This window comes from Ursus arctos, unplaced genomic scaffold, assembly GCF_023065955.2.
Source record: "Ursus arctos isolate Adak ecotype North America unplaced genomic scaffold, UrsArc2.0 scaffold_13, whole genome shotgun sequence".
Taxonomy (NCBI): domain Eukaryota; kingdom Metazoa; phylum Chordata; class Mammalia; order Carnivora; family Ursidae; genus Ursus; species Ursus arctos.
The window spans coordinates 30,552,148-31,128,863 of NW_026622797.1; the positions used below are offsets into that span (position 1 = coordinate 30,552,148).

At 38.6% G+C, this 576,716-nt stretch overlaps 3 protein-coding genes, 2 long non-coding RNA genes and 2 other non-coding genes across 13 annotated transcripts; 5 read left to right on the forward strand and 2 right to left on the reverse strand.

The window, feature by feature from the left end:
• Positions 1-32,561: 32,561 nt before the first annotated feature.
• Positions 32,562-120,024, forward strand: MOXD1 (monooxygenase DBH like 1). Its single transcript, XM_026504812.4, has 12 exons — positions 32,562-32,865; positions 53,423-53,569; positions 55,204-55,371; positions 55,496-55,579; positions 97,217-97,396; positions 97,681-97,783; positions 99,293-99,459; positions 100,553-100,744; positions 101,898-101,957; positions 107,109-107,251; positions 117,689-117,857; positions 118,318-120,024. Exons 1-12 carry the CDS (start codon positions 32,602-32,604, stop codon positions 118,516-118,518), a joined length of 1,878 nt encoding a protein of 625 aa, XP_026360597.1. The 5' UTR covers positions 32,562-32,601; the 3' UTR covers positions 118,519-120,024.
• On the forward strand, positions 87,650-87,755 carry LOC113259702 (U6 spliceosomal RNA). The gene has a single exon (XR_003317678.1). It is a non-coding gene; the product is annotated as a U6 spliceosomal RNA (small nuclear RNA).
• LOC113259452 (uncharacterized) lies at positions 88,666-439,893 on the reverse strand. Of its 5 annotated transcripts, XR_008958944.1 has the most exons (12): positions 438,856-439,123; positions 419,369-419,417; positions 399,551-399,606; positions 323,427-323,496; positions 278,336-278,439; positions 207,149-207,246; positions 118,340-118,542; positions 108,874-111,627; positions 100,613-100,717; positions 100,179-100,271; positions 91,451-91,669; positions 88,666-89,380 (listed from the first exon to the last, which is right to left on the reverse strand). It is a non-coding gene; the product is annotated as an uncharacterized LOC113259452 (long non-coding RNA). The 5 variants fall into 5 exon arrangements; XR_003317598.4 differs by lacking the exons at positions 88,666-89,380; positions 91,451-91,669; positions 100,179-100,271; ... (2 more) ...; positions 118,340-118,542; positions 323,427-323,496 and adding an exon at positions 139,852-141,277 and having other exon boundaries at positions 438,856-438,996; XR_003317597.4 differs by lacking the exons at positions 88,666-89,380; positions 91,451-91,669; positions 100,179-100,271; ... (2 more) ...; positions 118,340-118,542; positions 323,427-323,496 and adding an exon at positions 167,067-169,294 and having other exon boundaries at positions 438,856-438,992.
• Positions 269,348-269,454, forward strand: LOC113259690 (U6 spliceosomal RNA). Its single transcript, XR_003317667.1, has one exon. It is a non-coding gene; the product is annotated as a U6 spliceosomal RNA (small nuclear RNA).
• On the forward strand, positions 287,918-309,557 carry LOC113259453 (uncharacterized). Of its 2 annotated transcripts, XR_008958945.1 has the most exons (5): positions 287,918-288,014; positions 295,623-295,795; positions 298,356-299,525; positions 300,356-300,448; positions 307,178-309,557. It is a non-coding gene; the product is annotated as an uncharacterized LOC113259453 (long non-coding RNA). The 2 variants fall into 2 exon arrangements; XR_006410163.3 differs by having other exon boundaries at positions 298,356-300,448; positions 307,178-309,276.
• CCN2 (cellular communication network factor 2) lies at positions 438,815-441,763 on the forward strand. The gene is made up of 5 exons (XM_026504811.4): positions 438,815-438,922; positions 439,038-439,260; positions 439,418-439,669; positions 439,801-440,012; positions 440,394-441,763. Exons 1-5 carry the CDS (start codon positions 438,857-438,859, stop codon positions 440,688-440,690), a joined length of 1,050 nt encoding a protein of 349 aa, XP_026360596.1. The 5' UTR covers positions 438,815-438,856; the 3' UTR covers positions 440,691-441,763.
• Positions 441,764-478,016: 36,253 nt separating this feature from the next.
• On the reverse strand, positions 478,017-548,599 carry ENPP1 (ectonucleotide pyrophosphatase/phosphodiesterase 1). 2 transcript variants are annotated; one of them, XM_026504809.4, is made up of 25 exons: positions 548,358-548,599; positions 514,858-514,930; positions 513,241-513,357; positions 512,325-512,450; positions 511,264-511,324; positions 508,736-508,833; positions 506,860-506,939; positions 505,440-505,559; positions 504,267-504,376; positions 503,302-503,367; positions 502,921-502,993; positions 500,458-500,566; positions 499,392-499,523; positions 497,576-497,607; positions 496,498-496,625; positions 495,267-495,336; positions 494,470-494,557; positions 493,190-493,359; positions 492,290-492,341; positions 490,950-491,104; positions 489,242-489,371; positions 487,693-487,773; positions 486,688-486,820; positions 484,929-485,091; positions 478,017-482,046 (listed from the first exon to the last, which is right to left on the reverse strand). In XM_026504809.4, the coding sequence occupies exons 1-25, from the start codon at positions 548,595-548,597 to the stop codon at positions 481,876-481,878; spliced, it is 2,778 nt and encodes a 925-aa protein (XP_026360594.2). In that variant the 5' UTR covers positions 548,598-548,599; the 3' UTR covers positions 478,017-481,875. The 2 variants fall into 2 exon arrangements, with proteins under 2 accessions (XP_026360594.2, XP_057167022.1); XM_057311039.1 differs by having other exon boundaries at positions 478,017-485,091.
• Between the last annotated feature and the right edge of the window lie 28,117 nt (positions 548,600-576,716).

Consider the following 576,716-nt stretch of genomic DNA (forward strand, 5'->3'; position numbering starts at 1 on the left):
CTGTGTGCCAGGTATTGGGCTCCATGTTCTACTTACACGTACTGGTAATCTTCCCAATCTTACTCCTTACCCTTTGGAGTCAGTGGTATTGTTGCCCCATTTTATAGATGAGGGATTTTAGAGATGAGGAATCTAAGGCTCAAAGAGTTTAAGTAACTTGCCCAAAGTCACACAGGAAGTAGGTGCCACGGCCAGGATTTTAACCTAGGAACCCTGCCTACAGAGACCGCACATCACTAGACCATCCCACTTCATCTGTATTTCTATTAAATCTTCAGGGTAGGGGCCCTACAATCATTAACAAATACTTCTAGAGAAGCTTCCTATAAAATATTTGCTCTTATGCAGCACCTGGGTAGTTCAGTCAGTTCAGCATCTGACTCTTGATTTTAGTTCAGGTCATGATCTCAGGGTTGTGAGATCAAGCCCCACATTGGGCTCTGCACTCAGCATAGAGTCTGCTTGAAATTATCTCTCTCCCTCTGTCTCTGCCCCTACTCCCACTTGTGCACATGCTCTCTCTCTCTATCTCTAAAATAAATAAAATCTTTTAAAAATAAATAAATAAAACATTTGCTGTTGTCAAGTCATCCTGGGAAGAATGACAGCCCTTTATCACTACAACAACACAATATTTACCATCAGGACCCTGGGGTATGCCTACAAATGCCATAACATATGCTTCTTAGTCTCAGTTTTGGAGGAACCCCAGTTGTTCTAGCTCTATATTTGCTCGGATCCTAATTGGCAAAGATGAAGAAAGATTAGGTATAATAAGACAGACATTAAAAATGTAACCTTGGAGTGCAAGGTTGGTTTAACATCTAAAAAGCAATTAATGTAACATACCATATTAATAGAACAAAGCAAAAAAATCTATGATCAGCCTAATAGATTCAGAAAATGCATTTGACAAAATCCAGTCCCCATTCATGATAAAACTCCTTCATCTTTAAAAAACTCAAAGCTAACACCATCCACAGTGATGAAAGACTAAATGCTTTGCCTCTGAGGAAGATGTCCATTCTCATCACTTCTATATCACCTTGTACTGGTGTTTATAGCTGTTGCAATGATGAAAAAAAGAAAAAAAAAGAGCATCTAGATGGGAATTGAAGAAGTAAAACTGTCATTACTTTTTACTTGCAGATAACATAACCATTTATGTAGAAAATCAGATGGAATCTACAAAAAAGCTCTTAGAACTAACAAGTGAGTTTTGCAAAGTTGGAGGATGCAAGATCAATATACAAAAATCAGTTGTATTTCTGTACAATAACAATGAGCATTCTATAAATGAAATTAAGAAAATAATTTTATTCACATTAGCATCAAAAAGTAAAATACTTAAGAATAAATTTAACAATTTAACAAAGAAGGGCAAGACTTAGACACTGAAAACTAGAAAATATTGCTGAGAAAAAAATAAAAATAGCTAATAAATGGTGATGTTCTTTGTGTTTATTGATAGAAATCTTAATATTGCAAGATGGCAATTATTTTTAAATGGATCTATAAATTCAATGTAATCTCTACCAAAATTCCAATAGGAATTTTTGTAGAAATTGACAAGCTAATCCTAAAATTTATGTGGAAATACAAAAGACGTAGAATAGCCAAACAATTTTGAAAAAGGAAAATAACATTGGTAGATTTATGCAACTTGATTTCAAAGCTTATTGTCAAAGCGTACTCAAGACAGAGTGGTATTGGCACACAGAAAAGGCATACAGATCAATGGAAGAGACTTGAGAAACCACATATAAATCCTTACACTGTGGTAAACTGATTTAATTAATTTGAACTTCATCAAAATTAAAAACTTCTGTGTCTTCTGCATCTGTCCCTGCAGGGTCAGTTTTTGTTAAGTCACAGCCGGAATGGGAACCAGACAGTAACTAGTGTTGGACAGACCGGAGCCAGGTGGGTGGGCCTCCTTTTTTTTTTTTTTAAGATTTTATTTATTTATTTGATAGAGAGAGTGAGCACAAGTAGGCAGAGCTGCAGACAGAGGGGCAGGCAGAGGGAGAGGAGAAGCAGGCTCCCCGCTGAGCAGATAGCCCGATGCAGGGCTCCATCCCAGGACCCTGAGATCATGACCTGAGCCAAAGGCAGACACTTAACCAACTGAGCCACCCAGGCGCCATGGATGGGCTTTCTTTAAAAAACCCACAAAATTACCAGTACAAAACTAATTATAAAAGTGAGTATCTAGAATGAGAAAATGAATCTCAAAAAAAGTACAATGTTTTTAAAAAGCTGAAAAATAGTACAAACACCAGAAAATCTAGAAAATAATAGATGGCGATGGTAGTAAGGTCGCCGATGACCTGCCCGACACCACTATGACAATTTTTTTCCTACCTTTTTGGGCAGCACACACTTTGATGATCTCTTTATATGAAAAATTCTGTAATATTTTCTCTAGAAACTAAAAGTCTAATTCCATGATTGATGGAAACTAAGAGGTGAGAAAGCTTGCTTGCAACCTCATCATTCATTACTGGCGATACCACATCTGAGGTTCTTGCTCAGGCAGGGATCAGGAAAACCATGGCAGAACTCCAGCCTGGTTCTGTCACTGAGCATGGATGCTGATGACCCCGGCCACAGAAGACGGTCTGCTTTGGTTAGGTCTTTGCTGCCCTTCTTCCTGCTGGGCAGCACCTGAAAAGTCATGGTGCCCCGCAGATAGGGAGACATCTCCTGGGCCCTTCCTCTTGGAGTCAAAAATAGGGCCTGTGGCTGTACCTGGAGGCACAGGATGACAAGGAGGTATGCCTGGCAGCCTACAAGGCCCACTACAGTCTTAGAACCACTTCCAGATTGCAGAGGGTGACCACCAGACTGGGCAGCACTTCCTGCCTCCTGCACCTGGCTAGGGCCACTTCTTCTTCATTGGTTACCCAGAGCACACAGCAAGCCTTAGAGCAGGTGCAACTGAGGGACTCTAAAGATTAAGCTTTGTTAACAGTACGGTAAATCCATAAATCCACTTCTGACCACAGCTAACATCTTTCTGGAGGGTATCTGTGTACCTTGTCAAACAGATCCTCAAAGCTTCTCTGTCAGATGATTAGAAGGCAGTTAGAAGCAATTTGCTCTTGTTAGCGTACATCCCTACAAAATATGTTGAATCAGTGCAGACCTCGGGTTTAGTAGAGTGGAGGTAGGCCAGTGGACAGACTGAGCAGGGTGAGAGGGGTGGTGAGCGGAGAATCGAAGGAAGACAGACAGCAGGCAGGGACAAGTGGTCCTTTGGGAAAAAACCCGCAGTAGCAATAAAATTGGCAGTTAGATTCATCGACCATCGCTCGAGTGGCTTATTTTACAACAGGAGGCTGCACAGAGAACAGAACAGATTACAACAGAGCCTCCTTCTCTGCTGTAAGAACTTCCTTTGAAAGAGCTGGACACGGGGGGAAAACCATGCTTCCTAACTGGCAGAAAGGGCAGTCAATACCGGAGATCAGGAGTCATACTGCAGACAGAGAGGGTCTCGGACAAGAGATAGCAGATAGCAGAGGGGTCCCAGGGTAGCACAGGCCGGGTCCTGATCAACATGGCCGTGGGCATACCTTAGCTGAGGTAGCCAGCATCCTTTCAAGTCCAGGAACCTAGAGGCAGGAAGAAAGAGCTCTGGCAGCAAGGAGGGATGGGGAGAACCCAGGAGATCACACTGAAGTCTTTATTACCCGAAGAATCCCTCAGCATGCCTGTGGGCCTGTGTTTAAGGTGCTGGACATCCAGGGGCAGATGGCTTTCCTGAAGGCCGAACATCAGTTGGTGCAAAGCCAGCTATGATTTGGCTCCAACTGCATGCAACACACTTTTTTCTCTTTCCTGGAAAATTCTAGACAGACACAAGAGGGGAAAGACTGAGATTTTGTTACTTGATAAATTGAAGCTATTTATCTATCCATCTATCAAATGTAAGACTAGAAGTAACCATACAAGTAAGTAACCATACAAGTAAGATACTACTGTTAGTGGGATTTAGAGGAACATCAGGGGATATATTTTGAATCGCCTTTACACTAAGAATTCTCCAGGAACAAGCACCTCTGTGGAGAGTCACCTGGTTCCTTCCAGATCAAGAAATGACCAGCAATATCGTCTCGATTCTGCAATCAACAGCCTCTAGTGATGAATGAGGAGATGCTAGTGTTCTGTTTCCCACAAGGGTCTCCTAGACCTGTGGCAGGGGTGAAGGATGCCGTGGCCATCCTGTTGGCTGGCCAGCCAAGAGAGTGAGAATAGTGAAGCTCATACCTTCTAAACAACACCGTCAGGTAAGTTACCACTGGGTACATAAAAATAATGGTTGTGAAAATATCTTTACTGATTTTCATGTTTATAAAGAGAGTCCATGCTTCCTTTTAAACAACATAAAAATACAGAAAGTAGAATACAGAAGGTTTCCAGTTATCTCCCTTCCCATGAAATATTGTGTGATTTATATCCTTCCAGAATTTTTTTTATGTAGATAGACATTCCACATCTATATGTATGTAACTCAAATCTTTCTAAGTTTTCCAGGCTATGGGGTCACCTTTTACATGAATAATCACATAAGATAGCTCCAGTCCCCATCCTAAGTAGCTTTGGGATCTGGCATTTTCTCTAATTCTTTCAGACGTTCCTGAGGACGATGCTAATACGGTGGGTGGTTGTTACCCTGGATCCTGTTCTGAAATTAACTGCTAATCAATTTGTATTGGCTCCTCTTTACTGCTGCTCACAGCTCCAGCTTCTCTCTGGTTTTTTTTCTTCAAAACCTGAACATGGTCTCACCTCATTTTCCAAGACCCTCGTTAGATAGATACTGTTGTGTGGCATCAAATTTTACTGAACGTTTGGGATTTTGGAGAAGATGCAGAAATTAACCCTCGCTCATGTTATGCTTTTACGTTTAACTTCTGCTTGGTTATATAGTTCATGGTCCTGCACTATTTATGGGCAATTATGAATAATTGTCATTACGGTACACAGCATCTTTAAAGGCTAAATTCATAGCGTGCTTACGAGGGGCCCCGCGTTGTGCTAAGAACCGTTGATGCATTACCATATTTTATCTTCACAACAACCCTGGGAAGCAGGTATTATCACCATCATTATTTAGGATAGAAAACTGAGGTGAAGGAAGGTAGCGTCTCTGTGGTCACCCAACTAACTAACATATGGAGAAGTTTTGAATCCAGGCTGTGTGACTTAGAGTTCCATGTTCTCCGTCACTGTGCTGTTCTGCCCCCACGCCTTCGTACTTATCAGAAACGTTGCCCGTCCTAGTGATTACTACTGTCTTTCGCAAACATCAGTTTCACTGAGATGTCACTGGGATATCTTATCCGGCAGCTCTGGCCTCTCCTCTTGTCTACATCTTCATCTCTCAAAACCTTTTTTTTGTTTTGTTTTGTTTTCTTCTTACAGTCTCCCCCCAAAACGATACCCCCTTTCTTCAATGGTCATTCCAATCTTAATAATCTTGAATGAGGCTGAGTGTACCTTTGTTTTCCTTTAAGACTCACCTTGGCATTAAGACACATCAATGTCTATATTAAACTCCCTCAGCTCTATGATTTCTCTGTTACCTCTTTTTTCTTGTTTTCCAGGCTGAAAACTTTCTGTTTCTATAAGGGCAACTCACTGGAGGACACTAGAAATCAGTCTCTGTACAAAGCATGAGAAAACCCCAGAAGCCACAGAAAAACCACACGGAAGACTTCACGTTTGTCGTGCTAGGCATCCTTGGCAGTGTCGTTGACGATGAGTTGTGTGTGTGCAGTGAACTGGCTTACTGTAGACTCTGGACGTGAATGCTTTAGAGCTTTGTCGCAGGGCATTTGTTTTCACAAATACACATTTATCGTCAAGTGTTCGCAGAGACGCAGTTGTCTAGTGTGATATATGCCTGCAGCTGATCGGACAAATCTTACTGGGTTTTTCCCATCTCTTTCATAGGGCACAGGGAACATTTCTAACTCCGAGTGAATCAAGAGACGTGTGGATCCAGATGGAATGATACTAGCTTTCCTCCATAGTATCCCAGATACTTGAAGATCTTGAGAAATCTATCGTAATGTCACAGATGCTTTGAAATTCGATTCTGAGACTTCTGAACCGATATCTTCCAAAGAGGCTTTTTGACACTTCTTTTTGACAAAAATGGAAGCATCTCCTTGAAAACAAGTGTTATGCGGCATTTTTTTCTAAAACAACTCTCACAATTTAGTCGTAGGTATCAAAGCTGAACAAAAAGGCATGTGCTGTGTGACCAGGATCCCAACCTGTATCCTGGGACTTAGAGAACGTTAGCCTGAGAAACAAGAAAAGATGCTGTATCAGCAAAGATGTTAATTGCCGTGGGATAGCAAGAACTTGGAAGCGCAATATTATACCCTACACGGTGGAGCAGTTGTCTAAACTATTGAAAGCCGGCTTGATCTTACATTATGCAGAACATAAAGATTTTATCGAAGTACGGCATGATGTTAAAAATGTGATGAAAGTAGAAAATAGGATACGAAATTGTATGTTTCCTTTGCCTACAACAATGTACATTCTGTAGGTCTATGTTCTGGAAGAAGGAATAGACCTTCTTGGAAAGGTCGTTCTCTCACTCCTATTCTTCTTCCTGCCTTGGCCCGCTGCCCTGAGTCAAGGAGTTTTACCTCAAATACTAAAGAATGGTGACAGCCACCATTCACTGTCCACGGTATCAGTTTCACAACTTCTGGGCCATGTAGACCCGTGCACGTCTCAAAAGATACAGAAATTGACCACACAGTAGGACGAGGACAGAAATTTATTCCCACTCTGAAAACCCTGAAGAAAGTTCCAATCCATGCCTCGTTCCCAAAAGACGAAGGCACTGTACCTCTGATCCCTTGCACCAGGGTTTCATGAAGTGTAGTTGATAAACCCTGGGTTGGAACAACCTCTGACACTTGCTAAAATACAGGTTTCTGAGCCTATGCAAAGCCTACAGCACTAGTCATCCCCGTGTGGCCTGGGAATCTGCATTTTAACAGACTCCCCAGGAAATTCCACAGGACTGCCCTGCACGAAACCGTCTTCTTCTCGCACTGCCATCCCTTCACCTCCTCTAGGACTCCTGAGTTACTGGCATTCCGGTGACCTCTGACCCCCGGCCCTGGGTTCCCTGGTTCTGCCCCTCAGCTCTGCTATCTGAAGCCCACGATCCTTAGGAGACCTTGAACTTCTGTTTTTTATACTTCTGCTTTTCTGCATGCTTTCTAGCACCACTTGGCTTTCTGGGGAGAGGTGGGGTTTGTTGGGAAGCATTCTGCTATACTCTACAGCTCATCCCCTTCTCTGCCTAACACTCTCACTCTCATCCTCAGCCACCGGCCCCTGGAAGAGGCACAAGGACTTGGGGAGGATCTTTAGCACTCAGCAATTCTTTCCTTGCCAAAAACCACCATTGTCTATGTCATATTCCTCTTATGAAATGTGTCTGTCATTCTATGTCACCTCTCCCCAACCCCTTTCAGGTATAGATGATTTTATTTACTTATTTGATAGAGAGAGAGAGAGCATGAGCAGGGGGAGGGGCCGAGGGTGAGGGAGAAGCAGACTTCCCGCTGAGGAGGGAGCCCAGACATGGGGCTCGATCCAGGGATCGTGATCTGAGTGGAAGGCAGACGCTTAACCTACATAAGGAAGCCACCCAGGTGCTCCCCCACCCTTTTCAGGTATAGAAAAGCAAAAACAGACAAATAAATTAATTAATGTTAAAGGTATCTTTTTAAAATTTTAGCCTACCAAAAATGTTGGGAAGAATCATATAACCCTCAAAAAGAAAGTCTTTCCTGATTCTCTACTGAATCTCCCATCCAACAATAGTATTTATTTAAAAGAGAATGCCAGTAATGTTTTACAAATTCCAAATCGGCCTTGCATTTAAAGCCTCCCTAAAAAAAACAAAAAACAAAAAACCCCCCACATCACTAATGATGTTTTCTATAAAAACAAAAAGAGAAAATCTTCATTTTGAGTTCTACATTTATCTTCCACGTTTTCAGAAAATAAAAATAAAAGTGTGAAAAAACAAGATAACACGATATACTTGGGCAAGGAAACCCATACTAGCTAGCCAGCATGTGCTAACAAGTACCACTTCCAAATCCCAGTGTAGTCCTTGGTCCACTTCGCCAAAAGGTAGCCCTGACCCAAAGAACTCAGTGACTAATTAAAGATGAGATTCTCTTATCTCTATCTATTCATACATATAGAAAGCAGTTCACTTGATAACAAGACAGGCTGCTTTGAGATTCCCCCACCCCCCGCATGTATTCCTGGGGGTCCCTTGTGGTCGCAGTGCCTCAGAATATGCAGCAGCTGCTCTTCCCCTGCCTGAGGAAGGGAGGTGATTCGCCCCGAATTCTGTCCTGAGCATTCCCCCGCTGCACATTTTCTTTTAAGTAAACTCAATGCCCAACATGGGGCTCGAACTCATGACCCCAAGATCAAGAGTTGCCAGCCAGGCGCCCTCCCCTGCTGCACATTCTGTGAACGTTGAAGTGTGGACGTGTGCTGTTTTATGCTGTCCTCCTTGTTTGTTGGTGCTTGATTGTGTTTGAATCTTCACAGGGTTCGTGAATCCATCACCTCTCAAATAATAATAATAATAATAATAATAATAATAGCAATACTAACTGATAGCACAGAATAAAAAAATCAAACACTTTGACTTGAATGGAGAATTTGACACCAAAACCTTAAAACAGGAATTTCTTCTATGGAATATGAATTCAGCCGAGTTCCTCAGTGCGTTCTGCAGAGAAAAGGTCACTTTCTCTTCTTAGCTTCAATAGAGTTCTCCCAGGAATCAAACAGATTACAGGTTCAATGGAAAGCTTCGGGGAGCAGAGCAATTCTCCTTTCAATCCAAAGGCCCGCCTGATGACCTCAGTTCAATAGCTTCTGTGTCATGTTGGCCCACCTTCCTTTGAATCCCTTCCAGGTGTGCTTTTTGGCTCCGGTAGACGCACGTGACTGTGGATGCATCTGGCTATGCTTACAGAGATGCATTTGTAATCTTAGCATTGAAAGATCAGAAAACTTGTCTTAACCGGTTTATAGTTTTGGGAATATTTGTGTGGCATTGTAGCCCTTCAGTATATCTCTGTTTAAAGAATCAAGCTTACGCAAGATGGATGGAATAAGCCTGACACAGAATTAATACATATTGTGGTTTCAAATAAAGAAGAGATTTCACAGAAAAAAAATCAATTCCATTAACTAGTCCAGGAAATAACCTATCTAAATATTGAAAAGCACATGCATGGTAAACCAATAAATAACAGAGATTCAAATATCTAGAATAAAAGCACAAAGGATAAAATATTAGAAAATATCAGATTTGCTTTCTAAACTTCTAGTGGTTAACCTTTAAAGAGAATAAAAATAATAAGACGTTTTCTGTTTGTAGCCTCAGATTTTGTTTAAAATAATATTGCACAATGATGATTATTACTACACCATTTGGCTCCATTTGAAGAAGGAACATGATTGAATGAGCAACTTTTGACATTTGAAAATCAACACTGTTTACATTGGAGAAAATCACCATAGGTTGTTTATAAACAAGTAAAATGTATTCTCTGTTCACATTACCTCCTTTCAATTATATTTTTCCTAAAGTTTAATAACTATAAACACTCTAAATGAAGCCATATTTCCAGAGCAGGCATAGATCACCATTCTTTTATGTTATACTTGAGTTCAAAACATTTCCCCATTTACAAAGGACTTGAAGGGCTAACAAAAGGTGAGGCAGTTGGGAGGTTCATCTTTAGGAACCAAGTGAGGAGTGGCGAAAAAGATGGTTGTGAATTTATAATCAGAAGATACAAAGAAAAGAAACACATAAAAGTATCTTAGTTAACCTATTGACTTTCTAATATAGAACACGGTATTAAATCTTGCGCACCACAGAACACATTATGATACAGATGTTTGACCGATCTGAACCTGGACCTTTAAAACTTCAAAGCAGAAGGAGGTTGTTCCGCTGTAGACTGGGTTTCATGTTTACATTTATACCCTTCCTCCTTTATTCTTCGCCTTCATCTTCTGAAAACAAAAAAACATTTATTGAGTAACTAGTATGTAGTCAGTTGATGCATATTTTATCATTTTCAGTTTGGAGAGAGCAGCTGAGTGAGTTGGTCAATGAAGGGTCTCAAACACTCATGTTCCAGGATTTTCAATTTGGAAGGGGGGACAGAGGCAGGAGTAACTCGCTCTTGTTGGATGCAAATACGAGCAGCGGTCAAGTCTTACTACTCCATGGGTCAGAAAATCAACTTCTTTCTCTTGTATTTCTGAAGATGCCCTAAGAACGTACATCTGGAGCTCCTCTCTGGCTTGAGCTTGGTAGAAGCAGGGGCCCAAAGACCTAAAAGCTAGGATGTGTTGATGTTAAGCACTTGCTGTCCTACCATACCTGTGGTTTTGTCTTACAGCCTTTCTCCTCTTCAGCTGCAATACTCCATCCCTTCAACAACTTTGCTATCTTTACTTATATATTATATGCATTTTAGGGTATATTTTAGTATTTATACATTTCATATTCCATTTTATTATGTATATATAATATATTTATATATACATATGAATAGAGAATCAACCCAAGTTCATCTTCTTCATTCAAAGTGAGGAATTCTCTAAAGGTTAACACAGTCTTTCCTTCCTCAACCCCCCTGAGACTTGAATCTCTTTGTCTTCTCTGAGGCCATTGACTCTGTTCCCCCCAAAGCACCACTGATTGCTCTAATATCAGTATACAGATTCTTGCATTAGCTCATATAAAATTAATTTAGCTCAGATTCCCTGGAATACAATAGCCTGGGTACCTACTAGAATATGCCATATGAGGCACAGGTGCATGCGGGATCTTTTTTCCAGGAAAATGACATACATTAAGATTTTATATGAACTCAGCAAACGATGTCCCATGTCCTGAAAAGACACAAGCCTGACAGCTTGGTCTCAGGGCTGCAGGTAGAATGACAATCGAAAGGTGTGCTGACCTACTCCCCATCCTTCCTTGCAGGTTCACATACTTACTTCCATTTGCCCCTGGGCATACCTTAAAACACTTCTCTCTAGAGAATTGCAAACAGTCTAAACTGGTCACAAAGCGCAAGCTGGTCTCCGTAAAACATTATATAACTATCTCAAAGAAAGGAGAATTTGAGATTTTATATGAAATGCTGAATTGCAAACATGTATTCACTGTTCCATTAAATTAAATGTCCATTTAGACAGTAACAGTAATCATATCCTCATCACTAGAACATACAATGGGAAATTGATCCATATTTTCTTTTTAAATTTTCTATCTTATCATTAAAAAAAAAAACCTCGAGAACTCAAAATGTATTCTATTTTGGTAGACTATTGATTCCAAGTGATTTTTGATTCTCTGTTGTATCACTCCACCACCCTGACAGCTGAATTAATCTAAAGCCAACAAGCCTTTCCTATTGTAATTGGTTTGGTTCATTTGCCATGTGGAGATTCGACTTTAGTTAGCCAAATGACAATCTCATGGCATATTGAAAACCTCCATATGTCCTAAGGACAGAAATAACCTTCTTCTTCATACTCTAGTCAAAGTAAATATTTCCTAGTAACATTTCTCAGGACAATATTGCTTCAGTTAAAAAACCAACTGCTCTTTTGTATTCTTTTTAATACAATAAATGAGTATGCTTTGATCCGTGGTCTGGCGCAACAAAATCTATAAGAGGGAAGCAAGGAATAAATCTAACTGGGTCACATTCTTGTTACTTAGAAACTCTAACATTCTTCTCCACTTTAATACTTACAATAACAAACACAACTTCTCCTTTTTTAGTGAAGAATAACCAAATAAACATCATCTTTTTGTGGAATTTAAACTAACATAAAAAGGCCATTTTGGCTAAGTCTCTAAGGAGGAATAAAATTCTTAAAAGACTTTGCACTCAATCTTCTTACTGGGGTTTTCTAATGTTACTTGGTGTAAGAGTCTGTTTTTTTAAGTTTAATATTATGAGGAGCGGGGTTCACAATGTCTAAGTTAAAAAGTTAAGTGAGTTTGGAGGAAATGCTGAAGGTGGATGAATGGATGGAGTTGTGAAATTTACACGCCTCTTCCCATTTTAGAACTCTGAAAAGGGTTAGTTTCAACATGGAGGTCTGTGCTATCTAAATAAGATTTAAGTAGATAAGAGATATCAAACTTGGGTCAAAGCAAACCCAGTCTAGAAAAATGTGAGCCTCAGGAACTTTTCAGTGATTTCAATGATTAAGTGATTTCAGTGATTAAGAGCCAGATGAGTGCCATAGGCATTAAGAGGAATAGAACTGAAAGGGAGGGACACTGTGGCACACTCCAGCTCCAGATCTGAAGAAATGAGATTTCATGGCTGATACTATTGGGGATTATAAAGGCTTGGGGGAGGGGCACCTGGGTGGCTCAGTCGTTAAGCGCCTGCCTTCGGCTCAGGTTGTGATCCCAGGGTCCTGGGATTGAGCCCCGAGTTGGGCTCCCTGCTCAGCTGGAAGCCTGCTTCTCCCTCTCCCACTCCCCCAGCTTGCGTTCCCTTTCTTGCTGTGTCCCTCTCTGTCAAATAAATAAAATCTTTAAAAACTAAATAAATATAAAGGCTTTGGGGAGATAGCCGATGATAACAGATGAAGGTTTTATCAAGATGAAAGTGACTAAAGTTTTAGGCTAAAATTTCATCTACTCCTTTACTAACTCTACAAATAGTTATCGAACACTTACTGTTAATTTGCCAGGCACTGTTCTTGGATCACGTGACACAGTAAATGCATCAGAACGAAATCCTTGCTCTCAATAGACTGTATGTTCTAGTTGGAATATAGACAATTAAAAAAAAATAAATGAAATCATCAGCATGTTCAATGATGGTAAGTGTTAAGGAGGAAAAGGAAAAAAGAATAAGCAGGAAGGAGGACAGGAAGTATAAGAGAGAGTCTGAAGTTTTAGATAAGGTGACCAGGGAAGAGACTAGCAAGTGAAAAAATCTTGAAGCAGGAGGCTACCTGCATATTTATTTCATAGCTAATACTTCTGTTCCTGGAAATATAATGGACCAAAAAACTGTGAACACTTCCTTTAGAAATATCTTTAAATGCTGGATATGATACAGTAAATGTCGCCTGTATTAGACTTCTACATCTATGTAACAAATTACCTAATGGCTGAGCTTAGCGGTAAGCGTTTCATTATTTCTTACAGCTTTTGTAAACAAGAATCCAGGAGCAGCATTGCTGGCATCTGCTTTCAGGTGGCTCCCTCACATGGTTGGAAAGTTGATGCTCGTTGTTGGTGGGAAGCCTCAGTTCATCCCCATGTGGGCCTCTCCACAGGCTGCTTGGATGTCCCTAGGACACGAAGCAGGTTTCCCCTAGAGCAAACGATCCTTGAGAGAGGCCAAGATGGCAGCTGCAATGTTTTTATGACCTACCCTTGGAAGACATACATTGTCATTTCCACATTACCCTAATGGGCACATGGTGTTAACAACCACGATTCAATGTGGGAAGGAACTACACAAAAGTGTGAATACCAGAAAAAAGGATCACTGAAGGCCATCCTGGAAACTAGATACAACACTACTGCATATGTATATAGGTGTGCACTCAAGAAATAAGGAAAAACAGATAGAAGAAGCTAAAAACCTTAGAGTTGAACAGCACAAAAGTAATAATTACCCCGAAGGGATTTGCCTACCAGTCTCCATCTTCCTGGGTCTGAGGCATAATCTAACCACAGCAGTTATTAATCACTAAGGCTTACATTCAGAAAGATAAGGATTTGGAATAAGAATCTAACACTAGAGTTGGACCCCTGAAACTGTGACACATTTAGCAAAAAGGGAACTAGAAAAATCCGCCCACTGAGAAAGGAAAACAAGAAGGGCCACTTTTATTGGGCTGAGTGCAATGGAAAGAAACTTGTTCCCTAAGAATTAATAGCCACAGTCAGACCCTCACGTAGCTTCAGGCGTGGACTTACACTTCCTGCAGGCACCGGGAGCCCCAGACTAAAGAACGTTTACAAAAAGTGGTCCTGAATTGGTAGCCTTGAAGTGTGCGGCAGAATCAATTATTAAATCCTCTCCAGAGAAACAAATTTTCAAACCATGACTTCTATGTAATACATACTTATTGGATATGAGCATCCGTTACAAAATTATAAAACACACAAAGAAGCAAAGGCTCTATGGGTGAGACTCGAATAAACAACAAGCTACAGAATTGAACACTCAGGACTTCAGATTAAAGGATTATGAAAATAAAAATCCAATGTAACTCTTTTTAAAATAGTAAAAGAAATTTTAAAATGAAGCAAACATATAAAAATGATCACTCAGATTTGAGAAGAAATAAAACAGTAACAACTATAAACTAGGGATAAATAATAATCAAAATTACAACCTCATTGGGGCCTCCTATGTGTCACATGTCAGAGTAAGGAGGTAAACAAACCCTGTCCTTAAAAAGCAGTTATAAAGTTGGGCAAAACATATGATCATTTTAATAAGCACAGAAAAAGCATTTGACAAAATTAGTATCACTTTTTGATAAAAATATCTCAAAAATTTAGAAATAGAAAAAAAATTTTCTCAACTTGATAAAGGGCATCTGTGAAACACCTGTGGCTATCATCATACTTAATGGATGAAAGACTGAATGTTTCTTCCCTAAGACCAGGAACAAGGTCAGGATATGCACTCTCATTACTTCTATTCAACACTGTATTGGAGGTTCTTGCAAGAAATAAAAGACATCCAGTTTGGAAAGGGAGAAGTGAAATTGTATTTATCCAGATAACATGATCCTGTATCCAGAAAGCCCCAGGGATTCCATTAGAACTAATACACAAGTTCGGCTAGCTTGAATACAAGATCAGTACACAAAATTCATTTTTATTTCTATATTCCATCAACAATCTGAAAATAAAATTAAGAGAATAATTCCATTCATAATATTATTAAAAATAATTAAAAGCCTAGAAATAAATTTAATGAAAGAATGCAAGATAGGTAGATAAAAAACTAAAACTTGGCTCAGAAAATATATGGAAGATCTAAATAAATGAAGAGACATCCCATGTTTATGGATTGGAAGATTCAATATTAAGATGACAATTTTCTCCAAATTCTCCCTAGCAGAAGAATTTCAGAAACCAACAACCTGATCTTAAAACATATTTGAAAATGCAAAAGACCAGAATACCAAGAACAGTTCTGAAAAAAAAAAAAAAGTTGGGAACTTAGAATTCCTGATTTCAAAGACTAATAGAAAACTATAATAATGACAACGTAGTATTGGCATAATAATAGACCTATATAAATCAATGACACAAAATGTAAAGTCCTAAAATAAAGCTTTCCATTTATGGTGATTGACATTCAACAACAGTGCAAAGATAATACCTTGGGGAGAAAGGATAGTCCTTTCAAAAAATAATGCTGCGACAACTGACTATCTACATGCAAAAAGAGACTCTAGACCCTATCTCACACCATACACAAAAATTAATTTAAATGGATCACAGAGCTAAATGTAAAAGCCAAAATTTTAAAATTTTGCCCACGTGTGTTGTTTGCTTAGTTTTCTATGTATTTGGCACATATCTAACCTTAAATTCTCCCAGAAGTATAAATTCCCTCTCTACTTCAAACACATCAAGTACCCCATCAATTTCAGAGTTTTGGAAGTTCTTCTGGAGCTTTGTCAACGTGGACTGATTTCTTTCTATGACAGAGTTGTCATCTCTGGATCTCTCCATCAAATTCTTGGGGGAGGGGGGTTTCTTCCTTTTTCTCTCCCATGCCTGAGACTCTGATTCATGGTTCCACAACCCTCTAATCTCTTGCTTTCTTCCCTAAAGAGTTATTTCTGCAAAAAGATGAAAAAAAGAGACAAATTTCTGAGTTTTTCCAGGTCTGGAGATTCTTTATTGGTCCCTCATCCTTAACTGTTCATTTACTGGGTCTAAATGTTTAGGTGGGAGATAATCTTCCATAAGAAATTTGATGGCTTTGCTCTAATGACTTCAGGTTTCCAATCAGCTATTAGAAAGTTTGAGCCAATCTGACTCTCACTTTTTTTTTTAAGATTTTGTTTATTTTTTTATTTATTTGAGAGAGAGAGGGAAAAAGACAGAGAGAGAATGAGCAAGGTGAGAGGCAGAGGAAGAAGCAGACTCTCCACTGAGCAAGGAGCCCGATGCAGGGCTCTATCCCAGGACCCCTGACTCATGACATGAGCAGAAGGCGGACACTTAACCGACTGAGCCACCCAGGCGCCCCCAGCTCTCACTGTTTTACACGATGTTTCCCCCTTCTCTAGCAATTTTCAAATTGTTTTCACCCCATGTTTAGTAATTTCATGAAGATATTCTCTGGTGTAGTTTTATTTTCATCCTCAGTCAAATGAACCCACGTCTACAGTTCTGGGATATTTTCTTTTCTTTCCTTTTTTTTTTTCCTAAGATTTTATTTTTAAGTAATCTCTACACCCAACATGGAGCTCGAACTCTCAACCCCAAGATCAAGAGTCCTATGCTCTCCTGACTGAGCCAGCCAGGGGCCCCCTGTGAGATTTTCTTGACCGACTTGACAACTCCTCTCCTCTGCAGTCAAATTGCTCCGCTTTCTAACACTGGAACTTCTATTATTTGGACAGAAACTTCTTTGCTGATTTAGTGTTATTAAAATTGTTATTTGGCATCTTATTTTCATCTCTCTCTCTCTTTTTTTTTTTTTGCTTTATTTTTTTCGAGGTTTTTGTTTTCAACATTATCTTCCAAGTCTTCTTTTGAGCTTTTCTTTTATGGTATTTTATTTTTAATCTCCCAGACTCCTTTTATTATGTGATTATTCCTTCTTAATGGCATCCTGCTATTATTCCACAGATGCTATATTATTTCTTAGCTCTCGGAGGATATTAATGATAGATTTTCGTTGTATTTTGTTTTCTCAGGAATAGTTTCAGATTCTTCAAGTTGCATAGTTGCATTGTTTTGATAATTTGTTTTTTTTTTTTCCTTTAGTCTCCGGCTTTCATTTTAGAATAGTAGAGGATTTCCTCAAATACCCTATGATCCTTTGCAGCTCACTCATACTGAAAGCTGGGGAATTCAAGGAAAAGTTCTAGAAGCTAGTGGGACTTGTACGCTTTGGTCTCATGGTGGGGTGATCTGACTGGGCAGTTTTATTAGGAGGTCCTCAACATTAATATCTTTAGGCTGAGTAGATTCTCCAGTGAATAACCTTCTGCCTAGAGGATGTAAGTGAGAGCTCAGGATTCTAGAAGCTAGAGGAGAAAGAAGGACTCTAGTCTGACATTCTGTACTTCACTTATTCTCCCTCTTTCCTTCCAGAACTCCTGCCCTCAGCGCTGCCTAGTCCCCTCACCCCCATCTCCATTTAGAGTTTCTCTGTTAACACTTTCTGCAGAGTAAACCTTAAGTGTGGGGCTGGAACAGAAGAGGGGTCATGAGGCGCAGCTGAGTGGAAGAGAGGGGGGATGACCCCAGCTTCCTAAATTTCCAAACACCCTTCATATTTTCACTGTTTTCCTCACCCATCCGCTCCACTTGCAAGGATATTGAGTCCTCAGGGCTAGGCCGTTTGGAGATTCTGGGATTTAAGTCACCTTTTTCCTGGTCTTTCTCTACTGCCGGATTAGGCTTTAGTTTCCTCAGATTTGCTAAGTCATTAATCATCGATCCAGGAGCTTTATGGCTTTCGAAATTTGGTGCTCTTTCCCCCCTTTACATTCTCTTTTTCTTTGTGGATGTAGGAATTTGAAAAATTGTGTCAGTGGGTTTCAGGAAGAAGGGAGTCCAGGCAAATCAAGTGTTCAGTAGACCATCTTTTTCGGAAATGTGTTCTATTCTTTTTTTTTTTTTTTTAAGATTTTTATTTATTTATCTTTCAGAGAGAGATAGAGAGAGAAGACAAGCAGGGGGAGCAGCAGGCAGAGGGAGAAGCAGGCTCCCGGCTGAGCAGGGAGCCTGACGAGGGACTTGATCCCAGGACCCTGGGATTGTGACCCAAGCCAAAGGCAGACACTTAAACCACTGAGCCACCCAGGCTCACTGCGTTCTATTATTCTTTATGTCATTTTGTGTGCCAGAAAGTTTTTGTACCTTAAATTAATTAATTGGAAAGATTTCACGCTCAGAAATAAGGACATTCAGGGCAAGACTGGTGGTGGGTCATAAGGCAGGGGATTTATGTATCTCAACAGTGACACCGTATTGTCAGAGCCCCCATTCTCTGCCACACAGAGAAATAACGTTTCTCCTGATCACAAAATAGATAAATAAATAAATCCCTATCCTTTTCTTGATAAAATTATAGATAATAAATAAAAATACTGTTTGAACTTTTTTCTTACTAACATATTTAACTCCATTTTTTTTGAGAGTCAATATTGAATAGTGATTTAGTAAATTAGGAATTAAAAAGCAATAAAAAAGAACCCAGGCATTCACATTTTAAATTTCCAGAATTAATGATTAGTTCCAAAAATGACCTGCTAGGTCCACAGACTTGTGTTTTGGCTTTCTTATAAATGAATTGCTATTTCAAAACTCTCAGGAACTAGATCTTTCCATCAGGTCAGAGGGCAACACGAGGCATCTCATGGGAAAGCAAGTGTTTTGCAAGTGATGTAAACGCCTTCAGGAAAGCCTGCAAGTCTGCGAGGGGCTTTATTCATGCAAGTCCGGCTCAAGGGTCTCAAGCAGTCACCACTCAAGAGACAAGGGACTGAAAGTTGCGTCTCGGATTTCAGCGTGCGCCTGGATCCCGGTAGCCGCCTCTAACTTCTGCAGGCTCGTCGGCCAGCTTCGGTGAAAATTCTCCCTTCGGGTCCAAGCTGCTGGTTTGGTTAGTCTGCTGGAAAATTATGTGAAGCCCAGCTCATCCAGGGAGGTTGGGTGGGGCCCCTTCGCCTTCTCACTCTTTCCCTTTAATGTTCTTTTTTTCTGGAAGTCTTCACCTCTGTATTTACTGTTAACGACATGCTGGAGTAGACCACTTCTCTTGTAACCGTGTTATTGGAGTCAGCCGAGGTCAACAGACCTCTTTGCATGCATTTAATTACAGGGTTTTTAAATGGTTTTTTTCAGCTTTCCTGTATTTTACTGTCACTTCTGCTGTACTTTTCTCCATCTCCACGCTCCTTCTCCAAGGACATCTAATTCAGAGGGAAGCCTCCCTTTCATTAAGGACCAGTGGAAACAATAGATAACTTCTGGAGTTCTTACTTATGAGTGTGAATTCACTGGACAAAGGAATCCATTTCAATTTCTTGAAATGGAATATATTTGCTGTGCACGACCAGGTGCACTGGCGGATGCAAACAAAAGACGGCGTGGCTTGACTGACATGCCACGGTTTTATTCTACAGAAATTATCTCTAGGAGTCAAGAACAGTTTTGTCTTTAGGCCTATTTATTTATTTTATTTAACTTGTACTTATACAGTCTTTCCTAGTGCCAGTCTTCAAAGACTTTGTAAATATGAGCTCAGTCCTATGAGATAACTATTAATGTTACACACATTTTATAAGGGATAAAAAATGAGGCACAGAGAAGTGCACTAACTTCCCTAAGGTTGCACAGCTGGCAAGTGGCAGGGCTGAGATTCAACTCCAGGCGGTCTCTTACTCCAAAGTCCATGCTCTTAATTTTCTAAAAAACTGAACCCATACCGTGTTAGCTATAGGTATACTCTGCTTATAGAAAGAGAAGGAAGAAAGACAGGGAAAGAGAGGGGAAAAAAAAAAAAAAACAAGGAAGGAGGGAAGAGGGAGAATGAGGAAGAAGCACCGGGTGAGGAAGAGACTCATAAATGACAATGATGAGTCACTGTCATCACTATCATCACTAGCTGGGTTTATTTAATTGGAAACCACATATTTAGAGAATGTATCATTTGAAAATGCTTCCAATATAATCCTATTTATGCTGCAAAATACCTGTACTTGCAGACAGTGAAATAATGCCTTAAAATCCAAATCTGCTTAAACCAGACATTTGAATTTGCTGAGTAGACTAAGATTGTGGGGGAATATTTCAGGATATGCAGAAGCTGAGGGAAAAAATGTGTGTCTGAAGAAAGGATTCCATTTCTACCATGTTCCTAAAAACTATATTCTGTTTTCAAGTGTAGCCTTGATAACTGAGTTTAAACTTTTGCAAAAATATGTTAAATAGATATTCGAAAGATGCTGTCAGTGCAGGTATGTTTTCTAGGCACAGAGAGCTATCCCATAACACGTACAGATTCTCAAACGGGTGGTTAGGAAATGCATTGTGAAATTAGAGACACATTGTAACCGTGTGTGTGTGTGTGTGTGTGTGTGTGTGTGGTGGAGGCAGGGGGTCTGGAGGGTAAGGTCCGGATGCAGAAGAAATCAGATTGCGGAAGTGAGGCCCGAACCCTGGGACCCAAAGAATAATTGTGTGTGAAGCGATTTGGGTAAATAGAAGACAGGAAGAGATGACAATGTTTATGTAACAAAGCTAATCATTCAAAATGTCGTACCCAAACACTCACTTGGTTGACTGAATTTACTTCCTAATAAATTAATGTGATAATTTAGACAGCTATGCTTTGGGGTATCACGTAACAAAACGCATTAGCGTTGCAGACCTCTGAGAAGATGTTACCCTGGTCCTGCTCGAAACGGCACATCTCCATTTGTTTCTTTAGAGCTTAGATGCATTATTTCTTTCTGGTCGTTTAAACTTTGTGTCTTGGCTCCACGAAGAGTATCTTGATGCAGTTCTCTCTTATATAAATACTCTTCCCCCAAATTTTTGCTTTGTTTTCGTTAGTCTCCATGTTCCGATAATTCTTACCACATGGAGCAAAACATTTCAACACTTTATTTATTTAGGAAAATGGAGGCCCTAATTTTGTTCTTTCATTTGGTAGAGCTCAAAATAAGAAAGTGATGGTACTTCAAAAATGGTTTTATATTAAAGAAAAATGTGTTCCATATCCACTTCAAAAGGGGGGAAAAAACCTGTCAGGTTTTTGACTACCTAGAATTTGATTCATCTTCTAATGCTTCCTGAGTAACTTCAATCGCTAGAATGCAAGGTCCATGAGGAGACAGATTTTTTTGTTTTTTATGAGTTTTGTTCAGCGAGATATTGCCAGTGTTTAGACTTACAGGCACACAGGTTCTCAAAAGTATTTGCGAATAAATAAACAAACTATCACCCTGGGATGCAATTTAGATTTAAAAACTCACAAATTTCAAATAAAAAATATTTCAAGGGATTAATCCCGGTGAATTAAGGAAGTGTCCTTTTATAGGGCTGTGTAAACATGATGGTTTCTTAGAAAGGTTTGGCTTCACAATATATGTGAATTTTCTTTTTATGTTTGCTTATTTAGAAGTTCTCACAAAAATCAGCTGATCTATAAATTTTAAACATTGGTAAAAATACAAAATCTTCTACATGCCGGTAGCTATTTACAGAAAGCTGAATTAACTTCTTCATTATAGAATCATATACATATAGAATGTATACTGTGAACATTTCTTTCTTTTTTTTTTAAGATTTTATTTATTCATTTGACAGAGATACAGCTAGTGAGAGGGAACACAAGCAGGGGGAGTGGGAGAGGAAGAAGCAGGCTCCCAGCGGAGGAGCCTGATGTGGGGCTCGATCCCAGAACCCCGGGATCACGCCCTGAGCCGAAGGCAGACGCTTAACGACTGAGCCACCCAGGCGCCCCTGAACATTTCTTTCTATCAATTGGATTGTAGTTCTTAATTTTCAACTGTTCTTTCTATAAAAATCACAATTTGCTTAGACTTTCTGATTTTAAAGGTCTGGCGTTCCCCAACCTAAGGTCTGTCCTGTACATGGAGATTGCCCTACTGACCAAACTGCATCAAAGACTGCTCATAAATCTGACCTCGTATCTAATATATACTTTTAAATTTTATTTGAATCCTTAACTTTCTTTTAGATAAGCTCTACTCCTACTATCTTTCATCTGCACTAACTTGTTTTCCCCTCCCATCAACAGGGTAGTTAGCTGGACAGAGCTGTCTTGGATAATCTAAGTTTCTGCTTTCTGTTAGCACATCCCAAGCATCTACTCTCTGGGTTTAGAAGGAGAGCTTTCTTTTTCTTTTCTTTTTTTTTTTTTTTTTTTGAGCGAGGTGGAGGGGCAGAGCGAGAGGGAGAAGCAGACTCTGCGCTGAGCAGGGAGCCCGAAGCGGGACTAGATCCCAGGACCCGGGGATCATGACCTGCGCCCAAGGCAGACGCTTAACTGACGGAGCTACCCAGGAGCCCCTGGAAGGAGAGCTTTCTATTTCTATTGTGAAAAACCACAAACTAGCTAAATCAGGGCAATGGCCATAATTGACGGAGAGTTACCTTGAAATGGGATATTGAGGGACGTGGACGCAGAGCAGGCTGCGGCCACGTGATTGGTGTTGACAGGCCTCCGGTATTCCCCTTGACCCTATCCCTTACTTCTGCCTCTTCTGACTCATTCAGTGGGATTCAGTCCGCTGCTTTTTCTAGTTCTCTCTTTTTCCACTCTTGGTCACCAAAAAAACATATGGAATTCATACCCCCTTAGACAAACACTTTTCAGGTAATTTCTTCATATTAAAGGGGTCACTTGCTTCATTAGGTAATTCAGAATTGACGATAAATGTGCTTTAAGAAATTACTATCATTGGGTTTATCAGCCTAACTTCGCCACTCTCAAATAACGTGCTTTTTATTACATGGGGTTTGCTTTTGTTTCCAGTGAATTAGAGGATTTCAATTAATGTTCTTTACTCGGCATTACTTATTATTTCCTTGGGAAATGAATTGATCCCGGAATTTCTGTAAGACCGAATTAAGGTGTCACTTTTAAAGAGAGAGGAAGAGTGGAGCAGAGGATGGTCTGTTCTGGCTGTTCGAATTGTTTCCTCTTTGTGGGAGGCAGGTCAAAGTGATCCCATAGGTCAGGACAATTCTCTTTCCTGGAATACTTAGACTTCTTAAATATTTTTTACATGGATAAACCTACCCTCCAAGGGTAGATATTTTGGAAATATTTTCAAATCAAAGCACTGGTTATGATAGTGAAAAAAGCTTTTCAGCAATATGAGAGAAACAGAAATAATATTTTGATTTCTCTGGTTTATATCCCAAATCATGATATTTTTTTACTTCCTTAGATTTTTTTTCTGACCTTACAGACCTGCAATATAAGTAGCAATAATAAAACCTTGTTAGTTTCTTTAAAAGACAAGTTTTCAAAATATTTCATACACATTAACTGGTTAATGCTTTTAGTCACGGTCAGAATTATCCAAATGTTTCCACTCTCTAATGTCACTAGCAGTCACAAAATAAACCTACAATTTGAAAAAAAATGTGATCATAACTTTTTGCTGCTGTGAATTCTAAGGACTAATTATGTACTTGAGAAAGAGAGCTAGATTATTTATTTTTTTCTAAGCTGTTCCTTAAAAGACATTAACTCTCATTTTATATTGTGTGAAGTTTGAGTTTTCAACACCTCTAGTTGCGTTTTCCTAACATCTAAAAAAAGGAGAAAAATGGATTGATAATTTCCTTTCCCCTTCACAGAAATAATTGAATTACCTTAAAGTGTGTGTGGGGGGGCACAGAGAAATAAAATATAAAAAGATGACTCACTTCCTTCAATTTCACTCCAGCTTACTTCACCTCTTCACATCGTGTCCCTCACTGTTACATTTTCATATGTTCCATTGCCGTACGATCAATTTCAGCATATAACCATTCCTCTGGGAACTCAGTAACCATGTAAAGTTTTAGAGATTTGTGTCAAGGAAAGGTGCAAACATCTGTAGCAAATTGGTTTTCTGTGGGGTTTTTTGTTTGTTTATTTTACTTTTACTCAATAAAATACTAGCAATAGAATGGTTTGATAAGAGATAAAAAAAAAATTTCTAGGACCCATAACAGTTTATGGTAGTAAAAATATTCCCTATTATAAGGGATTTCTTCCTTCACGACTGAGAGAAGATCCTGTTGTCTTTGCTTTTATATAAGTTGAAAAGCAATTTTCTTCCTCAATTTCCTCCAAATAGACAACACTACTGACCTCATAAAGTTACTCTGAAGCTTAAATGAGACAGTTCATGTAACATACTTGCAGCACTCAATACAAGCATTATTATTGTGATGATCATTATCCTTATTATGGTTTTACTCCCAAGAGTTACAATACCTGGCTCTGTCCATAACCTCCCCTTAATAGTTATTCTTTAGTCTTTAAATGTCACAAAATCACTGTTGGAATTTGTTTTTACCAAATACTAATTTCCATAAACATGATGGAAGGAGAAAAAGTAGAGAAGAAGAAGGTATTGTGAATACAGTGGTGTTCTCCCCAAAGGTGGGGCTCTAGAAATTACCCTCTGGTCGTGCTCCTGTTTCTCATTATTACTGGTACTTTTACTCCTAAGGCTAATTTTGTGGTGGCCTGGGGTTTTGATAGACTCTGTTTTGGTAAACTCTACTATAAGTGAGGTGACAGTAATTATCTGGTCAATTACAGCAGTGACAGTCGATCTGATTATTTAGTTTAAAATGTATAGCTTTTAAAAAAGTTATCTAGGTGAGGGAAAAGATGACTTTTAAGACCAAATTGCATGCATGTGAGGCTAAATTAATTTACCTTTAATGTCAAAGCTAATTAATCTTTAATTTCTTTAACTTCTGATATGGATCTTTAAATGCAGAAATTTCCAAAGGATTAAGACTAGAGCTTCAAGGGACGTCTGGGTGGCTCAGTCGTTTAAGCATCTGCCTTCAGCTCAGGTCATGATCCCAGGGTCCTGGGATCGAGTCTGGTATCGGGCTCCTTGCTCAGCAGGGAGCCTTCTTCTCCCTCTGCCTGCCACTTCCCTTGTTTGTGCTCTCTCTCTCTCTCTTTCACTTTGATAAATAAATAAAGTGTTTAAAAAAAGACGAGAGCTTCGATTTACAAATGAGGGGAAATAAAAGCTAGCAGCATAGGAAACAAATACGCACATTTTTCTTCTTCTTTTTTTTTTTACATACATATGTGTATATATATTTTTTCCAAGAAAATGATATGGTTCATAATAAATACTTTGTGTTAGTTACATTGCTGTAATGATTTTTTTAATCCTTTTGAGTTACAGTCTCTCTGAGGGCAGGCACACAGTCCCTTCCTGTTATATGGCGGTTATCATATTCTCACAGGCCCTCTTCCTTCGCCCCTCACCCCAGGTACAATCTCTGCAATGAGTTTAGTTTTTCAAAAGCTGAGAGGAGCTGTAGACTTTAGGCTTTTGGTTCTTGGTCTTTGAGGACCAGGCTAAAATCTCTGTAGCAGGAATTAAATATTTCAAGGGGGTGGGGTGGTTCGAGGTAGAACAAGCAGAACTGGGATGTCAATGACTCGTCCTGCGCCATGAAGGAAAGTTACAGGGCGCTATGAGAAGCTATAACACATTATCCTCCCGACAACTCCATGAAGCAGGCATGCGATGCAGGGGACAGACGCAGGTGGACCTAAACTAGGCTTTTGGGGGTTGGGGAGGGTGGATTTAGACACACAGACTCTTTAGAATAACAAATTAACAGCAATTGTAAAGTGTAATTTTGAACATGGCAAAAACAACCCCACCAACCAAACACACGAGTATATTCCCTTTACATTCTCTCAGTCCCTATACATGGCCACATTGTGACATGACTGTAATCATGGCATACAGATTACTTTGCATGGGGTTTTTTCTTACTTAACGTGTTGTGATGGGCCTTTCCCTGTGTTTACATCCTTATAATTAGCATTTTCAACTACAGCAAGGGATTCCTTGTGAAGTGGGCCATAATTGGCTCAGCTATTCTGTGGTTGGACTCTGGTGCTTTCCAGCCTTTCACTATCATAAATAATCCCACACAGCAGCCTTCTCCAAAGAGCTCTTGACCTCCACTGAATCCAGAAGATAAATCCTCAGGGCCAGAAGTTTTGTGTTGAGAGGCGACGTAGTAGGAAGACCATAGGGCTGTGGGTCACACAGAACTGGGCTGGATTTCCCTGTGGGGAAATCTGGCTCCATTCCCCTGTGGGGCTTGGTCTTCAATTCAGTGTTTTCAACCTCTGGCTCCAGTCAACCCCTTGAGGCGGGGCCTTTGAACTTGCTGTTCCTTCTGGAGCACGTTTCCTGCGGATCTTCCTGAGTATCTCCCAGGCAACATCCAGACCTCAGCTCAGAAGTCGCCTCCTTAGAGGTGCCTTCCTGTGCTGCCCAACTCTCCCGTGCCCAAGCTTTGGCCCATTACCTTTTTTTAATTCCCTTCTGGGCTCCTATTGCTCTCTGGAATGGTGTTGGCCCATTTCTTGTCGCCTGTTCACTGTCTCCGACAGAGCTGTGGGTGCAAGAGGGCCGGGAAGGGTCCTGTCCCCTCCGGCCGCAGCTTGGACGCTCCCGGGGACACTGGCACCGTGACACCTCCCCTCTGGGGTTTCCCACCTGCCCCAGCCCCACCGCTGCATCCTTCTTCTTTACCCAAGTATTGATTAGACAGATTCAGAGCTGTATTTAACACTCATTCCCAGAATATGTCTTATACTTGCCAGTTTCCACATGGAAAAAATAATTGGTAATTATTCCACTTTTTTATTTAAGGGAAACTCTTTTTGTAACTTATTGTGCCTAGTAATGACTGTAATGACTTCAATGAAATTTTTGGATAGTTATGTTTTTATACTTCTATATCTGGTCTTTATGGGGTTTTTTTCCCATTATAGTACAGATTTCTCTAAATTTTTCCAAAACCACGTATGGAATTTTGGAATCAAGTGGTACTGAATCATTTCATCCTCAGTGTGGAGCCAACTTCGTATTCAGTTTTGAATGGATACTGGTTGCTCATTTCATCTAATGACGCAGGCTTGTGTTCTAGTTGATGGCCATAGAAGTATAAGCACACAGAAGCACAAATACTTACTAAATGTACTGCATAACCAGGAGGATAACATCTGGGGCCCTAGGTTTGGGGAGAAGAACACTGTGTTCACATTGCCTTTTTCTTCTCTATTCTTTCTCCAAACAGGTTTACAGAGGTTAGAACTTGGTGAAACCAATACCAAGGTTGAGCATGAGACATCTAAAACAAGTAACTGTGAAGAGAAGGATATGGAAAGACCCCAACATCATTATTAATGGTGCCAGGCACCCAACCAACCTGCTTGTATCTAGTAAGACTTTGTAACTGTGAACAATTCGCTTCTCTTTAAGATTTATTTCTCCAGCTGCAGGATGAGAGTACTGACCAGGTTCCTTCCAAAACTGACATTTCTAGGATTAACTCAGCACATTTTATCACCCCTCGTTTCTCCTCCTGTAATCACCGACATCTAATGTCACTTCATCCCCAGAGAAGGGCAGTTTGCCAAAGTATGAGGACATGGGTATTTTCAATAAGCTATAGATCATTCTGATGAATGGCAGAAATCCAGGGCCTATTGCTCTCATCAATACCCAAACAACTTTTTATGCATGGCTTTACAGCAATATAGACTAAATACTAGTATAAATCAGTTTCTTCCCTACAACATTATTGATAGACATCATGGTTCCCTGTAAAGGGAAATTCTAACAGAGGGTCATTAGTGATAAAAAAAAGAATACTACTTTTTTTTCTTCCACGAACTTTTTTTAGTTGAAACAATTTTATTTTGGAGCATAGTTTATAGATTATGCAAAGTGTAGGTTTTGCGACAGAGAAAATGGTTTGTCAGCTATTATTTTTATTTTCATATGTAAGAGCCTAAGAGTGATTTCCAATGCCAACTGACACTCCATTGCAAAATAACCTCAAGAAGTCAGTCAAGCCCATCTCAGATAAAAGTAAATGTACTACAGCCCCACCTTCTCCATTCACCCACAGTCATCATTACTATCTCCCATTTTTACAATGAGGAGTATATCGTTGGGCTAATAGTGGGTCATAGCATTTTGCTTATATGAAAAATATCAGCTTTGTTGGAAGAAAGTGTCATGGTGAGGATTTGGTGGCTTTAAAAATTATTATTTTGGGGGGGGTGCCTGTGTGGCTCAGTCAGTTAAGTGTCCAACTCTTGATTTCAGCTGAGGTCATGATCAGAGTTATGACATGAAGCCCTGAGTCCAGCTGGGCATAGAGCCTGCTTGAGATTCTCTCCCTCTCCTTCTGCCCCTCCCCCTGACTCACTCCTGTATGTGCTGTATCTCAAATAAATAAATGAATCTTAAAAAACAAAAAAGAGGGACACTTGGGTGGCTCAGTCACTTAAGCGTCTGCCTTTGGCTCAGGTCATGATCCCAGGGTCCTAGGATTGAGCCCCACACTGGGCTCCCTGCCCAGCGGGGAGTCTGCTTCTCCCTCTGCCTGCTGGTCCCCCTGCTTGTGCGCGTGCACTCTCTCTTTCTCTGATAAATAAATAAATGAAATCTTTAAAAAAAGAAAAATATTACTTTTTATTGAAGGTGAGGTAATAAATATTTTCTACAAATATTTATTAAGCATCTACTGCATGTTGGCCCATCCTCTTAGACAATGCATTTACAACCAGGAACCAGAAGTGGTTCCTGGTCTAAAAGGGCTAATGGAGGAAAACAGTAGAGAAAATATAGAAGTAAAAGAAAAACAGGAAAGAAGGAAGGGAGGGAGGAAGGAGAAAAAGAAAGGAAGGAAGGAAGGAAGGAAGGAAGGAAGGAAGGAAGGAAGGAAGGAAGGAAGGAAGGAAGAGAGAAAGGGAAAGGAAAGGAAAGGAAAGGAAAGGAAAGGAAAGGAAAGGAAAGGAAAGGAAGGTAAGGAAGAAAGAAACCAAAGTTCTACTTTTGGCTTTTCTGCCCCTGACTCATAGTATTAACTTGAACCAGTGACCAACTTTCGTCTGTTAACTAAGCCCATCCACACAACAGTGAGAAAATGCTTCAGCTTCCCTGTTTGAATGCGGGACAACTGCTGAGATCACTTACATAAATATTTTTCTTTGAGCTCCCTAGAAGACAGGAACTTTATAAATATTTAGTATTATTGTTGCACCTTAGGTACGAGTAGACAGGAAAATTATGATACTCCTCTATTTACGTAAGAAACAGCCTATTTCGGACAATTCCAGTTCATGCCAAGCAACTTTGCATTGGTTTGTTAGTGTCCCTTGGGCTTTCCTTTTTCCTTTCTCCTCCCCCCCTTGCAGCTGATGAATGTGGAAATATAAATAAACCTTCACAGCAGAGGGTAGGAAGGTGAGGAAGCTCAGAGTGGGAGTAGTCATACTGGCCGACCTCAAGCTGTGTATCAGAATGGGTGAGGATTCAAACTAAACATTAGATTTTAAATTCCTGATTGAAAAGTGTGAGAAAATGATTCATTTTAACGATGAGTAATTTGGTTGCATGTTCTGGACTTGAGTAAGACCTTGCTGAATCTCTAGTTTTGTCTGTTCTGTTTCTTTTTTGGATACACATGGTGAGAAGAACCCTAAAAAAATGGGATTGTAACTGGCATGTTTAGAGTCTGTTTGTTTCAAGTGGAGTCTTCCAAAATTAATTCACCTGTTTCTTTGCAAATTCTTGTCCCACAGGCTGTTCCTCCAAGATTTTAATGGGACAAAGTTCCAGAATGATGTTCTCAGAATGCATACAAGGGTTATTTTTGGATGGTGGACTTTCAGGTGATCTTTTTAGTTTACTTTCTTATTCATACTTCCCCGCATTTCCTGACTTTTTTCCTTCTAAATAAGGAGCAAGTTATCATTTTTACAAAAACAATATTTTTTGTAAATAGTTTTGAAAAATAATAAAATTGAAACCCCTTACCACTGATTTCATTCTTCTCTCTGCCCAAGTTTCTAAAGGACCTCTACTTTCTTCTTGCTTTCCTTGCCAATTGAAGACTAGCAGTTATGCAGTAATTCATTTCCAAATTGGGAAAGTGAGTCCTCTGTGCCATTGAGTAGGCAGTCGGTGTTGGTCTAGGGAGCTCAGGCAACTAATGAACTACACTTACATAAAATTTTCTCTTTTGTCTTCATTTATGGGGATAATTCAAGCCAAAGCAGAGTGGGTCTCTTACATATGAATTATGCTGGTAATGTTCTGTTTATTGACCTAATGTCAAGATGATTTTAATAGTTTTAATATTTCTTGAGCACTCAGGGTGTTTTAGATACAATGTCAGTTACAGACAAACAAAAGACAATAACTCCACATTCAATGATTCTACTTAATGAAATAATAAAAACCATTTAAGACTTTCTCTTTTGTGTATCCATGTGTGGTCTTCTTTTCTATTTTTGCTTCAATACAAATGCAGAGCAGAACACTCAACATATCTGGGGGCCAAGCTTTCTCCCCAACCGTCCAACTTCCTAAAGAGGATGCTTCCAGGAGGATCTGCAAAGGCATCTATTCCTTTTTCTATAAATACTTAGTAAGCACCTATTGCGTGCTGGTCCGTACCCCAGGCAATGGATTTACCACTGGAAACCAGAAGGGTTCCTGATCAGAGAGGCTAATGGAGGAATACAAGCATATCAATGAGGCCTGGATGGAATATTTCATGAACACCACTATGGAGGGGCCAATGTCATCTGGCAGAAGTATCAGAGGAAGGATCAGAAAATATTTCAGAGGGGAGAAAAGGCAAATGTGGCAGAGTGATGTGAAACGGCAGGACTCTCTTTTGAAAATTCTAGAGGTAATTTTCATGTCTAGAGGGCATGATGGAAGGTGGCGCCAGAACATTAAATAGGGGGGCAGGTTCTAGATGTGAATTTAGGACTCATAGAACCAACCTCAGGAAGCAGATAGAGCTGTGGGTTCCAGGCTCCTCCATGCTAGGAATAAAAGTAGGGTCACAAAGCAGGAAGTTTGCCTTTGATTGCTCTGGAATAACTGAGGTCCCCTGAAATCCTGCCCACCGTGGTGAGTGTGCCTCACATGGTGCCAAGACCCATTCCTCTTGGCCTCCACGTCCACCATGTTGTTCCTCTCTCTCCACATGCCTCTTCTCTTCATGGCTGGAGCCAGCGGCAATAGCCAAGACCCTGGTACTTGTAGGCACTCAACTCTTTCTTGCCTTGTCGCACAGTTTCAACAGCCCTCTTCTCTGATGCTGGCCTCTTGTCATGGCTAACCCTGTAGACTTCCATCCCCTCTCTCCTTGGGATGGGTTCCTTCTCAGGCCGCCCTGGAACTCTCTAGTCAGCAGATCCACTTGAAGGTCGCCTCCCAGATATGGTGACATGTGCCTGAATCTTTGGGAGAACAAAATTTTGATGCAGGCTGGTGACTTTGGAAAAGTTCTAGGAAAAGAAATGGAAAGAGAAAATAGGAGGAAGAAAAAGCAGGCTGCACTATGACTTGAAGAGAGAGAACAGGATGTACATATGGGTGACTCCAAAGTCAGAGTAAAGTGTACATATTTGTAGTATTCTTTTTACCTCTATTTTTTCAACTGAAATCCTCTATTATTTTTCTATTTTGTATTGTTTGTATGTTTGTAAGCCACTTTAGAACTTTTTTTGAAACATGGCAGAATATAAATACATGACTAAATAAATACAGAAGGTAATTTATAGTCACTGCATTGAGTACCTAGCGTTCTGAAGACAGGAGTGATGTGGTCAAAAACACTTTTTGCTAAAACACTTTTTGCTAAACGCGACTGTGGTCCGAACTTGACACAGCAGAAAAAGAGGATTTCAAATTATAATCTAACTTCCAAGTGATGCTTTAACCTTGACCTACGATGGCAAAGTAGTTGGCAGCATTTGTCCCCTAAACACCAAAACTGACCCAGGAGGAAGACACGCACCAGGGCTCTGACACCTGCCATCAGGAGCGAGACTTCCCCAGTCTTGGGGCTCCCACAGGGTGAAAGGGTGGGAGAAATGTCCTGGAGGAGGTTGGATGGTGTCGCTTTCGGGGGGGTTAGGGAGATCGCTTGGTACAATGGCTGCAGAAAGCCAACTGCAATGGTTACCCCAACTGGGACTTTCTTTTAGGGTTCCTCCACCGAAACCCAGGATTATCCCTTTCGATCACTCAACTCCTCCCCCTCTCGGCTAGGCTGAACTTGCCCTCTCTTATCAGTTTCTCCTTTCCCCGGGACCCCCCCTCCATCCCGCCCCAACAAGAGCCCACATTCTCCCAGAATTAGCCTGCTCACTCCTTTATCCTCGCCCCCAGCCCCCTTTTCCCGGCTTCTGCCTCCTCCACCCAGGACGCCCCCCTCTTGCCTCCCCATAGAGCCCAGACCTCGGGGACGGAGACCCGGCTGCGGCGCCGCAGGTGGTTGGGCGGGAAGTCAGACGGGCGGAGGGTAGCCGGCGGCGGGGAGCGGAGCGGGTGGGGCCCCTCCCCGCGGGCGGGCGCGCGGCGGGCCGAGGGGGCGGGCCCAGGCCTCCCGCGCGCCGCCGCCGCCCCTCGAGCCGCCTCCTCGCTCCGCCAGTCGGCGCGACCCAGGTGCCGGCGGGCAGGAGGCGCCCGAGGATGTGCGGCTGGCTGCTGCTCCTCCTCTGGGGGCTGCTCCCCGGCGCGGTGGCAGGGGGCTTGGACCGGGCCCTCCCTCACCGCACCCTCCTCGACTCCGAGGGCAAGTACTGGCTGAGCTGGGGCCCCCGGGGCGGCCGGCTCGCCTTCCGCCTCGAGGTGCGCACCGCTGGCTACGTGGGCTTCGGCTTCTCGCCCACCGGGGCCATGGCCGCGGCGGACATCGTCGTGGGCGGGGTGGCCCACGGGCGGCCCTATCTGCAGGTAAGCGCGTCCCCTCCCGGAGCCCGCCCCGCCGAGCTCCGTCCAGTCTCCCGCCCTCGGGGCAGGCGCGAGTGCAGGCGCTCCCGCGGCCGCCCGGTGTCCTCCGCGGCCGGGGCTGGAAGCCGTCGCTCCCCGGAGCCCTGCAGCCCGAACCCCGCACGCGCTCCCCTTGGGGGTCGGCTCCCGCACCCCCGGAGCCAAAGGCGCCCGCCGCTGGGCCTCGCGCCTCCGCCGCCCGGCCCCGAGTCCTCGCCTGGGGAAGCCGAGCACGGGTGACCTCGGGAAGCTTTCCGTCTCTGAACACTTTCCTGTCCCCAGCGCCCCACTTACTAGATTCCCTCACATACACACCTGCCACACATCCCCGTTCATCCCTCCGGGGAAAGGAGAACGACCCTTTGGGGACCTAACGGGACGACTGTCAAGGTTGGAGGGACCTGTGAGCTTTAGCACTTTGCTGTCTTGCTGTCGAGGACCAGGATCCCAGAACTCACCAAATCGTAGCTCTTCTGGAGTCCTCAGGCACGGAGCTGAGGTCAACTGCCTCATCTGAGAGATGAATGCAAGGTCCCCAAAAATCATTTAGGACCTTTGCTATTCTGGGAGCCGGTTAGGATGCCCATTCAGAGACCCGCAAAACTTAGAGATCCCCAGGCAAAATCCTCTAGGAAGTGGGGAAACTTTTAGCTAATTTTAATAGCTAACAAAGTTAATTTGACGGCTGCCTATTTGCTTTGAAAGAGTCGGAGTAGATACGATACGTTGCCTGTTCATAGATACCTTTATGAATGGGGGGGGGGGGAAGAACTTAAGAAAACCACAATGATTAGGTGGTTGGATTTTCAGGACATCTTTGTTTGATCTTGACAACATTTGGACACTTTTCCACAATTACATAACATCGTGGTGCTTATACTCTGTTACTTATAAAAGTTCATCCCGAAATACTGCCCTTTGCTGAAAGGCTCTCCTTCCAAATGAAAACTCCTTGCTGTTCTGGCATTGGGTTAAGGTTTTGATGATATTAAAATCAATGCACCGGATGAATACCAAAGTGCCTTTCTCAGTAATTTTATTCCTGACTTCTAAGTTTGATTTCCACAACTTTCTGGCTGAGATGTTATCAAATTTTAACTCTAATTCTGGCACTGAGCTGTTAACTCTGGCTAGAAATAAAGAAAATGACAGTAATAAAAGCTTCAAAACCATCCTGTTGTCTGTTGTTTTCATAAATTAATCTTTTTCTCCCAAAATAAGTATTCTACAACTCCAGTAAAATTAAGTTTTATGAGGATTGTGCTTTGTTGAAGTCACTGATGTATAAATTTCCTCCTGCGGCAGCATTTCAGGCATTAAATTTGTAAACCAAGAATTTGATTCCAGGCACAGGCCTTACTAGATGAATAACTTAACTCTCTAATGATAATGAAGAAGAAAATACCTTATTTAAATACCTAATTGAGCCAAGTCTTTTTGTTTGTTTGTTCATGGTGGGAGAGGCAATGTGCCCCTTAACTATCCTTGCAGGTTTTGTTGAAAGGGACATGGAGAATCTTTCTGTGACAATATAAGACAGGGTATACTTTAAAAGATAACTTGATATTGTTTCCCCCCAAAGAGTAGCATTTCTAGAAAGCCCATCCAATTTGATATCAAATGAAAGACCAAGAGTAGAGTCCTGTTTCAACATGCCATAATTGGCCCACCACAAAAACAGACTTTGTTAAACTACAGAGTGTTTTCACACTGCTGGTGGTTCTTCATAAAGATTGCATAAAAATTAACTAAGTGCTCTCTGGATTGACTTTGAGCCCTAGAAATTTTCTCAAAGTAATCAGTGAATACCTATCACTATGAGATAAGCCTTACAAATGGTCACTTTCCCAATATATTTAATGAGCAAGAAATAAGATTTTCCCCTCATTTTTATTCCTAAGGAAATAAGATCCTTATTTTCATCTATAAATGGTAATTATTTTCTTAGCGGATTGACATCCTTTACTGTTCCCTTTCCTTAATCTTATTCATTCTAGGACATATAAAATACACTAAAAGTTATGCTAATCAGTTATATGGAAAGAAAATGGACTAAAACCTCTTTAATAAAATGAAAGACACCAAACACTAAAAATGAAAAGAAATGTGTCAGTTCCATCTGGGTCATCCAAGCTAGGTGATTTTCCAAAACTTGAAATCGAATCTTCTCTCTAGAAACTATTAATTTGCGAGTGTTCACACAGTGATGTGATAAGGATATCCTAAGCAACTATACCAAAAGTTGAATAGGGTTCTTAAACAGTGTATGTGATTCAAGTAGGAGACTTTGGATTTGATGTAATCTTACTCCCAGCGAGAATGAACTTTGCCAAACAAAGCATTGGCTTCTGGGGCATCCACGCACTTGCAGCTGCTCATGGTTGGCGATGGCATCAGGCTGCCTGATAATACCCTACATTGACACCGGGGTCACCTCCCCTTGCTACTTTTTTTTTCCCCATAAATTTTATGTTCTTCTTATTTAATTTTTAAAAACTTGAACTTCAGATATTTTTTCTGTCATTGCTCTGACTTCTATTTTTCTGGTTATCTTAAACTTTTATATCAACTCCTGAATAACTGTGTGAGAATAAATTCCAGCCAACCGGTAGAGAATTATTGGTTAAAATAGGTGCTACAAACCCAAATGCCTGTAGAGGTCACACAGCGAGTATAAAAGAGTGACGAGCTTGATCCCATGCTACAGACAGTAGAGAGGATGGAGGAAAAACGGGTTTTGTGACTGAGTTACTGTTTTGTGGGAATGCAAATGGGTATTGGCAGATCTTTTGTTTTTGTTTTTGCTTTTTTTGAGAAAGATGGAAATTTAGATGTGCGTAAATAAAATCTGATTACGAAATCCTGGCCACACTTCAAGTTTGTACAAAGCACCATGTAGAGCACATATATACACAAAATTTTAGTGGAGATGAGAGCCCATGGACAACTTAATCTGGGGCCAAGAGGGAAAAGGCTAAGGTTAGTAAAGAATCAACCCGAATTATGACAAGCCACGAAAGGCAGAGAGGCAGGTCCCATATCTCTTCAAGCCTGGCTTATTCTGTGCCAAGAAATGTCCAGTGTCAGAGGGGACCTTGCCCGTTTCTTTTTTTTTTTTTTAATCTATTATATAACACAACACCCCCAAAACATAGTCACTTAACACAGTGACAGTTTGCTCACAAATCTGCAATTCGAGGAGAGACTAAGTGGGGACATATCTCTACTTCACTTGATGTCACCTCTAGGGTGAGTAGTTGGAATCATCGGAAGGCTCCCTCAGTCACTTGCCTGACTGGCAGCTGCTCTTGGCTCTTGGCTGGGGATCTCAGTGGTGGGAGCGTGGCCACTCCACGTTGCCACTCAGTTTCCCCACAGCTGAGTGGCCGGGTCCCCGTGGTACCAAGAGGCCCAGGCAGAAACTGGATAGCAGCCTTTTATAACTTAGCCTTTGAATCATCTTCGCTGTAGTCACATCTCGCTGGATTCATGAGGGAACATAGACTCCACCTCAGGATCACATCGTAAGGGGTTCACAGCGGAATGAAATATATGCATGTGGCCATCTTTGCAAAATACTTGCTTCCACACCCATCCCCACTGACTTGTCACCGTCTCCTTCCTATGACCACCTTTGAGTACGTGTCTACATGGCTTCACTCTCTCTTGACGCTACTGAGATTGGGAGGCAATATTCACTTATTCACCTTCTTTCGTTTTACACACACTCTTTCACACGACTCACAAGGAGTTAGTGAAGAGTTACTTCTATTCCACACTCCCCCGCCAGTAAAGACTACCGAAGCTCTACAACTCCATATTTTTCAGTGGTTGCCAGTCACAGATTCAGAGTTGGGCCCAATGAGAATACCTCCAGAGGGCAGTGTGACATTTGCTTGTAGGCTTGTGGAGCGAAGAATCAAATTCCGATTTTCTTGCCTCAAGGCAATAGGCTTGGCTACCGTTAAAACTATACCCAGAGGAGAGGCTGTATGTCCATTTTGTAACCCACTGACCCGGTCTGGAGACAGTTCCTCAAATGGTGTATAACCAGGTCTGATCAAATGGGAAAGAAAAGAGAACTGTGGTTGGGAAGAGAAGCCTGTCTCAGTATAATCTATCAGATACACTGTTGTGGAGCGGCTCACACTTGGGGTAACATGACCCCTGGGATGCTGCTGAGGTCATTTCTGCACTGTCTTTCACAGGATTGCCAGGGGCGGGGGTGGGAAGCAGTCTTTCCTCTTGCATTGGCTTTTGAAAACCTCACTATTTTGTCTCAATGAATTAACTCTCACTTCCCTGATGGATTCATGTCCTTTCCTTGTACTTTGCCCCTTTTTGACACAGTGCAATCCCACCCCCACCCCAGCCACTTAGCAACTGTGAGTCTCCATTTGAGGCAAGTAATCCGGGTTGATGAATGCCTAGTTTGTGTGAGTTAGAGAAGAGGGCAGCATTGTCGGATGTGCCGGTTGAATTTGCACAAAAATTGATTCACTCTTCCTTTGGGGGTAGAAATGGCTAGTGAATGGAGGCTGAAACATATGTCATCGTTTGTTACTGCCTTGCTTCTGGGCTGTCTCTAAAACTGAAACATTTCTGTGATGAGAAGTAAGTCTTCAGCAGCAGGGTAATTGCTGCTGGGCTGTTCGCTGAGGAAGTGCTTGGAAATTGTGCTGTGATTTGAAATCACAGAAAACAGGGAGCATTCTTTGTGGTTAACGATGTGCTGCTTTTAAGCGCACCCCAGCCAACGGCAACAAAGAAATGTTTGGAAAGCAAATTGAAAAAGCTGTAAGGGAACGATGAAGAGAGTGTACAGCCCTGACACAGCTCAGCTGGGGCTTTGTTAAGAGATATTTATAAGTCTTCAGATTATGCCCCCCCCAATTTCCAGATGACGAAGGGACCTCTCCAAGCTTCGTGCTTTGTGCATTAGTAATAAGGACACGTGAGCCAGTGCAATGCCCCACACACGATGAGACTCTTCAGCTGTGTGGTTCTCCCTGGCACAGCAGATGATTTCATAATGCCAGCCAGAGGAAACAGGGCAGACCTAAGAGCCAAGGGAGTAATGCACCTGAACTGACCAGCAAGTTCAAGGCTTCAAACAACCAATGGCATATTTCTGGATTCTTGGAAGGAAGGCAGAGTCCACTTCAAAGAAAGTGAATGGTGGCTTATTGATTCATTTTTTGTAATAGAGTCCTAGTACAATAAAGTTGCTGGCAAAAGGAATGAATTCATTATACACCCCCGTGTTTCTGAGAATGTTTGATCCATATGAAAAAAAAAAAGACAAAACCATGCATATGGTTGCCTCACAATGCTGTTTATTGTAACTTTTAAAAAAATAATCAGTACAGAATTTTAAATAGACAGTTGTTTCCCCAGGAAACTTCTTCCCAATCTGTCTTTCAAGTTTGTTACATTCTAGAGTAGACCAAAAAAAAAAAAAAAAAAAAAAAAAAGGCTGCTCATAAGGATAGCACATAGAGAATTCTAGAAAAATAACTTCAAATGCGTAATTTTTGTTAACTGTAAAGTTAGAATGATATATCGAGTGCTATACAAATAATGTATAGAGCAGATTTAATTTGCTAGTGAGGCTTTTCCTATTCATCTCATGTAGCCAAAAATTATGAGAAAACTTTAAACAGTTATTGCTCTTACAGGTGAAATGTTGCTGTTCTAGGTATTTACTTGCTGCTCTTACGAGCTCAGTGTTCAGGGGCGCCTGGCTGGCTCAGTCTGAAGAACAGTGACTCTTGATCTCAGGGTCATGAGTTTGAGCCCCGTGTTGATGCAGAGATCGCTAAGAAATAGACAAACTTAAAAAAAAAGAGCTCAGAGTTCAGTTGATTCCCCTCAGGTTTCCTAAATTTCCCCACACCCCCAATTTTACAGGTGAGAAACAGAGTCTTATGTACCTATTAAATGGTTTGTTGGAGACCATGCAGATCAGCAGCCTGGATTCATTTCCTCTGGGTTCCGGTTTGCTGTTCTTTCTTCTCCTGCAAGTAAGCGGTAACTTACATAAAAACATATGCCAATTTTCTTCCTTAATAGTAAAAGAATATGTATAATAGAATACATTCTAAAAGTGTTGGTAAAATAAAATCATAGTACTTCTCTTACTACTTTTTTCCCACTACAAATGTCATAGACATTTATTTCAATGATATGATTTTTCATTCATTAAGTTCTCAATATATGCCATACATTATGAGAAGTCCTTAAAGTGTGTACTCTCATGTAATTCCCACAATAGTCCTGTGAGGTCAACGTCTTATTTCTCCCATTTTGTAGATGTACAAACTTGAGGCTCCAGGTCACACAGCAGGGGAATCATTTGTGACTCTCATGAGTGAGTAAAACACTTACCTATGAGCAGTGAACGTTGGAATGCTCATTCATTCGTTTAATCAATATTGACTGAATTTTGTTGACCAGTTCCAAATCCTAGGGACATAGCATTGAGTGAGATGAAGCCAGTGGTGTCATGGAGCTCAGATTTTGTTGGGGGATAAACAAATACGTAAGAAAAATATCGGAAAGTGCTGAGGTTTAAAATAGAGTGATGTGATAAGGGGAAACCATGTGACTATTTCAGATTAGAGTGCTTATAATCAAGACCCGAAGGAAAACAAATGTCCCAAGTCTTAAAGGTTATCTTTGGAGATTAATCATAGTGTTTACAACTCAAAATATTATATCTATGAAGAAGATTATCTGGCATGTGCATCAAAGAAGTTAGTAGACCTTGAATATAGGAAACTGCTTACCTGGAAGAAATATAATTAATGTTTTAACAAATGTGTCTGAACCACATGAGCTCTCTTTTCTGTTTCTGTGGCATTGCTACACAGAAAGTGTAAGCTCCTCTAGAGTCTTTCAGGCTTTGATCTAGAGACTTGGTGATTTTATAGAACTTTCTTTCTTAATTCTAGGTGTGAATGTTTTTCTCTTATACTCTGTGTTCTTTCTCATCTGCCATAATATTAGAGAGCTAAAGAACTTGGAGAAGCCAGATCAGCAAAACACACGTGACTGTGGCAGATTTCCAACTTTTGGGCAATTTTAAAATGAAAACACGGAAATCTCGGTTTGTTAGAGAAAACTAAATTGCTGAGAAACTGAGAAAGATATTTCCTATGCCAGAAGTCCCCAAACTTCTCTGCACATTAGCACCACTTGGGGGTCTTTAAAAAATTCCAATGCCCAGGTAACTGCCCTCCCTCCCCCATACCAATTAAATCTCATACAATCTCAGGGGGTGGACATAGGCATGAATAAATTTTAGTTTCCCAGGTGATTCTGACCGGCAGACATGTTTGGGAACTCTACTGACTGACCTTATGTGTTCAGGCTCTTTGATAAGAATCAGGTGACTCCTTTGTGGTCAACCTACAGAAGCTTGGAAGATTCCAGGCATCTGGCATGGGGATGCCAAGGAGAATTCCATACCAAGTCATTTAGAGTGCATTTGAAGTTTGATGTTTGAAGCAAGGGCTGGTGTATGTGTAGATACTGAAAATTATTTTATAAAATAGAAAAATAAAGTGGATTTTCCTAAAAGGGAAAGGCTTCTGAGATGAGCTTGACAGAGTTATTGATAACTCTGAGTATTTTTTCAGATTTACATGCTGAAGCAAGAGTAGCAACGGAAGGACTGTGGGTAGTGGTGTATTTCAACATATGCTGAACCAGAAATCTCTCTCTTCCTCATAGCTTTCTATCATTTCTATACACCTTTTGTCAGTTGGTTCTAGCTGCTGTATTTCTAGGCAACAGGAATATCTGCCCACACAGAGTCTAAAATTCATAAGTTACATATGGTTACAGGGCATCAAAGGAACATTAATAAATGAAAGTTCTGGATAATCTCAGCCTGTATTTAAGCCAAGAGGAATGTTCTACTTTAAAATCTTTTATTAGAATTCACAGTAACAAAATGGACTCCCTTTGTATTTGGAAAAATTCTCAAGTGTCTTTGCAGTTATGTAAATAGATATCTTCTCCCTTCCTTCCTCTGTTCTCCAAGGGTCCTAATAAGCAGTGAAATGCCCTGAAGCTATTCCCTGCAGAAGGGAGAGGGGGAATAGTAGCGGGAGTGGTAGATAATTAGTATTTTATTAGGGTCTGGATGGAACATTTACAAGTTGGTGACTGTCAGTGTTGCCACATCTTCCTGAGGTACCAGGGACGACAATTCCATGTGCTTGCTTGGCAGGTCATCAAGAAATGCTTGCGTAATAACAGCTGAACACTTAAAAGCAGGAATTCTTGGTGTGAATCCCGGGACTGCTTGCTGCTTATTGGATGGGTGGTCCCTGGCAAACTCCTTAGCCTCTCTAAGTGACACTTTCCTTTATGAAGAAGGGACTCCTGCTATCTAAAGCATGGGGTTTTGGTGAGAATTAAATGAAACAGGCGTGTAAAGCTGTTCGGCAAATTATGTGGCGCATTGAAAGTACTTGAATACAAGATGTTACTATAATCGATCAAGCGATCAGAGAAATGTCAGAATTAGCAGGAGATGACATGGAGACAAGTACGGCAGCTTTTCAACTTGGGGAAGAGGCTTCTGCTCAATGTAGAGATGGGGGATATTGATAGCGTTTTGTAAGAAAATTTGAGGAAAACCTGTAATTCGTTTGTGACTACTTTGCCATCATGAATGACCAGAGACCAGCCTGGTTTCAATAAACACAGATTAAACTGACAAGATGGCATTTTCTTTTGCATTTGGTTTGCTGGACGTGTAGTTGAAGTATTAAATAAATGGTACATCTGAATGGCAGTAAGGGAATTGGCAGGGTCTCTCATTTCTTGTACGAGATGGACTAAGAAAGTCGAATTAGGCGTAATCATAGATATTTAAACATTCATACCCAAAATATGTTGATATCAGACTGGCTACATTAGACTAAGGGATGAGGACTCAAAGATGGTGATATATTAAAATAATGAAAGGAAACTAAAAGTTAAAAATTCACTGAGAATACACATAGAATTAAACACTTGGTTAAAAAATGAGTTGTGTATATATAAAATGTGTAAAATTGAACTTAATTAGAATGCCTATGGAAAAGTTCTAAATATTAGGTCATTTTAAACTCAGAATATGTGCTGGCTAAATGCACAGATGCGGTATTACCCTATACACTCTGCCGTTTACATCAAGGGAGGTAATATCGACAGATACTCTGTACCAGGCTACTCACATCAGAAGATAAGTTCTAGAATAACATTTTTAAGAGATCTAAAAGAGGATTACAAACATGGTTGAAATGTCTGGAAGTTGGGGTTCCCTGGGTAATGGGAAACAGCTGTCAATGTTTTGCCTGAAGAAAGAAAGATTAGAAAAACGTGATCATTGTTTTTGAAATAGTGGACAGTCTTCCTCAGGAACTATGGATTAGATGCTCCCTGTTAGGCTCCAGAAAGACGGAAAAAAGGCCCAATTAATATATTAAAAGGCAGAAGATTTTATTTAGTTCAGTATAACAAATGCATTTCTGACAATGAAAGCTCTTAAAATGGAATGAATTGCTTTGTGAAGTTGTAAATTCATGATCTTTTCAGTAGAGGTATTAAATACTATGTAATCATCTCCTTAAAAATATTTTTGAGAGGGGCCCCTGGGTGGCTCAGTCGGTTGAGCGTCCGACTCGGGTTTGGCTCAGGTCATGACCTCAGGGTCATGAGATCGAGCCCCGCATTGGGCTCCTCCCTCAGCAGGGAATTTGCATGAGATTCTGTCTCTCTCTACCTCTGCCCCTCCCATATTCATGCTCTGTGTCTCAAATGAATAAATCAGTCTTTTTAAAAAAATATTTTTGAGAGAATTCCTCCTTTGGTGGGAGCTAGAATCAGGTGTCTTTCAGGTTGTCTTCCAGCTTTATGGTGATGCTGAAAATAACTTTATTCCACATTCATGCTTTTAGGTTATTCAAGAACTCAATAGAAGAGAAGATATTAGCAACTGCATTGGAAACTGTCTATGTTGTTTTTCACCCTGCCTCAGAAGTTGTCCCGTCTCTGTGGACAGGCATGCACTGCCCCATGAGAGTGGGTGTGAAACTATTTCATCTCCCTACTGTGTGTTTCAGTATATTTGAATTATGTATAGTGAATGTGTATTTGAAATCTGGAAAAAAAAAAAAAGAAAGAAAAAGACTACATTGTGACTTGTATATACTCAGAAGAAGAGTGTGGAGGGCTTCCAGGGGGAAGCTGAATGTGAAGTTGGTGAGTTTCTGAAACTTGGTGGTGGCATTATTTTGATTTATCTCCTTCCAGTCTGCATATTCTCTGTCTTCTGACCTCCCCACCCCAGGAAGATGTCTAGGTAGGCACCTCAAGATTAACCTCATTCACCCTGTTTCTTTCCCAGCCTTCCCAGTCTCAGTAAATGGCAGCTCCTGGTAGCTCCAGTCAAAGCTGAGGAGTCTTTATTTTGTCTTCTCTTTCCTTCACCCCACATATGAAACACATCTTCAGGTCCTGTTGACCCTTCCTCTAAGCTAAATCGAAAACCTGCCCTCTTCCCTTCACTTTTACTATTACCACTCAAGCACAGACCACCCAGACCACTACATGACTCCCGTATCTTTTTTTTTTTTTTTTTAAGATTTATTTATTTGAGAAAGAGAGAGAACACACACTAGTGTGGGGAGGGGCAGAGGAAGAGCATCTTCAAACAGACTCCCCTGTGAGCACAGAGCTTGACGTGGGGCTCAGTCCCATGACCCTGAGATCCATGACCTGAGCTGAAACCAAGAGTCGGTCGCTTAACTGACTGAGCCTCCCAGGTACCCCATGACTCCTGACTTCTGACCAACACTCTTATTCCTTCTTGTCATCCTCTACATGGTAGCCACAGTAATACACACACACACACACACACACACACACACACACACACACACACACTTTTTTCATGTCAATCAGAATATGTCACTTGCTGCTTAAAGCTCAGATGACTTTTATATAAGCTTAGTATTAAATTTCAACTCCCTACCCTAACCTGTGAGGTATCACAAGGTCTGGGACTTCCTTTGATCCCTGTTGACCTCTTTCCTGGGCACTCTGTAGTTCAGCACCTGGCTTTTATTTGCTTCCTCAAACTGGATACCCACCCCCACTCAGGTCTTTTCTCATAACTGCCCTCTTTTCTGGAATCTGCTTCCTCTATAACCTCTTGTGGCTGGCTCCTAATTGCAATTTATTTCTCAGACTAAGTATCATTGCCTCAGTAATGGCTTTTCTGATCACTCAGCCTTAAGGCTTTCCAATTATTCTCTATAATCTGTTTTATTCTCCTTTAAGTATTTATTATCTAAACATTTTGGTTATATTATTATTAAAAATAATTTTTAAATTGTCTGCTTCCCCCTCCCCTCAACTAAATTATAAGTTTGATCAGGGTAGGGACTTTGCTACCCTGTATAGTCATGTAGCCTCAGCCCTACAGCAGGCTGAGAAATACTAGTTGCTCAACGAAATATGTGTTGGAAGAAAGGGGAAGGAAGGAAGGAAGGAAGGAAGGAAGGAAGGAAGGAAAGAAGGAAGGGAGGAAGGAAGGAAAGGAGGGAGGGAGAGGGAGGAAGGAACCAGTTTTAGTCTCAAAATTTACTTCTTGCATACAGTGGTCATGAGTAGTTAAGTCATCTAAAATCTTAAAAAATTGAAATGGTGGAATAGGATGAGGGTAAAATAACATCTTATTTCTATGATAAAACCTGAAATTGCTGGGGTTTTTTTTCCATTGAAGTTTATCATTAACCTAAAAAGTCAAAATATTAATTTTACATTCTATCTCTGTTAATTCTATAATGATAGCAAAGTATTAAATTACTCTGCATGAAAACTGAACTGAGATCATTGGCTGTTGAGAAAATCCAGGATGTGTATTTTCAGAAGGTGGCACTTGAAGAACAAACAGATTGTTGGGGGGGGGTGTCCCTTATTGGAACGCAAGCTAACAGGGCTCCTGTTTTAGCATTCCAGCAGCTATTTAACAGATCCCTTAGTAGACCTAAAGAGTTTCAGTTTCACCTGAAGTGGTTTCTAGAAGGCAAGGCCCCTTCTGTTTTGACATTCTGCTCCAATTTCTAAGATTAGTGAAGAAATGACTGATTAAAACCTGCTTACGCTGAAATCTGAAGATTATAGAGTTTGTTTATACAGTTTATGATATTTTTAGGATCAAAGATTCCCTTTAACACAAAAATATTTATTATTACACTACTGATATTATTAAACCACCGTAACACTTATTATAGAAATTGATATCACAAAGAGGAATGTTTGAAGTCACAAGGCTTTTGAGATTCAGAAAGAAGAGGAAATGCTACAAGCACCTGTTGAAGAAAGTGATGGCAGATGGTAACATTTCTCTCAAGGTTCCCCTGCAGCTGTGCTTACATTCGGTTTTCCAGGCTGAACCGGGTTTATTCATATCTTTTATTCCACCCAGAAGAGTTTTCACTTCATCCTGCTTATCACAGTACCAGTCAAAGCTTTTCTTCTGCAGAGATTTTATTCAAGAGAGAGAAAAAAGACTGACAATGAGTAAGAACCATTTGAACATCTGTGTAATCATGTTTTTTTAACAAGAGGTCGTAGCAATCGTGCAGATTTTCAAAGCCGGCTTTTTGGATGTTAGTTTTAAAGTGGCAGTCAGGACTCCTGCTTATCACGCCAAGTGATAAATGCCAACGGATGCTCAGGCTGACTGACTTTACTCTCGCCGCACAGCATTTTGAAAGCTCAATGATATATTTCATCCTTTTTTTCAAAGCCTAGCGTTCAAAAGGCAAAATATCCTGTGAGAACATGTTTCATTTTTATGACACGACTGCGGATTAACTTTATTGCTGGAGTCTAGTTATCAACTCAGATTTTCAAGGGTAACAGGTAATATTTTATCTTTAAAAGGTAAAACAAGCCAAACACCTGATTAAAATAATAATCCACGATAAAAGCAAAAAATAATACCTTAATGACAGTTCATATTGAAGTTGATTTTTTTTAAGATTATTTATTTATTTCTTGATTTGAGAGAGAGAGAGAGTGAGTGAGCACAAGCAGGGGTCAGAGGCAGGGGGAGAGGGAGAAGCAGTGTCCTCTCTGAGCAGGGAGCCCGTTGTGGGGCTCGATCCCAGGGCCCTGGGATCATGACCTGAGCCGAAGGCAGACGCTTAACTGACTGAGCCTCTCCAGAAGCCCTGAGGTTGGTCTTTGAGTTAGATATTTGAGATAGATGTAGATATTTGAGTTAGAATATGATTGAAATCCACATAATGGGTCACCTAGGTGGCTCAGTCAGTAAAGCATCTGCCTTCGGCTCAGGTGATGATCCCAGAGTCCTGGGATTGAGCCCCACATCGGGCTCCTTTCTCAGTGGGGAGCCTGCTTCTCCCTCTCCCTCTGCCATTCCCCCTGCTTGTGCTGTCTCTACCTGTCAAATAAAGAAAGAAAATCTAGAGAAAAATCCACAACAGCCATTTAACTAGAGTAACATAACTTGATGTTTCACTTAATAGAACATTAAAACTGAAAAACATAAAGAATGACTTCTGCAAATTTACATAATTAAAACATCTTCAAATCTTATTTTTAAACTTTTACAAAATCTTTACAGAATCATGATTCTCTGAATCCTCCTCAACCCTCTTGTCTTCATAAAGTCCATTTTTAAATGGTACTTAATTGGAGCTTACTTTTATTTATCAGCATTTTATGTCAATTTATAATATGTGCAGTGCGTATCCTACAATTAGATTTTTACAGCGGCTGTAACATCTGACCATGACAGTGAGAGTGCATTGTGATCAATATTCCTATTTTTATTGTAAAAGTGCTAGAATACCAAGCACTATAGGAAGCTGGCTGAGGAATGGCTTTTATCACGGCTGCTCAGTAGTGCTGTGTCTGGCTCTATTTGCCAAATGGGACCTGCAGTGGGGGCACAGGGGTGCCATTCTGTTCTAATGGTAAAGGTGAAAATCAGATTGTAAAAGTGATCTGGGAGAATGTCATAAATATCTTATAAGTACTATACAGTATGGTTTTGTGAATATAAATTTCTAGGTGATATTCTTGGTATTCAGCCTCCTAATTGGTCGATGTTTTACTGTCAATTTCATTCTGCAGGTTATTTATTTTTTTCCCAAAGGATAATAGTACAAAATAACGATTCCGTGTAATTATTCACTCAGATAACGTGCATCCCTTTGTCTGTTGGGAAACCGCTAAACTCACTGAGCATACTTTTTAGGTTGAGCCGATCTGCATGAAGGATTTTCAAGATTGACTGTTCTTCAGATAAGTTGCTTTCTTTTCATCTCTTCTTTCCTCCCTCTCATCCTTCTTTTCTTGCTCCTGGCAAGAACAGTTGAAGGATAGGAAATTTAGGACCCAGATTTGTTTTTTCTTTTTTCTCCCCTCCTGCCTCACTTAATTGCACTTTTAAGGTTTGCCAATATGCCATTTTTTTAATTGTAAAATATCGACACCATTAAGACTATGTTTGTTTAACTCACGTATTTTTTTTATATAGGTTGAAGGAAGAAAGAAAATGCTGCTGGGGAATAATTTTGCACCCCCCAAGTTAAACTGTTTACATACTACTAAGATGTGAATATTGGATGATGGTTCTTGAATTCTTATCTTTTATTTCCAAAATTATCCCCTTAGTTAGAATTAGCAAAAGGAAAGGCAGGATGCTCCTTTTAAAATTACACATATTTAATAAGCATCTGCAATATGCAAGTCACTCAGGATATAAATTCACATTAGAAAACATTCTGAAAAAAAGTTTCTCTCTCTTAGATCTTTTTTTTTTTTGCGTTGTTTTTTTGCTTATTTATTTTTTGTTTTGCCTTATTTCTTTAAAATAGGTAGGGAATGCCCTCTTAGTGCGAAAGGATTTCAAAGAGCTGTTGCATGCATAAACTTTTTTCTTCTAAATGCTGATGTCAGTTTCATAAGATTCATGTCCATTTAGGGGCTGGAAGGTCACAACAGCGTTCCCAGATTTAAGTGCCAGATGTGTCTGCGTGGCAGATCATGCCGACTCAAACTCATGCTAGCATCTGGTTAAACACATTCCACCCCGATCTTAACCATATGTAAATGTAATTGAGAGCAATTGAGAAAATAATCTGTCTCCCTCTTTTTGTTCCAGTTATAGTGCAAACAACTATATTAAAGGTACAAATTTATAACGGGATTGATAAGATTAGCATTCTGTTTCCAGGCAGTTACCACATGGTTGAGAAGATAATTCTATGTCTAGAATATATTGCAGGCTACATGGGAATGCAAAAGAGAAGTAAGGATTCTAAGAAGGAATGATCACTTCCAGTTGGAATGATCAAAGAAAACTTCATAGAGGAGATAAAGTCATGAGTCTTGGAAAGAAGGGAGTGTTTCAATGGAGTTAAGTTTCAATGGGTGGAGTTAGCGGAGAGGATTTCTCAGTGGAGTGAAGAGAGTAGGGGGTATAGAGAAGAGTGTGAACAAAAGCGAAGAGATGGAAAACAGCAGAATTTGAAGGGAATAATAGATAATAGAGATCATGTGGTAAGATTAATGACAGACACTCTGAAAAACCAGGTTAGGCTAAACGGTAGAAAAACTTGAATCTAAATTATAGAACTTTGTACTATATACCATTGAATAAAATACAGTGACACATTGAGAGTGATTTTGACATAAATAATGCAGGTGGTAGTCTGAAGTGAGGTAGAAGAAGTTGTAATAGAGTAGAAGTAAAAGATGGGATATATTTTCAAAGGTCGAGCTGATAGGATTGTGGAAGTGTGAGTAACAGAGGAAGAAGTTAAAGAAGACTGCAGTTTTGAATTTGGGAAGATAGCAGGATACTGAAAGAAATTCAGGAAAACGAATCTTACAGACAAAGGGTGAATACAATTTTGGATATATTGCACTCTGAAACGACACTAAGACTTTTTTTTTTAATATTTTATTTATTTATTTGACAGAGACAGCCAGCGATAGAGGGAACACAAACAGGGGGAATGGGAGAGGAAGAAGCAGGCACCCAGCAGAGCAGGGAGCCCAATGTGGGGCTTGATCCCAGGACCCTGGGATCACATCCTGAGCCGAAGGCAGCCGCTTAACGACTGAGCCACCCAGGCGCCCCGACACTAAGACTTTTGAGTAGAATTATGCGATAGACTTTTGGATATGTGATACTGAATGAAGCTGGTGATTGGAAACTCGTGGAGTAGATGAGATTCCCAAAGGATTAAATATGAAGAAAGGAGATAATGTCAAGGGTTCTTCAGAATTTAATGTTTATGCTTAGAGAGTGGGAATAATAGAGATAAACTGTCAGAAGTAGGCAGTCAATAGTGGGGCTGTCCAGAAGTGGGGAGTGTGGACATCCTTGCCTTATTCCCAAGACTTACTTCTTCCCAAACTTAGGGGAAGACTTTAGTCTTTCATCATTAACTATGATGTTTATTGTAGGATTTTTTTATAGGTGCTTTTTATAAGGTTAAGAACGTACCCTTCTGCTTATAGTTTACTGAGGATTTTACCATGAATGAATGTTTCAAATGGTTTTTCTGCATTTATTAAGATGATTGCGTGGTTTTCTTTTTTAGACTTCAATATGATGAACTGCATTGATTGACTTTGTAATGTTGAACCAACTCTGCATGATAATGATATATTATTCTTTTTTTAAAAATCACTAAGTTCTATTTGCTAATACATATTTGTGTAATGTCTTTGATTTTGGTATCAGGGTAATGCTGGCAACAAGCAATGAGTTGGGCAGTGTTCCTTGTTCTTTATCTTCTAAAAGAACTGTAAAGGGTTGATATTACCTCTTCCTTAAATATTTGGTAAAATTCCAAGTGAAAGCAACTTGACTTAGAATTTTCTTTGTAGGAAGGTTTTCACCCGCGAGTAGACTATAGGGCTATTCAGAGTATCTGTTTTCCTTAATAAATTTTGCTGGTTTGTGTCTTTCAAACTTTGCCTGTTTCTCATCTAAATTATCCAAGTTTCTTACATCTAGATGTGCATAATATTATTAACCTTTTAATGTCTGTAGGATCTAATGTAATATTTCCCTTTTATTTCATTTACATCTATTTGGTTTCTACTTGTCCCATTTGGTCTTTGTTTTATATTTCTCTTCTCCTGCTTTCTTTTAGATTAGTATTTTTTTAATGATTCCAAAAAGTGAATATTATTTAAGATAGAAGGAGGGCAAGATGTGAGCTATCATGTATCATAACTGAAATTCTCTTAAAGTGAGATGCGTGATCATAAGCTGAGGTGGGGAAATGCTGGCATCTTAAGCGGAGAAGGTTAGAATATTTGTCTCGAGAGGTCTCCTGAGAAAACAGTAAGGGATTAACACATGGATTTCTAAGCATTAGGAAGGGCCTAGCTCAAGGAAACATGTAACTGATAATACTATCTTGATAGCTAAGCTATGCTATGCTCAAATCTGAAGACGTGTCAAAATAGGCCTTAAGAACTGGAAAATGTGGAGAAAATATAATGGAATTACGGTGGTACGTAGGATATTTCACATTTCAGTTATAATAAAATCCATTCATGTTTCCCTCCATAAGTTTAAAGATACCAGCATCTTTTAGACAATCACATTTTGCCAGGAGTCTAGAGCTATGACCTAACTGGCAGCTGTCTTCCCACAGTATTGAACACTCAGCGGTTTGCGTAGGGTAGACGCACTCAAGGGACCCTCAGGGAGACCCGAGTGAAGTTTCTCCCATTTTCTCATAGCTAAGTTATCTGAAAAACCAGAAAAAGGTAGAATAGCTGAAAGGAATGGTTACTGGTGAGTGCAAATAGAGGGAATGAAAAGTTGGCGAGCCAGCTGGATATTCTGTGGGACTAATGGGTTTGGAAACATATTTGCAAGACTAGGCTAATTATTCTACTCTTCGAACTGATTGCATTTTGTGTTGTATTCTTTTTGTTTGCAAAAACTGTGATTGCTTGAGTCATGTAGTGAAATGTGAACTCAGTATAAAGGCACAGTTTATCCGAATCCCTCGCTGTCTATAGACATTGTTATTTCATCTACATATTGAAAATCTGTGTGATCCAAAGTGGGCAAATCACAGTATGACAGGAATATTTCATTTGAATTGTTTTCATAGTTACAACCGGTTCTCAGAATAAATTTTTTGACAGCCCCCAACTTGAGAGGTAGAGAAAATAACGTTTTATGTAAAAAATAAAATAAACAAGACAAAAAACCTTAATGTAGCTAATTTGTAGACAGAAAAATACAAACTAACCCATACTTTTCCTGCAGTGGCCACTACGGTGTATAGCAGTGAAGAAGGATACAGACTGGAGTCAGACTGGTTTTAAATACTGGCTTTTCTACTTACCAGCTGTTTGATTCTGGACAAGATGCTTAACCTTCTTTTTAAAAATATTTTTAGTTAATTAATTTATTTTTGAGAGAGAGAGAAAGAGAGAGCATAAGCGGCGAGTGAGGGGGTTGGTGGGAAGGGAATGAGGGAGAAGCAGACTCCCTCTTGAGCAGGGAGCCTGATTTGGGACTCAATCCTAGAATCACATGGGACTTGATCCTAGGACCCTGGGATCGTGACCTGAGCAGAAGGCAGCCGCTTACCCAACTGAGCCACCCAGGCGCCCAAGATGCTTAACCTTCTTGTGCTTTAGTGTCTTCATCTGTGAAATAGGAAAATAGTTTTATCTCATAACCTGATGTGAAGGTGGAAATGAGTTAATGCGTGTGCATGTATTAATACATGCTTAAACTGCGCCTGGTGGGTGGGATGTACTCAGTGAGTTGTAGTTGTCACCAGGGTGGAAAAAAAAGGTTAGTTGGGCTCTGTGCATCACCAGTAATGGGTTTGAGCAAATATCTGGGTGTCAAATTTACACATACTTGATAGCTACCTTAAAAAGATACTAGGAATAAAAATGCCAAATGCCATCCATTTGAGTGTACATTTACCATTTAAGTTTTTTTCTGATATAATTTATTTATTTATTTATTTATTTATTTATTTTGCTAAGCATGGCAATCATTTCTTCAAATGTAATTTTGGTGTTAATAAAAATAATTGTGATTATATTTCAGCATGCATTTTCTAAATCAGCCATTTGTGGCTTTTTAAAAACAAAGTATCATCATGTACGGACAGGCCAGTACAATTAAGGCAAATCTGGTGTCTTAAGTGATGAAAATTAGCAAATTTGGTGTCTGTGATGAAAATTAGCACCGTGAGTTTTATAATATAGTAATATGTTAGTAAGGGCCAAGTGGTAGGATAGTAGGCAAATGATAAAATATAGCAAGTAAGTGGTATATGGTGCAGGGAAACATTGCAAAAGGGGAAAGGAAATTAGCATTAAATGGGCAATAACCATTGTAGGCAGTTTCCCCTCACACACTGTTTCATTTCTTCATCTTTCAAAATCCATAAAATAGGTATGTATTATCCCCATTTTACTAATGGTAGAACAAAAGCTCACAGAGTTTGACTTCGACAATTCTCCAAGGCTATTTAGGGGTAGAGCTAGGGGTCAGGTCCTCACCATTTGACTTCGAAGTCCATGACCTCTCTATTGCATTGTCTACCTCCCAGAAGTGATCTGTATACCACTGATCAAGTTTAGTACAAAAATCACAGCTGGGGGCGCCTGGGTGGCACAGAGGTTAAGCGTCTGCCTTTGGCTCAGGGCGTGATCCCGGCGTTATGGGATCAAACCCCACGTCAGGCTCCTCCGCTATGAGCCTGCTTCTTCCTCTCCCACTCCCCCTGCTTGTGTTCCCTCTCTCACTGGCTGTCTCTATCTCTGTCGAATAAATAAATAAAATCTTTAAAAAAAAATCACAGCTGATTCATAAAAACAAAATTTCCCCAGTTTTTTGATATCCGGTAATTCAACGAGGCTCATTTCTTTCCATACTTTTCCACCGTATTTCATTTTAATAAGCTTTTGCTATTAAAGCACATGCTGAAATGACCTATAACCTCAGTCTCTTTGCTTTTAGGAGAGGTACAGGGAAGCCCCACCTGGTATAACACTGGAAAAAGTGCTTACTTTGGGGTTGGTTCTATCTTTGTCACAAACTAGTCAGTTCATTTTGGGGCCAGCCATTTCACAGTGTTGACGTTCCTCTTTTTGTTTGTATAATGAAAGAAAAGTACTAGGTGATCTTGAATGTCTGTCTTTTCCATCTCTTTCAATGCTCTAGGGTATTGTAAATCCATATCCCATTTTCCTGAAGGGCTGGAAGTTCAAACACAGACCACTTTTATAGGGAACTGATTTCCTAGTTGGATACTCTAGCTCCTTGAAAATTCCCAGGACTTTAAAAATGACTATAGATACAGGACTTTGTAATAAGCAAACCCAGAATCAGTTTTTTAAAGTCCTATAACCATTCCTAATGTAAATTCTTTTCACTCTGAATCTGGGGTGTCCTAATTTTTCTTTCCCGTATTTTCTACAGGATTATTTTACAAATGCAAACAGAGAGTTGAAAAAAGATGGTCAGCAAGATTACCACCTGGAATATGCCATGGAAAATAGCACCCACACAATAATTGAATTTACCAGAGAACTGCACACATGTGACGTAAACGACAAGAGTATAACGGTAAGGAGTCTACGAGAAAACGCAGGCATGAACATATTGTATGCTTACGGTTGTGAAACACTGTGTAGAATAAAAGGAACAAATATTTAAAAATAACCTTTGAAAACAGAGTCACAAGTCTGTTTTAGAATATCTTTGAGATCTTTTTGGAAGCCACAGAAAATCTAACTACACATTTCAAGAAAGGCAATTTTTGTGTGAATCTCAAACTTTCAAGGGCCATTTAAAGTGAGTATGATTTTATCTGTAAGATTTCTAGCTTTTTCTGTATAAAGTTTGAGGATACACAGTAGATGAAGGTTGGTAAAAATGTATTACACAAGAGGGAATGCTGATACTGAATATCAGGGTCTAATTCATCTGATTTGTGACTGGTTCATTTTTATAAATTTCTAAAGTCGAGATGAATAGTAGATTGATTAAAATTGCCTACCGACATGTTATACAAGATTTCTTATTGACTTCATACAAACATTAATATCTTTATGCATATGCAAATTAAATATTTAGACAGTATATAATTCATGTGTTATTTGGGAAGTTTCCATGAATTTCTTGGATCGATTTCATTTTGTATAGATCAATCAAATTATGTTTTTTTATTTGATAAATCAATGCTTTAAAAATGGGAATGTAAAAATCTGAAGCAGTTTTGATTAACATTCAGCATAAAGAGTAAAAGAGGAGGAAAAAAACACATGCAAAAACATGGATCACTTTTTATGTAATATACAGTGCAATTATATTTTAATTGGAAAAATAATTATAGTCATTTGACTTATTAAGAAAGAATATAGCTTTTAAAATAAATAGCTTTTGCTTTATTATTTATTTTCAAAGTTCTTGTTACAAAGTTCTGGCAAAGACACCTTTATCTGTGGGAGGACAGAACAATTTCTTTATACCTCAGCAAGCCCTCCCCCTGCCCCAGCATCCCTTGGGCAATCTTTCTTGTTTGCTAAGTGGAAACCAATTTCACCTGACAGTACTTTCCCTAGTTGGGATCCCCTAGTCTCTTGGAAATTCCCAGGATTCATAAATGACTAAAGCTAGATTCTATGATAATAAACCCCAAATCAGAAATTCCTCCTGTGTTTGCTCTTTCTGTCAATTCATACATGTGACTGGGCTAGTGCCTGGGAAAAATCTATTATGAACGTAAAGATGCCGACCTGGAAAGTCATTTTAACTTTCATTCTGTTTATTGATTTTCCCTAAAACGTTGCATGGCATTACAACAGGTTTTAATGTTCTAGAATCCTTGCATCTTAACAACAATATTTGCTTGGTAACTACGAGTTGCTAGTTTGCAGGCCTAGCGTGATGATGATTGACCGTTGCCATGGGCATAAAAGCATAACCCTGAGTCAGTTGCTCGTAGCTCTCTCTTGGAAGACGTAATCTTGCGTGCTGAGAGAGACCGTTTCATCCAAAAAGAACCTTGTCTATTTGGATACTTACTGATTTAATCAAATGGACACAATTAATGCTAGAGACCATACTGAGGGCTCTAAATGTCATTATTCTCTTTTCTTCACGTCTCTATCCTGCTTTCACTAGAGTTCCCTAAACTCAGCTCAGTGGTAGGGAAGGTGCTCTCATGAGACCTAATGATTCCCCTGTCTGATCACTAGGAGAGCACGGTGAGAGTGATCTGGGCTTACCACCATGAAGATGCGGGCGAAGCCGGCCCCAAGTACCATGACTCCAATCGTGGCACCAAGAGCCTACGGCTGTTGAATCCCGAGAAAACCAACGTGTTGTCTACAGCCATATCATACTTTGACCTGGTGAATCAGGACGTAAGTTTGTTTCAGGTTTTTTGATTGAAAGGGTGGGCTTATTGAAAGCGTGTAAGAGTGTTTACTTACACTGCTGTGTTTAATAGTGTGACTTTGTGTCCCCCTCCCCTTTTTATTAAGACAGGTCCCCATCCCAAACAAAGGTACGACCTACTGGTGTCAAATGTTTAAGATCCCTGTGTTCCAGGAAAAGCATCATGTAATAAAGGTATGTGACTCACTCACAGGCTGAATTGAATGTGTGTGAATGGAGGAGAAATTGTTGTTAAAGGGAAAATGACTAAAAAAATAGAAATGATTTTCAAGTATATGGAAGTTACTTCAAGAACAAAGAACTGGCTTCTCTGACTCACACCCTGTCTTAGGAGTCACTGAATTTAGAGAGAAATCTTGGATTGTAGACAAGATTTTGGTTTTTGTCTCCTAATTATACATTTTAAGGTAAAAGTTTTGGGATGCATTTGAACACTACTAGTTGTTTCTTTCTTCTTTTTTAGAAAAGATTTTATTTATTTATTTATTTGAGAGAGAAAGCACATGCATATCTGTGCACAAGGTGGGCAGGGAGGAGCAGAAGGGGAGGGGAAGGGAGAAGGGAAGAAGCTCAAGCAGGCTCCGTGCTCAGTGGGGAGCCTGACGCAGGGCTCTGTCTTAGGACCTTGAGATCATGCCCTGAGCCAAAATCAAGAGTCGGGAGCTTAACTGACTGAACCACCCAGAAGCCCCAACACTAGTTATTTCTTAGGCAACACTGTGCAGTTGGAATTGCTGGAGTTTCCATTTAAATGATATATTTGCATATTAATAAATTATATACAAGAAGATTACATTCCCCACCAATATTGTTTGAGAATGTCTGCTTCATTGTAAATGTTGGATATTGTCATAAAAACAATTTTTATAGTGATTTTTTGAAAATAGGAAACCAGGAAAATTCGTGGATTCCTACAGAATTAAAAAATTCAGAATTGAGTAAGAAAGAAGCCCAGTTTGCCTGTGGCCTGTAATTCCCTCCCACCTCTACCAGGAATAGTCTCCCAAAACTTTTGCATCTGGTTAGTGAATGAACAGTATTTTTATGGAATTTCATGTCCTTGGCTCTGCGCTAGGAACCTTTTGGTAGTTCCACAGAGGCTGAATCTGTAATCCTTGCACTCAAAGAGCCTATAGTAGGCATGTAGGAAAAGTGTCCTAGACACAGGAAAGAATAAGATAGAATTCAATCGGGCACCCAAATACTCTAAACATTCAGAAGGCTGACGTCATCAGCTTTTGTCAGCCCCCATATGTAACAAAGCAGAGTGGTTGTGAGAAGGGAGCAAACTTGTAGATTCTAGAATCCAGAGGGAAGTACATAGATTTGACTCTCAGGTTGTCTTTTGAACTAACTACACGCTCTCAGATAAGTAGCTCTGGGGTCATGCCCTGGTTTCTTGTCCGTATAGGGTGGTCCATCATCGAAACATTTTGGCAGAGATGGAAACACCGAGTACATTCTATAAAGTGTCTTAAATTTGTTAATTTCTGATATATTTGTCTGGTGACACAGAGCTGTGTTTTGTTTACACATGTGATTCTAACTACTTACAGAGACAAGAGGAGTAGGTTGAGGGAATGGTTACTGAATTACTAAGTAGTCCTGAGTATTTGTGGAGTATTTGTGCAATCAGAAGACTTACCAACAATGAGACTTCAAATGAGCCACTTATCTCTATGCAATGTTATTTTCTGTTTCTTGCATGTGCCTCGATACCATGCCTAAGCACTTCCCTTATGCCAAATAAAAGCCTTTCTCAGAAAAGAGAATGGTATATTTATTTATATATACTAGGTGTCATATAGTACTGTGTGTCGTGTGTCATTTACAGCCAATTTAATGGGAACTCAGCTTCAGGGACAAATGTAAAAATCTACAGGGTCAGAAATGAAAGTAAATGTTTCACAAAATGGGTCCCTTGATCATTTTTCAGCAAATGCTGATTGATAGGATAGGAAGTCCTTAACCACTTACATTCATGCATTTTTATTCCTAGTCGTTATTAATGTTAATAATTAAGTTGAATGGAAAAAAAAATTGTCTGCTCTTAAGGGGAGTCAGTCTATATTCCAGCTCTCTATGTAGGACATTTACTTGGTACCCCATCTAAGAATTTTCCTTTGCATGCTTATCATAGTAGTACTCAGGTCTGTGGGCATGTATTAAGTATTTGGAGTTCTATAAAATAATGAAAGTTCTTTACCCCTAGCAAGAGGGGATTTGAGGGAGAGAGGAGTGGTTATACAAAATTTGGGTGCTGCAGGGGCAGAGGGTCAGTGGTTGGAATTTTAATTTCCATTATTTCTTAAGAAGACCACGTATAGAGGGGCGTCTGAGTGGCTCAGTCATTAAGTGTCTGCCTTCGGCTCAGGGCGTGATCCCGGCATTCTGGGATCGAGCCCCACATCGGGCTCCTCCGCTGTGAGCCTGCTTCTTCCTCTCCCACTCCCCCTGCTTGTGTTCCCTCTCTCGCTGGCTGTCTCTCTCTCTGTCAAATAAATAAACAAAATCTTAAAAAAAAAAAAAAAAGAAGAAGAAGACCACGTATAGAATAGATTCCTGAGTTTGCTGTTAAACCCTAAAATGCGCTTAAGGTCGTTAAGTATTATGAAATATTTTACTCAGAAATGAACCTAAGTAGGATAATAGACAAAAAGAGAAGGGGCGCCTGCCTGGCTCAGTCAGAGGAGCACGTGACTTTTTGATCTCAGGGCTGTGAATTCAAGCCCCACGATGTAGAGATTCCTTAAAAATAAGGTCTTAAAAAGAAAAAAACCCAAAAAGGGAAGAGAAAGCTTTACTTAGAAAATAAATTCAAAATATTTATATTGTAAAAATAGGGGCGCCTGGGTGGCTCAGTCGGTTAAGTGACTGGCTCCTGATTTCGGCTCCGCTCATGATCTCAGGTTCCTGGGATCCAACCCTGCCTCAGATTCCCTGTTCAGCAGGCGTCTGCTCGAGGACCGTCTCTCTCCCTCTCCCCCTGCGCCGCCCCTCACTTGTTTTCTCTCTCTCTCAAATAAATAAATAAATCTTTAAAAATAGAGATTGTAAAAATAATTCGGGTTGTTTTTGTTTTGAGACAGTCTTAAAAAAACAGTTTTAATTTGTGGCTTATGCCAGTTTACAATAGAATTTTAATACGTTTCTACAGTAGAATTCATAGATCTAAAACTTACCTTAAGAAATTACCTAATTTCCATTCTCTTTCCCTTAGCAGAGATGATTTCTAGTAATTTAAGAAAAACATATCTTCTTTTCATAGAATCAAAGACTCCTATGTTTTGGAAAAGCCATCAGTGAGGTGCTTGTCCTTGCTCCTTATTTTATGTCCCACAAATCACTGGATCAAAAAGCTGCGGTTCTTCTCTGATTAAAAAAAAGTACTTTCTCAGAAAAAAGAACATAGCTTTTATATTGTATTATATTCTGAGTCATTTGCAGCGAGTTTTAAGAACATATTGATGATAGTAATATTGTGAGAAATCAATTTTGTCTGGACTCTTATTTCAAACAAAGAAAAGTGTGTACTTGCAGTCTAAATGTTAATAGTATTGCCCAATATACGTTTTGTAGTTGTAATAACTATAAAACCAAGCAGATAAATAAAATATATCAGCGACTGTTTGTGGATATAGTCAATGCAAATGACTAAAATTAAAAAGATTAATTACATTTTTAATTTAAATTTTAATCATGTAATGATAAAAATTATTTACTACCAAAAATATGAAATAAGGTGAATATTTTCTAAAATTACAAACTAACAAAGGTAAATAATTTCTAAAAGTATAAACTAACAAAGGTCAATAATTTCATCTGCAGGGCTAATGGGATTGTGATAAAAAGTGTTGGTGGTTTGAATTCACTTGTGATTCTAATTTATTGATTTGTATTTTGATTTTTGTGAAAAACGTTTAAAATTATGATTTGAAAATATTTGTATTTTCAGATGACAGCAGATCACACTAGAAAACAGATATGGAGATTATACAAAGAAAACTCTTAGTAACTTATACTAAAACCACACTTCTCAAGTGAGACCACCTCTGTGACTCTCTCGAGACCCACTGTCCAGCCCATACCTCCATATTTGAATATGACCCTATTTAAGCTTTGCCAAATAAGTAACTTTACCTTAAATTTAAATTTTTGGGAGAAAGTGAGTCTTTCCACTCTCTTTAGTCAATAGTAGTGATATCATTATCACCCGATAGTAACAATTGGATATGCTCTGCTAGAAGCTGGGTTATCAGTCGGTTTAACACACTGGGTTTGTGGGTTTTTTTAATGGAGCTTTTATTGTCAGAGAATTCTCTCATAGATAAACTGAACTCCTAACTCCCTTTAAACATGATCTATCTTACTTGATTTAATAAATAATTGTTGATGGCCTATTATGTTAAAGAGGAGAAAAAAGAAAAACAGCCGGGTTAACTCATCAACCCGTAGCCATCTGGCCTTAAAGGCCCACCTTTCCAATAGGGAGGCAGTAAGCCTCGTGGTCTCATAGGCGGGTTCTGTGCTCTGATGGGCCAGATCTGGACACTTTCTTTCCATTTTTAGTCGTTTATCCGTGGGAAACTGATTTGTCACCCACAGCTCCATTTTATCATTTAAATTCTAATGGTAACTTCCTTATGGGATTAGTTGGACTGAAGGTTACATAGCAGTTAAAAAATTTTTATTACCACTTAGCACAGTATCTGACATGTAGAAAACTCTTAATAAACCCAACTATTATTATCAGGCCTTTTTATTCCCCCAGTGTTGCTGTCTGAATGACTTTTCATTGAAAACTGCTGTTTAGTGAGGAGACCCAGAAAAGGAAAGAGCATTATGCTGAAAGGTTGACCATTGCTGGGTGTTAAGAGAGGATTACCTTTACTTCTTGTGTGACCTCTAGCAAATCATTTACTTCCTTGTGCCTCAGTTTTCTCATCTGGAAAATGGGCGTAATAGTTCTCACCTAATAGGATTGTAGTGACTATTAAGTGAATCAAAGGAATTTAACATATGTATTTAGAACAATGCCTGCCATATAGTGTTTGTTAAATAAAGCAATGAAACAAAACTACGTAGATCACTAGCAATACACTGTCGCTAATCCATCAATCATCTTCCTTGGTGTCTGGGTTGCTGAGGGATCCTGAACCAGTCAACTCTTTCTCAACAGTCAGAATTCCAAATAAAACCTAGATTGTCCCTCATTCCATTTAGGGAGGCCACCTTCTGTTGTAGAGAAATGTGAAGTTGGGATAAACAAAACGCTATCATCATTCTTCATCAATAGATGCAGGAAGAGAGATGCTCTGAACTTGCTACTGAACAGAACATCTTTCTTGACATGATACTAGATGCTGCTGTTCTTTTCCATTGGTGCCATTCATAAATCTGAATAATTTAATTTGGGGGAATGTTTCCGAGGACAAGAACATCTAATAATAATTGATACTGAATGACTGTGAAATGTTCTTGAAGCCAGAGTACTGTATAGCCATGAAATAGTCATTCAAAAATTGATTTTCCTGTCCTAGACACATGGCATGAACATTAGGGTTTACGTACCATGTTAAATAAATGTTGCTGGTCAGTTTCCCTATTATGTTTATTTCTCTTCCTCCTCGTCCTCCTTCTTCCTTCTCTCCCGGTTTGGCTCTGGCTCTTCCTCTTTTCCTCCTCCCTTCCTCCTTCCCATCCTCCTCACCATCCTCCTCCCCTTCCTGCTCCTGCTGCTGCTGCTTCTTCCTCTCCTCCTCGTCTTCCCTCCTCTTCCTCTCCTCCTCCTTCTTCTTCTAAATTAAAGGACACCATCACATGGGAAACTTCAGCATTAACATATTCGGAAATGTCAAGTATGATGGAGGATTTCTATTTCCGAAAATGTGTAAGACTTCCAGGTTAAATTTAGTAAATTGTAAGAATTTTCAGTGTCAAACTACATGACTTGACAACTATTAGAATGATTTCTTCTTTTCAGTATATCTTCTTCCTTTTTCCCCCTGAAATGATATCCCAAAATGTATTTTCATTGATGTGATTTTTCTTCCCTGATGGAAATAGCATTTTGGTTTGTCTTCAGGATGCATTTCCAAATATGCTTTAGTTCTCATTCTTTTTTCATGTGTTCACCTTCAGTTTCACTTCATTAGGTGGGAGACTAGCAGGTGTTTGGTATTGACCTTTGACTGAATGGTTGTATTTTCACCCATTTACATTCAACTCTCTTGAACTTTTTTGGCTTACCGATGTTTCCCTTTGTCTTTTTACCAATTTAACCGTTTCTCCTAAAGCAAATCTTGGGATATTTAGCTAGATCAATTTAGTGTGTTGAAAGAAATTAACTTTCAAAGTAGGCCTTCTGTGAAAATACTTTTTAAATATTTGGCAACACTTAATTTGGTTATTAAATTTTTAATACCAATGCATTACCCCTGGCACTGTGCATTTTGTCACCCATGGACAAAATGGGAAATTCCTTATCTTCTAGAAAAATTATGCTGTAAAATCGTAAGAATCCTCTTCTTTAGGAATTTGTCATCCAAAGTTTATAAATACCAAAATAATTATATATATATATATATAATTATATATATGCATGTATGTATATTTCAGTGTATCTGAAATTTTATATATCTCTTATCCACTAGAAGAGATGAAAATATTTGGCCATTCACATAAAAAAGTGGGTAGAATTCTGCTCCTAACAATGAGTTGAGTCAAATTAGCGCATTTTAAAGATTGCTGTCTTAGATTGTTCAGCGTTGCAAAGTTCTTTCTAGATCTTCTTAAGTTACATCTACTTGACAGAAACATTGGAGATTGTCTAGCTACTTGGGTGTTCTTAATAGCCACTTGAGAGTACAGGGTAATTGAATTCACTTTGAAAGCATGTCTTTTCATGGAAGTGATTTATTGCTAACTCTGTCACTAATTAGCTTTCCGACCTTTGAGAAAGTACTTAACCTCTCCCTGGTCCTCAGATTCCTTGTCTGAAAGATAAAGGGATTGGACCCGATGATTTCAAATGGCTCTTTTTACTTCTAAATATCTATGACTTGCTAAACCTAAAAGTGAAGGCTTGCTGGGGTAAGAATGCTTAGGACCCTGTTGCTTCCCTTGAAGTTTAAAGGTCCCTCTCTTTAGTCCCTTGGGCCTGGGCTCTCCTAGAATGTATTTTGAAACCTAGATTCCCATCTGTAAATGGAGATAATTGTACTTGTCTCAAATGATAACTACCATTATCAAATGCAATAATATTCATGGAGTTCTCTCATCTTTGGCATGTATTAGATAGCTCATAAATAGTAGCTATATTTCCAATTTACATCGGATTTCAGATACCTCTAAATCTTGGAAGTAACCTAAATGAAATAAATCTAAATAAATGAGTAAATAAATCTAAATCTTGGACATAATGTCAGTTTTAAATAAGGATAGAAATTAAAAGTGCCATTGTGAGCAAAGCTTAGGGGTTGGTACAGTGCATAGTAGAGGCTCTGGAGATAGGGAGGAGTCGTATCCTAACTCTGCTTTTCATTAGCTTGATGACCTTGGGCAAACTTAACTTTCAGAGTTTATATCTTCGCTTGTAAAGTAGGAAAAATAATTTCCAGGGAAGATGAAATGAATACAAGTGAAAACACCTGTTGCATGAAAGGCTCATAATTGCTCGTTTTCTTCTCTTGATGGGGATTATAGAGATGGACGACTCAAACTTCATCCAGTACTTTCTCATACTTATCAGGGCTGCACTGAAACCACGGTAGGAAGTCAGTTTCTATTTTATTTTGAAGAAAAGATTCCCTAGGAATTAGATTTCATAGCTTAGCTTCCATTTTTCTAACCCAAATGAAATTTAAGCTAATTTCCTCCTGTTCTTGTCTAAGTAAGGATAAAAGCCAGCTGGTGACTATGCTCTGGGAAATATTCTTTCACATTCTTAGGTCACCCATCAGCCTTCCATTCTGTGGCCTTAAATAACACCATTTTCAACAGACAGAAAAAGATATTTATTTTTCTTTGTTGCTCTTCTACCACCCAACTCTACTCCTAATCTAGTTCATTTTTTTAAAAAGTAGTCTAAAAGTTTGGGCAACAAAATTGAAAAGCATTAGCACATGTATTGATAATTGTTGGCTATAAAAATTGGTAAATAAATTAATGAACAGCCCTTTTATCGAAAAGACTAAATCCGTACTAGGATATTTATGTTGGATTCTGGGTGTTGATGGCAAAATAGGTGTAAGAAGAAGTATGGTAGTATGCAGACAGGAATGCCTTTATTTAAATGTAGGGAGGTATGTAGGTAATATACTTATCTATTTTTTACTATTTTAAATACATTTTCCTGTTAGATTTCTCACAACCTCCCACAAGGCAAGTTGAATTAGCACCACTTTTCAGATGAACACACCGAGGCATAGCTGTACACGTAACTTGCTTAACACTATTACACAAATTCTGTGATGCAGAGCCAAGACCGAGCACAGATCTTTCTAGCAAAATTAGTGAACCTTTCTCTTTACAATTCTACTAACCCAAGCCTTCTAGTTGATATATGCTGCAATGAAAAATGATTTGGGTGAGAGATGTCTAATAGCTTATATCCAGTCACAGGCCCTTTGAGTCAGTTTCTCAGAGCCAAGGCTACTTTTGATCCTATAGGATCAGCGCAGAGACCAAAGGTTATATGAGTAAATTCCACCAGAACCTTCCAGAGATATCAGTTCAAAAGTCCTGGGAACTGACTTAGACCTAGTTGGGTGGCATATGAGCACACAGAACTCTGCTGTTTTCACGCTTGGGGTTTGAAAATATTCATTAACAGGAAATGACACATATAAAGTATCATTTGTGATTTAGGAAATCATTTAAATGACTAGAATTAAAATGATTAGGTGAAAGATTATGCATATGGCTATAAAAAGGCACAGAATGTCAAATCTCAGAGACAATGTTAGGGAGAAAGGAATTGGAAAAAATTTCATCGAAGAGAGTAGCCACACATCTTGTAACATAAGGATCATTGGGAACAAGACCATAAGTTTCTGTTTAAGCTGCGTTGCAGTCCTCTTTGGAGTGAAGTGAAAATAATGGTAATGACCTATTATATCCCCCTTCACTGTAACAGTCTATGAAAAGGGACTTATGGGAAAAAATAATATTTTAATTTGGAAGTTCAATTTATGGCAAAACACCCACAGAAAAGTTCCCTGAAACCAAGAAGAACTATGTTGTTGGAGAAAGAACTAGAAGTACTGGCATCTCAGCATGGCCTAAGAGCCAGACCAAGAGCATGGGTTCTAATCCCACTCTAACCATTGGTCAGCAGAAGGTTAATGCAGCTGCACTACAATGCTTCTCAAGAGATGAATTCATGTCAATAACACAATTCAAAGACTATCAATCTGTGTAACTGAGAGGTTGTTCTAAGCGATCTTTAGCCCTTAAAATTCTATGACTTTGATTAAATATTGGAATTAACAAAACTGGACACTTACAAATTTATAAATTTGATACATGCATAATATTTATAATAAAATAAACTGTAATAAAACTGTAATATAATATTTATAAAATAAACATGTAATAATGTTTATAAAATAAACTGTCCTAAAAAGTTGTAAAAGAAAGGAAGAGAATTTTTGTGTGTGTCCCCACAGGATGTAATATGCCAATTTTAGTTTGGTGTCTGTTTTCAATGTAAAAAATTACACCCTTATCAAAACAGGATGACATCCATTGTTTCCTTTTTGATGCAGTAATGATTTTTTTTCTAGTTCTTATGAATGAGACTTTGAGAAATGAGCAGGAAAACATTACATCCGTGGTAGGATCTCACTTTAAATCAATGAGATATCTATTATTTGAGTTTATAAAACTCATAAATCAGAGGTCAGCTTCGGATAATCCTAATCAAGTTATAAAAGACTGCACAGTGTGTTCTTTAAAATATCAAGCCTCTCTTGGTATATTTAAAATGAATGTGTTTCTACACATAGAAGTTTAATAATATATTTATTTTATAAGGAAATATATTACTCTCGCATATCAAAAACATTATGGTTGAATCTTGCTTCACGGAGTCATTGTATTTTTCTGGATTCATAATCTAGGGTGAGTCATCTGACTAGAATCTGTAGGAATGGGGTCCGGGCCCTTATGGTGGTGGGTGGCTGTAGCTGTCATTTGGAAAAGTTCCCCAAGCGATCTTGATACGAACTCCTTGACTAAGGATCATTGTTTCGTATTTATTAAAACCTCCCAGGAGCCTGGGGAAGACCGTACCTAGGTTCCATTTTATAGCACTTCCTAAAATGTGCTTCACGCTAAGTAGCATCTATACCCATTTCTATAGTAATACGCTGTTTTCTTCAACAAACGTCCTAAAAACTGAACACATAGCACACATCTACTGTCGAAATACACCACTAGTTGTCTGCACATGAAAAAGATTTAAGCAGTTTATGGTTTTGAGATAGGTCATTCCCTGATGCATTGCATATTTCTCGTAGATGCGGACATGCAAAAACACCAGCTGTTTCCTGGAACCACAGCTGACTTTCATTATAAAATTTCCACATGAACTAATTCAGATATAAGGGATACTTTCTTCTATGAAGGAAAAAGATTTATGGCCTAGTGAAATATATACGTTGAAGTTAACTCTATACATTAATGTTCATAAGGTAATGGCCCCACTTTAGAAACTGTATACTGACGGCGACTTTGCTGACTGTAAATGCATTCCATTACCAATAAAGAGAGATCTTTGTATCACTGCAATCTCACTGAATTGTATGTGGAACTTTAAATAGTAAGTAAAGGCAAGACCAAGTAAATAACAATTAGTGATCATGTAAATACTACCCATAGCCTCCTGGCTTTCAGCTTGGCCTGAGGAAGTCCTGAGAGTATATAGGAGAGGCCCTTGGTGGTATGTTTCAGAAATCAGTGTACTTGATACACTATATATCTTAATCAGCTGGATACATCCCTTTGCACTACCCTCCCAATTGCGAAGAAGAGTCAATGAGTGTCTAATGACCGCCTGCTTTGGACAGCATTCAGGACTATGTCTTTTAGCCCATACAAGGCAATGTAAGAGAAAGTCTTTCACCTCAAGGACCTCCCAGTCCAGATGGGGAGAAGAGATGCCACCTGAATAACAGAGAAACCCCTAAAACTGGCAAGCGAACGTTGCTGTCAAAGTATATCGTATAGGCGAAAGAAAGCAGTGACGGTCTGGACACCATCTCCTGCTGTATGGAAAGAATAATTTGGGGAAAGTACAACTAAATGGATCTTAGCGGGGTAGGGACGTGTGGCGAGGATGGCTAGAACACAACCTCTCTGTTCACTGGCTTAAGCACCAAAATAAAATAAGATGATGAGAAAACACTTATTGAGAGCACTACATTTCATGGATCATCAATCATCAGAAAAAACCTAGAAAGTAGGTAGTATTATTATCCTCGTTTTACAGAGCAGGAAACCGGAGCCCGGAGAAGTTAAGTAACTTGCCCATTGTTGATAAGTTTCCTGTTTGTATAATCCCCCTCCCCGCCAGGGAGACAGCGTATTTTTAAAATAAACATGTGTGAGCACTTTTGCTAGTTTAGCCTCAAAATATGAATTCTAGGTTTGCAGAGGGCGGCAGTCATTGGCTAAAAAGTAAGACTCTTGCTTCCGTGTTAGAGTTCCCAAGTATTACACAATTGTCTGTGCGGAAGTCCCATCTGGTCCCACATGTGGCAAAGAATACTTGATGCTACAATCAACATCTGCTCGTACTAGAGCCAACTCCCAGCTGCTGGCTGAAGTTTAAATCCATCGTATAGTGATGTCAGATTAGAATGCAGAAACTCTGCCGTTACTTGTTGTCAGGGTAACTGCATTTTCTGATCAGAGAATGCCTTAATCATACCAAAGCCCCTAGTGTGAAATGCTGAAAGGGACTGCAGACTGTGGCCTTTAATACCTAAATGGGGTCACTGATTTTTATCTTGAATGATACCATTGTGTAGCTTTATCCCCAGACATGAACTTACCAGTTTTACTTAATGTTAAAACTCTGGCAAGTTGCGTCATATTCTCCAAAATAGAAACCAAGGCTACCTCTTAATTGCACGATATGCATATAACCATTTAGTTCTTTAAAGAAAGGCTGAAGGCAGTTCCTCAGAAGAGGGTGATGGCCTTTGAATTCTTGTGGAAATGAGGGGTCTTCCTTAGAGCTACAGACACTGGAGAGTGATTTGACTGTTGAGTTTGCTGGAAGTCCGTTCCCTTGTCAATGTCAGTTACATGTTCTTAATAGTTGAAATGTATGTAATATATGTGAGCTTCTTCATAGAAGTTTGTAGCATTAAGGTTTGCATTTTATTGGACCATGAGCCTAATAAAGATCTCCAGAGATAATTTACGGATGGCCCAAGATTGGAAAAAATATTGCCTTAAAAGCACCCAAAAGACATTTTACAGAATAATTTATTTCTTCTTCAGCTTGAATTAATAGTCACATGAAATTCATATGTGATATGATATGCCTTGAAAAAAAGATCACAACCATTAAATTTTATCCCTTATTGTTTGAAAACATTTTATTTTATTTTGCAGAAAATGAAGTCTGATGAAAAAAGCTGCTTTTCTCATCCAGTTAGTTAACTGAAACCAGGTTTCAAATTTAGGTTATCATTATTGTAATTATTAAAATTTCCCACTTTCTAAAATCATCTTTATAAATGAAATTGGGTATTTTCTCCATAATAGCTATTTTAACTTCATGACTTCAAGGCAAAATTACTCCTTTTGGATGGAAACCGAACACCGGTGTTTCATCACCATCAGTAGCATGGCCTATTATTGAATATGCCCCTTGGCTTTTCTCTTACCTTTTATGATCTTGGTAACACTACATACCCATACGTAGAATAGAAATAACAATTCCTATCTTCTCAAAATTACTCTGAAAGTCCTTTAAAAATATTGAATTTTAGGGGCTCCTGGGTGTTTCAGTCAGTTAAGTGGCCGACCCGTCATTTCAGCTCAGGTCATGATCTCAGCGTCATGAGATTGAGCCCCACATGGGGCTCCACGCTCACTGGGGAATCTGCTTGAGATTCTCTCTACCTCTCCCTCTGCCCCTCCCACTCATGCATGTGCTCTCTCTCTAAAATAAATAAATAAATCTATAAAAAAATATAGAATTTTAGATAACAAATTATTTGTTGATTACTCATTATGTAACGGACACTGTGCTTTGTTTCTTATGCCATTTTGCAAATTATGAAACTGAGGCTCAGAAAAAAATAGATGTTCTGCCTAATGTCACGGAGTAGTATTATAAGACATCATGTAGGGGCACCTGGGTGGCTTAGTCGGTTAAGCATCTGCGTTTGGCTCAGGTCATGATCCCGGGGTCCTGGGATCGAGCCCCACATCAGGCTCCCTGCTCAGCAGGGAGTCTGCTTCTCCTTCTGCCTCTGCCACTCCCCTGCTTGGGCTCTCTCACTCTCTCTGTCAAATAAATAAATAAAAACTTAAAAAAAAAACATATCATTCACTTAGTCTAACAGTGAGAACTTGCACAATGCATTTAATTTATAGAAGTCTAAATTTGGAGGTCCCTGTCTTCCTAGTCACTTAGAGCTGGTTTCAAATCCTGGCTCATTTACCACTTATATGATCTTGGGTAATTTAAACAGTACTTCATGACACTTAGTTTCTTCATTGGCAAAAGGGAGATCCTACCTGTTCACAAGATTGTTGGGAAAATTATCTGAAGATCTTTATAAAGCACTTGAAGCAAGCATGGTGGATATGAAATAGTGTCCTTATAATGTCACTTTTTGTTTACTCTGACACTCAAAACATTCTGTTTGCTTTGGGCAACATTTTATTTCATGGTTGCAAGAAAATGAAGTCTAGTGAGTTAATTAATTGAAACCGGAATTCAAATTTAGGTCATAAATCCTAAATTGCTACATTTCTTTTCAACATATGAAATATAAAACAATTCCAAGGTAAAAAAAATACACCCAAGATTTGTATCCTTTTCTGCTGTCATCTTTTAATAATCTAGACTGAAATAATTTTTAGAGCTTTGGAAAAGCTTTAAATTACTTAAATGTAATTATCCAGTAATTTAGAGCAGTTGTGAAACTCATTTTGATCTCATTGACTTTTTTCAGGCATTAAAAAGGGAAAGCCTTGAGATAGATTTGTTTATATCCAACTGGATTTCATATGGTATGTTAGTTTTTTATCCCTTGGCTTTCTCTAGTTCTATTATCTTTGCTTTTTATTTTTTTTTTAAGATTTTATTTATTTATTTGACAGAGAGAGACAGCCAGCGAGAGAGGGAACACAAGCAGGGGGAGTGGGAGAGGAAGAAGCAGGCTCCTAGCAGAGGAGCCTGATGTGGGGCTCGATCCCAGATCGCGGGGATCACGCCCTGAGCCGAAGGCAGATGCCTAACCGCTGTGCCACCCAGGCGCCCCTATCTTTGCTTTTTATTTCTATATTCACTTTCAAGATAAATCTTAGTTCTTTTAAGAATGAGCCTGCCAGATACATTTTATTTGTTATGTAAGACAAGGTCTTATTGCAAGAAGTTGTAAGATTTACAACTGAATTAAATTTGCAAGGTTAGAGAGCTAAGTTCTTTTTTTAATGATAAACAGGAAATGTCAGTACTGAGTAATATTTTCCACTCATATAGCAAATAAAATTTTCCAACAGATTGTTGGTTCACATTGTTTCAAAGTATATTTATTCCAAGTTGCTAAAAGATATTTTATGGAATGATCTATTTGTTCTTCAGCTTGAATTAATAATCATATGAAATTCATATGTGAAATGAGGTGTTCCTTAATGATCCTGAAAAGAAATCACAAATGTCAAATTTTTATCCCTCATGGTTTGAAAGTTTAGGGAGTTTGCACTGTACACTGTTTCTTAAGGGAACTCTTAGGGGATGCCTGGGTGACTCAGTCAGTTAAGCATCTGCCTTTGGCTCAGGTCATGATCCCAGGGTCCTGGGACTGAACCCCTTGTCAGGCTTCTTGCTCAGCGAGGAGCCTGATTCTCCCTCTCTCTCTGCCTGCTGCTCCCCCTGCTTGTGCCTTCTCTCTGTCAAATAAATAAATAAATAAAATCTTTTTTTAAAAAAGAGAGAGAGAACGCTTAGGGTTTTTTTTCCTCCTTTTAAAATCAATTTTGTATGAAGTCTGTGTCTACCTGCACTGACCTTGACATAAGCTTTGAAAACTGCATTTAATTAATTGTTTTTTAATTTAAAAGCTGGGAATTAAACAAAAAGTATTATCTAATGTGTATTTGTTCCATTTTTAATGTAATATATACTTGTTACAAGGAAAAAACTCAAGTGTATAATAGTGGTTATGTCCTCCTTTCTCCAAATTCCAGTTCGGAGGTGACGAAAGTTAACGCTTTTATTTGTGTCCTTCTGTAACTTTACGTTCAAGGAAACACAAAATTACATAGGATTTTATTGAGTTAATCACCCTTCTTTTTTTAAGGAAAAGAGGATCACTGTACATATTACTTTGAAATTTGCTTTTTCAAGTTACCACCCATGTCTTTGCAGGTCAAAATGTAATAATACATTTATTTAAATATTCACGTAATGAAATCCCCTCCTATGTATAAACCACACTTTTTGCTGCCATTTACAGCTGATTTACATTCAAGGTGACTTAATTTTTTTGCTGCTGTAAACAGTGTTTTAGTAAATATTCTCTTATGTATATCCTTAGTAGTTTCATTTTTATAGGATAGATTCCTAAATGCATTGAGTTAAGGTTGTAGGCATTCCAAATTTTAATATATTTGTCAGATCACTTCCTAAAATTCACATACTGGCAATGTGTGCGTAGTTCCTCATTCCTTCTCAAGACTGAGTATTGCAGTCTTTTAAATTTATTGGCTACTGATAGGTGAAAACTGATATTTATGATTATTTCACCTTGCTTTTCTCAGAATACCAGTGAGACTGAGGCTCTTTTTATTTATATTTCCTCTTCGGTGAATTTGCTGTTCAACCAATTCATTTTTAAAAAATCCTTTTATGGGGGCACCTGGATGGTCTGTCTTAGGCTCAGGTTATGATCCCAGAGTCCTGGGATCAGGGCCCTGCCTTGGGCTCCCTCCTCGGCGGGGAGCCTGCTTCTCCCTCTCCCACTCCCCTTGCTTGTGTTCCCTCTCTGTCTCACTCTCTGTCAAATAAATAAATAAAATCTTTAGAAAAATAATAATAAAAATCCTTTTATCGAATTACATACATATAAATTCACAAACACTAGTATACAACTCATTGGATTTTCATAAGGTGAACTAACTCATGGAGTCAGAATGAAGATCAAGAAGTAGAAGCCTAGTTCAGGGGCGCCTGGGTGGCGCAGTCATTAAAGCGTCTGCCTTCGGCTCAGGGCGTGATCCTGGCGTACCGGGATCGAGTCCCACATCAGGCTCCCCCGCTGTGCTCCCCCGGCTGTGCTCCCCCGGCTGTGCTCCCCCCGCTGTGCTCCCCCCGCTGTGCTCCCCCGCTGTGCTCCCCCGCTGTGCTCCTCCGCTGTGAGCCTGCTTTTTCCTCTCCCACTCCCCCTGCTGTGTTCCCTCTCTCGCTGGCTGTCTCTCTGTCACATAAATAAATAAAATCTTTAAAAAAAAAAGTAGAAGCCTAGTGGTCCACCAAAAGTGGCCCTCAAGACCTCTTCCACGTACTGCCTCTCTCCGGACAAAACCACTATTCTGACTTCGATCATTTTTGCCTGTTTTGAACGTTATGAGCTTTAGACTCTTTTCGTGTCTGGCTGCTTTTGCTCAGTATGATGTGTGAGTCAGCCATGCTTTTGTGTGTAGAAAATAATGGGCTCATTTTCATCTTTTTATTGAGTTTCATTATCTGAATATACCACAATTTTTTATTTATTTTCTATCAGTTAGCTAGTTCTATGCACCAAACCACCCCAAAATGCCAACGCATTAAGTAAACGCACACTTATTGTAGTTTACAATCAACCAGGGGGTTCTTCTGTTTATTACTTTGCTTACTCCTAAGTCCGTAAGCAGCGTGGGGAGGGTCGGCGGTACGATAATGGTGGCTGGGCTTTCTCCTGCGGTGAGGAGTCAGCTCCTCGCAGGCTGGTCTAGGAGGCCTCAGATGGGAAGCAGGCTATCCTTCATAGTATGTATCATCTTCTCCAGAAGTCTAGATGGAGCTTGTTCAGATGCTGGTGGCAAGATTCCCAGTGAGAAAATAGAAACTCTAAGGCTGATTGAGGCCTGGTCTTAGGACAGGCGCACCACTACTCTTGCCCCAAGAAACAGTTCTCACCTGGCTACAAGACAGTTTTTCCTAATAGTTCATTCTTTTTCTTGTTGGATAGCATCCCTTTGTATGGATACAGCACAACTGGCTTATCCATATTCACTTGATGGATATTTGTGTTGTTTTCATTTGGGGACTATGACAAAGCTGCAATGAACATTTGTGTACAACTCTTTGGATGAATATGTTTTCTTTTCTCTTGGATGTATACCTAAGAGTGGAAGGACTGGGTCATGTGGTATGCAATACGTTTACTACTCCTAAGAGCCATCAAACTGTTCTCCAAAGGGCTGCCCTGTTTTCCATTCCCAGCAGCGAGGTATGAACGTTTCTGCTGCTTCACATCCTCACCATCACCTGGAATAGCCACTCTTCGAATTTCAGCCGTTCTAATTGTTGTATCTCATTGTGGCTTAAATTTGCATTTCCCTAATAACCAAGGATGTTGAACACCTTTTCATGTGCTGATTTGCCATTCGTATATTTTCTTTGGTGAGCTGCCTCTTCAAATCTTTGTCCATTTTTAAAATTGGATGTTCTTTTTCTTATTATTGAGACTTGAGTATGCTTTAAGATCCTGGATACAATTTGTTTACCACACATTTGATTTGCAAATACTTTGTCTTAATCTGTGGTTTGTCTTTCTCACTTAACAGTGTTTCTGAAGAACAGAAGTTCTTAATTTTGGTAAAGCCTAGTCTTTTTTTTTTTTTTAATGATTATGCTTTTGGTGTTGTAACTAAGAAATTTTGGCCTAACTCTAGGTCACGAATATTTTCTTATTTGATTTCTCTAAGCAGTGTGTTTAGTTTTTAGTGTAGAGGTGTTATACAATTTTGTCAAATTTATTCCTAACTATCTAATATTTTTTATGCTATTTTAGATGGCATTGACCTCCAAATTTCATTTTCTGATTGTTACCAATGGGTACAAATGATTTTTATCCATGGATCTTGTGTCCCTTAAACATGCTAAACTCACCTCCTAGTTCTAGCTGAATTGTTATGGATTCAGATGGATTTTCTGCATGGATCATCGTGCCCTTTTAGAACAAAGACAGTTTTATTTCTTCCATTCTGATCTGATGCCTTTTCTTCTTTCTTTTTAAAAATTTCATTCTGGGGGCTCCTGGGTGGAGTCAGTTAAGCGTCTGCCTTCTGCTCAGCTCATGATCCTGGAGTCCTGGGATTGAGCCCTGCATCTGGCTCCTCCTTCAGCAGGGGAGTCTGCTTCTCCCTCTGCCCTTGCTCCCCCTGCTCATGCTCTCTAGCTCTCTCTCACTCTCTCAAATAAATAAAATGTTTAAAAAAATTTTTTTTAAATAAATAAATAAAAATTTCATCTGTAGTGCACTGTGTAGAACCTCCACCGTCAGGACGAATAGGAATGGTGGGAGTGGATTCCTTGCTTGTTCCTTCCCTTAGGGTGAAAGTAGTCAGTGTTTTATCATTCAGTACGCTGTTAGAGACTTCTCTGTCACTCCCCTCAGGCTGTTTCTGGTTGTCCCATAGCTCACTTAAAATTCATTTTCTTAGTCTGTTTTTATTTTGGATAGTTATATTACTCTGTCTTCAAATTTGCCTATCTTTTCTTTTTTATTATCTACTCTGCTCTTAATACTATACACTGTATTTCTCACCTCAGTCATTGTAGTTTTAATCTCTAAAAGTTAGATTTGAGTATCTGAAAAGTATGTTCTCTAGCATATCTTTACTTACCATATTCAGACTTTAATCTATCTTCTAGAACATATGAAGTACAGTTATAATATCTGTTTTAATGTCCTTGTCTACTATTTCTATCATTTGCATGTGTTCTGGTTGGTTTGGTTTGAATTTTGTCATATGGGTTTTATTTTTCTGATTCTTTGTATGACTAGTAATGTTTGGTTGGATGCCAGACATTTTAAATTTACCTTACTGGATGCTGGATATGTCTGTATTTCTAGAAATATTTTTGAGCTTTGTTCTGGGATGTAGTTAAGTTACTTGAAATCAGGACTTTTGAGTCTTATTTTTTAAGCTTTGTTAGATACTCATTTTACCCACTGCAAAGGCAAACCTTTCTGAGTACTTTACCTAATGCTATGTGAATGACAAGATTTTCCACTCTGTTGGGGAAAGGCTCTGTTCTCTGCATTGTGATATTTCTGTCATTGTTTCATCTAATCCTTTAGAGTAATTTTCACCTGGTCTTGGGTAGGATTTTTTAGGGTGATTTTTACCTCCTTGGACTCCTAATGTGATCTCCTCAACTCAGAGAGAGAGAGAGAGTGCCAGGTTATGCCTGGGTTTCACTTTTCTGTGCAACAGCCCAGAAACTCCCTCTGGACAGTCATCTGAGGAAATCATAGGACTGACCTCATTTGTTTCTTGTTTCCCGGAGATCTCCTTCTCTGCCTGATGTCCACTGCCTTGAGACAATGCTCAACTTCATTCCTTATTAAGAAACTGCAAATTAAAACCACACCGGGATACCACCTACATGAATCTCCCTCTGAAAATTAAAGAGTTGGCAAGATGGGGAGTAACTGGAGTTCTAATATACTGCAGATGGGAATAGAAAGTGGTACCACCACTTTGAAAAACTATTTGGCAGTTTCTTAAATCATCAAACATACATTATCATATATTCTGGCTATTCTATTAGCTAAGTAGCTAAGAGTAGTGAATGTATATGGCCATACAAAGACACGTAAAAGAGTGTTCATAGCAACTTTCTTTATAACAACCAAGAAGTAGAAACAGTCTAAATGTGTATTAATAGGTGAATGGATAAACAAACACAATGAAACACTACTCCGCAATTAAAAAGAATGAGCCACTGGTACATAAAACCAACATAGATTAACCTGAAAATAATTGTACTGAGTGAAAGAAGCCAGAAAAAAATAAGTAGAGATGATAAGATTCTATTTTTCATAAAATTCTAAAAAATGCAAGTCATCTATAGTGATATGAAACCATCGAGCAGTTTCCTGGGATGAGAATGAAGCAAAGAGGGAAGACAGTGAGGGATTGCCAAGGAGCATGCGGAAACTTTGGGGGATAATGTGTATATGCATTATCTCAATTGTGGTGATGGTTTCATGAGTATGTCTGTATGTCAAAACTTAACAAATTTTATACTTTAAATGTATGCAGCTTAGTGTATGTCAAATTATACTTTAATAAAAGTGAAAGAAATGTTGTCTTCGAGAAGTTTTAGGTCAGAATGATATTTTTCACATTCAGTAATTCTTCCTTAAATTGTTTTTTGTTTTTTAATATGCTATTTAACTCATCCATAGGGATTTAAATTTCAATTATTTGTTTATTTCTAGAAATTTTGTTTTGTTCTTTTTCAAATATGCTGGTTCAATCTCTTTCTTGCTCATCTTTCCAAGCCCATCTTTTATTTTTTAAAACATTTAAGTATACTAAATAACACTTTAAAACTGAAATATACATAGTAATTTTCTACTTTATGCTTAATAATACCAATGACTCAAGTCCTTGGGAATCTAAATATGTTGTGTATAGTCTGTTTCCCCAAGTGTTTGTTAAGTTTTGCCGAGTTAATGTAATCCATGGAAAGCTGAACGAGAGGATGCTCCTCCAGGAAGTATTATATTTGTATTTGCTTTTGCCGGTGCCAGGGGATGGCAACCCATGAGGGATCCTTTATTTTCTTGGTTTGGAATTTCCCCAACCATACAGGACTATAAATTTGAATCCTACTGTCCCATGAGGGTGGACCTCTGTTTACACATCTCCAGGGGAGAATATTGTTATTATTTTCTTCTACCCATGTCTTAGTCAGCTCAAGCTACCAAACAAAATACCATAGACAAGTCAACAACAGAAATTTATTTCTCACAGTTGTGGAGGCCAAGATCAAGGTACTGGCAGGTAGGTTTCATTCTGAGGCCTCTTTCTTGGCATGTAGACAGCTGCCATTTCACTGTGTGCCCATATGACCTCTTCTTTGTGTAAGTGTGGGGTGAGGAAGGGGAGGACAACATGCTCTCTGGTGTCTTTTAGGAGGGCATTAATCCCATCATGAGGGCCCCACCCTCATGACCTTACCCAACCCTAATCACTTCCATGGACCCCATCTTCAAGTACCATCTCATTAGAAGTGAAGGCTTGAACATATAAATTTGAGGGGCGTGGTATACAAAAACATCTGGTCCATAATAATCCAGAACTATAGCAGAGACAGACAAGCTTTTTCATTGGCTGCCTTTGTTAGTAGTTAGATTTTTTTCTAGTCCACCATTTTACTAGATTAGTATGAGCTTAGAGGGGTTAGGTTCTATGTTTAAATGCAGGGTGCAGGAGAAAGAGGTCTATGTCAAGTTCGGTCCTGCCTCATTTGATTAGTCTATCCTGTGACCATTATTCCTGGAGACTCTAGGATCATCGTATGCCATATATTCCCACAGGAGCCTTAATTTCTGTTTTTATCACTCTGATTTTGACTTTATATTCTTTTTCCTTTACTTTTGGGAAATCTTCCTTAATTTCTTACTGAGCTTATCAATACATTTCAAGACACATTTGTTTTAAGCTTTGGGAATCCAGATGTCTTCCAACTGAGAGGTGTTCTGAACATTTAGTTCTCCTACTAGAATCTCAAGTTCCAATGGATACAATTCAGTTTTGCCAGATTCAGAATGAGAAGGCTGGATTCCATGACCAAAGGTATTCCTGGTAATGTTCGGGGATCTCGTGATAAGACCACAGAGAGCATGAATTGTAAGCCAAGAAGGGGGTTTCTCTTGAGACAAAGAGGGACTATTGGGTTTCAATTGGACAAATGGCATGATTTGTTGTAGAGATTTTAGAATGCAGAGGATTAGAGCCAGGCGTTTAGCCTGGACATGTTGGGACAAAGTATGTGAGAGGGAAAAGCAGCCTCAATTGGGAAAGTGGCCTTGGAAATAAGGAAAGAATGTTCACGAGGGTTGTTGTGGAGGTGGAAATTGAAACCCTCCCAACTTTTTTGATGTTAGGGGTTAGGACTTTTAAACAAATCTGAAAGAAGTGATGGTTCATGGGGGAGAGAAGATGATGAGTTCTCTTTTGGAACTATTATTACAACTCGATTTATCAGATCCTTTTTAGGTTTATTCTTTCAACTGCCGAAAAAGGAGGTTGGCCACATTTCTAAAACTTGCAAAATTCTCTTTGAATGTCTGTGCTGATTGTAAATTATGACATTTAAATTGAGTGTGGCTTTTATCTGATTGAGAAAAACGTGGAATAAATCACCCATGCTTTTTATGTTTCCTTCATAAATAGATCCATTTTAATGTGATTTCTGTAACTACAGACCTGAGAATATTTAAACTCTGATAAAAAGTATTAATTGCAAAAGTTATTCTAGGTTTTATTTAAAGGAGTTGGCTAGCATATTTAGGAAAAAAGGCACATCAGACCTGTTTAGACTAACAACCTGAGTTTGTGCTTGGCATCTACCTTGCTGGTCACTTTGGCAATTCAGGTCACCGTGAGTATCTAATAGGAACGGACATATGTGCTGGATCAAGTGCAAAGATGACTAGCAAAGTAGAAACGACAAGATGTTAACAAATTCTGGATGGTATTTGTACAAATAATGTTATATTATTTTCTCTCTATATAAAATTTCTTAAGTAAGCAAGCAAACAAATAACCTCAAAGATGAATGAAACAGTGGCTTTGCTTTCCTGAAACCTACATCTCGAAGAGACCTATTTATTTAAATAGCAGAAGACAGCAGGAGACTTAAGAGCTTTGAGAAGGTGAATTCAGTATGAAACTGTTTACAAAGCTAAGCAAAGGCTTTATGCAGTAGGGGTTATCCTCCTAGAGTGGAGATTCACTCACAGAAGCCCAGTGTTTAACTCAAGTCCTAGCGTGAGCACACTTCAGTTTGTTGTCCTCTTTTCACGGAATAGCCCTAAAAACGAACATTTCTTTTTATAGAGATCTCATGTTTAAACACGTAGACAATTATCATATGGTTTCACTCATTTATGGAACATAAGAAATAGGAAGATCGGTAGGAGAAGGAAGGGAAGAATGAAGGGGGGGTAAACAGAAGGGGGAATAACCATGAGAGACTGTGGACTCTGGGAAACAAACTGAGGGCTTCAGAGGGGAGGGGGGTGGAGGATTGGGATAGGACGGTGATGGGTATTAAGGAGGGCACATATTGCATGGTGCACTGGGTGTTATATACAAATAATGAATCATGGAACGTTGCATCAAAAACTGGGGATGTACTGTATGGTGACTAATATAACAAAATAAAAATTATATAAACACGTAGAAAACGAGAGAGGAGCTGGAATTACAAAAGCCATCCACTGGTATTCATTTCTTTGCTTAACTTTCTTGAAGTACAAAAGACTATTTCGTACTTGTGGTCATGGTTAATTGCATTGGGTGAGGTCCAGCATAGATAGCCTTTTTCATTTCTTTTTATCATCCCTTTTCATAACCAGAGGGCAAAGCTTAATTTAAAAGATCAAATGGCTCTTTGGGACATCTGGGTGGCTTAGTCGGTTAAGCACCCAACTCTTGATTTTGGCTCAAATCATGATCTCAGCGTCTTCGGATTGAGCCCCCCCCCCCCCGCCCCGTCCTTGGGCTCCATGCTCAGCAGGAGTTTGCTTGAGGATTCTCTCTCTCCCTCTCCTTCTGCACCTCCACTGCTCATGCTTTCTCTCTCTAAAATAAATAAATAAATCTTTAAAAAGCAAACAAATAAATAATCAAATGGCTCTTTGAAACAGACTGTAACATTAAAGTACAAAATTATTTTGAGCCTATTTCAATTCCTTTTCTAACCCTAACTCCCGTTTCACACCCCCACTGCAGCCTGTTCAGATCAGAAAAGAGGCAGGCACAGTCACCCAGAGAATGGGACTGAATGATCAGCTCTGGGTGCAGAGCAAGCCTGGTACACAGCAGCTGTGCCCCTCTGTTCAGTTTACTTAACTGTACCTCAGTTTCCTTCTCTGTAAAATTTAGACAGTAACACCTACCTCCAGATTGTGTGAAGATGCAATGAAATAATAATATATTAATATTAATAATATTAATAATATTATTATAATAATATTTATAATATTATGTGATAATATGTGCAGTGTGCTGGGTACAAATAAATATGCTCGCGTGGTGGCTATTACTGATGCCATGGAACCTACCTGTTTTCTATGGGACTCGTCTTTTTGCCTGACCAGAGAACGTAAGTCCTTCACCGCTGGGCCATACTCATCCTTGGATTTTCAGCCCGGGGCACAGTTCCTCAGGGTGGTGCCTAGTGAGTGAGTGTTGGATTAATGACTGGAATCTAGACTTAAATCAGTGATGGTGAGTTGTGAACAATGCTCAGAAAATCTATCTTAGGGGCGCCTGGGTGGCACAGCGGTTAAGTGTCTGCCTTCGGCTCAGGGCGTGATCCCGGCGTTCTGGGATCGAGCCCCACATCAGGCTCTTCCGCTATGAGCCTGCTTCTTCCTCTCCCACTCCTGCTGCTTGTGTTCCCTCTCTCGCTGGCTGTCTCTATCTCTGTCGAATAAATAAATAAAATCTTTTTAAAAAAAAAATCTCTCTTATCCCCTGGAGACGTGAACTTTGAATGTGTGGCACTGTGGATTATGTGTCTAATTTAAGGACCGAACTGAAGAGTTCTGCTGTGCTGCTGGTAGACACTTCCTGGAGAGCCAGAACTCAATACGATAGTGATTTGAAGACCTGTACTTATTGTCCATTCTAAAGCAACATTACTTTATATCTTAGAGAAAAACACTTAACATCAGTTTCTCCTTCCAGTATAAGATAAAACAGAATATCCCTTACATTATTTTCACTTAAATTTAAAGAGCAATGAATTCTAGACCTCTGGACAAAAGCCAACATAGAACTCTGCATGAGACAGTGTTAATTTGTTTTGCCTCCAGTTAGATGTAATCTTTAAACTGTGCCTGAAGGAATAAAAAATGTCATTCAATGATTATTTCCCTACTCTTAGAAGAAAAAAAAGATGGCTCATTTATTAAATTTCTTCAGGAAATATAATCCCTAAATGATGATAAATAAATGCTAAAATAATATACTTTATCTAAAACTGCCAACATTGTTATGATAAAGTCAATATAAACACAAGTACTAGACCTTTCAGGATGTGAAAATACGTTTTTGAAAGTTAGTTTTAAAATATACACCATTACATTGATTCTTTTTATATGTAAGTTATATTGGAGTAAAAGAAAAACTAAGTTGTTTTTCTCTCTTCTAATTTGGGGTTGTGGCATTTTATCGTGAGGGTCATCTGTTAGTAATTGAATTCTGTCCTTTCATGGATGGAATTATTAGGCCTTTAAACTGTAAAAGAAAAAACGTGCACAACAACAACAACACAACAACAAAAAGCAGACTAGCAACTGTTACTTCAAAGGAGACCAAAAAGGAAAAAAAACAACCCAGAGAGACAGAAAACGTTTGATGCAGAACCAAGGAAGGTCTCAGTGTCTTTGCTGGGACCCTCCCAGCAGGAGCTGGGCCTGCTCAGGGGGGAGCCACACAGTCTGACATCTGCCATTGGGCTGGGAAGTCTTGACAACAGGTTTGGGGTAGAAAAGTCTTTTAGTTTTTCTAAGAGCCTAAAAACTCAGAGGATATCATTGAATTTTCAGAGGATCAACATGTCTGTCGTCCTAGAAATCTAGCCCCAAATACATCTTGGTCAACTATTTCTCTAAATAACATTTTTTTTAAAGATTTTATGTATTTATTTGAGAGAGAGAGAGAGAGCACAAGGGGGAGGAGAGGGAGAATGGGGTCCCCGCTGAGCAGGGAGCTCAACATGGGGCTCAATCCCAGGACCCTGGGATCATGACCTGAGAAGGCAGACACTTAACGATGGAGCCATCCAGGTGCCCTCTAAATAACAAATTTTAATTTAAAACACTATGAGAGGAAATAGATTATTTTGCATTGTGTAGGGAATAAACAATTTTGAAGGCTTTTGGGGACTTTGCATTGTATGATTAAGTATAATAGCATGGCGTATATATAATACATATGTAATATCATAGACAGATTATGCATAGGAAATATGAAAACTAACATTTAATGAATGCTTTGTATACACCATGCACTGTGAGGGGTTTCCCAAGATCTCATGTAATTGTCACAATCACCTTGTGAGGTAGGACATAGAGACTCACATATTAATTAATTTCTCAGGGACATTCAGCTAGTAAGGGATAAAACCAGAATTTTAAAAAACATGTTATAAAGTTAAAATTTATTCACTGTAAAAATTCAAATACAGAAGGACATGAAAGGAAAAGCAAAAAGCTCTAACTTCTACCATTCACATTCTACTCCCTATAAACCAAATTAATATTTTCTTGTATTTTTCTGAAATTTTCTATACTTATGCAGTCATACCCCTTTATGTCTACTTCTGTGTATATTTTCATCCCTCCCTCTCTCTCTCTTTCTAAATATATATGTGTGTGTGTGTGTGTGTGTGTGTGTAGTTTTTCTTGCTTTTATTTTTAGACCTCAATGGGATTACCTTATATATTTGACACTTGCTTTTTACATTTCATGGTATGTCCTGGAAATGTACCGCTACAGTATGTATAGACTCTCTTATTCTTTTATGACTGTGTGGTAGTCCATGGTTTAAATTTAATATAATTTAATAAAGAGCAACTTTAAATTATTTTCAGCCTTATGCCACTTACGAACACTTTGTACTAGTCTGCTTTGTGGCCATAACAAAGTACCATAGACCAGTAGACTAGAGGGCTTAAACCACAGACGTTTATGTCTCATAGTTCTGGAGGCTGAGAAGTCTAAGATCAAGGTGCCAGCAAGGTAGGTTTTATTCTGACGTCTCGTCTCTTAACTCAGTAGTCATGGCTGCCTTCTCACTTCGTTAAAGGATCTAGCCCTTTACTTGACATAAATGTTGCAAGGATTTTCGTCGTCGTTTTGGTAATTTAATGTTTACTTATCTTCGCTCAGCTGAGTGCTGCTTCTGGTTCTTTCTTCTATTACCCTTTAATTCATTTCTCCAGGATAAGAGAGGGGTCACATAAAATAAAGTTGTAGTGCCTCTGTATTTTACTGCATAAGTCTGTCTCCCTTGTTGCTCTGGGATGTCGAACTATGTTCCTATGAGAAGTAACCCCCTTCCTGCAATCTTATGTACCATAAAACGTGTTGATCCATGTGTGTCTCTCCGCTCTACATCGGATTGGCAGAAACCCATACATTCGCACACCACCGATATACAATTGCTGCATTGAAAGGCATGTGTTGACTAATAAAACTGTGGGAGAAAGTTTTCTGAACCATATTCTGCAGTATGAAACAGTAAAATCATATCTACTTTATATGAATTTTCAATTCTATGAATTGCCAGGGTTTGAAATGCAGATTAACCTGAAAAACAATTCAATTTACCATTTAAAAACAGATCCTACCTATAAAGATGTAAGCAATGGCATACTAAGAAATAGCTAGCAAGATTTAGTCTTAATGTTATATTTTAATTACAACAGACAATTACAACAAATAATAAAGGCCTTGAAGAAGTCTCCTCCACATAGTGAATTGTCAACAAGTGGCAAAACAGTGAATTGCTACTCCAGGGAAGAAGAAGAACTCTCATGCATGCAATAATTGCATCCAATAGAAAAAAAAAAAGATACATGTGCTAAGTTGCACAGAACTGAGTATAGTTTTCAACTGCTTGATACAAATTACAATATGCTAAACACATTTTCTCCTTTACATTTACAGTGAACTAAAAGAAGTTGATTTGTATTTTGTTTCATAAATAAGAAAACTGAGTTTCAGTAAAGTTAAGCAATCTGTCTCAGGTCATACAGCTAGTAAGTGCCAGATATTGAATTCCAAACCAAGTCTTTGCCTTATGTTACCACATAGCCATGTCTCCTGAAAGAAGCTTAGAGAAACAAGGCAAATGTGTGCCAAAATAATCAGACATGGCATCCAGGGGAAACAAAACCTGGAATCTTTTTTTTTTTTAATTTTATTTGTTTATTAGAGAGAGGGCACCAGCACAAGCAGGGGGAGGGGGAGAGGAGAAGTAGCCCAATGCAGGGCTCCACCCCAAGACCCGGGGATCATGACCTGAGCCTAAGGCAGACGCTTAACCAACTGAGCCATCCAGGTGTCCCAAAACCTGGACTTTCAAGAGTGGCTAGGAGGACATATTGGATGGAATAAACACTGAACAAAACCATGGGGGGAAGAAGGACATGGAGTGGAGTAGGCAGGGATTCCTGTGGCTGGGCATTCACACATATGGGACTGTGCAGTTCACGGGCAGCAAACCACATAAGATCCTGAATGTCAGAAATAGAAGTGTGGACTTCATCGGCTGCAGGATGGGTGGGGTGGAGCCTTTGACCATTATCAGTTAGATTAACAAGATGAAAAGTGATTTGGGAAGATTAGTTGGGAGAGGGAGCATTGTCCAGAAAGCAGCCTCCTAAGTATCCAAGAGGACAAGCAGGCGGCTCCTGATGTCGTCCAGGTGGGCTGTACGACCTGTGGACCAGGGTGGACGCTGTGCCTAGGCAGTAACTTGAAAAACATTTTGAAGACGAGAAAGATAAATTAGGATGAGTCATACCGCTTTGGCATGTTCTAAATATTCAGGGTCCTCATGAAAAAAATGTGGTTTTCAAACGCAGTATAGAACTCAAATACTACTTTGGGAACTTCTTTTTGTGTTTTTCAGAAGTCTGAATTAACAAAGCTTCTGACTTCATCCAGATCTGGGTAGTCCTCTCAGTGTTCGTGGTCTAAAGAGGAGAAAGACAAAAGGTGGCCGAAGAAAATAATTGTCCTTGATAATAACGATCAGCATCAAACTCATTTTTATTTCAACTGAATGTTGCTTGGCTTTATTTCAGGCAAATCCCACAGCCCAGAGATTTATGAGGTTTTAAGAGCTACAGCTTCATTTTTGAACTTTGCCTTTAACATTGTGTGGTCCTCAACCTTAGGCTATTTTCCCTTATGGTAGAAAAATAGCAGCCCGAACTCCTGAAATAGCACTTTCTGTTTCCTATTTTGGAAGGACAGCTCTTCTGTCAGCCACCATGTAAAGGTCCCTGTGATTTGACCAACTTAAGTTCATTTCAAGGATGGGATCACATAGATGGGTTTAGGCCACTCAAGGGAAGTGGGAATCATCCATAGCCAAATGGTGTGGCTAAAAAATTCAGGACCCTGGTAAAAAGTCTTCTGGGGGAATTGATGCTGGAAGGCAACCAAATTCTTAACTTCTCTAGAATATAACTTCTGTTCTCTTTCTAGAATATAAACTGTATGAATGTCAGATTCCTGTTTGATGCATCTTCGCTTACTTCTTGGCATCTGAGAAAGAGCCAAATAGGTGGGGTACTTTTTGTCTTCAGTTAATTAGTTGAGTGAATGAATGAATGAATGAATGGATGGAGGACATCTCTGAGAGAAAAGATTTTCAGAGCAAAATGATAAGGAAAATTTATATTCAAAACTGTGCATAAATACATATAAGAAATGTCAATGTAGCTAAGTTTTTTTGGAGAAAGGAGGGAGATCACATTTCAGAAAAAGAACTCTATAGAGAAAATACTGTCTTACACATACAAATCTGAAAATCAAATCCTAAATAAACTGACATGGTACACATAAATATATATTTCATATGATTACATACTTTGTAATAAAACATGTGACCATGGCAATATTTTTTTTTTTTTGCCTGAGTATTTGTAACATAAAAGTCTTAAAGTTAGATTTCAAAATACTGGAGTTTGTGAATGGATTACTTGTATAGATTTGTTTGTTATCTACTTGGACGCAATGTTAAACATGTATTTAGAACCCAGAATCCAACGTACAATAAAAATACTCACATCATTCTCTGAGCACTACAAGGTGTCTCGTGCTTCAGAAGTGCCAGCTATTTGATTCTCCAGCAATCTTATAAGTGAACCTTATTACCACTGACTTACTGATAAGGAAACTGAGCTAGAGGGAAGTTGAACGACTAGGAAACAGAGATAGAAAGTCACGTAATTATCAATTCTTTTTTTGGGGTGGGAATAATTAAGACCTGGTCTTTTAGCATTTCATAATAATGGCCGCCATATTACAGTATATAAATGTATCAAATGCACATGTACACCTGAAATTTACACAATGTTATATGTCAGATATACTTCAATAAAAATAAATAAGTCAATAAATAAATAAGAAAGCAATGGAACAAGATTTAAACCCCCAACATTGGATTCGAACCCCCAAAAGTGTGGTCCAAAAAATGATCTCCCATTATGCTGCATGTATTACATTGGGCTCTCAGACGCAGATCCTTGAGACACGGATTTACGTGCATATGACTGATTAAGGAAGTGCCGGGAGAGAACACGAGGTGGGAGAGTAAGACTAAGGAAGGGGAACAGCCAAACGAGGGCGTTATTGCATTGTACTTCCAGCTTTAACCTAATCCCATTGTCTTAGTGCACATGGGGTGCTGTACCAGAATATTAGACTGAGTGGCGTATAAACAACAGAAATTTATTTCTCACAGCTCTAGAGTCCAAGATCAAGGTGCCAGCAGATTTGGTGTCTGGTGAGATCTACTTCCACATAGATGACTGTCTTCTCACTGGGTCCTTACATGACGAGAGGGGCAAGGGAACTCTATGGGGTCTCTTTTATAAGGACACTGATCCCACTTATGAGAGATCTGCCCTCATGACGTAATTGGACTCCAAAGGACCACCTCCCAACACTATCACCTGGGGGTTAGAGTATCCGTATATAAATTTGAGGAGGATACAAATATTCAGTCCATAGCACCCATGGAAAGCATAAATTTTGTTTAGAGTCTGTCCCATCTGACCCAAAGTTGCTGGGTCAGCAACTCTCACCTTCCTCAGAGTCATGTACATTTTCTGGCATTTCTTGCTCCCTGCAAAGTGAGCCCAAGGTCAGGTGAGGAAAGTCACAGGTACGAGTGTTGAGAAATCAGGCCCCCCAGAGCCTGGGTGACAGGTACACAGAAAAGATTAAGTGAGCCTGAAGTGACCTTGGTAGAGCACAGACACTGTGCTCCCTGCCATTTACTCCCCTGCCATTAAAGACACGAATATATCAGGGTGGTGGTTAGGAGCCCCGATGCCTGATCCGGGTCACCAGTGGTCAAATCCGGGCTCCGACACTTGGGCAGGTTTCTTAACTTATGTGGGCATTATCTTCTGCATTTATAAAATGTGTGATAATTCTATTGCCTAAGCTCATGAGGTTGTTTGGAGGATTAAATGAATAGATACACATACAGATCTATATATCCATAGACCTATATTCATTATTATATTCAGCTAGTCTATACATGGACTAGAGCATTCCAGTCTGATCGAAGGACAGCTAGGTGCTGGGACTTGCTCAGTCACGTCACACAGCTGTTCAGTGGCACAGCCAAGAAGCCAACTCAGTCTCCTGACCTCCAGGTCTTTCCCTACTCCTTGCTGGCCATCTAGGTATTAATTTAACATTGCTTAAAGGAGCTAGGTGACCTCTAGTTTCTTGATTATCTCAGTTAACTGAAAGTTAATATTTGTTAATATAGGTCTAAAAGCTACCTTAGGGTTCATGAATAATCTATTAAAAATTCAAAGAACAATACACACAAGAATGCCGTTACAAATTTAATCAAAGGCAATTTTCTGCTTTGTTTGTGTTTATATTCTTGAGGGGTTTGGCAAAAGAATCTAATTACTTCACGTTCAGAAATAAATGACTGTAAATCATAATATTTTAAGTCTCTTGAAGGTCCTTGCATATTCATCAAGTAAAACAGTCTTAATGGTGCTCGTTTGGGCAGCACAGACACCAAAATCGGCTCGTACAGAGCAGACGAGCGTGGCCCCCGCACAAGGATGACATGCAAATTTGTGAAGCGTTGCACGTTTTTCAACGATTTACTTTGGGCATAGAGGAGTAATAGGAATGTAGTTCATAAATCCACGGCCCCATTCTGGTATTTTATTGTGACATTTATAGAAATAGAGAAATAATAATGTCCTGGCCAATCAAAACTCTCATGGTTCTATACTGAATGCCTCTTCTTCAATAATCCATTTTGCCTCCAGTGTCAAGAATTGACAAAACTTCTAGTATTAATGCAACACCAACAAAGCTGCCAATATCAAATTTTGATACTGTATATTTTCTTGAGATTTAATAGTTGCTGTGACTAGACAAAAACGAAACAAAACAAAACATGCTTTAGTGCTTTTAAATAACATTATAATAAGCTAACACTCTGAATTGCTACATAAGAACGCTGAATGGAGGAAGAGAGCGTGTCCTGGTAGAGAGTCGCTCCCTCGCCTGCTTTGGGTCCAGAGAGTGCCGGGCTCTCCTTCCCCCGTGGATCCCCGCCCCCTCGCCCTGGGGCTTCAACCCAAGCGTCTGTAGGTGTTTGTGGTGCTGGAGTTGGATCCTCTACCACAGCCTCGGGGGCAGTGCGATTTGGGGAATTTTTCTTTCCTTAGGCCTCTGAAGAGTTCGTGGCTTCACAATAAGTCTGGGCAACACAGCTGTCACCTTGCAACCAGATCCAATCTGAGTAAACAGTTCTCACTGCAATTTCTCCTTTTGAATAAATTGGGAATTGAAACTACTTTGGTGTTATCGCATCAAGAGCCCTTGAGACATTACAGTTGATTTCAAAACAAACATTGTAGTAATAAAACTACGGAGTAAAAACATGTACAAACACACAGAAAAAAACCATAAGGTCTGCTGTTCTGATAAATGTAATCACTAGCTTTTAGGTTGAACTGCACTTTGAATACGCTAAAAAGGAAATGGTAAGGTTCTGAATTTATGGTTTCACAGGCATCATATTTTAAACAAATACCAAAAATGAAGAACAATGACACCGATACATGTGATTGGATCCAACACCATTTGAAAATATCTTTATGGCCCAAATGAATGAAAACCAAAGTTAGCCGTTTGGTTTAGAAATCATAGAGACTATGCTGCCTAATTCTATTCCCTAATGAGGGCCCAGGGTTAAAGGCATGACACGTCTTCAAACCACGTTGAAATACAAGTCCCTGGTAGGACACTTCCCTTGTTCACAGTCATTATTCTGCTTTATTAAGTGGGAGACTCGTTTTCTGCAGGAGCAAGAATACGAAGATCTATGCCACTAATTTATTTAATATGACGTCATTGTCTACAGTTCTATTTTTGCAGAATGGCACAGTGACATACAGGTAACATTTCACAACTGTTTTCAGCATAGGAAACACGGGTCAATTCTGATACATACTTGTTACTGATGAAGCAGCAGATGTCGCTTGACTGTTGAAGGTTGTGGTCATGGTCATTGTCAATGGCTTCTGGTGTATGTTTTGTGAAACTGAGGTGACGGAAGTCAGTTTTGTAGAAACCCCTGGTGTTGCTATGGGTGTCAAGACGGTGACTGTCCCAGTCTTTGAGACTGATGAAAATGGAGTAGCGGACTGCTTCGCAGTGCTGGTAGCATACTCGTTTGTATGGCCGGAAGTCACAGAGGTGATATTCCTTGGAAGAATATCAAAAAACATTAACACTGAAGCTATGGCTTAGAGAATTACTGTCCCCCTTCCCTGGGACTTTCCTGGTCACACATAAACAAGTCTTAAAAAATAAAACCTCAAAGTAAGCCAGCCTTAATACTAAATACCTATGTGGAATATATCAGGAATCAGTAAGCAAAGGAGAGAGACATTTGTGTGTTTATAGGGGGTGATTATATTTCCCATCTTGCTTTTCAAGGGCATTGATTGAAGGAACTTTGTTATTAATGTACCCAGATCCAGTTAAGAATTATAAATAAAATGAAAAAGTAAAATGAAAACAAATAAAATAGTTTTATGTGGCAAAAAGCTCCTAAGAGATTATTATGAATTAAGGACATTGGAGTTAATAATAATAATAAAAAAAAGTTCCTAAGGGGAAAAAAAAGGCAATTTCAGATACCACATGTATAAATACAATTGATGAACTGATGATATATATTTAGTTGTGTTTGATTCTAAATCAAGACTCTTGGGTGCAAATAACAGAAACCCAACCTTAACTAGTTTTGGAAATAGAAAGGAATTGACTCATGAAATAAGAGGATAGATTGAACAAGTAAGCCAGAGAAGGGCAGGGATACAGCTGGTTGCAGGAACAACTTAAGTATTCAAGCCCTGCTGAGACTATCTTGTCTTGGGAACTTTTTTGTGTACCAACTTTATTGGATCTCACCACATACTGACTTCTTCCACAAGGTCCAGCTTCCAGAAGATGATAAGTTCTTTTTCATAATTTAAAATCCCAAGGAAAGATTAATGGGTTGGGCACCCATTCCTGAACTGATCCATTATGGCTGACAGAGCATGGCCACACATGAAGATGGTAGCTTCCATAAGAAATCAAGATTGTGGTAGGGGGTAAATTATTTCCCAGAAGTCTCCTCTCCCTCGGCTCTTCCCTTCATTCCTTCTCTTCATCTCTATTCCACTTAACTATCACTTCCTGAGCTTTAGCTGCCAAGTCCATTCAAGCTGTGGCCCCTTGACACCACATCAGCAAGTCAAGTTGTGCTTTGAACTCTGACCTTTTTCAGAGTGGATTACTTGTGAGACAATGATACCATTTTCTGGCTCAATTTGGTTGTCTCTTATAAGTGGAATATATTGTTATGCTAAAAGAGATCTCCCCATTAGGGAGGAGGATAAGGAAGATAAGACAGGTGGATACTATCCACTATCTTCCCATAGTCCCATGAACATATCAGCATGATTTTATAATCATCTGTCTACACTGCCAGTTCTGGCTGAAATGTTTTCATAGGCAGCATTGCATGAGGAGCCAGCTGCCCTCTGGATAACCTCTGTCAGAGATGGTTTACTGGCTTTTCCGTGGACATCAGCCTGTGCCTGGGGTGGGTATGTAAAGCACGGTGCCAGGAACAAGAATGGGCAGGAAGGAAAGTGCTGGAGATTTACCAGATTTCCAGCTCATTACACATTCCACCCATCACCTCTCTCCTTTTGTTTTAATTTTTAATTTGTTGAATTGCATGTTGTTTTTGGAGAGTTGTGTCCTACTCATGTTTCAACAAGCAACATCTTAAATAGGTAGACTTGGAAGAATAAGTATAGGAAAATTGCTCATAAGAGCTCTAATAACCTCCTGTTTTTCTCACACTGAGCTCAGTATCCTTGGACAAGTTAAGAAGGGAACTCTTCCCCACCCCAGCTCCTTTTTTTACCCTCCCAAAGTAAAAACTAAAGTAAGATACACATATACTTAGCTATAGATAATAAAACTTATTTAACTCTCTCAAGGACACTTGCATATTCATCAAGTAAAATAGCCTTTAGACTAAGTAACTATATGGAATTATTTAACCTCAATCATGCAAGAGGAAACAATGTATATTTATAATACGTTTGTGTCTCAAACAAATGCAGGGATATTCATGACCTAGGTGTAAGCGTACAAATCTGTGATGATCTATGATAAAAAATTGAGAGTGGAGGATGTATTAGTTTCCTAGGGATGCTATGGTGAGTGACCATAAGCCAGGTAGCTTGAAACAGCAGAAATTTGTTCTCTCACAGCTCTAGAGGCCGGAAGTCCAAAGTCAAGGGATCTGCAGGGCCATCCATGCTCCATCTGAAGGCTCTAGGGAAGAATTGTTCCTTGGCTGTTTCAGCTTCTGATGGTCTCCGGTTTTCCCAGACTTGTGGCAGCCTGAGTCCAATCTCTGTGTCCCTCTTCACATGGTCATCTTCTCTGTCTGTTTGTCTGAGTCTGAATCTCCTCCTTCTTTCTCTTCTATAAAGACACAAGTCATTGGATTTAGGACCCATCCTAAGCCAGTGAAGCTTCATCTTAACTAATAACATTTGGAAAGACCCTCTTTCCAAATAAGGGCTCATTCTGAAGTACCAGGTGGACATGAATTTTGGAGGGACACTCTTCAACCCAGGACAAGGGAATAAAGCAAAAAATATGCTTCTTTGTTGTTATTGTTGAGGCAATTGGTATTTGAGGTTTGCAAAACCATGTGGATTCTTAAGTTTGCCAATGCTCAGTGGCTTTTTGGAGAAGTCGTTTTGGAACAGAATCCTCTTCCCAGTAGGGGTTGGTGAAAGACCATCAGGCAGGCACAGTTTTGTCAAGGACCCCAAACATTTAATGACAGAAGGATAATAAACATTTCCATGAAGAGGTTTTTTTTTTACCTCCTATTCTGAAATAGTGCCTTAGTTCTAGGTTCTAAGGAATTCGGACACACTTAGAAGCTCTTTGTCTTACCCCCATCTCATTCTATTCTATAGAACAAGGTCACACCAAGTAAGAGTCTGGATCATTTCATTATTTTATATAATTAAAAAAATTTTTCCCCAATCCTTTTGTGTCCAACTCTGCCCTCATGCAGCTACCAAGTAAGGAGAAATTCTTACCTCTCTTACCAAAACAATTGAGTCATTTACCAAGACTGATTAGGGGCAATACGTAGATTTTAAAAGGTTCACCATGGGAGCAAAGTGCTTTCATTTTCTGAAACTTGTCTCCTGCATCCTTAGCCAAGGAACAGAACAAGGAGCAAAATAAAGAAAGACTGATGCATGGAGGCACAAATTTGAATCATGACCTTTGAGCTCTTATATGAATAGTTGTGAAATTATCTTCAGTATCCCAAGTGGAGGATCAGAAGGGGAAGATCACAGAATCGATCACCACAGTCGTGAGGGTCAATTGTGAGGGGCTGGTGCACAAGTCGTTTCAGGGAGCCTCCTGGGAAGAAGTAGGAGGTTGAGAGACTGGCCAAGTGTGAAAGAACCAACAGAGCAGGAAAGAGGGACAGAAACAGAGTTTCAGAAGGAGCACAGTTCTGGGTGGTTTTCAGTGCAGGGTGGGACAGTGGGATTGGGTTGCTAGAAGTGAGATGCAGGGTAGGTCCCTGGCATTGAGACAATCAAGAAATTCAGAGGCAATGAATTTGACTCAGTCTTTTTGATGGAAAAGCTTCATGGAAAGACTTCATTTCCATTCAATAAATAGTTATTAAGCAGTCTGTGTGTGGCAGGGATTATGCTAGATATACCGATCTGGATAAAGAGGGTAAGAGGAGACAACAAGTCATGAGAACAGTGCAATATTTGGGGCTTTTCAATTCCCAGGTTCCGTTTTATAGTCGATGTTAATTTCCACTTTGGTCTTGGCTATGCTTAGCTGCTGTCTTTTTTTCTTGTTTTCTTTTATACTGCTAAGTCCTCTCAAGAGTAACCCAAAGTTTCAGTTACTTGAACTAACTGGAGACTCTTTTGCTCTTATAAATCCTTTAGGTTGAAAACTTCCCCCTCATCCCCATTCCATCTGTGATTTCTTTTCTAGACTGTTCCTTTGCTGTGCATGGGGGCTAACAGATAATCCACAGGTGCCAGGCCATCCTTGCCTGCTTCTAATGCATGTGAAGGTGGGTGTAAGTAACTCCCATCTGTTCTGGTCTGTAAATCCCACCTGTGTACGAGAACATAGGAATCAGTAACACGGTTTAATACGTCATCAGCTGTTGGTGCCATGGCCACCCACTTCCGTATGCACTACTTTCTGTTCCTTTTTATTTATTTCTTCTGCAGTCATATAGCCAGCCTAAAACAAAAGTAAACTTAAATGCTTGTTCCAGTCTCAGAAATACCCATTTATCCACATCTGTATACCTTATGTTGCCATGACCTTCTCTGACAATTTTTATAAGCTTCGTATTTTTTTTTGAACAGAGGCAACTTTTGGCATTCCCATCTCGTTTGGGATAATATTGGGACATCTCTGAAGGAACCAAAATAAGTCACCCTGTTTAAGTGCTGCCCCTTAGAAGCAGTGATTCACTACAGCCTTATTTGTCTCAGAAATATTTTTAATCTAAAAATTAGATGATTATTTCAAACGATGCCATGATGCGAAAGGAGGAGTCCTTCTTGCGCAGACGATTCCCGAATACACAAGGAAGAGTGATGCTTGCCTTCCAGCTACAAGAAGGATGTGTCGCGGAGGACTGCTCTCTCCATCCGCGCACGGCGCTGTCCCCTCTCAGCCTCAGCCGTGCTTGGGCTAAGGAACAACGGCACCACGTGTGCTGTGACCGCTTGCAAGGCTTGCAGAATGGCTGGAGCAGCAGTCTTTTTCTGGGATTGGTAGCAGGGCACTGGTGTCACTCTGCCCTGTAAGCATGACGGGAAGCTTGTGGGGCATTCTACTCTGTGTGGGGCACCAAGAGAGCCAGCCCCACTCTGGTCAAGACTTTCTCGCTCCTTGGAACGTGTCCCCTGCCCTGAATAGGGTATGCCTACCCCTAGGAATATCCTTGGGGTTTCACTTAACTATGCCACACGGTCATCTTAAAATTCCTGCTCCAGAAATTCTTCTATTCTTCAGGAGTTTGATAACCTGCATTTTTTCCTCTGATATTCGCGGCGCCTTCTTTCAATAGTTATTCTCACTTCTCTTTCTTTGTTTGTACTTTCATCTCTCACATCCTTTCCGTTTAGCCAAGAGCTTTGCTTCTTCCAAGCTTTCATATTTTCTCCTATGAACAGTGCTCAGTTTTGCATGCAGAAAATTTCCTTGTTATCTTATGAATGTATTTTTTTCTTGGGAAAAACTTGCAGGCTGTCCCCTCAGTTTGTAATCTGGAGGTCAGATTACAATTTAATTCTCTTTGAAGACCACACCAGGTTTTGAAGAGAGATCTTGTTCTTTGCTCTTCTTAGGAAAGAACATATCAAAAGGCCACCATCAGTCTCGTCTCCCTAAGGGCCAAGGGACGCTTGGAGTGGGGTGGCAAGGAGGGCAGGAGACTACCCCCTCCCCCCAGACATAAGGCTTCATCCTCCCTCTCCCTGGCAGAAGCTTCCAGGGCCTGACGCATCTCCCGCAATGACATGTTGCAGCTGGGAGAGTACTGACTTTGGGGTCAGTCCGGCCTAGTCTCAAATCCCCATCTACCGTTTCCTAGCTGTGGTACTTGGGGCTTGTTGCCTAATCCTCTGAGTCTCAGTTTTCTCATCTGTAAAATGGAGTCAATAACGTTAACCTGATAGATAGTTGTCAATATTAAACGAAATGATGAATCCAGTGGCTGGCAGATAGTAGAGTAGGTGCTAAATAAAATACATTCTGGGAATAGTAATAGTCCTAGAATGCATTGGTAGCTTGGAAGCTTGGTGTTGGTTTCAGCACCTACTGTATTTAAAAAAAAAAAAAAAAAAGCACTTGCTCCTAAAAGGTTCTTTCAAGAAGTTGACATGAAGCCCCTTAAAGGCAGGCACCACCCAGCTTAATAAATATATTCCACATGCACACTCTCAGCTCTCTCTCACTGCGCCTCGATGAAGGCCATTGCCTTCTGTAGCTGCCTGGGCAACAGCCAGCTCTCCTTTGCCCTAAGGGCTCCTCTCTGGACCCGTGTGGAGCTCAGCACAGCCTGCAGGTCCTGCCTCAACTGAGAAGGCACTTTGCAAACATGTCTCCTGTCCCTCTTTTCCAGTGGACATCCTAGCGGTGCCCCATCTCCCTTGGAGTGCTGAGCTGCCCAAATCAGTGAAATCTCCCGAGAGAGCTCCAGCGAGGTGTGGAGCTACAGTCTGATGGAAACCCTGGGTTACCCTTCTGTGCGAGGTATTATGCAACCTTGCCCGAACAATAACTGTCATTTTCAAGCAAAACAGAAAATAGTTTCTGCCTTCAGGGTGCGCGGTCCTTTAGAGATGAGACAAGTGCAAACAAAGCCATGTGCGATGTCGTGTCTGTGAATGTGATGTTAGAAATGCACGTGTGGGTTAGCCGTGGCATGACTCACAGTGCAACACAAAGGCAAGCTGGGTTATAAAGTGGAACCCCCGGCTGCCTATTCAGATCTCTGCCTACTACGTACCATTTCCCTGGGCGGCTGCTTCCATTTTCTGATTAAAAAAAAGAGAGGGAGAAAGAAAGAATAACTATGTAGAAAATCAAAATGGAAAGTTTTGTGAGAGAATAGCTAAAAGCATGTTATCTTTATATGCATGTCCAAAGCAGAGAACAAGCAAGGGTTTCAAAATGCATTTGCCTGCCTTTGAGTAGTTAGGGATAAAGGCAAAGGCGTTGAGCTCTAAGGCAGGTAAAGTCTTGGAAATTTGGGGACACACCAGGGCTTCTTTAGCAGATGTATGGAGGTTTCAAAGAACCCTGCACTTCCCCTGCAGGTAAGGCACTTGGGGAGCTCTGGATGCGCTTAGCTGCTTCTGAGTTCCCCGGGCCAAGGTGGGCAGGGATTATGAAGGGAACTCACAGGAGGGACAACGGAAGGAACATGTTCACATGCATTGTGCTGTCAGTATGAGAACCAACTTGACCGCTCATTCTCTGTTCACTGGTTTCTACTTTCCCTCTCCTAATTTGAGCGGTGTCACAGGAGCACATCACTACAATGTTGTTTTCTCTCCCAAATTCTAATAGTAAGATTCTTATTAGAATTCGGTTTTAATCACTAAAATAAAAATATCCATTATTGAGCCCTACTTTGTGTCCAGCACTATACTTAGCACCAGACAAATAGATGATTGATAGATAGATAGATAATGGATAGATGATAGATGATTGGTAGATAGATAACAGATGAATGAGACATCTATCACCTTCAATAAGGATGGATAAAGATAATATTTTAAGATGGAAAAGAGGGAGACTGGAGGAGTTTATGTCTATTTACAGCCTTGATTTTTTTTTTAATGCGGTGACAAAAAAAAAGAAAAGAAAAGAAAAAAGAGGGAAGGGAACCAAGGGCAAAGTCGCCTAGAAGAAAGCAGGCTTTGAAACAGCTGCCACACAGAATAAGGAAAACAAATGTGAGTTCAAAACCCAAACAGATCAATAAATCCTATGATTCTTGGAGGAAAGCATTATCTCGTCCTCTTTTTTTTTTTTTTTTAAGATTTACTTATTTCTTTGAGAGAGAGCGCGTGTGCATGAGTGAGGGAAGGGTCAGAGGGAAAGAACCTCCAGCGGACTCCCGACTGAGTCAGAAGCCCAACGTGAGACTTGATGTCCAGACCCTGAGATCATGACCTGAGATGAAACCAAGAGCCAGATACTCAGCCGGCTGAGCCACCCAGGCGCCCCATGGGTTATCTCATCTTTGCTGTTGCCATCATTACCGTCATCATCATTGTTATCTTCTCCAGAACAAATTGTTTTTGAATCACATCATAACCATTACATAGTTGAGAGCACGATTCCTTTGAAAACCTGATCGTCGTTTATGCTGGTTTCCTGCTCACCGCAGGGGCTGTAGGGCGGTTTGATTCATGGCACCCTCTCTCCTGTGTGCTTGTTCAGGTGGAGCCAGTGATACAGAGAGGCCACGAGAGTCTGGTCCACCACATCCTGCTCTATCAGTGCAGCAGCAGCTTTAACGACAGCGTTCTGGACTACGGCCACGAGTGCTACCACCCCAACATGCCTGATGCCTTCCTCACCTGCGAGACCGTTATTTTTGCCTGGGCCATTGGTGGAGAGGTGGGACCAATGATGACCGAGATGGGACACCATTCGTGGATCATGTTTTTTCCCCTACGGTTCTAATACTTATAAGTGAAGCTCTGTACATTATTTCTGATATGAGGGTGGCTTATTTTTCTTCCCATTGGAAGCCATTCTCTCCTTAAGCCATTTTGTTATACCCACTCTAGATTATGGAGTTCCAGAATGTTGATATATCTTTGAGAATGGTTGGTTTGGGAGTGGAATAGAACTTTTGGGGATGTTCATAGGGCACGTCTCATGGAATTTTCCTTATTCAGGGTTTTTCCTATCCACCTCATGTTGGGTTATCCCTTGGCACTCCGTTCGATCCTTGTTATGTGCTCCTGGAAGTCCATTATGACAATCCAACATACAAGGAGGGTAAGTTTATTCTTCGTATGTTTTATCTGTGATTTTTAAAAGTTTTGTAAGTCCTCTCTTAACATGGTTGAAATAAACTAGCATTCAGTGCTAGAAATAATTAACCTATACATTTGTCATCCAAATTAGGATACTTTCTAGAGTAAAAGAAGATACTATTAAAAATTACACTGGAACAACAGTGATTAATCAGCACTGAACCAGGGAAAATGGACACCCATGGTCACTGATCTTCAAAAAACAATTTGCATCCTACTTTCCAAGAAGCAGGATAATAGATTTTTCTCCTTGTGATATAAATTAGTTCCCAAAACATGGTGCTTATGAAACATTTTCTACCTGCACGTATGAAAAGCTATCATTCATCATACTAGAAAATATTAATATCTTGTTGTGCGATAGGAAAACCATAAATATGCTCCAGAAATATTTATGCAGTGACATTGTGTAATATGATTTTGAAATGAAGAGGTTTTGTACTTACATTTGATTCCTGAATCTACTTTTCTAAACCTACTTATGTAATATTCCAAAACCAGAAAGTTGAAAGAGTCAATACAAAGTTCTCAACAGAAGTAACTCAAAGTTATTCTTTTACACTGATTTGTGCAATTATTTAGCAAATACTGAGCACCGACTATGTCTCCGGTCTGTGCTTAACGATATAACATGAGTGAAAAACACACCAAACCGGGTGGAAATTATAGTGTAGTGAGAAAGAGAAACTAAAAATAATCACACCAATTAATATAAAATTATGTATGTGCCAATGGTTCCCACCTGTCAATTTGGTAATCACAGGTAGGTAAGTCAGCCCTGCAGAAAGGAGTCAATTAGTTTCAAAGTCAGTGGGACAAATTTATGAAGGGGTTGGGACTCATTCTCTCCCTCCTTACTATAACTGTCTCAGCAAGGAATGTGTCTTACTCACCTTTCATCCCTGCATGCCTATTGTCGTGCTTTCTAGTCATATAATGGATTCTGAATATTTTTTGTTGATTGAATGACTGTTCGCTGAGTGATTAAAAGAATGGTGGCAAACTATAAAGAAAATTAATCATCAGTAGTTTATTCTATCAGCAGGTGGTTTCTAAACCAAGGGGCTTCTACCTCTATGGAAATGTTACTGAACTTTACCTGAAAACAATATAAAATAAGGCTTTTGTTGAGTTCTTCTATATTCTAATGAATGACTTTAGAATTTTCCTTCTGTCTGTCTTTATGTTAGATCAGTGTGGAATATATCAGCTAGACAACACTGATACACTACTATACGGTTTCTCCCATGGTATACTGTATAAGTCAAAACTGGTTGCAGACAATATGGAGACTTATGTTTTAATTGCTGTTTGTGAAACTGAATATTGTCTTCTATTAATCTTTACTTGTAATTCTTTCCCTTATGAGATTTTAAGGAAAATTAATAAATCCATTTCAACCGAATGTGGAGAACTTTTTTTTTTTTTTTAAGAACTCAAACTCACTTTTAATTATATGCTCTTACTCCAGGCTTAATAGATAATTCTGGACTGAGGTTATTTCATACAACAGATATAAGGAAGTACGATGCTGGGGTGATTGAGGCTGGCCTCTGGGTAAGCCTCTTCCACACCATCCCTCCAGGGATGCCTGAATTCCGGTCTGAGGGCCACTGCACTCTGGAATGCCTGGAAGAGGTATGTGGAGTATCAGGTCTGTGAGCTGCTAGTCATAGATTCATCAGTGCTCTTGGAAAACTATGTTTGGAAAATCCCGTGCTTGTTATTATTAATCTTTTTCTTGTAGTCACACTATAAAGCCATTATTTATCATTGTGGCAAGAACTTTGACTGCTTTTTTAAATCTTGAAGGCTGTAAGAGTAGAATTCTGGACAAGAATAACTTCCAGGATGTTTTCCTTCCTGACCTACCTCCTCTGGGTTTTTTTTTTTTTTCATATTCAACACTTTATGTTATCTTTTACAATTTCTACCTTGGTTTGTGTGGACTCTTTTTCATTTCTCGACTTCCCTTTTATCCATATTTGTTTTTTCCATTATTCATTTAAGTTTTTTTCCTCCTTTCCTCTGCTTTAGAGTTTCCTTCCTACTCAAACCAAAGAGCAAGAGTACCTAACATAAAAATGCACATTGGATAAGAAAAAACACATGAAAGTATTTAATATTGGCTACTTCCGTTTACAATTCCTTTTTCTTAAATAAACATATTTCAACATGGATCATATTCCTTATAACTTATAAGCTATTGTATTGTAGACAGATGGCAGACTGATGAAGTGGAAAGATTATGCCCTTTGAGTTATTTAGACCATGATTCAAATTGCCAGGACATCATTTACTATCTGTAGGACCACAGGCAATTCATGTAATTCCACTCTTCCACCTGATTTTCTTACCTCGGAAAGTGGGAATCATTTCTCCTTTTAAAAGTTTCTATTTACAGGTTACTGGAATCTTTTTGCCAGGAGCTTTGATTGACTCTTTACCTCCTAAAAGAAGGAAAAAGATAACATTTAGGAGTGGTCTGGTAGGTCCTCAGTAAGCATTAGGTCCCTTTCTTTTAAGCCCACAAATGTTACTTCACAAAGATAACACTGCTAGGAATAAGTCACGAAAAATCCAAATTCAAAATGTTTGGCTGCTCAAGCATTTACTTAAATTGCTTTAGATTTTCTTCTCAGTTGTCCCTCCAAGTCTCTTTTATGGTGAACTGTCTGAACATGTGCTTGTTTGGACTAATCGTGTCTTCCTCTGCGTGCCCCGCCTGTAGGCTCTGGAAGCTGAAAAGCCAAGTGGAATCCATGTGTTTGCTGTTCTTCTCCATGCTCACCTGGCTGGCAGGGGCATCAGGCTCCGTCATTTTCGCAAAGGGGAGGAAATGAGATTACTGGCTTATGATGACGACTTTGACTTCAATTTCCAGGAGTTTCAGTATCTAAAGGAAGAACAAACAATCTTACCAGTATGCCTGTTTTGTTCTTTTTCACTGAATCTTAGAAAAGTCAAGGCATCTATCCACTGCGATTTAGCGAGGTTTTCTCCCAGTAAAGTGAGTTGCTCATCGTACTGCCATTCTTGAAGCCACCCACCGTGGGTGGTGTGCAACCCAGGCGGAATGTGTTTGATCTGATTTCCAAAATCAAAACTCACTTTTCTTACCATTCCCAGGGGCAACTCAAGTTGTTGATTTAAAAAGAAAAGAATAATTTGGATTCTGAGTACCAAACAGTACTCTTACTTGAATTTCCAGTAAACTTTTGGGTTGCAATTCTGGTGATGCAAAAATCAGAGATTTTTTTTTATACCATAGGAGAGTTTTGGGATGTCTGATTTCAGTAAAAATGAAAATAAGGATAATTCTTTCATTTGACAAAGGTTTCAAACAGAGCTAATTATCCAGCTTGCAACAATACTTGGGGTTGTGGAAGGACAGTGTGTTGAGATACTGATCCGTGAGCCTTCTGAGTAGTGGGCCAGAGAGATCAAATCTAGGGACCAGCACCCAGCACAAGCTGCCTCTGGCCCATGAATAGCCTGTCCACTTCCCTGAGTGGTGAGCCGTAAAAAACATGATTTTCTGTGTATGCTGAATTGTTCCAAAGGTTAGAAAACATTGGAATAATAACTATTACTTTGCTTCACAATTCTGTTGTGAAGAAATAAAGATGTGACTAAAGACCTTTAAAGAAAATAATATAAATGAAAAGGGAATCACGATAACTCATATCTACGGCTAACATGTATGAAGTGTTTAATCTGCACTAAGAACTAAATGCATGTTATGTCATTTAATTGCTTCACAAAGCTGTGCAAAATAACAGCTATTTTATATAGTTATTTTTTAAATAAATAAATTGTGCCCAGATAATTCTTTTCCTTACCTAAGGTCATGCAGCTGGAACGTGGTGGAGTCTGGCCTGAGAGAACCTTTTTGTTTGTTTGCTTGTTTATTATACTAGCAGTCTTAGAATTAAGTAGATCACAGTTCCCCTGGATCAAATTTTTTTAATGAATCTGCTCACAGCATATAAAACTATTGGCCTACAAATGTATTAGATACATAAGACAGCCTAAAACCCTAATCTGAAAGCTTTATTTTTTTTTTAATGTTTTAGGGAGATAATCTAATTACTGAGTGTCGTTACAACACAAAAGATAGAGTCCGGATGACTTGGGTAAGAAAATCTTTATTTTTATTAAAATTCATTTGTGGAGAAGGAGGAATAAACTTTCATTTTAGAGGAGAAAAAGCAAAAAGCATTCCCATTTGGAGGCAAAATTCCTGAATGTCATGAGCATGAAACATCATAAAAGTGAAATCAGAGCTATTTTTGCATTTTATCAGATTAACTAATGATTCTACAGCAATATTTACACTATAGTTTAGTGACCCTTTCATGAAAAGCTATCCTAGTCCCTTAGTTTTTCCTCCCCAAATCATATTAATTAAATACCTGTGGTCGCAAATGACCATCTGCTTGAGTCTGGACTTCGATGAATCAAGACTTCAAAAGGAAGAATGAATTGTATGACCTTAGAGCTTCTGACCCAAAGAGAAATTTGGTCCCAACAGATTTCCTGAAGAGTCCTGACAAACACTCAAGAAATAGACCATTCGTGCCGTACATGGTCTCTCCCAGGGAATACCGCCCCACCAACTCATTTTATAAAGTTAGCACAATCTTAATACTAAAAACTGATAACGACAGTATGAAAGAGGTCAACAACATGCACCCGATGGAAATATCTTTGATGGAGTACTGGCAAACCAAATTCTACATTATATAAAAATGTAATGTTAGGACCAATTTGGGCTTAGCTAGGGAATGTAAATTGGTTTCAAATAGAAAATATATTAATACCACTCTACATTAAGAGATTGAAGGAAAAAGACACGTGATCAGGTCAATAGGGGTAGAAAAAAGCCTTCATAAGATTTAAGTCAGTCATAAGAAAAGAACATTTTACAAACCAGGAATAGGAGAGAATTGCCTTAACCAGATAAAGCTTAGCTATGAAAAATCTGTAGCAAATATCAAATAACTTGAAATATTAGAAGTATTGCTTTAATATGAGGAGGAAGACAAAGATATTTATTATCATCATTTCCATTCAACATTGTACTGGAAAAGGAAAAAAATGAGACATACGGCTCAGAAAGGAAGAAGCAAAGAAGCAAAACACATTACTCGTAGATATAATTTGCTACATCAAAAAACCTCCTCAAAATTGATATCTAAAACTAACTGTATTTTAGTATATAAGAAACTATCTTGGGGCGTCCGGGTGAATCAGTCGGTTAAGCATCTGTCTTCGGCTTAGGTCATGATCCCAGGGTCCTGGGTTGGAGCCCTGCATGGCAATGGGCTCCCTGCTCAGCAGGGAGTCTACTTCTCCCTCTCTCTCTGCCCCTCCCTCTGCTTATGCTCTTTCTCTCTGTCAAATAAATAAATAAATAAATAAATAAAATCTTTAAAAAAAAACTATCTCAAGAAAATGCACTTTAAACCTCTAAGTTCTATAGAAATAAAATCTAACATTAGATGCGTTTTATCTCCATGGAAAAAAATTATAAATCATTATTTGCAAAACATTATAGTACACCTAAAGAAATGAAGAGATACTGTGTTCATGGAGAGAAGGCTCCATAAAATAAAGATAATCTTCTATTCAAATTGGCCTATACATTTGATATAATTCCAGTAAAAAAAATTAAGAGAGATTTTATGATTTGAGATTCTGGTATCCTAACTAAGAAATCTTTGCCTAGCCATAGCTGTGAAGATTTTCTCTTATTTTTTTCATATTTCTAAAAAGTTTACAGTTTTAGCTTTTATATGGAGCAAGTTGATTCTGAAGTCTACACAGAAGAGCAAAGGGTTAATAATAGGCAGACACTACTAAAAAGTAAAAGATGGAGACAAGCTATTGGATATGAAGGCTTCTTTTAAAGCTATGGCGATCAATAGTGTATTTGGGTTCAGAATTAGAATAGTGGTACATAATAGGAATCCTGGAAACTGACCTACAAACCCCCTATAAGGAAACCTGGTTTAGAATAGACATGGTATCCATTTAAGTGGGAAAAAATGGACTTTCCATTAAAGAATGCTAGCACAACTGGGTATACAATACACAAACAAGTCAATTCCCGGTAGATTACATATTTAAATGTGAAAAGCAAAATCTTAAAACTATTGGGAGCAAAATATATGAATATATTTTTATGATGTTGGGGTAGTAAGAACTTATAAAAAGCATGAACTATAAAAGATGGATGAATTTGGCTACTTGAAATCCTTTGGTTACCAAAAAGCACTATTAAGTAAGCAAAATACAAGTTTGAAACTGGAAAAAAAATGCAATACATGGATTAATAAAGCATTAGTATCCAGCATATAAAAGAAATTCCATAAATCAGTAATGTAAGACAAACAGACCATAGAAAAACAGGAACAGACACAAACATTTCACAGAAATAAAAGCCCAAATAGATAATAAACATAGGAAAGGATGTTCAATTTCATTTGAGATCAGGATCATGCAAATATAAACCAGAATGAGATATTTTTACCCATCAGTTTGGCAATATTTAAAATTGCAATTCCAATGTTCTAAAACTGGCGTCCTCACACACCGCGAAGTGTAAACTTATAAAACCACTTTGGGGAAAAGCATGACATCATCTGAAAGCTGGAGATTCATAGATGCTCTACCCACTTCCATTCCTGTGAGGATTTCATCTTAAGGTTCCTTTTGCAGGAAGAGTTCCAGGAGAGAAATATGTAAAATATTCACAGTAACATGTAACAACACGAGAACACAAAGTTGGGGGCAGCTCAACTATTTATCAAAAAGAGAACAAATAAATACAATATAATATGTCCATAGAATATATGTGTAGTACATACCTGTGAAAATTAATGCATTAAAGCCACATATGTTAACCAGAATGTATCAGAAGAACAAAAAGGGCAAGTTAAGCAGACCGTGGGTGGTACGATGTCATGCGTCTAAGCTGTAGAACATACAAAATGAAAATATTGTTTAGGGATGGGTACATACATCGATGAACAGAACGAAAGGGTTTGAGAAGCAATAGAATGATAAATAAAAGAGTAAGATAATCCTCATCTTCAGTTAGGATGGGGAAGAGGGAATTAAAAATGAGCACAGCGTACGGTCAGTCCACTGGTGTTGATTTTATTTGTCTCGTGCCTTATGTAGGATTTTGTTCACATGAAATATTTTACCTCGGATGTCATACATTATTATTTTAGTGTATATCTGGTGGTCTGCCTGGCTACTGGCCAGCACAGCTAAACCCCAGCCGCTGAAAATATCAGATGATAACTCACAACCGTGTCATTCACTGGGCATTGCCCTTGGTATCAGGGAATGCCCCACCTGAAGTTATGCTCCCCGAAATGGGGCAGCAAGCAGCCGGTGACTGGTTCATGGGAAGATACAAATGCCCGGCTTCCTTCCTACAATTTAGTATCACTCCGAATAGCCATCCCAGCTGAAGAATAAATTAAATATGATTTTTACTGAGGCATCATTTGCAGCCTCAGCTTCTCCCTTTGCCCAATCGTGCTTTGCTTATCAAGTGCAAAACATAGTTTTGCAACTTGTAAAATCATTGCATTTTAGCCACTGAATTAATTTAGAACTATGAACAACACTGCCAAGTTTTTCACCTTCATTTTTTGAAGAACAGATGATTTGCTGGATACAGAATTCTTGGTTAATTTATTTTTCCCTGCAGCCCTTGAATATGTAATCCCAATATCTTTTTGTTACTTCCATCACTTATGATGAAATGTCAGCTGTCATTTGTATCAGTGTTCCCCTGTATGTGACATGTCATTTTTTTCTTGCTGCTTTCAAGATTTTCTCTTTGGCTTTGGCTTTCAACTATATGACTATGATGTGTCTAGAGATGGCTCTCTTCATATTTATCTTTGGCATTTGTTGAGATTTTTGGGTCTGTAAGTTAATGTTTTTTTCACTAAATTTGGGAAGATTTCGGCCATTATTTTTTCAAATATTTTTTCTACCTTTTTCTTTCTTCTTTCTCATTCTGGAACTCAGGTTGCATATATGTTGGAACACTTAATATCGTATTTTGACTTGTTTTCTGGTATATTTTCACTTTCTTTGGCTTTTTTTTTCTTTTTCCTTTTCTTTCTCTGTTCTTTGGATTGGAAAATTTCTATTCTATCTTTGAGGTCACTGATCCTTCTGCCATCTCAAATCTGCTGTTAAACACATTCTGAGAATTTTTTATACAATGATGGTAACGCTTAACCCTAGAATTTCTATTTTCTTCTTTTTTATGTTTTCCTCTCTGGTGTCATTCTCTATTTGTTTACTCATTTTTGACATATTTGCCTTTAGTTACGTGAGCATCTTTCTTTAACTTTTTAAACGTTTTTTTAAAAGATTTTATTTATTTATTTGACAGAGAGAGAGACAGCCAGCGAGAGAGGGAACACAAGCAGGGGGAGTGGGAGAGGAAGAAGCAGGCTCCCAGCAGAGCAGAGAGCCCGATGCGGGGCTCGATCCCAGGACTCTGGGATCACGCCCTGAGCTGAAGGCAGACACTTAACGACTGAGCCACCCAGAAGCCCAAGGGATTTAAACATATTTTTAACTGTTTTTAAGTTTTGGTAAATGCAGCATCCGTAGCTTCTCACAATCACTTTCTCCTGGTAACTTTTTTTATTTTCTGAGTGCAGATCATAGTTTCCTATTTCTTTTTATGTTTAATAACTTTTGGTTGAAAATGTGACACTATAGATAATATGTTGTAACAGTTCTAGATTCTGTTCTCCTGAGGAGCTTTGATCTTCTTACTTTTAGTAGCTAATTTACTACCTAGATTCAAAATGTGACATCTGTCTTCTCTGTGGTGTCTTCTGATGTTTATATCATGTTGATATCATGACAATGAGATTATAGAAAATTCAGTGCAGTCAGGCAAAGATTCCATCAACCTGTTTGGTGTCACGTTAACCAAACTTCCCCGTAATCCTCTGAAATGTTCACTGTGGAGGGTAGTTTACATCATGTGAACAGAACTTGAAAGAGATTATTAGGTTGTTTAAGAGAGGCAACTTTTAAAGAGATGGAAATCATCCTATTGGTTTTTCAATGTGTCTCTACCTTCTTAAAAACCAAATCGTCGGTATGTTATTGCTCAGCTTTCAGATTTATTACATTTCAGTATTGGATGGAACTGTATGACATTGGTGGCTTGTGTGCTCTCAGTGTCGGAATTGGTGGAACGTATACTTTTCTAAATAAAATATCTTCATTTTCAGGGAGGATTAAGCACCAGGAATGAAATGTGTCTCTCATACCTTCTTTATTACCCAAGAATTAATCTTACTCGATGTGCAAGTATTCCAGACATCATGGAACAACTTCAGTTCATTGGCGTTAAGGAGATCTATAGGCCAGTCACGTAAGTATAAATGAATTTCGTAGTGGGGTAGTATACTTCAGAGAAGGATGAGATTCATTTTTGTATTAGATTTATCACCACATTATGGAATTATCTGAAGTCTTGTTCTGTTTACTTATTTTTAGCTGGGGTGACAACGTGAGCTTCTTGGTTGGTATGTCCAGGGTCCCCAAGACTCCCATCAGGTTCAGTGATTTTCTAAGAGGACCTAAAGGATTCGGCCTATTATTGTATTCATGGCTAATATTTATTACAGGGAAAGAATACGAAGAAAAATTAAGAAAAGGAAAAGGCACATGGGCCCAGTCCAGAGAAAACCCAGTGCAAGCACCCAAGTACCTTCCCAAGTGCACGCACACAGAATGTACTTAACACTCCTAGCATCGGAAAATGACAACATGCGTGACGTGTTGTCAACGAGAGATACTCATGAGAGACTCAGTACTGGGAGTTTTTATTAAGGGCTGGTTACATAGGTGTCCTCTGCCTAGTAAATACTAAAATCTAGACTCCTAGAAGGAAAGCAGATGGTCAACATAAATTGCATTGTTTGTACAAATAGTCGAGGCAGAATGAGTCACTCTTCATTTAGAGGCAGTTTTATACCAGTATAGGAAATTGTTTACTACTTAGGTTCGCTGACACCAGCCAGAGGTCAGCCTTCCAAACAGGCATTTCTAAGGATGGAATTCTCAGGCCTACTATGTTCACTCGCTCTGCACAATTGCACTTCATAGAAACTACTTATGATAAAATAATAAACAAGGTATATATTATTTTTGCCCTCTTGGGATTATATTCTAGAGTGAGGGAGGGGTGATAACATAAATATAAAATTTCAGGTATCAGTAGATGTTATGAAAATGAAAGCATGTAGCTGTTGTCAGTACGGTGGTAAATGCCTCTCTGGGAAGGTGTCTTAGTCTGTCCAGGCGCTGTAACGTAGCACCATAGACAGAGTAGCTTATAAACAACAGAAATTTATTGCTCACAGTTCAGGAGGCTGGGAAGTCCAAGATCAAGGCGCCAGCAGATTCAGTGTCTGGTGAGGACTTTCTTTCTCATAGATGGCCATCTTCTAACTGTTACCCCACGTGGCAGAGGGAGGTAGGGAGCTTTCTCAAGCTGCTTTTGGGATGGCACTAATCCCACGAGGGCATAAGACCCCAGTTCCTAATACCATCACTTTGAATGTTAGGATTTCAATATATGAATTTGGGGGTGAGGGGGACACAAACATTCAATCCATGGCAGGAGGTGATGTTTGAGCAGAGACCTCTGTGGTGAGGAGCCAGCCATGGAAAGATATCAAGTGTACTCTTTGCAGAGCGAAGAGCCAATGTAATGACCTTACAGTGGGTATGATTGTAGCGTGTTCGAGTAACAGCAAGAAGGCGAGTTTGGCTGGAACAGAAAGAAATACGGGAGAGGGTAAATGAAGAGGTCTGACAGCAAGAGGGATGTTACAGGGGACATAAAGATCATGTAGGACTTTATAGGCGACATAAAAACTTCGGGTTTTAAGTGCAAAGAGAAACCATCGTAGGATAGAGACAAAGTTGATTTGGCTACTGAATTGAGAAAGGACTCTAGGAGGATCAGATTGGAAAAATAATACCAACCAGGAGACTGGTGATCGGCCAGTTGCAAGGTGAACGCGTCCGGGACCAAGATGGTGGCAGTTGAGCTGATGAGAAATGATTACAAGCAGGTTGCCTTCTCACAGTAACACACACTGGACCCACTGGTTGATGGCATCTCAGGAATGTGACGAGGGAAAAAGAGGAGGAAAGAAAAAATGGTGATGTGTGAGTGCTGTAGGGAAACATTTGAAGCAGAAATGGAAAGTTCTGCTTTGAATATGTTAAGGTCAACGTAGAAAAAAGGATTTTATTCAATCTTAGCAACACCACAGAGAAGAATTAGGGTGGCTGGTAGAAATTTTGGAGCATAGATTTTGTTTTAATATAAGGAAGAATTTTCTACTGATTAAGACTTTTCAAAATGAGGGGCGCCTGGGTAACGCAGTTGTTAAGCGTCTGCTTTCAGCTCAGGGCATGATCCCGGCGTTCTGGGATCGAGCCCCACATCGGGCTCCTCTGCTATGAGCCTGCTTCTTCCTTTCCCACTCCCCCTGCTTGTGTTCCCTCTCTCGCTGGCTGTCTCTCTGTCACATAAATAAATAAAATCTTAAAAAAAGAAAAAGACTTTTCAAAATGAAAGAGACTGATATAATGGGGTGAAAGGTACACATAGATTTTTGAGGGGCTATGGTTAAGGAGAGAATTAAAAAACATGTCATGAGGGGCGCCTGGGTGGCACAGCGGTTAAGCGTCTGCCTTCGGCTCAGGGCGTGATCCCGGCGTTCTGGGATCGAGCCCCACATCAGGCTCCTCTGCTATGAGCCTGCTTCTTCCTCTCCTACTCTCCCTGCTTGTGTTCCCTCTCTCGCTGGCTGTCTCTATCTCTGTCAAATAAATAAATAAAATCTTTAAAAAAAAAAAAAAAACATGTCATGAGAATGTGGTCAAATGCACTCACTGAAGTAGCATGTAGTTATGATCTACTTTTTTTCCAAAATATTATAGAGATTGTAAATGATGAGCTGAGAGCACTCTTCTTTTTAAATTATACTATTTGTAAATATGTTCTAGTGAGTTCCTACCCAGACAACCCAATGACCACCAGAACAGAAGTCTGTATCTACTAAAATACAAACAACAAAAGGCTTATGTAAATTTGTGTGTAGTTCATAAAGTGTTTCCACATGTATAATTGCCATTAATTTGTTTTCACACAATTCCAGTAGGTAGAATAGGATTTATAATCCCAATTTTGTAGAAGAGGAAATGGAAACTGAGGGTTTCAGAAACTACTCCACATCAGATGGCTCATCATCAAAGGAGGAGCTGGTGTTCACTGTGTCTCTGATACAGACAGGGAGATAGATACCTGCCTTTTTATTCAAAATAAATAATTACATATGCAAAAAATAAAGTGATAAAGAAAATCAAAACAGTATATAAAAGGTCATTCTAAAAACACTAGGATTTAGTTTTGTTTTTGTTTTTTTCCCCAACGATTTCATTTATTTACTTGAGAGAGAGAGAGAGCACAAGCAGGGGGCAGGGGCAGAAGGAGAGGGAGAAGCAGACTCCCCCCTGAGCAGGGCGCCCCACACGGGGCCCCATCCCGGGACCCGGGGATCATGACCTGAGCTGAAGGCAGACGCTTAACCAGCTGAGTCAACCAGGTGCTCCTATAGTTTTGTTTTTAAAACATCAGTATTGTTCCTAACTAAGACTTAGTAGCCTTTTTTCCCCCTTTAGAATATTTTTTTACAGATTGACTAGAAACTTCTCCCATTCAAGGGTTAATCTGAGAGCATGTTAAAAACAAATGGACATTCAAAGCTGTTGGTTTTATAAGGCGATGATTTAAAATGTATTCTACGGCCTAATTATCTTCTTTGGTGTTCAACCTGTGTAAATCCCCTGAAAATGCCCCACTCCCCCGTTCCAGTGAGCTCTGTTAGAGCCCACACCTTTGGTCTCTCCCCAGAAATACTGAAGTTGGGTTTTTCATTACTTAAAAAGACAGGGAGTTATACGCAACTAATGAATCATCGAACTTTATATCAAAAACCAGGGATGTACTGTATGGTGACTAACATAATGTATATATATATAAAAGGGAGGATTGCTTCCCAGAACCAGGCCAGTTTTGAGATGTCATTGCCCACATAAAACCACTAACTACATGGTTAAATTTATTTATTCTTCAAAAATACGAGTGAAAAGGAGCCTCTGTTATAAAATTGATGTTCAGGCTTCTTTAAATCAGACTTTCAAGTGAGTTCATCGCACCGACGCTGACGTTTTTGAAAGCCAGACCAAGAAGGTACTGGCTACAAGATCAGAAAGAGAAATGGCTAGGGTGATTTTTTTTTTTTTTCTGTTTTACCGAAGAGAATATTGCGAATTTGGTTTCAGGATCCCCTACTCAAGAGGACCATCCTATAACATATAACCCCTACGCTCCTACTCCATGCCTTTAATGTGATGATTAGTTAGGTGCACTGTCTTATTTTAAACATTCTGTAACAATCCTAGGATTGGACGAAGAGCTGGTAGAAAAGTAGAGACAACTACATCCTGTCTCAGGATCTGTCTGTTCCAGGGGTTGTGATTTCCCCCTGCCTCCTACAGATCTGGCAAGGCTTAAGGAAAAACAGAAAGACTCACAAAGGTCAGATAACAGACGAGATCACCCTTTTAGATCAATTCTGTGTTCTCTGCTGTACCACACGTCGACCTTGTCTACATAGCTCCAGTGAGGCCGATGTGATGGAAAGTTCGATGTAATTTGTTCAGTCGCTAAAAAAGAATCAATGGACGTGTGTGTATTTTTCCTTTGTAAGAAAAATCCCTTTATGTTTCTAAGGTTTAAAAATCACCCATGCTTGTTACAAAGGCTTTAAGGAATGTGGAGAAAAATGTTTCAAAAAGAAGACACAAGCCATCTCCAATTCTGTTAGAAATAAACAATGCTAACATTAATTGAATGTTATTACAGACGTCTTTCTGTGGGGGTGTTGCAATAAAGATGAATAGATTGCTGTTATAAAGGTGATAATTTGTGCACTGTTTCAAATAACACATTAAATCTTCATTTTGTTTAGTTTCTATAAAAACACGGGGCATCTGGGTGGCGCAGTTGCTTAAGCATCTGCCTTTGGCTCAGGTCATGATCCCAGGGTCCTGGAATCGAGTCCCGCTTCGGGGTCCCAGCTTGGCGGGGAGCCTGCTTCTCCCTCCCCGGCTCCCTCTGCTTGTGTTCTCTCTTTCTCTCTCTCTGTCAAATAAATAAATAAATCTTTAAAAGATTTATATAAAAACATGGAGCTCAACCTGAACGTTCGTTGAACTTCAGATAAACATGGTTGCTGCTCTTGTTTTTAGCTGCAAGAGGTAGTATTTCATAAAAGGGTCTCTAATGTTGAGAACACAGATTGTAAAAGACTTGAAAATGTTGCACATACATGTCTCACTACATGTTTTGACTTCAGATCATAAAAGATGAGGACATTCATAATTTCACATTTTCCCCCACAGCCCTTTTCCCTGCCTCCAAATATTTATTACTGAGATTATCATTTTTGGATTTTCAAGACTTTAAATTTTCCCATTTATTTCTCAAATCAAATTCCCACAATATTTAATGCAACTTTAAGGGTTTAATAGATTCAGTGATAATCCCTAATTTTATAGGATTTCTACATTTCTGAGCTTTTTCATTTGATTCATCAGAATGTTATTTCCAAGTTGGTTCATTAAGAAGGGTTTCCAAGTGCTTATGCCCTGCGTTTTTGTGTTGGTTTTTTTTTTTTTATAATATTTGAGAATTTCTGCATTTATATCTGGACAGCATTTGGCTGGATGTAATATTTTGGGGCCATACCATTTTTCCCCTTGGGAGCTCTCCTTGGATGAATGGTAATATTTTTCGTCTTACCTGTAGAATTCGTAAGTTAAACTGACCATATTTCAGTGTCGAACATCTGTAGTAAATTTTCCTGAAACACAACATGCTCTTTCAGTACATATATTCACTTATTTTTTTTTTCATTTCAAGGAAATTTTCTTATATTATATCTACAAAGTGTCTTCTAATCTATTTGGAATTTTTCACAAGTGCTTTCTCTTAAAATTTTTTGGAAGGGTTCTTCTGCTTCTTGCTTTTTCTAATTTACTTGGTGCTAAATTTGTTTTATCCTAAATTTATTTCCATTGGTCTGCTATCTCCCTTTTCATCTCATTCTGCTGTTTTAAATTCCTGTACATGAGCTCTTGTTTAATTAAATTCATGCTCTTATTACATAAACTTAGTACATGAAATACTTGTGGGAATTCTCTCCCACATAATTGGTTTGTATTTTCTTCTAGAGTCAGCTTTTTCTGCCTTTTTTCATGAAATAATTTCTTCTTTCCCTATGTTTGCAGGCTTGTTATGTCAGTTCTTGCTTGTGCTGAGCTAATTCTGTCTAAAATGTCTCTTTGCTCTGATAAAACGTGGGTGAATTCTTGTCTACCTTCTAAGCAAACCTGACAGTAGCCCTCTGTCTCTGCACACCACAGTTTGAGGTTTGGCTGACATATTTTATGTACACACTTTACCATATTTTGAGGGGAAAGGGCTGTGGGGATAGAGGTATAGAGGTGGGACTGTACACTCTGGATTACAGTGGATGGGTTATTCCTTCCTCAGATGTTATTAAGAAAATCTTCTGATGAAGTTTTCTTTCTTTCTTTCTTTTTAATTTTTAAAAAGGATTTATTCATCTTAGAGAGTGGGTGGGGGGGGGGTAGCGGCAGTGGGAGAGAGACAGAGAGAGTCTTAAGCAGACTCTGCACTGAGCACAGAGCCTGACGTGGGGCTTGATTTCACGACCCTGAGATCATGACTAGAGCTAAAACTAAGAGTCGGACACTCAGCTGACTGCGTCACCCAGGTGCCCCTTTAAAGCTTTTGTTTTTAAGTAATCTCTACACCCAACATGGGGCTCAAACTCACAACCCGGAGATCAAGAGTCACACGCTCCACTGACCGAGCCAGGCAGGTGCCCCCCTGAAGAAGTTTTCTAACTGGCCGGGATTGAATCCCTTTCCATAGAGGAATGTCTGAGGCCTTACATCATGCGGTCAAGTCCGTGGTGGCCCAGAAGCTTCTCTTCTATCAGGGAGACAACTTTACTGTGGGCTTCCCAACGTTCCTCTACTCTTGGAGTGTCCAAAGGATTATAACTTGTTAGGTCAGAGTTCCTGGCTTTCCTCTTTAACAATTAGATTATCAAGCGCATGACATGGTGTCGTCTTTTTTTTCATCGGCTTGCTGGTATGTTTTTATTTCTGTTTTACTATTTTATTTTAAAGTCAAATTGCTTGAGGTAGAACTCACCTATGACAAAATGCACCCATTCGCAGATGTGCATACCCTCGTTAACCCCAACACGGACAAGATATAGAATGTTTTCATCACCCCCCAAGCTCTCTTCTGTTCTCTGGAGACAGTCCCACCTCCCGCACGAAGCCTCGGGAAACTGCAAATCTGGCGTCTATCATACATTAGTTTAATCTTTTCTAGGTTTTATACAAATGGGATCCGATAGTATATACTCTTTTGTGCCTGGCTTCTTGGACTCAATGTTTTTGACATTTGTCTATGCTGGTGCGTGTATCAGCAGCCCACTCCTGTTTATTACTGAGTAGTATTCCCTCGTGTGGATACATCGAAATCCAGCTGTTGATTCACCAGTTGAAGGACATTTGGATTGTGTCCAGTCTCTGGCTATTACAAAGAAGGCTGCTATGAACAGTATTGTATTCGTCTCTGAATAGACCTGTTTTCCATTTTCTGGGCTAGCACGGAGTGCTGGAATCACTGATTTGTTTACCTCATAAGACTCTCAAAATACTCTCCAAAATGATGTTTCTTTTTACATTCTTGCCAGTAATGTATAAGAACTCCTAAATTTTATTTATTTTAAGCAGATGTCATGGTATCTTATTGTGATTTTATTTTCCATTTCTCTTATGATTAACAATGTTGACCCTCTTTTCACACGCTTATTGGTCATTTATATATGTTCCTTTTTAATTGTTCCAATTTTTGTCCATTGTTTCATTGGGTTACTTGTTTTCTTATTATTGAGTTGTAAGAGTTCTTTATATTTTTAAAGAGTTCTTTATACTTACGCTTTTTGTCAGATATATTTTTACCATGAATTTCTCCTGGTCTGTGGAGATTTTCATTTTTGTTTTTTAACGGTATTTTTTATAAGCCCATTTTATTATTTTTTAAAATTTATTTTGTGCTTTGGATATCCTGTATAGGAAGTCTTTGCCTACCCAAGGTTATGAAGATATTTTCTTGTTTTTTCTTTCCCCTAAAAAGTTTATAGTTTTCAGCTTTTACGGTTAGATTGATGATCGATGTTGAGTAAATTTTTATGTGTGTTGTGAGCTAAATACTGAGGTTGACCGTTTTTCATATGGATATCAAGTTATTCAAGAACCATTCGATGAAAAAAACCCTTTTTCCCATTGAGTTACCCCGGAATGTTTGTGGAAAATTGCTGGGTCATATACTATTTCTGGACTCTGAATTCTGTTTCACTGATGTTCATGTTTAGCCTTACTCTAATATCACACGCTGTTATCATAGTTTTATAGTAAGTCTTGAAATAAGACTGTGTAAGTCCCAACACTTTGTCATTTGTTTCTTTTCCCAAAATTATTTTGGGTAGTCTAAGTTCATTTCATTTACATATATATATATATGTAATCAACTTGTCAGTTAGATTAAATTTACAAAGGAAAATTACTCACCAATATTAAATCATAATGTTAATGTAATTTGTTTTTACCAACTACAGTGATACGTAAATAATACCCTCTTGTTTATATATGCATCTGGGTAGACATTTACACACTGCTCAGATATACAGAGAAATGAAATTGTTTTAATTTCTAAACCATTCCCAATATTCCTAACCAACTCCCAAGAGCCCCCATGAGAGCAGAACTTGCTACTTCAAGGTTATCTGTTTCTGGTTTAAAGCTTAGTCTTTTAAGGAAAAATACTCAGGATAAATATTTACTTTTTCAGGATTTCTCCTCTTTCTATCTCTTCCTTACCTTTCCTCACAGGTAATCCGGAAGTGTGGTATAGGATAGGCTGGAAGGGGTAGGAGGCTTGTTGGTGTGACGTCATTATAGCTAGAGTCCTGAACAAAGTCAGCAGGAATGCAGAGGAGACAATAATATGAGTCAAGCTGCCATCTCAGAGAGGCTCAGGACCACGTGCCCAGTCACCGCCCCGGTCATGCTGTCTCAGAACATGTGAACCTTTTCTACATCCTTCTCTATGCACTTATCGTAAATTATCAAGTGTGGTTATACCGCTTCTGTTACTTTATAGTGTGAAATCTCAAAAAGAAAATACTAGCTTACTGATTTATTCTAGCAGCAAAACTTTTTAAAGATTTCATCTGTGTGCAATACGCTACTCACTTCATGTGCAAGGCTGGGGAAAACGCGGCCAATTTAGTCCCACTGAACGCTTTAGTGCGGATTTTGATGCCACCTTGTGGTGTTTCATGGGATTACAGGCTGATGACTTCCTTCCAGCATTTCTCACTGGTTATGAAATTGATTTTCTTTTTTTTAAGATGGACACCTTATGTCTTTGAAAAGCAAATTTTATTTTTAATGTTTGATTTTAAAACTATTTTATTTTTAATAAAACCTAGTTGTAGCTTTCCATGTATTTAATAGGACAGTGTAGGGGCGTCTGGGTGGTTCGGTCAGTTGAGCTGTGGACTCTTGGTTTCGGCTTAGGTCATGATCTCAGGGTTGTGGATTTGAGCCCTGCGTTTGGCTCCCCATTCAGTGAGGAGTCTGTTTGTCCCTCTTCCCCGCTCCCACCCCCGCCCCACCCCTGCTTACTCAAGTGCTCTCTCTCTCTCTCAAATAAATGAATAAATGTTTTTTAAAGGGAAATTGTGAATATCAAATATTAAAAGTGTAAATTCCTCAATTGGAGGTTAAATAGTTGGTTATTACTGGAACCCCTGGAATATCTTCTTGAGATGTTATGGGAGACAAAGTCCTGCTGGTTACCCATGATAATCTCCGGGAAGACCCACGGTTTAGTTCATGTAAAACTTTGTGGTCTGCCAACACTTACTTACACTTTTCCTTTTTTCAGGAATCAATAATATAAAACTTACATTTAATGAAAAACATCACTTGAGGAGTATCTTTTCAAGCAGATTGTGTCATTCTTCTGTGATTTCTTCTTTCTTTCGTGGATATTAATGTGTTTCTTTAGAGCAGCAAGTGGAAGCAAGAGTATATCTTCCACAGATTTTTTTTTCTCAGTAAAATTGAAAATACTGGTTCAGTTTCAGATTTTTTTAATTTATTATCACTTAGGCAAGTCAGAACAGGACAGCCAGCAGGGGTCAGGCTTTTCAACTCTATGGAACTGAAATTTCCATGTCTTACAGTAACACATTTCTTCATTACAGCATTAGCGTTCAATTCCGCAGAGCTGAACGCGTACCAGCTATATCGTTAAGGAGAGCCAAAAAAATTAGCGAGGAATTGTGAGGCTGGGGGAAGCTTTCTGAGTCCAAGTTATTTGTCGAGAGTAGTACCCATCTGCTACTAAAATAAGGAGTTTTTTCAAAAGACTCCTTACTCGGTATATGTATTTCTTCAGGCAATTGCTGGTGACTCAATCAATCCTTTGCATTCGGTTTTCTACGTGTGTAAAAATGGACAAGTATGAGGTCTATTTTAGAATGTTGGAAAGTAATGGCGAATGTAATGCTTTTGTTCTGAATATGACTAATTGTGATTATTTTAAACTCAGGACCTGGCCCTTCATTATCAAAAGCCCCAAGCAGTATAAAAACCTTTCTTTCATGGATGCAATGAATAAGTTTAAATGGGCTAAAAAGGAAGGTCTTTCCTTCAACAAGCTTGTCCTTAGCTTGCCCGTGAACGTGAGATGCTCCAAGACTGACAGTGCAGAGTGGTCGGTAAGCCCTACGTTGTTTTCCTCTTCGGACAAACCCGATGTCACATTCTACCTAATCCCCAGCAGGCAAAATCTAGGGAACAAATAGCCACAAACCCAATGTTTCAGTTGTCTTTTGCTGATGTCTGATCACTCATTTGTTCAATAACTGCTCGGGTTGACCACAAACTCCCGATTCTGCCCCCCGAGAAGGGGGAGATGGACTGATCAACTAAGGTCAGAATGAAGCAGGAATAGGTGGGATGAGCGCTTCAAAAAGCAACAGAGTCAAATGTCTATCTCTTCTTCCCAAAGGCCCCCGTGGCTCTCTTCTCCACCTCCCTCCGAATCCCTAAGGCTCCGACTCCCCTGACAGTTGACTCCTTCAGCAGGCACGCCCCTCCCACCCACCCCCTTTTTACCCAGCCCAAGTGGGGGAGCTGAGCAAGACCTTCTCTTCAATCACAATCTTTGGTTTTCAGATTCAAGGGATGACAGCGTTACCTCCCCACGTGGAAAGACCGTACAAAGCAGAGCCTTTGGTGTGTGGAGCCTCTTCTTCCTCTTCTCTGCACAGAAGTCGCTCCCTTGAGCTGCTCGTGGGCTGCCTGGTTCTCGGCAGCATGCTGCCCAGCACACGCCCGTGGTTGTCATTCGGTGCCTGGGGACGATGCTTCCTGTGACCCGAACGTGTCAGGTTGAAGACGCTGTGGGCAGGAAGAGTGCGCGTGAGGCTGTGGAGATCGTCGGCTCACACACTCCCTTCCACCCCACGTGCATCCTTCCCTGTCTACCTGAGAATGTCCATTGGGTTCTCTTCTTTTGCTCTGATACGTCTGATAACATGTATCCATCGCCGATACACAGAACTGGACTGACTTAACACAACCTCTTTTAACAATTTGGACAAAGTCAAGTGGAAGTAAAAGAGTTCTTTATTTCCTTCCATGTTTCATTTTATTGAAAGACTCATTATTGTTATTTCACTTTTTAATTGGTGATTTGGCTTCCAGATTCCTTTCTTAAAATGCTTTCATCTTAAAAATGTAAAAGAAAGTACTCTCTGTTCCACGTTTCTTCCTCTTTATTGTTCTTTGAGTGTGACTTCCCCAGTGTGACAATGGTCCTTTCTGTCCTGTAGTGTTCATTCAAGCTCTGCCCTTTTCTGTGAAAAACTGATGGGCCCCTTACCTCAGTGCTTTTCAGCGATGCCCATTCTAGCTTCCCTGTTTCTCTGAGTCTACTGGTACTCCCAAACTACCCCAAGCCCATCGCGAAGTAATCTCTTTTTCCTTCCCTACTCAGTGCTGGCCAAGTGAGTGTTTTCCCTGAGCTCTGTCACTTTCTAAAAAGAAAAAAGCTAAGGGAAACACAGAAATGGTGCATAATGGATTGTAGGCTGAGGAGAATATGTAGCTGGCTGCAAACCCTGCACTGTGAGGGGTCCTTCATGAGGTTCAGGGTCAAAGGCCAGGTGGTAAGAGCCAGCCTAGGAAGGTGTGAGGTCCTTGCTGCACCTCACTGACTGAGTTGGGTGTCACGTGTGTGGCATCCTGGCTCAATTTGAGTCACAGTTGCTATGGTAGATTTATTTTTATATTAGTTAATGAACTAACTTCCCTTAGTAAAATCATCAGCAATGGAAAATCTTGTCGCTTTTTAGGTTCCCTTTGTGTAGTTTAGCCAACTCTCGCTGTGTGTCCTTTCCTCATTTCTTAAGCTAAGTCTGTTGGGTTATAATAATAAACTAAATAAAATTAAATGTTTGTGTGGTATCTTGTACACTCCTTGAGGGACGCAAGAGATTCGGTATTGATGTGTCCCGTCAAACGGATTGAGAATGTTGCATTTTTGTATTCCATTTGTAAGCCCTTTCTCTCCTGCAATGTCTTCAACACAAACTATATTGTCTTTTAAATAAATATTGTATTTTGGAGTGTTTCCTTCTTGGTTCTCAGAATTTATCCACTTAATGAAATGTTTGTAATATTTATGGGGCATATTTCATAGTTAACTTTACTTGTTTTTATTTCATAAGTGCTGTATCGAATTCTATGATTTTCCATCCAAATATTTGTATAAGAAACACGATAATCCCAAACACTCCCTATTTGAAATTTCATGTTTATTTTTACTTCAGGATGTCTGAATTTGAGATGTCAAAGTAAAGTGATTTCCTTTGGAAATTATGTAATAGTATATTTGTTTTCATTGTTCTTAGTGAGGAAGGTGAATATACAGGCTAGAAAGGGATACATGGCTTTTGGAAGTTTGCAATGGTAGATTCAGGGAATCTACTTTTCCAGTGGATGTTACTAAGAATAAAGCTGGCATTCTTCTCTTAGGAATTCTCATGAATGTATAATTTTGAGGCATTGACTCTTTATTTGAAATTAGGATAGGTTATCTGTTGAAAATTTGGTAGGATTCTGATTATATTCTAAGTTAGTTTGCTCTTACAGTGAGCAGACCTTCCTGAATAGCCCAGGCTTTTTACCCTGCCCTTGGTCACGTTGCATGACCTGTTTCCTAGGCTAGCAGGATTGTCTGAGACAAGGGAGGACACAGTCTGCATGTCTAATGGTCCCTGCTTTGATCCTTAATTCAGGAAAGGTGGGGAAAACATATGTGATGAAGCCAATATTCATCAAAGCCGGGTGAGGTTGAGGGTATCTTGAAGATGATCGCTTCCTCCGAAGGAGTCTCAGGAAGGATCAAGAGAGTCCTAGTAATGAGAAGAGAGGTGCAGTCCACAGAGGCAAACCTATTCAGAGCTTTGAACTTCATCTTAATGGCTGTGGCGGCCAATGATGTGTGGCAAACAGATGGACGTAGGGAAGCACTGTAACTGCACCGTACGTAACCGCACCGTACGTAACCGCACCGTACGTAACCGCACCGTACGTAACCGTACCGTACGTAACCGCACCGTACGTAACTGCACCGTACGTAACTGCACCGTACGTAATTGTACTGTACGTAACTGCACCGTACGTAACTGCACCGTACGTAACTGCACCGTACGTAACTGTACAATTTGCTCACCTGAACTTATTGTTGGATACATAAGCCATTTCCAGTACGATAAACATTGTTGTGGTTATAAATATTACCTTACAATAAATTACTATAAGTGAAATTAAAGTCTTAATAATTATATTTTTCAAGAATTTTGAATTGATAATTATAAATTGAATTTTGATGAATATTGCCAGATGTCTTCAACTTTTTGTTTAAATTATTTTCAGATGGTTCAGAATTCTATCAACCTATCTATCTATCCATCTAACTGTATCTATCTATCTATCTATCTATCCTCTATCTATCATCCATCATCCACCTACAGAGAAAGAATGATAATTTAAATATGGATATGGCAAAATGATAACACTAGAGGACTCTGGGTGAAAGGTTTTTAAAAATCTATTCTTTTTAAGTTTGAAATTATTTCAGAATAAAAAGCTACAAATGTGAATGAAATAATGAAGATCCACTCAGAGTACGATAATCCAAGCGGTCTTTCTCCCCTAGGCAGTAGCCCGCCGTTTTGGAGAGGCAAAAAGGGAAGCTGGCTTGTGATTATTCCTCATATGCCTCTGGAAGATTATTTTTCAGTTTGTCAGTTCTGACTAAAGATGGGCATATGCCCAGTTTGGAGGTCCAGAGCAAGCAAGGGGCTTCAAGAATCCAGGGAGAGGAGAAGGATCCCAAAAACAAAATAACAAGAGGTCTTGGAGTTTGGAATCATTCAAATATATATATATTTGAATGTATATATATATTTGAATGTATATATATATATTTGAATGTATATATATATTTGAATGTATATATATATTTGAATGTATATATATATTTGAATGTATATATATATTTGAATGTGTATATATATATATATACACATATACATATATTTCATTTGTGTTTTTCCCTTGATTAGATACCTATATAAACCTAATGTGTAGTAACGCCTATTCACTGAAGGGAATCTAGAAAATATGATAACTTTGAAAAAATAAATAACAAAATCCATTAATCCTATTACCTAGAGAAGACCACTTTTAAACCTTTTGGTACATCTGCTTCTAGGATATGCCTCTGAAAGGACATTTGTGTGAATCCATACACTGATGTGAGCCTGCACTAGCTTCTGCAACAAATACCAAAATACGAGTGGTTTAACACAAAAAAGGTTTATTTCATGCTTATATAATAGTTCAATGCGTATGATTCATTTAGTAAGTTACTTTCCTTCTTAAGGTGATTCAGGTCCCCAAGATAACTACTATTTATTTCACAAATTTTACTGGAATCCTCCTTGGAGCCAGTCTGTGCACTGGAGTGTTGGCCTTAGAATTGTGAGCAAAAACAGCTATTATCTCTGCCATGACGGAGAATTAGTCTTGTGAAGAAGCTCATGGCTGAGACACCTGAAATCTATCACCAACATTTCACTTTAAAAAGTGGAAGGGGGGCGCCTGGGTGGCGCAGTCGTTAAGCGTCTGCCTTTGGCTCAGGGCATGATCCCGGGCGTTCTGGGATTGGGCCCCACATCAGGCTCCTCTGCTGGGAGCCTGCTTCTTCCTCTCCCACTCCCCCTGCTTGTGCTCCCTCTCTCACTGGCTGTCTCTCTCTGTCAAATAAATAAATAAATAAAATCTTTATAAATAAATAAATAAATAAATAAATAAATAAATAGTGGAAGGATTAAGAATAAATGTTAGTCCTTCAAATTGGATAAATTGAGCTTCGTGAAAAGCTTATTCATTCACTTTTCTGTAAACTTGGACCATGAATCTAGTTTATAGCTTAGTTTGATCATCGTAGCCCGGCAAAAGCTTGGTTGACAGGTGTCTCCAAATCCAGCATAGTCAAACTGACAGGTCATGAGCAGAACACAGAGCATTGAATAGACGGATGGCAGCATCCCATACTCCACCGGCCAGAGCTGTGTTCCATGGAAAATATGAAAAGTCATGGAAAACTGTTTCAAAGTTAGACAGGCTTTACTACAGAACTTCTCAGAGTCTTTAAAATATAAGTACACATTTGAAAGTCCAAAAGAAGTGATGTTCTATGCAACATTTCCCAGTGTACCGTGTTATGGTGGAGTAGCATTCCCCAAGAAACAAGCTTTGAGGCACACTGCTTTCCTGCACAGCTTGGCCAGGTTTCTGTAACAAGTCTTTGGAAGATTCCAAACTGTTCGTGGGCAACTATAAAACATAGCCCAACAGACATAGGCCTTCCACTTACGTTCACTAGTCTCTTCCTCACTTCCTGTTCGATTTTGCCAACAAACACACACTATTTTCATTTTTAAATTAATCTAGAGGTAGTATAATATACAGAGAGAATTTTAAAAAGGAATTTAAAAGGGAGTATTAAAAAAGAATATACTAAAATGAATTACATGACATGAATAAAGTATTTGAGAAATGTTGACCAATAAGGCTGTATGTCTTTAGAAAGTTTACAACCTCTAGGCAGAGACTAATGGTGTGGAACTGATGTAATACAAAAAAAAAAAAATTTTTTTTTTGGAAAGTGTGGGGAATAATCTACAAATGTAGGACACAAGCCTGAACTGAACCAATTTCCTCGTTGATATTTTTAAGCAGCCCCATTAAATATTCACAAGCAAAATAATGCCATACATTTATCTAATGCTTTGGAATTTGCAAAGTGTTTTCACAGTATTTAATGCTTAAAACTGCTCTTATAAGTGAATAGTTACATTCAGAAAAGCTAAGGAGACAGCATTTTATGCCTCAGTAATCGTGGGAGACCTGTTTCAATCACTTCACCAACTACATGTGTATGAAATAGATCCAGATTACTTGGACTTACTAAGCTTCTCTTTTCCCACCAGTAAAGTGGGGATACTAATTTCTGACCTTGTAAAGTGGCTCGTGGACCAAAAGTGGCGATGGAGAGAGAGCACCCGGCACACGGCGCCGTCAATGGAACTTTTCTTCCTTTCTTTGCAAGATCTCACACTGGGGTGCACACCATCTGACAATAATGCAGATTTTTCTCTCCTAACTTTCAGATATAATCGACTAAAATTTGACTTTCACCGAACCACTTTTGCTGAGCAAATGATACATAATCAAATGAATATTAGATTTGGGTGAATTTGACAATCACACCCTCGAAAAGGCTAATGACTGACTGACTACTTGTTACGTCTTCCGTTTCTGAAGAGGAAACACATCGTATTTTGCTTTTTTCCCCCCTCCTCTTGGAAATAATGAGTTCTCACTGAAATGAATGTTAGTTCAGAGTTAAAATGAGCCAATCCACCTTTCTTGTCTTTTATATGATGAGTTTTGTATGTGAACAGCTTTAAATTCTGCTATTTTTTATTGCTTCGTGAGCTTTTTTCTTCTGTATTTGATTAGGGTAACTTCACCTCACCTTGAGAAATTATTCCATAAGTTGTCTTCTCTTATCAGTATATGTTTGGAAAAACAGGCTTTTCCAAATAGTCCTACTAAATATAATGATACTCTGTTAAGCAAAAATAAGGAAAGATACGGGAAATGAAAGAGAGTGGGGTGGGAGAGGGATCTGTATTACAAGGGAAGTATTTCTCCCTATTCGCCACTAGAGGGCGTGCTGCGTTATCTGGCTGCAAATCTCGCTCACCTCTCAGAACCTGCCCTGACCTTTTATACCAACTCTACTTCCTTCCCTATTACCTTTATTGGCATTAATTCTAAATTCAATTACCCGAAGTTTAAACTTTCTGTATCTGAGGGTTTAGCTCCGATGTCAATCTTAGGTCTCTTAGCCTTTTACAGAGAAGATTCTAAGCCTCCTTTTAACATTTCCAGTTTGGGGGTGCCTGGTGGCTCAGTCTGTTGAGCCTCGGACTCTTGGTTTCAACTCAGGTCATGATGTCAGGATCATGAGACTGGGCTCCGCGCCCCAATAGGGAGTCTGCTTGATTTTCTCTCCCTCTGCCTCCCCCTCTGCCCCTCCTCTCATTCACACACTCTCTGTCTTTAAAATGAATAAATAAAATCTTTAAAAATAAAATAAAATTTCCAATTTATCGCTTCACTATAGCTTGCGTTTCATACTTCACCTTCCATTTTGAAATTGTTTAGATCTTTAACTTTCTGTTCTCTTATTTCTCACTTTTTTGTTTTCTTTTCTTTCTTTTTTTTTTTTTTAAGATTTTATTTATTTATTTGACAGAGATAGAGACAGCCAGCGAGAGAGGGAACACAAGCAAGGGAGTGGGAGAGGAAGAAGCAGGCTCACAGCGGAGGAGCCTGATGTGGGGCTCGATCCCAGAACGCCGGGATCATGCCCTGAGCCGAAGGCAGACGCTTAACCGCTGTGCCACCCAGGCGCCCCTCACTTATTTGTTTTCTAATTTAATTTCCCCTTTTAATTCTGCTCCCCACTTAATCATTGCTTCCCAGTCTCTTTATTATTTAGTCCATTCGTTCTTTATGTTTAAAAAATATCCTCTCCTAACAGCTTGAAGCTCATCAGCAGAATCATGAGCAGTGGGTGAGACCGCACTTTGCAAACAAGAAGCAGTGGAGGAATTTTCCCCCCAGAACTCTTTGCATCTCTGTCACTGGCTCCCTGTAAAGGATTTCCCAGGACAGCTGAGGAAATTCTCCAAGGCTTGAAGTCATTTGTTAATCTTGCTAGAGTCATAGATCCCATCACTCAGATGGCAGAGTGGATTTGCAAGAATGGCGTTGCTTTCCACACACCAATCAGTAGTGATTTGAAGTACTCTGTTCTTTAAAACTCCATGGTCCCCAGATTATAAAACCGCAGTGTCTGGAGTTAATTTGGACAATTTCAGTCTCTAGCCAGGAACGGTATACGGGCATTGCTCTTGGAGAGCTGGGCAAATATGGTTTACTGAGCCAACATCTTAGGCTGCCAGTTTTCTTCAGTCGCTTTCGTGATTGCTAATTAGTTAGAGAAACGTTCTCTTTCCTTCTTCTAAAATCTTCTATTTTTACAGTTAACAGAGATTTCCTGCAGTCTGTCCTTTGCTTAATTGAGATGTAGTTGTCCATATGGGCTCTGCAGGAAATCTGTATGCAACCCTTAAACGATTTTAACTTTTCATCAGTCATTCACCCTTGAGTCAGACTCTTCGCTCTAGACTTGAAATACACTGGTAAACGAGAAAGCTGGAGCTCAAATACAGGCAGAAACAGAGTTTGTAGGTATGATTTTTTTAAATCTCTTATTTTTGTGTCCTCTTTGGATATAACTTCAATCCTGATGGCCGTAGGACATAGTTTCTTTTCACTTCTGATATATATCTTATCCTAATATGCGATATGTATATTGCATATAGTTAAGTGTTAGTGATATTTTTAGAACTTTTAACTTATTTTTGGTTATTGTCTATAGATGAATTTTTAGAACTTTTAATTTATTTTTGGTTATTATCTATAGATGAATTTATTTAAATCAATAGTTTAAAAGACCTTTCTTTAAGTAAGATATACCTGTATCTCCAACAAGAATATTATTTTTTATGTGATTTGGTCCCATTCAACGCTAATTTATAAATTATACTCTCGAACACTTTCCCTACCAGAATGAAAGGGGAACTGAAGGTGGGGTGAGTAAGCGGAGAGCCTGAAGAGGAGGCGAGCTTTGGCTATGGTCAGTATCGCCCACCTACAGAGAAACATGTTTACTTGGACTTTGCTACACAAGCTTGGCCTCCAGCTCATAGTAGCTTTAAGTACTTATTTTGACATGAAGAACTGACTTTAATTCTTTGTCTTACTTCATTATGATGAACAGAGGATTGATTTAAAGTTGACCCAAGTACTGGGGCACCTAGATGGCTTAGTCAGTTAAGCATCTGACTCTTGGTTTTGACCCAGGTCACCATCTCAGGGTCATGAGATCGAGCCCTGTGTTGGGCTCCGTGCTGAGTGTGGAGCCCGCTCGAGATTCTCTCTCTCCCTCCCCCTCTTCCCTCCCCCTGGTTGCACACGTGCTGTCTCACTCTCTCAAATAAAATAAATAAAATCTTTAAAAAAAATTTGACCCAAGTGCAATGAAAAAACTATAATAAAATATTGACCTTTTAAAACTCCTCTTAAGATAGTTATTTAAAAATCCCTGTCCACTGGACTGTCTAATATGATTTAACTGAAAAGGTCCCATCATCTCCCTTTGTAACCCCTATTGAGTTTAGCACTGTGAACTGCCTGTAGTCATTTCACTCTAAATATTAGTTGAATAGTTCTGAAATATGTAGTTTTAAAGTATCTCCAACTATGCTTTAAATTTTTTTAAAGTAGGTTGCCAAATCCCAAGAAGCTAAATATATTTATTATTTAAAATTCTAAAAAAAAATCTGAATTCAGAGTGTTTTGTACCAAACGTGATACAAAGCATGTAATGTCAGACTAAATAAATCAAGTGTTTTCATGTAAAGTTCTTTCATGGGAGAGCTTGTTTTTGGTAGAAAAACACAGCAAACAGAACTAGTATAAGGCTATGTCTTGCAGTCAGGGCTCACTTTGTAAAAAGGCAAAATGGATAACCATCCGTGTGATCCAGCTTCGTGAATTCAAAGGCTTATGGGATGGATGGAAAAACTCCGCCTAAAATTCTAAAAATAGAACATTAGTATTTGGTAATGGGAAGATAATACAGTAAATCTTATTATTTCTTCTGAAGAGAGAGGAATTCAGTGGGATGTGGGGGGGTCAAAGGATTCGAGATGAGCTGGGTGGTGTATTCAGGTGAAAGAATGAATAAGGGCTCCTCTAAGAGGTAACAGGCACTAGAGAAATCTAAACAACCTTCTCTCCCATTTTCTTAGGCGGCCACAGTATGGGCATAAGCCACACCCAAGATTTGTCAAAATAATTTGCCTTTAGTGCGTTCTCTCCTGTCACCCACAAAAACAGCATCAGTATAAAACAGCAAGGAAAACAAGAGGCTTCACAAGAGGAAAAGTCTAGTGCAAAGGTGACTACGTCCCCTGCAGGCAGCAGATGCATTTTCTTTCAGTCCCCCGTAAGGAGACATGGACCCGCCTAACACGGAACAAAGTTCTAGGGTGGGAGGTCAAGGGAAAAGAGGTGCTCCTTCTCCCCTCCTGGCTGTAGGTCACACCTACCGAACAGAGGGGCGACCCGTCCGTGAAGCCCTCATTTGTTTTTAAGGGACGTGGCTGCCATTGCACGAACATAGGTCCAGGCCGAGGCAGAAATATTCTCATGACTGGAGAATCCCGCAGTCTGGTCTTGCAGACGACACAGTAGCTTGGACTTTGAGCCACTGTGACCCCACAGATTCCTCACTCTTCTCCCATGTTCTCTCCCCACCCCACCTTCTACCTTCTATCTTCCATCTTCAGATTCGTCCTTGCTTGCTTTCGTCTTTTTCGCTTCCTCTCAGCTAGACACCACATATTTACTGAGCACCACTCAGGCCATAAACAGGACAAATCTTTGAACTTTCTACAACTGACTGCCTAATGGAAGAGAAACACCATGAACAGCGGTCAGACAAATGCCACTGTACATATGTTAGAGTGGCTAAAATAAAACACTGAGAAATGCCAATGAGGAGATGAAGCAAAAATATATCAATTTTTCACACATCACGGGTAGGAATGTAAAATGGTACATCCGTTCTGATAAAAAGTTTACAGTTTCTTTTAAAATGAAACAGTCATTGAACATATAACTCAGCCTTCCTGCTCCTGGGTATTTATACTAGAGACAGGAAGCCTTGTGTTCACACAAAAACTTATACGAATGTTCATAGCAGCTTCATTTATATAACTAAAAACTGGAAACAGCTCAGATGTTCTTAAAGGGATGAATGCAGAAACAGACAGGTACATGCAGCCACTGAAAAACCACTCAGCAGAAAGAAGGACTGAGCTCTCGATATGAAAACTTGCATGGTTTCCAGTGTCATTGTGCAGACGGAACAAGACAATCTAGAAACGGTCACACCACGTGCAATTCTACTTGTATAGTATTCTCCAAAAGACGCAGTCATCGTGGTGGGAGAGAGACCTGCGATTGCTAGGAATCGGGATTGGACGGAGGATTTGACTCTCAAGGGATAAAATGAGGAGGTTCCTCTGTGGTGATGGACTAGTTCTGTTTCCTGATTGTGACAGTTACACAAATATACATGTGTGATAAGATTTCCAAGTCTAGGTACGCTTCTCCTCCAAAAAAGGCACCTGAAAATCCTGGTGAAATGCCAGCACTGTCTGTAGTCTAGTGAATTGCATTGTACCACTATCCGTTTGCTGCTTCGGACAACGCACCACGTTTCCATCAGATGTGCTCCTTCGGGAAAGCTGGAGGACGGCTACCCAGACTATCTGTACTACAGACTGCTTTCAGCTTCTCGGGAGTCTTAAGCTAGTCAAACATTAAAAAGCATAAATGAAAATTGTTTAAATAACAAAAACAATTCACTGTGTATTGGCTGGAAAACTCACACTAATGAGTAATATTAGAATAAGGATCTGTCCTCCGTGGGGGAGTGTAGGGTGTCAGGAGAACGTTTCATTTCAGGATGTTGGGAAACATCCTCTGGAACGTTCGCTCTGCTCCAGCATGGGGCCAGCTGCCGTCACACGGAGACGGGAGCTGCAGGGCCCTTGAAGGGTTCAGTTGGAGTCACTCGGGCTGTGTCCAGTTACTGGGTGACTCATCTCAGCGGGTGCTGTGAGAGCCCCTGCTCTGTTTGAGCACTTTCAGGGTCTCTGCCTCACCACCACGGCTGATGTGACTTCTCGTGAAAACCTTTCCCCCCAAAACCCAGACTTTCTCAGCTTCTGTAGAACAGCTTTCATAGTCAAAGACCATTGCCAACGTAATTCTGTCAGCGTGCCCCAGGGCACAATAACGAGGGTGTCTGGCTATCAACCACACATAGACTGCTGGTGAGGTCCAGTCTCCCGGGAACACTCCAGTGACTTCAGTAGATGCTCTGAAAGGGCACGAGCCCCTAACAAAAGAAAGTTTTCATCTCTCCGACAGTTATGACATCTACGAAACATCACTTGGGTGACGTTGACGGGACAAACACTTCACAGGGTGCTTGACAGAAGATACCCAAATAGTTGTAGATATTGTTTTTTTTTTTTTAAACCTTATTTTTTAGAGTAGTTGAAGGTTTACAACCAAATAGAGAGGAAGGTATAGAAATTTCTCACATATTCCATGGCCTGCCCCCTAGATATTGTTTATCTCATAAATAAATTTAGCCAGGAGACTGACATTATTCATAGCCAAATAATTTTCACATATTTAGTTGATAATAGTTAGTGTTAGTATGATATTTATTTTTCCATCGTTTTACTTTTAATGGATTTGCATGTTTATATTTAAAGTGAGTTTCTTTTGAGCAGTGTATAGTTGGGTCTTGCTATTTTATCCCATCTGGTCATTTCTGTGTTTCAATTATTTTTTTTTTTTTTAAGAGTGGGGATGGGCAGGGAGAGAATCCTAACCAGGTTTCACCCCCAGTGTAGAGGGGAAGTATGTGACAGGGGTTCGGGGGATCAGGGGGGCTCTCTCTCTCATCTATGAAATCATGACCTGAGCCCAAACCAAGAGTGGGGCACTTAACTGACTGAGCCACCCAGGCGCCCTTGGTCATTTCTGTGTTTTAATTGAAATCTTTAGACCATTTACATTCAATATTATTATTGATATGGTTGGGTTCAAATCTATCATCTTACTATTTCCTATTTGTTCCATCTCTTTTTTGTTCACTTTCTCTCTTTTTCTGTCTTATTTTGGATTGATTATTATTTTTAACTGCACTTTGTTTCCTTGCCGGTTGCCTCTGACTCTTAGTTATGGCATTTTACTGGTTGCTGGCGGGTTTAGAGTGCACATCTTTAACTTTTCCCGTCCTGCCTTCAAGTGATTTCTCATTACTTTGCATATAGCGTAAGGACTTCTCAACAGTGTGCTTCCATTTGTCCTCTTCAGAACTTTTTGCTATTGTTGTCCATATTCTTTACCTCTACGTGTGTTATAAACCCCGTGATACATGGTGTTATTTTTCCTTCAAATAGTGTATGCCCCTTAAGAAATTTCAGTGATAAGGAACATCTCAGCCATGCAATCAGCATTCCAGTGATCGTCCTTTCTTTGTGCGGCTCTAGCTTTCCACCTGGCATCCTTCACCTTCTGCTTGTCGGACGTCCTTGAACGTCTCCCGCACTGCGGGGCTGCCAGAAAGAAATTCATTCAGCTGTTGAGTTCTGCAAAAGCCTTTATTTCACCTTCTTTTTGAAAGACATTGTTGCTGAGAATTCTAGGTTGTTCGTTTTCTTTCCAGCGCTTCAGACTTGTGGCCCTTTTGCATTATTTCTGACGAAAATGAACAATCATCATCTTTATTCTCTTGTGCGTAGTGAGTCTTTTTCTCTGCCTGCTTCCTGGTGATCACTGTAGTTTTGAGCACTCTGATTTCGGTGTGCCTTGATGTAATTTTCTTCATGTTTCTTGTGCTTGGGGTGTGTTGAGATTCTCGGATCTGGGATTTATAGTGTTCATCCCATTTGGAGAAATGTTGGCTATTATTTCTTCAAATATGTTTTCTGTCTCCCACCCTTCTCCTTTAGGGACTCCAGTGATGTGTACATGAGGCTTCCTGAAGTTGTCCCACAGTGATGGGAGCTTTGTTTTTGTTCTGTTTTGTTTCAAAGCAGTATTTTTTTTTTTTCCTCACCGTGCTTCATTTTGGATAATTTTTATTGCTATGTCTTTCCGGTACTGTCTTTCCAGTAATGTACTCTTCATCAAAGATAATGTAGCTTTCATCTCTAGAAATTTGAAGTGAATCTTTTATATCTCTCATTTCTTTATTTAACATGCTCAATCTTTCCTCTAGTTTCTTGAATATATGGAATATAGTCATAACTCTTGTAGGGTCCTTGGCTACTGATCCCATCACCTTCATATCTCTAGATCAGTTCCAACCTATTGACTTACCCCCCCCCCCCACTATGGACTATATCTTCCTGCTTCTTTACGGGACTTTTTTCTGCAGTAATTTTTTTTTTAAAAGATTTTATTTATTTATTTGACACAGAGAGAGACAACCCGTGAGAGAGGGAACACAAGCAGGGGGAGTGGAAGAGGAAGAAGCAGGCTCCCAGTGGAGCAAGGAGCCTGATATGGGGCTTGATCCCAGGACCCTGGGATCAGGCCCTGAGCTGCAGGCAGATGCTTAATGGCTGAGCCACCCAGGTGCCCCATTTCTGCAGTCATTTTTGATTAAATGGTGGACACTTTGAAGTTTACTCTAATGGCTGCTGGATATTTTTGTATTACTGTAAATAGTCTTGAATTTGGTTCTGGAACACTTTTAAGTTACCTGGAAACAGTTTAATCCCCAGATCTCTTAAATTCTGTTGGTGGAAACATTTAGCCCAGGGTTAATTTCTTCCTTACTACTGAAGCAAGATTTGTCTTAGCATTTCAACCAATGCCCCATTAATTATGAGTTTTTTTCACTCTGGCTGGTGAAAACAGACACTAGCATTACTTTCAGTGTTGAGTAACCACCAGGCACTATTATTCCCTCCAATCAGTTCAGATGTTTTCTCCCCTGGCTTCAGCATGAGCTGACTCATAGTCAACTGAATACTACATGCGGACCTCTGCAGATTCCCGGGGTTTTCTCTCTGTATATCTCTTTCCTCTCTCATACACTTCCTATGAATGTTAGCATCCTTGGCTTTCTTGTAAGCCCAGTTTTGTCTCCCCAACTCAGGGACACTACAGGGCTCCTTTGATAGTGATAAATAGCAGCCTAGATAAATGGACATGAAATTGGTAAGCATGTAAGTTAGCAAATCTCATGACGGGTGGATATCTGAAATGACTGAGTTTTGGCCTGAATTTTCATTTTTCCCACAAAGGAGAAGAAAAGCTTATCTACCTGGTCAGTGGGGTTCTGTGAACGTGGGAAGTTTCCATCCATTTCATGGGGCCCAGTTTAAAAGGGAACACTAAGAAGGAAAGAGTGCAGAGCTAAGAGGACCAGAAAGCAAAGTCCAAGTCAGAGTGATCCAAGCTGCAGGAAGCCAGACCTCCGAACAGAAGGGCCAGCTGTAGCTGCCTATTCCTCCAAGGGTCTTTCTCAACTCTTTCCATCCCTCACATCCCTCCTTGTCTATTACCCAATAGCATCATGTGCTCCCTTTTTTAAGAGGAATTATTACTATATACTCCCTGCGTATTTTTCCATGTCCTCTGGCCTATAAATTCCACAAAGACAAGAGTTACAACTGTCCTGTTTATTGTTTCTCAATTGCTCCTAACATACTACTGCCTACAGAGAAAGTGTTCAATAAACATTTGTTGAAGAAATGCATTCTTTTACAAAGTCTTAGATGAAAACTCAGGTTGCTTCTAAGACCGATGTCATCTAACTTCCCTGTTGCATTTAATGCAACGATCACTACCTCCTTCTTTCTTCATCCCTCCTCTCCTTGTTCTTTCCCAGATGAAAATCTTTTCCTAAACCTTACCCACTCCTTGAATTTAAGGTGGCAAATTCAATAACTGGTGGCCAAGCAGGTAATATAAATAAACATTATGCTTGCCAATTATAAGAAAATTTGGAATGAAGAGGTCTCTGGCCACATTAACGAATGTAAGCCTCAACTAAAAGTGTCAATTTTTTAAAATTAAATTAAAATTTTAAAATGCTGAGTAAGCCTTACAAAATGTATTCATGTGATTCAGCAATTTCCAGGCTTAAATGTTGGTGCTCATCAGGGTTCCAGCCTTCTTGGGGTTCACTCTTGTTTGTATCATGATAATTCCTGGCCTCAAACATATTGGACTAGATACAGCAACGTGGAGAACTAAATATATATAAAATATGTAAAATTATATTATTTATGTATAATATATGTTGTTATATATGTTATATATATGTTATATCCCTAATAGAACTCATCTTGCTCCCAAAAGTCCATGTTTTTATCTATTTCCTTTTTGTGAACTGGCCCCACAGTCTTCTCATTCATCTAACCTGGAATTCGAACTCATCATAGATGTCACCCACTTCTTCAATCCTCATAGTCGTCTGTCCCTATGTCTTGTAGATCCTTGAATACTTTCTCTGTCCGCAAGTGTAATGAGTTCAACTCAAATTTATATTATCTTTCATTTGACCTTTTGTCATAGTTACCTTGTCAGTGATTCCAAAACCTGGATGTGTGTCAGAATCATATGGGACATTTCATAAACATAAAGCTTCCCATTCCCAGTCTCCACATCATACCTACTGCAGCATAATCTCAGGGGACGGGCTTGGAACACTCACAGTTGGTTAATTAAAGCAAAGCACTAGCTTCTCCAAAATTCTCATCAAGGGGCGCCTGGGTGGCTCAGTCAGGTAAGTGTTCGACTCTTGATTTTGGCTCAGGTCATGATCTCAGGGTTGTGAGATAGAGCCTCATGTCAGGCTCCGTGCTGGGCATGGAGCCTGCCTAAGAGTCCCTTGCTCCCTCTCTCTGCCCCTCTCCCCTTTCTCTCCTTCTCTCTCTAAAAACAAAAGTAATAAATAAATAAATAAATAAATAAATAGTCATCAATATTCTTATCACATCACATCACATCAGTCTATATTTCCAATAAACCTATTCACACTCAGGCTGCCCTTCCTAGAGAGGACAGTACATCACCCTCATGCTACAAAGAGAAACCACAGTTCAAGATGCTGCAAGACAGCCCAGAAATGCCTTCAGCTTCAGAACTTTAACGATTGACCATGCAAGTCAAAAGGCAAAATAAGGACAAAGCTTTATGACTTGGAAAACTATCCAGAAACTCGAGCTGAAAACCTAATTGCAACACCAAGAAATGAAATCATTTTCCTCAAAAAATGGTTTCTCTTCCTCACCGTTCTCATGGGAGAATTGTTACAGATTATTTAAATGAAGGATTTCTGTCAGTTTTGCGGACAGACTTTTAAGGTAGTACTAGAAATGAAAGACACGTGGAACACAGCCTTGCCCATATTCAATGAACCTCTACTCAGGGACTGGAGAAAATTCTTCAGACGTAGTAAATAGCTCTCCACTTCATTGTTCTGTCCTTTGCTCGTCTTTAACGGAAACACATTCTCAAAAAAATAACACATTTTCATAAGTAGACCAAAAAAAAAAAAAAAAAAGCTAAAGCAACAGTTACAAAGTTTCTTAGTAAAACTTCTATTTATGAGAAATACTCTTTTTTCAACATGCCAGTGTTGACTTGTCAACCCAAAGTTTTAAGAAAGAAATTGTCGCTGGGTCCGTGCTGGTAGCACAGCTATGGGCGGGAACGGGGTGCCATCTTGTGGCACAAATGAAAAATGATTTGAAGTGCAGGCAAGCCAGTCTTTCTCGTTACATATTTGTGTTCTTGCCTTTGGAATTATTGGGTTCATAATAGCATCTGTTTTATCACCATCCAAATACAATAGACACATGCAAACGTTCTTTTTGCAACAGCTGGAACCTTCCGGGGTAAGCCAGGACAGAGCACTGTTTTGAGTTTAGCTTCTTTTGGAGCCAATTGGGAGCACAGTGCCCTCTTGTGGTAGATTTGTCACCTTTGCAAAGAGAGCGGTAAATTCTCTGGAAGGAATTAAAAAAGGAGTTCAAGAAGGATTTGAATATTGTCAAAAGGTTAAGTGGGCATTTGAGGATCTGCATAGAAATCTCGAATGCAATCCTAATAGGTTTAATGTTTTCTATTATTATTACATAAGAGGGATAAGAAAGTTCATCTTAAAACAGCTTTTTAAAGACATTTGTGATAAAGTACAGTACTTGTTTTGAACCCAAAGAGTGCTTCCCAGTCTCTTGTCTTGCACACATTGGTGGAACCTGTCGAAAACAATGACACATCCAAGCGTTTCTAGCCATTTCAAATTGAAAGCAACAAACAATAAAACAATCCCAAATTTATTGCCAATGTCCGTTTGTGAGAAGTGCCCCTAAATTTAGATTTCTCTCAAGAACCTGAATGTTTAGCAGGTGTCTGGCATAATAAAACTGTATTGGTTTCATTGAATTGTTGTGAATAGAAAGCTGCTCATTACATTACCTGTTGTGAGAATTCAGCTATGATTCTTTTCATGAAATAAATGGACCTGTTAAGTAATGAAAGCGGTGTAAATTAACTTTTATCTTTTCTTTTTTTTCTTTTTTTTTAAGATTTTATTTATTTATTTGACAGAATGACAGCCAGTGAGAGAGGGAACACAAGCAGGGGAGAGTGGGAGAGGAAGAAGCAGGCTCCCAGCAGAGCAGGGAGCCCGATGGCAGGTCTTGATCCCAGGACCCTGGGATCATGACCTGAGCCGAAGGCAGGCACTTAACCATGTGAGCCACCATGAGACTGTTTGCATATATGGCCATTCTATGAGCTCTGTATTGTCGGTATTCTCCAGCGGAACAGAGCCAATAGGAGATAAATGACAAATAGGTGATAGATAAATACATAGATAAGAGGAAATTTATTGTAGGAACTGGCTGCCACCGTTCTGGAGTCAGAAACGTCTATCTGGAAGCTGGAGAAGCGGGGCAGCTGGTGTGGTAATTCAGTCTGAGTCCAAAGGTCTGAGAAAGGGAGGCTGAAGGTGGAAATTCCCAACAGAATCCTCCAGCCTAAGAGCCAGGAGCGTCCACGCTCAAGGGCAGGAGAAGGTGAATCTCTCAGCTCAAGCAAAGAGAGAGAACAGAGTCCCTTCTCTACCTTTTTGTCCTGCTTAAGCTCTCAACAGTTGGGTGAAGCCTACTGCCTGAGTGAGGACGGTTTGCTTTATTCAGTCAGCAATTCAAATGCTAATCTCTTCTGGAGACACCCTCCCAGACACTCCCCAAAATGATGTTTTACCAACTCTCTGGTCCTCACTTAGCCCAGTCGTGTTGACATACAATTAACCATCACAAAGTCCATTCTTGCCTCCTAAATAGTTATGGAAGGTAGAAATTTGAGATCATGACTTTCAGATGTGAGAGGTTTCCTTTTTCATGTAATTATCTTAACACAGAATCCTCAGATGAAAGTCAGTGACATTGACTTACGCCCTAGGGGCTGTGGTTAGCCATCGGCAGCTTTCTGGAAGCGATTCAGGACGTGAAAATGAGCAAACTAATTCTGGGAATATAGGATTCTGCGGAATAAAATACCTATAGGATTTGCTTCCTCAACTTGGGGACTTTGTGATTGAATTTAAGGCACAGGAAGAACAAAGCATGACAAGAGTTAATGTTTGCTTTTTTTCCACAGAGAGGTGGTGCCTGTTCACTTTAGAACACAAAACTAGAAAAGGTATTTGTTTGAGGTTTTGATTTGAAGGGTTCCAGAAAGAAGCTAGATTGAAACTTTCTCCTACACTAGTCTGATTAATACTTGACATTCCACTATTTCTTTCACACAGTGAACCACAGACAATCTTCAACATGTTTGGTATATTCTAGGTACTTAGAAAAAGGTAGACTGAAGGGAGAGAATTTATAATATACTTTTCAGGATTTACAGTCTGGTAAAAAAAAAAAAAGTCTCCGGGTGCCTGGGTGGCTCAGTCAGTTAAGCATCTGCCCTCGGCTCAGGTCATGATCCCAGGGTCCTGAGATCAAGCTCAGTGTGGGGCTTCCTGCTCAGCAGGGAGTCTGCTTCTCCTCTCCCTCTGCCCCTGCTCCTGGTCTCTCTCTCTCTGTTTCTCTCTCTCGTGTGTCTGCGTGCTCCTTCTCAAATAAATAAAATCTTAAAGAAAAAAAAGTCTCAATATAAGAAACAATGGGGACCAGCATAAGATGGGCTACAATCAATATTATAGGGGGGCCCAAGGGGGGGAAGAAAGGCGTTATTGTGAGCACTTTCCCTGGGCTACCCTTTTCACATCCATTTTCTCATTTAACCTTCAACGTCCATGAGGAATTTCCAGACATAAACGTGTATTGTGCTGAAGATCATCTACCAGTCAGGCAGAGAATCTGGGATAATAATAACAAAGATAATAATAATACAATTATAATAACCAAGAGATATAATTTCTTGAGGCTCAAGTGTGTGTCATTTATTATGCTAGAGAACAATCCTGCAAAGTAGTGCCAATCATTCTTATTTTGTAGATGAGAAAACTGAAGTTTAGGGGGATGATATAATTCCCTTTCATCCCCCAAAAGAAAAATAAATGCTCAGTGACGATTCAGACTCAATTCCATCTGAGTCTTGAGCCATACTCTTTTTTTTTTTTTTAAGATTGTATTTATTTATTAGACAGAGATAGAGACAGCCAGCGAGAGAGGGAACACAGCAGGGGGAGTGGGAGAGGAAGAAGCAGGCTCATAGCGGAGGAGCCTGACGTGGGGCTCGATCCCATAATGCTGAGATCACGCCCTGAGCCGAAGGCAGACGCTTAATCGCTGTGCCACCCAGGCACCCCTTGGGCCATACTCTTGACCCTCTGTTGGGATGCTCTTGTGTCTGGACTCTGAAGCCCATGCTTTTGTTGCTAACGTGCCCTCTTCAAATGTCTTCTCCCCCACGCATGAACCACGCATGTCAAGGACAGCTCGGTGAATGTTGCTACAGCATGAGAAGCTCTTTGGGATAAGACACAACATCTCTGGGAGCTTCTTATAGGACACTGCACACCTCTTAAGGGTTCAATTCTTTAGCTCGTGTTGTCCACGGTCACCAAAAAAGGAGATCTATGGTCAAATAAGCTTGGGAAACACTTGGTTCAGTAACATTAGAAACTTTTTTTTTTTTTAATTGCAAGAATTCTCAGTATCATTAAATAGCTGTAGGAAGAGTAGTTGTAAAAGTCCTTGTTAACATGTGATATGCCAGGTATTTTGCTAAATGTTTAATATATGCACGTGATTTAGTGCTCACAAAATAATAGGAGGAAGAGACTATGGTTGGTCCCATTTTATGGGTGAGAAAAATGGAATCAGAGCCATTAAGTAATTTAATGGGCCTGTGGAAGAAAAAGCCACACACAAAAATCTTTCTGTATGTAGCTCATACCTGGAATTAGTATAGTAAAATGCTCTGGTCCCTGAAATTCCCACCTTTTGATCATCACTAGAGAGTTACAAGTTTAAGACACGACAATTACAAATCCTCCAGAATGCCAAGGAACTTGCTCCAGAGATAGCAAGAGAAACTGTGGCTGAAGGAGGAAAATGAGCTCTGCTGACTGTGTGATATCTCCCCAGCCAGGACTTGAGGAACTTCTGGCTAATTTTAGCACATTTCCCAGTAGGAAACACCGTGTGTCCGGGGCACCTCTCCAGTACGCACTGGAATGCGACTCCAGAGATGAGGGGAGCCCTGCTCGTATTTATTCTGGCTGGCCCATCAAGAAAAGCAACAGAATGTGCTACTTCTACGACGGCAGAACTGTCCTGTTGTGACCCTAGCTGCTCCAGGATCAGGGCTTGTCCAGTACTGTTAGTATTCTGGAAAGTTCTCTGACTCATAAAACTGTAGAGGTCAAACACTTTATTCTAGTTCAGACCTGTAGAAAAGCATGTTTCTGACCACGTTTCTCAAACTGGCCGTGACAAACTCCCAGAGTGATCATGATAGATCAAAGAGCACAATTGTGAGACATAGAGGGACTTCAGAGAACCAGACTGACTTCCTTTAGTTCCATAATCAGTCCAAGAAGATAGAGGCTTCCTTAGCGGTCTGGATCTCCACATTTGGCAAAGTTGAGGCTAATCTGTACTCTGCAGGAGAAAGTGGCTTCCTTAATTAACAATGTGTAACATGGGTGTTGGAGGCTGTGGAGTGAAGTGAGCTGTCCCGTATAGCAAACCTAGTTTTACACCAGCCTGTTGAAAAGAAGCCTTTCCCACTGCTTAGCTAGACTTTAAGGTATTAGGAATGGACTCCAAGAGCTCAAATGGCCCTGAAGACGCATTCACAGCAAATTTCTAAGAAAAAATAGGAACAGGAGAGGGCAAAGATGAAGAGATTTCGAAGTTTATTGCCATGCGATATATGACTAGGAAAAGACAAGGCTAACGAAGTGTGTCAGCTGGTAATATACAGTATGCTTTTTATTCAAAAGCATGTATCCAGTACCTTCTATTCAAAGCCGGAAATACAGTGACAAGTACAGGTGTTACACTCCTCAGATTTGTTCAAAATGAAAAAAAAAATATTTTTTCAGTAGTATTTCATCTATAATATTCGATTCATTTCTGAACATGGTCTAAACTTCTTCAGTGAGGCCATTCCTCCTCATCAGCTGGTGACAGACTGTTATAACCGAAGCTGGATTATTCTAACACAGCATTGCTTTAGACAGCAGTTTCACTTAACTTCTCACTGACCTCCTCTGCTTGTGCTAGAAACTCACCTTCTAGGAAAAAGCAACCTGTATTCAAAGTTCAAATATAGTATGATTTTTGAGAGGTTTTTTTAAAAAGATGTTTTTGTCTTAAAAGCAGGTATACTGTACACTTAAAAACAAAACAACCGTCTTTCCTCACTTCCTCCTTCCATTCCAAAAACAAAGAGAAACTAAGAAATAAACAAAACACGGTTCCTGTGTGTGTGCATGTGTGTGTGTGTGTGTGTGTGTGTGTGTGTCTTCATTAGAAGAATCTTAGGAACTGTTCATTTCTTTGAATTATTCGGTAGCAAACAATGTGTAAATTTGTGAGCAGGTCCTTTGAGAAAGGCCAAGGAGAAAGATTATTCTAGAAGCTCTATTTTCTGTTTTTACAAGTCAGGGCAGGCGTTGCCATGTGCTGTCTGACACCGCCTGCCACCTGGTCTTCTAAAGAGGACCACCGGTGGTGGGCAGCTTCCGGCAGCCCGCTGGACTGATGCTTGCAAAGGGAACGAAAACGTCTGAGCAAGGGAGGAAGCCTGGGGGCTGCTGAGGAGCTGTGATTATCCACACGGGCCCGTAAGTACGACCTAGGCAAGGCCTTCTGACTTTGGCGAGGTGCCAGGTGCCTTTGGAGAAAGGGAAAACTCGGGGTCACAGGAAGAAGAAAGGCCAATATTTGCTCTTGGTATCTGGCTGTTAAAATAATTGACGCAGATCACACTGGTGAGCGGGGAGAGGCCAGGAGGCTGAGCAGCGGCATGGGAGGGGGATGGTCCCAGACATGGCGGGAGTTTCACATCCTGTGTTAAGCTGAAGGCTGGTGTTATTTTATGCAGTAAAGCTATGGAAAATACTGAAAGGTCTGGGCAGGCAGTTTGAAAACAAAAATGGTGCTCCTTATAATTTTGTGTCTGCCACTCTGCCAGCCAGCATATGCAAAAGAGAGGCAGCCAACCTCTTGCTCCAATGCCCATTTTCAGTGATGGCTTCTTAAAGGTCACCGATGGCTTGCCAGTGCATTTTTGCACGAGGAGTCCAGCTCTCTGTTTTGACGTTCGTCAGATACGCATGTGGCACCTGAGGAACAAGGAGGAGACCGGGAAGAATCAGATTTTCTTTTGGCTCAATCACTGTCCTCTTGGAAACTCTTGTATGTCTGAGTGCCTTAGTTGGCCTAGACACCTCCAACCCAGCAAAACATTCTTTTGTATTATTTTTATATCACACGCTTAACATTTTACCCTTTGTGTTTTTTTTTTCTTCACTCTTTTCAACTTGTCCTTTCTTCTTTTCTTAAACTTTTTTTAGACCCGGACTATGTCCGTCAGGTACTGTGTAGCTGTGGGAGTCGGGAACAGTCCTGGCATGAGGTGTCCACAGTCTGTGGGACACTTGAAAACAATTAGTAGCAATACAACCCTATCGACGCCATAAGAGACTCATACACAAAGTGCCATGGGTCCCAGACAATGACCCAGAAACATTAGGTGTCCATACTAATTGCTCCTATAATACAACCAATTTTGGTATCTATTTCCCTATCTATTTGATCAATAAGTTGTTGAAACTTTTTACTTTTAACTTTTCTTTCTTTTTAAAAGGTTTATTTGTCCTTAGAAGGCTGCCTTGACTGATTTATTTCAATCAAGATTTATTGACTGGTGATCAGGGGCCAGCCCAGAATGGTGCTAGGATTTGGGGGTTACAGAGATGAATAGAAAAGACCCCTGACTTAAAAGAGCTCATGGTCTGATGGATGAGACATATTTTCAAAGCAATATGATATCATCCAGGTAGGCAAGTTCTAGACGTTAGGTGTGAAGCACTATAAGAACACAGAGCAAGAAGAGATTATTTTCTCTGATGGGCTTCCTGGGGTAGGGTGGGTGAGGTGAAGTCACAAAGAGGGGCTGACATTTGAGCTAATTCTTAAAAATGATTGAGTTCACCAGACTGGAGGCACTGTATTTACTTCTGACTTTACCGAAGTTGAGGTGCAGCATAGTGAGTTTTTGCAGTGATGGAAAGCAAACAATGCAAAATTATTATTGTGTGTCCTTGTTCTTATGTCTTTAGGCTGCCTTCACTGCTTCACTGGTCCTGTTACTCAGCCTGTCCCCTTCTCAAGGTGTCCTCTATGTCACTTTCTCTGTTCCTCCATTTCTGGCCCATCAGTTTACAAAGTCTTTCAAGTTAATCTGTCACCATTCACTAGTCTTTGAAACTAGTTTTAGCTCCAAAGGACTCATTAATATGCGCCACTCAGCAAAGAACCGTCTACTCTGCCTCTCATCATATAGCAGAGGCTTTGGTATTTCAGCCTTTCCCCCTCTTCAATAGCTTCTGTAAGTGGAGAGGAACAGAATAGACATTTATTTTTCCACTATTATTCAAATGCCTACTCAACTCCCCAGAAAGTTGAAATCACCAGTTTTCATTTTAGTACTTTTCATCCCTGTGAATTACACTTGATTCCTGACCTCGTGCTTGTCTAGGTATGCTGCAGGTAACACTTGTTCTCATTTACCTGTAACTCATTGTATCACATATCGCATTATATCACGTCCCCACATTCTACCGTCATATCGCGATAGCACATCTCCACAATAAAACGTAGATGCAGTTACTGTATATCCTACCTGATTGGCACATGCTGGCCAGACATGATTCTACTGCCAAGCTCCTGATTTTTTTAGAAAACCTGAAAAAAGCAGTGAAGTCTTTTGGGCTCATGTGTTGTAGGCTATAAAAACCAGTCTTCATTATAAGAATCAGTGACAATAAGGGACCAACCACAAAAGAAGGTAGGCTACTTACCAGTAGTCGCCTAAGTGGTTTGAGGGTCTTGGGCTCTAAGTTTCATCGTTTGCCATTGGTCCAGTTACAGTTACAACAACAAACTCTGCTATTGCTTTTGTTCTTTGGAGAGACTGAGCTCAAGAAACCCAATTGTTTTTAGGTTCTGAGAAGAAGCAGACCAAGGACATTTTTAGAGAGTCTGCATTGTCTGACCTTTCCTAAATTTTCTTTTTGAAGATAGAGAAAATATTACTGTCTGAGAAAAAAAGTATATTCTTGGAACAACTGCACAAAGCTAAAAATAGTGGGAATTGAACATAAGAATGCCATGGTGGAAAGAAAGCCAAATTGTAGATTTAGGTCACTATGTTTCACTTAGAACATCTCTCAAAAAGGGGAAGAAAACAAAATTCTAATAGGGTACATTAAGAATCCGATTGGAGTTATTTAAACAGCAGCTGTCTTTTATGGTGTAAGATCTACCTCCCTTAAAGTGACTCATTTTGTTTCATGTATTTTTCTGAGAACACTATCAATCCAGTTGGCTTAGGATACTAGACATTACTGGTTGGATAACTAAATTTAGTTTTGTGATCATAGATTAACTTTTTTCGTAAGTTTGTTTTTTTGTTTGTTTTTTAAAGATTTTATTTATTTATTTGACTGAGAGAGACAGCCAGCGAGAGAGGGAACACAAGCAGGCAGAATGGGAGAGGAAGAAGCAGGCTCCCAGAGGAGCAGGGAGCCCCAGGACTCTGGGATCACGCCCTGAGCCGAAGGCAGACACTTAAGGACTGAGCCACCCAGGCGCCCCAAACTTTCTTCATAATTTGTAAGCAGGCCAGGTTTCCTTTCAGTTCATGAATGTCATTGTCTTCAAAAGCACTTAAAATTTCAAATGAGTTAAGTGGCACTTGCCAGCCGAAAATGGCTAATGTTCCATCTAAATCCAGTGCTTTGGCCCTTTGGAACTTTCTATGTGGATCTTAAAGAGAAAATAACAACATTTTTAGTTATCTGCTGGGAAACATCTGTGTAGCCATATATTCTAATCATGAATCCAGAGAGATCTTTTTTTTTAAGATGTATTTATTTATTTGAGAGAGAGAGCGTGTGTGAGTGGGGGGAGGGGCAGAGGGAGAGAGTCCTCAAGCAGACTCCCCGCTGAGCATGGAACCCAACGTAGGGCTCCACCCCAGGATCCTGAGATCATGACCTGAGCCAAAATCAGGAGTTGGATACTTAACTGATTGAGCCACCCAGGCACTACCCACCCCTGAGAGAGATCTTTTTAAAAAATACTTTATCTAAACTTATATCCTTTAATTTTGATAGTAAGTATGACATTAGGACAACACTCTAGCTCCAAATGTCTGAATTTATCTTCAGGCTAATCTAGTGGATGCCATTTATCTTTGTACAGTAGCAACTGCCTAGAACTGGCAGTTCTCCTAACTTTCTTTGTTGATAGCTTCTGAGCTCAGAAATGCATCCCCCCGCCCCCAATGGAAACAAGTAGGTTCTGAGGGTTTGCAGAAACGAAGCATGGTTGTCATCCCAGAAATTCAAAACCTATTGCATGTTGTTTTGTGGACGGACCTTCTATGTGTGTCATTGACTGAGACGTCACTCAGTAATTCAGTGAAGTCATCATTCATGCTCTCAATCCTTCCTCACTAAACACCTGCTCACTAATTTGGGCCATTTTATTTTTTTGAAAACATGCAACATTTAAACTTTGGATAAGACTTTGAAGTTGGTGCTAAATATACTATCAGGTAAGACTATTACACTGGTGAGGGTTCATGCAGGAAACTATTGGGGTCTCAGAGACTGCTAATGTACTTACAAACCTCATCTTTGGGTATTGTAAGAGCCCATTTGTAAAGTATCCAACGGGTAGCTCAGGGGGTTGTGGACATTTAAAGTATAGCTTCGTGCACAGAATGAATGTTTTCGGGCAAGCTCTAAATGATGTGGATATAAATAGTATCAGAGACCTGATTTATTTTCTTGAGCAATCTCAGCTTCAATGGTGGAAACATTTTCGTTAACGTATTGTGAATGTCATCGTTCCTAGAACACATCTTATTTCTTAAGTATTAAAATACACCCTTTCTTATGGCCACAAATTAGATGCAAGGACTGTTATCTAAGGAGATGAGAAATACCTGATTCTTATGACATTCCTGTGAAATAGGCAGATTACATACACTATTACCCTATTTTAACTAAAGTTCAATGTTACCATTAATTCATTGAATATACATTAATTGGGGGCCTAACAGGTATCAGAGAAATTCCAGATCCTGGAGATATGTAGACACAACCTCTGTTTTGAAAAGAGCTAAAAATGTTTGCAGAGTCTAGATTATAAACTGATAACCCAGAGTTAGATGTAGCCAGCAGAAATGTTTGTTTTGATCTGCATAGATTTTTAAAAAATATATATTGGTATAGTTGAAATAGAGATACTTTTTTCTCCAAATCTGGATTTTTAGGCTTTTATTGTAAACCTAACATTGGTCTACTGCCTAGGCGGGACATGTACTCTGTAGGCCCTAACACTTCCTGGTAAATATACCAATCTACTTCCTTAATAAGTATGCAGTAGCAATGCAAAGGTGTGACTGTGTGAGCTCATAACACTTGATAATTCAATGGATGTAAGAAACTATAGGGAGTATGGTAAGCAGAATATCAAGATGGTCCCCATGATCCTCAGCCCCTGATATTATTCCTGTGATTATCTTATGTTATATGGCAAAGGGGAGATCTTCCAGGTGGTTCTAATCTAATCACATGAGCCCTTTACAAGCAGACAGTTTTCTCTGGCCAGGAGCAAAAGAGGAAGTTGGAAGCATTTAAAGCAGGAGAAGTACTCAACTTACCCATGAGAAGGACTGGTCATTGCTGGTTGAAGATGGAGAGGGTGGCACTGAGGCCTTACTCTAGAAGCTAGAAGTGACTCCCAGCTCTCAGCCAGTAAGAAGATGGTGACTTTTGCCCTACAGCTATAAGAAAATGAATTCAGCCAACAAGATGAATGAGTGTGGATGGAGAGCCTTCCCCTAGAACCTCCAAAAAGAGCCAGCCCTGTTACTACCTTGATTTCTGCCTGTGAGACACAGTTGGGCTCCCTAGGACTTTTGACGTACGGAACAGTGAGACGATAGATGGGTGTTGTTAAGAGCTGCTACATTTGTGGTAATTTGGTACAACAGTAATAGAGAAACCAATCCAGGTGGGAAAATAACTAATAAAACAAGTGAGTAAAGGAAAAAGAAAGAGAGAAAGAGACAAACCAAGAAACAGACTCTTAACAATAGAGAACAAACTGATAGTTACCAGAGGAAAGGTGGGTGGGGGATGGGTGAAATAGGTGATTAAGGGATTAAGAAATAGGGGATTAAGGAATAAGAAATAGGGGATTAAGAGATTTACCACTATGAGCACTGAGTAATGTATAGAATTGTTGAAACACTGTACTGTATGCCTGAAAATAATACAACAATGTATGTTAACTACACTGGGATTTAAAAAAGAATTAAAAGAAAATGAAAAAAAAAGAAAAATTCTTTTTTTTTAAAGAATTTATTTATTCATTTAGAAAGAGAGAGAGCACGAATGGGGGAGGGGCAGAGAGAGAATCACAAGCCGACTCCATCCTGATCAGGGAGCCCAAGGTGGGGCTCCATCTTATGACCTTGAGATCATGACCTGAGCTGAAACCAAGAGTCAGCAGCTTAACCGACTGAGCCACCCAGCGGCCCAAAAAGAAAAAATTCTTAAGCAATATAGTGAATAAATGCCTGTGTCGCCACAGCCTCCCCACCCCCACCGTGCTGTTTCTCATTTTTCAAATTATTTTTGGATATTTTTTTACATACATGTGTTTATCTTATTTACTCCTGAACACAGAAATACTATAGTTTAATTATTTATTCCAGCATAAGTTACATTACTTAGGTTACATAACTTAGGTTACATTATATTGTGTCTGTGTTTGAAAATTGCAAGTAGCATTCTTACAATTCACCCTTGAATCCATGTGTTGGACAATCAATGGTTCTCTTGTCTGCATGTTGTTTCCCTGCCAAAAATCCACAGCACATAACAGGCCACCATTCTGTCCCCTGACCTGTCATCATGATGCACCCACAGAGATGCTTCATACTTGTCAGGAGAGGACCTGATGTCATGCTACAGTTTGTTTTGTTTTCCACATTTTCATTGCAACAATCTTTAAAAACTACAGAGTTATAGGGCTCTTTGCAAGACTCTCCTCGGGGTTCTATTTCAGATTTACTATATCTAGTCTCGCTATCTCTCCCCATAACAAGATCTCTTGAACTGTGCTTTGCTTAAATCATGAATTTCCTCTAAGCATTGTTTGTGGAAAAAACAATTATCAGTATCCAATTAAAAATCTGAAAAGGGCATGGTCATTTTCTCCTGCCCTCACAATCTTCTTACTTCAGTTTGTCTTAAATCATTCGGTACCAATATTCTCTTCAGACTGTTTTGATGCAAATGAAATTTCCTAAAAAGATAAAAGGGAATTTTAGGTCCCCAAATTTGATTCAATCCAATTAAGGCACAGATAGAAAGAGATTAAAAGAAGATTTAAAAATAAATGCATAAACTATCTCACTGTAAAATTGAAGTAGCTTTAAAAGTACTGAGAATTGGCAACAATTTTAAAATTTAATAGAGAATGCTTATAAGTAATAATAAAGTAGCATGATGATTTTATAAAATAATAGGCTGCTTATAATTAATAATATTTAAAAATATGGAGAGGAACATATAAATGTAGACTTCTTGAAGCCATTGACAAAAATATTGAAAGAAAAAGTAAGGTTCTGTCTCAACATCTTTGCAACTGCTTTCTCCTAATTTATCCCTTAAGAAAAGCCTCCTCAGTTAGCCCTGCAAAAACATTAACCTCCCTGTCACGTGCTATATTCTAGTCTCTATCGTATTATTCCATTTTATCTTCTCCATAAATTAGCAACAGCTGAATAGATCACATTTATTCTATTGTAGCCTTTTTTATCTGTGCTCTCCAGTCCCCAAATAGAATATGATTTCCTTAAGGAGGTTCTTTTTTCTTACATCTGTATTGCTGATGCCTAATACCCCATAGGTGTCAATAATTATTCGTGCACAGATTGACTTGTTTTTCAAATATGTTAAGTACTTTTGCAATAAATAGAAAAGGTACAAAAATAGTAATAGACGCACACACTAAGATCCAATTCTTTCATCTCTTTGTTTTGGTGTAGTAAAAAAGCAGTAGATAGAATGTATATAACTGATTCATTAATTCATCCATCCTTCTATCCATCCATCCATCCATCCATCCATCCATCCAAGAAATATGTATTGAAAAATAGTCTTGTGCAGACACTGTTCTCTCTCTTTCATTTATTAATTGTATGACCTTAGATGAGTCAATCTGCCTGAACGTTTTTCGTTTTCTATAAAATCATGACAATGATCCCCACATCCTTTGCCCAGAAAGTCCAAGTGAAATATTTCCTTTGAATATACTTTGAAAAAATGTAAGGCACTCTACAATAGTAACATATTATCATCATGACTAACATATCGCCCCTAGGAATGAACACATTTATATAACGAGGGCCAGAAAAGTAAGAATATTCATTGATTCGTATTCATATCTCCCTACAATCCTCATATGTGCTCAGGCAAATGAAGAAAAGAGAAATTTCTCTGCAGTTTTTGCCTGGGGCGTGAAAGAACAACTCACATACTATGTGACGAACCAGAATGCGTTTATTCATTCCTTTAAAAATTAATTTATTTTACAAGCATTTATTATACCAAAACTATATGCAAAGCACAACGCTAGGCACCCCATGCGAAATGAACCATTTAAAGAAAAGAATTTAAACATAAGTCTGTGTTATTCCAAATCTTTAAAAAATCCATTGGTCGAGTGATTTCAAATACTTTAATATTCTCAATCATTTAAACAAGGTCTGGATTACTGTCTTGTTCCCACTCCCAGTCCAGGGTTTTGGCATCAGTAATGCTGATTATAGGTAACATTTCCAGAACACTCAATCTGTGCAAGCAGAGTAGTACTCTACTTGCATTATAGGATTTGATACTTGCAGCAAATCTAAAGGATGGGTATTCTCATGTTACATGTTGGCAACAATGTCTCTGAGGCCACATTCTTAGCCACTATTTTGTATTCCTTCAGCTTTGTTGTCTGAATGTCCAGACACCCCACTTTATATAAAGATTGGTAGCTCTGCAATGTAAGGTGTCAGTGGTAATTGCTCTCCAGATTGAGCTCAGGTCCCAACTTGTATGTGTAGAGCCTCAAACCATATAGGAACTAGACTCCTGTAGGCATCGGCAACTTTCCATGTTGTCTTTCTTATATACCGCATTTTGGCAGCATAAAAAAAATAAATCCATTATACGTGGAAAATATTGTAATATCTCTGAAAAGCTGGGAAATACTGCAAACCTTGTCAAGCCAAAGCCTGCAGGAAACGTTTCTTTGACATCACACAACTACAGATGTCCCAACATGTCTGTCCCTGATGTGCTCGGCAAGAGTGATGCAGATCATGGCCCACCCTCATACAGGGGAGGCACGCTGGATTCCGACGACACTGGTCTTCCTTGTCCCTTACTCCTCAAGTGCAAAGGCAGCCATCATTTAAAACATAGTAAGAGTGTCCTAGTTCTATGAGAGAACCATTAGAGGAGGGAAATTCTCTTTAGCTTAATATGATAAAAATCAGATGTGATGTTTTCCTATTTACATAAACAGAACTTTCATTGAAGTCCATGACTGAGAGAGATTAGAACAGATAACAGTTACATGGAAGCTTGGCTTTTCTGGAAGTAAGATATGCCAGGAGGTATGTCACCATCAGGCACCTCATTCTAAGTCTGCTCCAGAGGTTCCTTGTGCAAACTGGAGGTCTGCAGTTGCCCCAAGCCCAGGCATGAAATAGCTTCAGAACTCACCTAATTAATGTTGAGTCTAAACATCAGCTGAAATCTGCTAATGATACTGGCAAGAAACCCCAAAGTAGCCCTTATTTCTTTATTCACAGAGTCATCTAGAAATGTGGACAAGGTGGTTTGGTGTACCTACGGTTATGATCAAATCTTCCTCTTCTTCTACATAGAGCTCTGTATTACATACGGCCTAGAACAAGGCATCCAGGTAAGTCTGGATGTCCTGTTAATGCATCCAGCCAGGATGTCCTGTTCAGTTTCATTAGTAGTATTTCAACATGGCCTGAATCTCTTCGCCTGTTGTAGGAAGGTCCAACGAGCCAGAGATTAGAGATACTTGGCTCTTGTCCCACACTGCTACCAAAAAGCCATATGTGACCTTACACTCTTTCCTCAACTACTGAATCAGAGTTTGGAAGTTTCTTTCTAAATCTAGAAGTTTCTCTCTGTTATTTTCTTTGAAGATGACATTTCTTTTTATCCATGAACACCTCCAGGCCTTTAGCTATTTATTCATATCCCTTCCATTTGAACAATACGAATGCTGTAATGAGTCTTCTTCAAATTCAACTGTTCTTTTATATGGAGACTTTATTCTTCAACTAGGATACACCATATATAGGAAGTTACGGAATCTTTGAGAACAAAGGCTGGGAGGTATCAATAATTTGCAGTTTCTATTGGAAGACAGGGGACTAATAGCAGGCCTCTTCCTGCCGTACACTATTTGAGGAGGACTTAGCTTAGGAAAACAGAAGGGCAACCAATTTCCTAGTGCTTCCTGGTGATGTGTAAGAATGAAGTTCTGAGACCCCAAGTGGAAAGCAGCAAGGCCAGAATACGATTCTGTCTCCACATCCTTCCTGACATTAAAATTTGATATTATTGTTATTTCACACAATTATTGCTTCATTGGCTCAACGGTAGTTCCGCTTTTTTTAAACAGAAATAAAGCTTATATGATACAGGTTGATTGTTAATCAGTGGCACAAAAGCAAAAACACACAAAAACAAATGGCGATAAAGCATCTTTAACAATTCTGCTCCTGAAGTATAGAATAGCACACGTGATAATAGTTGATGGTATGAAACAAAGTTTTAGTTATCTTAAGTGGTTAAAAAATGAAGCTTGTTTAAGTAGAAAAGAAAGAGCTACATGAAAGCTTTGGGAATACTTCTGAGCAAAAGAAACAAAAAATATTCTTTTAAAAGATTTTAGATGTTGCCACAAGGTGGTGTGAAGAGTCCAACCTAGCTTGGTTGTCTTGTAGTAAGGAGGCTAAGGGAAGTCAGAAGGGGAAGGTCCCCTCAAGGAGGTAAAGCAGGGAAGAGGAGCAGCGGGTGGGAGTGGGGTGGGGGGGTGTTTGTTCTTGGAGATACTTGGGACACGCCCACGGTACTTTATTCAGAGACCACTTCCTCCCTGTCCTCAAGACAGCCATGCTTCTCCTCACACCTCCTCCTGCCTAACTGAGGTGAATTCCTCTTTTTCCTTTTAAATTGCCCTCAAAGGTGAATTTTGTCTTTAGAAGTAACAACACAACACATATTCCCTACAGTGAACAACTTTCCTTCTTTAACCATAACACATATTTGAGTCCATGAATATTTCCATAGAACATGAACTGCTCAAGGGTTGTAATCTATAACCGACGATCCAAACAGACTGGTTATCACTGGTAAGTGTTTCACATTAAATCCACCCTCTTCCCTTCTGACCTTGAGAGAATTGGAAGAGTATGAAACAGAGTGGTTATATCAAAGAGATATTCCACAGGCTTCAGCTTGATGTCGTTGGAAGAGCGTTCTTCTAAGTGCGTCAACATTTTCCATCTGGGCTGTCAACAGGCGTTGCCAGAGCTGAACAACACTGAAGGAAGTCAACCTGGAAAATCCCCTGCGGGGTATTGATTTTCTCTTCCCAGAGAAAGGTCTGGGCATGAAAGGAAAGTCCTGCTGTTATTACTGAGAGTCACATTCTTTGGGGCGGTTGGTTTTTCTACTGATTTGCAGAGCTGAAAAAGCACTTTGAAAACTTTGTTTACCACGTAAACATTACTCACTCCCGGGGCAAGCTTTCCTCTGTAAGAGTATCATTAATCAGGGATGTTCCTCAAGGAGGAATTCTTGAATTATATATATATATTTCCTTTTGAGTGAAAAAGCTGCCTAATATATGTCTACTTTCAATTCAAATTAATTTTAAAAAATATTTTATTTATTTATTTAGAGGAAGAGCAAGTGGGGAGAGAGACAGGCAGACTCCGTGCCGAGCACGGAGCCTGACGTGGGACTCGATCCTACAACCCCGAGATTATGACCTGAGCCAAAACCAAGAGTTGTCTGCTTAACCAACTGAGCCAGCCAGGCGCCCCTCAAAATTAGTTTTTGATTGAGTGCTGGTCCTTTAGGTCATGGTGGTCAATACTATAGTTCTTGCTCTCTACAGAGATTTTTTCCCCCCCATAACTGCAGTTGGAAGTACAGTAAGATAAACACCAAAAGAAAAGTAGGTCAAAGTTCCCCTGATCTTTTCAAGTGAGGGTCTGTTGCATTTGGAAGAGATCTTTGCAGGAAGTGGAATTACAGACAGACCTTGGATACTGACCACCTGTGGTGATTCAACTTAACCCTTGGGATCCACAGTCCTAGGCTTGCAATAGCAATGTTAACAAACTCTAACGTTCATTGAGCGCTTAGTATGTGCTAGGCGTGGAGCTATAGACTATAGACTTCATCTTCACAATAGCCCCATGAGTTAGATGCTATTGTTACTTCTATTTTATCGATAAGACAACACTGGCACGGAAAGGTTAAGCAACTTGCCCAAAGTCACGCAGCTGCTGAGTGTGTGAAAAAGGATGTACAAGCAGTCGGGCCAGGTTACAGAGCCCAGTTACCACTACGCGACACAAGCTCTGTAATGCTACGGGTGAAAATAATTGAACAAGTATAAAATAGAAGAACTCATTACTTCAACACCTGGTCTATTAAGGAACTCTTCACTTTGGCAACCTTATATATTTCAAATGTAATTGCAAACCTGGAATAAAAAAAAAAACAGCAGCAGTGAGCTGCTAAAAAGGACGCATCAGATCGAGGCACCAAGACGCAGGTACAGTGTTCTGGGGGGACACAGCTGACCCTCATGCCAACCGCATTTACTGTTACCACACATGCATCACATAACGGGTCTGTTGTTACATAAATGGTTGCCAAATCCCAGGCAATTCAGATCTGCAATCACCGACATCTACATTCACAGAGGGGAGTGAGTACACAGGAAAAGACGGGAAAATGCTAAAAGGAAAAAAAAAAGCCCTCACATTATATGAGTTTATAGAAGGCAATCTAGGACAAGGGTCCCAGTCCTCACAGGCTGTGATAACCCTCAGAACCAACCCAGGCTGGCAACAGAGCGCATTAAGATATGTTCATGCTGGGGTGCCTGGGTGGCACAGCGGTTAAGCGTCTGCCTTCGGCTCAGGGCGTGATCCTGGCATTATGGGATCGAGCCCCACATCAGGCTCCTCTGCTATGAGCCTGCTTCTTCCTCTCCCACTCCCCCTGCTTGTGTTCCCTCTCTCGCTGCCTGTCTCTATCTCGGTCAAATAAGTAAATAAAATCTTTAAAAAAAAAAAAAAAAGAAATGTTCATGCTGGTGACCCTAAGTGATGCAGAACATCTCAAATGACGTTTGATGATTAGTTCAGGAAGAAAACTATAGGAAATATTGTTTGGAAAGATTTCTGTTGAAATTACTTTTGAACTGGACATATCATACTTCAGGGAACTAGAACCAACACTCATCTATCCAGAGCAGCATTCCCCGAGGGGTCCGTGTGACTGAGGTGATGACCTGCATTTCTCACTCTTGTAGGAGAGCATGACCGCCTGCCCGCTGAGCACACGGTGCCCCCCGCGGGGTCGGGCTGCCGGCGCCAGGCACCCGTGAGAGTGAGGCCTGCGGCTAAGACCCAGTCAGAGTCAGAGCTGATGGGAGCGGGTGTTTCTGTCTATAGAACTTCAAAATAGCCCTCTCTTTCTTTCTTCTTTCTTTCTTTCTTTCTTTCTTTCTTTCTTTCTTTCTTCTTTCTTTTTCTTTTTCTTTCTTTCTACCTTCTTTTCTTTCCTTCCTTCCTTTATCTTTCTTTCTTTTCTTTCTCTTTCTTCCTTTCTTTTCTTCTTTCTTTCTTTCTTTCTTTCTTTCTTTCTTCTTCCCTTTTTATCATAATAGGAGTTTGAAACTGAATATGACTTACATATTAGCATGCAAAGACTCATATATTACATATTGGTAAAGGGCTCAGGGTCCAGATCTGTCTTACCAACACCTGATGAAGTTTTAATTAAAATGCTGACTATTTTAATAATGGACTAGAGGTCCCTGCCTAAGAAGCAAAAAATATATAAGCAACTTCTCCTTCATGAATTTAAACACAGCCCTCCTACTGTAGAACCGATGATTTAAGAGTGTATCCACTGCTGCTTAGGAAGCAAAGAAAAAAGAAAAATGTTAAAAAAAACGTTCCCTTAGAATTCTGCTTTATTTCACATACTTACTCTGCACCCTCAGGTTTTGGAAAATGAGCACTTCTTTACAAGTAACATCAACTGCATCAAAATGTCACTCAAAAAAAATCTGTTTCTTCTGCTGTTTTTTCCATCATAATTACCCAGCTTGAAAAAAAACCACCAGTTAAATGATGTCATCCTGGGAGTCTATGTGGTAAAACAAGGATTAGAAGGAAACTTCCTATTTATATATTTGTTTTTAGATGACAAACAGAAAACATTGTCATTAGGCCAAATATTAAGCCTAGAATAATACATAGAAGGCCTTTCTTCTCTAGAGAAGAGAAACATGTCCTGAGCACTAAGGACTTGCTAGAGAACCTACCGTATACCCATCTCCCTACCACACGCAGGGAATATGCCACAGAGGAAAAGAGGGATAAGCATAGGTTCTGAAGGAACACGGAGTCTAATGGGGAGACAGACATATATAAAGCTGCCTAACCAACTACGTAGGAAACGATACCAAGATCCTAGTGCCAGGCAGGCAGGTGCACTGAAGGCGAGCAAGGTGCTGTCTGGGCAGAGGGGAGGGAGGGAAAGAAGGGGGCAATGGGAGGGGAGCGTGGTACAGAAGTTAAGAATTCCAATTCTGGATTCAGCCAAAGGACCTGGCTTGCAAACCTAGATGACTACAAAATAGTTAGTGAATCTTGGGCAAATTGTTTATCTTCTCTGTGCCTTTTATGTAAAATGGGAGTAATAACAGAACCTTCCTCCTTGGGTTGCTTTAAGGATTGAATGAGGTCATAGGTGGAAATGTGAGCGCAGTGTCCGCATGGGATTGCCCTTAATAAATGTTAGCTAAAAACAAAGAGGAAAGGAGGGCTTTTCCAGTAGAGGAAGACCTGAGTTTGGTGGAGGGATGACTAGGTGGACAAGAGTGCAGACATTTCTGACGGAACAGACATGAAGTAGAAGATGTGGTCCATATATACAATGGAATATTACTCAGCCATCAAAAAGAATGATTTCTCAACATTTGCTGCAACATGGGCGGGACTGGAGGAGATTATGCTAAGCGAAATAAGTCAAGCAGAGAAAGACAATTATCATATGGTTTCACTCACTTATGGAACATAAGAAGTAGGAAGATCAGTAGGAGAAGAAAGGGAAGAAGAAGGGGGGGTAAACAGAAGGGGGAATGAACCATGAGAGACCATGGACTCCCGGAAACAAACTGAGGGCTTCAGAGGGGAGGGAGGTGGGGGACTGGGATAGGCCAGTGATGGGTATTAAGGAGGGCACGTATTGCATGGTGCACTGGGGGTTATACGTAAGTAATGAATCATGGAACTTTACATCAAAAACTAGGGATGTACTGTATGTTGATTAACATAATATAATAAAAAAATATTATTATTAAAAAAAGAAAGAAAGAAAGAAAAGTACATGGGGCGGGATTATTCGGAAGAAAGCAAAGGTCCTAGCAATGGGAGCACACAGCACCCCAGGGGTGGAGTAACACCATGGGGCTGATCCACGCTCTGAGTTGGGTGAGAGTACAGGTTGGGCCCTTTGCCACCCCCATGCCCAATTCAATATCCAGTAAAAGAGAATAACTTACGTGTTTGAGTATGCGCCTGAGTGTTGCACTGTCTGGACATTACACAGGTGTTTCTATGAAATACGAATTGACTTTATTTAAATAGAGCAGCTGTAAATCTCAGCTCACCACTCAGCCCGCATCTTATCAGACCTCTCGCCAGCACTATCACCTTCTCCGCTTTCTTCACTGGAGTTCCACGATACTGTGTGTTCTCCGTTTTCTCCTTACTGCACCGGTAGTTAGCTGTGTCTGATTCCCTTTATATTCAGCAAGCTGGTGGTAAAACATTACCAGCAGCTGTCCTTTTAAGAAGAACCTACCGTACAAATCGCTGTGGAATTTGGAGACTTTCTTTCCCGCAGAGCTCTCTAACCAACCAAGTGCCCACACGCAGCTTTCGCTCGTCCTGGTGGCTACTCTCCCACCCCTTCTATCATCCAGTAATCGTCTGGCTCTCTTGCCTCTTGTCCCCTGTGCTCTGGAACAACATCTCTTCTTTCCACTTCACCTGCGGTTTCCCATGATGCCAAACCATGCCAGGTAAAATCGAATTCAATAAAAGCAAAAGGATTCGAGGATGAAAACGGCCCACGGAGTGCAGATGTAGAACCACTGCCCACAGGGCAAGCTTCTCCCGCGCGATGCCTGGGAAACTAGCAGCGGGCTGTGGCCACGACCTCCTACCTGCGGCAACGGCGCCTGGTCTTTCTCCCCCCGAGTGAGGTCCCTCCTGGGATATCAGATTTCTACGTTGCTGCTTCTCAAGCCACCCGGTCTGCGGTATTCTGTGACAGCGCCGACTTCCATTTTGCACGCATCTCCCCAGCCTCTGGGGAGATGTGTCTCCTCTCTCTGACTTTGACCCTCTTGCTCCCTCTTATAAGGATTCTTGTGATTATACTGGGTCTAACGGGAGAAGCTCCCCATCTCAAGATCCTTAGCTGAATTACATCGGCAAAGTCCTCTTTTGCCATATAAGGTAAGATAGTCACAAGTTCTGGGGATTGGAAACTGGACATCCTGGGGGGGGGGGGACATTATTCTATCTACCACAGTGTCTTAGTGGTGAAACACTTTAAAGTCGGCCCATACTATCCGATAGAAAGCATGAGGAAGCTTCAGCTTTCCATAGCTAACCTTTCATTGAATAGCAACTATCTGCCAAACTCCATGATTTGTTGGGAATGTAAAACAATAGTGACAACAAAAGAATAATAGTAATAAATAGCACAGCTACCCGTAAAGTAGGTTTAGGTACTAAGCAGTTGAGATAAATTATCTCTAAATCTCATAAAAATCTTGAAAGCTTTTATCTTCACTTCATAGTTGCAGAAACCAAGGCTCAAAAATGGGTGAAACAGCAAAAACTGGAATTTGAACATGGGTCTTCTTACTCAAAAATGTATATATTTTTTAAGATTGTATTTATTTATTTGAGAGAGAGAGAGAAAGAGAGAGACTGAGCACAAGCAGGGGGAGCAGCAGAGGGAGAAGGAGAAGCAGACTCCCCGCTGAGCAGGGAGCCCGATGTGGGACTGGATTCCCAGGTCCTGGGATCATGACTTGAGCTGAAGGCAGACGCTTAACCGACTGAGCCACCAAGGCACCCCCAAAATGTCTATCTTTTGAACTCAAATACACTGCCCCACTTTTCCCCTCAGAATAGCTGAGGGCTTTCCCTCTGTTGGTGGCAGTAGAGAACTGCTTCTGTGCATTCAGCAGCTCACTGTCCATGGAGAATTGGGTTCAATAGGTCTGACTCTTGTCCTCAAAGGAGTTTTAGTCTAGTCTAGCCTAGATGTGAATTTTATTATATCAACATAATCCCCTTGTCTTCTTCCCTTTCTTTAATTTACTAGACGACCAAAATACAAATATTTCTTTTCAGTTTCTGGGAAGATTTAAATATTAAAATCTATTTGTCCTAAGGGAAAGGAGAATAAGGTTTCTAATTGCTAATAAGTTAGGCTCCAAGTATAAAGTCTATTGTGGCATAAAGTCTATTGTTTCGTTAAGTTTTAAGGCCAGAGGAAGTGGTTTGGATAAGAATGAGATAAGAAGGAATTTCCTTTTGAACTAAAAAGAGCTGTCCCTGGACAGAGGAGATGGGGAGAGTTCAACAAGATATGTCAGTGCTAAAACATTAGAATCCCATTGGTATGGGATTTCCTTCTGACCCAACGGATAAAGACTCTGTAAGGGAATTAGCTTGATTTGTAGATAGTAAAGAAATGCATTATTTCGTAAGCCTAGAATTTATAACTGATATATTTAAAGAAAATTAACTGATATTTATCAAGTGTCTGGTATATGCTCAAAACAGTCCTAGGCATGTTGGCACATAATTAAGCACATAATTTAGTATCTTTACTTGATGTTTGAAATTCTGGATGGAAGTTGGGAGTGGTGAAGCACATCGAACTATGATTTCACTTCTATCAGAATTTTGTTTCTTGCTTATGTTGAAAAAATTGTGCCCAAGGTCTGAAATTAAAAAACAAAACAAAACAAAAACTGAGAAGTAAATTGTTTTCCAATCAAGCAAATTCATTGAAATGTTATTTGTTCCTTGTTGGCTAATGTGTGTCATTGAAAGAGTTTGTAGCTTCTTTTTTTTTTTTTTAAAGATTTTATTTATTTATTCGACAGAGAGAAAGACAGCCAGCAAGAGAAGAAACACAAGCAGGGGGAATGGGAGAGGAAAAAGCAGGCTCATAGAGGAGGAGCCTGATGTGGGGCTCGATCCCAGAACGCCAGGATCACGCCCTGAGCCAAAGGCAGACACTTAACCGCTGTGCCACCAGGCACCCCAAGAGTTTGTAGCTTCTGAGAAGAGAGCCAAGGGCATAAAGAGAGGATTGTCTGTTAAAATGGGGATTTGGGTATTCTTAGCTGTTATGGGTTGAATGGTATCTCCTCAAATTTCATACGTTGAAGTCCTAATTCCTGCTACCTCATAATGTGACCTTATTTGAAGATGGAGTTTCTATAGAGGTAATCAAGTTAAAATGGGGTGATAAGGGTGGGTCCTTATCCAATATGACTGGTGTCCTTATAAGAAGAGGAAATTTGATGGTAGATACACACACACAGGGAGAACCCTATGTGAACATCAAGGCAGAGGTCTGGGTGAAGTGCCAATGAAGGTCAAAGATTTCCAACAAACCACTGGAAGAGAAGTGAGGCACGGGACAGAGTCTCCTTGTCAGCCCTCAAAAAGAAGCAGCCTAGCTGACACCTTGATCTTGAACTTCCAGCCTCCAGAACTGTGAGACAATAAATTTCTGTTGTTTAAGCCATTAAGTTTGTGGTACTTTGCTACAGCTGCTCTCAGAAACTAACACAATAATTGAACCCTTTAGGGAAGAAGTATTTAACAAAGAAAGATTTAACAAAATCTTGTAAGTCTCCATAACCCTGCTCAACAGATATCTAAAAACTCTCCTCCTTTCCTGTCAAATTTTATTATTAGCATTTCACTCAACGGCAAAACTCTAGACCTTGAATTTTTCAGATGTAAGTCAATGGTGCTATACAAAGCTACCGATTGTTCTCTGTGTATACCAAAATCACTTCATAATGTGGTAATGGTTTTAGTGACATAAGCCTTGGGGCCGAGGCAAACTATAGAAACTGCAAAACATGAACACTTGTAAGTAGATTGTATCTCTAAAAAGGCTAACAGCAAGACAAATGCTAATTGGGCTGTTATATTCAGAGAAACTAAAATTTTATACTTAATCTGTAGATTAGTACAGTGATGTCACTTTTTTTTTTTTTATAAACAAAGCAACTTATTGTTCCATCAAGTAGCCAAAGGTGTTAATGAACTTAGAAAGGAGAATATGGATTAGAGTGACTGTGGGGATTATGTTCATCCAAGAATAAAAATTCATGGCACATAACAAGATTTTCTGAATCTTGCTTGTAGAAACTGCTTGAGCCATTCTACTTAAATTTTGAAGATAATTTGACTTATTGGTTAGAATCCAAGTTATATGGTATGGAGGACAAAAGAGTTTCTAAAATGCAAAAGTTAAACTTTAAATAAACTGACTTCTCATTTCTGATTTATATAGCATAATCAGACTGAAGATAGGGTATGGGGAAAATATAAAGAGGAATAAGACACTCCCTAGTTTCAAGAAACTTATGGTTTATTGGAAGAGATGAACTACTGTAACCAAAGAATTACAACTTAGTGCTATGGTGGGCCTGGGAATAGATGTATGACAGTCTCCCAAACAATAGTCTGGTCGTTCAGTGGTCTTTCTCTTAGCTTGGAGAATACGATATGAATGATGACAGTCTTTATACAATTGTTCCTATCTTTGGTCTAGGGAAGTTTCAGAAAGGATGTGTGTCAAAGATTGAATGATGCATGTGGTGCTAATTCTGCTCTTGCAATGCTTTCTCTTAATATCACTGATTCTTCTTAGAAAGCCAGAAGGACAGGGATCATATCAAAATATGCAAGTTGGACATTGGTTCAAACTTGGCAGCCGTTCTGAATTTCTTCCAGAGAGGACTATACTAGTTAAGGAGGCTCATCACTGAAATGTTGGGATAAGAACTCTAAACTCTATATGAACTTAGAGGTTAACCATTATCATACATGATTTGATATGTCTATCTTGTGATACTGAAGATTCATTTTACTCTCCCATTTTGGCTTTGATACATATGTAAAACCAAACACTCTCCTCCTGTTTCTACTATTGTTCCTTCACCTAGTTGCTCATGCCACAGAACTGGAAGTCATTCTAGTTTCTCCTTTTCCTTGGGGAGTTGCCTGTTGTAAGATAGTTCTCCATGGGTTTCTTGCATTTCGGCAAGTCAAGCAAGGCGAGTGCCCATTGTTCTGTATGATCTCAACAAGGATGTTTGTAGAGTGAAGAGCCTTAAAAGATAGAAGCAATGTCTCTCTCTGGAGGAAAGTGCAAATATGCTTATAGATGTGGAAGACACGGGTAGTGGTGTCTCCCTCTAGAGGAAAGGGCAGGCATGCTTAATGCTCATGAAAAAAATTTTGGGTTCCCTGAACTCAGAGTTCTTTCCTTATAATGCATTCTACTGTGTGTGCAGATGTCATCTGGCCCTTCTTTGTGTGGCCCTATAGACATGGAGGCTCAAGAAACTGGCATGAAAATGCAAATACTCAGGCTACTTCTATTGTTATGAGTAATAGACTCTCGTCGTCTCTGACCCTGGATACTTGTATCTGTTATCAACATCCATGAAACTATGGCAGGTTAAATTGTTATCTTGCAAGTAGGGTAAAATTTCCCACCTTTTACAATTTTTGACATTTCCCTCCCTCACGTACCGACTCTTCCCCTGAACTGGGCACTGAACTTTATAGGGTATTTCCCCTTCAGAACTCTAGAGTTCGTTTCCTCTGAAACCTGATTTCTGTAGCTAATTAATAACTTCCTTAAGACTAGTCTTGCCTTTCTCTTCTTCTTAATTAGTCCTCAATGTTACTGTCAGAATGATCTTTCTAAAATAATAACTGTAGATAATTCTCCTGATAAAATCTTGCATTGTCTTTCCCAGGAAGGTAATGATGTCAGGATAATTGCAAACTGGGTGGAATGGCATCAAAGTTTTCATGAACCACTCCCCTCCCTGATTCTTCCACTTAACTTCCCCAAAGTGCATACTACATTCCAATCTTAGCAAAGTATGGATTCTTCAATTCCTAATATTCTTCCATAGTCATGCCTTTGTACAGGCTAAAACAAGCCCCTATCCTGGCCTGGTAAATCTTGTCCATCAGGAGTCAGCTAAAGTTCTCTTCTACAAAGAAATTTTTCCTGACATCCCACTTCCCAATATGACGTAGATATATACCTGTTGCTTCTATAACACCTTAAACACATCTCCAAAATTATATTTATAGCATTATATCATAATTGTTGGCTTATTCATCTTCAAAATTATATTTAATTATATTTAATGTTTGCTCATTATCTGCTAAAGAAGAAAGCTCTATCTTGTATCCCCCTGGGTATCACACAGTTTCCAGAAAATGCAGGTGTTCATTAATCCTTTCTTAGATACATAATTGAATATATAGTTGATGAGTGAAGCAGAATATAGACTTGTTCTGGAAAGAGACACATAGCCAAGTTCTTAATGTAGCTGTCTTTGGTATATGCAGAATGTAGGTCAACCTTTCACTACCAGTTGTTTATGATAATTACTGACACATTATCTATACAAGAATTATAAATATCATCAATGAACTGGCCATTCGATAATTTCTTGGCCTCTGTTGACACAGCTGGTCTTGGTCTATGTTATTAACTTTATGCCAGTCAGTTTGAAAAAAAGTCATATTAGTGATTGCAACAACTCTGCATGAATGAATCCAAGTTTAATAGTAAAAACAGGGTCTTCCTGAGTTGCACTGCGGGAAATCTGAGGACTGCATCTGGGAAATGTACGATAACAACACCCAAACTCTGCTCCTGTTTTCCCTCAGAGGAATGCCACCCATCAGAAAGAAGGAACACTCGGTGACTACTTCCTTTTGGATTTAAATACATCCCTTTGCTTCCTCCCCCAAACTGACCCTACATTCCCAACAAAGACAAATCAAGGGAAGAAGGAGGATATCTCTTTTGGAGCGAAACTGCCAAGTAAGGAAAATCAAGAACAAGTAACCAGAGAAAGTTATGACTGGAGCCCCAGCAGAGCAGCCCATGCCCTTCCTTTACCTCTCTTTCCTGTGTATATTTTCATAGCCTCTCAGTTTCAGTTCACTGGCAGCCCTAGGAACGAATGCCAAGTGGGAAGATGTGACTGAGGGAAGAACTCTGAAAAGTGAAATGCCCTGGACTCACTGTTTGAACCTAAGAGGAAACTTCACTCACTTCCAAAGGCCAGATCATCTCAGATAGCAGCCCACAGGCACGCATTGCCTGGTTCCCTCCAAGGCTGGGCACCAGGAAGAACCTGTGATTAGCTGGTGTCACCTCATCAAAGTGCAGAGGAAAGAGACTGGCCATAGTCACTCAGAGGAAGGAGATCCAACCAAGATTCCTACCTGAAACAAAAACCCTGTTCTCTGGAACAGGGGTGGAGATGGGGACAGATACTTCCTCTATGAGACAGCTTTGAAGTCATCCCTTAGTAAACATGTCTCCTCTCCAAGCTGTGCACACACACTGGGCTACCACCCACAATTCTACCTCTACCACCCAGAAGGAACCCCAGGGGGAATGGCTTTCCTCACACTGAGGATGAAGAGGAGGACAGTGGGGATGCCCATGACCTCCTGGTGTTGGGCACTGGGAACTGTGGTGCTGGTTTCCTGCTGCCACAGGGAGCTGGTATTAGAAGGGTCTGCACCGAGTTTGAACAGGCATATTTCTAATGTGTTTTTTTTTTCTAAATGTAATATTTATGACAGGAAATCAGGTTAGACATTCCTGAAGCTAGCAAGAGCTTATGAACACACTGTCCTATCCTCCCTGGACATGTAAATGCAGTTAATCTTTTGAAGGAAGACCTAAATACCTCACTCCTTTACATTTAACCTGAGCCATCGGAGGAATGCAAACATTGATTTGGAGCCAGGCCTCTGGTAAAGGATTACCATATGTGGGCCACAAGGAAATTCCTCCCTGCCGCCAGAGTTTATACTGCAGTGAGCTATGAATAGAAAGTTTGTGCATGGTTATGAATATGGATAAAATACATCACTCATGGCCAGGGAATGGCAAGCAAAATTGAAAACACATATTTTGGATCACATAATATTTTCAAAAATATATTTAAAAGAAAATAAACACAGATTGTGTGTGTTCATTTACTGCTTGAAGTACCTTTGGGGAAAAGAGACATCAACAACTTTTCTTTCCAAACCATGTGCTTTTCCTTGTGCTTTTTAGCACAGAGCTGGACCCTCTGGGAAGGAACGGGGTCTTGTAGAGTGCATGGTAAGTAAGGTTTACAGGCAGACATGATCTCCCCTTCCTGTAGGAGACAAGGAGTTGAGTCTTTGAGTATGTCCAGAAGGGACCATGTGGCTTGGGGAGATGTGTTCAGCTCATTCCTGTTAGTATAGTTTACTCTTCCTTCAGTCTAGGAAGGATTTTGCTGGCGTCTGCATTTTAGGCTTTCATCTTTTTCCATGGACATCAAGACGGTATCTATGTTGTTAAGCATCCAGATGAAAACTGAAAATTTGCCATTTCATGTCAAACATAGAGCTCTGGCCTCTAGCAAAATTAAGAAAGAGGAAAACGTGGTTTTTACTATTGACCCCACTTTCATAACCACACTCCATCAGAGCAAGTCCCTCCTCCTCCTACCGGGGGCCCAGTCGCCTGCTATCTGTATATGCCCAAAGAATTATACATTTGCATGCCACGTGAACACAACCTCTTGGATTGGATAGCTTATTTAATTTTCCCCTTCTCTCTTTTATTCTGCTTCCCTCCAACTAAATTTACCTGTTCTCTCTCTTAACACCTTGAGATCCTGAGATCTACTGTGGGATAGCTAATTAATCTGATAATTCAGTGTGTTATTCTGTAGTCAATTCCAGGAACATATTTTCATTTAATGTGGATCCTCACATTTTTCATTTTCTCTCCTACTCACTTCCTCATCCTCAGACACTCCCTCACTCAGAGCATTGAGCTGCAGCAACATAGACCACAGGACACACTACTATCACTGGCTGGAGCTTACACTGACATGTGACCCAAGGACAGGAATCTGTTGTCTGACTGGGATCCTATCACATCACCTGGTACCAAAGACTCAGCCCAAATAGAGATGTAATGTGTCAATTTTATTATTTCACAGGAAAAAATAAGAAGACCACCTATTGTTATCGTCTGATTTTACAAGGTCCTCATGCGGAACACGGATTAATGGCTGTGGTTAGGAAGGGTTAGGGTTTCCAGTCCTCACATTCAGTTCACATGAGACCCAGCTATACTTGGTTTGCTGTTTTTGATTTTTGTGATTCTCTGTCTGCATGCTGGAGCTTTCTTTGCAACCAAGATGACACTGATGAGAAAATAAGGAATCTCCTGGAGATGATGCCTCCATCCTAGGAAGGAGTCTACCCGCTTCATGTTAACCTCTAGCTCTGCTGCAACAGGAAGTGTCAAAGGGTTACCTCACCATTTCTAGAGTAATTGATTAAGGGGAAAATATTGTGGCAATTCCCTGAATTAAATGAAAGTCTGATCCTTTTTTGGTGAAAATTTGAAGTCAGTTTTACCACCCATGAAACAAGACAGGCCATCTACACATCACTTCCTATTCCTTCTATAATTGTAACCCCGTATTCCATAATATCAACTGCTGATTAGAAATTAACTTTGTGTAACTGTTAGATGTTCCATTGTTGGCTTGTGCCAATTTCATCTGCATCAGACAGCTTCCAGAGTGCAGAGATAGCGTCTTTAACTTACTTTGCATAGTGTTTGGCCTACTGATTATTCCTATGAGTGTTGAACAAAATTATTTTATGGTGATCACCCCACTTAATGTGGATGTATGTGATGATAATGTTGATAAACTTTAAACTAAAGATATGTCACCTGCAGTTATAGGCTATCACTAACTGATACTCTATGATGTTTATTTTCTGTCTCCTCTTCTAGAAAGTAAGATCCGTGCAGACTTGTTTGTTACTGCTACATCCTGAATGCCTAGAACAGTGTTTTTTTTTCTTTCTTAATTTTTTTTAGCAGTGTTATTGAGGTATAATTGATATACAAAGAACTATAAATATTTAATGTGGACAATTTGATGAGTTTGGACATGTGCAAACCCCCATGACATCACCACAATCAAGATAATAGACATAGCCATCACTTCCTGAAGTTTCCTTGCATTCTTTCGTTTTTGTGTGTTTTCGTTTTGTTTTGTTTTTGTGGTAAGAACACTTGTTATGAGATCTATTCTGTAAACAAATTTTGCAGTGCACAATCCCGTACTATTAACTACAGGCACTATGTTGTACAGTAGATTTCTAGAATGTACTCATCTTGCATAACTGAAACTTTATACCCATTGAAGACCTCTCCATTTCCCCTACCCACAGCCTTGATGTCTTTTATGTGGACACTCAATAAATATTTGTTGAATGAATGAATACTTAAAGATTAAAAAATCCTTGAAGAGGAAGCAATTTCCTCTTCCATACCAAATTTTAGTGTTCATTCTTCTGCAGACAAAGTGCTTTTCTCTACGCTGTGCCAGACCTACTTTTTCTTGACTGCTGTTACCCCAGACTTTAATGAATGGTTGACCTACTTGGTGCGATTTTATTTTTTCTGATAATGTGGTATTTTTGGAAGGTACATACCTGATAATATTTCTTATCCCTGACACTGATGTGGTGACTAAAAAAATATACCCCAAATATATGCTCTTGTTGCTAAGTAATTTGTCAATGTTTGAATAGGCAGCAAAGGAGGATGTTTTCATAGTATTTAGAAATAGAGACGGCAAAATAAATGGTCCATTTTCCTCTCTCAGATCTGCCTTGTTCTTTTATAAATAAATACTGTACATACATACACACACACATATATACACACATACACATACAGGCATATAAATAGATAATTAGAAATAAACTGTGGTATATATCTCAATTTAAGAAGGTTAAAATTTCCACAGAACTCTTAGGAAAATTAATTGCAGGAGAAATATGTTCCAAATTGCTTCAAGGTTACTTGGAATGCTATCTCTATATGAAAAATGACTTAAATACTGAATTCAGGTCAATTTTCTACAAGTTTTGTTTTTATAGGAGAGAAAAACCAGTCAAGTAGTGATTTGTAAGAAGATTTTCATTCAGTTTTACTGTTGTTTTTACCTCAGGGAACATTTCTTGAGAACCACATGTATTTCCAAAACTTAGTAGATTTCATTTATTTTGCAACAATCCCAGAAAAGAAATAATGAGCAAATACATTTAGGATTGCTTATGGACTATCATTGTCTTCCTGACTGGAAGAGCATTTGGAAGTAGGAGAAACAGTATTGTTTGTGGCTGGGAAAGAAGAATCATACGTGAAAATTATTTAAATTATTTTATTTGCTTGTACAACTGACACACAGACATTTTGCGTCTCCCGTAGTATAAATATAAAAATCCTGCAGCATAGATTTTATCATCTTTGCAACTATAAATATCTGTAGTCATTTTATAACCAGCTCACTAGTCCCTTTTGGCATCAAAAGCATTGATACTTTATCAATGTTATTTTTTTACCTACCAAAAGCATTGATACTTTATCAATGTTATTTTTTTACCTACATAGAGTAAACATAGCTATGTTTTCTTATTAAATGCTTATTAAATTCTTATTAAATGCTATGTTTACTCTATGTAGGTAAAAAAATAACAATTTCCCAAAAATCAGGAAGCCAAACATCCAGTTTGAAATGTACATCATACCAAAAAATACAGAGTACATGACCCTGCCATTGAACTGCTCTCATTACATGAACTGCAATTTTTAGCATATGGAAGAATGGCTGCCTAACAGATTAGCCATGATCGTTTATGCCTTTTTATTAATAAGCTCATAGTGGTTTTTTTCATGTTGTTTTTCTTTTATTCTCTGACCTTCCTTTTCAGTTGATACTGTTCTATATTTGCCAGTGGATCAGATACACTATCACTAGGAAAGTATAAGTAAGTTGTAAAGGAATTCATCCTTTCATATATTTTCAAGACAATAGTCAAATAATCTGTTTTAAAATTTAAATACAACAAAACCAAAGCTTCCTTCATAATCACTAGACTAGCAATTCATAGTGGCCACAACAATGGAAATCTTGTTGACCATGGGCTACCAGGGACCCAGCATGTTGCCTGGCAAGAATTGCACACCAAATACTTGCTGACAGACTAGCACATAAAGAATATGTTCTGACAGAAAAGTCAGCTCAGGGATGTGTCTTTTACTAAGGGGAATGTCAAGCACCAGCCATGCTAACTAGACGTGCCCTTCAAGGAAATGACCAAAAACAGATACGTAATTCAGAGAGGTAAACACCTTCAAAAATTTTAGTAGAGCTTTCTATGTCCAACACCATGTGAAGAATTTTACAAATTAGAAATCAGTGGTTTGAATAAACCCAGAGCCTGAATAGCTATTTCCAGCTTTTCAAATGTGCAAAACACATTTTTCCTCTTCAGCTTCCAGGAGAGACTTGACGAATCAGCATCATTTCAGGAATTGTTTTCACGGCCTTACTCTCAAGGAATAGACAAAGGAATGCCAAGAAGCACAGTAACAACAACAAAAGCCAAATACACAAATGGGCAGTTCAGATACAGAAGACCAAGTGTTAATATAGACCAGTCCAAAATGGAACAGTTTTTGGGTCACCGACTTCTAATCATAACCGACTTCTAATGATAACTGGTATGGCCCTACTTTTTTTTTTTTTTTTAACAATTGAAACATTGGTATGCAATAAAAATCAGGTATAGGGTAGAAAGTGAAAGATAAAACTGATGAGCTGGGCAGGGTCTGGAGGGTACATAGTCTGTTATGACATACAGCAAAGGTTAAACTTTTAGAACAATGGTGATTCCTTGGATGGGGATGATAAGGTGTGTTTTGAGGGGGTTGAGAAGAGTTGCAGGGATAACACTCACATGATCCCTCTGTCCCCATTCAAAAATAGAACATTACTCATGACCTCAGAAGAACTCAGAGAGCCCTTTCAGAGAACTAGCTCCTCTTTCCTCCTCAACGAGAAGTAACTCTGACCTGTACTTATGACTGTATCCCTTGAATCGAGGCAGAGGCTTGTAAAGGTCCCAATCAATGTAGTTTGTGGAAATGATGCTCTGTGACTACTGGAGGTTAGGTCATAAAAAGGATGTGGCTTCTGCCTGGCTTTTTCTCTCAGGTCACTTGCCCTGGGAGCCCAGTCTCCATTCATGTAAAACCAGGCAACATGGAAGGATCATGTGTTGACATTCTGGCCGATAGCTCTAACTGAGCTAATGGCCAACACCAGCAGCAAGCATCAGACATGTGCGTGAAAGAGACCCCCAAATTATTCTACTCATAGCTTTTGGTCTTCCAGTTGAAGTCCCCAACATTGTAGAATGGAAACATGCTGTATCTGTTTTCTCTGTACAAACTCGTGACCTACAGAAACTGAGAGATAATAAATAATTATTGTTGGTTTAAGTCATGTGTTTCAGGATAATCTTTCACACACCAGTAGATCACTAATGCAACAGTTAACTGTATGCCATAGACTTGGTCTATAGGTAATATAAATGCTCATAGAGGCACACAAACTTCCAAATACCAACTCAATTAGAAGATTTCTTCTGAACCCTGAAACCATCACTTGGGTGTAAAAACATACGTGCTTTAATGGTGAATTCTATAACAAAAAGGTTTTTCATGTGTTCAAGTAAATCCTTACATTTCAGGAAAAAGTGTGTGTGCAAGTATGTGAGTATACACTATAAATAGACTTATATGCTATCATATATATGTACATGAATGTGTGTATATACTATGAATATATATATTATAATTAACCTTGGTTCCAGCTAAATTATGTATCTTTTCATTTCATAAAAAGTGATGATTGCAATCTGCCTTTGGGTAAACTACTGATAGGATATATCTGAAAAAAGTGTGAAAATTTGTTGGGTGGAATGGGGAGTGTGCTAACTTGTAACTATGCACGAGTGGCATAATTTTATAAATATTTTCATATGATGGAGCAGCCAGCACTTTCCCTTACACATGATGCTTTCCTGCTGAACAAACTTTAGGCAAGACCTTCTGTTCTGTGAATTTGGTCTTACTGTTCCTGTTGTCACATCATCAATAAATGGCAAAACATTAATTTTTTTAAATGCTAACTACCGATGAAAGACTTAATATGAGAAAACCTGAAAAGTACACTCAGGATATAGGGACCAAACCACTACGAAATGCTACAGTTGAAGAAGTCATATGTTTTTACTTCACTGTTTTATCGGTGTTTCCAGACCTACATTTCTTTCCACCAGATATTGTATTTAGACTTATAAAACAAAACTTGTAAGTGAAACACTGCCATGGAGGGACCAGAAGATCCAATGAATGACTAGTAGGTGTGTGGTCTGTAAAAGCCACATTATTCCCTTCCTGGCCATTTCATTCAGTGAAGTGGTCAGAAATAGTTCTTTAATGCTAATTCCTGCTCAGGAGGTTCTCCATGCTGAGGACCACGCTAAATGGAGTAAAAAAACAAAAGCCTTCCCTTTGTAACCATAGTCAAGCTCAAATCCCACCTCTTCTGTAAGGTTTTCCCCAACTGCCCTTGATCTCTCTCTCACCCTGATTTCCTGTGGCTAGGTGCTGTGCCATCAGGCACTCTATTACATATCATTCTGCTCTCCTATTCACGAATACATTGCAATACCTTCACTTCCACCAGATCTTTGAGAGCAAGAATTGCTTCCCGTTTCTTTTGTATTCTTCAAGACACCAAGTTTAGGGCTTAGAACATATGCCATGAAGCAAGTATTCGCTTTTGGCTTATTCATTTGAAAACATGACCAGATAAAAATGTACCTAGAATCAGATGATTATAATGGTGACGCTTATATTGTTGATACTTAATAACATGTTTTCCTTCCACCCAATTAGAAGTATTTTCTCATTGGTCTCACCATGTGTAAGTATCAGAATGAATTTCTCATTGTAATTATTAACAGGTTACTTGGGCCCATTGCTTAAAATAAATGTTTTCAAAAGAGCTGGGGATTGATAGGCAAATTTATGAAAATATTCAAGAGATTTCCCATAGTAAGCCTTTTGTTGAGTGGTTATGAATCATTGGGTAACAAGCAAGGCATGTTTCATATGGAAAGAGGGGTTGGATTAATTAATCTCAAAGATCTTTTCCATCTCTTTGACACTTTGACACCTTCTATTGAGCAGCAAAGGCAAATCTCAGATCATGCTAATGAAAACCTTTAGATTAAATATATTTGCCTATATTTGGATGTATGTGTCAGTCTTTAAAACTCGATCAACAGCAAGGTGGCATTTTACTGAACCAGTCCACGACAGCACAGGCTGAAGAAGGCTCCAGTGTGTTTTCATATTTCACTGATGAAAAACTGTCTGAAAAATGGTGTTTATAAAAACATTCCTTTGCTGATTGTCTGCATCCCCTGCAGGGTTCAAGTGAGGGGTTTAAGAATCCGGGGAGGGCAAAGGCAGTGATGGGTGAATGCATCCTTTCTCACCATTCTAGAGGTCATCCTCAATAAGGCCACTCTTCTGTGGGAGGTGGGAAGGAATCTGATGCTGCCTGTTTGTTTTGGCAGCCTGTGCCCTGAAGATGCACACATCCAGAGAATGACAGAGAGCCATTTTTCCAGGCCAAGGCTAACTGTGTTTCCGTAACACTGTGGGAAGCTGCAAATGCAAGCCACACAGGCTTGTCCCCAACCTGTGTACAAACAACCTTCTGCTTCCAGAGATACCGTCCCTAAGTCACCTTTCATTCATTGATGACTCATTTTAAAAATTAAGGAAAGAAAATGCTGAAGAGGTGTATTTCATATCTTAATGATCAAGGTTATCAAGGACATAAAGACTTTCTTCATCATTATTATCATCAACACCCACAACAGCAGAAGCAGCAATGCCAACGGACCACCCAGAGAAGTTAAGTCTCCAAGGACTCCTTGCAATCCTCAGAATATCAATTTATTGCTGTCCTTGACTTTCATAAATTTATTATTCTGAGAGCCGATGTTCAAATGGTTCTCAAAATTAGTTCTCTACACATTACTGAGTATAATTATATTTTGTTAACATAAATCTCACAGCTTAGAATTCTTCACAAACCACCTGTTCAGATCCCCAGGTTCTCAGAAGATAAGGTATCAGCATAGTTTGAATCCAGAAGGGACATGAAGCAACGTTAAGCACCACTATATTACAGGGTTTAAAAGTCTCGTATATAGAATGTCTAGCTGCCTACAAACCAGAAGCATCACAGCTCATGAAACAACTATTCTGGACTAATGTGCTAATCCTGATTAATTGTTTCCACCTATTTTTCTTCATAGCATACTCTGATTTTTCCTTTGTATTACTATTACTTCTTGATTTTGAATGCACTTTACATATGTATTCGCTGTTTTACTTAAACCATCAATGGAAATTTCTGGCATTTTGGCAAGAAAAATTCTCTCTCAAACTCTGTTCTGACTTCTGTTAGTCAAATTAGTAAGCAGGATGTGTCTTTGAGCAGGGTCTTTCTAGCCGTTCACAGCCAGCTATACCAGTCACACAAAAACTTGTTTTTCTGAATAGGGTATAGGCATAAAAATCATAATAGTTAGCCTTTTATCAACCGTTAATACCATGTCAAGCACTATACTGTTTTGTGTGCATTAACTTACTTAAACTATACTACAAACCTGCAGAGTAGGACCTGTGATTATCCTCATTTCTAAATGAGACATAACAGTTAGGTAACTCGCCCTGTCACAAAGGGAATGCAGACTGGAGATGAGATATATTGATATATCAGCATAGCTAGAATAGTGAGCTAATTGTACAGCTTTGTGATGTCACATTTAATGGTTTTACTTTTTAAAAACATCCATCAAACACAACTACTGATTATGGCGGTATGGCGGACAGGGTTTTCTGAGCAACTTCCTGCTGAAAACAACTAAAATGCCGATGAAGACAAATACATCTATAACCTGGCAGTAAAGGAAAGGATTATTAGAGGGCAAATACTAGGTGAAATAAAAACCAGAGAGGTGACTTGAATTCTGCTTTTATCTTAATGGTAGTCAGTAAAACCTGGTGGGTTTGAGCTTATGAAATGAAAAGACATAATTTACTGAAACCAGGGCTATGCACACACACACACACACACACATTATATATATGTATATATAATGTATATCTAGATATATAACGTATATCTATCTCCATTTGTAGTATAAACACGTATATACATATATGCTAACATATAAATTTATTTATAGTACACACACACGCACGCACTTTTCCTGAAATATAACTATTAACTTGAACACATGAATGACCTTTTTGTGATAGAATTCACCATTAAAGCAAAAATGTTTTCATAAGTGAATGATGGTTTCAGGGTTCAGAAGCAATCTCTAATTTATCTTGCAAATGATCTGAACAGGATCTAAACATCTGTGTGCCTCTTTGAGGATCTTTCTGACCTACGGGCCATAAAGTCTGTGGAAGATATGCAGATGTACATCAACTGGGAGAAACATGAGAAACTGTTTTCTAGGCCTGGATAATAACTATCTTTCAATATAATTATCCCTGCGGTATGTACAAAGAGAGTTTTGATTTTTCTAGAGATCCTTTTTAGAACTTTATGTGCAAACAAATGGCATGCACATTTTGCATCTTTGAAAATACTTTTGGTGTAGGATGTTGTTTTCCTGGGTAGGTCCAAATATTCCATCTCCACAAGGAGTTCATAGACTTGTTTCTACTTGATCAGTGACTTGAGTAATTAAAAACCCTGTGTATGAGACCAGGGTTATTACCAACGTCCAATTTAGGAAAAATATCTCTCATAGATGAGCATTTTCCCTTCAGGGAATAGTTTAGTCACCTGGCTCTTGTACCTCATTATTAATTCACTGTTAACTATTTTAAAAATGATTCACAGTCACTGCAGAGCTGTCGTTCAATAGTTTTGGCTCACTACTGACAAATACAAATGTATCACAGGATGCTTCCTCAAAACACAGACCCCTGGATTCTAAAGTTGAAAAGAGTATTGCAGCAACTTTCACTGAGGTTTGGATGATCTGAACCTCCTTAACTAGATGCCGTCTGCATTCAGCTCATACCAAAGATACTAACTCAGTTTCTGTTAAGCAAAGAAAGAAACAAGTATTACCCTAAGAGAATTATACTTTTTTTTAAAAAGTATGCTTTAAAGAAATGTTGAAATGATTTGTAAAAACTTTTCAGTGATTCAAAATTTTTTACTCTGAAAAAAAAAAAACCATTTAGAATATAAGTAGATGAAGAATCTTAGGAAATTGAGTGCTGGAAATACAGCAATGAGAAAAGACAGACTGAAGTCTGGTCTTCGTGGAGTTTCCATTCTGGGAGGGGAAGGCCAGAGCACATCTCATGTACAAGCATATTTATACTATGAAATGTGGTCCTGACATTTAACTGTGACTACCCTTATTTCTTTTCGAAGGACAAAGAAGGACAGAGCAGGCATAATTTAAAATTATTTATAATTCTTTTTAGACATTCCAGAGAAGTCAGTCAAAAAAAAAAAAAAAAAAGAACTCAAGGTAAAAAGGTTTTTTCCCCCCCTTAGTCAAAAATAACAAATGAATGGAAAAAATTGTAAAAACTGCCTACCTGTGAGAGACCCACATCTCATCCTTTGGCCCTACAGCTCCACCTGCCCTTCGCTCTTGTTTGCTCTTCTATCAATATCTATAGTCTTTGTTTAGATTAGCTGTTTTGATTGATTTAAACCCAAGATTATGTTAAATTTTCAAGGAATGTTTTGGTTATTTCTGTTAAATTACCTATTCATTTGACTACTTTGTGTACCGATTAATTATTTGCTCATCAGTTAGTCAGACTTGATCAGAACACATTAATCCCGTAATCTATGAAGTTGGACCCTTGTTTAACTGAGCTCTGAGGCACCATGATAAGGTTGTTTCTCAACAAATTTGAGTTGTTGGTTGCTGCCCCATCTGTTAACAGGAGTGAAAGACTGTGGTTGATAAGTAGGCTATTAACAGTCCCAAACCTGTTACAGAGGTCAGGGGTCAAACAAAACTGAAAACCTCAAAGGGGAACTGCATCTATGACTCTCTCTTCCATTTCTGGAATGACTTTGGTGCTATGATCACTCCAATTGCTGAAAAGAAAAGGCTCCAAGCTATGATCCCACCCACCTCTTTGTCCCCAGGGTTAGTCATAGGCCTGTACTACAGGCTGGTGTTCCCTATTATTAGTTCTAGAATAAGTCATCCAGTACATTTATTCCCCCAGGCCTTATTATAAACTACCTTTCATGCAAAGGCCAATCCCCAGCAAGAACCCTCATTGCCTTCCCCTTGAAGGATGTATACAATTTAAAAGAGTGTTGAGGTACATCGAAAACCGGGGATGTACTATATGGTGACTAACATAATATAATAAAAAATCATTATTAATAAAAAAATAAAAATAAAAAATAAAAGAGTGTTGAGGGACCATAAATATTCTAGGGCTATGGAAAGACTCTCAGGACCATGTAAGGTTTTCCAAATATTTGTGATTTGGAAAGTCAGGTCAACCAAGTATTCCTAAGTCAAGGACAAGACCCAAGACTCAGCCTTCTGTCTAGGTGTGAATTTAGTGGCTAAGAGCATAGGTAGTCCTGGGTTCATATCAACAGCCACTAAGTAGCTATGCAGTCTTTGGCAAGATATCTGCCCATCTATGTCCTTACCCTATAAAACATTTGTGTGGTTATCATGGAGATTTATAGGTTAACGAATAAATGAAAGCAAGCTCTTAGCTCAGTATTCAGTAAGAGTTCGCTATTATTGGTAGTTTTAGGTACAATTTTATTCTGTGACCAGCTTTCAACTCCAGAGTAAATGTTATTTAAAGCCATTTATTTCAAATTAATATTTACAACACATAATTGAGTAGCAAAAATAAATGAAATTCACATTGATGAAGAATAGAAGAGAACGTATTAAAGATCACCATCAAAATAAGCATGAGTGCCTATAGTTAACAATATTGTATCGTATGCTTAAAAATGTGTTAAAAAGGTAAATCTCATGTTAAATGTTCATACTACAATAAAAAAGAGAAAAAATTAATAAAAAATAAAAACATTTTTAAATAATAAATTCAGTTTCTCAGGAAAAATAAGCATGAGTATTCTTTCATGAAAATTTGTTTCAGATTATTTATTTGGATGGAATATATATGTGTGTGTGTGTGTATATACATATGTGTGTGTGTATCTATATCCATATCTATCTCCTGGTGTAAGGTGTATTTCTTAATGTGAATTATATCAAAAAAGCTAAAAAAGCACTGATCTAAAGTCTACTCTGTTAAATTAATTTGTTTAGTCTGATAGAAATGAATCTCTGTTCTTGGTGGAAAGGGGAAGGTTCATCATGCAGAATACCAAATGGCCCAGCAGTTTTCATTTTGGTATTGTTGAATTAAATCTGCCAGTAATATGGTGATTTAAAAAATGGAAGAAGCTATATGTAGGAATTATATTAAGTGATCTAGCTTTACATGAACCAATGGCTTCACAAGATTGGCCCAGGGTCTGCAAGTTTATTGTGTAAAATCACGTATTATGTGCCAAATGTACCCCTTCCAAGATGAAAGCATGAAGCCATAAATCACATTACATCAGTGATTTGGTGCAGTTGTGCTCGGCTGCACTTTTGACATGTGGGCTATACAGATATACAGTTGGTGAATAAAAAAAATCTAAAAAATATACAGAACAAATTCTTCTTCCTCTTCTGCATCTTTGTCCTCAGGAATGTATTGTATATAATACAGTGCACAGCTTTTAAAAATTAGCTTCAACTGATATGTGTTAACTATATCAAACAAATGAAGGGGATTCCTAATGAAGTGGCTAAAACCAATTGCATAAACATTCTTGGTAACTAATGAAAACAGTCCAAGAGTATAGGGACCTGATTCTTTCACCTTTCCCAGCTCCAGGGAATTAAGGTCTCACATAACATGGGTTTCGTTCAGTGTTTTCCACTCCAACAGAAGTTTTCTTTGTAAGACTCCTTCAAGTAGCATACCGATGGGGCTAAAGGAATGACTTTTTAAAAATCTGTTCTGTTTTTTTCCCAGATTTTTCAAATATATTAACTTTGGTTTCAGCTCATCTTTCCCACAGAAAAAAGTGGGGAAAAAAGTGCTTGTTTTCATCTGGCCTGGGCTACGATGTTTTCCTTCAGTACAGAGAGAAGTTGAGAGGCCATGTGTCTGGGTCACAAAGACAGATCTCAGCTGTGTTTTTCAATGTGCAGGTAGGTGGTCTCAGCCTTCTTGGCAGAACACAGTAGTCATATAATAAAATGACTCCAGGGACAAAGTGCCTTTGTCAACCTGCCCTCAAAGACAGTGATTCCTCCTCTTCTAATACAACAAAGTTGTTCTCTTCAGTGTTGCAAACCTTCAGAAAACCTCAAACCCTGTAGGATAAAGAATCCCAAACAAGTCCCTCTTTGAAAACAACAACAACAACAACAACAACAAATAAAAAAGATTCTTTAAGATGTGTACGGATCACATCAGTGAAACATGAACTGAACCTGAGTTATGGCAATATCACGTGAAGAGCACAACGAGCACACCAGTGATCCACAGCTTTGGTGTACAGGCTGTTGAGAGAATCACATGCCAGCCACATAAAATCTATTATAAAACACTAGAACCACACAAGCTAGGTTGTATTATGCAACTGATAAGGAGTAAAATTCTGCCAATCGTTCCATTCATAGGAATGAAGCCATGACAATCTTGTGATCAATTAAATTAGATAGGCCACACTCTCTTGCAGAAATCTTTTACATGATTTATATATTTAGAGATCTCGGATTACACAAATTATGGCCTATAAACTGTTACTGGCTTGGTGAAGGTATTTAGAAGCCTTAACTAGTTCCACATGGAATAACCAACTGATTAGCATATTTTTATGATAATATGTTTCTTTCATCCTGTTTACTTCAACTCCATTTCCCTGCATTATTTTTATATGTGGCGCAAGAAAAAAAAAAAAAGCAAATAAACCAGGTACTGAATTCTCAGTTTCCTAGGCATTGCATGCATAAAGGCTCATTAAAGGACGTGATAGAACCGAGTTGGAATTTGGGAAGCAACTATAAAAAGAAATAGTCCCTCTGCCAAGTCTAGGAGGAAAGACAGATTGAAAGGTGACACAAATAACATTTGGAAGTGCTTATATAAGGAGTAGGCTTAACTCATACTTCTAATGGATGTTTCTGTAGCCTAGTTAAAAGAAGCACGCAACCAGAATAGAAATTTCTGGGTTAAATAACTCCAAGAGCATAAAGCACTATTTGCTATTTTAGTGGGGGGTCACTATTCAAACATAACATCTTTATAGGAGATTACTACTATTATCTGTGTCTTCATAGTCATATCTTTACTTCTACAATATACTGTGATTTTAATCATTTTATGACCAAACTTTGCCGTATCAATTGCTTAAATTTATATACCACCTAAATGTCTTAAAAGCTACTACTATTTATACTTGCACTAGTTTCTTAAATGGCAATTTAGTCCTACATTTAGTGTTAGGAATAGAGTAAAATTAATGAAGAATAGGTTATGAGTTCAATCCATGGCAATCTGATTGAACATACTTCTCTTCCAAGGCCAGGGAAAGCAGCTTTGTCCTGGCTAGCCCTCTCACAAATTTAAGTCCTTTGCCCCACAGGAGATTGGATAGGGAAATCAAAATAGAGTTCCATCACCAATGCTGAGCACACTACTGAAATCCTAGGACTTCGAGACAGTGAGTTCTGAATAAGAACATTTTCATTTCATTACATGGATTATCAACAATCTAATGAGTCAAAGATGCTGAACCAAAACCACAGGGTCAAGATATGCCTATATAATTTCTAACTGAAGAAACAGCTTTAGATAGTAGGAAAAAAATGCAAGTATCGCATGAATCTCTGAGAATCTTAGTATTTGGAGGCAAGATGGAGTTTTGCTCCACCTCCACATAAACTGTGATTGCTACTTTTACTGTTTAGTGTTTTATTTAGTGTGTTTTTCAGGGGCTCGGTGATAAGCTTGTCTTAATGGGGATTCCATGATCTGAGAGATCTCATTAATAGGAAGTTTATTCTAGTGTGGTTCTTATGTTTTTAACCAGACATTTTTGAGGCCTTGATGAAGTCCAACTATTTCTGTGTGGACCACATGAATTTTATGGGAGTCATTCCATTTATTTTTATTTAGGGAGGAACCTGTCAGGAATTTCTTTTACCACAGAGCAGACACTTTTTGTGATGATTAGTTGTTCTTTGTAAAATACTGATGGAGTTTTCGATGTGTTAAAAGTCCAACAGAGCTGAGAATTTAAAGGTCATAAAGGAGAATTTGAAGAGAATTTAAAGGCTTATGGAAGAGAAAATAGTTTCTAGCTTGGCAATTGACAAAATGAAAACTGATAATTATATGTTTGGGTCTCATGATTCATTGTTATTTATATAGATACTGTAATTATTTTAACTATATTGATTGATAAATTTGGTAAAAAATCAATAAATTCACCAAAATAATTATTCATACTGGTAGTTTAATCCCTCACAGATGAAATATTGATTTGTCTGACAATTTGTCTTTCACTTTTCTATTATTTGACCTTTTGGAGATAAGAATTAATCTAGAATGGTGAGGAAAAGTCAAATCTAAATAGAAAACATCTTAATTGTATTTTAATAAGGTCATTGAACATAGAGGGTAAAACATAAAGATAGTAGGGCAGGAAATAGCATTGACAGCTCTTTGTAGAGAAGTAATGGAAGAGTATAGAGGACACTATATTACTCATATCATTTAATCATAAAAGAATAAATAACAAGGAGAAAGAGAATTAAAAAGTTTCTTTCATCATGATTTTTTTCTGATCACACATTAACTTTAGCTCTCATATTTATCTCTTCACAGACCTACAAATGTCCTCCTTATTTTTCTTTATTCCTTAGGGTTTTTTTGTTTCTCTGCCAAAAATGCTTCCCTTTCCCTCTCTGTTGGTCAATATCTAATCTACTCTTCAAGTTCTTGTCCTTCATTATACCTCCCCTGACTACTCTTATCCACCCTGATCTCAAAATAGAAGAACTGAAGCATTTGTTTGTCTTACAACTTTAGTAGATTGCAAGTACTTAGTGAAACAAACCCCTGGTTTTCTCACAATAAACTAGCTCAATATTCCCAAGAGGTATTAAAAAAAAAAACTATTGTGATAAAAAAGTAAAGGGAGATATAATAAGAAAGGAAAGACAGAGCCGAAACGTGCTGGCAGTGAATAGGTAAACTAAACCTGTGGAACAAGTGAAAATATAGCTTAAAAGAGGCAGTGACCTAGCATGTCCAGCAAACAAAAAATTATGAGACCCACGCAAAGAAACTGGAAGATGTAATCCAAAATCAAAAGAAGAATCAGTCAATAAAAGAAGACTCACAGATATCAAGGTGAGACCTTTCATCAGAAAAATGGAAACTATAGGAGGGATAAAATGGAAATTATAGAATGGAATATACAGTATCAGAAATGAATTCATTTGATGGGCTTAATGGTAGACTAGATACTGCTGAAACAGGATCAGTGAACTTGAATTTAAAGGTAGACCAATAACACTTATGCACACTGATGCACCAAGAAAAAATAATGCAAAAAGAAAAAGAAAGAAAAGAAAAGAGAAAAAGCCACAAACTGACCAGTGTCTGAGATCTGTGGTACTTAACAGATTCAAGTTTAGTGAACCCCAAGCAAGACAAATATAAAGGAAACCCAAACTAAGTACCTTATAGTCAATCTGCTAAATGCTAAGAATAAAGTGATCTTGATAGATTACATTCCAGGAAATATCAATAAGAATAAGACTGAGTTCTCATTAGAAACAACATAGGCCAGAATACAGAAAGATGACTTTGAAGGACTGAAAGGAAAAAAAGATAATATCATACTAAAGCTGACCAAAGAAAAATCAGTGCTGACAGAATTCATTTTCAGCAAATCTGAACTACAATAAACACGAGGAGTTCTTCTGTAGAAGGGAAAGTGATACCTGCGAAAACCCTGATTGGCAGGTATAAATAAGGAACATCAGAAAGGAAACCATCCACAAATCATCAAAAGAATGATAAACAGAAGCCAATCTATCTTCAATGTAGCTTTGAGACATCTTGAAACTTCAGGAACACACACCCACAGAGAAAGAAAAGGAAAAGAGAAAAGAAAAGAAGAAAGAAAAGAAAAGAAAAGAAAAGAAAAGAAAAGAAAGGAAAAGAAAAGAAAAGAAAGAAAAGAAAAGAAAAGAAAAGAAAAGAAAAGAAAAGAAAAGAAAAGAAAAGAAAAAAGAAAGGCTACCAAAAATAGAGATCAAATAAGGGTATGTAAAGATGGAGGGAAGGAATGACCCAGCATTCAGTCAGTGCTGCTGGAGCAGCTTTCCCCTAACAAGTAGCACATGATATGGTTTTCAAATAAAAACGTCCTACTTAGAACCATCGGAATGCCGTATGGACTGCTATGTGGAGTTTCCATGGACTCCATTTGAGACTAAGTCTTAAGAGCTAGGAAGGCTGAGATGCATGGAGAATCACATAAACAAGCCACATGGACCATTTCCAACATGGCTCCCCATAAAATAATCTGAGCCTAACATGTAGAATGATCTTTTAGTCTGTCACCCAACTTCCACTTGCGTTCCTCTGTAAACTAATCTCAGTATAGTATTCAGAGGGATTGTTTGAAAACTTAAATCAGATAATGATAATCCCATTTAAAACCCATTGTGACTTCCCATCTCAGACAAACCCAAACCCGAAGCCTTACCCAAGCTTTTAAGGTCCTCTGCGACGTGACCCTCATAACATCTCTGAAGCCCTCCCCACCCTTCCTGTCACTCTAGTGACACTGGTATGCTTGCTGTTCCTACAACACACTAGGCATTTTCCTGCTTTAGGGCCTTTCCTCCTTTGTTCCAGCTGTTCTCTCTAACTGGAATTCTCTTGCCCCACATGCCAGCAATGCTGGGGACTTCTCCAACATCATCTTTTCTTAAATTCACTTTTTCAATAAGGACCAATTTTTTGTACTCCTCTTGCATCCTGGCCCTCTCTATCCCCCTTTCCTGCTTTTTTACTACATAGCATTTAAAACCATCTGATACAACTATCCATCTCACTTATTAGTTTCCTTACTCTGTCTCCCATATTAGAATTATGCTCCATGCTTACTTTCTTCTGCATCCTCAGCGCTTTGAATAGTACTTGGCGCAGAATAGGTTATTCATGGATATTTAGTGACTACATCAATAAAATAAGAAATAGTTATAATTGTTGCACAGGGGAGGGAAACATTTATGAACAGATCTGTGAGTGATTCGCTCAAAAATTCTGCTGGGCAAAGATTTTGTAAGAAAATGTGTCTTCTCAAAACTCTTCAAAAAGCCTGTTTAGTCTCCAGTTTTCTGAGCCTCAAATTTCCTATCTATAAATTGAGAATCATGAAATACATATGTCATGGGACTGCTGTGAAGTCTAAATAAAATTAAAAAGCATGAAGCACCAAGTACAGTTGCTGGCATGTCTTCACATGGAGAAGCGTGTCTTCAATATGTATTGTTCTCCACACCAGTTTTACTTCCTGTCATCCAGGGAAACCCTAAAATTATCTCAAGAACCACACCTGAGACAGTATTCCTCTTCTTTGAAGGGGGAAAAATGTCTACCTCACCCACCCACCCACCAAACAAACAAAAATAGTCTTTAGTAAGAAGACAGTCTGGGGCTTCCTTTATGCTTTTCCAAGTTTTTTTTTATTTTCCTCCTCAGTGTGAAAAGTCAACTAATCTTGTTCAAATTCTAAGAAAGTAATTTGTACAATTATTTACATGTACATAACTTATGAAGAGATGTTTGCAACATTTCTTCACGATTTTCTTCACCTATATAGCTATCCTGAGTTACGCATCAAGATCCTCATCTAAAAATTATTTGCTAGATTGCTTAGATATGAAAGACATGGCAATTTCTTAGATATGAAAGACATGCCATATGAAAAATGGCAACATGGTTACCCAAGATTTTGTGATGTTTCTGACTAATTCAGAAAGTGGAAAAGAACCACAGAAAGAAAGTGTAAATATTACATTAACTACCCTAACGGGTACCACAATATGATGATGTCAACAAAGGACAGGCGAAGTGATTTGGATTTTTAACATTCTTTCCAAGCCTAAATGGATTAATCTTTGATTTGTGAAATTTGTGCTCTATTTCCACTTATGGGAATATTTTTCATCTTTCAGGGTCCTCTGAGCCTTGATATATTCGATCCCATGTTCTGGGTTTGGTTCTGGGAAGAGCACTTCAATAGAGTTATCCTTTCTATGGAATATCAGAGGTTTATTGTCTTAAACTTTGGAGCAAATTTTAGCAGCTGTGTGTCATTAAAAGCCCTAACCGAAGACAGTGTTCAACTACAGAAATACATACATCTCCCTCATTTCTTACTGTACTTCTGAGGAAGAAACCTCAAGCTTCATGTGATAATCTTTTTTTCTAAATATATGTTTTTGATCAGCTTCTTTGACCTCAATAAAGCATCTTACCGGGGGGCTTGATAATGAGGTATGAGGGAGACCAGTGTTGTCCCCAAGCACATAAAGTGTCTGGCTTGTCCATGGACTTATCCTTACTCCTCTGTTGTAGGGCCTGCTGGCTGCCATTTGTTTGCTTGACACTTGAGTTCAGAAAGTCAATAGAAATGTTATACAGTAAGGACATAATGAAAACAGAACCTTGGGAAAGGATTACTGTTGATCTTTGGTGTGAGAAACCAATTAAAACTCTATTCTTTAATTAATTTTATGCCTTATGCAAGTTATCTGTTGGCATTATAAGACTATTTCCTAATGGCTAAGGATTGACTGGATGGGAAGACATGATCAGCAGATCAAAGTCAGGATCAGGGTGATATACTAAGTGAAACTGTACCAGAATTTTTCTTTGGAATATCTATACTCAAATAATTATATATCTGATTCCCTTAAAGAGCTCTTTTTCTTTTATTTTTCTTGTCTCTTCCCACTTCAGCCTTTTTCCTCCATATTTCTCGTGCTATCCAAAAGACTACTTCCTTGTTAACATTTTCTTGTGAAAAAATGAGCAACTGTCTCTTAAATCAGTTTTCTTAAATCATTTTATAGTAGGTTTGCTTTTCCCCTTACAGGAAGTAAAAATATTGTACTTGATCAAGAGAGATATGTGTTAGAAAAATATCTGACCGTTCTTGGCTGCTGTTATTTGGGAATTCTTCTTATTTTTTTTCTGTGTCACTTAAAGGACAAATCAAATCTTTGGGGGGAAGTAGTATATCCCCATTAATTATATTTAGTTATTTGGGATGCAGAATTTTTTTTAAGGCTTTATTTATTTATTTGTCAGAGAGAGAGAGAGAGAGAGCACAAGCAGAGGGAGAAGCAGACTCCCCACTAAGCAAGGAGCCTGATGTGGGACTCGATCTCGGGACCCTTGGATCATGACCTGAGCTGAAGGCAGACGCTTAACTGACGGAGACACGCAGGAGACCCACTGGGATGCAGAATTTATAAAGCATTTGGCATCCTCTTCAAAAAAATGTTTCTATGTGGTTCAGAAGTTTGAGTGTCTGAATCCCATTGAGACATAAGGTAATGTCAAATGATCTCATAAGAACAATAGCAGGTAATTCCTGCTCTGCCACCAGCTATGTGAATCTGAGCAATTTAGTTAAACTTTCTAGACCTTGACTTTCAAATAAAAACTTTTGACTACATGTCTAAAGTTGTGCGGGGTTCTAGTTTATATAATTCTGAATACAGAGAGACATGTCAATTACGGAAGAAAAAGGGCTTCAATTTATTATGTGGTGCTTTTGGAATATATTCTTTTCTAATTTGAAACAGGTAACCTCTCAAGCATTGGGAGAAATTAGAATAATAATATTGACTTCAGGGGTGCCTGGGTGGCTCAGTCGGCTAAGCATCTGACTCAATTTCAGCTCAGGTCATGGTCTCAGGGTCATGAGATTGAGCCCTGCCTTGGGCTCTGTGCTGGGCAGGGACCCTGCTTAAGATTCTCCCTCTCCCTCTGCCTCCCCTCCCCCTTCATGAGCTCTCTCTCTCTCTCTCAAAAAAAAAAAAAAAGCATTGACTTTAGAGGGGGTTCCCTTCTTGCATGTACTCTTAGATAATGTTTAAATACTATAACACGCAGTTGACAATCAAGACCTTAAAGGTAAATGGAAAAATAAATTTTGATATAAAAAATAATATATATTACATTTTGCAGTATAGCAGAAAAATGTATTAAGTCACACTGGCCCAGTGTTCTCCCATTGCGCTTTTCTTTGATAGGAAATTCTTGGTAAGGGATATGTTGTAGGAAAAATTCAGCTCTCACCGAGATGTCAGTGCATTGGAATTTCATTTCCTAAAGAATCCCACAGAGAAGGCAATGTGTGGGGGCTGCTGTGTGTGGCAGAGCCTGTAATACCATTTATCCCAGAGTACCTTCTCAGACTCACAGTGATAGAAGAGCACTGAGGTAGGTCTCACAAGAAATTGTAAACAACTGCCAAGAGTTAAGAAGACTGACCAAAGCTCATGACTGAGATGAGTATGTGGTAATACCTTTGGCCTTTTTCTTGGTAATTCTTTAATCAAGGTCAGATGCTTGTGGAAAAATATTCCACTTTTCAGATGACTCCAGGAACCCACCAAGTGACATAATAGTGAGGGTCATCCTATTGTGTATCTGTGTTTCACTTTCTCTGAGTTCTTATTCATTTAATAAAAATTCCTGCCCGTTACATCTTTTGGGTCATTTGGCTCAATTCACTGCCTTACATGACATCTGCATCTTGTAACCTTTTCCAGTTGTATATTTTCAGCTTAAGCATGTTCGTGACAGTTTTACTGTCATAAAATGAACTTGTTTGTGCTGGCATTTGCCAATTCACAGATGTCTTATTTATAGGATACAAGAGGGCATTTTTCTCCATTTAGAACACACAGCTCATGAACCTTCACAGTCTCAAAATTCTCCTTACCCATAAAAACTATGAGAATAGCACTGATCCAAGATTAAACAAACTTCAATTGGTCAAAATCCAGAACAATGGAATTCAGTGAATATTTAGAAAAGAAATTCTATTGCTCAAACCTATTTCTTAATCCTCTGCGTCTTTTAATAATTTGAGTGGCTTTGTGGACTGTGCAATGCATGTTTCTCTTACAGTTTGCTGAGATAGGTTTTACATGATTGCTTTTAGTGGAAGCCGATCATCAAATAGTCTAAGAGGCAAGGGGCTTATGTCCAGCCCAGTAAGAGATCAGTATTTATTTGCATCAGAAATGCATTCATTGATTCAATGGGGCATGTTTGTTTAGTGCTTGCTATAATGCCAAGCACTGTTGGTTCTGAGGATATAATGATAATCACTTCAGGCATGATCCTTGCTCTCACTAATCTCAGACAAGAATAAGTGGACAATTACAACACAATATATAAACTGCTAGGATGAGTCAGTACCTAGAAGGGAGGCCAAAGCCAGACTATGAAGTTGGAAAAGGCTTCCCTAAAGGTACAAAATCTGTATTGAGACCTGGAAAGTGATCTGATGGGAATCAAGTGATCTGGTTACCTACTGTGGCATCACAATTGACCCCCAAACTTAGAGGCTTTATGCAACGATTTTATTATATGTTTCAGTTTTATGGGTAAGGAGTTTGGGCAGGGCTTAACAGGGAGATTCCTGTGCTCTATGTGATACTCAGACTGTGTGGTATGTTCCAACCCCTATCACAACTGGAGCACTTTTGTCTTCATAGTGGCTCAAGGCTCACCAAGAGTGAGACCCTAAGAGATGGGATCAATAAGACCTTCCCTGACCAAGGCTCATCTACCCTGTAGCATCACTTCTTCAGCATCATGTTGTTTCCTAGTGAGTCATAGGGAATGTCCAGATTCAATGGGAAGAGGTACCAAGGTGATGAATAAAAGGAGGCAAGGTTCTTTGGGGAGCCATCTATGGAGACCAGCTACCTCAGCAGGTGATGGGGAAAAGAGGAGAAACTGGGTCTCAGGCAAGAAGAACATGGCTTTTTTGAGGAATTAGAGAGCTTAGCTGCTCTACACTTTGTGGCAGTGAAATACATGATATTTGCCTCCTTTTCTCTTTGTCCAATATAAATTACACTTGTCATTTGGGAATTACTGTTTGTAAGATTTTTACAATATCCTAGCCATTTTTCTCTGAAGAAGCCTGCAGAGCTTCCAATTTCCAAGAGGGAGGAAGAAACCATGAAAGCTACTGTCCATGATCTGTTGCATTTGACCCTTGTCCGAATGGCTCAGAAATCTTTGAGCTACTCAAACCCAGTACATCAAGCCAAGTTTGACCTATATAACAAATATTTTCCGTTACGACATGAAAGGACTATATAGCTTGTATGTGACACCCTTGTCAATATCATGAGTTAATACTAACTGGTCTCTATCGTCATCCCATACTATACTATTGCATATTTTTCATAATATATAATATGAAGTCCTTAATTTGAGGCAAGCCTCAAATCTTATCCATTTATTCTGCTGATTAATCTCCTTTCTATTCCTCCTGGTAATCAGGGCCAAGAGAAAACTGGTCCAAGATCTGAGAAAGCTGAGAGGGAGATATTCCAAACACCTTGATTTTTAAAAATAAGGCAAACCTATCCTGTAATAATTCATGTGAGATCACCTATTGTTTACTGCTAATGAAAGTGAAGGCAGGGTGTTACCTTCAGGTCTAATACTTTGCATTTTTAATTTAGGTATAAAACCCCCCCTTACCACAGATTTTAGGGCCTCAAGGCAAGCGATTTCTAGGTTACAAAATAAAACTACAACCATTTGATTGTGTCATAGATGGCTTAATCAAAGACAAAGACAAATTTTTTTTTCTCTTCCTCCTCTGGGTAGACTTCTATTTGAGTTACTTGCACGTTAAATCCACAGTTTATAGCAAATAACTTCTCACTTCGATAGGCCAGTAACTTTTTTTTTAAAGTTTAAACAGAATATAAGGTTTTGAGATCTAGAGGGCATCTTTAAGACATGTATGGCCTGAATGCAGAAGTCCAGAGGTGGAGTGGCTTTGGGAGTGTGAGCCCTCAGGACATTTTGAGGAAGGAAATCTTGAGGGAGGGCTTTGGACTTCTACTGGCATAAATGAATGTATAAGTCAATCTTACTAAGTTCTTAATGTGGTGGGAGAGTCACTGGACACCTCTGTTAAATGAAGATGGAGATAATAATAGAAACTATATGAGACCATTTATAAATTGTGACATCCTACAGAAAAGAAAAGTAGTATTGTTTTTATAATACAATTTCAATATGTGATTAACATTCTTATCTCTAATGGGTTTGTGAAAAAGAAAAAGAAAGAGAAAAAAGTCATTATGAAGAATGGCACATTTCTACAAAGAAAACAGTAGGTATGACAGACCCATTAGGAATTAGTCTCTTTATTTGGTAAATAATATTTTAAATTTAGTAGACACAATACTCTCTGTTAGTTAGGAACAGCCTTGAACAGTGTCATCAATCTTCAGTATATGTTAATGAGTATTGTTTTACATGTAGGTGTCAAAATGAAATGCCTAATATGAAAATAAAATCAAACTATTTAATGTATCTTACTGTGACAACATGAGTTGTACTTGAAATTACATTTAATAGGAAGAAATTCTTTTTTTTTAGCAGAGAAACAGCCTCATGATATTTTGGAACAATATATTTAAGCCATTTATATCAGTGTGTCTATTTTAAGATTATGTATCTTTTTCTTTTAAGGTTTTATTTATTTATTCATTTAAGAGACAGGGAGACAGCATGAGCAGAAGAGGAGCAGAGGGGAAGGGAGAGGGATAAGCAGACTCCCTGCTGAGCACAGAGCCCAGTGTGGGGTTGATTCTAGGACCCTAAGATCATAACCTGAGTTGAAATCAGGAGTCTGATGCTCAACTGACCGAGCCACCCAGATGCCCCAAGATTATGTATCTTCTAGCTGATTATTGTCGAATTTGACAGGATTAGAAAATAACAATAGTATCTTGGTTAAAGCCATTTTTCACTACACTTAAGAAAATAAAATGCCCGTATTTTGATTTCAGAATAACAGTATTAGTACAATACACCGACCACTAGATGGAGACAAGCCCTTCTAACTTCACCTGTGATCGGTTTCTTGGTTTCTTACTCTGAGTAGAAACCGGAAACAAAGGATTAGGTTCATGCAGTACTGGATGCTGAGAATCCTCACAGATAGAGGTATTCTAGGCTTCATTTATGCTCAGCATTACAGGTCTCAGGAGCTGTTTCGTCAGAGCAGTGTTTACACAAAAATTTTCTACTATCATTGGAAGTAATTTCCAAACTACGATGACCTTTATAAAAGCAAGGTCGCCTTTCCTTTACTATTAATTTATCCAGATCTTCAGAATTCGCTGTTTTTGTTTGTTTATTTTGAGGTTTTGTCAAATTGGTTTTGATTAAACATCAGAAATAGCTGTTCAATCATTATATTATTAAAAGGATATTTGGTGTTCAAATTTCAAGCAATTGTTTGACATAAATATGAAGAGAACATTTAGGAAAAACTGACATGAATTCATACTCAGTTTCTTAAGTGATATTTCATCACATGACTGAAACATTTAATAAAATCAAGACTCTAGTCACTACTTTACATTCTAGCATCACCCTTTCCCCTCCCATAACGAGTACTCTATCTAGGGGTCCTCAAACTTGCTCACAGCAACGAGCTGTAATGCTGTCCTCTCCCTCCTCCTCTGCAATATGATGTCACCCAAAGACACCAGTGTTTGAGTGTCCTTTTGTTTGACATCCTTGAAGTATGCATTCCCTGGATGTGCATTTCTTTTGTAAAGTGAAAGTGGACAATCATAAAAAGGAAGGGGGCAGTCATGATAGAACGGGAGGAAGAGGGGTGGTTCCACTTCCTTCAAGACACTTTCCTGGGTCCTCACATATATCATTCTGAAGAAAGGATACAAACTGAACTAAACACCTAAAAATGTACCGTCTTAAAACTTGTGCCTCCCACTATTTATTAAGTGTTTGCATATGCCCAGGTTAGCCCAATATCAGGGCCACTGTTCTAGGCTACCATTTAATTCTTCTTTAAGTCTTCTGACGCACACTACTCTGAGCTGATATAGCTCACGCAGAGTGATGCCCTCTCTGATGGTAATGAGAACTGCACCAGTGGAAATATCCCACAATAATGATAAGCAAGCAGTTCCTGTTGGGCCAATCAATGAACTATTCCATAGAGCATGAAATGATCTGGCACTTATCTGAACAACACAATCTTTCCACCTGATGGGCACAGCTGGTCATAGGCCAATCCAGGGACAGTTGTGTTTTCCAACAGATTTTTTAAATCATTTGAGCCAGAATAGTATATCTAATTATTAGAATTATAACCACTATAGTTTATTGAAAAATCACCATGATTGTGCAATTAAATACATTATGTCTAGTCTCCATGGCCATCTAAACGGATGAGCTAGCCATTGTTATCTCCATCTGCTAATGATAAATATGAGGATGAAAGCTGGTGAGTAACTTGTCCAAGGTCATATAGGCAGCAACAGATGGCGCAATGGCCACATAATAAACATATATAACAATATCTACTCCAAGTAGTAACAATAACAATAATAACAGCAAGTAACCCTTACTGAGCACTCACTGTTATTCAACTCTGGAGCATTCTAGCTGGTGAGCCCCAACAATGGAGCACCAAAAAGCCTTGTTCTTGGAATCATATCAGCAGCAAGGAAATAACACTTGAAACGCTCTTGTTTAAAAATCACACACTTTGAGAAACTTGGTTGTTTGAAGTTATGTTAAAACCACAAGATAAAAACAAACCAGCCTTCACCTGGAATATATCAGAATGCCACCCACGTTAAAGCAGACCTGCTTAAATCTGGGAGCCAATCAAAATTGCTCCCTGTGTTTGATAGAGTTCTTCAAAATCTTCTGTGCTTGTCTAGAATTGATTGTTTTCAGGTTTTGTTTGGAGAGGTTGTGTTTCTGAACACAGATCTCCCTTGTCTGGCAAGTTTAAGCAAATTGGCTTTGCATTTTAGAATCATGCTACACTCTGAACCAAACATTTTTCTGAGCATTTGATTTACTTACTTACTTGTTTATTTATTTAATTTATCTATATTTTTGTAAAGATTTATTTATTCATTTATTTATTTATTTGGGAGAGAGAGAGAAAGACAGGGGCAGAGGGAGAGAGAATCTCAAACAGATTCCATGCTGAGTGGGGCTTGATCTCACAACCCTGAGATCACAATCTGAGCCGAAACCAAGAGTTGGAGGCTCAACCAACTGCACCACCCAGGAGCCCCTGTTCTCAGCAGTTTAGATGCCAATACATTTCATCCTCAAAATAGCCTCATCACTCACTTTGATCTCCATCTTACAGTTGGGGATATTGAGACACAGAGAGGTTAATAAACTTACTCAAGGCCACACAGGAAATAACTAAGCCAAGATTCAATCCAGGTAGCTTGAGTTCAGAGTCCACACTCTTAATTGCTGTCATATGGCACCTGTAAAAACTTTTTAAAAAAATTCATAACTATACTAGAAAAACAAAGACAACCCTCTCACTGACCAGAAACTATGGGGAATAACCGAAAGATGGAAAGCAAATAGGAGTAGAGCAACATCAGGTAGACGATGGGAGCAGAACTAGAAGGGGCGGATGGGGAGAAGATGGAAGCAGGGGTAACTCTTAGGGTAATTAGTTCGTTGGGTACAGTAGCAGGAGTATCTAGGAGGTCAAACTTCTGGTACATGACCTCTTGGCTAGGCAGGATGTTCTGCATCCTGGAGGCACCAGTAGGTGGGGGTTTGAGTTAAAGAAATGAAGCAGAACTCCAAGTGGTTGGCAATACCTAGGGCAAGTGGTGTGTCCTCACACACAGAAGACTAACTGCTGATACATTCAACGCAGTGGCATCTGTCTCTTCCAGGCCATCCCTGTGCAAACAGGCTGCCGCACAAATTCCACCAGCTCATGACAAGCATTAACCCCTCCTTGGGTTGTGCAAACACACACAGCAGACAGTCTAATCAAAAATTTCATCCGTAAAATTGAAAGCACAATCAAGAATCACTGAACATTTAAGAATACAGTGAAATGGAGCCTACAGATTTGAGTAATCAGATAATTTATATCTGAAAACTGAGAACTCTACAAGTAAACATGGAGCACATAAAGTAAATAATTAAACAGATCATGAAAATTAAAAATTTGATCATAGAAATTAAAAATTTAGGGGGCGCCTGGGTGGCACAGTGGTTAAGCATCTGCCTTCGGCTCACGGCATGATCTCGGCGTTATGGGATCGAGCCCCACATCAGGCTCCTCTGCTATGAGCCTGCTTCTTCCTCTCCCACTCCCCCTACTTGTGTTCCCTCTCTCGCTGGCTGTCTCTATCTCTGTCAAATAAATAAATAAAATCTTTTAAAAAAAAAGAAATTAAAAACTTAAGACAGTCAGGACTGGTAGATGAAATAAAACTGGTCACATGTTAATTATTAAAGATAAGTTAATGACAGATACATGGATTTCATTATAATTTTTTCCTATTGTAATATGTTTGAAATTTTCCATAATAAGAGACTAAAAAATCATTATCTTAAAAAAGCTAAATAGAAAAATCAACATGATGAAAGATCAAGCCAAAGGGTTCTTATAGAACATACCACAAATGATAAAGAGAATGAAACTTGTTTCATTTCTTAAGAAAAACTAAATGACATGAAAGGTAGATCTGGAAGTTGTGACATCATCTTAAAGAAGTTACAGAAGAGTGATGGGACACAACATACAAAGAATTAATGAAACTGTTGCTTGAAAGGGATACCAAATTCTGGGTGGCTCAGTCGGTTAAGTGTCCAACTCTTGATCTCAGCTCAGCTCTTAATCTCAGGGTCGTGAGTTCAAGCCCTGAATTGGGAACCATGCTGGGTGTGGAGCCTACTTAAAAAAAAAAAAAAAAAAAAGGACACCAAATAGATAATAGACAGTGTTAAAATCAAACACAAATGAGAATACCCCTGAAAATTCCCTGAGCAGAAAAAAACAGTTACTCATACAAGCAAAGCTTAATTTAGTTTATGTCACAAGACAAGTAAAGTTAACTTGAGAAGGGTCACTTCTTGGTTATGTCTCTGAAAATCACAAACAAAACTTAAGTAGTTACCCAAAATTGGTATGAGGTCACCACTAAACAATTCCCTTTCATTTAAGAAAATTCTATTATTGTAACCAACCACTGTAAAAAATAAACACTGCCTTCCTACTCTATATGCTGCTTAATAACAATATCCCTCCAAGCTTCATTCCATTTTTTACTTCCCATGCTTCTGTATTTTTGGTGTGTGCACAATACATTTTTACTAATTTCTACTTAAGTGATTTGTTGATTTCACTCCTGTTTTTTCATGAGCTTTTAACAATAGGTAGGTAGAGCTAGCTAGCTAGCTAGGTAGATAAACTACCAGTGACACCAAATTCCTTGTATGGACACCACATAGTGAAATTTCTGACTACATGAGTAAATAGCAGAGGCAGACGTCAAAGGTATGTCAAATTTCAAAAGTATTCTTTCCGCCACACCGCATTAAAGGTAGGTTGTAGATTTCTGTGTTAGTATTTCTTCCTTGTAAGGCTACTATAAGAATATAGGCTGAAACATTGGTCCATAAGTTATGGAAAGTATGATAAAAACCTGTAAATAAAAAGGAATAAAGTAATTTGAACTTCAAGAGCACTAAATGATAATATTTCTATTGACAGCAAAAAAAAAAAAAGTCCAGATTGAAGTTCTCTATATTATGTTTTTTGTAATGTTTTTAAATGTGTTTTTTAAAAAAATAAATATACGCTATTTCTGGCATTTTTAATACAAATATCTTTTTCACATTTTCATTTTCTATTTATGAAGACCTCTTTCACATAGATATAATGCAAAGAGTTATGTTTAAATATATTATTTTCTGAAGTGGGTTTTATCTTCATTTACATAAGTTATGAATTAAAGATTGCTTTAGCTGAACTAGACAGGCCATTCCTTATTGTTAAGAGCCATATTTTGTTTTGTTTTTGTTTATTTCATTTTTTTGATTGCATGTGTCCAAAGACAGTGCCTGATTATTTTAGACTGGTAATGGATTCTAGTTCTAGGTTGTTGTGTTTTTTTTTTTTTCTCTCTGCTCTATCATCCCACTCAAGTGATTAATTGTCAACAGACACATATGAAATATTGGCAAAGCATAATAGGACATTACCATTAAGGCAAACATTTAATCATTTCATGTGGATCATTCTCTCCCAAGTTCTTTCTCTTATATGTAAAGGTTTTTGTATATCAATTTTTCATGGTGGGTATATGTAGTTTTTAAATTTTATTATTCTTGGTTGTCCCTCGAATGGGACTATCCTTAATCCTGGAAAAAGAAACAAAGAAAAAGCAAGTATCACCTTTTAAGCAAGATTAAAGCATAAGATGGTCACAGAGTGAGGAAAGTTAGACTCTTAAATGCATTTATTAGAAAATAAGACTACTTGGAAAATTGATGGGCTTTTAATTCAAGAAGCTAGGAAAAACCTACAGAAAGAAGAAAGGATGTTATACATGGAAAAGCAGAAATACATGAAATGACAACAGAGAAACAATAAAAGGATCAGCAACTAAAATCTGGTTTTTAAAATGATTAATAATATGGCAAATATTTTACACGATTGATATACTAAAAAAAAAGACATAAGTAAATAACAAACTAAATAGTAATAGGACATAAGTATAGATCTAATGTAACTGTGAAAGTCATTTGTGAATGCTAGTAAAATTTTTTGTTCCATACACTTAAATAACCAGATAAATGCATATTTTATAAAGGAATTGTCAGTAATTGTGTTAAAAAGAAACAGAAAAAAAACAAAGAAAATAACTACTAACTTTTGGCACAATTAAAACAATTATTTCAGCATTCTAGGGTGTTCTGACCCTTCTCTCCAAATAAGGATTGGAAATCCTAGAAGTGAGTTTTATGAAACGGTCAAAGAACGCATAACCTCTACTATGTGTAAACTGTAAAAGGAATGAAAATTGCCAACTGGTTCTGTTAGATTAATATATATTAATATCAAAGCCAAACAAAGATTGTACAAGAAATGTCAACTATATAGACCAAACTTCATTGTGAACTTCGAGATGAAAATTTAAATGAAGTACTAAGAAATTAAATACAACATTTATTAAGGACCTATCTTAAGAGGTTGAAAAAGAAACATATGATCAACTTAGTATTGTTGAAAGAAAATTTAAGAGAATATCTTTATTACCTTAGGATGGGGAAGGAGTTCACTATGGATAAACTGGAGTATATTGAATTTAAAAACAACTATTTAGCCAAAAAAAAAAAAAAAAGCCATATCCACGAACAAGGTTTTGAAAAATCTACGTTTTGGAGTGGATATTTATAATGCTGGTATCCAACAAAGAGTTAACTATGTAAAGGTAATGAATAACTCCTATAAATATAGCAAAACCAAACAATGGATTGGAATAGAAACTGAAATCTCATAAATATGGTAAAGATGCTAGTAAAAAAAGAAATTCACACTTGAAAACTACACTTCAAATTCTATCTATTGTTGGCAATATCTGGTGTTGCTAAGGTTTGGAGCCTGCTAAAAGAGTAAATTGTTACAACCATTTTGAAATTTGACATCAAATCAAGTTGAAATCTAGAGAATCTGTGGCTTATGTGCTCAAAGAGACATGGATAAAAATGTTCACCATGTCATGAGTAATGGCAAAAAAAATGAAAAGCATCAGGCAGATAAACTGTAGAAAAATCTTGCAAGTAGATATGAGACACTAGTGAAAAAGCATGAACTACAGCTTCCCATATCAACTTGATTAAACCCTCAAAGCAATATTAACTGAAGAAACGACATTACTGAAGGACGCATATGATACCATTTACGTAAAATCTTAAAATATGCCAAACAACTCTGGACATTTATAATAGTGTAAGCATGCATGAGGATGAGAACAAAATTCAGGTTGATGATTATCTCTGGGAAGGCAGAGATTGGGGAAGGAAATGCCATAAGATGTGAAAAAGTGGCCAGGGAATGTTAGTCATATTTGTAATGAGCTGTTTCTTTAAAAAAAAAAATTTTAAAGTTGAAGCAAGTATGATTAACTGTTATAACTCAACAGAACTTCATAGCTAGGTCTTGGTTCCAGACACTTGCTATGGTACAATCTTGCTTGCTGTATATTTGAAATATTTCTTGATACCTAAAGTAAATGCATTAAAAACAAGAAACTAAGCAATTCTTTAAAAAAAATGGGTTTCAGTAGGGACTTTATACGGGGTGGACTTGGATTAAAATATTTAACATCCTGCTCTAAAAACCTGGGGCCCTCATTTTAAGGAAATCACATTCTTATCTTAACCTCAATCTTCTGGATAAAAGTTTAGGTCTGTTTTTCCTGACTCTCTGAATTTTTCCAAATGGGATCTCTCAGCGGTAATGATTCAGGGGTCTTATGATAGTAGCAGAGTCTTTAGACAATGTGATCATTAAGGAAAGGTGAAATTGAGAAGTCAGAAGAAAAGATTTCATTAGATTCAAATCAAAGTTTGGATATATATTAAGGAAAAAACAAGCCATATATACCTACACTGTGTGATTGGGGGATAAGTTTGTACTGCTTTTTTTTTTTTCAGCTGTTTCTGGAGAAGACTTTAAAAAGAACTCTTTATAGTCCCTTTTGAGCATTTTGTTTTCTTCTTTTCTGGGCATGGTTAACAAATTAAAAAGTCTATTTCCTCTCCACAGCTGTGCGTCATTACCTTGGGGACTATTATGGGAACAAATTCTAAAGGAGTTCGTTCTGCTGTCTAGCAGCAAGAGCTTTTAACATAAACAAGCCTGCAACCTCCCTGATTGTTCCTGCTGGTTACTCTGACTGTCCTGCCAGCTGACTGGTGTGCATGCCCTGATAGCAGACCCCTGACCTATGAAGTAATGTTGCCCTGAAGATACGGGATGCGAGGACAGGTCTGAAGTAAATTCAGTGAGTTGGCTTACTGATGAGGTTCTTAAGAGGTCATGGCTACAAGCATCTGGGAGTTATGAGAAATTGGATTGTATAAGGAGACTGTATTTTAAACCTATAGGTATTTGTTAATTTTTACTATTTTCATGAAAATGAGAAGCTAAAACTAATGTTTTTTGGAAAAATCAATATTTTCCAGTAGGGAAAATTACATATTTTAAAGTTCTGACTTCTTAAACAGCCAAAATAAACATGTTTTAACCAAAGATCCATCCATGAAACGAAAATTTTATAAAGATTGTTTAAGGTTGACAATGCGATAATGAAGCTGTTGCTGGCTTTGTTTATAATGTACTAAAGTAACTAGTTTGACTTCAAATATTTGAATTTACTTTGTTTGCTAGACATCCTCACCTTATCAGAAAAGAATTTACTTAACAAGATTAATTTGGAGAATTGAAGAAATAAGACTTTGGGAAATGGGACAAGGGTAGGGACAATATAATTTTCTAGGATATTAACCATTTATCTGTTTCCGAGACAAACAGAATAATGTGGGTGCTTACTGAGAATGAACTTGACTGTGCAAAAAAATAATAAATCATAGGGGATCCCTCTAATTGACTTGCAACAATAAAAGGATGCTGGTAAATCGTGCTGGCATATGGTCATCTCCAGCTGAGATCATTGATCTCATGGAGTCTTGGACTTTTAGAGTTGGAGGACAGGTAATGGACTTGGCTCAGACAGGTCATGGACTTGGGCGAAGTCACACATCACGATGGTCTAGGTATCTTTTTTTCTTTTTAAGACTTTATTTTATTTTTTGAACAGTTTAGGCTCACAGTAAAATTGAGAAGATTGTACAGAGATTTTCCATATACTTCCTGCCCCCCCCACAGCCTCCACTATTATAAAATCCCCCACTAGAGTACTGATTTGTTACAACTGATGAAGCTGTATATCATAATCACCCGAAGTCCATAGTCGACTTTAGGGTTTTTTTCTCAGTGTTATACCTTCTATGGGTTTGAACAAATATATAATGACTTGTATCCTTCATTATGATATCGAACAGAGTATTTTCACTGCCCTAACCATCCTCTGTGCTCTATACTCTGACTATTCCTCCCCCCAACCCCCCCACAACCCATGGCCAACCCTTGACGACCACTGGTCTTTTTACTGTCTCCACAGTTTTGCTATTACCAGAAGGTCAAATAGTTGGAATCATACAGGATGTATCCTCTTCAGTTTGGTTTCTTTCACTTAGTAATAAGCATTTAAATTTTCCTCCATGTCTTTTCATGGCTTGATAGCATGAAGAGCTGAATAATATTCCACTGTTGGGATGTACCACAATTTATCCATTTACCTTCTGAAGTATATCTTGGGTGCTTACAAGTTTTGGCAATTATGAATAAAGCTTCTATGAAACATCTGTATACAGGTTTTTGGGTTTTTTTTTTTTGTTTTGGGTTTTTTTGTTGTTTTTTGTTTTGTTTTTGACATAAGCTTTCAACACTTTGGGGAAATACTAAGGAGTGCAGTTGCTGGATTATATGGTAAGACTTATGTTTTTTATTAAGCTATCTCCCAAAGTGTACCATGGCTGGTACCATTTTTCATTCCCACAGTAATGAATGAGAGTTCCCATTGCTCTATACCCATTCCAGCAAGTGGTGCTGTTAGTGCTCTGGACTTCGGCCATTCTACTGGATGTGTCGTGGTATCTCACTGTTGTTTTAATTAGCATTTCTTGGATAACATATGATGCAGAGCATCTTTTCCTACTTCTTTGTCATCTGTATATCTTCCTTGATGAGGTGTCTGTTAAGGTCTTTGGCCCATTTTTAAAGCAGGCTCTTATGTATTTTTACTGTTGTGTTTCAGGAGTTCTTTGTATACTTTGGATAACAGTCCTTTATCAGATGTGTCTTTCACACATATTTTCTCCCAGTCTGTGATTTATCTCACATTCTCTTGACATTGTCTTATGCAGAAATTTTTAATTTTAATGAAATCCAGTTTATCAATTACTTTTTTCATGGATGATGCCTTTGATGTTGTATCTAAAAAGTCATTGCCACATCCAAGGTCATCTAGGTTTTCTCCTCTGTTATCTTCTAGGTGTTTATATTTTTGCATTTTACATTTATGTCTATGATCCATTATGAGTTAGTTTTTGTGAAGGGTATAAGGTCTGTATCTAGATTCTTTTTTTGGGGGGGGTATGGATATCCAGTTGTTCAGCACCATTTTTTTTGAAAAGACCATCTTTGCTCCATTGTATTGCCTTTGTTTCTTTGTCAAAGATCAATTGAATATATTTATGTGTGTCTATTTCTGGTATCTCTATTGTATTACACCAATCTATTTGTTTATTTTTTCTCCAATGCCACATTGTCTTGATTACTGTAGCTTTATAGTAAATCTTAAAGTCAGATAATGTCAGGTTTCTACCTTTGTCCTTCTCCTTCAATAGTGTGTTGTATTTCTGGTTTTTTTGCTTCTCCATATAAATTTTAGAGTCAATTTGTTGATATCCACAAAATACTCTTTTGGGATTTGGATTGAGATTGCATTGAATCTATAATTAAGTTGGGAAGACTTAACATCTTGACAATATTGCGTCTTCCTATTTGTGAACACGAACTATCTCTCCATTTATTTAGTTCTTTGATTATTCATAGCTGCAGTCTATTTAATTTCTTTTGTGTCCCATTCATGCCTTGATTAAGACCATAAATAATGTCTTATTAACGAGGTCTCCCAAAAACTCTTTTAGAGTCATTCTGAGAGCTACTTTATCCAAACTTCCAAAATTCTTAGCAAGTTAATTGAATAAACTTTTGTTTAGAAATTCAATATGAAAGATATTATGCTCTTTGCTGGAGGTAAGACAAAATAAGTCATTGTTCCTCAAGAAGCTAAGCTTGATGGTGTAGATGAGAAACCTGTAGAAACCTACCCAAACATTTTTAGGGGTATTTGTGCTCTGGAGATATCGGAGACTTGATTTAACTCCCATCTCTTATTGTCTTGGAACAAAGTCATTACAGCTGAACTACAGTGGGATTATTTGTTATTGAATAAGCACTGTGTCCATATTACATTATCCCAAGTGATATTACCTGATACATATGAAGGAAGGGTTTTATAATTGGTGGCATCTTGGCTTTGGCTATGGTGCTTTCCTTAATATCTTGGCTGGCTTAATAAGCATTGTCAGTTCCTACATTAAATGGTTTATCCTACACAAATATAGACCTAAATAGTGCTGGTTATACATTAACATTGTCTATTTTTTGGTGTGTGTGGTTGTTGTTGTTGTTGTTTTTCCTCCACTGTCTTAGGCAGAAATCTGTTCCAAATTAAGATAGACTTCTGACTAATCACTTGGAAAATGGCCTTCTGTTTGCCAAAGGTTTATTCAGATTCTTTTACTGCAATATTATTACCATTTCCATTTTTCCTTTATAATCCATATTTTAAGATTAAATTACAAAATAGGAGGTTATCCTTGAACTATTGAAAAAGGAAAAAATCCAAAATCCAAAAATGTGATTATAACTTGGTCGAGTCATGAAAATTCATGCTTCCAACCCACACACAAGACAAAATTTTATTAGTGTACAGTTTGTACTGTATGCTCTTACATTTCAGTCTGTCATGCCATAAAAATGCTTTTTTACTTGGATAAGTAATAAAAATCACCCAATGGCTAAGGCTGTTTTATGTCTGATTTCCACTATGTGGCTGTACAACTTTTGGGAATGTCTGATCAGTGCCAAACAAGAGCATAATTTTACCAATTGTAGGTCTGTTAGCAGAGTGTTCGGTGTTTGGGCTCTGTCTCCCAGTCAGAATTTTATCCTTACATGTAGTTTGTCTAGCTTTTATTTTACAAGTCCAAGTAACAATTTTATTTTGGCCTAAAGCACACTTTTTTTTTTATGTATGTTGTAGTGGCTTTCTCAGTGTTACTTTTGAGAAGACTTTTAACGAACCCACAAAAAGTTGTATTAAATTAAAATAAACACAACAAAACAACAGGCATCTAGATGTTCAGAATCATGCATTCAGAGGTGATCTGGTTGGTTCTATCACTGAGTAGCTCCCCTCCTTAAGAATTTGCCAGCAGGTACCAGTTCTTCTGTTCCTCCTTACCATGTAATTCACTAAAATTAGAGTCCAAAATATACACACACCAAGTAAACCCTTTTCAAGACACATCAGTACAAAAATTCAATTAGAAAGCCTAAATGTGTCATCAGACAATTGCATTAACCAAGCTCATTACTAGAAAACAGGCACTATCTTACCAAGTACATTTTAAACTTCCTAGATACACAAATTCCTTTGAAAGAACTAAAGTACAATATCTTAGGATATGTGAAGAATAGGCAGGGCATTAGTCCTATATGCACCTGACTACACACAATCCAATCTTCTCAGGAGCTGCTCTGAGAGAGGGAGTGAGCCTGGAATCTTCTTTTCCATGAGTATATTACTGTGCCAGCAGGTGGGCAGCGCACGCCAGTTGCTGAGTCAAGTCTGAAGCATACCGAGAAGGGCCTCTTCTCCAGTGCCAGTATCAGGTAGCTGTGACAAGAATGGAGCTGTCCTTCAGGTGTCCAAGCCTCTCAGAATCATCCTCCATCTCTATGTATGGTAGAAATCAATTTTGGAAAGCAATTTGCTTGCTTTCAAGGCTCTTTTATCCCCCTAGCAAATAGACAGACATGCTCATCTAAAATAATATTGTTTTCACTTTGCAAACTTGCTATTTTATTTCTAAAATTCTAGGATTTTGAAAATGGATTTAAATGGGGATTTTCTAGCTCCAGCAGCAGCAGGCACCTAAGAGAATGTATAATTGTGAATAAAAACTGAATGGCTAATGATGATGAAAAAGTTTATTAATATGTATTTACAAAGCTGATTGTGTTGCTTAATTAACAATATCGTATTCAAAATTCAAAGACAGGAGGTCATAAACTGACATGACTTAAAAGACAAAACATGCGGAACATCCTTACACAAGAGTGCAAAAAAGAAGGAGAGCCCAAAGAGACAGAAGAAGACTGTCCAGAAAGGAGACATGATAGGAAAATTAAGCAGTTGACAAGGGCCATTGAATGATGGAAGTAGGATCCCTTTTACAGTGATATAACAATGAGAAAGAGAGTCAGTATGTACAAACAATTCTTCAAAAAACTATTTGGCTGTCAAAGGGAGGAAATAAATAGTATAATCACTAGGGAGAAAGTGAAAATTGAAAAGATCTTAAAAATGGAAGGGGCTTGTATACTTTTAAAATACTGATGGAAGAAATACAGTAGAGAGTAAGAAACTTTAGATACCAGAGAGGAGGTAGGCAATGATTAGAGCAAAATCCCTGAAAGAAGTTGGGGATGCTGGGACCCAGACAATGAATGAAAGAATTAACTTCAGATGGAAGGAGAAGCATCTCCTCCGTTGTCTGTGTGTGTGTATGTAAATATATATATATATATATATATATATATATATATATATATATATATATATATATATAACAATAGGATATAACAATAGGAGGGTTCACGGATGCAAGTACATATATGTAACTTTGATAGTGGGAAGTTCTCATCTTTCCAGTAATTTTCCTTTTATATCATGATATTTAAACCTGGTTTTACAACTAATATTTTTCTTTAATGTAATTAATGTAATTAAATGAATTTCTTCCTTCTGGATAGTATTTATAATTTAGCATATTTACAACATTGTTTTGAAATATAAAATACCCAGGTATATAAACACTTTGCATCACATACAGAATTTTTACTTCTACCTTATGTAGTTTCTATCTTTATAGTGACATTCATTTGGCATTAGGATTTCCCTCTAGTGGATGGAAAATAATTTTAAATTTTAGCTGTAGCTTTTAGATTTAGATGGTAGTCTGTATAAATAGCTTCAGGCATGTAGCTTAAGGAATAAAATAATCAGAAATTCAGGCAAAAATGTTTGTGAAAGGATGTTTATTTATCGTTCATAAACAATACATAGAAAAATTGTATACAATCTGAAATTCAATCATAATGGATGAGTACATTATAACTAATAAAATACATACCACTTATGAAATTTTTCACAAAAATTTAAATAATATTAGGGGTGCCTGGGTGGCTCAGTCATTGAGCATCTGCCTTTGGCTCAGGGCGTGATCCCAGCGTTCTGGGATCGAGCCCCACATAAGGCTCCTCCACTATGAGCCTGCTTCTTCCTCTCCCACTCCCCCTGCTTGTGTTCCCTCTCTCACTGGCTGTCTCTCTCTCCATCAAGCAAATAAATAAAATATTTTAAAAAATTTAAATAATATTAATGTTTATATGACAGTGACTGATAAACATGAACAGCATGCAAAACTTCAGTAATTTCTTTATTATGTTAATATAACCACGCATTGAAAAAGTGTAGAAGATTATCTGATAAGTTTTTATTTGTTTTGATTCTTTGTTTTTCTGCTGACCTGTGTTTTCAAAACAGGAATGTAAAAATTTTATAAGCAGAAAAAATTAATATATTATGAGAAACATGTTATTAGATTGTTCTATTTCAAGGAACATATGTTTACATTGTTTCTAATCACTAAACTTTTAGATGATATGCCCATCTTGTAATAAATTTATTGTTTCATCTTAAGTGTCAGACTTGATATTTACCTCGATATCTATTTCTATTTTGTTATAAAAATGATGTCAATTACGTTCAATAAAAAAAGTGTTTTTTTCTTTTAAATTTGCCATCATTTTTTTCCCTTAAAGTTAAAACATTTGCATATAATAAAGGAAATACAGGTTAAATGCAAAGGCAAAAAAGAGTCAAGTCGATTCAATTTAAGATTTGTTGTAGTTAATATAAATCATCTCCCTCTGCCTTTCCTCTAGGTTCTTCCAGCTGGACCTCTTTACTTGGTCTGTGCCTTAAGTCAGAGGACAGTATGTACTCTACCTGTACTGGAGCATTTTATTATTTGTTAGAATTTTTCCTAGTGCTAGGTCATTTTGGGCAAGAAGTCGTTGCCAGTTAGAAAAGAGGCAGAAGGGAAAGCAAAATAATGTACTCTAAAAAGGACAGTACTTGCAAGTTGCATGTCATTGTGTTATTTTAAACCAGCAAGAGTTGGGTTTAGTGGTGGCAGCCACATCTATCCTGGAGCTTGTCATTGAAGAGAACCAGGTATTACAGGAGCCACAAGCAGACTGTACAATTAGGGTTGGGGGAAAGGATTGGGTAATCCTGCAACAGTCACTGTTACATAACACTCCAGTCGCTGCCCAGGGATATGAGCGGTAACTGAATATTATAGCGGGAACTGTTAGCTTTGTCGCAGCCAAGGGTCACTTGTTGTTTCCATTATAAACCTTGTTTTGTAGTTAGTTGGTTTATAACCCAGACAGTTTAATTCACATCAGGCTGAAACCTGGCATTCAAATTAGAAGCCCAGAGGCACTTTTTTTTTTCCAATAATAGAATTTTGAGCTAGAAAGAACCAGAGGGGTCATTTAGTCCAACTTCTATTTTACAAATAAGAAGACTGAAGCCCAAAGAGGGAACAAAATGTGCGTAATGTCACACAGTGACTGCGAGGCAGAACCAAACCCATGACACAGGTTTTTCTGCCTTCCTGATTAAAACAGCATACGACCAAACAAAATGAACCATTACTACCCTGTGGTAATATAATTTCTTTGTAATGTAGCCATGGGGAGCAAGTGCTGGCAATCTTATATATACCAGGGCTCCCCCTTGACATGTTGAAGTGACTTGCCCAGGGAAACACAGCATGCGGAATGGCAGGATAGGAAAGAATTCAGGCCTGTTTTGTGACTATTTTGCATTTTTGAATTCTTTTTGCCCCAGTCTTATCAATTGATATTGCATTGACTCATTCAATCTCCCCAAAGAAATGACTGTTAAACCACTGACAAGTGGGGCACAAGTTTACTACATTCTCATGGCCATAAAATGAATCAAACTTGAACTGGGAGGAAAAAAGAGGGTTATGAAGCCAGGATCATGTTTCTATAAAACCAAGTGAGTGTAATCAGTCAACTGAACAATCGTTTCATCTCCATAATATCAAAAGAAAATTTTTGTGGTGGATTGTTTTTCTTTCATAAATTGCAACAATTATTTTGTTAACATTAAAGTCAGACTTTTTGATATAAATAGAGTAAACAGCATTTTCCTGAGCTATGTATTACTTCCAGTTGGCTGGAACTGGATATATACAGCTTGACTTCATGCCTAGCTGGCTGTTCTGAAATCCAACCCAGAAAAACATCCTACATCATTATACCATGGTTAAGTATTTAAGAGTGACCTTCTCTCCTAGATCTGGAAGCGCACTCTGCCACGGCAGCGGGATAGGACTTTTAAAAAGTTCATGCCATAAAATTAGCATTCAAATGTCAAAACATAATTTTAAAACCAGCATGCAGTTAGTACTTCCCACTTCACTTTATCTTCACCTCTTTGTTTACACCCATGAGTCCTGAACCTTTTTTGAACACGTCTTTTCCCCCACGTATTTGGTAAGTTTATTTTTAGTACAAGTACCATGCATTATTTTTCATATTGACATTCCTTCTTCCATACACCATAGCATGTGTGGAGCCACTTTGCTCTTCATCTGTTATGATCAAAATTTATGTTATTCATGATATTATTTACTTGGAGATATACTTGTGCAAAGTACAAAATTCTTGTATTAACTGTGGTCATTTCTTGTAGAAGAATATGGTAAGAAATTGAATTAAGCCCAATTTAGGATAGGAGAAAGAGGAAAATGCTATGGAAACTGAGACTTTAACTTTTGTTTATAAGAAGTCAGAAATGAGTTGGAAAAGAATTCTCAGAGTATAGTTTGATAAACTTAACCCAACTAAGAAAATGTATCTCTTGTTTCTTGTACATTTTTCAGTAATTGTGTGCTTTTTTTCACCTTTATTCCCCAAATTAAGATATTGCATTATAATTACATTTTGTTTATATTTTCTGTCTGTGGTCATTGTTCTTTAAGCTTATGGTACCAACAGCCTGAAATTCCCATAAACTAGGAAAACCATATGGAGGAAGTAGATGGTAATTGGCAAGAGGAAAGGATAATATGGAAAGAATTAGTCAAAGGCTGTTGTAATAATTTGGCTCAGTGAGGGGAATTATTTGTTTTGCAGTTCTTGTCCAATATATTATAACATTATTGGAGATGACTTCATAGGTCAAGTGTCACTAAGAAACCTCATATTTTTATTTAGCATGAAGAGATCCAAACTTGCCAGAAAGTCAATATTTATCAGGGTCACTTCATTTAATATTTTTGTTTTCTCCATAACCTAATCCCAATTTCTGAAGTTGACAACGTTAGTCAGTGGTTTAGGTTTCCTCATTTTGTTGGAGATGGTGGATGCCACCAACCTAACTTCTTGTTACTAAGAAGCGAGTCTAGGCTAAAGGTGATTTCTCACTGAGTAGCACGTATCTGTGGTTTAAAAGCATGGGTATTAGCGGACTTCCTGGAATCACTATTGGGTTTCAGGTGTGTTTGAGGGCCTATTTTAGGAGTTTGGGGTCATCAAGTTGAACATTTATATCTTGTAGGAAGCACATGTCTTTATGAAAAATCCATGTGCAGACACTCAAATTGCATAATAATGAAAATCTAAGTATATTAGAGAAATCGTCTGTGCTGTTTGGTTTTAAAGCCAGTAAAAGGAAAATTGAGTTGAGATGAAATGACAGCTATGCAGAATCTTTGTTCTAAGTCTGAACTTTAGTCAACTCTTGAAGAAGTTGGTAAAACTGACCCATGTTCTCTAATGACCATCATTGGTCTCTTGTATATACCAACCTAAGCATTGCTTACCTAAAATCACAGAAGTATCAGACCATGCATGAAAATCCATCCTACCTGTGTTTCCAGCCTGAATGAAATTGCATCTTGTAACTTCTAGGAATCTATGTGATCTCCACAATGCTCAGAAGTAATTCCATAATAAAAGGTGTGTTCTGAAAGAGAAAGTGATTTAGTCAAATTAGAAAACTCAACTGTTCAATCAGATACACACACATGGCCATCCTCACATCTTTATATATAGCTGAATATATTTGTCCCAATTTTCTGTCCGAATATGTAGAATTCTTCCATCATATATTCTATTCCACTACCCATTACTAATGCTACCTCTTATATGTGTAGTAGCTTAATACTCAAAACACTTTCACATCCATAATCCAATTTCCATCTCTTTTTGCTTTTCATTCTGGGAGATTTTCTTTGATGTGACTAGGTTCTTCTACAAGGACTATTCTTGTATTCAATCTCTTTATGAATAATTTTATTTCCACAATCTGGTTTTAACGTATTTTTATATTTGGAAGCATAGTTTTAAGTTCCAAGAAAGCTTTTGGTTTTCTGGCTTTTCTTCTTTCATAGCAACATATTTTTGTTTTATTGATAAAATATTCTCCAGAATCTTGTGGAGGATGATTCTCTTAAATTCCCCTTAAATAAAAATTCTTTTTTTTTTTTTTTTTTGCCTGAAGTATCAGTTTCCTTCTTTGTTCTTTTGGTTTTCTCTCAATACCTGGTGATCTATAGTGTTGTGGTTTTTTGTTTGTTTTTGTTTTTATATATGAATGAAAGACAAAAGGGAAAGAGAAAGAAAGATAGAAAATGGTATGGTGATTTATCCATTGACTAGGTTCATTATTCCTCCCAAAATTTACATAGTGTTATTTTAATACGATGGTACTAAATTTAATGCTAAAAACAAAATTTAATACTACATTATGTGAGAGAGGAAAAATTATGCCTCATACCTATGGGTGCAGTCTAAAGTAGGTCAATTTGACCACCAAAATCTGTATACTTTGATTCATCAGTTTTATTTCTAGAAATTTACACTAAGGAAATAATCAAGATTAAATTTACAAAGGACTAGGTGCAAGAATATTCATCACAGCTGTAACAATGTAAGAATGTAATGCCAATGTCAAGACTGGTATGCTGGGTAAATATATTACAGTGATTAAGATAATGGAGCACTTAGAAGTTCTATCTTGAGGCACTATTTAAAAAAAAAAGGAAATGCTCACAAAGTTTGTAAAAAGAGAAAATGTCTAATAGTCTAAATAATATGATACTATTTAAAAAATAAAATAAGGGAAATACTTGTGTGAGTGTGTGTGTGTCTGTGTGTGTGTGTGCGTGTCTGTACTAGAAGGAAATACAACAAACTATTAACCAAGGTTATCGTTGATGGTGAGAGAACATTATAGTTGTTGTGTTTTGTTTTATTGTAATAATATTGTTCCTCTTATTTGTAACACGTAACTTCTAAAATTTTTATTATATAGTATTTATTTATTTATTTAGGTCTTCTTTAATGTCTCTTAATAATATTTAAAGGTGTTCTCCACGAAGGCCTTACACATTTTCATTGGATATATTTCTATGCATCTTGTACTCTAAGCTGACATAACAAAATGGTATCTATTTTAAAATTTCATTTTTAACACTTTATTGCAACTATATACAGGTTTCTATATATTAATTTTTTCCAAGTACCTGGCTATATTGTCTCATTAATTCTGTTGATTCTTGGGGTTTTTTCATCTGTGAATTATAATGATTTTAGTTTCTTTCCCCAAAATTTTAGAACTTATCTTTCTTTTTGTCTTACTTGACTGTCTTAGACTTCCATGTTCAAAGGAATATTTTGTCTCAAAGGCTGATGTTTAATATAGGTTTTCTGTTGACCTCTTTTATCAGATTACAGAAATTCTTTCATTTCTAGTTTACTAAGAGTTTTTAAGATCATAAATAATTGAATTCTAGCAATTGTTGTAGGTACTGAGATGATTATATGTCTTTTTATTTTATTTTTTAAAAGATTTTATTTATTTATTTTAGAAAGAGAGAGGGAGAGAGAATGGGCGTGTGAACAGGGGAGGGGCTGAAGGAGAAGGAGAGTGAGAATCTCAAGAAGACTCCCTGCTGAGTATGGAGCCCAAGGTGGGGTTCAATCTCATGACCCTGAGACCATGACCTGAGCTGAAATCAAGAGTAGGGTGCCCAACCTACTGAGCGACTCAGGTGCTCCTATATCTTATTCTTTTAACATACTGAATTAAATTTATAGATTTTTCTAAGCTATTCAACAATGTTGAATTTCCCGATCATAATATGATCATGGATTAAGATTCCCAAAGTATTTGCTAAAATATTGTTTAAAATACTTGCATATGGGCGCACCTGGGTGGCTCAGTCAGTTGATGGTGGGCCTCTTTATTTTGGCTCAGATCATGTTCTCAGGATTGTGGGGTCGAGCCCCTCTGTGGATCTCTGCACTCAGCACAGAGTCTGCTCAAGATTCTCTCTCTCTCTCCCTCTCCCATTGCCCCTCCCCACACTCACGCTGCACACTCTCTCTAAAAATAAATAAATAAAATCTTTAAAAAAATACTTGCATGTATGTTCATAACATACATTTTCTTCTCTCATATGTACTTGTTGGGTGTGGTAGGCAGAAAAATGGCCCCACCCACCAAATGATGTCCATATCCTAATCACTGGAATCTACGTTACTTGGGAAAAGGAACTTCACAAATGTGATTAACACTAAGGATCTTGAGAAGGGAAGGTTAGCTTTGATTACTCAGGTGGACCCAATCTAATCCTTTCAGTTTTTAAAAGCAGAGAACATTCCCCAGCTGTGGAGAAGCAGAAACAGTGTGAGAACTCAGCCCACCATTGATGCCTTTGAAGATGGTAGAAGCCATAAGCTTGGAAACACAGGTAGACTCTAAAAATCAATTCTCCCCTAAGCCCCAGAAAGAAATAGCTTAGCTCATATTTTGATCTTACTCTGGAGAGATCTGGGTTGGATTTCTGACCTCCAGGACTCCAAGATGATAATGTGTGTTGTTTTAAGCAACAAAGCTTGTTGTAAAGTTTGTTACGGCAACAACAGAAAACTAATATATCTGGTTTTATTATTAAGATAATATTTGACTTATATGATGAAATGGGGTTCTTTTTCTTCTATTTACATTTTCTGGAAGAATCTGTACAAGACTGGAATGATATTTTTAAAGGTTTAACAAAACTTTAAAAAATTATCTGGGCACGCTACTGGCTTTGTAAAGGTTTTAAAAAATATATTAAAAATTTTTTAAATTGTTGTAAGATTTGGAGGAGAGGAAAAGATTTTCCTTGACCCTGTTAGGGTCCCTGGCAAAGTCTGAAAATTTAACTGCCCAAAACAGGTAAGCAGGAGAAAAGGATACAAATTTATTTAATATAAATTTTATGTGACATGATAGCCTCCATAAAGAGATGAAGATTAAAAAAAAAAAAAAACCAACAAAAAAAACGAGAACTGAGAGCATTTATGCTAGGTTTGATGAAGAGTACGCAGTAGCACAGAAATATGATAGGTTAAGTAATCTGAAGAAATTATAGTAAACTGGGGAAAACAGTAAATCCTATGTTTGGATCTTCCTGACATTGCTTTGTCTTTGGAGATAAGGATGCTTCTTTCCTCTGGGTATAGGGAAGGCACATCCCACATGAGGGTTTTATGACTGGTTGTGGGGAGAAGCGGGAGAAAGGTCAGAGACACTCTCCCACTTCTGCCATTTTCTCATAAAAATATTTAATATGCCAATGTGCCATATTTTGGGGTAGCATGTCCTAAAGCCCATCAGATTATTCTTAATCTTACCATTAAATTCTTCTTATTATAAGATTATTCTTTGGTTTTACAACTTTTTTCCCCAAGAACTTAAAATTTTTCTCTATTTAAAAGTTCATAAGAAGTTCTGATATTATCTTTTTAATTTTTGCTCTATCTTTAATTATGTTCTCTTTTCTATTACAAATATTATTTACCCTATCTCCTTTTTATTTTTCTTGAACAATTCAGTAGCTTGACTATTTTGTACATATATATTTTTGCAATTTCTTTACTTTTATGCATCTTTGATTTTCCTTTTGAAATAATTTCATTTTATGCTGAAGAGCATGCCTTAGAAGTTGGCTTACTGAAATTCTGCTGATGGTAGAAATTCTCAGTTCTTCTTTATGTAAATACGTCTTTATTTTGCCCTTGTTACTGAAGAGAGTTTGACTGGCTATATAATTCGAGGTTGACAATTTTGTCATTTCACTGTGTCCTAGCTTCTTTTATTGCTGTTAAAGAGGCATTTACTGTTAGTTCAATTTTTTGTTTTGAGAAAATCTGTTTATTCTCTCAGGTTGCTTTTATGAACTTCTCTTTGTCTCTGGAGTTCTAAAACTTTCATGGAAGGTATGCAATCAGATTCATTTTTATTTATGCCATTTGGAATGCACTATACTTCCTCTCTCTTATAAATTCTTGTCTTTATCATTCCTGGAAAATTCTTTGTCATCACCTTTTCAAAAGTTAGCTCTGCTCCATGATCTCTATTCTTGTCTTAAACTCTAGTAAGAGAAACTTTAGTTCCTTTTATTACATTTTCCCTATCTCATCACCTCTCTTAAGTAATTTTCATTTTCTTTTGTCTTTGTGCTGCATTTTTCAGTATTTATGTGATGAAACTACCAGTTTACTTATTGACTTTTCATCTGTGTTAATCTGATTATCCCATAATTTTTAATTTGAAGTATATTTTTATTCTTTGAAGTTGTATTTTGTTGAAATCCACCTCCTAGCTTAAGAAGTATTTTACCCTCAATTTTAAAAATATTTTATACATGTCTTACAACTCATAATTCTCATATCTTCAGTCCATGAGATCTATATTGTTTGTTGACTCTATTGGCTCTCATTAGTGCCAGTTAGTTCCATTTTGCTGTGATCTTTGATCACAGATAATATTTGACTGACATAAATAAATAAAAATCCTGAGGGCCTGAATTTAAGTTAGAGTGGATTAATACAATAATAAAGTCCTGTTTTTACCCAATTAGTTAAGTAAAAATTTTAAGTGAGACTACTCAATACTGACACAGATTTTTCTAAAGGAGGAAAACTTGAATAGTTACAGCTTGTTAGAATTAAATATGTTAAATAAAAAAATTTATTTTTAAGAAAGATTAGATAGTAGTAGAAAACTTAACAAAAATTCTTAGTGTGAGGGTGCCTGGGTGGCTCAGTTGGTTAAGCTTCTGACTCTTGATTTTTGCTCAGGTCATGATCTTAGGGTCATGGGATCGAGCCCTGCATTGGGCTCCTCTGTCAGTGGGGAGTCTGCTTGAGATTCTCTCTCTCTCCCTCTGCCCCTCCCCACTCCCTGCATGCATGTGCACGTGCTCTCTCTCTCTCAAATAAATAAATAACTCTTAATTAATAAAAATTCTCAGTGTGTTCTTGATGCTACTGGGTTCAAGCCACTACCAAGGCAGTTATGAATAAATCAGTGAGGTCTTGGAGTGAGTTAATTATTATAAGTCCAGTGGGTAACCTCAAACTCGTACAAGAAACATAACTAAAAACAAATGAATACAGTGTTTTAAAAGAAACATCAACAAATGTATGATCCTATTTTAAAAATATATACTTCGAATTACAAGTGAAAAGTCCCTAGAATCTCTCAACAAAGAAAAAAAATTTTGTCCTTTTAAAATAAACTTTAGACAAAAACTCAAATTTCATAGTGATGAGATATAGGTTAAGTGTAGACTTTTAAATTTTATGGAAACAAGCATGTAAATATTTCCTAGCCTTTTCTCATTGTCCTGATAAAATATAATGGTTATATGAAAGCTTTTTCTTTTCAAAGCAGCTATATCAATTGTCTAACCAATATATTTAAGCTTCTTTATTAAAGTTTGCCATGGACTGAATATTTGTGTCCCTCCAACATTCATATGGAAGCCTAATCCCCAGTGTGATGGTATTTGGAGGTCAGACTTTGGGAGGTGCTTAGGTCATGATGATGAAGGCCACATGAATGGGATTAATGCCTTTATAAAATAAACCATGGAGAACTCCTTTATCTTTTCCACCATGTGAGGATACAGTGAAAAGATGACTATTTAGGAACCAGGAAGTAGGTCCTTACCAGACACTGAATCAGTCAGTGCCTTGACCTTGGACTTCTCCGTCTCCAGAATCATGAAAAATAAATTTCAGTCATATAAGCCACCAGTCTGTTTTTGTTATAGCAGCCCAAATGAACCAACAAGTTCTAATTAAATTCTATAGTTTCTGTGTTCAGTTACTTTTCTAGGAAAGAATTAAATTAAAGAATGTGAGGCTTATCTTTTTTTTCTGCATTAGGGAGTGAGTCACTCTTGGACACACCTGTTCAAAATGTTAATATTAACAACCTCTTGGTAGAATAAAATAGGCAAAATATATTAAAATTAAATGTATCTACTCCCACCTAATCATTCCACCTGGGAAATTATCCAATAGAAATAAACAATACATAAGGATTATTACAGCAGCTGGTACAGCTTTTTAATAAAGAATGGCTATGAATGGGGGAGTGGAGAGTGGGAAGTTGAATACATTTAAGTATATCCAAACCATGGAATGTGTTGGGAAACAATTTTTCATGGGTCTCACAGTTTGAAACATCTTAGGAATAGAGGCATTGACTTTTTTCTTCTGGACTATCTTTTTAAGGATGTTTGTATAATGAATAACTTTGAATGATAGAGATAGTGATTTCCCCTGGAACAAATTGCAGGCATGCTTACTGTCTGCTATAATAAAGATAATATCTCTCTCTTGATTAAAGAGCAGACATGCTTACTGCTCATTATAAATACTGACATTCTTTATGCTAAGGGATCCTCTCCTGGAATGCAAACTACTGCATATGTAGGCTACATCTGAGCCCATCTATGTCACCTCCATAGGACTTAGGATCAAAAGGAACTCTCAAAAATAGATTGATGTTCATGTTACCTATCATGCCTATCAAGATGTCCCTTAGTCTCCTCCATCAAGGCCCCAACCCTCTGGTCTACAAGAATATTAGTCCTGTGTCCCCCCATACAAATTCTAACTTGTTAACTTGCAAGTGAGAGAATATATCAGAACCTGCACAATTCTTTAACAGTTTTGGTGACAAAGATGGGATGCTGACTTTTGTAAGAGAAAGGACAGGGTTCTGCAGGCTTGGTCTGGGAATGTGACAAGACTCTCTGGGATCTGACAGCAAATGCTGGGCAAGGGGGAGGTGGTGTGGCAAAACCCCTACTGTCTTGCCTGTTAATAAATGTTGAGAACAGTGAGTGGTAGGATTGAACCAAGCTGCCCAAATGGTGCCTTGCTTATTGCTCACTCTCCTCTGGGAGGGTAGATGAGCTATGTTGCCATGACAATGGGACACCAAGGACTACAGCCTCAGCTAAAATGCAATGAGGCTACAACTGATGAACCAAAGAGGCTCCAAAATCAAAATAACTGGTGTCAGCCCTGAAGACCTTGCTACTCGACACAGAGCGTTGGGCAGACCAAAATCATCAGAAGTTCTTTTTATTGAGCTATAAGTTAGTACGTGCTTAAAACCTGCTCAAATTGAATGCAATACTTTGTCTACTGGCATGGAGCCCCTTTCTCCCCCCATACCTTCTGATTACTCTCTTCCTTTCTATACTGATCTCAAATGCTATACAGAGAGGTCTCTCTGTCCCTAAAAGAGACCAAAGGTCATACACACCAGTCTCACTCATTATGCTGGGGAACTCTGCTGAATACAACTGCCCAAGTCACTATCTTACCCAGTCCTGTGGGTTGAGTGGGCACCCAGCTTCAGTAAATGGTGTTTGGACAGGGTTCACAGTGGGAAAAAGAAGCTAATAGGACTTTGGAGGTTAGGAAATTTGGGCCAACTCAATGTACTGTTGTTGTTGCTTCTATATCTGAATGTACTTCCTCATCCCAAGAGTGCTAAGAGGATTCTCCCAATCATGGAAGTCACATATAGATAAGTGCTTATAGAACATACAACCCTAAAAGACACCTTTGAGCTCAAGTTTCATTGACAAGTTTCAGGCAGTTGGGGTTTCTGGCAAAGGGAGGCAGTCTCTATCCTGAAGGACACTGGGGTTTCAGACTCATCACTTCTCTGGCATAGCTACCAGGTGTGGTTTTTTGAAACCAGTTATAGCTTGCTACTGGGCTTTTGGCAAAGCTGAACACCAGATCCATGGAAGCCTTGTGACTCTGGCTTGATAGTCCCATTTTTTGTGTGGATCAACTGGAACTCAATGACTCCCACGGTGAGAATACCTAATAAGCCAAATTTGTCAGATACAAATGATATATTCAGGGTAACAGTCAGCCTAGCCCGGCTACCTCTCAGCTTGATATGAAAAGTGGCAGCTTTCCTCTTGGGAAAATTTCATTTCCCAATGTGCTTTCCAAAGTGACACCATTGGTACAAAGGGGCCCTCAATTCACAGAGGTTCTCCTGAATGCCCAGTCTGGTTCCCTGATGGTGAATCTATATACAATTATGTTTTGACCTAAATAATTCAATTTCTAATAATTTAGAGTACAAGTACATTAATATGTTTGCATACAGTTATGTTTGCAAGGATGTTTATTGCAACATTTTTTTATAGCAAATGACAAGGAACTATTAAAAAATTTCTAATTTAGGGACTAGACAAAGAAATTAATTGTTCCGTACAAACCATGTCAAATTATCCCAAAACATGACAAGTAAAAATAATGTTAGTAACTTTTTGTTTTCATGGACAGCATTTTCTCAGTGTTTTGTAAAGTGTGAATAAGAACATGGTTCATAACCTTTTCCATTTATTGATCAGTTACATACAACCTAGCAAATAACAGTGTGCTTGCTTAGACAGGCAACCTTAAGGCAAATTCCTTCCACTTCTCCCTCAAACCCCAAGCCCTCTGGTCCCACAACAATATCACCTCTATGGTCCCCCATACAAATTCTGGTTTCAAGATTTATTGTTACATAAAAAGGCAAGGCATTGAAAAATGTAAAATTTTATCATTTTCATGCAAAAATAGCACATACAAAGATGTTTGTGTGGACAACCTATGAAAGAAAACACAAGGCACTGGTAATAGGGTTACCTCTGGGAAGAGACTAGAGGAACCCTGAAAAGTCTTTGGTGAAAATAGGACTTATTTTCATTGCTATATATGAAGAATCACACTTAGGTTAAGAAGTTTTATCTCTGGGTGGTGAAAATCCAAAGGACAACTTATTTACTGCCTGTTACTCATTTTGTATTATTTATACAATGAACTTAAATTTACTCCAAAGACCAAAAAAATTAGAAATATTTCAAATATTTTAAAGAAAGGATATATCCATAATTTGGTAGTGGGGAGAGCAACAAAAGTTGTAATCTCTTTTGCTGAAAACTACAATCCTGAATATAAATATGGATGCTGACATTAGAACAGGGAAGAAGTAAAAATATCCACACAATTAGTAGGCAAATGGCTGGTAGAAAAAAAATAGACCTAGATGCAAAATTACCTATAAGAAAATTGCACACATTATATAACCAAATGAAAATTCAAAGACCAATCCAACAATATCTTGTTTTTATTATTTATTTTGATGTCTTCTTAGGTCCAAGGATATGACCAATTGAGGAAACAAACAGTATTGTAACAAGAAATTCTCTGTTCCATTCATTAGGTTTTAATAGCTGAGTTTCTCCCAGAATCCTATCTGGACTAGCCTCAGTCATTACCATACCATACAGACAGACAGATCTCTCTGGGGCCTTTAGCGGGGATTCTTTTATTCCCACAGCACTTTGAAGGATTTGAGATGGAGAACGCTGGACCACTGCCTTTGCACGTCTTCCAGACAGTGGAGAATGTGTTTGGGAGCAGCAGATTGAAGTTCATCTTCTGAGGGCCTGTGAAAATATCTTTTGCTTTTGTAGATTGGTGAACCAAAAGAAAAAAAAATACCCTCAATCATTGGATTGGTATTATATACTACCAGTACTCTTCTCATGGTAATGGTCCCACACAAACCAGTTTATAAAACTCCAAGAATGTGAGGTAGATCCTTCATCTTTTAGGAAAACAGCATCTCTTAAAACAATTATTTTATTTCATCCATGGGTTGTTGCTAATGGCAACAGAAAGAATGGACTGGAGTGTCATAATAATCCTCCATTAAATCCCTGGTGTTTAAATTTTAATGCTATAATTCAAGAGCTGACAAAAGCCCATTGAGTGCGTCTATGGAGAGGAAAACAGGCGGGCCCACTTTCTCAGGGGTGATGCTATAGCAACATGGAATGAATCTGGGGTCAGGGAACAAGCAGGCTCCAAGCTTTGTTTGCGTTTCCTGGCTAAAAGTAGAATTCAACATTATAAATTTTACCCAACTAAGTAAGTTATTTTGAGCAGCAGGAAGATAGCTCCCTTTGCCCTGCTGTTTACATTGAAAACAGAGAGAAGGTAACAAAACCAGAACTGGAAGAAAGACATACCGACAAATACATTATGAAATGACTCTCAAAGAGACCACTTTAAAAACCCCCAAACCCTGCTATGTTTGATGCCCAACCCTTCTCCCCTGGACAAATGATGCTTTCAAACATGGAAAAATATCATAATTCTCAAAATGCCTTTTAAAATAAGAAGATAAAAAAGTCTGATCAACAGTCCCTAAATGGGACCCCCGTCCAATCATGCAAGACATGGCAAAGTAAGTTGCTGTTGATTACGTCTAGCTCTTTATAATGGTATTTTTTTCAGTGGGAGGATTTTTTCCATCAGAATAAACAAATATACCTGAATCACAACTGCCTTTTGTACAACATAAGGCAAAGAACAAACAAACAATACCCTACCTAATTCCCAGAGGTTTGTGCTGCCAACTTTTCTTTCCCTAAGCATCTCTGTTTTCACTTTTGGCTTTAGTATTAAACCTTAGCCTACTGAGTCAATAATATAAACTAATACATTTGAGGTGGTTATCCAATAAAGGTGTATCTAGTTACAGACTCTATTTGCATGGCTCATGATATAAAAAAAGAAGGATGTTAGGTTTTCAAGTGCTAAGTCATAGACAAATACACCTACCTGTAAACCATATAGCTCAACAAAACTCAAAGCAGTTCCTTCCTTTCCATCTCCTTGTCCAGGCCCTCATGTCTCACCTCAACAGTGAAAAATCCTTGCCCCTCCCAAACTCTCATGACCTCTAGTACCCACCTCCTGTAATTCATCCTATGGCAATATTAATCATCTTCTTAAAACAAAAAAATTTCTCCCTTATTCAAAAATCTTTGATGCCTGTAGAATCAAATTCACACTCCTACAGATAACTCTGCTATTTGGTATAAATAAGGCAAACTATATAACTTGCTGTTCCACTAATACGGCTTGTTTATACTTTCCTCATAATATATTTAGTTAATGGACCCTGCCTAGAATTTTCCTAACATAACTGTTCACCCTTCAAGCTCCATTTAAATGTCACCCTTTCCAGGAAGCCTTTCAGGATCACTCTGTCTAGAAAAGATTTCTTCTTCTTTGTTTCTCCCAGCTCCACAGCACCTGTAGAATGGTCTTTCGGAACTTATTTACTTTATTCTAATAAACTGTCTGGCTATTATTCCCTGAGGACAGGGACTACATATTCAACTTGGAAGAAGAAAAGTTTTTAAAGAAAATATTCCCTAAGCTGCATTGCTTACCTGGTTTTGCCTATTAGGTATGCCAAATATAGTATTATCTATGAGAGGAAACAATGAAATAAAAAAATATTCATAAGTAATATATTATGATCAAGTGTAAGTATCTTCAATGAAAGAATGGCTTCGCATAAAAAGAAAAATAAAGGATTTAGGTTAGGTTATTCCTCATGAATAAACAACCCTAATATCTGAGAAGTAGATCATGATACAAATTAAATTTTTCTCATGTAACCCATCCAATGAACCTGCAAAAAGATCTGCTCATCATAGTCACTGAGGGATCCAGGCTGGTGGAAGCCCCTTCTCTATACATCTTTACACAATCACTAAGTCCGAAGAAGGGAACTTGGCAAGCTCCAACACACTGGCTTTCTGCCCATGGGTGACATATATCTCTTCTGCTCACACCATAAGCCAAAGCGCATAACACAACCTGACTTCCAGGGAACAAGGAAATGCAATCCTACATGTATTCAGAAATGGAGACATTTTGAAATGTTTAGAGACTAGCACTCGTGAAGACTGCCTCATATTTTCCCTAGAGTTGAAGAAAAACAAAAGCAATAAATTTCAAAATTTACTTAAAACAGCAAAATACTTAAAAGTAGGAAACTCTAAGGTTGATCAAAGATGCCTTTCAGTAACCTAGGGAACTGTTTCCCTATGGTGACATTTTAAGTATTTTCCCCTTAAGATTAGATTAAAGATACAAATGCTTATCATCCTTGCTTTTGCTCAATACAAACTTCAAGTCCTGGCCAAGACAAAAAGACATAAAAAAGAAAATGAGGTACAAACTTTGGAAGAAAAGAAAAAACCTTCTACTTCCAACAGTACAATATGAATTTGTTGATACTGCTTATCTTTTGATTTTTTTTGGATTTTTCTATCAGAATTAATAATCATGAGCAAATTTAGCACAAAAATTACTTTAAAAAGCAAAAGCAAAACATAAGTGATCTGTACCAAAGCAGCAGAGGAACCAACAGTTGTATAAATGGAGTCTTAGAAAGAGAGGAGAAGAGTGAGTATGGGGCAGAAAAATTATTTGGGGAAATATTGGTTGGACAATTTCAAAATTTTATTTAAAGATCCATCCATAATTATAAGAATCAAAGCAACCACCAAGCAGGGGGGAAAGTCCCACAGGCACATGATTTTAAACTGCTGAAAGTCAAAGTCAAACATCACATAAAAAGAACAGGAAGAAAATATACCTTAAATATAGGGATCCACAATAAGACAGCTGACCCCTCCTCAGAAACAGTGAAAGTCAGAAGACACTGGAATGACATCTTCAAACTTACTAAAGAAAAATATAAACCTGTTACCCTGGAAAAGTATTGATCTGCAGCAGGTATGCACTACAAGAAATGCTAGAGGAAGTTTTTTGGCTGATGGTAAACGATGCAGGTGAAAATGTGAGTACACAATAAAAAATGAAACATCAACTATTGTGACAAATTTTATGAAAAAAATAAATCAGATGAAAGGGGTAAACTTTTTTTTTTAGAAAAACAGCAAACCAAATGATACAAACGAAAGAAAAAAATGGAATAATCCCATTAAATAAATAAAAGTCATAATTAAAGGAAATCAAAAGGCACAAACTTCCAGGTATAAAATAAATAAGTCCTGGGGATCTAATGTACAGCACGGTGACGATAGTTAATACTACTGTATTGTAGATTCGTAAGTCGCTAAGAAAGCAGATCTTAAACGTTCTCATCACAAGAGAAGAAATTTGTCATTAAGTTTGGTGATGGATGTTAACTAGATTTATTGATCATTTTGCAACATATGCATATATTAAATCAGTATGTTGTGCACCTAAACTTCCAATATAATGTGTGTCAATTATATCTCAATTAAAAAAGCAAACCTTCCCTCCAAGAAAATGCTGGGCTCAGATGGCTTCACTGGTGAATTTTATTAAGCATTTAAAGAAATGATCCCAATTATATTTAACTTTTTCTGATTTTTTCCCATAGAAATGTGCACTTAAGGGAACAGTCTGAGTTTATTTGCTGAATGGAGATATTTAGACTCAGGTCTGGCCAGTAAGGACTTTGACTACAATTTCAAGTGGGTTTTAATATTACTGAGCTTATCCATTTGTTCTTCAGTTAACATTTGACACTGACCCTTTGCTTCAGCCAGCAGCCATTCCCACCCCCAACAGAGGCTAATGCACAAGAGAAATGACAGACATAGGAATCTGACACTGCTGTCGGACAAACAAGTCAAAGTTACAGTCTTCCTGAAGGTGATTAAAATCAATATCCACATAAAGTCAGTGTGTTTGAAAGAAGAAAAAAAAGGAGCACTGGTAAATTTGAGCCTAGATCAAGGTGAGTTTTGCATTTCATAAACAAATGCTTCAGGACAAATATCTGGAGGACTAGACTGATTACAATTCCTTTCAATCTTTTTATCACAAGGTACTCGCTGCAGATAAAAACGAAGAAAGAAAGGACAGCCTTTTATGTGCTTTTCTTTCTCGTTCTAACAATTGCCATTGTGGCTTCTAGAAGAAAACTTCCCCAAACATGAAAGAGAAGAGGCAAAAGCGAGGAAGGGAAGGCTGTGTGTCTGTGAACAGACATTTGAAGGTAAGCTTTCAAGGAAGAAGGAAAGTTCTGGCAAGTTTAAGGAGCATACTTTCACTGTATCTTGAAGGGCCTGGACTGCAGTGCATGAATTAATGTTGCAGGTCAGTTTCTCCAGAAAGTTGCCAAAGAGATGGAGCTTAGTCTACACAAAGTTTTTGGGGGAACTGCTGTCAGGATCAACACCTGTGCAGGAAGCAGAGTTGGGCCAACGGAGAAGCTGAGCTGTAGTAACAACACCTAGGGCAAGCTCCAGGGGAGCCCTGAGGTCGGAATGGCCCTTTAGATACACTCTGAGCTGGGGAAAGGGGACCTAGCCTTCAACCAATCTGGGGATGCATCTCGCCTTCTGGAGAAAGAGTGATCTCGTGCAATGTGGCTCTCTTCAGGGGAGAGAAGCCCAGAGAGGACTGGCAGCTGAGAGCCATCAGCCCCCAACACACTCAGCAGTGAAGGGAATTAGTCCTTCCTTCTTGGCAGAGGAATCGGGCCGGGTAACACAGCATCCATTACTGTCCACTTTTACATGTCTTCGCTCCTCTTGCTTTACCTAAGCCCAAACATCATTCCTCCAGGACTCTGGTGATTGTTTTTCCTAGCGTAAACTTATTAGAGGAAAATTAACAGAGAAAACTCTAGCTCTCACAGCTACAGCTGTGATAAGTTATTGTCTCCTTATTTCATAATCTATCCTAGATTCTCTTCTCCTACAGCTAGTACCTGTGCTGGTCTTGGTGGTTTAGCTGGTGGGGCAACCCAAAGTCATATCTGATTGCCGAAACCCCAGGTCATTAAGCCCTTTTGAGACTGTGACTACCATATTGGTCCATTTACCATCAAAACTTGGCAAAGAAGTACTAAGAGATAACCATATACCAACCATATTTCTCCCTGTCCCCAATGGGTCATAACAGCCTTCCTCCTGAGGTTCAGATCAATTGCCTCTATCAATACAGTGCTCCTCTCCTTGCCGCTGGCTCCTTAGCATGAAGATTATGACGTACACAGGCATAAATCGTACTTTGAATTTCTATGGTGGGTGTTTTCCACCTTAGGAACAAAGACCACTAAACACACAGAGGTCAGAATTTCAGAAAAAGGAAGCAGAAGTTCCCTATGGCTCATTCCTACTTTCACCCTTTGATTCCCGGCACCATGTATTCTAACTAATGGGGCACGGCATTATGTATTCTAACTAATGGGGCACAGCACCATACAGTAGTCATTGATGTGAGTATATACTGTGTCCTGGAAGATGACTCCCTGTCCTTGCGTGGTTTCATTTTTGAGCCTTATCTGTGCCAAATATAAGCTATTCTATTGCTCTTCAATGCCAGCTGCTTTTGGACACTGTGGTATGTGACAGGACCTGTGGCTCTTCGGACTGTGGGCCCACTGTTGCACCTCCTTTGCCATAAAGTGAGTCTCTTGGTTCAGAGTTTTTGAACAGTGGCATATTGACATTTTGGGTGCGACAATTCTTTGTTATGGGAAACTAGTCTATACGTTGTAGGATGTCTAGCAGCAACTTTGGCCTCTAGCCACTAGATGTCAGTAGCATCCTCCCAGTTGTGCCAACCAACAGCGTCTCCAGACTTTGCCAAATGTCTCCTGGGGGGAAATTACCCCTGGTTAAAAACACTACCTTAGTCTGATGCAATGTGATCGGGAATTCATGTGGATGAATTAAACTTTCTGTAATCCAATGGATAATGATGCTGTCTGAGGTTCTTCAAACAGGAAAGGCAAATCCATATCTAGAATATGTGTAGATTCAAACAGTGTTAATCCAAAATGAACGGAGGTCTCTTCTAGGATGGAATGAGTCCAATATATTGAACTTGCCAGTAGATGGTTGCTTGGTCTCTTGAAGGAATGGTGCTGTATTTGGGGGTCAGCATTGGTCTCTCTTGCTAACTGTTGGGTCATTTAGCAGTGGCAGAAGTTTTATCAGTCTTAGTAAATGGGAGATCATATAGCTGGGCCCATACACAGCCTCCATCCTTGATACCATAGTTGCTCTGTTTCTTTGTACCCAATGTTCGAACACTGGGGTCTCTGATGACAGAGAGAGCTGGCTAACATGGACTGGCTGACATTTTGTCTACTCTGATTACTTGGCTGTTTAATGCCTGTTCCAGGGTAGACACTCTTGTGGACACAAACATGCAATACAAAGATCTTCACACTTTATGCCCACTCCCACAAGTCCATCCACCAACCATGACTGCAGACTTCCTTGTCCCTGATCTTCCCACCTTTTTCCTTCCAAGCTATTTGTCACCCATGAATTTACATAGATTTTTAATCCTGGGCTATTTTCTTTCCCCCAAAAGAGGAGTAACAGTTGTACCACCTGGAGCTCTGCCTATTGAGAAGATTTTCCCCAACTAATGTCTTTCAAGGTCACCATGGAGAGGGGCTGTAGTGAAGTTCCAATCCATTTCTAGCTTGCACACTCATACCTAGCTGCCAGTTCACAAATCAGGTTTGTTCTTTTCCTTCTTTGTCAGCTGTTGTAATGCATTCTATGCAGAATAGTATACGCTGGGTAGGAGGTCTTGCTTCATAGAACTGTGGTGAATGAAATGTAAGTCTAAGCCTCCAGACTCTGCTGCTTGCTTGGGCCTTCTGGTGCTTTCTGTGCCTATTCCTCAAATACCATTTTTATCTTAAGACCTGGTAGGGCTGATGAAATGTAATTTGACCTCTTTGACTATTATTTCTTAATCTCTAGAATGAGAGGTTTAATGAAATAACATCTCTATAACATCTTTTCCAATTCTAGAACTCAATGAGAGGAACCATAATTTTGTATTTTGAAGGATGATAAACATTGGCAGCTATTGTATCCTTGCTTTATGACCATGGGTCCCTCACATGGTTTTATCTATGAATACCTCAAAGTCCCCTTTTTATCACTCTCCTGACCAGTTAAATCATTACTATGAGAAAAACCAATGTTTCCAAAGCCAATAAAAATCCTGTGCCCCCAAGAGCAACATTGTTTCAAGTGTTCACCACTCAGTTTCTTGCTCCAATGGCACAATCATCTATACACCCAATTTATAGTAAATGTTACATTTAGAATTATAGACTATAGGATATCTCTGGGAGAAACTAAAAATGAACTCCCTGAGCCTCTTGGCCACATATGGCCTAATCTGTCAGAGGGAAAATTCGGGTTCATTGGCCCCACTTGGAACCTCTGTGGTCTTTAATACTTTGGGTGCACTTAGGTCTGCAAAGAAAGAATATTCAAGAATGGATTCACTAAACAATCAGTGAGAACTACTGACTAAGTCAGAGATACCCTGACATGGGGACTGTGAGGCATGAGGATTGCTGCTTAATTGATTTGCAAAGGGAAAATGATTTTAAAGTTAATTAAATACACTTGGAGAAACCTAAGCAGATTGTATTAGTCAGGGTTCTTCAGAGAAACAGAACCAATAGGGTGTGTGTGTGTGCGCGCGTGTGTGTATAAGAGATTTACATATATATAAAGATTTATTTTAAGGAATTGGCTCATAATTATGGAAGCTGTCAAGTTCAAAATCTGCAGGATGGGCCAGCAGTTTCTCTGGAAATCCAGAGAAAAGCCAATGTTACAGTTCAAGTCCAAAGACTGTCAGGCTGGAAACTCGGGGAAAAGCAGATGTTGCTATTCAGGTTCAGAGCACTGCAGAATTCTCTCATGCTTGGGGAGCTCAGTCTTTTATTCTTCAAGCCTTCAACTGATTGAATGAGGCCCATCTATGCTATGGAGGGCAATCTGCTCTACTCAGAGTCCACCAATTTAAATGTTAATCTCATCTAAAAGCACCCTCATAGAAATACCCAGAATAGTGCTCAACCACATATTTGGGCATCACCAGGGCCCACCCAAGCTGACATATAGAAGTAACCATCACACAGATTATAAAATAAATTTGTTTCAGAATTATTTTCACAAACAAATTTTGTTCAAGCTACAACATTATAATTGGATACTACAGTGTGTATCACTTATTTACATTTTTGGAAAATTGGCTAACATTTGAAACCCTCAAGTGACAGCAAATTAACGAAGGACTATTTAAGTCCAGTGATAGTTACTGCCTTTCCTGTTTTTAAAACATATAATTTACATATCTTGCTAAAATGTAGCCTACGAATACTTTTTTTTTTTTGTATTTGCACTTGTGCAGTAGTTTGCTCACCACTGATTTAGTATCTCCCTCCCTCCTCCCTTTTATTTTTTAAAGGGAGAACACAAAAGTCCTGAGAAATCTATGATATGGTAAAGATCTTAATGTCAGTCTTTGTAATACTTCCTTTTTCTTATAAAGGCTTTTTTCAAATAAACAAGTTGAAACATGAATCATATTTATTTATTTAACCTAAATATAGTGAAAAGCTTTTAATTCCATTGCTTATACAAGATGTGCTTTGTATATGGAAATTGTTCAATATCCAGTTCGATGCCCACACATTCATTACTCATGTTCACCTCTTTTTGGTAACAGTACTTTTTCTCAGATATTTAGAAAATGATTAAAGTTTAGGTCTTATTTTACTTGTCTTTGATATCTGATTAATTAAAGAAAAAACCCACAAGTGACAAGATACATTTATAGATACCCTTAAATTACTTAAAATTTTGAAATCTTAAGCTGAGCAGTATCTAAGTTTTACACACATATAATTGTCCTCATAATTGTGCTGCTAAAAAATATTAATTATTGGGAAATTATGGTAAAAATTACTTTAGAAGCTTATTTTCCACAAAAATATGCAAATATTTCCGTAATTTTCACAGTGCTAGTTCTGTTTCAGTAAGCATGATTTATTTATCTATCATAGATGTCATTTAATTTACATTAAAAATTACAGAAGTAATATGTTCATTGAAACTATATTCAAGCAACAGAGGAGCACGTAAAGTAAAAAGGGAAAACAATAATTCCTTTGCCCTTAAAATCAGGAATTCATATTGATCTGCTTCTTCAATGACTGTATAATATGCCAGAGTGTGAATATAATATAATCTGTCCAATAATTCCATTAGTTGTTATTTCTAGTTATTCATGATAAAAAATGATGTGATAGTGAACATATTTATCCTTGTGCATGATTGTTTCCTCACACTGGATTTCTATAAGAACCACAAGTGAGCCAAAGACTATGGAAAATTTTACATTTTATTATTTATTATCAAATTTCTCTCCAAAAAAATCTGTGATAAAATTAATACTCCCACCAACTGCATGTGTGTGCACCCAATTCCCTACCAATGTTGGAAATTATCCATCTTTTAATACAGTTAGAATATATAAAATATTGTTTCCAATTGAAAATTCTTTTAATGTTATTTGATTCCACAATGCAATAGTAATTATTTTTTCTTTAAGTGTTCATTGTAGTCACTGTTTCATGCTCTTTTATCATTCTTGTAATTTTATTTCTATATAGGATCAGTATGTACTCATCCTATTTGATCAGTCATTGCCTATAGGCATCTACTTCCTGGTAATCAGGATCTATATCTCTATCTTTATAGCTGTATTTTTGTAATTTGGCTCAAGCATTAAATTTAATGGCTGACTCCATACAATAATCAACTAGTTAATCTGGAATCTCCTAATGCCAAGGCAACAGTACATATATCATTGGTAATCTCAGATTACACTAAAAATTGTCTTTAATAAAAAGCTCACCACACTACAGATAGCTTCTGCAAAAAACTACTAGAGATTATTCATTGATTCCTGCTACATTACTCACTAGAGTTTTGTTTTATGGAAATATAGTAACGCTGCAAATATTTTTACAAATTGACCAAAAATATGATAATTATTGTTGGGCAGCATAATAGAAATAAATATGCTTAGAGACAAAAAGGATATCACAATCATTTTTATGAGTAGATAATAATTTATGAGTATTTAATAATTGACTATAAATCCAGAATTTATCACTGCATCATTTCAGACTGTTAATAACTTTTACAAATGGCACTGAAAGAATTTCTCTAATACGGGATGAGAGAAGTAACTGACAGCAAGAAATTACATGACCTTAAATGGAAATTATCCTAACCCCAAATACTTATAGGAAACATAATTTTCACTCCAAAATTTAAAAATAAGTAACTTTCAATAGAATTTGACATTGTAAACCTTAATTTTGGTGACTTTTACTGGACACCTTTTTAAAAATTAACCTTTAATTTGGGGATAATTCACAAGCAGTTGTAAGGGATAATATAGAGATCCCATGTATCTTTTACCCAGTTTTCCCCAAATTATAACATCTTGCAAAACTGTAGTACATTATCACAACCAAGATATTGATGTGGACACATTAAAGATGCAACACATTAAACACAATGAACCCAAACCTTTGGGATGTAACAAAAGTGGTTCTAAGAGGGAAGTTGATAGCAAGACAGGCTTACCTCAAGAAGCAAAAAAAAAACAAAACAAAAACTCAAATATACAACCTAACCTTACATCTAAAGGAGTTAGAAAAGGAAGAACAAGCAAAACCCAAAATGAACAGAAGTCAGGAAATAATAAAGAGCATAAATAAAAGATACAGAAACTAAAAGAACAATAGAACAGATCAATGAAACCAGGGGCTGGTTCTTGGAAAAGATCAACCAAATTGATAAACCTCTAGCCAGGCTCATTAAAAAACAAACAAACAAACAAACAAAAAATAAGAAAAAAGAGAGGACCCAAATAAATTCAAATAAACAAAATCACAAATAAAAGAGGAGAAATAAAAACCAACACCACAAATATACAAATAATTGTAAGGGAATATTATGAAAAATTGTATGCCAACAAACTGGACAACCTAGAAGAAGTAGATAAATTCCTAGAAACATATAACCTACCAAAACTGAAGCAGGAAGAAACAAAAAATATAAACAGACTGAATACCAGCAATTAAATTGAATCAGTAATCAAAAAACTCCCAACAAACAAAGTCCCGGACCAGATGGATTCACAGGTGAATTCTACTGAACATTTAAAGAAAGAGTTAATATCCATTCTTTTCAAACTATTCCAAAAAATACAAGAGGTAGGAAAACTTCCAACTTCATTCTATGAGGCAAGTGTTACCCTGATACCAAAACCAGATAAAGATCCCATAAAAAAAGAGAACTATAGGCCAATATCTCTGATAAACATAGATGCAAAAATCCTCAACAAAATACTAACAGACTCCAACAATACAGTAAAAAAATCATTCACCACAATCAAGTGGGATTTACTCCCAGGATGCAAGGGTGGTTCCATATTTCCAAATCAATCAATGTGCTCCATCACATCAGTAAGAGAAAGGATAAAAGCCTTATGATTATTTCAATAAATGCAGAAAAAGCATTTGATAAAGTACATCCATTCATGATAAAAACCTCAGCAAAGTAGGTCTAGAGGGAACATACCTCAACATAATGAAGGCCTTACATAAAAAAAAAACACACTGAGCATCATATTCAATGGGGAAAAGCTGAGAGCTTTCCCCCTAAGGCCAGGAACAAGACAAGGATGTCCACTCTCACTGTTTTTCTTTCTTTCTTTTTTTTTTTTAAAGATTTTATTTATTTATGTGACAGAGAGACAGCCAGCGAGAGAGGGAACACAAGCAGGGGGAGTGGGAGAGGAAGAAGCAGGCTCCCAGAGGAGGAGCCCGATGTGGGACTCGATCCCGGAACGCCAGGATCACGTCCTGAGCCAAAGGCAGACGCTCAACAACTACGCCACCCAGGCGCCCCCACTCTCACTGTTTTTATGCAACATAGTACTGGAAGTCCTAGCCATAGCAATCAGACAAGAGAAAGAAATAAAAGGCATCCACATTGGTAAGGAAAAGGTAAAACTTACACTATTTGCAGATGACATGATACTACATACAAAAAACACTAAAGACTTCACCAAAAAGCTGCTAAAGTCACAGATATAAAACTAGTAAAATTGTAGAACAAAATCAATGTACAGAAATCTGTTGCATTTCTATACACTAATAATGAAGTAGCAGAAAGAAAAATTAAGAAAACAATCCCATTTATAATTGCACCAAAAATAATAAAATACCTAGGAATAAACTTAACCAAAGAGATGAAAGACCTGTACTCTGAAAACTATAAAACACTGATGAAAGAAATTGATGATGACCCAAAAAAATGGAAAGACATTCATGCTCGTGGGTTAGCAGAATAAATATTGGGGGTGCCTCGGTGGCTCAGTCATTAAGCGTCTGCCTTCGGCTCATGGCGTGGTCCCAGGGTCCTGGGATCGAGCCCTGCATCAGGCTCCCTGCTCCGCTGGGAGCCTGCTTCGTCCTCTCCCACTTCCCCTGCTTGTGTTCCCTCTCTCGCTGGCTGTCTCTCTCTCTGTCAAATAAATAAATAAAATCTTTAAAAAAAAAAGAATATTGTTAAAATGTCTATAGTACTCAAAGCAATCTATAGATTTAATGCAATCCCTATCAAAATACCAAGACCATTTTTCACAGAAGTAGAAGAAACAATCCTAAAATTTGTGTGGAACCACAAAAGACCCTGAATAGACAAAGAAATCTGGAAAAAGAAAAACAAAACTGGAGGTATCACAATTCCAGACTTCAAGTTATATTACAAAGCTGTAGTAATCAAAACAGTATGGTACTGACAAAAATAGACACATAGATCAATGGAACAGAATTTAAAAAACAGAAATAAACCCATAATTATATGGTCAATTAATCTTTTTTTTTTTTAAGATTTTAGTTATTTATTTGACAGAGAGAGAGACAGCCAGCGAGAGAGGGAACACAAGCAGGGGGAGTGGGAGAGGAAGAAGGAGGCTCCCAGCAGAGGAGCCTGATGTGGGGCTCAATCCCAGAATGCTGGGATCACACCCTGAGCCGAAGGCAGACGCTTAACGACTGAGCCATCCAGGTGCCCCTGGTCAATTAATCTTTAACAAAGGAGACTAGAATATGCAATAAGAAAAAGACAGTCTCTTCAACAAATGGTGTTGGGAAAACTGGACAGCTCCATGCAAAAGAATGAAACTGGACCACTTTCTTATACCATACACAAAAATAAATTCAAAATGGATTAAAGACCTATAAGACCTGAAACCATAAAAATCCTAGAAGACAGAACATGAGGTAATTTCTCTGATATTGGCTGTAGCAACATTTTTAGATTATGTCTCTTAAGGCAAGGAAAATAAAAGCAAAAATAAACTATTGGGACTACATCAAAAGAAAAGTTTTTCTTTTTTTTTTTTTTTTAAAGATTTTATTTATTTATTCAACAGAGATAGAGACAGCCAGCGAGAGAGGGAACACAAGCAGGGGGAGTGGGAGAGGAAGAAGCAGGCTCATAGCAGAGGAGCCTGATGTGGGGCTCGATCCCAGAACGCTGGGATCACGCCCTGAGCCGAAGGCAGACGCTTAACTGCTGTGCCACCCAGGCACCCCAGAAAAGTTTTTTTCTTATTACTTAGGCTAATAAAACAGTAAAATTTATTTTTTTTAATAATAATTTTTATTATGTTATGTTAGTCACCATACACTATACCCTTAGTTTTTGATGTAGTGTTCCATGATTCATTATTTGCGTAAAAGAAAAGGTTTCTATACAGCAAAGAAAACAATCAACGAAACCAAAGGCAACCTGCAGAATGGGAGAAAATATTTGCAAATGACATATCTCATAAAGGGGTTAGTAACCAAAATATATAAAGAACTTACACAACTCAACACCCAAAAAACAAATAATCCAATTTAAAAATGGCAGAAGACGTGAACAGACATTTCTCCAAAGACAGATAGCCAATAGACACATGAAAAATGCTCAATATCACTTACCATCAGGGAAATACAAATCAAAACTATAGTGAGATATCACCTCACCCCTATCACAATGGCAAAAATCAACAACACAAGAAACAATAGGTATTGGCAAGGATGTGGAGAAAGGGGAACCCTCTTGCACTGTTGGTGGGCATGCAAGCTGATGCATCCATTATGGGAAATCGTATGGAAGTTCCTCAAAAAATTAAAAACAGAGCTACCCTATGATCCAGCAATTGCACTACGAGGTATTTACCCAAAGAACACAAAAATACTACTTCAAAGGGATACATGAACTCCAATGTTTATAGCAGTATTATCTACAGTAGCTAAATTATGGAAACAGCCTAAGTGTCCACTGACTGACAAATGAATAAAGAAGATGTGGTATGTATATACAAAGGAATATCACTCAGCCATAAAAATGAATGAAATCTTGCCATTTGCAACAACACAGATGGAAGTAGAGAGTATAATGCTAAGCAAAGTACATCAGTTATGGAAAGACAAATACCATATGATTTTAAGAAACAAAACAAATGAGCAAAGGAATAAAAGAGAGAGAGAGGCAAACCAAGAAACAGACTCTTAACTATAGAGAACAAACTGATGGTTACCAGTGGGGAGGTGAGTGGGGGATGGGTGAAACAGAAGATGGGAATTAAGGAGGGCACTTGTGATGAGCCCCGGGTGTTGTATGGAAGTGTTGAATCTCTCTAGTGTATACCTGAAATTAATATTACACATATGTTAACTAACTGTAATTTAAATTTAAGAAAAACTTAATATACAAAAAAATTAACAGGATTTATTGATTAAAACAAAAAGATACAGCACATTTCCATCACCACAAAGATCTCTTATTTTGCCCTTGTACAGCCACTTACTTCTCTCCTATCTTTCTTTCCCTCCTACCTATTTGTAACTCCTGGAAACTACTAATCTGTTCTCCATTTCTACAGTTTTATTATTTTTAGAATATTATATAAATGAAACTATACAGTGTGTTACCTTTTGGGATTGGCATTTTTTAATGTCATATAATTCTTGGAAGATTCATCTAAGTTGTTATGTGTTTCAATAGTTAATTCCTTGTTATTATGAAGTTATAGTTGATGTTATGAATACACCACAGTATTTTTAATCATTCATCCATTAAATACTATCTGCCCCTATCCCAGTTTATATTACATATGATGCTCCTACAAATATTTGTGTACAGGTTTTTGTATGAACGTAAGTTTTCATTTCTCTGGAATAAATGCCCAGGAGTACAATTGCTGGGTTGTAGGGCAGTTACATATTTGGTTTTTAAGAAACCAATAAACTGTTTTCCAGAGTAGCTAGATCTTTTTAAATTCCCACCAGCAATGCATAAGCGATCCAGTTATTCTACATTCTTACTAGCACTTGGATTCTCACTACTCTTTTCTTTTAGTCATTTTGATATGTGTGTAATACTATCTCATTGAGATTTTAATTTGCATTTCCCCGATGGTTAATATTGTTGAACATCTTTTCATGTACTTATGTGCTATCTGTGCATCCTGGCCCGTGAAAAGTTTTTACCTGTTTTCTAATGGAGTCGTTTGTGTACTAAGTTTTTCCTATATTCTAGATACTCATCTCTTGTTGGATATGTGGCTTGAAAATTTTTCCTTAATCTGTGGCTTCTTTTGAGCCTCTTCACAAGGTCTTTTGCTGAGCAAAAGTTGTTTCTTTTTTATTTTGATGAAATCAATTTATAACTTCCTTTTGATCATGCTTTTGGTATCAAGTGCAAGAAGTCCTTGCCTAGTCTTAGATCCCTAACATTTTCTCTTTTCTCTTATTTCTTTCTAAAAATGTTATAGTTCTATGTTTTACCATTAAATCCATGATCCATTTGGATTTATAGTTTATATAAGGTGTGAAGAGGAGGCTGAAGTGTTTTTTTTTTTGTTTTGTTTTGTTTTGTTTTTGCCTATGGACAGCCATCACTCCAGTACCATTGATTGAAAAATCATTTTTCCTCTATTGCATTGCTTTTGCCCCTCATCAAAAATCAGCTGGGTGTAATTGTGTGAGTGTACTTCTGGGTTCTTTACTCTATTGCATTGATCTATGTGTGTATTCCTTCACCACCATCACGCTATCTTAATTACCATCACAATATAATAAGTCTTGAAATCAGGAAGAGGAGTTTCTTCCACTTACTCTTTTTAAAAATTGTTTTAGCTGTTCTAGTTCCTTTGCCTTTCCATATAGGTTTTAGAATAATCTTTCTCTCGCTACACAAAAACTTTGCTGGGATTTTGATAGAAATTGTGTTAAACCTGGATGGGAATTTGGGGAAAACTGACATCTTTATTATGTTGAGCCTTTCAATTCACGAACACTGTATGGCTCTATACTTATTTATATCTTCTTTGATCTCTTTCATCAGCATTTTGCAGTTTTCAGCATAGGTGCTTATTAGATTTATACCTAAATCTTTCTCTTTTTTTTTTGAGTGAACAAAAATGGCATCGTATTTTTAATTTTGACATCTGTGTGTTCATTGTTAGTATACAGAATTACAATCCACTTTTATTTTATTACTTTTAAATTTAAAAAATTTTTATTGCATCATTTCCCACCTGCAGCTGCTGCCACTGCTGTGGACACTGCTGACCCCCCTGACCTTGCTGACCATGCCTGACACCTGTGGGAGACCTACAATTAACTTTTATATGCTTATATTGTACCCTGCAATCTTGCTGAACTCACTTATCAAGTCTAGGAGTTTTTATAGATTCCTTAGGATTTTCTACAGAGACAATCATATCCTCTACAAATATGAGAAGTTTTATTTTTTCCTTTATAATCTGTGTGGGTTCTTTTTTAAAGATTTTAATTTTTTAGAGCAGTTTTAGATTCATAGAAAAAATTGAGAGGAAGGCACAGAGGTTTTTCATAGATCTCCTGCCCACACACATGCATTGCCTCTCCCATTATCAACATCCCTTACCAGCAGGTGCCTTTATTACGCTAGATGAATCTACACACGGACACATCATTACCACCCCAAAGTCCATAGTTTACCTTACGGTTCACTCTTGGTGTTATACAGTCTATTGGTTTGGACAAATACATAATGACTTGCATCCACCATTATAGTATCATGCAGAATATTTTTACTGCCCTAAAAATCCTCTGCGTGCTGCCTATTCGTCTCTCTATTCCCCAACCCCTGTCAACTGCTGACTTTTTTACTGTCTCCCTCATTAGTTATTTACAGGATGTTGACTCGTTGGACTCATACAGTATGTAGTGTTTTCAGAGTGGCTTCTTTCACTTAGAATATGCATTTAAGTTTCCTCCATGTCGTCTTATGTTTTATTTTTTTAAAGATTTTATTTATTCATTTGTCAGAGAGAGCACAAGCAGGGGGAGCAGCAGGCAGAGGGAGAGGGAGAATCAGGCTCCCCGCCGGGCAGAGAATCCCACGTGGGCTTGTCGGGCTCAATCCTGGGACCCTGAGATCATGACCTGAGCCGAAGGCAGACGCTTAACCAACGAGCCACCCAGGCGGTCTCTCCTCATGGTTTGAAAGCTCATTTCTTTTTAGAGCTGAATAATATTCTATTATCTGGATGTACCACAGTTTATTTAACCATTCACCTCCTTAAGGACATCTTGGTTGCTTCCAAGTTTGGGCAATTATAAATAAAGCTGCTATAAACATCTGTGTACAGTTTTTGTGTGGACCTAAGTTTTCAACTCTTTGGGTAAATACCAAAAAGGGCAACTGCTGGATTGTATGGTAAGAGTATGTTTAGTTTTGTAAGAAACTGCCAAACTGTCTCCCAAAGTGGCTGTGCCAGTTCATTCTCATCAGCAATGAATGAGAATTCCTGTGGCTCCACATCCTCACCAGAATTTAATGTTAGTGTTCCTGATTTTGGCCGTTCTACTTGGCATGTAGTGGTATCTCGTTGTTTCAATTAGCACTTCCATGATGACATATAATATGGGGCATATTTTCATACACTCATTTGCTGTCTATCTTCCTTGGTGACACGTCTGCTAAGATCTTTGAACGATTTTTTAATTGAGTTATTTGTTTTCTTACTGTTGAGTTTTATGAGTTCTTTGTATATTTTGGGTAACAGTTATCAGATGTGTCTTTTGCAAATATTTTCTCCCAGTCTGTGCCTTATCTTCTAATTCTCTTGACATTATGTTGTGCAGAGCAGTTTTTAATTTTAATAAAGTCCAGTTTATCAATTATTGTTTTCATGGATCATGCCTTTGATGTTGTATGTAAACCATACCCAAGATCATCTAAATTTTCTCCTATGTTATCTTCTAGGAGTTTTATAGTTTTGCACTTTACATTTATGTCAATAATCAATTTTGAGTTAATTTTTGTGAAATGTGTAAGGCCTATGTCTAGATTCTTTTTTTTTTTTTTTTTTGCATGTGGATGTCCAGTTGTTCCACTACATTTGTTGAAAAGACCATTTTTTGCTCCATTGTATTGCCTTTGTTTCTTTGTCAAAGATCAACTGACTCTGTTTATGTGGGTCTATTTCTGGGTGCTTTATTCTGTTCCATGGATCTATTTGTCTGTTCTTTCCCCAATACCACTGTCTTGATTACCATAGTTTTATAGTAAGTCTTGAAGTCAGGTAGTGTCAGTCCTCTAACTTTGATACTGTGTTGGCTCTTCTGGATCTTTTGCCTCTGCATGGAAACTTTAGAACCACTTTATTGATATCTACAAAATAATTCTCTGAGATTTTGGTTGAGATTGCACTGAATCTGTAGGTCAATTGGGAAGAACTGACATCTTAACAATATTGAGTTCACAAGCATGGACTATCTCTCCACTCACTTAGTTGTTTGTTTCTCTTTTTTTAATTTCATTCATCAGAGTTTTGTAGTTTTCCTCATCTTGCACATATTTTGTTAGCATTGTACCTAAGTATTTCATTTTTGGGGGTGTAATGATTTCTATGGTTTTTATCTCCTTTTCTTGCCATATGACATTGACTGGAAATTCCAGTCACTATTTGAATAGGAGCAGTGAGAGCAGACATCTTTGGATTGCTCCTGATCTAGGTGGAAAGCATTCGGTCTTTCATCATTAAGTCTATCTTTGCTGTAGGGTTTTTATTTTTGTTTTTGAAAGTGCTCTTTATCAAGTTGTGGAATTTCCCCTCTATTCCTAATTTTCTGGGAGTTTTTATCATGAAAGAATAATGAATTTTTGTCAAATGCATTTTATGTAGCAACTGATACCATTATGTGATCTTTGTTCGTTAGACTGTTAATACGGTGTATTACATTACTGATTTTCAAATAGTAAGTTAGTCTTGCATCCCAGAAATAAACACTGCTTTGTCATGACATATAATTCTTTTTATATATTGCTGAATACTATTTGCTAATATTTTGTTAAGGATTTTTACTTTTATATTAATGAGGGTTATTAGTCTGTACTTTTCATTTTTGTACTATCTTTGTCTTGTTTTGGTATCAGGGTAGTATTAACTTCATAAAGCTAACTGGGAAATGTTTTCTCCTATTCTTTTTTTTTTTTTTTTTTTTGGAAAATAGTGTGTGTATGGTGGATGTTACTTTTTCTTTAAATATTTGTATAATTAGTTTCAAAATTATAAATTCAATTCCCTTAATAGTTCTAGTGTTATTGCAATTATTCTCATCTATTTCTTATTGGGTGAGTTGTGGTAGCTTGTGCTTTTTGAAGATTTGGTCCATTTATTCTAAGTTATCAAACTTATGTGTATAGATTATTGATTTGAGACATCTTCTCTCTCCTAATATAAACATTTAGTGATATAAATTTCCCCCTTAGAACTGCATTAGCTATGACCCACAAATTTTGATATGTTGTATTTTAATTTTCATACAGTTCAATATATATATGTTTTTAATTTTCCTTGAGACTTTCTCTTTGACCCTGGTTACAAATGTGTTGTTTAGCTTCCAAATGGTTAGAGGTTTTCCTGTTACGTTTTTGGTATTGGTATGTAGTTTAATTCCAGTGTGGTCCAAGACCACACTTTGTGTAACTTCAATTATTTTAAATGTGTCATAGTTTGTATTACTGGCCAGGATATTGTCTATTTCAGCAAAGTTCCATGGATCTTTGAGAGGAATGTGTATTCTGCTGGTGTTGGGGGAGTTTTCTATAAATGTCAATTCAAGCCTGTGGGCTGATGGTGGTGTTGGGTTCTTCTATATCTGTGCTGACTTTCTGTCTGGCTGTTCCATCAATTATTGAGAGAAGGACGTTGATATCCTCAACTATAACTGTGGACTTATTTCTCTTTCCAGTTCTATCAGTTTTTGTTCCCATATTGTGCTGCTCTGTTCTTTGGTACATATACATTTAAGATTGCTAGGTCTTTTTGGTGAATTGACATTTTAACATTTTGTAATGTCCCTCCATGTATCTGGTAATTTAATTTGCTTTAGTTTTCGCTTCCTCTGACACCACTGTGGCAGGTGAAGTGTGGGCATTACCCATTACTCCTAGATGTGTTTCTGGTTTCCCTTTCAGCCTCTGCTGACTCCTGAAAAGAGTAGGGGCTCCTTATTACTGCTAGGTGTGAGTAAGAATTCAGACTCCCCACTAAGCATCCTCTGATAGCACCCTGCTGGTAGAGAAAGGAGGAGTGCATCCTCCTGCTCTGCATGTGACACCGGAGAGTGGGTAGATGGCTTCATTACTACTGGATGGTGGTGAAAGTCCTGATGCTTTACTCAGCTTTCTCTGACCTTACCCCAGTGTTGGGGGGGGGGGGGGGCGGGCATTCCTCATAGCCTGATGATGGTGGAAGTCTAGAATCTCCTGTCAGCATTCACTGGCATGGGTGAGGGTGGGGCCAGATTTTTCTTTTCTGTGGTATTTAGCTAAAGTAGAGTAGTTATTGTCTAAAACTTCTCCTTCTTTCTAGACCATCCTATTCCTGGTTAAGGAGAGCAGGCTTTTGTTGGGGCTTTTTTGGTCTATAGCCACTTGTGTTTCTGAGTTACCAGTTTCTTTAGCTCCAAGTCTGGGATATATGAGGCAAAAATAAAATATAGGGAATTCACCATTGTGTCATTTCTTGGGTCCTGAGTTCCTACTCGGTCTGCCTTCTTCTCTCATCTTTCAGTCTTCCTATGATTGTTTTGTACATAAGGACCAGGATTTTTAGTTGTCCATAGTGGGAGGAATAAGGAAAGGTATGTCTATTCCATCTTTTCCTCTCACTGACAATTTTAATTGAATTCCCACCTCTCTCTATAAGCATTTGCATTTCAAAAGAGATAGTCTGACATCAGCTCCATTGACTGTATTACTTCAGTATAAAATGATTCCTCTCTATGTATGCTTGGATGTAAAAAAATGTGAATCATCTTAATTGCATTCAAATTTAGTCTGTTGTCTTTGGAAGGATTCTGCTGGATCAGTGATGCATAATCACAGACAGGCCCCAAACCATGCACATATAGCATCTTCTGATCTAATGACAATATGGCAAATTCAGCCAATATGTAAGAGATGCACATTATTAGCTGACCTTTCAGGCAAGGATTTGCAGGAAGAAATAAAAGAAAAACAGAAAAGATTTCATTCATGAAACTTAAAACAGACCAAAAAGTAGGTGGGGGAAAATGCAACTTCTAACACCAACCATAATAGCAGCCTTTGGGAAAGGTTTTTTTACATGTCATGAAAGTTTTCCAATTTGTTCACTGGGGGAACACAAAATTTCTAGTGTTTGGGGGGGACACTACTTTAAAATATGTATCTTTAATGTCATTATATAAATTTAGACCAATATTAATATAAGAAAATATTTCTTTATTCAATATCAAAAACCATCTCTGAGTACAATAAGCAACAAGCCAATAGTTCTAGGCCCGTTTCCACAGTTCTTTTCTTTTAAGAATACTGTTTTCTAACTCTATGATTATTTTATTATAGAACATAGAGTTTTAAGAAATACACCTTGAGGAATACTTGAAATTAAAAAAATTCTATCCTTTTAAATTTTAAAGAGCAATTACTATTTTAAGAAAAGAATAGTTCAAGTCTTCATACATATCTAAATGACTTTGTAGCAAGCTACAAAACTGAAAAAGCCATGATAAATGAATTGTTGTTTGATCTGATTCTGAGTGTCAATTATCAACTTGAACTAGGCCTATACCTTCAGTATTGTGCTCTGGAATGACAATGTGGCCATGATAGAAGGAAGGGAGGAAGAGAAGATAGGGAAGAGTAAGGAAGAAGCGGGGAAATGTGGAATGACAGAAAGGCAAAAGGAAGGAAAGTAGGAAGGAAGGAGGGAGGGAGGGAAAGAAAGAGGGAGGGAAGCCAGAGAGGGAAGAAGGGAAAAAGGAAAAGAAGGTTCAAATATTTCAAATAATCAGCACTAGGAGGGAAAACTATTATTTTTCATGCATATACCTTATTGGCTCTAAATTAAGAAACAAGGAAAATAAATAAAAAGCACTGGATTTTTTTTCTTGCCTTCTTAAACTTCATTCCCATCTGTCTGCTAATAGTACCCCAGTTTTACTGTGGAGATCAATGCTTCCTAAGGGATGTGATAAGCCCATTACCCAAGTCAGGTCAATCAGTATGTATAATACAGAATGTTAAAAACTTTAATAAGACATAATAAAGCAACAATATTTGTCTCTACCTAAAATTTTGTTCATTAGCCTCATTCAACTAAAATATAGAGTCTATAATCATCTAGAATAAAACCCATCTGAACATCTAGATTGAGTGATGACCATAGTTTTGTAGAATATCCACCAGTATTCACTTGAAAATGCCCAGGTTTCCATGTGGATTTCATATCCATAAGAATGTTTACTGCTTGAAGAACGACTTGCTCCTTGAAAAAATTCAACCGGACTGGTCAAGACAAATGTGCTCTTAAAGCAGTTAAGGTAATTGGTCTGCCTTAAATGGCACAGGCTACAATTTCACAGACAAACCACTTTCAGAACTCTCTACTGGATAATTTAAATAGGTAGGCTGTTCGTGAGACTTGCATATAATTTGCACTATGATGCAGGGGAATGTTTGTGGTCTCCTGTAGGCTATTTTATAACATTTTTCAAAAAACTTCTAAGAAATCATATCCACAGAACGTATTACTTGAAGGTACCGGAAGGCATCAGCCTTTAATTACAGGGAAAAGCATTTCTGTTGAAATACAGTTAAGAATAGAAAAATATATAACTTCTAATGGATTGAAGGCACATTTTACAGTTCCTATTGGACACTGGATTATGTCAGTTGAAAATCAGAACCAGGGTATACAGTAGAGTTAAACATTCTGGAAATTTTCATGGTTTTCTTTCATTTTAGAACTAAGTTGACTGACTATGATGATGTAAAAAGTTGGGTTGAGAGAAAATACACTCAGTTATTTGGTAAGTAATTTCACATGATGTATTTACTATGATTAATACCTACTAAACCCTGAGGATTCAAAGCAGTATCTAAGAGTTAAAGAAATGGGCCTTTGCATGAAACAACCTAACACACAGAAATCCATACAATTGATGGTTCCTAAACCACATTTGCTTTCATTGTTCTGTCAGTACCATACGTTGGTGCTTCTCCGTATTAAGCAGCACTTATACCTTGGCAGATCCAGCCATTTTTGGGTTATCAAGGCAAACATTTGCATTTGAAATGTCACTTCAAAGTGAAAAATGTGATTTGTGACATCTGTCAGTACAAATACATTTCTAAACAGCTATCCGGTTCCTTATATAATGTAAGCAGAACAGAAAATACATTTTCTATAGATCACCAGAATAAGGCGTGAATGAAATACAGTCTCAGGATAGTAGTATTTTTGTACCATAAATATTCCAGTATAAAGCCCTCATGACTAGATGGCAAAGAACAGAATCAGAACTCAGGTTCCTGGAAACATGTTCTGCCTTAACACATTGCCCCTTCCAAATAAATAAATAAATAAATAAATAAATAAATAAATAAATTATATATATATATATATATATATATATATATATCAATAATACAGAAATAAAAATCATAAGATTACCCATACACATTAAGTTTAGAAAAGTGACGGTTTTTTAAAAATCCCATACTCTCTAAACAAAAAGATAAAGACTATGAACACTGAGATGGTGTATTTTTATCTGATTTATTTTTTCTACTCTAGCTTTAAAAGAAGTCATAGTTGTACTAATGTAGCATCATATAATTTTAGAGCTTACTTTTCCATTTAATTTTATAATAAACACATACCATAGTTTCAAAACTTTTGTAAATATGCCTGGGTGGTGTTTCATTGAATTGGATGTTCCATAGTTTAGAAAATGATTTCTATTTTTGATCTAATTTTGGAGTGAAGTCCTCCAGATTTAAATACTTTGCCCTGATGCCTGAAAATGAAATCATTTTGTCTTCATTTCTTGTGACTTTAGGAGTCTAGTGTTAATTCTAGTTAAACTCAATCTTTTTCAAGAAGAATCTTAAGGAGAAAATCTCAATGGCAAAGTGTGAACAAGCAAAAGATCTGCCAATAATGGGAAAAGAGCTATCCCTATGATGTTGTAATTCTCAGAGCCAAGGAATAAGTCTTGGATATTCTGGGATTGGTTTGTCTAAATATCGGATGTGAAGAAGTCTTCAGGTTCACATTTTTCCTGGATTAGCCAGTCTTTGACTCTTTATCCTTATATAGAAATGGCTGGACTGGTCAGATTTTAAAAAGAAATGAAGAAAAAAATTTTCAGGCCAAATCAAATTTTATGTTTCTGTTTCTCCAAATTATTTTCAGATGCAAGAAAAAGCAAACCACACAGAAGAACTGCACACTGCAATGAAGCTGGAATGCAAGTCTTCATCAGAAGGGAGGGAACAAACTTTGGATAATTCAACCACAAAATATGTGAACCACAAACAAGTGTAAACACACAGGTAGACACAACACACACACACACACACACACACACACACACACACACACTAACACGGGTCGGCCCTTTTCCCAGGAATTTTCATCAATGCAGTTTTTTTTTTTTAAAGCTTATTATCATCCCAGTAAAAGTATATAAAAATTTCATGTCTGTTTCCATGTTTAAATGCTTGGCTTTACAAATATTGCAAATATACAAAACAAAACAAAACTTCAAAATAAAAACATACAATCCATGGAATTCAGTTTCTTATAATCAGGCCATACATAGCCAATTAAAATAAAAAATAAGTGACTATGCCTCAAATCTTCCTCTAGGATTCAGGCCCCAAATCTTTCCCTAAAATATAGGCATTTTTACCATAAAGTGTCTTTTTCTTACCTCTATTATTTAGGCTCATTTATGTAGAGGACAGAAAATTTCTATAAAATAAAGTTAGGGATTAAAGACACCCATCAGGTTGCCCTTTTCTTGGGCGCAAATAAGTTAAAACTTTGCAGTTAAAGCATAATGGCCGGATATCAAATTGTAGTTTCTTTGCCAGTTGCCATACTTCTTTAAAAGTATCTAGTTATGCATAAATTATAGAGTTTTAGCAATATTTTGACTTTTTAATTTTCTCAGATAATATTTTCACTAGGCTATGAAATCCCTTTCAGGCATCTTTACAGTAAAATGAAAATTTTCTATGATGTCCAAATCTTTTGGGGAAATAGTAATGTCTTACATTTCTTGACTTTGTAGTTATTTTTAAAAGATCTTATGCTATAAGATTATATGATTGATTTCATTCATTTCTTCTTTATTCCTTCATTGCCTTATACGTGTCAGCTATGGGATTAAGTTTCAGGGATTTCTACATGCATAACATAACACACACCCACAACGGGCTCTCATTTGCCTATAGGTAAGCAGGTAGTTTAAAAGATGATTGGGTACTTTGATTTTTGAAAATATGGTAGGATAGTTGTCCAGAAAGACTCTTGCAGAAAATAATACCTACAAATACTGAATAAGTTTTTGTAAAATGATATGTTTTTGTATTACTTGTCTGAACTGATGAACAAGACAAGGAAATCTTAATGGGGAGATAGTAAGAAGGTATAAATACAAAGAAGCAAGCAAGTTCCAAAATCATTGTTTGTCTTGAGGGCATCTGCCATACTTGGTGGCCCACAGCTGCATGGGCAAAGTAGAGAACAAAGCCTGGAGTCTATGCAAGGGGAGATACAAGAGGGGAAAAATTCCAAAACCAAAAGCCTCCAAATGGTGACATCCTGGTAAATGAACTGAGAAAGAACATTCTCAGAAGGAGATTGAAGCCATAAAAGCAACTGTGAATGAGAATCACCAAAATAATCAGACTCAAAATATTGTAGGCTTTGTAAAGACACACACAGACTATGAAATGATCATCAGTCATATGTTTTGAGAAGCAAGATATGAAGATTATCAGGAAGGACAAGAAATTTTTCAAAAATCACTAGATATATGTAAAGCAAGAACCAAATAATGAATCTGAAAATAAAGGCTTTAAGCAGAATATAGTAGAGACAAAGAAATTAAAAATATGAAATATAGTTAAGCAAAACAGAAGATAAAGAAGGTAACTGAAATTTCAGATGGAGAATGAGAGACAGAGACAGAGACAGAGAGAAAGAATGTAAACAAAGAAACATTCAAAGTGTTAATGATTTAGAATTTTCTAGCATTACTGAAGGATATCAACTTTAAGCTTCAGGAAGTCCAAATATTAAAAGCACATCTAGGTATACTGTCAAACATAACACCAAAGACAAAAAGATCTTAAAAGAGAAACAAGATAAAATAACTTCAAACAAATAAAAATTAAACCAAAGCAGACCTCTCAATAATAACACCGGAAGTCAGAATAATATCTTCAGAGCTCTGAAAGTAAATTCAGAAAGAAATGAAGAAGCATCAGCTTAGAATTTTATACTCAGTAAAACTATCTTTTGGGAATAAGGGTAAAATGAAAACATTTCTTTTTTTTGTATTCCAAGGAAAAACTACTTGAAAAAGAATACTGGAATTTGAGATATAATCCAAATTATAAAAATAATCTCTTACATTTTGTTCTGTTTGTAATTTACAACATTCTTTCACATTTCTTTTCTTGCTTGAGCCATAGTAATGTGGTGATGCTCTTGCCCCAAATAAGAAGTTATGTTTTTCCAAAGTTTGAAAAACAAGTTTTATTAATTAACTTTAAAATGACAAAAAAATATGTAATCCATCTAGCTGACTTGGAAAACACCATGTAAAGAAATCAAAAATCATCCAATATCTCATTCCTCAAAGATAATCACCGTCAGTTAATAATTTGCTCCAAAATCTTCCTATAATTTTCCACCCAGATGTCTTTTTATAGTGTACTTTTCCCTTGAAAATAGATCATAAGCATATTACTATGCCAATCATTTTTCCTATTATGTTATTATTTTTTAAATGATAGTTAGCCTTTATCATATGAATCTTGTTTAATCATTAAAACACTACTTAGCTACTGTGGTAGTCTGGATTATTAAACAGCAAATATTTGCTTCCCTCCCCTCATACTGCAGATGATCTTCTAACGCTGTTGATTTCAAGCTTGGCCATGGAACTTATTTTGGCCAATGGAAGTTAATGAATTTTATGCAGAAATGATAATTGTATTTGCCCAAATCGATTTGGCTCTAATGCTTTGATGACTCACTGTAGATAGCTGTCAGTCCTTTCAGTTTCGGACCCCCCAAAAATAAGCCCATCTGGAACAAATCTGAACCCAAACTGGACCTTAGAGCCAAGTACGGTCACCACAGAGCAGCCCAGTCAAGCCTAGTCTAAATCAGCCAATCACTGTTGATCTGCAGACACATAAGCATTATTCTAGAATAAATGCTTGCTATTGCAGATAAAGAGTTTGGAGATGCTTTTTTGCATGCATTACTGTGTCAACATCTGATGAATACAACTGGAATTGAATATTGAAGTTTTTTCCAGTTTTGCTTTTATAAATTGTGCTTCAATGAACATGTCACTACAGCTTTTTTAAAAAGTATAATTATTCCCTTTTCACAGAGGAAGAATCTAGGGTTTGGTTTAAGTGTGTACCAATGGTACACAGCTATTAAGTGGCAAATATAATATGAATTTGCATCTGTCTAATGCAAAAGCCCATGTTCTTTATAAGATACTACATTGCCAGTCACTGAAATATGTTTATTCTTTGGGATAAATACATATTAAAATAAGTCTGGTGTTTTATATGGCATAGGATAGCTTTGACTGGCAATGTAAGTATTAACTGATTTTAGTTTTATATTCATTTAAAATTAAATATTGCACTGAATTCTTGTTACATGAAACACTAGAGTCTCTATATCTGTCATTTAAAGCAACTTTAATTTGGTACAATTTTTTTTTCTGAAAGCAGACATTAAATCAGACAATAATTTGTAATGGAAACTGTAGGTTCAATATGAGAATGAGTGGCTTGCTAAAATTTTCATTTCTTGGTTCCCTCTTTTTAAAATAGGCATTGTTTTCTTATGATCACTGAAGGTTTATTCATATTTTCATAAACATACACAGTAAGATAACACTTGAAAGGATGTGATGGTACTTTTTATTAGAAGTCAGTAATGTTCACATTATTCATGTGGCACAGGGTCATAAGGGACTAATACACATCTTGTGAACAAGCAGACATACAAATTAGTAGCTACCAAAAGAACTCCACGTTCCACCTATGTTTGCTAAGTTAAACATATTTGATGTTTAGGTGGTCCATCTAGAATTAAGAGTATGTCTACAAGTCAAGAGAATACCATTCATTTTTTTTTTTATGTTCAGCCAATATCAAACTTGACATCATGAGCTCAAAAAGTAAAATGAATTTAGTTAGAATAATTCCAATAGACTAAAAGCATTTTCCTCATAAGCCCTCTCTACAGGAGATACAGATCTTTTTAACTTGGAGGTCGAGGGATATTATTGCCAAACGGACAGATTATGGCATTGGGGATCAATTTGCAAATTCAACCATTTCTGTATATGGCCCTTTTGTTATGTGACTATAAATATGCACATAATATTTTGATCAGTTGGGTTCAGTCACAAAAAGAGAAGTCGAGTTAACGAAGTGAAAAATACAGATCAGCTTTGTCTTTCACAAGCAAAATTGCCTAAAATAAAAACTAACAGGTCATTTCCAAAATGTAACATTTATTGAAGTACACACCCAATATCTTTGAGCATGTACCCAAAAAATGATGACACAAGAAGGAATGGAATGTAAAATGAGAGACATGAAAACATAGTCCTGGAAGCTAGCAGAGACGAAGTCATTGTCTAGTGAAACCTTTCAGAGAAACTTAATCATATCTTTTCAGTCGTCTTAAAGGAGAATTCTAGAAAGTAGCGATAATGGGCAGAGGTAGTGGTGGAAATGCAGAATAAGGGTATGATGGAAGGAAATAAGCCTAGTTTAGATGCATTGTACGATCTTGAGAGTGATGAGAGCTAATATAGGAAAAGCAGATCGAATGTCCATGAAGGATGATTTTATGTATATCTATATCTGAGTATGAATATATATGTGTACGTATATGTATATCTATCTATATCTATACCTACAACTACTGAGCTGAGAGTGTATCTTTCCATATCATGCTTAAAATATTATAATCATGAAGGCTTATGCATGCAGATTTAAGAATTTTCTGAATTTCTTTTCTTCCAGAGCAAGATTGCATTCATGCTTTATGCATGTCAATACTATGACAGGGAGTTAATTGGCACCAATGAAAGAGGCATTGGTGTCTTAGCATTCAAACTCCTCATGCAAGCATTTTCCATTAAAGAGTTCAGTTCAAGAGAAGCGCCTCCATATTAGCTTTATTTACTCTAATATGTTAGAAACATGTGGGGCCAGTATGGGGCTTGCAGATGTAGCCAACTCCTCCCCCAGAAAACTCATGCTGAAGGGTGTAGGCCTGGGTGATGACCAACTATTTCTCAGGCCTTAGAAACTGCTTAAAAACCATTGTTTACTCACTGAGCATCCAAGACCATGGATGTCTGTGGTATTTCCCTCCACCCCAGGGATTCTCAGATCTTCTTAGTCTATGAACTGTCCATACAATGATGTCATAATGAATGCATTGATGAAGCACTGTCAGCTGGTGCTCACAAAGATAGGACAAAATCACAGCACTGTCAAATGCTTTCCTGCATTCCCAGAATCAGTTTTGGATAGTCTGTATCAGCCAGATGTGAACTTCATCCACTGCAGTCAGCTAACTTGGGGATGACTCTACTCCCACATTGCTGACCATAATTATTTCCTGCTGCAGGAACACTACTCTCACTGCATGTGAATCTTTTGTTAGTTTCCCTGTATTGGCTACCATGTCAGGTTATAAAACAGGTTTGTTTTTTTTTTCAAAGTATGAAATCTGTCAGATCTCTATAAATGTAAGAGGTTAATTAGCATCCCCCAAATCCTTGCTCTACTGGTGTTTATCTAGAGAAAGACTTCTCTTTCAGTATTTATAAAATAGTATTCAAGGCCTCTGGTATAGGCCAAAGAAGCTGATTCCCATGGACAATCTAATTTAGCTACAAACCACATGACTAACCACATCCTACTTCATTTAGCACATACATAGAGGGTAAGAAAAGGTCCACTCCAAGCAACAATAAGCACATGGTGCTCACCTCCAAGTCTTCCCATCCTTTCTGAATACTGCTCTCCTTCCTCCTTCATCAACAATCAAATGGAATGGGGGTATATAACAAAGAGATGTTTCCTCTTGGCTCAAAAAGAATAAATTCTTTATCTTGTCGAGAAATTTACATTAACTATGGGAGAATGCTTTTTGACACTTAAGAATTCTACCTCAAGATTTGCTAAAGTTTCACTTCACTGAAGTGCATCCTGTTACACATCGAGGGAAGACCTGATGCTGTCTACATGTCTACATGGTGGCCAGTGGCTAAATAAGCCATTGCAGGCTGAAATGAATTCTTCTGTGCTGTTTCTTACTCCAAAACAGTGGCTCACAAACTTCTCTTCTCAGTGACACACCAAGCAACAACATGTATGTGCTCCATATACTCTCATGGGCATATGTGGATTTTCACATCACCCACAAACTTTCTTTTGTCAAGCACTCCAATGATTCATAATCTCCACAGTTGTTAATGACCCACCAGTAGCAGTCTCTCTCACTTGGTTGTCAGAGGCACTGGGGTGAAAGCACTAGTCTCATCGCCACTCTCCATTGAATCTCTTAGAAGAATCTGTGTGTGGGATGGAGAAGTCAGGAGACACAGGAGCTATATTAGAATTCCACTCCAGTCTGATGATGGTGTACTATAGATACGAGTTTGTTAGAAACAACAAAGATCGAGGGAAATTGGAATAGTGATCCAGCTTAAGGTGAAGAGTACCCCATCTGGCTGCTCAGCCAGTTTTTCTGAAGTCTGGAGCATCGCAAAGGCCAGTGAGAAGTTGAGAAGATCTGTTAGTCGTACAAATAAATGGGTCATCGATCAGGAAGGCAAGAAATGGTTGATGGTCCCTGTAGACATGGGCTTTCAGACTCTTGAAATTCTTTTGGCCTGACGTAATTTGTACTCTCTCTCTTTCCCCCTGAACCCTCTTCTCCCTTGATCACTTCAGATCTAAAGATTCATTACATTTATGGTTTTTGAGTGAATTAGTGCTACTGTGGGGGATTAAATGATGAAGACTGGACATTGCAAGCTACTTCTCTCTCTGCGGCAGACTCCTGTAAAAAATCTGATTCAAAGAATATCAACGCATAGGACCCCAGTTCCAGTCATCTAATCCTGTGAAGTGTAAAGAAACTTTTCCACACCCTTTAATGATACCACAGAGTAGATTGTCAGAGACGTATTTACTCTGAGAAGCCACAACAAAACTTCTGGGTACGACTGCACAATCATGCATGCTCCTTCACCGTGGGCTTGCCCCCACATATGAAACAGATGCTGGTGAGCTTTGTCTTAGTTTAAATTTTATAATTTCAATACAGTGCCCAACAACCAGAATTTATTGAAGAGACTAGTCTAGGGTAAAAACCCAACTGGTTATCATAGCCACACATATTTTTTGTGTATTTTCTGGAGTCTTTTGTAGAATCTGACTACAAATAACTTTTAAAGAATAATAAGCACAGTAACTCTTCATCCCGCTTGAATGAGAACACACTGAAATGGTAGTCTGAAAATGTAATAATCTCATCTTAAAATCAATCTTTTCAAGACTCGGTTAAAATAAATAAGAAAAGCCTTTTCCTGTCTCTAAACCAAGTCTGATAAGCATCTGAGACAATTTCTCGATAAAATCTTCACAAAACACATCACATCCCGGGATGCTTTCATGAAACCATTCAAATAATTGCAACCCTTTTCCTCCTTCCATTGTTGCATTCCTTAATGCACACACAGACACATACACAGTCCTGCACACACGCACATACACATGCACACACATACATCTGCACGTGGTCCAGAGGTATTTGCAATGCAAACATCTCAATATCCTCACTTTTCTTTATCTTGGACTCAGACATGACACATTTTTCAGACTTTTCAATAATATGCTGATAGTGAATTAGGCTTTTATATGATCTATGGATTATGTTCTTCCAGGAACTGCCAATTTTACTCTAATATGATTCCAGTATGCTGAGAGACTTAGTCCAACTAGAATGTGCTGAAGAGATGAATGTGGCTTCCACACAGGGCATATTTCAACTTTTCCCAAATAACATTCCTGTAGAGATTAGAGGATAATCTGGCAGCCAGACCAAGCCAATTAAAATAGTAATTGAAATGGTTGGAAATGTTTTCCTTGGCAAAATTTGGTTATTTTGCTTCATTTTGGGTTTCCGTGGATAACAAAAAAATAGGGTCAATCATGAGACTGCTAATTTATTTTCTTGGTTATCTTTTCTCATCAAAAAAAAAGGGCTGCTGTGTAGCTGAAATGAAAAACTGAACACCATGGTATGGTTCTCATAGAACCCACAGAATGATTCTTAAGCTAACACCAGTAAATCTATTCTCAGCATAGAATATGTGGGAATTGCTGTTGTGAGTGGCAGGGGTAAAATGAGGAGGGGGATTCGGTAGGAAATAAAAATACAGAACAGGCATCCTTGGAAAATGTAGGTTTACTTTTCCCCAGATCAATAGATACTTAAAAGTTGAGACTTCTAATTTAAAGATATCAGAGATGAAGAATTAAAAAATCAATTCGTGTGCCATAATTCTCTTCCGCTGAAATCAGCTGTGTGCTACTAAATGTTTAATAGTCATCTCTGGGATCCGAGAGCATCTGATTTTTTAGTATTCGCCAATGTCTATGATGTAAACACTTTTTATCGTGGCCAATTTCAATCTACCAACCCGATGTTCCTGAACATAAGACTTGGAACGAAACATGCACAACTTTTGCAAGCCACCATAACACTGGTCCAGCACATCACGGAGTGAAGTCATAGTTTTACAAAGAAGACAAGATGTGAAAATGCAATCTAGACTGACATTTGGTAAAAATACCGATAAAAGAAATTAGTAGGCAAAGAGCATCATCTCACAAATTGATGAATCGGAGTTTTGCTGATTGAAATGGTAAAACTTGAGAAAATCCAAATTGTGGAACTGATTTAAAATGCAAAACACCTTTTTATGTCAATCCATGCTTCTTCCCTTTCAAACCCTGCTTGTAAGCTCAAATCCTCTAGAGAAGTCTGAAAACAGGTGGTGTATCCATTTTAGCATCCTCTTGGACTTCAGACCAATTCAAAACGCCATGTACTAGCCAGGCTAATCCCGCACAGAATTACAGGGGGAGCTTCCATAAAGTACTAATTCTTTGACCCTACCCAGGACCAACTAAATGAGAAGGCTTTGAGGGGTGCCTGGGTGGCTCAGTCCGTTAAATGTCTGCCTTCGTCTCAGGTCATGATCTCACGGTCCTGGAATAGAGCCCCACATCTAGGCTCTCCACTGAGCAGGAAGTCTGCTTGCCCTCCCCCCACTCATGTTCACTCTCTCTCTTTCTCTCAAATGAATAAATAAGATCTTTAAAAAAAACTCAAAACTTTGAGTGAGGCAATGCACTGATAGTTTTAAAAAGCTCCCCAAGTGTTTATTTTGCAAGCAGCATTGAAAACAATACTCTATTTGTCTCCATTCTCACTGATAATGCTCTGAAGAGGTGTCTGTATTCCATCCCATTAAATTATGAACCCTGGCTGGACCAGATATATGATTTCTTTTTTTCTCTTTTTATTCCTTCTCCCAACTCCACAGCATCAATAAAAAAGACTGATTAAGTTTGGGATGGACTAGAAATATCAAACTATTCTGTTGGACTCAATTTATCCTTATTTTCTCATTTTTAGGCTTCAAACCAAGCTCAGAAATTTTTGAGATGGATCACATTCACCAGAAGCATGTACTATAATGATTTTCAGTGATTTCAGGACACGCATGCAGAATAAATCACCTTTTTTACCTAAAAATGGAAACTAATTATACATTTGATTTATTGAATGATTAACACATAGGATTTATCCACATATTGCTGGTATGAGTGTTAGTATATAAAGCAAAAAAAAAAAAAAAAGGAATAAATGTTCCCGCCTTTAAAAAAATGTAAAAATACATTAAAAATATGGGTGAAGTTTTAGTTTTTTCCCAGGAGGACAAACTATATGATGTTATATCATAACTTTGTATGATTCAGTTACTTGCACAATTACTTTGAGAAAAATAATCAAACGATTCAAAAATGAACCTGGCCTATTTTCCAAATGCACAGTCCTCATCGTTAGTGGCAGCCTTGATCAAATTTGAGAATCTTGAAAAGACACACTATCTATGAATCTTGGAAAGACACACTTCATGTGTAGAAATCTATGCCACCCCCAGGCATTGCAATGGAGCCAAGAACAGCAAGAAGCACAACAAAGAGCAGCTGTGGCTCTTCACATGTGTGGTACCATTTAGGCTGATGCCCAGGATATCGCATCATTGGTCCAAAGGGTGCAGCTGCACCAGCTGGCAGAATGGGGAAGGTGGCACAAACACAGAAGGCAGAAACTGGCACCAAGCCTCACCTCTCCCCACGCTCACTCACTTCCTGCAGCACTACTCTGGGCCATGTGCACAGAGTGGCCAGCATGTGGGCAAAACAGTACTACAATTCAGCCAGACAGCAAGTGTCATCACTCAACTCTGTCACTGGTTGGTCTTCCGTGGAGGTGAATCTGAAATGCAGCATATTAGTTCACCTGCTACACTACAAACTACTCCCAAACACACAGGTTTCAAACAGCAATAATTTATTCTTATTTATACCCAAGTGAGCAGAATGTGGTTCAGAGGATCAAGGTTGGGCTTGGCTGGATGGCTTCGTTACTCACTGTGTTTCTGTGGATTGACCGAGGCAGCTCTGGCCTGTGTGTACTTTTTCCGGAACCCAGGCTGCAGGGGCAGGAGCAACCTGGGAGGAAGCTCTTATCAGAGCAATGGGAGAAGAGCAAGGGTGTAAGTGGAAATACAGGGCTTTTAATGCCTAGACCTAGAACTGGCAAATTGTCACTTTTGCTCATATGCTTATTGACTGAAACAAGTCCTATGACCGAGTTCAAATTCCAGCAGTGAAGAACCACAGAATCTCTGCCCTTGAAGAGACCATGGCAAAGGCATAGACACAGGATGGAATAAAGAATTAAGTCCAATGGATCAATCCATCACATAAGCCTGCCAGTTTTTCTGGACAAGAATAATGATAATGAGAATGATGACGGTGATGCTGATGGTAGCAGCTATCTTTTATTATGCATTTACAATGGCCCAGGCACGGTTCCAGACTCTCTCTGTCTCTCTATATACGTGTGTATAAAATCTCATTAAATCTCCAGGATAATCCTACAAAATGAGTACTGCTATATTCTCATTTTACAGACAAGATAACATTGGTAGGGAAAGGATTTTATAAGCAAATAATGGGCAATTATTAGTTTAAAATAACAATGGTCACACATTTTCTTAAACTACTGTACAGGCATATTATATAGATTATGTACGGTACCTCTGGGATTTCTCACCTTGACACTAACTGTCTTGAGAGTAGATACAGATGGTCTGGGACATCATGCCATGATTATATAGGAACAGGGATTAGAACATGTGTTCATCACTGGGGTTTACCTATGGAATGTGCATATAATTAGAGTAACGACCTCCAAAATAAACTAGCAAACACCTTGACTCAAAAGCCAAAAAAATTAAAATGGAATTAAGACATATCAGGATGAAATTGTGATGATAAATTCAATATGCTTTCCCTCTTCTTTCTATGCTTTTAGGTTTGAGGCTTATGGAAATCTGTATATTGAGGGACCTGTGGGGGTGGATAACTCTAATTCTTTGCCCATTTATATCGCAGAGCACAACAGGAAAGATTACTTCCACAGAACGGGGAGAGGCAGAAGCCGTGATTGTCTCCAGCAGAGGTGGGTGATGTGGAGATGGAACAGCGGACATGGCGGTTCAGAGCAACTTCCAGCAGATCTCCTGCAAACCGCCCGCCTCAGTGCTGCCAGCAGCTATGCGATGGCTGCTTATGATTCTAGCATCTTCCTGGGTTACCCCAAGGTCACAGAGGCTTGCTCTGGCCCTCACTCCTCCAGTGGGTTTTTTCCAGTGCTTAATACCCTATGTGAAATCCTCTGGTTGAAGTAACAAGTTGACCTCTCTAGTTGATTAACTCTGACTGTTTGAGGCGATGAGCGCTGAAAGCTCATAAACAAATAAGTGTAAACACTGATGGTAAATTTGTCCAAAACAGAATGATTATGTCCAAAATATTCTCAGAAGTTAAAAATCTATAAACAAAAAAATAATATATTTTTTAAAGATTTTATTTATTTATTTGACAGAGAGAGAGGCAGCGAGAGAGGGAACACAAGCAGGGGGAGTGGGAGAGAGAGAAGCAGGCTTCCCACTGAACAGGGAGCCCGATGCGGGGCTCGATCTCAGAACGCTGGGATCATGACCTGAGCCAAAGGCAGACACTTAACGACTGAGCCACCCAGGCGCCCCGCCAAAAAATACGTTAATAACAGTAATTTAGACTGTAAAGTGCTGTTAACAAATAGAAGGACATTGGGTAGGCAGATTTTTGAAGTAACAGAAGAAAAAGTATACTTCACCTTGCAAAAACAAGAGAAGGTTATTCTTTCTTTTTTTAAGATTTTTAAAATTTATTTGTTAGAGAGAGAGAGAGAGCACAAGCAGGGGGAGCAGCAGGCAGAGGGAGAAACAGGCTTCCAGATGAACAAGGAGCCTGAAGTGGGGCTCGATCCTAGGACCCCGGGATCATGACCTGACCTGAAGGCAGACGCTTAACCAACTGAGCCACCCAGGCACCCCGAGAGAAGGTTATTCTTGAATTTATGTTCAAAATATACATTAAGGAATGTTTTTGGAAAACCATAATCATTAATAGAATTAAAAACTACATGTGTCAGTCTCAAATCACTTAATGGTATTCAGTCAAGCATAACAAATTTGGAAAACCAAGCTCATTCATTTTCTCTCTCATTTGTTCAGCAATTTTTCCATGACAACCTATGACTGCCATGCAGTATTTAGATGCTGGAGAAACAGCAGCAAACTAAGCAGACAAATCCTAGTCCTCAGGGAACTTACTTTTAGCGTTGAGATACAGACAATAAAGATGTTGAATAAATACATTATATAGTACTTTAATAGTACTTTAAAAGAACACAGTTACTACAAAAAATAAAGTGGATAAGGAATTCTAAGGTATAAGCTTACAATTTTATTGTTTAATTTTTTTCAAGTTTTTATTTAAATTTCAATTAGTTAACATACAGGGTAATATTAGTTTCAGGAGTACAATGTAGTGATTCAACACTTCCATATAGCAGCTGGTGCCCGTCACAAGTGCCCTCCTTAATCCCTATCACCTATTTAAGCTTGCAATTTTAAACAGGGTAGTCAAGGGAGGCCCTCTTGAGAAAGTGATATCTGAGTCAAGATTTAAAGTAGCAAGGAACAGGATTGCCTGGGTGGCTCATTTGTTTAAGCGTCTCCCTTTGGCTCAGGTCCTGATCCCAGGGTCTTGGGGTCAAGCCCAGCATCAGGCTCCCTGCTCAGTGGGGAATCTGCTTCTCCCTCTGCCCCTCCCCTCCACTCATGTGTGCTCTCTCTCTTTCTCAAATAAATAAATAAATAAATAAATAAATAAATAAATAAAACCTTTTAAAAAAAGTAGTAAGGAACAAGCCATGCAGATAACAGAGATGAGAATTTTCCAGGTATTGGAAACTCTTTTTGCAAAGAACCTGAGGCAGGAATTTGCCTGATATGTTCAAGGAAGAAGAGGTCAGTGTTATTAAGGTAGAGAGTTTCTAAGAAAGAAAAGAAAAAAAAGAAAAGAAAAGAAAAGGAAAGGAAAGAAAAGAAAAGGAGAAAGAAAGAAAGAAAGAAAGAAAGAAAGAAAGAAAGAAAGAAAGAAAGAAAGAAAGAAAGGAGGGGGGGAGGGGAGGGGAAGGGAGGGGAGGGGAGGAGAGGAGAGGAGAGGAAAGAAAGGAAATAACCGAGGAGTTAGCTAAATAGTAACAGAAGATCCAGGTACTTCTAGTTTTTTGGATTTTTAATATTTTATTAATTTAGTTAGCTAATGAACCAGCTAGGTAGGTAGCTAATTTTAAGGAAATAATATATGCAAATAGTAAATTTTCAGTAGTACAAAGGAGTGCATTGAGAAGTAAGCCCCTGCCCTACCCTTACGCAGAGTTCCTAGCTCCCACCCCAGAGGAAACAATGTTACCAGGTCTTCTATGTATCTTTCCAGACATTTAATGACTTTTTCTATACGCCCCCAAGTGAGGTAATTTGGAAAAGCAGAATGTATCTTTGAAGGAGATCTGGACAAGGTTTGTTTTCATAGATGCACCTTCATCTTTGTGCTATGATTATAGGCCCCCAATGAGGATGGCAGCCCAAGTCATGCTCATCCCAGATGGGTGGGGTGGGGCCTATCTTGTGAAGTCACCAAGTCACCTCATGAAGAAGCTACCTGTGTGTGGCCACGATTTATTTTGAGAACTATTTCTATTCCCACATCCAGAGGAGGATTCCATGACTGTCATTTCTTGTGTCATTTTCTCCCAAGGATAAGGAGTGATTTCACTTAGCACTTGAAAACAGGTGTAATGAAGTGTAAAAACAAACTGTAAGCAAAAAAAAAAAAAAAAGAAAGAAAAGAAAAAGTAAAATAAAATAATAATAAAGTAAAAAATGGATGGAAACTTCTGTGTTTCACCAATGGGTATGGAAAGGTGACAATAGGTTCTTTGTCTGATAAAAGTTAGAAGGTGCAGGGCAATCCAAGATTTTCCTCTAAGTGCAGCCAAATTATGTGTCAGGCAGATGTGATGACCACCACACTATGGAAACCAGCCAAATTATGTATAATGTATACTTCAGACTTTCAGACATTTTCCTTGCAGGTAAAGAAACAGAAATCCATAAAACTCCTTGTATGTCTCTGATATTACAGTTGGTCTGCTATTTTAACATGGCCCTCACAGTATGATTCTCCTCAGTGAGATGTCCTGTGTAATTTTCTAAAAGCATTAGGAAAAGTGCTATATGATCGTAGTATCCACTGCTCTAATCTTAGTAGGTTAAGAAAAAGATGCTTTATTCTTCAGAAAGATCCTTATGATCAATTACTCGTGCATAAGGTTTCTTGATGTACAGAATCCCTGGAAGATGCTAAATAATCATCATCACCACCACCACCACCACCACCACCACCATCATCATCAAAAGGTGAGGGTAAGATGTTACCAACTGGATTTGACTTTGGATATTTTTTGTAAAGTCTATGGCAACACGTCTCAAACTTCTAAAGGCCACTAGAATGTAAGCTCCATGAGATGATGCATATTTCCATAGTGTTTAGACCTGTGCGTAGCCCTCATGGCATGGTTAATTTTATGCATCAACTTGGCTAGGACACGGTACCCATATATTTGGTCAAATGTTCTTGTAGCTATTTCTCTGAAACTATTTTAAAAGTAAGATTAACATTTAAACCAGAAGACTTTGGGCAAGCAAATTACCTCCATAATATATGTGGGTCTCATCCAATCAATTAAAAGCCTTAATAGAAAAGAGACTGACCTGACCAAGCCAAGAAGCAATTCTGCCAGCAAGACTAACAGACTCAAACTGTAACTCTTCCCTGGGTCTCTAGTCTATCCTGCAGATCTTGGACTTGCCAAGCTTCCACATCACCCGAGCCAATTCCTTACAATAAATGTCTCTTTATAAATGTAACTGACAAAAGATATATACACATCTAGGTAGTTCTGTTTCTCTGAAGAACTCTAATACAATTTAGTAGGTATAGAGTAGTTCCAAATAGCATTTGTTGAATGAATGAATGAATGAATGAATGAATGAATGAAATACTAATTCATGACAAATGTATGTATGTTTCTTTGGTGGATGTGTTTTACATGTGTTCAATTTTTTTTATTTCAAAATAATCATCAAAATACTTATTGTACAAACTCTGTAATTTAGAAGTAAAATTTAACTGTTAAAACTCTTGCTACTATTTTCCTAATAACCTAAATAGATGGTATCCTACTTTCTCTATTTGTAAAGGAAAGGAGTGATAGCTTTATTTTGAATTACACCATTCTGTTCTTGACACAGTGAAATTGCCAGAGTTTAACCGATCCCTCAAAATACCATCTTCTGGGAAAAAATGGTTGCATATCACTAGATTTTCTCTAATCTGCTGACATAAACAGCTGATTACAGCTGCCAATGATTATTTTTCATTAAGTGAAAATTAGTAATATAATACATAGCTCATAGTTTGTGTCTTCCAAAATCAACTTCAACACACACACACACACACACACACACACACACACACACACACACACACAAGTGCTCATGTACTAAAATGCCTTTTGTTGCTTTATCTGAAAAGAACAACAATGAAAGCAAGGCCACAATGGTCTCTTCACCAGGCTGAGCTGGTACTTATTTTCCAACAGGTTAGTCATCTCTAGAATTAAAATGTATGGTTAGCTTGTACTAGTATTTCCAGTCTTCTCATTCCAACTTTTTTCTTAACTTAAAAAATGACCGAAATTCCATTTTCTTTTACATTTTATGCCTTGCTTGCCTCCCCTGACATATGTAAACCATCATAAAATTTGACTACTAACCTTGTTTTGCTTTTTTCAAAATTTTTACCTAATCTAATGCACATATACTATTCTAAAAGGACCTCTGGATCTAGCAAACTCTCATTTAATGAATCTGAAGATTCACATCAATTAATACCAGTGAAGACCTTTGAGAAACAAGTCAATACATGTATTAAGGATGCTTGAAATATGAGTAATATAAATACAGCCTCCCAAAACAAATGAAGAGAAAACTGTGATTTACTCATGGTCTATTTGGCATCTTCTCTTATTTGTACCTTAATCTTCCACTGCTATTTTCCAACCAGGGCTTCCTTTCCCAGCATAATCAATCTGGACAATGTATGCTTACTATCAAAATATAACCTTGTGTCCCATGTTGAGATTCAAGATATAAAGCTAATGTACTCATGGGTACTAATGGGTTAATACTTTGACACTGCCAGATGCCAACTGATACAGTGTTTTAGAGATGATGTCTTAACTTGAACAACATAATCCATTAGTTGGAATTTCAGTTTCCCATTGATCAACAGAAAAATATCTAGGATAAAAATTAGCTCTTGGAACCCCCTAAATCAAACCAACTAGGAATATGCCTACTCAGACTTTATGGGGAGTTTACTAAAATTATGATTTTGCTAGACACCCAACAAAGAATCTAAAAAGACCAAAACGGGAGAGAAGACAGATATTATAATATTAATATCAGCTTTAGGGGAGAATTTTATCATTTAATATAATTATTTGACTTCCTGTATATTAAGAATGCTGGCTCCTGAAGTCATTCATAAGTAAATGAATCTGAGAGGCATGACTTCTGATCAATAATAGGATTGAGGAAGCCCTTCAAATGTAGCTTCCATATAGAAAACCAAAGGAACGATTCAACTGGATTCCTATGTAAAATGGACAGATTACCCTCCAAGAGAAAGGAAGGAAAGGAAAGGAAAGGAAAGGAAAGGAAAGGAAAGGAAAGAGGGAGGGAAGGAAAGAAAGAAAGGAGGAAGGGAGGGAGGGAGGGAAGGAAGGAGGGAGGGAGGGAGGAAGGAAGGAAGGAAGGAAGGGTGGAGGGAGGGAGGGAGGGAGGGAGGGAGGGAGGGAGGGAAGGAGGGAGGGAGGGAGGGAGGAAGGAAGGAAGGAAGGAAGGAAGGAAGGAAGGAAGGAAGGGTGGAGGGAGGGAGGGAGGGAGGGAGGGAGGGAGGGAAGGAAAATAATTTACATCTTAGAAATTAAAGCTGTTGGATGTCTTCTAAAATCAGTCAGCATTATCCATTTAAGGAATTATAAAAGAAGGGAGAGGTAAAATTTGGTTCAATTTTGCATTTGTAGAGATGAAATAGAACTTTTTCTAAGAGAAGTTAATAAACTCAAGATTAGATATTAAAACAAATTCCTTAGTTGGAAAGATGAAATGTACGAAACAGATTTGTTTGGGGAGTTGCTGTGTAAAGCCTCTGATGTTGGGCGAAGTAAAGGAAAATGTTGTTGGATCTGGAGTTTAATTTTTTAATTTTTTTAGTGAGTAGAAATGAACTCATCTCAATAGCATTTCCTCTTTTGTACTTCGCCTAAGCTATTCTTCTAAATTGTAATATTTAGCCATGCCAATTCCCAGAGATTCTCATATTTCTGTCTCAGTGCTGCTCATGAAATAAACAAAATTCCTACAAACTGGAGCTACATCTTAAATCGATTTATATTATTAGTAAGAACTATGGTGAAGTAAAGCACACCGCACAGGGAGCCAACGGGGTCCACTTTGTAGGCTCAGCTCTTCTGCTGGCTGACAATGACCTCTCTGTGCCTGGGTTTTCTCCCCAGTAAAAAACTCCCTTAAAAAAAGGAGTAATAAATAACTCCTTACTTATCTTCTTCCAACCAGCAGAATTTGTCTTTGTTATATAAAAGTAGCCTGATCATGAATAACAATCTTAATAGCAGTGAGAAATGCATGGAGTCACTTTTCAACAACTTCGACACTCTTGTGTCTTGAACAAAAGCTTGGAAATCATATAAATTTGTTCCCCATCTTCAGTCTGAACTTCAACTTAACCATTCAAATATCTCTTCCAGGCTAATCTTAGAGATTCTCCCCAAGAGGCAAACATCACAACTTCCATCTGCAACCTTAAGGCCAGAAATGGCTTCCTTCCTTCTGGTCTGAGTTGCCTGGCTGGATTTTCAACTTAACGTCATGTATTCTATCCTTAGTGGGAGGGAATACAATGGGGCTGACCATTTCAGTGCTATCTATCATTAATCTGAGCCACAGTAAATTTGTTTGTACTAGAGTTTCTGTGGTCTTGCATTGCATTCCAGTGAAATGATAGAACCTGATCCCCTGATGGAATGTTCTCTTGCAGGTCTAAAATGACTGGATGATAAAGCCAAACAGGCTGGCAGGAATACTGAGCAGTTCCTGATAGGGGACACAGGGAAGGACATTGTTTCTCTCACTGACCAGTCTCCTAGCAGCCTAATGCACAGTGGCTCTTGACATCATGCTCTCTAAACACCCAAATTTGGAAATATTAAATCAATTCTTCTAAAATGAAATAGGGACCCAGGAAATTGTGTTTTTAAAATATGGCAAAATTTCTAGTAGTCCCCAGTGCTTAAAAGAGACAGGACTTTTTTTTTAAGAGAGAGAGAGAGCAGGGGCAGGGGGAGAGGGGCAGAGGGAGAAGGAAAGGGAGAGAGAGAATCCTAAGTAGGCTCCACAGTCAGTGCATAGCCTGATGAGGGGCTCCATCTCGGGACCCTGAGATCACGACCTGAGCCGAAATAAAGAGTCGGATGCTCAACCGACTGAGCCACCCAAGTTCCCCCAAAGAAACAGGAAAATGTGATGAAAGGAAGCATAATGATATTGTGTATCCCCACCTCCTGCCTTCTAACAGGTGAGCTCTTACAATGTCCATTGTATAGACAAGGCCGATAAAAATGGAACAGGAACCCTATTGAAAACGAACGCACCAAGAAATAGGCAATGGTCACGATAGGAGCTATTTAAGAAGGAACAGCACAAGACGTTGACAAGATGGTGAAAGCTGTTTTTCCTTGCTGACACCCAAAAAGTAACCAGAAAGGGCTTCCTTGTTCCACTCCCCCCTCCTCTGAGTTGTGCGGCTTTCCTGTGAGAAGCCTGGAGGAGGGCAAAGTGGTATTCCCCGAGAATGGGCTTTCCCAGCCTCTTCCAGAGCAGTCCAGGTCTGTGAATCAAGGCCGGGGGTGGGCCCAGCACAGTTTTCCTTTCCCCACGCAGGCCATGATTAAGAAGGCATCTGTCTGTCACCAGAGGCTTTCAGCTGTATTTCCAGCCCAGCTTCCTCCCCACTGACTCATCCAGTGATGCCACAATCTAATGTTTATGACCTAACAGTTGATCACCATGGAAGGAGCAAAACCGACATTGAGATGCTGGACAGTTTCGGAAGAGGCAAAAGAAGACCCTTATTCATCGAGACCACATGTGAGGACTGAACACCCTATTCCTCATGCGGGCACTTCCACGGGTTGCTAAAACTGCTCTGTGGGTGTCTTCATGCCTATTGGAGGACCCAAATAAGGACTTCGGGTGACCAAGTACAAACACAGGCCATGGCATTTAGGAACGAAGAACAAGAAGCAGAAGGGAAAATGTGTACGTAGCCATTTAATGAGGTTTGGATGACAAATGCTGTTTCCTTACCTTTTTGCCAGCATGTGGCGAAGGTTTTAAAAGAGAAAGAAAATGTGCTGAATGCCAGGAAAAGACTCAGATCCCCCAAAACTCAACCTTAAAAACAGAGTCCTGCTGGTATATTCACAAGCCAGGAGTATCAGGATCTACTTTCTGGTTATTCCGGGTGCTCCCCCCGCCCCATAAAAATAAAAGCTGAAATGAAAAAGCAAGCCAGTGGAAGAAAATAACTGCTTTTTAGTAAAGATCAATGTATCAAATGCTGTGAGTGGCAGGAGGTCTTGGCACAGATGTGGTAACTAGATGAGGACGGTGGCGTGGTCAAGCTGAAGTGAGTCTGCCTTCTTGGACTGCCCTTCCCAGACTAATAATCAAAAAGAGCTGTCTTTCTCCAGCCCCAAACAGTCCTGTACGAACAGTGTTTCCCAGTAGTGCTTGCGGCTTACAAGTAATGTGAGAGTCTTTTTATAACTGTTGAGGTTTAATTTAAAAGGAAGCTCAGAATCAGCGGTAAAGGGAGGGGAATGTTGCGAACTACAGACCATCTGAATTGGGGAAAATCATAAATACCAGAGTGTCTGATTATGTGAGCGTCTCTTGAAGTCGAATAATGAACCTTCTTCATGTTCTGCTTTTCTGGACTTGGCTCCCTCTGACAAATTTGCAGGCATCAGGGTCTGTCTGGAATTCATTCCAAGTTGGAGGGATATTTTTTCCCTTGACATTTTGCAGCTGAGACAGCCCCGAGCAGGAAGCTGAGGAGCGTAACATTACCAAATATGTCCTTTCTCCTGCCCTTATATTTTATTTCCACAGGAAAAGAAGGCAGATGAGGGCCAATGGGAGCTGGCCAATGAGAACACGGCCACAGGGGCGGCCTCTACTGGAGGTGGGGAAATTGATCAGATGTCATTTTTCACCAAAAAAGAGAAACTAACTATTCTAGGTAGCACCAGTTGAAATGTGTGTAATGCTGGAGGAAGACGTCTGACCGTTTCCTACAAATCGCCCAGCTGTTTCTGGGGAACATTTATCACCACATTGGCCTCATTTTCTCATGAAGGCCTTTACTAAGAGAGCAGGCAGTGTGGTATATTGCTAACATGTCTGTGCCTTTGACCAGATCACTTCACCTTTGGGGGCTTCCAATTCTTTATTGGTAAAAGGAACTTTCCATGTGATGATTTCCCAGATCTTTCCAGGTTCCCATGACTAAAGTCAACAAGCTAGTTTGATCACATGCCTCAATCACTAAAATAAATTTGAATATCCATCTAGTTACATGTTTATGTATATGTACTGCTTTATAAGTATGTTATAAACTTACAAAATATATAAACACAGAAAATACAAATTAAAAAGGAGACCAAATATGTAAATTCTAGTATTTTCTCTCCAAACCTCAATAGTCTCTCTTAAGCACTCCCTGGGGTCTCTTTGTAGATCACTGCTCTAAGCCACATTTCAGTTCTGATTTCCTTTATGGGTGTAAGACATTAAATCATCATTTCCACAGGGGCTAAGAGAGAAGAACATAGGTCATTAAAGTGCAGATTACATACCCTTTGCTTGCATATTAAATACATAAGAAAGTTTTTTATTGTTTTTAAATTATTTTTTACATTTTTATTTTTTAAATTTTTTAAAAAGATTTTATTTATTTGACACAGAGAGAGAGAAAGCACAAGCAGGGAGAACAGCATGCAGAGGGAGAGGAAGAAAAAGGCTCCCTGGTGAGCAGACAGCCTGACATGGGGCTTGATCCCAGGACCAGGACCTGAACAGAAGGCAGACGCTTAACTCACTGAGCCACCCAGGCACCCCAAAAAAGTTTTTTTAAAACATAATCTTTTTTGGTTAATCTTGTTGTACCACTTCTAAAAGACACTAGTTACAGAGAAATTTCTTTACTGAGAAAAACAGCAGTGTAAGTTTGTTGTAAATGGAAATTGGCAATTAAACTTGAGTCAGGAAAGTATTTGGGAGCCGTAGAAATTGGGGTAATCTGGAGTGTTTATGTTGTGTCCAAAGACAGAAGCTGCTTTTCAGCCCCAGCAAGCTTTCATCATGCAGAAAGGGAGGCCTACTGCTGCCAAATGTGATTTTTCAAAAGAATTGGGAGACCCAGATTTTAATGTGAAATTAAGTTAATTTCTCAAATTAATGTTGCTCAAAAATTTTAGAGCCAAGCATATAATAACGATGAACTATCCTCAGCTAATGGGCAGGCTCTTGGTGATCTCTGACCTCATAATCAGCTGATTTAGCTCTGTAATTTTTATAATATTGGCACTGTATTCAGACATCCAAGTTTCTGGGCAGGGTGGTTATGTATGCGTAAGAGAGAAAAATATGCGATGTCATTTCGTTAAGATCATAATGTTTTCAAAAGGGTTCACTTCTTGGATACTCCTAAGGCTGCACCATCAGACCAATAATCTATGTTGTTTAGTCATAAAAATAAGGAAAATATTACATTGCTCTTGATATACTTGTTGCTTTTGCATATGGAAATACCATTAAAAAAGTATTATCTTAAATTTTGATGTTTTATTGATCAGAGATTGGCAAACTTTTTCACAGATATTTTTCAGTAAATATTGAAGCTCTGTGGGCCATCTGGTTGCTGTTGCAATGACTCAGTTCTGTGTGGCCGCACAAGGAGCCATTGACAATACATTGCAAACAAATGGGCCTGGCCAAGTTCCAATAAAACTTTATTTACACTAACAGACTGTGAGCCAGATGTGGCCTGTGGGCTGCAGTTTGTCGGTTCCTGTATTAAATCCTAAGCTCTTCTAGGGTACAACCTGTGTCTGATCCGACTCTGTTTCTTGAGTCCACACAATCCTGGCACAGAGGAGGCGCTCCACGAATATTTGTTAAAATAAATCGAAGGGTGTGGAACTTAGCAGTTTATGTCAATAATCATTAACTTCCCATTTGGGAGATAGAAAACTCACAGGAGGGTTTATGCATCGTGTCCACCGTGAGGATTACGTTGGCGTATGAATTCCCTCAGGGAATTTGTGGCTCATCCAAATGTTCTGAACAAGGAAAGGAGGTACTCCGTCAGGCTAATGAAGCAACCTGAGACTGCTTAGACCCCACACAGACTGAAGGGCCAAAGAGCAAGAGATACAAGAAGACCCTCAGAATTTCATAAACACGCTTCTTCCAAATCTCTCAACTCTTTTTTTTTTTTTTTTTTAACAACTTAAATGACCAAATACCAGACATCTATTGTGTCCTTACACTGTAGTGCAGTGCTTCTCAAAATTCTGGTCATGACCCAGTGGGCACACACTAAAATGTTTCCCAGAACAATTCTTACTCTTTCTCTCCCATTTCTAAATTTCGTTTTTATGAACTGAGGTAAAATTGACATGTAACACTCACTTCAGGTACACAACATAATGATTCAGTATTTGTATATGTTGTAAAGATGATCACCACAACAAGCCCAGTTAACATCCATCATTGTCAGTTGTCATATAGCTACAAAATTTTTATCTTGCAGTGAGAACTTTTAAGAGCTACTCTCTCTGCAACTTTCAAATATGCAATGCTGTATTATTAATCAGAGTTGCCATGCTATACATTACATTCTTCACGACTTATTTATTTTATAACTGGGAAGTTTGTGCCTTTTGACCCTCTTTACCTGTTTCTTCCATTTCTCAACCCCCACCTCTAGCAACCACCAATCTGTGCTCTGTATTTGTGAGTTCAGTTTTTTTGGTTTTTTAGATACCTCATATAAATACAGAGTATTTATCTTTCTCTGTCTGACTTATTTCACTTAGCATAATGCCTCAAGGTCTGTCCATGTTGTCACAAATGTCAGGATTTCCTTCTTTGTGGCTGAAGACTATTCGATTAAATATATACATACATATTTTTTTCTTTATCCATTCATCCACTGATGGAAACTTGATTGTTTCCATATCTTGGCTAATTCTTATTCTTACTATGAGTAATTCACTGGGATATCCTCTCTTTGTTTATATTTGATTTCTTTTTAGTGTGGCTCACAACTTTCTTAATGGATTTTATCACCCACTAGATATGGCATTTGGTGTGAAAAATCATAGAAACATTCAGTTCTTATTCTAAAGGGATTTACACTCTAACTGGAGAGATAAGATATGTATATACCAACATCTAGGGAACAGTGTAACAGGAGATAAGTCACAGCATCTGTGACACTTGGGGCTCTGCACTGGTAGTAGCTGGAGTTTTGGAAACCATAGATGAGTGGTGGTATTGGTCTAGGCTGGAGGCCTGACACATGGAAAATTTATCTGAAAGGAGTGGAGGAGAAATAAGTGAATTGGGCTAAGGCCTCACTTTAAGGAAGAAAAATAAGTCTTCCAAATAAAAATGCAGTTGAGGGCAGCTTCTTTTCTCCTGATTCCATTCCCAAGATGAAGGAAAAGAGCCTCAATTAAAATTTAGCAGGGATATGCTTACTGGAACAGTATGTGAGAGGATTAAAGAAGAATGAGAGGTCCACATGATTCATTTCCAAAAGCCAAATGGAGCCATGGAAAGGAATGGTCTGAGAAGAGTATGATTAGAATAATCACTTTCACTTAGAAAAAAGGTGAAGATAACTCTTTGGAGAAAAGATAAAACAAAATTTGAAGATTGGTGAGATCAATCTAGACATGCAGTTAGAAAACAAAATAATATTTTTTATTGGCTATTAAGATTTTTAAGTTAGGCAAATATAGAAGTACTCTGGTAGTTTTCCTTGGTTGGAGCCCCTAGTTTGTCAAATCTGGTGTGGTTTTGGGTAGATAAAGGGGAAAAGAACCAAATGGGTAGTCAAATGGTCAAGTGGATTAATTAACTGTGATAGCCTTATTTAAGTTATGAGTAAAAACACATTGATTGTAGGAGTGAAGAGGCAAGGAATGGAAGGGACAGAATTGGCAGAGGGCCCAATAATCAAACATATTAAGCAATTATGTAGATTTCCATTAACATAAAGAAACTATACAGCAAGGGACCCTTGCAGAAGAGTTCTGAGTGTGAGAATCAAACCAAGTTGAAAAAAGTAAAATACATAGAAATGTCTATAAAATAGCTTGGGACAGATAAGCCCAAGAAAGACAAGCATATTTGAGAATCAGAAAACAAGAGACCGTATACTATAATTTAAGAGAAAAGGACATAAGGCATAGAGAAAATAGAGGATGAGGTTGAAACTGGAAGAGAAGGAAATAATGTAAATACATATTGATTTTCATTTTTAGGTATGATTCTAATTTTATAATAAGAGAAAAAAATCATAACAGTAACAAATAACTTATTTGAAGATCATTTCCACTTTGACAATTCTACAATGGGGTTTTCTGTCCAAAGGCTTTATGAAATAAATAAACAAGAGAAATAAGAAAACAATAATGAAGATGATGGTCTCTCTATTACACAGAAGATGGCACCCTGGAAATCAGTAGTCTGGGTTATAAGACACTTAAGGGAGGGTATTTATAATTATCTCACAATGATGTGAACTGCCAAATTTTTCTCAAAATATAATTAATTTTAAACCACTTTTTTAAAAAATCTTGGATATTATGAATAAATCTAACGCTATTAAGTTCATCAGAAACCAGGCTTCGCTTACTTTACTGACAAAATATGCTTCACATGACACGTTAAGGAAAAACCAGACATATTTTTTAAAGCTAAATATTATATTCTCTCTTAAAGTTTATCATTTTCCAAGTGGCTTATCCTACTTTTCCAAAGCACATCTGGAACAAACAATCTTTAGAAGTGATGTTATGGTTTCAAGGGCAAGGTTTATTGAGCTTGGTTTCAAAGAGCTCCTCAAGATTCCTTAACTTTTCTTCAGAAGAAAAGGCCTAAGTCTTTATCCTAAGACTAGTTAAGAAATAACAAAGAATAAAATCAAGCAGCAGGAGAGGTCCAAATAGTTCTGGGCCTCTACGTAAAGGAGAGGGTAGGGGCTCTCATCCTGGAACCTGAAGTTCAGGTCCCTTGTTAGTGGGGGTGCATTTAAATAAAAAGAGTGGCCGGAGGCATAGACTATCCATCCTAGCTGTAGGGATCTCTTTCAGGATGGGGCCCCATCTTTGACATTTGCCCTCGAAGACAAACCACTAACCTTCTCTCTACTCTGGGCAACTTACCCTAATAGTTGGCTGTTACTTATATCATTATAGAAAAATTTTCCTGGGCACTATATCAGCTCCCAATGTAGATTTAACATACTTTGTTACATCTCTTCTCTCTCTTTATCATAGTTTATTTACAGAGGGAAATTCATTATAAATATATATATTATACATGTTTGTGTATGCTGTGTATATACCAGCAAACAGACTAATTTGACATCCCATTTTATTATCCCCACACACAATGCATATGCAATACTAAATGAGGAGTGAAGTTATTACAAAGTGTCATGGACAGCAAGCAGTGACCTTTGAAAAGTGAGGATTTCCCTAAATCTTTCTCTGTACAAGACCAGAATTTATTCTGCACATGTTCTGTATTGCAACTCATGGCATGGAAATTTCAGTGACAAAACTTTGTAAGAAGGCAGAACATAAAAATGACTGATTTTTTTCAGGAAGAGAAAATCCTCTTTAGAAAAGAAACTGCATCAGCAGAACCAAAGGCATGTAACAATATTTTCTGAGTGAATAGTAAGATATTTTCAGGCTAAGATGACATAACTTCTTTTCCTTGTTGAAATGTCACTACGAGTAAGCCAGGTCATCTAACTCTGGTCCCTTGGATAGTGCTGGGTCAAGGATGGTCAGACAGGCCCAGGAGTAAGGGTTGCGGGACTCAAGATAAGAATAAAATTGGAGGGATGCCTGGGTGGCTTAGTCATCTAAGCTTCTGCCTTCGGCTCAGGTCATGATCTCAGGGTCCTGGGATCAAGGTTCCTTGCTCGGTGGGAAGCCTGCTTCTCCCTCTGCCTCTGCCTTCCACTCCCCCTGCTTGTGCTCTCTCTCTCTGACAAATACATAAATAAAATCTTTATTAAAAAAAAAAGAGTAAAATTGGAGTGTTCGTTTTGGCAACACATATACCAAAATCGGAATGATACAGAGAAGATTAGTGTGGCCCCTGCACAAGGATGACACACAAATTCGTGAAGTGTTCCATGCTTTTTTCATGTTTTCTGCATATTAAAAAATCATATTGTACCAATTGGTAAACAATTCAATACCTATAAAATGAAAAAAAAAGTAAAATTGGAGGCCAGCATACCATATGTCTCAGTATTTAAGTTATAAATCAAGCTAACACACTGTAAAAAAATATGTTTTATTCTCTTACTTTGACATATGTCAGTGACAATGACAAAATTGGAAATATGTCCAAATCTATGGTTTTTATATGACTGGAAGTCAGCAAATTAACAAAGACAAGCACATTAGTTTTTATTGTGCACACTGTGTTCTGTTGATGGTCCAATGATACTTGGATGACTAATGTAACGGGTATAGAAATTTAATAGTAATATAGTAAATATTCTATAAACTAAAAAATTCATAGTACTATGAAAAATGTTCCACAGCCACCATATGCAACTGCTACAAATACCATACTAGTCTGGGAGTATCTCTGGAACCAAGAATCAGGACACAAAGAATAGCAAGCACAACGGCTGCTCAGCACTACTGGGAAACCACACTTCGTTATGAAAGAACGAATATGCATTCCTATTATCTGGAAGGAGGGACTTGATAAATCACTCAATATATTTTATCGTACTTAAGGGATTCTGCTGTACAAAGCCTGCCTTCACTCCAAAGTGGTTTCTTTCTCCAACAGCAACAAAGACCCAGATAGAATGACTTTTTTGCAGGACACAGAGCCCAAGATAGGCACGAACATTTCCCCAGAGCCCGAACAATGTCAGTCCCAGCGGGAATGTCTATGGTTCCAGGTTGGCCTGTGCTGGGGCTGCATGCTTGGATCCATAGTAAGGGCACCTGTGTTTCCTTAGAAAATTCCTTTATCCTGGGTTTGTGATATTCAGGGCCTGAAGTGCAGTACACCTTTTGCTCGCATGTGAATGCAGTGCTGGATTTAGGTTATTTCCCAAGCTTGTTTATGGACGTGCAGAATCTAAAAAGGCTTGAGGCGTGAACAAGCTTCCACAGAAAGCTGTTATTATGGTGTTCCTTGGCAGACTAGAATTTGGTGATTGTATGTACTACATTGGATTATGAGGGTGGCCATTGCCACGAAGGCATACAGTTGTAGATTCACTTCTAGCAAAAGGGCTTCAGCAGTATTTTTTTTTCCACGAACATGGTCAAGTCTACTCCAGGGGAAATAGATTTTCTCCAGTGTTTTGTTTTGTTTTCTTAGGAGAATTTCTGATCCAACTGAACCTGACAACTCCTTGATCTCAAGTCCTGTTTTCTTGCTCTCCTGCCTCTATATCCTTTCACCCAAAAAACCCTCTGTCACCACTGGTTTAATTCCAGTTTAATTACAAGCATTTCAATTTCTGATCCATCAAAAGTTTGGTCTTCCCTAAGTATGCATTTCCCACTGCAGTCTCGTAACACTTTACAGGCTCGGAACAATGGTTATCTGTTCCCTCCTGCTAGGTTTCCAGAAACAGGCTTTAGAGAGCTGCCATGTGTTTATCTTTCTTTACACTCCAACAAGCACCCCTCCGTGACTCACACACACAGAAAGCCAAAAGCCCTGAACGGTTGTTTATTCTCACCAGCTGGATGACCCTGCACGTGGCTCTCAGCATGGGCGAGGATTAGAGATGCTGGAGAGGTGTGGCCTGTGGAGGTAAGTACGCACAAAACTGCATCCGCCTGAACTTTGCTTAGATCCTCTAAGGAAGTTCAGAGTTAACCGTGAAACTCAACTCAGCTTGTCATCTTTGTTTTTCTCCATTTACGCTCAGATGGGAGAGGAAGGATCAGATAGACTGGCCAAGAGAAATACAAGTAGAGTGGGGACTTGTCATTTTCAAATGCATATAGCACAATATTCAGCCTTTAGAACTGATGCTCGGTGGACAGGTAGCACATGACTCTTGATGGCCTGATTAGATCAATTTGCTACACCTGCTTCAGAGAAGATGGACAATCCTTTACCCCAATCACAAATTACATGTGAGCTCTAGGAATTGTTCAGTTTAGAGCTCCTCAGTCATCTGGCTATTTTCTGCCTAGTTTTGTGGAGTTTTATCCTATGTATGACCAGTATTCGGCAAAAGACACATGTTGGATTTCAGTTATATAAAGCTCATCCAGCAGGATGTCCAGTAGGCAAGCTGGAAGACCTAAAGATGAGAAATGTTTGGAGACTTAGAGGTCATCAGTGTATAGTCCTTGAAGCTGTGGTTATGGAGAATATTGCTCAGGAGAATAAGCAAGGATGAGGGTACTTCATTATTAGTGGGATAAAGAGTGAAAAACAGCCAACAAAAGCCTCACATGCCATAGCTGGAGAAGAGGAGATCAAAAAGAAACTGGTCCCTCAGAAGTCATTTTATTTATTGGAGATATCCACCAATTCTGGTCTTAGGGAGAGTATACTGCTGTCCTCGCACAGGATAACAATTTTATCCTGCCCCTTCCTCTCAGACATCTGAGGAAGGCTGGGTAGGTTCACAGATAAATCATGAGGACTAGCCTATGAGAAAAGGAGCACACGCTGGATGAAAATGGAGAAACTTGTGGAAACAGAGATGGATCTCAAAGATTTAATCCAGCCAAGTCATGATCACTCTTGTTAACTTTGGTTAGGCAACACCGTTGTTTAGCTTTTTTTTTTTTTTAAAGTAATATATAAAGGAATCCAAAACTAAACCATAAATATTACAGCTCTTTAAAATAAAAAGCTGTAAATAGAAACCCATGTAGTTTACCAATAGTACTAACCATTTTTTAAATGTATCTCTCTGAGTTTGACAAGTTTATGCAATAAAGCAAAAGAGCAATAGTTTTTTTTCTCCTAGGAACTAAACCTTTATGCACTAAAGAATGTAACAGAAATTGCCATTATAAGAATGCTGACTTGATGACTCCTTAGTGATTTTTCTTTATAGAATCACAAATGTTTTCAAAACAGACAGACTCGAAATACTTTAATGTCAAAGTACAAAGCTTTTAAAGAAACGAAGTTTGGGGTTGGGTTCAAATAGGTTTAGAGGAGTACTGTTTTCCTAAACTAAACTGAAAGGAAAGTCATCTCTGACCATCAACCACAAACCAAAGTTTTAGGCTTTGACATGCAAGCTGACAACTGCAGATAGATGCAACCAAACAAATTAAAGCCTAGACAAATTCAATATTAATTACCTTGACATATACATGTAAGGACAATCAACATTAGAAATGAATGTATTTGAATATGTAAGTTTGGGGGCTATTCTTCTTTAGAAGTGAAGATTATGTGCAGGACTACAAGGATTTAATGAGAGAATGCAATAAAGTACTTGCCCTGGGGCTTGGCATCTAGAAACACTCAAATGAGAACTATCATTATTATGACATCATCATTCCAGCCAAGCCAATTCCATTATGTTATCCTTATTATAAACACTATGAGATTTTATTTTTGCTCTCACTGGTATGGTCTAATTTGTCTCCAAAGACGGGTAATATCAGTAGTCTGTTTGAGTTTAGGAAGTGGCAGACGGAGCTTAGCAAACAAAAGATGACTTGTAGGTTCCTAAGTAAAGTGAAGAGACCAGTGGGGAAGTAAATAAATGGGGAAGTAGTGGGGTTAGGCTCACAGAAACCAATCTATTTTTTAAAAAAGATTTTATTTATTTATTTGAGAGAGAGAGGCAGAGATAGCAAGAGAGAGCACAAGTGGGGAGGATAGATAGAAGCAGGCTCTGTGCCAGCAGGGAACCCAACTTGGTGCTTGATCCCAGGATCAAGAGATCATGACCTGAGCCTTAGGCAGATGCTTACCCAATGGAGTCACCCAGATGCCCCAATCTATCTTTTATAGCTGGCCCCAGAATGGGTGGGGTGGCCAGAACAAATCTGTGTCCAAACAAGCAAGATTCAGGCAGATATCAATCCTCAGGAATGCTGACCTCCTAGTGGGTAACTAGAACAGCAGAGGTGTCAGCAGGCAGTACATAGGAATAGGTGAGGACAGTATTCTTGTCCTGGATGTCCGATAGATCTGGAGAACTAATAGCAGTGCGTATTAGAAAGGTAGGTAGAGGCATCAGGGTCATAGCAAAGTAGGCTGAGATTTAAGGTAGGGCTATACCTAGAGTATACGTAGGACACAGAGAATAGGATAGAACTACAATTTAAAACCTAATGCAAAACTAAGTTGTGAATTCTGAGCAAACAGCTCTCTTCAGACACACTGGATACAGATTGAATGAAAGTAAGAGTGGCCTGGTCACCTGGTCTAAAGCTAGTGGACTTCAATATCTGCAGCTGGATAGACATGAGTAGAAGAGAGACTAATGGAGTAACAAATCCACTCTTTAGTCCAATACATGTTTCTTGAAAGCCACTGCATAAAAGACACTTTATTGTCTTAATGTGTCAGGCCCTGCCTGGGGTAAGTACTTCACATATATCTTCCCATTAAATTCCTACAGCCTTAAACATAATCCTTACTTCCATGATTTTTGAAGTTATTCATCAACCATGCAAATGGACAGTACTGATTTCAAGTAACATGGCAATAGTAACCAACGTTGTCTTGGCATCTAGAAAAATGGCCGGCAGCAAGGATGAGAGAAACCGCCTCTGAATAGCTGCTATGTTACTCAAAAGCAAGTGAAAGAGGAAGTCAAAAACACAGTCACACCAAAGGATACCTTTAGGGGGTGCCTGGTGCAGGAGGCAGTTAAGCCTCTGGCTCTTGGTTTCAGCTCAGGTCAGTGATCTCAGGGTAGTGAGATCAAGCCCCAGGTCAGGCTCCGTGCTCAGCAGGGAGTCAGCTTGAGATTCTCTTTCCCTCTCCCTCTGTCCCACCCCCTGCTTGTGTGCAATCTCTCTCTCTCTCTCAAATAAATAAATCTTAAAAAGAAAAACAAAGATAACTTTAGGCACCAGTCCTCAAATGTGGTTTCCAGACCCCTAAGTTTCTGGACACCTTTTCAAGGGTCTGCAATGTACAAATTATTTTCATTATAATATCCATATTATTTGCTTCTTACATTGTGTTAACGTACTCATAGTGTAAAAACTATCGGGTCAAAGGTCCTTGTGCTTTAGCAGGACTCAAAAGAAGCGGACTCAAACTACACTAGTAGTGATTCTATCTTCACTGCCATGCACTTGTCATTTTTTAAAAAATCTAGCTTTGTGTAATATTTTTGATGAAACATAAAAAGAACTAATGTTATTAAATCTAAACCTTTTAGTCATATCTTTCTAATACTACGTATAATGAAATGGGAAATACGCATAAAGCACTTCTTGCTAAAATATGCCGGCTGTCTTCAGGAAAAACGTTGGTGATCTTTTTGAGTCAGAGTCAGGGAACATGATTTTCATTTAAAAAATGACTGGCAGACAAGCTATAGTCATTCACACTGGGGCATTTATCAGACACTTGCTCAAAAATGAATTGAAGTGATCCCCAGGGAAAACAACTGACAGTTTTTGATACCAATGATAAAATCAGAGTAAAAGTGAAGATTAGGATTTTCGTAAATTTAAATTGGTCACTTTGAGTTTGACACTTCCCAACACAATAAGACTTCTGATGAGATGGGTGGTGATATTAACAAAGGCAAGATATATATGTGATATATATTTTAACATAATATTTAATATTTTAAAATATAATATTTAAATAACATTTATATATAATTTTAATATACTTATATTTATAAATAAAATAATGAAACATGTCAATATTTGTAAAATCTACCTAACTCCATTAACTAACATGTTCCAAATGATACATGTGTGATTCTGGAAAATAAAAGACATAGTCAAAATACAGGACAGATTTTAAAGTAAGAGTATAAAAATTCATTGATGGGGTTTAAGATCTCACATTGTTACTCGTAAGAAATTACCCCTTCTTGATTTTTGATACAGTATCAGAGAAGAATATCCATGACTATCTAAAAGCACTATTAAAATACCCATCCACTGGGGTATCTGGGTGGCTCAGTCAGTTAAGCATCTGATTCTTGATTTTGGCTCAGGTCATGATCTCAGGGTCCTGGGACTGAGCCTCGTGTGGGGCTCTGTGCTCAGCATGGAGTCTGCTTGTCCTTCTCCCTCTGCTCCTCCCCCCACATGCTCTCTCTCTCTCTTAAAAAAATAAAATCTTTTAAAAAATAAATAAAAAAGATCAAATACCCCTCCCTTTTTCCATCCACATATTTGTGTGAGGGCAGATTTTCTGTATATACTTTAATTCAAAGCAACATATCACAACAGATTGAATACAGATGCAGATGAATATCCAGCTCTCTTCTATTGATCTAATATCAATAGATATAATAGCAATAGATATAACCCACATAAATAAAAGCACTTTGGGGTTCTCAATAACTTATAAGATTATGAAGGGATACTGAGGCCCCACATTTAAGAACCATTACATTTAGGCAGTGAACGCATGAAGGCTAACCAACATGGCTGGCAACAGGCAGAGTGGGTCAATTTGAACAATATGAACCAATTTGAACAAAATGAAGGAAGGAGCTCCAAGAGTACCACTGAAAAATCAAGGACTGTTCCCATAATTAGGCAAAGTCAGTAGAAAATGCTAGATCCTCTCATCCTACCGGTATGACCCCTTTCACCCCCGCATATGACAAAGACCATCAGTACAGCACTATCTCTAAGCACAATGACCACAGATACATAAACAATCTTCCATGGCTTTTAGGAAACTCAAAGGATGTGCCAGAGCTCTCAGCAACGTTTACACAGGGAGGTAAAAGAGTACAAGAGTTTTGATTTTGCCAGCGCTTCCCAGAAGGTGGGGGCGTAGAAGCCTTATGTGAAATAATGCAAGAAGGGTTCTCTTCCAAAGCTGCAAGACCAAAAGTGGAGTGGGAAAATGGGAAAAGGGCATATGGAGGGAGGCAACAATCCAAGGGGTACTATTTCAGAGCATAGAGATGTAAAATATACTCTCTAAACTCAGTGATATTGTATGGTGTCCTTTATCATCAGATTATGAGCGCCTGGAGTACATTTTTAAGTGTACCATTTACAACAGTTACCAAAATAAGTGAAAGTAATCTTATTTTTATTCTATTTAAATGGTGTCCATAAACAGTATTTCTTGGAGAAAATTTCAGAAACTATAGCAATCTTTCAAACCAGATGGCCAGTATTATTACTACCATTTCAATTCCATATATTTAAACACTAGGCACAACATTTGAGTGCATCGGCAATAAATCTAAAAAAATAATTCAAGTTTACTGAAGATCAGGCCAACTTATATTCTATTTGATGGTCTTGTTTTTCAGCTCATGCCTATTAACAGTATGATGTGAGTGTGAATTTACGGAAGCACGAGTGAAAACCTGGGATCTGTGTTGTAACTGTGGGAACTGACAGACTCGCCAAAACTTGTACTGACTGAAACACAACTCTTTCTTTCTCAGCATATTCAGCAGTCTTGGATATTTTGATGTATCTACTTTCAAGCTTCTGCAAAGATATTCCCCACGTCTGAATAATTGTGCTTCCTTCCCATGCAAGTAAGTGAAAAGTAAGATTGTTTTCTTCGGAATAATGGTAGGCAAGCCACTATAATAACCCAGAAAACCAAGATGTCAAAAATTTGATGAGATCATTTATTTGGTCAGCTCCTATTATGCACCCACTATATGGGGGATCTTAGCAGCTTATTTTCATTTGGCTCTTATTTTTCCCAGAGGGCATATTCTTTCAAAGTACTTGTGTTTTGTTTTGTTTTGTTTTCAGCTATTTTGCTTTTGGTTTTAACTCTCCACTCCCATGCTTATTTTCCATGGGTCCCAGGTTCTGATGCTGTCTTGGGTATCTGACAGTAAGTAGAATGCTATGCTTTAAAACCCAAAGGAACAAAATTCTTACTGTTTTGCAGAAAGATTAAGAACAAAGAAACTTATTTCCAGATCATTTAAATACATATACTTTCAGAGGTATTATGTTCTCCCAGATAAAGCATTCTCATTTTTATTCATATTAATTACTGAAACAGAGACTAAAATATCTCAAAAAGCTTTCCAAGAATGTTATCTTTTACACTCAACTCAAGCACTCTTTGCCAACTACAAAGCTCACAAAGCTTATTTTATGAAAATAAGCCTTAAATGAATGAGGCCTATGAATCAAAGCAATTAGGTAGCATTTAGCTGGTTAGCCCACATATGTTTTCCTCATCCCTGCTTTAACTCACTTGTGTGCATCAAAAACAGAGATGTGAAAAGAAAACACAGTTAGTTGGTGGACCCTTATGATTCTGTCCAAATGATTCACTGATCAGTAGCCTTCATTTACTTTCTATTTCTGTTCTAATTCTCCCTCATGAATTTTTGACATTAGCAAAATTTCCTTCTATGATTTATTGCTCATGAAAACTTTCTTCACACTCATGTTTTATCAGATCATGTCAATTAGTATCCTGAAGTTCTAAGAAGCTGTCTCTACTAGCAAAAATCCTTTGTAAATCACCAGCATTTTTCCCTTTCACCAGCTGAATAGCTTGAGGCAGGAGGAGGAGGACAGGAGTAGTGATACATGGCGACACATGCATCTGTGGGCTTTTAGCTTCAGCGTCTTAAAGAATGCGGACACGGGGACATAGTTCAAAGAAACTGTGTTGCCTTCTGGAAGAGGCCCAGTTCTAACTGTTCTCAAGGTATTAAAATGTTTCCCATCAGTTTTCTTATCAAACAATTACTGAGCACCCTCCATACTCCATTCAGGCTTTTGGCTGGACTCCAGGAATACAAATATGAACAACATGAATAAAATAGAGTCCCTGATCTCAAAATTCTCATAGTCTAGTAAACAGAGATACACTAAAGAGAATCAACATAGGTTGGGAATATCATGCATTCACTCACACATATGGAGATCTTCCTGCACCATTCACTGTGTTGATCATGACAGCAGACGGGAACTCAGAGGAAAGGCCATTAGCCCAATTGGAGATTTCCGGGATGTCTACCTGGAAGAAACCACATTTGAATTGTTGTTATACAGATGATGACAGGGGCAATGGCATTTCGGGTAAGTAAAGGACATAGTCAAAAGCAGAGTCATGTGAAATGTCATGGACAATGCAGGAATCTATGCTATTTGCTATTTGTAGAACATTAAATGCCAGGATTAGAGATATGACAGATAGGATTGGTGTTCTGTGAAGGAGAAAGAGCTGGGCTGGAAGGAAAGAGCTCATCTTCTCAATGTCCCCTTGGCTAGAAGGAACTTAGAAAGGGTGAAGGTATTCTCTCAGCAAGGTATTAAAAACTCATTAGGCTAATTTATCACGATTGTAAAGAATTTGGGTCAGAACTTCCTGTCATCTGGTATAGACAGAAAAAGCAGGTTAGGTTCATACTATGGAAATAAACAAGAAGGTTAGCTGGACTGAGGATCGAATTATTCACAGACATACAGCACAAAAATGCACATACACACATCAATACTGGTAGAGCAATTTATTTGTATTAGCTAAAAAATATTGACTTAAAAGGTAGTATGTCTAAAGGCACTACCCAGATCTTGATTACTCCAAAAGGGAGTGAAAACAATCTAACCAGTTTAAACCAGAGTCCTGCTCACTTCCGTTCCGTGTCCTCTTCCCAGCATCTGCAACTTCTAAGACTAGAGATACCCTTACTATATGCTTCCGTGGGCAGGTTAAGGAGAAGACAGAGAAGTACTATCTCTATATTGCCCACTTTTTCCTAATCCCTTTCTAGCTTTCCTTCAAGGGGCCGGAGAAAAATCTGTTCTGTGATGTGAACTGCATACAAACTATTCACAGTTGACCACATCCGCTGGGCAAGACTCACCAATCCCAAGGAATGTACAAACTCAGGTTCCAAAACACAGGCTGACTGATCATTCTGGCCGACTAAATTGGGAACTAATTAAATGTTTTAACTGGAAGTCTCTCCTCACTGCAGCAGAACAGAGTCATTTTGAAGCAAACATTTCAATGAAACACTTCTTAGGGAGAATCCAATTTAACTACAAGAAACAACGGCTTCTGGTTGGCAGTACAACGTATTCCCACTTGATCCGCCCCGCCTACCACCCAGGCTAAATGTCACTTATGCTCAGAAGTATAGCCACAGAGAAGGAAAGATATTATATCTCATAGATATCAAAGTCATCAGAAACAGTCTGTTCTTACCTATGTAGGATTTTAACCTAGTCCACTGAGGCTGACGAAAGATTATATAAATTATTTACGTAAAGGAGATTTAAAGGAGTATTTAAACATGTTGGGTGTTGTTTGAATGTAGTAAGAGTGGGAGGTTAAATTATTCCTTTCATTTCCATTAGTAATTAGATGTTGGTTGAAGCATTTCTTCTGCCCAGCAATCCCTTAAAGAGGTATAGTGTTTTGAGGCAGCCGAGCACTAATTCTCTCCAAGCAGGGAGTCTCCACATGAACTTACAGCCCCAGCGTCTTTACAGGGGCAACTGGAATTAGATTAGCCTATGTGGATCTAAGAAGGGAATCTGATCAGAAACTCTGAGGGCCAGAAAGAGGAAGTTGCTACATGTCCTGAAGTGAGAAGTCTCCCCTTGGACTTCTGGCCCAAGCTTCCTTAGAAAATCAGAATCCTTCCACATGACAAAGTCCCCCATGTTATTATTAGGTATCATCCACTCACTCGTTCTAGATGAAAAAATTAGTGTCAAACACGAAAGCTGCTGCAATAAATACACAAACAAGTCTTCAAGTTGTTTAGCAGCTGCTCTTGGGCAAGAACTGTCTAGACTGGAGATTGCCATCAATGTTGAGTGACTTAAATACTTAACACAAGTCAGAAACTGTGCAAGGTTATGGTGCACAGACATGAAAAAGATGCATAAAATGGGCAGATACATAAAAAGATAACTTCAGATATTGTAAGGTAAATTCCAAGACAGAGACAAGCATAGAGTGGTATAGAAGCCATTCTAACAGAAGGGCCCCAGGGAAGAAATTCTGAAAGGAAATCAGGTCTAAACTAAATTTCGCTCGATGAGTAGGAGTTGGCCAGTTTAAGAAGGAAGGGGATGGGCACTGCAGTTAAAGGCAGCAGAAGAACCAAAGTAACGAGTGTATGGTTATCCCACAAGTAGTTTAATGTTCCTAGACTTCAAACTGGGAAATGAAGATTGGTCAGTAATCAGAAGCGAGAACGACGTAAAGTATCTGTCTCTAGTGGGAAAAAAAAAGAACTCTCGTAAACCAGAAAAGACAGACAGTCAAGTTTTAAACATGGTCAACAGATGTGAATAGGCATAGTACAAAAGTGAATATCTGAATATCCAAGAAACATGACTATTTGATTGCCTCACTAGTAATCATGGAAATGCAAAACACAACTTTTATGCTGATAAGAAACTTGGACTTTATCCTCTGGATAATGGTAAGCCATTGAATAATTTTGACAGAAAACCAAGAAGAAGAAAAAAAAAATAAAACAGACAACAGAAATAGTTCCACAGGGGCGCCTGGGTGGCACAGCAGTTAAGCGTCTGCCTTCGGCTCAGGGCGTGATCCCGGTGTGATGGGATCGAGCCCCACATCAGGCTCCTCTGCTATGAGCCTGTTTCTTCCTCTCCCACTCCCCCTGCTTGTGTTCCCTCTCTCGCTGGCTGTCTCTATCTCTGTCGAATAAATAAATAAAATCTTAAAAAAAAAAAAAGAAATAGTTTCACAGAGGATCCAGATATTGATACACTAGTTACATGGAAAAGTAAAGGGCCAAGAATAGCCAGGATATTCTAGGAAAAGAATAAAGTTGGAGGGCTCACTTTACCAGATATTAAGACTTATTATAAAGCAACAGTAATAAAGACAAAATGTAATGATAGACAAAGTAAACCAATGGAACAGACTAGAGGGTCAAGAAATAAGCACACCTATATGAACATTATGTTTTGGTAAAGACAACATTGCCAGGCAGAGGGCAATGTACCATATCTCTGTAAATGATGCTGGGTCCTCTGGATATGCACATAGAAAAAGAAAGTAAAATGTGACTCCTACTTCATATCACACACTAAGTTCAAATCTAGGTATACTGTAGAGCTGAACACAAAATGTAAAATAATAAAGCTTCTAGAAGAAAAGATAGGAAAATAATTCATGATTTGGGGGAAGGTAATGATTCCTTAAACAGAGCTCATAAAGCACTAGTCTTAAACAATTGATAAATTAGATTACATTAAAATTAAAAACATCTGTTCATCGAAAGACTATTAGAGAGTGAAAAGGCATATATATGTGGATAAATGATGTTATATTCATATAATGGAACACCACACAGAGATGACAATTAGTGTTCCACAACTATATGCCAACATCTGGGTGCCTTTCACAAACATAATATTACAGGAACAAAGCTAGACCCCCAAAAAATTATATTTCATATGTCACTTTCACAAAATGTAAAAGTAGGCAAAACTAATTTATGTTTTTTGAAATCCAGATAGTAATTATTTTGGGGGTTAGCAGTGAATAGGAGATGGCAAAAAGAAGACTTTCATAGGTGTTGATAATATTCTGAGTTTCTGTGGGTGGTCATTATACAGACACAGTCAGTTACTGAAAATGATTTTCCCGTACACCTATGGTATGGGCCTCATTCTGGATACCCTGTATATTTGATTCAACATAAAGGCTAAAAAGCACCAGTAAAAGTCAAGCAGATAAAGTACATGCGAAAATGACATTAGGTGTAAGTAAAGTGCTGTCTATACTTGCTATAGTTTGTCCTTAACAGCACCTTAGACTATCTTCTTTTAACAGACATGTTTGCATATTACATACCTGAGAATATTCTTTATTTAAAATAATCAAACAAACTGTTTGGTGCACCCAATAGCATCGCCAAATCTAACACAATATTAAGTGGAAGAAGTCAGTCATTGCATGTACATAACGTTCAAAAACAGGTAAAACTAATCTATGGTATTAAGAGGTAGTTTGGGTAGTCTTTGGGGACATAGTGGGGAACTGTAAGATGCTGATAATGTTCTATTGATTGGGTGGTGATTACATGTGTTTACTTTGTAATAAGTCATTAAGGTACATACTCAAGGTTTGTGCATTTTTGTATGTTATATGTCAATTTGTAAAATTATATTCAAACACAAAAATATAGAATATACCCTGTAAGAGAGTTGGTGAAGGATATAACATCATTATTTAGAACTGAGAAAAAGGTAGGAAACTGGCAGAAAAGGCAGACGATCTGACCCTGCCAAAAAAGAATACTGTTGGGCTCATAGTACATTGTCCCTGTCCAAGGTCATTCACGATCTTTGACCAAGTAGACTTTTAATAAATATGCTCCCCTTCTAGCTGCAGAATATCAGCCTGGAATTTTTCTCAAAGGAATTTCTGAGCTTCAAAGAGCCTTCTTTGGGAAATATGCACAGGATAAACTTTCACAGGTAGGATTTTTTCCCAATTATTTACAATCTGTTTCAGTATACCGACTATATGTTAGTTTCTACCCAAATGCTTTTGTTTTTTAGCTAAACTTCCATCTTGAGAATTAGCTCTCTTTATATATAAGCAAAGTTACCAATACACTTTAGGCATTTTGCAATACAACCGTAGCCTGCAATTCCAAAGTATTATATATTTCAGCTTGCTTTGGCCGATTCTTATTCTTAATCTTTTTTTAATTACTGTTTTTGTTTTTGTGTGTTTGCTGTTCTACTTTGAGGCGCTCAGGTAACTTGCCTCCAAATAAGCATCTTCTTTGTGGATCGTTACCTTAAGTTTAGTCTCTATCTTGCTATTCCTTCTCAGCAGTCCCCAGCATGGTCAAATCTTTTGGAACTATGCTTCATATAGCCACAGATAATTCTTCACTATGCCTGCTTTGCATGCCCTCCTTCAGAGCATGACAGCTGCTTAGAGTTACTACTAGCCTACATGCTCCATATATATATTTACCCTAGAAGACAGAAGAAAAAAGCTGGAGTAAAGACACAGCCAGGGGCAATGCATTTTTTGCAACCCAAAGTTGAAGGTGGCGATGTCCTTACTTAATTATTTTTTATGTATCACTCACAGTCATTTTGATAAAGCTCTTGCATAAAGTCTTTTAAGGGCAGCAAATCAAGCAATTGCCCTGGGACTGTGCTTTGGAGACCCTGCACTGCTAGGTGCTTGTAGTCTGATTATTCTTTTCCTGGCAGGAGGGTGCCCAAGTAAGGGCTAGGAGGGCTGAGAGAGGAAAACCAGAATAGCAGTAAGCAAGAGTCATGGTCTGGAGTGGGGCCAGAGGCTGACACTGGGGTGGCAAATCTGAAAAAATGTCATCGATGAAAGTGACAAGAGCGGGGAAGCTGAGATATGTACAGGAATCGTAAAACAGGGAAATGAGAAATGAGTTGGGGAGTAGATAACCGGAAGTGGTGGTCTAAATTGCTGGTTAACAAACCTGCTGTGAATTAGGAATGACCTGAGCATTAAGAAATCACTGACACTGGGTCCTCACCAATACACACACGGAATGAGACGCTTCAGAATGAGGCCCACGCGTCTGTCTTTTTCGTAGCTCACATAGATTTCTGATGTCCTATGTCAGCGGAGCTGTGTCTTAGGGAACCACCACTCTGGAGAAACCTGAAGTGGGGGCTCTCACTTGCTTTTTACAGAACTCCAGCATAGACCACTCTGGGAGTCGAGGGTTGTTTAAAGGGGCTGGCGCGAGGTGAATAGTTTGCTAGTGATTCAGGAAAATGGCATCAGGAGAGAAAATTTGGTTCACAAACTAAGAAGGGAAGCCAGTTTAGTACTAACCTCTGTCATGGGAATGAATCTAGCATGTTGCCTGTCTTTTCAAAAATGATGGGAACGTTCCTAGTAGATCATTTCCCTCCTGGTGGAAAAGACATTCCTACTTGAGGTGAAACGAGCAGGAAGCAAAAGGGAACGACAGTATGCAATCTGCCCATCAGCTGAATATTTGCTTCTCTCCGGTTACTGTCACAGAAGATGATACTTGCATTTTCGAACAAAGGGGGGGCGGTAAATAAACTAACGTCAGAGGCAGCTGTGCTTGGGTTGGCCTACGCGGAGCTCCGAAGGGAGCCTCACCAGGAGCTCTGAAGGCCAAAAAGGAGGAAGTTGCAAAGTAAAGTGTCTCTTTCAGGGACAGAAGAAAGCACCAAGGCTTGGTTACCAAGTGATGGGTATTCAGCAAATCCCAAACACGTCTTGGGATGACAACACGAACGGCCTGAAGCAGGACAAGAGTGTGCCTGCATGTCCTTGGCTTGGCTCTCCCTCCTCCAAGGCTGGCATTGTGTCTGTGCTATTGTCCGCTTCACTAAAACGGAATTAAGGGAGCTGAGGTAAGCCATTGACCAGAGTGTTTCCTCAGCTCCTGAGGAATGTTTACTGAGGTGTGGTGTTTTTCAAAGCCTTTAATAAGAAGTACGCCATGTCCTCCGTACCTTTATTTTTCTAAATGTGTGGGGAGGACACACTGTTTTCGCTCCTTTGCCAGCATTCCAAAACATTCTTGTCGCCGTGAATTCCATGGCACCCTGTGAGGGTGGACAGCAGGGTGAGAGCTTTGTACTGCAGTAATATATTCAGGTTTTCCAAAGTAAAGAAACCGGACTCTGTAGAGACATCCTAAACTAAGGTCCCTCAAAGGTGTAAAATGGAAATCTTTTTGAAAAAGGCAATGTGTGTGGGAATAAAATTAGAATTCACCTTTGCCTTTGGGATTATAAAACAGAAACAGGAAAAAAAATGCTTTATTTAATATCTTCTTCTTGGCATTTTGATCCCTCCTGAAATCACTATCCATAATTTAGCCAGGCCACGAAACAATGTATCAGAAAGCAAGCTGTGGATTTAATGATGTAAATATCTGTCTTCCTCATGCAAGCACTGAAACTTTACTGATTTTACTAGTCTCCACCAACCTCTGTGACACAGAAAATGTTCTCTCCCTGCAAAACAACAGCCTAGGATGGGGCTTTTCCTCTCTGCTGGATAAAAACAGTACAGAAGTACCTTTCACCCAGATGACAACAAGTAAAATAGGAGACACAGTAGAGAAGAAAAACACTTTTTGTCTCTGTTAGTTGAGAGACGGAGGTTTACCAAGAATCCACAGGGGAGAAGTTTCTTAACCAAACTAAGAACAGTTTGCAGACTCTACTAAAATCCTCCTGAACTTTGAAGGATATGAGAAATTTTGAACTCAGTGAACTGAGGTGCCCATATTTTGGGAATTAACAAGTGTGTGTCCTGATTTTGGTTTTCTTTTCACAGCATCCCACAGTTACATTCGTGCATCATTTTTCAAAATGGGGCAGCACGGTGCACTGTGGTGTAGATGTTAACAAAAATTAATGTTTGGAGAAACACTAAGGGAAATCTCTGTAGGAACTACAATCTCTTTATGAACGACAATTGAGGGGTTGGAGGCTTCTTCACTCAAAGAACTATCCTTTTAGAAGCCAAAGTTGTAGCCCTAGTTTGTGAAAGGGATGGTCCGATGGGTTCACTGGGCATCATTGTTTCAAAGAACTGGCAATAGACAGTAAATTACAGAAATTGCCTTAAGATTGGACTGTACCTTTAGATCTTAAATATCAAAATATGAAAATAGACAAGAAAATTGACTATAAAGAAGAGTACTTCAATTTTCCACAGTTAGAAAATTAGGATGGATGTAGAAAATTCAGGAAGATGGCTTACTGTAAAAAACACCTATGTGTTAGAAAGGCAAACAATTATAAATGGTTCTATTTTTTTATAAAAGAGTTTTAAAATACACTTCTCTATTAAATTAGCATCATCAAGGCCATTTTATCCACTAGTCATTTGAGCCCAGTGCCAATGGGCTGTGAGATTTTTAAAGGTCCAGAAGAATGATTGAAACTTGAAAAAAAAAAAAGTATTGGCTCCAAACTACAAAATGAAAGCTGTAAAATGAAAATTAATTAACTTAATTAAATGCCTACAAAAAAATAACATTACATCAACTAGTCGACTGCAACTCTACTCTTGTAACTGCTGTATAAATTATATTTACTGCAGGATATGGGTGGATTTTAATTTGCCTGATATATTATAGGTGCAGGGCAGCCAACAGTAAGATGAGAAGGCCTCAAAACAGCCATGAATAACATTAATATGATCAAATTGGCAGTCTGCTTTCCTAAAGGCCTTGGAAGTTAAACAAGGGAAAAGAGAATTAGGAATGCCAATATTAAGTACCAAGACAGTGGGCTCTAGGGAGAATAATGCCACTCCTCCCAAGAATAAGCAATACTGACTAAAATCTCTGAATTCAAGCACTGCTGTATCATAGTGTCTTTTTTGGGGGGGGTATTTTTAAATGGCAAGTTTTCCTTTGAAGATGTAAATATGCCATTTATACCTCACTGTGCACCATACTCAGAAAAGTTAGAAAATCAGTTCAGGGGCGCCTGGGTGGCACAGCAGTTAAGCGTCTGCCTTCGGCTCAGGGCGTGATCCCGGCGTTATGGGATCGAGCCCCACATCAGGCTCCTCCGCTATGAGCCTGCTTCTTCCTCTCCCACTCCCCCTGCTTGTGTTCCCTCTCTCGCTGGCTGTCTCTACCTCTGTCTAATAAATAAATAAAATCTTTAAAAAAAAAAAAGAAAAGAAAATCAGTTCAATGCCATTCCCTAAGGGTCAGTGAGCGTGTGGGGTGGCAGGGGTATGGGGGTGAATTTTAAAGATCAAAGAAGATCTGGCTCTAAGCAAGGCAGGCCTGGCTGAAATGTAAGATTAGTAATGTCTGGGATGCAATATACTGGGTAAACCAGTTTAGTTTGGGACTAATCCTAGATGTTGGTATCTTCACCTGATCTTTCTTATTGAAGGAAAATGATCTGCTTCTTATTATCCTCTTTTCACCCAATAAATATAGTAACATATCCATTGATACCATAGCAATATAATCCACATTCAGTGGACATGATAGAGAAAGCCAAAATATTTTTCTTAAAAACTGCTCCTTCCTATGGGGAATCTCTGTCTCTCTGTCTTTCTTTCTCTGTCTGTCTCCTGGTCTCTCAATATCTCTCTATACACATGTGCACACACACACACACACACACACACACAGAAATTATGTCAAAAATTATGTGATGTTAATTGCTAAATCAGGAGCTATAAAACTAAGCTGGGGAACCTAGACAAACAGCTCACAGCTAAAAACCTTGTGATTCGAGGAGTTATGGTATTTTATGCAATATGAAATCATACAGACTATCATGGAATAAATAATTTTTAGGATTTTATTAATTATTCATGAAGTGGTTTTGGACCTCTTAAATTGGGAAGGGCAAAAATGAAACCAGGCCAGGAGGTAAATGAGGAACCAAAGGAGCCAGGCCTACAAAGCAGGGTGGGGGTTATAGGGAAGGAAGTTACTCAAGTAATTTAATAAAATTATTTTGGATTTCCCAATAACTCCTTGTGTTTGCTTGGTTTTTTTTATATAACAGTTCTCAACTTGGAATGGTTCTGTTGATCTGCAGAGAAATCAGGACTGAGGTTCGGAGGTAATTTAAATTTACTTTTCATTTTTGCTTGTTTAAAAAGCTGATTACTTGGACAAGTTCTTTCCTATCTCCCTAAAGCTTTCAGAAGCAGCTCTTTAATTAAACTCTATTAAAACAAAAAAACAAGACCTGTAATTTACTTTGGATGAATGAAGCTTTATGCTTTTCGCTGAGAGAAGAGAGAGAAAATATTGTTTTCTTTGTATATGGTGTTTGAGAATTAATTTTAAATAAGATGAATACCTACCTGTTATAAACCGGTCCAATGATATAGAAGGGAAAAGTAGGGGCGCCTGGGTGGCTCAGTTGGTTAAGCATCTGCCTTCGGCTCAGGTCATGATCCCAGAGTTCTGTGATTGAGCCCCACATCAGGCTCCCCGCTCAGTGGGGAGTCTGCTTCTCCCTCTCTCTCTGCCCCTCCCCCTGCTCATGCTCTCTTAATTTCTCTCAAATAAATAAATAAAATATTTTTTTAAAAAAGAAGGGAAAAGTACAAGTTCTCCTGTGGCAGTTTCCTCACCTTTCTCATCCCATCCCCTCATGTACAATCATTACTTGCATTCCGTGCATTTGTTCTCCATTGTTAACATGACAACAAAGATTTCTGCTTCTCATAAAATAGCAATATGGCCCTATCCTAGATAATTAGAGCACACTATTTTCTTTTGTACCCTACACTTTTCCTCTGACTTGAGTTTTTCAGGATCCTGAAGTACATCCTACCACAGAAACACTCACATCTGTGTAAAAGACTATGCATCATTATGCGAAACACTGCAAATTTGGAGGTGGCTTCAGATGTCCTATCAATAGAAACAAGGCACATCTATACTAATGACTCGCAGTCATTGAAAGGATGAGATAAATATATATGTGCTGATATGGAAATACATTTTATTTGACGACAAAAGTGAAGAAAAAGCATGACCTATTTTTTAAAAAAAAGATTATTTGAGAGAGAGAGAGTGTGTGTGTTCTAGAGAGAGCGAGCGTACAAACAAGGGGAGGCAGAGAGGGAGAGGGACAGAGAGGATCTCAAGCAGACTCCCTGACATGGGGCTTGATCTCACCACACTGAGATCATGACCTGAGCTGAAATCAAGACTCGGCCACGAGTAACCAACTGAGCCACCCAGGCGCCCCAAAACATGACCTATTAAATGCCAAAAGCAAATTAGAGTATGTACTACATGATTACGCACAACACCCCTGCAGAATGAACCTAGTTTATTACTGTGATTCCAAGCTTTGTTCTGCATTTACATGATTTCTGCATCTGGAACATGGGCTCTCAACAAAAACGTACAGAATGAAGGAACAAATCTTCCTGCTCTCATATTAGGAAAACTGCACATGATACATGATTGATAGATTAACCCCAAAGTACAGAGGGAAAGGAATTAGGACTCTATTTATAAAAAGAAATCTATAAAAAGATATAGGAGGGGGGCCAAATGGTGAAGAGATAAAGGGGACATCCTGCAGGTCCGTGCCACCCTTTCCCAAAAGGAAGTCTTACTGTTGATGGGTTCCATGTTCGTACTCTTCCAGTTATGAAGAATGGCATAAAGGGATGCAGTAGTATTAGTGATTTAAATCAGAAAGATGGCTTTGGCATTCTAGAACAATTTCTATACTGGGATGGGGGAGAACTGGCCTGGGAAATCATGGTTTGTATTTGTTTGAATACAACCTTAGGTTCCAGTTGTGGGTAAATACAAATTAGACACTCTCCTTCTTTCTCTTTTAATGCTCGTTGACTTTCTTTAGTTTTTCAATAAAGAACTTACATTTGAGTTACAATTGAAGATTTTAAAGCTTAAATTGGTTGAATTAAAATATATTCAAAAGGGCAGGCATGATATGAATAAACTGGCCATAATGTATATCTACTTTTCTGATGGTTACTGATCTAAAGTTGAATCTGTTATTAATATATAGATTACTTATCCTTCCCAAAGTCCTTAGTTCCCCATAGGGCACTTTCTCCTATGACTAATTAAATTTATACAGTAGAAATCTGGATGTGTATAATCTTTTAGAAATTTTTAGGGGCGCCTGGGTGGCACAGCGGTTAAGCGTCTGCCTTCGGCTCAGGGCGTGATCCCGGCGTTGTGGGATCGAGCCCCACATCAGGCTCCTCCGCTATGAGCCTGCTTCTTCCTCTCCCACTCCCCCTGCTTGTGTTCCCTCTCTCGCTGGCTGTCTCTATCTCTGTCAAATAAATAAATAAATAAATCTTAAAAAAAAAAAAAAAAAAGAAATTTTTAGGGACACTTCATAATTATTTACAGTTAACCCTTGAACAACTTAGGGGTTAGGAGGTCCAATCCCCTGCATAGTTGAAAATCCACGTGTAACTTTTAACTCCCTAATAGCCTGCTGTTGACCAGAGACTTACCAACAACATAAGCACTCTAACATACACATAGTTTGTATGTTATATGTATTATGAACTGTATTCTTATAGTAGAGTAAGCTGGAGAAGGAAAACATTAGGAAAATCATAAGTAAAAGAAAATACACTCAGACTTTAATTAGGTTAGAGGCATGTATATTTATAGTACTGGACCATATCCAAAAAAAGAAAAAAGAAACGGAAAAAAAAAAAAAAAACCCTGCATAAGTGGACCCACAAATTTCAAACCCATGTTGTTCAAAGGTCAACTATACTTTAATTCTTTTTTCAAATATGAGTTTTTATTCCTGATAAGATCAGAGATACAGGGACTAGGCAGCACCAAATATTTTCACAAAGATATGCAGTGTTGAAGCATAAGAGCTTACACTTTATGAAACCTAGATACGTTTTAGTTTCACTTAGCTATTAAGATATATCTGAGCTAAAGAAATAATATATTAGACTTGGACATATGACTCTCTGTGGTTAAACTGATCATATGTTCTATCTGCCTAAGATAGTTCCTACTTACTACCCTTGTCCTGGTAAAATTATTAACCAGGTCCCCTTTCAAATCTATCCAGGTTTGAAAATAAGTTACATTGTTATCTTATGCTAATTAAAAAATGGTTGGCCTTATTTCAAATTTCTGTCTTTACTCCCTTCCACTCCATATCATATCTTATTTTCAGATGCCCAAATCAGAGGACATTGGTTGGATAAAGATTGAAAGATAATGATATCTGAACCTCCCCCAGGACATTGAAGAATACCATTAAGTTGGGCTACCAAAAGGTTGCAGCTGTTCCCTGGCAGAAATTCAGAGCAACTGTTTCAGATTGTGCTTTTGCACGAAGAGAGTTGCTCACTATTGGGCCTTCTTATTGAAATGAGACAGTCTGTGCTTCTCCCTGTCTCTGCCTCCTCAAATTCCTCTGATTAGGACAAACAGCATTATAAGAAGGAAACTGCGAGTCTACTCCCTGCACATCCTAACAGATAAACTGAAAATTCCAGTGCAGTGAAGTAATTAGGGCTTTTTCTTGAGATAACTTGTAACCTGCACAACAAAATCAGTTCAATACTTTGATAAACTTAGAGCCTAAACAATTCTGGTCCTATGGAGCTTTCTCAGCTTATCACTCTACCATTTCTGATTCTGTCATTAAACGAGCTCACTTACCTGATATTCTTAAGAAGTCCTTAACATTCCCAGGATTTTTTTTTTCCTACTTCATAATCACTTTCTAGTTCCAATCTTTTATTTGGATGCTAATTTAACTGACTGGCACTCTTTAATTAGGTTGGAGGAATGTATTATCCAAAGCAAGAAAGAAGTGAACTAAATTGGAATGCACCATAAAAGGTGGCTCTGTGTTTTTTAAGAAATGGTGGTAGTAGTGTCGGAGGTGGCTTTTTATTTTGATTTTTTGTTTGTTTGTTTTTAGCTGTGGCTACTACTATGGCTTAGATCTGATAAGGTGTGCTGGAAAGCAGCCTCTTCCTTGTCCTAAGCATTCAGTGAGCAGTTGACATTCTTGTACAAATATTTGAAACTAAACATTCTTTGAGTTAAAATAGCATTGTTGTACTAATACCCTGTAGAATGTTTATTTTGGCATTTTGGATTCCTAGCATCAGTAGTAAAAAAAAAAAAAAACATAGACTCCTACTTTATTTCCCTTTCCAAATATGTTTTACGTTTAATTTGATTATAAGCATCTGCATATATATAATTCTGACTTCAAAGAGACCAAATCCCCCCCCCACCCCCCCACCCCCCGCCGCCCATGTTCTCACTGGCTACTGGAAGCATCTTGCCTTGGCAGTTTTGGGAGGGCCATCCTCCCTGATTTCATCGGTCCAGCAAGCTGCGCCGCTGGTCATCTGTGTGCGATCTTCTCCTGCGTGCCTTTTGGCCTCTGCTCCACTTTATGCCAAACTCACAGGTTAACAAGACCATCTGATATCCCTCAAAGCTGCAATGACAAGGTATCCAGATATGATCCAGCTGAACTAAAAATACCATGTTTTAAAGGGAGGTCTTCTGAGAAGAACTTCCCATACATTCTTGTGCTGTTAAACCACACCACAAGGCTGGCCTGAAAGTGAGGGAGAGATGTTGGCAGCCTAGGAGCAACTGTCATAACCCCGTTGAGCTAGTGTGTGGACCTGCCCTCTCAATCCAGATCCGCAGACACGACTTCCAGACTTCTGTCTTCTTTCTGATTTTGTTGGCTTCTTTTCTCACTAATCTGAAACTGGAAACTTAGTCCATGGCTATATCCCCAAACTCTCCTCGGGGCTGACTTCAAGTCTAAATGTTGTACTCAGCGACCTCCTCACACCCAAAACTCTATTGAGTTGTCCATTTTGGCCTGATGTTATAAACCTCTGATCTCCACTCATATTCAAGACTCACATCAATGAAAAGAATCCTCAATCTAGAACCCTCCATCAGCAGCACCCTCTAAATCTACTCATTATTCATGACTGCTGAGACTCGCAAACTTGTTCTTCTGGTATAGTCTTTTCCCATGGTAAATACGAATATGGGGGAAAAAATAAAAAAAATCAAAGATGTTTCAACTCTCATTAATCATTTCTCTGCTTAATAACTTCTGGGGGTTCCTCATAAATAATAAGCAAATTGATTGCTTTGCTAATTAAATTGCTTAAGATCTTATTTCAAACAAACTCTCATCTCTAAACATCAGCATTTTATAACTATCCCTATGTGCCCTACACCTTGGATCCTAATTAAGCAGGACAACTAACACTATTCCCCCAACTTATTATGTATTTCAGTACCTCATGCGATTAATTATTCTTTCTCTTTGATTGGTCCGGAAATTCTCCTCATCTTTTTCCCAGTGATCTCTATTATTCAGCTATAGACCCACTGAATTGGCACCTCTTCTAGAAAGCCTTCCTCAACCATCCAGAAGGTAAAAACTGCTTATGTACCACTTTAATACAGTGTGTTATTAGTGTTCTTATGATTTCTCAAGCCGTTGTTACTCGAGGGAAAAATATCACGACTATAACATGTATCTGTACATGCCAAACTAGAAAGGACAAGTTAGAATATTGGCTTATAACATAACATGGAGAGTTGTCAAATCACTATGTCATACACTGGAAACTAATGTAATGTGTGTCAACTATATTTCAATTAAAAAACATAATAAAATAATAAGCATACGGGCTTTTAAGCCTGCAAAGATCATTTGTGCCTTAACTATGACATGAGATTTTCACTAGCCTTACTCTGAAAAATCAAGACATCGGACAGGAACAAAGGCTTGCAGTACAGAAGAGGCATTATTGGAACTCTCCAGACTCCTCAAGGAAACAAGCCCTCTCTTGAAATCCCAGTACCTAACGGAATCCTATATCCAAAAGCCTCCTACTTTCCATCAAGAAGACGGACTTCAGTAACAGCAGAGCCCATCTTCTATGAGATCAACAACCATGCTTCTACTCTACTATTTTTGGAAAACCATCTGTCCATATTCTGAGGAGTTGTTCCCAGTGTTCTATACAGTAATTCATTCATTCAGTAAATAGATCATTGACCAATGGCTAGGCATTGTTATAAAGAAAACCATAGGCCCAAAATGGAGTCACTTAACACTTGGCCATACCACCAAACCAGGGCTTCAAATACCTAATGTAACAGCACTTTCAGCCTCTCCCAGAAATGTAGACTTAACCAGTCAGTCAAGAATTTTCTGGTCAGCACCAGTGAGGTCATCTGTCACATGGACCCTCTCCAACAACCCCAAAGGAAGGCAAACTCACCAGAAATAACCCTTTCTTCTGTGTATGACTTCCTTGTCCTGCCTTTAAAAACCTTTCCCTTTCTGTAGCCCTTTGGAGCTCCCTTTACTTGCAAGATGAGATGCTGCCTGATCCATGAATCAATAAATAAAGCCAATTAAATCTTCAAAATCTATTCGGCTGAATTTTTGTTATTTAACAGTTTTGGTGGCAGCGATGGGATCCCAGGTGAACCCCTAATGGCATTCGGGGATAATGAGAAACACAGGTGTGCTACCCCACAAACCTTTTGAGCTCACTGTTTTTATCACCATTTCCAAGGGCCACTGGTGAGCTCCTCTCAGTTGAGCTCCTCTAGTTGAGCTCTGCAATTTTTGCATTCAAGCTCCTGACCTGATTGGCTTTCTAGTCCAAGGTTAACAGGTCATTCTAGACTGACCATCAGGAGGCTCTAATGGAGCACCAATCCTTAGCCCTTGGCTCGGTCTACAATTCCATGCTGGAACCCCTTCCCCAGTTCCAGTGTGCAGTCTCCCGAGTAGAGTCTGGGGTTTAGTCCACACTGGGAATTGCTGGTGGTGAGCACAGTCCACAGTGACATCTTTTGGTTACTGCTGGCGTGTTGAGGTGAATGTTTGTCCTGTTTTGTGTCAATGAAGGCTATCGCCTGTGGGGATCTAGAACGTGTAAAAAAGAAAACCATAGGCAAAAATTGGTGGGCACAGGTTATGCATTTAAGAACTGTTAGAGTGCTTTGCCATCTAACTCAAAGACTCCCATGTTCCGATAAGTTAGTCATTGAACAGGAGTCACCTGTCAACCTCAAGGAGAACGACAGCGCCTTAAGATATACTGTAAAACATGGAAAATCTCCAACCCAGTGGCACATTCTTTTTAGGTATAGTTTGGCTCTGAGCAACCCAAAGCCTTACTTAATAGGATTCTTAAATTCCATAGAGTTGAATGTGCCACTTCCAGTACACCTGTGTCCCTTATGCTAAGAACTATAATCCCCAAAGTCGCAGAAAATCTAGTAAAATGGCCAAATCTTAGTAAAAGCAACCTAGAATTACAATGGCCATTATGCAAAATGTTACAATTAGATAATACCATTTAAGAAGTGCACTTGAAAGCAAGGGTTTCTAGATGAAACAGAATTAGATGCTTGTTTTAATCAGCATGCAGAAGTCTTCAAAGGTTTCGCAATTCCAAAAAAGTTTTCATTGAAAGATTTGTTGCAAACGGCTAATGAAAAATTAAAGATGTAAGAGGCCTAAAACAAAAGTAAGACTGACAGGACTCCTATTTCTTCTCTCTACCTTCCTTTGAGTAATCCTCTGTCTCAACTGTTTTTCCACTGTGAAAAAAAAAAAAAAAAGCTACACAACCGTAAACAAAAGTCCATTAAGTTAATTGTTTTTCAGATACCGCATATCTACCTTCAGAGAAGGGCCTTCAAATGGGTCCCTGCCAGAGTTGATGAAAGTGCGGAATTTTCTGGTAAAATGCTACATTATTCCCTTAAATAGCTAATGGGAAACTGGATATCAGACTCTGCAGAGGGGATCCTGGAAAAACGGGCAGAAGCCAGAGGAAGGTAAGAATTCTTTCCAGAATCAATTCTTCCAAATCTGTCTGTAGTGCCCAGTTGAGTGAGGAAAATATAACTTCACACTGTCCCTTCCTTTCCCAATACAGACCCATTGGTTATTGATCCTTTCTCTCCTAGGGACAACTACTGACTTCTTCCTTGTCTCAATTTGCATCCTAAGAACTGGGCTTGAATTTTCTGCCTGCCAGGACATAGAGATTGTTAGTTCTTTCTTTGGCTCTCTTTGGGGAGTGATTCTCTAACTTGGGAAGATAGTATGCTTTGTACCCTCTTTGGGGAACACTCTGACACCCAAGGGGGGCTTAGTCAATACTGCCAGAAATATTTATTGTTTGTGCTGGCCAAAAACTGACAATATATTTAAGCACATTTTTTGAAAGGTGTTCTGTAGTCAAAAGGTTGGCCAAACTGATATTCAGAGCCTGATAGGAATTTTTTTAAAGGCCTCTCCCCTAAGTTAAAATTAGAGCTATGTACCAGATAGAAAGAAGCAAACTGCGGATAAGGTTGTTTGATAGATGGATCAATCTATGAGATCATTTAGATTACAACCCAAATCTTTGAAAAATTGAGAACTGTCCTTACCTTACAAATCTTTTGCAAAAATAGAAACGTAGTTCTAGAGGAAGTTCAAATTACACCCATTCCTTTTCACCAATCCCAAAACCTCCCCTCTTTATCTCAAAAGTAACCTCTCTGGAAACTTATTTAGATCATCCCCAATTCCTAAGACTGAAGGAAAAAAAAAAAAAACAAGAAAAAGAGGGCTTTTTAAAAATACAAATGTCTATAGAAGCACCCTTGCCCAAAATCTAGCCCATGGCTTCTATAAGGTTACTTGTCAAGGACAAATATAAATCTTAAGTGTCTTCTCTCCCGAAATTAGTAGAAAAAAACTTCAGCCATCTGAGCAAGTAAGCTTAATTTATTCCATCTGCCAGAAAAACACTTTGGATCCCACTCTTCTTTTATGAACTAGTAGGTTTTGCTTTATTATACTTCTTATGGCTAAAATTTTAAAACAATAAGGTGTTTGCGTCTGTCTGTATGTTCATGTGCGCCCCTTTATACACATTGTAGATATGCAGTATTTTCTACCTTTGGATGGTATTGCCAAAATTCATTTGCAAAAGAGCTCTATTAAATTGGCTTAAGAAATTCATTGCTTATACAAATTAGACTCTCAGAAATACAATAGAAACTTAGCCCAAATGTTTTTCAAGTTCATGTGATCTAGGATTAATATTTAATAAATAAAAGCTAATTGAGGTTTGTTGGTTTTACTAAAACAGGCATGTTTTTAGTTTTCAGCCTTAAATATAATACTTTTGGTCTACCTACATTCACTATAAGTCAGATAAGCTTATGTTCTATCACAGAATTTGTCAGCAAGAAAGGTAACTTAAAGATGGTGCTTAGTTGTTTAATGTCTTCTGATGTTTTAATGACTAATCTAAACATATTTAAACAAATGAATTAAACAGATGTAAGACAAAAGTTTATAAATGAACTTTTCAACAACATTTATGTCTACTTAGTTTTCCCAGATCATTTTGGTATCTTAAAACTTGGGGTTTTGTTAAGTTAAATTAGATGATGGACAGTCATTAAATATCTAGATCATTTCCACATAAGACAAAATACTGGGTCCCCTGGATGGCTCAGTTTGTTAAGCATCTGCCTTCAGCTCAGGTCATGATCCCAGGGTCCTGGGATGGAGCCCCATGTCTTGCTCTCTGCTCAGTAGGGAGCCTGCTCCTCCCTCTCCCTCTGCCTGCCACTCCCCCTGCTTGTGTTCTCTCTCAGTCAAATAAATAAATAAAAGCTTTAAAAAATATAAAGATAAAATACTAAAACTAATTACTGAACATTGGTTTATGTATTTTGGCTACTTATTACAGAGAAACTGGAAAATTGGAAAAAGCATATGCTTCTAGAAATTATGAAATGCATTCATAAATTTGCAAATCTAAAGAATGCTAGTATAACAGTTCATACTGCTTATACTTAGCTTAGAAATGAAGGGTTAAGAAAAATTATAATATATGTAATTAAAGCCACTAAGGTTTGTGGAAAAGCAATCTTTGGAAAGAACTTTTAATATGTACTCAAGGTGGCTTTCATTCAAAGACAGTGGCGATAGAATCTATAAAAATTGTGGCACACATGGATGAAGTCCATTCTGCTTCTTCAAAAAAAAAAAAAAAAAAAAGACTTCCTGGTGCGACTTTTGCCATCCTAATGTCCTTACAACATGGCAATAGCATGCTCCTGAATCAGAGAAACTAAGATGGGTAAACAATGGTTGAAAATTAATAGCTGGGGCTATGGGAAACCCAAGATAGCTACTTGGTTCTTCCCGGATCCCTGGAAAATCCCATTTTTCAGGGTTTGCATTCCTTCACCCACCACAGTACATTTCAGATGACTCAAATTATGAATAGACATTGGTGGGGAGACTTTTATAAAATTGCGAAAACAGTCTACCGGCAACGCCTGACCTGTCAGGTCCATAATCTTGGAACAAACATTTTTATTCCCACAGGCCTCAGACCTCCTCCCTCTGGACGCTTTAAAACCTACAGATGGACTTCATTCAACTGCTACTTAGTACAGGTTGTCAATATGTTCTTGTTATTGTACATATGGTTTCTACATGGGTTGAAGCTTTCCCCTGCCCCAAGGCTGATGCCCTCACCATGGAAAAGAAAATGTGTTTCCCATTTAGGGGGTACCCTCCATGGATCTTCAGTGATCAAGGTGATCAAGGAACCCACTTCACTGGGCAAATAATATGATGCTCAAGCTTGTCATCAACAGGTTAAAGAAGCCTTTCCAGATCCCAATTCAAAAGATCTTTTTGGTCACAGTTTAGAATCTAGAAACTGAGTATTCTGGATATACCATCAGAGGAAGACAGCCTTCAAGTTCCATTTGAAGGGACCTTCCCAAGTGCTCCTGACCACAGACACTGCTGCAAAACTAGAAAGTACTGAGCCTTGGGTACCCATCACACAGCTAAAGACTCCACCTGACACTTGGTCTTGTTTAGACACTGGAGACCTCTGAATCAAAGTGACAGGGAAGAGAAATAGTTGACATTGAGGTAGACTGTTTCCAGTCAAGATGATGAATCAAGACTTCCTGCTTAAACAGAACATGGAACCCTTTCTCCTTTTCCCTTCCTTCACTCTGACATTGGCCTAGATATATAACGCCCTCACTGCATCTTCTGTAGGCCATTGCTAAGGGGTGTAACCTCTAGAATTTAGAACAACCTTTTATTTCAGGCTAGGAGAAAATCTAACTGAGCCCCTCACTTTTCACAAGCAAAATAAAATATCTCATTGACTGACTCCCCTGAATTTACACTAATGAGTTAGAAAGGACCTACCAGGAGGTTTTCATGATTCGGATTCACTTCTTTCACCTGGTTAGTGATAAACGTAAATAAGGCTATGATCAGGAATTTCTCCTTAATTCTTGAAATTACTGAAAAATCCACTGCTAAAGCAATAGCTATGTAGCAAAGATCCTTAGACTCTCTGGCCAAAGTTGTTCTTGATAATAGAATAGCCCTTGATTATCTTTTAGCTGAGCAAGGGAGGTGTCTATGCTGTGGCCAACACCATCTAGCTATACCTGGATTAATACTTCTGGGGAAGTTAAAACTCGATTACGTAAGATCATCGAATAAGCCACTTGGCTTTAAAAGGTGAGTCCTTCAACAAGATCTTTCTTTGACTTATTTGATTTTGATTGGCTTGGGTCTTGGGGACATCAATACAAAGTGCATTACAAACATTGAGAATTGTTCTGTTTATAGTGATCATAAGAATCTCCCTGGTGTGCTGTATTCTCTCAAAGGCTGTAAGTACATGCTTGCAGCCACCAACCAGGTAAATGATCTCCCTAAGCATGGTACATTGGTAAAGGAACAAAGAGAATGACCAAATTAAAAAAGGTAAACCTGAAGCCATGACCTGTGAATATCATAGAGGTTAAGCAAAAATATGACTATGGACACCACACAAATGGAATAAGAAAAACTGCAAGAACTTCAGAGAGGCAGTGGAGAGTGGCACCAATGTTTCAAATTTTATCACATCTCATTTAAGATGAGAGTCTGATCAAAGCAGTGGGGGGGAAGGGGTTGTTAAAAAAGGAAATCACACACCCAAAATGGAGTCACTTATGCTCACCCACATCACCAAACCAGGGCTTATTACCTAATATAATTGCACTTTAGCCTCCCCCAGAAATGTAGTCTTAACTAGGCAGTCAGGAATTTCCTGGGCAGCACCAATGAGGTCATTTGTCACATGGGCTCCCTCCTTTTTGGAGCCCTTTGGAGCTCCCCTTTACATTCTAGATGGGATGGTGATTTATGAATCAATAAAATCGGTTTGAACTTAAAATTTACTTGACTAAATTTCTGTTATTTAGCAGCATTAAATAAGATTTGCTCTTTGCCTTCATGGAGTTTTAACTTTATACAGAAGGAAAATGTTAACCAACCAATTCTTTTTAAATTTCCATTATCAGAAGTGCAGCAAAAAGAGAAGGATGGGCAGCTATGACTTTGTATATTAACCCCACCAACTGATTCTGTTTGAAGAGCAGAGAAAGCTTCCCTGGGTAAGTTCGTATTTATTTAATATTTGAATATTTTTACTTAAGCTGAATCCTAGATGTTGGCCTCTATCTTCATGCTTGATTTTTCTGTTTTACCTAAGAAGGCACAGAGGAAAATAATTCAGACTCTCATTTGCAAAGATCAGGCATAACCTGAGGTTTGCTTTTCTTCTCACCTCCATTATAAATGGTGTCTTTCCTCTTTCAAATTGTTATATTTTTGTTATTCTAATTCCATACTAAAAAATAAATTAGAAAAATCAGTTAACTATGAAGCACTGTTATAAGGGAAGAAAGCACCAAGAAAGAGCAGATATATTGATGTTCACTTTCTGTATTTTGTACTGTTATTTAGCTAGTAGTTTTATGAAGAAAATCTCCTACCAACATGTTGAAACAGTCAAGGTTAGGGTCATATAAAACCTTTTTTTTTTTTTTCATGAGTTTAGAGGGTATCCAGTACATTATTTTTATTAAAAAATGTGTAAGCCCTAATGTGAGAGTTTTCTGTATCACAAATCATGCAGCCTAGAAAAGAAAGTTGTGGCAAGCGAGAAAGTGATTGGTTGGAGTAAAAGAAACATTCCATCTAGCGTAGCTATAATATTTAAACCATATGAAAGCTTGACTTCTTGAAAGTCCTCCATAGTGAAAGCCAGTACTCATTTCAGGGCAAACAATGGCTTCCCCCATCCTATGTCCTGGCAAGCTTTTCATATTCCAATTAACTTTGTTGAGGGTAAAGAGAATTATGGCCAAATTTACCCTCTGAGAATGAGAGGTTAGGAACATTTGGCCTCTGATTATAAGGATGTGAAATGGGTGTCTAGTTCCTCAAATCTTTTATTTTGCTTTGATTGTTTTCAATGAATTTGTTAGGAAGATTTTTTTTTCTTAGTTTAAGTTGGTCATATGAAGATATTTCTTAAAAATAAAGTGCCTTTTGGCTGAGTGGCCATAAATATTAACTTATACCTAGTTGGGATGATGGCATACTTTATCCCTCAAACAGGTTCTTAGGAAATTATCAGGTTGCTCAGTAAAAGATGGCTTCTCTTTGCATCAGTCCTGATTAAGTTTATACATACATATGCACATACATGTTTATGTATGGTATGTGTACACATATGTGATATATACATATTTTCTTTTTAAAAGTTTACTCGGTTCCTTAATACATTCTTTATTCTCAGACTGGAACAACCCTGCGCTAAAGAGAGGTAGACACACCGTTAACACAAAAAATTAGGGGGTCATCTGCTTTATAGGCACTTTCTATGCCCCTAAGGCATTCTGGAAAACTGCTCATGTGTGGTCTGTGAAATCTACCCTGCCTTATTTAAGGCCAGCAAATGACTAACTTGAAGTTTGATCTTTGAGTTAGTCACATGGCTTCCAAACTTGAAAGTTCTTTGTATAAATACAGAGGCAACCCTGTGTCTTTCCCATGTAAAACTGGACTTCATTCTATTGGGAAGGAAAATCATGACCGTGATCATGATTCAGAGCTTCTACTTCAGTTACCAACATCCCCTTACTGTTTTTCCAGAGCTCTGGCATTTTCAAATGGACACTGCTCCACCCACAACTCTCTTAATTTCTTTCTCAGCTCTAAAAAAACACTACTCTATTTATATCTTTAGTTTGTTCTGATTTTTTTATCCCCATTGGGAACCTGGATGTCCTACATAAGTTCTGTAAGTATGATTAGTTGTACCCCAGGGGTTATAACTTCATTCTGGAGATAAGTAAACATAAGGAACAAAGAACTGAAAAGTTTGTTTTTTGTATGCCATCATCACAACTAGGTATAAAAATCTGTATGTCATTTGGAACATGTTCTTGAAGAGGGAAGGGTTAAAAATCAGACATTGTATTAGTTAACTCTTGCTGGATAAGATAACACTCCAAACCTCAGTAGCTTAAAACAACAAGGATTTACTATTTTTCTAATCCTGAGTGTTGGCCTGGAGGTTTTCCTGCTTTCATCTGTGGCTGCTTTCACCTGAAGGGATGGCTGGGGCATGACTAGAAGCTAGACCATGAGTCCTCATATCATGGTGATCCCAGGGTTCCAATAGGGCCCGCCCTAATGCACAAGCATGTATTAAGCCTCTACTCATGTCACATTTGTGGATGTCCAATTAGATAAAGCAAGGCACATGTTTAAGCCCAGAGTCAATGTGGAAGGACTATGTAGGCCATGGCTACTGAGAGGCATCATTCACTGGGGCCATTATTACAACAGCCTACCACAAATGGTGTTAACAGGAGAGCACATTTGATATTCACACTGAGACAGAACCCTAAGGAATAATGACTTGTATTCTAGATTTAGCACAGTTGCATACCTGGAGAGAACCACAAACTAATTTGTGGGTTGTCAATATGAGAACCAGGATTACTGATTAAAGGATTTTTGATGCAATATTTACTAGATAAAAAGACATGGGTTCTCAGATTGAAAGTTTACATCAAGTAAACAATAGGGATAAATTCACATCTAGACACATTATAAGGAAACCATGTACCTCAAGGCAACTACATCAAAGATAAATGTAAAAATCACTTAAAAAGGGGGAAAGGAAAGAAGAGATGAACTATGAATGAACAACATTCAGAAAGACAAAACAAATCTTATCAGGAACACCAGACTGTATAACACGGTGGAGGAGTATCTTCTAGGTACTGAGGTTAAATAACTTGCAATTACAATTCTATATTTAATTCAACGTTCAGGAATAAGGGCAAATTTTTAAAATTTTAGACCAGAAAAAAGTTGAAGAGTATTTGGTACTTTCAAATGTTAGATAAAATTCAATATAACAGTTAATAAGAATGATATGGGATTGGGTGTTATGTGAATAGTTAAAACATACTGAGATCCATATCATGCATGAAGTAAGTACAGGTACTGAATAACTTTGAACTTTGTTAAAAAAAGCATACTGAAATAACTAGCATAAACTTAAGAGGTGTCTACATGAAAAGAAATATAATCTATAGCTTCCAAATCAGCAAAAGAAATAAAGGCAAATTTTCTAAAAGTTTTTAATGAAACAAAATGCAGAAAAGAGGAAAAAAAGAATGTGTGGAAAATAAAATCAAAGTAAGATGTTATAATGAGTAAACATAAAAAATGCAAATAGGTCAAACTAATATATTAAAAGAAGAAATTATTAAACTGATTTTATAGAAATCCACTTAAGTCTATTTTAAGAAACATACCTAAAGCAAAGAAGACAGAACTTGACAATAAAGAGACAAAAATATGTAACAGGCAAATGAAGATGCAAAGCTAATTTAGCGATATTTAATGAGATACATTAGAATTTGAAGGAAAAACTAGTAGAAAAATTCACATAGATGCAATAATCAATAATTGTGAATAAAGACAAGTAAAAAAAAAAAAAAACTCCAGGAAAAATGGACAAATCCACAATGAATAAAAAATTGTAACATGCCTCTATCAGAAATATGCAGAAGTAAAGCAGAAAGAAAAAGCAGATAAAAATTAACAACTGTATGGAAGAGTTCAGTGACATAATTAATAATCTTGATCAACAGAACTCCTGGATCCAATAAACAGAGAGTACACATTTATTTCAAGCATCAAAGGGACAGCTAAAAGATTTGACCACATATGCAATCTCAATAAACATTGAAGATCTATAGCGTATATTTCATGTTCTCTGGACAATCATATAAGAAATCAACATTAAAAATGTACTCTTAAACCATATAGAAATTATAAAACATACTCTCTAGTTAATGGTTTGAAGTGGAAATCACACATGAATATTATAAAATGTATAGAATTGAGCAACATTTGGTGTATAATATATCAAACTTGTGAGGTGTACCTAAGTGATTTTCAAGGAACATTTATTTTATAGGCATCAATAATTTTATAAATAAATTAGAAAGACTAAACAAAAATTAGTTAAAAATTTGACCCATAATGCTAGACAATACATAACAGAAAATACCAAAATTAAATAGGATACAGGGAATATTAAATAGAAAATGGTGAAATGGTGCTTCTTTGATAATGAAGAGTGGCCATATGAGTAAGTTATGGCCACCGGAGTATCATAAAAGAAATGTATATCCTTATAAAATGTAGGCCTCTCTTCCTCCTCTCCATGGTCCTTCCAACTGGCTGGAATGCATATGAAAAAAATGGAGTTAAAGAGGCTACCTCTGGGGGCACCTGAGTAGCTCAGTTGGTTAAGCCTCTGACTCTTGGTGTCCATGGCTCAGGTCGTGATCTCAGGGTCGTGAGATTGAGCCCTGTCTCTGGCACTGACACTGAGCTTGGAAGGAGAGATTCTCTCTCCTTCTCCCTCTGCCCCTCCCACTTGTGCTCAAGCTATCTCTCTCTCTCTCTCAAAATAAATAAATCAATCTTTAAAAAAAAAAAAAAAAAAGGCTACCTCTAACCAGTCCACCTACTTGGACTCACATAAGAAAGAAACATTCCCCTTATATTTCTTATAGAAAGAAATAAAGATCCACAGAGAAATCTAACCTTAAAATTAAAGTGATGTAATGCACCCCTTAAAGAATAATTAACTTAATGGTATTCCCAATAAGTGATGAAAATTAATTCAATACTCATTCATGTAGAAAAACAAAATTTAGCAAATAGGAATAGAGGAGAAACATGCTTAACCAGGTAAAGGATTCTTATCAAAACTCTCCAGCAAATATCATACAAGGAGACCTTCCATTATCTCTTTTATTCAATAAAACATTAGGTATGCCAGCCAATTTAATAACACAAGAAAATTAAATAAAATGGCTTACACCATAAAGATAAAAACAAGCTTTATTTGTAAATGGTATGGCAGTCTACATAAAAAAATCTGAGAAAATCTATAAATTATGAGACTTGAAAAGGAGTCTCTAAGGCTGTGAGGGAGCCTGAGAGTTTTCTGGGACAAAGTTGCCAACTTTTCCTACAGAGAGAACCTCTTGGTATTTTGTACTACAAGTGAATTTTTAAATGGATAAAGAAACTTGGCCACTTTGCAAATCAAATTAACCAATCATATTTACATTGATATTTGTTATATGATGAGTAAGTCTTTGTCAGTCCATACTGCACTGAAAAAATACCACAGACTGGGTGCTTAAACAAGAGAAATAAATTCTCTCATAGTTCTGGAGGCTGGTAAGTCCAAGATCAAGGTCTAACAGAGTTTGCTCTCCAATGAGAGCTCTCTTTATGGCTTATAGATGGATCCCTTCTCCCTGTGTCTTCATGTGGCAGGGAGAGAGAGAGAGGGCACAAGCTCTCTGGTGTCTCTTCTTATAAGGACACTAATCTCATTATGAAAGACCCATTCTCATAACCTCGTCTAAACCTAATTATCTTCCAAAGGCTCCGCCTCCAAGAATCATCACATCAGAGGTTAGGGTTCCAACAATGGATTGTGGGGTGGGGGGCCCACACAATTCAGGCCATAGCAACAAATCTTCACATTTGCATATTATGAAAGTTTTCTTCATATGATACAGGAGATAAGAGAGAAAAAGGGTGATCTCACCTGTGATAAAGGTGTGCATGTTTGCTTTTTTCCAGTTTCACTATTTTCTATAGAAATTAATTCCTCCTTGTATAATTTCATCTACAATGGGCAAAATCGGATGAGGTGTGAAGAGAAATTCATATTTTTAAAAAGGCTTGAGAGAAATGTGGCAGGAATCTCCTAGAGAAAAAAAGAGATCCTACAAAGATGTCGACAAGGGCTAGGCAGATGTTTTTGCAGTCTTGTGCTCTGTGGGTATTTGTAAAAGAGGAAAGTTACCCTAACCTCCCCAGACAGGCATTTATGGAGCATCGCAATCCCTGCATCCTTTGGACGTTGATGAGACTCACTGCCAGCAGCGGGCGCCTGAACAGGATGGCCAGAAATCCCAAGAAAATAATCAAGACAGAAAAATATACCATCATCGCTTCTGAATAAGAAACTGGCTCACATTTACACACGAAGCCACAGACTAAATAGAAATTTCCCGTCCCAAAAATGAAATGTGTGCAGAATTCTTGGCGAGTGATACCCAGTACAACATACAGCTAATATTACCATAATTTGCAAACATCCTCTGAGTTTTCTTCATAGGAACAAGCCTCCTTCATTAAGATATTACTGCTGGGAGGGGCGCCTGGCTGGCACAGCGGTTAAGCGTCTGCCTTCAGCTCTGGGCGTGATCCCAGCGTTACGGGATCGAGCCCCACATCAGGCTCCTCCGCTATGAGCCTGCTTCTTCTTCTCCCACTCCCCCTGCTTGTGTTCCCTCTCTCGCTGGCTGTCTCTATCTCTGTCGAATAAATAAATAAAATCTTTAAAAAAAAAAAAAGATATTACTGCTGGGTGAATGGGAACATGTCTTAAGGATCAATGTGATGACTGACAGCAAAGTTGCACAGCACTGATACTAGAAAAACCACCTACTTAGCTCAGTCACAAAACTCTCATTTTACTAAAAGAATCAGGAATTTCCCAACTCAATTGTTGTTGTTTTTTTTTATGTCAGCTGGAGATAACCCAAAACATTCTTAGCAGGAGGAGGTCTAGAGATGTCGGAAAGATCTTGTTTAGAGAAAATTTGTACATGTGTTTCTGTGTGTTTCTTTACTTTGCGTTTCTGTGTGTACACAGAGGAATAAAATACGGTATTCTTTATTTATAAATTGACCCTACTGACTCTCTTATTTTCTAACAGTGATGATCTATTTATAATCTCAAACTGCTTTATGAAAAGGGGAAGAAAAAAAAGACCGGGGAAACCCAACATCCACAAACAAAAACATCTGCAATCGTCCCACCTAGCACCTGAACCCCGAAAGGCAGGGTAAGCTTCAACTGCTATGTCTACACAAGTCAGTATTGTGTTAAATTAAACTATTTCAAAGTCGAGGGTGTCTTTTTATCATGTGAAACATAGCAGCAATGTGTGCATCTAGATTCTGGTTTCAGTTCTGCCAGTGGCTGGGTGACCAGAATAAAGGAACTTGTGCCCTTTCTGCTCAGTGACTAGATCTGTAAGATGACAAGGAGCATGACAGAAAAGTGAAAAGAAGTTGCAGAATGTGAAGTCAGAAAAATTAGGTTGAAGTTCAAAATGACTCAACTCTCTTGAGGCAGAACACCCTCAGGGTAAGTACGTACTGAACAATTCCCAGGGCTTCAGCCCTGAGCTAAAGCTGACAGGAGGAGGGGGCGTGGAGATGGAGGCTCAAACGCTCTGCTCCAAAAAAACACATCATATATCCTTCCTCCATGAGGTAAGTCTCTTCTTACACCAGATGACAGTTAGCGGAGTGACTCACATTACACATTACTACATTTTTACTTTAGGCATTTTACAATCAATGTGTTGGCCTTACTTTTCTGAAAAATCATGTTTCGAGGGAATCTGGTCCTCTGAAAGTATGAATTTAATGATATAGTGATAGCATTACTTTTTCCTGTGATTTAAAACTACATATGCCTTTTAAATAAACAATGCCGGATCTTCAAATGGAAAATTTTATAAAGGAATCATGGCACCCCAGAGCATTTAAAAAGGAACTGTAGATAATGTATCCCTGTGACATTGTTTACGTAAATCTCACAGCCAGGATATGGCAGATTCCTGTCCCTAGGCTCTTAGCCCAGCACTCATTGTATCACCAAAGACAATAGTCTTTCACATGAATCACTGATGCTTGCCAGTTGCTGACAGCCTACTTTGTTCTGATCTCTCTTCATAAAGAACATAGGAGAGTTTAAATCTTCCAAGGTTTTTCACCTAAACGAACAAAACAAAACAAAACAAAAAGACCTAACCAACAAAACCAATAAACACCTGATGGCCTTAGCACACAACCAGTAGAGTTACAAAGTTATTTACTATGTGTTTTTATGATATAATGAAAAGTATAACTTATATTTCAGATAACAGAACCTAGTGGTCAGAAACATTATGCTGGAATCATACAGATCAGTGGCTCTGCCATTGATTAGTTGCATGATATTTTAAGCCTCCGTTTTCACATTTAAGAATGGAAATAATCATATTAGTTACTCTTACAGGGTTGAGAAGATCATGTGAGATAATCAACACACATACTCAGGTCTGTAGCTGATGTAATACATGTGCCATTATTCTAATTTCCTGATAAATATTTATCCCTTTCTGTATTTTAACACTATCAAGTAAAATAGACCCTATCAAGTAAAATAAACTGTGTTTAAAGTCACAACAATAAGCTTTAATTTGTATGTCTACTATTTCCTTTGATCCACTCTAAAATCTGCTAAGATAAAACTCAGAATAACCTAGAGGTTGATCTGGATTTTCCTTCTCCATCATTCTGAAGATGTTTCCCTACACTAAGGTAGGGAAAGAGACACTTGGGAAAGACTCTCAGACTTAAGTCTCAAATTCCTAACACAAACTGATCTAGATTCAATAATTGTTTCCCAGGGTAGGTCTGATGGCTTAGCAGTGCTGAATTAGAAGAAAAGTTCCTCCCTGTCGTCGAGTCCCGGCATGAAGAAGAGCGGCTACTGATAACAAGCACCATCCTCTACTGATGGGCTTCTGGGATGCTGAGAGCCTCACAGGCATGACTTCGTGTCTGCAGGAGAGCTCAAAATACCTATTTAAACAAGCACTCATAGAGAAGAAGACATATATTTCTCACATACAATTTCAGCTAGGAGATTAAGTTCAGCTATGAAGGCAGGTTTAAATGAAGGGGAAGGGAGGGAAAACTGAATGGGAAGAAATCAGAGAGGGAGACAAACCATGAGAGACTCTGGACTCCAGGAATCAAACTGAGGGTTACAGAAGGGAGGGGGGTGAGGGGATTAGGTACTGGGTGTTGGGTATTGAGGAGGGCACGTGTTGTGACGAGCACTGGTTGTTTACACAACTAATGAATCATTGAACACTACATCAAAAACTAATGATGTACTATATGTTGGCTAACTGAACGTAATAATAATAATAAAAAAGAATGGGTTACATTAAACAGACCAATTCCCACTGTACTAAATCCTAAATAATTCAGTGAGATTATCTCAATGCTTCATAAATAAATAAAGTAAAAAATGCAGAGAAGAATGTCTCCCCTGATCAGTCATCGTTCTTACTTACCTAACCCTGTATCTCGGTCTATTTTTCACAACACCAGCACCACCTTCCTTTTAATCTGAATGGCTAAACTTTCCTAAAAATATCCAGCGACTTTATTCCCCCTGGGGATAACCAAACCAGACAAACCCAAGTACTTGTACGACCAAGATGCTGTAGCTTCTTTACGGCTGCTACACAGCTCCGGGGCCACAGACTGGATGGGTCTGGAGACTGCCAATGGACTACATTCCTCTAACACCTTATAGACATGCTTTCCATTTGTAATTTTTGCTACTTATGTGCATTTCCCAATGAAGGACACCCTTGGACAGGGAGAGAGGAAGCCACGAGAAGGGATTCCAGTTCTGGTATAACTGGCTAAGTTATTAGATTATTTGAGTTAGTGTGTCTTGCTTTCTTCATCTAAAGAAGGGCTTGGACCAGGGCCTTTAGGTGTCCTGTATGGGTCAAACATTCTATGACTCTGGGTAGTTTATCACGAGTTATCATATCATTTACAATGCCTTCTTGTGCTTGTTGGGGGGGGGGGTTGTTGTTGTTTTGTTTCTTTGTTTTTGCTTCAGTGTTTTGATTCTCAGCAATCATGAGGAATCCAGGGATAGGTAGAAACTTCTCTCATGTCTTTGAACAAGCAGGGCAGTCTCACAAAGGGCTCAGACTCTACTGCCCTGGAATAATGTCTTCTAGAGTCAGAGTGAAAGCTGAATGATAACTGGCTGAGAGATACAGCTGGGAAAGTTCAGAGTCTTCTCACATACTTTTACATTATGCTCCAGGGTGCCTTCAGTTCTATTTATTCTGCAAGCACTGAAATAACCCCAGCATATTTCAGCAACAGCTCAAGAAAGAGCATCTTTTTGACTTCACCATGTATGGTTTCAATCCAACTGTTTCCCTTTTCATATCACATGATATTCCTGAGCTGGATTTTCACAAACCTAACAGACAGCCACATCTCCCCCAAAAGGGCAAAGGATGCTTGCTGACAAGAGGCACACAAATTCCAACCAATCACTTGAAGCTTTTATTCTTAAACCAGCACCGAATAGTTTAATAGCTCATCTTGCCTGTTATAAATAGGGTCTGGTGCCTATCACTCCAGCTCACTGGGAAAGAATGCAAACAGTCCTAGGAATGAAATACTCAGGAAGACTGTCCTGCCTGGTCAGAGCTATTTTATTTTAAATGACAAAATTTTCCTCCAGACACGGAGAAAGCCTTACATTTTTAGCCTGTGAGTTTCTCATCCTTAGGAATGATGTGACGTTTTGTATGAGAGAAAAAAAGGAAGAAGAAAGAGAGGGGGGTAGGGAGTTGCATCGGTGGTAAAAATGTGCTGAGCAAATCCTTTCTCTCTCAGCTGGCCTTTAAAGGAATGCTCATTATTTTGACCAAATCTATGTGGTCATGTTGCATTCTCCAGGAACAAATATAGTTCATGTAAAGGTCTGTTCAGAAGGACAGCTAGAAAGCCAATAGCAAGCAGCAATTAGAAATACATACAGACAACACCACGTTGAGTCCAATAGAATCAATTACCAAAACAAAACAAAACAAACCCCTCAGGAACAAAGAAAACGGACTCGTTCTTTTTTGACGAGATCAGGCACTTCCAGGGTGGTATGGCCATAGACGTCTGGACTTGTGCTTTTTTATACCATGCAAAGAAGTGAGTGTGAGAGATAATCCATATTATTAGATGAACAGGTATTTTTTTTCTTTGAATAGAAACTGATCCATTTTGAATATAAGAAACAAGTACATGAAGACAGGTACAACTGCAAATTTTTCTGGTTTAATTATCAGGAAACTAAACTATTATCATATTTGTAAAGGGGATTTTGAGGTTTCAATTTCTGAACCTAGAAATATTTCTCATTCCTGTTACATATTAAGGAGAAAGTGCATGATGAAAACTTACGTCTCTTTACTGTGGTAACAAAATACAATTAATTCTAAAGGATTCCCGTGTTTTTTAAACCTAGATAACTTGCCTTTACCAAGATCACCACACCTCAAACTCAACGGCACAATACCGTGATCTCCAGCTTTGTGTGGATACAATTCTTTTCTTGACCTGAATCCCTAAGTCCACAGTTGGGAGGTTAGATGCTGTATGCTTTTCTGAATACACAGCTTTAATGACTCTAGATTGAAGAGTCTCAGCATAAATAAACCTGTTTAGAGCTAATGATTTATAGAAATAACTGGATATACAACAGTGATGCTAGATGATATTTACTTTTGAATAGTGTGGTGCAGAAGTTTGAATTCTAGCCTGGTTCATATGTATAGTGCAAATCAGAAATAGTAGCTTATGTCTATAATGTTGTTAAAGTATTTAAACAAGGAGGCCAGCATACTGAGGTGTCTCTAATGCAGCAGTGAACCAAAATCTGAGCCAGAGTCAATGCACTTGGATCCAAAACAATGAAACTTCAGGACAACCAATCACAAAGAGTGAAGGAGGCTTTCCCAAATAAGGCAACCACTTAAGCAATAACCAATCGAATCATCTCTTTGCTTTGGTTTGGTGTCTTCTCTATAAAAATCCTGTGCCTCCCTCCTATGGGTGGGACTCTTCTAATCATCTTTGGCTTGGCACTGCCCAACTTGAATTAATGCATGCTCAAATAACCTTGAAATTTTTAATGTGCCTTGGTTTACTTTTTAACCATGAATAACCAATAAAGTTTTTCCTGAAATCAGAAATAGGAAAGTGATCGGAACAATTGTCCTAGAGTTGGTTTTTTGTTTGTTTGTTTGTTTGTTTTTTTGACTCCTGTTCTAAGAAATGTAAACCTGTCCCAAACCAGGGAAATGTAAGTGTAGTAGTTGTAGTGTTCGAGTCACGAGACGCCCCAAAACAGTTTGTTACTTTTGTTGTTGTTGTTGTTAACTCAAAGTCTGTGTCAGTCAAACCCTAATGACTTGCATGCACAAATGTTTTATTTCGGGCATTTAAATTTTTACACAAAGTTCACAGAGTGTCTAAATAAAGCTGTTTTTATATTGAATTTTCTAAACTGCCTTTACTTCAAAAAAATGCCTTCCTTCACCCCTTTCAAAATGAGAATATCCATTTCAATTCTCATTCTTACCAAAGTTTAGCAGATATCCAAAGGGGTTATTAAAATGCTTATGTAAACTGCCCCTGTAAGAAGCATATACACATGTCTGACTATATTTTTTTCTAATGTAAATATAGTCTTCAAAGAATTTTTATTGGGGGAATTGGCTCATTTCAGCTTCTTGGCATTGTGGTATTTCCCATGACCCTATCAATCTAGCCCAAAGAGACCACCTTTCTCCTGGCCAATTAATCACTCATCCAAGCTGTGTCATCTGCCATCAAAATCCCCAGATAAAATGGAAACTTGATTAATTGCACAGAGCATAATTAGTCATGAAATTCGTGATGATAACTCACATACTTATAAAGTCTAAGTCTAAGGAGTGGAACTTATAAAAAAGATCTTGACCCACTTGTTTTTAAAGAGGGCCAAGGCAGTTCAAAGAGCAGAAGAGGTAGAAAATATAAAAGGTGAAGGCAGGGTTTTGAAGCGGCCCAGAACCATACTTGAGGCTCAGTCTACCTTCACAGTTTCCACATACTAAGGAAAACAGAGCGAAATCTTTACTTCATTTCCCATTGTCAAAATAGGCAGAGTTCATTTAAGATCTGGACATTTACTCTTCTATGTTTTAAATCTAGAAATGAAATCCCTCCATCATGGCTACCAATTATGTCACAACCTGCAGTGTGACAAGTACAATAAGACATATTAGAAGGTATCAGTGTAGCGGCACCTGGGTGGCTCAGTACATTAAGCATCTGCCTTTGCCTCAGGTCATGATCCTGGGGTTCTGGGATGGAGCCCCGCATCAGCCTGGAAGCCGACACTGGGCTCCTGGCACAGCAGGAAGTCTGCTTCTGCCTCTTTCCCTGTTCCTCGCCTTTCCCTTCCCCCTTCCCCCTGCTCTGTTCTCTCTCTCTCAGATAAATAAATAAAAAATCTTTTTTTAAAAAGAAGGTTCGGTGTATAAAGGTACATGAAGATCTAAAAAATATACTTGTCATTTCTAATTAGTATTACAGTAGTCCAGATGTTAAACAAATGGACCTCACTGCTAATTATCATACTACCCAGTTAAAAGACAAGTGGTTAAACTATTTTTTTCACAAATACAGACATTTCAAATCGATGTAACTGCAAACAGAGGCATGAGTCAGTAGAAAGTGAACAAAAATTAGAAAATTGTCTTATATTAAAATTAGAGCAATTCCCAAAGCCTCCATTTACTTTATACTTAGAAACGATGAGCTTTGATCTTAGCTTCAGTGAAAAACCACCATTCCAGGTACTATTTCCCTTTTCTTTACAGTCTGAACTTTTTAAAACCAATGTCAGCAATTTCACATCCTCTCCTGCACCTGGAAAAGTGCTGTTTCAGACTTATAGGTTATCCTTCAATTCCCTATTCATTTCACTTCTTAGCTCTAAGTGGAAAGTGGAGGGAAATAGTCTCTCCTGAAAGACTACCTTTGGTATACCCTTTGTTTATCCTTATCATTATGGCCATAGAGTTTCCTGGATTTAAGTCCCCCCCAGATGTTAAAAATGTCAAGATCTTTAAACTACAGACTGTGCTCTTTGCACGATGAGAAGAGAAACCATACAAAAACTGTTTCCAAAGAAGCATTGACATCTGGTGGGCAGAATGTTGTGTAAGTTTCCAAACAGGAAGGCAAACTTTCCTTTCAGACAAGTTTGAATATCATGTGATTAACATAGCATTAAGATATGACAGGTTGTAAGAATGATTTTGACAAGTGATTTTAATTTTTAAAGATCAAATAAGAAATGGATATGAAAAGTATTATTAAAGGAGTCAGTGAAACATTAAAAAAAACAACAAAAAACCCACACCTTCTCTGAAAACAACACTGCCAAGTACATTTGTTTTAAGTTTCAGCTTTATTGAAGTATAATTGACAAAATGGTAAGATATTTAAACTGTACATCATACTGATTTGATGTATAGACATTGTGAAACGGCATCCCCACTTAGTTAACTAACACATCCATCACCTCGCGTTTTTTCCTCCCTCCCTCCCTCCCTTTCTTTTTTCTTTATTTTTCTTTTCTTTTTTCTTCTCTTCTCTTCTCTTTTCTTCCCTTCCCTTCCCTCCCTTCCCTTCCTTTTTTCCTTTTCTTTTCTCTTCTTTTCTTTTGATGAGAACATTTAAGTTTCACCCTCTTAGCAACTTTCAATTATATAGTATAGTATTATCAACTATAATCACCATGTTACACATCAGATCCTCAAACCTTATTTATCTTGTAGCTGAAAGACTGCTTGCACCCTTTTACCAACCATTCCATATTTCCCCCACCCCCAATCCCTGACAACCACTTTTCTACTGCCTGTTTCTATGAGTTTGGCCATATATATATATATATATATATATATATATATATATATATGGACAAATACTGTAATATATCACATATATTATATGTATGTGATAACATACAGTTATGTATATATATATAGACAAATATATATAAAGACAATATATATATATATAAAGACAAATACTGTGTTATCACATATATTATATATATATGTGATAACATACAGTTATGTATATATAATATATGTGATAACATACAGTTATGTGTATATATATATATACATACAGTTATATATATATATATACATACAGTTATATATATATACATAGTTATATATATATATAAAATATATGTGATAACATACAGTATTTGTCTTTCCTTGTCTGGCTCATTTCACTTAGCATAATGCCTTTAAGTTCCATCCATGCTGTCACAAATGTCAGGATTTCCTTCCTTCTCATGGCTGAATATTACATTGCATATAAATGCCACATCTTCTTTATCCATTCATCCATCTAGTGACACTTAGGTTGTTTCCATATCTTGGCTATGTGAATAATGTTGCAATGAACATGGAAGTGCACACATCTCTTCAATATCCTGTTTTCACTTCCTTTGGATATATACCCAGAGGTGGGATTACTGGATTTTTAATTTTTTGAGGACCCTCCATACTGTTTCCCATAGTGGTTGTACCAATTTATCATGCCATCAAGAGTATACAAGGGTTCCCTTTTCTCCACATCCTCACCACTTATCTTTTGTCTTCTTGATGATAATCCATTCTAATTGGTGTAAGTGATATTTCATTGTGGTTTTGATTTGCATTTCCCTGATGATTAGTGATGCTGGGCACGTTTTTATGTATGTGTTGACTATCTCTACTTCTTCTGTGGAAAAATGTCTATTCAGATTTTCCGCCTGTTTTTAATGAAACTTTTCTAAATATTCTAAAATTAGTACTCACTTATAAACTAAGTCCTAAATTATTGTTAATAAACGGTATGAATTTTGCCTAAGCTAATATCTTATTCTAGTAGCATAAATTATGCTGCCTAATACCACTGGATACTTTGCAGTATAAATAATTTCTGTTGGAGAATTATTCTACACATACTCCTACAGAGGCTTAAGTTGTATATAGACTCAACAAAAATGTATTTATTCACTCCTCGTTCATTAATTCCTTTATACCACATTTACATTACTCTGTGTCAAGTGCTCTACAAGGCACTGAGGGGGCAAAGAGAAAAGAAACAGTCCATGACTTCAATGAGTCCAGTGGGAAAGATAAACATATGAACAGAGAAAAACCATGTGCAAGAAGAAAATTCCACTGCAGCACCTCTTTTAATAAGGACTATGGTTTTCTTTTCAGCAGCTTCTTATCAGAGATCAAAGTAATAAAAACATAGGCATTTCAGGATGTCACAAGAGCAGGGTTTCTATGAAACCTCGATGCTGGGTACCAAATGTCACCACACCAGAATGAACAGGAGGCTTGAACTCTTTGATCTTGAAGCCTCTGTACAGGCAGTGATGGTAGGCAGACTATCTAGAAGGAATGGATATGCCCTTGACACCTGTTCTAGTCTTGGCAGAAAAGAATAACAGCGAGATATGTGCTCTTCTGCCCCCAGAAACTCTTGGAAAATATCTGATACTTCAACTGATGGGTCACTGTTAGCCTTAGTTTCACCAAAGGAGGGTAGGTCTAAATAAGAAAAGAAAACTGTGCGGCGTTGTTTCCTTAGGCCACCTTTACCCTCTATCGGTCTCATTAAATAGAGTAACTTATGAAGTTATAGAGTTAGATCAAAGGTCTACCACTCTCAAATTATCTTACCACATGGTTACTAAGGCTGGTATTTTAATGGACTCAAATCTTTCTATTAGACATAAAACCAAAGGTTTGAATGAAGATGCTTATTTGAGATAACACACATTACTGAAATTCATTCACATCCATGTAAAGTGGAATCCATCAACCACACTATAAAGGCTGGTATCAAATTCTCTTCTATTTACACAAGACGGGAGGGCTAGAAAGCAGTTGGAGAGAATGTGCCAAGAAAAGTTGAGAATGTGGAAGCTGAGGCCTGTGAAAATGGAACATGAATTTCATCAACTTCATAGTGTGGTTTGGGACTGACCATGCAGCTCTGAGTGTGCATTAAGTTAATGCTGTTTGTGCAAGCTGAGTATGTGTGTGGCTGGATCCTACCAGTTAACTAAGGATCACATCACGTTGCAGAAGTCAACCCTCTATCTGTAATTATAAAGATTTCATTTGCTTTTTTAAATAAAGGAGTGTGTTAACTCAAGATTATTCACAGACAAAGAATAATGTTTAAAGGTAGGTAGGGCCTTCAAAGAGGACCACTTGGGTTCAAATCCTGATCCTTCTCTTCCTAGGCTGTATGACTTTGAGAATGCAACCTGACCACTCTGTGCCCAGGTTCTCACCTGTAAAAATGAATGAGACAAACTGAGGGTTGCTGGAGGGGAGAGCAGTGGGGGGATGGGGTAAGTGGGTGATGGACATTAAGGAGGGCACATGATGTAATGAGCACTGGGTGTTATATAAGACTGATCAGTCAATGACCTCTACCTCTGAAACCAACAATGCATTATATATTAATTGAATTTAAATAAAAATAAGTAAATTTTTAAAAAATGAATGAGACTAATACCTAACTTAGAGGAGTGATGTGATGGTTAAAAGAGAGAATACAGAGGGGCTCTTAATATAAAGAAAGCTCTCAATTCATATCTGTTATAATTATTTTCTGTACAAGACTGAAAATGTCATCCAAAGTCACGGAATCGACTTACTTGAGACAAAACTAGGCATGTTCTGGTAAAAAGGAAGATTGGCCAACTTAGTAGGATAGTTAGACATTTACATTGTACCCTGAAAGCTATTCTAGAATATTTTGCACTTTTACAAGAGCCATGAAATATGATATTGGTATCAAACCCTAGGAATATCTGAAGAACATGCTAGCATCACAGGAATCTTCCTGAAGACTTCCAAAATGAGCTGCTCCAATATTTATATCAACTTGTCTAAATAGTAGAGGAGATGGAAGGTAGGTTGAGGTAAAGTCCAAAAGAAACTGTGGTTAGTAGAAATTTCTTTTATGTCTCCTTTACGAACACTCTGTGTTACATTGCAATATATAAATAGAGAAAGTTTTCACAAAAAGTTCCAAGACAGACGCTCCAGGAAATTTCACTTCGTTCATTCTGGGGTATCATCCACCAGCAACCTGGCATGGTTTTCCAGAGATTCGGTTACTCCAATTTGAGAAGCATGACAACAGGAAATATAAACAGAATTCCAATTAGCATACTGCCACTGAGATAGATTACACAAATTATTTAACACACAGTTATGAAATAGGAGGCCCAATGGGGATAAAGCTTGAATATTCTGGCTCTCTGACTATTCCCACGTGTATCAACAATTTGAAAAGATTTAAAAGGCGAGTAAGTGTACTTTTCACCTGCAGAATTTTATTTTTTAATGTGTTCAGAAGGTATATCTGATTCTCGACATAAATGAAAGCTATCATATTGATCCTCAATGAATGCCTCAGGCTGCCCGAATTACTCTTTTTAAAGTTTTCAGGGTTTTGTAGAAAGAACATTTTACAGTATATAGTTTTAAAATATATGATAATTTGTTTTTTCTCTTTTTTTTTTTTTTTTTAGTTGATCATGTTAGGCCATGGAAAGGACAGGGAGATATGGGACACACTTAAAAGAAATCAACAAACCCAGTTAAGTTTTGACCTTCTTTTACAAAGCAGGAAAAAAAAAAGCTGTAACTGGACAGTAATAGCTTTAAAAAGCTAAGTAACAAAGTACTGATCAAAAAAACAAAAAACAAAAAAACCAGTAACAAAGTACTGATTATAACAATTTCTATATTTCTCCAACTCTTTTGAAAGACCCTACTCATATTTCTCAATGAGAAGCATTACATATCTGCTCTGATCAGTTGGACCTTTCCTAACTCCTTGTGGAATTATGCAGGGTATGTGGTATCTCTTTGGGCACATAAAAGGTCTTGGATGATTTCCATCAGTACTTTCAAAATATGAAAATGGACTAGTTTAATTGCAGAGTTAATTCATGGATATCATTTTGGCAGGGGCACAAGGGTAAAAAATAATCTCTCTCCACGGAAACCAAATACAAGGAAGTTCTAATTGAATCATGTGTTCCATGGATATGAGCCACATTGTTTTGGTCATGGACATTTATTTTCCATCACCTTTTTAAAAATAAGGTATCACATTACGGTTAAATTCCAAAGGTGTTTCTTCCCCACAAATCAAAATTAAATAAAATTAATTTATCAAAATAACCATATGGATTTCTGGAACAACATGTTGAGTTAAATACACAGGTTTATCATTGCTTCAACCCAAAGCCCCTCTAAACTATCACTAAAGGACATAAACAAGCATAAAGTCATGAGGATAAAAATAAGAGAAGACTAAAATAGATGAGAGATGGTGCAGAACTGAACCATCCTTCCAATTGCTCAAACCCAAAACAGCACTATCCATGGGCCCACTGTTTTGCTTCTACTTATATCCCATCCATTGGGAAATCCTGTTGGATCTACCATCAAAATACATTCCGAATTTTGCCATTTTTCACCATTTTGACTGCTACCACCTTAGTCAAGGCCACCATCCTATCTTGCCTAGATTCCTGGAGTAATCTCTTCCCTGGCCTTCCCAACCCACTATGGCGCATTCTCAGCATAGCAGCCAGATTGCTTCTTTTAACAATGTCATGTCTTTGAACAACATCACTCGTGTTTGAACATTCCACTGTCCTCCTTCACTAAGAGGAGAAGCCCAGTTCTCACAATGGCCCACAATGCCTTACCTGGTCTGGACTCCCATTCCTGTCCTCCTCCTGACTTTATCTTACCACTCCTACCCTTGCTAACCCTCTTGGGCCACAAGGGCCTCCTGCCTCAAACATACTGTCTATACTCCTGCCTTGGGTTTCATGGGCTGCTCCTTCTGCCTGGGGTGCACTGCTCCCCAAAATTACACACCTCAAATGTGTGCTGTAACTTCACTTTCTCATTGATACTTTTTCCCACTCACCCAAAGTGCAATCCCAATCTTTATATATCTGATATCCATTAGTCTGCTTCATTTCTTTTCCATAGCATTTATCATTCTCTAACATACTATATAATTTTCTTATTATGCATAATATCTGTCTTACCAGTAGAAGGTAAACTCCTGAAAGCAGGAATTTTTGAACACTTTTCATCTCCACTGTATCACCTACATCTACAATATTTAACTCAACAGGTACCCATAATAACACTGCCAGGTAAAATGCAGGATGACCAGTTAACTTTGAATTTCAGATAAACAGCAGATAATGTTTTAGCACAGATACATCCTGTCTGCTGTTTAACTAGAATTCAAATTTAACTGGGTATCCTGTGATTTTATTTGCTAAATCTGGCCATCCTAACTTAAAAATGTTTGTCAAATGAATGAAGAACAATTTTGGAGACCGGAAAGCTGAGGGAATAATGGTAAATAACTCAGCAACTTACAGAAACTTAAATACTAAATGTCAACAGGGCTGGAGTAAAAGAGAACAGGAATGAGGAAGCCATGAGAGAGAGATGATCTGGGGCTCGGATTCCTGGAAACTATAAGGAATTAAAGGCGTTAAGTGCTCCCAAAGTGGGGGGTATAAAAATGCATGGGAGAGGACAGTGGGTGAACTAAAAACAGGAGGATTAGATTGAAGTCTTTAAAAGAAATAGACATTTAAAACCTCCCACATGCTGACCAGATAGATGACTGCCTGTTTTACTCAAGCACAGAACTAAACTTTTACCTTTCTGAGAAAATGAATCATAAAAGTACATCAGACAAAACAACTGAACAGGAATTTTGATAACACGTAAGAGAAATTCATTATAAAAACTCTTAGCGAACAACAATGGACAGGGATTTCCTTAGCCTGATAATGGATATCCACAAAAACCTACAGTAAGCATAATTCTTACTGATGGAATATTGAACGCTTAGCTGAGACTTCAGAAATAGAATGAAGGTATTTGAAAAAACCACATCTATTCACTATCCAGTAAAATAATGAAAGAAAAAAAAGTAAAACATATAAGAATTAGAATGCATGATTGTGAATGTAGAAAGTCTAAATGTTTATTGATAACTATCGATAGCATTAATAAGTCACTGGATATGAAAATCATTTGTATTTGCATAAGCTAGCAAAAACAGAAAATGCAGTTTTAAAAGAATGGTAACATAAGAGTATAAATTGACTATGTAGGGATAATATTTAACAAAAGATGTGTAAGACTTCTATATAATACTATAGAATATTGCTGAAATTTAAAAGATTTTAATGAATATTCATGAACTAGTAGACTCAATATTATAAAACTTTCAATATCCCTAAATTAATTTACAAGTTCAATAAAATCCAAATAAAATCAAAATAGGTATTTCAACAGAAATTGCAAATCTGGTACTAACATTTATATGAAAACACAAAGGGTCAAGAATCGTTTATTCTTGAAGGGAAATAAGGTTGGGGAACTCACATTGCCAGATGACAGACTGCCTGTGGGATTACAGTAAATAAGACAGTGTGGACACAAGAACAGACCAGCAGATCAAAAGACAGAAGCTAGAAACAGTCGGTCAAATATATGGTCTCTTGATTTATGACAAACAAAAATCAGTTCCATGTGAACAGTGACGTCTAAATATTGAAAGGCAAATCCATAAAGATTTAAGCAGGTAACATAAAAGAATATCTTCATGAATTAAGGAGGGATGGATTTCTTAAATAGGACCAAGGAAAGCCTTCACCAGTAAGGAAAACAATGAAAAACTAGATTTCATTAAAATTAAATGATTGTATTCATCAAAACAACACTATGACAGTGAAGAGTCACAGAGTGGGAGAAGATATTGGACATATATTTGATGAAGATCTCATGTCCAGAATAAAAAGAAACCTGAAAAATAAATAAATAAATAAACAAATAAATAAGCAAATTATCTTCACTAGACCAATTTTTCTCCATTAAAGAGCATAGCCAAATAGCTGGCTAATAAGCATTTGGGAAGGTATTCAAAATAACCTCCAGAGAGATGTCAGTGAAAGCAGTGAGTTTACTTCTCACTCATCAGAATGGGTAACATTTAAACAAACAAGCAAGCAAGCAAACCCGGCAATACCAAATGTTACTGAGGACCCGGAGCAATTGCAACTTCCCTTCGTTGCTGGTGGGAATGTAAATTAGGACAACCACTGTGGAAAAGAGCCCAAGAATATATGTATACCCTCGCAATTCCTGCTCAAAGCTATATACCAATGGAAATGAATATATATGTTCACTAAGAGACTTTTATAAGAATGCTCACAGTAACAGTATTTGTGATAGCCCCAAATTTGAAACAATCCAACTGTCCAGCAATAAATAGACTGAATAAATTGTAGTATATTGATCAAATTTTAAAAAAAAACTACTATACACATGAAAACATGGGTAAGGATCAGAAATATGACATGCAAAAAAATCCACAGACAAAGGATATATACTGTCTGATTCCATGTACCTAAAATTCAAAAACAGGCAAAGCTAATTTATAAAAATAGAAGTCAGAACAGAGGCTATCCTAGTCAAGTGGCTGATGCCTTTAGAGAGGTCAGAAGGTTTTGGGGGCTTTGCTAATATTCTTTTTCTTGATTTAAGTGATAGTTACATGCACATGTTTAGTTTGTAACAACTCATCAAGCTGTACACTCACAACCTGTGCATTTTTCTGTATGTTTATTATATTTAAGTAAACATTTTCCAAAATGAGGAAGTATTGCTGAATAAGAAAGAAAGAAGGAAAACCGCCCAGGACCTACCAGGAAGAGGAAGCAGTTAATGGAGGGATAAATGAAGGCTGAAATGAAACCTTCCCCTGAGGGCATTTGCTTATCTCAAGAACTTACAGGCAATGCGTTTTAACTTTAGATGCTTGCAAAATGGCGAGATAAGAGGTAGATCCTGGCGGTAATGCAGGACCTTTCAGGGCTGGGGCAAGAGAGAGAGTCTAGAAAATATTTATCTCCTGATAAGTATCAAGAAAACTTCTTAGTCTTTGTGTGAGTATTAGGGGGCAAGAGAGGTATTCAAAACTACAGGTTTAGGGTCCAAACTTTTTACCTGTGAGATCTAAGAAGCTGAAAATAATTAAGTGTTACTAAGTAAATAATGTCCCAGGATGCTTGGCTAAAGCAAACAATACCCTATCTGAAGGAATATACGCTCATTTCAGGTGTCCTAAAATTATGCAGATAAAGTTCCGTGGAAGGACTGGTGTTACCCCTGGGCTTCTGTCTGCATGAAGCTGGTGTCCTCTTGTGCTATTTGTACAAATAAACCTGTGGCAGGATCTGTGGGGGAAAAAAAAAGGAGAAGGAAAGTAAAAAAAGAAAATTTGTCTAAAATGTATAGGTAAATTCCACATATTGATATATAAATCTTCAGCTGATGTAGGTGGCAAGAGTTGCAGGCTATGTTTTTTAATAATATGTGGGAAACTGGTTTCTTTTTAGAGCTAGAAAATGAAAAGGATGAGTCAAAAACATAGGAGATTGATACATCTCACAACTGAAAACCTCTGAGTATCTATTCTACTTATTAGGTACATGGAGCTTGGAAGACCTCGATATGCTAGAGTTGGAAAAACCAATATCTGGCAAGCTTATTAGGAAAATGATCATCCAATAAAAGGTACAACCATATATTCTTGGTTCTCATACACATCTTTATAGAACATACTCTTTATAAGGCCTTTTAAACCTAATACACCATTATGAATGGATTTGTTATCTCTAGGTAACACAGAAAGCCACTCCACAGCTTTTATTCCCCCTTCCTGTACGAATAGGCTTGCAATATCTGAGCTAATAGAAAGTGACCAAAAAAAAAGTACCAGTAAAGTTGCTTAGATGCTAGGAGTAAACACACATAAACTGTTCTCCATTCAGCATGAATGACCATAAATACACACAGCGCACTACAGAAAGCTAAAAGTATGCATTAAAAGATAGCAGGACTCTTGAAAAGTCCAAACAGCTGTGAAGTACACTTAGCCACTGTGTCAAGGCTATTTTATACCATGAGGTTTTTCTTGGTTTTGCTCCACTGCTAATAATTCAAGACTATTTGCCTGATACTAATAATTTGCATTGTCTTAGGATCAAGCTATGTTACTATTATTTAACTGTGCTAATAGTAACATTACTCTAAATAAAATAATGACTACTTTTTATTTTCCCAAGTTTGAAAATATTTAGGGGAATTGTTCAACTCAAGAATATTATAGTTTTCTACTTAAACTCAAAATTATTCCTAAAAAATCTAATTCCTTTTGTTCTTGATTTTTAAAAGTCTTTTCAATGTTTTCAACTCTATACCAAAGGATTCTGTACATAGCAAAAAAAAAATGATATTTAAAACAAAAGTAATAAGTTAACTAAATAAATTTCCCTTGAAATCTTAATTCTTAAAAATTAAAGCTGAAAGTTCATTAGAAAATTAGTTTTGAGAACTGTCAAACCCAAATCAATTTTAAGATAATGTGAATAATCTGAATTCAAACTTCATCTGCTTTAATACTGGATTAAGATTATTAGATCTAAAAATCAGGTGGTGTTTCTCACCCATTGCTTTACAAATAAATGTTAACTTCATAATTGTAGGACTGGATAAATAATGGATAACTCTGTTCTTAGGAATTACTCCAGTGGGACCTGGGGGAGCACCCACACTTTCATATAGACAAGTCAGAGAGAGAGAGAGAGAGAGAGAGAGAGAGAGAGAATGCACACACTACCAGGTACATGGATTTAACATACAATGAATATTGTATGCATATATCTTCTATTTGCTCTCTGATTGGGCCATCTCTCCAACATCCCTCAGCAATGCACAACCTATGGCATCACCGTTCAGCCCTGCAGCATATCCCCAGTAGGTTTTATGGAATCTTGCCTTATACAAGCCTGGCTAACCTCCAGCCAAAGATCCAAGGTGAATCCTCACACAGATTGGCTTGCAAATTCCAGCTGCTTCCGGCAGCCCCAAATTCCAATCTCTGCCCCCCAAACTCAGCAAGACTCTGTATCTGCTTGGGCTCCCTATCCTGTGATATGTCAAGAATTTGTCCCAAGCCCCAAACTGGGGAAATAATAGGGCTCATCTTATGTCTTTCCTTTATCTCAGCCTGTTCTTCAATGCTTAGAAACAAACACTTGTCTCGTGTACTTACCTCTGTGTTAGAGTTGTTTTTAGTAAGAGGGCAATCCACTACCAGCTGCTCTGTCATGGCTGGAAGTGACAGTCTCCTATGTTTAACTATTGATTTTATTAATAGTTATAGGATTAATGTTTTTTGTATCTTCTTGAATCAATTGTGGTTTTCCAGGAATTTGTCCATTTCATATAACTTTCCATATTTCCCGGCAAAAATTTGCTTATAATACCTTCTTGTTTTCGTTTCAATGTGTGCAGCATCCATTCATTCCCAGTAGTATTTTTTTGTGACTTCTCTCTGTTTCTTAATCAATTTCATCAGAGGTTTGTCAAATTTATTAGTCTTTTCACTGAACTGATCTTTTTTTTTTGCTGTGTCAGTCCTCCATATGGAATGTTTCTCTGCTTTGTTATTATTTTCTGCTCTTATCTTTATTGGGTCTTTCCTAAACCTTTCTTTAGGCTAATTTTTTTGTTCTGCAAGACAATGTATAATTGATGAGCAGTTCAGAGTGTCATTTCTTTGGTAGTATGGGATTGACTCTTCATGTGAAAAGTCATATTGGGTATGACCCATGAGGGCAGAAACAGTATTTGTTTATCTTTCTATTTCCAGTGCCTAATGAATAGGCCCTTAAATAATGTTTGCTTTTTAAAGATCTGGAAAACTACATCTTAATATGATTAATCCTTGAGAAAATACAAAACACTTGTACTATGTTAAAAAATTCACTCACAATATAGTCTTTAAGAAATCACTGAAGTTGTTCAAAGCCATGTTATGAAATAGAACATGGCATCAATTTTGGCCAACCCTTAGATCACAGTATTGTCTATGTCAATGGATAGAAGCAACAGTATTGAATTTGTTTACGATGTCTCCAATTTTCTCTGAAATACCTCTTGAGTTCTTAAAAGGTAAAGCAGTTAAATAGTGTGTTTTTAATATATTATTTCTTCTAGCCTTCCTTCTGATTTCACTTAGAACTTTGGGCAATATCTGACAAATTGGTATCCACAAGTAATTTTAAATAACATGAAGAAATCAGTTTATCTTACAAATACGTCTTTATATAACCCGTTGTCACACTCCTTTATTAACTGTTACTAACAATTAGATTTTAGTTTTTACAACAAGACTCCTATAAACTCACCCTCAGTGTTACATGCATCTGGTTTGTGTCAACCTTACATCAAGCATAACATAAAAATATAACATCTGACACATAATTCATTTTTTAAACACTGTAAGGGGAGAAGATGGAAAACATAGTCCACAGGCCCCAGGATTCAAATATCTTCTCTTGCCAAACTCATTTCCAAGTCTGTCTTTTCTTTAGCTGTTAATGAATTCTCAGATATCCATGTATAGACAGAAGGACTCATACAGGGCATTCAAAGTTCTGAATGCTTTGAAAACTATAAAGATCTCAGAAGCAAAGATACTGTTCTTTTTTTTCCTATTCAACATGAAAACTAGTATGTGAGTATTTAGACTTCCATTTTACCTTCTATTTACATTGTCACTAGAATAATATTAAAATCAGTCTGCATTAATGAAACAAAATCTTTGATTTTGTGACAGGCATTGTATAGACACGCTTCTTTAAGCATCCAGAATGATGCCTGCTGGCAGAGCCGAAGCATTCTAGGGTCCAGGTACATTTGCACAGATTATCCACAAAGAATATAATAGAATATACAATTTTGATCAAATACTTTATATGATTGAAGATGCCTGATTTCAAACTGTGTTAACAAGGCCCACTATGAAAGACTCAAGTGAGAGTGAAGCATGATTGGCTTGGTTCTCTTCTGAAGCCTGTAAGAAGATTTTATTGATGCTGAAATAGATTTCTAAATCTCAACCTTTACCAAATATAGTTTTCCTGGAAAAGAACTGTAGAAATATCACCTCCCAATCTTACATGCTTCTGCTTAAGACAGTGTTTTCCTAGTAGATAACCAACACTATATACAAAAGAAAGGAGATTAAAAAAGTATTTATCTGAATAGTCAGATCATTCCACATACATGTTAAATTATTTAATTAGAAACAGCCTAATACTTGTTGAGCAGCTATGAAGGTAGCTCTGGTGGTGAACAAACAGGGCCCTCCGATGCCTCATAGCTCAGTGGGGTGCATTGCTGAAATCTAGAGGTGTAACTGGGTTGATATTTTCTGATTCCTTCCCACATTTCAGCCAGACGAATATTTCTTTTCCAATTTATGAATGTGACACTAAACAAAGAGAAGCTTAAAAACTCACTCTTCATTCAAATACTATGTTCTCTTGACTTTATGATTTTGCTTTTTAAATAATGGGTGGCTAATATTTTAATGAAATAGAAAAATATCCAAGGAAATACTTCTAAAGTAAATGTGGAAAATAACACTTATAAAGCAAAAAAAAAGGCTTAAAGTCAAAGAACATTTTAAATAGGAATATTAAAGGTATGATTTCATTGATTTTTTCATTTCATTTTTCATTCTTTTCTAGTTCTCCCATGTCCCATATTAGTAATACGGATAAAGAACACTTAAAATATCTTCTAATTAACATGGTGTCGAGTTCAATTTCCCCTTGAGGTTCAGGAAAAAATATTCAAGATGACGGCAGCTGCCTCCAATCACCCGCCTTCATCTTTACAATCTAACCACTCCACACCACACCACTTACGTACCCTGAGTGTTACCCCACTTGAGTGCCTTTGCTCATTCTGTTCCCCACACCAAGATCTCTCCTTCAAGGTCAATCTCCGATTTGACATCTCACTGAGCTTTTACTTGATCTCTCTCCCCTACTTTCCAAACCCAAGTCTGATAGAATTTTCCCTTCTCAAAACTTCCATGGTCCTTTGTTCTCACATCTCATCTAGTGTGCTGTGCTTCTGGGGTTTTTTGTTTTGTTTTGTTTTTTGCTTGTTTTCTTTCCTTTTTCTTTTCTTTATTATTATTTTTTTTTTACTTAGAGCAGTTTTAGATTCACGGCAAAACTGATCAGAAAGTACAGAGATTTCTCTGATAAACTAACTTGAAATGAATGCCTATAAATGATAAACTCAGTGTTTTCTCCATTCACAATAACATATCAGACTATTTCCCAAGATACCACCCAGATGAGTGACTCACTGTATGTGGGCTTCAAATTACAGTCATAAGAATATGCAGTTTTACGTTTGAATGACAATGTAACATGTGCAATATTTTTACCTACATTTTGTGTACTTGATTCCTTTCCAACAAAAAAGCCCAAAAGCTATTGCTGCTCCCTCATCCTGCCCCCAAAGAGAAGGGGCATATGGTATCAAAGGGAGACCTAATTACGTTCTACCTTCTCTGTATGTGGACTGAAGACCAGGCCCAGACAGAAGGGCAACACATTTTCCTAATACTTCAGGAAATTCACAAAATGATAATATAAGGGCAAAAAATGTTAAGCTCCAAGTCAATAGGATCTAAAAGCTTTAAAATGAGTTTGCAAAACATATGACTCATGGAAAAATCTGTTTTGGAAGACTTCCAGAACAATTCAGGACAGTCAGAAAAATGGTTACCTACTGGAGCAACTTTTTAACAATAAATTCTATCTGTTTTAGTGTGGATGCCTTCAAGAACTATTGCGAACTGTGACTTTTATTTACTTATTTATTTTTAAAGATTTTATTTATTTATTTGTCAGAGAAAGAGAGAGAGAGAGCACAAGCAGGGGGAGCAGGAGCAGAGGGAGAGACAGGCTCCCAGCTGAGCACGTAGCCCCATGTGGGACTCGATCCCAGGACCCTGGGATCATGACCTGAGCTGAAGGTGTCCCTGAACTGTGACTTTTAAACAAACACATATATACACTATTTTTATTACTCTTTCCACAAACCTCTATTTTCTTTAAGTCCTCAATCTTGCCCTCCATAGTTTTACAGGACACAATCCTTTTCACTAGCACACTATACAAAATTTATGCAAGATTTCCAAGCAGGTCTTTATCTCAGCCCCACCTAACTGCTTCACTAAGCAAACACTGGGTTGTCTACATAAAGTTTAGCTCTGCTTCTAAGGGGCAGTTGAGAAAATGCAAACATTGCTTTCAGTTAGCATACTGTAACTAAAATCACCATCTCCCTTTCTGGCTTCTGAAAAAATACCCCTTCCCCAACTGTGTACCACTCCCCACTCTTAAACTACATTGGTTTTGGTTAGTAGGAGAAAAAATACAACCTTCTTAATAATTAATATGGGCCTGTGCTTTTAACACTTTCAAGGTAGATCTATAAACATTATATCATTTGAGTTTCTAAACAATAATATGAAGGCAAATATTATTTCTATTTTAAAAGTGAGCTTCAAGTCACAAAGCTTGAGTTGAGATTAGAAATGAGGTCTTTCAATTCCAAATTCAATGCTTTTTCCATCATAGTCTTTTGTTCCACCTTATTCAAGGTTATTCTTATGTTTGTCATTCTCTACATGCTTCTCTGTATTAATATGGATTATAATACCTGGTTAGGAGGAGGACACTGTTTCTCTTTGTATGGCACATAACATAGTTTTAACTATTTTTTAGGCAAGCGTGTATCTAACAAAATTAGTGATTTTGCATTTCTTTGTTATTTTATTTTATAGATGAGAAACCTGAGCCCAAAAGAAGTTAAGTATTTTACCTAATTCACACAGTACATGGCAGAGACAGGATTTAAACTTTAGTCTTACCTGACTCCAAATCCCATGATCTCCAACTGAACCATCGAACCTTCCCCCAGGGCGGTCTCTCTGGCAAATTCTACCAGAAGCAAATTTATTTTGTACAAAAACTTCAATCTAAGCCTATCCTGATTAAAAGGTTATGATCTGTCCCTGTCCAACAGTAAATCTGAGGCAAAGTGCTTGTTCACTTAGCACTAACTACGTTTCCTTCTGGAGATTCACTATAATAACAAGCACTCCTTTGGTAAGACTCCAATTTTTTGGCCTCCCTGGCCCAGTGTGAGATGACTCAGGTCAGACTACAGCAGCTCCAAACAACCCCTTCTAAACAAGACCTTAAGAATGTCAATGACTCAGGTACTATTGTTCTCAGATGACCTTGGGTGGGGGCCATGACAATTCACCAGCCTGAAAAATTAAGCAGTGCAAGATGGAGAAAGTTGATTTTCTGCTTTCAGAAAGAATTTTTAATGTACCAACTGACTACAGCATAACCTGATAAATGCTAGACCTCTCTCAAATTAAATCTTATTTTTTCCTCTTTTGATTGAAGGAAAATGCAAGATAAGACCTAAGAGTAGTTACCCTCTGAAGCCCTCCAGGAAATGTTTATTTTGTCTTATGTATAAAACCATAACTAGTATCCAAAAGAACTTGATGTCCCTGTTAAGAATGAAAAGGACCATGGTAAACAGCTGGAGGGGGCTGATAGCGAGTCCCACCGCACACATTCTTTACCAGCCCCCTGAATTGCTCATTTCAAAACGGAGGAAAACATTTCCTGCCTTAGTGCATAACACAAAAAGACAAATGGTCTGGAATGACCTCAGAAGATTTAGCAGTTTTCTTAAAAACTTAAACAGAGTTTGCGCAAAGCTTCGATTAACTGGACATCTGCCAAACCACTTGGAAAATTTCTGCATTCAGAAAGAAGGATTCTCAACATGAGAGAGATTCTCCCTAAGAAATCATCACAACCACTGTAAATACTTCTGTCATTGGTTGTATAAGTGATTATACCAGCATATGTGCTTTTCCAAGTCCCCTCATTCCCCTCCAACTAAAACTTCCCAAAAATAAAGTCTGTGATTTACTAATTTGTATAATCCTTGTAGAATTTAAGGTATTCACCCATTCATTCATTCATTCGTTCGTTCGTTCGTGTAACAACAATTATGTTTGACACTGTATCAAGCATTGGGGCTACAATGACATTTGATCCACAGATATTTCTTGAGCATTTACTATGTTTCTGACACTGAGCTAGAAAATGGGGTATGGCAGTGAACTAGACAGTCAACCGTCCTGTCTTCACGGAGCGTTCATTCTAGTTCCGTGGGTTTTAATCCTTGCTGTGAACCAGAATCACCAGACCACTGATGAGGCTCCACCTGTTGCATGAAACCAATAAAGTCAAAGACACTGGTCTGGTGGAAGATGCAGGCAATAAAACAGAGGATTACAATATGATGAATGAAATGACTGACAAAAGTAAAGAATATTTTGAAATAACATAGAAAGTACACACAACCCAGACTCACGGCTGAGCAGCATGTTTCAAATGATGACTGATCAGTTAGCCTAGGAAATAAAGGAAGTAGGAGCATTCTAGAAGGAGGACATTCAAAGCAGAAAAACACATTTCTGATACACAGCAGTGATATTGCTATTTTTATGAGTAAAACATGTGAAGCCCAAGGTTCAAAGAGAGAAAGACAACCATAGGAACTGGATAAGCAGGTAGAAAGCCAGAGCAAGAAAACTCCCCGATTCTCATGCTGAGGATTTGGAAGTTATTTCTTGAAACAATTAGAGATTTGGGGGAAATTTAAACAAGAAGCTAATATGATCATGCATTGCCCATTCTTTTCCTTTCTTTCTTCCCAGGCCACAGGTATATAAATTTTGCAGGTCTTGAAGCAACAACACAGTAACCCCAAATTGTATCATCTCAATCACTGGAAGAAATCAAACCTTGACCCACTAAATAATGGCAAGCATCTTGTGTCCAGCTTCCTCTATCTCCCTTCCCACTAACCCAGTCATTTGTCGTGCTCTCCAGTTTCCCAAGCCTGAGCCCTGGGAGATGCTGAGGACACTTAACACCCAGGTTCCCCAGAAAGAGGAGAAAGCACTGGAGTGTGGATGGAATGGTTTGAGCTTGGTGCACAGGCCTCCAGTGAGAAGGGGACCTAAGTCCTCTGAGCATTTTGTCAGCTTGCTTATCTGATAAGGCAAGAATGAGAATCATTTTCCTAGGAAAAGATGGTAATTTAAGGTTTTTTCCCCAGGCTGTCCTATAATTATTTGCCTGTATGGGTTTCATGGAACCCAAAATGCGTTTTTGCTATTTATAGCCCCCTATTTTTCCCCACTATTCATAAAACAGTGAAAAACAGTTCTTACAAATAAGGGAAAATTCAAGTACAGTACCTGCTTGTTTGACTCAATATTTTGATTTGATTTAAAAATCAATAATTTATTTTAACTAAATGACAGACATTTTATTCCTATGTACAAAGAACTCAGAAATCCCACTCTGCCTCCCACATTCCGTTTGGTCACAAGAGATAATGGCTGCATTGACAAGAACTATTTCCAGTTCCTGTCAAGGGTCATTTCAGAAAGAAAGCTGTAGCAAAAGCCTCACACTATTATTTTTATTTTAAAACATTTAAAAATAAATATCTAGTTATTAGCCTCAAGGGTCTTCTTGTTTCTGCAAATGAAAACCTTGGGAGGAAGTAGTTTTATGCTGGTGAAGCACCAGGTTGGCCAGATTAAAGGGGACCAAACCTAAATACTAGCTTTTGGCAGCTACAAGTCAGACCCTGGTTTTTCTCCCATTTGACCCTGCTTAGTGGCCTCCTGGGATCAATAATGGGAGACGAAGACTCACTTGAGACAATCTGGATGTTGCTTTCCTTTTGAAAGAGTCAGAGATCAGAACGCTACATCTTACAACATAGGTATTAATAGCAACTACTGTTTGGTTTCTTACTCTGTGCTAGGCACCATGCCAAGTGTTTTATATATAGTTGACCTTTAAACAATGTGTGGGTTAGGAGTGCTGACCTCCCGCACAGCTGGAAATCCTCCTGTATCTTTTGACTTCTCACAAAATTAACTACTAAATGCCTATTATTTACTGGAAACCTTACTGATAATATAAACAGTAGATTAACACATATTTTATATGTTATAATGTATTAAATCCTGTATTCATACAGTAAAGTAAGCTAGAGAAAAATGTTTTTAAGGAAGTCATAAGGAAGAGAATATGTTTACAATATTGTACTATATTTATCAAAAAAAAATCTGTCTACAAGCAGACCCATGCAGTTCAAACCCATGTTGTTCCAAGGTCAGCTGTACATGCACTGATTTAATGTATACAAGAACCCTGTCCCAAGAGCTTTACATACATTGCACTGACAGAAATCATGAAACTGGTCAGTGGGGCAGAAGGGATAGAATTCTTTTTTGTGACACAGAATCAAGAGCTCAAGAACCACTACATATGTTTGTTTCTCTGTCATTCGACACATTTTTCCATGCGAATCATAGTTGTTCAGTATTCATATGGTGAATATGTAAAAAAAGGTCCAAGAAATGAACTTCTCCCTGACTCACTATATCAACATTTGTGTTCTTCAGGTACGTGAAACTGCAAAGACTAACTACTTATATCTCCAATGAGGCTCCAGCAATTAACCATGAACCAGCTGCAGGTCAGCTGGCCCTTGCAAAACAATCCAGCCTTATGCTCCTGTAGCTCTTTCCAGCACTACAGCCGGGAAAAGGAATTGGACGATTATCAATGACCCTTTTGTTTTAGATCTATTAGCCTTGAGGTAGATCGTCTGCTGAAATATTTACCCTTTTCTTCCCTGGTGATGTCATTCCCATAGATACTTTGAGATAGCTAGCTAATTACCACTTAAAACTACTTTTTGTCTCCTGAATTCTTTTCTTCTGCTATTCCAACCCAGTAATTCCAAACAACAGCAACAAGAACTATAGTGTTTCTCATTCTGTTGTCCGTTCTCTGAACTTTCTAGGTCAATGTAGCAATTTCTCTTAGTAGCCTCAATGATAAACCTTATTCAAGATATTCAAGCCTGGGGGCGCCTGGATGGCTCATTTGCTTGTGAGTCCGACTCGGCTCAGGTCATGATCTCAGAGTTTGTGGTTTAAGATTTTCTCTCCCTCTCCTTCTGACTTCCCCCCACCCTCATGCACTCACTCTCTCTCTCTCTCTCAAAAAAAAAAAAAAAAAAAAAAAAAAAAATATATATATATATATATATATATATATATATATATATATCTCCAAGTCCGTATATGAGAAGGCAATGTGTGGTATCTGAGGAAAAGTGGGGGTCTTCAGTAAGACTGGCTTACACCTAGTGCAAATGTTTATAAGTTACTTAATCTCTACAGCCTTGAGATTCTCATTTTAAGAACTGGATATTAATGCCTACCATTCAGAGTAGTTAAAAGGATTAAATAGAAGATATATATGAGCCAAGTATTTTGCATTTTCAAAATAAGGGGTAGATACTTTATAAAGGACAATATTTATGGTCTTATCCTTAAAGGCTGTTCTAAATTTGTTTTAAGAAATACATTTTAAAAGTTAAACAATATCAAATAAATATGAACGCTAATACGATCTCTTTAAAGGACCTTAAGTGATACCTTTATGTCTGCTATATTCAGTCCAGTCCTGATTAAACATCACAGAAAGAAGCAGGTGTAGAGCTTTTAAAACATAATTATGAGCCTCTTTTTATGAAACCATGTTGGTGGCTGTGATTTCCATAAAGATATTTCTTATAACTTTTTTTTCTTCCATCATTTCTGCCAGTTGCAAAATCTTCCTACATCATACTCCAGAAAGTGTCTGTAAATATCCATGAACATTACATTGGACTAAACTATGAACTCCTACTGGGTGAAGAGGCATCACAGAATAGTGGTCGTTGACACATAATTTGGAATCACACTAGCGTTTGAATCCCTAGCTCTGACATATAAAGCCGTTTGATCTCCCTGAACCGTTTCTTTACCCATATGCTACAAATATATAACACCTATTAGTGCCAACATTCAATATAGTGGGGTGCTATATTTGGAGGTCCACACACTAAAGATGTTCAGTAAGTGTATTTCCTCCTCCCATCTCCCTGTTCATCTTCAATATCTAGCATTTGAACTTACTAATTAAATTGAATTAATATTGTTTTAATACGTACATGAAAACACTCTAAAGACCCACTAAGCACATTGACCTTTTTCTGTAAGTAGGAAAACACACCTCTTCTCACCTCATTGTCCAACAGGCGTGAGTGCACACATGCATACAGGCACACACACCACACATATGTGCTGATATGAGAGTTGCCCCATCTAGTTCCTGCCAGTAAACAGTACTCAGATTCAGGTAGCATCACTACAACGCAGTTTTGTTTAGAGCTCCCCAGTGTCCCAACCTGCCGCCTACGTGAAATATCTTGTGTCTTAATTGCCGGTGAGCAGCACAGCTATTTTCAGTGATACAGTGAAAACTATGCCATTTTCCAATAGGAATATGTTTAGCCACGTCAGAAGAAAAGAAGTCTTTATCTGATTTACAGTTCAGAAGACATTGTGACATCCTCCTGAGGCCAATATCCGGTTCCATGATTCCCAACAGAAACACAATAATAATGATATTAAGAAACAGATATATCTCAGTATATACCCAATGTATACGGTAGAATTTCCTAGGTCACTCCAGATCCATTCAGTTCTCCATGGGAAAACATAGAAAACAATGGAAATTCTTTTATATCCCTCTCAGAAGAGATCTTGCTGACAAAGTTCAAAACACTCTTAAGAAGAAATGAAAAGCAAAACAAACAAACAAAAACCCAAGAAATTTCAATGATGCAACTCATTTATTTATCCCTAAATATATTTCCTTATTTTACTTCTTATCCCGGGAATCATTAGCAGGTGGCTTAAACTTCCAAGAGTTTTGAATGTGTGGATTTTGGTAGGTTGCCAAATAATTACCTTGTTTATTCCTTTCCAGTTTCAGGAACTTTACTAATAAATTTTGCTGGTAACCAACAACCCCATATGACTGACACACACACACATCTGGTGGAACTTTTGCAGCATGAAGCTGTAGTAGGCAGATGGGTACCATTTTATGAGGCTCTGACACCAAACTGATGATGCCAACCCAGTGCTCCTTCATATTATGCTAGTAAATACTTGGAATGGAAATCTTGGAATCATAGATCAAACTTACAAGGTAAAAACATTACAAGGTGAAAACTTCATGTGCCTCAATTAGAAATTATTCTGCTTGGTTCATATTTTCCATTTGAAACTTTTTTTAGTCCCAGTTTCTCTGACGTTTTACTCACGAGGCTAAAATGTTATGCCCCACAGGAAACTATTTTGATTTTTTTTCCCTCTCTGTTTCATAGCTGAAACAGAGAATTTACACTGTGAGGCATATCAAGGTTTTCCGCTAATGGTAAATAAAACTTTGAGTCCTCCAAAAGTTGATTGTGTAATCTACACCACAGAGTGCAAACCAAAAGTAAGTTACTGCATGTTGAATCCACTTAAAAAAGAACTGAAAGTATTACTAAACAGCTTGAGAGGTTGTTAAAGGAATGTTATTTATTCACTAATGGAAATTTGGCCCAAGCCCCAAGTCATTATTATTTCAAACAGCAAGGACCTGAAGGTTAAGCCTTCCTCTTGTTGATAGAAATCATCTTCTAAAAGCAGATTTGAGAATGTTGGTAGGGAAGGCTAGGCAAATATGATTTCCTACACTGCAAATAATTCAGTAGGGAGACAGAGTTTGTCCCAATAATATTACCATTACCTTAAAAAATAGCAGAAATTATTAAGAAAACAGCTGAATAAAAATGGAGTGCCTCAGTGGAATTAGTATGTTGTACACCTCAAATTAATGTAACATTGCATGTCAACTGTACTTCAATATAAAAAAATGGAGTGCCTCAAATGATCAGGATTGCTTTAAAAATTAGATCTGAGAATATTTTACATAATCATAAGAAGTCAGTTAGCATTTGTGGGGCCTTTTCAAGGACTGTATCAGTTTTCTTTTGTCACACGACAAACCACCCAACCAACTATGGGTTGGTGCTCAACCAACCTTTATTTAATTATTCATTTTGTAGGTCACCAATTTGGGTGGGACTCAACAGGGCAGTTCTGGTTACAGCTAGACTCACTCAGCATCTCCAATCAGCTCTGGGGGTTAGTTCGGTGCCAGCTAGTCGAGGATGATATGGTGAACAGAATAATGACCCACCTCCCCAATGCTGGATAAGAACAGGGTCCTCAAAAGTGTAGGAGGGAGTCAAAAGAGGAGGTCAGAGTGAAGTGAGTTGAGAGAGACTCCAACTGCAGTTGCTGGCTTTGGAGATAAAAGAAGGGACTGTACGCCTAGGAATGAGGGCAGCCTCTAGAAGCTAGAAAGGTAAGGAAAAGGATTCTCTTCTAGAGCTTCCAGAAAAGAACACAGCCCTGGTGATACCTTGATTTTAGTCCAGTGAGATCTGTCTTGGACTTGACATACAGAACTGGGAGATGATAAATTGGTGTTATTTTAAGCCACTAAATTTGTGGTAATTTGTTAGAGGAGCCATAGAAAACTAATATAGATGGTCTCAGCTGGGAGAATCTGTCTCTGCTCCACATGGTTTCTCATCCTCCAGCAGGCTATCTTCCGGTCTTGCTCAGATAAAAAGTGGGGAGGATCCCAAGAGAGTGAGTGGGTAGAGTGCAAGGCTTATTGCTACATCTAAGCCCCAAATTGGCTCATCATCATTCTGCCATATTCTGTTGGCCAAACCAACTCACAAGACCAACCATTATGGTTGGAGATTTAAGGAGTAGGAAAATAGATCCCACCTCCTACTGAGAGGAGCTGCCAAGGAGCTCAAATCAAAGGAGGGAGTCTAGTTTTGCAAACAATCTACCACAAAGACTAAAACCCTCATATTCCACTATTATAGCTTTTTTAGGAATTGGGCTTAAAATTTGAACAATGGTATTACCTTGAAGATGAAAACAGTATGTTGTGTGCTTTAAAAGTTGTATTAGTTTTGATTATAGTACTAGTAACCTTTCTTAAAAAGTTAAGACCTATCTTTTCATTTAAATTAGATTAACATTATTCAGGGTGTCCAGATTATCTGGACATCTAAGCGGTGTTGTCTGATAGCAAATTAATGGGATTCACATACATAACTTCACATTTTTAACAGAAGCCACATTTTTAGAAAAGTAAAAAGAAACAGGTAAAATAAATAACAATATATTTTATTTAAGCCAATGTAGCTAAATATTATCATCCACCATGTAACCAAAATAAAAATATTGAGATACTTTGCATTCTTTTTTTCATCTTAAGTCTTCAAAATCCAGTATGCATTTTATACTCCTAGCACATCTCACTCTGCGTTAGCCTCATTGCAAGTGCTCCATAGTCCCAAACATCTAATGGCTACCCTACTAGACAGAGCATACCTAAGAAATTCAAGAAAAGCCCCAGGCAAAATGAGAAGGAGCCAAAAGTTTGTCCTTAATGCTCCTCTTCTCTCTTTTCTGCGTTGAGACATCTTCGTACTTCCTCTTTCAGGGTCCCAGTGTTTTGCTGTCCATACTCTCGCTCTAGGAAAACAAGCAAGCCTAGAGCATGGAAATACACCGTGATTTGAACATCCTGGGATTTGAAATCTGAAGTGCCATTTACCAGACCTTGCAACATCACTTCATTTGAGCTTTGGATTCCTCATCAATACCTAGCTTACTACTCTTCAGAGAGATTTTATGAAGTTCAAGTGCAGTGATTAGCACAATGCTTGGCATTGTAAAGGCATTGCAAAGAAGTTATTGTTAATTTTTCTTTTAAATCATGTTTGCTAGGAGAAGGTAATGCTTAATTAAAAAAAAAAAAAAAAGGACTGCTTTTAGAATTTCAGGCACCCCTCACAGGCAGGAGAGGGTATCCCTTCAGAGGAGGTGAATGAATCAGGGTTATGAACTGACGGGGGGGGGGGGGGGGACTATGTTTGAGAGCAAGGTATCCTGTGAAATTCCAGATACTTCCAGACTCTTCTCTCTTTCTGATACTATAAAAGGAAAATTAGAAAATCATATTTTCAATATTTGAAAATCATATTTCAGATGTTCCTTCAACATAATTTTCAGTTATTTTCACTGTAAAGATTTATTAAAGAATAAACTATTAGTTTACCTTTTAAGCCAAGAAGCGTACTCCATTTCCAAAAGTGGATAAACTACAATATGACTGAATATGGCAGTGCAAATCAAGACAAAAGGACAAATTCATGTATAATCTATAGCCCTTTAAACCTCAGTTTTTCCTACAATGTAGATACATCTAAATGCTGCAACATGATACCAGCATACTTCATACTGTCTTAGTGAATCACTGCCCTTCCAAACAAACAAAAATATACAATTATTAGCTTCCCAGAAAGTGAATAAAATGTTGGCAAGTTCAATAAAATACTCTTTGTGAGTCAGAGCGTTCTTTGATATTTCCAAGACGCGCAGTCTCAATTGCAAACATATTGTCTTTGGCCTTCAGCCCATGTGATTGGACACCAAGTAGTTATCTGACAGATGTGATCGTGAGGCAAAAAGTAGGAGAGATGTGCCCATGGGCTAATGGGCATCTGGTCAGATACTGGAATGTCTTCCTAAGTTACTTGGTGTCTTCGTTTCCTATGATTGCTGCAACAAAGTACCACAAACTTAGTGGCTTACAACAACAGAAAATTATCATCTCAGACTTGGAGGTTTAGAGGTCTGAAATTAGGGTTTTGGCAAGGCTATCCTCCCTCTGAAACTTGTAGGGGACTCTTTCCTTGCCTATTCCTAGCTTCTGATGGTCTGCTGGCAATCTTTGGCATTCCTTGATCACATGTGCATAACTCCAATCTGTGTTTATCATCACAGGCTGTCCTTGTGTGTCTAAGTCTTCACAGAGCTATCTTCTTATAAGGACACTAGTCATATTGGGTTAGGAGTCCACTGTACTTGATTACGACCTCCTTTTAACTAATTACCTCTGTAGTGACCTTCTTCCCAAGTCAAGCCACATTCTGAAGCACTGGGGGCTAAGACTTCAACATATCTTTTTGAGAGACACAACCCGATCCATAATATTTGGTTCCATTGGGACCAAAATCTGAATAAAATGGACGAAAAGCCACGGAGTCTAATGGTTAGAGGCAGGGACTCTTGAACCCTTACCAGTCTGAATGAACTCAGGTGAATTCAAGTCCTAACTTTGCTGCCTACTGTGTGATCTCAAACAAGTAACTTAACTCCATGTGCCTCAGTTTGCTGCTGCTCTTGTCCTTGTCTGTTTGTTTTTTATTTTGTTTTGTTTTGTTTTGTTTTCCTCTACCTATAGGAAGGCAATAACGGTAGTACCTAACTCACAAGGTTACATGAGGATTAAGCTAACATAAAAAATGCCTAAATAGTGCCCACCAAGTAGGAATACAGTGAAAATGGTTACTTATTACTTGGTTGTTATTGTACTTTACAGCTTAACTCCTCATAGTTATTTCCTGCCCAAATTTGAAATTCTCTTCCTCACAGAGGCAGCTATGCAACTGCTCTCTTTTGTCTTGTTTTTGCTCTTTCAGGTATAGTTTTTTTTTTTCTTTCAAAATCAAATGCCTCTCCTGTCACTTGTGCTTATGGTATGTAAACAGACAAACTTTCCTGAGAGGAATTTGGCCACACATATCAAAAGCCTTAAAAAATGTTCATAACATTTGATCCAGGCAATTTATTTCCAAGAATTTATTCTAAATAAATACTTTAAGGTGAGTGCAAAAATTCTGCTATAAGGGCTTTTTAAAAATCATAGTCATATTTACCATAACAGAAAGTTACATAAAAGCTATTTTTGTAATGGATGATTTTTAAAAATCATACATCTGTTAACATAATCAAACACTATCCAATCATTGAAAATTGAATTCAAGATCATTTTCAACAAAAAAACATATTTGCTATATATTATTGAGTGAATTAAAGACAAAACATTCCCTATAGCAAAACTCTTCAAGAAATTTTCTTTGGTGACATAAATATTCTGTATCTATGCTGTTCAAGATGGTAGCCACTAGCCACACAGAATAACCACACATTAGAAATGTGGCCAATGCAACTAAGGAACTTAATTTTTATTTCATTTAATTTTAATTAATTTAAATTTAAATAGTCAGATATGGCTCATGGCTACCATAATGAACAGTGAAGGTCTAGGGTATGTTTTGTTTGTTGATTCCTCTGTCCCTACTTTCCTCACCTTCCTTTAATGCTTCTCTCATGTCTCTGTCCCTCCCCCCAGACTCAACTTGAAAGGTAATCTTTACTCTTCTCCCTCTATTTTTTAGCCAGTATCATCTGTTTTCAGGAGATAATCTAATAACGAATCTTTTTCAAGGTATAACGAGGCTTTATGGGCTACTAGTTTCATAAGTATTTGAAACCTAACCAAAATCTGACCTACTGCCGAAGTAATCTCATGAGAATTTTACACATGAAGCTGAACATGAGGACAAATAAAATTATTTTTCACCATAAAATAAGAGATCTTCCATAGTCACATTTTTTTACATATTCACTTTCTAAAACATTAAATGTTGCCCTGAGGACAAGCCATTAGACTTATTTAGTGATGATACTGAAGTGCTAAACTATGACAAAAAAGTGGAGCAACTGCAACTTTGTTGATTTTATTACTTATTACCTCTTGTAGTTTTCTTGTGGATTCTTTAGGATTTTCTATATGTAGCATCACGTCATTTGTGAACAGAAATACACTCACTTCTTCCTTCCCAACTTGAATCCTTTTATTTATATTTTCTTGTCTAATTGCTTTAGCTAGAACTTCCAGAACAATGTTGAATAGCAATGGTAAAAGTAGAGATCCCTGTCCTGTTCCTGATCTGATGAGGGAAGATTTCATTCTTTCACCATTGAGTGTGACTAGCTGTGGGTTGTTTTTTGTTTGTTTGTTTGTTTGTTTGTTTGTTTATAAATGCTGTTTTATCATGTAGCAGAAGTTCCCTTTTCATCCTAATTTTCTGACAGTTCTCATAATAAAAAAGTGTTAGAACTTTTTCAATGTGAATTACTTCCAAGTCATTAACATCCTTTAAACAGCATTGAGCTTTGTGCAGTCAACAATTTAATAAGTGTTTACTGAGTTAAACCGATTTGAAAACAGCAAACACCAAAAAACCTGGAATCACATGTCAAGAAACATTCTTTGAATAAATTATCCTTAGAGATTCACTTGGAAAGGTTGACTTCTCCACCTCCCCCCCCACACACACACATAAGCCATGTAACTCACATAGGAGTTTTTTTAAAAATCACCTCTTACACTAATTAAATTTTAAAATATGGAAAGGGTGAACTCTGATACCTAACACCATTAGTAAACATAGTTGCCTAAGAACGCTCCTAATTAAATAGGCTCAGACTAATGGAGGAATGGGAAAACAAAGCCACTACATACACCTTTTGTAGAGAGTTATTTGCAGCCTCAGAAGCCCATGCCAAACATAAAAGGTTCCTCGACAGCTTGGTGTCAAATTTGAATATCTGAGAGCTTCCTCCCAAATTAGATCATATGACATATATTTTTAATGTCTATCAACATCAGAGCAGCATATCGCAGAAGGGACTTTGTGGCTTCCACCAGAAATCTATATTTTTCCTCCTGGGTACATCTGTGGCATTTCTTACCAGGTATGATGGGCCCAGGTATGTTATTTTCCTTTCAGGCATCCTAATTGGAACTTGCTGATGAAAAAAAAAAAAAATCCACAAGGAACACACAGTACAAAATAATATTTGTCACTGATGTGGTAGAAATAGAAAATTACACAAACAATTTGGGAATTATAGGTTCATCACCACTGGGGTGAAAAGTTATAGACCATTTCTCACCCTCAATTATCCATTGGTTCCCTGTTGTTCCTGAGCCAAATACCTGGTTTCTTTGCATGCTTCTCTAGCTTCTACTCACCAAGATCTAACACTCAAAAATGCCAGCCAGGAGTGACAGCGGCCAGGTTCTTGGTGAATACCTTCGAGGGCAATAATATATGCTTGCATGCAACTCATAATTAATCACTAAACTTCCTTTTGGGGAAAACAAACACATTTTGGGGTATATTTTACTGTCTGGGGGGCAAGAAATGACAGGATGGGAAGAGAGGAGAAGCAAGTAAGGGGGGATGATTGAAAACATTTGACTTGGCTTGAAATAAAAGTACATATTTCACACATATTTTTAACCAACCCCAAAAGACAGCCTGACTTCGAACACGCTGAACAGGAAGCCATTTACTGTTGGAATGCTTGCTGAGCCCATCCAAAACACACACACTCCTAATACCCCTGGGCTATCTAAAAAGGGTTGGGGTGAAAATATTTAATTTATATGTGTAATCCTGCTTCCTGTTTTATTTTTTTCCTCTTTGCCAACTCTGTTTTTCAAACTTTGTGAAAAATGATAGGAAACCTATTTCTTTTTTGTCCCCACCCTTTATTGACCCAGCTGTACATTCTACCTCAATTTATAGCTCATACCTGGCTTGAAGACCAAAGAGAGAAAGGTAAAGATGAATTGCTAAACTCTCATGGTTACTGTGGCTAAAAAGGAATCTGGGTGGAGGAAAGCTTGCTGTGGTGTCCATATCAAGGGCAGGAGGGTGTGGAACAGGAGCCTGCCTTGGCTTTCAGAATGTGTGCATTCAGTAGCATGCATTCAAAAAGAGTAAAAGGAAGGGTATAGAAAGGAGGGAGGAAAAGGAATTTTCTTAATATTAGATGAGTTGCTGGAGACACCTGAATCCTATTAAATTTCAGAGAAACGGTCTTGGTGATCAAGAGGAATTTTAAAATATTTTGCAGAAGAAAATAGAAAGACCCAAATAATTCATAATTATAATTCAAGCAAAAGAATTTTCCAAAACTTGGTTTAACATTGAAGATATGCTCTTTTAGAATAAAATGAATTCCAGATGGGTGTACTTTACATAGTATACCTGTTACCCTTGTTATTATATTTTGATTTCTTGAGAATGCTGAGTCAATGTGCAATAAAACTTTTGAAAGAAAATCTTAAACCAACTGGAAATCCAGCAAGCTTGAAGTTCAGGTTTCAAAATTCTTGATCTCAATCTAATTTTCCCAGAAATCTGACCACACTCTATGGAAATCCTGTCATAGGAAGGGTTTTATAATTGAACAGTTTGTTTTAAATACTTCAAAAAAGGTGGAGAAATCTGCAAATACCTGAACTCAAATAAGTATTTCAACATTACTTCCTGAAGCTATGCTTCAATTTTAATTTCATATCAGACTAACACTCTAAGTGGAACACTAGCCTGGGAAATTATACCTGTCACTATGGGCTTTACGATGCTTTCACGTCCAAGTCACTGGTTTGCCTTAAACTTTTGCTTGAAGTAGATAAAGGCAAGGCAGCAATCCACTTTTAAACTGCTGTGAAGGTACTCCACAGTATAGTAAAACAGTTCCTTAGATCTTTTGTTAAACCAGCTTTCAAAGTTTATAAGCAAGAAACAAGATAACATCAGCTTGTGATTTTGAATTCAAAAAGGAAGTCAGACTTTCTATTGACCTGAAAATACTGTGTGGACACAGATGCACACTGTGGTTGACACCCTGTGGCTCCAGCTAACACAAGCCACTGACTCTTTTCCCTGTCACATATTTTCAGCATGGCTTATTTTAAGGAAGGGGAGTGAACGTAGAGTTCTGATATTATTTTCAAGGTAAACTAGAGTGGATTACCAGTCCTGCTGCATAGTCCTTCCTGTGTTAGCCATCTGCAATAATCATGAAGATTGCTGTCACAAAACACTGAGAGAAATTTTCACATAAAATGATACCTCCTGGAACTAGGTATCGTATCCAGTCACCTGTGAATTGTGCCAACTCATGGTGTGCAGTTCAACCAACTTGATGGTGTCCCTGAACACAGGTTTAAGCCCGATCATGCCACCCTGTCCCCACTCCAGAACCAACAGAGTGTATCAAAAAGGGATCTCCTTCCCCTCCCGAGTGTACTTGAGTTCTAGACACCTTCATGACCTACGTCTAGTGACCAACAAGCCAAGGAATTAGGAAGCCTGGGGCACTGGGATTACCTTTGGGTAGGTAAACTCTTGGCTCTACCTTGGAAAGTCTGGTCAATCTTCCTCTTCTGTTGCTATGTCTCCCACTGAGGAGCTCCTTCTGTGCCCTGATTCTGCATCAGGTGGCATTCTACAGTGTCCCACTGAGATGGTTGATACGGGGCCTACTTTCTTTCTTCATGTCTGCTATACTCTTGCCTCGTAGAACTAAAATGTAACTCCTATTCCCTTAGCATAAGTCAGACTACCTTCCCTAGTTAACAACTCAAACTACACTTGTCTTAGTGTTTGGCTACTGCAAAAAGCCCCTCAGACCTTGTCCCCAGCTTATCTCCTCAGATAAGGCCCTCCAACCCTAGAGGTTGGTATCTGCCTATATTGGAATGGCTTTTTTTGCCATACTCCCTGAATTTTGGGTTTTGTAGGTTGCAGTCCCTTTGCTGAGATGGAAGGATCTATAGCTGGTCCTGCCTACATTACTTCCTCTGCTAAGCTTAGTCCCTTCAGGCTTCTCCTGGTTTCCACATTGTTGTGGGACCCTCCTGGGAGCCATTCCTGATGGGCACTGAGTACGAATGAATATTCTTTTCCACCTCACGTATTTCCTCCCAGTATTTTCAAATATAAAGGCCACTTTATGGTGAAGAAATTACTCAAATCCTTCCATGTGTAATTATAATTTTAACACTTTTTATTGGGTAATAAAAAGTACCATTAGGAGTATTTTTAATCTAATTTATATTTTTTGGATCATGAGAGCCCCTCATATCTTTGAAAAAAAATCATCCATAGTTGACTAAACTAGATAATGCATGTTATGTCTAGCATGATGCCTATACCTAATAGCACAGAATAAACATTGGCTATGATTATTGTTGACACTGTTCTTACTCCAAACATACAAACTCACATGACCTCCCAGCTTCTAATCTTATCCCTCTACAAAGCACACAGCAGAAGGAGTGATCACTGAATCTGATCAGGTCATAAAACACAAATTTATTTAAGTATTCCTACCAAGCCAAGAGTAAAATACCAACTTCTTGACCAAGCCTACAATGCCCTTCATGATCCGGCCCCTGCCTGACCCTCCAGCTTTCTTTCTGATCCTCAGATTCAGCTTCTAGCCTCCACAGGACCATTGCCCTGGCTAATCTGCCACCTGGCAGATGTTTCTTCTAGATCTGCACATGGCTGCCTCCTCTTGAGTCATCACATCTCAGTTTAAATGACACCACTTCAGAAAGTCCTTCCCTGGTCACCCAATTTAAACAGCCATGCAGTCGCTCTCTATCACATTTCCTCCTTTTACTCCTCTGCATAGCAATTTTATCTGTATCTACTATTTCTATTGTTTATTCATTTATTGCCTGTCTTTCCCCCACTCCCCCCAAAAGAATATAAGCAGGGTACCTACCTACCTTGTTAGCCATGGTATACTTGAAGTATCTATTTGTACCATATCTATATTCAGCCTACAGACATGACAAACAATATACATGTGTTGTTGCAGATTCCTTACAATAAATCCTTGGGCTCGTCCCACCTATAGCCTACTACATTAAATGGTACTTCCTCTGAAATTGAGAAAAGCATAATCATCACTCAACTCTTTGAAATCAAAGGCAATAGTCTCCATGTTCCAAACCTTGACAGTCAGTTCCCATGGCAAGGCTGCCAATGACTCTCTCTCACAGTGGGCGACGATTTGAGCTGCCTTCTCTCAGTTCCCTGTCTTGACATCACCAGGAATCACTGATTAAGTGCCTCATTATGTAACTGAGAAGGTATATACCATAAAACTTGGTTCTCTAAAGCCTAGAATTTTAGCCTCTTAAGTATCCACATCACAGTAAGTAGACTGTTGTACTTCTAGTTACTGCAATAAAAGAGAATGGGATACAAGGGAGACTGAAAGCTACATTATGGAAGCAGAGCTTTCTGAGTATGAGTGAAGAATCTTCCAGGGAACCCTCACCTAGTCAAACTGAGACTGAGGTCATAAGTTCCTAGGCAAACCATGCCCAGGCATCTTACAGCAAGGAAAGTAGTGCTTTCACAGGAGGCAAATGCCTCTTCCCCTCCCCCACCCCCATCTCGATATAATTAACAGAGGGAAAAAAAATTTAAGAACAAAGAACATTATTCATAAAATATGGTTCACAATAAATACAAATTATCCAATTGAAAGTTGGCTGCTGTAGACACACAGACTAAGAACTTGGCAACAGTGATTGCCAAAGAATGACAACAGAGACTGACAATTTGGCAATAGTGACTAATCCAATATGGACTGGCAAGGAATAGAGAAACAGAATGCAAACCAGAGTAAAAGAGAAGACATCCAAAAACATGAGGACATGGATATTTGGGCAGTGTCTCTTCAAGTTTCACCAAAAAAATGAAACCACCTGTAGCTTTACACATATGTAGTCTGTAGTCACTACAATATGACTGCTATGGTATGATAAACTGTTAGAGAGCTAACAACACAGCTCTTTCATTCTTGGATACAAACTGTACTAAAGAGGGGTGCCTGATGGGCTTAGTCGGTAGAACATGTGATTCTTAATCTTGGGGCTCTGAATTCAAGGTTACTTAAAAAAAAACTGTACTAAAGAATACATCTTTCTTAATTACTGACAGAGATGTGATTTGAATCAAGTAGACACATTATATAGTTTTAGTCATTTATCCAGTGAAAGCAAAATAGTTTACAGTCCCTATAGCAGGCTTCCTTAAAATGTTGAGCCCCTTTAGTAGCTGTTCCTCAGAAAAAGAAGAGGGAGTGGCTTCATATGCTTAAACTGGTTTTGAAAATATTGGTTTAAATGTTAACATGTTTATATTCAGATGCTTCAATAAGCTAAGGTACAAGAGGTATCACCAAGGGTATAGGATGTCACTGCCAGATGACCGTGGACTCCTTTCTTCAGCAAGTATCTATTAACATCTAAAGAATGTTATATGGGAAATATTGCCATAGGAAATAGTGCCTAACAAGGTTTCATACTTGCTATGGTTCCATTAGGAGAAAAGAATGACAATAGGATTCTAAGTCTTCCACCTCTGGAAGACCATAATAAAACAAAACTAGGATGTCCCAGAAAGCTTTCCTAGAAAATCCTGTATAGGCTTCTGCTCGTGGCTCTGTAGCTTCACCTTGGGCACATGACCACAGACAGGTGCAAGGGAAGTCAGAAGAGTGAGAAGTAGCCTTCTCAGCATCCAAGGTAGAGGCAAATATAGGAAAAGGAGATTGGGAATGGTCTGGGGACCTCACAGCTATAGTGTGTGACATGAATGGGAAGTATGTGACTTGCACTGTCAAATATTAAAATGTACTATATACAGTTTCAATGGTACAGAAGCAAAAAAAAAAAAAAAAGCCAGAAACAGACTGGCTCAGTAATTATATTTAGCATATTATAATATGCTTAGCATATTATAGAGATGAGTTTCTAAGTCTATAAAGAAAGGAATGTTAACTTAGTAATTCTGTGAAAATCAGCTATTTAGAGAATACATACCATCAATTCCTACCTCAAATCATAATCAATATACATTCCAGATGGGCTTAAGAGTTAAATGTTAAAAAAAAAAAAAAGACCTAGAACTAAAGATAAGTATGGAGCTCTATTAAATTTCCTAAACATAAAATGCCAAGACAAAAAAAAAAAAAAAAAACAACAAAAAACAAAGATAAAAGGTCAGTAAATTTGTCTTTAAAAAGTAAAATATATATAAATCACAAAAAGCATCCCAAACAAAATTAAAAAAAAAAAAAAAGAAAGAAAAGCAAAAACGGGAAAACAGTTGCCAAAACTATGACAGATCACAAGTTGAAATGTTAATATATCAAAAATTTTTACAATTCAGGAAAAGGAAATGAATAGGCAACTTACAGAGGAAAAGTGTATAAATAAAAAATATATATATTTTTAAGAACTTCTATAAGAGTACTCAAATACAAATTTAAATTAATTTACTAAAATATTAGTATAAAATATTTTAAATAGAAATTCTCAGTTTTGTCATCAGTGTGGTGAAATAGACACACTCATAAATTGGAAGTGGGAAGGTAAAGTCTTGCAATCTTTCTGGAATGCAATTTAGTCATATATTTAATACGTTTGGCTCTGAAATTCCACTTCTAAGGAAATCATCCTAAGGAAACAATCAGATGGAAAAAGACAGTTATAAGAACGTTCATCATGGCTTAATTTTTATTTTTTTTTATTTATTTTTTTTTTATTAAAGAATTTATTTATTTATTTGACAGAGAGAGACAGCCAGCGAGAGAGGGAACACAGCAGGGGGAGTGGGAGAGGAAGAAGCAGGCTCCCAGCGGAGGAGCCTGATGTGGGGCTCGAACCCAGAACGCTGGGATCACGCCCTGAGCCGAAGGCAGATGCTTAACCACTGCGCTACCCAGGCGCCCCCATCATGGCTTAATTTTTAATGACAAAAATGAGAAACAGCCTATCTAATTACATTAATCATGCTTATATCAATAGTAATGGACTACTCTATTATTATGTAATAATAGTAATGATAAATATTAATTACTAATAATTATTAATAATAATTTATGATGCCTTATTTTATTATTAGAATGATAAAACTTACTTTGTGCCAGGAATCATTCTAAATGCTTTGATAAATACAGATTAATCCATTTAATCCTTATAACAAGCCCATGAACTCTGTACTATTTTTATCTCATTTTAGAAGCGTGGAAACGGAGATACTGAGAGGTTAAGTAACATGCCCAAAGGCACCCAGCTGGCAAGCCACAGAGCTGGGATTCAAACCCAGGCAGTCTGATTCCAGAACATTGGTCTTAGTTCCTACACTTACTACCTCGCCCATCCATCCATACAGCAGAACATGAGTTAGTCACTGAAATGTTTTCAAATTCTCTTTCATGATGCAGAATATGCTTACATTCTATTAGGAGGGAAAATCATTACACAAAAATTTATGTGTGGCATTATGCCAGTTTTGCTAACCAGTCAAATACATATGAATAGGAAATGTTAGAAGGAAATATATGGAAAGGCCAAAGAAATTATTCTTGCCTGGTAAGAAAGTGGTAAGTAATTTTCTTTTTTTTTTCTTTATACTTTTGTGTGTGTATAAAGTTCTAACAAGGACATGTATTATTTTTATAATCAGAGAAGAATATATATTGAGAATAAAAAATATTGGTACATAACTGGAATAACTGACATCTTGCTTTATCTGCCCAATTGCATTTTCTAAACATACAGCAATTTGGGAACTGTAGCTCTGTATCGAAAGCTGCTGAAGTTACAGAACTCCTTCCCCATTTGTGTGAGTATCTGAAATGTTGCCCTTGGCACATTCTTCACCGTAATGCTAAAGACATCCCTCAAGGGCACCATACTGCTATTGCTAAGACAAACAAACAAAAAAGTTTTAAAACTTCCAAGTCCATTAACTGAAAATAAGAAAAAGATACATAGGGAGAAAATGATTCATTTCTTTCTCTTGTTTTTTTGGTGTTTCCTGTTTTTGTGTTTCTTTGCAAGGACATTAAAACATTCCCATCCATAGCCACTGCTATACTTCTCTCAACCATAACCTACTGACATGTCAAAAAAAAAAAAAAAAAAAAGAGCCTCTTGAGTCTGTTCCATGGAATTAGGTACAGCTTAGGTTTCTAAATTAACTGAAAAATCTTACTGCATACAAGCTGCTTTTCTTTGAAGCCCCAAACTACTAAAGACAAAAGAAACACGCACATATATATATATGAACCACCTCCCTATCTATAAACACTAAAAATACTTTTACATGTATTATCTCACTTTATCCTCACAACATCACTTGGAGGCAATAAAGATGCAGATCCTTAGGCCTTTGGGAGGCTTTCAAAATAAAGTTAAAATATGACTTACTTATTTAAAAAAAAAAACAACCCTGAAGTATTAAAGCGATTCACATACCAGAGTTTCAAAGGCTCAAAGCTGACCACGAGTAAGAAAAAGCAATGCACAAGTAAATGAATGTATGAATTATGGCCACGGCACATTGCTATTTGGGGTCTGGCTAAAAGATCTGCAATAAAGCACTGTCAATCCTAGAATGATTTTCTCATCCTGCTTGGGGGGATTTTTAAAATATACCCTGAATGCAAATTATTTGTTTATTTTTTCCAGAAGCTCTTCTTGTCCTTGACCTTGTCAAGCCCCACTTCCCTTAAAACCACCCTCCAGTCCCTAGACCACCAGACAAGAGTTTTTAATCCATCAACCAGTTAAACACAGGAGTGGGTATCTGGGGCCCCAGATGTGACTGTACCACCAAGGGAGGGTATGAGTTTCAATAACTGAGCCGCCCAGTGGCAAAACAGAAATAACAGTGCTAATTTTAACTTCATACTTGATTGGGAATACAGACAGTGGCTTAAAGTTTCTCTCTGCCCACACTAAAAGAAAGAACTAGCTAGGTAAATGAGTTAGGTAAAAGGACACAAGTAGAATTTGATTCTAGGCTTGCTGTGAGCATAGATATAACTTGGCTACTTCGTCCTCCCAAACATCAATGGTTTCCCTGTTCCATGGGAATAAAATCCAAACCACCTGATCTACCCTGAAAAAACCTCAACAGTCTGACCTTTTGCTTCTTCCCCAAATCAACCTACCTAGGCTAGTGTAACATACACAATTCCCAGAATGCATCCCACCCATCTTGCCTCTGAGCCTTTGCCCTTCTCCCAGGCGCATCCTTCCCTCCACCTCCACTGGTTGAATTTAACAAAAGTAACTGTGATCATTAGCGGAGGTGCTCCTTTGGGCCAGGCAGTGCTCGAAATGCTTAATATCTCTCATCCCATGTGAGCCTTGCAACAATCCTGTATTGTTCCTCTTATCATTACTGCTTCTATCGAAAATGAGAAAAATGAGGCACACGAAAGTTGAAAATGTCACCTTTAATCCAATCTGCACAAGCTTTGGGTGTTTTCTGTTTTATTTTTAAGTTATACTCATTTAATCATTTTCTTCTGTTATTTATCATTTGTGCCTATTTTAGGCCATTATCATGACCTGCGTCCTAGGACAGCCACTTGTTCAGCGGGCCCTTGAGTGTAAGGAGGGGTGTCTCTCTAACTGAAGTCCTGGCACCTCTGGGGTCCCGGAGACCCTTTCAGGGGTTCTTTGAGATCAAAATACTTTCATAATACTACTAAGACTTTATCTGCCCGAGTCGTCTGCAGTATCACACATACACACAAAAACTGCAGAAGCAGATACGAGAATACTGCTATCTTCTCTTAAACCAAGCATTTTAAAGATATTTTTGGAATGTAAAACAACGCCACCTTTCTCACGAATTTTGTCCTAGAATATAGTTTTTTCATAAAATGTTATGTTTCCATGAAATGAGTTTATTGTTTTTAAATAAATTAACACATACAAATTTAACATTTTTTCAAATATAATTTCAAATATGGGAAATGTAAGTATAACCCACATAAACAAAAGCTCATAAATCCCCAATCTCACAAACATTTTGAAAGGCTTCTGACTTCCTCTGAAAGATCATTTCTATTGATAGTCACAGACCACCTTCCCCCAAGGTCACTTAAATTCTCACCCAAACTTTTCAGTAAGAGGTACCATCTATAAAATTCTGCAACAGAGCCTACGTGACCAGGCTGAAATAGTAGCCCAGTGGTTCCTCCACACACCAGCCTCCCAATAAAATTGGTGCCTCAGCAAAATTATAGATTAGCTCACAATACAGAGCTTCAATCAAAGCAACTTATATGTCCTTGCTTCTCTTGCTGGTACAGAGAACACAGATACCATTCTAGTCCCGAACCTTATGCATAACAAGGGCCAAATGAATGTTCACTGAATGTGTTTGACTAGGAAAACAAATTATCTTGAACTGCCATAAAGTATTTTTAAAATATACATTTTCTGATAAATAATTAACATGTTAATTACAAGATTTTGATTTCTCCTCAAAGAGTTCTACTATTTGTCTGTTATGGTTATGAGTTTCAAAGTGATACAATTCTACTTCATTTAAAAGATCTTATAATTCAGACCTCATAATTACATACTGCACTTGTCCAAAATTATAATAATTAGTAAATTATATTGACATCTACCTAAAAAGAGCTGAAAAATACTAGAGGTACTCTTATACCAAGACCCACAATGTCATTAAAAGGACAAAATTATTTTTTTGGAGTGGATGAGTAAACATCAAGTGATACCTACTTGAGAAGCTACTAACATAAATATTAAAATTAGGATACTTATCTGGACTTCCTAAGCTTCTAAACCAGTCTGGAAGTGTCCTAAAATATTTCCTGATCTAGTCCTAACCCCCCTGACAATGACCCAGCTTCTTAGTCTGACACCAAAGAATAAAACTAAATGGAAAGCTAGGGAAAAGGGAAGGAAGGTTCTACTAATACAATAAGCACCCTGGACTTGACCCATTCTATATGCAGTTATCATCACCCATAAACTTGCACATCTTTGGTCATTATTGAGAAACATGGAACAAAGACTATTTTTTCTACAGGAAGTTTTATGTGAACCAATTAAAGGGATACATCGAGAATTCAATAATCAAACTCAGATCTTTGCAACCTCATTACTGTGGTTATTGTGTCATTTCCTGTATGCTGAAAGGCAATGTTTTAAAAAAAAATTTTGAAGATTTTATTTATTCACTTGAGAGAGTGAGCGAGCGAGCATGAACAGGGGGAGGGGCAGGGGGAGAGAGAGTAGGCTCCCCGTTGAGCAGGGACCAAGGACTCCATCCCAGGATCCCGAGATCATGACCTCAGGTGAAGGCAGATGCTTAACTGACTAAGCCATCTAGGTGCCCCTAATTTTTAAAAATTTTCGATTTAACTCCATGCTTTTCCTTGTGGTGTGAATTTGCCTGAAATCCCAGCTTACATCCTGCTTCCTTCCTGAACTCTTGAGTGACTGTCCTCCCTTTAAACTCACATGATCTCTTCTGGGTCAAAGGCCAGGAGGACCCTTCAGGCTCATCCAGTATCACTTCCTCATTTTATAGTGGGAGTAATGAGGTCAGTAATGACTTGCCCAAGGTTTCACAACTAAATACAGCAGGGTCCAAACCAGACTCAAGGTCCTGGATCCAGGCAATTTACCATCAGCATCCAAACACTGCCACTTAATTATCTTCTTTCATGTTTTATCATTAACAGTTTCATCACCTTGTACTTTGTTTCTCCTCAAAATTTTTCATCTCTTCAAGAGAAAGGACCATAGCCTCAATGCAACATAGCCTTGAGCTCATGGTTGATACTAACCAATATTTATTGGTTTAAATTAAATCATAAAAATACTTTTTTAAAAGCAGTTTGAGGCGCCCCTGGGTGGCTCAGTCGATGAAGCATCCGACTCTTGATTTTGGCTCGGGTCATGATCTCATGGTCGTGAGATCAAGCCCCAGGTCAGGCTCCATGCTGGGTGTGGAGACTGCTTGGGATTCTCTCTCTCTCTCTCTCTGCCCCTCCCCCTGCACATGATTGCCCTCTTTCTCTCTCTCTCTCTATTTCAAAATAAAATAAAACAAAATAAAATAAGTTTTAAATAAAGGGGATAGGCTGCTACTACAACAGTATCCTGGGAATGCCTATTAAATAAAGTGAGAGCCAAGGAAACAAAGGGAACACAGCACATTATTTTGCATAGTGTTAGATTTGAGGTTGTGATTTTCTTTGCTCTTCTGACTGAAGTGAAGGGGAGGAATATGATGTCATTCTTGAACCATAATTTTAATCTGCTTTTCTTAAAAAACAGGACACATACACTATTACCATTACCATTCATCTCTTCCACAAGATCTTTCTTAGTATGAAGATCTTTTATTCTGCAGACTTCAGACAACTTTATTATGGCTTTTGATACCTGTTACAACATGGATGAACCTTCAAGACATTATGCTGAGTGAAATAAGCCAATACAAAAGGACAATTGTTGTATGATTCCATTTACATGAAGAACCTAGAATTGTCAAATACAGAGACAGAAGGTAGAACAGTGGTTACTGGGGGCTAGGGGAGGAGGGAATGGGGAGCTATTGTTCAATGGGCAGAAAGTCTCAGTATGGGATGTTTAAACGCGGTGATGGCTGCACAGGAATATGAATGTGTGTGAGGCTATTGAACTACTATACACTTTAAAATGGCAAATTTTATAATTGTATATTTTTTCCCACAGTAAAAAAATGAAATGATTGAAAATGTGATGATAAAAACCATGGGATATAGCACGTATTTTAACTTGGAAGCAACCTTTCTGTTTTCATTCCGTGGTTCATCCTCACATAGACACAGCCTCTCAGAGTACGTTATTGATGAGCATAACAGACTCCCTAATGGGTTTTTCTAAGGGCTTTTTAACAATAAATTATCTTAATTGTCAAGAGACTAGACAGATGTTTTACATTTAACCAAAAATTACATGGCTCCTTGGATTTAGAACCTCCTCTACAGAACAAGAGGTAGGGCTTCAGGAACTCAGATGCCCAGTTCCTTTTTCTCCATTTGGAAGTCTTTACTTCCTTGGGACAGTCAGAGTTTGCTGTAGTCTTCCATAATTCATTTTGGGTGCAATAGGTCATACATCTTTATCTGGAGTCCTTCCTCATGGGATGAAACACCAGCAAAGCTGTGGACTTTGGAAATATGCTCAACATTCAATACTGTGTGTTTTTTCTACATACAAAATTACTGGCCTCATAGTAGACATGAGCTTAACAACTGGAAAAATATTTTCCAATAATCTCTCAAATGGGATGAAAGGGACATGGGCTTGGATTTTTTTGAAAACTAAAGAAAAACTAAAGTTCAATTTTTTTCAGGAGTTTCCAAAACAATTTTGCTAATCAACATAAATTAACCTATTTTTTTTTATTATAAAAGGGTCCACTTCTACCTAAAGTAGTAATTTGAAATAATGACAATAAGTGCTATCTTAATACTGGTAATTGTTATTAATATTGACACAATGGACACAAGTCTCTTTTAAGATTTTAGAGATGATGATGATGATGATGATGATGATGATGGTGAAACAGTCTCTTCACTTTTACAGAAGGCCATAAGGAGAAGAGTGTTATATAAAAGCATCCCGCTTTCATACCCTTCTGGTCACACAGACATCTAAAGGAGGCCTTAAACCTAGAGGAATAAACAAAGAATCTCCTGGACAAAATTTGGTCACTTTTATGCCTTAAGTTTAAATGGAATAAAAAAGCTTTGAAGTTGAAAGAATTATAGGTCAATGCCTATACAATGAAAACAAGAAAAGAAAAGAAGGTCCAAGCTTGTGAGTGTCCAAGTCAAGTGGGAAGTAGGTAGGATTGCTGGCAAGGGAGTAATAGAAGCCTCTGTTTGCCAGTCCACATGCAGAATGGGATCGCTGAGAGTCTAGTGAGAAAATCCATCATTACCACATGAAACGTCAAACACAATCCACTTCATGGAAATACCTATTATTTGATGTCTGTGTACTTCCAGTGCCTGACCCTAAGTAACGCAGAAATGTAAGGAGAAACACCAAAATGTATTTTATCACATTCCACCTAATATGACTTTATTAATGACAGATTCTCTAAAGCTAAAGAGAAATTTGTTCTTTATATGTTCATTTCTAACTGGGCCAATGAATATAATAAAAAGTAACTGAGGAAACTTGTAGAAACATGCTAACAGTTTTTATTATTGTTAATCAGTAGTATTGAAAGAGCATTTAAATGGGGCTACAGAGTCTATATATTATGACTCTGTACTCAGGTCTCCCAGCCATTCTGATTGGGAACGACTCATGTCAGTAATTAGGATAAAATTCATCTTTGAAGTCAAGCATTCCCTATGCCTATGTGATTTTAATTTTTACATACACTTGAGGGAAAGCCGCTCAGATGTCCTCTAACTCAACTCACACTCAAAAGGTGACTTTTTTAAAAGTCTGCATTCTACACTGATGCTATGATTAGCACAGTTAGAGACAGGAATGTAGAAAAGATAGTTTGACTTACATGCTTCATCATTATGCCCCTGCATTATTATTTATAAAAATAAACTTCCAGGCAATTATATGTGGAACTAAGGGGAATCTTCTGGTATCCTTCATTCAGGTAAGGAACATATTGTTATGCAATCAGATTTCTGGATTATAAATATTAGAAATATTTTCCATGATATTTATTTGGGCCAGAGAGAAAATGTATAGATTAGACTACAAATTCATTTATTCCTTTAGATTCACTGAGAGTCCCAAATACAGTCTCTTCATTTTTTTTTATAAACCTGTTGAATGGCTTAAGTCTCAGTTCTAAACACAACATTAATATAAATGGTCTACCTATGTCCAGTCACATCTTAGCATCAACACTGATATTAAGGTTAACTGATTTTTATATCTGTTAAGTCTACCCACTATATGGGTGAGGGTAGCCAACACTTGCACTAAGGATCCCTGGGATCAACATTTTAGAGTAATCTGTAGTCAATCATAGCAAGGCTGTGAACTCCAACACCTGAAAGGAAACCAATTGCAAAAAGTGAGTTCCCTTTGTAGGATATGGAAACAAGCCCAGAGCTTTCATAGTCAATGATGACACTGCTCCCGTTACAGGAGAGCATGATGTCCTTCCACACTCTGATAGCTGGAAGATGAAGGTTCCAGCACAAGGTTCTGGACCTCGCTTTGAAAGGAGCCCTCTTCCAGGATCCACTCCCCATGGTGACCCAGGCAGCTATAGGTAAGAGACCAAGAGCCCATCCGCACTTACAAGGCGGCTAGTGGACCACAAGGACGGCTAGTTCAAAGCTAGCTTGGCTCCTAGACATACTCAGAGATCACTTAATACCAGCTATGTTTGAAAACCAAAGACAAAGGGCACAATCTATCAACCCCTCGATGCTGACAAGAGAGGCCACTCATTTTTTCCACAAGGCTTACCACAAGACTTACCAGTTTAGGAAGGCACTTCCGTGAGCAGAAAGTACAGCCCCGGAATCATCCATCTGCCTTCTGCTAGTCCTACTTGCTTTACTTTTCCTACACATTCCCTATGGTCTAGTCCTTGTTGATAAGACTCTGGACTGATCTTAAATTCTCTACCTCTTGTGGGGATACTCCATGTAAAATAATATTTGTGAAGTACTAAAGAGATCATTATATTTTGTGGGTTCTGCCAAAGCAGTTTCTTGGCAAGTTGGGTTTGGACGCTCATTTCCGAATGCCACCTCCCTGGAAGCTGTAGCAGATGATTACAAAGAGGGGAAAAAATGACCCATCCAGTCACATCCAGTCAGACCCCTTTCCTCACTAAAATTGTCCCAACCCCTTCTTTCTACAAATCTTACATCTCTAGCTTTTATCTTTTTTTTTTATCTCTCTCTTCCAAGTGGAGTTATTTGTGACAAGTCTAATAGCGTGAGATGAAGAAATGGAAAGAGTAAAGAAATGTGAGCTCAAACAAATTATTTCTTGCTTCCTCCCTGCTCATGACGCTACCCCCCCTCCAGCGCCCTGTCACCTGCTCTACTGGGTGGGGGCACAGGCCAGTCCTTTCTAAGCCTGCTCTGCCTCTGAAAAGTCTGGGACCCCTGAGTCCATTTTTCCGTTCTAATCCTTTATGCACCCCAAACCTTGTCAATATACAACTGTGTCTCTCCATTAGGATCTAAGTAACAAACACAAAAACAACCAAAACAGAGATGAGGAGGATAGAGGAAAAGCTTTTATATGCCTTTTGTGTTCCAAACGTTCAAAGTAAAAGAAAAAGAAAAACCAAACTCTGGGACTGAGGAAATTTGAAAACGTTTACACACACACACAACTTAAACATCATGATAGAGTTTATAACTATTAGTGGAATGCTGTATTTCAGGAGCTTAATCTATTTGAAAGGCCTTCTGGGTGAGGCTGAGGACCTAATGAACCCAGTCTTCACTAGCAAGTATCACCTAGTGGTTGGGTGTGTATGCTCTCAAGCCGGGATGGGTTTAATTCTCAATTCTTCTGTTTCCTATCCATGTGAAAAAGCTACTTCATCTCCTTGTGTCTCAATTTTAATAATCTGTGAAAGATGGTACCTACCTAATATCGTTGTGAAAGAGAAACGACAACACTTAGAACTGTATCTGGCACATGGTAAGCATGCAACAAATACCATTACCATTGTTATTATTATTATATAAGGTAACATTTCTACATCAGTTGCAAATTTATAAATAGCCTTAGAAAGTGGAATCTGTACACTAGTTGGGAACTCCTACAAATTTGCATGACAGGAAATTTTAGGAATATGTTCAATTTGTATTGAGTAGAATGATAGATTGTTCTCTTTATACACAGCTAATAAACAGTAAGAAATAAGCTTGATTTTCAGGATTTTTTTTTTTTTTGATGCAAAATGTCTTTTGGAGCCAAAACATGGAATTCCCTTTCAGGGGATTATGTGTAGCATTTCCCTCTGAAAATTTTAAGAAAGGAACAACGAACTCCCTTTTCTGGATGACTTAAATAGTCACCTGCTTAAAGACTGACTATTAAACAAGAGAATTTTATGAGGTTCCTATGAGCCCTATTATCCAATTCTTTTTTTTTTTTAAAGATTTTATTTATTTATTTGACAGAGATAGAGACAGCCAGCAAGAGAGGGAACACAAGCAGGGGGAGTGGGAGAGGGAGAAGCAGGCTCATAGCGGAGGAGCCTGATATGGGGCTCGACCCCATAACGCCGGGATCACGCCCTGAGCCGAAGGCAGACGCTTAACCGCTGTGCCACCCAGGCGCCCCCCTATTATCCAATTCTTATTACTGGTTTAGCGATCAGGCTCTTAAGAGGGTACCTCTCTAGCCTTCCCCATTTTTGACCTCACGAAGGCTTTATTTCAGCTGAACTTCCTGCTACCTAATATAACATTTCAGGGAATGGATGGCATTTCAAGATCGGAAATGACTGATGGTTTCTTGGGCCTCCTGTGGTTACTATAATCGTGCTGCGGTGGGCACGGCTCAGGCCCATGGTAGCTAGAGGACCACGGGAGAAGAAGCCCACTATAGTATTTTTTTTTAATTTTTTTTTTAAAGATTTTATTTATTTATTTGACAGAGATAGAGACAGCCAGCGAGAGAGGGAACACAAGCAGGGGGAGTGGGAGAGGAAGAAGCAGGCTCCTAGCAGAGAAGCCTGATGTGGGGCTCGATCCCAGAACGCCGGGATCACGCCCTGAGCCGAAGGCAGATGCTTAACCACTGTGCCACCCAGGCGCCCCCCACTATAGTATATTAATTGATTCATGGCAAGGAGTCTCTTAGATGGCAGTGGATTCTGTGAATGTTAATGGGTCCCTCCCTCCCAGCCTGTTAGTATAAACACAGGCATCTGCAGTAACCCCATTCAAAGGGGTTAATGAAAAGGGGGCAGTTTCGTTGCCCCTGTGACCTTGTGGGTCCCTGTCAAGGCTGCACTGACCTCTCCACTGACCCTCTGTTATATCACATCAGGGAGGGCTAACGAGCCAATCTATTCATTGTGTCCTTCTCTGTTAAATATCCAGTACGCTGCTTGTTTAATAATAAACCAGAGGGGAAAAATTTGAATGAACAGAAGTTCTGCTAACCCAGATCAACTCTTTGTTTGCCTGACCTAGGACATTTAACATTTGGGGTTCTGACTGGGTTGACATTACGCTAATCCAACCAGATGTGTTCATCACAGTCTATTTGGGTTTAGAAAGTAACATACATGCCAATCCCTGTCCTTCCCCGCATGCCATTTCAATAATGCCTGAACAATATTAACAAGATGAGAGCTAGCAAAAACAAGCTATTATGCTTCTATAACCCAGGCTCCAATGGTGATGTTTAGAAACACTACTTTTTCTCCAGTAACACAAATATGCAAAGTTATCAGAAACCATTCTCCTCTCTTAATGTGAAAACCTCTCTAATTCTGAAGCTGTTTTCCCCATCCATGAAAAAAGCCTCCCCCCTTCCCAGCCCTTAACGTATCAGGTATTAAGCAGTAACAATGTGCCAAATTCTATAAAGGACATAATATCCCAATATTCCTACTGGGTTCACCATCTACACTCCACCTGGCTGCAACAGCCAGGAGCTGTCACCTGAGATTTTTCTGCACTTGGAGGTGGTCCAAAGAAAAAAGCCCTCCCATCAAGACTGTTAAATCCAGGGCAGCGATATCTTCTTGAGAACACTTGTTCAGGTGATATTTTCCATTCCACTGATAGCATGAAGGGGATACAGTAGAGAAAAAAAGAATCAATCCTAAAAATGCCACAAATTCCAAGAGAATCAGAGTGCTGCCTATTCACCACCTGCCAATCACAGCCTGTGACAGCCCAGAGCCTGACCCTCCGGTCATGCCTTGGACCATGAGTTGCCTATGTCCCTGAAATTAACCTCTGAAAGGAGCATTACGCTCACAATGCCCAGAGCAGACCTGAAGTAAATCTCTATTGAGACCCAAAGTGGAAAATTCTGAAACCCCCTTTCCCCTATTTAAATTGCCAGAATAATAACAAAAAGTGCTTTTCTTGGTATTATTTCATGTTGTCTCTCTCCCCTTTTCCCCCCTCCCCCTCCCCACCATGTCTAAAACACTAGGGACTCTGGCCTCAAGGGTGCTAGTCTGTTACCTTAGAGACTGTTTCTTTACAAGGCAATAGAGCGGCAGAGGGCATGCCTTTGCTGCTTACCTTGGCAACCGTGAACTGCTGAATGCTGTTCTCATGAATGCAAGTCATTCACCACCATCTGGACATGCCCACAGGTATAAACATTTTTTCAAGAAAGGACCAGGGAACACACATTGCATCAATAAATCTCTTGAATGACCAACAAAGCCATCCCATAGGATGGAACATTATCACACTGAAATTAGAGACAACATGAGTCTCTAATGGCATTGCTTCTAGTCAAGGTCAAACTAAATGTTCCGTTTGTACATCCTTCAGCCTTATTAGGCAAATGGCATGAGTCAGGGAATGAGGTATAAAGAAGGAGGGGCAGAAAGAAGCTTTCACTGCAGAATGGAAGACCACTGAGTTTGACCCAAGAATAAATACACCTTAAGGAGTCTGGGAGAGGCTATTCATTTCTCACTAGCATTTCTCTAGGTGGAAACCCAAGAGAAGTAATTTTTTTTCCCTTGGCTTGGTGAAATAAGACTGGCACAAACCCCATTCAAAGGCATTTTTATGTTCTTCATAGACAAACATTACAGATGAAATTCTTAACATATTTATAAAAACATAGACTTTGTGCTTGTTTGGGGTTGGTGGGGGGAGAGGAAGTAACAAGGGTTCTTCTATGTTTTCCTATAAACAAGGTTGCTATGAACCTCGGAATTCAGTCATATCCAGCTCTAAACTTAATTCTTCCATGTGTCTACTTTTTTTACTTGGAAGTTGTTACACTTCAGTGTGAAACTTTCAAATAATTGACTAGCTTCTCAGGTATGATGTCTTTTATATATCTGCACCGTGCTCATTCACACACACACACACACCCAAATGGAAGTAAAATATATAATTCTAGCCACATTCGAGCTTATATAACCAAAATAGAATCTCTCCCATGAACCAAGATTTCCTGCAGAAAGAGATGAGGGGAGAGAAATCTTAGGCAAAAAACAGTCAGCGATATTCCTAATATGACAAATGGGGGGGGGGGGGCAACAGGAAGAAAGAACACAGAAGTGTGGGCAGGGGGATAAGCAGATGTCAGAGTTTTCCTAATTTTGCTAGTTGTGGAGCAGAGAAAGCTAAAAGTCTTTATGGACCGTTGAAAGAACCAGGGACATGGCCAAGTACATTTCTACAAAAATTACATCACTTCTAATACCCCTACCACAACTGCTGAGTAATCTGGTTGGGTCTCAAAGATGACTTGAGATGAACCTGGTAAGTTTGGAACAACATATCCTCTTGCCATAACAAGACGTGTTATTTTTTCCTTCTTTGGTGATAAAGCTTTCCAGTTCAGTAAAAATCTTTGTTTACCAGATATAAAAATGTTCGTTTTCAAGCTGTGAAGTTGACCTTGGGCTTTTTCGTTCCCTTCCCCCTCCGCCTTTTGCCTTTAAAAGTTCAGGATGTCTCAAACAGTAACTGTTACATTCTGTCTAGCAAGCCTGGACTGTGGACAGTGATCTAACCTCTTGGAAAAAACATGGAGTTCACCCAAAAACTGAGAGAGACATTCTCTCGCCCCAGCCGCCAGCTCCTAGGTTTCAAAGCTCCGGGACAGACCTCATGAACAGCTTGGGGCTCTAGCATGTAACCTGGCAGCGCCAACTCAAACACAGAAAGCACTACAGCAGGTACAAACAGCAGCCACACACCAGGCCAGGCCCCAAAAGGCAGGCAGTGAGGGGGGAGAAACCAGGCCATGGGCCCCTGCCTGCGTCACGCTCCTGCAGACCTCTCCTGTGTCTGGGGACACATGGAAAAAGAGCAAACTTCCCAGCTGGACTGCAAGTTCAGGAAATCAAGTCTCATTAAGTGAATATAGAAATATCTGTCCGCCTGGAAAGAGAAAGATCTTGCTGATGTACACACACACACACACACACACACACTCGCAGCAGTAAGTCACCTATAATTATCTTGATTTTCTTGAAAGCAGCAAAACTGGCCTCTGATAGGATATGTAAAAAATAAAGCCATTTCTTTTTCCTTTGGGGATTTTGCCCTAGAGTATTCTCAGTGCTCACACTTCAAGGGCCCACCACACTCTTAAAACACACTTGGTTTTCAATATATGAACATCTATTGATGGCTTCAGGCTTTTGAGACGGACACAGCCACTAATCTCAGTGGTTCCAGATCAGTATGTGTGAGTGTGCATTCAGAGAACAAAAGAAAATGTCCCCATCCCTCAAGGAGAGGGCCATTGAGCTTTTTAGATGTAAAGACACTGAACATCCTTGGGAGCATTCTCTTGGCCCATTGACTTTTTAAAGCTAAACTACCAACCATTATATATGTTACTCATTTACATAACAATTTTCTAACAAGATGGAAATACATTCCATTCCCCTAAGAGAGTTTATTAGCTCAGAAGTCTTCTAATAGTGGGAATTATTTTTAAGTTTGTATTTCTTTGTACTCTTACACCATTTTGTATTTAATTGTGTGCAATAAACTTTATTTTGATAACTGTCAAATTGTTGTTTTGCGTGTACTTCACTAGCACTTGTCGCTATTACGGACATGAGTACATGACATTCCTATCATCAAGCAGCGCAAAATCTCTTTGGAAAAATGGACTTCAAAACTATACATTGTAATGTTTGCCATTCACAGTCCCTAAACCACTCAAACATCATTTTCATTAACGGCCATTAAAATATCTACAGAAACGCATATCCCATTTTAAATTCTAGGCCGAATTTCATGTGGGGACAAGTCACAGAAAACATGGTCCGTGCCACAAAGAGACTTACAACTGACCTGGGTGGATTAAAACATATCTCACTTGTTTCGTGCTTTATATTTGAACTCTGAGACTTATGTGAAATAGGCATCTCCTCCAAACCCACAGAATCACAGTGTCACAGAAGGTCATAACTAACAACAGCTAATAAGGTACATGTGTCGAGATTTGCCATCTAAATTACAAATGACAGGATGGGACCCCTCCAAATTGGGAAAACTAGGTAAGGCCATTCAAACCATTTTGATTATTAGCTCTGACTGGAGTAAAGTAGAAGAAATAAACTTTTGTCCAAGTGGGGACTGGCTTCTGCTTCTCTAAGTTATCAAAATCTGAATATGTATAAAGTACTTCATAAGAGGGTCACTGGTTTCTATTTTAATTCTGTTTATTAATTCAGCAATAACTTGACCCTAGCAACACTGATGAACCTTCTCCATAGTACAGTGGCCCTTACCTTGGTTTTGAACACTCCTGCATGACTTCTCACATATGGATGAAGCCATTCAGACTTTAAATAAAAAGGTTTAGTGTAATGAGATTTTTTTATAGATATACAGAATTAATCAACTTCATAAGATTCTGAAAGAAGTTGTTTCTTTTATAGTTATTTGTAAATTAAGAAAATGTCAATCTTCATTTGTTGTATCCTTGATTTAGTTATAGTGTGGCTCCAACCTTGAAGATTCCATAGGAGTCATTTTAGTGAAATTAAATACACAAGTACAAACTACACACTGTATACCTGTTAACAGATCATAGGCTCTCAACTAGGAGTGAGAGGATAAGAGAAATACAACCAACGGCATCCTGCTAATTTTACTTGGCTTTTTCTGTTGTCCCAGTCCTCTGTGAACTGGGAGGGAATCTAGATTTATTGAGTCCAGTCTACGTCAAGCATTCTGTGAGCCTGTTGACATATATTGTCTCTTTTGTTGCTCATAATAACGCTATTCCTATGTGCATTGTTATCTTCCTATTTTAGATGTAGAAACAAATTTGTAGAATAAAGAATCGTTCTCAATGTCTCACACTGCTAATAAGTGATGGAGCCAGGATTTCAACCTCGTTATTCTAAGAGCTGAGGTCTTTCCTCAACACATTGTGCTCAATACAATGCACTGTGCTACATTCTTTACTCCAGACCTTGATGTGCCCACATATGCCATATCTGTGTTACAACATGTATAATGTGTACCTGTGTATAATATAAAAATTCTTTATCAGCCACCAACAGGAAATACCACATTAAAAATAAAACATTAAAGGCGTTACCATTAAAGACAGAAGAAAGATTCAGATGTATATTATCAACACAGCACTGAACATTATTCAGGAGACTCTGGCTAATGCAAAAGACAGCAATAAAAGGAGTACACACATTGAAAAGAAAGCAACAAGTCACTCCTGCAGACATCATGATTATACATCAAGAAAATTCATGAGAATCAAATAAATTCATTTCAGTAAGCTATTCATGTTTAAGATAAATATTTTTAACAGTTAACACTTTTCTTTTTATACCAAAAATAACTAGTTACTGGAATAACTGGAAAATTTCCATTCACACTAGCAAAAATAATTTAAATGACTAGAAATAAGCTTACCATGAATGGGTAAAACTCATATTTAAAAAAAGAACTATAAAACATTAATGTATCACATACCAAAAGTCCTAAGTGGAGATACATGTTTCTAAAAGGTCCTACTATTATAAAGATGTAAACTGTCTCCAAATTAATCTATAAATGCAATGCACTCCGAATAAGATTGTAGATGACACGTGACAAGTTGATTCTAATACATCTGTAAAGTGGAGATTATTTTTTAAAGAAAAAATACTATTTTTAAAACCCACAGTAAATAAAATCGTGTGATATTAGCATAAAAGTAATCAAGTGGGTTAGAATAGTGTGTACATAGAGCCATGACTAAAAGATAATTTGGTATATGATAAAGACAACATTTCACAGTTCAAGGAGGAAAGGATGGAATTAGCTATTCCAACATTGAGGGGGGACGGATGTGGAATATAGTCTTCAATAACACACTTGAAAAATGAGTAAAAAATATGATCAGATAACTTACAGACATGGTAATACAAATGGGGAAGTAAGTTATATGGTAGCCTTAATACATACAAGCACAAAAAATAATACTAGATATCGAAGAATTATATATAAAATTAAAAAGTATAAAATTATTAGGAGAAAATGAAGGAAAATATTTTATAACCCTAGAGTAAGGAAGCCTCCTACACAAGATATATTATTAAAAAACAATAAATGATCGGTCAATCTGACTACATCAACCGTAAAACTTCTGTATAGCAAAAGATATATACAATGTTAAAAGACAATGGACAGCATGCGGGGAAATATTTTAATTATATATATTACAGAGAAAATATTAAGACTTAAAACATACAGCCAAAATCAATTAGACCAAATCAATGGAAAAAACAATGAGAAAAACGGAAAACTGGGCAAATAGTACAAACTGGCTTTCTCCAGACATGTAAATGCAAATGAACAAGTAAAGCTATAAATAAAATAAAAATAACTTTTCTTCTGCTCTGAATGGGCAAAAACTTTAGTAATAATCCTCTTGAGTTCATAAGGAGGCAGGGATATGGGTATTATTGCCTCTTAGGGGTATAAATTGGTACTGACTTCCTCAAGGATAATTCGATAATAGTTTTACAATCAAATGTACGTTTCCTCAAACAGCAATCTGCTTTCTTGGTAGCTTCTTTGAGAAATGTGAACAAAAGAGTACGTTTCAAGATAATTTTGCTATAATATTGAAAAACAGTAATGCCCTGAAGTTCTGCCCAGCAGGTCTGTTTATTTTTTAGATAAATAAAGCATGTGCATACAATGGAATGCCCTACAGCAATCAAAAGAATGAAGAGGATATATCCTTGTGGACACAGATAGATCTCAAATAAAAACATTAAAGAAAAATACATGCCACATATCATTCGAGTTTTCTAAAAAGGAAAATAAAAATAAGAACAAATGAGACGAGTAACACAGAGAAGACTACACATCTGCGAAATAACAGAAAATCTATACATTGATCTCTGCCTCTGATTCCTGACACAGAGCTCCTAACTCCCTTGGAATTTCCTGGATGATATGAGTCTTTTCTGTTCTAAATGAGGCAGTTCTTGGTGGGGTCCTAGACAGCCTCAGGATAGGGGATGGCCACCAGGAAGACCAAACCATGATTAGAAGCCTGGTACTTTCATCCCCAGACCCCATCCTCCATAACAGGAAAGTGCTAGAATTTGAGTTGACTCATCATTGCCTACAAGATGAAGCTTCCACAAAAATTCCAAAATTACAGGGTTCAGAGAGCTTCCAGGATGGTGAACACCTCCACATGCTGGGAGGACAGCACACCCTGGCTCCATGAGGAAAGAAACTTCTCCATTTGGAACCCTCCTGGACCTCACACTATATATCTCTTCATCTGTATCACTTACATCCTTTGTAATCAGCCAGTAAACTTGAGTACATGGATCTCTGAGTTCTGTGAACCATTCCAGCAAATTATTGAACCCAAGGAGGGGGCCATGGAGGGATCCCAATTCACAGCCAGATCGTCAGATGTGCAGGTAACAACCCAGACACTAGAACGGAGTCTAAAGTGGGGGAAGGCAGTCTTGTAGGAACAAGCCCATAACCTGTGGGATCTGCACTAACCCTGACTAGTGTCAGAACTGAACTGAAATGTAGGACACCGCACTGGTATCGCAGAATTGCTTTATGTGGGGAAACCTACACACATTTGGTGGCCATCAAGAAAGTATTCTAAGTAGAGGAGAAAGGGGAGTCTTTCCTGGACAATATCAAACTGGGATAAGGACAACTGGAAAGGGGGCCAATACTACTACTATTTGGCTCCTTAAAAAAAAAAAAAAAAAAAAAAAAAGAGTATGCCACATATATAACTTCCAAAAGGTTTAATGTTAATTCTCCCCAAATTAGCTAAAAGTGCAATGCAAAACAAAACAAAACTCCATTTGTTTTCTTTTTAGAACTTGACAATTGATCATCTGGAAAAAAATGCTGAAAATGCAGCCAACACATTTTTGTAAAAGAGTAATGAGGGGAAAGCTTGTTTACCAGACCTCAGAAACGTACTATAAAGTTAAAATAATTAAGACAGTGTGCTATTGGTTCAGTAAAAGGGATGGTAGACCAAAGGAGTCAAATAGGGAGTCTGGGAATAGATCCATGCATGCTAGTTGGGACCTTCTGGGTTACGAGTAGCACTGGAAGTCTAATTTGCTTAAGTAACACACAAAAAAAATGCATCAAGTAAAAGAAAAATGTAAAAATCCATCTGTGTATACCCGTGATCATAGCAACATTATTTACAATAGTCAAAAGGTGGGAGCAAACCACATGTCTATCAAGAGATAAACAGATAAACAAAATGTGGTATAACATACAACAAAAGATTACCCAACCTTAAAAAGGAAGGAAATTCTGACAAATGCACCATATAGATGAACCTTGAAGACATTATGCTAAGTGAAATGAGCCAGTCACAAAAGGACAAATTCTGCATGATTCCACTTCCATGAAGTACCTAGAATAGTCAAATTCATACAGACAGCAAGCAAAATGGCAGTTCCCGGGGCCTGGGAAGAGGGAGGAACAGAAAGTGTTGTTTATTAGGTATGGAATTTCAGTTTGGGAAGATTAGAAAACAAAGTTCTGGAGATGGTCAGTGGGGATGGTTGTACAACACTGTAAACGCACTTCAGGCCTTGAGCTGTACACTCCATAATGGTTAAAATGGTAAATTTTGTGTAATGCAAATTTTACCATAATAAAAAAATCCATAAGAAAAACAGAGATGCATCTGGGATTACTGAATCACCCGAATCGAGAACCCTAACAGAGCCCGATCTCTCTTTCCGTGTCTTTTCATTGCATTTCTCTGCATTTTGATTTTATTTATCTTTACCACAAAACATATTTTGGTAGAAAGCACCAATGTCAAGTGGCTCCTGAGTTTTATACTCAGAGCTTCAAATTCCCTCTAGTCCCAACCCCAAAAGTCCCAGGCAAGGGACTCGCTGATGCAACTTTAATCAGGTACCCACACCTGAACTAATTAAATATGGCTTAAAAGATGGGACTCACAGCGAACCAATACAAGCCAGCCATATAACTGATGAAGACACTATGCTAATTTTTTGGCCATCAAATTAGCAAATAAAGAGGTAGCTAACATGCAAATTCTGGTAAAAGGATAAGGAAATATATTCCACATCAGACCATGATGGATTACTTTGCATCAGACCAATATCCATACCAAGATCATCCAGATAAGTTTGATAAAATATATCTGAAAACAGCTTGAAGGTGCCAAAGGTCAGCCAAATCAGCCAATACTTGGTGCAGGGATCTGAGGTCAAGCAGAAAGTTATGCTCTAGAGCTTTTCCCATTATAATGGAGCTGATGAGACAAAAATTAGAGTTCAGAGCTACCAAGGAAAATAGAATTTGAGGATCCAAGACTCCTGAAAAAAGAGAAAATCAGAGAAGTAGGAAGGTGACAAATGGAATGAAAATGTTTTAAGGTCCTTACATTTTCCACAATGTGGTAAAATTTCTCTAATAAGGTAAAGATGAATATCGTAAATTCTAGGGTAACTTCAAAACGAATAATAAAAGATGGCATAAATAATATGCTTAAAAAAGTAAAAAAGTAAAATAATATATTTAATCTAAAAAAAAGGGATCAGAGAGGAAAAAACCAAAGAGCTAGCCAATAAAAGAAAAAAAATAGTGTTACAGCAGATTTAAGCCCAAATATAGTGGTAATTTTATTAAATGTATATAAACTAAATATTCTAATTCATGATAAAGAGTGTCAAAACAGCTATACACCGTTTAAAAGACTAGCCTTAAATAAAGGACAGAAAAAGCATGAAGTAAAGAGATGAAAAAGATATACTATTAAATAGTTAAGCAATGAAAGCTGGTATATCTGTATTAATATTAGACAAAGGCAAAAATATTAAAGGAAGAATTATTTCAAGTAAAAGCTATCATTTGTAATGATAAACTATATATATATGCATATGCATCTGGTAACATAGGCTCAAAATATATAAAGCAAAAACTTAATAAAAATAAAAGGAGAAATAGATAAATCCACAATAACAGATACAGATTTTAAATGCCTCTTGCAATAACTGGTAAAAAAAAATTGACAAAATTATCAATAAAAATATAGATTATAAACAAAGGATTAGCAATTTGGAATGTCAACAGAACACTCCACCTAACAACTTGAAGATATATATTCTTTCCAACTGCAAATGAGACGTTCTTCAAAATTTACAATATTCTCAGCCATAAGGCAAATCTCAAAAAGTTTCAAAGGAATGATACTATATCATGGTATCATGTCTACTGACTATAGTAAAAACACAAATTCTTGTTACATACTAGCAGTAGTTATGTGTGTACACACACACACACACACACATATATAGAACATATAGTATGTTCTATATATATACATGCTTTTATATATATACATACAGTTTTATATATATCTATCTATATATATCTGCAATATGTATACATATTTGCTAAGAAGGTAGAACTTATATGTTCTCACCAAGAAAAAAAAGATAAATATATGAGGTGATGGATGTGTAATTAACTAGATGGAGGGAATCCTTTCACAATGAATACACATGTCAAATCACCACGATGTACACTCTAAGTATCTTACAATTTTATTTGTCAATTATACCTCAATAAAGCTGAAATTTTAAAAACATATTAAATGTAAAATACATTTAATATAAAATACAAATAACACTGAAAACCTAAGAATAAATATGATTAAATATATCCAAGACTTCTACTGGCTTTATTACTGAGAAACCAAAATAAATGGAGAGTTATACCACATTATGGATTAAAGGACTCTCTATATGACTGTAAATTCTCCCAAGTACTGTATTACAGATTCAATGCAATTGCAATCAAAATCCAAGAAGGCTTGCACTACCAGATGAGCACCTGCTATCAAGCATGTGGTTTTGACAAAAAAAGACAGATAAATTGACCAGAAAAAGAGACATATAGAGTCATCTGATTTACAACATAGGTGTCACTGTAGCACTTTGCAGTCAATTGGCTATTTATACGGGGAAAATATGAGTACTGGCTGCTTTATTATACCACATAAAATCAATTTACAATGAATTGTAGATCTGACAACGAAAGGTGAGACAATACAGCTCCTACCAAAAACATAGAGAATGCCTTGAGTAGGCTAAGATTTCTTAAGCAAGAACAGGCACTAATTATAAATGGAAAGGTTGAAAAAACAAACCTCATTAAAATTAAGGATTTGTTTAAAGACACTGTTAAGAGAAAAATATCTCTAATTAAAATTAGATATGAAAACATCTAATAAGGGATATTATATACATCAAGGATACCTACCCAGAAAAATAATTCCTACTAAAAAAATAAGAAAAAGACAACTGATTTTTTTTTAAATGGACAAAAGACCTGAAAAGGTACTTCACAAAAGAAGACACCCAAATGACGGATAATCATATGAAAAGGTGCTACCTCGATTAGTTATTGAGAAAATGCAATTAAAACCACAATTGTAGGAACACCTGGGTGGCTTGGTCAATTAAACTGCCCTCAGCTCAGGTCATGATCCCAGAATCCTGGGATCCAGTCCTGCATAGGGCTCCTTGCTCAGCAGGGAGCCTGCTTCTCCCTCTGCCTGCCACTCCCCCTGCTTGTGTGCTCTCTCTCTCTCTCTCTCTCTGATAAATAAATAAATAAAATCTTTAAAAAACCCCACACAACTGTATACCACTATACACCCATCAGAATGACCAAAATCTTAAAAATAAATAATACCAGAAACTGGCCAGGATGTACAACCGGTAGTAGCTTACATTGCTGTCGTTGTGATAAACTGCACAATTTGGAAAACTTCTAAAATTAAATGCACACCTGCCCTATGAACTAGCAATTCTACTCTGAGGTAAATTTCCAACATAAACGTGTATGTATACATAATATATTTTGTGTGTGTTTATATATATATAAACATACAACATATAAATTAAATGTATGTGTGTGTATATATATACACATACACAGACAGATACGTACATCAAAGGCACGTGGAAGAATCACAATAGTGTTATTTCTAACAAACACATAAAATGTCCATCAACAATACAATGGGTATAATATATTCCTAAAATAGCATACCACAGAGATGAATGAGATATTGAAAGCTGTAGCAACACAGACGGTCATCAAACACAAGCATAATATTGAGCGGAAGAAGCTAGACAGAGGTACAGAATACTAACTAGTATACAGTGATAGAAACAGGATGGAGTTTACCTCTGGGGTAGGAAAAGCAAATAATGACTGGGTGAGGACCCAAGGATGACTTCTGTCTTGATTTAGATGTTGGTTACACAAATGAATTCACTTTGGGTTTGGTTTTGTTTTGTTTTAACTTTTATTTTATTTTTTTAAGTAGGTTCTACACCCACCATGGAGCCCAATGCAGGACTTGAACTCACAGCCCTGAGATCAAGACCTGAGCTGAGATCAAGAGTTGGCTGCTTCACCACCTAGGCATCCCCTGAATTCACTTTGTTGAGTCAATACTTATGATACGCATTTATTGTTGTATATGTATATGATGCTTCTATTGAAGCATAATTTAAGTAGTGTGGGGAAACAAATATGCTGTATTCACTGATGATGGGTGCGTGCCTTCGTAGAACCTTTTTCAAGGGCAATTTGGTAATATTTATCAACTGAATAATTCCATTTCTAGGAGTTTCTCAAATGGACATATTCACTAGTAATAAGTAAAGTAGAATAATAATTTTCTGAAGCATTTGTATGCCTCGTATTCCTTTAGACACTTCCAATGTATTGGTATATTTATGTATTAATTCCAATAAACCAATGGGTAGGTGACGTCATCCCATTGTAGGGAGATGTGAATAGCAGCATTCGTGTAATAGTAAAAATCAGAAATGTAAATAATCCCCAATATTGAAATAAATATTAGGTCATTCATACAATAAAATAAATCAGGTAAGTATATATGAAAATAGGTTAATAATTGGCTAACAAAATAAACACTGAGGCTAAAATGATTATATTAGAGCTCATTTTGTTTTAAGAACTAAAGATAAACATACATACACATATGTAGAAACAAACCTGGAAGGATAAAAATTAAATTGGTGAATTTGGTTATCTCTGGGAGGTGGGACTGTGCGGAGGACTTGTACTTTGTAGTTTACACATTTCTCTATTTATAGAATGTTTTACAATAAGCATGTATTACATTCATGATTAGAAAAAAGCCATTCTCCATCAAAAGTAATAATAATATCTTCACTTTTCCATTCTTGAACTCAGTCAAAACTCAAAGCAATATGAAAAAAAAAAGAAAAGAAAAGAACTCATCTTAAAAATTACCTAATAAAAATTAAAAGGAATCTATCTCAACACTCCTATATCGAATGCCTTCATATTTTTTTCCGGCCAAATCTTAAGAGTGATCTTTAAATCCTTTTCTTCTTAACACTAGGGAACACCAAAAACAGTGTATGGTAGTGAATATTTTAAGACCCTCTTTATAAGAAAACTACGTCTTTGTTTCTTGCCTCTTTGTTGGTGATACTGAATGGAAACTTTAATTCACAAGGTTTAAAAGCAGATTTTGCGAAACAACTCAAGTGTAAAAACCATTAGTGGCAACAGCATTTGCTAAATACTGACATCTGACTGTGTGACAGGTCCAGTGGAGCAGCTTTCGGGTATCTAATTCTAAAACTGAAGGTATATGGAAAAAAAATAAGAAGTCCTTGGCACCTAGGTCAACAGAACTTCTTCTGACAGAACTGTTGTTTGTCAACCTTACCTAACTAAAAAGGAATGTTCTGAAGAGCTGGATTTCAAAATAAGTGGGCCAAATTGCAAGACATAAACAGTATGTTTATATGTACACAAAGAATTTAGGGAAATCCATAGCCTGGAGAAATGCATTTTAAACCAAAGTGTTAACCATCCTCTTCCCCTCTCATTATGGCCTTCTGATTATACAATTCATCAAGAAGACAGATTGCAAGCCCTTTAGTATTCATGCCTAAAAGGTCAGAAAACCCTGGCAAGAAGGAGGAGAGAAAGAACAAGGAAAGAGAAAGAAATGAAAACAAACAAGAGACTTGAAGGAACCGTGAGCATCCAAACCCTGGCATTAGATTTGGCAACAGGTGAATTTTCTTTGGAGGGTACTAATTTTGTAAGTCAAAGCTATTAAAGCCCAACTTCCCGTTTCAGGTCTGGAAGGCATAACGCACAGGTCTCTTGCTCCAGCCCTCCCTGGGGGCTGTATTTTATCCAACTTGTCCCACTCCCTTCGCTGGCTCATATTTTAAGTGCAAAATCTACTGGCCAAGACCATTCATTTAGTCTTGCCACATACTGTGCGGAAGTCTATGTCAACCTTAATCTGCCCTTCCCGGATAAGTATACATGGCTCCACTAAATGCACAAGCCTACAGTTCCCAAAAACGTCTCATGATACTTTTAAATCTCAGGGAAATGTTCAATACCCTTCTGCCTCACAACTCAGCTGGAAACAGATTAATTGCCATTCATTTATAAGACAGTTATCCACCACTTTTTATTTTCATCTTACTCTTTCAAGATTTCTGACTCCAACAATCTTTGAAGCACAATGGAATCAAGCCATCAGATTTTTTTTTAATAATTTTTATTTTGTTATATTAGTCACCATACACTACATCCCCAGTTCTTGATGCAATGTTCCATGATTCATTATTTGTGTATAACACCCAGGGCACCATGCAATATGTGCCCTCCTTAATACCCATCACCGTCCTATCCCAATTCCCCACACCCCTCCCCTCTGAAGTCCTCAGTTTGTTTCCCAGAGTCCACAGTCTCTCAGGGTTCATTCCCCCTTCTGTTTACCCCCCTTTCATTCTTCCTTTCCTTCTCCTACCGATCTTCCTATTTCTTATGTTCCATAAATGAGTGAAACCATATGATATGTCTTTCTCTGCTTGACTTATTTCACTTAGCATAATCTCCTCCAGTCCCGTCTATGTTGCTGCAAATGTTGTAAAATTGTTCTTTCTGATGGCTGAGTAATATTCCATCGTATATATGGACCACATCTTCTTAATGCAGTCATCTGTTGAAGGGCATCTCGGTTCCTTCCACGATTTAGCTATTGTGGACAATGCTGTTATGAACATTGGGGTGCATATGGCCCTTCTCTTCGCTACGTCTGTATCTTTGGGGTAAATACCCAGTAGTGCAATTGCTGGATCATAGGGTAGCTCAATTGTTAACTTTTTAAGGGACCTCCACACTGTTTTCCAAAATGGCTGTACCAACTTGCATTCCCACCAACAGTGTAAGAGGGATCCCCTTTCTCCACGTTCTCTCTAACATTTGTTGTTTCTTGCCTTGTCAATTTTTGCCATTCTAACTGGTGTAAGGTGATATCTCAAAGTGGTTTTGATTTGAATTTCCCTGATAAGCCATCAGATTTTTTTAATGTGTCTATTCTCCTATTCTCTCTCTTAAAGAGCTCTTTCATACCTTCTCCATTTTTCTTCTTAAACCTTTATCCCTCCTATATTCTCTGCCATCAGTCTGCGGGCTGCCTATGAATCTGGATAATGCCAACCCCTCCACTTGTGCCCAGCTCCTAACCACTCTTCCTTCTCTCTCTTTCATTGCTCATTTTTCTCCATTCTACTCACTATTATTCAAAAACAAACGCACTAATCCTCTCATCTTTCAAAATCTTCTTTTAACAGCTCTTACCTCTCCAGGTACTACCTTATTTCTCTTCCCTCTGTGCCAAAACTCCAAGTGTTGTCTATTCTTACTGCCTCCAATCCACTCTTCCCATCCTCTCGATCTCACTTTAAAGAGCACCGCAAACCCACACCACTCCAAGAAGCTGCATCAAGAACCTCTACATTGCTAAACCTAATAGTCATTCCTTGATCCTAATTGGTCAGTTTTCAACATTTAACATACTCAGCCACTGCCTCCTCCTGAAAACACTTCTTACTTGACATCTAAGTCAGGGCTACTCTTCTGGTTTTCCTCCTGCCTAACTGTCCACTTCTTCTCAGTCTCTTTTCCTGGTTCCATCACCTCTCCCAATAAGAAGTTCCCCAGGATTCAGTCAGTCCTTGGTACTTCACTCTATGTTTACTTACTCTCTAGATAATCTCATCCAGGGACATGGCTTTAAAAGCTTCTCTTTGCTAAGTTTTCCCAGATTTATATTTCCTGACCTCTCCTTGGACCTCCAGACTTAAATATCCAGCTACATACTTGACACCCACAGCAGGACATCTAACAGGTATCACAAATGTAACTGGTATAAACTAAGCTCCTCTCTACTCTACTCCCAGTCTTTTACACCTCAGTAAATGGCTATTCGATCCATCCACTGGCTCAGGCCAATAAATTCTGGAGATTTCCTTGGCTCCTTTCTTTCTTTCACTGCCCCCTACCCCGTGTTGAATCCATCAGAAAGCCCTGTTGCCTCTGTTTTCTAAATATATACAGAATCTGACCAGCATTTACTACTTTTGCTGCTACTACCCTGGTCCATACCACCACTGCTTTCTTTAGGCTTACTGCAAACACCTAACGGGTCTTCTTTCTTTCCCCTTGTCCCTTCACTCACTACATTCTCAACACAGCTGACAGAATGATCTTTTAAAAAATGTTGGGTCATGTCACTGCTCTGCTCAAAATCTTGAATTGATTCCTATGTCACTCACTGTGAACAAAGGAAAATCCTTATTATGACCTCCAAGAGCATCCCTATTATCATGCCCCCTTCAACATCCAAGTTTCCTCTCTGACCTCGTCTCCTACTACATTACCCTTCTCTGGCTCTGTTCCTGCCACAATAACCTAGAATAAGCCAGGTGCACTCTCACCTCAGGACCTTTGCACTTGCTGTGACCTATTGCCAGGAATAGCCTTTTTATCTAAGATAGAAACATGGTTTACTACCTCACCTCCTTTAAGTCTTCACTCAGTGAGACCTTCCCTGAATCCTGTAGTTAAGAGCTCTATCCTCTACATCCTCCTATCTCCTCTTCTCAGCTTTCCTCTATAACATTTATCGTCACGTAACATTTTTTATAGCTTATATTCAATGTTAAGTTCCATGAAAACAGGGATATTTTCCCACTTTGTTCATTGCTGCATCTCCAGCACTTGAAACAGTGCCTGGGACATAGTGTCTAACAAGTGAATTGAATGAATAAATGTGGTCAGCTTAGTAACTGCCAGGAAATGAGCCAGTTGCTAAGTACAGTACTGTTTTACTGCTCTAACTACATCATGGTCTCCATCGTCAAAATTTCCCATTCGGATATCTCTGAAATCATTTTCATTCCAGAAGACATACCAAGTGAAGTATTTTTCATTACAAGACTTGTTTCAGATGCTTGCTAGGAAAGGACCCCTGTTACCAAAATGCTCATAGATCTGCCTGTAGAGTAAAGCAAAGCATCTTTTCTTTCCTTTTTTTTTTTTTTTTTTTTTTTTTGCTTTTTCCCCTTTTTTTATCCAGGTAAAATTGACATATAACATTATATTAGTTTCAGTTGTACGACATAATGACTTGATATTTGTACACATTGCAAAATGATCACTGCAGTAAATCTAGATAACGTCCATCACTATACACAATCACAAATATTTTTCCTTGTAATGAGAACGTTTCAGATTTACTCTTAGCAACTTTTAAATATACAATATTATTAAATATACAATATTATTAACTATAGTCATCATGCTGTACTTTACATCCCCAGGACTTATTTATAACAGGAATGTTATACCTTTTGACCACCTCCACCCATTTCATCTATCCCCTTCTTCCCCACATCTGCAATCACCAATCTGTTCTCTGTATCTTTGTGTTTGGGTTTGTTTTATTTCAGTTTGCTTTTTCTTCAGATTCCACATATAAGTGAGAGCACGTGGTATTTCTCTTTCACTGTCTGACTAACTTCACTTAGCATAATGCCGTCAAGGTCCATTCATGTCACAAATGGTAAGATTTCATCCTTTTATATGGCTGTATAATAACACTGCATATATATGTATATATACCACATTTTATCCATTCATCCATTAATGGACATTTAGGTTGCTACCATGTCTTTCTTGGTTATTATAAATAATGCTGCAATGAACATGGGATGCACATATCTCTTCAAGTTACTGTTTTCATTTCCTTCTGATAAATATCCAGACATGGAATTGCTAAATCACATGGTAGTTCTGTGTTTTGAGGAACCTCCATACCCTTTCCAGAGTGGCTGTACCAACTTATATTCCACCAACAGTGCACAAGGTTCCCTTTTCTCTACATCTCTGCCGACACTTGATGCTTCTTATCTTTTTTATAATAGTCTAACAGGTATAAGGTGACATCTCATTGTGGTTTTGATTTGCATTTTCCTGATGATTAGAGATGTTGAGCACCTTTCCATGTACCTGTTGGCCATCTGTATGTCTTCTTCGGAAAAATATTCAGACCCTCTACCCACTTGTTAATTGTTTGGTTTTTGGTTTTTAGTTTTTTTGCTCTTAAGTTGTATGAATTCTTTATATATTTTGATTATTAACTCCTTATCAGATATACGGTTTTTAAATATCTTCTCCCATTTGTTAGGTTGCTCAGGGCATCTTTTCTTTTTAAAAGCATATTTCCTAAAAAACAAAAACAAAATCAAAAAAAACCCAAAAACCCTCTATAGAAGAAAGCAACAACAAGCCTTCTACCTTGTTAAAATTAAGTCAAGTTACTATATAAACAAACTCAAAAACAATGCCATTTTCCTAATTATTCAATGTGTATAACTTGAGTTTTTATCTAATTTTTGGCACCAGGATTCCTACATTCTGTGAACTTCTTGGCAAAGGCCACATGGCATGTTTCCTTGGTGAGAGTTCATTACATCTCTAGACTTGTTTGATTCACTTTTCAAAGTTTGAAGGAAAACTCATTTATAACAAAGGTGGAAGAAAGTAGAGAGAATTATTTAAGAAGCTACTTCTCTTTTTCTGATTCTGAAATCCCAGTGTTGTAAGGGAAGCACCGTTAAAGCTAACTGCTATTGAAACAGCAGAACGCCTGGCGGCTGCTACTGCTCTATAGTTCCAAGACTCTCCCCCGTCCTGAGCACAAAGTTAGATGACATTGCCATTCCCCTTGCACTTAGGGCCATGGCTGCATCACTAGGTCCTCTTGCATGAGTCTATCCTATAGCTCAGACTGAAACATTAAGAAATCTCCCATGTGATTCTCTGTTACCTCATTTTCTGGCTGGCCGTGGAGAAGCCATTAGAAGTCTCTGAGGTCCTAAGATGGTGAAGGAAGACTGGATTTCTTAATGACCACAAGATAGGCTGCTTGCTGGCCCACCCTGTTATCAGATGTTAAGCCATGGGGATTTGGCCATTTATTACAGTAATTACTGTTACTTATCTCAGGTAAAATATTGTTAGAAATGGTGCTCCCCAGAGGTAACTGGCACATAGTCCTATCAGAGGCATATCCTCCAGCTATCTGGCAGGAGTGCGTATAAAATATACATATTGCACAGCATCTGCCTTTCATCTGTTTTACTCAATGACTACCACAGCATGGCGAAAGTAAATTAAGGCTTCCCAGAACTAAGGAACAAGTTCTTAAATATAAGTTGAAATGACTTGCAATACACCTGTTTAGTGAATAAGAACTTTGCTTCATTCTTAAATCAAATTTAAGCTTAAACTATCCCCCTTTTACTCCCAATGAAGCCAATAAATATAGGTAATAAATCTGATAGTACTTCTGAATCTTTCTTCATCAATCAGAAAAATCTTCCAAAGACTTCTCTGAATATCACTACCACCCCATGATGTATTTCCTCTTAAAACTATAAAATAAATCCATCCATCCACATATACTTTTTGAATGTCTATTATGTCCAAAGCACTGAGATAATCCTGTGAAGGAAGAAAAGGAGAATATATGGAGCCTCCAATCCCTTCATTATTCAATTTATGTTTTTTTTATATTGTCACATATATACCTATGATGATCAAGAAAGATCTAGATGTAGGATGTAGACGAAGGTAGATGAGACGGAAACAGAATGATGGAGTGGGAACAGAGGGATATGATAATGAGGAAGGTGAGGTAGGACTGGCTAGTATTAACAAATGAAGGAATTAACCAGATATTCTGAGTTGTAGAGGTCTCCCTACCACCCATATCAATAGAGGTATCACCCAGCTCTGCGGCTCCTGAACTCTTCAGCCTTAAAGTTTCTAACCAGGTATTACATAGCCCGATGACTGCTGAACTAGACTCCAACCCTTGGACCAAGGCTGAGTTTAGAGGCTGAGGATCCTGGGAACGGCCCTGTGAAGGGACCTAGGCTCAGCTGTTCCTGGCAGACTGAAATGGAACCCAGGCTCTGTTTCCTTACCACTCCCAATAACACCAGATAGATCAAGGTTTACATCTGCAGTCCTACGGCTTATGAGCTAATGATGTTATTTATATAAGTCATTGCTCTAAACTTCTAGTCTCCTCAGCTATAAGATAGGAATGATAAAAGGACATATCTCATAGGGTTATCATAAGAATTAAATGAGATGATATATATAACGGACACAGCAGCACTTGGCACATAGTAAGCACTCCAGAAATGGTAGCTGTTTTATTATTTCAGTGCCTTATATACATAAGATCCAAGGTTCTAAGAGAAAAAAAAGTCTTTAATTTCATCTAATCCTTTCAACCAACCAGAAAATTGAAAACAAACAAAAAACTCCTTCATCATCTGAATTACCTAATTATGAACTAATCTAAAGAATGCTCTGAAAATACTTTTAAGTACAATGAGATACTTTGAAGACTTAACAAAAGGCCTTCATAATGTCCCCTAACAATATGGCAGAGGTGAAATTATTTTCCTTCTATTTCATGGTCATTAACAAATAACCTGACTCACTGAAAGAAGAGATTCTGGAGACTGCCTTGGGTGGCGTGAGGTAAGTTTGTCGAACAAACAGCACATCATTTTAGCTAGAAATTAATTTTCGGTATCCAATCAACTAAGTAAGAGATGTTAACGTTTCAGCTGCTCCAACATCAGGAAGCCTGTGGTCTGTGCAGGGATGGAGTGGCCGAAGAAGGCAGGGGGAGGATGGGGGTGTGGCATTCAGAAGGCTCACAGCAACGGCCAGTCATCAGTCATCATGGGAACACTTAGTCTTTGCCAACCAGAACGGCTCTTCCTGTACTTAGAAACTGGTATCTGCCTTGCTTATCTTGCCTCATATCCCACAAGGAATTGCTGGTAACACAGGGAAGTGAATTTAGAACTCTTAGCACTTACCTCTCATTTGCAAACTAATCCTGATCTTCCCCTTTACCCTTTCTAGAAGATCCTTACATTAGAAACCCTATGAGACCCATCCCCATGGCTAAAGAAATGTATCAATTTTTAAAAATAAGCAGAACTTTAAAACTAGTGCTCTCGGGGCGCCTGGGTGGCGCAGTCGTTAAGTGTCTGCCTTCGGCTCAGGGCGTGATCCCGGCGTTCAGGGATCGAGCCCCACATCAGGCTCCTCTACTAGGAGCCTGCTTCTTCCTCTCCCACTCCCCGTGCTTGTGTTCCCTCTCTCACTGGTTGTCTTTCTCTGTCTAATAAATAAATAAATAAATAAATAAATAAATCTTAAAAAAAAAAAAACTAGTGCTCTCAATTATTCATGTACAAAACTTGTTCTTTATGAGTTATACCTGTCAGATTATTAACCTGAGATAAAAGACTTCCTGCAGTCAGATGTCCATTTTTCCTGACACTGCACCAGCGAACAGTTCACTGAGAATACAGTTACATTTTACTAGGTTCTACATAAAGTCAAAAGGATAGACTCCTGTCAAACAAACCCCCTAAAACATATTAGCTATATCTTTCCTTGGGGCTCAGTTTCCTCTTCTGAAAAGTAAAGGAGTGAAAGTAAACAATTTTTGAAGCTCCCAAAGGTAAAATTCTGACATTGTCTCTTGAGCCAATATCCTCCATTAGCAGTGAATCATGGGGACTTCCAAAATAATCTAGTCAAACCTAAAGAATGCTAAAATCCCCACGACAACATCTGTTTGATCATCTTCACTGAATGAAAATTTACTACCTCCTGAGGCAGTCTAATCAAACTTCCAACAATTATTTTCAATGGAAGGTTCTTTCTTCTATTAAGTTGAAATCTATTTCTTTGTAATTTTCATGTCTAGATCATGAAAATTGAACATTGTAATCATACAATGTTCTCTCTCTCTCTCTCTCTCTCTCTCTATATATATATATATGTACCTTTGTATATTGCTATAGCTGAAGAGTAGAAACATCACTTCTTAAGTTATGAGGTCTTGAACTACATCCTCCGTACCTGTATGTTCTACGTCCTCTATACCTGTATGTTCTACATCCCCTATACTTATATGTTCTTTCCACATTCTACTTTCCAACAAGCATAACAATAATCATCAAGTGTTCAGAAGTACATTCATGTTTATTGCAATGCAGAAAAAAATACATGTAAACACCTGCATTTTCATGTGGATTCTGTATAGATATGCTTTATGCACAAGTAAGCGAATAAATAAAAGGTATGTGGCATATGCATATATTCGTAAAGGATGATATTCAAATATCTAGAAAGCATTGTCAAATTGATTCAAGCATTGTATTATCACTTAGTTCTAATGTCTTTGAAACACAGAAAACATGCAAGAGAGCTCTTACAAGCCAGGTTTTAAGCTAATGAGTTCTATTCAGTTATACTCTAAATAATAACATGTTCATTTTTGTTTACTCTTATTTGCTACAGCTATAGTCATCCACAACACTCCTCTAAATGCTGGAATCCAAATCCTTCTTCACATTAATCCTAAACTATCACTTTTCTAGGAATTTGGATTTGTCTGATTGCTTCTATACTTTCAAATCAACATATTTCTTATAAAGTCAGAAATAGCTGAACTTGCTGAATCTCTTGATTCTAGACAGCACAAAATGAGCAGAGCAACATTCATAGTTAAGCATTTAATGTATCTTTTTCAGATTATTAATAAAGTGAGGAGTTGCATTTGTACTCATAGATGGTACTGGAAACACACCTCAGCACTTCTGTGTTTCAGAATAATCTTGATGGAGAAATTTAAAAGTATTTGTGAGCACCTATGAGGTCAAAGGTACTGCCTAGGCAAAGCAACAAAATCAACTTTGCTATGAACATTGTGTTTCAGCAGTCTCATTTGTAAAATGGAAGTAACACCACCAAATTCTTGTGCCTGAAGGTGTTTATAGCCACCAGGGGAGGAAAAAGCATATGAAAGAATACTGACAACCCTAGAAAGTATCATATAGACATTAAGACACTAAATTAGTTGTCATTTCTGTTGCTATCCATATAAGCACCATTCTTATTTGAATATTAACCTAAATGTCTGAATCCCATTTTTTTTTTTTTAAATCAAGCTAGAATTTTCTAGAGGACAAATTTTCTCAAGACATTTTAGAATTTCCTGCTTATTTTACTTCTAGCCAAAAGTACTGCAAAAACAGCCACTCTTGTAATTCTTTCACACCTCTGTTTCCAATCCTGGCCAGACTCTCAAATACGAGAAAGATGTGTTAAGATAGTCAGGGGAAAAGTTCAGTGGGTGCTACTGAAACTCTAAAACCAATTCTGGAACAAAAGTGATGGTAGCAATTTTTTGGCACTCAGTTTGCGCTCCTTCTATCTATTGAGATGGTCAACCTGCCCTAATTTCTAGGGTTTTGGTGATTAAACATTTTAATTGCCTATCGTGTTTGCCTTGTATTTGTAATCCTGATTTCCAGCACTGAAATCCTCTATCTGCCCAAGGCAATGGAACATATAGGAGAATCCAAACCTTGCCAGACTTGAAAACTTTAAGGCTACACATCTAACATTCAGTAACTCTAGTAATAGAAGTAATAGATTAGTAATTGATAACAAATTATGTTTTATTTATTGCCACTAATACCCACTCTCATAAGAATTCACAAGAAGGTCGGGAGAGTCTGGAAAGGGCATGAGGGCCATCTTGTTCTGATGGAAGAATCTCCATGCCCAGTGATTTCCCACTAGTTTGCACGAAGATCTTGGAGTGATAAAGGAGTTTATGTCAACCCTCTTCAGCTAAAGAGAGAGGGCTATAGACAAAGGATAGGATGGAGAATAATACCGGGGTGGGGGGCAGAATTCTTAATGGTAAGAAAAATACCCACAAACAAAATGGGAACTAATATTCAGGTAGGTTAATTTGGGATGTTTTGATGATGTCATTCTTTTAGGGGCATTAGAAGTCACTGAGTTATTTAAAGAGAAAGGTTAGAAGGATTTAGGTGAAGTAAGAACTTGCAGTTTCCAGGAAACATAAAGCACGCGTCTAGTCTAGTGTGCCTGTAAGTGTATAATTACAGGAAGAAAGCCTTAGTGCTTTTCTAGTCATGGCAGCCAGGACTCCTATGCTTTATTTTTTTACCTAAAAGAAGAAAAACAACAACAGTGAAACTAAAACCACCAAGTTCAATTCCACGGGCCAAATCCTAAAAATAGGTCAGACCCAGCTTTCTTACGGAAAGAAATACAAAGTAAGAAAGAAAAGAAAACAGAAGATTGGAACTGCTTTCCAAAGTCGTCTGAATCTAATGCCAAGTCCACAAGGCGGCTTGGTTTTTAGGGTCTTTTGTGAGTTGTGTTAAGCTCTACACAGTCACCAGTGGCCATGTTCATGATGCTGGGACATGATAGGAAAGAAAACATTATTGAAAGCCATACATGCTTAGTTCTTTATACCAATGTTCACAACGTACAATTTCGGTTCTTATGGACAAACTTCATAGCTGTTGTTTAGAGTTGCATATATTAGTTCTCCATAAAGTCATATATAAAATGGTGGGATTAAACATATAAAATAGTTCATACTCTGCATTTTGAATACGGCTTTCAGTATGTTTTTCTGTATGTATGACGAGGACTATGGTTTAAAATAATCCAGAGTTTATTTTAGATTTGTGTCCCATATAGATACAGGGACACTATAATAGGAAGGACTTTAGGATTATGATTCACAATTTTGCTTCGTTATCACAGCATCATTCATAATTCTCTTTAGTTCAGAATATACTCCAAGATAGAGGTTAATGTTAGTTTCCCTAACAGATCAACTCAGCCATAATTTTCATAAAGATGACATATCTATGGAGATCAAGAGAAAAGGCTCAAGAAGGTCTCATGTTCTACGTGCATTTGCTCTCTACATTCACCTTTCACCAAACACTTATTGGGTATCTACAACCGTGCCATGTGCTGTGTTGGACACAAAGATAAATAAGGAAATTGGCTTGCATTAGTGGAAAAACCTAAAATAATTTATGTAGCATGCTTAGCTCATTGCCTGGCACAGACTAAGTCCTCAGTAAGTGTTAGCTACTGCAACAATGACAGCACCACTGAAGACCCTTCTACGTATGAAAACATGCCAAGATTGCTGTGCTTTCACTTTCCACAACGTATTATGCTATCAATTTCACTTTTAACAGCAAGAAGCTTTCTTCCTGCCAGGCAAACAGGGCCAGGCAAGTGTACAAAAACATACAATACAATGAGTAACATGATTAGAATGGCAAAAACAAAGTATTATAGTCACTTGAAATAAGTTGTGGAAATGAGGAAAGATTGCCTTCTCATGGGAGTTAATATTTGATCTGGGTTTTGAAAGATGGGAAGTGGTTCAGTACGAGCTCAGCTAGATTACAGATTATGTAAACAGAGTTGTCAGGCAATATAGCGGCTAATCTTGAATGCCAGCCGAAGAGCTTATTTTAGACTATTCACCAAGGAATAGCGCATCAGTAAAAGTACTTGAACAGGAAGTAAAATATACATGTACATGTCTACCTACATGTGTGTGTGTGTGTGTGTGTGTGTGTGTGTGTGTGTGTGTAAAAGTGCAACACTATACTACTCCAAAATACTTGGTTCCTTTCTGGTCTGTAATTTACATTCTAGGAAATAATACAATGGTCTGGCTGCAGGGAACAAGTTAGAAGAGCTGAGGTGCATAGAAGGCTCTCTGAGGTCAGGGACTGCTTCCTAATCTGGGGTTGGCTGGAGCACAGGCCTCAGTTGGGAGGCTGGATAACAACGTGGACCCAGTAGCTCCTGGAGCAAACTTCACCTCAGGAGACCTATGGATACACTCGGAGCAAAACCTCTGGAGCCTGCCTGCCCAGGTCCTGGGAGAGAGGCCTGATTTGTTCTGGAGCACTTGCACAGAAAGGACTGTAGTAGAAGATGAAACTACTAGCTGCTCCAGAGGCTGGGAGAGAGCTCCTGCTTAGATCTGGAAGGATGTGGAAAGATAGAAAGGTTTCCGGTCTTTATCTTAAGAGTAGGATGATTCTTTGTCTACTGCTTGGTGTATTAGTTTCCTAGGACCACTGTAACAAACTGGGTAAGTTAACACAACAGAAATTAATTCTCTCCAAAGTTCTGGAGGCTAGAAGTCCAAAATTGAGGTGTTGGCAGAACCATGCTCTCTTTGAAGGCTTTGGGGAAAGAATCCTTCCTAGCTTCTTCTAACTTGTTGTGATTGCTGGCAATCCTTCATGTTCTTTGGCTTGTAGACACATCACTCCAATCTTTGCCTCTGCCTTTACATGGCCTTCTCTTGTGTGTGTGTCTGTGTCCAAATGTCACTCTTCTTATATGGATACCAGTCATCAGTCATTAGATTAGGGCTCACACCAATCCATGTGACTTCATCTTAACTTGGTTATGCCTGTAAAGGCCCTATTTCCAAATAAAGTCATATTCACAGGTTCCAGAGATTGGGACTTCAACATATCTTTTTGGGGAACACAATTCACCCATAATAGTTGGCTTGTAGATTACTGAAAAGAGGATACAGTGTCTCCTACCACCACTTAATGGTAGTCTCTGATCCAGTGACCTGGTATCTTAACTGACGACTTACAGAGCCATAAGTGTTCAGGATTCTGGGAGGCAGGGACACAAAACTCCATAAGAGCCTGGAAAAAAAACAACCTCCAACCTCCCAACACTTCTGATCTCCCCACAACAAACTGTCCAAGAGTCAAGTCTCAAGAAGGAAGGAAGCTATAATTAGAAGTGAGAGCCACCTGAAGTGATGGAATTTAAGACAATCCCATCCTGTTTTATAGCTCTGTTTACCTCAATCCCTACCCACCCCCCAGGAGGTACACTCCCTGGCCACCTCTCATTGCTCAGACTCAGCTGGACAGTCTTCAAAAGCCTATGCGAGGACACAGGTATGAGGGCTCCAAAGACCTCATAACGCTCACCTGCAAGAGGGGATGTGATTAAGCTATCTATCCGGAGATAGCCAAAAGAAATGCACCAGAAAGGAGTTTTAGGACCATTACTGATCTATGCATAGATAGAAATGTTGGTCGATTCCTACTTTATGCTTTTGTTTGACAAATTCTTAAAAAGAGTTTTGTTAGCCAAAACTCTGCATTTTTCTCTAAACTAAAAAAAAGAAGTCAATAAAGTTTTATTATTGCTTTTTAATTCCCAGCTCAGAATCAGAATCTTGACATGTTAGACATTCAACATACAGGTGAGAGGATTACAGGAACAGACTTTAACTCTATCCTTAGGATGTGCTTATATTTCCACTGACCCATGATGACTGCTAATGACAGCTGATGGGATTTATCACAATTGTAATAAAGTCTTTGTTTATTAGCTTATAAAAATTGTTTCAAATCTGCTTACCTTACTAAATTCTAAGTACCATGAATATTGGGCCTATATCTATTTAATTTGTTAATTTGTTAAAAGATACAAGCTCCCGCATGTATGGGTGAGTGCTGAACCATAGGAAATTGCTATTTTTATACTGAAAAATTGTCAAATATCAGAGGTTTCCTATGATCTAACATAATATGTATTGATAAATACATATATGTATATGTGTGTGTGTGTGTGTGTGTGTATATATATATATATATATATATATATATATATTAGATATTCTATTTATTCAACATGTATTTACTTGGCACCTACTTTATGTCAGCAACAAGCCTCCTTGTATGTAAGCTACAAGGAGGAAGAGTCCCTGCACTAGAGGAGTATACAGTACAGTCGCTTTCTCCCCAGGTGTATGATCTAACAGCGATCTTATCATGTGCCGTGGAAACACAGAGAACAGACCACTAACCCTGACTGCACCACTGAAGAGGACTTCACTGAAGACATAACAGGAGTCTCTCAGGAAAGGGAAAGAAAGGTAAGGGCACTAAGGAACCCCTGTGAGATGGCATGAAGGTATGAAAGGATTTGTCCTGTCAGGGAATAATGAGCAGCTCAGGGTAATAGAAGCATAGCGTAAGAGGGATGGATGAGGGCTCTGAGACAGAAAGGGTAGATTGGGTCCTAGTGTAAAGGTCATGCTAAGGAGTTTAAGATTTTATTTTATTTACAATGTCATTATCAGCTTTGATTTTGAAAAAGATTAATTTTAGATAGATAACTCTGGTGACAATGTGAATGATACACTAAAATGGGGAGGAGCAGATGTCCAGATGACAAGACAGGAGGCTGTTGCAAATGAATGGCAGCCAGAGGGTGGAAAAGAGAGGCTGGATTCACAGGGATTTCTGGCAATAGAACTGACAAGATTTGGTAAAAATACCAAATATATCTGTCTTAAAATTTTGGAACTTTTAGGTAGTTGTTTCCTCAAATCTTTTTTCTGCCTTGTTTTCTCCTTTCAGACTCCACTTACATTCATGTTAGACCTTCTGATATTGTCCTACAAGTGACAGAGTCTCTGTTCATTTTTATTTTAAATCTTTTCCCTCTTTGTTATTTAGATTGAGGAATTGCTATTATTTATCTTCAAGTTCATTGATTCTTTCTGCCATCTTCAATTTGCTCTTAAACGCATCTAGTGGTTTTTTTTTCCTTTCATATATTGTATTTTTTAGTTCTACAATTTCCATTTGATTCTTTTTTAGAGTTTTTATTTCTCTGTTGAAATTTTCTCTACTGACTTACTGTGATCGTATTTTTCTTTACATTTTTATATAGTTGTAATAGCTGCTTTAAAATCTTGTCTACTGGGGCGCCTGGGTGGCACAGCGGTTAAGCGTCTGCCTTCGGCTCAGGGCGTGATCCCAGCGATCTGGGATCGAGCCCCTCATCAGGCTCTTCTGCTATGAGCCTGCTTCTTCCTCTCCCACTCCCCCTGCTTGTGTTCCCTCTCTCGCTGGCTGTCTCTATCTCTATCGAATAAATAAATAAAATCTTTAAAAAAAAAAAATCTTGTCTGCTAATTCCAATTTCTTGGAGTAATTCTCTACTGATTACCTTTGCTCTTTAGCACGGGTATCACTCTCTGTTTTCCTCATATTTGGTCATTTTGTTTTGCAGCCTGAATCTTGTAGAGAATACGTTACATTTCTCTGGAGATTACTGATGTTTTGTTTGTTTTCGCAGGAAGATACCTTGGCAAACTTAAACTCCAAATTGTGTTTGCCCTGTGGTGGTCAGCAGCTGCACTTTCTGTTCAATCCCTTCAAACTCCTTCCTACCACACATGCATACCTCACAGGTCAACCAGATATTTGGACAGAGTTAACATGCAGAATTTGGGGCTCTCCTTCTGTGTCTCTCTCCTTTCTGGGATTTTCAACCTCACTCTCCAGTTGCTATGGTAACACTGAATACAATGCTGACTGGAGCTGCCCTCAGGTGACAAGCACTAAATATGGGAAGTTCACTGGGCACTATTCTATTTCCAAGTACCAATGTTTCTCCAGTTTCTGCCCACCTTTGCTTGTCCTCCAGTAGCTTCAGATAGTTGTTCTATATATATATTTATATATTTATATACATATTCACACACAACATGTGTGTATACATCTGTGTGTGTGTATAAAATTATGTGTATATTGGGTGGGTGTGTGTATAATAGTTATCACTGGAATGTTGATCTGATATAAGCCACTCTGCCACTACCAAGAGAACCCATACCTAATATAAGCTTAGATGTATTCTCTGTTTAGAAAGTAATTAGGGGGAAAAAATCAGTAAGTAATAAAGTCCTTAAATGGAAAGTGAAATACATTAAGAAAAAACAAACAACCCTATAGAAAAGTAAGCAAAAGGATGAACAAATACTTCACAGAGGGGGAAACACAAATGGTCAATAAACATATAAAAAAAATGATCAACTCTAGCAATAGTCAAGTAACTTCAAATTAAGATAACAATATTATACTTATTTTTAACAAAAATTAAGACAACTAACAAAACCAAGATATAGATCAATGGAATTTTATATGCAGTGCTTATAGGAAGATAAAAACTGTACAGTGGAAAATAACTTGATACTGTTTTGAAAAGTTGATCATTTGTTATTCCATTCCAAAATATACACAACCTAGAAAATCTCTAGTACTCTGCATCACGAGTACTAGAATTTCAGAGTAGCATGTTTCACAAAAACATAAAAAAATCACGGAAACCAAATATCCACTCACAAAAGAGTGGACAAATTTTGATACATCCTCAAAGTTAATATTACACAACAATGAAAAGAATGACCTACCACTAAACATTAATATATATTATCTTAGAAAGAGTATCAAATAGAAAAAGACTAGATACATATATTATGAAACCATTTTTATAAACTCAAAATACAAGGAACTAAATAATATCTTATCTCAATTCATACGGCTACACAGTAAAATTCTTTTTTGCTGAGAGAGGGAGGGAGAGTGTGCACAGAGGGAGAGGGAAAGGGAGAAAGAGAAGCAGACTTCCTGCTGAGCAGAGAGCCCAACATAGGGCTCAATCCCAGGCCCCTGAGATCATGACCTGAACCAAAGGCAGATGCTTAACCAACTGAGCCACCCAGGTGATCCAGTGAAATTATTTTTTAAAGAGAATGATTAATGAAAAATTCAGCATAGAGGTCACTTCTGGGGAAGAAACAAGAGATAGATAAGTAAGGAACAAAAATGTATTGGTATTTTTCTAATTCTTAAGGAGGGAATGGGTTCACAGGTATTCCTTTGAAAATATGCTTCTTAAATGATTCATATTTACATGTCATCTCTTGTATGTCTAAAGTAAAATATTAGGAGGAGAGTTAAGATGGCGGAGGAGTAGGAGACACCGTTTTCAGCCGGTCCTCCGAGTCGAGCTGGATAGGTACCAGACCAGCCTAAACAACCACGGAACCAGCCTGAGACGCAGGAAGACGCATCTGGATCTCTACAAATGAACATCTCCAGCGCTGAGTATTGAGGTACGAAGCGGGGAGCCATGAAACTGTGCACAGATATCGGAAGATAAACGGAAGGGGGAGGGAGCCGCCGTGTTCAGGCGCCGGGAAGCGGTAGCCACTTTTCACGGGAGAGCGGGCGGGGCTCGCGGACGGCACCCGCAAAACAGCAGACTGAGACCGTGAGCCGGGTGCGCGCGCCACCAGGCATCTCGCGGAACCCCGGAATCCCGGTGCGCTCACGGGATCCAGACTGAGACCGGGAGATCCGGGAGGGCGCGCGGGGCGGCTGGCGGCTGGCGGCTGGCGGCATTAGAAACACAAAGGACAGAGACGCGCCGGCCCTGGAAGTGAGGGCTGGGACGCCGGGTGTGGGGCGCACATCCCGGACGCTGCAGGGTTGAGCAGCACCAACAGAAACAGAGTTAAAGTGGCCAGAACATTAGTAGAGAACGGGCCGCAATCCTTCTGTTCCGTGACAGAGGCTGAAATTCGGCCGCTGCTGCTCTGACTCTCAGAAGAGGCACAGGAAACCGCCAGGGAAAGCCGCCAGAGAACAAAAGCCCGGAAATACCGGCTCAGGGAGTGCCCATCCCCATCCCCCCTCGCAGGGGACGCCGAGACTCTACCCAAACATGGCTGCCTGAGTATCGGCGCGGCAGGCCCCTCCCCCAGAAGGCAGGCTGAAAAATCAAGAAGCCCACAACCCGAGGCGCCTGGGTGGCGCAGTCATTGAGCGCCTGTCTTCGGCTTAGGGCGTGATCCCGGCGTTCCGGAAAGGAGTCCCTCATCGGGCTCCTCCGCTGGGAGCCTGCTTCTTCCTCTCCCACTCCCCTGCTTCTGTTCCCTCTCTCGCTGGTTGGCTGCCACATAAATAAATAAATAAAATCTTTAAAGAAGAAGCCCACATCCCTAAGATCCCTATAAAACAAGGGGCACGGCCTGGGACCCAGTCAATAATTTGGGCTCTGGAAACCCCGCAACCTCTCTTCATCAGAATGACAAGAAGGAGAAGCCCCCCCCAGCAAAGAAAAGACAGTGATTCTGTGGCCTCTGCCACAGAAATAATGGATATGGATGTAACCAAATTATCAGAAATGGAATCCAGAGTAACGATGGTCAAAATGATGAGTAGAATTGAAAAAACTATTAACGAAAAGGTTACTGAGAATATAGAATCCCTAAGGACAGAAATGAGAGCGAATCTGACAGAAATTAAAAATTCTATGAGCCAAATGCAGGCAAAACTAGAGGCTCTGACGGCCAGGGTCGCAGAAGCAGAGGAACGGGTTAGTGAATTGGAGGATGGGTTAATAGAGGAAAAAATGAAAATAGAAGATGGTCTTAAAAAAATCCACGCCCACGAATGTAGGTTACGGGAGATTACTGACTCAATGAAACGATCCAATGTTAGAATCATCGGCATCCCCGAGGGGGTGGAGAAAAACAGAGGTCTAGAAGAGATATTTGAACAAATTGTAGCTGAAAACTTCCCTAATCTAGCAAGGGAAACAAACATTCGTGTCCAAGAGGCAGAGAGGACCCCTCCCAAGCTCAACCACGACAAACCTACGCCACGTCACGTCATAGTGCAATTCGCAAATATTAGATGCAAGGATACAGTATTGAAAGCGGCCAGGGCAAAGAAATTTCTCACGTACCAAGGCAAAAGCATCAGAATTACGTCAGACCTGTCTACACAGACCTGGAATGAGAGAAAGGGTTGGGGGAGCATATTTAAAGCTCTTTCAGAGAAAAACATGCAGCCAAGGATCCTTTATCCAGCAAGGCTGTCCTTCAGAATTGATGGAGAAATAAAGACATTTCAGAATCGCCAGTCACTAACCAATTTTGTAACCACGAAACCAGCCCTACAGGAGATATTACGGGGGGTTCTATAAAAGTAAAAAGGCTCCAAGAGTGATACAGAACACAAAGTCACAGCCAATACAAACAAAGACTTTACTGGCAACATGGCAACATTAAAATCATATCTCTCAGTAATCAGTCTTAATGTAAATGGTTTGAACCATCGCATAAATGCCACAGGGTTGCAGATTGGATAAAAAGAAATGACCCATCCATTTGCTGTCTACAAGAGACTCATTTCAAACCCAAAGATGCATTCAGACTGAGAGTAAGGGGATGGAGTACCATCTTTCACGCAAATGGACCTCAAAAGAAAGCTGGGGTAGCAATTCTCATATCAGATAAATTGGATTTTAAACTACAGACTATAGTTAGAGATGCAGAAGGGCACTATATTATTCTTAAGGGAAGTATTCAACAAGTGGATATGACAATTATAAATATATATGCCCCCAACAGGGGAGCAGCAAGATACACAAGCCAACTCTTACCCAGAATAAAGAGACATATAAATAAAAATACATTAATAGTAGGGGACCTCAACACTCCACTATCAGAAATAGACAGAACACCCTGGCAAAAACTAAGCAAAGAATCAAAGGCTTTGAATGCCATACTCGACGAGTTGGACCTCATAGATATATATAGAACACTACACCCCAGAACCAAAGAATACTCATTCTATTCTAATGCCCATGGAACATTCTCAAGAATAGACCATGTTCTGGGACACAAAACAGGTCTCAACCGATACCAAAAGATTGAAATTATCCCCTGCATATTCTCAGACCACAACGCTCTGAAATTGGAACTCAACCACAAGGAAAAATTTGGAAGAAACTCAAACACTTGGAGACTAAGAACCATCCTGCTCAGGAATGACTCGATAAACCAGGAAATCAAAAATCAAATTAAACAATTTATGGAGACCAATGAGAATGAAAATACAACAGTCCAAAACCTATGGGATACTGCAAAGGCAGTCCTAAGGGGGAAATACATAGCCATCCAAGCCTCACTCAAAAGAATAGAAAAATCTAAAATGCAGTTTTTATATTCTCACCTCAAGAAGCTGGAACAGCAACAGAGGGACAGGCCTAATCCACGCACGAGGAAGCAGTTGACCAAAATTAGAGCTGAAATCAATCAAGCAGAAACCAGAAGTACAGTAGAGCAGATCAACAGGACTAGAAGCTGGTTCTTGGAGAGAATCAATAAAATTGACAGACCACTGGCAAGACTTATCCAAAAGAAAAGAGAAAGGACCCAGATTATTAAAATTATGAATGAAAAAGGAGAGGTCACGACGAGCACCATTGAAATTGGAAGGATTATTAGAAATTTTTATCAACAGCTATATGCCAATAAACTAAGCAATCTGGAAGAGATGGAATCCTTCCTGGAAACCTATAAATTACCAAGATTGAAACCGGAAGAAATTGATTCCTTAAACAGGCCAATTAATTATGAAGAAATTGAGTCAGTGATAAACAACCTTCCAAATAACAAAACTCCAGGCCCGGACGGTTTTCCTGGGGAATTCTACCAAACATTCAAAGAAGAAATAATACCTATTCTCCTAAAGCTATTTCAAAAAATAGAAACAGAAGGAAAGCTACCAAACTCATTCTATGAGGCCAATATTACCTTGATCCCCAAACCAGGCAAAGACCCCATCAAAAAGGAGAATTACAGACCGATTTCCCTAATGAATATGGACGCCAAAATCCTCAACAAGATACTTGCTAATAGAATCCAACAGTACATTAAAAGGATTATCCATCACGATCAAGTGGGATTCATACCTGGGATGCAAGCGTGGTTCAATATTCGCAAATCAATCAGCGTGATACATCATATCAACAAGAAAAGACTCAGGAACCATATGATCCTCTCAATCGATGCCGAAAAAGCATTTGACAAAATACAGCATCCTTTCCTGATTAAAACCCTTCAGAGTGTAGGAATTGAAGGTACATTTCTCAATATCATAAAAGCCATCTATGAAAAGCCTACTGCAAATATTATTCTCAATGGGGAAAAGCTAGAAGCCTTTCCCTTAAGATCAGGAACTAGACAAGGATGCCCACTCTCGCCACTATTATTCAACATAGTACTAGAAGTCCTTGCAACAGCAATCAGACGACAAAAAGGGATCAAAGGTATTCAAATTGGCAAAGAAGAAGTCAAAATGTCTCTCTTTGCAGATGACATGATACTCTATATGGAAAACCCAAAAGAAGCCACTCCCAAACTATTAGACGTTATAGAGCAATTCAGTAACGTGGCAGGATACAAAATAAATGCTCAGAAATCAGTTGCATTTCTATACACGAATAACGAGACTGAAGAAAGAGAAATTAGGGAATCCATCCCATTTACAATAGCACCAAAAACCATACGTTACCTTGGAATTAACTTAACCAGAGACGTAAAGGACCTATATTCTAGAAACTATAAATTACTCTTAAAAGACATTGAGGAAGACATAAAAAGATGGAAAGATATTCCATGCTCATGGATCGGAAGAATTAACATAGTTAAAATGTCCATGCTACCCAGAGCAATCTACACTTTCAATGTTATCCCGATCAAAATACCAAGGACATTTTTCAAAGAACTGGAACAAACAGTCCTTAAATTTGTATGGAAACAGAAAAGGCCCCGAATCGCCAAGGAACTGTTGAAAAGGAAAAACAAAGCTGGGGGCATCACAATGCCGGATTTCGAGCTGTACTACAAAGCTGTGATCACAAAGACAGCATGGTACTGGCACAAAAACAGACACATAGACCAATGGAACAGAATAGAGAGCCCAGAAATGGACCCTCGGCTCTTTGGGCAACTAATATTTGATAAAGCAGGAAAAAACATCCGGTGGGAAAAAGACAGTCTCTTCAATAAATGGTGCTGGGAAAATTGGACAGCTACATGCAAGAGAATGAAACTTGACCACTATCTCACACCATACACAAAAATAAACTCCAAATGGATGAAAGACCTCGATGTGAGACAGGAATCCATCAAAATTCTAGAGGAGAACATAGGCAACAACCTCTACGACATCGGCCAAAGCAACCTTTTTCATGACACATCCCCAAAGGCAAGAGAAACAAAAGATAAAATGAATTTATGGGACTTCATCAAGATTAAAAGTTTCTGCACATCCAAGGAAACAGTCAGAAAAACTAAGAGGCAGCCCACGGAATGGGAGAATATATTTGCAAATGACACTACAGATAAAGGACTGGTATCCAAGATCTACAAAGAACTTCCCAAACTCAATACACGAGAAACAAATAAACAAATCAAAAAATGGGCAGAAGATATGAACAGACACTTTTCCAATGAAGACATACAAATGGCTAACAGACACATGAAAAAATGTTCAAAATCATTAGCCATCAAGGAAATTCAAATCAAAACCACACTGAGATACCACCTTACGCCAGTTAGAATGGCAAAAATAGACAAGGCAAGAAACAACAATTGTTGGAGAGGATGTGGAGAAAGGGGATCCCTCCTACATTGTTGGTGGGAATGCAAGTTGGTACAGCCACTCTGGAAAACAGTGTGGAGGTCCCTTAAAAAGTTAAAAATTGAGCTACCCTATGATCCAGCCATTGCACTACTGGGTATTTACCCCAAAGATACAGACGTAGTGAAGAGAAGGGCCATATGCACCCCAATGTTCATAGCAGCAATGTCCACAATAGCTAAATTGTGGAAGGAGCCGAGATGCCCTTCAACAGATGACTGGATTAAGAAGTTGTGGTCCATATATACAATGGAATATTACTCAGCTATCAGAAAGAACGAGTTCTCAACATTTGCTACAACATGGACAGCACTGGAGGAGATAATGCTAAGTGAAATAAGTCAAGCAGAGAAAGACAACTATCATATGATTTCTCTCATCTATGGAACATAAGAACTAGGATGATCGGTAGGGGAAGAAAGGGATAAAGAAAGGGGGGGTAATCAGAAGGGGGAATGAAACATGAGAGACTATGGACTATGAGAAACAAACTGAGGACTTCAGAGGGGAGGGGGGCGGGGGAATGGGATAGACCGGTGATGGGTAGTAAGGAGGGCACGTATTGCATGGTGCACTGGGTGTTATACACAACTAATGAATCATCGAGCCTTACATCGGAAACCGGGGATGTACTGTATGGTGACTAACATAATATAATAAAAAATCATTTAAAAAAATAAATAAATAAAGTAAAATATTAAAATGTATAAGAGGCAGAAAATGAATAAAACTTGGAAAAAAGATGAATAAAAGCATAATACCAGGAAGGATATCTTGCTGTCATGTTTTTAGCTGAGTAAATACTACTTGGCTAAATATATTCTTTGTAAATCCCAACTAGGATAACATTTAAATAATTCGGTACTTAGATGTCTTTTAGAATTAGCATATTTTTTGGAGTAATAAGGCTTTCAAAAGTCGTATTTGTGTCAAAAAATGACATTCTGAGTATTCATAACATAGTAGCTTGTATAAAACATTTTTTGATGAACTAATTTTTCTTTTAAAGATTTTATTTATTTGACAGAGAGAGAGAGCACAAGCAGGGGGAGCAGCAGGCAGAGGGAGAGGGAGAAGCAGGCTCCTCGCTGACCAGGGAGCTCACCACGGGGCTTGATCCCAGGACTCCAAGATCATGACCTGAGCCAAGGCAGACATTTAACCAACTGAGCCAACCAGGCACCCTTTGAACTACTTTTGACTTCAATTTTCTGTACAAACGTCCTGGCACTTGAAACTTAGAACTTAACCTTATTATTTAAATAGGCCCTCCCCTTTGGTTTACAACTAGTCTGGTAGTGTATACTAAGCAACTACTGTTATTCAGACAGAAAATGTGAAAATCCATCATTCCCAAATAAGGTTGCTGAGTTAAGTTCTTTCCTACCCCAAAATCTTGTCTAAACTGATATGTGCTTTTTCTTTTCAAAATGTAGGTCATTTTGAAAGAAATGCTGTCATAAGAAAACCATGTATGATTAATGCTAATTTGAAAAGGTACCCTAAAATTCTGTGGTCTTCTGAACATCACATGTTGAAAGAAAGCTATTTGGGATCATATTGTAAGCTTCCCAAAAAGGCCAAGGAGCCTTTTCCTAGTGATGTTACAAAGTTCATCTTGAAAGCAGCTGGAAATATTTAGGGAAATAGTCACAATTTAGAATGTAATTAGATTCTTAGTCATCAGGGTAAAGAACATACCAGACAACAATCAGTATGCCAGGCTTTTTCAGACCAAGGACAGAAAGTGAACTGCAAATCTAGAAAAGATTTCCAGAAGGGAAAAACATTCAAGTAGTTTCTTCTACTTACCAAGTATGTTTTAAGTTCTCATGGGTTGGTTTTTCCAATCTGATGATACTGGAACACTGAAAAATTAAAGTATAAGTGATGAAGACCAGGGAACATTTGAGATCCTTCCTATTCAAGTGTGGTTTGCGGACCAGATGGGATCTTGGTTGAAATTCAGAACCTTGGGGCCACCCAGACGTACTGAGTCAAAATCTTCATTTCCATAAGACCCCCACATGATTTATGTGCACATTAAGTTGAGGGACTCCCTGGTGTAGACTGAGTTTATTCAAATGAAGTTACATAAAATCATTTGCTTTTCTTCAGGTTATTATATTCCACAGAAATGCTTATGAATAATAAGGAAGGCCTAAAGAGAGATGGTGCTCTTTGCTTTTCCACTCTCTTCTAACTAAAACAAAAAATGATTATTACATGTCCTTTCCTGAGCATTAATTTTTGTGAACTGGGAAAGCTAGAAAAGCAGGTGTTTCCCTTAGGATGAAGGACACACATAAGACCTTCAAAGGCAAATATTAAGCTAGAATTATTATTCTGTTAAAAATACTTTCCTGTTGTGTTTTCTTTTAAATTAAAAAAATTATCCCAGGAGACATTTGAATGTATGAAGGTTGAGTTAAGAAGAATTGTAAGTACCCAGCTAAGATGTTGCCATTAGAGCTCACAGGTGACACAAAACTAAAGGTATTTTACTTAGAAACTGGCCTCTTCCTAATTTCTGGCAAGTCCTATCAGTTTTAGGTCTGCTGTACTATGGGTATCTGGGCTCCATTTCCTCTGAAAGCCTTATCCAAATCATCACTGTCTCTCTCCTGGGCCAAACCAACAGCCTCCTAACCAACTGTCCCCCCCTCCCCTCTTGCATCCGCTCCAGCCCTTCTCAGATGGCAGTTGGGGATGGGGGGGGGGGGCTCTGTAAACACAACTCAGACCATCACCTTCATGACTCAAGCCTTCCATACCTCCTGTGCAATGGCCCAATGGACCCTACATGGAAAGGCACCTGCCTCCCTTAACACAGGTATCCTCCTGCTCCCCCATGGTGCACCCACACCAGCCTCAAGCCCCCATTTCTGGCCCTTTCCTGCCTCTGGTCTCTGTACCTGCTCCTGTCACTTCACCCTAACACAAACACTCTGGCTCATTCTTATCTTTCAACTTGAAGGTTACCTCTGCGGGACGGCCTCTCCTGGACGGGCCACCTTACCTGAAATAGCACCTGCCCCTCATACCCTACCACTCTGTCGCCATCACTGTCTCTCTCCTAGTGTCCTATAGTATAATCTGTAATAATCTTGTTGATTGGTTCTCTTGCTTATTACCTGTCTCCTGAGCTAGACTCTGTGGTCTGTGAAAACAGGGACTGGTCTGCCTTTCTCACTGCCCTATCCCTAGCTCCCAGGACAGAATCTGGCACATAGGGGTGCCCAGTAAACATGTGATGAATGAATCAATGAGCGAAATTAAAGGAATTAACATTATAAAGATATGATTCTTAGATAGTTATTAAACATATGTTGTAGGTAATTGTTTCTTTGTAACTTTATTCAAACAAAAAAACTTAAAATATATCCCAGTGATATCACTGAACTATAAATCATCATTATATCACCCTCATTTTTTTTCAATCAGTCCATAGACACTGTGGCCACTAGACTGGGGAGAATATATTGGTCATCCAAGTCATGTAGTCCAAATCACCTTTTATATTGCACGCAAGTATCTTCCTAAGAATCATATCTAATGTCACACTGACGATAGACATGGCTAGTTGTCTACCCAATCCATTTTCCCTTCTCCCTCCCTTATAGACTGCTATTGTTTTTGGAATGTCAACGTGCCCAAATAGCACTTTTCCGCCTGCCTTGCAGTCAGGTGAGCGCCATGAAACACAGTTCTGGCCACAGAGACAGACACTTAAATCTTCAGAGAAAGTTTTGCATTCGTAATAAAGATTCCACTAATTGCTCTGGGATGCTCCCTCCTATTACCAACCTGGAACTTGAACATGATGGCTTGAGGTGCAGCAGCCCCCACTTAACCATGAGGAAAATATGAAGAGAAGCACAGAGATCTTGCTCCGGATAGCCTCAAGACACTGAACCAAAACCAGCAACTGATGCTTACCTTCAAATTTCTTTGTGAGCAAACGTGACTTTGTGTAAGCCATTGTTTTACAAGGTTTTCTGACATGCTCTGCCACTTTAAAACCTGTAGTGAGTCTTTCCTGGCTATAAAATAAAGTCCAGACTTCTTCCTACTGAACCCAGAAGTTTTTGCAATCTCACCCAAGCCTTGTTTTATCTTCTCATCCCATCCCCCAGCCATGTCTTCCTAGATCCCCTCAACTACCTGCCCCCACCAATGCTCTCCAAACCTTCAATGAGTCTGAACAGAACCTTTCCTTACTGTATCACACATCTCTCAACTTCCACACATGCTACTCCTCTTGTTCTCTCCATGAGAATCAGAACCATCTTTTAAGAACCAGGTCAAGCATCCTTCCCTCCATAAGCCCTCCACATCCCTCTGAGGCAATGTCCTTGCTCATTCTTCTGTGCCTCCCAGTGCCATTACAACACTGTGGTCTATGCTGTAACGGTCCTGTTGTGTGCCTGTTCCCTCCGGTCTGTGAGACACAGGCTTGGTATCTCAGTCATCTTTGCATCTTATTTAAATATCTAACACTCCACTGGTTACCACACCCCTAAAAATCATTCACCAAATAAAGGAATGAATGTCCTTCAGCCCATGGGTACTGTTTTGGAACCATTATATTTCACTGTGTCTCTCTATGAATAATGCATTTTAAGCACCTACTATGTGTCAGACTCTATACTGAGCATTAAGGATAAATTTTGTCCCTGTGTAGATATTCCTCCATTGAAAAAACTTAAACAAATCGAGTGCAAGTCAGTTAAAGGGTATTACAGGATATCAACTCTGAGCAGTAATAAGTCATGAAGGCAGAGATGATTATATACCCCAAGGCAGTAATGGAATGCAAAAAGTATCATCTAGAAAATAAAAGAGAAATCTAAGGCTGCCTCATTAGAATGTTAAGAAGAAAATAAGCAATAATTCCTTCTCCACTATTTATGCACTACTAAGGAATAGAAGAGAAAAACTAAGATGAAACAGAAATACTTCTACTTATACACTCAGATACATGTACAGCAATGTGTCTTACACGATTGTTACATTACAACAGTCAAAATTTGGAAACAATCTAAATATTTCTCTATAGGGGATCCATTAAATAAAATATGGTAATTTCATACTACTGAATATTAGGTAGCCATCGAAAGAATGAGGAAGTCCTATAGCTACTGCTGTAGAAAAAAACTCTCCAAGATATATAACCAAAAGAGAAAGCAAGCCACAGAATAACACAGATTGCAGAAGGAAGGAAGGAAGGGAAGGAAGCAGGGGTGAAAACCGACACAAGAAAAAAAGCTGAATAGTACTACATCTATGAAAGAAATTAAACTTGTAACTTCTTTCCCAAGGAAAAAACACCAAGCTCGCTCTCATCCTTGATTCCTACAAAACTTTCAAGGAAAAAATAATACTAATCTTACATAACATCTTCCAGAGAAAAGAAACAAAGAAATATTTACAATATCATTTTATGTGGACAGCATGCTGACATCAAAATCTGACAAGAATTTTATAAGAAAGAAATACAAGAACAAGCCACTGTCTCCCATAAACATTGTTGTAAAAATCATACACACAATATAAGCAAACTAAATCCGGTGGTCTATAAAAAGAATTAAACACCACAACCAAGACTGGCTCCTCTCAGAAATGCACAGGCAATTTAATATTTGAAATCTACTAATAAAATTCAACATACTTACAGGAAAAAAAGAAAAGAAAAAAACTAATATGGTCTTCTGAAAAGATCCAGAAAAAAAAATCATTTGATAAAAGTCAACATTCATTCTTGGTAGGAAAAAACTCAACAAATTAGGAATACAAGGGAACTTCCTTAACCTGATAAAAGATAGCTACAAGAACAAAACAAATCAAAACAGAAAAATCCTATAGCAAACATAGTAATTCATAGTGAAACAGGAAAAGCCTAACCCATGTCCAACCCTCATTGCCCTGACTATAATAAACTATAAAAATATTTGCCATTAAATTGATAAACCAAATCATAGCTGAGAAGTAACACATAAATGGCTGATATGTATAAGGTAACGACCAACCAAATAGGTATCCCAAAAATGTTTGTTGCGTTACTTGTTGGGGTTAATGTAGAGCATGAAATCAGCCATAATACCTGGCTCGTTAAAAAAATGCGGGGGCCTGCATGACCACTTTGCCCTTGGAATGCGGTGGGGAGTTGCCTTCCCGAAGCTTTCCGAGCCCTAACAGTCGCCCTGTGATCTAAGAGATGTCGGCATTGTCCCTTAGGCTACGTTTAGCAGAACTCATAGAACACCCAAATTAGCATATCGTATCTTCCCCTTAAACAAATCCTCCCAGTTTCAGTAAGACCCCCTGTCACACATCATGTGCTTGAGAAACAGTGAAAGGGATTTGTGATTATCCTGAAGGACCAATAATAGCATGAGCAAAGAAGAGCAAAGAGTCTTGCCTCTGAGTGTTGACCCCCGTAATCTTTCATCCATCAGAACAGAGAGTGCTGGTCATTCCCGGCAATTACTTAATTAAATATACTCTGGAATTACAATCATTCTGCTCAGGAATAAGGGCAGTTCAATTTAAATTTGGCCCAGCAAATTAAATGCAAAATTTGAAACAGGGCAATAGCAAATAGGTTGATTTATTTCTTGCATATTTGTATTTACCTTATCTTGAACGTCTACTCCTAGATACATCTAAGAATTTAATTCTATATTCTTAGTTGCATGTTACTGTTGACTTACTTGTTTTCTCTGTAAGTTACTTTAAGTCAGTAGTGGAAGTAACCCCTGAATAAATACGTAAAAAACAAATAAAAGGTGGTTAAAGCAGGACTCAGCTAGCAAAGTCACTCTTCTTAAGCCCTCAAATTTTCTTATTGTGAGAAAAAATATCTAAATAACACCAAATCCTAAAACACATTGTTCTCTGCCATTTAAAAATAAAGTTATTATTTTTTTATTTAAATTCAATTAGCCAATATATAATACATCATTAGTTTTCGATATAACGTTCAACGATTCATCAGTTGCATAAAATATCCAGTGGTCATCACATCACATGCCCACCTTAATGCCCATCACCCAGTTACACCATCCCCTCACCCACCTCCCCTTCCACAACCCTCAGTTTGTTTCCCGGAGTCAAGAGTTTCTCATGATTTGTCTCTTTCTCTGATTTCTTCCCATCCAGTTTTCCCTCCCTTCCCCTATTGTCCTCTGCACTATTCCTTATATTCCATATATGAGTGACATCATGTGATAACTGTTTTTCTCTGATTGACCTACTTCACTCAAAGGCACTCAAAATGTAGATACCTGAATTATCAATAAGAATTCCTTTTAGGCTTTACTTTGGTAGACATGATAGAAAAGAGTAGAGATTATCTGTGAACAAAAATTACTTTCTAAAGAAATATGACAGTTATTAACACGGGACATCATCTTTCTGTATTAAATTTTTGGAGGTTCTAGGTTATTTAAAGTATGATGAACCTGGGCTGCCTGGTTGGTTCAGTTGGTTAAGCGTCTGCTTCGGCTCAGGTTATGATCTCAGGGTTCTGGGATTGAGCCTCGACTGGAGCTCCCTGCTCAGAGAGGGGAGTCTGCTTCTCCCTCTGCCTCTTCCCCAGCTTGTGCGCATGAACGCTCACTCTCTCTCTCTCAAATAAATAAAAACTTTTAAAAAAAATAAAGTATGATGAACCTTTCCCTGCAAGTTAAACTTTGTAGTCCACACTAATAACAGATAAAGATGATAATGTTGCATTCCAACATCAGATTCTAAATTACAAAGAACAAAATTTTGTGCCCATTCAGCTTAACCCTTAAAATGTCTTTTTTTCCCTAACAGTAAGACGACTCCCAATGCATAAGTGTAACAACTACGCTATGATATGAGCTCCTTTAGAGAAGGAGCTGTGTTAGTTAACTGGCACAGTTTAGGCACTCGATAAAGAGTTGTCAAACGAATGAATCAGGTTTAATTCATTTTATTCTAAAAGAGAAACACCAAAACATGCTTGTTACAAAATAAAACTAGCTTAGGAAAGTAGTAACTATTACTAGAAAAGATGTCCAAATTGTCTGTTAAAAATAAATAGAACATCAGATGATGGCATCGGGTTGAGAATTTACCATGATCCAGTCACTTTATATTTGTTATCTTATTTAATCCTTACCGAAGCTCTACAAGGAAAATACTACTGGTATACAAATTTTACAGATGGGGAAATGAAGGTTTAGAGTTACGTAACTTGCCTGAAACACACAGCTACTAAATGGTAAAGCAAGTATTTGACCTCAAACACTCTGTCTCTCAGATTTGCTCTTTTAACCACTATGTGATCCCATCTTCAATTTTGTAAACCACTTTTCACTTACAGTATGTAGTGTCTTTGAAAGCCAATAAGAAAAAAGAGGGGGGGTGGAAGCACTAGGCAGACTCCCACTTCCTAAAAGGAGATATGAGACATAATGAAATTGCTTATAATGGCACGTATTAGAGCCAAGAAGGTGGTTTTTAATAAAACTGAGAAAGGCTGGATTGCTTTCCCACAGAAATTGTGGAAACACAGATGCTGCCCAACCTTAAAAATGTAAAATTGTTCATGTTTTTGATCTCTGGACCAAAGGAAAAACTACAAATTCCACTGTTTGGAACATTTGATGGAAGAGTTTTAAAGGAAACCATTATTATAATCATGGTACCCACCAGTGCTATGAGAGTCCAAGCTCTGTCAACATTTTCTTTATAAATTCACTATTAGGACTTTCTAACTCATCCAGTATTATGCAGTGAGAGCTTAAAAACCTGAAATGTAAGATCTTAAATGGTGAGTGATATTGTTCCAAGAATTAAGGAGGAAAATGGATATCATGTGATACAGACACAATAGAAAAATGTCTGGCTTATCCAGCATTTTAACAGGTATTAGCTGTCTTTTATTTTGTTTTTCTTGCTTTGGAAGGTTTAGGGGAGGGGGTGGGTTGATCTGGAATGGAAGGCTGAATTGCAACCAGCCATGAACAAAATTTTCAAAGTTCTTAGTATGTTACAAAGAATGTGATAAACTGTTAAAAAACCTAGATGTTGTCTCCATTTTCTGAGTCTGCACAAAGGCTTGGAATCTCATAAAGAGAGATTACGTTTAAGAACTCTGGCACTTTGCTTTTATCTAAACCATAAAGAGATTGAAAGAACGGTCATTTCTAATCCTGTCTAGTACATTCCAGCTAAGTGGGAGCAAGAAGACATAGGATAAAAGGAACTATTCAGTCATTTTAGAACTTCAGCAAGTGTTGAGATAAATTCCTTTCTCAATAAGGGTTAAAGCTGAACGGTCCTGATTCTCCAGAACATGCTTCTCTTATCCCCACATCCTACATCCCCTGCCACTGTATTTTTGCATCTTCCTTCCTTGAGGTGACTTGCCTTTAATACAAAATCAAAGGTGAAAAAAAAATGTCGCAAATCATATCTTACAAAGGCAAGTGAAATAAATTTATTTAACAACTCATTTTGGAATTACAGTTCATGTCACCATTTATCATGCTTAAAAACCATAATAAATGGTTTGTAAAATCACATCGGATGGCTAAGTCAGAAGAGAGCCAATGAAACAATGCAATCCACTTACTTCTTTATGGCCAATCTACAGTCACAAAATGTGGAAGAGACAAGAAAGATTAGGCCCCTCACAGACACTGGAAAAAAACAAAAACAAACCCACAGTGCATTGCTCAAGGCCACCCTATTTGCCTGGAACCACACAAACATAACCATATGTGGCTTCCTTTGCCAATCTATCCAATTAGAGTTTTACCTTCTGGATCTTAAAAAAGATACCGTCTACATGAAGTTTCAATTTTAAACTCCCTCTGCCTCATAGGAATACTACAACTCTGCTGGTTGGTTATTATAGTGTAAAGTGATTTAGATTTAGTTTCTGGTAGGGTCTGATATTCCCTACCGAAAGACTCAGCAGACTGTTTAAACTGACTCGGGATTTTTGCTTCTGGATTTATTTTACATAGTGAATTTTCGACCCATTTTAAATAAACTGTCCAATAAGTCTTGAAACTTTAAAAATTATGGCTCTTTCCACAATGATGCTTTAAATCTTATGAGTCACGTAATTTTCTTATGTACCTTTTTTGGCTACAAACACATCCTAATATTAAACAAAAGTTATTGAAAAGTAAACTGATGCATGTGTCAGCATAATCTAAATATGGAAGCATCGTCTTATAAGTAAAAATGGTGCATTTTAAAATTCTGAAGTTAGAAGGTTTACTGTAAGTAGGAAGCCAAAAGTTCAGACATTCAACCAAAGTGGATCCAAACCTCTTGGGTTGGAAACATCACAAAAGCGGGCTTTTCCACGAAATGGCCTGTATTTCCTGTTTTCAGCTCAGCTGGAAGTGCAACAGGAACAATAGTTATTATAGCATGGCACTTCTACTTTTGGTTTGAAAACACCAAGCAGACGCTATGAGCGTGACGAATCAAAAGAAAAAAAGTTGAGTGGAGAGGTGTTCTGGGCTACGAAAAGGAGAGTTAATGGGGACAGAATTTCCTAACTTGACCACCAGTTAACCATAGCTTGGACGCCCAGTGTGCTATGAGTCACTAGCAACTTGCTCCAAAATAACACAAGAACATCTTGGGCTAAATCATTACTGGAGTATATTGTTAATAATATTTCCAGAACAAGAAATTAAGCAGAAACAGTTATTCAATGAGTAAAATGGCACTCACATAAATTCCTTTTTACAGAATAATCTGGAAATGAGATAGCACAAGCAACCTGCTAGACAGATAGTCTGATAATGTTATTCACCACATGCATTTAGAAATTTGGGGCAAAAATCACAACTTCCATCAACAGGTTGATAATAGCTCTTCACAGGGAAAGCGTGGAATTGTTAAAGACAGAACATGAGCTGAATTTTCAAAAGCAAAGTCTCCAAAGTCTTATGGATTGTGAATATAGAGCTATATTTTGCACTTTCCAAAAGGCCATTTACTGCTGTTGTCTCCAACTTACTCTCTTAGAGTCTTCAAAGCTAAGGCTTCCTAACTGACAAACTCAAGCCACTAATATTCAACCATTTAGTTAATATAATTATAAGACCTATATATTATTGATTTGCATCCTCAATTAAGAAAGCAAATTTGGGAACTATTGCTGTTTTCTACTTGATCACTTCATGATAAACAGCAGCAGGTAAAGTTGGACAAGTCACCTAGGGATACAATATCTAAATATCCTCTTCTATAACCTGGAAATACGACTTACCCCCTAATAAATCAATTCCCAAAGATGAAATACAAAACTCTATAATAATAAAATACAGGAGACAAAGAAAGCAAGTGTTTGGCATTTGCAGCCAGGACCAGAGAGCCTTAATTGTAGAATATATCGACACCAACCTATAAAGGAAGTTTGAGAGGCCTTGCAGAGTGGAAAGTAAAGCAGTGAAATGAGACAGCTCAACTGCGACACGGGTCTAGGGGTCACTAGCCCTCTCATCCATCCTTCTGTGAAGAACTGTCATTCCGAGCACGAGGACCAAGACAAGCCTGACGGTCAGGGCAGTGCCTTCGGGTTTCGGGGCCTGGTGGTGCAGTGACTCACCAAGGTCAAACAGAAGAGCAGAGGATGCATTGCTCAAAACTCGCCCTGGGGCAAGTTCTCCACCAAGGTCAGGGTATGAAGCCAAGCCAGGCAAGAGTCAGTAAATTCTAGAACAGGCAGCTATGCCAGAGTCGCAGGCAGAAAGATGCTGAGAGGGCCTAGACCTTTGGAGGGAGGAAGGATGACAGTGGGTACAGTCAAATGAGGACCTGCCCTACCATCTGGGGCAAAAGTCCTGCACTGGCATGTGCTGCTTTGTTCTACTCCTGTGTTCTATTTTGGCAATCTCCATTTCGGCACAGTCCCTGCCCCTCCCTTTCGTTTGCAACCTTGATACTTCATTTGTGTGCTCTGTGCCTCCGGGAGTTTATACTCCAGGTCTAACTAATACTTACCATGAAAACAGATTAATCAAGGGCACATACAGTATGTTGTTTATTCATTTTTAGGACTGGGTTAATAATTTAGCAATTGTAGTTAATGGCTAAAAAAAGGGAGATAAAGGAATAATGGGTCCCTTGTTTGGTGGCAGCCAGCTTCCTTCCTGGAGCCGTGCCACTGTCGGGCGGGCGGGCTCCGAAACAGGCATGAGCTCCGCTGTGGGACCACATTCAGTTGATGGTAAAGCCTGGACGAGCGTTACTGGACTTTAATCTAGCAGACTATATGTATTTGTTTGTTCAACTTTGATCCCACGACAAAAAAGAAAAAAAAGACTATGTGTGATTTCTTGAGAAAGACTTGCCTGGCTGACATAATCCGGACACAAAGGAAACTCAAACTACACAAGAAGCAAAACAGATACATACAGAGGGGCTCTCCTCATTTAAAAATTACATGACAATGAGACCCTCAGAGCGAGTTATGCACTGGGGCAAAGACTGCATCTCGTTCATTTTCTATGTCCCAGCATTGAAGGGTAGCGTCTGGCATATGGCAGGCATTCTACAAATACTCCCTGAACTGAACTGAACTGCCTTGCTTCATATCCTCACCGCTGGTCTCCTTTCATCCATCCAGTTAACAAGCTGCACTTGACCTCAGCTCAGCCATCGCTTCCTCAAAAAGACCTGCCCGGACCTCCCCAACGTGATCAATCCCCCCTAATAACAGTATTATGCGCGCTCCTTCAAAGCACCTATCAGCCGTAATTGTACATTTACTTGCGAAGCCCTTTGATATAAACAATACAAACCATAAGCAATAAATTCCAAAGAGGCAAGGACTGTGCCTTTTTGTTTTTCGCTCATGCGGTAAATGTTGTTTTTGTTGGCACTCAGTAAATATTTGTTAAAGTAGTGGACCAAGAACCCATAATTTTCATGGTTTCCTCTCATTCTAATAATACTCACAAGACCTCAAATAATATGAAATAAATTATCCAGCACACACTCACATAACAGTCAGAGCTGGGAAAGCAAGTTTGCAATGCAGGCCATTCAGTGAGGAAGAATTTTAGTAAGGCAAAGGAAAAATGCAAATATCTTTCATTATAGCTAGAAGTGAAATCTCCATTCTGGAATGTACCATTAAACTCCTTATGGAGAAATGTTTATTCTTTTATAGGCATCTCAGTTGTCTCATTTTTTCTTTAAAGCATAATCCATTAAATTGAACCACTAAAGGTCAAAAACTCTCAAATATTGTCAATCTCATATGGCCTGATCTAGCAGACAATGTATATTTGCTTACATAGTTATTTAGCCATATGTAAGCAGTTTTTCTGTAAAATTGTTCTCTGTACCTTGGGAGTAAAAAAAAAGGGGGGGGGGGAAGACTCTGCTGATTCAAAGTACAATACTGAAGAATATGAGATATGGTAAATGACAAGGTTATTTTCTAGTTGAAGACAAAGAAGGAGCAGAAACAGAAACTTAGTAATATTTAATCCAATATCTTAACATTGACATTAAACCAATATATCCAATCATTCCAGTCAGCAACTTAATAAGCAAAATTCCAGGAGAATAACTAAGAGGCAAGAAAAGAGCCTCAAAGAGGGCTATTGCTTCAATTGGACCATATTTATGCAGCAATCCCTGTGGGTCAGCATACTCAGCACAAAAGATTTGGCAGCAAAAGACACAGACATAGTCCCTGCTCTCAGGAACTTACAATCAGTAAAAGAGGCCTCAACGAACATGTGCAAGATGCTCAACATTACTCAGCATCAGGAAAATGGAAATGAAAACTACAATGAGATATCACGTTACTCCTGTCAGAATGACTAAAATCAAAGGGATCAGGAATAACAAGTGTTGATGAGGTTGTGGAGAAAACAGAACCCTCATGCGCTGCGTGTGAGAAGGTAAATGGGCGCAGCCACTGTGGAAAACAGTATGGAGGTTCCTCAAAAAACAAAAAAATAGAAATGCCATACAATCTAATAATTCTCCTACTGGGTATTTACTCAAAGAAAACAAAAACATTAATTCAAAAAGACATGTGCACCCCTGTGGTTATTGAGCATTATATTCACAATAGCCAAATTGTGGAAGCAACCCGGGTGTCCATCAACAGATGAATGGATAAGGAAGATGTGGTAGATATATACAGTGGAATACTGCTCAGCCATAAAAAAGGATGAGATTGTGCCATCTGCGACAACACGGATGGATCTCAAGGATATTATGCTAAATGAAACAAGTCAAGATGGAGAAAGACAAATACCATATGATTTCATTCATACATGGTACCTGAAAACAGCAAATGAATAAACAAAAAGTAGAATCAGACCTATAAATGCAGAGAACAAACTCATGGATTGCCAGAGAGGAGGGTGGTGAAGGGTTGGGCCAAATGGGTGAAGAGGAGAGGGAGATACAGGCTTCCAATTTTGGACTGAATAAATCACAAGAATAAAGGGCACAGCACAAGGAATACAATCGACAGTATCATAATAGCACCGTATGGTGACAGATGCAGCCATACTTAGGGTGAGCATAGCAGTAACGCACAGACTTGTCAAATCCGTGTTGTACACATGAAACTAATGTAACGTGGTGTGTTAACTATACTCAAATTTCAAAAATCATTTAAAAAACAATGCAAGAGGCCTCAGTGTGTGTCTCACATGCTTCACAGCTCCTCAAGCTTCATTCTGTCCCCTGAGCTAAACTCCCAGCCTCTGGCAGGTCCACATGGATGGTCTCCTTCCCCTGTAAGGAATCACTTCTCTTCACGTAGCCAGAATTTTGAGGGGACAGGGCTATTGTACCAAGTCAGGCTTCAATACATATTTTTAGAATAAATTAAAGAATAACTTCATTAATCACCCAATTGATAAAAGAACATCTGTACAGTAGAAGCTAGGTGAGAATATCTATGGTTTGCTTTCAACAAAAGTCAGGTTTTTCTGGGTTGGCTCTGATCTTCTAAGCCTTTGAGTATATTTCTTGATGGCTCTTCTATTACCTGGGATAAAGAAGACATTTTTATGGCTGACTGAAAGTCAACCTTACCCAAAAATAAAAGTTTGATTTTTCTTCTTTAACCATGTAATATGTGCAGCAGGTACCTCTGACTCTTAGAAGGTAGAAGAATCTCCATTCTGTCACTGTGTGACCTTGGGAAAATTACAAAACCTCTCTGTGCCCATTTTTTAAATCTATAAAATGTTGATAACCATACAGAAACTTTCTGAGAATTAAATGAGACAATACATGTAAAGCATCTGGCACAGTATCTGGCTTACAGTAAGCCCTCAGTCAGTGTTGGTATTATGATTAATACTATTGTGTTTATTGTAGCATTATTATTCTTCTTCCTGTCTATTTTTTATGGGGGAAATCAAAGTCCTGGTTAGATTGAAGAGCTCAAAAAAAGATCCGGTAATTTCATTCAATCATTCCACAACTTTATTTAGTTTCTGCAAGCATCTAGGTTGACCAGCCCCCAGAGTCAAATGGGCAACTTACTAAGGGCTTGGAAGGGAGAGGGTAGAATTGAGAAAGAGTAAGTGAAACATATATTAATGGGTCCAAACTAAGGTCCAAACCCATATGCAATTAGCATAAATAAAAGGAATCAGTACAGAAGTGAATGTCAGGGTCATTGGGTGGTGTTAAGTCTTAAAAATTATATTAACCTTTAACAAGAGGAGAGCCTAAGTTTGGAGAACTTTCTTACCCATGACTGGACCCTACTTAACTTAAAATGCTAAAAAAATTCCCCATCTTAAGTGCGCACAAATCTCATCAGAGATGGTTTGTTGGGTTATTGGTCATAATAAAAACCAAGAGTTAGAACATGGTTACCTTGGCAAGAACTATCATTCAAAAAATGAACTGGAAGTCTACTCAGAAATGGAAGTCTACACTGAGCTAAGGATGAAAATCCTTAGTGAAGAACAGTAGGCTAATTTCCTAATGTGTTGAGCAATAAAATGGGAAACTACCTCAGACTCAAGACTTAAATCCCAGGTTGCTCCAAGCTGGTCTTAAAGAGACTGAAGTCTGCAGTGGGGAAGCAGCAGTGACTTATCTGAAAGTCCCCAAGTGCTTTACAGGGTCATTATTTGCTGACTGCTTTCCACTGACTACATATCTGGTTTCCACCAGATAGGCCAGAGTATCCTGCTAGAAATACACAAGACTCAGGAAACTGCGTATGAATAGTCTCGAAAGGTCTTGTTAGTTTGTTTGTTTGTTTTTAACCAGGCCAGAGATGTGCTGGAGGGGCAGGAAGATGCCTTGTGACCTGTCAGAACTGTGAAGGCTATTTGCAAGCTAACACTTAGCCTGTCATCCTTGCACAGATGCTGGAAGGAGACAGGACATCCTTGGGTCAGAGAAACCTGATTTTATTACTCTCAGCCGTAGTGGTACCACACTGTTAGCATCTTCCTGCACTGGTTCGCAGCATGCCAAGGAATATACAGCAACACAAAAACAGTCAGGTGGCACCTGTGCATCGAGTGAGCATTATAGGAGAAGCACCCTGAGCTTAGGGAGCCTGAATCTTTTACACTTGTCAGGAAGCAGGCCTACCCTTTGCTCTGGACGGAGACATTATCTCCATTTTCCAAGGCTGTTCTCTGTATAAACATTCTTGAAATGATAGAATGGAATAAAGTCAATTAGTTTCTCTGTTCACAAAACATGTAGAAATGAGACACCCATTCCGAGAATTGTCTCCCAACATGACCTTGACACTAAGTGTACTCGTGAAAAACATGCTTAAATGCTTGACGTCTTGCTGGTTGAACCGCTTAAATGACAGTGAATATGCAAATCCCTTTCCGGCTCAGAATGTCACCTAATCTGGACAAACCATTATTGCAAATTCCCAAAAACATGTTCCTGAGCTTGTCAAACCACCTACAGGTATCTATTTCTTCTTTTCTAAGGTCAGCACACATTTCTAAGACTCATCTTTTACCATTTCCCAGAAGGACTTGGGGATTTGTATTGTAAGAGGCCTTTGGAATATAGAATCTTTTCTACTAGTGCCAGCACAGTATCCAAAAGTATAGTCTAGGGGCACCTGGGTGGCTCAGTCTGTTGGGCGTCTGCCTTCAGCTCAGGGCATGATCCAGGGGTCCTGGGATCGAGCCCTGCCATCGGGCTCTCTGCTCAGCAGGGAGCCTGCTTCTCCTTCTCCCTCTGCTTGACACTCTGCCTGCTTGTGCTTTCTCTCCCTCTCTCTGTCAAATAAGTAAATAAAATTAAAAAAAAAAAAAAGTATGGTCTATACCTATCATGGGTTTAAAGTAGGCACAGTCCTGCTGTATACTATGAAAGTATTTCGGTAATAATGCCCCCTGCCTCCACCTACCAGTCCACCAAGCCTCCTAAGTAAGGTTGTCAACACTGAATGGTAAGAAAGGCCTAAGTTTAATGCTTATTAGTTGTTGCCTCGGATGAATCGCTTTCTTCCTCTACCTTAATCTCTTCCATTGCGAAATGGGGATAATAACACTCACTCTTCCTACCACACACAATTTAAGAAAGTCAAATGGTGTAACATCTGTGAACGCATTTCACAACCAAGAAAAAAAGCTTTAAAGTGATTTAAATTAGTATTCCTCCAGCTTGCTGTGCCTTCGGGGATGGCTTCGGTGTGGACACATATAAACCAAGTCTGGTCATTTCCTACTCAGGAACTGGGTCACCAGAGTGCATCGAGCAGAGCTGTGGGGTAATCAGTTATCCGCAATTAGATTCATGTGTTACTGAGTGTCCAAGAGATACCCCTTTACCATCACAGATTTGGGGAGACGCTGTGGGGTCAAAATTATTTATCTCTTCAACTATCTTGATATATCATTTTCTCTATTGTCTTGATCATATTAGCCATAGCTATTTTAAGTCCCTATCTGGTAGGTGCAATCTCTCAATCCTGTATGGGTTTTTTGTGGTTTTTTTCCTCCTAGGTTTTGGTTATTTGGTCCTGTGTTATGGCATGCCTTGCAATTTTTTATTGAATATTATGGAGACTCTGAAGGATATCGTTCTTCAGAGGGTAAATTTTTTCCTGGCATTCAGAAAAAAAAAAAAATCTGGTAGATCACCTGATCCTTTCTAGGCTTGATAGGAAGCTCTGTTATCTCTTGTCTATTTCAGTTTTCCCAGAGTAAGATCCCTGCATCTGGGGCTTGACAGACAAGGTCTCCACCAAAAGCCTGACACTGTTTACCAACACCCCTCTACATTGGCAGCACTTAAATCTCTCCCCAAGCACCCTGTGGCTGCAAGTATCACCGGTCAGCTATTTGGCCATGAGATGTACTTTTGTACTCGATCTCTTGAGGTTTCTGCCCTGTTTATGTGCAGGTTAGTTGTTAGCAAATAAGCAGAATTTTTATGTAGATATTTGGGCTACTTTTCCGTGGTTTCCTCCTCTCCAGAAGTGTACCCCTCTAGTCCTAGCCACTTTGGTTGCCCCCCCATTCTGACTTCTTTCTACCTCCTCCAGTAACAAAGGCACTTTCTTCTTATACTTCATTCATGATATGGACATTGAAAGAGAAATCAGATCCCTTCCTTAAGACTGGTAGGCAGTAAAGATAGTTTGACATAGTAAAATGAGGCTAGGCAGGGTTCATGTTATGGGGGGAAGGCGCTAATAGCATGCAGTAGAAACAGACTGATTTACTGTAGCAGACAAGGACAGGCGCAGTTCAAGGTCAAAGTGGCAGAAAATCAGGTAAGCGCTCACACCAGGCAGACTAGGCGATCCTCAAAATCCTGAACTTCCACCATGAGCAAGGCATCAAGAAGGCAAAGAATCCCAAAGTGAAGCCTGGCATAGCAACATGGGCTTCTGGCATTCCAATTACTTTTCCCTGACAAAGGAAGTCTTTCATTTTGTCTAGATCATGGCTAATCAATCGACTCAATCACTGAGAGGCTTAAATCAACTCTGACTAGTTACACAGTGACCGTGGCCATCGGTAATTACATAAGGAGACAGATTTCTAGCAGGAGATCTATAATCTACCACCATCTCCTCAGGTTGTACTATACCAGACTGCATGAGAGACCCCTACATCCTCAGCATTATTCGTCCTCATCAGTCACCCAGCCATCTGACAGAGACCAGGGGGCTTCCAGTCCATGGGAGTCGTGACTTACAGCAATAACTAAATGACCTACTTAATAAAAACTCATTTATAAGAAAATAAAATTTTTTTGAAATAAAAATATAAAATTAATCAACAATCTTGCCTTTCTGGTATACATATTATACTTACCATGAGCAATGTATGATTTGATGATTACTATTTAAGGCTTAAAGAATCAACATTGTTAACACAATTTTTATTTTCTAGCCAAGCAGCTATAAGAGACATGGCATTTTTTATGTGTTTATCTCTATATTCCTCTTATACTTATTAGGGAAAAAGATGAAGTGTGCATCATCTTGGTATTTCTAGAGCTTAGCGCTAACACACAGTAAATGATCAATAGATGAATAATGATTTAGCCAATTAAACATTGAGGTGGGTTTGCACTAATCCAAGGAAATGCCCCTCATGCTGATATCAAGTTAAATGGACTTTCTTGTCAGGTACAGCTCTATAATAAAAGCAGAGAAGAGAAGAGAAAAGAATTGGGGATTGTTAAGGGCTCTAAGCCAGATTCTTTACTAGGAAGGATATAGTATGCAATCAAAAGAGAAGAGGAGAGGGTTTGTTTGAGAACTGGCTCTGCCACTGTCTGTCTGAGAGCGTGTCTTTGAGCACGGCACACAATGCCTAGGGATTCGGTTTCCCCAGCCTGTATAAGAAGTCTCCACAGAGCCCGGGTTCTGCAAGGGGGGTGAGCCGAACTCTAGCTCCCTCTCTTGCAAGAACCAAGTTAGCTCCTCTTAGTGTCTATTGATTATATTTCTGCCATAGGTGGTCATGAAAAGCAGAAGACCACATGATCCCAGAAATTTTTCCAACTCTGCAAGTTTTTAATTCATGTTTAACTAGATGAGGGCGGAAAAAAAAAGAAGCTGTGAACTTTTATAATCAGAACCAAAAATAAAACTAGTTTCATGGTGCCCAAACGAAGTATTTCTAAGAAAAATTCCCAAGACTTCCATAGTTTTTAAACTTGCACACTTAATAAATATTTAATCCAAGTCTTAAACACATTTTCTCAGAATTCATCACAATACTTATTTTCTGAGAATTAATGCCACATCTAAAAAGACTTCTTAGTCTATTCTTTTCAGCAGAAAGCTGGAGTTTCAAAGCAAAATAATTTAATTTAGTAACTAAGCTGTTAATTACTCTGGTTTATGTAGTTTTTAATAATTGAAAACATTATTCTCTGGTTTCTCGTTTATTGGGCTTTACCATGCACTAACAATGCTTATAAAAGAAATCACTGGAACGCTGAGAAACCCTTCTCCAGAAAGTGAATTTCTACTTGATCTCCAGTTTTTTTAGTATTTTAATCTGAGAGAGTAAATCTTTCCTCTTTCTTGATAATATTAACTATCAGAGTAAATGTAATAATATCTAACAGCTGGGAAGCACTTACATATACATCAACACTATATTGAACACTTTAAATAAACTACATTTCACTGAATTCTCCCACCTGCATTCCCCATTTTCCAGAAAGGAAGCTGAGACACAAGCTCTCAGTTAATGAGAGCCTCGCACAAGTAATCTGACTCCTGAGCCCATTTGTTGGAGACACTGTGGCACATTGCTACACACCAGTGTCTAGTAAAGGACACTGGTACCCTGGGAATGAAATAAACCAGGATGTTGAAATTGCTAAAAACAACAGCAGTAAGCTAGAATTCATTTCACTCTTTTCTGTTTATTTTTATTTTCCCCAGAATATATTACCCCATCATAAATTAAATAAGATAGGATGAGGTAATGAGAAAAAAGAAAAAGCAATAGAGACAGAGCTAATGTCAGGAAACGTGCACTTAACATCAGTTCTGCCACTGGCTATGTGGCTTTGGACAAGGCTTTAAGTATATATTCCAAGCCTGGGCAGGGAGTGAGGGGAGACTTTAATTTTACCTACATAAAAATTCATAAGGGCTTTAGGGAGTTACGTCAATAGTATTATGAATCACCGAAACTGGTGTGATCATTATTATTATTAAAGGAATAATGGTAAATAACAGTCATGTTTTAATTTCCATTATACTATCCTAAACTGAGCTTTAAAAAACTATTCTAAGACAGTTTAAAAATGGTTTTCTTTGTTTCATGGAACTTTTCCTATAAATAGGAGTAAAACTGTCAGTATTTCCTGTGTGACTTCTTCATTACTCTGCAACTTTCTAAAGACAAACCACATTAAATAAACTCTAGCGAGGCCATATTTAGAAGATAGGGCAATTAGCAAAACACTTCTTAAAGTTTATTTATCTCATAGGACAGACTACTTGCCTTTTGTTTTTAAGAAAAAATTAACTGAAATTAAAAGAAAGCACATATTTTTGCTATATTTGTGTTAAATAAAAATCTAATTCACAAACAGATATACTAAATGGTAGGATTTGGTCATAATGTGATCATAGGTTTGAACTGCCACAGGTACTGTTCTTTTCTTATACTTTACCTTTTTCACAGTAGGAAGTCAGGCTCTGTCTGTCACTTCACCCTGCGACCTGAAACCAAGGGACATAGTGTTAATTTTCATGACAAACTAAAAAGAAAACTCCTATTCCTAAATCTGCTAATTGTATATTCAGAGTAGAAATTACATTTCCCTTCTATTCAGGATTTGCCCATATAAAGATATCTGCAAACTTCTTTATATGTAAAACTTCTATAACTGTTCAGATCAAGTCAGCTTTAATAATCAACCCCATACAACGTGTGGGTTAAATAATTCTACTTCCTTCCTGAGGGGGGTGGGGAGGGGAGATAGAAATTTGACCTCATTTCACATTTGTTTTTTAATTTCTGGTGAAATATACGCATCATGAATTAGCCCACAAATCAAATGAGTATAAGTTGGTTATTTATTTTTTTTAAAGAGCCACCAATTTTAGTGAATTTTCATTTTGGTTTACTTTTGATTTAATGTTTTAGGTTGGTTGGTTGGTTGGTTTTTTAAAGACATCCACCAAATACTGACTTATATTGTGGTACCCATTCATCTTCTAATTCAATTGTTGGTTCTCTGGACTGTCTGATAACAATCCCCCACCTACATAACATCCAGACAGTTGTAGAATTCTCTTGGTAATATTCTCAATGATGGTGATTCCACCACCTTCATCCATATGTAAACACACCACATAAAGACAAGCTATTTACCTAAAAGACCCAGCAGAATTTGATAGAAGTGTAGCTCAGAGTTTCTATATCTGCATAATTCCTGATACTCTAATCCAGAATGAAAGGAAGAGAAATCTAAGAAGGTTGACTTATTGAGTCTGTAATGTCCTGTTTTAATACCCAGCCATTTTCCACTCTTTGTGACTATCAGAGAGAATTTCCAGGATTTATACAGAGTAGGAACTAGTTGCACACATTAGTTAGTGAACAGGAATGCTTCATCTCTATGCCTTTAGAGTGCCAGCTGACCCAAGAGTAGCCTGATCCAAGCAAGCTAAATTCATACTAATATGCAAAGCACTCTGCTAGGGATATGGAGACTTTTCACACAAGCACAAGCTGGGCCTAAGGAGTTTCTAGGAAAAATAATACACTTTATCAAATCCAGAGAAACAAAAATCTGCTTATGCTAAAAGTAATGTCTTCCCTCTAGTTTTAATTTATTTTTAGGGGCACCTGGGTGGTTCAGTGGGTTAAGCGTCTGCCTTCCGCTCAGGTCATGATCCCAGGGTCGTGAGATCGAGCCCCCACATTGGGCTCAGGGAGTTTGCTTCTCCCTCTCCTTCTGCCCCTCCCCCCACACTCATGCTCTCACTCTCATGTTATCTCTCTCTCTCTCAATTTACTTATTTGAGAGAGAGAGAGAACAAAAGCAGGAAGGGCAGAGGGAGAGGGAGAGAATCTGAAGCAGACTCCACGTTGAGCATGGAGCCTGACAGGGGGCTCGATCTTATGACCCCGAGACCACCACCCAGGGATCACCACCACCTTGAGATCAGATCCTAAGCGGAAACCCAGAGTGGACACTTAACTGACTGCACCACCCAGGCACCCCAAGTTTTTCATTTGTTTTAACTTCTTCCAAAAAGTTACTGAGAACAGAATGACACCACTGCTATCACACGATCCAAACACATGAGGTACCTGTAGCTTCCAACTGTATAACGTCATATGTGTTCATATAAAGTAAATAACTACATTAACCTTATATATAAATTCTGTTTTTTCTCAAAAAGTTCTAGTGGGAACTGAAAACCCCCAATCAAATAAATAAGGATATGATAGATTTCACAGTATTTGTTAACAAACAACATTGCCAAGTTTTTGAAAAATATTTTAAAACTATTCTAAGCCCATATTTCCAACCTAATGATACAATTATTATTTATTTGGTTCTGAGAGTGTCAAAAATAAAATTTTTGAGTGTTATTTAAGTTGGGTATTTAAATAGACAGCTCTTTATTAACTTAAACTTTGAATAAATATTATGGCTTCATTAACAATTATATTTTAATGAGGCCTTTAAATTTAGAAATAATAGCTCAAGCTAAAAATAATGAGGTGGTAGGCACTTACACTGGTTTAAAACAATATTGTGTGCATTACACAAGTTCCATAATTTCTTCCAAGTACCCTTTCCTAGGAAAATTGTTAGTTTTATTTTTATTATTATTATACATAACCAAACAAAAAAATTTTCATGCTCAACTGATGCAATGGTTATTTAAAAAATAAAAATTAAAAAGTCCCTGAATTTTGCCTTTCTGCTTCACATTTTCATGGAATTCTAACTTGCTGTAGGGGATCTTAAGTCCATGTTGTAACAGGTGAGTGATTCTTTTTCTTTTTAAAAATCCCATGCTTCTCCATGTAGTCATTTATCCAGCAATAGGTAGGTATTCAAACTTTACAGAAAGCATTATGCTTTGTTCCTCTTGATATACCACTGTACCTAACAAATACGAATAGGTCACTCTATCCTCTTTACTTAATAACAGGTGATGTGGTGTCTGGAAAAACCTATGGAATTTGGAGAGTTAGAGAGGCCTGGTGGGAATCTTGGTTTTGCCACTTACTGGTCCCCTGGCATGGACATGGTACATCGTTGTCCCCGACTCTGCCACTCCCTTTATCTGCAAAAAAGGGAGTAAATTGTATCCCTGTGCAGGTTGTGCGAGGATTTGAGTTCACATGTATAACCAGTCTGGCACAGGTCCTCAATGAAGGCAGCCACCACTGTTAGCAGTAACACACGTGAGGGTCACGTTGGCGGACTGTGGAGAGACGCGCCTCCTCTCCCAAGCACATGGATGGTCACAGGGAAACTGTGTTTGAGGAAGGAGACCACTCACCATCCACTGAGACCCCACAGCTGTTTCTGGACTGTACACAGGGGGTTGCTGGGAAAGTAGGACGGTGTGGTAAGAAGACGAGGGTCACAGACTTAGAGGAGACTCCTGTGCCCACTGCCGCACAGACGAGCCTCTATCACTGAAAGGTGCCAGCCTTTGTGCACTCTGAAATCTGGTTTTATTTCTCTAGTTAACCAGTATTTGCACTGAAAGTCCCCTCAGGATGCTTCCCTATGTTCTCACACTCAGTAAAAACTGAAAGGGTTGCTGGTACAGTTTCAACAAGGCACGATATGCACAGAAGAAGTCTAGCCCCATTAAAAAAAATGTGTATGTCCCCTCAATATGAATACATTATTAATCGCAATAAAAGTATCATTTTACATTTGACAATTGCATTTTTGTTACTTTTCCATTTTTCTTTCTTGACTTCATCTCTATTCTCCAAACTGTTGTAATTCTGGTATTTGTTATTTCAGTTAGGTCTCTGAACACAATATTTAAAGCCAGGTTGCCAGTTCAAAGCCAGATGTCTGCACACCATCCTTAAAGATTATATTTGTTCTACAAACACTTACTCAAGAAACTCCCATCAAGTAACATTTATAAACAAGGTGCTGGGCTTGGTACCTCAGGGAAAGAGGGAAATGATTCAATTCTGCTCTTGTGGAACTCCGTCTGGTAAGGGACACAGGCAAATGACCACACAGAGAAAAGCTGTGAAAGGGTAAGCCCTAACGCAGTCTGGAATACCAAAAGGGAAAGTGGCTGATGAACTGAGAGTTGAAGAAAGAATAAGAGTTGGCCAGCCTGCACAAAGGCATGAAAACATGAAGCTCTTGCTAAAGTCATCATTAGACTACTAGATCTCATGTTAGCACAGTGTCCAGTGCGTACATCCATTCCTGAGTGAATGGATGAAAGAATTTGTGAGACACCTTGGCCAACTAATATTCACTTTAGCCATGTTTGTTCCTCATTAATACCAACATTTTCAATACTTTGGAGTTATTGGATGCCCACTGTGTGCAAAACATCTTACCAGGAATCATGGAGAATTGTAAAAAGAAGAAAAAATAGAATCTCTGCCCTCAAGAAAGATCCACTAGTTCAACAAATATTTATTGTGTGCTAAGTTTTCTCCATATGCCTGACACTCTGCAGGTTGTGGAGCGAAAAAGTAATATATACTATTTATTAAAGCAAGAGGAGAAACAGGAGCATAACAATTCTAGCATTACTAATTCTTAGTTTTTGAGACCCTCTTAATTTTACCCTATAAATCCGCAAATGTCTTCTTAAAACTCTCCAAGCCCTGATGAACTATTATAAAGCAAAGTAATGTATATATGTTCCAAAAGATTAGAGGACTCAAAATAAAAGTGATGTATTCAACGTGAGAGTAAAAGAAAGAAATTAGGATTCTGGTTCTTACACCGCACTGCCTTCCTTACTCTCTCCAGTTCCTCCCCATGTTGGCTCAGGTCAAAACAACCCATCTATTCTCTTCCATATATGCCACAGCATTTACAAAGTCCAGACTGTTCACATCATTCCCAAGGTCTGGAATGCCCTTGGTGCTCCTCTTCTCCTTCTCCTTTAATCCAGTTTATGTCCATGAGAAGTCACGCCAGGCTTCTCCATGTTGGCTGTACTTCTCTCTTCACTCAAGGAGCACTGAGTGCCATATCCCTCCGTGCCCACTTAGTGCCTTACCACCAACCCACTGACATTCGAGCAAGAGCTCCTAAGCCTCATAGCATTTGATTTTATCAGAATCTATGCTTCAAAGGTCCTCAAAAGTTCTAATTTCAGAGTCATGAAATATAACGTCATATCAGTCCTCCAGAGTTCTCAATGTCTTGTGGTTCCTATGTCACACAAATGTCACACCAAAAAAAGTCACTTAGTTTAACTCTTAGTCTGTGTATGATCTGCTTCTGCAAATAGATTGTAACCTCCTTGTAAGCAAGAACTAGGTATCTTTTAATAACCCCCTGTGTTTAAAACAATGTTAGAAATGTAGCAAATGCTCAAAAAAATCAAAATATTTATAAATTATTTATTTAGAAAGGGAACAACAACAAATGACTGATTGACTTTAATTTGGGTTATTTGAATAGATTTATTAGTCCGGAATAGTTTCCCACTAAGATCTTCTTAGGCCTTAGGTTAGGCAACTTTAACAACTGTATTAACTTTTTAAATTACATCAGGCAGTCGATCAGTCAGCAACCTTTCCTAAACACCTACTAGTGTTACTACTCAATTTTCTAGAGAATTATTTACCTTAATAATTTTGGCATGAATAAAATAAACACTGTAGTCCCTAGTATTCTAAAAAATATAAACTTACCAGATATGAATACGTGAGCCTCAGAAATTTTATTTATATAATCAATAAATACAAAATACCCATGAACTGATATAAATATGCTATAACTCACCATAGTTCCTAAAATTTTAGTAATTATGCAATTTTAGCTAAATATAGAACCTCTGTAGAATATTTTAAAGTTCAAGCTAGTTTCCAAACTTTACATAAGGAATTTATTCAAAGTGGTTTGTTTGCAGTTGATACTATGTGAGAGGTTATTCACAAATACTCAGAAGTCAACTTCCAAGAAAAACCCTAAATTACCTAGAAACTAAAAAAAAAAAAAAAGAAAAAGAAAAAGATAGCAATTTGCCAGTAAGCTCTGCTATGATCTTTGATATCTTTAAACAATTTCTTTACCTTTGTCATTGTAAAATTTTAGAAATTTTAGAAAGCCTTTGCTCTAAAACACCATTAAAATGTTATCATTTTCTATGTGTTCCATTATGTTAAAAAAAAAAAAAAAGGCTGAAGAGCACAGCTATATCCCAATACCGTGACAGAATTAGAAAATGTTGCCAGTAATTACATTAGAAAATACAAATGTAAAAGTAAAACTATATCTCTTTCACATTGATTAAGTCTGTATTTGCCACGACATTTTGTAAGTGTAAGATCCAGAAACTATAAATATATATATATATAAATATATATAAGTATATATACAAATATATATATAGTATGGGTTCAATAAGACAGTAAAACAAGCTTAGAGATCAAGACCAGCATTTTTTTTTAATAGAAAGAAATCTATTTTAAAATATCAAAGGTATCACCTATGGTAACAATAAATATTGTCTTTCTAAAATTTGTTTCACTGTGTACGTGTGTGTGTGTGAATGCATCTGTTCTGGATCAAATATAAAATGAGCTCCTACTACAGTCAAAAGTTTATTTGGTGTAAACACACCTTACAACTCCTCTAAGTGCTGAATGAGCAAGATGAGCAAAGTTATAAGGGCATGAAATACATGAGAAAATTGTAAGTTATTGAAACTAACTAGAGCAAAATAGGAAAAGAAAAACAGAGAATAGGGCAGGGGTGGTAGATAGTGAGACATAAGAATGGACAAGATAGGAGCCAGACACAGGGCCTTCTCTTACAGGCAATGGAAACAGTGTGAAGATTTTAAGCAGGTTGCGTAAGCACTTCGTATTGATGGATTCTTCAGGCAGCAGCGGAGGGAATAAATTGAAGAAGGCAAGATACCAGTTAACAGAAAGACAAATGCAGTGACTTAGACAAAAGATACTGATGGCATGGTATCTTCGGAAGATATCATGGGAAGGTAGAGTCAACAGGGCTTTGTGACTGATTAAATATAGGAGGTGAAAGAGGAAAAAGAACATCCAACAATGTACAGGCTTTAATAAGGAGTGGTATACTGCTCCCAATCACCGAGTCCGGGAACACATTAAAGGGAACAGATTTGAGGGTAGGGGGGCACGAGTTTGATTTTGAATATGCTTACTTTAACATCCATGTAGGACATTCAGATTAATGTCCTGTACACAGCACAGATGAACCCAGAAAAAATTTCTGGTTGAGATCCAGAGAGCAGGGAACCATCAACAATGTGGTAGTTAAGGAACGTGTAAGTAAGAAAAGAACCAGGGACAAAAGACTACAGGGCATCCACATCAAAGGGATAGGCAGAGGGAAGTAAGACTTCAAGGGAGATCAAAGGAAATGGTCAAAGAGAAGGAGAGAGAATGGGACTCAACACACCCACAGAGAGATCAAATTATATAAGAACTGAAAAGAATCCCCTGGATTTAGCAACAAAGAGGTTGGCTGGTGCCAATTTGCAGTGCTAGAGTCAGGAACCTTATTGCAGTAGGTTGAATAGTAACTCAAAGGTAAGTACTTGGCAATAGCTAACACAGAGTGTGTGTGTGTGTGTGTGTGTGTGTGTGTGTGTGTGACTGTGTGCATGAGCGTGTGTGTTTTAGGAGCTTCAGAGTAAAAAAAAAAAGGAGAGCAGTATATGGGGGGATGTGTAGGACAAAGGGGGAGGCTGTTTTGTTTGGAGACTTTTCTTTATTATGTGAGAGAAATGTATACATCATTATAGGCTGAGAAGAAACTACTAGAAAAAAAGTAATTGAAAGACCAGAGAAAGGGAAAAGAGAGAACATGGTTGCACAGCAGACAGATGGAAGCTGGACCAGCAGAGGTCTGTCTGAATCAGTGCTGCCCAATGGACCTTGCTACAACGACATCAAGGGTCACCACGTTGTCCAATATAGTAGCCGCTAGTCACATGTGGCTACTAAACACTTGAGATGCAACCAGTACAACTGAGCAACTGAATTTTAAATTTTGACTAATTTAAATTTAAATTGTTACATGTGACCACTGGCTACAGAACTGAAGAGTGCAGCTCTACACTGTAGGAATGGATATGAGGCTGGAGACAGATCAGCCCTGGGAAGGACGCTTGAGTTGGTCATCCCGATAGTCTCATGTAGGCAGGAGGGCTGCCCTGCTGAGAGGCGGGGGACAGGGTAGGGCCCTTGAGAGAAAAGGTCTGGAAGGGAGATAGTGGAAAAGATAGGAAGGAGCTGACTAGAACAAAGAAGAGCGCTACACAGCCGAACTGTGGGCCCGGCAGGGACTGGAGACAGTATACGGCAGGCAGTATGTATATGAACAAATAAGGCAGAGGGCTGGCTTGATAAAAGGTTGGGAGGCTGAATGCCAGAGGTGCTAACAAGAGACTGCTGACATAAAACATGGCGTCATGGACAAGTAAGGAAGCCTTGTGCTCAGAAGAAAAGGAAGGGGGCAAGAAATCAAGGTCTCAATTGGGTCAAACAAGGGTAGGTGAAGGAAAGAGAGAGCAGGAAAGGATAGATGATGTAGGACCCGAGGGGATGGAGTAGTTCTAGGTAATGTAAGGGCTTGGGGCAAGTCCTGGTTGGCTTAAAAGAAGCAAGCAACAAGAACATAGAAGTAAGTTTGGATGGTTGTTCTGGTGAGTACTGGGAAAACCCATGACGGTGGCAGGGACAGGGGTTCAATGAAAGAACATGAGCCAAGTACAAAGTCCCCAACAAGTCAGAAAATCAGTAAGCTTTCTATACTGACACATATGAAGAAATCCCCTAAGAATAAGAATTTTTAGGACAGGGTTTCTGCAGAACCCTGCACCAAACTAGAGAGAGAAAGGGAGGATGAGCGTGGGAAATGTGGTCTCAAATGTGGCTTATCAGGAAGTCCTGAGGAAGGACTTTCTGGGAAAAGCAGAGAGACAGAAGGAGGACTGACCACGAAAGTTAAAAGCAAAACCAGCCACAGCCCAGTCACACACAATGCCATCGGCCTGTGGGTCCCAAATCCACAGTCCAGCCACCCTCTTGCCTGAGTCAGCATGCACGGCCTGCCACCTGCTCAATGCCAAGTCAACATGCTTCACCTCAGACCGACGAGGACTCAAACTGACACTATCCCTTCAAATTCTAGCCCCTATGTTCAAGTTTGTGCACAAAGGTGGGCATAATTATAACAGCAGAATAAAGCAACCCAGATAGTGACACTAATTTGGTGGAATATATCATGGATAAAAGGAGGGTGGGTGCTAGGCTGAGCACATCTCCAACAAGCACATCAAAGAACAATACATACAGCATGATTCTGGTTCCTAAAAGAAACAAACCCACAAAAAATAGAACAAGACGAAATCAGAGAGGGAGAAAACCATTAGACACTCTTCATCATAGGAAACAAACTGAGGGTGGCTGGAGGGGTGGGAGGTGGGGGGATGGGGTAAATGGGGGATGGGCATAAAGGAGGGCATGGGATGTAATGAGCACTGGGTGTTCTATGCAACTGATGAATCAATAACCTCTACCTTTGAAACTAATAACATACTATATGCTAATTAATTGCATTTAAATAAAAAAATCACACCCCCCATCTCCGAAGAAAAAAGGAGGAGGAGGAGGACTGACCAACCATCTGCAAAGATGATTATCTCCCAACAAGAAGGGGTCATGCTAGTAGATAAACAACTTGACCAATCTATAACTTTCTCAATTCAGCTTCCCTAGGAGTTCCGTTGTGCTTCACTTTTCTCCAAAGAGGCAGAGGAAGTAACCACGTTTTTGGCTATTACTATTATAAAATCAGGTCACAATTTTTGCAGCTATTAAATGCATTTACGTTATTGAAAGAGATACTTCATTTTCCACTTGTGCAGTTCTATTTTGGAGTTATCTAGCTATTGAATTTCATAAGGTTAAATTTCCCCATATGTACACAGGGTTTATCAGTATCATCCACATTGTAAAGCCACGTCACATTCTTGTACCCAAGTCTTTCTCATCCTCGTTTTATATGTTAACACTTTCTTTCTTTCTTTCTCTCCCTCTCCCTCTTTCGTTTTATGCCTTGGCAAAAACTAGAAACTTAAAATCTCTCCCCTCTCCTATAGTGTCAATAATGCCCACATGCATGCACGCGCACGCACACACGCGCGCACACACGCGCGCAGGCGCATTCAACTCTCCATGTCACAGAGAGACATTTTCCAGGCTATCGCAAAATTATTAAACCTAAGATTGAACAGTAGCCTAACATTATTTTATCATAAATATTTCTATTTTCTCAAGTGTATTCATATTATCTGTTTAGCTGTTTTAGATATGGCCATTCATTCTTAATAATTGGTATCAAATTCCTTAAAACTGTATTATTTGCTTCTTTCAAGAACTTATACTCCCCCCTGTGGCAATTTGATAGAAAAAAGAAAAAAAAAACAGAAAATGGGATCCTACGAACAGAATCACAATTCATAAATCATTCACAAGTGACATAACAACGGTATGTGCCTTGCTAGAAAAAAGCTGTCAACAGAAAGTCACAACATTCTTTTCATCCTGTGTAATCTGCATAATACATGACCCCAAAACCTACTGGGCTAAAGGCTAATTTTTGGCAAATGCTAAGGCAGAAATTTAGTATCTGAAAATATTTAGATATGAGCTAAAAGGAAAGTTTTATTTTACTTTAGCAAACATTTTTTGAGTGCTTACTCTGTTACAAGCACTGTGCTGGGTACTATACAAGATTTTTGGTATTTAATCCTTATAAATTATCATATCAATCTTATGAGGTGGGTATTCTCATATCTGCAAGCTGAAAGGAGCCAACTGAGGCTTAAATTAAGTATTTTGCCTGATGGATGTCACAAATTTAATAAAAACAGCTAAATAATGAAACAAAGAAGGAAGGAAGGAGGGAAGGAAGGAAGGATACCAACTAACTCTCTCTTGAAATAGTCAAAAAGAGAAATACAAAGTCCAGCAAATTCTATATTCAGGTCAATTCTATGTTACTGCTATTAACAGAACATTTGAAATCAAGACAACAAAAAGTTGGTCTAGCTAAATCCAAAACAGTGGTTAGTTTTATGAAATGCTTTAAACTACAGAATTAACTTACTTTAAGTAATAATATTTCATTCTAGAATATCAAACTTGAACTGTTGAAAATCCTGTTTAATTAAATATGAATCAAGCTTATTTTGTCAGGCTTTATTCTTGAGATCTTAAAAATGTAAACATCTAATTTTTTTTTAAATGATCTTTTTCACCTTTGCTTTTCCACACCCAGCCTGATTGAATATTGGGCTGTATGGTAACACAGTATTTCCCTACCACCACCACTGCCAGGAAAGATGAGAAATCTCAAGCAAAGTGACCCTCAGCAGTGCTTTTCTAACGGATGCCAGGTGATGCACCTGTCAATGCTTTTGGGACACTAGTGCTATCTTGGGTCACCTGCCCTCTTGTGAGTCTAACAGTCTACTTACTGTAGACAAAGTGGGTTCCAGATTGCCCTTCATACTCGACCTAAAGTCGTTTTCTCTTCTTAAAAAGCTGGATGTGATGCATGCGAAATATAGGAGTTTGGAGTTCCTGAGCCCTCTTTAGGCCAGGCTTCAGCTGAGTGAGGTGAGAACTTCAGAGAGGCAGAAGTGGCATCACCACGCTGTGCCCCCCCACCCCCCTCTGGCAGCCCCTTCAGAAGCTAGCTGGGAGGGGCACCTGGGTGGCACAGCGGTTAAGCGTCTGCCTTCGGCTCAGGGCGTGATCCCAGCGTTCTGGCATCGAGCCCCACATCAGGCTCCTCCGCTGGGAGCCTGCTTCTTCCTCTCCCACTCCCCCTGCTGTGTTCCCTCTCTTGCTGGCTGTCTCTATCTGTCAAATAAATAAATAAAATCTTAAAAAAAAAAAAAAAAAAGAAGCTAGCTGGGAAAAAATCTGCTTGACTGGTGAGGGAGAGGCCTGCCTGGAAAGTAGTCAAAGCCAACAGGGGATACTTTGGCTGTGGCAGTGCCCAGCCCTACTGCAAAGTAAAATTGGTTCAAAGTCTAGCTTAGGCTGGACCGGAAGTTTGCTTGCTCACCTACAGAGCCGAAAACACACAGAGTCTGGAGAATCAACCATATATGGAAATGGCAGGGCAAAACACATGAGCAAGAAGAATAAACAGAGAGTGGTTAGAAATGATGAAAATCACCACAAAGACTCATTTGGACAAAATCAACTTTCATCATCTCTATGTAAGAAATAGCTTAATGGTGAAATATTTCCAGACATTAGCAAGTCTACGGTTATATGAAACTTTTTCCTATAGTTGTTAATTTTCACATACATGCATGGGTCAATAAGAAAAGTCCCCCATATAAACCTGCCATTCCTGGATAACACTCTTAACCACTGCTCTGTGTAGTTATGACATAGCTCTCATACCGTTAACAATACGAAACTAGTCACGATTCAAATCACATTATTTCATTGTGAAAGGAGAGAAGGGAAAAGCTATAAGCCTGAAATACAAACTGTATTCAGTTTAAGGAAAGTGCATTTTCACTGAAGATGAAGTTCACAAAATAAGCATTATGTCAACAGCATGCTGCACCATGTCTATTAAGGGATACTGGTGAAGAATCTCTGTTTAGCCTCAATGCCAACAGCCTGAGGCTCTATCGCGATATTTAATCATAAGGATCGCTGATCAGTGAATGGTGCGATTATTCAAGAAGCCTTTCACGATGCCTGTGGTTGGTCTGAGACTCAGTCTAAACAAGATCGCACTGAGTTAGAGACTGAACATTTTCGGTGTGGGCTGAAGCTGATGTCACACTGGTACACACCCTGATATTAAGCCTTCCAAAGCATACCCATCATCTTGGCTCATTTGTCCTTTTCCAGCTACATCAGTTCATCAGCAGATCACAAGCAACACATCTGTCTATACAGCAAAATCACAGAAATCTTAACTGTCAAAAAAAAAACTTTGTCTAAACCCAAAGTTCTCTCCTTATGCAGATCTTAATCATTATCTTGCTACTTCATGCTTATCTCAGACCACAGCATAATACTGACTCTGCCAATTAGCCCACAGTGTTTTATTTTATATGCTTCTTAGGGTGTGTGCTTTAAGAGTTTCAGAGTATTGGAGATAACTACCTTAAGAACACACAGCGTTCGGAGATCCCTGTATATAGAATGTGACGAAAAGAAACAGAGTTTGGAAGAAGAGTCAGGGTGTTCCCTTTACAAGAACTGAATTCAAATTTACACGTCCCTGCTCCACCGCTCACCAAGTTTGTGTTATGTCACGTAGCCTTCTTGGACCTCGATTTTCTCACCTGCAAAATGGGGAGAATAATACCTCACAGAGTTGCTAGGAAGCTCAACTGTCACAGTGTATGTGAGGCGGCTTTTTAAATTTAAAATCTCTACATTAACCGAAGGTGGTGATACAGCCGTACAGGGTATCCATTTCAGGCACCCAGACAAAGCTCTAAGTAGCATTCTTGTTAAATTGATCTGACAAAATCGGCACTGTACATTCCACTGTCAAATTAAACAACGCATTGGTTCAGTTTTACTTCAAATCTGTTGATGCCAAGAGCTTAGAGTGTGCTTTTCTTCATCATATTTGGTATAAGCTCTGACTTAGAAGGTAAGACAACTTCTCAGAAAGCCTTATCCGTGTGTTTAGATTTTCAAATATGATTCCCAAAGGCATAGTTATTTAAAAATCCCCTCATAGGAAAACATCTTAGAAACTCTTCGGACAATTTGAACAACTTAGTATTCAGCATTCTAGAATGTACTGGCTACCAGTTTCCATTTAAGTTGAAAACTTCCTTGTCGATATCATGGTGCCACAGTTCACATTTCAAAATGAAATTAAAGAAAAATGTCAATTCAAATATGTGTAGAGTGTAAAAATATCTGTGGCATTATATTAAGCAAAACAATACCATCTTGGTTTCTGAGAAACAAATAATCTAAAGAAAACATCATGGACATAGGCACTAATAACTGTTTGGTACTTTCTTTAGTATTTACACACTGTATTCTTACCTAAGGGTTAGTGGTAGCTTATATGCTTTTCATTGAAGAAAGGACTATTGGGACCTCCCTTCCCCCATGAAAAAAATGGAATGAAAATGATAAAATGGAAATGAAGGGAGCAGATGCTATTATGTGATTAAAATAAGCTGAGTATAGAATTTATTTTTACATATCCTGAAAACCATGATTAAAAGAGAAACATATTGTGATATTTCTTCCCTACAGATGACATGCAAGGACATAAGACAAATAAAAAAGTTTCCTTTGTGTGGTGTCTCTGTCAATTCTGAGCATCTAATCTAACATATAAAGAAGTAGGATTTGATTTTGTGTAAGCCCTTACAGAGATCTAACACTTTAAAATCCTTGCAAAATTGAATGGTGTTATAAAGTCAGACCGTGATGGGCTTTTAAAATCAAAGCTGAGTTGGGCTTAGCCTTCAAGGCAAGGAAGAACCATTGGAAAACAGAAGAAATTGGTAAATTTAAAATCTTAATACATTACATAAAAGTACTTTCATAAATATGGTGCCCTGGGGCTGAAAAATAACCTTGAGCAAGAGGGAAGTTTGGGTTGTGAGAGGACTGGTACCTTCCCAGAACTTATGTGGCAGGCTGACAGCAGGGATCGAGCTCCTCTCTCCAGCCTTTTTTCTAGCCAGTCCTCTGGCCCTAATGGTTTTTGAAATGTACTCCAGAAAGGGAGGCCTGGCTGGCTCAGTCAGAAAATCATGCGACTCATGATCTTGGGGTTGTGAGTCTGAGTCCCAATATTGGGTGTAGACGTTATTTAAAGAAACGAAAGAAAGAAAGAAAGAAAGAAAGAAAGAAAGAAAGAAAGAAAGAAAGAAAGAAAAGAAAGAAAGAAAGAAAGAAAGAAAGAAAGAAAGAAAGAAAGAAAGAAAGAAAGAAAGAAAGAAAGAAAGTTTTTTTAAAAATGTATTCCAGGGAGCCCTGAGGCTGTGAGAAGGGGCTCAGGCTTGTTGGTAGGAGGTGGGAACACATTTCAAAAGGTGAGTTTATGGAGCCTGTCTTAGTTTGCCCCACCTCCCCACACCTCAGCAGAATTTCTAGGGACACATTCACATCACATGTCTATTTTACACTTGTCCTTTCAAAATATTTATCCTTTCCCTTTCTCCCATTCTTTGAAATAACTTATCTAGTCTCAATACTCTGTTCCTCCTAAACCTACTGATTTGGTTTCCCCAAAATCACACATTTCATTCCCTCTTATCACCTCAAGTATCACCAAAGAGACTTCCCATTTAGGCTGATAAAACCAAGGGCTGTAAAGACTCGGGGTTGCTAAACTAGTCAATTCGAATCGCTAATATGTCAGGAAAAGTATTGGAGACCCATCTCTACCCGTAGTTGCATCCATGTTCTCCAGCACTATCTCAGATTAATGGGAACAGACTAGAGGCAGCACGGGATTTTAATTAAACTAATAAAATAAGTGAGACAAGCAGTAAACTGAAGAAAATGTCATTTAAAAAAAATTCCTTTCCTTTCTCACGCTAACCTTCAACTGCATCTACAAGCAAGTAAATGAACATGCAAACAGAAACACAGACCGCATGGAACAGCCTTGACTACCTTCTGGACAAACACCTTTGCATCAGAAAATATCCCAAGAAAGTCAGAGAAGTAATTATAAGGAGGAAAGAGCAGGGAGGAAATGAATGTAATTTAGATAGTAAACATCCGCACTTCTTTCCCACCTCTGAACTCCCAGGGAGCACGCCCTCTCTTTAACCTTCATCTTAAGCAAATACAAGGCAATGTAAACCAAGCCAGGGTCTCTGAAGATTTTAGGATAATATTTATAACTATTTTTCCAAAAGCCGTCTGGCATATCATTTTGGGGGGTGGAATTCATTTACCTGATTGAATTTGAGGCATGCTAGAAACATCTGAAGCCCACTCCCAACCCACCAGACCAACAAACGGCTCCCTGTCCACATGCCCTTATACGGCCAGACTTCCTATAAATCTGACGGCTCAGTGTATGCATTGCGTATGGGTCTTGGCAGCGAGTCACATTCCTCGGGTATGTTTCCCTGGGAGCTCTGATTTCCGCTTTGAGGGCTGGCACAGACTCCTACTTGCTCTTATAAGAAAATGGCTATGCCTGGAAGTTGAAAATGTGGAAGATTCCTTCTTTAAGTACACAACCACTCCAAAGTCTAGCCACTTTCCTGTCATCCTGCCAGGTTTTCTTGATGTCGGATATCTGATCAAATAACCTTTTTTTAGGGGGGGAAACAACAAAAAACATAAGAGAAAGAATGTAGTACATCCACAGCTGAACATCTTACAAGACTTAACCGAACGACCTGTACAAGTGATGCCTGAGTAGACACACACGTACCTTATATAGTTCTGTAAACAGGGCTCGGTGGCCAGCTGCATGAATTCCTCATTAAAAAAAAAAAAAAAAAAAAAAAAAAGCAGCTCTCTAAAAAGCATTTGCTAGATAAACACTTGCTTACAAGACAAAATTAGCGCATCTTAACCATTTTGCACACAAATTCAAAGAACTTTTTCTCCCAATTCTAACCTGCTGTCAGTCAAAAGGGTTGGGATAAGTCAGAGTTGGACAAAGTTGTAAGAAGCCACTATTTCCACTTTACCGCCCAGGTGCACACAAACATTTGCTGAGTCATTTATAATAGCACAAGAATTCAGATCTCATGGCGTGAGTTAAGGATGGAGTGTCAGCCTTTCCCTTTGAATTTCCTGGCACTTGATGGTCCCCATAATACAACATAAACTTACTTTGGAGTCTGTGAATGTCTTGGGTGTCTTCTCATTCTCTGTCTCTCTTTGTGTGTGTGTCTCTCTGTGTCTCTCTCTCTTTCTGTCAGTTTCTTAATAATAATCTTTTATTTCAAACTTTTCAAAGGGATTTTGATCATAAAGCCTCAACCTAACCTTATAATGCACAACATTATTTTTCTGTTCTGACATTCCATGTTCTGTATATTTCAGTATATTTCCTCTTAGCCGATATTAAAACCATCCATTTGGAGCTAACTACGGACTTTTTGAGACTTCAAGGGACCATGTGAATTTTAGAGTAAAACCAAATTCTTTTTATAATATGTCTTGTTATTTTTAACAACCCCAGAGAATGGTAGTATCCATGCTATGTTTGTGGAGAAAAAGAAAATGAAGAAAGATCGGGGCGGGGTGGGGAGGAACCAACTCCCTAAGAATTTTAATCCAAGTAACCATCATTAAATCCTGTGAAATAAAACATTCTCATTATCATCCTTTTAACAGCGTCAACTTGGAAATATGGCTCTTACGTCCCTAAGATTTGTGAATGGCAGTTCTAAGAATATAAACCAGCTCACCTAACGGTAAGCCAGGCCAGCAATTTATCCCTTCCATGAATGAAAGTCTCCACTCTGCTGTAGTGAGGCTATTGGTGGTGGCTCTCGGACTCTCCAGGGCATTCAAAAATTCCCAACCATTCTCCCATCTCCCTCACCCTTGCAAGCCACGAGAGATCACCACCTAGCCCACATCCCACCTTAGGTGAGGCCCCAGCTTCACATCCCTACCCTTCCCCAGCTACCACACCTTCCCAACCATTAGTGGTAGACATAATTCGGGGTTTAGGTCTTGAAAGATTTCACTGTGGCTTCCCACATATTTTGGACTTTTAAAATCATCCACGAGGGAAGAAAACGTTGGGGGCCAAGTTGCCTTTAATACACATGTGGCTATTAACATAACTTGGAATGTTCCGTCTTTAAATAGGAACTTTTAGGCCTCTTCTCTTTGAGGAATGCTTGGAAAGAACATTAAATAATAATGTTGAAAATTCCTCCTGAGCTTCAGAGCCCCTCCCCTCCCTCTTGCTGGCCACTCACACTGTTGACAGGCAACTGCACTGTACAACATGGGCATTGCTTAGGGAGGTAATTGTGTACAGATGATGTGGTCGATGCTGAAGTTGGAGTAGTTCTTTTCTTCTTGGCTCTTTTTCAATAGCATGAATTGAAACAAACGGAAAAAAATGCGGCCAGTTTAAACAGGCTGTTTTCAAATTATAAAACTGTAGTGCTGCTTCCGAATGCTCATCTTTGCATCAGAAACAGGTGTCTTTATCTAAAACCTAGCCAGTGAAACATCAACAATTGAAAAGAATTTACTCACTGGTAAAACCAGTGTCAAATGACGGGGCATCACAATAGAAAAAAAAAAAAAATGGCGGGGCCCTGGAATCACTCTCTTCACATAAAATGGCAACTGGAATTATTAGCCATAACAACAAAAGAGCAGTTCAACAATAGACTCTAAATGAAAGTTAATTCATTAAGTCCTTAGTGAAGCTAATATTAAGAAATGGAAATGAGCTTAGTGTTTATTGGCCATATTTGACTGCTATGCACAAGCAGAGAGAATAAAACCTGTTGTTCCCTTGACCTGATCTCACTCCACTAAGCTGCAGGCTCCTTGGTAAGTCACAATCACTATTCACAGAAGTGTGGAGAGTTATTACTGAAATATATTATTCACTGACACTCTTAGTTCATAGCCAGAAATAATAGGGTACACTGTTCTTGTTATATTATCAGATTTTTTACCTCAGGACAAACCAAGTCCAATCCACATTAGAAGATTATAGGTTTTAGTATAAAAATATCATTCATTTCTCAAAGACCCAAACTGTACTTAGAACACCCCAAGTAAACCCCAAGCTTCTTGCTGGCCCTCCTGTCTGCATCCCCTCTTTTCCCAACACCCAGAGCCTCTACCTACTCAACACAAAGTCATGGGCTCTGACATAACAACAGACCCACTTTTCTGGAAACGCTGATGCGCATTCATCTTTTTCCTCCCTATATCCCCAACAATAAAACAGTTACACATATTAAGAGAAAACAAAGCAAGAGTGCTGGAAATCTCCCCCAGAAAACTGCATGCATACTCTTGACCCCTGGCTTTGTTCTCTGTCTAGTCCCGCAATAGGCATCCCAACCCTTATCTCAAGTGAGAAAAGATCGAATTCCTACATCTCCAATATGGAATGTAGAGTGTGCAGGTAGGCTTCTTGGGGATTTCGGCTGGTCAAAAGCAACCAACTCCTTTTCTGCTCTCCGAGGAGTGTCAAAGGCCCACAGCCTCTAAAATTAAAATATTACAAAAATAATAAAAAGGAAACCCTTCCGAATTTTTTAGGAATCCCTGCTGCTAGCCTCTTGGGCTACCCACCTCCTAAAAAGCATTTAAGTCAGAGGGTAGCGCGGGAACAGCTATTAGAAACAGAAGGGAGTGGTACCAAAAAATTAACAGTAATTGCTGATGTGTTTTTCAATGATATAAATCAGGAGTGGTGCGAAGAAGCAAGGGGAAAAAATCCTTTTTGGTGCTGGAAATACTGAGCGTGTTTTTTTTTTTTTTTTTTTTTTTGGTTAGCTGGAGCGTGCCAGCTTTTTCAGACGGGAGGAATGCTGAGTGTCAAGGGGTCAGGATCAATCCGGTGTGAGTTGATGAGGCAGGAAGGTGGAGAGGAATGCGAGGAATGTCCCTGTTTGTGTAGGACTCCATTCAGCTCATTGGCGAGCCGGAGCCGCCCGGAGCGTATAAAAGCCGCGGGCCGCCCGCCTCAGCCTCACACAACAACTCTTCCCGCTGAGAGGAGGCAGCCAGTGCAACTCCAACCCCGGCGACCGACCGCCTCCCCTCCCCCGACGGCAGCCGCCCCGGCCGACAGCTCCCAGACCTCAGCTCGGAGCGCCCCGGCACCCAGCTCCGGCCCGAGCCCGCGACCCAGCGCCGGGACCGCCGCGCACCCCGCCGCCGCCGCCGCGCCCTCAGCCGCGCTCTCCGCCCGCCGCCCGCCCCGCCCGCAGCGCCCACCATGTCCGCCGCCGGCCTGGGCCCCGTCCGCTGCGCCTTCGTGCTCCTGTTCGCCCTCTGTGGCCGGGTAAGCCGAGAGCGCCGCGGCGGCCGGCGCCTGGGGGAGGGCGTGCGGCCAGGGCGGGGCAGGGCCCGGGGCGCCGAGCGGCGTGCGCCCGCTGACCGCCCCCTCCTCCCCGCAGCCCGCCGCCGGCCAGGAGTGCGGCGGCCCGTGCCAGTGTGCGGCCGCGCCGGCGCCCAGCTGCCCGGCGGGCGTCAGCCTCGTGCTGGACGGCTGCGGCTGCTGCCGCGTGTGTGCCAAGCAACTGGGCGAGCTGTGCACCGAGCGCGACCCCTGCGACCCGCACAAGGGCCTCTTCTGCGACTTCGGCTCTCCGGCCAACCGCAAGATCGGCGTGTGCACCGGTAAGAGCTGCGGCCCGGACCCGGACCCCTCGCCCCCTCCGCCGGCGCGGGTGCTGGGAGCCCTGCCCGCCGGAGCCCTGCTCCCCGCGCATCCCTGACTCGCCTGCTGCTACCGATGACCTGACCCTTGCATCCCCCCGTCCCTTGTTCCCTTCAGCTAAAGATGGTGCCCCCTGCGTCTTCGGAGGAACGGTGTACCGGAGCGGAGAGTCCTTCCAGAGCAGCTGCAAGTACCAGTGCACTTGCCTGGACGGGGCGGTGGGCTGCGTGCCCCTGTGCAGCATGGACGTCCGCCTGCCCAGCCCTGACTGCCCTTTCCCGCGGAGGGTCAAGCTGCCCGGGAAATGCTGCGAGGAGTGGGTATGCGACGAGCCCAAGGACCACACCGTGGTTGGCCCTGCCCTTGCCGGTGAGTTAAATCTGCCTCTAAGTCAGTGTTGTGATCCAACCCCCAGGGGCTGACTCCTGACTCTGCCAAGGGAAGGGGGAAATGTCTTATCCTGGCGTCTTACCTTGTGTTTGTGTGCTCTGCTCTCACAGCTTACCGACTGGAAGACACGTTTGGCCCAGACCCAACTATGATCCGGGCCAACTGCCTGGTCCAGACCACAGAGTGGAGTGCCTGTTCCAAGACGTGTGGGATGGGCATCTCCACCCGGGTTACCAATGACAACGCCTTCTGCAGGCTGGAGAAGCAGAGCCGCCTCTGCATGGTCAGGCCTTGCGAAGCTGACCTGGAAGAGAACATTAAGGTAAATTTTCTGCTCCTATTAACTAATTTTTTTGGAATGATAATGGATAAGACCAAAGTTGGGTCTCACCACCCCGATTATTATAGACCTTTTATCTCCAAAAATACCTAACCATCGAGCTGTTTTGCTGGAATGAGATGTTGTGTAATAGGAACCACCAGCTTTCCACTATGAAATTCTCCACACTGTTAGTTAATTCAAGACATCCCAAGAGAGGCTATGTCTATTTTTGGAAAACTGGCAAATGAGACTCAAACTTCCTCTCCTCAAAATATAAACAAAAGTCAGACAACTTAAGAATAAAACACACAGAGCTTGAAGAAAGCCACTCCCCTTATAGAGTCATTGATTTTTTTTTTCCTTCTGCTTTGTCTTCCTTAGAAGGGCAAAAAGTGCATCCGTACCCCCAAAATCTCCAAGCCTGTCAAGTTTGAGCTTTCTGGCTGTACCAGCGTGAAGACATACCGGGCTAAGTTCTGTGGCGTGTGCACTGATGGCCGGTGCTGCACCCCCCACAGAACCACCACTCTTCCTGTGGAGTTCAAGTGCCCCGACGGGGAAGTCATGAAGAAGAGTATGATGTTCATCAAGACCTGTGCCTGCCATTACAACTGTCCCGGAGACAATGACATCTTTGAGTCCCTGTACTACAGGAAGATGTATGGAGACATGGCATAAAGCTAGGGAGTGTGAGAGACATTAACTCATTAGGCTATAACTTGAACTGATTCACATCTCATTTTTGTGTAAACATGATTTCAGTAGTGCAAGTTATTTAAATCTGTTTTTCTAACTGGGGGAAAGAAAAAGTCCCACCACATTCAAAATATTGTGCCATGTGACCTTCAAATAGTCTATCAACCCAGACACTGGTTTGAAGAAAGTTAAGACTTGACAGTGGGATTACATTAGCACATAGCACCCGAATGTATACTGAGGGGTGGCTTTAGGAGCAGTGGGAGGGCACCTGTAGAAACAATTGTCATCTTAAAGTAGTATGTGCCTGCTCTTTGGAGTATAATTGAGAAGGAAAATTTTAGCATGCCCACTGATTTGCCTGTAGCTCTAGCGACAGCTAGGATGTACGTTCTCCAGCCTTCTTGAGGCTGGGTCAAGTTCTTTAAGTCAGAACAGCAGATTGAGCTCTGACATTCTGATTTGAATGATACTGTTCAGGAATCAGAATCCTGTCTATTAGACTGGACAGCTTGTGGCAAGCAACTTTGCCTGTAACAAGCCAGAACTTTTTTTTATTGATACTGTAAATATTGTGTGTATATATATATATATATATATTTGTACAGTTATCTAAGTTAATTTAAAGTTGTTTGTGCCTTTTTGTTTATGTTTTTAATGCTTTGGTATTTCAAATGTTAGCCTCAATTCTGAACACCATAGGTAGGACGTAAAGCTTGTCTGATAAGTCAAAGCATGAAATGGATATTCAAATGGAAATTCTGCTCAGAGTGACAGTCCATCAAAACAGATTGTTTCCTGAATAAGAGGCAGTGATGTCCTCGGAAGTCTGATTTGTCAGTTGGAAATGTGGTAGCCTCACTATTAATGAACAAATGGCCTTTATGAAAACACGAGTGGCTCTGTATAGCTGATCAGTTTTTCCACCTGGAAGCATTTGTTTCTACCTTGACTATGACTGTTTTTTGGACAGTTTACTTGTTGAGAATGTGACCAAAAGTTACATGTTTGCACCTTTCTAGTTGAAAATAAAGTATATATTTTTTCTATAAAAAGTGTGGTTATTCACATACTCTTCTAAACATTTCTGAGTTTTCTTGAGTATATATGGGAAGCTTTTATTTGTCTTAAAACAATTCATCTATAATTTTTTAAATCTCATATATGCTGATAAATTGGTTAATCAGTTCGATAGAACTTTATATAAACCCCTTTCACACTGAATCAAGTGTCACAAACTTGCAGGCATACATGGTGTGTGTGTGTGTGTGTGTACTGAGGACACCGGCATTTTCTGTTACCTTCATAGTACTTTATAGACATTTACATTCTCCAGGTAACGTTAGTCTCCAACAACCCTACTGGTTACACTTGGTCTCGTTTACATTTCATACCTCTGGCCATTGCAAGCATTTAATTTACAATCTTTCGCATCACAAACCAGTCTATGTGCCTTACACATAGGGAAGGCTTTGACTATTTTCTGAGTTTGTATACTCTACTATAGATCTATTTCTGAACTTCAATAATCTTACTGTTAAATCTGCAGAGTATAAAATCTGCATTTAAATGGAACCACTTGATAAATTGCATTTTTGTATAATTCTGTTTTCAGTTGCCATGTTAACCAATCACAAATAGATGATGGCCTAAGTAGGAAAGGAGCATAATTTCTATTAACGTTAATAGGAATTTGTCTTAAATTAAAAGCAACTCTCCATCGCCCCAAGCTTTGGACTATCATTTCAAGATCAATAGCTTACCAAGTGGTTTATAAGTGACAAAATGAAATTGTTCAAGAAGCCTGGAAATGGTACTGGACCTATCCAGGCCTCCACCAAAAAATCAATTGAAGTAAGTGGCAAACAAAAATATTCCAAACACAACTGAAAGCACAGTTTTCTCCAGATCGGTATAGCTATGGATTATAGGGGGGGAAAAGTTGCAGACAAACTAACCCATCACAGGGTAATTAGCAATGTTGTAGTGCCAGTGTCATTCCAAGAGACAAAAATATATCTGAAAATAAAGACTAGCTCTACAAACCGTGCCCATGCCACAAACCAAAGGGAAAACTTCCCGTGTTCAAAATGTGCAAAGTATTTCTGGTCAAAACATTGGACTTTTAGGATACACCCACATACGTATATAGCAACACTGTCGGCAGCTGTACCCCACTTCCCCAAATAAACCCACATGTACACACACACACACACACACACACACACACACACACACACACACAGAGTACACTGGCTAGTCTACATGTTCTGTCAATATACTCCTAGATGCAAAGATGAAGGGCCATGGTAAATGAACCTAAGTGTTTTATTTTGTTTTTAAGGTATCATTTACTTATTTGAGAGAGAGAGCATGAGCGAGAGAGCACAAGCAGGGGGAAGGGCAGAGGGAGAGAAAGAAGCAGACTCCCCGCTGAGCAGGGAGCCCGACATGGGGCTCAATCGCAGGACCCTGAGATCATGACCCAAGCCAAAGGCAGATGCTCAACCAACTGAGCCACCCAGCCACCCCAAGCCTGAGTGTTTAAAAAGGACTTTGAGAATTCTGGGAAGATACAAGTAATAACAGTAGCATAGATTTGAGGTGTTTCCATTTTCCACATAAAAACAGAGTAACTATATTGTGACATCAAAATTCCACGGGCAATATTTACAACAAAATTAGATGGCAAGGGGTCCCTTCAATCCCAGGGGGAGAAAATCATCCACCACCCAAGACAAGCACTGTGTCAGCATATGTGTGGGAACAAAGAGATGCCACAGGATATCTGATGCTTCTGAAGAGAGAGCTTCAGAACAGCCAGCAGTGAAGCGTGGGAGACCAATCTGAGGGCAGGGGGTTCTGCCCAGTCAAATAAATCTTACAAACCAGAGCTCTCTCCCACGGGAGGACTCCATGCTCGTGGGAATGGAATCAAAATTGAGCAGGTCAGAGACAACAAAGACATTGAAAGAGAAGGTCTAGGTAAAAATGAGGAGAGGAACAAAGGTTCAAAATCGGAGGAAGTAAACTGCCTGTTTATAAGACCACATGAAACAATGAAAGAGGGATCTCTGTGAAGTTCGAAAAGCTGTCTAAATCAAGCGTCCTTATGGAACAAAGTTCAAGAAGACTAATTTTACATAAGAAATAGGAAAAACAAAATTATTGAAGCCCAATCCCATACATTATTAGATGAAAATAATAAAGGACAGAATAAATCCTGACAGATAATAAAAGCATGTCAGAAATACATGCCCAGAAAACACATCCAAACTATATTATTTTAAAAGACTATAAAGAAAATGAGAGTAGATATAAATGATAAAAAGGAAACAAATAATGACATAAAATAGCAACATAAGTCAGAGTTAGTAAAACTTAGAAATATGTTGATAAAACTCAGGAAGGAATTGGAAATAAATAAATAAATAAATATATATATATATATATATATATAACAAGAAGGAACACAAGAGTGAAGAAATACAACAGGTAATTCTTTAAGAAGAATAGATGGTGAGGAGAGGGAAATTTTTTAAATAAAAAAAAAGAATGAAAGTGTGTCAAGAAAAAATGATAAATATTGTAGATGGGCAAAGAAGATCTAACATATGGCTAGTAGGAGGTCCTGGAGAAGAAAACAAATGCTATAAATCAAGAAAACTTTACTGAAACAAAAAGTGATTTGAAAGAGCATGCCATGTACCTAATAAAATCCACCAACACCAACATGTATGCTAGTAAAATTTCTGAAATATAAAGAAAAAGGAAAAACCATCAGAACATCTAGGCAGAGAGAACATGAACCTTTAAGTAAAAGAAAATTAACTCATCATCAGGCTTTTTGACAGCAATATTTATTTATTTATTTATTTAAGCAACGCTTTATACCAAAAAAGTGGATTAACATTTAGGATACTTGAAGAAAGAAAATGTGAATTAAAGAATTTTTATCCTCCAGGACTGACATTCAAGACAAACTGCCAAAAATAGGCAAGAATTGGGGTGCCTGGGTGGCTCGCTTGGCTGAGCAGCCAGCTCTTGATTTCGGCTCAGGTCATGATCTCAGGGTTGTGAGATCAAGCCAGGCATCTGGGTGTGGAACCTTCTTGGGATTCTTTCTCTCCCTCGGCCTCTGCCCCTTCCCTGCCATGCTCTCTCTCTAAAAAAATAAATAAATAAAGTAAAAATAAAACATGTAAGAATTTACAGCATATTGTTCCTGTGGGCCCTTTCTGAAAAACCCTATTAGAGAAAAAGCTCAGAAAACAAAGATATCTGAGAGATATTAATATAAAAACTGGTATATGAACATTCAATATAGCTTATCTTTAGAACTAAGATTAAATGAAGGTTAAAGAGGAGGGTACATAGTGAACAGTGGCTATACAGCATTTCTGACAGCGTAGAATGCGACCATATAGGGTGGGGGAGAAAGGACATAGCGGACACCTCCCTCCAAACATTTAACTGCTTTTCGTGGTGATGGTGGTGATATTATTATTCAGAGACTGCTGGGTGTATAATATGGGATAAAGCAAGCAAGCCACTTGGTGGCTCACTTGGTGAGTACTGGGATTCTTAGTGAGGAAGTCACAAAATACAGATATAATACAAAAGCAACCGGTTAAGTTAAATTCCATATTTCTGAATTTGAACTAGAAATATCAGCGTAAACTTATGATGTATTTGATCTCCTAACACACACACACACACATACACACACACACACACACACACATATTTTTTCCTACATCTGCTCCCTGAAAAGGCTTAGGTACAGTGAGAACTCAGGAGGAATAAGCATCCCTAGGCCACAATCATGCTCTTGAAATACTATTTTCCACTAAAAGAAACTAAGACTTCTTGGAGAATGGTTTTATTCCAGGTCTAGCGCAAGGAATGTGTAAGATAAATACATTTATTCATGGACTACCTTTTCTTTTTAAAGATCTATTTTTTTGACAGAGAGAGAGACAACCAGCAAGAGACGGAACACAAGCAGGGGGAGTGGGAGAGGAAGAAGGAGGCTCCCAGCAGAAGAGCCTGACGTGGGGCTTGATCCCAGAACTCCGGGATCACACCCTGAGCAGAAGGCAGACGCTTAACGACTGAGCCACCCAGGCGCCCCCATGGACTACCTTTTCATATTGGATAAAAATGAAGCTAACAAGGACAGTTAAGACTGTATCAAAAAGGTAAAGGAGGCAAATTCAAAAGACTCCTGTGAAAACCGCAATTTGAGCAGCTATCAGGGTAAGAATTGCAGTGTATTAAGACCATCAACTGTACTTAAATTTTTAGTTCATTCTGATACTTAAACACCTAGTTGGTGACCTGACAATGACAGAGAACCTATTCATTATACACAAGCTCTCCAATGATTTCAGTATCAGATTTTTGGTACTCTACACATTTCACAGCGACTCCGAAATGCTCAGCCCAATCTGTACCAACCCCAGACATAATTCCAAGATGACTTTTAAAAGAAACAAATGTCTTAATTTATGGTAATCATCTCATAATGGTTAAAGTAATTTTATATTCTTTTAAAATAATCTTCTGTTTTACAAATTCTCAGGAATGAACACACGTTATTTTATAATCAGAAAAAGATTTTAAAAATAAATCTTAAAAAAAAAAAAGAAATTTTTCCTCTCCTTCCTAAAAAATAGCAGAGAAAATAACAAAACGTGTTTGAAGTTTTCATGATTTTGGATTTAATGAACGGTTTGCAACATATAAATAAATAAATGGCTTAGCTATTCAAGCCACTATTACTTAATTAGCTGCATGCCTAGGAGTGTGAGCAACACGCATGTAGCCTCTAGGGAATCCACATATATTCATACATATCAGTGTATTTTCGTACCTCATCCTCCCAAGCCATAAATGAAATCATGGAAGATTTTTCTTAAGTGTTTAATAACTATTCTTTACCTCATGAATCATACTGATTATATATAGACTGTTGCTAAGACTAAGAATAAACAGTGTAAAATATATCCTTAAAATACTAAGTCAGATTCCAAATCCAAATACAGGATCCAAAGAAGTAGACATGAAGACCCATCTTCTTTATCAGATGTTTGAAGAGAGTGAAAAAAGAGTTAGGAAGAAATGTCGAGTTAGTAAGAAATGTTGATTAATTAGAATTTACATCTGAAGACCAGAAAGCATATTAAGACTTGCATTAGTTCAACAAATGCTAACAATTTTTGTCAGCACAGTGAATGCATGTAATTCAGACCAATACAATAACTGGAAAACTGTATGTCAGTATCTACTAAAGCCAAATACATAACTACCTATGACACAGTAAACTTTCACTCTTAGATATAGAGCCAAGAGAAATGAACAAAATAATAAACAAAATTCTCAAAGCAGTTCTATCCATCCCAAAACTGAAAACACCCCAAATGTATATCAACAGGAAAATGGATAGAATGTAGAATATTCATACAGTGGAATAATATGCATCAATAAAAAAGAACCACTGACATTACGCTGAATGAAAGAAGCCAGATACAAAAGTATATACACTGTATGATTTCATCTATATGACACTGAAGAATAGGGAACACTAATTAATGGTGATAGAATTCAGAATAATGGTTACTTTGGAAGGGGGCATGAAAAAATGTGTCATACATTTATTAATGTATATTTCGATTAAAAGATCTGAAAATTTAGTAAATTCAAACACCTTTTTAAAGGAATATTGTTAAAACATTAAAAAGGATTATCTAGGGGTTACTTTTTCTACCTTTATAGTATTCTAGAATTTCAAAATTGTTTACAAAGAATAATTATTACTTTATAAACAGAAAAAAACTTATTTTTAATATTTTAGGTGATAAGCTTCAGAAAAATAACACAGTGCATATAACAAGTTTCACTGCACAATGAAACTATTATAGCATCCCATGTATGGAAAATGAGGTTGAGAATTTAATGGGGGTAGAAACTCAACGCTAAAAGTACCTATCAGAAGAAAGTCCTCCAAAAAATATTTCAGGGAGGCACTGGATTTCCCTTTTCACATCAGATGGACTCACACCAATTTTTATTTAAATCTCAGGTTGACCTCTTCCAACATTTATTTTTATTAGCTTATCAGCAGGCTTTTTCATTAAAACATAATTCCAAAATGAAACTAACAAATAGAAACCATGAAACTATATATTTGATGTTTATTTAATGGGACTCAATAAACATTATTTCGTTTTAGAGCACAAGATTTCGAGGTACCTGGAGCTCCATGTGAAAAGTAACATCTCACTATGTAAGTTACACTTCAACACTAAGAGTTATCAACACATTGTATTATGTGTATGTGCACTTCACCAGGATACAGCAGGCAAATGGATATAAAACACCACTTTTATTAAAAAGAGTAACTGCTCTTATCCATACCACCCCTACCTAATTAAAACAAACAAAACCAAAAAACTGGAGATACCAGTTCATGAAGCATCCTGGGGCAGATGGATGGTAGGAAGAGGAGGTAATACTTTCAATATATTTTATTCATCTGTGAATAAACCAAAAGTTCAAACCAAGTGCAGCTGTCTATTTTCTTAAAAAATCATTACTCTGCATAGACTCAGTTTGTTAGAAGAAACTAGGCTTTATGAATGTCACTTAGGGCATTGGGTCCTTTCCCTGAAAAGACTGGGGTATAAAACAAATACTACAGTAATTACATATTTAGTCTAAGATTTAATAAAGACAAGGGGAATAATAACAGGGTCTCTGAATCTAATTGGTTGAGAAACACCTGTAGTCATTATCTTGCATTTTCAAATGACTTCTAGTCAATCATCATTATGAAAAGAATATACAAAACACAGGGAGTATCCAAATCTAAGTGCTGATGTGATGGGTGTTATATAAAAAAGTCAGAATTTAGGGAACACAGACAAATTTAACACAAAACCATATATAATCCAAAATTCAGTAGAGTAATTTGAATTAATAAATTGGGATCAAAATTTCGAATTTAATTACCCATATGAAAAAAATTTGAATGTATACATCTTCATTCACTATTAACAATGTTTTTCAATCCAATTTATACTGATTTATTCTGTTTGGGATTGAAGTCCTTTAAAATGAAAACCCTTAGCATTAAAAATAAAAGATAAACTATCATCTTTTTTCAAATATTCTTTTATATCATTCCAGAGGACTTTTTTTTTAATGAGAATAAACCCAACTCCATTTTTTTCTCCCCACTCTGAATTCCTCTCTAGCTAAATTTTTTCTGATCTGTGGTATTTCTTTTTTTCTTTTTAAAGATTTTATTTATTCATTCAACAGAGAGAGAGACAGCCAGCGAGAGAGGGAACACAAGCAGGGGGAGTGGGAGAGGAAGAAGCAGGCTTCCCAACAGAGGAGCCTGATGTGGGGCTCGATCCCAGAACGCCAGGATCACGCCCTGAGCCGAAGGCAGACGCTTAATGACTGAGCCACCCAGGCGCCCCTGTGGTCAGTATTTCTTATACTCTTTCTAGTGAGGTATTATGAAGTACTGAAAATGACATTAAATCCAAGGATTTAGGAAAATTTTTCTACAACATGAATGCTTATTTTTTTGCATTTTATTTATTTGTTGATTTTTAAACTTTACCCATAATTTCAGCTGATGAATCCCAGTGTGAAGATTCTTTCTTTCAGGTCACTTGTAACTTTTAACTCAGGGTTATTAGGCAAGTTTGCATATTTATGTCAAGAAACTCTAAAAGGTCTGGGGCAATTTTCAGGACTGTGTTTACATAGATGCCTCAATGTAGAGATGTGGTGGGAGAAGGGAAGCATGTGGGGCATGAGACAGACACTGTAGTTCCATGGACTTTGGGAGGGAGTTATGGGCTTTATAATGTGACTTTTGGGAGATAACCTTCCAGGGAAGACAGGGGCTTTCCTAGAGCTCTGGGAAAGTCAATTCATGTGTTCTGCCTCAATAATTACCAAAAGAAAACGGGAAAGGCAGCAGAAACAGCATCCTGAGTGCTATTATGCACACTCTTAGTTCATTCATACAATATTGTTGGCTTCCACTGTTTTTGGTATGAGTCTTTGTCAATTTTCTACCATCTGTTGTGGTAGTCTTTGTGTCACACTATTCCAAACATGGTATGGCTGTCTTGTGACCTCCCACACACATAGATTGTTCAGCTAACTGGAGTACACAGGGGACCCCACAATGAGAAAAGATGCATCAGTCTTTCAAGCCAGAAGCCCAGCATCTCCATCCGTGGGATTCTTCTACCAGAGGTATGTAGAATAGCCAATGGAGATACAAAGAACTCCGAAAGAACAGTGCGGCATTATAACTGCCCCTTAAGGCTTAATAGGGAGCCTATTGAGAGCTGGCCTTGAGGAATGACGCTGGAAGTCTAATGCTCCCATTAGCCACTGAGGGAAACCAGGAGCTTTTTTGAGAAGTTCTTTGGGATTCAAGTCCTTTAAAATTTAAAATTTAACTTTTTAGGTTTTTTTTTTTTTTTTAAGATTTTATTTATTTATTGAGATAGAGACAGCCAGTGAGAGAGGAAACACAAGCAGGGGGAGTGGGAGAGGAAGAAGCAGGCTCCCAGCAGAGGAGCCTGATGTGGGGCTCGATCCCAGAACTCCAGGATCACGCCCTGAGCTGAAGGCAGACACTTAACCACTGTGCCACCCAGGCGCCCCGTAACTTTTTAGGTTTTAATGGGATTCCAAGGAAATAGAAGTCTGGAGTTACGATCACTTGGAGCAGTGTTCACCAGCAGGAAGATCTGCTGGGAGGTATGGCTACTGGTTAGGACCTGTAACAATATGGGTGGCCATTGGAAGCTCCTGCTATGGAAACTCATGCTTAACACTGTTGGAAGTAGTGGCCAGTGGAAACAGTCATTGCCAAGAACCACAGCCAAGAGGCTCTCCTGAGAGATGTTGACTGGAAGCACCGTTGGGTGTCTCTAATAGAGAGTTGTGTCTGGGATCATCTACCTGAATTTGGGGGAAGGAAGCAGTTTGTTTTGTTTAAACATGCGTGGCTGAATCATTCTTGAGGTTAGGGGAAAAAAGAAGTGCTATTGGTCTTATTGTGCTCTAAACTAAAAGCATCATAATTTCCCTCAAAACCAGCTTCTCCATGTGATTCTGCATTTCTATTAATAGCGCTATTAATCTACTTGTTTCCCAGGTGGAAACACTCCATTATCATGGAATTCTCACTTCCCTTCTACCCATGCTCAAATATTTTAACTTCTGTTTGTAAATTCATTTATAGGGAAAGTAGTCTCAGACCTAATCACAGTGGGCTCCATGCTTTTGTGAGTTTCACCTCCAGGAGGTCTGTGAATATTAAAGGAAAATCTCCTCTTGCTTCCTTCAGAGGAAAGGGAAAATTAACCATTTTTCAATACACCAAAGCACTCTCTTCCTCTTAACAAGGCCAGCCCTCTAGAGAAATTATTTGACCAGAGCCTAGCCTATTGGGGTTTTGTCAGAACCTAACCTACCTTGAGAAAGATAAATACCTAACTCCAGAATCCTCTGGTTATGTGGTCACACCTAAGGAGTGGAAACAAACAACAAACAAACAAACAAAAAAAAAACTCTTGAGAACTATTGGTGAAGTTCACAGGGGCACAAGCTCCAGAGGACTGAGACCTACTCATAAAACTATAGAATGCTTCCCCTCCCCCAACACCCTATGACTACGTTACTAAAGGCTTATTTACTGTAGTTCCTTTTATTCAGTACATCATGTGCACCTTTCAACAAAAAATTACAAAGCCTAGGGCACCTGGGTGGCTCCGTTGGTTATGGGCCTGCCTTTGGCACTTGGGATCAAGCCCCGCCTCAGGCTCTCTGCTCAGTGGGGAATTCTGTTTCTTCCTCTCACTCTCCCTCTGTGTTCTCTCTCTCTCTCTCGAATAAATAAATAAAATCTTAAAAAAAAAATACCAATGTCTGCTCTCAGACTAAATGGAATTAAACGAGAAATCAGTAACAGAAAGCTAGCTAGAACATCCCCTAGTACCTGAAGGTTCAATAGCACATTTCTCAATAACACATGGGTCAAAGAAAAAAATCTCAAGAGAAATTTTAAAATATTTTAAACTAAATGACTGTCTACACAGAGCTTCCTGAAGAGCCCAGGTAGTCACTGGGTAGTTCTGTCACTTCTGCTCCTTCTCTAACCTCTGAGATGCTTCCGTGAGCAGTGGAAACCGCTAAAGTCAAGATTTTCTACAAATTGATATGAAAGGACCTAGTCACAATAATCTCCTATTACTCTTGTACACTGCTTATGCCAAAACCCAAACTGGACTTACTCATATTTCCCAAATAGTTTCACTCTGACTCAATCTAGTCCCTCTATCTGCAAAATTCTTTCACTGCTCCTTCCATAACATGTGTGCACACACACACACATTTTTTTATTTCAAGTTTTTTTTTTAAGATTTTATTTATTTATTTGACAGAGATAGAGACAGCCAGTGAGAGAGGGAACACAAGCAGGGGGAGTGGGAGAGGAAGAAGCAGGCTTATAGCGGAGGAGCCTGATGTGGGGCCCGATCCCACAACGCCGGGATCACGCCCTGAGCCGAAGGCAGACACTTAACCGCTGTGCCACCCAGGCGCCCCTTTATTTCAAGTTTTTATTTAAGTTCCAGTTAACATACAGTGTAATATTAGTGTCAGGTATAGGATTTAGTGATGCATCATTTACATACAACACCCATTGCTCATCACAACAAGTACGGTCCTTAATATGCATCACCCGTTTAACCTATCCCCCCACATATATTTATATATAAATAAACCCTACTCACCTTTTAAGCTCTTCGCAGAAGTCACTTCCATGAACCCTTTCACCTGCAATGCCCCCTTTTCTTTTAAATGCTCTACCAAACACTCTGTTTATAACTGTATTATGTCACTTATGTCGGTTTTATCCATATTCTAGTTCTTTGCTGTCCAGATAGTAGCCACAGACATGTGGCTATTAAATTTAAGTAAATTAAAATTAAATAAAATGTGAAATTCAGGTTCTTTGTCACACTAGCAATATACCAAATGCTCAGGAACAACACGTGGCTAGTGGCTTCCATATTGGATGAGACAGACGTAGAACACTTCCATCATCTGTGAGCACAGTCAGCTTTACCCAAAGCACCTAAGCCAAAAGCTGGAAGATGATGGTTCCACCAAAGCAAGGATCAGCAATTTTTTTCTGTAAAAGGCCCAATAATAAATACTTTACCCTTTGTGGGCCATACAGTCTGCCATTATAGCTTAAAAGCAGTCATTGACATCATATCAACAAATCGGGATGGCTATGTACCAATAAAGCTTTCTTTACGAAATAGGGAGATGAGCCAGATTTTGCCTACAAGCCAACTCCTGCACTAGAGAGAAACTGAGTACAATTATGTACTCAGGATGGAAGTCAGGCAACAAAAACAAATACAAACAACCACCATCTATTGCATGCATAGCGTAATATAGATATGCCTGTTTTTCTGGGTCTTTGAAGCATCACCTCCTTTATAAGGAGAATCTTAACAGATGACTTTTAGGAGGCTTCTTTTCTTCTAAGTTCACCAAATTAAAATAGTCTACTGAGTGTCCAGGTGGCTCTTGCAACTCTTGGAACCCAGGAGAAAAAGTGGCAGCCACCACGGTAACAAGCCTGTGGGCAGTACCAGCTCCAGCAAACATAATTTGCCTTTACACTACAACAATTTCATAGGCTAAGACATGTCATATCTCCTCTTCAGCCTCCCCAAGATAATCTGCTTCTTTCCCAATCTTTCCCATGACAGGTAATGGTACTGCTTTGTACTAATCATCCAGGTTAAAAGCTGAAGGGTCACCCTTGACTTTTTTCTGCTCACACTGCAGACCCAGCCAGTCAGCAAGTTCTATATCCAAATTACATACTGAATCTGTCCCCTTCTTCCTACCTTCACTGCCACAACTCCTGTCCATGTCACCACAGACCCTCTCCTCGGTTTCTCCAAGAGCCCCTTGGGTCTCCCTCCTGCTTGCTCTTCTACTATCCTTTCTCTGTTCAGCAGCAAGAGTGATCTTTCTCAAACATATATCTTCCCATGAATTCCCATTAGATAAAATCCAAATTCCTTAGCATAAGTCACAAGGCTTTCATGATCTAGACTTTCTCAACCTTCCCAACGACAACTGTCTCCTTCCATTCCAGCAACGTTGTCTTCTGGCCATTCCTTAAATGCTCTGAGCTCAGCCCTGTCTCATGGCTTTTGAACTTTTCTATTTCCTTCACTTAGGCAGACTTTTCCCCAAGAATTTCTAAATCCACTAGAACAGGGTGTTTCTTATTCTCTGCCGTATCTGTAGGTACAGAGAGTACTTAAGATAGTCTATAAGTATTTTCTGAATGAATGAATAAAGAGAATATGGTAAGACAAATGAGGGTAGATATATAGACAATGGGATAATGCAAAAATGTGCTGGTTAGTGTCATAATTCCAAGGTTCCAAAAGACAGACAATCTCTCTGTTTAAAGTTTTCCTGCCTGGTCAGATGGCTACACTAAGAAAACTTAAAAGTAGCATTCACTCTATATGTAAAAATTACCAGAAACAACAACAAATCTCAGTAGTTGCTACTTTGCTGTGATTGATAAAGGGTTATGTTCTCTGAGACAAGGTACTTCATTTATCTGGAGTTCAGAGAAGAACAGCTTCGCACCACAGAGAAATAAGGACCGTGCTAAATTAAGCCAGTGGGAAATGAGCTGATTTAATTAATGCTGATTTTCTCCCAAGTGCAGAAAGAATTTTGCAAAGAATTCCTAACACTAGCAAAATTGGCAACAAAGAACGTTTCACACTTGTAATTGAAAAACGTAAAATGCCTACGTCAGTAAATCCCAAAAGATGTCATTACAGACAAATAAGTAACTTTATTGGCCATTGAAACAGCTCCATGACCTCACTCCCGGCATCCTGACATGGACCGCTGTGGCTGCGTGACATGGATGGCACAGGGATTAACTTTAACGTTAACTTTCTAATTCTATACTAATTACTGTAAAGTATGCACAACATAATTATGGAGAGAGTGGAACATGCTGGTTTTCTTTATTGCCGATTAATGCAAAAAAAAATTTTTTTTTTTCAAATTAGATCAGTGAAAGGGCAATGAGAATAGCCCTCTCTCTCTTTCGGAGAGCTTTCTTCCTGAACACCCATATTAATCAGCTCTCCTGGAGTGGCAAACCGATCCCAAATCTCATGGCTTACAACAACAAAAGTTCATTTCTTGCGCAATTCCATGTGAGCAGCTGCCCATGTGCCTTCTCATGCCAGGAGTCAGGCTGAAGGAGCAGCCCCTATTCGGGACACGACATCATTATTAGGCTGAGGGTAAAGGACAGGGGACAGACCCAAATCACACAACTGCCCTTAAAGCTATTGCTTGGAGGTGGTATTCATATTTCCATTGGCTGAAGCAAGTCACGTGGCCAAGGGGCTATGGGGCAGCAAGTGTGTTCTCCCCATAGGCTGGCTCAGCAAGTTACATGGCAATGGGTGGGAATGGATACACACCCTCCCGCGAGGGGAATGAGTCAGTGGAGGCAATAACGCAACCTACCCCAAGAGCCAGGAGCACAGTCATCCTGAGTTATCCTTCCCCCGATGGACTATGCTGAATTTTGTATAGTTTGAGCTTCTGAAGCCTCCTACAGTTTTTAACTCCTTAATTATATCCTTGATCTTGAGTTCCATTCTAGTCCTCTGTTCAAGTCTGTTCTCCTATAGGGTGCAAAGATTTAACCCATCTCTTTTTGTAGACAATACTACCAACTTATTAGGTATCAGACCCACTTGTCGCCTTATGTAATCCTCTGCGTATTCAAATAAATGGATGTCTGAGAAGCTCGTGAAGTTGCCAAATTTCTCACTGCTAGAAATTGATATGTCCACGATGTGAATTCCACTGACTTTCCAACACACCATACTGCTACTATGTGAAGTTGCCTTATCCAGGAAAGAGAAAGGCTGAGTATTGGCTGGGTGGAGAGCGGTTTCCAGGGTCATTTTAAGGCCTTGGTCGGCTCTGAATTCTTTTACTATGGAGGCTCCACTCTGCATCGTATAAAACATATCAAAACAAACCCTCATCCCACACTAAATATAATTTTTGGCTGTAAATTTCTTTGAAAGGATGTTTACAATTTAACTTTTAAAATTATTTGGCTACAGGTAGCATTTGATTTATGGTTGGCGATGATTTGTTAGTTATTACTATGTATACTTAGGAAGTATTTCAAAGTAAGAAATCCCAACTTCCAAAATTATATTCAAATGCAATGAAATTTATATAAATACTAAGATTGACAAGACAGTTGACACACTGTTACATTTGTAGATTTTAATCAAACATTTATTACTTTCAATTTTCTATTTTTTTTTTTTACCTTATTTGAAGCCCACACATATTTTTTTTTTCAGGACTCAAACATTTTGTCAGCCTCTGAAAATCTCAGAGGCTCCAGGACTCGTGCCTATGCTTCCCAATGGATTAAATAGCCCTGAAGATGATTTATCCCAGAACTATTCTGGGTGAGGAAAAAGGCATCCTCAAAACATGGAGCCCAAGACAGAGCCTTGAGAAGAAACTAAAATAAAAAGTCAAATATTATCCAAAGATCCAAGAATAGAATCTATGTGTGAGACAGCAGGACAAAAGTGACAAATCTGAGATTAAACCTGAGGAATGGGAGTGAATGGGAGGAAGGGGGCAGGGGGTGCTTACGCAGTGAGATCTCTAGGCATGAATGCCTCTTCGGCCTCTGTGGAGGTGGAACCTGCTAAAACGCTGGCATTTAAGAATAGCATATTTTTGTAGTTGACCTGGGGCAAAAAATATGTGCCTTCACATCCTCGTCCCAAATGACTGTTCCCCTGGACTTCAGAACTCCTGCCCCAACACAGTTCTTACCCTCCTTAGTTTTTGGAGAGCTGTAGCTCCCCTTCTGGGTTCCTTCCTTGCAGGAGGGACTCCCTTCCCTGAGGTTCCTCCCCTGGACTTTTGGCCGTCCTAAACTTTGAAAGAAGGGCCATTGACTGTGATCCTGGAAAAGACCAAATCTTTTCTGATGTGTTTCTTTCTTCTTCGTTGGACTTGTCTAATGGAAATCGTCTATTCAGTTGTTGAGGCAGATTCTGTCTGTGGGTGAAGCTGACTTCCATTCCCCAGGTTCAAAGTGATGTCCACGTCCACTCTCACTCCCTTATACTTACACGAACTTACTCATAGAGCCATGTGGCCTCAATGATTAAAGGGTTTCTCTGGCTGTGCTGGAACAGCTCAGCCCTCTAACTTTTCCCATTTCCCACTGAATTCATGTTTCCAGTCTGAAGAAGACCAGTAGGTTTTCATTTGATTTTGAAGCAGAGATGATTGATAGACCATCAGTAAAACTCTTTCCACAGCTTCTCTCTATTGGTAAAATTAAGTATCTGTTTACCTAATGCCTGTAAAAGAACTTCTGGAACATAATTGCTTTTTCTTTTTTTTTTTTTAACCAAAATTTTCTTTCACCTTTAGTAATGATACCCTGATTGATGAGGACCAAGATTATGAGTCTGACTCCCAATCTCATCCCTTCTTCACCATGGAGGATGAGGATATTTTATCAATCTGTCTGTGATCATGGAGCCATTATGTAGGTGTCTGTCCATGGTAAAAGCTCTTCCAGAGAGAAGTATCCTCAGAAACTAGAGGATATGGAGCAGAGCACTTCATGGAGCAGAGATGGAGCAGAGCACTTCATGAAGGCGGCTGATGGAGGAGAGTATCTGGAGCTGCCCAGCCCATCCCACCAGGCTTCAGGTGAGGAGGCATCTGACCTGACAGTATCACCGAAGGAGATGGAGGAGAGCACTTCATGAAGGCGGCTGATGGAAGGAGAATCTGGAGCTGCCCAGCCCATCCCACCAGGCTTCAGGTGAGGAGGCATCTGGCCTGACAGTATCACCGAAGGAGATGGAGCAGAGCACTTCATGAAGGCGGCTGATGGAGGGAGAATCTGGAGCTGCCCAGCCCATCCCACCAGGCTTCAAGTGAGGAGGCATCTGGCCTGACAGTATCACCGAAGGCCACCAGCTGTGCACCACAGTGTGTGTGGTGTCCCTTGGAATGACACAGTGCACCATTTGTGTACTTGTACACTGTGGACCTGACAAAGGGAACTCAGCCTAGCAACAGAGCAATGGTGTTGGAAACAGGACAAGCCAGCAGAGGGCAGAGCCTCAGCTGTCCTGGGTTTCAGAGCAGGAAAAGACAGCCGCTGAGGTCTGGAGATGACGTGCAGTTTGAGATTTGATGGAAATAACTTTACCACTGCGATGTCCAAGGTGGTAGTTGTTGAGCACTTGAAATGTGCCCAGTGTAACTGAGGAACTAATTTTTAAATTTATATAATTTTAATTAATTTAAAATTGATATTCAATGCAGTTGTTGGAAAACTTCATGTGACTGGAATAACATGAATATATAAATCTATTTTTCAGCTTTAAATTTATGCAATCTAAACACATCACATATTTGTCCCCAAAATTTAGTGTCTAAATTGAGATGGGCTATAAATGCAAAATACACACCGGATTTCACTAAGTATGAAAGAAATGTAAAATATAGCAATCATTTTATATTACTATCATGGTAAAATAATAATGTTATATTGGGTTAAATAAAATTATCATTAATTACTAAAACTTAAAAAGTAAAAATTAAAGATTAATGTATTGTCAAAATGTATTAATATAGTAACTTAATATATACTTAAACATAAATGTCAAACATTTATATATTTTATATAAAATATGTAAATATATATGCAAAATTAATATATCATTACAATTAATTTTTCTTATTTCTTTTTACTTTTTAAGTGTGACTTCTAGAAAATTAAAACTTGCACGTGGCTCATATTTCTATTGAACAGCACTCCTCTGTCACCTATTCATGTATATCCTCTAAATTGTTTAAAATTTTAATTTTTAATGGTAAAATACTATATGAACTATTGAATAACCTCTTCTCCACTTCCCAACATGCCAAGAACGTCTCGTCCTAAGAACAGATATCATCTCCAACCTCATCTAAACTAAATGAGAGATCCTTGTTTATACGCATGAGCTTCTTGCTGAGAAGACTACATGGGTTCAATCTCCATTTCTTAGCTGGACGTTTTCCTAAAATATTGAGGGTGGAGAGCTGACAGGTGGCAGAGCCCTGGACCATTCACGGAGATGTGTCTCCAGGACTCGGAGTAGAGCCGCAGATGACAGGACTATTTACCAGCTAAACCTCGACATCTGCCCGAGCTGTGGCACCAATAACAGACTATTGGCTGTCAGTAGCAGCTCCGAGCTATTCTCTCGCACGGGCTTATGATCAAGCAATAACACTATTTTTAGGAGGTGACTCTGTCTAGTTGACAAATCCTGCAGTGGTCACAGACTGCCTCTAAGCAACTAATACAAAACACATCAATGAGACTTGCTGCATTTAAAGAATTATAAGAGAACAGGGAGTAATAAAGTCTCGAAATAGATTTTCTTATAAGAAACTTTCCCTTTAAATGTCAACTTCAGAAGTTCAACTCAAATATAGCAAACCTGGACTTCTCATCCATAAAGAATAATTATTTTGTACATATGCCTACATATACTGATATAGAAAGGCTTAATCACTTTGTTAATTTCCAGATCCCGAAGCAATAGTTAATGGCACCAATATTCCTTGCATGGTAAAAATTGTTCAGGGACAATATTCACTCTCAATTCTACTTCTCAGAGAGGTAGCATGGTAGTGTGGGAAAATCACGAGCTTCTAGTGCGTCAAAGGCTGGCATTTAAATCCTAGATGCACATTTACTGGTTCTGTGGCCTTAGAATGTAATTAAGGTTTCCTAAACTCAGTTTTCCCATCTGTAAAAGGAAGCAATAATAAATGCCTTGTACTTCAATATGAATATCAAATTTAGTATTGCATTCAGCGGATTCTCTCAAGCACTTACGATGGGCTAGGCACATAGTCACTGATATATAATAGCCAATCAGTAAATACTCTTTTTTTCCCCACCTCATGTTACTTAAACATCTAATCTGATTAGAGAATACACAGGTAAAAGAGCAGAGATAAGGAGAAAATTGAAATAAAGCACGACACCCTGCCAGTGTAGGCTAATAGGACAATCTATAATTTGGGGTTTTTTTTCTCATTTTACTTATAATAATTTAGTTTTAAAAGGTATTTTAGTGGAAGTCCACTGAAATATGGTCATTTGCTGTTTCCTTTAATTATACTGATATAATTAGTCATCTAAACATGTCTGGGGGATGCCTGGGTGGCTCAGTCAGTTAAACATCTGCCTTCGGCTCAGGTTATGCTCCCAGGATCCTGGGACCAAGTTCTGCATTGGGCTCCTTGCTCAGCAGGGAGCCTGCCTCCCCCTCTGCCTGCTGCTCCCCCTGCGTGTGCTCTCCCTCTCTGTCAAATAAATAAATAAAATATTTTTTAAAAAATAGAAAAAAGTAAACACGTCTGGAAATTGATGATTATCATTCCTATATATTAAACCTTAATCTGCAGAGATCCTAGATGAGGAATTGAGTCTCTACATTCAAGAATTAAAATATCCTGTATAGGGGCACCTGGGTGGCTCAGTCGTTAAGCATCTGCCTTTTCAGGGCATGATCCCAGGGTCCTGGGATTGAGCCCCACATCGGGCTCCCTGCTCCACTGGCAGGGAGCCTGCTTCTTCCTCTCCCACTCCCTCTGCTTGTGTTCCCTTTCTCACTGGCTCTCTCTCTCTGTCAAATAAATAAATAAAATCTTTAAAAAACATATCCTGTATACATAATTATGAGAATTGAAATTAGCTGACAAATTGGCATATTATTTTGTGTTACAGATAGTTAACAAACTACTTATTAAATCTGATTTACAGTTTGGTATTTTCTTTTTTTGACATAAAGATAAAACTTGTTTTTCAAATTACAAACATTCTGTAGGCCTGCAAAACCTTTTGTCCCTGGGCAAGTGTTGTATTTAGAAGACCTAACAGATAAGAGCCTGTAACGTGTTCTAAGGCAGGGCTTCTCATGCTTCGGTGATCATCAGAATCCCTGCAAAATTTATTACAATAAAAACTGCTGGCCCCCACCTTCTGAATTTTTGACCCTGTAGGTCTGGAGTGAGATCTGAGATTTGCATTTCTAACATGTCCCCTGGTGATGCTGCTATTCCTGGTCTAGGGACCACACTTTAGAAATGTACTGGAATCCAGACGTTCTAGAACAGACCCCTAGTGAGGGGAACTACACTTACACAAGCAAGGATGTATGTAGATTCACAGAGGATATTTGGTTTTTGCTTCAAAGTGCTTACTGTGTGGCAAGACTTAGTGTCTGAAAGACATGGTGTTGGTACAAGGACCAGTGGGGTTGCAGTTTTTCTAACAATTTGTAGAATTCTCTTGGGAAAGTCACTTCCCCTCTCTGGGCTTCTGAGCTGCCTGCGTAGAGTAGGTGTTGGGTGTCAGTGAATCCTGAAATGGTAAGGCACTACATCAATGAACGTGATTAATTTTTCTTAGTATTGAAAATGAAAAGAATGGAGAGCTTACTTTCCTTGGAAGAATATATGCAGTCTGAACACTATTGCAAAGCAGGAGGGCAGGACAAATCTGGACAAGAAGGAGCTGGTTTGGCACAGTGGGTGGCTGAGTCTGTCACAGCTTTAGAACACAGCTGCTGAAAATCTGGGAGGAAACTCAAAGAGCTGTAACCTTGCTGTCCAAATGAGGCTACCAGCAAGGAAGAAACTAGAGCAGTCAACAACTGGTCGACCCAGCAGGACCCATGTTCGACAGGAACACTATGTGACAATGGCGGACAATAGCTGTGCTGAGGGACAGAACAGTTTGCTCTGTCTGGGGCTTGGAAGAAGACTGCCTCCTTTTGTACTCAATAATCCCTAGGAGTTCTTGAATAGTTTGCTGGAGAGAGTGGGGTCTGAAAAGAGAGACATTGGGCTCTTTTAATAAAAGTGTTTGGATTTAAAGGGATTACACAGAAAAAGAAAGAAAAGTGATTATACTTGTACACGAAAAATTGGTGATTTGGCTCATGCCTGAGATATATTATTTGTTTCTGCCATGGGAAAAATCAGCAGGACTCAGTGTTCTATATCCCAGACCTAGAAAAATCCAAATAATCAGATAAGGAGCAGCTGTCGCAGGTGCTACCACCCTGTGGTCATATGCGTCCATGGATGCTAAGGACTGCTTGAATGATATTAGGTATTAAAGATTTGCTGGATAGATTTCTGGTTTTGGACAATAGAGAACTTGATCATTCTCCCACTACAAAGCTAGAAATTCTGGGCAAAATATAACCAACATTCTTTAAAATGAATTGTTGAGCTCTCAAGAAAAAAAGGGAATTTTATAGAGCCTTCAAATTACAAAAAAAAATTTAAAAAGAAAAAAAGCTAAAACTAAAGCTATGACACAGAGGCTACCTTGGAAGGGAAGCAGGTTTCCAGTCCAGGAACCAAAAGTCTGGGATCTTAGCACCCACATAAGCACAGAACACGAAGCCCTGACACGAGGAGCTGGTGATGAAAATAAGACTACCACCTATGCTTTTCCTCCAAAATGCCAGACCACTTAAAATGGTGGCCTAGGAAAAAACAACAAACAAACAAACAAACAAAAAACACCCCAAAATATTAGTAGCACAGGAGAAAAAGTTTTGTCTGCGTGACTAGAAAAAAATCCATGTGTAGCTGTGGGCCTTCGCATGAGCAGTTTGAGGCTTGAAATAGCCCTATTTATGTAGTCTGGGAACCTCCAAGTTAGGGGCTTAATATAAAGTTAGTTTTACAATTCTAATGTCCTCAGTGTGCCTGACTAAAGCAAAGTGGAAACCTTTTTGGGGAGACATAGTCCCAAACCAGGCTGTGGAGAAGTTCCATAGGTAAAGATGAATTCACAATTCAAAATTACAAAACACGTATTACAATGATCTCTCATGAGGGAATGTTAGGGCAGAAAAATGGGAATTTTAGACCCCCAAGAATTAAAAGAAAAGAGGAACAAAACATCATTTGGGGATGGGGTGGGTATGAGAAATAGGTCTCTACTCCACAAATGGTAATGACAGCTAGCAGCTCCTGAGCTCTGTGTGGAAAGGATTCTGAGGCCTTGTCCAAACTCAGCGGAAAAGCCTCATTGTCATGTATGGTGTTCTCTTCCTATCGAAAAAGCTTGCTTGTTTATTTTCTCTCTCTCATCAGGGGTGCCAGAACCTGTCAAACAGTGATGAAAAGTTTGTGACTAAAAGAGAAAGAAGTAGCAGTGAAATGTTAGGTCCTTTCCCAACTCACTCTCTCCTATATGTTCCCACCGCACTTAGTACACCTCTTCAGGCCCGCTTTTCAGGGACTGAGGCTAGAAGCTTATGAATCTGTCTCCAGCACGACGCAGTGAGCTCCCTGGAGAAAAAGGAACAATATTTCATTCAAGTGTGTCTCCCTCGGGCCGATCAAAGTACTTAGCACTCAGCTCGGGTTTAATACAGGTGTGCAAAGTTGATCTGAAGAAGAGTGAGTGAGCAGAATTAAAAGTCAGAAGGTAGAATCATTTTTCACAGAAGTGATCCCTTCATCCTTTATGTCGTCTTCCCATATGAGAACGATTCACTCTATCCAGAGCATCCAAAAAAAAAAAAGAATCACGTATTTATTTTTGTTTCTTTTCCCTCCCCCAGCACCTGTCACTATTCTTGGCATATAACAGGTGCTCAGCACATTTTGGGTACGTGACTGATAGATCAGCTTTCCCAAAACAAAGCTGCTTTAACTCTTTCTGAAACTACCTGTCTTTCTGGAATTCTAGACTCCATGGCCAGCTGGCTAGAGGCATCAAAAACAGCCATCAGCCCTGGGAGAACCGTCCCAGTGGGGCACAGGAATCAGCTAATGAAAGGGTGAGCAGCAGAACTGCCTCAGATGCCACGTAAAAAGCCACTGTTGTTACTCCTCAAGATATTTTCCACATCAGGATTGTTGACTTTTCTTCCTTGATCTCTCTCTTATTTCCCCAGTTAAGTTTCAGGCTTGCTTTCTTCTAGTTTCAAACCAAAATTCCCTCCCCAGAGATATCTCTCCAAACAAGGTTTTATGAGGAAGGCTAACAGACCGGGGCTGTGGGCATCTTTGATACGGACGAGCACACAAACAGCCCTCTCGCCTCCAGGGAGGGCTGCCAACTAGGCAGCCACTTTACAGAGACAGAACTCCAGCCCCGCCGGCCTTGCCCTCCTCCCGTTCATCATGCCCCACATCCGAAATCTCTATCCATCATTCGCACTCCTGTTTGGTCTGGACAAGGGAGTGACTTTGGCAAGGCTCTCAGAATATTCCTCATGACCTCCGGCATTCCTCTTTGCGGTCTAGCCAACCACAGTGGATTAGTTCAGTTTCCCATTTTAACAGAGTTTCAGGAGTCAGTGGACCAATTTTAAGACTCCTGTGTTGAGAGATCAGATTACTTCGAGTGGCAGAACTGAAAGGATAAGGAGAGAAAAGCTCCATGGAAAAAAATGGCATTTGAGCAAGAGCTTAAGGAAGTGGGGAAGACACTCCATGGGAACAGGGAGAAGCAGACACTCCGTGGCGACAGGGAGAAGCAGACACTCCATGGGGACAGGGAGAAGCAGACACAAAGACGGAGACGGTGGGGGTAGCTATGGGCATACCAAGGGCCTCGGTTTGAGTAAAATGTGACAAATATAACAGGATGAATGAAGATGAGGAATAAAAAATCATGTTAATAAGTTGGTTGGGGTCAGAGCTGAATGCAGAAGAAGTACAAAGTTATTCTGTGGCCATCCCCAAAACCACAACCATTTCACTATCTACTATGTGCCAAGCGCTACCGCAGCCACTGAGGTTACACAATGTCTCAGACACAGTCCTCCAAGTCCCCTCTAGGAACCCACAGTCTACTATCTGGTCAGGAGACTCTTGAGAAACACACATTATAAAATAAGGCTATTTTAACCTATACTGAGCAAAGTACCTCAGGAAGCCAGAGGTATGGGGAAAGTGGCGGGGGGGTGGGGGGGGTGGCAAGTTTGGTGTCCCTGCAGGAGGAGGTGAATTTTGTTTTGGCTTTTACATTTTGACCACCTTCACTCATTTTTCCTACTCCCCACCAATCTGTTCTCTGTTTCTGTAAGTTCAGGTTTTTTTAGATTTCACCCATAAGTGAGATCATACAGTATTTGTCTTTCTCTGCCTGATGTCTCTTAGCGTAATGCCCTCAGTGTCCATTCATGTTGCTGCAAATGGCAAGTTTTCTTTTTTTTTAATGGCTGAATAATATTTCATTGCATATATACACACACATACCATGTTTTCTCTATCTATTTACCCATCAACAGACACATAGGTTGTTTTCATATCTTGGCCATTGTAAATAATGCTGCACTAAACATGGGGGTGCAGATATCTCTTCAAGATAGTGATTTTATATTTCCTTTGGATATATACCCAGAAGTGGGATTGCTGACTCATAGGATAGTTCTCTTTGTAAATTTTTGAGGAACCTCCATACTGTTTTCCATAATGGCTGTACTGACTTACATGTCCACCAACAGAGCACAAAGTTTCCCTTTTCTCCGCATCTTCGCCAATACTTACTATCCTGGCTTTTTGATGATAGCTTTCTAACAGGTGTAAGGTTTCTGTGCTATTTGTGGCTTTGATTTGCATTTCCCTGATGATTAGTGATGTTGACCACCTTTTCATGTACCTGTTGAATGTCTTCTTTGGACAAATGTCTACTCAGGTCCTTTGCCCATTTTAAAATTCAATTATTATTATTATTGCTATTAAGTTTTATGAGTTCCTTATATATTTTGGATATGAACCCCTTTCAGACATATGGTTCGCAAATATGTGAGTTCCCGATTTATTTTGGATATTGATCCCTTATCAGATATATGGTTTGCAAACAGTTTTTCCTATTCGGTAGGTTGCCTTTTTATTTTAACGATCATTTCTTTTGCTGCGCAGAAGCTTTTTACTTTGATATAGTCCCCCTCACTTATTTTTGCTTTTGTTGCTTTGTGCATTAGGTGTCATGTCCAAAAATTCACTGCCAAGACCCATGTCAAGAAGCTTTTCCCCTATGTCTTCTTCTAGATGGTTAATGGTGTCAGGTCTTACATTTAAGTTTTTAATTGATTTTGAGTTTCATTTAGTGAGTGGTGTAAAATAGGGGTCCAGTGTCATTCTTGTATATGTGAACATCCCATTTTCCCAGCACTATTTCTTAAAGAGACTGTCTTTTCTCCATTGAATATTCTTGGATAACATTAGCTGACCACGGGAGGAGATGAGTTTGAACTGGGCTTTGGAGAGTGAGATAATCAGAGGTTTGGGAATTAATAGGACACATGAGCAGGAGAAGAGGTATAGTTAAGGGCAAAGCAACTGTGTTTGAATCAGTGGAATATTGGTAAATATTTAACAACCAGCTGGAGGAGGTAGAAAGTCCTGGTTTATAGCAACAGAAAATTTCTACTGTAAATGCTTCCATGATAGCCAATTTCAAACTACCAGTGTGAAGTCCACCAGCTTGCACAATCTCTGACAAGCTATCCGTTGGCTCTGTTGAGCCCCTAGAGGCTGGCCCCAGCACACCCCTGCCTAGTTTGAACATGTTGAATTTGAGATGATTGTCAGACATCTAGATGAAGGTATCTAATAGGAATTACAAGTCTTTTGTTCCTCTGAGAAGGTCTTCCAAGTCTCAGGGTCTGCTACATTTGGGAAAAGTGGCACAGAGAAGTTAAGCTCTAGGCTTCACGCTCCTATTCAAGGAAAATAGATCTGTTGTAAATCTGTTTTATGCTTAAACATTAGGTACCACTTCACCAACTTAGAGGCACCAAATAAAAGAATATTTCAGGTTATATTCACATTAAAAACTAACTGCACATCCGCATCATGTCCAATATGCTCTTGGAATTACCTTTCCAAATAGCCCTGGCTCCTAGGTCCTCCACCCAGATGCCCGTTACAGATTTTCCATAATCCCTTACTGCCACCTGCTGGGGGAAGAGGTGCAGCGCTCAAGGTCAAATTACCTCAAGAACCAGTCGAACACAGAGCTACAACTTCTGGGCTCTTTGTACTCTAGTGTCCTTGGGATTGTTAAAGCAAAAACCAGTTGAAAAAAGATAGTCCACGCAGTTCAGAGAAATGTACCCAGTGGCACCTTCAGCCGTTGCTGGCCATTCTCAGAGCTTCCACGTGCCTGGTGAAGATCTCTGCTGATTTGCCCAGACTTCAGTGACCTTTGGGATACAAGGGAAGGCACTTCTCCCATATGATGCTCCTGTAAATAGTTCCTGTTAGTGTCCACTGCTCTCGATGGATACTCAAACAGACAGACCATGGTTCCCAAGGAATTCCTATGGCATCTGTACTACTGAGTTCATACGCCCCTAGTATTTCCTAAACTGAAGATGCCCTATGGGGATACATCACTGCGATCTGAAAATAAGAATATTTTCAGAAGTTCGTATTACCCACTTTGTCCAATCAATAAGATGAGAGTCTTTTTTTTTTTTTTTTTGGCAAAGTATTATGCCAAAAAAACCCCACATCAATTCTGCATAAACCTAATTAAAAGGGCCAACTAAACGGTTCCTGATTTATTTTGTTTTCTTTAATTCATAAGGATGAGAACTTCATTAAGAAAAGAAAAAAAACAAGACACAAAGGTATTTCAAATTCATTGGTTAGGTAACTATTAATGTAATCACTACTTTTCATATTATTATCACAAGGTGAAATTTTAAATTATTTATGAATATACCCATATGGTTACTATAAAATTTTACTAGGAATGCCAGTTTTTGGTATTATTTTTTTATTTTAAAAACTTGCCATTTTTATACCAAAAAAATGAATATGCATCATAAACATAGCAACTAATGTTCAGCTTTAATTTGAGCAAAATTAAATAAAATGGCATTTTTTGCACCTTAGCATGATGGATAAATTAAATCAATACATATGTTTCTATCAAGAGAAAATACCAAAATTGCCAAAAAGACTACAACTACCATCATTGTTAAGGGTGAAAGACAATGTTTCCCTGCCAGGATTGAGAACGAGGTAAAAATTCCACTCACCACTGCTATTCCACTTGATACTGTAAGTTCTAGCCAGTCAAACAGAACAACAACAAAAAAGGAAATAAAAGGAAGACAGATTGGATAGGAAGAAATAAAACTGTCCTCATTTGCAGGTGTTATGATGACCCACATAAAAAATCCCAAAGAATGTGCCCCAAAACTCAGACAGAAATTACAATATATTTCTGTAAATTTCCACTGAATGTGCCTGTCTCTCCTGCCTCCCCTCCCACCTCCTCCTTCTCTTCGGTCTCTGTCTCCCTTGAGACAGCAAGACCACACCTCGCCTTCCTCCTTCTTTATGATGATCTACTTCCGGATAATGAAGAGTAAATAACCTAACCAACCCATCTGTTGTGCATGTGTGAGTGTCTTCGTGTGAGAATCTAGCAAGGATGGCAAGAACCGTACGAGACGTTCTCGTGTCTACCTCATTATCAACGAGGTATTCATTGTATAGAACACTGTGTGTAAGACTCACATGGAAGCGGTTAGCCTATCCTCACATAGGCATACGGTGAGTAATATTGAATATAAAATAACTAATGTGTTAGTTTTCTTCCTGTTTTATAACCTTGCTTTTAAAGAATTATATTGTCGTACAGTATGCCTCTCTCATAATTGGAGAAATGGTAGGTCAGCCTATTATCACACACAAGTTTTTTTTAAAAAACTGTAACAACGTTTCCAGTGGCTGTATTGTAAATAGGACTGTAATATTGTATGCTATGAGATTTCATGATGACCCATTCGTGTAGCAGCTAAGCTACTGTGAAGCAATCACGTTGATTGTACTAGGCCACCACAGAGCAATCATATCGCACTACTTCTTCATTTTCAACATATGAACCATTACACCTATAAATAAACATGAATTACTTTTTCACTTACCTCTTCATTTATGTCTAGTGTTAGTAATATGTGTAACATCTACACGTATGATACAAATAAGACAATATTTATGCGGGCAGGGCAGAGATTTATCTTGTAAACAGATGGCATAACCTTACAGTATGGATAAGTACATACTCTGCTGTAAGTGTATTTTCTCTTCCTTATGATTTTATTAATAACATTTTCTTTCCTCTAGCTTACTTTATTGTAAGAATACAGGGTGCAATACATAACATATGAAATATGTGTTCGTTATTTATGCTATCAGTAAGGCTTCTGGTCAACAGTAGGCTATTGGTAGGTAAGTCTTGGGGGAGTCAAGTTATATGAGGGTTTTTTACTACACTGGGGTTGGCACCACTAACCCCCACATTGTTCAAGGGTCAACTGTAATTATTTAAAAATAAAAAGCTGCTTTAAAAAATCCAACTGAAAAAAAAAACCGCTCATTGACAATTGATACATATGTGTACCGTTATATGATCAGATAATCTCTTATTAATGAATTCTAAGGGCAAGAATCCAATGTACTAATTACACCTCTGCTGAACTGCTTCACTGTTCCCTCTATGCCCCAATTCTTGTACACTAGGACATGAGCGACTTCTGCTAACGCATAACTCCTTACTGCATCTGATTTAATGATTGACATGTGTGAATCATTCTATTAGACGTCAAACCCAGGTCCACACCAATGTCATCTTTGAAACCTCAGAGTTTAGTACAGTGCCTGGCACATATTAGGGTTATACAAAGGTCAGTGGATGAATGAGCTAGAGCCCAATAAACTGTATGTTAATTTTAAGAAATGGAAGAATGAATGTGTGGATAATTGCAGATAATGGCTGCAAGAGTTTACAGGAAATATTTTGAATGAAAAGGTCGACATTTTCATCACAAGAAAATCTTACAGGGAATGTTCTCACTCTAGCTGCCCTGGTTTTTCCTAAAACTGAATAATTCCAAGACGACCAGCAGAGGGAGAACTACTCCCCAGTTTAAAGTTGGAATCCAAACCACTTACAGGTGTCTCCTGCTTTTCGAAAGTTCGAGATACGCCACTTTGCTTTTACAAAAAACATAATAAAAAATTATTAAAAACAAAAACAAAAAAAACTATATGAGCACCTGTTTTTGCGAACCAAAAGACATATGAAGAGGATTTTTTATTTTCACAAAAAAAAGTCAGAAAGCAAACGTAGCGTTCAGCACGTTTTGCAGTGAGCCTTTACCGAGGCAGCGCACCCCCAGCAGCGAGAGGGGCCCCGCGGAGTTCCTTCCCCCAACTACTCTCAGCATCTCAACATCCAACCCCCACAGCTTTGAACTGTCTGTGAGCCTCTGTGCTTTATCCCAATTTATTTTGTGCCTCACTTAGCAAGATGTGTCCAAAGGTATCAGAAATGCCTAAGAGAAGATATTTTGGGGGTCGGGAAATGCTCAAAACAATTTCCACCTAAATTAATAGTCATTGCTTCTTCTCTGTATGCCATTTCTACTTAGGAAAATGTTCATAGGCACCTCTACTTTTGGGTTGTGGGGGAGCCTGTATTCGGGGCTCTGGTAGTTGCCTGTGTTCTATTTTATCCAATGTGGCACTTACAGAGCTAACAATGTTTCTAAGGTGACCGTTGTTTTTTGGCATTTTTACTGCTGCTACGAAGTAAAAATTATTTATTTATTTATTTATTTATTTATTTATTTATTTATTGCTATGAAGCATATTAATAAACTTGCAGAGCCCCGGTCTACAATCAGGACCTACCATCTATTCTATAATTATGTCCTTCTCCCACCTCAATTTTTTTTTTAATTACGGTAAAACAGACAGATAAAAACATATAACACAAAACTTGCCATCTGAACTATTTTAAGGGTACAGTTTCATAGTGGTTAAGTATATTAATATTGTCGTGCAACAGAACTGCAGCAATTTTCCATCTTGCAAAATTGAAGCTCTGTACCTATTAAAGAACCCACATATCCTTCCCCTCCCCATCCCCTGGGAACTACTATTCTACCTTCTGCTCCTATGAGTTCGACTCATTTCCATGGCTCATGTAAGTGGGACTGTACAATATTGGCTTTTTTTGTCTGGCATATTTCACTTAGCTTAATGTCCTCAAGGTACATCTATGTTGTAGTGCGTCACGGATTTTCCTTCCTTTTTAAGGCTGAATAATATTTCATTGTATGTATAGACCACATCCATTCCTCTGTCAAAGTACATTTAAGTTGCTTCCACCTCTTGGCTATTGTGAATCGTTTTGCTACAACCACGGTATGCATCAACATGGCCTTTAAATATCAAATCAATACACACACAAAAGACTTGGGTCTCAATTTTTAACTCAGCCTTGTTGCTTTCACAAACAACTGAAGATAGACTTTTGAAGCATTCCAACGTTATATAGCAGGTAATAACACAGGTAGTCCTTTCGTCTGCCTTCAACTGTCTCTGTACCAATTTCCAGACTCTGCCCACTGCCTGGTCCCAAAGCCAATGCCACACATTTCAAGTTGCACACAGTACCACCCGCTCTCAGGTATCAAATATGTATCATTGCATAAAAACACTCCAAGACACAGTAGCTTATAAGAATGATTTAATAATTCTCCTGATTCTATGGTTGTGCTCAGCACGGTGGTTCTTCTGCTGGTCTCACTGGGGTCATTCACACCACTGCAGCCATCAGGCAGCTCCATTAGGGCTAGAGGGCATACGAATGCCTTACCCTCTCATCTGGGGCCTGGTGCCAGCTGCGAGCTGGGCCTCTCTTCTACACAGTCTCTTATCAGTCAGGGGGTTAGCCCTGGTTTCCTTACCTGGTGGTGGGAGCATTTTCAGAGCCCAAAGCATAAGGTGCAAGGACCCTTAAGGATAATCTCATAAGTAGAAAAATGTCACTTTGGCCACATTCTGTTGGTCAAAGCAAGTCCCAAGACTAGCCCACATTTGAAGTTTGGAGCAACAAAGTCACATTACAAAGAAGCACGTGGGACAGAAAGAGCAAACAATCGATGCCAATGGTGAAATGGGGAATGTAACAAGAACCATTCTAGGAGAAAACCCAGGGACACAGGGAAAGAGAAAAAGGGGTTGAAAGAGATGTGCAATCTCCTGGGTATGCACTAAATTGAGGAAATGAACCACAGTCCAAGAATCCAACACAGGAACTGTTTACATCCCCGACAAGGTGAACATTTGTATGAGACACAATCTCAGAAGAGGGAAGGAGCCCAAATATCATAGAAAGTCTAAGATAACCTCAAGCCCTCTTTTCTCCCACCACTACTCTACCCTTGGGCTTCAAAAAAGTGGATAGGAAGCAAAATATTTCTCCCTGCAACTATAGTTTAAAGGAATAAACAGATGACTCTCAGATACAATTGGAAGATGGTCACCCACTCCACCTCTGAGTAAAACAGAATGTCAAACAGAACAAAAGATAAAAAGAAATGGCATTAGACTCAGTAAATACACTCTGGACTAAAACGGGAGGGAGAGAGGGAGGAAAAGAGGGAGACAGGCAGAGTGGGAGGGGAGGAAGGAAAGCTTATTCCATCTTTGCCATCTAGAAGAAAACATAGGTCGAACAATAAGAAGAAAATAAACACAGGAGTCCAATAAACAAAACTAAGCTCAAAGAAGATACAATAAAACAATAAAAGGAGATTTTTAAAAGAGCAGATAGTAGGCCCAAAGAAATAACAATACAGAAACAATAAATTACAAATAGCAAAGAAGAAAATAAACATGCTGAAAAATGGAATCGGGGCAGACAGGGATGCTTGAGATAATCCCGGTGATTGGAAATGTATTTAAGAAAGATTAATGCAGCAATCGAGAAGCTAAGAAAGGAGCCAGGAGGTAAGAGTGGGAGGCCGCCTGGGATGATGATTATTTTGCTCCTTACGCTTTACAGCATATTTTTACATTTCCAAAATAAAATGAAATCTGTCAATTAGGAAATCAGTGTTCTTTATTAAAAAGAGAGGTTATGGGAGATGGGGAGGGTTGGGGAGGTGGTCAGAAACCAGATTATTGGACTTTTAAACAAGGGGAGAAGTTAGTAAGGAAATTAGGTCAGACGTAAGCTAGGCCCCTATTGGTCCTGTCTCACTGTGCGAGCTCCACGGACAGACACAGCAGGGCGGACGCTGTAGGGAAATGGAAGGACAAGTACATACCCCAAGCAGAGAGATGGCAGCGGCACAGAGGTGGGAACCACAGACGTGTGGCTGAGGAAGAAGGGCTAATAACGAGGAAACAAAGCCCTAGGGGAAGTGAGAACTCAGGTCCGAAAAAACAAAAAGAAATCACACTTTCTCCATGAGAGACTAGAAGAAGGGTGGGCAGGTGTGAACACAGAAGCTTGGAAGGGAAAGGAAAATGACACAAGACAAACGTTCTGTGTAATATGGTGGCATTCAAGTCCAAATGGGCTCTTTGGAACTGGGTTAACCTCACCGTGGCGAATGGCAATGTAATGAGGGAACATCACTCACGCACTATTAATAGGCACCTCATTGATATCCTAGGTCCTGGATGTTTTCTGCTGTTTGGATGCTTATCACTGCATATATAGATACGGGTAAAGACACTACGAATACTTTATAAGAGTCAAAAGTATTTTTTATCTAAGTGAATTTTACTGGTTTTTTCCCAGATTATAAGAGTTAACGAATTATAGATGAACGAGAAAGTGAGGACCACCCCAAGCCCCAGCACTCGGATATAATCATTGTGAATATTTTACTGCATTAACTTCCAGAGAGAAGAACAAGAGGGGAGAAACTGAACAAGAAAGATACAGAAGGAGAAGAAGGGAAGGAAGAGGAGGAAAAGGGATTTTATCTTTCTTTTCGCCAAAATGGATACATTATCATATGCTATTTTAGGAGCTGTCGTTGATTCCTGTACGTGAAGTTTTTCCCCTTCAGCAGATTTAGATAAAGATCACATCTTAGAGACTGTTCTCTTGTATGAATACACTAGACTATTACTCTCTCTCTAATGAGAGTCAACCATTTTGAGCATCATTTTAGGTCTTCGTACAATTGTACGATGGCTTCTTCAGAAGAATTTGAGGAACTGAAATGTGAGCCATAGTTTACGAGCAGTTTTTAGACTTTTGGAATGCAATTATCAAATTACCTTCATTTGGGCGTAACAAGCTTTGCTGCCACCCACAAGGTGCGACTGACTACTGCGGATTAACTTCGTGACCCTGGAGACCCACACCTTTTAAAACTTTTCGCACGTGGTAAGCACAAAAAGAATGTCATTTGTATATCTTTAACTTAAGACCTAAAACATTTTTATGTTTTTGTTTTTTGCAGCTCTTTTCCTTATGAATGTTTTAATCCAGACTTTTGTCCGTTTTTCAATTGAGAGTTAACATTTTTTGATTTTGCTTTTAAGTGCTCTTTTTAAATGATGATATTTGGTGCTATTAATACACTATTAATGAATTTAGTTCTGGCTTGGAATTCAGCTGCTGATGGAGCAGAAATTGATGAATTTGAACATTTTCCATGTACTCTTCAAGGAGGCAGTGTGACATGCTGTTTGAATATATGAGCTTTACCAAGACCTGGGCTCAAATCCTCGCCAGTGATAATCCACTAGCCAGGTTTAGGATTAATATTTTCACATTACAGAATTGTTGAGAATATAATTGAGAAAATATATAATGTAAATCATTTAGCACAATGTCTGGAACCAAAGAAACACCCAGTTAAGTTAGCTATTATTGTACTTATCATATTTGATCTAGTTTCAGAGATATCTTTGTTACTATAATAATGCGACTGATTCACTGGGTAAATGAATAATCAAATTTGTTTACGGTCAACCTCCCATGATGGAAAGGGAGGATTTCACATCACTAATATTTCTTCGTCAGTCACTACGTTAGCCAATGCTAGATTCCACTGCCCTGAATTTCAAAGATATGAGAAGGGGTAGGAAAACCTCTCTCCTCCTGAGTAAAGCAAAGTTGCCTCAGAATGTTTGTTCTAGATGTTCCAGCGGGGTTGCTACTGCTGACTTACTTCTTCCAGGCGGATGTGTTTTTCCTCACAGCAAAAGGTGTTACCTGAAGTTGACGGATGTGAGGACTGAGAGATGCTTCTGTCTGTCTCCACCTTTGCCAGTGAATAAACAGCTCTTTGTGGCTGGAGGAGCACTACACGCTCTGCAGAGAGGTTTTCATGTGAGACGTCAAAACTCTGAGAAGTTCACTCTTTTCCTCTTCAGTTCACCACGCATCGTACTCTCCACAGGAAAGTCAATGAAACTGTGAGTCAATGAAACTGAACGGCCCTTGAAAGGTATTCTTGATCTTATATGTATTACATTTTTATTTTTATTTTTGTATTAGATTTATTTTTAAAATTCTGCCTTGTTGTTGTTGTTTTTTTTAAAGATTTTATTTATTTATTTGACAGAGAGAGACAGCCAGCGAGAGAGGGAACACAAGCAGGGGGAGTGGGAGAGGAAGAAGCAGGCTCTTAGTGGAGGAGCCTGATGTGAGGCTTGAACCCAGAACGCTGAGCTGAAGGCAGAGTCTTAACCACTGTGCTACCCAGGCACCCCTAAAATTCTGCCTTGTGTACTAGGAAGATATCTAGAGATGCACTCCTTTTTAAAAATACCCCATTAAAAATACCATCTGGCACTTAAAAACTAGGGATGCAAAGAATAATTGTCAGTGTGACTGTTCTCTAGTGGCATTTGTATCACCTGTGATTCCTGAGTTGTCTTAAATGGATATTTTGGTAGGATCAGCTTATTGGGTCTTATTCATAATAAAGACATTGTCTTTATTAACCAACCAGTATGTGCCAGGTGCTATACTAGAAACAGTGGCTATAAAGATTATTTCTGTTCTCAATGACTGATGACTCTGGAGACAAGACCAAGAAATACCTGAAAAGGAATCTATCAATTTAAAAAAATATATGCTTAAATGTCAGAAGAGAGTTACAACCACTGGGGAAAAAAATCCCACCGGATTGAGTTGTATTTCTTATGAAACAGCACACTCTTGACATAAATCTCATCAAAGTTAGAGTTTTAGGGAAGAAACTCAAAGGGTATGATCTTAGCAAATTTAGCAGAAGACCACAGCCTGGAAATGCTTAGATAGTGCAGCTTCTTGGGACTTCTCAACCTTTCTTCTGAGGTTTGTGGAATGTGCTCTCTTTAGGATAAGGTCCTGCCAGGTTCCTGGAAGACCTAGGTGGAAGCTAACAATTCTCTCTTTTTTTTTTTTTTAAGATTTTATTTATTTATTTGACAGAGATAGAGACAGTCAGCGAGAGAGGGAACACAAGCAGGGGGAGTGGGAGAGGAAGAAGCAGGCTCATAACAGAAGAGCCTGATGTGGGGCTCGATCCCAGATTGCCGGGATCACGCCCTGAGCCGAAGGCAGACGCTTAACCGCTGTGCCACCCAGGCGCCCCGGAAGCTAACAATTCTCTTATACCCGTAACCACATCACCCTGAAATCATTTCCTTTTATGGTTGCAGACTACCCTTAGCAAGCCATGCATTTGGATCTAGTATCAGGGGCTCAGTACAATTTCTTAGTAGGTCAAGGTGCCATCTAATAACATTGTGTACAGATTACAGGACAATAAAATGTATCACACACATGCAGTTGGTTGCAATTACAGAACAATGACTAGCCTGAGGGCCTGTGCTGTCATTTCCAATGTCTGGGAGGGTCTGATCAAATGATCATGCTTTAGGGGTGAAGAGAAGAGTACTGGTGTCAAAAGGAAATGGGCCTTGGGTTAGATGTTGAAATCGAGGTGAAATGTTGCTAAATAAGCACCAAGGAGGCAGACATCCCAACTGTTCCTGTTCCCCAATTTATATCTAATGCCCATTTCCTTCACACACAGTAAACACAGCTTTGAAATCTGCTGTCAATCTTGATCTAATCGAATCTAATCTAGGTGAATGTGGTGAAGTGTCCTATTGAGGTAAACAGTGGTGAGATCATAAAAACACAAGTACACAGAGGCCTCACAGATTAACCACTGTTTCCGTTTGGACCTTCATAAAAGTGAGTAACTCTTCAAAATGGTGACACTGTGTCGAGATCTAGAAAGTTTATGACAGAGAACGCAAAATTGTAGGTTTCGATCTAAGATTTTTTTAAATCATAAAAATTTGAGCAAATGAGATCCATTCGTTGAACTGAGAAAATTTTGGTCTCATTTATTTAAAATAATCTCCAGTCTCTCTGAACTTATAAACCTTCCGTTCTGCAAGTTTCACTTTCTTTCTATTACACTTAGCACAATGTCATCTAAGTGTAGGCATAAAAAATTTTGATAGTGAAAAATACCTGGATGTCTTGGGGCAAAATTATTAAGAGATACAAAAATCTCATTTCCTGGGTATTTATTAAATCGTTTTGTATCTCTATTCTGTGACAGCTGAAGTCTATTCTGAGTTCTGAATTTGATCTGTAATGAAATTCTATATGAGTTTTAAATGAATGTGTTTTTATTAAAATCCTGCCCCCTGAGTCGAGGTTTTATGGGCAAGTATGAGGTTAACTTTAAAACTACGACATTGGGGTGGAATGAAAGGCACACTTTTTCTGTTGCTTCCTTTCGACGCCTCACCAGGATAATACCCATTGCAGAGATTCTTTCATTTCTAGCAGACTAGAACATGTTTTATGCATCTACAACTTCTGCTACGGCTATAATTTCTAGTAAATATCTTTATTTTTCTTTTAATTGCTGTTTATAGGTAATGGAAAGGATAAGTACAAAAATTTCATGTTGAAAAAAAATCTATGGAAGTTACAAATTGGATACTTTCCCTCTGGTTTCAGACCATTCTACATACTGGAAGGATATTTTATACACGCCTGTCTTGTTTTACCTAGAAGTATGACTGCAAATCATCTAAGTGCCAAAAACACGAATATAGGTCACAGAAATCGATGTTTACTCTGTGAACCTGAAATGAACTTTGAATCTTTTTTCTCATTCCAACAATACAGCTGTGGTTAATTGTCTACAACCCTTGCACGCAGTATCATCCCTAGGAAAACACCACCACGCCGTTCCCTGTCCCCACCCTTCAAATACACAACACAGGAGAGCAGCCAAGTTTCTGTATATACAATTTTTATTGGTAAATCCACATTTCTTAGCTTAGAGACATATCCTGTAGACTTTTCCCTCCCCCTTATAATATTTAGACTGCCAAAAATCAAGGAAAATGTCATTGGACTGTAGCCATGTTACAATTTTACCTAACGCTTATGAAAGCACCAACACACCAGATTCCTGTCATAGGCTTTGGCGTGAAGTGTAATCACCACATTTAGTTTCAAAGTTCAAATGCCTGTTTCTGTTATAGATTAAGCAGGTACCCACAAGGCAAGGCAGGACAGTTACTGTAGCTAATGACAGAAAAAAGTCAAGGTGGGGGGTGGTAACAGCCTTTCCTGAAGGACGGGGTGGTCTTAGCCACAATCTCATCTACCTTCTCTCCTGAAACAGGACTGGGCCAACTGGCCTAAAAGTCCTCTACACATTGACCTACCCTGCTGAAACATTTGCCTTCTTCCCCCTAAGTGTGACTGCTTTCTCTGAAACTTCTAAATATTTTCAAGTTCCACCTGATTCTTTGCTCTGCCATGAACGAGCGGACAGCTATGAAATTTTATATGGCAGTAACTTACCTCATTTGAGGAGTACTGATCAGAGGCATGGCAATAAAATTAGGGGAAAATAAAGGTTTTGTTTTGCATATGAAAAAAAGACATTTTCATATAGAGCCATGTGAATTTACCATTCAAATTGGGGGACTGGAGGCCAGTCACGTGTTTTAAATTGATGAAATAGTCAAAGGAGAGATCTCTTTCAAGACAAAAGAAGAAAAAGAACACTGTAAGAGCAACGGAAAAAAACAAGCTAAGCAGGAACAGATGTGGATGCTCTTTAGAGTCAGCACAACATTAATAGTCTAGTCGACTTTTAAGAGCAGGAGCTGCTTAGAACAAAGCAGGAAAAATAACGTAGTTGTATATCATAAGTCGGTCATAGCGACATTTATAGAAATATCAGAAGTAGGAGTACATTGGAAAATGCCAAAGAGTATCCATCCAAAGGATGTTAGAATGTCCTTTCCTTACCTGTTCACCTGAAGACCTCCATTTCGCACCAAGTTCTAGCCCAAATGTTTCCACCTCTGGGAAGGCACTGCTGAGACTGTCAACCACCACCCAGTGTCTCCTCCGTCCTCCCTGGCACCCTGCCTATGGCTCCATTAAAACAATTACCATGCTTTAGGCATCATCTACACTTCTGCTCCATCCTCTCCCTCCCTAAAACTGTAAGGATTATTACTTGTCCTTCTTTGTATTCCTGGTGACTGGCAAAGGGGAGACACATCTACCCATTTAATTAAGATCTGCTAAGATGCTTTACATAGAGGCAATCATGTGTCTGCATGTGTTTAGAGGAATATATAAAAATCAATGAGACACTTCTATAAAGAAGTAGATATCCTTCTGCTAAGTGCAGATAAAAAGCTTAGATATTATATATAAAACAAAAATAGGAATATTCTGAAAGGTGGAGAGAAGAAGGCAGGCAGGCTAGGGACCCTGGGACCCAAGGGACAAAACTATGATGAGTTCCCCTGAGTTTGCTTTTTTAGCTCATAAGTCCCAGACTTGGAGCTGAAGATGTCACAACCTGTGAAATGCCAACAGAGGAGGCGAAAAGAAGTCCTAAGAAAGGCCTGCTCTCTAGCCAAAGGACTGGAAAAGGAGTAGCCTAGCAAGAGAGAAAACAGTAATTGCTCCACTCTAGCAAATGCTACCGAAAGGACCACAGACCCAAACATGCCAGCAAAGGCCAAGCCTGACATCGACAGGCTGTCATGAAGGACCCTAACTCCCCTGACAGGGTAGGATCTGAGAAGGTTGAGTAGGCAATGGGTCATTTCCTCCCCACTTGGTTGTAATAAAGCCTTCCCAGCATTCCTGCCCACAGTGTCAGTGGACACCACTGTGGAGCAGTGACAAGGCCCCCTGCACACCCCAGCCAGGAAGACATCAATGGAGGCCCAGTGGGGAGCTGAATTCCCACCCTGTGCAGCAGCAACAAGGGTCCCATCTCACCCCAAGTGTCACTGGAGGCGGAGTGGGAAACCTGTACTCGTAGCCACACCTGGAAAGAACCAGACAGTGCCCCTAAGTCCCCCACTAGGCTGATGTCAGAAAAGTCAGCTAAAACAGAAGGTTTACATAAGATCCACAGTCACATAACACCTAAGATAGTCAGGTTCCCACTGAATATCATTCATCATTCCAAGGACCAGGAAAATCTTTTTAAATGAAAAAGACAATGGATGCCAGCCCTGAAATGACACAGATGCTGGCATTATTCGAAAAGAACTTTGCAGCAGCCATCACAAAAATGCTTCAGGGAGTAATTATGAATTGCATGGAATAAATGAAAAAATAGAAAATCTTAGCAAAAAAAGAAATTCTCAGCAAAGAAATAAAATATATATGAGAAAGAACCAAATGGAAATTTTAGAGAAGAAAAAACAATTTTAACTGAAATACAAAAATCAATGGGTGGGCTCAACACCAAAATGGATTAGAGAAAGAAAATAATCAGTGAACTTAAAGACAGAATAATAGAAATGACCTAAATTGAACAACAGAGAGCAGACAGACTGGAAAAAAGCAATGTACAAACCCTCAGGGCCTTACAGGACTAAAACAAAAACCAACGAAACTTTCTAGATTACTAAATAATTTTTAGATACAAATTATATTATCTAAAGGATTTTGTGGCCTGTAGTCTGTTGAAGAATGATCATCATATGAAGGACAAATAAAAAATTCTGGTGGACTAATATAACACCTAAATCAAACCCACATAGCCTGAAAGAGAAGGAAGCCGTTGAAGGTTCACAGGTTGGGACTAAAAGGTACAGGCTATCTGGCAGAGAGGTCAGATTCATTGAGCATGACCACCAAGAAGATGTAAAGCAAGGGTTACACATTCTCACCAAATCTATGGAACTTCAAAATGAATAGCTCAGCATAGTTCTGCTGCTGGTGGGGTCATTTTTGTGCATAGAGGAAAACGTTCCTACCATCTTGATGAAAAATGCTACCACGCCTGTGTTGACAGGTTCTCTGAAGTTCCGCCAAGACATTTTTAATAGTCTAACATAACCACTTTTAGAGCTATTTTCAACCTGTTAATTACAAGTGATCAGGATGGGAATATCTTTCTTTCTGTATAAACAGAGAATAAAAATGTATAGCAGGCAGATGGACTCCGTTACTCAATTCACAGATCTTCCCTCAAAGTTTAACTTGTTAAAGACATTAAATCTGAAGAAGCCCAATCACAATTAAAAAAAAAAAAAAACCCACAGGATTACACATTTTAGCTTTTGAATGGGTGTATGGCAAAGACGGAAAGAGGGCCTTAGAAATACTTTTGCTTCCACTAATTTTTTCAGTTAAAACTAAAATGAATGAAATTCCAAGTCAGAAAGAATCCAGAATCACCTTTAAATCCTTGTGAAAATCTGAAGGTAACACAGACTACTCCAATCCTATCCATTATGTTGCGCCTGCCAGTTCCGCAGAAGTTTATTAGTGAAAATAAAATTCAGATATCTGGTGTCCAGACAATGTTCACAGCTACTTCTGCCCTTAAGAGAGATAGAAGAGCAGTTTTAGGTATGGTCTGTCTTTATTCCCCAAATTGGAACAATTCTTACACATTCAAACATGTGCGAGACCCAGTGAGAGTATTTGGCTACTGCCGGGCGGAGGCCGCGAGGTTCCCTGAGACGCCTGTAACACAGAGGACTCGCAGCTCTAACTCTGGTCTGCAGTTTCCAAACAATGCGACAGCGTGAAGAGAAGACCGTATCGAATAAAAGGTTCTTTCAAAAACATTTAGGGTGTGGTTTTGGAATAAAAAACTCAGTCTTCTTGGTTAAAGGTTGGCAAATGTGTTTTCAGCTTTAGAATGTCTGAAATTGGCTCTTTCCTTTCTTGATAGAAGCTGAGTCCAGTGATGTGTTCAACATCCATGATCCGAGCTCTGTGTAACCTCAATAACTCTTCAACCCATGAAGACTCATGCTTCCCGTTCTATGAAGGTGGGGGAAAAGAGAAGTCATCGGAGAACAGTCAGTTCGCTTTCCCTACGAGCATTCCATCTTCCCATTTCAATGAGTTACGACATTCTGGCTCCCAATGGCAGATGCTACAAGCTTTGTGAGCCATGATCCCTGCGCCTGGTAGCTCACCATCTAACACATGCGATGCATGTTTGTTTAATTAGATGTCTCGAATTTGGGAAAAGGGAAGTTTATGTAGAATCGATGCTCATGTGTTGCATTGGGGCGAGAAATTTCAACAATGTGAGGTTAAAAAAAAATGTTGGAAAAACAGAAGCAACGTGGCATGGTGGAACGAATATGGGAATGAGCAGAAAGAAACTTGGATTGAAATCCGGGTCCTATCATTATCACACCATGTAAACTGAGGCAAGTTATTTAACATCCGAATCCTGATTCTCTTACCTGCGCCCTCCTGCCAGGGTTGTTTTGAGGATCGACTGTAAGGATGTGTGCGGATGCACGACAAAAATACCCGTGCTCATCAGAATCAGTTATTTACGTGGTTGGAATGAAGAGAGGGGTTGGGGGCAGTGGTCAAACACAGTTCCATCTCTGGGGAGGTAGTGAAGTCTCAGCTACTAGGAGATCAGACAAGAAGTAAAGGCCCGTGCTCCAGGACCTAGAAGCAGAGCTGGTGGCCGAGGCAGGTAACACAGGTGGAAAGCACACATTCACGTGTAAGTACCCATTTTTCTGAATATGGCTCCTGGAGAAGGTCAGATGGAGAAGGTGTCCACTGGTTGGTGGGCTACGATTGTACTTTAAAGACATCCTCCAATAAAGAGTTCTGTACCGTTGGGACATTATTAGTTGGAAATGATAAATACAGACTTTCCACATAAAAGGGAAATGGACCAATAGTTTCCATTTTCCCATTAGCCTCCAATCATCACTACACCCCATGCTACCTACTGCCCCACTCAGTCTCTTTCTCTCCAACAATCTTCAGTCTGGCTCTTGGAGGAATAACCCTGACTCAGTGGACTACTTGGCCAGTAGATATTTTCCATCTGTCCCAACAGACACAGGAATAGATAAAAAGTATAGGCAAGATATCTGATGTCTCAGGCCACTAGCCTGCTAATGTTCAGTCGCTACTTCGGAGACGAAACAGAAGGAATCAGTCAGTATGTGTGACCGACCTTGAAATAATCCTCTCTCTGGTTCAAGGCCAATATTTAGTGTCTTCTAGGTGCACTGCTATTATAGAATTTGAGAAATGTTTGCATTTAAGACATCGGCACAACAGCTTTTGGAATGGTAGAGATGGAAAAGGAACTCAGTGACATCGTTTTGGTCAGGGAGATGTAAGCATAAGTCTCTTTGGGAGGAGGGCCCAGAATTCTGACAGGATATCTTGAGAAGTAGAAACCATCTTTAGCCCACCCGTGCCACATGCTAAGAACAGTGGCAAAGGAAGACAGGAAAGGTCCAGGTCCCTAACAGTGCTACTGACCCAAGACTGTCTACTTCTGGAAGTCCCATCACACGAGGTACCCATTAATTGCTCAAGTCACTGTGAATGGGTTCTTCGTTATTTGCTGCAGAACACAACACTAACTGATAACTTCAGTGACAATTCAATCTCTTGAGGAAGAGAAAGCAATGAAGAAGGAACACTCAGTATGTATCCAACAGTGTCCACGACAGCGACCAGTTGGCAGACGTACATGCCCAACGGGCATCCAAATAGTTAAAATCCTGCCATTCTGTACTTAATTCGGAAGCACAAGGGAAAATAACTTAATGAGAAATATGTCCTATGAGGACTGGTCAATTAATTCTCAGTTTGTCAGAGAAACAATTAAAGAGTGAAATATCTTCATGAGTTTTAATGAGTGACACATAGACTCCTAGGTCAGGGATGACAACGGATCTCTGTATTCTACTCCTGGGCCCACGGCAGAAGCTACTGTCTGTTTTGTTCACTGCTGTGTCCTCTGTCCGAAGAGTACATGGCAACACATATTTATTAAAGGAATGAATGACTGGATCCGAGAAGGGATAAATGAATAAATGCAGGAAGGAATGAATGCGTGATCACAGCACTCTCTCCTGCGGAGCTCAGACTGGGGCCTCAACATCCTTTTGACCACAGGACTCCAGCTCTCCACCACCCCTTTAAATGAGCCTGGTGAGAAAGCTACATCGCTTTGCCAACTTACGTCTACTTCGATGGACAAAAAAAGAAAAGTGGGAAAAAAAAAAACAACTAGAAAATCTGGGAAGTATTCTGAAAGAAAAAAATTGGCTCACCATAAGGGAAAACTTTAAAATTCCTAAAATTTTAATATAGTCTTGGTGTTCAAAGACTAGTTTAGGTTTTGTTTTGTTTTGTTTTTTAATTCTGAGCAAACAGGGTAACATAAAACAATTATTTCCAAATGCTGAATGACAACAGAATAAGAAAAGATAATTAGGGACAAACATGATTTTTATAATAGAGTGATATACAGAAAATTAATCTGAAACACTACCTAACCATAACTTGAAGACTAATTTATAATAGTGCTAACACTTTGGGAATTATAAATCCAGTTTTGAAACAAGAGTAAATTCATAGTTCAAATAAATCTAGAATTTAGTGGTAAGCCATATGCAGGCACTAAGTTTTTACATTTTGATTTGTTTTTTGTGTTTTAACAGACAAGGGTGGTCTCCAAAGATATCTCAGAGCATCAAATTTAAAACCATCCTGCAAAGTACACGTAAAGCACATCCTTTCAAAGTATATCCTTTCAAAGTGCATATGCACATTCTGTTTTCACCCACAGTAATGTCAGACATGACACACACAAATATATTCGTATTTTCAACATTTAAGGTAATAAAGGAACAAAGGCTACTTACCGCACAGCTCTCACTGTTGTCAGTCCTGTGAGGCAAAATGAAAGCTAAGCTGTCTAAATCATCACACTGGGAGGGAGTCTGGAATGTGTTTTTACAACTTGTCAGCACGATGAAGAAGTGAGTTGGGATCAGAATTTCTTGATTACGGATGAGTCTGCTGTTTCTGGAAAATATGGCAATCTTCACTTTAAGAAAGAAATAACTCTCTTCTTTTTAATGAATATTTCAGTAAAGTGTATTTTAATACAATGCATCTAAAAATAAAATTCAGTCAAATAATTAAATGTATTGTAAGAAGTTAGTAATCATAATACTTCAACATGTTCTGCCAGACTGCGAGAACGAATTAGAAGACAAACACAAACCCAATAATTATTATTTTCTATAAAAATTTACTGAACTTCAGATTTTTTTTTATTCTACCTTAAGACACTGGAATTGAGACACTCAAGAAAAAAATATATCATTCTCAAATACCTACAACTAAGATTGAAAGCATTACTGATAGTCTTCTCAACTTTATGCAGCTGTGCACAGAGTGTAGACAGAGAGGAAACTGGTATGGGATTTTTTTCTATTCCAGCCCCTCCAGTGAAGTCATGTTTCTGTGAACTCTCCTTTGTTTTAAAGGGATTTCCTTTCTCATCACAGTAACTTCTTTTAAATTGCAGCATATTCTCCAAGACGTCCCAAGTAATACCTTTATGTCATCTTAATTCTATATCCTTTGGTCTCAAAGCCAGATTTATCTATTCGTTTTTCAGCATCTTTCCAAATTTAAGGTAGTGGGGGCATTGTCTTCAATTATAATCTTATATGGAACCATAATATATAAAACTGATTAAAACAGAGTTCTGGTGGAATGTGAAAGGTATGAAGTTCTCTTCTTTACCCATTCTACTGCTGTGACTTCTGAGGCAGTTATGTTGGGACCCCTACACCTCGAGGAATACAGTAAAAACAACAACAACAAAAACCCCAAACCCTGTCATTTTATAAACTACTGTCTATAAATTATACATTATAAACTAATGTGTCACAGATGTATGTGTGTGAAGAGTAATCTCTGAGCCTGCCTGAGACAGCAGTTCTCAGGAAAAGAGCTGAACATCAGACATTTCATTCTCTTTTTCCCGTAGCCTTAACAGCAATATTGCTTCAAAAAATCATGCTGTTATTGTTTTAAGAAAGATCAAATGGTTTCTAAAACATTCTGCCACTCTACTTTATAAAAATAGTACTCACTGATAGTTTCTTTCAAGATGGCCACTCAACCTCCCTCTAAGCAAGGCTGGGTAAAAGCTGTGACATTTGCCCAAGGTCTACACTTGGACACTACAGCTTTCTAACACCTGATTCTTCCACTCAGGATGCCTCTAACCACACCACATGGTTCTTTATCTTCTAACCAGAAGTAGTTAATGAAGACAGTATCTTATCAATTAGCCACACACAGAGATTTTAAACATGGATGTTACTTTCATAACATATGGTAGAGTTCAGTGTTTAATCTGAGCTCAAGAATTACTCATCTAAGCTGAATTGGGGAGAAACACTCCTTCTTTCCTCTAAAAAACATTTTTCTGAACACTGAGCAAAACATCAAAATTAATCAGATATTTCAAGGGGTTTCCAGTGTCATCAGAAATGGCATGTCCGTCAATAGGAACGGTATCAGACAGAAAAGGCTCTGCTGACTGAACTGGATGGTAATCCCACACGACAACTGTTTTTAAGAGTAAATGAAATATGTTCTTACTGCTTCAGGGTCTCTGAGGAATCATAACATCCGTCGTAATCAGAGTCAAACACAGGACCGCTGACGACATTGACGCCATTTCTTTCTTCTGCATACCTTGGCAGAAGGGTGCCATGAAAGTAGCGCCATATAACTGAAACAAGAAGGACGTCAGCGTAGTTGCAAAAGAACAAGGTGCCATGCTGTCATGTGAAATAACTCAACAACCTTATTCAAAACCAGCATTTGTAATAATTACAGACAGTCAAATTTGGCTTCAGTCTTAGTGGGAGGCCAAAAACCATTGTTCAGCTTTTGCCTTTGGCAGAAGAGGCAAACGTTGAATTCAACACTATTTTGGGCATCCCTGACCACGTGCATCACCATGAATTTGTGATGACAGATCATCATGAGGCATAAAAAACCATGAACATAAATAAACAAGGCAGGTTATTCAGATTTACTGTTAATACCTGAATATTCCCTTTGAAATAGTCACAAGTATTCTACACATAAATTAGAGTAAAAATAGCCTTGAATACTCGGTATTTTGAAATTCTATGTCACTTGAAGCATAAATTTATATTTATTTTAAGTGTTCCAAATACTGCGATAATTAATAATGATGCCCAAATTTATTCAAGATTAAAAACAATTATCAACAACTTCCAAAAGTTAAATGGGAAAACAAACTGAAAGTTAATTGTTAGGAGACTATATTAGCCAGGTAACATAGGAAGAATATTACATACTTTTTTCACCAAAAAATGTTGTTTATAAAGATGTAAATACAAGGCAGAATAATAGGTATTGGAATAGATCATAATTCCAATAGTTGCAGAATTTCTGTGTACTGGTATTACCAAAGTTAAGAATGAACAAGAATGTATAGCTCTGAGAACATATACCTATAAGACCATGTTTGATAGTCATTTAATTTAGAGGATCAGTCTTATTAATATAAATTATACCTGTAATACACAGAAATTCATTGAAATTGTGAGATACAGGATTAAAATTTTTTACCTTGAAAACTCTGGTACATTGGCACTATATTAGTATTAAGCAATGCTTCAGAATATAGTTGATTTGAACCTTTATTTAGTTCTACAAAGAAAATAAAAAAAGATGACTTTCATTCTTCATGAATCACATTAGAAATTATACTTTCTCATGGGAGGGCATTTAAAAAAAAAAATCACCTTAAACCCATAAAACATTCCTAGGTACAGGGTAAGGGAAAGTGCAATGTGTTTGGTCATGTCTCTTAAAAAAAGTAAAATATTTAGATCTTTTCTTCAAGATGAATTTATCAAAGGAACAAAAGCTTAGTAACAGCCCCAAATCAAATATGTTCAAATTTTACCATATTTGCCTATTTCAACTAAAAATGTATTGTGTTGACAACCCTCTTTCCTTAAACTCTTCCACAGTGAGAAGAAAAAAGAAAGTATCTGGCTTCAGAACAACACCTACTACCCAGAAAAAACATGGCAGGATGTCTGCCTCGAAATGCTGTACAAGGCGTCTTTGTATGGATTTTCGGCTTGGACCTGGTCTATTTTTATAAAGCAATAGCCAAGTTCTGACTTCAGACACTTATTCCAGGGACTCGACTGGATATTGAGAATATTTGAGCACCTGGAGCCTTCTGACTTTTGCCTTTTAAGGCCAGCCTCAAAATGTCTTCTCATTAACACACAGATTTGCCACATTAAAAATAGAACATTTAACTTAAAAAGAAAAAAAAGCTATTCCCTAGCAGCTCCATTTCTGTGAAAGAGCAAGCACACTTAGGCTCTGCCTATCCCTAATTCTTTGACAAATTACAGCTTTCCTTTTTAATTAATTCTTATTTATTTATTTGAGAGGGAAAGAGAGACCCACTAGTGACAAGCAGGGGTGGGGGTGTGGGAAGGGGCAGAGGAAGAGGGAGAAGCAGGCTCCCCGCTGAGCAGGGGGCCCAACATCCCAGGACTCTGGGATCATGACTTGAGCCAAAGGCAGATGCTTAATGGCCTGAGCCACCCAGGCACCTCAACATTTTTTCTTTTAACAAAATATCTCCTAAGAACCCTGATATATCCTTCCGACCCAAGCTTTCTCAAATTCTGAGTAAAAGAAATGCAAAAAAGTAAAGAACGTCCTACCTACAGTGTCTGCACTAAACCAACTACCCTCCAAACAGAAGCTAAAAGTTTTCCAAAATTCAACTTTTAGACACTTTAAAAATATTCCCTAAGAGTTATACTTCTCATTCACCATTTTCACCATTAAAAAAAACAAGATGAGGGGCGCCTGGGTGGCGCAGTCGTTAGCGTCTGCCTTCGGCTCAGGGCGTGATCCTGGCGTTCTGGGATCGAGCCCCACATCAGGCTCCTCCACTGGGAGCCTGCTTCTTCCTCTCCCACTCCCCCTGCTGTGTTCCCTCTCTCGCTGGCTGTCTCTCTGTCAAATTAATAAATAAAATCTTTAAAAAAAAAAAACAAGATGATGTACCCCGCCTCGTAAGGAAAAGAAGAGGAAGAGAGAAAGAGGACAAGAGAAAGGGAAGGTCAGGGAGATAGAAACTTACGTGGTGGGTAGAGGAACCCATAAGTCAGTTCAGCGTTATTTTTATAAAAGGAACACTTATGGACAGGACTAAGAGAAATTCGAAGATCCTGGTAAAGACAGTTGGAAAAATTTTCTGCAGAGAAACTGTCCTGAAAAACAAAATGAAAAGAGCCACCAGGTGTCAGGCATACAAAAGAAAAGAGGACTGCTTTCGGAGTAGCGAAGATGAGCCACCCATTCGGTTACAGGGCTCTGGCTGTCCTTCTCCATTTTCCCATTTTTCTACTAGTACATTCATCTTTTTTCTCACTGAAATGCAAAAACTCTATGATATTAAGGCTATTAGTCATTTTTCATATATGTGCAAATAGTTTCCTATTATGCTGGGCTAATTTTGTGTATTGCGTTTTTTTAGTTGCAAACGTTTATGTAGCGAAATGCTGATTTGGGGGGACCTGAGTCTATCCTCCATACACAACTGCAGACTGAAGCCGGGGGTGGGGAGCCACTGAACAACAGTGCAGCATGAAAACTTCAGGAGCACTGATGACTGAATTTATGCAGCTTTGATTATAGAAGTCAACCGGACATGTGAACAGGATGAAAGAACAGTGTAATTAAGGCATGAAATGATAGTAAATCTGATGGAAACCTACAAAACACTGTATATATCACTGAGTCAGGTAAAAAAAATGTGTTTACAGTATTGGAAGATAGTCTTCTAAATTAGAACAATCAAATTTATGGTAGAAACTTTATGTTAATTATGTGAATATGTGTGGGTGCGTAATATATATATATATATATATATATTTTTTTTTTTTTTTTTTAAACACAGGAATTACATACATACACACACATATCCCTGTCTTTTTATTTGGCGCTCTTGGTGAGTATTAACAATAGTTTTATTTTGTAAATCCAGTTGCTACACTCAATTAAGCTCTCTCAAATCCCCTTTCCACCGCTTAAGGGCATCCTGTAGCTTGCCAGGCATTCAGTTTCTGAAAATCTGGTTGGTCTAGTTTAAAACTTTCATTTGATTAAAATCTAAATTTCACCCCCTCCCCCATTCTCTCTTTCAAGGCCTGTCTTGTTTCTCTTTCTACCACAGCAGCCAGGGGGCAGGGGTGAGGGGATGGTGGTCTTATTCTGGGGTATTTGCCCCCACCCATCAATCCTTGACTCTTTTCAAGGCCTTCCTGTGTTCTGGGAAGTGGACGGGATCCCTGGCCTCTCCCTGGTCTGGTTTGGGGGCGGGGGGAGGGGTCTTCCTAGGTGGTACATGCAGAGAGGTTACTGAGCTTTCATGGCTTCCCCCTAAGGACCCCCTAAGGTGAGAGCAGCTGACAAAAATCCTTGTGCTCACACATCTTTGTATTTAGAACTGAATCATTGCACCTGACTGCAAAATTAATTTCACAAAATTACAAACGACAATCCTAAAATATGAAAACAAGCAAAAAGCAAGGGAGAAACCTTTATTGCATGCACACCCCTCATTCCGCACAAGAAGAAATCTGCTCTGAGTCTCAAAGTCACCCAGCTGGTTTGAGGCAGAGCTAGACCCAGAACCTAACCTTCTGACCTGCAGTTCAGTGATCTTCTAATTCAGGAACTGATGACAGAGCCAAGATTAACTGACCCAAACTAACTCTGCTTTCAATGTTTTGCTTAACGATGATCTGAAATAATCACACATAGCTAAAGAGGCGACCAATACTTGCATTTCTGTCGACGGTGTAAGAGGTCCAAAGGGGCATCAGGAAGTCACGGCTGTAACCACTCACGAACTGGTGCTGGTAGAGAAGACAGGCCGAGGTGTTCCTCTGGAGAACTCTGGGTCTTCCATAAGGTAAAGTGCTGCGCTTAATAACCTTCTCTTGGGTTGCAGGGGGAAAAAAATGAAACCGCCATTCAAACATATTTACTGTGAATTCTATGACAGTAATATAATGATACATTCATCCAATTCTTTCCTCTACTTAACACTATTGAAAAGTTATTTTTAAATGTAAAAAAGGAAAACTAATTACAAAGAGCAGAGCCATAAACAATTAACAAAAGGGATTCACTATAGTTTTTGCCTATGAAGATTCTGAAAGATCAATGTAAGATCACGATACCACAAGAGGACATTACGTGAGATCGCGAAGAAATTTCACCATTAGGACTTAAAGATATTGCTGAAATTCTTTAACATTATTTTATTTTTTTTAATGATTTTTTATTATATTATGTTAGTAACATTATTTTAATGATTTATTCTTCAGGGAAAACTTCAGACAGAGAAGTTTCTGGATGGTATAGGTACTCAGAAAGCAAAAAATCACAACTAAAATTATGAGACGGAGCTGAATGAAACAGTAATAGTAAGAGACCATTTACTGTACTTTTTCCAAGTGTCAAGTGCTTTGTAGAGTCCTTTGTATACGTCATCTAATTTAATTCTTACACAGCCCTATGAATTAGTTATACACTCATTTCACAGATGAGAAAACAGTAATTTACAGAGTGAATACTTTTTCCATGGACATACAGCCCCTGCGTTCATTCAAACACAAATCAATTCCAGAAGTGTCATCCCTCACCACAATGCTTTGTCATCACAGGGCCATCAAAGATTTCTCTAAACATCTGCAGAGATTTTATTTTTATTTTATTTTTGAGACAGAGAAAGAGAGAAGGAGAGAGGGAGAGCATGTGTGAATGGCGGGAGGAGCAGAGGGAGAGAGAGAACCACAAGCAGATCCACACCCAGTGTGGAGCTCAATGTGGGTCTCGATCTCAGGACCCTGAGTTCACGACCTGAGCCGAAATCAAAGAGACAGATGCTTAACTGACTGCGCCACCCAGGTGCCTCACATTTACAGAGATTTTATATAGGCAAATTCAACTTGGGAATTATGCACAATTTGCCTTTTTATTCCAGAAGGAAAAAACTGAGCCAAGTAACTTAAGGATCAGAGACTATGTCAAAATGTATCAGAAACCATATCAAAGTGACGCGGAACATCCCAGTCACAACTGACGAATGTTAGCAAATGTCAGGGTAAACATGTCTTACCTTCTGCCACAGTCAAATTCAACTGTATCTCAAAATCCACAACTGGCAAGACCTAAAAAGTTAATAATACGATTTTCATCAATGAGAGACACGAGGTTTGGTTATTATTTTTGTTTTGAGACATGTTTTAATCTTGTGACAAACAACTCCTACAGCCTAATTATTCCGTCATGGGACGAAGACAGAGCCATCTTGTACAAGTCAAAGTTTATTTTTTTCGACGAAAAGGATCAAAGTTCAGATGACAGCCGCAAAAAGACAAAACTGTTACCTAAGCACAACACTAGGAATGAAAAAATAAGAATTGCTGCTTTATAACTCATCGCTACTCTTCAAGTCTTTCTATGAGCCTCAAACAAAATGGAAAGCATCGAATCAACTGCTCCCCCAAATCTCTGTCTTTAGGGACACTATCAGTTTTGTTCACTTGTCACATATTTTTATCTTCTTATAACCGTATGTTAAGATAGAAGTAAAAAAGAAACAGTGCCATCCATCCATTTCATACCAAAAAGAAATGTGATTTTTCCCTCTACATTTAAAATTAATTGAGAGATATCTTAGAGGAAGAATACTGTGATTGGTTGACGATCAAGACCTCACTGCTAGGATAACAGCTCAGACTCCATGATTTAGGAAGCTCCGGACTCAGCTGGACTTCTCCCAACCTGCCCCCAGTCAAGTCACAGCACCAAGCAATAGAGACAGAGGGGAAAATGCAAAAGCAACGAAGAGGAAAATCAACAATAAAAGGGCGGCATGTGTTCCACCAGAATTAAACATGAATAGATATTTATGCCCTCTCACAGATTTTAATTTGATCGTTAAGTGTTTCTATAGCACGAGCTCTGCAGAGGGTGCTGTAAGATCCGACTGGGCTAGACTTTGGTCAATACTTACCGAAGGATGGCACGAGCAGTCAAGGTTACGTCTGGGGGATCTTGTGAAAGGGCACTGTACCACGGGGTGGGCTTCCTTGGGATTCTTTGGGGTATAAACAGGGTTCTTTAGAAGGTGGTTAAGACTTCCATGAGTTCCATTATTAGGAGCAGGCGTCAAATTCAGCAAATCTGCACAATTCCAAGAATGGTAAATGGTTACTAGAGGTTTCAAAAGCAAATACACAGCAGACTTATCCTACGATTTTTATCCTTTTTAAACCCTATCTATAAAAGAGTTCTTTACTCTCTACCTAAAATGAAACTATGAAATGCTCTTGAATTTTAGAACATTTATGACTATGCTGTTCTTAATGGAATCACCGATATATATGCTATACTTCTCTCTGGAAACTTCTGAATTTTAATGTGTGTGACTATAGTTACCACCACTGCATGCTTATTATATGCCAATCACTGTGCTTATGTATTTTTCTTACCTAATCCTCAAAACAATTTAGTAAGTTATTGCCAATATCTGGTAGCTGAGTAATCACAGTGCTTTGCTCAAGGCCTCAAAGCTACTAACGGAGTAAGACCTAGGATTCAAAACCAGGTTTATCTGACTCTGACTCGTGCTCTTGGTAATAACAGCAAACACTTCTAGAGTAAACCACTTAGCATATGCCAGGCACTGTGTTAAGTGCTTCAGAACATACGAATTCACTTAAGTATATAGGCTCCCACTAGAAGAATTACACTGACGACATATTTGAGTTTTGCAAATGCCCAGTATCACTGTCAGAAAAAGGAAGTGATACTTAAAACACAATATCCAACCATAAAAGTACTAATTAAGAAAGTACAGGGTAAACGAAGACTATATCTCATGGGTCCTCCTCCATTTCTACAACCTTGACATTGTCATCCATGCAAGTATTATCGTTACCAGAGGTTCTGCCTGTCTTGTGACAGGGGTCACAGACTCCAAACTCTTTCTCAGGCTTCCACTGCAGACCTGTTTCGGTTGTCATACAATTAAGCCCAAGGCCTGGCAAACTACAAGGCACTGGGGCTGTACAGACCCCCCTGCTCTGGCTGCTCCAATTCACCCGTGGGCGGCCTCGTGGAAGAACCGTAAGTCATCGGATGTCATGATCCCATAGTCTTTTCAATGACTCTGGGTCAGGAAGAAGAAGGTCGGTCTCCCCTCATCATCATCTCTACAAAGGTGCCCACCATGTGACCTACTTTTGAGAATCCCATTCCAGGTCCATTTTAAAGAAGTCCGTTCCCACTTACCACACATTAAGTTATAGACTTCGATATTTTCAAAGGCGTCCACTTCAGTGTTGTGCTTGAATCCAGGTCCGTAGCCAATAAAGAGGGCCTACGTGGGCCAGAAAAGTACCAGTGTGTCAATTCATTTCAGCTGTGTGCCTAAAATTATTTTATATTATCCACGCTGTACATATCTAAACTGGCTAAGATCATGGGAAAAATACTGTGTCCATGGACTTGGCGGGATACTGTTTTAACTGGTGTTGCACATTTAATCTGAGGACATGTGGGCTATTTCTCTCAGCTTTACTGCAATTCCTGACTTGACAGAACAGAATGAATGATGAAACTATTGCTCATCTGTGAAACGGGATACAGAGGTCACCCTGCCCACCTCGCACAGTGCTGTAGGCGTCAAATTAAATCACTGTTGTGAGTACATTCTGAAATTTTACATTGCTGGGTAAATGTGAGGCATTACCTTCATGTAGAACTAAAGTATGATATCTTTTCCCCTATTAAATCACTAGTTTTCATTTACTGTGGGGCAATATTCTTAAGGGAGCACAAATACACGCAAAATAACATCTAGAAATTTCATATGAGGTAAAAGTCACACGTTTATGAAACATGAATATAAAATTTTAACAGTAGTCTCTTAATGTAATGCCCAAAGTAAAACAGCTATATGAAATTATAAGCTTCATTAATTCTCATTCAAGACATACAATCACACTCCATGTTTCTAAGTCTATAACTTTATATAGTTTTCTTCAGATATAAGCTATTATTTTCTTAAGTGTAACAAGCTTACTTACTTGCATATTTGAAAGCAAATTGTCAGAACCATGGAATCCAATCCCACAATCTTTCCTTTCTGAAGGAGTCCTAATTTTGACATAATATGAATTAATGATGTAAAGTCTAGTCACACGGCCAAGTTTATAATCATAACACTATTTCTGTTCATAAAGAACAAGTAACTATTTTGTTAAACCAGACAAAAAAAGGTACACGAAACCACCAGGCGTGGAAAGCATTAAGGGGTCACCCTTATCTTTTATTTTGTAGATAAATCAACTATATAGGCAGTGTAGCATGGAGGGGAAAAGCCACTAGCATTGACACAGAGCTAGTTTTGAACTCTGACTATGCCATTTACCAGCTGTGACTTCGTCAAGTTAGTTATCTTCTCCTGGTTCCAATTTCGCCATGTTGGGTTGTTCGTACAAACTAAATGGCTTAGTCTAAAGAAATCTTTGGAATACGTAGGTATTTGTGAAATATTAGCACATTATTAATATAAGGGTAAGGACCATCCCTTCCTTCATATTCTTCTTCCAAATACCAGAAGCACAGCTCTCCAGTCAAAGGAGAGACGGTGAAACGTTAACTGAATCCTTGTTCACTGCTTAGGTTTCCTGTATCATCCCCAGCTTCCTGGCAACTCTCAAAAGAGTTAATGATCATGTTTTGAGATATTAACAACATCAACCATCCAAATAATTTTCCAACACACCAGAAAACTGAGGTGAAAGAACAACCCTATGAAGAAAGTAATTGCTCATTATCATAAAGAGCTTTTACCAATCATTTGCTGGATTTAAAGGTATTATTAGGATAGCTGTAATGTGCAGAAGAGATACAATGGTTAAGTAGTAACACAAGCGTAGAACATAAGAAATAATCAATACGGACGTGAGCAGAGCAGTGGTTCCTAGCTGGGGGTGCATGGCCCTCCCCAGGGAACTTCGGGCAATGTCTGGAGACATTTCTGACTGGCACAACTGTGGAAAGGAAGCTTCTTCATCTAATGGGTAGAAACCAGGGATGCTTGCAAACATCCTGCAATGCACAGGACAACTCCCCACAACAAAGAATTATCTGACCTAAAAGGTCAATAGGCCAAGGTTGAGAAACCCCAGGACAGAGTGAAGAGAATCCTATTTGTACAGTTTTCATATAACAACATTGTTGGCAAGGGCCCAATGGTGACACTGAATTACTAACATATCAGGCTAAGTTTACCTGGAAACCATCAGAACTTACAATGCAAGCTGCCACTGAGGGTCCAAATAGAACGTCAAGGGCTCAATCCTGTCATTTTTGGCAAAGTGCAAACGCTTTGGTAAGAAATGTTTCAGGTAAGGTTTGAAGTGCTGGTTTGGTTCCCGGCACTGAAATTATAGAAGGTAAAGAAAAACTCTTATTTCCATAGTTTCTTATGTGTAAACTTCTCTTGAAATTGTTTAATTCAATGCATTTTTTCTGATAAAAATTTCATCAGCCTGCTCACTAAGTCACAGATGCAAAAATAACTGAGTTCTTAACTTATATAATGTACCATTTGACCATTCTCAACAATACTCATATTTTTTACAGAAAATCAGGATTGCTGCATAAAAATCCCAAAACTCTTAGACTGTGTCACGCGATTTTGAGTTACTACTGATGATATTCTTTCAAACACTTACAACTACAACATTAAGAATTTTCTTTAATGCTTAAAGCACACCAAGTAAAAAAATGTACTATAAATAACCCATCACCGGGACAAAAACCTATTTTTTTAAATGGCCATAAAGACTGGTAGGAAATATACAATAATGCTAACAGTACCAATGGTGATACAGCTGTAATTTTTTTCCTTTTTTTTTTCCAATTATATCTTCACTGTCATAAAAATTAAATAATGATAAATGAAATCTTAAAAACTTTTTAAAAATATTTATTTATTTGAGAGACAGAGAGAGAGCGCGTGCGCGTGTGCACGAGTGGGGGGAGGAGGGGCAGAGGGAAAGGAAAGATGATGAGCAGGGAGCCTGACATGGGCTCAATCCCGGGACCCCGAGATCATGACTTGAGCTGAAGACAGATGTTTAACTCACTGAGCCACCCAGACACCCCCTTGAAAACTTTCAATGCTAGTTTATTGGGACATGTCCTTAAAGATCTTTAAAAATAATAGGGCATTTAAATGTTGGCCCACATACTCAAAAATTCTTTTTTTCATGTTCAAAAATTCTAACGCTAAAATCCAAGAACAGATACTGAACCTCTTTTCTAAATATATATTAAACAAAACTAACAGTAACTAGATAATGAAAACATAAAGATATCTACTCACAGAAAGATTTCTGGCAAGGTCTTCGTAATCAACTGAAGGGGGGACAAAGATAAGAATTAATTGTTGATGGTATGCTACAATTAAAAATAAAACAAAAATGTTGAATGTCAGATTCAAACTCTGTATTTAAATTTCAAAACACATTTCAAACAGCTTATTTAAATGATTATGTATCAGTCATTGGCAGAATGAGAGAGATCGTTAGGAACCACCCCATGCCTGTGAAATTGTGTCCTACTGTTAAATGAAAAGGCAAGTTACAGAATATCTATCTATCCATCTGTTCATCCATATGTGTGTCCATCCATCTATCTGTCCATGCATCTAGATCTAGTATGATTTCAAGGTATAAAAATTAAAAAACAAACATGTCTTATATACGCATACCAGGTATCAGGAAAGACATATTCCAAGCCTAGCAATGTTTATCTCTAGAGAGAGGAAATGAGTTGTGAATTAGGGAGATTCAGGGAAACCGTTACTTTTTACTTTACATATTTTGGTATTTGACAATTCCAGAATTTCCAAATAAAAAGGACACAGGGGACCTAGGAAGAGAGGGCAAGTAGACTAGTTTTGAAACCGAATTTGATAACAAGACCATAGATTTAGTATATTCTGTGCTACAAATCAATAAATGTCTAGCTTTCCAAGATTCTTCTAGTTATACTTTACATAATTTTGAGAAAGTTATTCAGATCAAAGAACATGTATTGTATATATGTTTTATGTATGTATATTGATAAATAAATATAGATATAATTTTTGCTTTAATTTGGAAAACTGAGGCCTAATGAGATAAGGGTGTGGTCAAAGCTTTGCCACCCCATCCTAAACTGTTCTGGGCACTGCCCCCACTTGTACAGTTTTTATAACAGGCTTTGTAACAATTGTATACTACTTTTATAAATTTAAAAAAATGCTAATTAAAACTTGCCAGGCATATAGAGTCTATGCTTAGTGTCTCTATATTAATATACATTTTCCTGCAGTGAAATCTATGTCTCCTCATGAATATTCAACAGTATCTACTGAAACATACAGCACTGCAGTGCCCATACCTAACCGATTCCGATAAATGTCAGACAAGCTTTTTTCTCTATTTCAAATTCAACTGTAACAAAAAAATAAACAAGACTTGCTGTAGGTATCTGAAAGTTACCAAAGATGGCAATCAAAAAGCGGGCTATAACAAAGGTCTAAACAATTAGGAAATGGACCTCTTTTGCAAAAGAATTAATATTTAAAAAAATGTCTTGGCTGTTCGGGTTCCACATGTGTCCAAGAGAGAACATGAAATTTCTTCTCTGTTTATAAGACATGTTCCTACTGTGTTTTGGAATGGTCGGAGAAAGTCATTTCTGAGGACAGAAACCAGTTGTTTAAAGAATTTTAAGAACTACAGAATTGCCAACATTCCTCCTCATCATAGAATATTATTCTATAACAGCTCTAAGCTATTTTAATGGAATGTCATTAATTAAACTTGAGTCCATGTAGCTGAACTTTGCAGTGCTTTTTTCGTACAAGTAATCTCGAACCTAATACAAGTAAAACACACACTACAACATAAAATTGTACTAAGCTCATCAAATCATATGCTTAGCAATAAATAACAAAGATAAGCGGTTAGACCTGTGTCCTCACACCCAATGCCTTTATAAAATCCCTTTGGGTGCAGAAGATCTGCATTGGAGAATCAAGCATGAAGAGGAAATTCACTTTAACTGATGCACTTTAGTGTAGAGACAGAATAATTTAGAGGAATGTATTCTGAATGTAATCATAGTCAAAGTTAGCATCCACATATACTCACATGTAAAGTACTTATCTGGGACATCAGAGGGTCTCAACCGAGCTGCAGGTCCATATACAATTCTAATATCTTTAACATCTCCCAAATATTTATTCAGATATACGTATTTCTTGCAATTGCCTTGTTCCATGCCTGGGAGGAAAGAAAATTCCCAACATGTCGCAACTTTAATAAGGAATTTCACATGCAGAAGAGAATTTCTTTCATCTCCAGAATTTAATTCAATAAATATGTGCTCAGTGCTCACGTTAAACGTCTAATAGGTGAGACACAGAATTTCAGCCATAGATACCACTGCACTTCCCCCAAAAAAACTTTTTCCCATCCTTCATCCATAATCAGTTCAATATTTCTTATTTCTTAGGAATATCACAGTTTCAGGCTGAATAGAAAAACCTACTCATTTTCCCCAGATCACCTAGAATACGAATGGTAACATAAAATTCTCAGTCCTGTTCCGGAACTGTAGCTTCTTTGGGACAGAACTTCTTACAACCATTTCCTGAAATAGCTTTTAGTAATTATTTCTGAAGCAAACAATAACAAGAAAAAAACAAACAAAAAGAACTTGTTTTCTATTTTCTTATGCACTCTCTGCTTTTGTACTCCCAAGGCTGTCAAACAAACATGTTCTAAAGGTCAAAGTAAGTAAAAATGAAATTAACATAGCGCTAGAATTTATACCACTTCTAAAATGAGACCTACCATGCTAAAGAAAATAGGACATAATAATGTGTTCAAATTAAATCTAAGATTGTTAGACTAGATTTACCAAAATTTAATATTAAATGCTTTTTTTTAACTATTCAAAATTCCTTCCTATGTAACCCTTCCCCACATCAGGAAATGGGTGCATTGTCACTGACAGGCTCTTAGGTTTCTGTGAATTCTGTGTTTTACTTATACTTTATGTTTAATATCATTTTTTCCTAAAAACTTTCCACAAGTAACTCACATTAAAAAAAATATAACAATCAGAAGAAATAATGAAACAATAACCAATCAAGGAAACTTTTTTGGGGAGCACCATTTAGCCTGCAGGGTAAATGATGCGAAGTCAGATTACCATGATCTGAAATAAGGATGAGGTTCAGGCATCGATGCAAGTTCAGCTCTTGCAGACCATCCATCAGCATGCCAACCATGTTGTCAACCCTCTGCAATGCTCTGATGACCTACGAAAGGGAAGCAACCTCATGTGATGGATTCCATAGTAACGGCTACTGCTATATAAAGCTATCTCTGTTCATACAGGGAAAGTTCAGTGGATGCAACTACTATGATGAACAGATTTACATTAGGCGAAGACAGGTCAGGTAAGACAATGCCCATTAACAAAAGAAGGGCCCAAATCCCATACGTACGTGCTCAATTGTTAAGTATTGGGAATGACTCCAGCTGATCTGATTGTCTAAACTGTCAAAAATGTCAAAATCATTCATGAAATGCTTTTTATCGTTCTTGCATGTATTTGATTTTTCAAGTTAGAACGAGGAATACAACCCACTATTTCCTTACAAACTGCATGTATTTTGCATATGTTGTATCCCAAGGACACAGAAGAGCAAATGATTTCAGCAACTTGCTTTTGACACTTCTCTTTTCAGCTCTCCTTACAAAACCACCCGAGGAAAATTCTTTGCAGTTCTACATGTGCTTTCTGTTATGCATCAAATTAGTCTTATGTCTACGGTCAATGAATTTCACTGTAATATGAAACAAGTCTCCCAATATGGTCTTTCAGTCACTCAATGGTATCCAAGTAATTCGAATTGGAATTTTTAAGTATTCAAAATAAAGTACGTTTCGATGTGCCAGTAATATTAGAATTTAACAGAGGTGACAAGTTGGTGAATATGATACAAAAAGCAACAGGCTCAATCTTGAACGCAGATGCATCAGAAAAGTAGTACTTTGGCAAATCTTCAATGACATTAGAAAAGGCAGCCCTGACTTTACAGTTCATATGATCTGATAATTGAACAATTACAAAATGATCGTTAGACTTATTTGTAGCGAAACTGACCTGGACAGCAGTCTTAAGTGTCAGGGAATTTAGTGAATGAATAAAAATTACACTAGCATCTGGCCAACTCTCAAACCAATGTAACACTGACAAAAAGCTTTTCCCTTTCACCAATGATGACATGGTCACGTTGTCCGCCATGTGTCTTCCTTACCCCGAGCATTTGTGCTTAGTTGAAGGACAGAAGCAAAGCAAGGGCACATGGAATTACTAACTACATTAGAGCTGCTGCAGATGGATTTTGATGGAAAGATCTAGAGAGTATATATAGACCTAGATTGAGGGTCAACTTCCCTCTCTCTTTCCTCTCTTTTAGCTGACAAGATGGCACCCAAGAGGAACCTATGCTTTGAGAGGGGCAAATGTGGAGTAAACCCAGGGTAAGGGAAGCCAGGAGAAGATCGTTTAGGCAGGTGTTTTGAATTCAAGTGAGAAAAATGAGCCTATGTTCTCCCCTCCTCCTGCTGTTGCTGAAGCAAAAGCATTTAGAGCAAGTAGCACGGCAGACACGTTAGGATAGGCTCTGGACTAGACTCTGTGCTAAAGAGTCTTTGAGGCTCACAAACTATCCAGTCTGGGGGTGAAATTCTAGCTATTCCTAGTCTTTTATCTCTTGGAGTCACATGGGGGAAAAGACAACAAGGATTCTGAGATTAGGGACCTTGGCTATACCGATTCACCTTTCATCATGATCAACAATATTCACAGATCCTTCTTGTTTCTTTTCAGATCTCAGGTCATAAATAAAATATACATCATAAGGGAACTCAGCTTAGAGGTACAAAGAAAGAAGCTCAAATCATTTTCTGTTTTAATGCTTCCTCTGCTCCAAGATACCAAAATTATATGGCCACACAAAACTGAAAGCAGTATTTGATCTTTTAAAGCACTATACCGATTACAAACATAGCCAGGAATGAGCTAAGTTCCTGAAAGTGTGTCAGGACAAATTAAGACCTTACATTGACAGTCTTAGTCCATGAGCTGTTTCCCCATCTCAGGCTTCCTAGTAACTGCTGAATAAAACCATGGTTACTTCAAATTCTCTATAGTTTTGACAAAATTTCCTATTTCTTGATGCCCGAGCTCTGTTGTGAACATGAGCTCAGAGATCAAAGATGTATCTCCTAGGGTAGAGAGATCAAGGTAGGCTTCTTGTGCTATTTGACTAATTCTCCTATATTGCCATAGAAAATCGGAGTCTTACCCACTTACAACATTTCCAAAGAGCCCTTAGTTTTTTAGGTCGATGTACGGAGAAATGGAGTGGATAAAGGCTTTGGAACTGAGAATAAGGAATTTACCATCAGTTCAATTTAGCACTGTGGAAAGTATAGACAAGCCAAATTCTCCCTACTGTTATTTTTACTAAAACACATCCTTTGGTTTAGTAAAACTCTGCTTACTACTCATTCCAGAACCACGGAATCTTAACGAATGGTCTAGAAACCTGCTTCAAAGCAAGCTTTAGTTAGACGTAATCACCGATAAAAAGGTACTTACTTCACTGCTGACTGGTCCATACGAATGACCTGAAGAATCTGGTTCTTCTAAATACAGAGTGTAAAAGTGTGGTCTAAATCAAACAGCATCAAAATGTAATATTTTATAAACACATTGTAAAACAGAACGGAAAGAAAAATTTAACAATCCATAGTGATTAAAAAGTCTACACCACTGGGGTAACATTTCTAAACTTGCTGAGAAATAATTTACAGGTTTGGAGTTCTTCAAAATGCCGCTATCCGAGCTCCATAAAAAGAGTCCATTTGGATATAAAATGCCAGAGCCAGCTGCAAAGTTTTCTTGCAGCTCATTTTAAAATATTGTGTGATTTCTATAAAACAAAGGAGTATTTACCATAGAAATTAGGCCTCTACATACCTTTCATCTTTAGGAAGCTGCAACCACTTAAGAATAGCTAAAATCCTTTCTTCAAACGGTATGGAACTAAAATTAAGAATAAGCAAAATGAAACAACTTGTGACAATTGTTCGAGTTTAAAGTATCAGCGTTTTTCTCACCAAAAATAGCACTGAAAGACTAAAACAATTCCATGCATTATGTTTGAAGCAATGCAAAAATTTTATTTTAAATTTGTTTTCCCAATAAAGAAACAAAGGTTAAGCTTTACACATATGAAAGCTGTCACTGGGTTTAAAAATTTGCTTCTTGGGGTGCCTGGGTGGCACAGTCTGTTAAGCGTATGACTCTTGATTTCTGCTCAGGTCGTGACCTCAGGGTCATGAGATCGAGCCCCGCGTCAGGCTCCCCACTCAGTGAGGAGTCTGCTTGAGATTCTCTCTCTCCCTCTCCCTCTGCCCCTCCCCCCACTCTCGCACATTCTCTCTCTCTCTCTCAAATAAACAAATAAATATTTAAAATAAATAAATAAACAAAAATAAAAATTTGCTTCTTATACCTACTTGAGGATATTATTCCTGCACTGGAGAACAGCAATTGCTACCAGGTGAATAACCCATGTGTCAATAGATTCTAGAAGGGCACCTTATGGAGAGCTCACTAGTTCGAGACTCAAAAGTTGGAGTCAGTCACCACAACTTCATTTTTTATTCCTGCCCAAGGATCTGAATGCAAACTCCAACATGATACCAGCACTTTCCAAAAAAGCCTCTAGAAAAAACTTTGTCTAGTTTTACTGTCCATCCATCTATTCAAAACCCATTTAACCTCCATCTAAAAGGTAGCTGAGACAGAGCCCTTATGCTGACCATTCTCATTTTTCAGCCAACACTTCACAGAAACGCTGGAATTCAGGACTGGATAAAAAGGAGAAGCCAAGATTTAAAACAAATAAGCTGTTCTGAAAAAAGTGCACCTATACATACCCATTATATATTTTATAGATGTCCGGGAAAATTCCATTAATTTCAACATCTGATCCTGGCCAAAAAAATGTGCCACTTTTCAGGCCTTGATATTTAGCAGTGTGCCAAATCTGAGCAAGAGAATGAAGGCAAGTCAGAAGCTTACACAACCGTGCATTTGTTAGAGAAGTATGTGTTCATGTGACATCAGTGCATTCCTCTCAAGGGCTACAATATTTTTGAAGTTAAGGAGCTTCAGGAGTGAGACTATAAAATAATCACTTAATAGGACTCTGAACAGCAGCAAAATGAAATGAAATAGAGATTAAATTAACCTAAAAAATACAGACACCGTCATTTGGAAACCTCTGCAACTTTCAGAGCCCTAGCCTTACTTAATGGTCTCCCCCTGCAAGAAGAAAATATTCCCAAATATACATGTGTTTAATTTGTTGACATTTTTGTTATGTAACTAACACTTATTAAGGACTTACTGCCAATTACAATTCTAAACAGTATCCCCATAAGCATCCCAAATATTAATTTGGTTAATCCTCACAATAACCCCCTGAGGTCGTTAACGGCATCATCTACAGTATAAATATGAGAAAACTGAGCCACAGAAAGAATAATTTGCCAAAAGTCACATAGTTTTAAATATCAGCACTAAAATTTGAATTTATACCCTGTAAATTAAACACCATGATCTTTTTCCTTCTAAGAGGAATATCGAGACTATCCAAAAAGACCCCACAGAATTTTTGTAGCTATTTTTTAAAAATACAAAGAACACATCTAAACCATGGCCAGAAAGAATCTTCTAAATTAGCATATACAAATGAAGTCAAAGTCCACCTCCTTCAGAAACAATTAGTTTTGTGTGGATCAAAATATGGCCCCCAGACTACTGCTAGAAACTACCAGTACAGGAAGGTACAATCAAGCAGGAGAGAGAAGAAAAATGGTCCGAATTTCCCCACCCCAGCTATGAGATAAACTATTCTCATTACACAACGATACAAGCTGTGTTTGGGATTATCAGCATTCATGACCATCTATAAAAGGATGGCCACGGACACGATCAATGATGTAGGTTTAAAAGCTCCAGGGAATCTGTTATTTTACTCTGATTGAAATAGAGGAGAATAATTTTAAAAAACTATTTTAGTAGCTAAAACAAACAAAACAACTCACTGGTTCTCCTTTGTACCACTCAGGATTAAATTTCTCCTTACTTCTAAGTGCGAAGAAAGCGTTCATTTTGGGATCATATATTTTATTGTCAATTATGCCATGGGATTCTGGATAAAGTCCCTAAAAAATATAAAAGCAGGTTTTATGCAAGTTGTGAGTTTTTTAATGTTAAATAAAGTCAAAGAACAAAATCATCGAGGAGAAAGAGGTGACTGAAGCTACAGGAAACTTAACATGGTTTAAGGAAAGAACAAAACAATGGGACTATCAAAACACAACCTACCACTAAAGATTTCATATAGTGTTTGTGTTTTACATTATGCAGCAGGAGAAAATAAGTTAGGAATGGTATGGATGAGGGCATATTTAAATAGGCAGCCTCCCCAATTTTTTTTTAAAAGATTTTATTTTTATGTATTTATTTATTTGAGAGAGAGTGCAAGCGAGGGGAGGAGCAGAGGAAGAGGGACAGGCAGACTCCAGGCTGAGCACAGAGTCTGACACGGGCCGGATCTCACAACCCTGAGATCATGACCTGAGCCGAAATCAACCAACTAAGCCACCCAAGCACCCCTACAGCCTCTCCAGTTTTTAAAAAAGTGTTCTGTGCTCCTTCTGCATTGCTGAGTAGGCATCTCTGTAGGACAGACTTTGTTTTAGTTGAGTCTGAGCACAGCTTGTAGTAACACAGGCTAAAGAATTAATTTTCTGGCTTCAACCCTAATACCTAATGAATTTGACTTTTTTTCTGGATTCCAATTAAACTGGGAAACTTTAAAACAAAAACAGGGCTCTAATCTTATCTACAGTCAGGCAAAATGGATTGCTTAAACTCTTGCATCAAGATGACTGGAAGGATCAGTTAAGAACCCTTGGGGCGCCTGGGTGGCACAGCGGTTAAGCGTCTGCCTTCAGCTCAGGGCGTGATCCCGGCGTTCTGGGATCGAGCCCCACATCAGGCTCCTCCACTATGAGCCTGCTTCTTCCTCTCCCACTCCCCCTGCTTGTGTTCCCTCTCTCGCTGGCTGTCTCTGTCAAATAAATAAATAAAATCTTTAAAAAAAAAAAAAAAAGAACCCATGAGCGTGGGACAAATTTGTACAAATACAGCAAGCTACAAAACTATAAGAAATAAGACACAAACACTGGAGAATCTTAAAACTGAAAGGAAACCAAGAAATAATTTTTTGAGTCTTTTAGTCACCTCTTTTCAAGATGGAAAAATTGAGAACAGAAGGTAAAGTGACCTTCCCCAAACTGCAGTTAATTAGTGGCTGAGCAAAGACTAGGTTTCCTTGCTTAACTACATACTGGAAAAGAAGTTCTTCTTTTCTGATCTGATGCCTAATTATTCACTCAAAAAATGTAACATTTACATCTCACTTCTGTGAACATATAAAAGTCGAAACTTGGAGCTTACAGTGACAATGCTGTAGTGATTGGGAAAAGTTTTTGTTGGATATACTGGTTTCATGTTTTTGGTATATGTTCCACAGTTTTCTACAAACGAAAAAAAATTAAAGATTGTTATTAAATGCAACTGACAATCTGTTTACTTTATCTAGCTTTGCTACCAAATAAGTCTAAATAGTATTAGAAAATTAACCCAGGAGGGATTTATAACCCTATAAAAATTTAGAGTTAATTATAAAGCAACATTGTAGATTCAAATTCAATGTTGAGTTAATTTTTCTCAGAAAAATATTAAACAAAATAATTAAGCCAATGAAAGAATTATCCCATACTTACATTAAGTACCAGATGGACCACTTGTAATAATGAAGCCTACTAGATCTTTGTTTGATCCTACTTAGTGGTCACATACCTAAGTAACGAGAGGTAGTTAAAAAAAAAAACCAAAGTGCATTGGTAGCAAAATCTGCAAAATTAAAACAAGGGTGAAGCAGTAGCTGGGGGACAGTGTCCCAGTGTGAAAATCCAGAACCAGCTAACTCTGGACAAACTCAATACGGCTCTAAAGACAAAAGGCATCTTCTGGCTTCATGCCATAGAAAGCACAGAAGTCAGACTGTTCTGGATTTAGCCTGGGTGTCATGCTCCTTTTCTCCTGCCTCTACTGCTAAGAAAAAAAACCCAAAAACACGTAGACTAATGATTCTGGCATTTCAGTGCATCATTGCTGAAAACGTTCCTCAGACTGGCATGCGTCTATCTATCTCAGTGTCTTCCAAACAGTGCAGAATTACAGAGTATGTCCCCCAGTATCCAAAGCTGGGGCTTAGGTTAATTGTGTACTGATTTCTTTTAAACTTCACATATAGTCCCCCCGACTCCTTAATTCTGAACTCAGGATGCCATGTTTGGTGCCATGGAAACAAACTTTCCTCCTAATGGTCACAAAGGACCAGATTCAAGCTTCAAAGCCCATGGGCCTGATAAGAACAGAGCTTTCCTTGACCATGCCTGCTTTTTGCTAAACAATTTTTTTTCATGTCAATGATTATTTATAAAAACTATTTTCTTCTAAGTAAAAATTAAAAACAGAAATTTCAAAAAGTTTTCCCAAAATTATTTTGGTTTGTCATAAAAGAAGTAAAATAAATGCACACATGTATTTACTGAGAGTGATTTTAATGTTTAATCTCATATACTCAAGTCTAGTAAATAATATTTTAGAATTCCAGAACACTAAAATCATTGTATTAACTTCTATTTCAGCCTTAAATTACACTGTAACTACGTAACTACTGATCACTGATAATGAGCCAAGTTCTACAATTTTTATACCATATACATATTTTTTCCCTTCCCAGTAACAATGATGATACAAGTGATACCCATATAATGGGGGGTTAATGTGCTTTACAACTTGAGCATTAATAGTAAGACCAGTCTACTATTGCATCAATAACTTCTAGAATAATCATTCAATTAAGGCCTTGTATGAGGCAAAGAAATTGGAAGGATGTTACACGATACTGGCAAATATTCAATGTCTACACTACTAGAATCATACCAGAAATACCTTCAGTTTCAAAAATTCTCTTTTAAGATGTAATAATTATTAATGATTTTTCCACAAAAGGAATCCAAAATTCTGAGGAAAAAAATTTAAACTGTATTATCTTAGAAGTATTTAAAAGGCAGCTTCAAAATAATTACAATAATTACAATACAAAACAATTACAATAATTACATGATCAGGTTGAACTACTTCACAGCAGAGATATGTGGTAAAACACAGTCTGCCAGTATTTTTCCAAAAAAACCTGCCTCTCTAGTCTATCTCACTAAAACGGTGACACTCCCAGACAGCGAACGCTGAAGTTACTCACTTAGTTTGCTAATAACAGGAAGAAGGCCACCCCAGGTGTGTAAATATTCTGCCCTGAAGCCATCCAAGGAAAATAAGAGGGTAGGAGGTGTTTCAAACCTGGATAATGAAAAAGAAAAGAAAAAAAAAACAATGTTTAAAAAAGCAGAAGGAAGACACACATCCAATGAAGGTTCTTCTCCTTCCTTGGCACAGGTCTCATGAAGATTTCTCGCTGAGGTTGGTACGTAAACTAAAGTAAACTAACGAGCTCAGCGAGCATCCTTATAAAGGAGACTTTACACGGATATCCATGTACATGCTTTTACATTTCATTACATATACATATGATATATACATTTATCATCAAGTACTATTTCTCCAGCACTCATGCCATTTTGAGCCACTGTATGGAGAATATCATTCATGGTCCCTGCTATTCCAAAAGCTGGACCAAATGCTACTAATACATAATAATATTTTCCCAATTTGCAGAAGAATAATTGTTCATAAATAGCATTTTCTAAATTATGTTTTTGTTTCCATTAAGTTTTTTCCTGAACAACCACTTTCGATATTGTCTCTACATGAATCGACTAGATGGTACTTCACATCGCATAAATTGTATATAAAATTCAGTTTTTAAGTTTACTACATTTGGAAGATATTACTATTTAGTAGAGAAGTTTGAGATGTATTCACTGCTTTTAAATAAATAAACAACAAAGAAACGATCCAAAGCTAGGAATGAACAATGAGGGCACACGTGCGCGTACACACACACAAACACAAACACACACACACACACACACACACACACACACACACAAGGTGTGTGGTGTGGAAACCCAAAGAAGGAGGCAAAAAACACGTACAATGATGTGCTCAGTCAAAGAGAATAACTATGTGCAACTGTTATATGGCCAAACCAGAAGAGGCATGGTTCAGAAATTCTGAACTTCTAATGTACCTGGTGGATGATAGGAGAGTTGTACATCACAGGATAACTGTAAAAAAAAACTTTCCACTTAAAGTTTACTCAGTAATTTAAAATTTGAGAGCAAATGCTTAACTTTGCCTTACTTTTTTCAATTCTACCTCCTCCTCAGCTTACTCTCACACACAAACACAAAAGGAAAAAGAAAAATTGGTATGTGTTTTCCACTAACTAGTGTTTGCACCATAGCTCAGTTAGAAGATTCCAGAATCAGGTGCATAGGGTCTCAACAGTCCATAAATGTATATAATTATTTGTATTCACTCAACATAAAACATAAACAGTTTATTGTGCCACCAGGGAAATATACTGATATAACTTCCGGTATAATAACGTATGTTCTAAATTATGATCTCATTTTAAAGAAAGGAATAGTTACATTTCCACTAAAAGGATCAATAATACAACTGAAAAATAATGACCAATATGTAGAAAGAAAAGAAAGATTCAAAATTCACTAAATCTGGGGTGCCTGGGTGGCACAGCGGTTAAGCGTCTGCCTTCGGCTCAGGGCGTGATCCCGGTGTTATGGGATCGAGCCCCACATCAGGCTCTTCTGCTATGAGCCTGCTTCTTCCTCTCCCACTCCCCCTGCTTGTGTTCCCTCTCTCGCTGGCTGTCTCTATCTCTGTCGAATAAATAAATAAAATCTTTAAAAAAAAAAAAAAAACAAAATTCACTAAATCTAAATTTTCCAATATACCTTGGATTTAAAGGACAGCTCAAGGTACAGGAGAGGTCTCCCTTTGAAAAAAGTATCTTCTATTGTAATTTTTTGGTTTGGGTTTAGTTTTTGCTGCTGCTACTACTGTTGTTTAAAACAAAAAAGTACTCTCTCATGCAAAAGAAAAAAAATACACATCCTATAAAGCAAAAATAAATTCTATACACAAACGAAATAAGCTAACGTACAGCTTTAGAATTTTTAATAGTTTGGGGAAAAAATCATGACTGTAAAAGGTAAAAATGTATTTCTGCAGATGAATAATTCCAATTATACAAGGTAGTAGATCTCAAGTGGAGCAAAGATAAATCTAGCTAACATCTTCATAACATTTCCTCCCTTTGAATTACACACAAATTTCTTGATGGCCTACTATACATAAGGTGCTGTGATAAATACTTCAAGGACAAAAAGAACCATATGAATTATAAAAATTACACAACACTCTCTCACAGATACATTGCTTATCCCCCAAATTTGTAAGTGAATCAAAATAACAAAAAGTAAGAAAGCTGTAAAGGAATTTGCTGCAGATTTAACTCTCAAAGCTACAAATCAAAGTAAAAGGCCTTCCTTCCTAAGGAGAAAGACAAAAGATTTCCACCCACCGCTCACGAACACTAAAGACTAAATAGTCATGACCTCTCTTTTTTCCGTTAGCTTCCAGAGTGGGAGTCCTTCCATAATCAACTCTATCACCAGCACCCAACACAAGGCCTAGCTAGAAATACTATTTAATGAAACAATGATTATTATTTTTATCTTTTCAATTTAGAATGAGAAAAAAAATAGTACCTTAGAAAAATAGTATTTCAGAATATCATCTTACCCTGCTGGACACTGTGGCTCATTAATGCTCTCACATGTTTCTTCTACCCAACTTTTCTCTCCTAAAATATTTTCAAGAAATAAAACAAGTTGCACACACTGAACCGTAACGATAATTGTGATGCTGTGAGACATATTAAGACAAATTCCAAAAACAAAATGTTAATAGACATATAGATAATATGGGGCATGATTCTAGGGAAATATAACAAAAACAAAGTTATTCTGTTTCAAAATCAGAGTTAGTTGACACCAGGAAGAAAAAATATATAGTTGTAGGACTAAACCATATTACTGTATTTGTGAGAACTTGAAGGCATCCTTGTTAATATTTTCAGCCAAAATTTACAAGCCTCATTTATCCACCTGACAATATCTTCTAGTACTAAATCCTTGATACCATAGTTCCTCTCATATCAATTTCAAAGAACCCTTGGACAAGACATCACAATCGCATCAGTTTACATAATACCCTATAACCATGCACAGTAATTTCACACCTATTCTTTCAACCTGTGGCAGACATTGTCCCCACTCACTACGAGGGCACCTGGGACATAGAAGTCAGCCAGGACTGCAAAAGTCATCTTTCCACAAGGCAGCATTCAATAGAAGCTAATGGACCCCTGGGTGGCTAGTCAGTTAATTGTCTGCTTCTCCTCTCCTCCCCGCTTGTGCTTTCTCTCGTATTTCTGTCAATCTCTCCCAAGTAAATAAATAAAATCTTTAAAAATAAATGAAGAAATATGTAGCTAATGTCCAAATAACATGAAGAAGGGGTGGAAGCGGGAGAGGGAGTAACTATAGATGGAACAAGATTTGCCGAGCATAGATAATAGTAATTCTTCAACTGACGGATGGATATAAGATTCACTGCATACTTTCTTTATGCATGTTTGCATTTTTCTTTAATAAAATGTTTTTAAAATATTTTTTTCAGCCAACATAGTTGGTCCATAAATAGGACTCCTAATGTAAAAAATAACACCCCTGCAAAAGCCCACGGCCACCTAGGGGGATGGCAGGCTGCTGTGGCACCAGATGGGCAGGTGGAGAGCTGACCTCGGCACACGGCGCCGTAGTTGACACAGCAGTCGCCCTTGTCCCTGCAGTCATCTGAACAGGAGCAAAGGCTTCGGGACAACCTTTTCTCACCACACCTGAATTTGCTGCAAGTCCATATACGTTCTAGAAACAAACAACAAAATACACGTTATGGTCCAAATTCAACACATCTGACGTGGACGCAGATGTGCTCTCTTCTGGAGAGACACAATGAACTCTTTCATGGAATCGGCCACCACAGTGGTTGACCTGAACTAACAGAAAACAGGCAAGCAATAATTGTTATTCTGTCGCTTAGAAAACCCCAGAATTTCATGATTTTAAAACATGGACAAACATTATAATCATACAATTCATAGACAGACTTTTCTTGGTTTTTTCCCACCAGCCATTTTCAGGGTTCTCAAAATTTAATGTGAATCTGGCTTATTCTCATTTAAATATTAAATATCCATGTCGTATGTAGAGAAATCCAACTCAAACAGAGAAAATTTACATATTCTGATGGTTTTATTTTGAAGTACGTAAACATCTCAGTACACGTGAAACTAATGTAACATGTTGTGTCAACTCCATCCTTCAGTAAAAAGAAGTGGGTGTCTAAGAACTCTTGTTTTAATGAGCCCATGCTGAAAATATTCATATATTTCAAGCAGGCTTTTTGAAGTTAGTTTAAGTGCAAATCAGATTATATTGGCTTTCAGCATACATAAGAAACAGGCATGGTTTGCCTGGCCATAAAGTGCTGAACAAAGGCAAAACAGATGACATTTTTCTCTAAGGAAATACAAAGGCCAAATTTTTAAAAATCTCAAATGAGCTAGATAAATCACAACCTAAAAGATGCAGAACTTGTCTCTGATCTTTTACTAATGCCCATGGCCCCATTTGTTCCCTGCATATTTTTATTTACCTGGTTCTATACATGTCTCCTGGTAATCCAGACAGCAGTTTCCAAGGTCAACGCAAGCAACATCACAGCGGCAGTTGCCAAACGTTCTCTCAAAACACCGACCTTTGCAACTTTTAACTGAAAACAGTGAATAATGAGTTAGAGCTTTCGGATCACAGAAGCACAAAGCAAAATCAACTAATATACCTAAGATAGATTCAAATCCTACCTTAGAAGACACGGATGGGGTAATAAAGGTACCCAACAATCTTTTCACAAATACACGTAGAAAGTGGCACAAATAGAAGGCATGGAGTTTTGATTTTTATCTCTTACCATAGAGAAGCAGAACTTTTAAAATTCATGACAAACCCGACTGGGGCTGATAAGACTTAAATCCTTATGACCCACTAAAGAAAAGTCAGAAGAAGGGACTTGTGCGGAACGTTTTATGCTCTGAAAAAGTTGGCTTCAACAGCCAGAAAGTTCTCTAAAATTTCGAAATGTGAGATAAGGTTTTAAAAGTGATTATCTGAATATTTCAGAGAAAAAGAAAGAAAGCCTGACTTACCTCACCCCCAGTCTTGGTGTATAAAAGAAGTAATGTCCGTGCACGAACATTCTGTAGGAGTACCCCTCCCCCCATCACCTAAAATACCCATTTCGCGTTCAGGTCCAGCCTGGTGCCTGAACTCCCCAGTCAAGGTGTGATTTCCTTTTTTTAAACTTTTGTAAGACCTTGTCTTTCCCTCTGTCACGTCCTTCCATCTGAACTAGAGTATTTCATTAATATCCAGTCTCACACTAGACTACCAGTTTTTTAAGAATAAAACCACACGTGGATTTTACCCAGCATACTGCGTCCGGGCGCCCCGCAAGATGCTGGGCTATAGCTGGTACTAGCAAGTGTTTGTTAAATGGATACACGGTGGATATGGAAGGAAGACTTTTTATTAAACACAATAATTTTATGTGGTAGCTGTTTACTAGATACCTGGCAAAAGCTAGGTTTTCACGAGATTACTAAAAAAAATCAGGACGGCGAGAAAAAAAAATCCACTTATAAAATAATGCAAATCCAACAGAGAAAAGGAATAATCCTAGCTCCTGACCACCAAGGCCCGCAATTTTAAAAGCCAAGGGCATGTGACAATAAGTTTCTGGTTGCCCAGAGATGCTAACTGGTTACCTAGTAACCCCTCCAGGGCTGCTTCAGCAACTAACTCCCTGGGAAAAAAGTGTCCTAGGAGTCCCTGGAGAAAGTCAGGGAGAGGTCTCCAGGGGCCCAGCACTAGAGTCTTTGGGCCATGTTTGCTTGTTTGTTTCACTGTTCTTATTTTTTTGTTGTTGTTTTGGGGGTTTTCTCTTTGTTTGGTTGATTTTTTTGGTCCTAGCCCCTTTTTGTTGTTTTAGGAACAAATTTTGCAAATAAATAAAATACTATATGGCTCATACAATAAAAGAGCTTCAGGAAGGCTCAAACCAGCATCAGATCTGCAGTAACTACTGAGTACCCACAGATGAGGACATAACGCTTTTCTCAATCACATTCTGAAGAAGTCTAAATAGCAACACACACACACACACACACACACACACACACACACGTGTGTGCACATGCATTACTGTAGTAATTACCTTCTTTGGCACAGCTTGGTTTCAACCCAAATATACAACCAAGGATTGTTGTTAACACACAGACTGACAATACCTGTGGGGAGAAAAAAGAAAATTACACAGCTTCAAACCCTTTTATTTTGTCAAACGTTTCTAAAGTTCGTGGTGCTGCTCTGTTTCCTGATACGGGTGCAGGTCCCATGGATGTGTGTGCTTTGTGAAAATGCAAACTGCACAACTATGCTTCGCGCATTTTTCTGTACGTATGTTATATTTCGAGAAAAAGTTTACTTAAGTGTTAGCAAACGAATCTGTGCCATCGAAGATTAATGTTTCCAGAAATTTCCCAGTTAATGCAAATGAATCCAGTCAGAGAAGTTTGAAATAATGAAGGGAAGGAGAGAGGAAAACAATCTAGTTAGAGATTCAATTTCTTATTTGTTAATCCATAAAAGGCACCATGAGACTATTAGATGCCTCTTTTACACAGTTTAACTACACAAACCTCAACAATAACCTCACATGCCCCATGCCCCACGGCAGCTTGCAGGAACAGGCGCTAGACAGGACTGGGCAACTGCCCTGCGCGCCCAAACGGTAACACAAACTGGTTGTGTGACTTGGGTGAGATCACTAAGATGTTCTAGACATCAGATCACTCCCTACACAATGAAAGGGCTGGACTACATGGATTGCTAAAAATCTTTCCAGCTCTAACATTTTGCCACTTCCTCGTTCACCACTCTTGTGGCCTTTGACATTTTAAAGTAAGTAGATACACCAGACAGAATTTTTACTTGAGAATTAGGGGGGAAAAAAGGAGCAAAAAACAAAAAAATTCCAGAGAACACCCCTCAGTATTTTTAGTGGCATGGAGTTTCCTGGACAGCTCTCTGGAATCTCACTTTGCGGGAAAATCCAACAAACTATGCATTCAGTACCAACTATGTGTGAAGACTGTTATGCACAGGAAAGAATAAGAGATGCCCGGAGAGCTTCTATTTGTGTGGGAAAAGGTAAATATAACAGCATAAATGGCTCATATTTGGCAGGTTTTAGGAGGCCGTTCCAGTTCCATAGTTGTTTAAAGAAGGAGAAAGGTTGCAGTCGTCGGAGAGGAGATCAGAGAAGGCTCCATGGAGAAAGGCTTTGGGCGGGGGGAGCTGACAGTATGATCTGATAGACAGATGATATAATAGAGCACACTTCTAGAAGGCAGGCCAGCATAAGGACAGGTCTAAAGGAAGAAATACAAGGCAGCAAATGAACAACGAGCTGCTTACTTTGACTAGAGCAAAGAATATGCAAAGGGGAATGGATGTAGGTTGGACAGGTGGGGTGGTGTTTCCCAAAAGCCAAGCTAGAGAGATAATATAGACAAGAGGAATGGGTGAATGGGTAGATGGTGGGTGCAGGCTTTCATGACCTCACTCTCTCAAATGAGACATATCAAGTCTTGACCATACATGTCAATCACCAGGGTTAGGGACTGGATACTCAATAATAAAACAGACATGACCTTTTTCCTCGAGGTGCCTAATATCAAGTGACTGCCAAGAACTAAAGAGAAAGGAAATGGTTAAATAAAGAGAATCAGCAGGTCTAACTTATTTCAGAAGAAAATGAGGGTAAAGGAAGGGGGAGCAAGAATATAGCGCGTCTCCAACACAACAGGGTCTAGGTGAAGCCTTTTTCTTCGGAAATCAAAAACCTAAGTGTATGTATGTCCACTGAAATAGGGAGTGGTCAGAGGAAGAGCTTGAACTAACAGTAAACAATGGCCAACAGAACAAGGTACCAGCAGAGAGCACAAATGGATTCCCCTAAACCTTTGATGGTGGTGTAAGCTGACACAAAACATATGAAAGGTAATTTTTAAGTCCCTATCAAAAACACTAAAAACTCTTACTATCAAATAAACATATAGGGAAATCAAAGAATCGTAAAACTCATCTGTATTTCATATACTATAATTTAAAACACAGGGAATTAAAGTTTTCATTGTAATAAACTTATCAAAAATGGTTTGAACAACAACAAAAAAAGAATGGTTTGAACAGTGTTTTATCTTCTTCTCATCACATAGCTTACAATACAGAGTGAATATCTTTTCCATGCCTTGGCAAACAGCCACGTTCCTTTCCAAGCTTAGATCAGTTTTCCATGTTTTAACCTTTGCACTTTTAATACGTGCAGTATTTCCATGAGTTTCTTTGATATGAATTCTTATCCTCACGTCCCTTCCCCTGGGACATCCTCATCCTTCCCATCACAACCACGTTCCTCACGATGTCCATAAACTCACCTCTGGCTGCACGGCTAGAGTCTGCTGAACAGAGGCAACGTTAACATTCCCACGGTTGGCTTTTTCTTCCATAACCCCATTTACATGTGAACTGAATTTCACTTCTGGCATTATCACTTTTCTCTCCTTTACTGAATTTTCATCTTTCTCAGCCAGTTCTTTCAATGATCCATTTGTAGAAAATAGCATGTACATTTATCACCGGCAGACAAAGAAGCAACACAACTACTTTCTCTGCTGTCTGTGAACTGATCGACAGATGCATAGTAACCAATCACTGACAGACTTTAGAAGAAGCCAGGTTGGTCACTGGCCACCATATGCATCTGTTATTTACACAGTGATTGGTGGACTGAAAAAAGCTAGCAGCAAAGGCTGTACTCTATGCAACTCCTCACAGTAGTTAAATCTTGGTAACTGAAACTTGAACCATGTTGTTGGAGGCCTGGTGTTATTTAATGAAACTGGTAATTGAGACTGAGCACGCCACAGAGTCATGCAAAACTAGGGCCGCCTGTACTCTCACATGTGGGCAAAAGAGTCGTCCAAGGCTGCTTATTTCAAAACTGTTTGTCTTCACAACAAACAAACACACACACACATAAACAAAAACCAAGAAACAAGTTCATTTTAAGAAACTGGCTTAAAAAGACAGTTTACTCTATACAATCTCAGGAGGTTAGCCTCAAAGATGGCACGTCAGAAGAAGGCTGAGAGGAAGACAGAAAAGCACAACAAAACTGAGATACAGCCAGAGGAAGCTGGAAGCAGCTGATGACAGACACCCTCAATCCTTGGGCAAGTAAGAATATCTCCTGGGAGTCAAGAAATCTAGCCGGGGCTCTGTAATGAGGGGGCACAGGACATCCCAAGGGAAGAATGGCTGCAAATCCATGGTAACAAAGGAGAACGAATCAACAAGAGAAGGGTGAAAAGACCTTCAAGCTCTGGGAGCCCAGCTGAACCTGAAATCATGGATTACAATGGACATGAGTGGCCTGGAACTCCAGGGCTGGGAGTGGGGGGATAGGACAAAAAGATAACATGGTGTGAGGAGATGGGAAGGCAGGGGAAACCTTGCAGAAAAGCCGACAAGGTCAAAATGTGGCTGCAGTGGCTGAACAGGGTTGGGACCATGTGGATACTAATGTTTGAGAACTGGGAGAAGACAGGGGATCAGGCAAGTATGGGAGTGGGAATGAGGGAGGGAGCAAGGAAGGAGGACGAATGGAGGTTATGAGCCTGAAAGGAATTTCAGAGTCTGAGTTCTCAGAAGTGGAACAGTTTGGAATGGAGATGAAACTAAAAGGAGAAACCTGAAATTGGCATAAAATACTTGTTGGAAGTAAGAAGACCTGAAAGTTCTAGTACTTATAATAATATTCAAAGTTAAGTTTATACCAACAAATGAAAAATCACAGTAGAAAAACTTTATTTATATTCTGAAACGTATTGACTTAAAATACACATTCCCTCACTGCTGTAAGAAATTTAGTCATGGAGATGTATTACCAACAACTGTACTGTTCTCACTAAACATAAAACAGAACTTACGAATGGTTCTGTTACAACTAAGTCTCATCTCAAGGAAAACTATGGGAAGATCTGGCGGTAGGCAAGCATCTAAATCACAAGCATTAGGTGCGCCTGGCGGCTCAGTCCACAGAGCGCACACCTCCTGATCTTGGGGCAATGAGTTCGAGGCCTGTGGTGGGCAAGAAACCAACTTAAAAAAAAAGGAGGAGGAGGAGGATAACAACAACAACAACTAGGTGGGTGATCTAGTCAGATTGTGAGGTAGACTGTGAGGAAAAAATCATGTTCAACAGTCACTACCTGTCTTGCACACAATTAACAACCAACGGAAATACCTTGTGAAAAATACTGCTCCTAGCAGCCAAAAACGTCTAAAAATAAATCCAATAATTTAAGCGCCTAGATGATGAAAATTACAAAACGTTACTGAAAAGCAATAAAAAAGTGAATAAAAAGAGAAATGTGAAATACACAGAATTCCCAATCGGGGTGCCTGGGTGGCTCAGTCAGTTAAGCAACCGATTCTTAATCTCAGGGTTGGGAGTTCAAGTCCCATGTTGGGCTCCATGCTGGGCGTGGAGCCTACTTTAAAAATATAAATAAAATAAATAGTAAATTGTAAGCATGAGTTGAAAACACACATAATATATGCAGTCTCCACTCTCTTATTAAGCTGAAGAGGCATGACTTTTTTTCATTACCTCTTCATTGCTAAAAGATGTCACTTATTTTTTTTAAGATTTTATTTATTTGAGAGAGAGAAAGTGAGAGACAGCACAAATGGGGAGGAGAGGGAGAAGCAGGCTCCCCGCTGCGGGGCTAGATCCCAGGACCCTGGGATCAGGACCTGAGCTGAAGGCAGATGCTTAACCGACTGAGCCACCCAGGCACCCCTAGATTTATCTTTTATAAGATAATGCAAAGCATGGAAATGACACAAAAATATGTCAATAGGAACAATTAATTCTCATCTATAATTACATCCATAAAAGATGAAATTTACATCATCTACTACTGTGATACACAATACCCAATCAGAATAGTTTTTAGCAGGAAATTTCAGAGCTGTGAAATCTAGTTCAATTTTAATTTCTTCTCAAAGTACTTTAAGGAAGCAGTGTCAAGGGCGCCTGCGTGGCTCAGCTGGACAAATAATTGTTGAGCTGAAAACCAGCCAACTGTGACTTCCGTCAGTTAAGCATCTGCCTTCAGCTCAGGTCACGATCTCAGGGTCCTGGGATAGAGCCCCATGGCGGGATCCCTGTTCAGTCTGCTTCTCCCTCTGCCCCTCCCCACTCCTCGCTTGTATGTGTGTGCTCTCTCTCTCAAATAAAATTTTTAAAAAACCAATGTCAAAATTCACTATTCATTTTTACCTGTATAACAGTTTAGGTAGTTTTCATATTTTGATATTCTCTTAGAAACTAGAGACAAAGCATTTTATCTTAGAACACACGGAGCTACCAGACATACAAGTAAAGTGTTGGAATGTTTTGCCCCTACATTAGAAAAATATTTATTTGAGAGTTTCTTGCTTGTTTAGTTGGAGTCCTTAAATCATTAGGCCTTTCCTGGACATTTAGTGACCCAAAAGAAAGAGGTACAAAGAAAACATTTTTCTTTCCTCACAGATTCCCTCAAATACAGTGGCATTAATATAACACGTATTATTCTTTATTGAGCATTTACGTGTCTACTTGTACGCAGTCCCTTTGCTAAAGGCCAGAGAGACAAATGAAAGCAACTCCTATCCTGACAGAAATTAAGCTGGGGGGGGGGGGCGTGGAAATGAATGATCACAACAGAAGGGGATAAGAGTTACAGCAGAAATATGTAAAAACTGTTAACATGCTAACAGCACAGTGGAGAGAAGAAAAGGAAAGAATGGTGATAACAGAAACTTCACAAAGGAAGACTTGCAGAGAAAGGGATGTCCCCCTCCATCAATAAACAGACGTTGAGCGTCTGCAGTATGCCCTGTGTTTAGGTTCTGCGGGGAAGTACAAAAATAAAACAAAAAACCATTTGCGGTGAAATCCCGAATCTCCGAGTTTACCATCTAATCAGGCTGACGACTCTAGAATTTGTTGATGATAAAGACAGGAAATGGTGAGCAGCAGCCTAAGAATTAAATCACGTGGTAGTGACAATGCGTGCAATTGGCAGCTCGTGCAAAGCCAGGGAGGTACAGAAGCTACCACCGGCCTGGGCGACGGAGAGGAACGGCATCACTGGCATCACTTCTCCAGTACTAGGTGCTAGGCACTTTTCTCAGAGCTTTAGATCAAATCATTTAATCTTCACAATAACATTATGAGACAGATTATTGACATTAACCCAGTTTAAGGAAACTGAGCTGCAGACAGCTGACAAGCCGCAGGGCCAAGATTTGAACATGGGCAGTCAGGCCGTAAAGCAGTGGGGCAGTAAGGGGACACGGGAGTGGCTGAAATGGGGCCGTGGTCTTGCGGGCAGTCAGTGGGGAGCTGTTGGGGCATTTAAATATGGAAGTGACGTGACTAGATTTACAAATTCTAGAAAAAGCCTTTGGCAACGTTGTGGAAGGCTCTGGTATAAGTCCAAGTGTGAAATGACAGCCTGGACTCACCTCCCTCTCCTTTCTCAGGAGATGCTCTGTCCTCCTCTGTCTTTCTCACCCCCAAGCACTACAGCCCTCACCACACTCCGTGAGCTCGATTTGTCTCCGACTAGACGGCGAGTTCCAGGGAGGGCTCATTTACTCATTTCTGTATTCTCCATGTCCAGTATGGTGCCCAGCACACAGGAGACATTTGACAAATAATTGTTGAGCTGAAAATCAGCCAACTATGACATCATTAAACATAATTTGAGGGAAAACCATAATCCTCTCCCTTTTCTTCATCTGACTTGACAGAGTCGGTCAGTTTAAGTGCTTTGGTATCTGCTCCGTATAAATGATGTTTACAATAAATGTACAGGAAGAACATTTTAGGAAACGGTAGATTGCTGGATTTGGTATCCACATGTGACAGATGGAATATAAATGCTCATCTGAGGTGAAGATGCACGAGCTGACCGACCACACTGCTTATCAGTCCTCTGACCTTTGAGCACAGCTGCACGCTCTCTGAAGAGAATTTTGTGAGAACTCAATTCCACACAGAGCTGAGTCTTCGGGCAAATTTTTTCTTTCCTAGAAGATGAGGATTAGATCCTCAGAAACTTCCACAGGGCATTTGAAGGGTCACCAGAGAAAATGTCATCTTCTTGAAGAACTTTTAAGTATCACAAAGTTCAAAGTATACCTTAGAACAACTGCTTGAGTGGATTTAGGAACTTCTTCAAGAAACAGTTCTAACTTTTGCTTGGCCTCTTACACACTCAGTATCATTTATGTTTGACTTAATCGAAGATTCTCCCAAATGGCAGTGACATTTTACATAAAGCAATTTATAGGAAGGAGCAAATGAAAATGAGGAGGGAGACCCCAAGCACTGAACAAGGACATCCCTCTGGGGCAAACCTCACATTCGATCTCTCAGTGAAACATTACAACTCTGAAGAAGTTGACTTCTGCCTGGTAGAAAGAGTTTCAGGTTCAAAATGGCTCGGGTTCAAATCCCACCTCTCTTAACTCATTTTGTCAGCATTCAACACATACTTCTTGAGAGACTACTACATGTCAAGATTGAGCTAACGCTGGGAATACACCAGTGCACAAAACGATTTCTGTGTTCTCATGGAGCTCGTGTCCCAGTGACTTCTAGACAACCACAAACTGTGGGACTTGGGAACATTTCATATATTCATTAAACCTCATTTTCTAAAAATCTCTAAAGGGGTGATAACACCTACCTCACAAAGCTAGCACAAGCTTTGGGCATAATGTACAGAAAGTGCCCAGATGGGTCCCTGTGACACAGAGGTGCTCAAAAAATGATAGCTCCTACTAGGAATATCCAACTCATTAAGAGGACTTGAGCCCATTAAAGAGTCTTCCACAGGGACCATATAACCAATGTTTAAGCAAACTACAGGGTATTGTTTTTAATATGCTGGTAAAAGAAATGCCATACACTAGTATACTAACATTTCCCCTCCCCCCTCTTTTTTCTACAGAAATCTGTTTTCAACAGCTGTTGAAGACCATGCAGTGGTTTTTAAAAAAATCTACCCAAAGATGCAATCGAGAGAGAAAGAAGGCAAAATGTTGTTTTTCATGGGATGGTGGTACTGGTAATTTTAGTTATAACTATACAGCAGCTCTCCAACCCATGCTGATGAACAAGGGATCCATGTAAACAACCATCTGTATATTAGAGAGTACTACAGACCCGTGTCTGCACACTTAACAAAGTATAAGCCTTACACTGATCCAAGCACTGTGAGTATAAGAACAAACACCTTCAAATATTCATATTCTTTTGCTCAAAAATTATACTTTTTGCAGCTTATCCTAAGGCAAAAAATTATGTGCAAAGATTTATTACAAATGTTTACATGTAGCAGTACTTACAAGAAAAAATAGACACATACACAATCTCCCACAATAGAAAATGGCTAAAGAAAATGTATTTATGTAATTGAATATTATATAGTCATTAACAATGATGATGTAGAAGAAATTTTACACACTACTGACTACAAATTGCAAATAATAAAACAAAATGGGCAGTGTGGTCCTAATTTTCTGTTATATGTGATATATCTTTTATAAATAGTCTTATTTCTGCCTGATGGGCTTACAAGTGATTGTTTTTTTAAAGATTTTATTTATTTATTTGACAGAGATAGAGACAGCCAGAGAGAGAGGGAACACAAGCAGGGGGAGTGGGAGAGGAAGAAGCAGGCTCATAGCGGAGGAGCCTGATGTGGTGCTCGATCCCAGAACGCCGGGATCACGCCCTGAGCCGAAGGCAGACGCTTAACCGCTGTGTCACCCAGGCGCCCCTACAAGTGATTTTTTTTTATCTTCTTGGTACTTATCTTTATTTTCCAAAGTTTCCACAATGAACCCATATGCCAGAGAACTAAGGGCACTAGGATACAGATTATTAGTGACCCAGAGTAAAGTTTTTCCATTCTGGCATTTTAGAGATCTTCAGCCCAACTGGAAGCTCTCCCTACCCACTTACTCTAAGCAAACTCCAATCAACAAATTCTACCTCCATTCCACCTACCTAATCCCTCATTCTGTTTTTGTTTGTTTTTTAAGATTGATTTATTTATTTGAGAGGGAAAGAGAGAGCACATGTGCATGAGCAGGGGAAGGGGCAGAGGGAAAGAATCTCAAGCAGACTCCAGGCTTAGCTGAGCATGGAGCCCCATGTGAGGCTCGATCCCAGGACCCTGAGATCATGATGTGAGTTGAAATCAAATTGGATGCTTAACCAACTGAGCCACCCAGGCACCCCCCAATCCCTCATTCTTTTTTTTTTTTTTTTTTTTAGATTTTATTTATTTATTCGACAGAGATAGAGACAGCCAGTGAGAGAGGGAACACAAGCAGGGGGAGTGGGAGAGGAAGAAGCAGGCTCTCAGCGGAGGAGCCTGATGTGGGGCTCGATCCCACAATGCCAGGATCGCGCCCTGGGCCGAAGGCAGACGCTTAACTGCTGTGCCACCCAGGCGCCCCTAATCCCTCATTCTTAAACATCAGTGAACAGCCATGATTCACCATTCATTTGAAGTCAGCCTACAATATGAAATAGACAAAAAGTGTAAGATCAACATGAAGGAAAAAAAGGGAGAGGAAGGGAAAAATATATTAAAAAACAAACACCTAATTAGTATTCTCAGTGGGATTCAAGAAGATACACGCAAATCTTCAAGTCGAAGGTCCTAATATCAAGTATCCAGAATAATAAATCAAAGAAGGCGCATACTTATTCACATCATTATAAAATTCCTTAAGCTATGCCAAGTTTATAAAAATAAAATTTAAAAAGAGCAGTAAAGATGTATAAGATCAGAGTTAGTTTTTCCTTAGAGGTTTAGTAGAACTCACTGGTGAAGCTCTCTGGGCCTAGAAAGATCTGTGTAAGTTTTTTAATTTCTGGTTCAATCTCTTCATGGGTTATAGAATTATTTACATTTTCTAATTTTTCTTGAGTCAGTTTTGATAAGGTGTTTTTCTTCTTGGACTTTTTCGCTTCATCTACATTTTCACATATATTGCTAGAAAGTGATTTATAATAGCCCTTTGTTAATTCTTCAGTGTCTGCAGATCCGTGTTTGTGGTGCTGCTTTCATTCCTTCTTTCCTTTTTGTCTTAATTATTAGGCTCACCAGAAGTAATACTCCTCTTTAAGGAATCTACTTTTTGCTCTGCCAGTTTTCTCTTTTATATGTTTATTTTTTCTTTTACCGATTTGTGGTCTTATCTTTATTTTTTCTTTCCTTCAGTAGCCTATGTTTAATTTTCCATTTTGTGTTGGCTTTTTTTCCAAGTTATTGATTTGGCTACTTAGGTTATAGTTTTATAGACTTTCTTCTCCCTTAATATTACTTTTATTCTTATTTTTAAACTCAAGTCATTGTTGTTTTATAAGTTCATTTAGATTTACCCAAATAGTTATGACTTCATGCATTTTAACACATTTTCTTTTGCACCTTTTATCTGGAATCATCTGGAATGTATTTCCTTCTGCCTAAAGTATTTCTTTTAGAATTTTCCTGATAGCAGATTCTCTCAGTATTTGTTAGTTTATACTTGTCTTTATTTTGTTCTCATTCTTGAAAGATATTTCTTCTGGGTACATTATCGCAGTTTCGCAATTATCTACTTTCAGCACAGTGAAGATATCATTATACTATCTTAGCTTTTAATCATTGCTACTGAGAATTCAGCTGTCTGTTGCACTTTTGAAGGAAATATGTCTTTTTTTTAATACCTTTAAAATCGTTTTATTTTTACTTTTGTATTCTGCAATGTTATTCTGTCATTTGTTGATATATATTGCTTTTATTTATTCTGCTTAAGACTCAATGAGCTACTTAAATCTGAGGACTGGTATCTTTCATCAGTTCTAGAAAATTGTCATCTCTTCAGATAGTATCCAAAATAAAAGAAAAAAAATACATATTAACAGGAAAACATTAAACTACAAATAGTGACCTAGAAAGTCTTTAAAAAACCAAATAAAATTTCTAGGAATAAAAAATGAACAAAATTCAGTGACAAGGCTTCACATCAGAAGAGACACAGTAAAAAAACAGAATTAGTAAGCTGGAAGATAGTTCATAAAACATCATCTAACATGTATCACAAGAAGAAAATCACAAGAAATTACCCTTCTTCCAATTCACTATTATTTCTTCTATAGTTTCTTTTTCCTTTAAATAAGTGAATTTTTATTTTTTTTAATTTAAATTCAATTAATTAACACATAATGCATTATTTGTTTCAGGGGTACAGGTCTGTGATTTATCAATCTTATATAATACCTAGTGCTCATTACAACACATAACCTCCCCAACTACTAAAACTTTTTATTTTTTTACTTAATTTTTTAAATTTCTTTTTTTGGGGGGGAGGGGCAGATGGAGAAAGAGAATCTTAAGCAGGCTCCATACCCAGCGTGGAGCCTGTCACAGGGCTCAATCTCATGACCCTGAGATCATGACCTGAACCGAAATCAAGAGTGGGATGCTTAACTGACTGAGTCACCCAGGCACTATTTCTTCTACATTTTCTTCAAAAACAGTCAAGAGTTTTATAATCTATGTCTGATAACAATACCATCTGAAATCATTACTTGTCTGCTTCTGAAGTGTGATATTTCTGCTGGTTTTTGCTCATGGTGCCATTTTCCTCTGTGCCAGGTTGTTTTTAACTGTGTTCTGTTTACTGATGTTAAACATTTTCAGGACTCTTTAGAGGCATGGGATGAAAGTGTTTTCTTCCAGAAAGGATTTATATTTGCTTCTGCCAAAAACATTAGATAGAGAAGACCACCTTCATAACTTAAGGTAGATAAAGTGAGATCAACTTGCATGTATCTTTATTTATGGGACATACACCATAAATTACACAACAGCTAGGTCCTTCACAGACTGTTCTAACTTCATACAACATGATACATATATATTACGTTTATAACAATTCATAGCATGTAAGATATATAAGCATGCACAATTTCTTTATAGAATAAAATTATGACTTCAAAGCTTTATTTGTGATTTATGATAGCTTCCAGTAATGTACCTTTTATATTTCTGTCTCTCTTACGTACGGTCAAGCTCATTAAATTCAGTTTAAGAAATATTAATGCCTGCCTGTACTGTATCAGGGAACATCCAGTATGATAACTGTCTTAAGAAATGGCCTTTATCCTCACAATTATGTTAGTTTTGGCAATTATGGAAATAGTGATATTTTTTATTATCTCATTAATAGGTCTCAATTAAGAATCACAGAAAAGTCATTATAGAGATATTTATCATCTTATGACTAGTATAGGTTAAAGACTACAATTTGTAGACAGAAGGAGGAACAGATGCTAAAACAGAAGAGAAACATAACAGCCATTTCGTGAAGTTTTAAGCAATAACTAGCAACTTATTAAAGTGCACACACACACACACAATGACAACAAAACCCCACAAATACCTAGGGTCATGGTGGACAAGGCCATCTGTTACCAAATCACTGCTTCCAAGAGCAACTAGAAGGACCAATCAGAAGTCTAATGACAACATAACAGAGGGGAAACACTATGGCGGCTCCTTCGGATCTGCAAAGATCCATGCATATGAGGCACAACTTGTCACTACCTGCTCAAACCCCGCTGCTAGGACCTCTCTGTTACAAGCAAGCTAACGTCACCAGCTATCCCACTGTCCCTCAGAGAGAGTCCTAGTACTGCAGATAAAACCAATCTCCACTCCGTAGACACTAGTACAGCACTTTCCTCAAACATAAAAAGGAAAATGTTGGCTTTAAAATGAGCGATATTAAGACAGGAGACCACAAAAACAAGCTTCAAAACATATCACAGAAATTCTGGACTTCCTAAAACTCCATCAACACATTTCTTTTACAATACCAATTAACAGAACTGCTGAACGAATGCCATCATTTCAAAGAGTACTTGCTTCTAATTTGCCAGAAATAGTGCTATGAATCTGTTGCATTTTTTTTTTTTAATGGCAAATAAATCTGCAGCAGGCTTAGTTTAACAGACTTTCTAAGTCTAGATTCTAGTTGTGAGTAAGGAGAACTCTATCCACAATGAGAACCCACACACTCTTCTTTGGAATATTTATGTTCTTTTTTTCAAACCTTAGAACAAACACACACACAAAACAGAAGAGAAATAAAGTCCGAGGAGACAGAGCAGTTTAGTAAGACACAAAGTAGAAACCCTTAAATTATTATTATTTTAAATACTGGTTCTCTTAAATGCTACCCTGTGTCACTCTGGAGCTCCAGGCATTTAACCCTTTCCTAAGTGAGAAAGAAAGAAAACAGCAAATAGAGATTTTGCAGCATTCAGGTGTGATACTATGGACGTGAAAGACAGAGAAGACAACGCCCCCAATCTCACAGAAATCTATCAGGAGATGCTGATAAAAGAACATGCAGTTCAAAACAATTATGTTGAATAAACACATTTCATATTTGGTTGAACTAGTCTCTTGGGCTGATAAAAATATGAGATTCTTCCCTAAACTAGAATTAGTAGTCCAGAAGAGGTTCTTTTGGCACCTTTGATATTTAAGCAAATAGTCATTTCATCAATTCCCTGATTTTCACAAAGACTTATTCTGGTTAAGCAAACATCAGAAGAAAAGCATCAAAGAAAGCTCCCATCAATAGCCCATAGGGGCTGGTAATGATAATTTAAAAATAATCTTTTTAGGACAGGTTAAAATAAAATATCAAATTAAAAGGCTGGCTTAAGAAACAGAAACAATGTTACTACTTTACCATAAACCACAAGGAAATTATTAAAATCCTAATCATTTTCAATTAAAAATATAAGTATAGCAAAATTGTGGCCCTAATCACAAAAAGACCAATAACTCTCATGCCTTTATCCAAATAACGGTATGTATCACATTTGGAGCTTGGTGATACCGAGGAAGCCACGTCATCTATAGTCCCCAGAGTGGGCTGGACTGAATATTCTCTATGGTCCCTGATAAATCTAAAACATCTATGGATCTACTTCTGACAACTGATTCTACCTTTATTTGGATCACTCCCAACTCCATCTTCTATACCTCCTCTCTTAAGGAATTTTACCCCAACTATGTGTATGTATTAAGACTCTTGGCTGACTCTGGAAAACAGTATGGAGGTTCCTCAAAAAGTTAAAAATACAACTACCCTAAGATCCAGCAACTGCACTACTAGCTGTTTACCCAAAGGATACAAAAATACTGATTTGAAGGGATACATGCACCCCGATGTTTACAGCAGCATTATCAATAGTAGTCAAATTATGGAATGAGCCCACATGTCCATCGACTAATGAATGGATAAGAAGTTGTGGTGCATGTACACACACACACACACACACACACACACACACACACTACTGGACTATTACTAAGCCATAAAAAAGAATGAAATCTTGCCATTTGCTATGAGGTGGATGGAGTCAGAGCATTATGCTAAGTGATATAAGTCAGTCAGTGAAAGACAAATACCATATAATTTCACTCATATGTGGAATTTAAGAAACAAAATAGATGAACCTGGGGGAAAAAAGAGAGAGGCAAACCAAGAAAGACTCTTAACTACAGAGAACAAACTAAGGGTTGTTGGAGGGGAGGTGGGAGGAAAGGATGGGCTAAATGGGTGATGGGTACGAAGGAGGGCACTTGGGATGAACACTGGACACTGTGATAAATCCATTAAATTCTCCTGAAACTAATACTACACATTGTATGTGAACTAACTGGAACTTAAATAACCCCCCCCCCAAAAAAAGATTCTTGGCTGAACACAGGCCAGTGGAATAACTATTAGGTCTGTCATGAAAAGAACTGGAAATAGCCCTGGAAACTTACTTCCTCAGGCAAATCGGAAGTGGGAGTCAGGAACTCACTTGGGCCATATCCCTCATAGTCAAAATTTTTCCTGGAATGCTGGAGAGCCCCCAGAGAACTGAGTTATCTAGGGCAGCAACTCTTTTCCCTATTATGTTCATTTAATTTCTTTCCAGTTGTAATGAGAAATAATTGACATACATCACTGTAAGTTTAAGGCATATAACGTGATGGTCTGATTGATATATATTGTGAAAGGATTACCACAGTAAGTTCGGCTAGCATCCATCATCTCATATAGATATAATAAAAAGAAACACTTGTTCATTTATTTTTGTTTCAAAAAGTACCAAGCCCTTCAAAGAGAAGAATATCCAGTACTCGTAACTTCTGGCTGAGTGCGTAAATCACTTCTCTTACATCTCACCAATTGCTTTCACAGACCATTTCTCTCTGAGTTTAGTTAAAGGTTGAAGGGTAAAGCAGCAGCCACTTGGTGGTATAAAGTAATGGTTCCAGTAAAGAGATTAAGCTTTGGTGGCAACTTCACACCATGACCTGTATACCCTCCCTGCATTTTGAGATGAAAGCACGTAATCGACAAGACGGGTAACAGAAAATACCTCAACACAAAGCAGGATCTCTCTAAAAAGTCTGGAGGGTAACTCCTCGCATACAGCCTCCTGCCACTAAGCTTCCATTTATATCCACAAATGGAAAATGCCCACATGGGATCACAGAATTATTAAATAGCAATACTTTGTTCTTGGTTTGATGGTTTATTTAACCATCGTTTGTTTTCAGTTAGCAAAATACATTTTTGTGGCTTCTCTTTATGTAATCTTCTCACTTTCCTCTCTTAAGAAATGCAGTCTATTGAGATAAGATCTTGAGGAAAGTGTTTAGCAAACTGGATTTCTATCTCTTGACTTATAACAAAAGAAAATAATGGGGTGCCTAGGTGGCTCAGTTGGTTAAGCGTTCTCAAACTCTTGATTTCGGCTCAGGTCATGATCTCAGGGCCGTGAGGTCAACTCCGCGCTGGGCGTGGAGCCTGCTTAAGATTCTCTCTCTCCTTCTGTTCCTCCCCAACCCTACTCAAGTGCTCTCTCTCTCTCTCTCTCTAAAAAATAAATAAAAATAGTTTCAAAATAAAATGACAAATGCAGTAAATATTTAAAGATTTAACATGAAATCACTAGAAGAAAAATATGAGCAACTATTTTTATAATTTCAGGGTGGTGAACACCATTATAAGGATGGTGCAAAATCCAGAAATTAGAATGGAGAAGTTAATATATTTGATCCATAAAAATAAGGAATGTCTGTAACGTCAAAGAAAAAGAACATCAGCCATAAGAAAAATCGGGTGGGGGGGAAACTAGGATAAAACATTTTCAACAGGGGTGCCTAGGTGGCTCAGGCAGTTAAGTGTCTGACTCTTGGTTTCAGCTCAGGTCATGACCTCAGGGTTGTGGGATTGAGCCCCATGTCGGGCTCTATACTCAGCGTGGAGTCCGCTGAAGATTCTCTCCCTCTCCCTCTGTCCCGCCCCTGCCCCCTCAAATAAATAAATAAAATCATTTTAAAAAACCAGGTATTTTCAACATATGACAAGGTTAACATCCATGATAGATAATGAGACATAACCAAGTAGAAAAAGATAATCTGCAGTAAGATTTGTAGATATTTGGCATTAAAATAAGATATTTGGTATAAAATACCAAAAGTAACAAACTAGTCTATGCAAAGTAAAATGGCTAATAAAAATATGGCATTCACCTTCATTATAAATCAAAGAACTATAAATCAGAGTCCTTTTTTAGCCAATGAAATGAACAATTATTAAAAAGATTAATAATTACAAGTGCTGGCAAGGATGTAAGGAGATACATGCACTTGCACTGCCTTCATAGAAATACATACTCCCGGGGCGCCTGGGTAGCGCAGTCGTTAAGCATCTGCCTTCGGCTCAGGGCGTGATCCCGGCGTTATGGGATCGAGCCCCACATCAGGCTCCTCCTCTATGAGCCTGCTTTTCCCTCTCCCACTCCCCCTGCTTGTGTTCCCTCTCTCGCTGGCTGTCTCTCTGTCAAATAAATAAAAATCTTTAAAAAAAAAAAAAAAAAAGAAATACATACTTTCTAAAAGGTCATTTAATCTACCTAAAATCAATATGTGCATAATCTCCACTCCTGCAATTCCAAATTTAATAATTTATCTGATAGAAATTTTCACAGAAGTGCATAAGGCTATGCATAGAGATATTTATTTATTATAGCATTATTTCTAGTAGCAAAAATGTGCAAAGAACCTAAATTCCTGATAATAAACAACTGAATAAACATAATGCATTATGGAAAACCCAAACAATATAAAATACCGATCAATTCTTTTGAAATTATGTAAACCTATCACTGAAATGCTTACTCTTAGGGGCACCTGGGTGGCACAGCAGTTAAGCATCTGCCTTCGGCTCAGGGCGTGATCCCGGCGTTATGGGATGGAGCCCCACATCAGGCTCCTCCACTGTGAGCCTGCTTCTTCCTCTCCCACTCCCCCTGCTTGTGTTCCCTCTCTCGCTGGCTATCTGTCTCTGTCAAATAAATAAATAAAATCTTAAAAAAAAAAAAAAAAGAAATGCTTACTCTTAAAGCCTTCAGCCCCCATGTAAGCTGTCTACTCTGAAGCTATCATGCTGTAAGTCCAAATTATCCAATGCATAGATCTAGATCACATGGGAAGGTTCTGGAACTACATGAGGCGGGAGCGAGATGCAACTCCAGCTACTACCTGACTACAATCACATGACAGACCCTGAGCCACGTCTGTCCTGCCAAGCTTCCCCCACATTCCTGACCCATCAAATACCACGAGAGGGTTTTGAATCTATAAAACTGATGACCAAATACTGAGCAGAGAGGAATTTATCAAGCTGGCAGGACCAACTGGTATGGCTCTCTGGGCACAGGAGAGAACATGCTTACTTTTCTTTCTCCCAAGATTTAGTGCCTACGTCATTCCCAAGGTAAAATGATGAATGGAGGAATGTAAGAATTAATTCTGCTTAACTGATTCAGCTTCATTCAGAGGGAATGGTCTGGTTCTTCATCCCTTCACTGAAGGGAAATGCCTGGAAAATACTCCACATAGCGACACGGGGATGTGAGTGATGTGTTGTATGCCTTGCTTCCTTTGTTATAGACAAAGAGAATTTAGACACAAACATTTCTGTAAGTCCACTCCTAATTTTCAAGTGGAAAGCAGACTTTTGGTTATGAGTATCAAGAAAATTAGTAAACACTTAGGGGGAAAAAAGAGAACAAGATGAGGCTGAAAACATCTTGCAGTACCAGAAAGTAAATGAAGTGCTAAACACACACACACACACACACACACACACACACACACAATGACGGGAGGGATGTCAAAAAGTATAAACTTTCAGTTATAAAATAAATAAGTCCTGGGGATGTAATTAATATACAGAATGGTAACTATAATTACAAATACTGTTACATATTTGAAAGTTGTTAAGAGTACATCTTAAAAGTTCTCATCACAAGACAAAAAAATCTGTAACTATGTGCGATGATGGATGTTAACTAGACTTACTGTGGTAATCACTTTGCAATACACACATATATTCAATCATTACGTTGTACAACCGAAACTAATATAAAGTTATATGCCAATTATACTTCAAATAAAAAAATTACAACCCAATTATCCAGTGTATGAACATCTCCATTTCACAACATTGTAACCTCAATATTTTGAAATTAAAGCAACTTTTTTTGCCAACTATACTTCAATTTTTAAAAAAGCCAACTATAATTTAATTTTAAAAACCCGTTAATCTATAAAGAAAACAATATTAGTAAACGTTTAGGAGGAAAAAAATAGGACAAGATGAGCCTGAAAGTCTGAAACATTTTGTAGTACCAGAAAGAAAGTGTTAAGCGCACACACACACACACACACAGTGATAGGGTAGGTCAAAGGGACACAGGCGCCAACTCCCAATGGCCAAAGCCAGAACAATCTGAGCAAAAATACAAAAAAACCCATATTTTTGGATTATAGCCCAAAGTATAAAAGACGTATCGGTAAGTACAAACGGAAATAAATAAATGACTGAATAACTAAGAAGTGGGGCCGAACGGACGCATCTCCCACACAGAAGAATTCCAACTAATTCATGTAGATACTCCATCCTCAAGGTAGAACATACCCGACTCTAACAGAAGTGTTGGCTGGGATTCCAGAGTACAAGATGGAAAAGTACTAAAAAGAGTATCCCTAGTGAAGAACACGGAAAAACACTACCTCAGTGGTCTGGCTCCCAAAAGGGAACATTCCCACTCTAATCGTGAGAAAAACGTCAGACAAATCCCAATTGCAGGACATTCCACAAAATACATGAGCAGTATTCCTCAAAATGGTCAAGGTCATCCAAAACAAGAAAAGCCTGAGAAACACAGCCAAGAGGAACTTACAGAGATTGGACAGCTGAACCCAATGTGGGATTCCTGGATGCGATATGGGAACAACCAACAAACAGAAAGGGCATCAGGGGAAAACTAAGGAACTAGGAGTTAATAGGCGGTATCAATATGGGTTCATTGGTTGTGACAGATGCATCACAGTAATGTTAATTGTTAATCATCTCAGCTCTGTTTTCACCAACCTTTCCCTTGGCCCCTCCTGCCCTCAAGGTGGGAGCAGGTTCTTTGTTACCCTTCGTGGGCTGCCTCATTGCCACACCAGCCCGTTTGGCTCTCAGTCCTTCCAACAGCTGTGCAACTTGTTTCTTGTATTAAATGCTCTTGATGAAAATACCAAGTATAGCCTTTCTTTTTCTGATTGGACGCTGGCCCATACAGCAAGGGATCTCTCTCTCTCTCTCTCTCTCTCACACACACACACCCCCAAGGCATAATCTAAAGCCATAATCTAAACTAAACTGAATATAGGCAAAGAAATTTCCATTTTGAGGATTCATTTGTTTTTAATTCTCTATCTCCCAGATACAAAAAAAAAAAAAAAATACATATTTTAATTAAACCTTGCTTCGGCTGGATTTCAAGGGAAAAAAAAAATCACTGCCAAAATAATCCTGAAAATGGCTTGTTTCTTTTGAAGCGACAATCAAGAAAGATGAGTCATTAAATTAAAAGTACTATTAAATGATTTTAGAAAAAAAATGTTTTAAGTGAAGCTCAAGAGATAGAAAAGAGAAGAAAAGTAGTTCATTTATGGGACAGGACAGCCCTTTCTACCCTCAGGCTAAGGACAAAACAGATGGGCTAAAAGGTAAGGAACTACGCATTTTATCCAAAAGACAGTTCTTCTTGCCTAGGAAGGTATCTTGCCTTCGCAGCCGGTAGGTCAGAGATAAAACACAAAAGGTAGAGAAAGGACATTGTGCTCAGTTAAGTTCATGTGATTTGGTTCTGTCTACCCTACCACCCCAAATGATTTCTGCACCATAATAACCAGAGCAACTTGCATTTATTCTTGAAAGATGGGTGGGGCGGGGGAGGGGTAATAGACAACAAAAAAAAAGAAAACTATACAGAGGATTCCTGGCAATTCTTCCCAAGGACGGGAAATGGGAAAAACAAGGAGATAACACCTCGGTTACTCCGTCACAATTACAGTGGAAACTTAAAGACGCAACTTAAAAACTGGTAAGGGATACATGGGTTTATAACTTAGGAGGGAGCATAATTTTAGAAATGTGTCACCCTTTAATGTGTATATTTAGGCTTAAGTCAACTTAATTACACTCAATCATTTGGATAAAAAAAAAATCCTAAAATTACATTTGTAATAACGTTCACAAAGTAAACCGTTTGAGTAATGTCTTTTGTTCCAACAAACGTTTCTTGAACAAAGAACATCTGTTCTATGTACATGTTCATTAGTACTTGCTGGAAGAACTATAAAAGTAAAAAAAACCCTATGATATCACAACCTTCTAGCAGCAGAAGTTTGTAAGATGCTAATTTTCTATCTGCCTCCATTGCCCAGTCTGGTAGGGACTAGTTCTTAGCTGTGGAACACTTGAAAAGTGGCTGGTGTGACTGCGGAACTGAATTCTTTTTTATTTAACCTTAATTAATGTAAATTTTAATTTAAATAGCTACTTGTGGAGCTTACAATCTTATAGAAAAGAGAAAGTAGTTATGAAACAGCCAAGTGAAAAAGGAAAAGCACATTCTTTCTTTGGCCGCCATGTTCTTTAATGTCTTCCTACTGATGTAGGTTTGGAATGTAGGTGAGCTGGAGTTAGGGGCTGAGGTCTGCAGCCGATCACTGAATTCTTGAGACATCTTTGGTGGAACATGGTGGTTTTATTCAAGCACGGGGGCAGGGCCCGTGGGATAAAGAGCTGCCGCACCGGGGTTGTGAGGGTGACCTGTTATAAACTTGGGAGCTAGGAGAAGGAAGGAAAAGGAAGGTTTTCAGAAGAACTTTTGTATGCTGAAGGGAACCTACAAGATATTGGAGGCCTTGCCATTGTCAAGTTAAGGTTGTTTTTCCCTCTAGTAAAGCACTGACGTGAAGATAGTTGGGAGTTTCCTTCTGGAAGTCAGGTTATTGATAAGAATGGATTTTTTCTTATAAATCACTGACATTTTTTAAACTGACAGAGGCTCAGTTCTTGCAGAACTGTGATCTCTATTAGTTAACCACTGGTTTTTTGTTTGTTTTTTTTTTTCCTTCCCCTTCGTCTTAGGGCAGCCAGGAGTGTCTGAGGAATGTCACACAGATCCCACGTTAGGGGACAGGGGCTGTGGGGTGTCAGCTTGTGCGTTGCCCTCAGCGGGCCTTCTGCTCCCTCATCACTACCAATAAAGCTAAAATGATCTTCCCAAAATGCAAATCAGATTTTGTCACTAAGGATGAAAATAGAAATAAAAACAAACAGAAAATTACTTCACTGATTTCCAATTGCTCTTAAGACAAAAAGCAAAATGCACCTGGCAGTCTGCAAGGCCCTGCCTGGACCTGGCTCCAGACCCCCTTTCCAGCCGTCCCCCTCACACAGCTCTGCTTATCAGCCGCCCTGGTCTCCTCCCACTTCAGGGATGGACCACACCCCCTGCTATCCTAGGGCCTTGTACTTGGAGCCACCCCCCTTCAGAAGCCTCTTCTGCTCACCAGTCATTCCCCCAGGACACCTTCAACCTCTATAACTAAGCCACCTCCCCCTCAGGGCTCTCCCTCCTGGCCCTGGGAAAGGCTTTGAGGCAGCTCTTATCACTGCTGCAACCTGAAACAATCTTACAGATTCCTTGATAACTAACCCCAGCTTCCTGCAGGAGACTGCTCACACAGTAGGAACCCAAAATACTAGATTAAATAAATTACCCACCCTAACAATCACAATCAATCCTAATCTAACATCTATACTCTCTAGGGCATTTGTCTCATTAGTTTATGTATATTAATTCATTTAATTCTTAAACCTATGAGGTAGCTAGCTACTGTTTTTATCCCTATTTTACAGGTGAGGAGACTAAGGCACAGAGAAGCTAAGGGACTTGCCTAAGGGCACACAGCAGTTACTGACAATGGTGAGTTTCAACTCCAGCAATCTGGCCCTTAACCGCTAAATTCTATGGCCTCTTATATGATTAAGTAGCAACGGAGCACTTCAGGGACAGGGGAGATGGAGCCAAAGGGCAGCTAAGGAATGTTTCCCTGTGAAAGGAGAAACGGAGTTGGATCCCAGGGAGTGCCTGGAGTCAGGTAAGAAAAAGGGAGGTTTAAAAAAAAAAAAAATCACTCTTGGGGTAGAAAACAGAAATAATCAATACAAAGTGTATCTGGAAAACAGTACAAGTCTGAGCTGACTAAAATGGAAGGTATGTTTCGGAAGAGCTGGGACCCTGTCAAACAGGCATCTTGAGATCTTGGGGGACTCTCCATTGGCACAGTCCCATAAGAGCTGAAGGTGAAAATTATGTAAGTCCTTCAAAGATCTAAGTCCAAGTTAGGCATACAACATACGCATGACCCATATACTACAGAAGGGACACAGAGTCCCGCTCCCCTGTGCCTTCCAGACCGGATTTACCAGCCAGCAGTGCACTCCCTCTTCTATCACACAATTGTGCCAATCCAAGGAGGAAGAGTGCTTCACATCAAGTCTGACAGGCACTTCCATAAAGGCACGTATAAAATCACCAAATACTTCCACAGCTCTTACCACGCACAAGAGTCTAGTCCAAGCGCCTGACAAATCGATCAGTGGCCACACATACTTGTCCAGACCTCCAGGACTGCTATGAATGGATGCAGCTCTTCACGCCCAGCCCCCACCTGGTAACACTGTTACTGAAGTAATGAGAAATGCGCAGAAAGATTGGGATTAGGGGTACGCATTTCCCCTTGTGCGTTATGTTTAGGAAAACTAATCATTCCACCATAAGAAAGAGACCTGAGCCGTGGAGGTGGAGCTGAGGAGTGAATAAAACAAACAAAAACAAAAAAGTGTTCTAAACATTTTTTTTTAATTCTTAGGGACTAAGTCTGAGGTATGAGCAGGATGCTTTCAAAGATTACCGGGTGAACTAGTAAAATAAAAGTCTCGAAACCCTATTGCTGAAAGGTTCAAAAGCTGTCTAGCAATAACAAAACCTAATAATGGAATATAAATTTAAAAAAAGGAAATGGAGCAGTATCTGTAGTATGATCCCATTTTTGTTAAAAAAGTGATACACACACGGAGAGGTCCTGAGGTAGAAAACAAAAACAAACAAACAAACAACTATTAAGAGCAGATAAGAAGAACGCAACCTTTATTTTCTTCCTTATACTTTCCCACATTTTCGGAACCTTCTGTACTATGTAGTACTTTTATAACAAGGCGGAAATACTCTAAGCTCTCGCCACCTAATCCAAAACCCTTGTATTGTGGTTAAAGAAAGTGAAAGTCAGAGAAGGAAAGCAAATGTCCAAAGGTCACACAGCAACTAGTTCTTGTGACTCCAAGTTTCACTCTTTCCGTGCCCGTCTCTTAAGACGTGCTTGAATCATCCTGGAAAAATCAACGTTCTCTTTTCCTTTAAAAGTTTCCAGGAGGTGACAAATGTATAAATGCTTTTATATATATATCAACATTCCTCATATTTACTTCTTTGGAGCTGATCGGTAAGGCATTTTAGCGTACAAGTAGAGCTGTTCTGTAGTTCTCTTAATTAAAAGAGACAGGATCCACATAGTATTCATAATGCTAACCACACCCTTCCCACCTGAATATACTTCATTCACCTGTTTCCTCGTCTCCAGAAGATTCTAATCTCGGTAATGCTGGGTGGCACTCTGTAGGCAACCAATGTGTTTGGATGATGAAGTATTATGGAATAAACTCTGTGCCAAGGACATTGAAAGTGATTCAACGCCACCTGTCAAAGCCCTGGGCCAAGATTTCTTTGTTTTGGTTTTGTGTCAAGTGTACTGTTGATTGTTGAGAAGGTATGGGCCGTGGAAAGAAGACTTGAAGAGCTGTATTTGATGGTGAAATGTAAAAGTGAAATCTGCTTGATACTTTGATAGATGGATGCCTGAATTGGAAGGAACATCTGAGCGTTATCAGATCAGCAAAGGCAGAAGATAGGCACTGCTGAGAGCAATCAAGGGCAATTAGAGGACAAGCCAGGGCAGAGTAAGGAAGAGGCAGTTAAAGTGCAAGGAGGAAATGAGAGCACAGGTCGGCTCCTGGGACACGGAAACTGTACACGTGAAGGGGGGGTGAGAGACGGTGTATGTTATGTCCTCTATGCACAGCGAAGGCAATGGCTACTTTAATCAAGGCACCCTGAGGTCCAAGGAAAGAAGGGGCCAAAGGCAACCCAGCAGTTGTACCATTTCAACCCAAAGCCAACACAGTTGAGGTCATTAGAGAACATTTAGTAATTTTTTCTTAAGCACAGCATCATGTATGAAGTCTGCGGGAGCACGAAGGTAAAAGAGCACCCCCGGCTAGAGAAATTCGGGCTGGTGTGCCCTCCATACCACTTCATCATCCTTAAAAGCACTGCTCCTCAAACTTTAATGTGTGAACAAATCCCGGGGGATCTGCACAAATGCAGATTCTGGCTTGGTAGGTCTGGAGGGGGGCCCAAGATTCCGCATTTTGTACAAGTGCCAAGGAGGTGACGCTGATATTCCAATCTGCGGACTATACTTTGGGTAGCAAGGATGTAAATGCCGTCTGAGTGAGGAAAAATAAGAAATTCAGTCACACCGAAGCTTACCAGTAATCCAAAGAAAAACGAGGGCACATTTTGTGTGCCACTTTGTATATGCTGTCTAATTTAATTCCCCTTAAAACAGCCAGTATGATTTGATCGTCTCCATTTTATTGTTGTGGAAGCTGACAGTCCGGAAACTTAAGTTACTTGCCTACATTCAAACAGTTAATAACAGTTCCAGGATTTAAACCCAAATCTGCCTGACTTCAAAACTATTTGTCAATAAGCTACAGGACTAAAATTAAGAGAATTATTAGAAATTCTTAGAAAGTCTCCCAAATTTCTCTGCGCCATGATTTTTCATCTCCAACATGGAGATAATGGCAGAGCTGTGGTTTAGACCAGAAGAGGTAGCAGATGTAGGAGTATTTTGAAATCTAGCAAGGACCTTATATAAAGATACAGTAAGTCATAACTAGCTGATTCTTTTCATATGTCTAAATCTCTCTTTTTTTTTTAAGATTTTATTTATTTATTTGACAGAAAGAGCACAAGCAGGGGGAGCAGCAGGCAGAGGGAGAGGGAGAAGCAAACTCCCCACTGAGCAGGGAGTCTGATGCGGGGCTCGATCCCAGGACCCTGGAATCATGACCTGAGCCAAAGGCAGGGGCTTAACTTACCGCAACACCCCAGAGCCCCTCAATTCTTAAAATAGTATTGAACGTACACCTTTCCTTAAAGCCGATATTCTTTTTTTTTTTTTTTAAAGATTTTATTATTTATTCGACAGAGATAGAGACAGCCAGCGAGAGAGGGAACACAAGCAGGGGGAGTGGGAGAGGAAGAAGCAGGCTCACAGCGGAAGAGCCTGATATGGGGCTCGATCCCATAACGCCGGGATCACACCCTGAGCCGAAGGCAGATGCTTAACCGCTGTGCCACCCAGGCGCCCCATAAAGCCAATATTCTTAAAACCTTTGGGCTCAGAATTCCTTTATAGTCTTACAGAAAACCCTAAGAAGCCTTTTCGGACAACTGTGGACATTCTTTAAAACCACATCAAAATTCTACAAGTGGTAATTTCTTAAAGGCAAAATGCAACATGAACCTTGAGACAATTTTAATACATTTTTCATACTGTTACATTAAAACCCATTAGTCTATTTGCACTTTGAATGAAACTTACACCCATTCATAGTTTTGTAAATCCTCCACTGGTCCCTTGGAAAATATTAGTTTACTGAGTTATGTAGTTCTTCCAAATGTTGACACAACGTCTTATACCTTACAGAAAAAAACCCCACTCCTTACTATTTCCATCAATTTCTTCAGAAGTCTTTTTTTTTTTTTAAGGTTTTATTTATTCAAGGGAGAGAATGAGAGAGCACAAGCAGGGGGAGCAGCAGAGGGAGAGGGAGAGGAAGAGGCAGGCTCTCCACTGAGCAGGGAGCCTGATGCGGGACTGGACCCCAGGACCATGACCTGAGCCGAAGGCAGATGCTTAACTGACTGAGCCACCCAGGTGTCCTTCTTCAGAAAGTCTTTAAAAATTGGGAAGCTATCAATCATACAGATACAAGGTTCTCCAAAATTCTGATTTTTGCTGGAAAGATTGGATTTTATCATAGGCAACAGGTACCTTTATTGGTTTTCTGCGAAGTGACAAGCTCACATTATGCATTTTGAGAAATGTGTGTCAGATATGAACATCTGAATAACAGTGTATCAGTTTTTCTTTCAAATAAAAATGGTGTTGGGGGGGCGGGGAGCAGCTAGTTCCGCTCACAACTCAATCCGTCTTCCCTCCAGAAAACCACAGTTCTTCATTATCCAGCAGACGTGTGGATGTGTCCTTTCCATTTCACACCTACTAAGGAGACAGGTCACTTAGGGTTGAGATTTAATAAAATCTGCCTCATCGAAGACATTTTCACTGCTTCATCTAGTACATTCTTTTAAGCGAAACAGACTTCTTTTTCGTGTAATCGCAAGAGCATGACTACTCCTCCAACTGGGGCCACCCAGTGCCTGGATTCCTGCTAAGGCGACAGCAGCCGCACCTGCCATTGCTTTAACACCATCAGCGTAAATGTCAACACAGTGAAGAGGGCAAATGACATCATGCTATTGTTGTTAAAATCGTTTGGAATCCATGGTCCCCTGGAAAGCCTTAACTTAGGGACACCCTAGGGACCCACACACCACACTTTGAAAGCTACTGCCTGAAACAGTTTGGCTTTTGAAACTTTGTTCTACCTGTGTTGTCTTTTGATTATAACATATTTATTCAAAATAAAGGTCTGGAGCAACAGGAGACTCTATGTGGAAAAATGTCATAATGACAATTATATTTATATCGCTGCACAACAGCTCCATAAAAACTACTTGAGTTCCTTGCCACGTCTCTCTCTCCATGACGGACCAAAGGTCCCAGATGCTTGCGAACGTCACAAAGCTTTTCAAGGGAGAGAAATCAACTTTAGGAACAAGCTCCTTTCTCTGAAATAGGTCCTGAAAACCATGCTCTTGAAGGACCTCAAACCACACCTGTGATAGAATGTTTGCCACCTAAATCTGTGTAAAATCCTAAGATACGGTGAGAAAAGGATCCATCCACAAATGGAAACCGTTTCCCCCCAAATCCGTACACTGGAAGCTCAGAGGACACGTGATCACTGACACCACACTGATAAAAAGGCAAACGAATGGGATGCCAATCTGTCGTTAAAAGTCTTTTGGTTATCAAAGTTTTCTACTCCCAAATTTCACCTGTAAATTTAACCCACTGTTTCTAGAAGCAGAGTAAATGAACCACTTACACCTGAATACCTTGAGGTACTTAATATATTATGCAGATTCTTTGGGTCCATTCCTATCTTAGTCTGCTCAAACGCTATGACAAAATGTCACAGACTTTAGTGGCTTAAACCACAGAAATTCTCACAGTCCTAAAAGCTGGCAAGTCAAAGGTGAAGACTCTTCTTCCTGGCTTCTGTCTTTCAAGATGTCTTCACAGGACCTTTTCTCAGGTGTGGTGGAGAGGGGCAGAGGGGAGGGAAAGAGACCGCTCCACCTCCTCTCCTTCCCTTTCCTGTAAGGCTACTAATCCCATCATGACAGCCCCACCCTCCTGACCTCATTGCCGTCTAATCACCTCCCATAGGCCCCCGTCCCAAGTATCATCTCATTGGAGAGTTACGACTTCACCGTGTGAATTTGGGAAGGACACAAACATTTAGCCCATAACAATTTCAAGCCTTCTACACCACAGCCTCTGGGAAGGGAGCCCAGCAATCTGTTGTCCTTAAGAGTTTCCGGCTGTTTTCCTAAGCACGCTGCAGTTTGAGAAACCTGATTGCACCCCTGTGAGCCTGCTTCCTAATCTGTAAACTAGGACTGACTGTCACCATACTACTTTCCTGTTCCAGGGTTGCTGACATGTTGAGGATCGATCAAGAATATATGGAAAAATGCTTTCTAAAACTGCAAAGTGCTTTGTGAATAATAATCATCATCTAAACTTTTATCACCTACATTTCTACCAAACCTTATTCTAAAAACTATAAGTAGGGGCGCCTGGGTGTTTCAGAGAGTTAAGTGCCCCACCCTTGATTTCGGCTCAGGTCACGATCTCAGGGTTGTGAGATCAGCCCCATGTTGGGCTCCACGCTGAGTGTGGAGTCTGCTTGAGATTCTCTCCCTCCCTCTCCCTCTGCCCCTCCCTTTCTCTCTCTCTCTAAAAAAAGAAAATAAAATAAAATAATAAAAATTTAAAAAAATAAAAACTAAAAGTGAGGGACACCTAGGTGGCTCTGTCAGTTACGCATCCGACTCTTGGTTTCAGCTCAGGTCATGATCTCAGGGTCCAGAGATCAAGCCCTGTGTCAGGCTCCCTGCTCAGTGGGGAATCTGCTTGAGATTCTCCCCCCACCTAAAATAAATAATCTTAAGAAAAACTAAAAATGAAGGAGGATAAAATAAAGATTATTATAGGTGTTAATTCATATAATAAACCTCGAATAACTAAAATACTCAGGAAATAGCGTTTTCTAGTTAATATGTAGCTGAACATTCTGGTCACTCTTTTGAAAAGCCCTTTTAAATATATTATTATACTTTATTTCCGTGGTAAATACGTAACTTAGATTGTATTTGATGCCAAAGGGCTTTTATTTGAGTCAGCTTTCTGAAAATCAATTCTTGCTACATAGGACTCAGGCTTAAAAGAGTAATCTATGTTCTGCCTTCAACTCATTTGCTAAAAGGTTTCTTGTTTGCCTTCTGTTATTTGGAGATATTTCCTAGTTGATAAAGGCATGTTTATTTTAACCAAAGGCAGATCTCTAACTACAGGTTGTATTCCAAAAGCTTTTATGTTCGTAAATCATTTGAAATATGAAATGCCTCTCCTTCTACCAAAAAAAAAAAAATTATGAATCACAATTAAGTTCTTTAACTTGTCCAAAATGCCCATAATACAGATGAAACACATTTGCTAGTAGTTAGAAGTCACAGGGCTATTTTGCAATGAGATTATCAAACTCATTCTGAATATAAAATTATTTTCGTTTACCTTCACTGTTGGTATCCGAAAAAAAGTAAGCTGGAGGAAGATGAGAATGCGATAGATAAAAATTTCTGCAACTATCCAAACGGATCAATGGTCCTCAGTGCTTTATTACAGAACGCATAAGGCCTCTCAACACGGCCATCAGGGATTCTCTTCACAGTGAGGAATAATGGAGGCAGGTTCAGAGTGAACTGAACAAGCGGAAGGCGAGGGAATAAAGAAAATGCTGAAAGGATGGCTGTGTATCCAGGGAGCAGGAACTGCTGAGGTATCAATGGTGAGAGGGAGACCAGAATGGGACTCAAAGCAGAGAGGAAGTAACTGGAAGCAATGCTGAAGAAAACAGGACCCTGCAAAAGCCACGAAGACTGAATGTGGGGTATGAGAGCAAAGTCACCAACACCGAAGAGGCCTCGATACAAAGGGAGGCAGACTCGCGTTGGCACCTGCGGGACGACCTAACCTGTGCGCAGCCAACGGCCACACTTGGGTCGTTGGTACCTGAGAGGATGGCGGGTGTTAGATCCGGCATCTGAATCCATGCGATCACGAGGGCCTTGGTGGCCTATCCTACGGCCCTCTGACCTGGGCTGGGACCTTCTGTGTACAGCTCCCTCACGGCCTCTTCCGTCTCCCGAGGCCCTAATGAAACGATCTCCCAGTTTTGATCTTACACCTGACCTCTACCCAAGCACTGTCTCCATCAGCGCATCTACATTTAGACTCCTGACTTTCAACTGCTCATATGGGTCTGTGGTCGTGTAGTCAGTCTTCCCATCTTGCCCTTTTCCAAGGCACAGTGTCACCATGGTCTGAGTAAAAATGCAGCGCATTCATTCATTCAACCAAAAGCCGACACTGAGTGTCAGCAGAGAATTAGGGGCACCTAGTGGCTGTCCCTTAAGCATCTGACTCTTGATTTCGGCTCAGGTCCTCATCTCAGAGTTGCTAGATGGAGCCCCCATATCGGGCTCTGTGCTCGGTGGGGAGTCTGCTTGAGATTCTCTCTGCCCCTCTCCCTCTGCCCCTCCCACCACTCAGGCTCTCTAAATAGATAGACAGATAGATAACATTCTTTAAAAAAAAAAAAAAAAAAAGAGCAGAGAATTATCTTGAATGTTCTCCACACCGTATTTTGGATATAAGACAATGTGTCGTAAAAAGGGGAGAAAAACTTACCGAATTAGTAACTTTCATGCCCAAACTTCTGAGAGATAAGAGCAACCTCTGCCACTTAACAAAGAATTCTTTCACTGCAGGTGAAAGTAGTCTTTAACCAGCACCACCCACATATAAAGCCCTTTAAATGTACACAGGTATATGTATTCATAAGCACCACAGCAGGTCACAAACACAAAATGACGCTTTAGAACTCACTGGTCAATGGAAACATGTGCTGCACTGTGGCTGAAAATTCTCTGCCCTTTAAAATGATACCAGGGAATAAGAAAGATTATTTCAAATAAATCTTCAGTCTAACCTCAGTGGAAGTCAAAATTTCAGTTCAAAATTTAATTCGAAACTAAGGCAAGGCATCCAGTATTTAACACATCTATGGAGTACACACACAGTAATACTTCTACTTGCCCTCTGCGTTTTCTGCAGTCTGGCTCAGTGCCTGGGCATGAGCATTTCCAGGGCCCAGGGCCAAAAACCACCAGAGACTGCAATTCTTTCCTTGGACTCAACCACCACACTAAAGAGCAGCAAGGGTAGGACAGGATCTTCCCTTCTTCGTCCACTCTCACATTACCACATCATTTAAGCTTATCTGAAGTATCTTCAGAAAAATGTAACACTTGCCACTGATTATCTCTCTGGAAGGCAACTCTTGTAATTCTCCTGCTAGGTAAAACCTGTGTGGCTGAGGACCAGATCAGTGGTTGGCCTCTAATACTCCCAACCCCGGATGCAATCAGTCAATTCATTTCTTCAGCTTTATGAAAAGTGTGTTGATGTTTAACTTGAAAAAAAGAATCCCATAATTGCAGCTCCTTTCTAGAAGACCTCTCCCAGAACTCTTTGATGTCAATTGTCAAATTCCTTCTGGAGACCCTTCCCTTTAGAAGTGCATCATTTGGGGGGTGGGGGAGGAAGCAGGGTATTGAAGTAGGGAAGAAAAAGAAGAATGAATAAAAGGTTTCACATTCACTTAAGTTACTAATTAAGATTTCAAAAACATAGCAATGAGTTTAGGTGTATCATGTCCCACAGTATTTCATCAAAGACATGAGATAAGAATTCTTTGCCGGTTCGTGTTATAGCAAAAGACCCCACCTAATGGAATAAGAAATATTCATGATTGTACTACTTGTGAAAGGAAGACCTAAGACACTTTCATGTCCAGTACCCAGAGTTACATCATCAGAGCACAATGGAATGCTGTTTGACCAGCTGATTGCAGGTGTCAAAGACTGAAACGCATGTTTCAAAGGTAGACCCTTGCTGTTACCTACTGTGGATCTCTAAGTAAATGAGGAGGAAAGATTTAAAAACTGAATATAGCAATTGGCAATTTAGCGACCTTCCAAGGCTATAGGCATTTAGAAATTACTTCACATTAGAGTTACACACGGATTCAATGTACAATTATTCAATACCTAGCAGTGTACTAAACACCTGAAAATACAGATACTAAATAGTTTATGTGATCATGTTATAAAAGCAAAGGTCTCCCATTAACAGAAACAAAAAAGGTGACTCAAAAGACCAAAAGTAAGTTCTCATCCTGATGCAAAAATATATGTTGAGATACAAACATTACGTGGTTTGTGATTCTTTGAACCTTAGGCTTAAGTTTTAATTACTAAGCATATGACACCATCTCTTTAGTCTAGGAATGTTGGTTCCTCGAAGTATTGTCACATCTCCAAGATACCGAAGATATAGTGAAAATGGAAATGCTTATGAAAGGTTTCAAATATCAGAAAAGATACTCTCCACACAGCATTGTTCGATCATAATGTAAATGATGTTACTTCCATAAATGCAACAAAAGTTATGTCTCCTTGTAATTTTCAATTTACTTCCCCACACACATTGTTCCCATTGGATCCTCATAATAACTCTTTATGCAATGGGCAATGGAGGTGATGTCCTCATTTTAACAAATAAGAAATTGAGGTCTGGGAGAGTTATACAAGGCCTCAGCAATTACTAACTAAACCAAGCATCCAGGCTCTGACTCTGAGCCCAACACTTTCTATCATAGGAATGAAACTCCCCCCCCCCATATTTCATCAAATTAACTATGGATCTTGCAACTGTCATAACAAAATAGAGGAATAATGGTTACGTTTGCTAGCAACAAAAATCTTTTAACCTACGGTTAAAAAAGTGGACAAAGAATCTTCATAACATGAATATTGATGGAATTTCTGAACAGCTGCAAGGAAATTCCTGAGCAGAGCCAAAAGAAAAGGCATTTCCCAAAGTTTCCGATCAAACTTAAAGAACTCTGTTAAATCTTTTCGACTGAAATCAGTTAATGAAAAGAAAGTCATCAATATTACCCCCAGAGTAGACCCCCCCAAAAAAAAAAGTGTTTAAAAGGGGGAAAAAATGTTGGTCTTTCCTAAGACCAACAACTTTCGGGCTAGTCATTCTTCCCTTCTAAAAACTTCGTACTCTGCTGGCGGACAAGCGGTATTTCTAAAGATCGCAATTTTAACAGCTTGATTTCCTAAACGGGGCCTTGGAAGCATCCGTGGCACACATGAGCGTGAACTACTCCCCCGCGGTAATGAGCAGGAACGGAGCGGGGAGCACGTCTGCGAGCCCAGAGGCGAGCGCGTGCAGGCGAAGGGGAGCCGCAGCAACGCTGCCTCTCTCCGGGCCCCCGGTGCTGACCGCGCGCGGAGCGCAGGAGCCCTCGGGCGCCGCCCTCCCCGCCCTCCCGCGCGGGGCCCGGCCGCGGACCTACCAGCGAGAGCACCTTATAGGTGTTGGGGTCTTTGGCCGTGCGGGCGCGCGCCGCCTTCTCCGGCGGCTCCTCCCCCACGTCCATGGGTGCCAGCAAGGACTCAGCGGCCGGCCCGTCCCCGGGCCCCGCGGCGGCGCGACCGCGGCTCGGGTCGCGGCCGTTCCCCGCCGGGTCCTCCCGGGGAACGTGGCCGCCCTCGCCGCCGCTGCTCCCACCCCCCGCGCAGCAGTCGCGCTCCATCGCGGCCCCCGGCGCTCTGGCCCCGCCGCCCCGCCGCGCCTTTAATAGGCTCCGCGCCGGCCCCGCCCCGGCCGCCGCCGCGCCCGCCCCTCGCCGCCAGACCCTTGGCTCCGCGCCCGCCGCCCAGCGCTCGAAGTGAGGGGAAAGCAACTCAACGCCCCGGATTATTTGGCTTCCTGTCTGATTTCGGGCACTCTGCGTGTCGGTTATTTTGGGTCCTTTACGTGGGCGCGTCTTTAACTTCCCCCAAAGCCTTCCCCTCCCCGCGCCCCGGGCACCTTCCGAACACTTGCAGGAATCGCCCTGCGTGGCCTCGCGGCGCGGGCTAGACTGGAATTGCAGAGTGTGGTCTGCAGAGGGCATGAGATCATGGGGCCCCAAAATAGAGCGGGAGGAGGAGGAGAAGGATGCAGCCGAGGCCGGGGCAGCTTCTCTACGGCGGGAGAGTGGAGGCCGGGCCGACCTGTGTTTCCAGTGGGTCAGGCGAATAGGCCGGAGGGGTCGAGGGTGAGACAAGGTGACCTTTTTCTCCTGCGTAGGAGCAAGCGAGAGTTCCCTCAAGGCCCTGCTACCCACTACTGCTCTACCTTGAGAAAGGAATAGCCACCCTTCAGAATACCTGATGTAACCAAAGCACTCGTCTATGAGGGATACTTCGTTGTCACGGTTTCATGTGGTTTCTGGGTTTTTCTCGCTGATCGTGCCTTCATATCTGTATTTATTAGTTCCTTTAGCCATTCTGTGTCGAAGGCTCCCAAGTGTCAATGTTGCCTGATCTGAGGTTGACGCTGATACTTGGTTAGCAGTATTGGACATTTTAACAGTCTGAAATACTCTGATACTTTATTTCTGAACGAGGGCATGAACAGTAAGCTATAATTCTTGAGGCGTTTTGATTCACCTTTGATTCTACAACTTTCACATTTCCTTCCTCATCAGAAAAACCACAAGTGTGTAGTGAAGTGATTCTTGTCTGTCAAGGGGAAACCAGTGACTTTCAACTGCTTTGCAACACCAGGGACTGACTTTGGGGACTAAAGAAAGTTATACAGTCCAAAGACAATTGTCAATTCATTTTGACTACGCGAATGTATACAAATATTCTTTTTAAAAAGCTGAGGATGGATATTTAACAGATATAAAGTGTGTGTTGTTCCCTTTAAAATCGTCCATTTAGGAAGCTTTCCATTTCTATTGACTCATTCATGCACTCATTCATTCATTCAATAATAAGCCTTTCAATTCAATCTTTTGGCCTCCACAACTACGTATACCGTATCGAAATGAATAAAAGTATGTATTTCTCAAGTAGCTCTCAGTCTGGTTGAAGGGGGTAAAGACAATAAACAAACAACAACAAATTAAAACCCAAGTCAGTCCTATATGCAAAATAGAGTCACAAGATATTTTGAAAGTTTAGTGGAAAGGTAACTGACATCTGGAAGAAGTAAAGGCCATCCCTCAAAACATGACTGAGCTCTTTTTTTTTTCTTTAATTACCTTTGAGTCAGCTTACAAACCACCCAAGAGAAACAGGTTTTCACTATTTCGTAGTCATACATATTTTTTACCCAAACTTGGCTCCAAATTTTCCTTTAACTGTTTCCAAAAATCAGATTCAAGGACAAAGATTTGCGCCACAGAGACTGGTCAAATGAGTGTCAAAACTTCTAAAAGAGACTCAAACTTCCAGAGTGGCTTTGAACCTGACAAAACTCATGGAATCAGTATACTGATCATAGGCATCCCAAGACAAAGAATCACTTTCCAGGCTTCACCCAGGGAACAGTGAGCACACCTTCTGCAGGGACACAAAGTCAACCGCCCTCAGGGAGTGAGACGGCCCCTGCAGGTGACCTGTGTGCTCTTCTTAACAGGGGTGAGGATTTACTCAGCAGGATCCTGTGCCCATTGTGGCCAGAGAGATTTCTCAAGAGACACAGGAAATTTAGATGTTTGTGTGAATTCTCCAGATTGCAAAATTTTGTCTACAAAATTCAGAAAAACAATTTCTTTAAACACTTGAAAGGCCAAACAAAATGTAACACATCTGCAGGGTGGGCCTGGCTCACAGGCCACCAGGATGTGGCCTCTGTCTTACGCTCAGGCTTCGCCTGTGCCATTAGGGACTTCTATGGGTAACTATAAAAGTCTCATTGAAATTTTAAAATCAGAGGAATAAGAATGGATCAATTGAGTATGCCACTCGTACTGCTTAGCTACAGACATCGCCATGCCTGCGGTGAAGTCGTGCCTCGGTCTTGTTTCTATTCCAAATAGTCGAAGGGGCAGCTTCACACTCCAAGTACAGCAGAACTTCCCTGGTTAGTGCAAGGTTAATAATGACTGTTTCATCCTTGGTCCTAAGCGACTCTGCTATAATGATTGAAGTCCGTGATCCAGTACAGCAGGAAAGATGAGAGTCTAAGAGTTTATAAGATTCGTTAAGTTTTATTCTACAGAAATATTTAAACACTTCTCCTTCAGTGCCTGAAACTTGAGACACAGATAAGACCAAAGCACCAAATAAAACCAACTTATCTGTGTTTGAAGGATGATTTCTCAACTTGAGGAACAGTTCTTCTTGGATTTTAAAAACTGAAATTATTTTAGTAATTATTTTCCCAGCTGTTCCTGAGCTCGTCCAGCTTTCTCCAAATCCCAGTAAAACATGAAAGACATCTAGCCCAGCCTAAGAACGAAAAAACCACATGACTCTTTAATCTTCGTGAGACATAGAAAAAATTATTTTCCATGCATTAATTTATTTTTAAGATGTTGTACGACATCCTTTCTCTTTCCTTTTTGTAAGCACAAACATAAGCTCTCTGGGAGAAGCTTGGAAAACTATGTGACCTTGTACAGATTACGAGAACTCTCTGAGTCTTGGCTTCCTCATTTATAAAATGGTGTTACAAATAATACCATAGAATTACACGGCTATCTCCAAACGCCAACAAAACAGTGAACATTTCCCCAACTTACACAAAAATTTAAATGTCTCCTTTCCATATTTAAATGACTCAACTCAAGCCCCTAACAGAGAGAAAAAAAACAATTTCATCTTCACATAAACAATGCATGATTTATACTTGGTTTCTGGAAAGGTTTGAGAGCTGCCAGGGAGAATGCATCTACAAAGGGAGAGCCCGTGGGGTCAGGCAGGGATGCTTGCCTCTCTGGGATGGAGGAGAGATGGCTTGTTATCAGGTAGATAGCAAAATGAGTGAAGTGAACCCCAAAGTATAAAATGCAATTGAGAGTAACTGAAACTGCGGAAACATGGAAAACACATATCCCATCTGGAGGGAGCTGCTGTCCAGGCCTTCGCTTTCTGGTTGTCTGCACTCTCTGACACTCCCGTAGTCCCCTATATCTCATTTCCAACAAAACCCCGGGGTGCCAATAATCTGAATGTGTGCCTTGCTATTTGCGTTCTATGTGCCTCCTGTCTTTTCTTTCCCTCGGTTCCTCCTTCACTTCTTTAAATTTGTGATAATTTTTTTATTGTACCATGCTAATTCCTCTGTTGAATTTTAGCTTTCTTAAAAGTGCTTTTCTTACTCATTACTCTATAAGTTCTAATAGGCAACTTTAACTTACCATCTACTTCAAATTGATACTGACTTCATTCTGGTAAAATATAGTGGTTTTTTCTGCAATACATTTCTATTTCCTCATCCTTTCGTTTGTTTGTTCAAGATTTCATTTATTTATTAGAGAGAGAGAGAGAGAGCAAGTGCAGAAGTGTGGGTGGGGGCAGAGGAAGAGGGAGAAACAAACTTCCCGCTGAGCAGGGAGCCCGATGCTGAACTCAATCCCAGGACCCCGGGATCATGAGCTGAGCCAAAGGCAGACGCTCAGCCAACTGAGCCACCCAGGCGCCCCCATTCCTCATCCTTCTTTCACTATTAGTGTTATATATATTAATCTATATGTGTTACAAAGCTAATGAAGCAGTGTTGTAATCATTGTTTTAAACAACCATGTTTTAGAGAAATTAAGAGAACATACATGCACACACATACATACACACACAGATTTTTTTTTCCCCCTGAACATGAGTCACTTTTTCTTGTTTCTTTGCATGTATTATAATTTTGGGTTGAACACTGGACTCCCAGATACTGTGTTATAGCAACTCTGGATTCTGATTATTTTTCTGACATTTTTAATACTCCCCTGGACTTATAGCTACAGATTTGTCCTACTGTTTTCTTTCTTTTTCCTTCTTTCTTTCTTTCTCTTTCTTTCTTTCTTTCTTTCTTTCTTTCTTTCTTTCTTTCTTTCTTTCTTTTTCTAAATATTTTATTTATTTATTTATTTGACAGAAAGGGAGACAGCCAGAGAGAGAGGGAACACAAGCAGGGGGAGTGGGAGGGGAAGAAGCAGGCTCATAGCAGAGCAGGAAGCCCGATGCGGGTCTCGACCCCAGGACCTGGGACCACACCCTGAGCCGAAGGCAGCCACTTCAGGACTGAGCCACCCAGGCACCCCCATCCTGCTGTTTTCTACCCTTGCCATTTTCACACCTCCCTACCAACCCCACCAAATCTAGTCCACTCCTCTGGTGGCTAAAGGCTAAAAATTCTCTCTATTCTTATCCAAAGCCCTAGTAGTTTTTCAAGAATAAATGCTTCTCAACTTATCTTCCATTGGTCAATTTACAGAACCCTGAAATCATTGTTCTGTCCATTTTTATACTTGCATATGGTGAAGAAAATTTGCAAATCTTTTTAGCTGACATAGCTGGAAATCCATTTCAGATTTTTAAGTTAATGCTGGAAATTTGAACATATTTATTTAAATTTTTCAGTACTGGCAGCTGTGGGGTACCTGGGTGGCTCACTCAATTGGGCATCCGAATCTGACTCTTGATTTCGGCTCGGGTCATGATCTCAGGGTTGTGAGATTGAGCCCCACGTCTGGCTCTGTGCTCTGTGCGGAGTCTGCTTGGGGTTTTCTCTCTCCCTCTCCCTCTGCCCCTTCCCTCACTCTTTCTCTCTCTCAAATAAATAAATAAATCTTTTTAAAAGACCACAAATAAAAATTGGCAACTGAGTCAATATTTTTAAAGACACCATGGAGGCCAACAAATGTACCTGAAAGATTCATTGAACCATAGGCTCTCAATTTGAAGACTCTATCTTAAGTGTATGCCAAGTGTGCTTGCAAAGCACTGAAATTCTCTCTCAGTTTTCATTTTAACACCAGGCTAGGAATTCCCTGTCTGTGCCCATGTCCACTCCATAAAGGCTAAATCACAGTATTTCAATCCCTTTGTATTTCTTTGGGGTAACTCAGTGACGGGGGTAATGAAGAGTCAACTGTGTGTTGAGCTGAGTTAAGGTGTGAAGGGGACTGGTTCCCCAATATATAATCAGTGTATTATTCCAGAAGAAAGGAAATTGGATGCTAGAAAGCGAAAACAACAAATGTCCACTAAGACCTCTTTAGCACCTTCTTTACTATTGAACTTTCTAGGCATTGTGAGGATCTCCATGGGCAGTTTCATCCAAGATAACAAATTGCTACTTAAAGATTGTGGACATTATGCCTGCTCTTTGGAAGTCTCTTTATTTTAGGAAATATCTGTAGAAAAGACACAAATATATACATGAGGATTCAGATGCACAATTATATTAAATAAATGATCTTGTTGCCTTCTAAGCCTTCATCTCATTGGGTAACCAGGGATTGAGGTGATCATGGGGCAAGCTAGATCATATTATCTCAATCCTTTTTAGTATCTTCGGGGTAACTCAGTGTTTGGGGTAATAGTGCTCATTCTTTCTGTTTGCTGCCATATCTCTACTCCCCAGGACGTTTGTCGGCAGGGGTTGGACGGAGCTGTCAGTAAGCAGTATGGGAGAGGCTTGCACTGGCTTGCTCTTTTGGGGTTTTTCTTTGGACTTTTGCTGATCTATGTGGGCAATGTGAGTTCCAATCTGGTCTCAGGGCACATTCAGCGATGTCTTCTGAAATGCTGTTAGTAAACGTCTGACTTGCTTTCTTGGCTCCAACAAAGCTCAGAACTTCTTTATATTTGATTAAACTCTGCCTCAACCCATGGTAGGGCTACAAATACTTCCCAGTACAGCCACATCCTCCATCCAACCATGGTCTGAGTGCTTTATATTTGACTGAGTTAGCAACACTTTATCCTTAGCTGTAAGGTTTATAGTGTAACTCCACTGGCTCTCAGCTCAGTAATTTCCACATTCCCACGATGTGCGCAGGAACTTGTGAATTGTTCCCTTTGTATAAGAAAGCCAATGAAAGCATCAGAGTACCCGTCAGATTCTGCCTGACTATATTAGTGAGGGGAGCAGTCTGTCAACAGTTCCTCCTGGAGACTCCATCAGGAAGTAGAATAAATGTATCTGTACTTCAGGCTTTCTATATGGCCTACCTACCGTCCAAGACTTCAGCTCACAAAAGGCAAAGGCTGAAGGACATGGATCAGCACAAACATAATTTGAATTTCAGAAAAAGATGGGGGGTGGAGTTAGGAAAAAACTATTTGAAGAAATAATGGAACAAAAACCTGGGTGGCTCAGTCAGTTAAGTATCTGCCTTCTGTTCAGGTTATGATCCCAGGGTCCTGGGATCAAGCCCCATATCAGGCTCCCTGCTTAATGGGGAGCCTGCTTCTCCCTCTCCCTCTGTGGCTTCTCCTGCTGGTGCTCTCTCTCTCTCTGCCAAATAAATAAACAAAATCTTTTTTAAAAATAATAAATAGATCAAAATTTTCCAATTTTATTTTTTAAGATTATTTATTTATTTGTCAGAATGAGAGAGAGAGAGAGCGCGCACAAGCAGGGGGAGGGGCAGAAGGTGAAGCAGGCTCCCTGCTGAGCAAGGAGCCCAATGCAGAACTCGATCCCAGGACCCTGGGATCATGATCTGAGCCAGAGGCAGACGCTTAACCAACTGAGCCACCCAGGGATCCCAAAATTTCCTAATTGTAAAGGAATCTATCAACTCACAGATTTTGGAATGTAAACTATTGCCAAGCAGAATCGACACACACACACACAAACTGTATCAAGGCACATCGTGATCAAATTGCTGAAAACTAGCATTAAAGAAAAGTTTTTAAAGCAGCCAAAGAAAAAAGATGCATTATATTCTGAGAGGGTTAGAGGAAAGATAGGAATTACAGCAGATTGCTTGTTAGAATCTATTCCGGCCAGAAGATATGGAGAGACATCTTCAAAGAACAGAGAGGAAAAAAAAAAAAAAAAAAAAACTTGTCAAACTAGAGTTCTTTGCCCAGTGAAAAAGACCTTTGAAAAATAAAGGCAAAATAAAACATACTCAGACAAACTAAGCTGAGAGAATATATCCCCAGCAGAACTGCACTACAAAAAATATCAAAGGTAGCTCTTCAGCAGAAGGAAAATGACAACAGACCAAAATTTAGAGCTATACAAAGGCATAAGGAACATGGGAAATTGTAAATATTTGGATAAATATAAAGAATTTTTTCTCATTTAATATTTTTTTAAAAGATTTATTTATTTGAAAGAGAGAGAGAGCACCCACGAGTGTGCAAATATCTAAGGTTGCAGGGAGGGTAAGAGGGAGTGAGAATCGTCCAGTAGACTCCCCTGTAAGCAGGAGCCCAACTCCAGCTAGATCTTACAACTCTGAGATTATGACCCGAGCTGAAATCAAGAGCCGGCCGCTTAACCCACTAAGCCACCCAGGGGCTCCTCTCATTTAATCTTTTCAAAATAGAGTTCATTTGAGCAAACGTAATGACAACTTATCATGGGATTGGCAGCAGGTATAGAAGTAAAAGACATGACAACAATAGCATGTAAGATGGGAGGCTGAAATGGAACCAGTAAATTTCACACCCTCTAGGTGAAGTGATATGAAATTAATGGAGGATAAGTTATGACAGTAGCTGTATAGAGTAAACTTTAGGTCAACTACTTATAAAATAAAACAAAGAGCTAGTATGCCAATATTGGAGATAAAATGGAATCATAATTAATGATTCAAATTAACCCAAAAAAGAGGAAAAAGGGAAAAAAATAAACAAAAGATGAGAAAATAGAAAATAAATAACATGGTAGATTTAAATCTGCTTACATTGACAATAACCTTAAAAACAAATGGGTTAAAATCTACCTTAAGTAAAGGGAGAGTTTCCATATTGAATAAAAATGCAAGACCCAACTTTATCAAAACATACCCACTTGAACAGTAAAGATAGGTAGGATGAAAGAAAAAGATGGAAAAAAGATATACCATGCAACGCTGATCAAAAGAATGCTAGCATTTTATAATATTATTAAACAAAGTAGTTTTAAAAAAATTACCAAGAATAAAGGACATTTTCTTATGATAAAGGGACATTTTTCTTATCAAGAAAATATAACCCTAAATGTGCATGCACTTAATCAGAGTATATTAAGCAAAACTGTATAAATTTGAAAAAAAGAAACCTACAGCAATACTTGAAGATTCAACACTCCTCTCAGTAAGTGATAGAACAAATAGAACATCAGTAAAGATACAGAAGAATTAAATAGCAAAATCAACCAAACTGACATAGCCGGCATATATAGAAAACTCCACCCAACAGCCAAATACACATTTTCATGTGCTTATGGCACGTTAACCAATATAGATTATAAGAGGAGCCTCAGTACATTTAAGAGGATAGAAATCTACAAAGTATGTTCTCTGAACATGACAGAGTTAACTTAAAAATAAAAACATTCCCAAATATTTGGCACTTAAATAGCATAGTATTCCCAATAACTCTTGCATCAAGAAGAAATCACAAGAGAAAATAGAAAATATGTTTAACTTAATGAAAACACAATGAATCAAAATTTGTAATAAGCAGATAAATCAATAGGTACAGGAAATGTTATAACATTTAAATTTATATTAGAAAAGAAGTCCCAGGGGCTTGGATGGCTTAGTCAGTTAAGCATCCGACTCTTGATTTTGGCTCAGGTCGTGATCTCAGGGTTGTGAGATTAAGCCCCACATTGGGCTCCACGCTGAGCATGGAGCCTAGCTTAATTCTCTCTCTTCCTCTCCCTCTGCCCCTCCCCACCTCTCCCTCTCTAGAAGAAGAAGAAGAGGAGGAGGAGGAGGAGGAGGAGGAGGAGGAGGAGGAGGAGGAGGAGGGGGAGGAAGAGGAAGAGGAAGAGGAAGAAGAAGAAGAAGAAGAAGAAGAAGAAGAAGAAGTCTCAAATGAATGATTTAGAATGAGGTGAACAAATTAAATTTAGATAAGCTGAGGGAAGAAAATAGTAAGGAGGAAAATATAAATTAATGAAATTGAAAAAATTTAAAGAATTTTTTTAAAATAAATAAATAAAAAGAAATTAATGAAAATGAAAACAGAAAAAAGTGAAGAAAATCAATGACACCAAAAATGTTTCTTTGAAAAGCTTACAAAAATTGATAAACCCCTACTTCGACTTATCAGGAAAAAAAGAGAGAAGTCACAAATTCCCAATATTGTGAATGACACAGGTGACACAAACACTAGGAATCCTCCAAACAGTAAAAGAACAAGGAAATATTATGAACAGTTGTATGTGAAATTCTAGAAAGGCGAACCTGTAGTGACAGAAAGCATGTCAGTGTTGACTATAAGTGGGCACAAGAGGACTTTCTGGAGTGAAAGAAATGCTTTATATCATGATTGTGGTGATTACATGACTCCATCTATACATACGTCAAAACCCATTAAAGAGCACATCTAAAATCAAAGAATTTTACCGTATACAAAATATGCCTCAATAAGGCCGATTTTCAAAAATTAAAAAATGCAGTAATGTGAACAGGGACTTCTGGGCAAAGGTGATGGATCGAGCATATATATTTTCTTTCACTTTCTCCCAAACCGCACTCAAACAACAGAATGACTTTTTATAGGCATACATCCACAAGGACAAAGAGAATTGGAGACAAGACGACCAGAATAATACAACATTAGGTAGAAAAACAGGTAGACCCTTGGTAACTGCTTTAGGAGACCAAAGAAAGTGTAACCCTAAACCAAAAGTAAAGAAAGCCAAGATGCAACTAGATTTATATGTAAAATGCCCTACACCAGGTAATACGCTGTTAGAGGATATAAAGATTGGACTTAAAAACAGGAAAAAACAGGAAAACTGGTTAAACATCTGTTTAAGAAGCATTGAGAGGGCCAGAGTCTCACCCTGACTCCATGCAGTTGGTCTGTCTCTTGTCCCTCGTCAGCAGAAAACTGAATGTTTATTCTGTTGTGAAAATAAAACACAGTCTTTGGACTCCAGGACTCTAGAACTGAGAGGCAAGAAATTACCATATTCATATACTTAGCTAGTTACCATTATTGGGAACACATTTACTGATGACTGTTTACCAAGGGCTGTACTAGAAACATAAAAAGAAACAAACAAAAACCAAGGGTTGTCTATCCTCACAAGAAGCTCCTAGCCTAGAAATCTTGACAGTTCATTGCAATGTTGCAGTTTGAAAGCTACGAACAGACAGCAGCAAGTGTGAGGGGCCCATGGAAAGGTACCAATCTCAAATTGAAGGGCCGGAGTCCTGATGACATCATTGCTTATGCCCCCTCTAGTCCACTTTAGAAAACCGATTCCAGGGAGAGCCACCAGAAGGGACATAGCGCTGCCCCTTTAGTCATGACTGATTTGATCAGAAACATGCCTCACAGAAATCCAGCCCATCCACTGATTCTGCCGTGACTGACTTGAGCTGTGAGGTTTTCTGTGGGTTGACAATTTTGCATCAGACATAGCGGAAAAGTCACGATGTAGAAAGGGCAGCTGACCTGTGTGCAAGGTGAGTCAGCAAGGGAACCTGGTACACGGAGAAAGGAAAGCATAGAGCAGGCACTTGGAGAGAAGCAGAGCCGGGAGGGAACAGGACGTGATCTCCTGGTTTTCAGCACCCCAGCCCAGGACCGGAGGGCTCAGCTCGACTTTACCTACTGTCTTTGGATTTTACCTGTTGTTGAGTTCTTAAAGGAATGTGCCTCCTTTTTTTTTTTGCCTTTAGATGGTTTTGTTTTGTTTTTTGTTTTGTTTTGTTTTTTTGGTTTTTGTAGGTTTTTTTTGCCTTTAGTTGGTTTCTTTCCTTAGGTACAAAAAGACTAGAACAGGGGCCGTGGGAGACCTCCTAAAGAAAATGATACCCCGGCAAATCTCGAAGGGCCAGTAAGGGTTAGTCAGGCTTAGAATAAGGACAGTGGGATTCCAGGATGAAGGAGTCCACACAACGACTCACAGACGTGAGGAAGTGGGGCTCCTTCCAGGAACTGCACCACAAGCCGTTGGATACCGTGGAAGCATGACAGCTGGAGAGAAAGAGACCAGAAACGGGCAGCTGGCGTCTAGGCGCTGAATGGATAAGGTGATGAAGTAAATTCTTGGCCCATTCGGGTCTTCACTTGTGCAACACAGAGAAGCTTAATAAGACGACCAGAAAGTTTGACAAGGCAATTAAAAGACAATGAGTTATGGTATTCTGTTTCCTAGAGAAAAATTGACAGAAGTGTTGTTGTGTGTAAATGCCCTACTTAGAAAATTAATCCAGGGGGAAAAACTTTCAAAATATCTCTTTCTCTATGAGTTTAAGAGAATTCATTTTAAGAAATTAAATGAGAGAGGTGCCTGGGTGGCTCAGTCGGTTAAGGGTTTGCCTTAGGCTCAGGTCATGATCCCAGGGTCCTGGGGTTGAGTCCCACATAGGGGGGAGTCTCTTTCTCCCTCTTCCCCTCTCCCCTTATGCTCTCTCTCTCAAGTAAAAAATAAAATCTTAAAAAAAAAAAGAAATTAAATATGAGATGAATGGAATGGTAATTATTCACAGGTCTCAAACTTTCCATGTGAATCTAAAACAAAATAATTCTGAGTCTTTGCTATCAGTTAATGAGAATTGAAATTAAGATTAACATTATTATAACAGAAAAATTAATTATCCAAAAGTCTCCATATTATTGAGATTATCATACTTCTTTATAAAGAAAAATGAAGGTCTTAAACTTACAAATTTTATTAAAGCATTCAAATTAAAGTGAAGAGAATTGAATTTTCAGAAAAAAATGTATGAATAATTAATTGTGTTTACTCTTGGCCATATATATCTTGATCATAGAATCCTCATAGGACTAAAAAAACTTATACTAAAAACTTAACTGTTTAAGGGGAGCCTGAGTGGCTCAGTCAGTTAAGCATCTGACTTAGGCTCAGTTCATGATCTTGGGGCCCTGGGATTGAGCCCCATGTCATGCTCCCTGCTCAGCAGGGAGTCTGCTTCTCCCTCAGACTCTGCCCCATCCCCCTGCTTGTGTGTTCTCTCTCTTTCTATCAAATAAATAAATAAAATCTTTTTTAAAAATTTTAACTGCTTTAGTAAAATTAAATAAAATCAAGGTGAATATACATTTTAATATACATGACTATTAAACAGAAAAAATATTTTACATATTTTTACATCTAAAAATTCACTGATTTATTCTTTATTATTATGCATTCACATGTACACATACACATATGTATATCTTTCTATGTCTATACATCCATCCATTGCACAACCATAGGGAACAATTCGACGGAAGGAAACAACATATTTGAAGGAACACATAACTTTCAGTTTCTGAAGCCATAGTCAGGTCTTTGACTAACTGAAATACTTAGCAAATTTATGTGATCTGGCATGGAGACTAACAATAATAATATTAACTTATTTTATTGATTGTCACTGTGTACTGGTCATGGTAGTGGAGACTTAAGCCATTCACGCATTTTTTTCACCCCTTTTTTATTCATTTATTTATTCCTTTATTCGCTTAATATTTATTGAATTCCTACCATGAACTAAGTGTTATTATAGGCTCAGTCTACAAGGGTAAAAAAACATCAATCTTCTCAAGGAGTTTAAGAGTCTAGTGAAGGGAGATAGATATTAAGCAAATAAATGCTGAGAATTATATTTAAAAATTGTAATAAGCACTATGATGAAAAAGTACAGAATGCAGATACTAGAGTATCTGAACTAATCTGCGGTAGTGGTAGAATGTGGTCAAAGGTTTCCCTGAGAAAGTGATGCTGGGACCAAAATTTGAAAGATAAGTAGGGCTTAACTAGAGGAAGTGAAAATGAGACCACAGACTCAGATGAATTTGAAAAATGCTTACACTGGTTGTGTAACATCTCTGTAGAGGAAGAAATGAGATAAATGGACCACGGGTCATAAACTGGAGACAATTCAGTTATCAGTTCTTTATCTACCAATTTTATGGGTTCCCTTTTATATGTGAGAACAATTCAAGATTTCAAGATCCCCCTCCAACATTGCCAGAAATAGTTTTGGGATCCAGATGGGGAGGTAGTGCACTTGAATTTACAAGTGAAAAAAAGAACTTCAAAGGGATGATAACAATAATACACCTTGGAAATGTGATTTGGGTATTTGCATTTTGAAAATAGGAAGAGAAATAGTAAATTAGGTGAAATATACATTTGAAAATAGATTCAAATATGTATTTTGAAAATAAGGGAGTCACATAAATGAGAAAAGTTATACATCCAAAAGGAGAGTCAAAAAGAAAGCAAGTCATGGAAGGATGTTGAAAAAGGAAGTCCATAAAGATACTTTTTGTTTTGGTTTACCTGGAGTTCAGAAGCCGGAAGTAACAAGTGATCTGTAGGAGGCTGCAATAGGAAATTGAATGTCTTGTGCTCTTTTTGCCTCAATCATATAAAGTTACACTTTCAGAGCTATTTCGTAGGAATGAATGCTTGGCAAACTGAAAAAAAAATGCAACATAAAGATTTACTTTGGCCTTTTTTACGCTTTGTTCAGAACAAAGATATTTGAACTTTGTAAGTCACAAATTGTAAAATGTATCAAAATTTTATTTTAGCGAAGTATTACGTGTCTTTCAAAATGGGAGGATGTGGACTCTGGGGGTCACCATGTTAGGCCTTTGTGCATAAAGAAGCACTTGGCTTCCCAACTCAGAGAGGAGGCTACCATGTGAGCAGGACGGGCAGACCCTCCTCTCTAGCAGTTGCTATCTTGTAAACACAAGTGAAGTAATCCCAAGGAGAGGCAAAAAGGACTTTAAGGATTCACTCAGGCATGCTCTTCTGCTCTCTGGAAGTAAGCCATGATTGAGATTGGCTGGAAAACAGCTGTTGGTGACAGACCCAACTGGCAAGCAGCTGAGACACGAAGCTGCTTTTTTTGAGCAAAGGCTTAAAGCCAATGAGATCACTAACAGGCACAAACAACCACGGGTGCCCTGTAGAGCCTTGTTGCTATGTGACTCTATTACAGGGAGAAAATAAATTCTGAGAAATAATAAAATAATACTAATTACCACTTGTGGGGTTGATGGGGTTTAGGGCAGGCTGCCCTAGAAGATGCTGTTTTGGCATATTAGTTTGAATTAAAGTTACTTGAGAAGCAGCCAGTACAAGAAGAGTGCCCTGACTCTCTTTTCTGCCTCTCTGAAAGCAGGGAATAAGTCTCCGAGCTGAAAGACACCCTCCCTGCACCAGGATGTAGAGACGTCCTTATTGCTAGAGATCAGGAATTCAAAGCCAAGTAGGCTTTTTGTAAACAAACTCTGCTTAGTTTCCTCACTAATTAGCGCTCAAATCTAAAGTTTCCTTGTCTTGTCAGTTCTTCACAAATGTATTATTTCTTTGTCTAAAAGGTATAAAAGTTGCCTTCATTGGTCACATTTTTGGGTCTCATATTCTTATGGGGCTCAGTATATACAAAATTCAATCTGTTTTTCTCCCATTAATCTGGGCTATGTTAATTTAAGTATTAGACCAGCCAAAAGAACCCAGAGGGGTTGGGGCAAACTGTCCACTCCCCAACAGTTCCGGCACAGCGGGCAGGATACATCACTTGCTGGACATGACGTGCTCCAGGGCTACAACTGAAAGATCCTAGGGCCTCTGACTAGCACCAGCAGGAAGAATTCTTACCACATCTGCCCCCCAGGTCTCTGTCTGCTGGGTTTAATGGAAGCAAAATTGGTGAAAACCCTTTTGCCCTTCTTCTAAATTTAGATTATCAGGAGAAAATATTTGTGGAACTAATTCCTTGGTTATAATGACTCTGGTAAAGATTCTGTATGAGTGCTGTCAGTTTGTATTGATCCTTTTCCTCCCAGAGATGGCTACGATTTCTTTTTGTTTATGTCTATTATATCATTCATCATAAGGAGGAAAAATCAAAGGGCAAAACACAGGCGTAGACCCTGTAAGCCTGCTGTTCAAGCTGGCCTCACAGACTGATGAGTTCACAGTTCTCACCAGACTGATGTCTACTTATGAAAAACTTTGCTGTGGGTCCCCTGTGTAAAAACTGCATGAAACTTTTCCTTTTGTCTTGTTCTGTGTCCTGAGAGTGTGCCTTTATGACCAACAAGAATATTCTTTCTGGTCTCCATTATCCATAAGATATCCCTATCTTAAGATACCCATCAGATGCACTTAGTAGGGTACACTTTGGTGGTCAGTTGAGTGGGCTGGGATTCCAAGACACAAAGGTACAAGCAGCATTCCCTTTGTCTAGCCATGCCAGCTCTCAGGGGAATTGTCATAACAGGTCCCAGTCCATAAGGGGCCTTTGTCATCTCAACCTTTGTTGTCTGCTAGTGCTAAAAAATCTCATTCCTATAAGAACTGCCCAGTGTCACAGATTAGCGTGTCTGTGACTGGACAGGCGTTGCATGTTCCAACAAGAGACCAGAAACAGCATTTTCACAGCACCATCCCTACTGCCTATGCAATGAAGGCCTTAGCTTTCTTAGGCCATCTGTACCTGTGAGGGCTGCATCTCTTCTACTCTCTTACAGGATGCCTCTTGCTTCTTCGGTGAAGCCATAAAAAAATCTTATTGGTCACTATTTGGATTAGTATAAGAAGAATCTTATATTCATCAATGATCAAACAATGGATCCTTTGAAGTGAAAAACTTCTATATTTTAGAAAGCCTAGACAATTGTCTTATCAGTACCTATGGAAAGACCAAATTAAAAAGTGGATATGAAAAATATGACGGCTAACCTTAGGGACTCCATTAACAAGATAAAAGAACACAAATTAAAATTAAAATTAAACTCCACATCCAACATAAATTCCCCTTCTTAAAATCTGGCCCTATCTCCTCAAATTCTCTTAACTCCTCAAACTCCTCCACCTTCTTCAGAAAAATCCTTTAAATACTCAGCTGCTTGTTTTAACTTCCCTTTCTCTACAAGATTTTCAGAGAGCACTCCAGCCTAGTCTCTAGGCCCAAGGTCTACAGGTTACTCATGTAAATGCTAAAAGCCAGGAAATAAATTCAGAAATACCCAGGATGAGCAATAAGATTCAGTTTGCTGGGCTTTATAACCAGACTTTGCCAGCTTCAGGTCTTCCTATGCAATGTCTTTTGTGGATATATCCAAAATGCCCTCGTGAAGAATTCATACTCTCTGGACAAGAGAACATAGAAATCTTTTGATTTCCATCTTAGTTGGAAATTTTCCAACTGACTGAAAAAGGCAAATTCAAAATAAAGTGGTAGGGTGGGTAAATCAACTTCTAAGCACTATAATGGCAAAGCCTATCCAATTCTTTGAAGATATCTTATGGAAATTCAGATTTAGAAAATAAAATAAAATCAACAATTCTTAATTTATAAATGAACTCTTCAGAAAAACAAAGCATGACTCCGAAAGCAACTCAAAATCCACTCAGACCCTTTTCTATCTGCCTTCAGACATTTGCAGATATTCTAAAGAAACCAAGATATTGAAAACAAAATTGTTCTCTACCTAAGAAAAAGAAGGGAAATTTAAATAGTAATTACTTCGGGTTTCTGGTAATAGACAAATATATCCCAAAACTCTGAGGAAAAGACTTATATTGTTTCTCTGTTCCTTGAAGTTATAAATCTCATCATGCCTTTAACATGTAAATACAGTCCATTAACACCCAGAGGCTAAGCGGGGGGAAGGCTGGGAGGAGTGAGTGGAGGGAGGGTTGTTGGGGGGAGAAAGAGGACTTTTAAAAAATACAAATGCTGGAGGCTCCCTTGCCCAAACTGTAGACCACAGCTTCATTAAGATTGCTTCCAGTGACAAATACAAATCTTAAATCTTCTCCACAAATAGTAAAGCTTTAGCTATCTGAATGGATATACTTATTCCAACTGTTATTGATAAACTAGTGAGTTTTATATTGTTATACCTGATTCATGACTAAAATTTTAAAATTAAAGCAATAGGATCTCTATTTATGTTTATATGTATGTCTATAATACATACATTACAAGTATGGTGTTTTTCTGCCTCTGGATGGTATTGCCAAAATTAATTCATGAAATAGCTCCATTTCATTGCTTAAAATTAAGGGCTTATAAATTATCTCTAACTCTAAAAAAAAAAAAAAAAAAAAAAGAAACTAACCCTATTGCTTTTCAAAATCATATGCCCTGGGAAAATATTGGATATTAAAGCAAGTTTAAGTTTGTTGGTTTAATTATTACAGACATGTCTTTAGAGTTCTCAGCATTAAATATAATGCTTTTATTCTACCTAGCTTTACTAAGTCAAATAAGCTCATGTTATCTCTGTTACAAAATTTGTCAGCAAGAAAAAAACAAACTTAAGATTTTGGCTAACAGCTTTAATGTCTCAAGAAGTTCCCATGAGTAATCTAAGCATGATTGTTAAGAACACATGAGTTAAATAAATGCAAGTGAGAGAAGAGTTTTAAAAAGTGAACTTTTTAGCAATGATTGCATTACTATATGTCTACTCAAATGGTTTTCTGAATCGACTTGGTAACTTCCAGAACTTCCAGTCTTAGGATTTTACTAAGTTAAATTAAATTATGGGAACTTATTGAGTGTCTAGATCATTTCCAAGTAAGATAAATACCGAAATATGAATTGCTAAACAAGTCTAATTCTACCTCCTTTACAAAGAAACTAAAGAGATGTGCATGTATTAATGAATACGTCTTGTGCTATGTTAAATGAATTGTGCTATAAGGAAATGAATTCTTCTAGAAATTATGAAATGTATTCATAATTTTGGCAATATAAGAATACTGATGTAATAGACAACTCATAATTGCTTACTTGTTAATTTTCACTAGAAATTAAGGTTTCTAAGGGTTAAGAATTCTAATTAATATATTTAATTAAAGCTACTAGAAATAAGGGAAATAACTCTGTAAGAAAAGTAGGATATATGTTTTTAGAAAGCAAATGTATGAGGAATAAAGATGCATTTTTGTTGAGGGAAAAAGAAGTAATTTTGTCCTGAGGTAAAGCTGATTATTTCTAACGGGAAAGATAACAAGGGACAAATTAAAATAAACATAGAAAGTTGTACAAGGTTTATGAAAAAGGAGTCTTGGGGAAATAATTTTATATGTGATCAAGTTGGATGAAATTGAATTAATTTGTTACACGGGTTTAAAAAAATAAGCTTGAATATCGATGTCAAACTGCAACTTAACTTTCTTTCATCTGCAGAATGGACAAATAAGTCCGCTTGGACTATTGGTCTGCTCCTCATAAAAGTTTATGTTCCTTATAAGAGATTATAAAATGTTTTTCTTTACCTTTTAAAGTAATCTGCTTAGAAAATAAGGGTTCTATGTTTTTCAAAACAATTTCCTGTGTTTATCAGGTCTTTGATTACTGAAGTAAACCTAGTCCTCTTGATATTAAAAGAGCTGAGTCTCGCTTAGAACTGTGCAACCTTTTTTTTTTTTTTTTTAAGATTTTATTTATTTATTTGAGAGGGAGAGAGAGTGTGCATTTACATGAGCAGGGGGAGGAAGAAGCAGACTCTCTGCTTAGCAGGGAGCCTGACATGGGGCTTGATCTCAGGACCCCAGGATCCAACCTGAGCTGAAAGCAGATGCCCAACTAGCTGAGTTACCCAGGCATCCTGAGAACTATGTAACCCTCTACATTTGCCTATGACGTCTGTAATTGTCACTTTGGTTAAATAGATAACTGAGTATTGTTTCACAGTGACCTATGATCCTATTTTACCAAGTGTTTTAAAACCTTTTTGATGTTTTTGACATACTTTCCCCCAATCAAATTCAAAATAGCCCTTTTGACCTCAAACTTTGAGAATTTTAAGAGGATCCCCGGGGCATCTGAAAAGATTTATTCTCTCCTCTTATAAAAGAGAAATGTTACACAAGTTAGACTTATTTAGTATGTTAAATTATGCGGGAAGCATTGTCAAATAGGTGATGATAACCCTTCTTAAGTTATATGGTATAAGTGAATATTAATAATATGAGTACTCTAAAAATTGTATAAAATTCCTAGAATTCTGATATGTCTTAGTATAGTGTTATCAATCATAATTCCAGTTATCATTATCTTAAAATGTTGTGTGTCACAGAAATAAATTATCTTGTCAAATTTTCTCTCCAATTGCATTATAATGAACTCTCACCAGATATTTAATTATGGCTATTTGTCTTTTTTTATTTATAGAGAGTTATTGTTTTATTCAGATGCTTTTACAAGCGTTTCCTGCAAATTTGTTTCATCTTCAGAGAAATTCATGGAAAAGAATCTGACAAATACTCTAGAATAGTCTTCTGATAACTTTCAGATCCTCCCACTGAACTAAATAAGAATTTAGAAAAGCCTTACCAGAGAAACTGATGGCTTCCCAAAACTTCCAACAAAAGACAGATCAACAAGAATTGATTACATGGGACTGAATGAACTGAGGAAGATGATTATAATTTTTATGACATTTTATTTGAAACATTGTTAATTTTTTAATGTTTTGTTTTCCAGATTTAAAGAAACATTTTTCTCTTTTTCTCTTATGACTTGGAGCAAAGATAAAACATCTATCTTTTCCTCCCTACTCTCAGTTAATATTTTTAATATTTTTATGGCAATATAATTATTTGTATATGTTCAATAAAAATCCATATTTCACGTGCTTTGTCATTCTTTTCATTGCATCATTTCTGTGATGTGCTAAAGACATTCTAAGTACTTATGTGTCCATCTGTTTTGTGGAATCCCAGAGTAGTCACGAGATCTATTAAAAAATACTTCTTTCTCAGACTCCAACATGTTTGGTAAATCTGTCTCCTAAATATATTTACTCACACAACTTCTTCCATTGGTGGCAGATATTTTATTAGGGAATTCTTTTTTGAAGAGTCAAGGTTCTCTTTGGCTGAAGAGAAAGGAGGGGGGATCAGGAAGGAAAGGAAATACATGACTTGGTTGTGCCTGATATCCATGGATCCCCACTGGACTGCACCCAAATATATTATGTTGAAGTGTCTGCCGCTGTTCATAAAGGTAGTTAAAGAAGTATCATTTTGCAGTGAGAAAAGGCTTTGGAATCAGAACACCTTTGTGGAAGTCCTGGTTTCTCTATTTAATGGTTGGAGGACTTAGCCAAGTTACCTCACTTCTTTCTGCTTTGGTTTCCACATCTGAAAAAGGAGGATAATAGTACTATCTGTTCTGCCCATCTCAGAAAGGCTGTTTGAAATATAATGAAGATTCTGGACATGAAAGCATTTTGTAAGTTTTAAGGGGCCATTAGAGGTGGTGATGATGTTCCTGTTATAATTACTGTAGAGTAGTTGCAAACCAAAGCCAAACCTTTTATTCCGAAAGGGTGATTTGCCATTTTGGGGCGGTGGTTTGTTTACCCTAAAATTCCTAGGATTGTATGTTTTAGTTTCAAACTAGGTTTTGGCAAACCTAACTTGTAAACATTATGTATTTAAAATTAATGCTTATTTTTTATTTCATACCATGACTACTGAAAAAAAGATTTGTACCCTGAAGAAACTTTATAGGTTATAACCACAGAGAAGGCAAACTGGTTTTTCTTAATTGCTCAGAAGGACATTGTATCCTGAGGTGATAATTGTGTAAATTTGTAGACCTGTCTGAGGATCCAAAGTAAATTTCTAAATATACAGAACTCTATGCAAGAAAAGAACCTTTTATTTCAAAGTAAAATTTGAGTTTAAAAATAAAAGTCAGTGTGCTTTTTTAGAAGATCTATGATAAGATAAACAGACCTGCCCTCCCTTTTCCCAATCCTGACTATAATGACCTTCATTCCTAAAGAAATCACATAAGACTTCTTTGCTGCTTAAGATCACTTCTTTTTGACCACAATCTGCCCTATTTTCCCTCCCTTTACACCTCTTATTCCAAAGTGATATCAGCTTTCAGGTAAAAAGCAATATTCAAATATCTTTTTATATGGAAGATTCTGGATGTTCCTTAATTCTGTTGCCCTACCCTCAATATCTCCTGTGTTTTTCTTTCCAAGGATATATTAATGTACGCTATACATAAGATAGTTTGTACATCATACAATAATTTTTCTGATTTTAAATTACTCTTTGGCTAATAGTAGAAATAAGTATTTGAAGGATATACTATTTTTAAAAAACAGCACTTTGTTTTTCTTTTCTTTTTATTGAAGTATAATTGACATACAATATTATATTAGTTTTAGGTATTCAATATAGTGATTCAACATTTATATATACTACAAAAATGATCACAATCATAAGTCTAGTTACCATCTGTCACCAGATAGAGTTAATACTATATCATTGTCCATATTCCCTGTGCTGGACATTGCATTCCCATGATTTTATTTTATAACTGAAAATTTGTTCCTCTTGATCCCCTTTACCCATTTTTCCCACTCCCCAACCTCTTCTCCTCTGGCAATCATCAGTCTGTTCTCTGTATCTGTGAGTCTAGTTTTGTTTTATTTTGTTTGTTCATTTTTTTTTATTTTATAGATTCCACATTTAAGTGAAACCATATGATATATCTTCCTCTATCTGACTTATTTCACTTAGCATAATTGCCTCTAGACCCATAAATGTTGTCAATGATGGTAAAATTTCATTCTTTTTCTTTTCTTTTTTTTTTAGAGTGAGTGCACATGTGTGCATGTTCATGCCCCATGAAGGGCGTTGGAGGGGCAGAGAGAGAATCTTAAGCAGCCTCCACGCTGAGTGCAAGCCTGATGCAAGGCTCCATATGGGACTCCACACAGGGCTCAATCTCATGACCCTGAGATCATGACCTTAGACAAAATCAAAGTCAGACGCTTAACCAACTGAGCCACCCAGGTGCCCCAAGATCTTCTGTCCCTTTTTAAATCAGATTCGTTTTCTTTCTTTTGAATTGTGTGCATTCTTTTTATTTTTGGATATTAGCCCCCTATCAGATATATGATTTGTAAATATTTTCTCCCATTCAGTAGGTTGCCTTTTCATTTTGTTGATAGTTTCCCTTGCTGTGTAGTTTTTTAGTTTGATGCAGTCCCATTTGTTTAGTTTCATTTTGTTGCCCTTCCCTGCGGAGTTGGGTCCAAAAAAAACCCCCACTAACACCAATGTCAAGAAGCTTACAACCTACATTTTCTTCTAGGAGTTATGTGTCTTCAGGTCTCACATTCAAGTATTGAATCCACTTTGAGCTAATTTTTCTGTATGGTGTAAGAAAATGATCCAGTTTCATTCTTTTGCATGTAGAGGTTTGGTTTTCCCAACACCAGTTATTGAAGAGACTGTCTCTTTCCCATCGTGTATTCTTGCCTGCTTTGTCATAGATTAATTGATCATATATGCGTTGGTTTATTTCTGAGCTCTCATTTCTGAAAAACAGCATTTTGAAATGATTTTCCTGCAAACGAAACAATCTTACAGTGGGAAATAATTAAGCTCATAAAGAATAATCACTTGGCTTGCATAGCATCCTAGGTTTCTAAATTTTCCACCAATATTAGAACCAGTCTGTGCACAAGTTTTAAATTAGGGAATCATATTTTAAAAATTGGGGAACCATGGCTTTATTCCATAAACAGCAGGAAAACTGGAAGGGAAGAAAGAAAACATGCTTATCAAATTGAATTATTCCAGTTGGCTGTTTTTTAAATCAAATCACCAGAATGACTACCAAATCTATTCCTTGGGTGGCATGCCACAGACTCCTAATAGAACCAAAATATCAGAAGTGTTTATAAGGGTGAACCCCCTATAGGGAAGGGAACTAAGAAATTCCAATGGTTCTTTACCCCCCATCCTCACCCCCAAGCCCCAGGGTGACCAGAACCCCTGGTGAAATCACCCATACTTGAGACTAAAGATCTTCTGTGGGGGTGTATTAGACTTTCAGTGAGGCATGTGAGTTTTTGGGAGAAAAATCAATATTATGATACAATTTTATATTTTAAAAAGCCAAATAAACATTTTTATCCTGGGGGCACCTGGTGGCTCAGTTGATTAAGCTTCTGACACTTGATTTCAGCCCAGGTCATGATCTCAAGGTGGTGAGATCGAGCCCCACCTCCGGCTCTGTGCTGGGCATGGAGCCTGCTTATGATCCTCTCTCTCCCTCTTCCCCTCCACCTCCCCCCACTCATGCACATGCACACACACATTCTCTCTCTCTTTAAAAAAATAATTATTCTGAAATTTCAAATCATTTATTATTAATTTGGTTTTCCAAGAGGGCATGGATTTTGAAATGTTGAATTCCATCAGGACTTTTTCCTCCTTTCTGTTTCCTGTGGGAATTTGCCTGACTTTTCATGCCAGAACCAAGATCTGTCATGACAGTTGGTGTCAGTGAGGCCACCAGTTTCTCAGGGTGCAAGAGAGAGAAATCCAGCCTCCATAAGCTCCCTGGCCTAGGACACAGATGTTCTACATTTGCCCCATTCTTCTCAATAAGCCTTCCTGTAGAAACTGCAAACCCAATGCCCCAGGGTCCTATATGAAGCCTGAGTTACATGCCTGGAGAGTGAGCTGCTGGAGCTCTGGATGGGAGTTTGGCTAGGAGGAGGGTCGCCATTTCCGACAGAGCAATTTTCTTCCATACCAATCTCCTGGGAGAGAAGTAGGATGGAAGGGAAGGAGGGGAAACCTGGCCCACATTTATCAGTACCGGCTTACTTAAGCCTTTTGCTAAGTAACCATAGAAAAATACATCGAAACAACAAGACTTCATTACTACAACCAGAAAGAATTTTTCATGATTAATTGCTTCTTAGTTTCCAATTCCTGGAATACAGCTCTGCTAATGAGAATGTGCTAATACTTCTCTAAAATAAAATAAAATAAAATAAAATAAAATAAAATAAAATAAAATTAAGTTAAAATTCATATGCTGGAATTATCAGGAAATATTAACACATACATGTTGTGAATTGATTATTTCTTATGGAGAAATAAAGATGGAAGTCAGTTTATCACACAGAGTAACCAATGAGAATTAACAAAAAGATTGATGAATTGGCTAGCCTTCTTGATCAATGGTGATTCCAAAGGATTGAAGTCTAAAGATTTTGTGGTCTGTAATAAAAAATGGATCACCTATTATGCATAGATCCATTTTTCAAGGGCCCCAAGGATCCACAGCCTTAGGAAGAACCAATCTGAAGGTGGTGGGCATGGCTGGCTGTAGCTCATTCATGCGCTCAGTGACGTAGACTCTGATTTCAGAAACCAAAGCCTCCAGGTTCCAGTATTAACCATTAACCAGCAGATTACCCAATCACTACATTAGGAATGCTTTCATTGGCTTAATGTTTTATCTACCTATACCAACACTTTTTTTTTAAAGATTTTATTTCTTTGTTTGAGAGACAGAGAGTGAGAGAGAGAAAGTACAAGTGGGGGGAGAGAGGGGCGGAGGGAGAGGGAGAAGCAGACTCCCCACTGAGCAGGGAGCCTAACTCGGGGCTCAGGGCTAGGACCCTGAGATCATGACCTGAGCTGAAGACAGCCACTTAACCAACTGAGCCACCCAGACCACCCCCCCATATTAACACTTTATTTACCAAAATGCAAATATTCTTAAGAGCAATAACAGAATATGTTTTATGCAACATTTATAACTCAATGGAGAGTAGTTTATGACAACCCGGGAGCTGGTTCTGATAGGGAAGGAAGAGAGAGAGGATGAGTGCATGGAGCATCTGAAATGACTGTGATAGTAAGAGTGCACACAAATGGCGCCATGGACTCTGAAATCAGCTCATTCATTTTTCTAGCCTTATTTTGTTGAACCTTACCTCGACAGCATCCCCCTTCATAACAGCCTAGGTTATCTGGATAAACGAAAGAGGCAGGAACTAGTGAATAGGATAAACCAGGATTTCATATCTCATGAAGCAAGTGGAACAAGATGGAACATCTCTTGGTTAGGAGGGGATTAAAAACTCCACACTAAGTGGGTGGGCACATCTGGAGAAGGGTGTTCCAGAAAACAAGTGTGGAAAAGCTCTAAGAACACACACAACCTTGGTATGAACTGATGTTCTACATTGACAAAGTATTCTGGTTGCCCCGGTTTCTGCTGCATCCCAGTGTCCTCTCTGCTCACCTACCCACCTGGTGCTGTCACATCCACTCTCTAATAGCCTGTGATGTCCTCCAACCCAGTGACCCTTGGGCTCCAACATCGCTCTCCTCAGAGTTCTGTTTTCAGGAAACTGTGCTCTTAATCAATATCAGTGACATGGCTGCCCAGAAGTCTTCACCAGCGGTCTAATCTACTTCCAATGTAGAGCTAGCAGGTCAGAAATAGGTTTCATCTCACCAGGCCCATGGAGTCCTCTCAGACCCTCAATCTGCCTACCTTACTACCTCGTGAACTATTTTAATCTCCACTACCACCACTGCCACCGCCATCAAGGCCCTTACACCCATTTTTTATAGGCATCCATCTCTTTGTGAGACAGATATTGGGAGCTTACTACATGGCTGGCACTGGGAATATAGCAATGGTGGGAAGAGACACAAATCCCTGCCTTCCTGGCACTTCAGGTTACTGGGGGGTAGGGGGGGTGGGAGGGATGGAGACAACAGGGATAAAAAATAAATAAAACATACAGTGTGTCAGCTGAGTTCTATGGAGAAGAATAAGTGAGGTAGGGGAGAGGAGTATTAGGGAGAGGTAGCTATAATTTTAATCATGGTGGACAGGGAAGACCGTACTGAGAAGGTGGCATCTCAGTAAAGACTAGAAGGAGGTGATGAAGAGCATGTGGGGAAGCAGTGTTGCACAAAAAGGGCACTGGCCACTGCACAGCTCTGAGCCCACAGCCTGTCTGGCCTTTCTGAGGAATGTCCAGGACGCCAGTGTGGCTGGAGCAGAGCTGGGGAGGGAAGACGAGAGCAGATGAAGTGAAAGAAGTCAGGAAGCTGGGCCTTAGAGGTGAGAAACAACCCTTATCTCCAAATCCCACGAACACTGACTACCATTGTGAGACACTCCCCTAGAGAACTTCTTCTGGGATTTCCTATCTTTTATACCCAAGTGCAGCCAGAGGAGTGACCGTACGCATGTGGAGGCCCTGCCCTCTGTTCGGAGCCTCTGCCAATTTAAAGCAAGATCCTCACGTACGCCTTGGTTCCTTCGATGGCAGTTACGTTGATAGTTTTTAGCTGGACTTGTGCTTGCTCTCAGTTGCTACAGAGATATAAATCTGGGGAGTTTTTTTTTTTTTTTTTGCTGTTGACTTTTCTGCCTATTAATTCAAGAGCAGAGGAAGTATACAGGAGAATTCACGATCAGGAATATGGGCCTTTCTAATCAGAAGGGGGAATGAAACACGAGAGACTATGGACTCTGGGAAACAAACTGAGTGGTTTCGGGTGGGGGTGGGGGATTGGGCTAGCCCTGTGATGGGTATTAAAGAGGGCACGTATTGCATGGAACACTGGGTGTTACATGCAAACAATGAATCATGGAACACCACATCAAAAACTAATGATGTACTGTATGGTGACTAACATAACATAATAAAAAATTTTAAAAAAAAGGAATATGGGCCTTTCTGAGCCATGACACTAAGAATATGGAGATAAGATAAAGACCAGCAGAAAGTGGGAGAGGCGGTTATGAATTCTGAAGGGCCGCACTGGCCTGCACCCGTTGCAAGGTGTCCCCACGGCCGAGATCACCTCATTATTCTTCCCTCCTACTGAATAATGCCTGCTTTGCAACAAACTATCCTCTGATAGTTAACACTTGCTATCTTCTGAACTATTTTAAATGATTTTGTATATTTCATAGTACCCAGATGTCATTGTAATTTTTAAATGAGAAGTCTTTTTTTAAAAAGCCCAAGATTGAATCCAAGGGTAGGAAGTATTCAGCAGGGAATAAAGATGAATTGACTCTGGATTCTAACCCCACCCTACTTTTTTTATAACCACAAAGATATTTCACACAAATTTTCTGTATAAAAAGCAATTTAGAACTTATTCTGTACCAGACATTATCTTCAGCACATATTAACTCTTTACATGTATTAACCTGTAAAAAATTTCCTGATGTATTCTATTGCTATGCCCTTTTATAGATTTAAAAAGTTGATGCTTGGAGAGTTTAAGAAATCTGCACAGTGTTGCTCTGCGTAGCTATCAAAGGCACATAGTTTCCTTTACTCTGCAAAGGGAGGTAGGAAAAACCAGTAAAATGTATTCAAACCTTAAGAAGCAATAACCAGGCAGATATCATTCGATCTGTCTGTGATATTTAATCCAGTGTATTCCTTGATGGATTTCTCTGATGGATGAGGGATAGACTCCTTTAAGGATCTGGTAGAGATCAGGAATGCCATAGGAAATCTTGGCTTCTTCAGATCTTAGAGGCTCACCAATTGGCCTGAAAACATTGTAAAAATAGATATAGACACATTATCTCACTTTTTCCATATCTGAGTCCAGTTTCAACTGAGGAGTCAGAATTATGTGTTTAGGGGAGAATCATGGAAATAAACTAACTGAACACCATCAGTTCTGCTGGAGCTCATGTACCACGGCTACTCTGTGAGTTAGTTGTCCCTTCCTTATCTCAGGGTTAAGAAATCCAGAAAAATCTCCAAGAAATGAATTTAGTAGGATGTACATGAAGAGTCTTGGCCATTCCTTTTTTTAACCACATCAGACAGAGGGTAGTGACTCCAAGACTCAAGAAAAGCTCCCCACTGGGGACACTGATGAATCCAAGGACACATGGCTCACTGTCCTTGAAGTCAGGTCACTCAGGAGCACACAGAGTGCC

What these genes read in the sequence shown, in the direction of transcription:
- MOXD1 (XM_026504812.4), top strand. Translation starts at nt 32,602, where the DNA reads ATGTGCGGCTGGCTGCTGCTCCTCCTCTGGGGGCTGCTCCCCGGCGCG. An exon ending in ACGGGCGGCCCTATCTGCAG is followed by an intron (nt 32,866 to 53,422) that starts GTAAGCGCGTCC and finishes TATTTTCTACAG; the next exon opens with GATTATTTTACAAATGCAAA. An exon ending in GAGATCTATAGGCCAGTCAC is followed by an intron (nt 107,252 to 117,688) that starts GTAAGTATAAAT and finishes TTTTAAACTCAG; the next exon opens with GACCTGGCCCTTCATTATCA.
- CCN2 (XM_026504811.4), top strand. Translation starts at nt 438,857, where the DNA reads ATGTCCGCCGCCGGCCTGGGCCCCGTCCGCTGCGCCTTCGTGCTCCTG. An exon ending in TGTTCGCCCTCTGTGGCCGG is followed by an intron (nt 438,923 to 439,037) that starts GTAAGCCGAGAG and finishes TCCTCCCCGCAG; the next exon opens with CCCGCCGCCGGCCAGGAGTG. An exon ending in CAAGATCGGCGTGTGCACCG is followed by an intron (nt 439,261 to 439,417) that starts GTAAGAGCTGCG and finishes TGTTCCCTTCAG; the next exon opens with CTAAAGATGGTGCCCCCTGC.
- ENPP1 (XM_057311039.1), bottom strand. Translation starts at nt 548,597, where the DNA reads ATGGAGCGCGACTGCTGCGCGGGGGGTGGGAGCAGCGGCGGCGAGGGC. An exon ending in CCCAGATAAGTACTTTACAT is followed by an intron (nt 497,608 to 499,391) that starts GTGAGTATATGT and finishes TCCCCCCTTCAG; the next exon opens with TTGATTACGAAGACCTTGCC. An exon ending in AGTCTATAACTTAATGTGTG is followed by an intron (nt 493,360 to 494,469) that starts GTAAGTGGGAAC and finishes GGAATTGTGCAG; the next exon opens with ATTTGCTGAATTTGACGCCT.